This window comes from Lissotriton helveticus, chromosome 10 (assembly GCF_964261635.1).
Source record: "Lissotriton helveticus chromosome 10, aLisHel1.1, whole genome shotgun sequence".
NCBI classification, from domain to species: Eukaryota; Metazoa; Chordata; class Amphibia; order Caudata; family Salamandridae; genus Lissotriton; species Lissotriton helveticus.
In genome coordinates, this window is record NC_136071.1 from 517,221,577 (window position 1) to 517,798,292 (window position 576,716).

Sequence of the window (576,716 nt, forward strand, 5' to 3'; positions counted from 1 at the left end):
GATGGCTAACCCCTGGTTGTTCGTTTCCACCACCCAAAGACAGATCAGTGCTCTCAATGCGCTCGCCCAGCATCCCACAAGCAGCCACACTATCAACCCCCAACACACACCCGTCATCTACATGCTCCGTCCGTAGCGCCTCCAAAAAAAACCCATCACGACTTCCCACAGGGCGGGCTCGGACCATATACTCCAACTCAGCAGAGCCTGCCGTCCTCGCAGAACTAGGCCATGTTGGAACAGAAGCATCGGCCGGCAAAGAAAACATTTAGAGCACAGCTCATCCCCGGAAAAGCTTGGTGCGAGTCTTGGCCGCACAGAACTCTGTCACCTCGAACAGAAGCACCGGTTGGCAAAGAGCAGACTCAGAGTCCCAGCTCTTCCCAGAAATCGGCCTCCTTGGCGCGAGTCTGGTCTGCAACAGCAGCGCCCCAGCCAAAACCCAAAAAATTGGCCCAGTAACAATCCAGAACTCGAGACTCTGTCAGCGCTCCACGTGAAATATTCCCGGAAATTAAGACATTTTTTCCAGCGGGTACCACCTGACCTTGCTACACCTCTGTATATGGTCACACAAAGATCAAACTCACGACCTTGGCATTATTAGACAACTGCTCTGACCAACTGAGCCAACCAGCCACTTTGGAGCCCCTTCAGCCTACGTGGTCACATCTCCTGATCGCGCAATAACAACAATCCACCCATTTTAACTTAGCAAAAAAGGTCACTTTATTAAGACAGGTAAGCAGATAAAATAACACTTCTAACATGATAACTAAGTTATTACGGAACAATTCCTCATTTCAATATTTCAAACATTTATCATAAATTGCTTCAAAATCTTTCCAAACAATACTTCATAAAGAATACCCCACATACTGTACAAATCCCATCATTTCCTTTTTCCCTCTTTATATTTTCATAACAAGCTTTCCGTCTACCCTCCCCTCACCCCAGAGGGAAAGGATAAGCCCGCTCCAGACTATCCAGACCCCCCAAAAAGCGCCTAAAGAGAAACTAATAACAAAAGGATAAAAACTGCTACCTGTCCTAACGTGACTTGTAAAATTATTATTTTTTTATTATTATTTTTTTTCTTTTTTTTTCCTAACAAAAATAAATAAATAATTAAAAAAGGGGATGGGTGGGTGGGTCAAACGCGAGACTGCCGGCTGAAACCCCTCAGAAAACGGTCCCGCCGCGAGCGCCTCCCCAGGCTCCTACACTAAGCCCCACCCCCAAGCCTGCCTACCTATCTCGCTGGGTGGATTGTTCCACCGAGCGAATCACCCCAGGGGGACACCGGCTCATGCAAAGGTCCCCCTGGGTCCCCATCGCGCAATAACAACAATCCACCCATTTTAACTTAGCAAAAAAGGTCACTTTATTAAGACTGGTAAGCAGATAAAATAGCACTTCTAACATGATAACTAAGTTATTACGGAACAATTCCTCATTTCAATATTTCCAAACATTTATCATAAATTGCTTCAAAATCTTTCCAAACAATACTTCATAAAGAATACCCCACATACTGTACAAATCCCATCATTTCCTTTTTCCCTCTTTATATTTTCATAACAAGCTTTCTGTCTACCCTCCCCCACCCCAGAGGGAAAGGGTAAGCCCGCTCCAGACTATCCAGACCCCCCAAAAAGCGCCACCCAGGAAAACCAAAGAGTTTTCCTGGCCCCTCCCAAAATGACCTAGAAGACAAAACAAAAAACTATTGCGAAATGTTATCACACCAAAGGTGTTCACCCCAGAAAACCGCCAGCAGATCCCTCAATTCCATCAAGTAGTAAGCCTGACCTATTTGGGACAAGTGGACACCATCCTCCCGAAACAGATGTTTCTCAATACCCGCGATGTTATCATGCGTTAGAACTTTAATACCCATTGCAGGACAAAAAATGTTCATAGCACGGTTCAGTTTCCTGCGAGCCTTCTCCATTGCATTGTGATTACGAGCCCCCCTCCAGTAATGCCTGTAAATAAATTCTGTCCATACTAACGATGTACTCACTCAATTGTTCTTTATCACCGCTAAATCCAATTGCATTTATTTTAACAGGGTTAAACCTGATAATGGAACCAAATCGTTTTCACCTACATGGATGATCAATAAATCAGGAAAACCTCTTTCAGACGACAATCGGGACAGCAAGGGGAACAGACCCTCCCACCTCATACCCCCATTCCTTTTCCAGAAAACTTCATATCCTTTACTGGGAAGTCCAAGTTATCTGCCGTAAATCTGCTGCTCTGCAAATGTGGCTGACCATTGTACGAAAGAGTGGCCTATAATCCATGTACGCATTTTCCTCGGCAGGGCATTATGAATTCGACCTAAGGCGGGAAAAACAAAATTAGACCATGGCATACAACTAGACACTAGCCATATTATTAACGAACACAACGAGAACACGCTGATTTCCACCTGTCAATCCTTTTAATATCCTCCAAACCCCAACCCAACCCTGATGCTTCTGTAGCAGCCCCAAGTCGAAAGGAGTGTGTCCCAAATTGTAAAGGGTCTTTTCCTACTAAGGACAATGTTTGAAGCAACACTGCCAATAGCTGAAAACTGATAATCCTATCCCCATCACGATTCCGAAGTAACGCCCCAAGTTGAAAAACCTGAGAACCAGAAAAGGACTCCCATTCCCCCACAGGGCAACATTCACTTACTCCGCTACCATTTAAATGAATCCATGTGCCCTTGCCCAATTGATCCGTTTTCGATTTCTTCAACAAAATCCTCAATGACCCTTGATGGAATTGAATGTCACTGGTGTCAATACCCAACTGACCCCTCAAGCCCAATAATTCTGAAACTCTAAAAGCAGCAAAGAATAACCAAATCATACAAAACCTGAAACGAGCCACCTCCCAACCATCATTACAACAAAATGGTAACTGAACCAGCAACTGTTGCAAAAGCAAAAAAGTTATCGGCTCTCGCAGAGGCAAAGAATCTACCCGTTCCCTACTGAAACCCTTCAACATTCGACTTAACAAACCCCCCCCATATCCTGACCCAGCAATAATTGACCATAAAATGAAATCCCAGCCAGTTTACCCGCAATAGTTGTATGGGACAAACCTTTGTTTATTAAAGAAGAAAAATAAACTATAATATGAAACCATCGTTACCAACTGGTGTCCCCGCAATGTTCTGAGATTTGGCATAGTGTAAAACTCAGTCCAAGCCAGTAGATAACTGCGTCTGGTGGAAGGAGCTATAGATTTCTCAACCAGTTCGATGATTCTCAATCCCCCAGCACCCAAATGTTTGGTGGCACCGCAGTTTGGAAGTTGTCCGCCCTTGGCACCAAAGAATGGAATTTCTGCCAATTAAAGCGAGACAAAGCGTCTGCAACTGAATTATTAACACCTGGAATCTGCTTTGCTCTAAAAACAATATTTAGCTTGAGACTCTAACATGCAAAAGCTCAACAGTCGCAAAACCCACAAATCTCTCGTTTTTTTTGGTTATTAATCAGAGCAACCACAGCCATGTTATCGATATGGAACAGAACACACCTATCCCGAAACTCCTCCCCCCAACCCTGTAAAGCTACAATGAGAGGAAACAATTCGAGAAAGCAATGCTGCGCCCTTGCTGGAGCCAACGCTGAGGCCAACTCTCCGCGCACCAACCGACCCTCCCAAAACAGGTCAAAACCATTAGTCTCGAACGCATCTGAAAAGATTTGAATTTGCCATATTGTGTTATCTTCGACAAAAAAGAGAGAAACACCATTGAATTCATCGAAAAATCGTAGCCAAATAAAAAGGTCATCCTTGATGGCTCTGGTAAGTCGAATCCTATGATGAGGAAGGTATGCACCTGACAACGCCGTCCCCAAACTTCTACAAAAAGTGCTGCCAGCCCTGACCACCCGACAGGCAAAATTCAAGTAACCCAAAAACCTCTGAACCTGTCGTAATTCAATCTCGTCTTTGTACACCACTTCCAGCAAAAAGGACTTGATTTCAGACACCTTAGCCGCCGGCAAACGAGCTGTCATACTTTCAGCATCAATCACAATACCCAAAAATGTGAGTTTAGTGGCAGGGCCTTCGTTTTTTTCTGGAGCCAAAGGAACTCCAAACTCTTCTGCCATGTCCTGAAAAATGCCTAAAACTTTGCGACACTGATCCAAATGCGCCCAACCAATGAAAAGAAAATCATCAAGGTAGTGACAACGTAACTGTACCTGCTTCTTTGTATAAGACACCACTGCAAAAAAGTGCTAAACGTTTCAAAAAGAGCACAGGATATCGAACAACCTATAGGTAATACTCTGTCAACGTAAAAGGCTTCATCAAAAAACATTCCTAAGAGCTCAAAATCAGATGGATGAATGGGCAACAAACGAAAAGCAGACTGAATGTCACATTCTGCTAGTTCAGAACCTGTACCTGATAACCTTACCAGTCTTAAAGCATCGTCCACAGAAGCATGAGATACGTTGGAATCAGAAGGGGAGATGAAATCATTAATAGATATGCCCTCCGGCCAAGATAAGTGATGGATTAATCTGAACTCACCTGCCAATTTCTTGGGAACTACTCCCAAAGGAGAGACAATCAAATTCCATAAAGGACACTGGCTGAAGGGACTTGCTATCCTCCCAGATTTTAACTCCACATCCAATTTCCTCTGAAAAATCTGTGGGAATTCTTTGGCCGATTTCAAATTATCCGCACAACTATGATAGCGAGGCCCCTGGTAACCAATTGTGAAAGCCCTCTGTACAACCCCAGAATATTTTGGAATCTGCAGCAGAATCAGGATAAATCTCCAACCAAGGTGTCAAACAACTGCAACTGAATTGGGGTAGGCCTATGTAAAAGCCTGAAAACATCAACAAACTCATGCTGCCATATCTTTTGTTTTGTCGTTTCAGAGAGATGCATAGCCAAAGGCATAGATAAACCCATGTAAGGGATCTTTGTACGAATGTTAATAGGACTTGAAAACCCGCCCAGAACTGAAATTGTGCCCATCTGAAATCTGCTTGTGCTCACCCTGTATTTTGTCGGCCCGAACGGTAACATTTACCAAACCTTTGCTGTTCTCCATAACCAAAGGTTGCTCTACATGCAAATCAACCCCCCCCCCAAATATCCGTATTACGTTTGCCCGCCAAAGGTTGTGTCTAAGCAGCCCACCAATTAGGCTTACCTGTCGTCAACTGAGCAGAACATCTTTGAAACTCCTGAGGATCATCGCGACGACGATGTCCACTACTCCGTTCCCGAGCTGTTGTATTGTCCGCTTTTGACTTCTGTAACAGACTAGCCTAAATAATTGTCCTCGGTCCCCCTTGGGAAGTACCATGTTCATATCCCCAAAATTGGCTGCACCCACTGAGACTTCCACAATAAACCCCTCATTTGCATTATCCAAAACACAGTGATCACAATGATCTTCAAAAACATCAAAATTCTGATAAGTATTGCTTGGTACCTCACCATGCCCAACCCCCCAAACATACAATGTCCAAAAGGTCACAGGCCTCCGTTCAGAGAACCCGGCCGCAGTGTCTAAATCCGCACTTGGTCAGCCTTGTGCAGAAGAAACCTTACCCATTAGCCGCAACCTGCTTCGTAGACACCATTCTAGGAAGAACAGACTCTGCCGCACCTGCTAAGTGTGATGAAGACTTCTTACCAACTCCAGAAGCCTGAGAGAATCCTCCGACGACAGAGGATGAAGGACCGGAATGCTCCACCCAAGACCCACTGACCACGTTTAGGCCCAAATGAAGAATCGAATCTGACCTGAGGATGAGAGGGGGGGAGGGGGAGAGACTCCGGAAAAAGAGATACATTGTTAAACTTGTCTGAATACATACCATCGCTATCCATGAAGGGCCCTTCCTCAACCCCATATACAGTTTCTGCAAAGTCAGCACCCCCAAATAGGTTCCGAGAGGTCAATGTCATCCGAGATACTCGTGTTCTTATTAGAAGAAGCGATTTTGCTCTGGGAGGGCCTCTAGACTGCGGTGCCAAAACAACATCCCCCACCGACCCCCCAAAAGACTCCTCAAGGTCCTGGGCAGCAGTGTGAACCTCATGAATTAAAAACAAAGAGGGTTCTTCCTGAAAACCCCTTCCTCTTCCCCACTGTCCCTAGAATAAACCACCAGGCAGCAGAGCGTTCAACTGCGCCAACAAGAGGGGCCACGCCAAAGAAGGAAAACCTACCATTACCGAAAACCCCATTCCCCATTTCCATGGAAGTGTCCTCCCAGTGCGTTCCTGTGGTTTGAGTGTTTGCCATTTATTGCAGCATAATCCTTGTACCTGAGCTTGGTACACCCTTGCAACATGCACACGCCACTGTTCTCTTCCAACACAGTGTTAGCTACCTCTCACTTTTCGTTTGCTTCAGATAGTTGCACAAGTGTCACCATTGCCTACATATCGTCTGTTCTTGTGCCTGAGTGTCCGCCATATTATGCAGTATCAGACCTCTAATAGTACTTTGTTCTTCATTGTAAATTGCACACATATCACTTTGTCCTCCAGTATTGCACCGCTTGGTACCCCCATGTATTCTGTTCACTCACAATTGTCGCCACTGCCCCATGCAACTGAAAGTTCCCCTACGCAACCTGTCCCCTGCCATTCTCTCCTCATGCAATTCCATCGCTCCCACTGCGAAGCGCTCCCGGGCAAAGACAGCGATACACCAAAAAATACATGAATATAACCCTTCAGCAGCCGGCACCAAGAGCGAGCGCTGCCACAGCGTCACTCACACCCCCGGGCCGCCAGTCGTCGAGGGCACCCCAAACTCGCCACCATCTTCGCAGGAACCAGGACGGAGCAAATATCCACGCCCCGCGTCGCAGGCAACTCCCACCAAGTCAGTGACGACGTCCATCCGTCGCAATCCCGCAGCAGCAAAAAACTACTTCACCAGGGGAAAAAACAGCATCAAGCGCCTCAAACGCGAGACTGCTGGCTGACACACCTCAGAAAATGGTCCCGCCGCGAGCGCCTCCCCAGGCTCCTACACTAAGCCCCGCCCCAAAGCCTGCCTACCTATCACGCTGGGTGGATTGTTCCACCGCGTGAATCACCCCAGGGGGACACAGGCTCATGCCAAGGTCCCCCAGGGTCCCCATTCTGTGTACAGCAATCGCGGGCTCAGGACATGCTCTTCCTCCAAATGCGGAAGGTTCCCAAAGCCGAAATGTAACCCGCTCGTCAGCATGGCAGCAGACAAAATAACCCAGGAAAGAAACCGCGTAACGTCTCAACACAACACAACCAGCATTAATCTCTTCACAGCTCCCTTGGCTTCAGTAGTAGTAGAAAGCTTTATTCGATTTTAAGACAAAATAAAATCATAAAAGCAACAATCATAGTATACAATTTCATACACAATCATAAAAATACAATAAAAATAGTATTAAACATTGTATTTACGTTCGCAGAGTAAAGTCTTTCATAACTACAGTTGCTAGATAAAAAAAAATGTGTTCCTGCCGAGTACTTGTACAATACCAGACATAATTGCTATACACGCTTCAATTTACAGCCATAAAAATTTGTAAAACACTGGAACTACAATTGATCATATTTGCGACAAATTTTCAAGCAGTTTTTAAGAAACATAGCTATGCATTTAGCATTTGATATTGATTCTAGATGTTGGAACGCCATAAGGGCAGGGCGGCATCTACGCAAACCCTGGGATAACAATATTGGAATAATCCAACGCTTGCGAGGTGCTTAATAAAATTTACAGAACAGAAACACATGGATAGTGGACTGTTCAGAAATACCATCACAAGGACACCGAATAATTGAAGAGGACCAATCTTGTCTCTTTGGAAATGTAATCAAACGGAAAAACATATTGAGCCTAAACCGTGTCAACAAATATTTTTCATAACTGGTCAGACAAAAGGTGAGATACGGTTGAATGCCCTGAGTACATTGAATAGTTAAAATTTGTCGGTTTGAAACTTTATTAATTTCTTGGGCTATGCGTAGTTCCCTTAAGTGTGACAAACATAACGTTCTCAAGGTCTTTCTTATAATAGTAGATAAAATAGAAGGTTTTTAAAAATAAATAGAAAGATTCAAATCCTTAAGAAAGTTGTGTACAAAGGACAGCCACGGAATATCTGACCAATTGCCTAGGCCCAAACAGTCTGAGATTAGCGCACGTGTTAGAGTACACTGCTCCGTTGACCAAATACGGTGCCATAGTAATATTGGCTGGATTTTAATGTTATCAGCAATGTAATCCATGCCCAATTCGACATGACAAGCAAACGTTGGAGAGCACTATGGGACGGCCAACAGAAAATGGATAAAATTGTTCTCTACCCTCTGTAAAATGTCCATGGGTACATGGCCCCACAACCCCGGCACCGTAAACAGCTAGGTTATGACACTTTGCGTAGTATATTTGCGTAAGTTCTTTTGGGGGGGGCTTCCCTATTTTACGCGCAAAGGCAATGAGGGCAGAAGTAGCTCTCAAGAATAAGAGGTGCCTACTAACAATGGCCGGTTTCTAAGACAAAGTGTTACCAAATAAAATACCTAAATATGGGTAGGTCTTGGTGGAGTCCAACTTGGCTTCTTCAATAAGTATCGATTTTTTCTTGGCTGTCTTTTTACCGAAATGCATAGCAACATTTTTTTTAATATTGACCCTTAGATCCAGTGAGGCCATAAATTTGCAGTAGAAGTTTAACTGGTACTGAAGTTGTAATGGGGTTCGCGCCATAATCACTGCGTCGTCCGCGTAAAGTAACGCAGGAATGGGGTGACGGGCGATTGCTGGTAGGTCCTGACTCCCCTCTAGCATGGCCTTCTCAAGACCGTTCGTATAGAGGTTAAATAAAAAGGGAGCCAGGACGCACCGCTGTCTAACTCCCTTGGTGACTGCAAAAGGAGGAGTAAGCTCACCATTCACCCCAAATCTCACCCTGGCTGATGCTTCCGAATACAGTTCGCGTAGGAAGGATATTATCGGTGGCTCTACGCCCAGGTCTGTTTAGATTGACCACAGCCTTGAATGTGAAACACAGTCAAAAGCTGCGGTCAAGTCCACATCGACTAAGTGGAGATTACCTTTCTTGGCCTGGGCATATTTCCCAATCAGAAGGGAGAGATTCAGCGCCTGCTCCACAGTGCCCCGGCCCTCCCGGAAGCCGTATTGCAGGTCTGTCATGATGTTGTTGTCCTCAGACCAGGCCCGCAATCTATCTAGGATCAAGCGACTTTACCAAGAGAATCCAGGAGGGAGATGGGCCTGTAGCATGCGGGGTTGTTACGATCGCCCCTCTTGAAAATGGGCAACAGGGTAGAGGTTGACCAAGATTTTACAAGACCCCCTTTTAAAGCTGCTTCAATTACTCTGGTCAGTACTGGTGACCAGAGCTCCTGCGTATGGGTGTAAATATCCAAGGGTACGCCGTCCGGCCCGGGGGCTTTGCCAGACTTGGAGGATAACAGGGCGTTGATTACTTCGTCGTGACTGAAAGATAGTTCAATATGATAAGGTGATGGGTATGTAATAGCTCCCTCCCCGCTTTCATTTGGGTTAACACCTTCAGCTGAGAATATTTTTGAGAAGTGAGAAACCCATCCCTCTGATGTAATTGCTACCTCAATACTGGGGCCAGAGTTCACATCTTTCAGGAAGGGTGGATTTACCACTTTCCAAAACATTAAACTATCCTTTCTATTACAGCTCTCATGAAGCTTCACCCACAGATCTTTTTTCCTTTCTTGCCTACATTCTTTTTTAGCCAAATTATAAAGCTTTCTCAGCTTCCTAATTTCAAGTAGATCCCTCTCGGGTTTGCGTAAGGCTGTTTGTAGGGTCGAAAGGGCCTTACGGCATTCAGTATTAAACCATCCTTTTTCATGCGAGAGAATCTGCTTTTGTTTACGATGCAACTCCTTGCTAATTACCTTAGTAATGTTAATAAAACTAGTCAAAATCTGGTCTGCAGAGGAATGCGAATTAAGGCATGTTTCTAGCATAGGAAGGGATCTGGTAATGACCTTAGTTGTGATAGCATCCGGATCTACTTTGGACCATTTAACTGAATATCCATTGGTTTTATCTATACTTATGGCCTTTTGGTTTAATAATCCAGGGTTCCCAGTTGTATTACGTGCGGTTTGCACTGAGATGGTAACACTGTTGGGGAAATGATCACTACTAATATCATCTCCGGTTAAAAATGTAAGCAGCTCCTCCTTCATATGATTGGAGATCAAGATGAAATTAATTATGCTGTTACAGCCCCTACCGTGAAAGGTGGGCGAGAAGTCAATTGGGGGTTCAACTAATTCATTCACGTACCCCAGTCCTAGGGTAAAGAGCTTACCAGCACTGGAGTGTGCGAAATGTGTTAGGGGTCTCCCACCCTCATCTACAATACCACAATTTGGATTATTATATTCTTTACATACAGTAATATTAAAGTCGCCCCCCCAGATCAATTTAAAAGGCAAAGAGGAACATCTATTCCGGTGCTCATCTAAAACAGAGGTTATCCTATTTAGAATTTTCACAAAATCAGGTGGTGACAGATTGTTATAAAAATGTACCAGAAAATATGTATGCCCTTGATTCACTGAAAATTCTCTTCAGTTGTTATTTCTACAATTTCCTTAAATGAGATGGTATTAGATACATATACTGATAATCCTCCCTTGGGTCTACCAAAAAGGGAAGGACGTGCACTTGAGTGATATAATCTGTACCCCTGAAGATGAATAGCCGTTACAGACCATGTTTCCTGGCAACATACTATATTATGATTTCTAATTATTTCTAGCCAGTTAGGTTGTTCGACTTTAGGACGCAAGCCTGCTATGTTCCAGAATATGATAGAGAGGGGCAAACTACTAGATGATAGTACCTTGGGAGGAAGATACGGTTGTTTGGAATAGATTTGAGTTTCCGCAGTTTGACCTTGAGGCAACGGAAAGGGATCTTGTATTAGGTTCCAAGGCCCTTCTGTCAATCTACTATTATCCAGGGCCTTATTTTGAAGATCGCGGGGGGGGGGAGAGCTGGCACAAAATTCCTCAGATAAGGAAACATTTTGGGGTACGGTCAGCTTGTCTAGGGGGCGTAAGTTAGAATTATCCAAAGGAGTTGGGGTGGTTGTCAGTCATTCTATATCGTCTATTCCTGACAGAATATTAAATTGATTCTGGGTGGGGATCAGGAATGGTCTTGAAGTCAGTTGATGATTAAAACTGCGTTCATGGATAGGAAAATTATTCCATAGTGAGGGATAATAGTTACCTGGGGGCTTGAAGTAATCATTCTGATCTTGGAATGAAGGTCTATAGTGATCAGTCTGGTGTAGGGGTAAGGACCTAAAAAAGGCATCCCGGTGTTGAAATAGAGGTCTGAAGTGATCATCTCGATGATTAGATTGAGGCTTAGAGCAATCGACCTCACTTTGGAATAAGGGTCTAATGTAATCATCCTGATGATGGACTGGCGGCCTGGGATTATTAGCAGGGGTTATCAGATTTCTGGGATAAAAGTAAGTCAAATCACGGGCTGTGATTGCATTACTGCCATTAGGAGGAAACTAATCTAAGATATATCTGACTGCCCTTGTATCTCTAAAATTTATTATAATAATGTCCTCCGTAATATTCTTTATGCTAGGTCCTAGCCAGGGAAGGCACCTGACGTACATAATTTCACCATTCACGTTAGAAGGAAGTGGTCGGTTCTTCCTGAGCCAAAATATAACTTTATTTTTTAACTGGTTTTGGTTTTCAGTTTTACCATCTTTACCATCCTCCAAAACCGGGACTCCAGTGAGGACCACCACAAGTGGAGCTGCTTCCTTGGCTTCAGAGACTCAGCACTCCACAGCCCGCCTGAAGCTGCAACCATGAACTGACCTCACGGAAAATCTCTCCACAAACGTCACGATGAATCCCTCCCCGTAAAAAGATCTCAATAACATGGCCCGTGCTCTCCCCGCGCCTGCAGCTCCCAAAGTCCCCGCAACATTCATAGAAACGTACACCACGGACCACACAATCGCCAAGGAGAGCCTGCCCCTAATTAGTGCAAACAATTTTTTTACCCGGGCTCCTTCTGTCATAGGAAGGAGCCGCGTAGCACTATGAATAGCACATGTTACTTATATCACCGCTACCAACTACGTGACACAACAAACGATTCCGCGGTGGGAGCAGAAATACTTACTCCAGACCCCGCTGTCCCAAAGTTGGTAATGCTGCCTGCTGCCCAGCGAGACCTCCTGGCTTCTCCGCCACTGCTATGCTTCAGCAGGTCCGGCGCTTGTCTCCCTTCTCATGCCACAGCTGCTCAACACGCCCCCTGCCGCTCCGGCGCATTCCGAAAACCAACTCTGGGCTGAAAGATAAGCCTCAACGCCTGCAAAATAAAAAAGAAATTAATTATAGCCTTCTAGCAAGGCTGGCATGATTAACGGCAGGCCGAGGGAGGACAAAGAATTACAGCCTCCTAGAGGATGGAGGGGCAGGCCGTTGAGCGCGGAGTCAAAGAGGCAGTCTCCCGCGCTGACCGAGCTTTTAATCACTCACTGGCCAGGCCGGATCTAACCGGCCTGGCCTTCGTACCCCAGGCACCCGGAAGTGATTCAATAGCTTCCGGGTCACCAGGAGACCCGGGGTCCAAACGATGTGGAGGCGTGCCCGCCGCGTCATGGTGACGCGATGGGGGTGCACCCCACTGAGAGCGGGTGGCGGCCGGTGTGTCCGCCATACTTGCGGCGGGCCGATGCCAGCCCGCCTTTCTCTTCTCTCTTCTCATGTCCGCGTCTGTGTAGTTACAGTGGTTCTTTTGCTTGCTGACAGCACCCAGATCACCCATCACTTCGCATGTGCTGCTGATAGTTGGGTGATGGCTCATGGGAGTGCGAACACATAATTTCCATCATCCTTTGGGTCCGAGGGGGGGACTTATCCACCCCATTGTGAGATTGTCTGCTTAGCCATTCCTTGTTTGAGGGATCTGGAAAGAACAGTTTGGGTGACTCGTGGGATTTAAAGCGCTAGCTTCCCAAACGAGATGGGAATCAACCGAAAATGTTATATGGGATCCGTTTTTGCAAGCATACCTAGCACATCATCTATAGAAATAACGTAGTGTGTGCTGTCATTTAAAGTTCTATTAGGAAACCAATATTTGTGAGCTGAGAAGCTAGACTATTGGCTGTGCTGGAAGACTAGCACCATTTTTAAAGCTATGGGAGTGTTGCACGCACAGTGAGTTGCAGCAGGATTTTCCACAGCTACATTTACCTAAGCAGGAAGTAAGCATTTTTTTAACAGCCCCTGGGAGGTGGCAGTCCCCGGGGTTGGTCCCCTGCAATTTTTAAAATATGAATTGGGCAATGCCCCAGGACATTGCTCACCTGGGGACCTCATTTAAATGAAGTGTGGGAGCCCACATCATTATCATTTCGGCGGGATACGCGACCCCAGCGTGAATTCAACCTAAATTATTTTTAATAAAATGCTTTTTTTGGGCCTGGGGGCCCTTGTGGGACCTCCTGATCAGCCCTAGGGGGTCAGGGTGTTTCTACCCTGCCCCCTTTTCTTGTTTTTTCATCTTTTTTTGACAGTTTTCTTGTGACTCAGTTTTTCCAAGTTACAAGATGGCTGCCAACACTTCCTGGTTTGGAATGTTGGCAGCCAATTAGAATAAAGCTCATGGTCGGGTGAGTTCGCGAACCCACCGCTGCCCTATATATTGATATTTTTTCTTTTTCTAATTTCTCAGGAACTACTGAACAGATTTACACCATTTAGCAAAAAGCACTCTTAATGAACCAAGCGCTACCTTTTTGCCAGATTTGGTGTAATTCCGTTCAGCAGTTTGGGCTGTAGCTTTGTCTAAAGTTTCCTATGGAAAATTACATGGTGAAAAAGTCTTTTGGGACCCCCCTTTTTTCTTGGGCCCCGCTTGACGAATCACCCAAAAACTTTCAAGACAGGAGCTGACCGGAGCTGGCCACTAGTTTTGAAAATTTAGTGAAGCTTCGTCAACCGGCACCAAAGTTATTGGGAAAACAAAAAACGCTTTTCCTATTGCAACTAGGTCCTAACTATAACTACCTACTGGTAACCGACAGTAAGTAATATATATATACATATATATATATACATTCACTGAAAAAACCACAGGTTTCAGGGATAGTTAGGAATTAGAATTTAAAAAACCTTAGAAATTCACTGAAAAAAACAGAAGATTCAGGGATGTTATAGTTAGGAATTAGAATTTAAAAAACCATAGAAATTTACTAAACAAAACACAGGTCTCAGGGACGTTATAGTTAGTTGGACATTTCACTCATACAAAACCAGAGAAATTCAGCCATTACTCACGCCCCTGCAATGCACTGCTGATGACATCACATATTGCAACACTCATGACATGGTGAGTGGCATCACTGATGACATCTCAGATGCGGTCTCGCTCATTTCGTTTTTTTAAAGCCCCTGGTGTGGGGTCCTGTGGGGCCCCTGAAGCCCCAGGGAATGCCACCTCTATGGGGCAATCCTTATTCAAATGCAGGGGGCTGACGGCCTCCCCGCAGCCACAGAGACCGTCACCTCCCGGGGGCTTTATCAAAAAATAATAATACGCTTGGGAGGCACCTTCTTGGGGCATCACTTTAATTATGTCGGGGGGCCTCGCGGGCCCCCCAAGCCCCAGGGACCACCACCTCCCCAGGGCTTCAATTGAAAAAAGAAGTGTGGAGGGGCTCCTGCCTATCCACACTGCCCTGGGGCTCACCACCTCACTGGGGCTTTAAATCTGTTGGAGGGGGGCCCACACGTGGAATCCTTCTTGGCCCTGGGGACCACCACGCCCCCAGGGCCAGCTCCTGCAATATCCTGGGGTGCCCACCCCGGGAAATTGCCGTTTGCTATGGCAGGGCTGGAGCACGGCTCCTGCCCTGCCATAGCAACTCTGCTTTGCTTCTTTGAAGTGAGAGCAGGAAACCTGCTCTCGCTTCAACCAAGCAAAGCAGAACTGCTTTTGGGCAAGGGGAGCTGCATGTCAGCATCTCCCATTTGCCCAAAAGCAATGCCGGCTCCTGCAGGAGGTGGGGAGCCGGCAGGGACCATGGGGGCATTGGGGCTCCCCCCACGGTCCCCATCAAAGAGGCCAGGCCTCAATAGTGGCCCTGGGAAAGGGGGCCACACGGCCACCCTCCCGTAAATAATTTTAAAAAAACAGGCCAGACCCCGGGAGATGGGGTCCCCGGTGTCAAAAGTGGCCCAGGGAAGGGGGGCCACGGATCCCACCTCCCAATTAGAATACAATTTTTTTAAATACAGAAGCCTGAGCCCCGGGGGATGGGGTCCCATGGGCCGAAACAGGCCTCAGGAGGGAGGCCATGCGGCCCCCTTCCCGGTTAAAATAAATAAATAAATGTATATATATAACACACAAAGTGACTCCTCCAATATTACTTTGAGTTCCGACCCTGAAACCGAATCAGATTCTGACCGCCGCAGACAGGAACAGGCGGAAGGAGTGCCGAAGCCATCACCAGGCCAAGAAATTGTTTTTTTATGTCAGGAAAGGCTGAAAACCCTAAGATCCCATAAACAGACCGGACAAGGAAACAGCGGGCCAACTACCGGCGGCACCACAGGTGGGGGGCGGCAAAGAGGAGGATTCGAAAAGAAGAAAAGAGGTGGAAGGGGACGGGGATCTGTCACCCAACAGGAGTAACGAACGCAACCAGTCGAACAATTGTCAATTTGACATCACTGAAATTAACAATAAAAGAAGAGGAAATACTCAAATTGGGACTCACCTATGCGGCTCCTTGTAATTTTAATTATCCAGCAACAAGATGCGATATTTACAAAGCAGTGAGGAAGTTGAAACTTCGCAAATTCTATACTATGAAGGAAAAATCTGGAGACATACAATTTACTACACCCACAACTAGTAATGCCAATACAAATGCATCTCAAGAAACACGAATTATCACAGAACTTTGGGAGACTGATGGAGAGGGTTATGAGGAGTCATGCAATACAATTGAAGAAACTAAGGAGATTGATCAATGGGGAAATAGAGTCTCATTGAATACCCAATTCAGGCCACCCTCAACCTTTTACCCCATCCTACCATGTGACAACCTTGATATATTTCATGAAAATGTGGTTGCAGATCTAAAAGAACTTCAAATTTATATTGGCAAAAATAAAAAAAGAAAATTTGATGGTCAATCACAGCAATATACAGCACTCACGGTATACAACGGTAACCACGCATTTTTTACAACGCGGTACCGTTACCACGTTACTTTTACCACGCAAGTCGTTACCACGACTTGCGCTGGGGGGCGCTCCAGGATAGTAAATAGTTTAATTTACTATCCAACTCCTTTCCCTAGAGTCCACGGGGACTGGAGTTGGAATAGTAAATTAAAAAATGTACTATCCAGCGCCCCTCCACGCAAGTCGTTGTAAAAGTACGCGTGGTACCGTCATATATCCAGCACTCACCACCAGACTGAGCAAGGAAAAGGATCTAGTGGTGAGAAACAGTGATAAAGGGGGCAATGTTGTCCTAATAACCAAAACTGACTATGATAAAGATGCATATATTCAGCTAAATGACCGAACCTGCTATGAACGCATACATACTCGAGTGTTGATGACTATTAAAGAAGAGTATCATCGCAAACTGTCAAAGTGGAGATCATCCAAATTAATCACCGAGGCTGAATTTAAATATCTTAAAAAATGATAATCCCATTACCCCGATATTGTACTTTATCCCCAAGGTACATAAAGACCCTTTGCATCCACCCGGAAGACCTATCATCTCTGCCAGATTACTTTTTACAGGGGTATGTGCAACAACTTGGGTCATATGTTCAAGACACTGGGGATTTTTTAATGAAAATCAAAGATGTGGAATGGGTTACTGGTGATTGGCTTATAGCATTGGATGTTTCATCACTTTACACAAGTATAGCTCATAGTGACGGTTTAAATGCAGTTGAACATTATCTATCTAGAAGGGGCCCTGAATGCAATGAACATAATACAATGCTTCTAGATATGTTACAATTCTGTTTGGCCAATAATGTTTTTCTCTTTAACCAGCAACTATACCGCCAACTACAGGGAGTAGCAATGGGGGCCAGCTTCTCTCCGAGCTTTGCATGTTTGCACATGGGGGCTTGGGAGGAGCTGGTCCTTGGCTATGAATACCAGGATAATATTCGTAATAACTGAGTGGCATGGTTTCGTTTTATTGACGATTTGCTGGTGATTTGGAGGGGTAGTCAGGATGAGGCATTGAAATTAATTCAGGACATCAATGACAATAAATTAAATTTGAAATTTACAGCCACCCTCAGTCAGGAGAAGGTCACATTTCTTGATACTGAACTGTAGCTCTCCCTGGTGAGGGGAACTGGGGCTCTCCCTGGTGAGGGGAACTGGGGCTGCGAGCGGCAGAGGAATTGTAGTAACGTAATAGCCGATCTATGCTTTTAAAAATCAGCGCATTAGCAGCGTCTTTAATATTTTTAAAAACTGTCTCATTTTATCTTTGGGGGATTTAGCATAAGGGGAATTGAATTTACCAGGCACTCTGACACCTCTATCACAGTCTACTTACTCATTCTTCTCCTTCAGCCCAGCGGTGGGCGCCATCTTGAGTGTGGCAGGTGGGGACAGTGCTCAAGTCGGGCCGTCCTTCCCGCCCTTTTGGTGTACTTAACGGAGCCCTTTGCAGCGCTCTGTGCCCTACAGTCGCTCTCCCTGGTGAGGGGAACTGGGGCTGCGAGCGGCAGAGGAATTGTAGTAACGTAATAGCCGATCTATGCTTTTAAAAATCAGCGCATTAGCAGCGTCTTTAATATTTTTAAAAACTGTCTCATTTTATCTTTGGGGGATTTAGCATAAGGGGAATTGAATTTACCAGGCACTCTGACACCTCTATCACAGTCTACTTACTCATTCTTCTCCTTCAGCCCAGCGGTGGGCGCCATCTTGAGTGTGGCAGGTGGGGACAGTGCTCAAGTCGGGCCGTCCTTCCCGCCCTCTTACCTTCCTATAAAATGTGCAAGCCGACCAGACGGCGCAGCGGGCTGGCGCAGCGGGCGCGCCGGATGCGCGCCGAAGCCGCGCCTAAGCCAAGCCCGTCTGCGCCCGTCCGCGCCAGGACCACGCCGGGCGCTGGGCATGCTGCCCGACTTCACTACCCCATTAGGTATGATAATAACCAATTACTGTCACTACGTCCTCCACTCGTTTCCCAATGTTCCGATTGTCCCCCTATTGATCTTCTGACCAGCCCCCTTGTTTGCTCCCGCTGTAAGTGGACTCCTCCTGTGCCAACAAATGATGTCATCGACGCGCACCCCCCCTTGAATAACTGTCTCACCTACTTCAAGGGAGGTCTTGTGAATGCCAGGTCCCTAGCCCGTCATTGCCAAGACGTGCATGACTTAATACTAAGCCACGACCTGGATGCCCTGTTCATTACCGAAAGCTGGCTCAATGACTCTTCTAATCCTGATCTGGCCACCGCCCTCCCACCTGACTTAACAATCTTCAGGCGGGATAGACCTTCTGGTCGCGGCGGCGGGGTTGCTCTAATTATTAAGAAAACTTTTTCCTGTCACACATTTGATCTGTACCACCTTAAGGATACCGAAGGCTTGGGTTTTTCAATTAGAATCAATGCCTCTTCCTCCTTCTCGGGGGGACTCTTATATCGTCCTCCCGGAAATCCCACTTCTTTCCTTAATTCTTTAGACGAGGCCCTGGGAGCGCTCCTGCTACAGTACCCTAATTTCACCCTCTTAGGTGATATAAACCTACATATGGAATCGCTCACTGACCCCCATACCACTTCCTTCCTACACTCCTTAAACGTCTTCGGACTCTCCCAGCATATCACTACTGCCACTCACAGGGCAGGACACACCCTTGATGGCATTTGTTCCAACATCACAACCCTCTCCACGTCCCCCCCACTACCTCAAATCTGGACGGACCACCATTTTATCCCGTTTAATATCACGATACCCCTTCCTACCCTACCTTGCACTAGCTTTACCCCGGCCCCATTCACAGTTAACTGGAAGAAGGTGACTGAACGCATAAAGCTGGAATCCAATCCACTACCCTTACCCCCTATAATTTCTGGAAATGTTGAAATTGACTCCTGCAACTTGCACATCTGGATGAACCAAATTGTCTCGGCCAATACCGAGCTCACAAATCACCAGGGAAAAGGTCCAAAGAAGAAAAAACCCAACGCCCCCTGGTTCACCCAGACCTTAGCCGATAGTCACCTGCGATGTCGGAAATTAGAAAGACACTGGAGACAAACATATGATACAGTCTCCAGAGCAGGTTACGTACAACAGAGGAAATTATACCTTGCTGATATAAAAACAGCAAAAAAGGAATATTTCTCCAAGCTTATAGCTGAAGCCCATCAAAACCAAAAAACTATCTTCACCATTGTCAAGTCCTTCACCCATCCTAAAGCTCTCACCACTGAAATACCTCCCTCAGAGAACTTATGCAACCAAATTGCAGACTTCTTTGTCGACAAAATTGTCAACATTCAAAAAGACTTCCCCCCCCCGACAAATCCCCCAGAGGTAACAGTTAACTATCCTCCTCTTTCCCGTTTTAAACCTGTTTCCATGCAACAAACTAGCAAGGCAATTCGGGCCTGTAAATCAGGAGCGCCCACCGACTCCTGTCCCCCTATCATTTTACATCACCTGATAGAGGCAGTTAATCCACTCATTAATGCCATCATTAATGAATCCTTTGATTCCGGACTTGTCCCTGATGACTGGAAGAAGGCCACTGTAAAACCCTTGCTGAAAAAGCAGAACAAATCGCCAACAGACTTGACTAACATGCGCCCCATCTCTTTACTTCCTGTCCTTGGCAAAATCACGGAGCGTTTAGTTCATGAGGAGCTTAAAACATTTGTAGAGGCCCACAACATCTTGCACCCTCAACAATCGGGTTTTCGCTCTGGTCATTCCACTGAAACAGCTTTGATCGAACTCACTGATTCCATCAGATTCCTGCAGGATGAGGGTAAGCAGGCTGTCCTCATCCTACTAGACCTCACAGCGGCGTTCGACACCATCTCGCATGCCATCTTAATAAACAGAATGCGAGAGATTGGCGTGTCAGACACAGCCTTAGCCTGGATTTCATCTTTCCTAGTTAATAGGTCCCAGACAGTGTCCCTTGGCCCCTTTCTATCCGACAAAAAAACCATTTCATCTGGAGTACCCCAGGGGTCTATTTTAAGTCCTCTATTTTTTAACATTTACATGGCACCCCTCTTAGCTGTGATAGAGTCACATGGGATCCTTGTCACATCCTATGCTGACGACACTCAATTAGTCGTCACCATCGACAAACAGTGCACTGATGCAAACCTTCAGTTCAAAAATTGTCTCTCTGATGTTTTCAAATGGCTAAATACCAACCACCTAAAATGCAACAGCGCCAAAACGGAAATTATCCCACTGGGCAAAAACCCGTCTTTTTGCCCGTAAGACTGGTGGCCCTTAGGATCGGAAGCCCCTCCCAGCTCAGTTTCATCAGCCCGGAACTTAGGCATACAATTCGATTCATCTCTCTCCTTCGATGACCACGTCAGGATCACGGCCGGTCGTTGCTTTGGACAAATAAAATCTCTAAAGAAATTCTTTGATTTTCTTCCAATTGCAGCCAGAAAGTCAGTCGTGGTAGCCCTCATTCTTTCCCGACTCGACTACTGCAATGGTCTTATGGCCGGAGTGAAAAAATCCACCCTCAGAAAGCTGCAGAGCATACAACACGCAGCAGCGAGGCTGGTTCTTCACCTCCCTAGGAGGTCATCTGCGTCTGCAGCACTACATTTGCTGCATTGGCTGCCGCTGCATAAAAGAATCCTCTTTAAATTGCTTCTCACTGTTTTTAAAACCATTCAAAATACAGGTCCCCACTACTTTGTAAATCGCTTCGCGCGCTACAACCCCCCGCGCTGCTTGAGATCCTCTGGGACAAATCTTGTCATTATCCCCAAGTACAAATACAAGACTAAAGGTGGGAAATCTTTTACTGTTCTGGCAGCCAGGGCCTGGAACAACCTGCCTGTCAACTTGAATCCAGAATTTTCCGTAAAGCGACTGCTGGTAATAGCATTTTACATGCTGCAAGTGCACATCCGGCACATTTGGTTTCCAGCATCCCCTATGGGGAAATGCTACGACTACGACGTGTTTGTAGCAATTCTGTTGATTTAGAGAGGGCTCAAGGAGAAAGCAATATGCGCTTTCTGGAGCGAGGATATTCGAGCCAATTAATTGAGAGGGCCAAACAGAAATCCATGGCATTATCCAGGGAAGAACTTTTGGTCAAGAAATCTGACCGACAGGCAAAGTCTACTAGTGACACACAGAATGTAGGGAAGAAGGGAACTAGTTGTTTCTGGATAATAACAGGATACAACAAACAGCACCATCAAGTGCGTAGGATTATTGACAAACACTGGCCGTTGGTAATGAAGGATAATATTATTGGTAAAAGTGTCCCTAATAGAGTATCCCTCACCTTCAGTAAAGCTCCCTCCTTACGTGATCATATAGTAGTAACAAACCCTGAACCCTTTGTGAAATCTGCATGGTGGCAGGAAAACAAAGGCTTTTACAGATGTAGGACCTGTAAAGCCTGCCTCCACGGAGAGAATACCAAAACTTACAAAGATGGTTTTTCAGATATTCAACATCCGATTACACAGGTCCTTACCTGCAAAACGGAATTTGCGGTTTACATTCTACAATGTCCCTGTCAACTCAGATATGTGGGCAGCACCAAACATGCTGTTCACAAACGTATCCTCCAGCACCTGCGTGCAATCACGAATGGCGACAACACCTACCCAGTGGCGCGCCATTTTAGGGATTTTCACCAGAGTGATAACACCAGCCTAAAATATTGGGTGATTGACGCAGTTATGAATAGCAGAAGGGGAGGGGACAGGGACGCCAGATTAAGAAGGCTCGAAACTAAATATATCCTTTTGCTCAATACAAAGACCCCTGTAGGCCTTAATGTTACAGAAGACTTATACACGTGCTTGCCATAAGAGTTTATCTATTTGTTAGAGGTCTCCTCCCTGTGGGTTGCACGTGTAGGAACCGCCCGGCTGGGTGATACCACATGCGCACCATGGGGAGGCTGCGACTAGATATACATCAAAGAATAGAACTGAACTTTGCTGCTGCTTATATTGAAACAGAATTTGATTTTAATTTCACCACTGAAGGGCACTTTACACAGATAGGGACTGTGTGGACCCTTATATCCAATCAGTCCTCTGTGATCTAATTTTAGGGATTTTTTCTTATTATTATCACAGTGTATGGATTATGAAGTCTGTTTTTGCCTATATTATTTATGGTAAGACTGTGAATCATGTGGGTTGTTGAAATGTCTAACTGATCTAGACATAACAGGTTTTTACGGGATACAAACTCAATATGTTTTGTATTAATTGACTATACCAGGCTTATATTATATACTTAAGATTTGCTGGTTAAGTTATCAACATTGTGTATGAATTTGGACTCGGGTTTTGGATTGGAGATAGTAGCGCATTTTGCACATGAAGATGGGGGATATTATGCCCAATTTGCTATATTTTGCACAGTTTGCGATATTTGCACAAGAAGTGAGCACTTAAAGCAATATTTGTACATCTTCAGCAAAGCACATGCACTTTAAATTATTCCCTTACCATGAGTTCAGTCATTTGACTATTTTATGCAATGCTTTTTGAGCAGAAGGTCTTTTAAAAAAAAAAGAAAGATATGTTTTATGAGACTAACTGCTTTTTAAAGTTATGTAGCATGTAAAAACGTGAAACGTAATCTTTTAGAGAAAATGTATTTTACTGAGATTCTTTTCTCAACCAACCCGCAAGAATTTACATCTTTTTATGTCACGTTACCGAATGAACTTAATTATGGTATTTTACAGAAATTTAAATGTAGTAACTGGTATCGGTTACTGTATTTTAACTACGAAACTGATGTAGTATGTCTTTCATGTCCATACCTAAAACTCACAGGTGGTGTTAATTTTGTTATCACTGGCACTTTAAAAGGGCTGTCTGTTCAAAGAAACGTTGTCATGTGAACAAGGCTCCGTTGAGCCGAAACGTCTTTGACTTTTTCTGCATCGCAATAAATTTCAGCACCTAACTGGTCCGTGTCCGTGTGCTTTTTGCTGACTGGTTGGCGAGATACCAGAGCGCATAAGAAAAGCGGAACAAATGATATATATATATATATATATATATATATATATATATATATATATATATATATATATATATATATATATATTACCTACTGGCGGTCGCCAGTAGGTATATATAGTTAGGATTTTTTCTCTATGGGATTTTTGAAAATTCTATGTCTAATAACTTTGGCGTTTGTGGACGGAATTGGCTGAAATTTTCAGGAAAGTGGAACATTTTGTTTCTGAGCAGCCCCTGAAAATTTGGGGGGGTTCGTCAAGGGGGGGCCGAGAAAAAAGGGTGTCCCAAAACGCGTTTTTCCCATGTTAATTTCCATAGGGCGGTTGGCCTCACTTTTAGCCCGAACGGCTGAATGGATTTGCATGAAACTTGGCAAAATTGTAGGGACTGTTAGCCCGATGTGCCTTTGCTAGGTCTCAATATATGTGCTCCAGTGGATTTTGATAAATTAACGTTAAAAAAAATATATATATCTGTAACAGCGCTCCGGGTAGCGCTCCGGTTCCCGTAATTGATGCGTAACGGAACTTCGCGAAGCGAAGCTGATTGGCTCTCCGGTGTCTGTCAACATTCTAAACAGTCCGGAGCGGCCGCCATCTTGTCTCTCGGTAGGATCGACAGACAAGAGGAGGCCAAAACAAAGGGGGAAATGACCCTAAGGGGGCATAGTAGATCCTCCCTCACCCTCTAGGTTTGATGTGGAGGCTTTAAAAAAAAACAACGTTTTTTTTGCGTGGGGAGCGCCCGGTACGCTTTTGTGCAATGGGCGGTGGTAATCTAAAAGATGGGGGGGGGGGAGGGCAGCGTTCAAAGCACATCAGCGTGCATAAACACGAAAATGTTTTTATCTACCACGTACTTGACTTATCTCTAGCTTTATTAATACAATAGACAATAATGAAAAATCGACATCAATAGGGTTGTCCGTATTCCCAGTCAGTACCCTTCCCCGCCCGCCATGTGCACAAAGACCGCATACATCCCCCATAACGTCAAGGCTAAGTAACTAGAACGTCATAAGGAGTTGCAAGTCGCTCCCATACTGGCGCCATTTTGGTCGAGGCCAGGCAGGTCCAGAGTATAGTTCAATGTCTCCAATAAGTAGCGGCAGGACCAGAATCCCTTTCGGCAGTTCTGGCTTCGTCATTACGAGCACTAGAAAACAAGACATTCTGGGCAATACCACCCTTGACGCAGCCCTTTATTCTACAAGATGGTGTCTGTCAAAAGCCAGGGGTATAGGAGTATGTAACAAGCAAGCCATTTAATTGAAAAAACTAAACGTGACAAACGTTTGCAGGATCAGTGAAGGTTGATTTTATAATTGAAAGTATAACAGTATCAGTTACAATAAAATCGTTCATACGCACACCATGGGCGAGTATCATGGGTAACATTATTTCGAAGCTTTATTAATACAATAATCAATAATGAAAAATCGACATCAATAGGGTTGTCCGTATTCCTAGTCAGTACCCTTCCCCGCCCGCCATGTGCACAAAGACCGCATACATCCCCCATAACGTCAACGCTAAGTAACTAGAACGTCATAAGGAGTTGCAAGTCGCTCCCATACTGGCGCCATTTTGGTCGAGGCCAGGCAGGTCCAGAGTATAGTTCAATGTCTACAATAAGTAGCGGCAGGAGCAGAATCCCTTTCGGCAGTTCTGGCTTCGTCATTACGAGCACTAGAAAACAAGACATTCTGGGCAATACCACCCTTGACGCAGCCCTTTATTCTACAAGATGGTGTCTTTCAAAAGCCAGGGGTATAGGAGTATGTAACAAGCGAGCCATTTAATTGAAAAAACTAAACGTGACAAACGGTTGCAGAATCAGTGAAGGTTGATTTTTTAATTGAAAGTATAACAGGATCAGTTACAATAAAATCGTCCATACGCACACCATGGGCGAGCATCATGGGTAACATTACTTCGAAGCTTTATTAATACAATAATCAATAATGAAAAATCGACATCAATAGGGTTGTCCGTATTCCCAGTCAGTACCCTTCCCCGCCCGCCATGTGCACAAAGACCGCATACATCCCCCATAACGTCAAGGCTAAGTAACTAGAACGTCATAAGGAGTTGCAAGTCGCTCCCATACTGGCGCCATTTTGGTCGAGGCCAGGCAGGTCCAGAGTATAGTTCAATGTCTCCAATAAGTAGCGGCAGGACCAGAATCCCTTTCGGCAGTTCTGGCTTCGTCATTACGAGCACTAGAAAAAAAGACATTCTGGGCAATACCACCCTTGACGCAGCCCTTTATGCTACAAGATGGTGTCTGCCATTCAGAAAATATTGTTGGCAGCATTTTGAAAGGAAAGATAAACGGCCGTTCTCCTAGTGAGTCTCACATTGTTACATTTATGAAGAATGTTGAAGCGTAGTATGTTGAAAATCTGAAGCCATCGTTCTACAAACTCTCAACCAGCCTTGGATGGAAAAATCCTGAAGAATGTACAAACTGAAAACCAGTTTTTGTCTGCAAAGCATCAGCAGCAACACTTGAGTCAGCTTTGTGTGAAGCCGCCATCTTGATCCAATCAATACTGTCCCCCCGCACACATTCAGGGACCAGGCCGCATTGCGAGGGCACCGCAGGACGTGTCTTCAGTTCAAACGGATTGTGGGACAAGGTCCAGAATGAAGAGTCACCAAAAGGCAAAAAGTTCCGCCGGACCCCGGGAGCCGGCCGCCTATGTCGGGGGCGATCTCAGGCCACACCAGGGCAACAAGACTTGGGGAGGGGGCAGGAGCCAAGCGCCCCCTCCCAGTCCGCGCCACCACACCGCCCCTCGGGGGCCTCCGTCAAGCGGTTCAGGGAGGCACCGCAGGCAGCGGTTCTTCAGATCAGTGGCTCTCACCGGCAAGGCTCCCCTCCGTCAGCAGCGATCGTTGGCGCTGTGGTTGCGGCCGGAGGCCCCGCCTAGTCAACGCCGCGGCCTCTCCATGTCGTAGGCCGCAAGAGTGGGCGCAACTCAGCTGGATGGCGGGTGAGACGCTGTAGCCGCAAGAGTAGGCGAAACTGAACCGGCCGAGTGAGGCACTGTGCCGCAAGAGCGGGCGGAACTCAGCTGGCCGAGTGAGGCACTGTGCCGCAGGAGCGGGCGGAACTCAGCTGGCCGAGCGAGGCACTGTGCCGCAAGAGTGGGCGGAACTCAGCTGGCCGAGCGAGGCACTGTGCCGCAACAGTGGGCGGAACTCAGCTGGCCGAGTGAGGCACTGTGCCGCAAGAGCGGGCGTAACTCAGGTGGCCGAGCGAGGCACTGTAGGTCTTCCTCTCACAAAGATGAAAGTCAGAGTGAGCAAACAAGGAGGGGTTTTCATCATTTGGGACAAAAAAATAGTTCTAAACCAATGAAAAGTGTCATTTTTAGGTCACATGACCTAGCCTTACATCATTAGGAAACCAAAAGTGAAATGAACCAATGAAAATTTTTATTAACAAGTCACATGACCTGTTATGCTTACGTTACGCGCTCCGCGCCGCGCCCCGGATCGCTTCCGGGAAGCTGCGCTTCGCGCATCGGGTGCGCTAACGCGGCGCGTCATATGACGCATTACGCGACAACGCGATACTACAGTGTTTCTGGATGTTTCAGACTGAAGCTGGCGTCAGCATGAGAGCACCCCGTGGCTACGTCGTGACCGTTCCGCGAGCAATCATGGCAGTCGCTCCCCACCGGAAGTCTGCGGGAGTCGGGGGCCCCGGTGACTCTTGTAGAATCTTCAAGGCTGAGGGGACGCTTTTGGGAATGGGGCCCATGCCCTAGCAGTCAAGCGTCCGAGTTCCAGGGTTGCCCAGAGCCATCCTTGCAGGCCAGGCCCAAGTCTGTGGAGCCGACCGCCATTTCGTGAGCTCCGTGGCAGCCGCCTGTCGCTGTACCGCAAGAGTGGGTGCAATTCAACCGGATGGCGGGTGAGACGCTGTAATAGCAAGAGCAGGCGCAACTCAGCTGGCCGAGAGAGGCACTGTGCCGCTAGAGTGGGCGTAACTCAGCGGCCGAGTGAAGCGCTGGGGTGCAGCTGAGAAACCTCCACCTGGGGAGGTGGGGGAGGCTCGTTCGCGCCACCTCTCCCTTCCAGTGCACTCCACGCCGTCTCCTGGTGCAGGTATATGTGATGGTCGGACCAGGGCACCGCAGGACGTGTCTTCAGGTCAAACGGATTGTGGGACAAGGTCCAGAATGGAAGAGTCACCAAAAGGCTAAAAGTTCCGCCGGACCCCGTGAGCCGGCTGCCTACATCGAGTGAAGCGCTGGGGTGCAGCTGTGAAACCTCCACCTGGGGAGGTGGGGGAGGCTCGTTCGTGCCGCCTCTCCCTTCCAGTGCACCCCACGCCGTCTCCTGGCGCAGGTATATGTGATGGTCGGACCAGGGCACCGCAGGACGTGTCTTCAGGTCAAACGGATTGTGGGACAAGGTCCAGAATGGAAGAGTCACCAAAAGGCAAAAAGTTCCGCCGGACCCCGGGAGCCGGCCGCCTATGTCGGGGGCGATCTCAAGCCACACCAGGGCAACAAGACTTGGGGAGGGGGCAGGAGCCAAGCGCCCTCTCCGAGTCCGCGCCACCACACCGCCCCTCTAGGGGCCTCCGTCAAGCGGCTCAGGGAGGCACCGCAGGCAGCGGTTCTTCAGATCAGTGGTCTCACCGGCAAGGCTCCCCTCCGTCAGCAGCGATCGTTAGCGCTGTGGTTGCGGCCGGAGGCCCCGCCTAGTCAACGCCCCGGCCTCTCCATCTCGTAGGCCGCAGAGTAGTCGGGGAGAAATCCCGGGAACGGCGGCATGTATTTGGATCGATGTTGCAGCAGGCTGCCATGTAAATAGTTATTTAATAAAACATTTTACCCTGTTACTTTGCTGGTGTGTTGTATATATTTATAATATTAGCATAGGGTTTGTCGTTATTTTGGGCGGGATGGGCGGCGGAGCCGAGCTGTCTTGCAGCCATCATGGCGTCGAGCTCGGTTCCTCTCACTAGTTTCATATTTCTCATGAGGGGTTGTTCCTAATGTTTCTATTTTAGCGAGGTCAAAAAGAGATCCCATTAGTGGCCTACTGATTTTGCTTGATTCCTTTTGTTTTTTCTAACGATTTTTCACTATCTGCAAAGACTAAACAGAGTATTGCGACTCTGTGCTTGTTTGTAAATAGAGAATGAACCAAAGCGAAGCAATTCCAAAACAGTAAATGCTTGGATAACAATCAATCAAATGGAGAGGGAAGCAGGCACGACGGATTACAACGGGGGCAAAGGCCTGCGTTACCTACCCTTCACTATCTGCAAAGAGAGAATACTCCTAAAAGAAAAGAGGGGGGGGCAGCGTTCAAAGCACATCAGCGTGCATAAACACAAAAATGTTTTTACCTACCACGTACTTGACATTTTAAAGCTTTTTTTTTTTTTTTTTAATTTGTTTTATTGTTGCATCAAAGTATACGGGTACAGTGTAAATAATCTGCTGAGGTGGCCTCAACATTCAGCCATGCGTGCAACGTTTTTTTTGTTTATACAACTGGTGCAAATATACATTTCCTCAATTAATCAGTACAGACCGTGTAACCATGTCTGCAGGCTGGGAGACAGTGAACCTGCATAGCCAAGAGGACAATGAATGATAACAGGTATGTAAGTTCCCGCCTCAAGGGCGTTGGATCGGGGTCTGTACTGTCCATATAACGGTGCTACCAGAGAACGGGGGGGGACAAAACTGTGGGAGGGAAGCATGTGGGCGCTAGCTTGTCTAAGCAGGGGGACACCGGTGACGGGCGTCGGGGGGGCCCAAGGAGCTGTTCAGTGTGCGCGCCAGAAGAGTGGGAAGTTAATCAGGATGCAGGGGGTACCGGGAGCCTGCCCTGGGGAGGGGGACACCAGGTGAATGCTATTGGTCCTCTCGGGTGGGGGGGGGAGGAGTAGGTGGGTCACCTGCACGTGTGGACTGTCGGAAGCTGTGGAGGAGCAAGGCCCATTCCATGGATATGGGAAATTTACGCGCGCCCCTGGCATCTTCCTCTCTAAGAGCATCCTCCGGGGATCGCCAGCGCATGGCTATGCATCTGTTTGCCAACAGGAGAGCTAAGGACACGAAGCGTCTATGCACTGGGTCTTGCTTAGGGACATGAAAGATGCCTAATGCGCTAGATTCCCAGGTGGATAGTGTAGTGAGACCTGTTAGTTCCGACAGTGTGTCGTGTACCGCCCGCCAAAAGGGATGAAGGTCGGGACAGCTCCAAAACATGTGGCGGAAATCTGCAGCAGGGGAGCAACATCTGGGGCATAGGAATGATGTGGAGGGATAGAACTTCTGTAATCGCGCTGGGGTGAGGTACGCCCTGTGTAGGATATAGTATTGGATGTTCTTGAAGCGGGCGTTCCTAGAGACGCGTTTCGGGGCCTCAAGCGCTTTAGTCCACTCTGAGTCATGTAGTGCGCGACCTATGTCCTCCTCCCATGTAGCTCGCAAGGTCGTCAGGGGAGCGTGTGAGAGTTCCCGGATGGATTTATATAACCAGGTGACTAAGTGACGTCCCGCCCCCATACGCAGGATAGCATGTATTACTGGATGCGTGTCTGGCTCGCCAGTATGGAGATTAAAATGGGGTCGGTATCCATCAATCAGCTGTCGATATCTGAGGAATTGGCCCGGGGGGAGCCCGTATTCAGCGGTCAGGCGGTCAAGTGATTTTATCTGGCCTTCCTCGAAGAGCGATTCCAGATCCGTGATGCCACAGAGCGACCATACGGAGAAGAACGGAGCCGTGAAGTAGGAGTCCTGCCTGGGGCTGCCTATCAATGGTAATAGCGGGGAGTACGGAGGTCTATTGGGGGACATTCGGTGGATCGCATCATGCACCGGCGCGCTATCGCCACTTGAAGGGGGTATGTGCGCCGTGGCTTGGTGCCCGGGAGAAGAAGGCGGTTGAGTTCCGGGGCTGCGATTCTGCCGGTCGAGGTAACAGTCTCCTGAGGGTAACGGTCCGCCATCCAGTATTACAGCCATTGGAGCTGTGCCGCAAGGAAATATGACTCGAAGGACGGAGCTCCGAGCCCTCCCTGCGTCCTGGGGAGTTGGAGGGTTTTCAGGGCGACCCTGTGTTGGCCCTCGCCCCAGATAAGGGTCCCTAGGAGGGAGTCAACGTCGCGGAAGAAGGATCTGGGTGGTACCACCGGTAAATTTGTGAAGTGGTAAAGGAGTCGGGGAAGCATTACCATTTTAGCCAGGGCTATCCGTCCTATTGGGGCTAGTGGGAGTTTATTCCAGAAGTCAACAGCCGGGCACAGACTGGCAAGTGCTTTGCGGTGATTCCCTTCAAAAAGGTCAGCTGGGGAATGGTACAAGCGGACACCGAGGTACCGGGGGGCGTCCGCGGACCATGAGAGTTTATGCGCTCCGAGCTCGACTTCCCGGGGGGGCAGGCTCGGGTGTAAGGGGTAGACTGTGGACTTGTCCCAGTTCACTTGTAGTCCCGAGGCATCTGCAAATTCCGCCAGCGTTGCCCCTATGGGGGCCAGGTCCGTTTCGATGTCTCGGACGTATATGAGGAGATCATCCGCGTACATGGATACGCAATGTGTGCTGTCCGCAAGTGGGATGCCCCACTCCACACCTTACAGGCGCAGCCGAACCGCCAGCGGCTCGACTGCTAGCGCGAATAAGAGAGGCGACAGGGGGCACCCTTGTCTTGTGCCTCGCCGAACTTCGAACGCCGGTGATATACGTTTCCCAATACGAACGCGCGAGGTCAAATCGGTATACAGGAGGCGTGTGTACGCCATGAGCGTCGGGCCGATATTGAGGCGCCGCAAGACTGAGAAGAGATAGGGCCAGGTGAGGGTGTCAAACGCCTTCTCCAGGTCCATAATGAGGCAGGCGGCGCGGGGAAATCTGCCACGTATCTGATCCTGAACATGGAAGACTCGGCGGAGGTTCTGGGAGGTGTTCCTCCCCGGAACAAAGCCGCATTGGTCGGGGTGGACTAGTGGGCGTATGACCTGCGCATAACGATCAGCCAGAATTTTCCCCAGGATCTTGCAGTCGGCCGACAGGAGCGTGATGGGGCGGTACGACCCCATGTGGAGTGGATCTCTGTGGGGTTTGGGAAAGGTGACAATCACAGATTCCCGCAGCGACTGGGGTAACCTCCCTAGATGAAGAGACGCCCCGAACATCCGTGACAGACGGGGGACCACTAGGGGAGAGAATGTCAAGTAGTATTCGAGCGGGAAGCCGTCCAGTCCCGGCGCTTTATTCCGGGACATGGCACGTATCACCTGGGTGATGTCAGAGGGTTTTATCCCGGCGTCGAGAGTGCGCTTGTCCACGTCCGATATTGCGGGTAGCTGAAACGCCAGGAGGATCTCGGCCTGTGAGCGTACCAGCACACCGTCCGGGTTGACAATATCCATGATTGGTTTGATTTCGGTGTCCTGCCTCGCCATCCAGGCCAGTAGCGCTCCAGTTTTGTCTCTGTCCTTATGTACCCTAGAGGCGTAAGCCCAAAAATTGTATTTTCGGAGGTCAGCGCAGGCAGTCTGATACTCCGTCTTAGCCTCGGCCGTGAGCACGGCGTGCTCCTCCGAGTCGTCAGGCCGTTTAGTGAGTGCGGCCGGAGTCTGCTCTGAGGCCAGGAGCATCCGTTCCAAGGTGCGGCGGACCCCTACTACCTGCTTGATGCATTCTCCCCTTGCCACCACTTTAAACGCGTCCCATTCCACCAGTACGGACGATGCCGTGTTTGTGTTGTGTGTGAAGTAGTCCTGGATGCTGGTTTCGTGTGCGTCTCTGAACACTGGGTCTGAAAGGCAGTCCCTAGGGAGGCGCCAGGTGGGGACTGGGGGGTGCGGGGGGCGCCAGGTCAGACGAATGATGTGGGCGTCATGATCCGAGAGGATCCGACCTAGGTAATCTGTAGATGTGATCTTAGGGAGGATTGGTGCAGAGCAGAGGAAACGATCCAGGCGGACCCTGAGGTTGTGTGGAATCGAGTGGAAGGAGTAAATGCGAGCCAGTGGGTGTAGGTGTCGCCATGCGTCAGTGAGCGCCCAATGCGTGGTCCATGCCCTGAAGAGTTCTGCCTGCCGGGGGGCCGGGGAGTGTGCGGGGGGAGGATGCGAGCGGTCCAGGGTGGGGTCCAGTGTGCAATTAAAGTCACCTCCCAGTACCCACGGAACTGTAGTGAACTGGGCCAGAACGCCCGTGAGGTGATCCCAGAATTTATCCTGATCTGTGTTTGGGGCGTAAATGCTGCCAAGGAGTATTCCCTGTCCGTCAAGTATTCCTTCTAGAAGTGCATACCTGCCCTCTCTATCTACCACCCGTCGGAGCTCCCGGAAGGGAGTACCTGGCCTGACCCAGATTAACGCGCCGCGCGCAAACGCTGAATAGTGTGTGGCACAGAAGATCCCTCGCCATTTGACCTGCAAGCGAGTGAGTTCGGTAGCGTCAATGTGTGTCTCCTGCAGAAATGCAATACTGGCTGACATGCGCTTAATGTAGGAGTAAACAGAGTAGCGTTTGCTGGGCGTGTGTAGGCCTCGTACATTCAGTGTAAGGACATTAATGTCTGAGCGTGAGACTGACATTCCTAGGGTGTCGTGAGTGGGAGAGGGACCCCACTACAGCCCCCGAGAGCCGCCAGCGTGTATGTGTCACGTGTGCTCCTATGCGCCAAGCTTCCACAGTCATGGGGGAAGGACTAAGGGGATTAACAACAAATAGAACCTTGGGTGGGAAACAGTCCCAATACTGAGGATATCTCACCGGAGGTGGCATATCCAAACTAGTGTCCCACTAGGGGAGAAATACAACGGATATCTGCGGGGGTGGCAGCGTGTGTCGCTGCTGGGCCTGTGCGCAGGTCGGGCTCTTGCAGGAGAAGCGTCTATCGCTCGCTGGCGCTTACAGGCAATTGGCAAAGCAGTCTAGGCTCCTAGACATCGCGCAATACAGTAGGCAACCATGAGAAGGATATAACAGTGGACAGTTCATCCATCACGAAGAGGTGCCAGGTTGGCTGGCCAGGGTAGCGTCCAAGGTGTGCGCCGCAACGAGGGGGGAGGAGATTGGTCCAATCCCTGACATTGTTCCGTCACTGTCCCGGTCCTTCTCAGGGGTGAACAGGTGCGGTCCACCTTCCAAATCCGATGCTACGGGTGACGTGTGCAGGTCGGTCACCGCTCGTAAGGCTTCTCGTCGCTCCTGCATGATTTGCGTGAGGTCGGGTGAGCCCGTGGGGGATGATGCTTGGCTTTTGGGGCGGCCTGATCGAGCACGGCTCGCACCCCGCCGTCTGGATCGTCTGAAGTCGTTGTTGCATGCTCTCTGGGGTCCGGGATTAGGGATTATTGGGCAGTGAAACTCAGTCCAATCCTGCGCTTCCTCCGCCGTGTTAAAGAAGAGGGCTTTCCCCTTGTGTAGCACTTTCAGGCGGGCCGGGAACAGCAGGGAATATTGAAGATCATTTGCACGGAGGCGCCTCTTGACGTCCAGGTAGGTGGAACGCTGGTGCTGGATTTCTCGGGCGTAGTCCGGAAACACCATAACGTGCTGGTCTTCAACTTGTAAGGGGCCCGCCGTCCGGGCTGCACGAAGCACCGCATCGCGGTCTCGGAAGTGCAAGAATTTAGCCAACATGGGTCGCGGAGGAAGGCCCGGCTTGGGTGCCGGGCCGGGACCCTATGGGCTCTTTCAATGGAGAAGTATGCCGACCTTTCCGACTCCGGGGTGAAAGATTTGGTCCAGGACTCCATGTATGTCAGAGGGTCCGAGTTCTCAATCCCTTCCGGCAGGCCTAGGACGCGGATGTTACATCGTCTCGAGCGCCCTTCCAAATCCACTGTGCGTTCCTCGAGGGCCGCCACGCGGTGTAGGACGTCCTTCATTTCCGCCTCCTGTGTTTTCACCGCAGGCTGCAGCTCGGTCACGATCCGTTCTCCATCCCTCACCCTGTCCGCCAACTTGCGATGGTCGTCGCGGATTAGACTGATGTCCGTTGTCAGGACGCCCAATCTCTCCTCCATCGAAAGGCGGGACAATTCGATCGCCGCCAACACCTGATCCAACTTTGCCGACAGTGTGGGGTCGGTTTGCGACGCGTTGGGTTGCGTCCATGTTCTTGTTTGTGGCATCCTCTCGGGGGCCGTCTCGGGGACAGCCGTCATCTGCGAGGCCCTCGTTTTCCCCATGAGTGCTGTCAAAGATGGGGGGGGCCCGGCCCGGCCTCCGTGCACCCCGCGATCAGCAGGCCACCTCCCCTCTGTGTATCTGGGTAGGCAGCAGCTCAGCGCGGGTTGGGCTCCCAGTCCTCCTCGGCCCTGGGGCGGTCACTGTCTTCCTTCTGTGGGACCCCTGTTGGCTCGGGGTGTGAATAGTAACTTGCGGCTGCGGGGGGTGACAGCTCTGGCGTAAGGAGATACGCATCATGGGGGCACTGCCTCCATAGTCCAGGCTTCCCTGGAGACAGGGTGTTTGTAGCGAGGCCGGATCCCGCTCCCTCACTCCTCGGCGCGTGGTGCAGTCCTTCAGGCGACTCCGGGGGTCGAGGAGCAGGCGACGAGGGTCCGTGGGGGGGTTCGGGTCAGTGAGCATCCTCGGCGTGGCGTGCTACCGCCTCAGGATCAGAGGAGCACCTTGCCTCCAGGGTGAAGCCCGCGCCGATCACGGCGCCCTGGTCCCTGTGGGCGCCATCTTAGGGTCAGGCACCCGGGTCCGCCGGGCTGCGCGAGGTGGCAGGAGCATTCTGGCCCCCCTCCCGAGCAAGGGCCGACGTGGTCCGCGATCCCTCGGCTGGCCTCAGAGGGGGTAGGAGGCTGCTGGGACGTCGGCGGCGCGGTCCACAGAGGGGGGGGGAGCGGGGTCGACACTCACCGCCTCCAGGTGGGATCATGGACGCCCGGAGGGCACAGCGGCATACAGGCGGCACCTCCACCGGCGTCCCTTGGTCCGCGGCGGCGGGCTGGTCGGTGCTGGAGTCAGGCTCCCGTCAGTGTAGGAGCGCCGGTGTATTGAAGCTGCGGCATAGCGGCCGCCATCTTGTGTGCCGGACTGCCGCCGTAATAGCCATCCCGGCGTGGATCACAACCCCGTAGGCCGGGCACTCTGCTCTTTTCTGGGGTTTCCGGGGCCGCCAACTGTCCGTTTCGTCAAGGGTCGCCGCCTCAGGGACAGGTGCTCAGTGGCGTCCACATCAGGGAGACGGAGCCGCGTCCGCCATCTTGTGTGCTCGGCGCTCGGCTCCGGCTTCGGTGAGGGATGGTCCGGTGCCTGTCACTCGTCCGCAGTCTCTGCGGCTCAGCCAGAGGATGCCCTACTGCAAATAAGCATCAGCGGAGTATATTTTGTAAGCTGAGGCTCCCGGCGATCTCAGGAAGTGGGCAAGATGCTAGCCCGATCGCGGAGCCTCAGCAGGACACCGCCGCCATCGTGGCTTGCCAAGCCACGCCCCCCCTTGACATTTTAAAGCTTTTGATATTTGCTAATAAAAAACCATTGAAATTCACTGAAAAAACCATAGGTTATAGACCATATATAGTTAGGAATTAGCATTTACAAAACCTTGAAAATTCACTGAAAAAACCATGGGTTATAGACCATATATAGTTAGGAATTAGCATTTACAAAACCTTATTTTACTCACACAAAACCATTGAAATTCCATATATAGTTAGTTGCACTAACTATATATCGCGCACCCGCAATCCACTGCTGATGATGTCACATATTACATCATTCCTGACATGGTCAGTGACATCACTGATGACATCACTGATGACATCTCAAATGACATCACTGATGACATCACTGATGACATCTCAAATGACATCACTGATGACATCACTGATGACATCTCAAATGACATCACTGATAACATCTCAAATGACATCACTGATGACATCACTGATGACATCTCAAATGACATCACTGATGACATGTCATTTGACATCAATGGTCACATCACTGATGATATCATTCATGTGACAATACAATGCATCTCCTCACACTTTAATATAACCTCTGTTACACCCAGTGTTAAATACAGAATATAATTTTTTAAACCATTGACACACCAATACTAGTTACTACATACGCACTCACTGATTCCTACGTCTACACACACATTCACTCATTCACCCATACAATCATTCATACATACAATCACTCATCTTTACAACACTATCATATGCACTCATACACCTATACAGACACTCACACTCTGCCACTCATCCATGGAGTTACTCACACACCTAGTCAGTCCTGTAAAGAATCAATCACACTTCCATTTTCTAATCTATACAGTTAAACATAGAGTACCTTACATTTTCAAACATATACTAACACATACTTACTCTCTTATACAATCATTGATACAAGAACACATTGATCTGCACAGAGTCACACATCTCCCAGCAAGCTACACACACACTCAGTCTCCCATACAAATACTTGGACAATCAATCAATAACCCATATAGTTACTCATATAGCTACTGATCAACACATGCAGCAGTTTACAGAACAACAGACATAATGATGCACAAATTAAGACAGTTTAGTCACTAACCCATGCACTCAGTGAGACACATTTAATCACTCACTCATACATTCAGTTATGCACCAACTAAATCCTTCGTCCAGACACTTATACTTCCACTCATTCTTCAATATGTAAGACATATTTTAACTTTACAGAAACATACAGTCACTGGATGTTGTCATCAGTGATGTCATTTGAGATGTCATCAGTGATGTCATCAGTGATGTCACTGACCATGTCATGAATGATGTAATATGTGACATCATCAGCAGTGGATTGCGGGTGCGCGATATATAGTTAGTGCAACTAACTATATATGGAATTTCAATGGTTTTGTGTGAGTAAAATAAGGTTTTGTAAATGCTAATTCCTAACTATATATGGTCTATAACCCATGGTTTTTTCAGTGAATTTTCAAGGTTTTGTAAATGCTAATTCCTAACTATATATGGTCTATAACCTATGTTTTTTTCAGTGAATATATATATATATACATACATTACCTACTGGCGGTCGCCAGTAGGTATATATAGTTAGGATTTTTTCTCTATGGGATTTTTGAAAATTCTATGTCTAATAACTTTGGCGTTTGTGGACGGAATTGGCTGAAATTTTCAGGAAAATGGCACATTTTGTTTCTGAGCAGCCCTTCAAAATTTGGGGGGGGTTCGTCAAGGGGGGGCCGAGAAAAAAGGGGGGTCCCAAAACGTGTTTTTAACATTGAGTTTTCCATAGGGCGGTTGGCCTCACTTTTAGCCCGAACGGCTGAATGGATTTGCATGAAACTTGGCAAAATTGTAGGGACTGGTAGCCCGATGTGCCTTTTGTAGGTCTCAATATATGTGCTACAGTGGATTTTGAGAAATTAACGTTTAAAAAAAGATATATATCTGTAACAGCGGACCGGGCAGCGCTCCAGGACGCGTACTTTTCGCGCAACGGAGCTTTGTGAAGCGAAGCTGATTGGTTCTCCGGCGTCTGTCAACATTCCAAACAGTCCGTAGCGGCCGCCATCTTGTCTCTCGGTAGGATCGAGAGACAAGAGGAGGCGAAAGCGAAGGGGCAAATGACCATAAGGGGGAATAGTAGATCCTCGCTGACCCCCTAGGTTTGATGTGGAGGTTTTAAAAGGGCCCCGCGGGGCAAAAAAATAAAAAATAAATAATAATCGAACGGCTGAATGGATTTGCACGAAACTTGGTAAAATATTAGGGACTGGTAGCCCGATGTGCCTTTGCTAGGTCTCAATATATGTGCTCCAGTGGATTTTGAGAAATTAACGTTCAAAAAAAGATATATATCTGTAACAGCGCTCCGCTTCGCGTAACGGAGGTTTGCGACGCTGATTGGTCATTCTGTCACTGGGCTATAGTTGGGCTACATCTGGCTGATATTTGGGCTACATTTGTTTTTTTTCGTCTCTGGCGGCCATCTTTGGGCTACATTGGGCTACATTGGGCTTCATTGGGCTTCATTGGGCTACATTGGGCTACATTTGGGTTCCAACATATATATAGGCCAATGTAGCCCAATATATATTTTTCAAAGTTAATTTTCGTAAAAACCACTGGAGCATATATCTTGAGACATAGCAAAGGCACATCGGGCTACCAGTCCCTACAATTTTGCCAAGTTTCGTGCAAATCCATTCAGCCGTTCGAGCTAAAAGTGAGTCCAACCGTCCTATGGAAATGAAGGAAATGAATGGGTAATTTGTAATTAGCAAATAGCTCATCGCAAACTAGGAATGGTAAAGAATCGCTATTTATTCCTTAAAGTTCGCTATTTAGGAAATGCAAAAAACTTTGATGATACATATGGCGGTTCATCTCTAACAAGATAAGAAGCATAGGGATAGATTTATGATGACTGGCGCATCACCAGGGATGTGTTAGTCATTCTGTGCCGCTGTTCCGTCACCTATGGTGTGCTGCATTTACAATGCGGCGCATCATGGGGCAAAAACAGCACAGATGCGTGATGTATCTGTGCCGTAAAGGTGGCGCATTGCTGGAGTTGTATCGCAAGTGTGATGAAGCTCCAGCAAGGGTCGGGGGTGCCCCTGTCGCAGGGTTTCTGTTCTCACACAGAACTGTGGACAGAGGATTGGAACCTCGGCGAATTAGGGTGTCCCAAAACTCACCTTAGTAATCAAAAACCCCTTAGCAAGCTAGGTACAGTGTCACATTGGATATAACAAACTCTCAATGTTTAGACAATCCAGAATATGAACTTATAGTACCTCAGGATACGTGGAACTCATGAACAGTCGGTCGTTATATATTTCTTAGAAACCAGAACATGGAGTTAAGAAGAACACATGTGTATTTGAAATGTTTACTTACTAATGCCGTCTTCTCAGGCGTAGTATCTTAGATAATACAAGTACACATATTATCAGTAGCAAAATTACCAGCATAGTTACTAGTACATAAAAAGCGAATGGTGACAGTATGTTAACATGCTGTAAATGAATAAGAGTTAGCAACACTTATAAGCAGCCGCGGGCCGTGGAGGGAGTTACGGTGGGGCAGGGAGGCGGGGAGGGGGAGGGGCAGGGTGGAGAGGGCTCCACCCTGCTTCTCCCCCTCCCCGCCTCCCTGCCTCACCGTAACTCCCTCCACGGCCCGCGGCTGCTTATATCTCACCCTCCCTAATACACATATTATATTATTTGCTAAGAAGATCTCTTTGTGTTGGTTTAGGGCGTGCCCATACTTTAGTGTCTTAGATTTGAAGGAATCACATCAGCATACACCAGCTCTCTCTTCATGTGAACCGCATCAAGTGTTGTGTATGTGTGTTCGGCAAAGCAATATAAAACCCGCCTCATGCCCAGAATTGGCAGAAGTTGCACTTATGTTATGAGTATGAAGTCGTGGAGATCAGACCTCATAACAATTCTGTATCGTGTTGTTCTTGAAACTTTAGCACTCGCTGTACAGATATAGTTTAACAAGCAAAGCAGATAGTAGAGCAATAACATATTATTCTCATGTAAACCACGATGAACTACTAGGTTGAAAGCTAAAGCAACAACTAAGTGTCGTGTGCAGAAGTTGCAAAAAAGGAAAAATGGCGTTTAAACCGGTAATGAGCCCATGCTAACTTAACACGGTGTAAAGATATCCAGGACGTAGATGACACCTCCCCATGATCTGGAAACGAACTGAATAAGATAATAGAAGTGCCATCTCATGAGAGCAGATTGCAAGTTTATATGTGGACGGTCCGCAAGGTAAAGCATTAAAAACTAGGAAAATTTAATGCTAAAGAAAAATAAAACAACCAAGTACTTTATCGAGTCTTAAGCCAATAGGCAAGGTAAATAATAAAAACTTGACAAATAAATCAATGAATTGTCAATGAAATGCTAGTACTCAGCATATCAAACATGAAAAAGGTCTATGACATAACTGTGTATGCAAAATAAGCTGCAACAGCCTCCAATAGGAAGTCACCGTCTTCATCCGAAAACAGTTCAGCCATCCAATTTAAAAGCGGAAAAGAACATACGTGCTCTCCCAGCACCGGATCCTCTATCACCATCAGAGGACAGCTCGGTGGGTTTTCAAGAAAGCTCTGTTCCAAGAAAGACTGTGTTGCCGCCAGTAAATTCCAGGGACCAATTAGTCCATGCATCAATGCCACAGCCATAATCCTTTCGCCAGGACAAACCAACTTGTGAGTAATGATAGGAGTCATCAGCTGATTAAAGTCGACGTCAGGAGAAACCGGTCCGCAGAGACACAAATCAATGGCCCAATCGAAATCACAGGTCAGGCAGTGAAATACAGGCTGGACACAGGTGAAGTAGGAGAATCGAAAAGATAATCCATATGCCGTGCTTAATATCGCCAACGGCATTGTGCCATAATATTCTAGCATGCGATTGCGGAACAGTGTCAGCAGCTGCAGGGCGGGAGGTTGCATAGGAGGGACATCCATATTTAAAAATGTAAAAAAGCACAAGAGCGTCCGCTGGTAATGCAAGTAAAAATGGCAATCGACGAAGCAGAGTGGAAAAAATACAATGAAAGAAAGTAGGGATGACTCGAAAGATTTTCTCAAATGAAGTCACGAGACCACTGGTAACAACTTTAAAAAAGTGCGCCAGGGCCTTTGTGGAGGATGCGTTAGAGATAGTCCGAACCATCTTGCTGAAATGGAAAGGCAAATCTGAATTGAAAAGGGTCTGCACCTCTGTACGGGTGTTCGCTATGTGAAGCACGAAAGTTTCACGGGCCGAACTCAAGGCCACCTCTCTCTGAGACAAAAGAGCTCTTATTCTTGCCATGCCGTTGAAATCTGCTCCCAAGGTTGGTATTTGTGGCGAGATTGAAAACTCCCTATGTTCATGTGTGGGAGGAAATAGAACATTTCTGCAGCAAATAACCCGTTCACTTACTGTTACGATAAAAGGAATACTTTAAATTAACCCAGATCAATCTTCATTATTGAGCATCAAATAACTACCATTTTCCAACAACTTGAACGTGGGGATGATAGCAGGAACTGGCGTGCCTTGCAACACGCAAGCCATATTTGGTCGGTGTTTGTTGCATGAACCGTGTAACTGTATGTGCCTACACATTAGTGAATGATCTGGCGTCTCAGTGCATTCCTCTCCATTCAGATAAACTTCTTGATCATCTTTGAAACATCTGTATGTGTATGGAAGCGACCAGACCTCATGAAGAAAAGCACTACCTAAAGGTTCATAACGACCTATTGGTATATATTTCATACAATTTGAATACTTATATAAAGCAAAAGGCAGCGTTATTAAACCGTGGATAAGGCACGTTGCCAAAAAACCCGCAATCCTCTGCTGATGATGTCACTGAGCATGTCATGAATGATGTAATATGTGACATCATCAGCAGTGGATTACGGGTAATAGTATCTCTAGTTTACTCCCCTATAGCTGTCTTTCTTTTAACATAAGTGTCTGTTTCCTTCCCTTATACTTACTGTTTTTGGTTCGCTTCCGGTTCGCGTACCGGCGAGCGAACTGGGAAGCGAACTAAGAGAAATAGAGGTTGGCACAGTTCCAAATATTGTACCAATTTTTTAATAACGGGGAGGTAGTTCTGAAAAGAACTTTTTTTTTTATTGTTTTTGTTGTTTTAAATTTTTTTTATTATTTTTCGGAACATTTTTTTACTTTTTTTGAATTTTTCTGAACAGTTTTATATTTTTTTGGGTTTTTCTTGGAGGGGGCAATGAAAACGATTCATTGTAAAGGGCTCAACAGGAGCAACAAAACAAAAAAAAAGTATTTATTATTTTGGGCGTTTCGTACAAACTTGCATATGATAGTCAATAGCTCTGTTGATCAGAGTGATGCTTCTTTCTCCGTAGCAAATGAATCCATCGCAAAATACGCAGGTGTGTTTTACTTCACCAAATCTCATTTGTATATTTGGCACCATCTCCCTGCCCTCTGGTCCCGTTACTTCCGGTACAACAGATCTTCTGGCCATAATAGGGAGATTATCTAGGTCGTTCCGAAACTGTGCAGCACTGTAGTTGTTAGGATGCCACCTAGTCATATGGCGATGCATTGTGTAGTTTCCGAAACTGTATTTTTTCTCGGTTCCTCTGGACAGTCTATCTTGACATATAAGGCAAGTTACGTATCTTGCATTTACTTTTTTCTCACCTTTGGGAATTTAAAAAAATTGCCAAATGAAGTTTTCTTTCCGGTGAGACGTCCTGGGCTCCTCAGGCAAAAACTGCCTCTCTTCGTGCTCGTCGTCCTGTTCCTCTTCTTCCTCTTCTTGTTGAATTATAACTTGAGCAGGTGGTCCACTCTTCCTTGGATGTGGTGGAGATGGTGGGGAAGCACCAGCTGAAACTACTAAAGAAGCCATTGCTCAGTGATCACAAAGGGTCTTTCTCTCACAATGATGAAAGTCAGAGTGAGGAAAGAAGGAGGGATTTTCATCATTTGGGAAAAACAAGAGTTCTCAACCAATGAAAAGTGTTCATTTTAGATTATATGACCTAGTCTTACATCATTAGGAAACCAAAAGTGAAATGAACCAATGAAAAGTGTTATTACCAAGTCACATGACCTGCTGTGTTTACGTTAAGCGCTTTGCAGGGCCTCCCGGTTTGCTTCCAGAAACCTGCGCTTTGCGACTCGGTTCGCGTACCAGTTCGCTAACGTAGCACGTCATATGACGTATCACGCGACAACGTGAAACGTCATGCGGACGGGAGGCGTCACGATGTTGTTTTGTAACGCGGCAGTTGCGGTAAAGAAACGTTTACCGGCTCGCGGTCTATTTCGCGGCATCAAGGTCAGCTAACGGGAAGCTTCCCGATTCGCGAAGCGGGAACGAAGAAAAAAAAATATTTAAAAAAAAAATTATTCATAAACATATAAAATATATTTTGGGATTTAAAGAAGAATACATTTTACAGCTACAGATATTAGCTGTTAAAAAACCAATGAAATTCACTGAAAAAACCATAGGTTATAGACCATATATAGTTAGGAATTAGCATTTACAAAACCTTGAAAATTCACTGAAAAAACCATAGGTTATAGACCATATATAGTTAGGAATTAGCATTTACAAAACCTTATTTTACTCACACAAAACCATTGAAATTCCATATATAGTTAGTTGCACTAACTATATATCGCGCACCCGCAATCCACTGCTGATGATGTCACATATTACATCATTCATGACATGGTCAGTGACATCACTGATGACATCACTGATGACAACATCCAGTGATTATGTGTTTCTGTAAAGTTTAAATATGTTTTACATATTGAAGAATGAGTGGATGTATAAGTGTCTGAATGAAGGTTTTAGTAGGTGCGTGATTGACTGTATGAGTGAGTGATTAAATGCGTCTTACTGAATGCACGGGTTAGTGACTAAACTGTCTGAAAGTGTGCATCAGTATGTCTGTTGTTGTGCAAGCTGCTGCATGTGTTGATCAGTAGCTATATAAGTAGCTATATGGGTTATTGATTGATTGCACAAGTATTTGTATGGGAGACTGAGTGTGTGTATGGCTGGCTGGGAGGTGTGTGACTCTGTGCAGATCAATGTGTACTTGTATCAGTGATTCTATAAGAGAGTAAGTATGTGTTAGTATATGTTTCAAAAATGTAAGGTGTTCTGTGTTTAACTGTATAGATGAGAAAATGGAAGTGTGATTGATTCTTTTCAGGACTGACTAGGTATGTGAGTAACTCCATGGATGAGTGGCAGAGTGTGAGTGTCTGTATAGGTGTATGAGTGCATATGATAGTGTTGTAAAGATGAGTGATTGTATGTATGAATGATTGTATGAGTGAATGTGTGTGTAGACATAGGAATCAGTGAGTGCGTATGTAGTAACTAGTATTGGTGTGTCAATGGTTTCAAAAATTATACTCTCTATTTAACACTGGGTGTAATAGAGGTTATATTAGAGTGTGAGGAGATGCATTGTATTATCACATGAATGATATCATCAGTGATGTGATCATTGATGTCAAGTGAGATGTCATCAGTGATGTCATTTGAGATGTCATCAGTGATGTCATCAGTGATGTCACTGACCATGTCATGAATGATGTAATATGTGACATCATCAGCAGTGGATTGTGGGTGCGCGATATATAGTTAGTGCAACTAACTATATATGGAATTTCAATGGTTTTGTGTGAGTAAAATAAGGTTTTGTAAATGCTAATTCCTAACTATATATGGTCTATAACCTATGGTTTTTTCAGTGAATTTACAAGGTTTTGTAAATGCTAATTCCTAACTATATATGGTCTATAACCTATGGTTTTTTCAGTGAATACATATATATATATATATATATATTCACTGAAAAAACCATAGGTTTCAGGCCTTATATAGTTAGGAATTAGCTTTTAAAAAACCTTTGAAATTCACTCAAAAACTATAAGTTTTAGGGGTGTTATAGTTAGCTGGACATTTCACTCATACAAAACCATTGAAATTGATCCTATATAGTTAGTTGTACTAACTATATTTCGCGCACCTGCAATCCACTGCTGATGATGTCACATATTACGTCATTCATGACATGGTCAGTGACATCACTGATGACATCTCAAATGACATCAATGATGACATCACTGATGACACATCCAGTGAATGTGGTTTGCTTTGTTATTTAAATATGCATTATATATATAGCAATTTGCATTGAAGTATGAGTGGATATATAAAAATAAATATTTGGATGGAGGACTTTAACAATGTATAGTGTCTCACTAAATATAGTGGATAGTAACTAAACTGTGTGAATATCTGTATCACTTTGTCAGTTGTTGTGTAAACTGGTTCTCCAGTTGGTTACTAGCTATGTGAAAGTCTATATTAGTTATTGATTAGTTAATTGAGTATCTGTATGGGAGAGTGAATGTGTGTGTGGTTCGGTGGAGGGTGTGTGACTGCCCAAAGATGTGTGAATAGTTGATTCAGTAGATATATGAAGTTAAAACTACATATTCTAACAGTTGTTTGGGTGAGTGAATATCTTTATGGGTGTGGTGATGAGCATATATATTTCTCAATGGTACATGTCCAACAAACTAGAAAAATAAAAGGCAGTGTATGGGTCAGTTGTTGTATATAAATAAGTATACATAAGACTCAATGATTGTGTGAGTGACTGTATGGATAACTGTATACTTGTAATAATGATTTTATAATATACTAAATATGACTTACTATCTAAGTGAATAGATGAAGTGGTGTTTGTATAAGTGTGTAGCTAACTAAGTATGTAATTATGATCCATTCTTTGCATAAGTGAGTAGGATAACTTCATATGAGGATAGGTTGTGTGCTGGTGTGTAATGTCGATATAGGTGTATAAGTATTTTTGATAGTGTTCAATTTTCATTGACAGCATGTATGAGTGAATCTACAGGTAAGTGATTAGATGTGTGTATACATCTAGGAATCAATGAGTGGGTTTTTAAATACTTGTATTGCTGTGTCAATGGATTCAAATATGATACTCTGTATTTTACAAAGAGTGATGAAAGATTTTACTAATGTATGAAACGGTGTATGTGATTGTCACGTGGGTGATGTCATCAGTGATGTCATCATTGATGTCATTTGAGATGTCATCAGTGATGTCACTGATCATGTCATGAATGATGTAATATGTGACATCATCAGCAATGGATTGCGGGTGCGCGAAATATAGTTAGTACAACTAACTATATAGGAGCAATTTCAATGGTTTTGTATGAGTGAAATGGCCAGCTAACTATAACACCCCTAAAACTTATAGTTTTTGAGTGAATTTCAAAGGTTTTTTAAAAGCTAATTCCTAACTATATAAGGCCTGAAACCTATGGTTTTTTTTAGTGAATTTGCAAGGTTTTTAAAATGCTAATTCCTAACTATATAAGGCCTGAAACCTATGGTTTTTTCAGTGAATTTGCAAGGTTTTTAAAATGCTAATTCCTAACTATATAATGACTGAAACCTATGTTTTTTTTAGTGAATTTGCAAGGTTTTTTAAATGCTAATTCCTAACTATATAAGGCTTGAAACCTATGGTTTTTTCATTGAATTTCAACGGTTTTTTAAATGACAATTTTTAAATGTATTAATTTGGGTCTTTTTTATACTGATTTACTACATTTTTGCAGGCAGGTGTTCAGAGGGCACGCCCCCTTTTTACAACACTCTGCAGCGCAACCCCTGGCACACTTGCAGAGGAGGAACTGATTCTGCTTGCATACTGGGGGTCCCTGGGGGGCAACTAGCCCACCAGGAGCCTCCAGTATAAGCCAGGGGGCTGCATTGCAGAGAGGTGTAATGAGGCCACACTCTTTTTTACACCTCTCTGCAGCGCAACCCCTGGCGTGTTTGCAGAGTAGGAACTAATTCCCCTTGCATACTGGGGGTCCCTGGGGGCCAACTAGCCCACCAGGAGCCTCCAGTATGCACCAAGAGGCTGCGTTGCTTTGCCCCGGGGGCAGCAGTCCCCGGGGAAGTGTGGGGGGATTGTGAACCCCCCACACTTCTTTATCACTATGCCCCCGCGATTTGGTCCCCCTGTGAGGTAATTTCTTAAAAAACAGACCAGGTTTAAAAAAAAAAAATGTTGTCCTTTTTTGTCCTTGTGGAACCACCAGGGCAGGCCTAGGGTGTCAGGGTGTATCTACCCTGCCCCCTTTTTGTGTTCTTCACGTTTGTTTTTTTGCTTTCTTTTGCCTTTGTCTATCGAGCACAAGATGGATGCCAACACTTCCTGGTTAGAAGTGTTGACAGCCAATGAGCATGCAGCTTTCTCGGGAAGGCATGCTGATTGGCTGCCACTGTCTGTCAACACTCCAAACCAGGTAGTGTTGACAGCCATCTTGTGCCTCGGTAGAACGAAGGCACAAGAAAGCAGTGAAACAAAGGTGCAAAACACGCAAAGGGAGCAGGGTAGAAGCACCCTGACCCGCTAGGCCTGCTCAGGGTGTCCCACAAGGAATCGCGATATTCCGAACGATTGAAAATGACTTTTCTTGAGAAACATTTGGATTTGGATTATCATGTCCTATACTGTCGAATTTTTGAAAGACTGACTTTGAGGATGCTATAAATTACTCAAGTCTGCCTGAATTGTGTGGGTAAAATTGATACCTAGTCACTTTGAATAAGAATGTACTTACGTCTCGTCTAACATTTGGAAGAAATATCTAGTTATATGACAACAGGATACCGACATAACTTGAAGGAAATAAGAACGCCCTGAAGACGTTCTGTTGTACAGAACGAAACACGTCGGCTGGCTGTGGTACATAAACTTAAGGAAAATAAATGCATTTGAATATACACCAAGATTCAGCGCTTCAATAAGGACTCTAAGTGATATGATTTGATTGGACTTGTTGTGCAAGTGGTGCTGTGCCAAACTTTGGAATATTCTCCACTACTCTCTACTACTCACTCTCTACTACTCCACTACTCTCTAATACTCATTCTCTACTACTCATTCTCTACTACTCTACTACTAGTGGAGAAGTGTGGCTCAATGGTTAGAGCAGGCAGACCTTGATGCAGAGCTCTGGCCAGGGACCAGGGTTCCCCTGACTGGATATTCTCGCCTCAGTACCTGTTCTGATCATGGGTCCCACGCTGCAACTCTGGGCAATAGCTTGCTTAGTCTCCACAACGGCCCCAAAAGCGCTGGGATGCCTGGCTTCACCTGGGGGGTACCCAGGAGTGGACATTTCCCAGGAAAGCCAGGAAGGGTTCCTAAGTGGTATACGGACAGCGCCGGGACACCTCCGGTGGAGGTAGCTGTGCGCTTTACAAATTCCGACATTTACATTTACTCTCTACTACTCTTTCTCTACTACTCACTCCCTACTACTCACTATATACTTCTCTCTACTACTCACTCTCTACTACTCTCTACTCTCTACTACCCACTCTCTACTACTCTCTCTCTACTACTCACTCTCTACTACTCTTCCTCTACTACTCTCTACTACTCACTCTCTACTACTCACTCTACTACTCACTCTCTACTACTCTCTACTACTCACTCTCTACTACTCACTCTCTACTACTCTGTCTTTACTACTCTCTACTACTCACTCTCTACTGCTCTCTACTACTCACTCTACTACTTACTCTCTACTACTCTTTACTACTCACTGTCTACTACTCACTCTCTACTACTCTCTACTACTCACTCTACTACTCTCTACTACTCACTCTCTTCTACTCTCTCTAATGCTCTCTACTACTCTCTACTACTCACTATCTACTCTCTATTACTCACTCTCTACTCTCTACCTCTCTACCTCTCTCTACTAGTCTCTACCTCTCTACCTCTACCTCTCTACCTCTCTCTACACGCACACATATACACATATATATATTCACTGAAAAAAACATAGGTTATAGACCATATATAGTTAGGAATTAGCATTTACAAAACCTTGAAAATTCACTGAAAAAACCATAGGTTAGAGACCATATATAGTTAGCTGGACATTTTATTGACATAAAACCAATGAAATTCCATATATAGTTAGTTGCACTAACTATATATCGCGCACCCGCAATCCACTGCTGATGATGTCACATATTACATCATTCATGACATGGTCAGTGACATCACTGATGACATCACTGATGACATCTCAAATGACATCACTGATGACATCACTGATGACATCTCAAATGACATCACTGATGACATCACTGATGACATCTCAAATGACATCACTGATGACATCACTGATGACATCTCATTTGACATTACTGATCACATCACTGATGACATTATTCATGTGATAATATGATGAACCTCTTCAGACTCTAATATAACCTTAGATACACTCAGTGTAAACACACACTCACAGACTGTCACTCATCCATGGAGTTACTCACACACCTAGTCAGTCATGCAAAGAATCAATCACACCTCCGAAGCGCAGCACCCCGGAAGCGATCCGGGGCGCGGCGCGGAGCGCGTAACGTAAGCATAACAGGTCATGTGACTTGTTAATAAAACTTTTCATTGGTTCATTTCACTTTTGGTTTCCTAATGATGTAAGGCTAGGTCATGTGACCTAAAAATAACACTTTTCATTGGTTTAGAACTATTTTTTTTCCCAAATGATAAAAGGCCCCACCTTTTTTCTCACTCTGACTTTCAACTTTGTGAGAGGAAGACCTATTTTGATTAGTAAGAAATGGCTTCATTAGTAGCTGCAGCTGGTGCACCCCCACCACCACCACCACCTCCTAGGAAGAGAGGACCACCTCCTCAGGTTATCCTTCAGCTAGAGGAGGAAGAAGAGGAGGAAGAGGAAGAGGAGCAAGAGAGGAGGCAGTTTTTGCCTGAAGAGCCGAGGAGGTCCCATGTGAAAGAAAATTACATCTGGCAATTTTTTTCACATTTCACCCGGGGCCAAAAGAAAGTAAATGCCCGCTACGTTACCTGTCTCATCTGTAAAAAAGATCTCTCCAGAGGGACTGATAAGAAGTACAGCTATGGCAATTACACCATGCATCGGCACATGGACAGGTGGCACCCTATAAATTATAGTGCTGCGCAGGTACGTGACCTGAAGGATAACCCCCCTCCTGTGGCCAGTACATCATCTGAACAGGCAGTGACAGGGCCAGAGGCGAGGGAGACTGTCCCAAACATACAGTTGAAGTTCGGGGACGTGAAGCAAGTGTGCATTTTTTGCGGCAAATTAATTTGCTACAGGGAGAGTAGCATAAATTTGATCAACACAGCTATTGAAAATCACAAATGTCCAAAACGCCCCAGAAAATAAATTAACTTTTTTTTTTGTTGCTCCTGTTGAGCCCTTTACAATGAGTGATTTTCATTTCCCCCCCCCAAAAAAAACAAAAAAATATAAAACCGTTCAAAAAATACAAAAAAAGTAAAAAACTGTTCAGAAAAATAATAAAAAAAATATAAAACAACAAAAACAATAAAAAAAAAGTTCTTTTCAGAACTACCTCCCCTTTATAAAAAATTGCTAGAATGTTTAGCACTCTGGCAACCTCTATTCCTTTTGATTCGCTTCCCGGTTCGCTCTCCGGTACGCGAACCGGAAGCGAAACAGAATTTGTTTTTTTTAAAAAGGAAGAGTGAGTATAAGGGAAGGAAACAGAGAGTAATGTTAAAAGAAAGACAGCTAGAGGGAGTAACACAGAGATACTGTTTAATAGATCTATTTACTGAAGAAAAGATGTAAGAGGGTATAATTGAGAAAAACAAAATAGATAAGGAAGTGAAAGAAAAAAAGGAGAGTAGAAGAATAATAAACAAGAGTTTCTTAGAGAATGTGAGTGAATGTTCAAATTAAGAAGAAAAACAGTAAAGGATGTGGAATGAGAGGTAGGGATAGAACCGGACTAAAAGAACAACCCTGAGGGAAAGTGTTAAGAAAACAGTGAGCGAAAGTAAATAGGAATAAAACAAGATGTATGACAGTGACTAAGGTTAAAACATGTGGAATAACAGAGAGAAAAAACAGAAAGCAGAAAAGAAGAAGTGACAGAAAAGGAATGATTGAAACAGCAAAGAAATGTAAATAACATAGTGTGCTTGAACTACAGGGAGAAAGCATAATGAACAAGTAGTGAAAGAGTGATGAGTCAGAGACAGTGAGAGTAATAGAAACGGAGTGAGTGAACAGGAGTGAGAAACTATGAGAACAGAGGGACTGAGAAAAGGAATGGAAGGAGTAGAGTAAGTAAGTAATAGAAAAAGGAATGAGGGAAGTAGCAAAGGCAGGAAACTGAGGGTTAAAGAAATGAAGCAGTGGAACTAATAGAAGTTAAATGTGATAGAAATGTAACGAAAAGAGTACAAAACACTTACCTTATAATTGTCGTTAACTTAGTCACTTGTTATTTTTATACTTTCAATCTGTGAAAGAAAGAACAAAAATTTGAAAAATATTAAAACATGTATTTAAAAATTAGAAAAGACAAGGGAAAAGATTGAAAATCATCCAATTTTACAAAGAAATAAAGTTAGAGATAAACATGCAGAAAAAAAAGAGAAAGAAACGGTGATAGACAGTCAGAGACAAAAAGAAATTGTAATAGAGTAAATTACTAAGAGAAAAAAAGGAAGATACTTTGATAATTTGAAAAATATTAAAACGTGTATTTAAAAATTAGAAAAGACAAGGGAAAAGATTGAAAATCATCCAATTTTACAAAAAAATAAAGTTAGAGATAAACATGCAGAAAAAAAAGAGAAAGAAACGGTGATAGACAGTCAGAGACAAAAAGAAATTGTAATAGAGTAAATTACTAAGAGAAAAAAAAGGAAGATACTTTCAGTGACAGAAAAGAAGGATAGAAGAGAAAACTAAATTGAAGTTGTGTAAGCTACTAAAAGAAAGTGAGTAAGGTAAACTATATAAGGAAAGGGTGAATAAGGAAAAGAGAGTGAGGGAGAGAGGAGACAGAGGAAGTGAAGGAAAGAGTGTCAGATACAGACTGAGTGAGGCAACAAAGAAAGATAAATGAGTGGCGTGAGTTATACTAACTGATTGCACCAAAAAAGGAAAATATTTAATTTAGAAAACAAAGGGAGGAAAGATGGAAAAGACAAGCAAAGCAGAAGGTCTAAAAGCTGAAAAATGGTGCAAGGGAGACAAGAAAAAAGCAGAGTTGCAATAGGGAAACAAAGGTTGAAAGATAAGTGGAGTTAGAGAGCAAGGGTGAAAGAGAATAAAACAAAAGGCAATGTGAGAATGTAAAGAGGATTGATAGAAGGTAGTAAAAGATAAGTGAGCATGAGACAAGACGAGTACAAATTAAAATTCACTATACAAAGTACAGAATTAATTATACATGTTAAATGGTTTATTTTTGCTGTTCTCAGAATGTATCAAATTTCACTAAAAACAGTGAGTTGAAGGTATTCATCATATAACAGCGGGGAAAAAAAAACACAATCAAAATGATTGTGTTTAAAAAACCCATATAACATAACCAATCAGAAATCAGAACTCCTCAAAAGTAACTTACTTTCCATGACGTCGAAGGATGTCCTATGAACAGCTTATACTCTGTTGTGCTGCTATTATTTTCTGCCCGCCACTTTCTGAAAGAAAAGCTCCATCATTTTGACAAATATGTTACATACAATAAATGACTTCTCGCTCTCTACCGCACTTCTCCTCAAGGCCAAATAGTGTAAGAGCCATTTATAAGTCTTGGAATTCTTCTAAGCAAATCCCGTCATTTTCTTTGTCCGCAACTTTCAGAAAGAAAACCTTCAAGATCACTTTCACAATCCGGTACTAGTAATATCTCACCCTTCTTGCTCACTCATGTTCCACATTTCCTATGACACTGATACTGCTTACTATGAGGCACACTTACACTACCTCTATGACTACTACAATTATTTAATTCTCTTGATCACTATTAATCACAAAGCAATTTAAAAGAGTACATAAAATTATATCAACTCCTAGAATCATTATAGGCCAGTTACCTACCCTAAATTCTCTCTTCTGAAAACACAAAGTAAGAATATTTTAAGTCAAAAGGCAACATTGTTTCATAGTCAAATGGGAATCATTTCCGAAACACCAGCTTTTTTTTACATTTTAAATAAGCTGTGTAATAAGCGGATGTTGTCAAAGGACCATCATGTCATATAATAGCTGCGGTTACAAATGTTCTTCCTAAAATCAACGACTGTGTAGCCACATTTGTAATTAAAGTTGAAAACTTACTTTCATCAGGTTTATATAGTTGGAATTTTAAAATGACATTATAACCAAAAGTTTGCACAAATAATGTGGACAGCATTGCAGACTTACATTACCTCTACTCCATGTTTTGATTGGCTGCTTGAATTAGCTTATTAAAAGAAACAGTTTTTCTGAACTCATTCAAAGTGCAGTTATTTTTCCATGACGTCAAGTGTTATGGTAAGAACACCGTTTGCTTTGGGAAATACTCTGTTGTCCTTTAACTAATCCGTGCCCACCACTTTCTGTAAGAAAACCTTCTTTTTTTCCAGGAACTACTTAAAACTCAGAAATAACTTTTCACTCTGTACTACACTTATCCTCAAGGCCAAATAGTGTAGGAGCCATTAGAACCTCTTGAAATTCTTCAGAGCAAATCCCGTGATTCCTTCCCTAAAATTTTGGTTGTAAAAACACCAGGTAAGAATTTTTAAGGTCAAAAGGCAATCTTTTTTTGAAAGTTAAAACAGAATCATTGCAGAATGACCAGCCATTTCCAGACTTCAAATAAGCTGTGTAATGTCCTGATGTTGTTGAAGGACCGTCATGATATATAATTGCTGCAGTTACAAAAGTCCTTCCTGATATTGACAACTGCGAAGCCACAAAATTTTTAATTAAAGTTGTCAATTTTGTTCCATCAGGCCTACATCGTTGGAACATTAAAATGACATACTGGCCATATGTTCGTATAAATAATGTGGACAGCATTGCAGACTTACATTGGCTACACTCCATGTTTTGATCGGCTGCTTTTACTAGCTTATTAAAGGACACTGATTTACTGTCTGGCAAAGTTAAATATATAAATCTTTCTGAGTCTACACTAGCAGTACTTGAAACCCTACAGTTCTCGCAGTCATGCTGCCATTGATAAGAAAGGCCAAACAGATGATCTACATCTACACCTTCATCTTGCAATACATCAAGCATATACATTAAAAACTCCTGACAATCTTGCTGAATATTTTGAGAGAATTGCATTTGACCTGAACATTTGTCTAACAGATTTCGAATTTCAGTCACACTTTCTATTTTTGTTCTATCAGTGCTACATTTCTCTAACACAGAGTTCAGTAAACAGCAAAAACTTTGATCCGAATTGATCACAATCTGTTCTTTTAAAGTTTCTAGAGAAAAGACAACATTAACCACTACATTAGCATAGCAGTTGACACCAGAACTATTTTCAAATTGAAAACCAACAACATCTTCAACAGAATCCATTTTCTTTCTGCTTATAATTTCGGGTTCATCAACTTTTCGTCTTTTTGCTACAACCTCCCTACTATTGGTCACATTTCTTCGTTTCCGGCCTACCACACGTTTCTCAAACAAAGGATATTGAGGCAAATGTGGCGCATACTCTCTTCTTAACCTATTGTATTCCTTAACACAATCTAGATCCGCACAAATGTTTGTGACATCACACTCAATCAAGTACAATCCCGATAAAGTTCTGACTCGTGACAATGCCACATATGCCATACCCTCCTTGAACACAGAACTGCCAATATTCACCAATGCACTGTCTACACTTAAACCTTGCGATTCATGGATTGGCACCGCATATGCCAAGCAAACAGGAAACTGCTTACGGCGAACATATAATTCTTTTACAAGCAAAAACCTAGCAGAGCAACGACCAATTAGCTGTACTTCCTCAATGCCATCAAATGTAATTTTTAAAAATTCAATTCCATCTCTATTTCTGTATTTCTCAAAATCAACAACATTACCCATTGATCCATTTACCAGACCTCTTTCAACATGTAAATTCCTTCTCAAAATGATACGGCAATTTAAGCACACATTCAGAGTCTTTTCAAAACCAGCAGTTTTAGATATAGTCTTCTCTAATGAATCCAATTTAGATTTCAAATTCTCAGACAAAATAATTGTTGCTCCCATATGCTCTATTCTGTCAATAGCTTCCAGTTTCACAATCTCTTGGTTTTCTAAATTCAACATTTTGTTGTTGAAGATGGCACATTCTGCAAGAGTTGGCATCAAACATATTCCAGATTTCTTCTCAGTAATTTTCCGAAAAATATTCTCTGGCAGAACGTCTTCTTCTGGATACAAATTTGACAGTAATCGTGCATATAAAGCTTCTTTCCCATGCTCGGTCACTTTTCCGATTCTAACATCTTGTAGAATATTCTTATAATCTTCATCCTTCGCTTGACGCATATTTTCACGCAATTCAGCATAATTGAAGTTTAACCATATATTAACGTTGCCAATGCTCCCTAGGCACTTCCTGGTATCTTCATGCGTAAGCAGTTTAAACACTGGTTGTCCTTTCACTGGAGTCAGCTGCAGAAGATTACCGAAAACAATGATGTGTTTGCCACCAAATAACACATCATACTCTGTTTTAAGAACTTCCTGCATTCTCAAATGCACAAAGGCAAGCATGACATTGGAAACCATGCTTACTTCGTCAATGATAAGAAGTTTCATTTTCCTCAAGACTCGTGAAACTTCACAACAAGCATCTCCAGATAACTTGTGGTATTGTAATTTGTTATCATGCTCCACTGGCAGCATCAGTAGACGATGCAAAGTAATACCTTTAATGTTATGTGCTGCCAGTCCAGTTGGAGCGGTGACAACACAAGACAGCGATGACTCGGTCCTTTTCTGCAAATAACATGAAATTGCTTTAATGAGGAAACTTTTTCCAGTTCCCGCTTCTCCGCTCACGTACTGTTGGACAGGCTTCAATGACGTACATGAGCACTCTTTCTTCTCATGACTTAATCCATGATCAATTTGGTTGGTAACTTCGTCATATATTTTCCTCTGCTCAACGTTGAGTTGTCTTTCCAAATCTTCTAAGTTAACCGCATCCTCCTGAGCATGTGCCATGGCTCTTTCCACTTCAATCATGGCAGTGGCAGCTTCATTTTCGATAACTGGTCCTCCTAGTGGATCCTGACTCAATGAAACAGAACTCTGACTGTCCTGAGAACTGTCTCTAGCAATCTCGGCTGCAATTGTTGCTTCCTGCTCGATTTCCGCATTCAACATTTCTAGATATTTTGGAAAAACAGGACATTCTATGGTCTCCTTGGCTGCATTGAAAGAGTCTTCGTAACAGAGGAAATCTCCAAGCAGTTCCTCTTCTGCACGCCAAGGCTTGAAAAGTTGCAAAAGAGCTAAATAGAAAAACTCTTTTCTTTCAGGAGATTCGCCACTCAATTTTCAATGATTTACCAATTGGCATTTTCTTTGCTTGACCAGACATCCCTCACTTCCAATTACAGCATACACTCCTTTATCAATATCTTCTTTGATGTTCATCTTGAGTATGTAATTTTGTAGAACCTCATACAGACAAACATTCTCGAGGAGACTGCTTCTATTTGGATAATATGTATCCAACATGTTGGTCTTCAAAATATCTGTACTGTTTGGCTCCTTTTCCGCCAAATACTCAATTTCCCGTACAGGTTTCAGAACTCGATTACGCGTTGCAGAAAGACCAAGACTCGCCCAAATGATACTCCTAGATTTGGCATAGAGACTTGCTGAAGATAACCGGTCAGAACATTCGTAAGCTCCGATTTCTCGATGCGACAACATCTTCAGACTGAAACTGTACAACTTCTTACTGAGGCTCTTTTCATGGGAAATGTCCTCCCACATATCCTTCAATTCTGTCTTTTCTTTTTTTGTGATGTAAGATGTCACATACCGAGCCACAGCCATACAGTTATCAGCCACAAACTGTATATCCATGTTAGCATTCCACATGGACAAAATCACTGGGTTGTAGTCGTTGATGTACTTGGACTCTTCGTTTCTTTTCAAATTGTATGTATTTTTGGGTGATTTCCTCGTCACATTATGTCGCAGCGAAGACATCAAACTGTTCACTCTTCCTTTAGAAATCACCGGTCGTGGAAAGCCAAAACGACATTTTGTGTAGAACTTGTCCTTGTTTCTGAATTTACGACGACAGTACTTTCCACAACGATGGCTTTGAAAGCGTAAAACTTGTTCTCTTAGGCTGTTGTCTTCCTTTGTCTTTGGACCAGCACATGTAGAATACTGTTCTATGAAACTCATCACTAAGTCATCCGGATCTGTTCCAAATTTGGGTGCATCTTTGATCCATAGCAGCATATGTATATGAGGAGCACCTCTTGCTTGGTACTCCTTTCTCCAGAAGAAATCCAACACCTCTCCAAGAGGTGGATTTTTCTTGTTCATGATGAAAGACATCATAGCCTCAAATCTATGATTGAAGTACCTGCATACATTCACTGGATCCAAAGAGCACAGTTCTCCGGGTGTCTTGAATTCGATATTTTCAATGTTTCCATTTGCCTCTCGTAGAAATTCAAGTAAGTCTTCCCAGCCATACTCAGCACAGCTGAGAGTGAGGAACCATGTGGGAGTTCCTAAGTTCCTCAGCATACATTTTAAATCACCATGACGTCGGTACCAGTACTCATTAGTACCACGCTGACATGCCATGAGAATAATCAGGTGAGAATCCAAAATACTGTCTTGCACATTGACTTTATCCATAAAGTCCCTTGCCGAGATATTTTGCATCTGTACACCACTTTTCAAGATGTGGTTCACTGCATATGACAGTCCAGACAGATCGCTTTCAAACAGTAGATGAAACAAATAGGGAATGCATTGACGAAACCTAGGATCTTCTGCATACAATCGTAAAGTCGGGTATTCAGAAGCAGGAATTTGATCAGGTCGCTTATCATATCTTCCTCCTTGACCTGTTGGAAATAGCTGTGGGAAACACCGAGCTTCCAAACTTTCCTCCCAAACACTAATGGGACTCCCTTTCGCTTGTTTCATTTGAAACAACTCAATAGCATTCCCCATGACTTCCTTGGAATGCAAAGGATGAACACTATAATGTTCATATATTTCTTCATTTTTAGAGGCTTCTACTTTCTCAATGTGTCCAGCACACAAATCGCTGTCCTCTTCTTCACTTACTTCCTCTTCTGCAACACATACATTCTTGTAGTGCTTATTGTTTTTCATCAAATACAATGTTGCCTTTTTGACTCTCCTAACATCCACTAAATCTTGCCAGATTTTCTTACTCTTTGTCGGAACCCCATTAACTAAGATAACCAGAGGTTCCTCTTCCACTTTCTCTACTCCAATTGTATTAATGTTTTTCTTCAAATCTAGAGGCAAATAAACACCTCTTCCCTTTAATCCTCTCTGTAAATCTGATGGAGGCAATTTCCCTGTCTTTGACTCCATTCGTACAATAGCCTGAAAGGGATGGACACTTTGAATCAAAATAGATTCATAAGTATTCAAATCCTTCAATTCAGAAGGAATGTCAACCAATTCCAGATTATTATGAACCGCTCTAGCAGGCATCCGGTTTTGATTTAATTTGTTACAACAATAAGTACACACACGTTGATCCGATCCCAAATCAAAACAATTTTCTACCATCAAGTATGTTGCGAAATCCTTCCATTCACTATTATTTTCCCTTTCACTTTTTGCATATAAATCCACTAACTTAGTCTGATTCTTACAATAAGTGCGTCGACAACACACACAAGTGAAATTAGGCCTCTCACTTGATTTCATCTGAAACGTGGCAATTTCCTTCTGAAAATTATCTGTACTGGAAATCTGTACACTCTCTTCCACATTACCTTCTTCTTCTGAGTCAATTTCAACATTGTTCTCTTTACTAGCAAAGTAACAAAACTCAATTTCTGCACAAATATTCTTCACATCTACTTCTGAACCATGCAAAAGAGCAGTGCATAATTGTTTAAGCATAATTGCTGGACTCTTAGCATAATACAACATTCTAACTAATTTCCTCACTTTATTATGATGCACTGCTAGCATCCTGAAATGATGAAAAACACTCCGGCATACTCTCCTGGAAAGACAAGCCAATGAATGACCATGCAAACCTGTCACTTCTCTCACTCTGCAAGGATCTAATTCTTGCAACAACTTCATTTTCTGTTTTAAACTTTTCTTATTAAATGTCCGTACAAAATCACAAAGCAAATTAATGGAATCCTGTCGCACACTGCAAATACTACTACACTTCCAGGTGTACACTGGTCCCTTAGGACGTCTTCCTAAAACCTCATTACCTAACACCTCTTCTGCCTCTGTTGACACAAGTTTTTCTTTTTCAACCGGACAACCATCTTTCACCTCATATGCTCGACCATTGGTGTCAACTGCATGCACCAAATCATTATCCTGGAAATACCTCTCCTCATTAAAAAATGCCTCACACCTTGAACTTTGCATCCATTCTCCTGAAAAAACTTCACAAAAATTACTACGATTAACTGTTCTCTTCCATCTACTATTTGTTTTGAAATCATAAATTGCCTTGTTTAGTTTCCTAATTCTATTGATTATCAAAATAAATAACTTTCGCTTAATTTCGAATGCCTGATCAATAATTTTCTCAACGTGTTTCTTTCTCTTATAAAAAGCCACTTTCTGCTGACCTTTCTTAATATTTTTTAACAAATTGCCAATTATCCTGTTGCGGAACATTCGTCTACGAATGTCCCTAAACTGATTTTTCCTTCTACTACCATGCACAGAGTTTTCTCCTGCTCTAGCAGTAACATTTTTGAGTGGCCTTTCCTTTCCATTTAAATTGGCTCTCTTCTTCTGGACTAAAACATGTTCTGTAGTGATACTTTTTTTTCTGGAAATATTTCTTAGGAAAGATTTCATTGTCTTACCCGGAGCTTTCTTGGTCACTTGACGAGTTTTTATTGTAGAGGACTGCTGCAAGCATGTAGTAAGCTGCTGTGTTTGACGTTTTGTAGCCTTCCTCCTTCTTTGCCTCGAAGGCATACTTTAATTTTGAAATGATCTGCAGTTGAATCTGTGGTAAAATATAATAAAAAATGTTCTTAACCACTATTACCAAACAGTAAATCAATAACAGTCGTCAAAAAATTAACACACTAGTTGTCAATTCTACATACAATAATTTTTAGTGCATTGACAAATTTAAAACTCACAAATAGTAGCAAAGAAATGGAATGCTTCCACATTTGACCTGTGCTCTTTTATATGTGAATCTGAACTAATTTTATTAGCATATTTCACTATTTTATTAAAGACACTTCACACAAGCTGTTTTTGAAGTTGCATTTAATTTTAAATGAAACGGTTAACATGGTTACTTTTCATTTCCAGTAACTTAAATTTATTTTTAAAAGTATTTATAGGTTAATAGGCTCGAGCAGGTCAGATGCCCACCCTATGTCATACAATTCTGACAAATCAGCATCCTCATCATATTCTTCATCATCCACAGGATATAAATCATCCAAGGGATCTACTTCCACTGACGTTTCAATGACAAGTTCAATGATAAGATCGAGATCAACAGATTGCTCATTATCACTCATGGTTGATGTTGTCGTTATCTTTAAAGAAAGAGAACAACAATGAGATGTTGCAGAGTAAGAGACAAATCTCAGAGACTATAATAGTAAAATTGTTTAACAAGAGTAACATTTTGGAGATATTATTTAGCCATGTCCAGCGATGCTGAGGAGGTGAGGCCTATGTCCAAGTTTTCAGTGAGCAGGACTCATCTCTTCTTAACCTTGGATAAGCCTCACCGACTCTGTGTCCCCTGCTCATACTTAAATGTAAAGGGGCAGATTTATGTTAACTGGCGCATCCCCAGGGATGCACCAGTTAACGTGCGCCGCTGCTCTGCCACCCATGATGTGCCGCATTTACAATGCGGAGCACCATGGAGCAAAAACAGCACAGATGCGTCACGCATCTGTGCCGCAAAAGCGGCGCATTGCAGGAATCATGTCGTAAGCGCGACATGACTACTGCAATGCACAGGGGCAAGCCACACATTGCATGGTGCGTCACTCCTTATGCCTGTTTCAAACAGGCGTAAGGATTTGATTCAGCAATGCCATAAAGCTGACTCAGTGAAATCTTGTAAATTTCACTGTGTTAGTTTTACAGGGCTTTCATGCAAGTGAATGCCCACCCTGCAACAAAACGCCCACATGAAACCTGACGCAGGTTTCATGTGACGCAGGACTTTACAGCGTGACACATCTGCCTAGATGCATCAAGTTGTAAATATGTCGCAACATAGCGCATCTTTTGCGCTGCCGCTGCATCACAAAAGTGACGCACAGCGGCGCAAAAGAGGCGCACGGCCATCATAAATCTGCCACTAACATTTTAAATGATTGGTTCAGGATGCCGATAAGGTGTGGCCTATCCAGAGGTTTGTTTGAGGTGAGGCCTACTCAGGGTTACAGATGAAATTTAAGCTTGTTGAAGAGTACAGAGGAGATAATACAAGTGCAGGCCTACCAATGAAGTGAGTCATGTCCACTGCACTCTTGAACAAAGGCCAGACCTCCTCTGTCTCCCTGGACAGGCCTAAACCTCATCTGCACAATGTGATTCGTAATGTTAGGAAACACAGGTGATGTAATTGAAAAACGTGCAATTTTTTTTGCTCATTTCACAATCACATCACCTGTGTTTCCTTTGCTTAGGTATCTCATTGTGCAGATGTAGTCTAGCACATGAAAGAGTACGCAGAAGGTGAGCACTGTATGCAACAACTTTGACACTTACAGAAGCCTCAGCTTCTCCATGCCCCCTACACAGTCCTAAATGTATACAGTTTAAACTGACGGTATCTTGTTGCAGATGAAGTGAGGCCTATCTTGCAACATGGTGCATCTTTTGCACCGCTGCTGCGTCACAAAAGTGACGCAACAGCAGCGCAAAAGAGGTGCACGGCCATCATTAATCTGCCCCTAACATTTTAAATGATTGATTCAGGATGCCGATAAGGTGTGGCCTATCCAGAGGTTTGTTTGAGGTGAGGCCTACTCAGGGTTACAGATGAAATTTAGGCTTGTTGAAAAGTACAGAGGAGATAGTACATGTGCAGGCCTACCAATTAAGTGAGTCATGTCCACTGCACTCTTGAACAAAGGCCAGACCTCCTCTGTCTCCCTGGACAGGCCTAAACCTCATCTGCAAAATGTGATTCGTAATGTTAGGAAACACAGGTGATATAATTGAAAAACGTGCAAATATTTTTGCTCATTTCACAATCACATCACCTGTCTTTCCTCAGCTTAGGTATCTCATTGTGCAGATGTTGTCTAGCATATACAAGAGTACGCAGAAGGTGAGGACTGTATGCAACAGAGCAATGTACATTACTCACCTCCCTTGACACTTACAGAAGCCTCAGTTTCTCCATGCCTCCTACACAGTTCTAAATGTATATCATTATCATCATAGTGACTATGAAACTCTAGCAGTACATATTGTGAATCCTAAATGTCTTAAAGTAACGATTTTTTAACCAACAAACAATTAAAATATTCTCCCAGATTGATGGTGAGAAGTGATATATTTATTTAAAGAAGCAGACACCTTTTTGTCATTGACATAAATGTAAAAAGCATTCCTTTTCTTTATGAACCATTTTCATGTCATAATTTGAAAACACAGCACAACTCCTATGTACAAGTACACCCTGTCAGTATTTAAATTTGCCAAGCACACATGGGGGCGTATTTACAAGAGCCTTGCACCACAGAGAAATGACTTAAATTTACCAAGCACTCATGAGGGCTTATTTACAAGGACCTTGCACCACCTTTAAAGTCACTTTTAACATGGGGAAAATGACGTGAATGTGGCTCATAAGCTTTGTAAATTTGCTCCCATGTTGACTATGAAACTCTTGCAGAACATATTGTGAAACCTTAATGACTTCAAGAAACGTGTTTTTAAACCGGCAAACAATAAAATTATTCTCCCATATTCATGGTGGAAAATGAAATATTTATTTAAAGAAGCATACACCATATTGACCTTCTTATAAATGTAAAAAGCATTTCTTTTTAAAAAAAACGATTTTCTGGTCATAATTTGAAAACACAACACAGCTCCTATGTACAAGCACACCCTGTCGGTACTTAAATTTGCCAAGCACACATGGGGGCGTATTTACAAGGACCTTGCACCACGGGGAAATGACTTAAATTAAAATGGGGAAAATAACGTCAAAGTGACTCAAAGGCCTTGTAAATATGCCCCAAGCAGCCTATGAAACTCTAGCAGTACATATCAAGAAACCTAATTGACTTCAAGAAACGTTTTTAAACACATCAAGTAAACAAATTAATCACCCAGATTCATGGGGAAGTGACTTAAAATGCCCTAACACACATGAAAGCGTATTTTTAAGGCCCTTCCACCATTTTTGCGTCACTTTTAACATGGCTATGTAACTCAAATAAACAAAATCTATTTGTAAAACACTTGACACAAAGCAACATTTTAAATACACAACTTTCTTCATAATTTTATTTACAAGGACCTTGCACCACGGGGAAATGACTTAAATTAAAATGGGGAAAATAACGTCAAAGTGACTCAAAGGCCTTGTAAATATGCCCCAAGCAGCCTATGAAACTCTAGCAGTACATATCAAGAAACCTAATTGACTTCAAGAAACGTTTTTAAACACATCAAGTAAACAAATTAATCACCCAGATTCATGGGGAAGTGACTTAAAATGCCCTAACACACATGAAAGCGTTTTTTTAAGGCCCTTGCACCATTTTTGTGTCACTTTTAACATGGCTATGTAACTCAAAGAAACAAAATCTATTTTTAAAACACTTGACACAAAGCAACATTTTAAATACACAACTTTTTTCATAGTTTTCTCCCTAAAGCATACTATTCTCTATCTAAATTAAATGAATCTTTTCTCACCTTAGCAAATACTTTTTGAGTTTCAAAACAGTCTCAGACACACACCAATTTTTCTTTAGCAGAGCAAAGGGAATGCACTCCAGAGGCTGCAACCAACAAAGGTACAGAAATGCTGTAATTCATCACACATATCTCTCATGTCACCCAATCAAAAGTCTTCCCTCACTTTTTTCAAATCAACACCCTTCCCCCCTCTGCCCTTTCTGCCTTTTTTCCATAGCAACCACCTCCTGAAACACCTCTCATGTTTACAAGTTCACACAACAATGTTTCAATTGAACTCTGAACTCTCAGTACACCTGCGTATCCAGTGCAATCTTTCATAAAATGATTTTTTCTTGACCATTCAAATTACATCTTTCAAAGAACTCATCCATGCACCCTAACTTTCTGTTTTCAGCAATCAAAATTCACCAATCACTGCTACTGAATCATTAGCACAGAAACTCCACAGTTTTTTTCATAACAAACTCCTACTGTTTCAACTGCCATTTAATTGCCACACTTCATCTGACTGCAGCAGAACCTCCTCTCACCATGTTTTCTGTCTGGATTGTTGGACATAGTTACATCCACTGGGCTCAAAGGTATGCTGATAACAGAAATTTACACAACCTCAATTTACAAAATGTGGAAATCAACTGGATTGGCCACAGAGGATTAAGATGTCACCAATTGATACCATTGGTGAAAACCTTTTTGCATTTGCCAAAACCTGACCTGTTAATTGTGCACTGTGGAGGAAATGACTTGGGCACTTTGACTGGGGTAGGTCTGGAAATGCTTTTAAAGGACACCTTTGAGCAATTGATGGCACTTTTTCCTCAAACTGCCTTGGTTTATTCAAATATATGCCAAAGACAGAAATGGAGGTGGTCCAACCAATTTTGTTCACAAATTGAGAAATCGAGGAAGCATGTAAATAAGTCTGTTTCAGCTTACATGAGAGACCATGGAATGGGCTCCATCTACAACAATAACTTGCGTTACTACATGCAAGATATCTACAGAGGAGATGGAGTTCACTTCTCAGATGAGGGGAACAGAGTTTTCATCCTGAATTTAAGACTATGTATTGGTACCTACTTATAAGTACCTAAATCTACCACATACCCAAAAACTCTTCTCAGAGCTACCCTAACTATGATCACTCTAAACAAATTTTAAATGTAACTTTTTTTTTACTAATTTTCACGATTTACGCTTTCCGGAGCGCTACCCGGTTCGCGCACCGGACGCTAACCGCGCGAAAATTTGAAAAAAAATGTGTTTTTTTTCTCGCATATATGGGCCTCCTCAGCCACCCTCAGAAAACCTAGGGGGACAGGATACGTCTCCCGTGCCCCCTTATACCCATTTCCCACATTGTTTTTCCTCCATCTTGTGATTAAATTTCACCGAAACACAACATGGCGGACTCACGGTACGCTACCGGTTAGCTACCCGGTTCGCGTACCGGGTAGCGCCTCTACCGCGAAAAAACGGAAATTTTTATTTTTTTTATTTTTTGCCCCGCGGGACCCTTTAATAGCCCCCTCATCAATCCTAGGGGGTCAGGAGGGGTCTACCTTGCCCCTTTCATTAATTTCCCCCTTCATTTTTCTTCACCTCTTGTCTCTCGATCCTACCGAGAGACAAGATGGCGGCTGCTCCGGACTGTTTAGAATGTTGACAGACACCGGAGAGCCAATCAGCTTCGCTTCGCGAAGTTCCGTTACGCGTCAGGCACGCGAACCAGGGCACTAACCGGAGCGCTGTTACAGATATATATTTTTTTTTTGAACGTTAATTTATCAAAATCCACTGGAGCACATATATTGAGACCTAGCAAAGGCACATCGGGCAAACAATATCTACAATTTTGCCAAGTTTCGTGGAAATCCATTCAGCCGTTCGAGCTAAAAGTGAGTCCAACCGCCCTATGGAAAATTGCATGGGAAAAACGCGTTTTGGGACCCCCCTTTTTTCTCAGCCCCCCCCTTGACAAACCCCCCCAACTTTTCAGGGGCTGCTCAGAAACAAAATGTTCAATTTTCCTGAAAATTTCAGCCAATTCCATCCTCAAACGCCAAAGTTATTCGACATAGAATTTTCAAAAATCCCATAGGAAAAAAATCCTAACTATATATACCTACTGGCGACCGCCAGTAGGTAATATATATATATATATATATATATATATATATATATATATATATATATATATATTACCTACTGGCGGTCGCCAGTAGGTATATTTAGTTAGGATTTTTTCTCTATGGGATTTTTGAAAATTCTATGTCTAATAACTTTGGCGTTTGTGGACGGAATTGGCTGAAATTTTCAGGAAAATGGCACATTGTGTTTCTGAGCAGCCCTTGAAAATTTGGGGGGGGTTCGTCAAGGGGGGGCCGAGAAAAAAGGGGGGTCCCAAAACGTGTTTTTAACATTGAGTTTTCCATAGGGCGGTTGGCCTCACTTTTAGCCCGAACGGCTGAATGGATTTGCACGAAACTTGGCAAAATTGTAGGGACTGGTAGCCCGATGTGCCTTTTGTAGGTCTCAATATATGTGCTCCAGTGGATTTTGAGAAATTAACGTTTAAAAAAAGATATATCTGTAACAGCGGACCTGGCAGCGTCCCAGGACGCGTACTTTACGCGCAACGGAGCTTTGTGAAGCGAAGCTGATTGGTTCTCCGGCGTCTGTCAACATTCCAAAAAGTCCGTAGCGGCCGCCATCTTGTCTCTCGGTAGAATCGAGAGACAAGAGGAGGTCAAAACAATGGGGGAAATAACTATAAGGGGGCATAGTAGATCCTCGCTGACCCCCTAGGTTTGATGTGGAGGTTTTAAAAGGGCCCCGCGGGGCAAAAAAAAATAATAATAATAATAATCGAACGGCTGAATGGATTTGCACGAAACTAGGCAAAATATTAGGGACTGGTAGCCCGATGTGCCTTTGCTAGGTCTCAATATATGTGCTCCAGTGGATTTTGAGAAATTAACGTTCAAAAAAAGATATATATCTGTAACAGCGCTCCGCTTCGCGTAACGGAGGTTTGCGAAGCTGATTGGTCATTCTGTCACTGGGCTATAGTTGGGCTACATCTGGCTGATATTTGGGCTACATTTGTTTTTTTGTGTGTCTGGCGGCCATCTTTGGGCTACATTGGGCTACATTGGGCTTCATTGGGCTACATTGGGCTACATTTGGGCTCCAACATATATATAGGCCAATGTAGCCCAATATATATTTTTCAAAGTTAATTTTCGTAAAAACCACTGGAGCATATATCTTGAGACATAGCAAAGGCACATCGGGCTACCAGTCCCTACAATTTTGCCAAGTTTCGTGGAAATCTATTCAGCCGTTCGAGCTAAAAGTGAGTCCAACCGCCCTATGGAAATGAAGGAAATGAATGGGTAATTTGTAATTAGCAAATAGCTCATCGCAAACTAGGAATGGTAAAGAATCGCTATTTATTCCTTAAAGTTCGCTATTTAGGAAATGCAAAAAACTTTGATGATACATATGGCGGTTCATCTCTAACAAGATAAGAAGCATAGGGATACATTTATGATGACTGGCGCATCACCAGGGATGTGTTAGTCATTCTGTGCCGCTGTTCCGTCACCTATGGTGTGCTGCATTTACAATGCGGCGCATCATGGGGCAAAAACAGCACAGATGCGTGATGTATCTGTGCCGTAAAGGTGGCGCATTGCTGGAGTTGTATCGCAAGTGTGATGAAGCTCCAGCAAGGGTCGGGGGTGCCCCTGTCGCAGGGTTTCTGTTCTCACACAGAACTGTGGACAGAGATTGGAACCTCGGCGAATTAGGGTGTCCCAAAACTCACGTTAGTAATCAAAAACTCCTTAGCAAGCTAGGTACAGTGTCACATTGGATATAACAAACTCTCAATGTTTAGACAATCCAGAATATGAACTTATAGTACCTCAGGATACGTGGAACTCATGAACAGTCGGTCGTTATATATTTCTTAGAAACCAGAACATGGAGTTAAGAAGAACACATGTGTATTTGAAATGTTTATTTACTAATGCCGTCTTCTCAGGCGTAGTATCTTAGATAATAGAAGTACACATATTATCAGTAGCAAAATTAACAGCATAGTTACTAGTACATAAAAAGCGAATGGTGATAGTATGTTAACATGCTGTAAATGAATAAGAGTTAGCAACACTTATAAGCAGCCGCGGGCCGTGGAGGGAGTTACGGTGAGGCAGGGAGGCGGGGAGGGGGAGAAGCAGGGTGGAGAATACAAGTACACATATTATCAGTAGCAAAATTACCAGCATAGTTACTAGTACATAAAAAGCGAATGGTGACAGTATGTTAACATGCTGTAAATGAATAAGAGTTAGCAACACTTATAAGCAGCCGCGGGCCGTGGAGGGAGTTACGGTGGGGCAGGGAGGCGGGGAGGGGGAGGGGCAAGGTAGAGAGGGCTCCACCCTGCTTCTCCCCCTCCCCGCCTCCCTGCCTCACCGTAACTCCCTCCACGGCCCGCGGCTGCTTATATCTCACCCTCCCTAATACACATATTATATTTTTTGCTAAGAAGGTCTCTTTGTGTTGGTTTAGGGCGTGCCCATACTTTAGTGTCTTAGATTTGAAGGAATCACATCAGCATACACCAGCTCTCTCTTCATGTGAACCGCATCAACTGTTGTGTATGTGTGTTCGGCAAAGCAATATAAAACCCGCCTCATGCCCAGAATTGGCAGAAGTTGCACTTATGTTATGAGTATGAAGTCGTGGAGATCAGACCTCATAACAATTCTGTATCGTGTTGTTCTTGAAACTTTAGCACTCGCTGTACAGATATAGTTTAACAAGCAAAGCAGATAGTAGAGCAATAACATATTATTCTCATGTAAACCACGATGAACTACTAGGTGGAAAGCTAAAGCAACAACTAAGTGTCGTGTGCAGAAGTTGCAAAAAAGGAAAAATGGCGTTTAAACCGGTAATGAGCCCATGCTAACTTAACACGGTGTAAAGATATCCAGGACCTAGATGACACCTCCCCATGATCCGGAAACGAACTGAATAAGATAATAGAAGTGCCATCTCATGAGAGCAGATTGCAAGTTTATATGTGGACAGTCCGCAAGGTAAAGCATTAAAAACTAGGAAAATTTAATGCTAAAGAAAAATAAAACAGCCAAGTACTTTATCGAGTCTTAAGCCAATAGGCAAGGTAAATAATAAAAACTTGACAAATAAGTCAATGAATTGTCAATGAAATGCTAGTACTCAGCATATCAAACATGAAAAAGGTCTATGACATAACTGTGTATGCAAAATAAGCTGCAACAGCCTCCAATAGGAAGTCACCGTCTTCATCCGAAAACAGTTCAGCCATCCAATTTAAAAGCGGAAAAGAACATACGTGCTCTCCCAGCACCGGATCCTCTATCACCATCAGAGGACAGCTCGGTGGGTTTTCAAGAAAGCTCTGTTCCAAGAAAGACTGTGCTGCCGCCAGTAAATTCCAGGGACCAAGTAGTCCATGCATCAATGCCACAGCCATAATCCTTTCGCCAGGACAAACCAACTCGTGAGTAATGATAGGAGTCATCAGCTGATTAAAGTCGACGTCAGGAGAAACCGGTCCGCAGAGACACAAATCAATGGCCCAATCGAAATCACAGGTCAGGCAGTGAAATACAGGCTGGACACAGGTGAAGTAGGAGAATCGAAAAGATAATCCATATGCCGTGCTTAATATCGCCAACGGCATTGTGCCATAATATTCTAGCATGCGATTGCGGAACAGTGTCAGCAGCTGCAGGGTGGGAGGTTGCATAGGAGGGACATCCATATTTAAAAATGTAAAAAAGCACAAGAGCGTCCGCTGGTAATGCAAGTAAAAATGCCAATCCACGAACCAGAGTGGAGAAAATAGAATGAAAGGAAGCAGGGATGACTCCAAAGATTTTCTCAAATGAAGTCACGAGACCACTGGTAACAACTTTAAAAAAGTGCGCCAGGGTCTTTGTGGAGGATGCGTTAAAGATAGTCGGAACCATCTTGCTGAAATTGAAAGGCAAATCTGAATTAAAAGTATTCCTTTTATCGTAACAGTAAGTGAACGGGTTATTTGCTGCAGAAATGTTCTATTTCCTCCCACACATGAACATAGGGAGTTTTCAATCTGGCCACAAATACCAACCTTGGGACAGATTTCAACGGCATGGCAAGAATAAGAGCTCTTTTGTCTCAGAGAGAGGTGGCCTTGAGTTCGGCCCGTGAAACTTTCGTGCTTCACATAGCGAACACCCGTACAGAGGTGCAGACCCTTTTCAATTAACTCAGAACAATCTTCATTATTGAGCATCAAATAACTACCATTTTCCAACAACTTGAACGTGGGGATGATAGCAGGAACTGGCGTGCCTTGCAACACGCAAGCCATATTTGGTCGGTGTTTGTTGCATGAACCGTGTAACTGTATGTGCCTACACATTAGTGAATGATCTGGCGTCTCAGTGCATTCCTCTCCATTCAGATAAACTTCTTGATCATCTTTGAAACATCTGTATGTGTATGGAAGCGACCAGACCTCATGAAGAAAAGCACTACCTAAAGGTTCATAACGACCTATTGGTATATATTTCATACAATTTGAAAACTTATATAAAGCAAAAGGCAGCGTTATTAAACCGTGGATAAGGCACGTTGCCAAAAAACCCGCAATCCTCTGCTGATGATGTCACTGAGCATGTCATGAATGATGTAATATGTGACATCATCAGCAGTGGATTACGGGTAATAGTATCTCTAGTTTACTCCCCTATAGCTGTCTTTCTTTTAACATAAGTGTCTGTTTCCTTCCCTTATACTTACTGTTTTTGGTTCGCTTCTAGTTCGCGTACCGGCGAGCGAACTGGGAAGCGAACTAAGAGAAATAGAGGTTGGCACAGTTCCAAATATTGTAACAATTTTTTAATATTGGGGAGGTAGTTCTGAAAAGAACTTTTTTTTTATTGTTTTTGTTGTTTTATATTTTTTTTATTATTTTTCGGAACATTTTTTTACTTTTTTTGAATTTTTCTGAAGTTTTATATTTTTTGGGGTTTTTCTTGGAGGGGGCAATGAAAACGATTCATTGTAAAGGGCTCAACAGGAGCAACAAAACAAAAAAAGAAGTATTTATTATTTTGGGCGTTTCGTACAAACTTGCATATGATATTCAATAGCTCTGTTGATCAGAGTGATGCTTTTTTCTCCGTAGGAAATGAATCCATCGCAAAATACGCAGGTGTGTTTTACTTCACCAAATTTCATTTGTATATTTGGCACCATCTCCCTGCCCTCTGGTCCCGTTACTTCCGGTACAACAGATCTTCTGGCCATAATAGGGAGATTATCTAGGTCGTTCCGAAACTGTGCAGCACTGTAGTTGTTAGGATGCCACCTAGTCATATGGCGATGCATTGTGTAGTTTCCGAAACTGTATTTTTTCTCGGTTCCTCTGGACAGTCTATCTTGACATATAAGGCAAGTTACGTATCTTGCATTTACTTTTTTCTGACCTTTGGGAATTTTAAAAAATTGCCAAATGAAGTTTTCTTTCCGGTGAGACGTCCTGGGCTGCTCAGGCAAAAACTGCCTCTCTTCGTGCTCGTCGTCCTGTTCCTCTTCTTCTTCTTCTTGTTGAATTATAACTTGAGCAGGTGGTCCACTCTTCCTTGGATGTGGTGGAGGTGGTGGGGAAGCACCAGCTGAAGCTACTAAAGAAGCCATTGCTCAGTGATCACAAAGGGTCTTTCTCTCACAATGATGAAAGTCAGAGTGAGGAAAGAAGGAGGGATTTTCATCATTTGGGAAAAACAAGAGTTCTCAACCAATCAAAAGTGTTCATTTTAGATTATATGACCTAGTCTTACATCATTAGGAAACCAAAAGTGAAATGAACCAATGAAAAGTGTTATTACCAAGTCACATGACTTGCTGTGTTTACGTTAAGCGCTTTGCAGGGCCTCCCGGTTTGCTTCCAGAAACCTGCGCTTTGCGACTCGCTTCGCGTACCAGTTCGCTAACGTAGCACGTCATATGACGTATCACGCGACAACGTGAAACGTCATGCGGACGGGAGGCGTCACGATGTTGTTTTCTAACGCGGCACTTGCGGTAAAGAAACGTTTACCGGCTCGCGGTCTATTTCGCGGCATCAAGGTCAGCTAACGGGAAGCTTCCCGATTCGCGAAGCGGGAACGAAGAAAAAAAAATATTTAAAAAAAAAATTATTCATAAACATATAAAATATATTTTTGGATTTAAAGAAGAATACATTTTACAGCTACAGATATTAGCTGTTAAAAAACCAATGAAATTCACAGAAAAAACCATAGGTTATAGACCATATATAGTTAGGAATTAGCATTTACAAAACCTTGAAAATTCACTGAAAAAACCATAGGTTATAGACCATATATAGTTAGGAATTAGCATTTAGAAAGCCTTATTTTACTCACACAAAACCATTGAAATTCCATATATAGTTAGTTGAACTAACTATATATCGCGCACCCGCAATCCACTGCTGATGATGTCACATATTACATCATTCATGACATGGTCAGTGACATCACTGATGACATCACTGATGACATCTCAAATGACATCACTGATGACATCACTGATGACATCTCATTTGACATCAATGACCACATCACTGATGATATCATTCATGTGACAATACAATGCATCTCCTCACATTTTAATATAACCTCTGTTTCACCCAGTGTTAAAAAGAGAGTATAATTTTTGAAACCATTGACACACCAATACTAGTTACTACATACGCACTCACTGATTGCTACGTCTACACACACCTTCACTCATTCACCCATACAATCATTCATACATACAATCACTCATCTTTACAACACTATCATATGCACTCATACACCTATACAGACACTCACAGTCTGCCACTCATCCATGGAGTTACTCACACACCTAGTCAGTCCTGTAAAGAATCAATGACACTTCCATTTTCTTGTCTATACAGTTAAACATAGAGCACCTTACATTTTCAAACATATACTAACACATACTTACCTTCTTATACAATCATTGATACAAGTACAGATTGATCTGCACAGAGTCACACACCTCTCAGCTAGCCACACACACACTCAGTCTCCCATACAAATACTTGGGCAATCAATCAATAACCCATATAGTTACTCATATAGCTACTGATCAACACATGCAGCAGTTTACAGAACAACAGACATAATGATGCACAAATTAAGACAGTTTAGTCACTAACCCATGCAGTCAGTGAGACACATTTAATCACTCACTCATACAGTCAGTCATGCACCTACTAAATCCTTCGTCCAGACACTTACACATCCACTCATTCTTCAATATGTAAGACATATTTAAACTTTATAGAAACAAAAAATCACTGGATGTTGTTATCAGTGATGTCACTGACCATGTCATGAATGATGTAATATGTGACATCATCAGCAGTGGATTGCGGGTGCGCGATATATAGTTAGTGCAACTAACTATATATGGAATTTCAATGGTTTTGTGTGAGTAAAATAAGGTTTTCTAAATGCTAATTCCTAACTATATATGGTCTATAACCTATGGTTTTTTCAGTGAATATATATATATATATTCACTGAAAAAACCATAGGTTTCACACCAGTTATAGTTAGCTGAACATTTTACTCATACAAAACCATTGAAATTCCCACGTTATAGTTAGTTGGACTCACTATAACTCGCACGCCCGCAATCCACTGCTGATGATGTCACATATTACATCATTCATGAAATGGTCAGTGACATCACTGATGACATCACTGATTACATCATCAAGTAAATGTGTGTTTCTGTAAAGTTTAAATATGTTTTACATATTCAAGAATGAGTGGGTGTATAAGTGTCTGGATGAAGGATTTAGTTGGTGCGTGACTGACTGTATGAGTGAGTGATTAAATGTGTCTTACTGAATGCATTGGTTAGTGACTAATCTGTTTGAATGTGTGCATCAGTATGTCTGTTGTTGTGTAAGCTGCTGCGTGTGTTGATCAGTAGCTATATGAGTGGCTATATGGGTTATTGATTGGTTGCCCAAGTTTTTGTATGTGAGGGTGAGTGTGTGTGGGTGGCTGGGAGGTGTGTTGCTCTGTGCATAGATGTGTAAGCATTTGATTCACTTGGTATATGGGTTCAAGAGTGCATGTGGAAAGAGCTGTATGGGTGGTTGACTGTGTGCATGGGTGTGTTGGTGAGTGAATGGATATCTCAGTGCTACATGTCCAAGTAAGTACATATGTAAAACTCAGTGCATGTGAGAGTTGGCATATATAAATGACTATATATGACAGCCTGTGATTGCATAAGTGACTGTATTTATCAATATGTACTTGTATCAGTGATTGTAAAAGAGAGTAAGTATGTGTTAGTCCATGTTTAAATAAGTATGGTTTTGTGTGTATAACTGTATAGATGAGGAAATGGGAGTGTGATTGAATCTTTACATGACTGACTAGGTGTGTGAGTTACTCCATGGATGAGTGGCAGTGTGTGAGTCTCTGTATAGGTGTATGAGTGCATATGATAGTGTTGTATTGATGAGTGACTGTATGTATGAGTGATTGTATGGGTGAATGAGTGGATGTGTGTGTAGACGTAGAAATCAGTGAGTGCGTATGTGGTAAGTGATATTGCTGTGTCAATGGTTTCAGGAATGGTTGTTTGTATTTAACACTGGGTGTATCCAATGTTAGATTAGAGTGAGACGAGGTGTATTGTATTATCACATGGATGATGTCATCAGTGATGTCGTCAGTGATGTCATTATTATATTATTATTATTATAATTACATTTATTAAGCGCGCAGCTACCCGGAGGTTTCCCGGCGCTAAGGCAAACAGAACGGTATACAGGGTGAGAGGAGCGTCAGACCAGCAGTTTAAGTATTGAAGAGCCAGGTTTTGATTCCTTTACGGAATGTCAAGAAGCACATTTCAGAACGCAGAGATGGGGGTAGGGAGTTCCAAAGAGAAGGTGCTAACAGGGAGAACGAGCGACCTCCCATTTTAGCTCTCTTGACACGCGGTATCCTAAACTTATTCTGCGTGGATGACCTAAGTGTGCGAGGGGGGATGTATTGCTGCACTAGAACAGATAGATAGTGTGGAGCTCTTCCAGTCATGATCTTGTGCATGAGACAAAGTGCCTTGAATTTGACTCTGCTCTCAATTCGCAGCCAATGCAGTTTGCGCATATGAGACGCGGCCGAGGTTCTGGCGGGTAGGTTACAAATAAGGCGAACTGCCATATTTTGTACCACCTGGTACTTCCTGGTTACCTCCTTGCAGGCACCCAGGAGTAAGATGTTCCCATAGTCCAGGCGTGAGGTGACAAGAGCCTGGACTACAGTCCTCAGGGTGTCAGCAGGCAGCATCCACGTGATTTTCCTCAGCCACCTGATGATGGTGGTACAGGTGGCGGAGACTTTCACAACGTGTTGCTTGAAGGATAGTTGATTGTCAAGGAGGACCCCAAGATTACGAGCAGTCACAGTTGGAGTAGGTAGAGGGCCCATCTCCGGCGGCCAATGTTGTGGGCCCCAGAGCGAGGTATCTGAGCCAAACAGGAGCAGTTCTGTTTTGTCCCCATTCAATTTTAATTTGTGCTTAAGCATCCAAGCAGATATTTGTTTCAGTCCAGCTTGAAGAGAGGAAGAGGGAAGATTTTTGTTAGTAGAGAGTGAGTAGATGACTTGAGTGTCATCAGCATAGGAATAAATTGTGAGACCTGCCTGTTCCGCCAAAAAAGCAAGAGGTCTCACATACAGATTAAAAAAAAGAGGGCTGAGGATAGACCCTTGGGGAACACCGTGAGTGGAGGGGAATATTGACGAAACAGAAGTAGAAGAAAAAACTTGAAACGTGCGATCAGAAAGGAAATTAGCAATCCAGGCCAGGGCGGAGCCACCGACACCCACAGATTTCAAGGTGGACAACAAGATGGAATGGGAGACGGTGTCAAATGCGGCACTCAAATCAAGCAAGATGAGTGCCACTGTCTCCCCATTGTCCACCTTTCGTCTGATGGTTTCCGACACACCAAGGAGAGTGGTTTCAGTAGAGAAACCAGCCCTGAACCCGGATTGAGAACCATGAAGAAAATTAGAGGTTTCGACGTGGGAATTGAGCAAAGAATTAACGTGTTTCTCTAGAATTTTAGAGAAACATGAAAGCAAAGAAATAGGACGAAAATTAGATGGGTTGTTGGGATCTGCGTTGGCCTTTTTTAATAATGGGACCACCATTGCGTGCTTCCATTCATTTGGAACAATTGCTTCAGTTAGTGACGCGTTCAAAACCTCCAAAATAATATGGAGTAGGGCTGGGTCCAAAGAACTCAGAACTTGAGGAGGCATTGGGTCAAGGGGGGAACCAGATTTTATGTCTTGCAGATACTTTTTTAGAAGCGCAGGGGAAATAGGATCCCAAGCGTGAAGTAGGGGAATAGCGGATGTGGAGCAAGGGATAATAGCAGGAAGTGGAGTGTGTAGGGTTTGATCAGGATGAGTGGACGCAGTGGGAGTAGAGTTAAAAGTATCATAGATCTTATCAATTTTTTCAACAAAGAAGTTGGCTAAAACATTACACTGGGCAGTGTCCAGGCAGGGGTCCTTAGGTACAGTAGACGCACCTGAAAGCTCTTTAACTATTTTAAACAGGGCCTTGGGTCTATTTTGCACCGTGAGAATAGTGGTATTAGCAAAATTGGCTCTGGCGATATCACAAGCCGAGTGATAAGCTTTAAGAGCAGCCTTGTATTTTGCTTTATGATCAGAGTTATAGTTGGAACGCCACATGCGTTCCAGTTTTTTACAATTGGATTTTTCTTGGCGAAGGGCGTCAGTAAACCATGGTGCCGGTGGGTGATGGATTTGTGATTTATTTCTTTGAGTCGGAAGACAGGAATCCAAAGCGGTTGTCAACCACACTCTGACAGCAGGTAGCTCTTTAATAGTCATACTGGAAGACGTAGGTTTAGAGTTGGCAAGATAGGAGTTTAGTTTGTCTACGTCTAGACGTGTCCAGTTCCTGCTGGCTTTGTGAGGGAGAGCGGGATTAGAGGAATTAGCCACAGTCATTTTAATTGAAAAGTTAACAATAAAATGGTCCGACCAGGTGACCGGCGTAGAAGATTGATAGGAAATGCCAGTAAGGTTAGAAATGATGGGGTCTAAAAGATTACCGGCCTTGTGGGTGGGGTCGGAATTATGAAGGTGAAGATCTAAGACTGCAAGATCCTGTAAGAGGCGTGTAGAGATGGCACACGAAGCAGAGTTAAAATGAATATTTAAGTCACCAACGACAATAAAATTTGTTGATTGCGCTAAGAATGGGGCATTCAGTTCAGGGAAGGAGGAAGCCCAACTACTAGCAGAGCCCGGCGGACGATAGATCAGCGTGCCGGTTAAAGTAAAATGAGGAGAAAGTAAAAGTTTAAACAAACCAGCTTCGCAGTTTGGAAAATCAAGGTCTTCCCATTTACAAGAGAATTCTCTCTTGAAAATAATGGCGATTCCCCCGCCGTCTTTAAGAACCCGGTTCCGCCCAACATAGGTGTAATCATTGGGGAGAGCCATGGCGATGTCAGGGCCAGAGCTATCATTTAACCAGGTTTCAGTGACAAACATGGCAGCTGGGCTAGCTGTCTCCAAAAGGTCAAAAATATCTCTCTTGTGTTTCGAGAGAGATCGACAGTTAATACTAATAAACCTCAGAAGGGAACAGGGATTGGGCGGAGTGGAGGGGGAAGTATGAATGTGGGAAGGAATATTCCAGAAAGTCGAAGACATGCAGTCTATGCTTGAAGTGAAAGATTCCAATGAGAGGCTGCAATTTGGGCAAGTAGTGGGCGCATTGTGACAATTAAGAACAGTGTCCGAGGAACATGATGGCCCCCGCAACCGCAGTAAGGCGGTACGAGAATAGGTTACGTAATCGTGGGCAGGAGAACTGGTCCCTGGGCCCGTGCTGGCGCGGACGGGCGCTGACGGGCTTGACTTGAGCGCGACTTCGGTGCGAAGTCGGCGCTCCCGCTGCGCTCGTCCGCTGCGCTTCCTCCATGCCACCATTAAGTACTAAAGGGGGAGGGAGCACTAGACCGCTCACCTGCAAAGACTAGCGCAGGGCGGAAGTGGTGTCAGCCAACAGGAAGTGCGCTCCTCGAGCTGGCCCTCCGCAACAAACGGCACAAGCCGGGGCGGAACGAGGCCACGAGGGCGGTAAAGTGCAGGTAAAAGCGGCTTCACGTAATTTCACATAAAAAGGTGCAATGTTACAATTTAAAACAATTAGTCCAGCGTGCTCTTAATATCAGCCGCGGACATAGAAGATAAATGTGCAAATTGGCTAAGGTTTTTAAAAATCGATCATGCGTGCTCTTAAGATCAGCAGTGGCACAGTTTTCATAATCAATACAGCATCCACAAACAACACACACCGCAACCTGAAACGCTGCGTTTGTCATTTGAGATGTCATCAGTGATGTCATCAGTGATGTCATTTGAGATGTCATCAGTGATGTCATCAGTGATGTCACTGACCATGTCATGAATGATGTAATATGTGACATCATCGGCAGTGGATTGCAGGCGCGCGAGTTATAGTGAGTCCAACTAACTATAACGTGGGAATTTCAATGGTTTTGTATGAGTAAAATGTTCAGCTAACTATAACTGGTTTTTTCAGTGAATTTCAAAGGTTTTTTAAATGCTATTCCATTGTATATCGACTTTGTAACCTACGATTTTTAGTGTTTTTTTATTAGCTGTTTTGTATAACTATTAATTATTATTAATTTATTTTTAAAAAATTATTTTTTCAATGTATTTTTCTTTTTTTTAATCATTTTTCTTGGGGCGCTCAGGGTGCGCGCACCAGTAAGCTTACCCGTATCATTTTGTCTTGGAGCGCTCAGGGTGCGCGCACCGGTAAGCTCACCCGAGAGCGCAGCGAGAGCGCCATTTCTGCATTCGTAAAAAAAAATATGTATGAAAACTAAATAATAATGCAAGACATTCAGTACCATACTTATAAAAGTAGTATTTTTGATTTTCAGAATGGAAAGGATTTTGCATTTCCGTAAAGCTAGCAAAACGTCATTTAGGCGCGTCGCGTAAGCGCCCACGGAAGCGCCCACGTTCGTGCTGCGTAAGCGCCCCTGAAGGCGCTCCGGTGCACGCAGCGTAAGCACGTCAAGTCATGTGACCTTAAAGTAACACTTTCCATTGGTTGCTAACAGTTTTTTTTTACAAAGAATGAAAATCCCACCCATTTCCTTCACTTCTTCTTTCACTTTTGTGACTGCAAGACCTGTTTTTTTTCTGCTCAACCTTTTTGGGATTATATTGGCTGCTAGACCCACCAGTAGCAGTGAGGACTCAGATGAGTTCATACAGGAAGAGGCTCCTCAGCCCAGGGTAAAGGAGCACTTCATTTGGAAGTTTTTCACTATACCAGCAGGTAAAAAAAAGTGAATGATCCAAAGGTGGAGTGCAGAATTTGCCATACTGTCCTTTCACGCGGTGACCCTACAAGGAAATACAGTTTTGCAAATTCAACCATGATTCGGCACGTTCAGAGAAGGCACCCCCAGAACTATGCCCGGGAGAATGTCAGGGCTCTGGCACTAGATGCTCCAAGGGATGGTGTTTCAACTTCGACTGGAGGACCAACTGCATCATCGGTGAGGGGGAGACCTGAACAGCTGATTCCTAATATTCAGCCTATTTTTGATGTGTAAAGACTGTGATGAACTACTTTGTTACGGTGAACAAAGTATCATGAACATTGTCCAAACAAGGGAAAATCACCGCTGCCATCCCCAGCCCTAATTTTGACTCTTTTTTTTTGCTCCTGTTGAGCAGTTGGACATTCCCTGTTTTTGTTTTTGTTCACTAAGAAAACCTAAAAAGAAGAAAAAAAACAGTTCTTTTTAGAACTACCTCCAATTCTCCAAAAAGAGCTGTATTCTAAACACATACAAAAGGAGTGAGTGAAGTGGAGTGCAGTGACAAAGGAAAGGGAAATGAGTGAGGGAGGAAAAAAAGGGACCAGAGGGGAAGGGAAGTGAAGTAGGGGTATTGAAAGAAGGTGAGTGTGGGAGTATGGCTGAGTTATAGGGTGTGAGCGTGACAGAAGAGAAGTGAGAGACTATGGGGACGGAGAGAATGAGACTAACAGAGAGAGAATGAGGGAAGGGGAGTGTAGAACTAAGAGGACAGAGGGAGAAAGAGAAGGAGTTAGTGAAGTGGAGTAAAGAGAGTACAGGAAGGGAAAAGTGTGAAGGTTTGAAAGAAGGTGAGTATGTGAGTGTAGCTGAGTTATAGGGAGTGAGTGTGACAGAAGAGGAGCGAGAGACTAAGGGGACGGAGAGAATGAGGCTAACAGAATGAGAATGATGGAAGGGGAGTGTAGAACTAAGAGGACAGAGGGAGAAAGAGAAGGAGTTAGTGAAATGGAGTTAGGAGAGTAAGGAAAGGAAAAAGAGTGAAGGAGCAAAAGAAGGGAAGAGACAGGATGGAAAGTAAAGGAGAAGGTTTGAAAGAACGTGAGTGTGGGAGTATGGATGAATTATAGGGTGTGAGCGTGACAGAAGAGGAGATAGAGACTAAGGGGATGGAGAGAATGAAGCTAGCAGAGAGAGAATGAGGGAAGGGGAGTGTAGAACTAAGAGGACAGAGGGGGTAAAACAAGGAGTTAGTAAAGTGGAGGAAGGAGAGTAAGGGAAGGGAAAACAGTGAAGGAGTGAAGGAAGGGAAGAGAGAGGAAGGAAAGTAAAGGAGATGGTCTGAAAGAAGGTGAGTGTGGGAGTATGGCTCAGTTATAGGGAGTGAGCGTGATAGAAGAGGAGTGAGAGACTAAGAGGACGGAGAGAATGGGGTAACAGAGAGAGAGTGAGAGAAGGGGAGTGAGTAAGTTAGAGGACAGAGGGATTGAAAGAAGGAGTTACTGAAGTGGAGTAAGGGGAGTAAGGGAAGGGAAAAGAGTGAAGGAGCGAAGGATGGGAAGAGAGAGGAAGGAAAGTAAAGAAGAAGGTCTGAAAGAACGTGAGTGTGGGAGTATGGCAGAGTTATAGGGAGTGTGCGTGACAGAAGAGGAGTGAGAGACTAAGGGGACGGAGAGAATGAGGGTAACAGAGAGAGAATGAGAGAAGGGGAGTGTAGAACTAAGAGGACAGAGGAAGTAAGAGAAGGAGTTAGTAAAGTGAAGTAAGGAAAGTAAGGGAAGGGAAAAGAGTGAAGGAACGAAGGAAGGAAAGAGAGAGGAAGGAAAGTACAGGAGAAGGTCTGAAAGAAGGTGAGTGTGGGAGTATGTCTGAGTTATAGGCAGTGAGCGTGATAGAAGAGGAGTGAGAGACTAAAGGGACAGAGAGAATGAGGGTAACAGAGAGAGAATGAGGGAACGGGAGTGTAGAACTAAGTGGACAGAGGGAGTAAGAGAAGGAGTTAGTAAAGTGGAGTAAGGAAAGTAAGGGAAGGGAAAAGAGTGAAGGAGCGCAGGAAGGAAAGAGAGAGGAAGGAAAGTAAAGGAGAAGGTCTGAAAGAAGGTGAGTGTAAGAGAGGAGTGTGGAAAAGGGGAGTAAACGTGGGGATTCAGAATAAGTGAGGCAAGCGCAATAAGGGAACAGAGGTGTGGGAGCATCAGAGAAGAGTAGTGAGGTTAAGGAAAAGAGTATAGGAAAAGTACATTTTGTACATCAAACTTACCTTATAAGTAATGTAAACTTAATTTCATATTTTCATTAACATTTATATCTGTGAAAGACCAAAAAAAAGTTAGAATATTTATAATATATATTTTACAATACAAGAGACAAAGTAGGACATTAAAAGTCATAAAAGGTTAGTAAGAGATAAAGTAGAAAGAAAAACAAAGGAATGGTGAAGGTCAGAGAGAGTTAAAAAGAAATAGAGAGAGAGCAAATTGCTAAAAGGATAATGACATAGATACATTCAGTGACAGTGAACAAGAGCAGGAGAGAGAAATAAACTGAAGGTGAGTAAGATCCTAAAGGAATATGCATTATGAAAACTAAAGGCAGAAAGGGGAGTAAAGAAAGGGGAGTGAGTGACAGAGAAGCAGGAGTGAATAACAGTGGATTAATGACAATGAGGCATGGAATGTGAGTGAGGGTGAATGTAGGCTTGTAAGACAGTGAGGAGACAATGGGAGTGAAGGTAACAGAGAGGGAGTGAGGGAAGACAAGTGAGAATATGAGAGAATAGAGGGAGTAAGAGAAAGAGTGAGTAAAGGGCAGTAAGGTGATTAAGGGAAGGAGAATGACTGAGAGAGCAAAGGAAGGGAATAAAGGGAAGAGAAGTGAAGCAAAGGGACTGGGAAAAGGTGAGTGCGTGACGAAAGAAAGAAGAAGGCTTGTTAAAGATGATGATTGAGGATAACTGAAGGAACTGAAGTAAGGGAACAAGGGTGTAGGAGGGTGAGTGAAGAAGAGTGAGGTTGATAAAAAAGGGAAAATAAAAAGAGGATAAAAGCAAATGAGCTTGAGACAAAGGAAGTGAAAGAGTGAGAACATAGAGGTAGTGAAAGAAACTGAGTAAGAGAGCAAAGAAAGATAAGTAAGGGAGTGTGGGTGAGTTTTAGGGTGTAAGCATGACGGAAGAGGAGTGAGAGAGTGAGGAGATCGAGAGACTGAAGCTAAGAGACAGAGAGTGAGGGAAAGGGAGTGAGGATGTGAGAGGACAGAGGAAGTGAGAAAAGGAGTGAGTGAAGTGTAATAAGGTGAGTGAGAGAAGGGGAATTATTGAGGGAAAAAAGAAAGAAAACAAGGGGAAGGGGAGTGAAGTAGAGTGACTGACAGCTGGAAAGTAGTCGATGGGAGAGAGGGAAAGGGCAGTGAAGGAGTGGTTAATGAGAATAAGTGAGGAAAGTGGAATAAGGGAAGGGAGGTGAGGAAGAGTGAAAAAAGGCCAGTGAGGGTGAGTTAAGAGGAGTTATAGAGGGTGGAAATAGGTAAGTGAGCATAAGAGAATGGGAAAATAATATATATTTAATAATAGAAAATACAAAATAATTTCAACAACATGTTATATGGTTTATTTTTGCTGTTCTCAGAATATATTGAATTTCACTTAAAACAGTGACTTCAATAGTACTCATCATATAACAGCGGGCAAAAAAAACCACAATCAGAATGATTGTGTTTAAAAAACCCATAAAATCTTTTTTTAAATAATGTAGAAATTTTGAAAAACATATCTAAACTCACTTTTGATCCATCCACTTTTCCACGAGGCCAAATAGTATATGGAAAGTCCTTTTCTTTGGAAATTACTCCAGAGTATTCTTAATTTCTCATTTACCCGACTTTCTGAAAGAAAAGCTCCAACATCTTTTACATTATGAAACAAGATTTTTTATTTCCACCTCTAGCTTACTTTTTATAAATAATTTGTATAATACTCACAGCACACACTATATGATATACATATACTATCTCTATGACAACGACATGTTTTTTATTATCTTCATCACTCTCATTCAGAAAGTAATTTTGAACAACAAACTAAGTTATATTAACTGCTGCAATCTTCATAGGCCAATTAACTTCCCTAAAATTTCGGTTGTAAGAACACTAGGTAAGAATTTAGTAAGTCAGAAGGCAAACGTTGTTTGAAGTCAATTGAGTATCATTACAGTGTTTCCAGCCTTTTTGACATTTTAAATAAGCTGTGTAATGTCCGGATGTTGTTGAAGGACCATCATGGTAAATAATTGCTGCAGTTGTAAAGGTTCTTTGTGAAATTGATAATTGAGAAGCCACAACATTTTTTATTAATGTTGTCAATTTAGTTCCATCAGGTCTACATCGTTGGAACATTAAAATAACATACTGTCCATATCTTCGTAAAAATAAAGTTGATAGCATTGCAGATTTACATTGAGTACAGACCATGTTTAGATATGCTTCTCTAACTAGATTATTAAAAGACACTGATTTGCAGTCTGGTAAAGTCAAATATATAAATCTTTCAGTGTCTACTGTAGTACTACTTGAAAAGGAGCAATTGTCGCAGTCATGTTGCCATTTATAAGAAAATTGCAAAAAACACAGTTGATGGACAGAATGTAGAACAATGTCATACATTCACCCCAGTACAAGGATCTGGGCCTAAATCCATCGTTTTTTTGCACTCCACACCACCCTGGGTTAGACACTGGCTATATGCAAATCAGCACTGACCCTGTGCCTCATGGGAACAGTGCAGTCCGAACTACCAAGCCATGTCTTTCCCAGACCGGAATCAAGCATTCAAGGACCGGTTTCTGGCTATCAGCCTTCATTCAGCCTGGATAGCTTGACTCCAGTGGTGTGGACAGCCTGGGACTCACGTCTGAGCATATCCAGCCCACTCGGGGTGAAAATTGCAAAAAACACAGTTGATGGACAGAATGTAGAACAATGCCATACATTCACCCCAGTACAAGGATCTGGGCCTAAATCCATCGTTTCTTTGCACTCCACACCACCCTGGGTTAGACACTGGCTATATGCAAATCAGCTCTGACCCTGTGCCTCATGGGAACAGTCCAGTCCGAACTACAAAGCCATGTCTTTCCCAGACCGGAATCAAGCATCCAAAGACCGGTTTCTGGCTATCAGCCTTCATTCAGCCTGGATAGCTTGACTCCAGTGGTGTGGAGAGCATGGGACTCATGTAAGACATGTAAGACATTGTTCTACATTCTGTCCATCAACTGTGTTTTTTGCAATTTTCACCCCGAGTGGGCTGGGTATGCTCAGACGTGAGTCCCAGGCTCTCAACACCACTGGAGTCAAGCTATCCAGGCTGAAGAAGGCTGATAGCCAGAAACCGGTCCTTGGATGCTTGATTCCAGTCTAGGAAAGACATGGCTTGGTAGTTCGGGCTGGACTGTTCCCATGAGGCACAGGGTCAAGGCTGATTTGCATATAGCCATTGTCTGACCTAGGGTGCTGTGGAGTGCAAAAAAACGATGGATTTAGGTCCAGATCTTTGTACTGGGGTGAATGTAAGACATTGTTCTACATTCTGTCCATCAACTGTGTTTTTTGCAATTTTCACCCCGAGTGGGCTGGGTATGCTCAGACGTGAGTCCCAGGCTCTCCACACCACTGGAGTCAAGTTATCCAGGCTGAAGAAGGCTGATAGCCAGAAACCGGTCCTTGGATGCTTGATTCGGTCTAGGAAAGACATGGCTTGGTAGTTCGGGCTGGACTGTTCCCATGAGGCACAGGGTCAAGGCTGATTTGCATATAGCCATTGTCTGACCTAGGGTGGTGTGGAGTGCAAAACAACGATGGATTTAGGCCCAGATCTTTGTACTGGAGTGAATATAAGACATTGTTCTACATTCTGTCCATCAACTGTGTTTTTTGCAATTTTCATCCCGAGTGGGCTGGGTATGCTCAGACGTGAGTCCCAGGCTCTCCACACCACTGGAGTCAAGCTATCCAGGCTGAAGAAGGCTGATAGCCAGAAACCGGTCCTTGGATGCTTGATTCCGGTCTAGGAAAGACATGGCTTGGTAGTTCGGGCTGGACTGTTCCCATGAGGCACAGGGTCAAGGCTGATTTGCATATAGCCATTGTCTGACCTAGGGTGGTGTGGAGTGCAAAAAAATGATGGATTTAGGCCCAGATCTTTGTACTGGGGTGAATGGAAGACATTGTTCTACATTCTGTCCATCAACTGTGTTTTTTGCAATTTATAGGAAAGGCCAAAAAGATTTTCTACATCTACACCTTCATCTTGCAATACAACAAGCATATACGTTAGTAATTCCTAACAATCTTGCTGAATATTCTGTGAAAATTGTTTTAGACCAGAACATATGTCTAAAACATTTCGAATTTCAGAAACACATTGTATTTTTGTTCTATCACTGCTACATTTCTCTAATACAGAATTTAATAAACAACAACATGTTTGATCACGATTTTCAGCAATCTGTTCTTGTACAGTTTGGAGAAAGAAAACAACATTAACCACTACATTAACATAGCAGTTGACACCAGAACTATTTTCAAACTGAAATCCAACAACATCTTTAACTGAATCCATTTCGTTTCTGCTTACAATTACTGGTTCATCTACCTTTTTTCTTTTTGCTACAACTTCACTACAATTTTTCTCATTTCTTCTTTTTCGGCCTACCACACGCTTTTCAAATAGAGGATATTGAGGTAAATTTGGAGCATATTCTCTTCTTAACCTATTATATCCTTTTACACAATTTAGATCTGCATTTATCTTTGTCTCATCAAAATCAATCAAGTACAATCCAGATAAGGTTCTGACTCGAGATAAAGCAACATATGCCATACCCTCCTTGAACACAGAACTTCCAATATTCACCAAAGCAGTATACTATCCACACTTAAACCTTGAGATTTATGAATAGTCACTGCATATGCCAAAGAAACAGGAAACTGTTTTCGGCGGACATATAACTCTTTCACACGCAAAAATCGAGCAGAACAACGACTGATTTGTTGTACTTCTTCAATACCATCAAATTTAATTTTTATAAATTCAATTCCATCTCTATTTCGGTAATTCACAAAATCAACAACATGACCCATTGCTCCATTTACTAAACCTCTTTCCACATGTAAATTATGTCGTAAAATTATACGACAATTTAAAGATGCGTACAGAGTCTTTTCCATACCAGCAGTTTTAGATATTGTCTTCTCTAAAGAATCTAATTTTGATTTCAACTTTTCTGACAAAATAATAGTTGCTCCTTCATGTTCAATTTTATAAATTGCTTCCAGTTTCACAATCTCTTGATTTTCCAACTTTAACATTTTGTTATTGAAGATTGAACATTCTTGCAGAGTTGGCATCAAGCATATGACAGATTTCTTTTCAGGAATTTTCTTAAAAATATTCTCTGGGAGAATATTTTCATTTGGAAACAAATTTGAAATTAATCGTCCATGTAAAGCTTCTTTGCCATGCTCAGTTAGTTTTCCAATTCTTACATCTTGTAGAATATTTTTATAATCTTCATCCTTTGCCTGTCGCATATTTTGAAGCAGTTCTGCATATTTGAAATTTAACCATATGTTAACGTTTCCAATGCTTCCTAAGCACTTCCTGGTATCTTCATGTGTAAGCATTTTAAACACTGGCTGTCCTTTCACAGGAGTTAGTTGCAGTAGATCTCCAAAAACAATGATGTGTTTGCCTCCAAATAACACATCATAGTCTGTTTTAAGAATTTCTTGCATTCTTAAATGCACAAAAGCAAGCATTACATTTGATACCATGCTTACTTCCTCAATGATAAGAAGTTTCATTTTCTTTAGGACTCTTGAAACTTCACAACAAGCTTCTCCCGATATCTTGTGGTATTGTAATTTGTTATCATGCTCCACTGGCAGCAGCAATAAGCGATGTAAAGTAATCCCTTTAATGTTGTGTGCTGCTAACCCAGTTGGAGCAGTAACAACACAAGAGAGCGATGACTCCATTGTTTTCTGCAAATATGTTGCAATCGCTTTAATCTGGAAACTTTTCCCAGTTCCTGCTTCTCCACTCACATATAGTCGGACAGGTACAAATGATGTACATGAGCACTCTTTTTTCTCATGAGATAAACCATGCTCAATATGTTCTGTGACTTCGTCATATATTTGTCTCTGCTCAACGTTTAGTTCTTTTTCCAAATCTTCTAAGTTAACTGCATCCTTCTGAGCTTGTTCCATGGCTCTTTCCACTTCATTCATGGCAGTGGCAGCTTCATTTTGTATAATTGGTCCTCCTAGTGGATCCTGACTCAAAGAAGCAGAACTCTGACTATCTTGAAAACTGTCTCTAGCAATCTCTGCTGCAATTGTTGCTTCTTGCTGTATTTCCTCATTCAACATTTGCAGATAATTTGAAAAAACAGGATATTCTATCGTATCCTTGGTTGCATTGAACAAATCTTCATAAGTAATAAAATCTCCAAGTAGTTCCTCTTCTGTATGCCAAGGCTTAAAGAGTTGAAAATGAGCTAAGTAATAAAATTCCCTTTTGTCTGGAGAATCACAACTCAATTTTCGATGATTAATCAAATGGCCTTTTCTTTGTTTCACTAGACAGCCTTCACAACCAATTACAGCATATACACCTTTATTGATGTCTTCTGTGACGTTTTTTTTAAAAATATAGGTTTGCAGAACTTCATAGAGACAAACATTCTCAAGGTGAGTACTTCTATTTGGATAGTATGTATCCAACATGTTTGTCTGCAAAATATCTGCACTGTCTGTTTCTTTCTCCACCAAATACTCTATTTCTTGTACAGATTTAAAAACTCGGTTTCGTGTTGCAGCAAGACCTAGACTCACCCAAATGATGGTTCTAGATTTGGCATATAGACTTGCTGATGACAACCGATCAGAACATTCATATGGTCTAATTTCTCGATGCAACAACATCTTCACACTGTAACAGTATAATTTCTTGCTTAGACTCTTTTCATGTGAAATTTCCTCCCACATTTCCTTCAGTTCCGTCTTTTCTGATTTTGTGATGTAAGACGTCACATATCGAGCCACAGCAATAGAGTTGTCAGCCACATATTGAATATCCATGTTAGCATTCCACATGGACAAAATGACTGGGTTGTAGTCATTTATGAATTTGGATTCCTCATTTCTTCTTAGGTTGTATGTATTTTTGGGTGATTTTTTTGTCACAGTATGTCGCAGAAAAGACATAAAATTGTTGACTCTTCCTTTCGCTGTTACTGGACGTGGAAATGCAAAATGACATTTAGAACTTGTCCTTGGATTTGTATTTTCGACGACAGCATTTCCCACAACGATGGCTTTGAAAGCGTAAAACTTGATATCTTAAATAGTTTTCTTCTGTACTTTTCGGAACAGCACATGTAGAATACTGCTCAATGAAACTCATCACTTTCTCATCTGAATCTGTTCCAAATTTTGGTGCATCTTTAATCCATAGCAGCATATGTATATGAGGAGCACCTCTTGCTTGATACTCCTTTCTCCAAAAGAAATCCAACACCTCTCCAAGCGGAGGATTTTTTTTCGTTTGTAATAAAAGACATCATAGCTTCAAACCTATGATTGAAATACCTGCATACATTAACTGGACCCAAAGAGCACAGTTCTCCAGGTGTCTTGTATTCAATATTTTCAATGCTTTTATTTGCCTCTCATAGAAATTCAAGTAAGTTTTCCCAAGCATAGTCAGCACAGCTAAGAGTGAGGAACCATGTAGGAGTTCCTAAGTTTCTTAGCATACATTTCAATTCCCCATGACGACGGTACCAATACTCGATAGTACCACGCTGACATGCCATGAGATTAATTAGCTGAGATTCCAAAACACTGTCTTGCAGTTTCACTTTATCCATAAAGTCCCTTGCCGAAACATTTTGTAGATGTGCTCTACTTTTCAGTATATGGTTCACTGCATAAGAAAGTCCAGACAAGTCACTCTCAAACAGTAGATGGAACAAATATGGAATGCATTGACGAAAACTTGGATCTTCTGCATATAATCTTGAAGTCCGGTATTCAGATGCAGGAATTTGAACAGGTCGGTCGTCATATCGTCCACCTTCACCTGTTGGAAATAACTGTGGAAAACAACGAGCTTCCAAACTTTCTTCCCATACACTAATGGGACTTCCTTTTGCTTCTTTCATTTGAAACAAGTCAATAGCATTCCCCATTACTTCTTTGGAATCCACTAATTCTTGCCAGATTTTCTTACTTTTTATCGGAACACCATTAACTAGAATAACCAGAGGTTCCTCTTCTACTTTTTCAACACCAATTGTATCAATATTTTTCTTAAAATCTAGAGGCAAATAAACAACTCTTCCCTTTAATCCTCTCTGTAAATCTAAAGGAGGCAATTTCCCTGTCTTAGGCTCCATGCGAACAATAGCCTGAAAAGGATGCACACATTGAATCAGAATAGACTCATAGGTATTTAAATCCATCAATTCAGAAGGAATATCTACCAACTCCAGATTAATATGAACAGCTCTAGCAGGCATTCTGTTTTCATTTAATTTATTATAGCAATATTTACAAATACGTTGATCAGAGCCCAAATCAAAACAATTTTCAACCAACAAATAAGTTGCAAAATCCTTCCACTCATTATTATTTATCTTTTAGCTTTTTACATATAAATCAACTAATCTAGTCTGATGCTTATAATGAATTTGTCGACAACACACACAAGAAAAATTAGGCCTTTCACTTGAATTGACCTTAAACTTTGTGATTTCATTTTCAAATTTTTCTGTACTTAAATTTCAAAATTTTCTTCAACATTACCTTTTATTACTGTATCAATTTCTGCACTGACCTCTTTTTCACCAAAGTAACAAAACTCAATTTCATCACAAATGATTTTTACATCTAATTCAGTTCCATGCAAAAATGCACTGTTTAACTGTTTTAGTTTAAGTGCTGGACTTTTTGCATAATACAACCTTCTCACTAATTTCCTCACTTTATTATGATGCACTGCTAACATCCTAAAATGGTGAAAAACACTCTGACATACTTTTCTTGAAAGACAAGCCAGAGAATGCCCTTGCAAACCTGTTTTTTCTCTCACTCTACAAGGATCTAATTTTCATTTTTTGTTTCACACTTTTCTTAGTATATGTCCGTAAGAAAGTGCGAAACAAATCAATTGAATCCTGTCGCACACTACAAATACTACTACAATTCCATGTGTACACTGGAGCCTTGGGACATCTCCCTAAAACTTCATCAGCTAACACCTCATCTGTATTTCTAGGCACAATCTCTTATTTTTCAACCGGACCACCGTCCCTCACCTCATATGCTCGACCACTAGTGTCAACTTCATGCACCAAATCATTATCCTGAAAGTAACTTTCTTCATTAAAAAATGGCTCACAACTTGAACTATGCTTCCATTCTCCAGAAAAACATCACAGAAATTAGTCCGAATAATTACTCTCCTCCACTTACATTTTGATTTGAACACATTGATTACCTTATCGAGTGTACGAATTCTATTCATTACTAAACTAAACAATTTCTTTTTCACTTTAAATGCTTCATCCACAATCTTAACTATGTTTTTTTTCTTGTAAAAAAAGGTCTTTTTTTGATTCCTCTTTACATTTTTTAATAAATTTGATACTATTCTGGTATAAAACATTCGTCTACGAATTTCAATAAATTGATTTCTCCTTCTTTTGTGATAAAAAATATCATCTCCTTGTACAGGTCTAAAATTTTTAGAAGGACATCCTGTCTTCTTTCTAATTACAGGTGTTTCATTCTTGTTTGCAAAAAAACGTTTTTTTCTTGACATTTCAATAAGTTCCTGAGAAAAATTTTAGTTTTCTTACCAGAAAAAAATAATTTCTCTGAAGATTTTATTTTGGTTGGTTCTTGATTTTCTTTTTCCTTATCTTTTATAAACTTTTTCACGTCCTGCTTTCGAAGGCATCTTTTTGTTTGTATAGATGATTATAATCTGTGGTAAACAAAAAATAACATATTATAGACCACTACAAACATATTACATAGCAATAACAATAAGTAAACAATATAAACACTAGTATACAACAAAAGGCTGATTTATATTACATGTGCTTTGCTTTGTGTCAAAAACGATTTTTTAATTAATGTTATGTATTGCTTATATATAGGTGGCCTGTTTTTGGACTGTAGAGACAGTGAAATATTATGAGCTGAGACACACATACTGCTTGCAGGGATGTAAGACGTTACAACGCATACTTTTACAACGCCTACCTTTACATCGCAAGTTTTACAACGCATACCATTACAACGCATAGTGCTTTTGGGCGCTGGATAGTGAATAGTTTAATTTACTATTCCAACTCCAGTCCCCGTGGATAGTAGGGAAGGTGTTGGATAGTACATTAAACCTATTCCTTATCCTAGAGCGCCCTCCAGCGCAATGCGTTGTAATGGTTTGCGTTGTAAAAGTTGCGTCGTAATGGTAGTGCGTTGTAAAAGTTTCGTTGTAAAGGCTGTTTCCCGCTTGCAGAGACAGAGACGGTAGATTACATTTAATATCGTGGAAATGTGCCTAAGATCACACTGATGGGTGAATCAAGCTTCACTCACAGTGTGATCTTAGGCAGATTAGTAGGATGTTACATGTAATGAGAAATTAATGTTATGTGTTGCTTATATATAGGTGGCCTGTTTTTGGTCTGTAGAGAAATTGAAATAATATGAGCAGAGACCACATACTGCTTGCAGAGACAGACAGGGTACATTATATCTAACATTCTGATCATGTGCCTAAGATCACACTGTGAGTGAAGCTTGATTCACCCATCAGTGTGATCTTAGGCAGAGACACACATACTATTTGCAGAGACAGACATGGTACATTATATCTAACATTCTGATCATGTGCCTAAGATCACACTGTGACTGAAGCTTGATTCACCCATCACTGTGATCTTAGGCAGAGACACACATACTGTTGGCAGAGACAGACATGGTACATTATATCTAACATTCTCATCATGTGCCTAAGATCACACTGTGACTGAAGCTTGATTCACCCATCAGTGTGATCTTAGGCAGAGTCACACATACGTTTGGCAGACACAGACATGGTACATTATATCTAACATTCTGATCATGTGCCTAAGATCACACCGTGACTGAAGCTTGATTCACCCATCACTGTGATCTTAGGCTAAGACACACATACTGTTGGCAGAGACAGACATGGTACATTATATGTAACATTCTGATCATGTGCCCAAGATCACACTGTGACTGAAGCTTGATTCACCCATCACTGTGATCTTAGCAGAATCACACATACTGTTGGCAGAGACAGACATGGTACATTATATCTAACATTCTGATCATGTGCCTAAGATCACACTGTGACTGAAGCTTGATTCACCCATCAGTGTGATCTTACGCAGAGTCACACATACTGTTGGCAGAGACAGACATGGTACATTATATCTAACATTCTGATCATGTGCCTAAGATCACACTGTGACTGAAGCTTGATTCACCCATCACTGTGATCTTAGGCTGAGACACACATACTGTTTGCAGAGACAGACATGGTACATTATATCTAACATTCTGATCATGTGCCTAAGATCACACTGTGACTGAAGCTTGATTCACCCATCACTGTGATCTTAGGCAGAGTCACACATACTGTTGGCAAAGACAGACATGGTACATTATATCTAACGATCTGATCATGTGCCTAAGATCACACTGTGACTGAAGCTTGATTCACCCATCACTGTGATCTTAGGCAGAGTCACACATACTGTTGGCAGAGACAGACATGGTACATTATATCTAACATTCTGATCATGTGCCTAAGCTCATACTGTGACTGAAGCTTCATTCACCCATCACTGTGATCTTAGTCTGAGACACACATACTGTTTGCAGAGACAGACATGGTACATTATATGTAACTTCTCCAGTATTAGGGGTGTCTTTCATAGATTCACCTGCTTGAATATTCCCCGTCGTCGAAGTGGGAGTCCCACGGTACATAAAATAGCAGTAACATATGCATGTATACATGAAAATATCATAAATAAAATATACATACATATAATGTAATAAAATGTAAATTTTAAAAGTACCATAGAACATTATAAGCCCATTGAAAAGCTTAAGGGAGAACTCACTTTAGTAGCATATTAGAGTCATTATGTGTTGGTTCACATTCCAGCCAATCAGGCTGTAGCCTCCTCTAGAACCTTCTCCTCAGAAGCCTAAGTCCTCAGATTTTCTACCGCACGTCGTTTGAAGGGAGTCTCCCTGAGCTCTGCTCAGTTTTTTCTTCAACTCTAGCTGTTTTTTCTTCAGAAAATATCTTCAAATAGGAAATCTTTATTTAAAGCTTGCCCTTCTTGCGGTAAACTGCGCCTTTTCCATGAGGATCCACACAGTAAATGCATTTACTGTCTCTACCCACACCATGAGGTGAAAAACTGTAAGTACCGTCGCACTTTTCCTCCCAAGACTCTGAGGGATAGAGCGGCCCGTCTCCTTCTGTGGCTACAGAAGTTGAAGACTTCCGAGTCTGTGGTTTCTGAGGTAGAAAGTTTGTCATCTGGCGTTTCAAAATCCTCTCAGAAGCGTGGGTCTGAGACTGAGGTTCCATCTCCTTTTCTGTAGAAAAGTAGACTGTTGGAGTCCTCCAGGGTTGTCTCCCACAGGATTCGCTTCAGGGCACGTCTACGGGGCCTGGTTCTCTGACGTCTGCGCCCAAAGCCTTGCCTTCCACTTTTAAATCTGGCATTGGCTCGTCAACGGGCACGTCGACGCGTCCGTCGACGTCTTCACCGATGACGAAGTCCGTGACTGTAGCCTCTACGTCGACGACGACATGTACTATGTCAACCAGTGCTACGTCGACGACGATCACCTCGTCGACGATAGCCTAGGAGGTGAGACCCATTGCTTCTATTGTGAAGATCTCGTCGACGAGTGACCAAAACTGCCGACGAAGAAGTCATCGTCGACGCTTCCCTCGTCGACGCGAACCCTGTCGACGAAGATCAAGTCATCCTCTAAAAGCAGCTCGTCGACGGGCCCATCATCGTCTACGGCTGTCTCGTCGACGGCGCCTCCGTCGACAACCATCATATCATTGTCGGCGACTTCGTCGACGGCTGTCATCCCGTCGACGTCTACAACATCGTCGACGAGTAAGGCTCCAATCTCATCGACGGCTCCGTCGACAGAAAAGAAATATTCGTCGACAAAGAAAAAGCCTTCAATTTCAGCGTCGATTACATCTATGGAGACGACATGCCGCATTTACGTCAACGGCCTCGTTGACGTCTCATCAACCTTTGGCCACAGGTACCACTTTTACAGTGGTTACTGCTTCTACTTTGAGGACAGTATCTCTCTTTCCACTGAGTCCAGTTAGAAGTGGAACTCATCTTCCAGACCAATTGTTTCAGTCTGGTGAGGAAGAATCCGGAAACGATTCAGAGGTGGAACAACTATTCGGACAGGCATCTAGTCCATCTGATTTGCACATTAAGTGCCAGGAGTATAGTGATGAGGGTGACAAAGTCGATAACGTCGAAGATGGGAACAAATTATTTCCTGTTGATTAATCAGAACCAGTTACTTCGGAGCCGGTTACGCAAATACCATTATCTTTGGTCATGAATCTGCAACACATGCTAGAAGACTATAACCGTAGGTTCCCTCCATCTACACCTGCCTCTCCAGCACCACAACTTCCTCCACAGCCTCAACCTCAACTTCCTCAAGCACCTGCACCTGTTCCACCAGCGTCACCGGGGGGTACTCGTCCTGACACCGACAACGAGGATCCTGATCCTCGCAACACTGATAACAACGACAATGACGCCGATATGGATGAGTGGGACAATTACAGGGCTCAAACACCTTCCACTCCGCCCACCTCACCTCTAGCATCGCCTCCAGTGGATATTGCAAATTTCCATAATTTGATGGTCCGTGCTACAAAGCGTTTTCATCTCACTGTCGAAAAAAACCAAGAGGAAAGTGAATGCCTCTTGTATGATTTTAAGGACCTATCACGGAGGCAATCCCACACGATACCAATCATTGACTATATTTGGGAGGCGGGCCTTAAGTTAATGGAACATCCAAAGTCGGTACCTGCAGTTTTGCCCAGATTGGACAAAAAATATAAGGCTCCGGCGTCTTCCCCGGCCTGTTTGGTGTCACAACCGAAAGCAGATTCGGTTATAAATCAGGCAGCACAGAAAAGATCCCGCAATCCTGCTACACCACTCACGTCTCCTCCTGATCAGGAAGGCCGTAAGTTGGATTCCATAGGCAAAAAAAAAATTACAACCATGGCGGCTACTACTGTGAGGGCAGCTAATACCATTGCTATTTTGGGCCGTTACAACCGCCAGATGTGGTCCGAAATTGCCGCACTCATTCCTCAAATACCCGATGTCATCCGTGCAGAAGCGCAGGCCATTAATTCAGGAGGGAGAGATAATTTCATCCGAAATTATTGATTGCGCGCTCGACATTTCCTCCACGGGTTTTCGTCAATTGGCTGGGGCAGCAGTCTTGAGGCGTCAAGGCTGGTTGAAGTCTACCACCTTCCGTCCAGAGGTACAGGCAAAAGTCCTGGACTTGCCGTACGACGGGGATTCGTTGTTTGGCAAACATGTAGATGATGCCCTTGAGGCGATAAAGAAGGACACCGACACTGCAAAGTCCTTAGCTACCCTCCAGTATAAGAAACGGCCCTTTCGGGGGGCACGAGGTAGAGGCGGAGGTTCCTCTACTTTTCGAGGATCAGGTCAATATCGTTCATACAACACCTACAACGATAACCGGCAGAGGGGTTCCTACCAATCCCAGAATCGTCAGTCCACCGCCAGATCATACCAACGAAAAACAACATATAGAGGTGGCTCAAACAATAAGAAGCAGTGACAGTCTCAGTTCCTTTCTTCTGCCGACTGTAAATCTTGGAGTTCGCATCTCAAAGTACTTTTACAAATGGTCCGAAATCACCTCCGACCAATGGGTCCTGGACGTTATCTCCAAAGGACATACCCTGGAGTTCACAAAATTCCCTCCCAAACGTCCACCTTCGGGGCCACCCTCTCCCCATCTCAAAGAACTTTTGGCCCAGGTGAAATTGATGATCAAAAAAGGAGCCATCGAAGTAGTGCCGCAAGGTCAACGCGGCAAGGGATTTTATTCCCGATTTTTCTCAGTCAAGAAAAAGTCGGGGGAATGGCGTCCAATTTTGGATTTACGGGCCCTGAACAAGTTTATCATTTCAAAAACTTTTCAGATGTTAACTCTGCTTCAAATTCTAAATTATCTCAATCCAGGGGAATTCTTTTCAACGATCGACCTCCAAGACGCATATTTCCATGTGCCAATTCACCCCAGACACAGGAAGTATCTACGCTTCACAGTCGGACAGCTGCACTTCCAATTCAAAGTCCTACCATTCGGCCTTCGATCAGCGCCGAGGGTCTTTACCAAGATCTTGGCCCCATTAGCTGCCTTCCTGCGTCTGCAAGGCGTCCAATTTTATCCATACCTGGACGACTGCCTCATCAAGGCCAAGACGTTCCACCTGACGGAGCAGCACACCCAAGTCTGCGTCTCCCTTTTCCAATCCTTGGGGTTTTCAATCAATTGCCAGAAGTCACACTTTCATCTGTTGCAAAGGCGAGATTTTCTCGGAGCCTCGCTAGATTCTCGGCAGGGGAAAGTGTTTCCCAAGAAAGACAGGACCGCATGGTAAAGATGGTGCACTTCCTACAGTCAAAACTGTACATTTCTGTCCGAATGTTCAAATCATTCCTTGGCATGGCTTCCTCGTGCATCCAACTTATCCCCAATTGCAGATTGCACATGAGGGCTCTACAGGAGGAATTAGACAAACAGTGGAAACAGGTGTCAGGGTCATTCGAGGACAAAGTCCTTCTAACACCTCGCTTCCAGAAAGCGCTGGAGTGGTGGGCTCACCCTCCAAACATATCTGCGGGCCGTTCATTCCAAGACGAACCTCCGACTCTGACACTTACAACAGACGCGTCTCTCGAGGGATGGGGAGCGCATCTCGACGGCATGTCTGTAAAAGGAAAGTGGACGGCGATCCAACGTACTTGGCATATCAATCACCTGGAACTCTTGGCGATTTTCTTGGCCCTAAAGTCCTTCCAGAGGTTAGTGCAGGGACACACTCTGCTGGTGAGGACAGACGACTCCACCAGCATGCACTACCTCAACAAACAGGGCGGCACGGGGTCTCTCCTACTTTCACAACTGGCACAAGAAATATGGGATTGGGCGATTCAACACCAAATTCATCTCACAGCCATCCATGTTCCGGGTGTGGCCAATGTTCTGGCGGACTCTCTCAGCCGGGCGTCATCAGACAATCACGAGTGGGAACTCAACCAACCAACCGTCGATTTCATCTTCCGGCGGTGGGGCCAGCCGCAGATGGATCTTTTCGCGACTGCTATCAACAGGAAATGCCAACGCTTTGCGAGTCGGCATCCCCACAGAGAGTCGAGCGGAAATGCATTTTCGATCAATTGGTCGAACAACTTCATCTACGCTTTCCCTCCACTTCCTCTAATTCCTCGCCTATTACACAGGATGAGGTTTCAACCTTGCCACATCATCCTGATTGCACCCAAATGGCCGAGGCGTCCATGGTTCACGGACCTGCTCCTATTTTCACAGTCCGACCCGATACCGCTTCATCCTCTACCTAACTCCTCACGATGAAGCAGGGACAAATCTGTCACCCGGATCCGGCATACCTCCAACTCCATGCCTGGAACCTGAATACAATGAATTTGCACGTCTGACTATCGACGAAGACTGCAGAGAGGTGTTAGCACGCGCTCGGGCTCCATCCACCATTAAAACCTAACAGTTAAAGTGGAAGAGTTTCTGTGTCTGGTGCCACACTAAAGGTTTGGACCCCATGACTGCAAAACCGGAACAGATCTTGCCTTTCTTTTTATCCCTGGCGAGATCAGGACTTTCACACTCAACTCTTAAAGTGTTTCTGGCGGCGATTTCCCGCTTCCGTCATGATGGTTCTACATCTCTATGTTCCTCGAGAATCATTAAGCAATTTTACAAGGGCCTTTTTAGGATGTTTCCACCTATTCGTGGCCCTCCACCTGCTTGGCGCTTAAATTTGGTCTTGTCTCAACTGCTTCTACCTCCATTCGAGCCTATCCACTCTGCAAGTCTAACATTTCTCACATGGAAAGTTGCTCTCTTGCTCGCCTTGACATGCTCGAGACGTGTCAGTGATATTCAGGCGTTTACCATACAGCCTCCTTTTCTACAATTCTCCAATGAGGCTGTGACATTGCGAAGTAATCCTAAATTCATTCTGAAGGTTCCCAGTAACTTTCATCCCAACGAACCTGTAATCCTGAAGACTTTCTTTCCTGCTCCGCAAACTCCAGCTGAGCGGTCATTACATTCATTGGATGTGAAACGTTGTCTCAACTTTTACATTCAGCAAACTGCAACTGTCAGAAAGTCAGATCAATTGTTTGTGGCGTATGGCCCGATTTGCAAAGGACAACCTGTTACCAAATAGACCATAACCAGGTGGATATCCTCTACCATATCCTTTTGCCACCAACGGGCTGGGAAGCCCCTTTCTGCTCCAGTTCGTGCTCACTCAACTAGAGCGATGTCTACTTCTGCTGCCCTTTTTGCGGGGGTACCCCTGAGGCAGATCTGCAGAGCTGCTACTTGGTCGAGCAGCCATACTTTTACAAGACACTACTGCCTGCAATCAACAGACTCCGCGGATGCGGCAGTAGGTCAATCGGTGCTGCGGAATCTTTTCCAATAAAGGTGAGCCTCTGTTGCTACCCGCCTCCAGTCATAAAGGTTTTTCTATTACTATTTAGTATTTCTTGCATATTGACTGATATGTTTACCTTACTTGCTTTGGTATATCACCTTTATGACTTATGTGATGATTTACTGCTTTCTACTCTTATTCAAGCATGTGAATCTATGAAAGACACCCCTAATACTGGAGAAGAACAAAAGTTACTTACCTGTAAACTGTGGTTCTCCGGTATTGGTGTCTTTCATAGATTCACATGCGACCCTACCATCCTCCCCTCAGAGGCTCTCTTCTCCTCAGGCACTTTTACTTACTTTGTGCTACGAAAATCTGAGGACTTGGGCTTCTGAGTAGAAGGTTCTAGAGGAGGCTACAGCCTGATTGGCTGGAATGTGAACCAACACATAATGACTCTAATATGCTACTAAAGTGAGTTCTCCCTTAGGCTTTTCAATGGGCTTATAATGTTCTATGGTACTTTTAAAATTTACATTTTATTACATTATATGTATGTATATTTTATTTATGATACTGCTATTTTATGTAACGTGGGACTCCCACTTCGACGACGGGGAATATTCAAGCATGTGAATCTATGAAAGACACCAATACTGAAGAACCACAGAGTACAGGTAAGTAACTTTTGTTCATTCTGATCATGTGCCTAAGAACGCACTGTGACTGAAGCTTGATTCACCCATCACTGTGATCTTAGCCAGAGACACACATACTGTTGGCAGAGACAGACATGGTACATTATATGTAACATTCTTATCCTGTGTCTAAGATCACACTGTGACTGAAGTTTGATTCACCCATCACTGTGATCTTAGGCTGAGACACACATACTGTTGGCAGAGACAGACATGGAACATTATATCTAACATTTTGATCATTTGCCTAAGATCACACTGTGACTGAAGCTTGAATCACCCATCACTGTGATCTTAGGCAGAGATACACATACTGTTGGCAGAGACAGACATGGTACATTATATCTAACATTCTGATCATGTGCCTAAGATCACACTGTGACTGAAGCTTGATACATCCATCACTGTGATCTTAGGCAGAGTCACATATACTGTTGGCAGCGACAGATATGGTACATTATATCTAACATTCTGATCATGTGCCTAAGATCACACTGTGACTGAAGCTTGATTCACCCATTAGTGTGATCTTAGGCAGAGTCACACATACTGTTGGCAGAGACAGACATGGTACAGTATATCTAACATTCTGATCATGAGCCTAAGATCACACTGTGACTGAAGCTTGATTCACCCATCAGTGTGATCTTAGGCTGAGACACACATACTGTTGGCAGAGACAGACATAGTACATTATATCTAACATTCTGATCATGCGCCTAAGATCACACTGTGACTGAAGCTTGATTCACCCATCACTGTGATCTTAGGCAGAGTCACACATATTGTTGGCAGAGACAGACATGGTACATTATATCTAACATTCTGATCATGTGCCTAAGATCACACTGTGTCTGAAGCTTGATTCACCCATCACTGTGATCTTAGGCAGAGACACACATACTGTTGGCAGAGATAGACATGGTACATTATATCTAACATTCTGATCATGTGCCTAGGATAACACTGTGACTGAAGCTTGATTCACCCATCACTGTGATCTTAGGCAGAGATACACATACTGTTGGCAGAGACAGACATGGTACATTATATCTAACATTCTGATCATGTGCCTAAGATCACACTGTGAGTGAAGCTTGATTCACCCATCACTGTGATCTTAGGCTGAGACACACATACTGTTGGCAGAGATAGACATGGTACATTATATCTAACATTCTGATCATGTGCCTAAGATCACACTGTGACTGAAGCTTGATTCACCCATCAGTTTGATCTTAGGCAGAGTCACACATACTGTTGGCAGAGACAGACATGGTACATTATAACTAACATTCTGATCATGTGCCTAAGATCACACTGTGACTGAAGCTTGATTCGCCCATCACTGTGATCTTAGGCATAGACACACATACTGTTGGCAAAGACAGACATGGTACATTATATCTAACATTCTGATCATGTGCCTAAGGTCACACTGTGACTGAAGCTTGATTCACCCATCACTGTGATCTTAGGCAGAGTCACAGATACTGTTGGCAGAGACATACATGGTACATTATATCTAACATTCTGATCATGTGCCTAAGATCACACTGTGACTGAAGCTTGATTCACCCATCACTGTGATCTTAGGCAGAGACACACATACTGTTGGCAGAGACAGACATGGTACATTATATCTAACATTCTGATCATGTGCCTAAGATCACACTGTGAGTGAAGCTTGATTCACCCATCACTGTGATCTTAGGCTGAGACACACATACTGTTGGCAGAGACAGACATGGTACATTATATGTAACATTCTGATCATGTGCCTAAGATCACACTGTGACTGAAGCTTGATTCACCCATCACTGTGATCTGAGGCAGAGACACACATACTGTTGGCAGAGACAGACATGGTACATTATATCTACTATTCTGATCATGTGCCTAAGATCACACTGTGAGTGAAGCTGGACATCAACTAAGCATACCTTTTACCAGAAAACATTTTCTATAGTAAATTGTTTTTCACACAAAGCACTGCCCTTTTAAATGACCACTACAAAGCAAAGCAGAAACCTAACTCATTTGCAAAATACATTTCCAATATGCATTTTACAATTTTTAAACAGCATTACAAAAAAACATAACACACAATGCAAGAATAAAGAAGCACACTATGCTTCTTAATCTACCCTATACTGCATACAGCAGTGTATCTTCATTAAATGAATCATATATCAGATAACACACAGGCACAGAGTAAAGTTAGACACAAGCAAAGAATACCCTTTAACCTGATTGACACAAACTGTTACAAGGCACAGGTGACATTATTGAAAAATGTGAACATTTTTCGCTTATTTCAAACAAAAAGGCAGTGTGATACTTCACCAAAATTTAAAAAGCAGACTTTTTTCCAGAAAATATTTTCCATACTAAATCGTTTTTGACACAAAGCACAGCTCATTTAAATGCCCACTACAGAAACAAAGCAGAAACCTAACTCCTTATCAAAATACATTTCCAATATGCACCATTCTATTTTTAAACAACATTATGAAAAAAATGACACAAAATGCAAGAATAAAGAAGCACAATATGCTTCTTAATCTTCCCCATAGTGCATACAGCTCTCTATCTTTTTTCAAAGAATCATTACTCACCTTTAAAAATGCTTTGGAAGATATAGAACAGTGTCAGTCACACTCAACAGATATTCTTAAGCAGAATCTCTGAATAATGCTTCTTTCACTGGAGCCTTTCAATAATGGCACAGATTCTTACTCATTTCAGACCCATATTTTTGTACATAACCAATCAAAATTGTTCCCACACAAATTCAAAACCAAACTGCACATTTTAATTGGTTGTACATTTCAAGACTTTGAAACTCACATAACATTCACCCATCCCCCCCAGTGCTCATTCACCCTGTGACCATGGTAACTCCCTTCTAACCTAGCACACAGTTCACAAGTTCATCATACTATGTTGCAAAAGAATCCATCAAGGGTGTTTGACCTCTCAATGTACTAGCTAATCAAGTGCAATGTTTCTTTAAATTACTTTTTCTCAACCATTGAAATGACTTTTTACAATAAAAAAAGCATGCACCCTAATTTTCAGTGGAGATTTTTAAGAAACACCAATCATTTCTGGTTTTTCAAGTGCACTGAATCTCAACCACTTTTTTTCAAAATCAAACTGCCATTTCATTTCCACAACTCATCTGACTAGAAGCACATCTACCTTCAAGATGCCAAAAGTCTGGTTTGTGGGTCATAGCTATGTCTTCTGGAGTGAAAAATTTGCAAGCAACAGAGGTATTTACAACCTTGATTTACCAAATGTGGACATTGTGTGGATTGGACAGAGAGGATTGAGATGTCACCAATTGATACCATTGGTAAAATCCTTTATGAATCTTCCACACCCTGACCTTATAATTGTGCACTGTGGTGGAAATGACCTAGGCACTTTGACTGGGGTAGGTCTGGAAATGCTTTTAAAGGACATCTTTGGGCAATTGATGTCACTTTTCCAAAAACTGCCTTGGTATTTTCTAATATATGCCAAAGGCAAAAATGGAACTGGTCCAACCAATTTTGTCCACAAATTGAGAAAGCAAGGAAACATGTAAGTAAATCTGTTTCTGCTTTCCTCAGAGACTATGGTATGGGTTCCATTTACCACAACAACTTGCGTTACAACATGCAAGGCATCTATAGGAGAGATGGTGTTCATTTTACAGATGAGGGGAATAGAGACTTCCTCTTGAATTTGAGACTCTGCATTGGTACCTACTTGTAGGTACAAAAAACACCCACATAACACAACAGCTCTTTTCAGAGCTAACTTACCTCTAAACACTCTACAATATTTTTTTACTCTATTTTTTTACACTGTTTTTCCCCGTGGTGTGCTCAGGGTGCGCGTACCGGAGAGCGCACCTAAGAACGCACCCAGCGCTTACCCCGTGAAAATTTAAAAATAAAATAGTTTTTTGGCCCTTCAGGGTCCTTCTAAGCCTCCCTCTAAAAACCTAGGGGGTCAGGGGTTGTCTACCCTGCCCCTTTTTAATCATTTCCCCTTTTTTTTTACCTCAGGTGTCTTGATTTTCCCGGGACACAAGATGGCGGACTGTCTGGACTGTTAAGAATGTTGACAGACATCATACAGCCAATCAGCTTTCCGCTCGCGCACTCCCGCCGCGCGCCGGGTGCGCTCCCCGGTACGCGTACCGGTGAGCGCTCATAGCGCGCCTATTGATATATATGTTTTTTTGAAGTTGCCTTTCATAAAAACCACAGGAGCAATTTCAAAGAAATATAGAAAAGGCCCTACTACATACCAGTACCTATCATTTTGCCAACTTTGGTGTAATTCCATTCATCCGTTCAGGCTGTAGCCGTGTCTAAATGTCCTATGGAAAATTGCATGGGGAAAACACATTTGAAAGTATTGAAATTTAGAACCAATCAAAATATTACTTTACTTTGGAATTTGTGTGTGATGAAGTTTGATTGGGTATGTATATATCTTAAATGAGAGGAAAACACTGCCATTTTGTGATACCCCTGTCTGAAGTACTTTTGAGAGAAAATTTGTGTGCTCAATTGCTGGACTTAGAATATCACCGTACTAACTCTTCTACTTTCAAAAAGGTGAGTTGTTAATTTGTAGGGGGAACTATGTTGTACACTTTAAGATAATTTTGAAAATGTTTTCTGTTAGTTATTTACAGTCCTTCTGTTATAATTATTGTTTAAGATTGGCTTCATCACATGCAGTGCTTTATATTTCTAGTTCCTGTCTGATACTATACACTGCCCAATTAATTTTAAAGATCTAAATACTTGATTAAGATACTTTTATGTTATGTATTACTAAAAACGATAATTGAAAGTGATTACTTTTTTCTGCAATTTACAGCAAGAAATTTGAAATTAAAATGAATCCAAATGAGGAGACCAAGAAAATTTTATTTGAAATTTCCACGATATTTCTTGAAATTCAAGATGACACGGATAATTTTTGGAATGAATCTCTTGACGAAGAATTAATCGAATGTTTGGATAAAATAGAATCATCATGGCACGCTTTTAATGAGGACATTCCTGATCATATAATTGAAGAGGAAATTCCAGATGAGGACATGCTACAAGTTCTATTAAATTATGAAAATTCTGAACAATAAATTAATATTTACAAATTCAAAATTAGTTGACATATTATTCATTTTTATTTCTAATTTATGAAGTAGTAGCGAAGTGATTGTATTGAACTGAATTTTAGACTCTGCATCGGTACCTACTTGTAGGTACTTAAATCACTCACATAACACAACAGCTTTTTTTAGAGCTACCCTACCTCTAAGCACTCCAAATTCTTATTTTACACTATTTTCTTTCAATGTTTTTCCCTGTGGTACGCTCTGGGTGCGCGTACCGGTGAGCGTGCATAGGAACGCACACAGCGCTTACCCCGCGAAATAAAAAAAAATAAAAAAGTTGTTTTGCCCTTCAGGGTCCTTCTAGGCCCACCTCAAAAAACCTAGGGGGTCAAGGGGTGTCTACCCTGCCCCCTTTTAATTATTTCCCCCCTTTTTTTCACCTCTTGTGTCTCGATTCTACCGAGACACAAGATGGCGGACTCTCCGGACTGTTTAGAATGTTGAAAGACACCAAACAGCCAATCAGCTTTCCGCTCGCGCACTCCCGTAGCACGCCGGGTGCGCTCCCCGGGACGCATACCGGTGAGCGCTCGGAGCGGGCCTATAGATATATATGTGTTTTTGAAGTTATTTTAAAAAAAAACACTGGAGCAATTTTCACCAAATATAGCAAAGGCACATCTGCATACCAGTCCCTACAATTTTGCCAAGTTTGGCGTAATTCCATTCAGCGGTACGGGCTGTAGACTTGTCAGACCGTCCTATGGAAATTATATGGGGAAAACACGTTTTGGGACCCCCTTTTTTCTCAGCCCCCACTTCACGAATCCCCCCGAAACTTTCAGGGAAAGAGCAGAGCGGAGCTGGCCAAAATTTTTGAAAATTACATGCAAATTCCTCAACCGGTGCCAAAGTTATTCCCATTAGAATGTTGTGGATTTCCTATGGTAGCTAGGTCCTTACTATAACTACCTACTGGCGACGGCCAGTAGGTAATATTTATATATATTTATATATATATATATATATTACCTACTGGCGGTCGCCAGTAGGTATATATAGTTAGGATTTTTTCCCTATGGGATTTTGGAAAATTCTATGTCTAATAACTTTGGCGTTTGTGGACGGAATTGGCTGAAATTTTCTGGAAAATGGAACATTTTGTTTCTGAGCAGCCCTTGGAAATTTAGGGGGGTTTCGTCAAGGGGGGGCGAGAAAAAAGGGGGGTCCCAAAACGTGTTTTTAACATTGAGTTTTCCATAGGGCGGTTGGCCTCACTTTTAGCCCGAACGGCTGAATGGATTTGCATGAAACTTGGCAAAATTGTAGGGACTGGTAGCCCGATGTGCCTTTTCTAGGTCTCAATATATGTGCTCGAGTGGATTTTGAGAAATTAACGTTTCAAAAAAGATATATATCTGTAAGCGCGCTCTGGGCAGCGCTCCGGTCCGCGGACCTTAAGCGTACCGGAACTTCGCGTAGCTAAGCTGATTGGCTCTCCGGTGTCTGTCAACATTCTAAACAGTCCGGAGCGGCCGCCATCTTGTCTCTCGGTAGGATTGAGAGACAAGAGGAGGCCAAAACAAAGGCGAAAATGACCATAAGGGGGCATACTAGATCCTCCCTGACCCCCTAGGTTTAATGTGGAGGTTTTAAAAGGGCCCCGCGGGGCAAAAAAAACAAAAACATTTTTTTGTTTTTTTTTGCGTGGGGAGCGCCCGGTCCGCGAACCGGGAAGCGTTCTGGGCAGCGTACTGCAATGAAAAATGAATGATAGACTTTTCAAATGCTGTATGTTAATTGATTGTTGTTTTTGTTGATTATTTTTTATTTTCTTTATTTTTTAAGCATTTTTTTTATTGTGATTGTGTTTCATAATTTATTAAACTTTCTAACATTTCATTGTCAGAAATTTCATAATTATCATTGAATATACATTGTAGTCTCTGAGGGTGTAAAATGTCCTCATTTTCAAGGAGGTTATCTACTGCTTGTACACATTGCAGTAGTTCTTTGTCTAAAGTTTCATCGAAAAATTCAATATCATTTTCATCATTGATTTCTTGGCTGCTCTCTTGCAGGACAATTTGAAATTCAACTTTCTGTTCGCCTTCCATTTTGCCTGAAATTTAGATTAAAAAAATATATATTAGTAGAGATAGGGCACTGTTGGGATTAATTTTGGGCAGTGTATAGTATCAGAGTGGAAGTAGGAATATAAAAAAGTGTATGTGATTTAACGTAAGTAAATTCATAATTATACAAGAGAAGCCTAACTCCATCCATAACTATAACAGAGAAGTCTATCTAAATCTATAACTACTACAGAGGGATAGTATATAACTATCAGAAAAAGTTTACCATATTAACTTATAGTGCACAATATACTTCAGTTTTAAAAATAAAAACTTACCTTTAGATAGAAGTTGAAGGAATTAGTGAAAATCCTATTGAAATGTACACCAAGAAGTAGTAGTCAAAATGGCTGTGTTTTCTTCTCTTCCTTTATATATATTCAGGTATATAACCAATCAAATGTCAGGTAAAAAAAGTAGAAAATGAAAGTAACATTTTAATTGGTTGTCAATTCCAACACTTCAGATGTGTTTTGTGAAGTAATTTACCTCACGGTATTTAGAGAGGTCTACAGGCTAAATGGCTAAATGGAATTCCAATCAAATTTGTGAAAATGGTAGGGATTGGTATGTAGTATGAGCTAGTCTATATTTGGTGAAATTGTCTCCAGTGGCTTTTCTGTGAACTACTTTCCCACCTTTTTTGATGGTGCGCTTCCCAGGGAGCGACCCGGTACGCGAACCGTTGAGCGCCCCGGTTCGCGAACCTTAAGCGTAACGGGAGTCCACCATTTTGTGTTTCGGTCGAATTAAGATACAAGATGGAGGGCAAATAATGTTCAGAATGGGTAGAAGGGGGCACGGTAGACTTATCTTGACCCCCTAGGTTTTGTGAGGGTGGCTGAGGAGGCCCATATGTGCGAAAAAAAACATTTTTTTTTAAAATTTCGCGAGGTTAGCTCCCGGTTCGCGTACCGGGTAGCGCCCCAGGGAGCGTACTTTGTTGAAAATTAGTGAAAAATGTTAGAGTAAAATAATAATTGTGAGTGATCAGATGTAGGGTAGCTCTGAGAAGAGCTTTTGGGTTTATGGTATACTGGGGAGGTTGTAGCAAAAAGACGAAAAGTCGATGAACCTAAAATTACAAGCAGAAACAAAAAGGATTCTGTTGAAGATGTTGTTGGTTTTCAATTTGAAAACAGTTCTGGTGTCAACTGCTATGCTAATGTAGTGGTTAATGTTTTGTTTTCTCTAGAAAATGTAAAAGAAGAGATTGTGGTCAATTCTGATCAAAGATTTTGCAGTTTGTTAAATTCTGTGTTAGAGAAATGTAGCACTGATAGAAGAAACATAGAAAGTGTGTCTGAAATTCGAAATCTGTTAGACAGATGTTCAGGCCAAACACAATTCTCTCAAAATATTCAGCAAGATTGTCAGGAGTTTTTAATGTATATGCTTGATGTATTGCATGCTGAAGGTGTAGATGTAGATCAGATGTTTGGGCTTTCTTATCAATGGCAGCATGACTGCGAGAACTGTATGGTATCAAGTACTACTAGTGTAGACTCAGAAAGATTTATATATTTAACTTTGCCAGACAGTAAATCAGTCTCCTTTAATAAGCTAGTAAAAGCAGCTGATCACAACATGGAGTGTAGCCAATGTAAATCTGAAATGATGTCCACATTATTTATACGAACATATGGCCAGTATGTCATTTTAATGTTCCAACGATGTAGGCCTGATGGAACAAAATTGACAACTTTAATTAAAAATTTTGTTGCTTCGCAGTTGTCAATATCAGGAAGGACTTTTGTAACTGCAGCAATTATATATCATGACGGCCCTTCAATAACATCAGGACATTACACAGCTTATTTAAAGTCTAGAAATGGCTGGTCATTCTGCAACGATTCTGTTTTAATTTTCAAAAAAAAATTGCCGTATGACCTTAAAAACTCTTACCTGGTGTTTTTAAAACCAAAATTTTAGGGAAATAATCTTGGGATGTGCTCTGTGGAATTTCAAGAAGTTCTAATGGCTCCCACACAATTTGGCCTTGAGGATAAGTGTAGTTCAGAGACATAACTTCTAACCATAAGACTGGACGTCATGGAGAAATAAGTGCACTTTGAATGAGTTCAGAAAAACTATTTCTTTTTATAAGCTAATTGAAGCAGCCAATCAAAACATAGAGTAGAGGGAATGTAAGTCTGCAACGCTGTCTACTGTTTTACATTGCTTTGTGATTGAAAGTGATGTAGAGAATTAAATAATTGTAGTAGTCATAGAGTTAGTGTAAGTCTGCTTCATAGTAAGCAGTATCAGTGTCATAGGAAATGTAGAACATGACTGAGCAAGAAGGGGAAGATATTATTATTCCAGGATTGTGAAAATGATCTTCAACATTTTAATTCTGAAAGTTGCGGAAATGCGAAATGACGGGATTGGCTTACAAGAAATCCAAGAGTTATAGATGGGTCTGACAAGATTTGGCCTTGTGGAAACTTGTGGTAGAGAGCAAGAAGTCATTTATTGCATGTAACATGTTTTTAAAAACGATGGAGATTTTCTTTCAGAAAGTGGCGGGCTGAAAGTAATAACAGCACAAAAGAGTGTAAGCTGTTCATAGGACATCCTTTGACGTCATGGAAAGTAAGTTAACTTTAAGGAGTTCTGAATTCTGATTTCTTATGTTGTATGGGTTTTTTAAACACAATCATTTTGATTGTGTTTTTTTTCCCCGCTGTTATATGATGAATACCTTCAAGTCACTGTTTTTAGTGAATTTTGATACATTCTGAGAACAGCAAAAATAAACCATTTAACATGTATAATTAATTCTGTACTGTTTGCATTTATGATGTATATGTAGAACTGTGTAGGAGGCATGGAGAAGGTGAGGCTTCTGTAAGTGTCAAAGTTGTTGCATGCAGTGCTGCACTTCTGTGTATTCTTTCATATGCTAGACTACATCTGCACAATGAGATACCTAAGCAAAGGAAACACAAGTGATGTGATTGTGAAATGAGCAAAATAAATTGCACGTATTTCAATTACATCACCTGTGTTTCCTATCATTACGAATCACATTGTGCAGATCAAGTTTAGGTCTGTCCAGGGAAACATAGGAGGTTTGGACTTTGTTCAAGAGTGCAGTGGACATGACTCACTTCATTGGTAGACCTTTACATGTATTATGTCCTCTATTCTCTTCAACAACTCGAAATTTCATCTGCAACCCTGAGTAGGCCTCACCTCAAACAAACCTCTGGATAGGACACATCTTATTGGCATCCTGAAGCAATTATTTAAAATTTTAGTGTCTTGCGACACTTTTCTGAGACAACAGCAATGCAAAAGATGCACCATGTTTTAAGATAGGCCTCACTTCATCTGCATCAAGATACTGTTAGTTTAAAATGTATATCTTTAGGACTGTGTAGGGGGCCTGGAGAAGCAGAAGCTTCTGTAAGTGTCAAAGTTGTTGAAAAACTGTTTGTCCTTCAATCTTTTCCCTTGTCTTTTGTAATTTTTAAATACATGTTTTAATATTTTTGAAATGTTTGTTCTCTCTTTCACAGATTGAAAGTATAAAAACAAAAAGTGAGTAATTTAACGACAATTATAAGGTAAATGCTTTGTACTCTTTTCGTTACATTTCTATCACATTCACCTACTATTAGTTCCACTGCTTCATTTCTTTAACCCTCAGTTTCCTGCCTTTGCTACTTCCCTCATTCCTTTCTCTATTACCTACTTACTCAACTCCTTCCACTCTTTTTCTCAGTCCCTCTCTTCTCATAGTTCCTCACTCTTGTTCACTCACTCCGTCTCTATTACTCTTAGTGTCTTTGACTGATCACTCTATCACTACTTGTTCATAATGCTTTCTCTGTGTAGTTGAAGCACACTAAGGGGAATATTATGAACACAGCCAATAAAATTATTGCTCTTTTTATTGGCAGAAAACTGGTTAAAAAGTGGTTTTAGCGGCAGTTTTCTGCCGCAAAAGCAGCTTTAGCGACACATTTCTGCCAATAAAAGCTGCAAAACTTTTATTGCCTATGTTGATGATATGGCTCTATGTTACTTACATTTCTTTGCTGTTTCAATTAATCTTTTTCTGTTATTTTTTGTTTTCTGTTTTCTATTTTTTCTCTCTGTTATTCCTCATGTTTTAATCTTATTTTGAACATTCACTCACATTCTCCAAGAAACTCTTCTTTTTTAATGTTATACTCTCTTTTTTTTTCTTTCACTTCGTTATATATTTTGTTTTTCACAATTATACCCTCTTCCGTCTTTTCTTCGGTAAATAGATCTATTAAACAGTATCTCTTCTTTACTCCCTATAGCTGTCTTTCTTTTAACATCACTCTCTGTTTACTTTCCTTATACTTACTCTTTTTTTTTTTTTTTTTTTTTTTGGGTTAGCTCCCGGTCCGCGTACCGGGAAGCTAACCCGGGAGCGAACCAAAAGAAATAGAGCTTGCCAGAGTGCTAAACATTCTAGCAATTTTTTTTGAAAGGGAAGGTAGTTCTGAAAAGAACTTTTTTTTAAATATTTTTGTTGTTTTATATATATATTTTTTTTTTGAACATTTTTTGTTTTTTTTGTATTTTTTGAACGATTTTATATTTTTTTTGGTTTTTTTGGGGGGGGGGGAAACAACAAAAAACAGGCGTTGAAAAGGGCTCAACAGGAGCAAAAAAAAAATTACTGGGGGCGGTTAGGGCAATCATGGTGTTCATATGCTAGGTTTATAGCATTTATGCTCATGTTGCCACAAGCTAACAATGCACGACAGTGCATACAAGAGTGAATCATGTGCCCAAAATTTTCTTGAATATTTGGCACAGTTTCCCGTGCCTCTTCTGGTGTTAATGCAATTGGTAATGTTGGTCTGGCCACAGGAGTTGGTCTTGGATTGTCCTGCATATCCCTTATTTCCGCCCGGCTGTAATTTAGTGGATGCTTCCTTGTCATGTGCCTGTGCATTGTGTGATTTCCGTAGCTATATTTCTTGTCCGTCCCTCTTGATAATTGTTCTTTGCATATGCGGCAGGTGACATACCTCGCATTGACTTTTTTTTGGCCACGAGGGATCGAATAAAACTGCCAGATGAAACTGGCTTTCTTTCTGGAAACCCGGGGCACCTCTTCTAAGAACTGTGGTTCTTCTCCCTCCTCATCCATTTCTTCATCTTCCTCCTCAGTGTTGGTAATGACCTGGGGAGGTGGTCCTCTCTTCCCATGAGGAGGTGGAGGTGGTGGTGGGGGTCCACCAGCTGAAGCTACCAATGAAGCCATTTTCCAACAAGCAAAATAGGTCTTCCTCTCACAATGATGAAAGTCAGAGTGAGGAAAGAAGGAGGGGTTTTCATCATTTGGGAAAAACAATACTTCTCAACCAATGAAAAGTGTTATTTTTAGGTCACCTGACCTAGCCTTACATCATTATGAAACCAAAAGTGAAATGAACCAATAAAAAGTTTTATTAACAAGTCACATGACCTCTCACGCTCATGTTACGCGCTGCGGAACGCGCCCCGGTTAGCTTCCGGGTCGCTAAGCTTCGCGCCCCGGTCCGCGCCCCGGGACACTTCCGGGTGCGCTAACGCGGTACGTCACAAGACGCATTACGCGGCAACGCGATACGTCGCGTTTTCGCGACGCGCCGCGGATCGCTTCCGGGGAGCTGCGTTTCGCGCCTCGGTCCGCGCCCCGGGGCACTTCCGGGTGCGCTAACGCAGTACGTCATAAGACGCATTACGCGGCAACGCGATACCGTCACTATGTTGACTTTTTTACCGGTTCGCGGACCGGGTCGCGGCATCAAATTGAGCTAACGGGAAGCTTCCCGGTCCGCGGACCGGGAGCGAAACAAAAAAAATATTTAAAAAAAATTATTAATAAACATATAAAATATATTTTTGGATTTAAATAAGAATACATTTTACAGCTATAGATATTTGCTATTAAAAAACCATTGAAATTCACTGAAAAAACCATAGGTTATAAACCATATATAGTTAGGAATTAGCATTTTTAAAACCTTATTTTACTCACACAAAACCATTGAAATTCCATATATAGTTAGTTGCACTAACTATATATCGTGCACCCGCAATCCACTGCTGATGATGTCACATATTACATCATTCATGACATGGTCAGTGACATCACTGATGACATCACTGATGACATCTCAAATGACATCACTGATGACATCACTGATAACAACATCCAGTGATTTTATGTTTCTGTAAAGTTTAAATATGTCTTACATATTGAAGAATGAGTGGATGTATAAGTGTCTGGACGAAGGATTTAGTAGGTGCATGACTGACTGTATGAGTGAGTGATTAAATGTATCTCACTGAGTGCATGGGTTAGTGACTAAACTGTCTTAATTTGTGCATCATTATGTCTGTTGTTCTGTAAACTGCTGCATGTGTTGATCAGTAGCTATATGAGTAACTATATGGGTTATTGATTGATTGTCCAAGTATTTGTATGGGAGACTGAGTGTGTGTGTGGCTGGCTGGGAGGTGTGTGACTCTGTGCAGATCAATGTGTACTTATATCAATGATTGTATAACAAGGTAAGTATGTGTTAGTATATGTTTGAAAATGTAAGGTGCTCTATGTTTAACTGTATAGACAAGAAAATGGAAGTGTGATTGATTCTTTACAGGACTGACTAGGTGTGTGAGTAACTCCATGGATGAGTGGCAGAGTGTGAGTGTCTGTATAGGTGTATGAGTGCATATGATAGTGTTGTAAAGATGAGTGATTGTATGTATGAATGATTGTATGGGTGAATGAGTGAATGTGTGTGTAGACGTAGGAATCAGTGAGTACATATGTAGTAACTAGTATTGGTGTGTCAATGGTTTCAAAAATTATACTCTGTATTTAACACTGGGTGTAACAAAGGTTATATTAAAATGTGAGGAGATGCATTGTATTGTCACATGAATGATATCATCAGTGATATGGTCATTGATGTCAAATGAGATGTCATCAGTGATGTCATCAGTGATGTCATTTGAGATGTCATCAATGATGTCATCAGTGATGTCACTCACCATGTCATGAATGATGTAATATGTGACATCATCAGCAGTGGATTGCGGGTGCGCGATATATAGTTAGTGCAACTAACTATATATGGAATTTCAATGGTTTTGTGTGAGTAAAATAAGGTTTTAAAAATGCTAATTCCTAACTATATATGGTGTATAACCTATGGTTTTTTCAGTGAATATATATATATATATATATATATATATATATATATATATATATATATATATATATATATATATATGTATATATATATATATATTCCAACTCGGTGGTTCCTTTTTCCCCGTAATGGCGCTGCTTAGCGGTGCGTTGCTCTAGCGGCCGAACCAAGCCGCTATTAAATCCAACCATGTTAATTCCGTAGAATTTCACGAAATGAGCCGCCACTCACAGCCAGTATGTTCTGCAAACGTATTTATTATTATTATATTTAGCAAAGAAAAACCAACGCGTTTCGGTAGTAACCTCTACCTTGTTCACGGTCAATTTTTTTTATCAATACACATTGTTTAAATTACCCATACTACCCCGGAAGTCTATAATTCTTACACTTCCTGTTGTGTTAACCTGCTAGGCATTCTGGTTAATATAGTTTTTATCATGTTTTGGTATTTATAGACTCCTTGTCTTTTAACCATACCAATGAAAATGCGCATTCAATATATTACCTACTGGCGGTCGCCAGTAGGTATATATAGTTAGGATTTTTTCTCTATGGGATTTTTGAAAATTCTATGTCTAATAACTTTGCCGTTTGTGGACGGAATTGGCTGAAATTTTCAGGAAAATGGCACATTTTGTTTCTGAGCAGCCTTTGAAAATTTGGGGGGGGTTCGTCAAGGGGGGGCCGAGAAAAAAGGGGGGTCCCAAAACGCGTTTTTCCCATGTTAATTTCCATAGGGCGGTTGGCCTCACTTTTAGCCCGAACGGCTGAATGGATTTGCACGAAACTTGGCAAAATTGTAGGGACTGGTAGCCCGATGTGCCTTTTGTAGGTCTCAATATATGTGCTCCAGTGGATTTTGAGAAATTAACGTTTAAAAAAAGATATATATCTGTAAGCGCGGACCGGGCAGCGGCCTAGGACGCGTACTTTTCGCGCAACGGAGCTTTGTGAAGCGAAGCTGATTGGTTCTCCGGCGTCTGTCAACATTCCAAACAGTCCGTAGTGGCCGCAAACAGTCCGTAGTGGCCGCCATCTTGTCTCTCGGTAGGATCGAGAGACAAGAGGAGGCCAAAGCGAAGGGGCAAATGACCATAAGGGGGAATAGTAGATCCTCGCTGACCCCCTAGGTTTGATGTGGAGGTTTTAAAAGGGCCCCGCGGGGCAAAAAAAAAAAATTATAATAATAATCTTACGGCTGAATGGATTTGCACGAAACTTGGCAAAATTGTAGGGACTGGTAGCCCGATGTGCCTTTGCTAGGTCTCAATATATGTGCTTCAGTGGATTTTGAGAAATTAACGTTCAAAAAAAGATATATATCTGTAACAGCGCACCGCTTCGCGTACTTTTCGCGTTACGGAGCTTTGCGAAGCGAAGCTGATTGGCTCTCCGGTGTCTGTAAACATTCCAAACAGTCCGTAGCGGCCGCCATCTTGTCTCTCGGTAGGATCGAGAGACAAGAGGAGGCCAAAGCGAAGGGGCAAATGACCATAAGGGGGCATAGTAGATCCTCGCTGATCCCCTAGGTTTGATGTGGAGGTTTTAAAAGGGCCCCGCGGGGCAAAAAAAATAAATAATAATAATAATCGAACGGCTGAATGGATTTGCACGAAACTTGGTAAAATATTAGGGACTGGTAGCCCGATGTGCCTTTGCTAGGTCTCAATATATGTGCTTCAGTGCATTTTGAGAAATTAACGTTCAAAAACAAGATATATATCTGTAACAGCGCTCCGCTTCGCGGAGATAAAATTATATCTGTATTACCTAGCTGTTGCTAACACCAGTTAGCGACGGCTAGTAGGAGATAGCGACCATCTTGGGCCCCACTTTGCATGTGAGTGATATTTATCACTAATGACATGCAAAGTGGGCATGCCAAGATGTTAGCGACTGGAAACAGTCGCTAACATCGCTATCTCCTATTATCAACTTTTGGAAATATTCGAGATAAGCGCGAATATCTCCAAAAAGTAACAGCTGCCCTGAGCAGTTCTTAGCCATGTTATCCTATGGGAGGTGGATAACATGGCTAAGAGGATTAGCTCGGTAATGCATGAATATCGCTGAGTTTTCAGCGATATTAATGCATTGCGGTCGGTTTTTATCGTATTTGCGATAAACTTTGATAATAGCAAGGTTTATCTGCGATAATTTCTGACGGTAAAAAAATCTTTGCAATGCATCGTTAGGGATAAATATCGCTTAACTTTGGTAATATGCCCCAACGTCTGTTAACGTTCGATTCGAAGGAAATCAGGAAGTGTTGAAAAACATTGTCTGCGCCATCTTGTCTTTTTTCAAATGCCACACTTTTGTCGTGCACGGCAGCCATTTTAGATGCCTTGACCAGACCCACTCTGTGCACGCTGTCGATCCTTAGCATGGCTCCCCACCCTCGCAAGCATCTCCCCCAGGCAGTGGTCACCCCCGCTCTCTGTCTTATGCATGGGTAATAAACCTCCCCCCATCTGCGCTGCTCTTTCCTGAGAATCACACCCTGTGCCCGCCCGACACCTCCCTTTCGCCCTATTCACTACTGCACCCTCTGACACTCCTTTTCCTCTGTGTCCGATTGTCCAGGCTGGTCCTAGGGTATCAGCTAGCCCTGCAGATGTAGTTTATGGCCACAGCTGTAAAGATTCACCCCTCTTCAAAGGAGTTATAGTAGATCAAGGCCCACACTCGATGAGATCCGTCACAGCAGAAGCGTTGCTATTATCTGAAAACCATCCTGTATTGTGATTGGGGAGGGGACCGAGCGTGAAGCGGAAGATTCCAGGGATGACTCTTTGTACATCAAAGTTTTTACAATTATGTGTCACATTAAAAATATATAGCACTCCGACAAAGTAGTAAGATTATAAAACTTTAATAATTTATAAATATATACAAGAAAACAAAAATAGTAATAACATATAAACATTTTTAGGGAAAAACAACGAAGTAGCGGTCGGCTGTGCGAATAGTCCCAACGCAGCACAACGTCCAGATTTCCGGCGTGGGGCGGGTCATCAGTAGCAAACTGTTGTGCGAATAGTTCCAAGGCAGCAGAACGCGCTGAAATCTAGATGACACGAAAGTGATGTCTAGTAAGTTGCCACCCAGCAAATAACGGCGTGGGGCGTCGCGGGGGGTGGGTCTTCAGTAGCAAACTGTTGTGCGAATAGTTCCAAGGCAGCAGAACGATGGCACCAAGGTGATGTCCAGTAAGTTGCCGCACTGGTTTTGGTATCCTACAATGCTGCTCCGAATAACGGCGTGGGGCGCCCCGGGGGAGGCGGCGTGAACGGGCCTCTCCAGGTGGAGTGTCATCTGTTGTAGTGGGGCGCCCCTTTACCGTTTCAGTTGCCATTCCGTCCGTTTTTGGTCCACTGTGTCAAAAGCCGCAATTCAGCTGAGTTGCGCCCACTCTTGCGGTGCAGCGATAGGCGGCTGTCACAGGACTCTCAAAATGGCGGCAGGCTCTTTCCTTTTTGGGCCTGGTCCACTGAAATGGCCCTGGGACACCTTGGAAATCGGACGCTTGTCTGCTAGGTCTTGGACCCCATTCTCGAAAGCGTCCCCTCCGCCTTGAGAATTCATCAAAAGTTTTGGGGGCCCCGACTCCTGCAGGCTTCTGGTGGGGAGCGGCTGCCATGATTGCTCGCGGAATGACTACGACGGAGCTACGAGATGGTGGTGCTCTCATGCTGACGCCAGCTTCAGTCTGAAACATCCAGAAACAAGGTGGGGCTTTCATCGTTTGGAAAAAAAAAAAGTTTTCATCCAATGAAAAGTGTTGTTTTTAGGTCATATGATCAAGCCTTCCATCATTAGGAAACCAAAAGTAAAATGAACCAATGAAAAGTTTTATAAACAAGTCACATGACCTGTTATGCGGCATAGGGTATAAAATGCGGAGAAAATACGTTGGCACGTGAGGCGGCGTCAGTAGCGGACCGATGTGCGAATAGGCCGAAGGCAACACAGCGCGCCAAGATCCGGATGGCACCGAGGTGGTGTCCAGCAAGTTGCAGCACTGGTGTGGCCATCCTACAATGTTGAAAGTCGGCGTGGGGCGCCCCGTTGGCCTGTGAGTTTGCGTCAGTAGCGGACCGATGTGCGAATAGGCCGAAGGCAGCACAACGCGCCAAGATCCGGATGGCACCGAGGTGGTGTCTAGTAAGTTGCCGCACTGGTGTGGCCATCCTACAATGCTGAAAGTCGGCGTGGGGCGCCCTGTTGGCCTGTGAGATGGTGTCAGTAGCGGACTGATGTGCGAATGGGGCCAAAGGCAGCGCAACAATATTTTCTGACTGACACCACAAGGCGCTGAGATGCCAAGATCCGGATGGCACCGAGGTGATGTCTAAGTTGCGGACTGATGTGCGAATGGGGCCAAAGGTAGCGTAACAATATTTTCTGTATGGAAGATACCACTAGGCGTTGAGATGCCAAGATTCGGATGGCACCGAGGTGATGTCTAGCAAGTTGCTGCACTGGTGTGGTCATCCTACAATGCTGAAACTCGGCGTGGGTCGCCCCATTAGCCTGTGAGATGGCGTCAGTAGCGGACCGATGTGCGAATAGGCCGAAGGCAGCACAACGCGCCAAGATCCGGATGTCACAGTGGTGGTTTCATAGTTGAGAGGCACTTCATCTGCAGTGGGGCGCCGAGATCCGGATGGCACCGAGGTGATGTCTAGCAAGTTGCTGTACTGGTGTGGTCATCCTACAATGCTGAAAGTCGGCGTGGGGCGCCCCATTAGCCTGTGAGATGGCGTCAGTAGCGGACTGATGTGCGAATGGGGCCAAAGGCAGCACAACGCGCCAAGATCCGGATGGCACCGAGGTGGTGTCCAGCAACTTGCCGCACTGGTGTGGCCATCCTACAATGCTGCGCCGAAAGTCGGCGTGGGGCGCCCCGTTGGCCTGTGAGTTCGCGTCAGTCAGTGGGGGCTGTTTGAGGATCTGACTGCATTGGAAAGCAATGTGATGCTGTGCGTCGCCCCCAAGATGGAGGTTCCTCGGCTGCAGTGGGGCGCCCCTTGGTGTTTCACTCGCTATGCAGCTGAGTTGCGTGCGCACTTGTGGCGAATAGGCCGAAGGCAGCACAACGCGCCGAGATCTGGATGGCACCGAGGTGGTGTCCAGCAATTTGCCGCACTGGTGTGGCCATCCTACAATGCTGCGCCGAAAGTCGGCGTGGGGTGCCCCGTTGGCCTGTGAGGTGGCGTCAGTAGCGGACCGATGTGTGAATAGGCCGGAACCAGCACAAGGCGCCAAGATCCGGATGGCACCGAGGTGGTGTCATAGTTGAGAGTTCTGAGCAGCGCTTGTAACACTGTCTGAAGCTTATTTGCACCTGCTGCAGCTTCACTATTGCCCTGGTGTGGCCTAAGATCGCCCATGACATAGGCGGCCACCTCCCGGGGTCCGGCGGAACTTTTTTCCTTTTCCTTTGTGCATCTTGTCCCACAATCCGTTTGACCTGAAGACACGACCAGGTCCCTGAATGTGTGCAGGTGGACGCTATTGATTGAATCAAAATGGCGGCTTCACACAAAGCTGACTCAAGCGTTGCTGCTGATGCTATACAGAGAAAAACTGGTTTTCAGTTTGTACATTCTTCAGGATTTTTCCATCCAAGGCTGGTTGAGAGTTTGTATAACAATGGCTTCAGATTTTCAACATACTACTCTTCAACATTCTTCCTAAATGTAACAATGTGAGACTCACTAGGAGAACGGTGTAGTGAGGGCCACAAACGGCTGTTTGTCTTTCCTTTCAAAATGCTGCCAACAATATTTTCGGAATGGAAGACAACACAAGGCGCTGAGATTCGGTTGGCACCGAGGTGGTGTCCAGCAAGTTGCCGCACTGGTGTGGCCATCCTACAATGCTGCGCCGAAAGTTGGCGTGGGGTGCCCGAAGGGGGGGGGGGAGGCGGCGCAAACGAGCCTCTCCCGCTTCTCCATGTGGAGGCAGTTCATCTGCAGTGGGGCGCCGAGATCCGGATGGCACCGAGGTGGTGTCTAGCAAGTTGCCGCACTGGTGTGGCCATCCTACAATGCTGCGCCGAAAGACGGCGTGGGGTGCCCGAAGGAAGTGTCCTTATCCAGGGCATTATCGCTGTATCATGTCCTCCACTAAAATGGCCCTGGGACACCTTAGAACTCGGACGCTCGATTTTTTTTTCCTTTCCTGTACATGCAAAAAAAGGTAAATGCCCGGTACGTTACACGCTTCATCTGCCACGATGAACTCTCCAGAGGAACCGAAAAAAAATATAGTTGTGGTTACTATACCATGCATCGTCATATGGAGAGGTGGCACCAATTAATTATAGTGCTGCATAAAAGAGAGATTTGGAGGAGAACCCCTGACCTGCTAGTACATTCATCAAAGAAGTGGCACTGAGAGCTTCAGAGGCAAGGGAAACGGTCCCAAATATTTAGAAGAACTTTGGAAAGATTAAAATGACATGTTTAGATTGTGGCAAATTAATTTCATGTGGACAGATGAGTGTTACTCTAATAAATACAGCATATGAACATCATCATAGTCGATGGTTGGTAGAGACATTTTGACTATATCCTGGACCTGCCCGTCCTCGCCCAAAATGGCGCCGGAATAAATGGGACTCGTAACTCCTTGTTGTGTACTGGTTGCAGAACCTTGAAATCACGAGATACGTATGCAGTTTTGAAGCACATGGCGGGCGGGGACGAGAATTGATTGAATATTTCGACATCCCTATTGATATTAAGTTCTGATGTGTTATTGATTACTGTACTGTTGAAAGTTCGAATTAACGTCACCCATGGTACTTGCCCGCAAATGTATATCTAGATAATTTTATTGTAACTGGCCCTGTCGTATTTTAATTATAAAATGTACGTCCACCGATTCCGTAACTGTTAGACACCTTAGTTCTTGCAACCTAATGGCCCGCCCGTTACGTTCCTCTACAGTGTAAATGTCTATTCATCATATACGATTACAGTTTGCTCCGTGGCCGGCCCACGTGGTTATAGGCTCGTATTTGTATAATGAAATTTTCACAATAAAGGTTTTTAAAAGAAAACATGGTAGTAGTATATACATTGGTAAAGTTTGTAATAATAGTCACTGTTTTAGAATCATTAAAAGGCAAGTGAAATAAAGCAGACCAATTACATGAAGGGTAAAAGGTATAATACGAAGGAACGCAGTAAAGATAAATGGTCAAGGGCTGTTGTGTTTTCTATTCCTGCAACATAAAGTGATCGATAAGAATCTCATATTCAGGCGTATCGGCGACTAAGACAGCAGGTCGACCCTCTTTTGCTCAACGGCTCCATCATGGGACGAAGAAACGCTCTTTTTCTCGAAAAAAGAATATATTTTACTTGCAGGACAGTTGTAAAATTTCCGGGAAAGTACATTAGCCTGGAACATTATAACATATATTTAAGAAAAAATAATGTTCGGAAGTAATGAAAAGCGTAATTTTTAGGTCATATGACCAAGCCTTTCATCATTACAATAAGAAAAGTAAAATGAACCAATGAAAAGTTTTATTAACAAGTCACATGACTTGTTATGCTTACGTTACGCGCTGCGCGCCCCGGATGACTTCCGGATGCGCTAACGCGGCGCGTCATATGACGCATTACGCGACAACGCAGGTCCAGAATATAGTCAAAATGTCTCCACCAATCAGCGGTCGGAACACAACCCCTTTCAGCAGGCTAAATAGTTCTGTTAAATGAGAACAGAAGGGACAGGCAACAAGAACCATCAGTCAAAGAGGGGAGGGCTAGTTCTTCTCTACCGGGTTACATTGGGGCGCTACCGGAACTGATCGAATTGGTAGTCTACAGTGTTTCTGGATGTTTCAGACTGAAGCTGGGGTTAGCATGAGAGCAGCATCATTTCGTAGCTCCGTCGTGGCCATTCCGCAACCAATCATGGCAGCCGCTCTTTATCGTTATTTTGGGCGGGGTGGGTGGCGGAGCCGAGCTGTTTTGCAGCCATCATTGTGTGGAGTTCAGTTCATCTCACTAGTTTTGTATTTGTCATGAGGGGTTGTTCCTAATGTTTCTATTTTAGCGAGGTCAAAAAGAGATCCCATTAGTGGCCTACTGATTTTGCTCGATTCCTTTTCTTTTTTTTTACACGATTTTTCGTTATCTGCAAAGACTAAACAGAGTATTGCGACTCTGTGTTTGTTTGTAAATAGAGAATGAACCAAAGAGAACTAATTCTAAAACAGTAAATACTTGGATAACAATCAATCAAATGGAGAGAGAAGCAGGCACGACGGATTACAACGGGGGCAAAGGCCTGCGTTAACTACCTTTCACTATCTGCAAAGAGAGAGTACTCCTAATAGAAATGAGGGGGGGGGCACCATTCAAAGCAGATCAGTGTGCATAAACACGAAAATGTTTTCACTTACCACGTACTTGACATTCGACAGCTTATGATATTTGCTATTAAAAAACCATTGAAATTCACTGAAAAAACCATAGGTTATAGACCATATATAGTTAGGAATTAGCATTTACAAAACCTTGAAAATTCACTGAAAAAACCATAGGTTATAGACCATATATAGTTAGGAATTAGCATTTAAAAAACCTTATTTTACTCACACAAAACCATTGAAATTCCATATATAGTTAGTTGCACTAACTATATATTGCGCACCCGCAATCCACTGCTGATCATGTCACATATTACATCATTCATGACATGGTCAGTGACATCACTGATGACATCACTGATGACATCTCAAATGACATCACTGATGACATCTCACTTGACATCAATGATCACATCACTGATGATATCATTCATGTGATAATACAATGCATCTCCTCACACTCTAATATAACCTCCGTTACACCCAGTGTTAAATACAGAGTATAATTTTTGAAACCATTGACACACCAATACTAGTTACTACATACGCACTCACTGATTCCTATGTCTACACACACATTCACTCATACAATCATTCATACATACAATCACTCATCTTGACAACACTATCATATGCACTCATACACCTATACAGACACTCACACTCTGCCACTCATCCATGGAGTTACTCACACACCTAGTCAGTCCTGAAAAGAATCAATCACACTTCCATTTTCTCATCTATACAGTTAAACACAGAACACCTTACATTTTTTAAACATATACTAACACATACTTACTCTCTTATAGAATCACTGATACAAGTACACATTGATCTGCACAGAGTCACACACCTCCCAGCCAGCCATACACACACTCAGTCTCCCATACAAATACTTGTGCAACCAATCAATAACCCATATAGCTACTTATATAGCTACTGATCAACACATGAAGCAGCTTGCACAACAACAGACATACTGATGCACACTTTCAGACAGTTTAGTCACTAACCCGTGCATTCAGTAAGACGCATTTAATCACTCACTCATACAGTCAATCACGCACCTACTAAAACCTTCATTCAGACACTTATACATCCACTCATTCTTCAATATGTAAAACATATTTAAACTTTACAGAAACACATAATCACTGGATGTTGTCATCAGTGATGTCATCAGTGATGTCACTGACCATGTCATGAATGATGTAATATGTGACATGATCAGCAGTGGATTGCGGGTGCGCAATATATAGTTAGTGCAACTAACTATATATGGAATTTCAATGGTTTTGTGTGAGTAAAATAAGGTTTTTTAAATGCTAATTCCTAACTATATATGGTCTATAACCTATGGTTTTTTCAGTGAATTTTCAAGGTTTTGTAAATGCTAATTCCTAACTATATATGGTCTATAACCTATGGTTTTTTCAGTGAATAACAATATATACAATATATACACACTATATACACTGTATGCAGTCAAAATAAAAGCCCTCCAGTGGAATTCTACGGAATTAACGTGGTTGGATATATATATATATATATGTATATATATATATGAAGCAGAGCCTCTCTAGGAGAAAGAAAGAAGAGTCGCACACATGCAGGTGAGTTTGGAAACATTGCATTGCTTGTTGCAGCACTGTCCCAATGCATTTCGGTCGAACATCGACCTTCGTCAGGGGTGGAAGCCACAGCATCTCACAGACTGAGCAACACACTGGCCAAATTCGCTCCTTTAAAGATATTAGCCCTCTAGTGGCCACCTCAACGGGCTGACTGTTACCTAAAAGCATGATGGTACTTGTAGTGTGCTGTTCTTCATTTTGATGTTTCCCCTCAGTGGGTGATGCCGATTTGATTTTGCTGCTTTCCAAGTTCACCGGAATCCCCTCGCATACCACTTTTAGGTTGCTGGGGGCCCTCCAAAGTCCAGTCCTTGGCGGCTGCCTGTTGCCCTGTGTGCTTTCGCAAAAACCAAAAGGGGGGGGCCAGTCTTGGTCTTTATTACACCTACTAGGTGTAATAAACACCCTTGAACTTCGATATTGAGCGTGGCATTTTGATTCTGAAAGCATTGCTATTTGGTGAATTTTGTGAAATTGAATACCGGCGTGCTCGGCCGGAGTGCACGCCACCTCCCATGGGGCCAAAAGCAGTTCAGACGGAGCAATTTGGAAAAAAGATATATATATATATATATATTCACTGAAAAAACCATAGGTTATAGACCATATATAGTTAGGAATTAGCATTTACAAAACCTTAAAAATTCACTGAAAAAACCATAGGTTATAGACCATATATAGTTAGGGATTAGCATTTAAAAAACCTTATTTTACTCACACAAAACCATTGAAATTCCATATATAGTTAGTTGTACTAACTATATATCACGCACCCGCAATCCACTGCTGATGATGTCACATATTACATCATTCATGACATGGTCAGTGACATCACTGATGACATCACTGATGACATCTCAAATGACATCACTGATGACATCACTGATGACATCATCCAGTGACTGTGTGTTTCTGTAAAGTTTAAATATGTTTTACATATTGAAGAATGAGTAGATGTAGAAGTGTCTGGATGAAGGATTTAGTAGGTGCGTGACTGACTGTATGAGTGAGTGATTAAATGTGTCTCACTGAGTGCATGGGTTAGTGACTAAACTGTCTTAATTTGTGCATCATTATGTCTGTTGTTCTGTAAACTGCTGCATGTGTTGATCAGTAGCTATATGAGTAACTATATAGGTTATTGATTGGTTGCCCAAGCATTTGTATGGGAGACTGAGTGTGTGTGTGAGTGGCTGGGAAGTGTATGACTCTGTGCATAGATGTATGGGTTCAAAAGTGCATGTTGGAAACAGCTGTATGGGCGGTTGACTGTGTGCATGACTGTATTGGTGAGTGAATAGATATCTCAGTGCTACATGTCAAATTAAGTACATATGTAAAATACAGTACATGTGAGAGTTGACATATATAAATAACTGTGCATAAGAGCCAGTGAATGTGTGAGTGGCTGTATGGATCATTGTGAACTTGTATCCAGGATCGTATAAGTGAGTAAATATGTTTTAGTATTTGTTTGAATAAGTAAGTAAGGTGTGTTTAACTGTATAGTTAAGGAAATGGAGGTGTGATTGATTGTTTGCATGACTGTCTAGGTGTGTGTGTAACTTCATGGATGAGTGACAATCTGTGAGTCTGTGTTTACACTGAGTGTATCTAAGGTTATATTAGAGTCTGAAGAGGTTCATCGTATTATCACAACAGTGATGTCATCAGTAATGTCATTTGAGATGTCATCAGTGATGTCATCAGTGATGTCATTTGAGATGTCATCAGTGATGTCATCAGTGATGTCATTTGAGATGTCATCAGTGATGTCATCAGTGATGCACTGACCATGTCATGAATGATGTAATATGTGACATCATCAGCAGTGGATTGCGGGTGCGTGATATATAGTTAGTACAACTAACTATATATGGAATTTCAATGGTTTTGTGTGAGTAAAATAAGGTTTTTTAAATGCTAATCCCTAACTATATATGGTCTATAACCTATGGTTTTTTCAGTGAATTTTTAAGGTTTTGTAAATGCTAATTCCTAACTATATATGGTCTATAACCTATGGTTTTTTCAGTGAATTTCATTGGTTTTTTAATAGCTAATATCAAAACCTTTACAATGTATTATTCTTTAAAAAGAAAAATATTTTTTACATGTTTTTTATACAATTTTTTTTGTATTTTTTTTGTTTCGCTCCCAGTACGCGTACCGGTTAGCTTCCCGTTAGCTCAATCCGGAGGCGCGACCCGGTACGCGAACTGGTAAACGTTCCTTTAGCGCACCTCTCGCGTTACAAAACAACATCGCGACGCTTCGCGTCAGCATGACGTTTCGCGTTCTCGCGTAATACGTCATATTACGTGCTACGTTCGCGTACCCGGAAGCGCAGCGGTACGCGAACCGGAAGCGATCCGCGGCGCGGCGCCGACCGCGTAATGTAAACATAGCAGGTCATGTGACTCGATAATAACACTTTTCATTGGTTCATTTCTCTTTTGGTTTCCTAATGATGTAATACAAGGTCATGTGATCTAAAATGGACACTTTTCATTGGTTTAGAACTTTTGTTTTTCCCAAATGATGAAAACCCCTCCTTCTTTCATCACTCTGACTTTCATCTTGGTGAGAGAAAGACCCTTTATTGAGACTTTGTGATGGCTTCATTAGTAGCTTCAGCTGGTGCTAGCCCACCACCTCCACCAAATCCAAGAAAGAGAGGACCACCTGCAGAAGTAATTCTGCAAGAAGAGGAAGAACAGGAAGAGGAGGAAGAGGAGGAAGAGCATGAGTTTTTGCCAGAGGAGCCCAGGAGGTACAATCGACAGGAGAATTATATCTGGCAATTCTACAGAATTCCTGAGGGGCAAAAGAAAGTGAATGCTCGTTACGTGTTTTGCCGCATATGCGGTGACAGATTGTCAAGGGGCACTGATAAAAAATATAGTTATGGCAATCATACTATGCATCGGCATATGAGTAGGTGGCACCCAAATAATTATAGTGCTGCCCAGCTACGTGACCAACAACAAAATCCCCTCCAAATGGCAAGAAGATCGGTGGTTCCAGAGGTGTCGGGACCAGAGGCGAGGGAGGTGATTGCAAACATCCAAATGTTGTTTGGGCACGTAAAACAAGTGTGCGTGGAATGTGGCGCTTTCATCTGCTACAGAGAAAGTAGCATCACTTTGATTTTGCGAGCAATTCAAAATCATATTAATGTTTGCACAAGACGCACCAAAAAATAAATTCTTTTTTTTTTTTTGCTCCTGTTGAGCCCTTTATAATGGATCGTTTTTGTTTCCCCCCCCCCCAAAAAACCAAAAATTTTTTAAAAACGTTCAGAAAATACAAAAAAAGTAAAAAAATGTTCAAAAAATACTAAAAAAAATATAAAACAACAAAAACATAAAAAAAAAGTTCTTTTCAGAACTAACTCCCCATTATAAAAAAATTGGTAGAATATTTGGAACTCTGCCAACCTGTATTTCTCTTAGTTCGCTCCCGGAGCGCTACCCGGTACGCGTACCGGAAGCTAACCAAAAAAATATTTTTTAAAAAAGAACAGTAACTATAAGGGAAGGAAATACACAGTTATGTTAAAAGAAAGACAGCTCTAGGGAGTAAACTAAGGATACTGTTACCTACAATCCACTGTTGATGATGTCACATATTACATCATTCATGACATGGTCAGTAACATCAACAGCAGTGGATTGTAGGTAACAGTATCGTTAGTTTACTCCCTATAGCTGTCTTTCTTTTAACATAACTGTCTATTTCCTTCCCTTATAGTTACTGTTCTTTTTTAAAAAACATTTTTTTGATCAGTCATAAACAGTGACATTAATAGAAACAGAGAGAGTGAACAAGAGTGAAGAACTATGGTCCTCCTCAGCCACCCTCAGAAAACCAAGGGGGTCAAGATACATCTACCGTGCCCCCTTCTACCTATTCTGAACATTATTTGCCCTCCATCTTGTATCTTGATTCGAACGAAACACAAAATGGTGGACTGCCATAACGCTGCTGGTTTGCGAACCGGGCAACTTCCCAGGAAGCGGTCCCAAAAAAAAAAAAGTTGGGAAAGTAATTCACAGACACTAAGAGTAATAGAGATGGAGTGAGTGAACAAGACTGAGGAACTATGAGAACAGAGGGACTGAGAAAAAGAGTGGAAGGAGTTGAGTAAATAGGTAATAGAGAAAGGAATGAGGAAAGTAGCAAAGGCAGGAAACTGAGGATTAAAGAAGTGAAGCAGTGGATCTAATAGTAGGTGAATGTGATAGAAATGTAACGAAAAGAGTACAACTATTTACCTTGTAATTGCCGTTAAATTAATCACATTTTATTTCTATACTTTCAATCTGTGAAAGAGAGAACCAACATTTGAAAAAAATTAAAATATGTATTTAAAAATTACAAAAGACAAGGGAAAATATTGAAGGACAAATAGTTTTTCAACAACTTTGACACTGACAGAAGCTTCTGCTTCTCCAGGTCCTCTACACAATGCTAAAGATATACATTTTAAACTAACAGTATCTTGATGCAGATGAAGTGAGGCCTATCTTAAAACATGGTGCATCTTTTGCATTGCTCTTGTTTCAGAAAAGTGTCGCTTCAGTATGCCAATAACATGTCTCCTATCCAGAGATTTGTTTGAGGTGAGGCCTACTCAGAGTTCAAGATGAGATTTACACTTGTTGAAGTGTACAGAGGAGATAATATCTGTGAAAGTCTACTAATGAAGTGAGTCATGTCCACTGCACTCTTCAACAAAGTAGAAACCTCCTATGTTTCCCTGGACAGACCTAAACTTGATCTGCACAATGTGATTCGTAATGATAGGAAACTCAGGTGATGTAATTGAAATATGTGCAATTTATTTTGCTCATTTCACAATCACATCACTTGTGTTTCCTTTGCTTAGGTATCTCATTGTGCAGATGTAGTCCAGCATATGAAAGAATACGTAGAAGTGCAGCACTGCATACAATAAATTTAACACTTACAGAAAACTCACCTTCTCCATGCCTCCTACACAGTTCTACATATACATCATAAATGCAAACAGTACAGAATTAATTATACATGTTAAATGGTTTATTTTTGCTGTTCTCAGAATGTATCAAAATTCACTAAAAACAGTGACTTGAAGGTATTCATCATGTAACAGCGGGGAAAAAAAAACACAATCAAAATGATTGTGTTTAAAAAACCCATACAACATCAGAAAATAAAATTCAGAACTCCTTAAAGTTAACTTACTTTCCATGACGTCCAAGGATGTCCTATGAACAGCTTACACTCTTTTGTGCTGTTATTACTTTCAGCCCGCCACTTTCTGAAAGAAAACCTCCATCGTTTTTAAAAACACGTTACATGCAATAAATGACTTCTTGCTCTCTACCACTATTTTCCACAAGGCCAAATCTAGTCAGAGATATTTATAACTCTTGGATTTCTTGTAAGCCAATCCCATCATTTGGCATTTCCGCAACTTTCAGAATTAAAATGTTGAAGATCATTTTCACAATCCTGGAATAGTAATATCTTCCCCTTCTTGGTCAGTCATGTTCTACATTTCCTATGACACTGATACTGCTTAATATGAAGCAGACTTACACTACCTCTATGAGTACTACAATTATTTAATTCTCTACATCACTTTTAATCACAAAGCAATGTAAAACAGTAGACAGCATTGCAGACTTACATTCCCTCTACTCCATGTTTTGATTGGCTGCTTCAATTAGCTTATGAAAAGAAACAGTTTTTCTGAACTCATTTAAAGTGCACATACATCTCCATGATGTCCAATCCTTTGATTAGAAGTTATGTCTCTGAACTACACTTATCCTCAAGGCCAAATTGTGTAGGAGCCATTAGAACTTCTTGAAATTCCACAGATCATATCCCGAGATTATTTTCCTAAAATTTTGGTTTTAAAAACACCAGGTAAGAGTTTTTAAGGTCATATGGCAATTTTTTTTTGAAAATTAAAACAGAATCATTGCAGAATGACCAGCCATTTCTAGACTTTAAATAAGCTGTGTAATGTCCTGATGATATTGAAGGGCCGTCATGATATATAATTGCTGTAGTTACAAAAGTCCTTCCTGATATTGACAACTGCGAAGCTACAAAATTTTTTATTAAAGTTGTCAATTTTGTTCCATCAGGCCTACATCGTTGGAACATTAAAATGACGTACTGGCCATATGTTCGTATAAATAATGTGGACATCATTTCAGATTTACATTGGCTACACTCCATGCTGTGATTAGCAGCTTTTACTAGCTTATTAAAGGAGACTGATTTACTGTCTGGCAAAGTTAAATATATAAATCTTTCTGAGTCTACACTAGTAGTACTTGATACCATACAGTTCTCGCAGTCATGCTGCCATTGATAAGAAAGCCCAAACAGCTGATCTACATCTACACCTTCAGCATGTAATACATCAAGCATATACATTAAAAACTCCTGACAATCTTGCTGAATATTTTGAGAGAATTGTGTTTGCCCTGAACATCTGTCTAACAGATTTCGAATTTCAGACACACTTTCTATTTTTGTTCTATCTGTGCTACATTTCTCTAACACAGAATTCAACAAACTGCAAAATCTTTGATCAGAATTGACCACAATCTCTTCTTTTACATTTTTTAGAGAAAACAAAACATTAATTACTACATTAGCATAGCAGTTGACACCAGAACTGTTTTCAAACTGAAAACCAACAACATATTCAACAGAATCCTCTTTGTTTCTGCTTGTAATTTTAGGTTCATTCACTTTTTGTCTTTTTGCTACAACCTCCCCAGTATTGTTCTCATTTCTTCGTTTCCGGCCTACCAGACGTTTCTCAAACAAAGGAAACTGAGGCAAATGTGGCGCATACTCTCTTCTTAACCTATTGTATTCCTTAACACAATCTAGATCTGCACAAATGTTTCTGACATCACACTCAATCAAGTACAATCCCGATAAAGTTCTAACTCGTGACAATGCCACATATGCCATACCCTCCTTGAACACAGAACTGCCAATATTCACCAATGCAGTGTCTACACTTAAACCTTGCGATTTATGAATTGTCACCGCATATGCCAAGCAAACAGGGAACTGCTTACGGCGAACATATAAGTCTTTTACAAGCAAAAATCTAGCAGAACAACGAGCAATTAGCTGTACTTCCTCAATGCCATCAAATTTAATTTTTAAAAATTCAATTCCATCTCTATTTCTGTATTTCACAAAATCAACAACATTACCCATTGATCCATTTACCAGACCTCTTTCAACATGTAAATTCCTTCTTAAAATTATACGGCAGTTCAAGCACACATTCAGAGTCTTTTCAAAACCTGCAGTTTTAGATATAGTCTTCTCTAATGAATCCAATTTTGATTTCAGATTCTCAGACAAAATAATTGTTGATCCCATATGCTCTACTCTATCAATAGCTTCCACTTTCACAATCTCTTGCTTTTCTAAATGCAACATTTTGTTGTTAAATTTGGCACATTCTGCAAGAGTTGGCATCAAACATATTCCAGATTTCTTATCAGTAATTTTCTGAAAAATATTCTCAGGCACAACATCTTGTTCTGGATATAAATTTGACAGTAATCGTGCATGTAAAGCTTCTTTCCCATGCTCGGTCACTTTTCCAATTCTAACATCTTGTAGAATAGTCTTGTAAACTTCATCCTTTGCCTGACGCATATTTTCATGCAGTTCAGCATAATTGAAGTTTAACCATATATTGACGTTGCCAATGCTGCCTAGGCACTTCCTGGTATCTTCATGCGTGAGCATTTTGAACACAGGTTGCCCTTTCACTGGTGTCAGCTGCAGAAGATCTCCGAAAACAATGATGTGTTTGCCACCAAATAACACATCATACTCTGTTTTGAGAACTTCTTGCATCCTCAAATGCACAAAGGCAAGCATGACATTGGAAACCATGCTTACTTCGTCAATGATAAGAAGTTTCATTTTCCTCAAGATTCTTGAAACTTCAAAACAAGCATCTCCAGATAGCTTGTGATATTCTAATTTGTTGTCATGCTCCACTGGCAGCATCAGTAAACGATGTAAAGTAATCCCTTTAATATTATGTGCTGCCAGTCCAGTTGGAGCAGTGACAACACAAGACAGCGATGACTCTGTCCTTTCCTGCAAATAGCATGAAATTGCTTTAATGAGGAAACTTTTTCCAGTTCCCGCTTCTCCACTCACGTACAGTCGGACAGGCTTCAACGACGTACATGAGCACTCTTTCTTATCATGACTTAATCCATGATCAATTTGCATGGTAACTTCGTCATATATTTTCCTCTGCTCAACGTTGAGTTGCCTTTCCAACTCTTCTAAGTTAACCGCATCCTCTTGAGCATGTGCCATGGCTCTTTCCACCTCATTCATAGCAGTGGCAGCTTCATTTTCAATAAGAGGTCCTCCTAGTGGATCCTGACTCAATGAAGCAGAACTCTGACTGTCCTGAGAACTGTCTCTGGCAATCTCGGCTGCAATCGTTGCTTCCTGCTCAATTTCCGCATTCAACATTTCTACATATTTGGGAAAAGCAGGACATTCTATGGTCTCCTTGGCGGCATTGAAAGAGTCTTCATAACAGAGGAAATCTCCAAGCAGTTCCTCTTCTGCACGCCAAGGCTTGAAAAGTTGCAAAAGTGCTAAATAGAAAAACTCCTTTTTTTCAGGAGATTCGCCACTCAATTTTCGATGGTTTATCAAGTGGCATTTTCTTTGCTTGACCAGACATCCCTCACTTCCTATTACAGCATACACTCCTTTCTCAGTATCTTCTTTGATGTTCCTCTTGAACATGTAATTTTGCAGAACCTCATACAGACAAACATTCTCTAGGTGACTGCTTCGATTTGGATAATATGTATCCAACATGTTTGTCTTCAAAATGTCGGTACTGTTTGGCTCCTTTTCCGCCAAATACTCAATTTCCCGCACAGGTTTGAGAACTCGATTACGCGTTGCAGCAAGACCAAGACTCGCCCAAACGATACTCCTGGACTTGGCATAGAGACTTGCTGAAGACAACCGGTCAGAACATTCGTACGCTCCGATTTCTCGATGCGACAACATCTTCAGACTGAAACTGTACAACTTCTTGCTGAGGCTCTTTTCATGGGAAATGTCCTCCCACATATCCTTCAATTCTGTCTTCTCTTTTTTGGTGATGTAAGACGTCACATACCGAGCCACAGCCATACAGTTATCAGCCACAAACTGTATATCCATGTTAGCATTCCACATGGACAAAATCACCGGGTTGTAGTCGTTGATGTACTTGGACTCTTCGTTCCTCTTCAAATTGTAAGTGTTTTTAGGTGATTTCTTCATCACATTATGTCGCAGCGAAGACATCAAACTGTTTACTCTTCCTTTAGAAATCACCGGTCGTGGAAAGCCGAAACGACATTTGGTGTAGAACCTGTCTTTCTTTCGGAATTTACGACGGCAGTACTTTCCACATCGATGGCTTTGGAAACGCAGAACTTTTTCTCTTAGGCTTTTCTTCTCCTTTGCGTTTGGAACAGCACACGTAGAATACTGTTGGATGAAACTCATCACTGAGTCTTCTGGATCCGTTCCAAATTTAGGTGCATCCTTGATCCACAGCAACATATGTATATGAGGAGCACCTCTTGCTTGGTACTCCTTTCTCCAGAAGAAATCCAACACCTCTCCAAGAGGTGGATTCTTCTTATTCATGATGAAAGACATCATAGCTTCAAATCTATGATTGAAGTACCTACATACATTGACTGGATCCAAAGAGCACAGTTCTCCGGGTGTCTTGAATTCGATGTTTTCTACGTTAGCATTTGCCTCTCGTAGAAATTCAAGTAAGTCTTCCCAGCCATACTCGGCACAGCTCAGAGTGAGGAACCATGTGGGAGTACCTAAGTTCCTCAGCATACATTTTAAATCACCATGACGACGGTACCAGTACTCATTAGTACCACGCTGACACGCCATGAGATTAATCAGGTGAGAATCCAAAATACTATCTTGGACATTCACTTTATCCATAAAATCACTTGCCGAGATGTTTTGCATGTGTATACCACTTTTCAAGATGTGGTTCACTGCATATGACAGTCCAGACAGATCGCTTTCAAACAGGATATGAAACAAATAGGGAATGCATTGTCGAAACCTAGCATCTCCTGCATACAATCGCAAAGTCCGGTATTCAGAAGCAGGAATTTGATGAGGTCGCTCATCATATCTTCCTCCCTGACCTGTTGGAAAAAGCTGTGGGAAACACAGAGCTTCCAAACTTTCCTCCCAAACACTAATGGGACTCCCTTTGGCTTGTTTCATTTGAAACAACTCAATAGCATTCCCCATGACTTCCTTTGAATGCAAAGGATGAACACTATAATGTTCATATATTTCCTCACTAGTAGAGGGTTCTACTTTCTCAATTTGACCAGCACACAAATCGCTATCCTCTTCCTCACTTACTTCCTCTTCTGCAACATATACATTCTTATAGTATTTATTATTTTTTTTCAAATACAATGTTGCCTTTTTAACTTTCCTAACATCTACTAAATCTTGCCATATTTTCTTATTCTTTGTCGGAACCCCATTAACTAAGATAACCAGAGGTTCCTCTTCCACTTTTTCTACTCCAATTGTGTTAATGTTTTTCTTCAAATCTAGAGGCAAATAAACAACTCTTCCCTTTAATCCTCTCCGTAAATCTGATGGAGGCAATTTCCCTGTCTTTGGCTCCATTCTTACAATAGCCTGAAAGGGATGGATACTTTGAATCAAAATAGATTCATAAGTATTTAAATCCTTCAATTCAGAAGGAATCTCAACCAATTCCAGATTATTATGAACTGCTCTAGCAGGCATCTGGTTTTGTTTTAATTTGTTACAACAATAAGTACACACACGTTGATCCAATCCCAAATCAAAACAATTTTCTACCATCAAGTATGTTGCAAAATCCTTCCATTCACTATTATTTTCCCTTTCACTTTTTGCATATAAATCCACTAACTTAGTCTGATTCTTATAATAAGTGCGTCGACAACACACACAAGTGAAATTAGGCCTCTCACTTGATTTCATGTCAAACGTCGCAATTTCCCTCTGGAAATTATCTGTACTGGAAACATGTACAGTATCTTCCAAATGACCCTCTATTTCTTGCTCAATTTCAACATTCTCCTCTTTACTTCCAAAGTAACAAAACTCAATTTCTTCACATATATTCCTCACATCTATTTCAGAACCATGCAAAAGAGCAGCGCATAATTGTTTCAGCATAATTGCTGGACTCTTAGCATAATACAACAGTCTAACTAACTTCCTCACTTTGTTATGATGCACTGCTAGCATCCTGAAATGATGAAAAACACTCTGGCATACTCTCCTGGAAAGACAAGCCAGTGAATGACCATGCAAACCTGTCACTTCTCTCACTCTGCAAGGATCTAATTCTTGCAACAACTTCATTTTCTGCTTCAAACTTTTCTTGTTAAATGACCGTACAAAATCACAAAGCAAATTGATGGAATCCTGTCGCACACTGCAAATACTACTACACTTCCAGGTGTACACAGGACCCTTAGCACGTCTTCCTAAAACCTCATTACCTAACAACTCTTCTGCCTCTGTTGTCACAAGTTTTTCTTTTTCAACTGGACAACCATCTTTCACTTCATAAGCACGACCACTGATGTCAACTGCATGCACCAAATCATTATCCTGGAAATAACTCTCTTCATTAAAAAATGCCTCACAGCTTGAACTATGTATCCATTCTCCAGAAAAAACTTCACAAAAATTACTACGATTAACTATTCTCTTCCATCTACTATTTCTTTTGAAATCAAAAATTGCCTTGTTTAGCTTCCTAATTCTATTGATTATCAAAATAAATAACTTACGTTTAATTTCAAAAGCCTGATCAATAACTTTCTCAACTTTTTTTTTTCTCCTATAAAAAACTAATTTCTGTTGACCTTTCTTAATATTTTTTAACAAATTGCCAATTATCCTGTTACGGAACATTCGTTTACGAATCTCCGTAAACTGTTGTTTCCTTCTACTATCATGCACAGATTTATCTCTTGCTCTAGCAGTAACATTTTCATTTGTCCTTTTCTTTCCATTTGATTTACTTGTGTTGTTATGGATTGAAACATTTTCTGTACTAATATTTTTTTTATTAGAAATATTTCTTATGAAATATTTAGAGCTCTTACCCGGTGCTTTCTTCATCGCTTGAGAAATCTTTTTGTTAGAGGACTGCTGCATTTTTTTTTTCTCCTGCTGTCTTTGACGTTTTGCAGCCTTCATCTCTCTTATTTTTGTAGGCATAGTTGAATCTGAGGAAAAATATAATAAAAATGTTATTAAACATTATTATCAAACAGTAAATCAGTAATAGTGATCAAAAACATAACACACTACTTGACATTTTAAATAGAAGATTTTTTAGTCCTTGCAAATTTACAATACAGAAATAGCAGAAAAGAAATGAGATTTATATTTATGTTACCTATGCTATTTTATATGTGAATCTGATCTAATTTTATGAGCATATTTTAATATTTTATTGAAGACACTACACATAACCTGTTTTTGAAGGTGTCTTTATTTTTAAATTAAACGGTTTACCTTTTTACTTTTTATTGATTATAAATTTTAAAAATAAATGTTTATAATTCCAAAGGCTCAAGCAGGTCAGCTTCCCATCCTATATCATATAATTCGGACAAATCTGCATCCTCATCACGCTCTTCTTCATCCTCAGGATTTAAATCATCCAATGGATCAACATCCACTGATGTTTCAATTACAAGTTCAATGATGAGGTCAAAATCAACTGATTGCAGATTGTCGCTCATGTTGAGGTTGTCTTTATCTTTAAAGAAAGACAACAACAATGAGATGTTGCAGAGTAAGAGACAAATCTCACAGATTATAATAGTAAAATTATTTAACAAGAGTAACATTTTGCAGCTATTATTTAGCCATGTCCAGCGATGCTGAGCAGGTGAAGCCTATGTCTAATTTTTCACTGAACAGGACTCATCTGTTCTTAACCTTGGATAAGCCTCAACGACTCTGTGTCCCCTGCACATACTCAAATGTTAAAGTGCAGATTTATATTAAATGGCACATCCCCAGGCATGCACCAGTTAATGTGCACCACTGCTTTACCACCCATGGTGTGCCGCATTTACAATCAGATAGGAGAAAGCTGCTTCAAAACCCTGCGCCTGCTTGAAGCTGGCATAGGTCTTGACGCAGCATTGTATAGATGGGGCACCCCTGATCCTTGCTGGAGCTGCATCGCACTTACGATACAACTCCAGCAATGCGCCACCTTTACAGCACAGATGCGTCACGCATCTGTGCCTTTTTTGCCCCATGCTGCGCCGCATTGTAAATGCAGCACACCATGGGTGGCGGAACAGTGGCGCAGGATGACTGTCACATCCCTGGGGATGCGCCACTCATCATAAATCTATCCCTAAGCTTCTTATCTTGTTACAGATGAACTGCCATATGTATCATCAAAATATGTTACATATTATAAATAGCAAATTTTAAGGAATAAATAGCGATTCTTTACTATTCCTAATTTGCAATGAGCAAATTGCTAATTGCAAATTACCCATTCATTTCCATAGGCTAGGAGGCTCATAGGAATTAATGTTGCAAGTTGTGATTAGCAATTAGCTCATCACAAAATAGGATTTTTTTCAAGCGTGCAGGGGTATCTCAAGAACACCCTGCTGCACCCCTGAAAAAGAAATTTGGGAGCACATGGCACACCTACATGCCCTAATGGCATGTATGGGCGTCATATGGGACCTTTTTTATTTTAAAAAAAAAATGCTTTTTGAAAAGAATTCGCAAATTACCACAAACTACAAGTTGGTGGTAGTTTCCAAATCCTTAATATCATTTTTTACATATTTTTTTTTGATACATTGCATTTAAGGAATCACAAATTTTGAATTATTGACATTTTAAGTAATTTCCACATGTGCACTGTTTTCTAAATATAATTTGAAAATCGTTTTTGGGGAAAAGTAATGGTTTGCAAATTTATGACAAGGACATAATGGTGTATGCTTCTCTATAAGGCATTTCAGTATCTCTAATGTCATTTTTCCCATATTACATTATAAGACCTTTCCCCATGAAGCACATTCCTTGTAAATATGCTCCCACCAGTGCATTGCAAATTTAGATTTTGACTGTTTCAGACACATAGCCATGTTGAAAGTGACCCAAAAAAATTGCAAACGTTTTAAAAAAAAACATTCATGTGTCTTAATGACATTTTAAGTCATTTCCCCATGGACAATGTTTTCTAAGTGGCACAAAAGAGGTATACACCTATCATAAATCTGTCCCTAGAATTATAAATGATTAAATCAGGATGACAATAAGATGTGGCCTATCCAGAGGTTTGTTTAAGGTGAGGCCTACTCAGGATTGCAGATTAAAGTTATGCTTGATGAAGAATACAGAGGAGATAATTTATTGTAAAGGCCTACCAATGAAGTAAGTGATTTCTACTTCATTGCACCAGTCATCATAAATGTATCCATAAGCTTCTTATCTTGTTAGACATCAACCGCCATATGTATCATATAACTATTTTGCATTTCCAAAAAAGCGAATTTTAAGGAATAAATAGCGATTCTTTACCATTCCAAATTTGCGATGAGAAAATTGCTAATTGCAAATTACCCATTCATTTCCATGGGCTAGGAGGCTCATATAAATGAAGGTGCAATTTGCGATTAACAATTTGCTCATCACAAATTAGGAATTTATTCCAAAAGTGCAGGGGTGTCTCAAGAACACCCTGCTGCAACCCTGAAAAAGAAATTTGGGGGCATATGGCGAACATAAATTTTAACAACATTCCTTTACCTCAAAAACGATTTTCAAATCATAACTTCAAAACACTACACATGGGAAAATTACTTAAATTGTCCTTAAGACACATAAAAGCGTATTTTGATTGGCTTTCCTGCATGGTAGGGTCACTTTTAACATGGCTATGTAACATAAACATTCAAAATCAAAATTTTCAATGTACAGGTGGGAGCATATTTACAAGCAATTTGCGCCACAAAGAAAGGTCTGACATTAAAATGGGAAAAATAACATCAGGGACAGTCAATTGCCTTATAAAGAACCATACACCATTATGTCCTTCTCATGAATTTAAAAACAATTCCTTTTTCCCAAAAACGATTTTCAGATCATAATTTCAAAAAACTGCACATGAGAAAATGACTTAAAATGTCATTGAAACACATGAAAGCGTTTTTTTATTGGCTTTCCTGCATGGTTGGTTCACTTTTATCATGGCTATGTAACACAAACATTGATAATTAAAATTTTCATGCACATGTAAGAGCATATTTACAAGCAATTTGCGCCACAGAGAAAGGTCTTACACTAAAATGAGAAAAATAACATCAAGGACAGTCAATTGCCTTATAAATAACCATACACCATTATATCCTTGTCATGAATTTAAAAACAATTCCTTTTCCACAAAAACGATTTTCAAATCATAATTTCTAAACACTGCACATCAGAAAATGACTTAAAATGTCATTAAAACACATGAAAGCATTTTTTGATTGGCTTTCCAGCATGGTTGCGTCACTTTTAACATGGCTATATAACAAAAACATTCAAAATCAAAAATTTCCATGCACATGTGAGAGCATATTTACTAGCAAATTGCGCCACATAAATCATAATTTTCTCCTTAAAGCACACTATTCTCTATCTAAAGTAAAGAAATATTTTCTCACCTTAGCAAATACTTTGAGTTTGAAAACAGTCTAAGAAACACACCAATTTGTCTTCAGCAGAGCAAAAGGTATGCACTCCAGAGTCTGCAGCTATCAAAAGCACAGAAATGGTGTAATTCTTCACACATATTTCTCATGTCACTCAATCAAAACTCTTCCCTCACTTTTTTTCAAATGAAAACCCTTCCCCCTCTGCCCTTTCTGCCTATTTTCCATAGCAACCACCTCTTGGAGAAACTCTGGTGTTTGCAAATTCACACAACAATGTTGCAATTGAACTCTGAACTCTCAGTGCACCTGCATATCCAGTGCTTTCTTTCATTTAATGATTTTTTATTGACCACTCAAAATACATCTTTCAAACAACACATCTGTACACCCTAACTTTCTGTTTTCATCAATTAAAATCCACCAATCACTGTTACTACTTCATGAACACAGAAACTCCACAGTTTTTTTCATTTCAAACTCACATTTTTTCAACTGCCATTTCATTGCCACACTTCATCTGACTGCAGGAGAACCTTCTCTCACCATGTTTTCTGTCTGGATTGTTGGTCATAGTTATATTCACTGGGCTCAAAGGTACGTTGAAAGCAGGAATTTACCTAACCTCAATTTACAAGATGTGGAAATTAAGTGGTTTGGCCACAGAGGATTAAAATGTCACCAATTGATACCATTGGTGAAAACCTTTATGCATTTGCCAAAACCTGACCTGTTAATTGTGCACTGTGGAGGTAATGACTTGGGCACTTTGACTGGTGTAGGTCTGGAAATGCTTTTAAAGGACACCTTTGAGCAATTGATGGCACTTTTTCCTCAGACTGCCTTGGTATATTCAAATATATGCCAAAGACAGAAATGGAGGTGGTCAAACCAATTTTGTCCACAAATTGAGAAGTCGAGGAAGCATGTAAACAAATCTGTTTCAGCTTACATGAGAGACCATGGAATGGGCTCCCTGTACAACAATAACTTGCATTATTACATGCAAGATATCTACAGAGGAGATGGAGTTCACTTCTCAGATGAGGGCAACAGAGTTTTCACTCTGAATTTAAAAATGTGCATTGGTACCTACTTATAAGTACCAAAATGTACTATAAACCCAAAAGCTCTTCTCAGAGCTACCCTACATCTAATTACTCACAATTATTATTTTACTCTAACTTTTTTCACTAATTTTCAACAAAGTACACTCCCTGGTGCGCTACCCGGTACGCGTACCGGGAGCTAACCTCGCGAAATTTTTAAAAAAAATGTTTTTTTTTTCGCACATATGGGCCTCCTCAGCCACCCTCACAAAACCTAGGGGGTCAAGATAAGTCTACCGTGCCCCCTTCTACCCATTCTGAACATTATTTGCCCTCCATCTTGTATCATAATTCGACCGAAACACAAAATGGTGGACTCCCGTTACGCTTAAGGTTCGCGTACCAGGGCGCTCACCGGTTCGCGTACCGGGTCGCTTCCTGGGAAGCGCACCATCAAAAAAGGTGGGAAAGTAGTTCACAGAAAAGCCACTGGAGACAATTTCACCAAATATAGAATAGCTCATACTACATACCAATCCCTACCATTTTCACAAATTTGATTGGAATTCCATTTAGCCATTTAGCCTGTATTCCTCTCTAAATACCGTGAGGTAAATTACTTCACAAAACACATCTGAAGTGTTGGAATTGACAACCAATTAAAATGTTACTTTCATTTTCTACTTTTTTTACCTGACATTTGATTGGTTATGTACCCGAATATATATAAAGGAAGAGAAGGAAACACAGCCATTTTGACTACTACTTCCTGGTGTACATTTCATTTGGATTTTCATTAATAACTTCAACTTCTTTTTAAAGGTAAGTTGTTATTTTTAAAACTGAAGTATATTGTGCACTTTAAGTTAATATGGCAAACTTTTTCTGTTAGTTATATACTATCCCTCTGTAGTACTTATAAATTTAGATACACTTTTTTATATTCCTACTTCCACTCTGATACTATACACTGCCCAAAGATAAATTCTCTGATAAAAACTGCCTATCTAAAATTAATCCCAACAGTGCCCTACCTCTACTAATATATATTTTTTTTATGCAAATTTCAGGAAAAATGGAAAGTGAACAAAACATTTCATTTGAAATTGTCCTTCCAGAGTCCAACACAGAAATCATTGATCCAAATGAGATTGAATTTATGGATGAAACATGGGACCAAGAACTACTGCAATGTGTGCAAGCAGTAGATAACCTCCTTGCAAATGAGGACATTTTACAACCTCAGAGACTACAATCTATATTCCATGATTATGAAATTTCTGACAATGAAATGTTAGAAAGTTTAATAAATTATGAAACACAATAAAAAAAGTTTAAAAAAAAAAAAAATAATCAACAAAACCAACAATCAATTAACATACAGCATTTGAAAAGTCTATCATTCATTTTTTATTGTGATACGCTCCCCAGTACGCTTCCCGGTTCGCGTACCGGGCGCTAACCACGAAAAAAAACAAAAAAAATTTTTTTTTTTTTTGCTTAGCGGGGCCCCTTTAAAGCCTCCACATCAAACCTAGGGGGTCAGGGAGGATCTACTATGCCCCCTTAAGGTCATTTGCCCCTTCGCTTTTGACCTCCTCTTGTCTCTCGATCCTACCGAGAGACAAGATGGCGGCCGCTCCGGACTGTTTAGAATGTTGACAGACACCGGAGAGCCAATCAACTTCGCTACGCGAAGTTCCGTTACGCGTCAAGTACGCGTACCGGGGCGCTGCCTGGTCCGCGCTTACAGATATATATCTTTTTTTGAACGTTATTTTCTCAAAATCCACTGCAGCACATATATTGAGACCTACAAAAGGCACATCGGGCTACCAGTCCCTACAATTTTGCCAAGTTTCGTGCAAATCCATTCAGCCGTTCGGGCTAAAAGTGAGGCTAACCGCCCTATGGAAAACTCAATGTTAAAAACACGTTTTGGGACCCCCCTTTTTTCTCGGCCCCCCCTGGACCAACTCCCCCCAAATTTCCAGTGGCTGCTCAGAAACAAAATGTTCCATTTTCCAGAAAATTTCAGCCAATTCCGTCCACAAACGCCAAAGTTATTAGACATAGAATTTTCAAAAATCCCATAGGGAAAAAATCCTAACTATATATACCTACTGGCGACCGCCAGTAGGTAATATATATATATATATATATATATATATATATATATATATATATATATGAAGGCACAGAAGGGTTCTACCGGGATCGTACCTCCCAAGTCAGGTGGCGTCCAAGTTCGGCGAACCACAAGCCGAAAATCCAATTAGAACCACAGGTTGCTTACAAAGCAATAAGGACGCACTCAGGAAATTGCAGCAAAGCGGGTTTATTTATCCAGCAACACGCTACGCGTTTCGACAACTGATTTGTCTTGATCACACGTGAAAACCCCCTGGTGGTGACAATGAGTTATACATTTCGATCATGTAAACATAGACAAGGGACATACCAGCAGTTCCACTACATTAATGTAGAAAAGCGACCGCCATTTTGAAATGGTAAAAAGTAACCATGGTATCTCCTACTCGGACAGTGCCTGAGACCAAGTACTTGATGCAGCACAAGTTACTGCAACCGCATACACAAATATTTGAACATTTAAACATGTGAGGACAAGTGCCTTTATAAACTTTAAAAATGTTCAAATGAAAAAATGCGAGTAAATATTACTGTATCTCGTAGTAGGATAGTACCTACAAAACAAATTCATATTACCATGCAAGATATTATCATGCAACATTGTAAGGAAGGATAAGGACTAGTGCCCTTCCAACTGAACCAGTTATTCCGTCATAGATGTGAATGTAAGTCAGATTCACTAGGTACATTGGTTAAGGCGGTCTGGAACAATAATCAAAACATGGACTCGTCAATAGACATGTCTAGCCATGTACCAGAAAAAGTCTTGTAAACAACACGAATATGTATACATCGGACAGCAGGGAGAGTGCGAAGAAATCAAAAAAAGTGAAAATTCTACTTTCATTCTTGTGGTAGTGTCATTCATCCAAAATTCCATATGATAGAGGACCGTGACAATAAATGTGACAGGATTGAACACAGGAATTCTCCATCATATCCTGAAAAAACACATAAAACATACAGTTAAAATCAAATAAAATCAATGTAAACCTGCAAAGGAAAACATGAATGATTATATCTTTTTTAACTTATTCATTCTGCACAGCTTGTTGTGATGCTAACATTGATACTGTTCATAGAACTAAGGGATCCCAGGAAATGGGGGGGGGGGGTTGGTTGGGGGAGGGGGAGGGGGGGGGTTTAGGGGGGGGGGGGTTTGAGGTGAGATGAAAGAGGGAGGTGAGGGAGACATTATCCCTCATGTAAATGAGTGGCAAGCTCCTCATCCCAGTTGTGCCCTCCCGGAAATTTAGTCTCGAGGTCCATGATCCAGCGTGATTCCTTCTTCCTCAACGCCAGTTCACGGTTACCCCCTCGTCTTCCAACATTTACCTGTTCTACCACAAAGAACCTGAGCTGAGAATTGTCTGAGTTATGGAATTCTCTAAAGTGCCTAGCAATAGGATAGTGACTGTCAACATGAGTGATGGCCCTGAGATGTTCCATTACTCTCTTTTTTTGGGTACTCTCTTTTTGGCTGTGCATGTGGTGCTACCCACATACCTTTTGTTACATGGGCATTCGAGTATATATACAACGTACGTGGTGGAACAGGTGAGGAATTGCTGAATGGATTTATGTTCCTTCTTCCCTGGTATGTTGATATACTTCACCATGGTACTGTTGGAGCACGCCTTACAATGCCCACAGGGGTAAAACCCTCTAAGACCTTGAGTGCGTTTTTTGTTGTCAGTTATATCACTTTTAATGAGCATATCTCTCAGATTCCTGCCTCGTCGGTAAGTAATTTGTGGTCTAACAGTGAGGAGGGGACCTACGATATTGTCACTACGTAAGATTTTCCAATTACTGGCAAGTATTTTCCGTACTTTATCGGATTCCTGATTGAAGGTGGTTATAACTCTCACGTTATTCTGGGTGTCACTACCTATGTCTGAGGGTGTTGGGTTGAGAGCTCTCGTTCTATCCACACTCCCAACTTTTTGAACAGCTTTGTTCAATACACCTTCGGGGTATCCCCTCTCTCTAAATCTGTTCAACATGCAATCTTTTTCAGCTAAAAAAGTAAACTCATCGCTACAATTTCTCTTTGCTCTGAGTAGCTCACCGTACGGAATGCTCCATTTAAGAGGGTCCGGGTGAGCGCTGAGGGCATGGAGGAGGGTGTTCCCTGCGGTGTCCTTTCTATGCAGTTTAGACGTGAGATGCCCATTCTTGACTTCTATTTCTGTGTCAAGAAATTCCACACATTTCTCACTAATGTTATGAGTGAGATGTATATTATAGGAATTCCGATTCAATGTATCAATAAACGTGACAGCTTCTTCACGTGTACCTTGCCAAACGACGAACAGATCGTCGATATAACGTATCCAGGTAGTGACTTTATCAAAGTATTTTTTGAGGTCAATGTCCGATCTGATTTCTTCCTCCCACTTCCCTAGGAACAGATTCGCAAAACTAGGCGAAAATGCTGAACCCATGGCCGCCCCACGTACTTGTTTGTAAATTGCTCCATCGAACATGAAAATATTGTTCCGTAAACAAATTTTCATCATGTTTATGAGCATGTGGGTATGGTCCATGAAGCAATTGTCCCTTTGTCTAAGAAAGTACAAGCTAGCTTCCATGCCTTGTACATGATCAATGATCGTGTACAATGCATTGACGTCCATAGTAATGAGAAGAGAGCCCTCTACCCATTGTAAATTATCAATCTTTTTCAAAAAATCAGTGGTATCTTTGATATATGCCGGAAGTTTGAAAACATATTCTCTCAGGAAATGGTCTACATATTGCGAAAGATTCTCATTAACACCACCCAGGCAGGAGATGATAGGTCTGCCCGGGGGGTTGAGAGCATTTTTATGGACCTTGGGGAGCAGGTAGAATATGGGGAGCTTGGGATAATCTTTCTTCAAGAAGCAGAATTCATGCCATGTCAGTAAGCCCTTGTCCCGCCACTCAATAAGTGATTCCCAGGTTTCAAGTATACATTCATTATACTGGACCATAGAGCTTTTAACATAGAAGTCACTGCTGTTGAGTTGTCTCAATGCTTCGTTTACATACATATCCCTGCCCCATAGGACAATATTTCCCCCTTTATCCGCAGGACGCAGAACAACACTTTTGTCTTCTGCTAATGAGAGAATAAATTCCCTCTGATTTTTGGTGAGATTGAAATCACCCTTTCTGCTAGATCTCGGTGCGTGTTTGAGATTCTTCAGTTCTCTAGTAACCACATCGTGAAATGTATCAATAGAATCGTGAGGCATGATAGGACAAAACACAGATTTGGGTTTAAAGGAAGAACCTGCCGCTTTGTCCGTTCTATTCTCTTCCATGCTGCTATTATAGGTATCCTGTTGGCTTTCCCAAATAGTCAAATCCATGATATCAGCGGATATTTCCTCAGGACTAATATCCAAAGGGTCACCTCCACCTGCCGTGTATACCACTCCTTGGTTTTGTTTGAGATAGTGCCATTTCATAAGTTTCAATTTCCTAGTAAATTTAAAGATATCCACTCTTGTGTCAGGGTAATTGAACAATTCTGTGGGACAAAAAGTGAGACCTAAACAAAGAGTTTGTTTCTCAGAGTATGTGAGGGTTCTAGAGGAGAGATTGATTATAGTTTTATTTACCATTTGTGCATCCATGGTTATTTTTTGTTTTTGTAACCACTTCTTTTGTTTCCCACTGGTTTTTGTTGTTTCTTTTCGTCTCCTCTGCTGGAACTTGAGTCGTCGTCTGAAGGACCTCCCCTTCCTTTTCCTCTGCCCCTTGGGCGCCCTCGTGTTGGTTTCTTCTGGAATATCGGGGTTGGGTCCTGGACTTTTTTGTGTCTTGTTCTGAGAACCCTGAACTCGTCTAAAAAATTGGCCTGCTTGGTGATTGGTTCCATCTCGGATGCGGTACTGTCGCTCTGTCCAGATGCATCGCTATATGATTCAGTGCGTACACTGGACGAACCTGCTTCCACCGATGCTGTACTGGTGACTGTGTTCTGCTTGGTAAGGCCAGCTTGATTATAAAGATAGTCATATTTGGGGCTATATGTAAGAATTCTCCCACTTTCGTAATCACCGCAGTCTCTATGTAACTTGCGTTGTTTCCGATATTTGATATCGTCTTCATATTTTTTAAGACGAGTTTTCAATTCCTCTTTGAATTTGGTAATAGTCTCCTGATCAGGGTGGCTGGCAAATTCATCGTCTAGTTCCTTGAGTTGTTTCAAGATACCATCTCGCTCCTCCCATGCGTCTTTAATGAGTATCATTAGCATGTTTTTGCTGCTAGTTGTGGAATTTAGTGCCCAATCCTGTAGCATTTGCGGGTTAGGTGATTCATGAGTTGGGGTTATATAAATCCTAAGTCCCCGTGGCACCATTTCTTTGTCCACATAGTCTTGCAAGGAGGTGGCCTCCCACCATCGCGAGCTTTCCTGCTTGCAAAGTTTCTCATATTTTCTCAGCTGAATAGATAAGGATGTATTGTCCACAGATACATTGTTGATAGGCACAGTGTGCGCTTTGCCAGGGGCCCTAGCGAACAGAGTCGCTGCTTCCCGTTTCCTCTCTCCGTCGTCCTCCATTGAGGAAAGAATTGTGAATTAAAGGGCGTCACTTGAACACACTGTGCAGAACGAAATTGTAATTTTTCTTTTTTGCACTCTAAGTCTGACTGGATAACATAGCGGTAAATAACCGTCTTGTAAATTCAATACTCCATTGTGAGTAACTGCAATCTCCCCCGCTACAATGAGCGGTTCCTGATGCCACACGAGTAATTTCAGAAAGATAAACACACCGGCAGTGGGAAAATGCGGGCTATTAGTAAACGCTCTCGTTTACTTCACGGAAGTCCCAACCCGTCCTCACGCCCTCCCGCTCTCACGGGAACACTTCCGACCCCATGCAACAACAGTTTCAAAGGAGGCAAGAAAGAGCACACTCCTGTGCCCTCCCCCCCCTTATACCACCGTATCAGCAAAAGATAAGAGGCTCACCGTGAGAGTCGGGGTGTAGAATCTCCGAAGTAGAACTCCCGTTTTCCGTGTCCAGGTAACACTCGGCGGCCGGCACTGGATCCCTCGATTAGGAATGAAGGCACAGAAGGGTTCTACCGGGATCGTACCTCCCAAGTCAGGTGGCGTCCAAGTTCGGCGAACCACAAGCCGAAAATCCAATTAGAACCACAGGTTGCTTACAAAGCAATAAGGACGCACTCAGGAAATTGCAGCAAAGCGGGTTTATTTATCCAGCAACACGCTACGCGTTTCGACAACTGATTTGTCTTGATCACACGTGAAAACCCCCTGGTGGTGACAATGAGTTATACATTTCGATCATGTAAACATAGACAAGGGACATACCAGCAGTTCCACTACATTAATGTAGAAAAGCGACCGCCATTTTGAAATGGTAAAAAGTAACCATGGTATCTCCTACTCGGACAGTGCCTGAGACCAAGTACTTGATGCAGCACAAGTTACTGCAACCGCATACACAAATATTTGAACATTTAAACATGTGAGGACAAGTGCCTTTATAAACTTTAGAAATGTTCAAATGAAAAAATGCGAGTAAATATTACTGTATCTCGTAGTAGGATAGTACCTACAAAACAAATTCATATTACCATGCAAGATATTATCATGCAACATTGACAATTCTCAGCTCAGGTTCTTTGTGGTAGAACAGGTAAATGTTGGAAGACGAGGGGGTAACCGTGAACTGGCGTTGAGGAAGAAGGAATCACGCTGGATCATGGACCTCGAGACTAAATTTCCGGGAGGGCACAACTGGGATGAGGAGCTTGCCACTCATTTACATGAGGGATAATGTCTCCCTCACCTCCCTCTTTCATCTCACCTCAAACCCCCCCCCCCCTAAACCCCCCCCTTCCCCCTCCCCCAACCAACCCCCCCCCCCCATTTCCTGGGATCCCTTAGTTCTATGAACAGTATCAATGTTAGCATCACAACAAGCTGTGCAGAATGAATAAGTTAAAAAAGATATAATCATTCATGTTTTCCTTTGCAGGTTTACATTGATTTTATTTGATTTTAACTGTATGTTTTATGTGTTTTTTCAGGATATGATGGAGAATTCCTGTGTTCAATCCTGTCACATTTATTGTCACGGTCCTCTATCATATGGAATTTTGGATGAATGACACTACCACAAGAATGAAAGTAGAATTTTCACTTTTTTTGATTTCTTCGCACTCTCCCTGCTGTCCGATGTATACATATTCGTGTTGTTTACAAGACTTTTTCTGGTACATGGCTAGACATGTCTATTGACGAGTCCATGTTTCGATTATTGTTCCAGACCGCCTTAACCAATGTACCTAGTGAATCTGACTTACATTCACATCTATGACGGAATAACTGGTTCAGTTGGAAGGGCACTAGTCCTTATCCTTCCTTACAATGTTGCATGATAATATCTTGCATGGTAATATGAATTTGTTTTGTAGGTACTATCCTACTACGAGATACAGTAATATTTACTCGCATTTTTTCATTTGAACATTTTTAAAGTTTATAAAGGCACTTGTCCTCGCATGTTTAAATGTTCAAATATTTGTGTATGCGGTTGCAGTAACTTGTGCTGCATCAAGTACTTGGTCTCAGGCACTGTCCGAGTAGGAGATACCATGGTTACTTTTTACCATTTCAAAATGGCGGTCGCTTTTCTACATTAATGTAGTGGAACTGCTGGTATGTCCCTTGTCTATGTTTACATGATCGAAATGTATAACTCATTGTCACCACCAGGGGGTTTTCACGTGTGATCAAGACAAATCAGTTGTCGAAACGCGTAGCGTGTTGCTGGATAAATAAACCCGCTTTGCTGCAATTTCCTGAGTGCGTCCTTATTGCTTTGTAAGCAACCTGTGGTTCTAATATATATATATATATATATATATGTATATATATATATATATATATATATATATATATATATATATATTCACTGAAAAAACCATAGGTTATAGACCATATATAGTTAGGAATTAGCATTTAAAAAACCTTATTTTACTCACACAAAACCATTGAAATTCCATATATAGTTAGTTGCACTAACTATATATCGCGCACCTGCAATCCACTGCTGATGATGTCACATATTACATCATTCATGACATGGTCAGTGACATCACTGATGACATCACTGATGACATCTCAAATGACATCACTGATGACATCACTGATGACATCTCATTTGACATCAATGACCACATCACTGATGATATCATTCATGTGACAATACAATGCATCTCCTCACATTTTAATATAACCTCTGTTTCACCCAGTGTTAAATACAGAATATAATTTTTGAAACCATTGACACACCAATACTAGTTACTACATACGCACTCACTGATTCCTACATCTACACACACCTTCACTCATTCACCCATACTATCATTCATACATACAATCACTCATCTTTACAACACTATCATATGCACTCATACACCTATACAGACACTCACAGTCTGCCACTCATCCATGGAGTTACTCACACACCTAGTCAGTCCTGTAAAGAATCAATGACACTTCCATTTTCTTGTCTATACAGTTAAACATAGAGCACCTTACATTTTCAAACATATACTAACACATACTTACCTTGTTATACAATCATTGATACAAGTACACATTGATCTGCACAGAGTCACACACCTCCCAGCCAGCCACACACACACTCAGTCTCCCATACAAATACTTGGACAATCAATCAGTAACCCATATAGTTAATCATATAGCTACTGATCAAAACATGCAGCAGTTTACAGAACAACAGACATAATGATGCACAAATTAAGACACTTTAGTCACTAACCCATGCACTCAGTGAGACACATTTAATCACTCACTCATGCATTCAGTCATGCACCTACTAAATCCTTTGTCCAGACACTTATACTTCCACTCATTCTTCAATATGTAAGACACATTTTAACTTTACAGAAACATACAGTCACTGGATGTTGTCATCAGTGATGTCATCAGTGATGTCATTTGAGATGTCATCAGTGATGTCATCAGTGATGTCACTGACCATGTCATGAATGATGTAATATGTGACATCATCAGCAGTGGATTGCAGGTGCGCGATATATAGTTAGTGCAACTAACTATATATGGAATTTCAATGGTTTTGTGTGAGTAAAATAAGGTTTTTTAAATGCTAATTCCTAACTATATATGGTCTATAACCTATGGTTTTTTCAGTGAATTTTCAAGGTTTTGTAAATGCTAATTCCTAACTATATATGGTCTATAACCTATGGTTTTTTCAGTGAATTTCAATGGTTTTTTAATAGCAAATATCATAAGCTGTCGAATGTCAAGTACGTGGTAAGTGAAAACATTTTCGTGTTTATGCACACTGATCTGCTTTGAATGGTGCCCCCCCCCCTCATTTCTATTAGGAGTACTCTCTCTTTGCAGATAGTGAAAGGTAGTTAACGCAGGTCTTTGCCCCCATTGTAATCCGTCGTGCCTGCTTCTCTCTCCATTTGATTCATTGTTATCCAAGTATTTACTGTTTTAGAATTAGTTCTCTTTGGTTCATTCTCTATTTTCAAACAAACACAGAGTCGCAATACTCTGTTTAGTCTTTGCAGATAACGAAAAATCGTGTAAAAAAAAAAGAAAAGGAATCGAGCAAAATCAGTAGGCCACTAATGGGATCTCTTTTTGACCTCGCTAAAATAGAAACATTAGGAACAACCCCTCATGACAAATACAAAACTAGTGAGATGAACTGAACTCCACACAATGATGGCTGCAAAACAGCTCTGCTCCGCCACCCACCCCGCCCAAAATAACGATAAAGAACGGCTGCCATGATTGGTTGCGGAATGACCACGACGGAGCTACGAAATGGTGCTGCTCTCATGCTAACCCCAGCTTCAGTCTGAAACATCCAGAAACACTGTAGACTACCAATTCGATCAGTTCCGGTAGCGCCCCAATGTAACCCGGTAGAGAAGAACTAGCCCTCCCCTCTTTGACTGATGGTTCTTGTTGCCTGTCCCTTCTGTTGTCATTTAACAGAACTATTTAGCCTGCTGAAAGGGGTTGTGTTCCGACCGCTGGTTGGTGGAGACATTTTGACTATATTCTGTACCTGCGTTGTCGCGTAATGCGTCATATGACGCGCCGCGTTAGCGCATCCGGAAGTCATCCGGGGCGCGCAGCGCGTAACGTAAGCATAACAAGTCATGTGACTTGTTAATAAAACTTTTCATTGGTTCATTTTACTTTTCTTATTGTAATGATGAAAGGCTTGGTCATATGACCTAAAAATTACGCTTTTCATTACTTCCGAACATTATTTTTTCTTAAATATATGTTATAATGTTCCAGGCTAATGTACTTTCCCGGAAATTTTACAACTGTCCTGCAAGTAAAATATATTCTTTTTTCGAGAAAAAGAGCGTTTCTTCGTCCCATGACGGAGCCGTTGAGCAAAAGAGGGTCGACCTGCTGTCTTAGTCGCCGATACGCCTGAATATGAGATTCTTATCGATCACTTTATGTTGCAGGAATAGAAAACACAACAGCCCTTGACCATTTATCTTTACTGCGTTCCTTCGTATTATACCTTTTACCCTTCATGTAATTGGTCTGCTTTATTTCACTTGCCTTTTAATGATTCTAAAACAGTGACTATTATTAAAAACTTTACCAATGTATATACTACTACCATGTTTTCTTTTAAAAACCTTTATTGTGAAAATTTCATTATACAAATACGAGCCTATAACCACGTGGGCCGGCCACGGAGCAAACTGTAATCGTATATGATGAATAGACATTTACACTGTAGAGGAACGTAACGGGCGGGCCATTAGGTTGCAAGAACTAAGGTGTCTAACAGTTACGGAATCGGTGGACGTACATTTTATAATTAAAATACGACAGGGCCAGTTACAATAAAATTATCTAGATATACATTTGCGGGCAAGTACCATGGGTGACGTTAATTCGAACTTTCAACAGTACAGTAATCAATAACACATCAGAACTTAATATCAATAGGGATGTCGAAATATTCAATCAATTCTCGTCCCCGCCCGCCATGTGCTTCAAAACTGCATACGTATCTCGTGATTTCAAGGTTCTGCAACCAGTACACAACAAGGAGTTACGAGTCCCATTTATTCTGGCGCCATTTTGGGCGAGGACGGGCAGGTCCAGGATATAGTCAAAATGTCTCTACCAACCATCGACTATGATGATGTTCATATGCTGTATTTATTAGAGTAACACTCAGATGTCCACATGAAATAAATTTGCCACAATCTAAACATGTCATTTTAATCTTTCCAAAGTTCTTCTAAATATTTGGGACCGTTTCCCTTGCCTCTGAAGCTCTCAGTGCCACTTCTTTGATGAATGTACTAGCAGGTCAGGGGTTCTCCTCCAAATCTCTCTTTTATGCAGCACTATAATTAATTGGTGCCACCTCTCCATATGACGATGCATGGTATAGTTACCACAACTATATTTTTTTTCGGTTCCTCTAGAGAGTTCATCGTGGCAGATGAAGCGTGTAACGTACCGGGCATTTACCTTTTTTTGCATGTACAGGAAAGGAAAAAAAAATCGAGCGTCCGAGTTCTAAGGTGTCCCAGGGCCATTTTAGTGGACCAGGCCCAAATCCAAAGAACAGGCCGCCATTTTGAGAGTCCTGTTGCAGCCGCCTGTCGCTGTAGCATCAAGAGCAGCCGAAACTCAGCTGAATGGCAACTGAAACGGTAAAGGGGCGCCCCACTACAGCAGACGAGCCAGGCCCAAATCCAAAGAACTGCTATCTCACAGGCTAATGGGGCGACCCACGCCGAGTTTCAGCATTGTAGGATGACCACACAAGTACAGCAACTTGCTAGACATCACCTCGGTGCCATCCGGATCTCGGCGCCCCACTGCAGATGAAGTGCCTCAACTATGAAACCACCACGGTGACATCCGGATCTTGGCGCGTTGTGCTGCCTTCGGCCTATTCGCACATCGGTCCGCTACTGACGCCATCTCACAGGCTAATGGGGCGACCCACGCCGAGTTTCAGCATTGTAGGATGACCACACCAGTACAGCAACTTGCTAGACATCACCTCGGTGCCATCCGGATCTCGGCGCCCCACTGCAGATGAAGTGCCTCTCAACTATGAAACCACCACGGTGACATCCGGATCTTGGCGCGTTGTGCTGCCTTCGGCCTATTCGCACATCGGTCCGCTACTGACGCCATCTCACAGGCTAATGGGGCGACCCACGCCGAGTTTCAGCATTGTAGGATGACCACACCAGTACAGCAACTTGCTAGACATCACCTCGGTGCCATCCGGATCTCGGCGCCCCACTGCAGATGAAGTGCCTCTCAACTATGAAACCACCACGGTGACATCCGGATCTTGGCGCGTTGTGCTGCCTTCGGCCTATTCGCACATCGGTCCGCTACTGACGCCATCTCACAGGCTAATGGGGTGACCCACGCCGAGTTTCAGCATTGTAGGATGACCACACCAACTTGCTAGACATCACCTCAGTGCCATCCGAATCTTGGCATCTCAACGCCTAGTGGTATCTTCCATACAAAAAATATTGTTACGCTGCCTTTGGCCCCATTCGCACATCAGTCCGCAACTTAGACATCACCTCGGTGCCATCCGGATCTTGGCATCTCAGCGCCTTGTGGTGTCAGTCAGAAAATATTGTTGTGCTGCCTTCGGCCTATTCGCACATCGGTCCGCTACTGACGCCATCTCACAGGCCAACGGGGCGCCCCACGCCGACTTTCAGCATTGTAGGATGGCCACACCAGTGCGGCAACTTGCTACACACCACCTCGGTGCCATCCGGATCTTGGCATCTCAGCGCCTTGTGGTCTCTTCTACACCGGAAATATAGTAGAAAATATTGTTGCGCTGCCTTTGGCCCCATTCGCACATCGGTCCGCTACTGACGCCATCTCACAGGCCAACGGGGCGCCCCACGCCGACTTTCAACATTGTAGGATGGCCACAGAAGTGCGACAACTTACTAGACACCACCTCGGTGCCATCCGGATCTTGGCGCGTTGTGCTGCCTTCGGCCTATTCGCACATCGGTCCGCTACTGACGCAAACTCACAGGCCAACGGGGCGCCCCACGCCGACTTTCAGCATTGTAGGATGGCCACACCAGTACGGCAACTTCCTACACACCACCTCGGTGCCATCCGGATCTTGGCGCGTAGTGAAGCTGCAGCAGCTGCAAATAAGCTTCAGACAGTGTTACAACCGCTGCTCAGAACTCTCAACTATGACACCACCTCGATGCCATCCGGATCTTGGCGCGTTGTATTGCCTTCGGCCTATTCGCACATCGGTCCGCTACTGACGCCGCCTCACGTGCCAACGTATTTTCTCCGCATTTTATACCCTATGCCGCATAACAGGTCATGTGACTTGTTTATAAAACTTTTCATTGGTTCATTTTACTTTTGGTTTCCTAATGATGGAAGGCTTGATCATATGACCTAAAAACAACACTTTTCATTGGATGAAAACTTTTTTTTCCCCCCAAACGATGAAAGCCCCACCTTGTTTCTGGATGTTTCAGACTGAAGCTGGCGTCACCATGAGAGCACCACCATCTCGTAGCTCCGTCGTGGTCATTCCGCGAGCAATCATGGCAGCCGCTCCCCACCAGAAGCCTGCAGGAGTCGGGGCCCCCAAAACTTTTGATGAATTCTCAAGGCGGAGGGGACGCTTTCGAGAATGGGGTCCAAGACCTAGCAGACAAGCGTCCGATTTCCAAGGTGTCCCAGGGCCATTTCAGTGGACCAGGCCCAAAAAGGAAACAGCCTGCCGCCATTTTGAGAGTCCTGTGACAGCCGCCTATCGCTGCACCGCAAGAGTGGGCGCAACTCAGCTGAATGGCGGATTTTGACACAGTGGACCAAAAGCGGACGGAATGGCAACTGAAACGGTAAAGGGGCGCCCCACTACAACAGACGAGACTCCACCTGGAGAGGCCCGTTCACGCCGCCTCCCCCGGGGCGCTCCACGCCGTTATTCGGAGCAGCATTGTAGGATACCAAAACCAGTGCGGCAACTTACTGGACATCACCTTGGTGCCATCGTTCTGCTGCCTTGGAACTATTCGCACAACAGTTTGCTACTGATGACCCACCCCCCGCGACGCCCCACGCCGTTATTTGCTGGGTGGCAACTTACTAGACATCACTTTTGTGTCATCTAGATTTCGGCGCGTTCTGCTGCCTTGGAACTATTCGCACAACAGTTTGCTACTGATCACCCACCCCCCGCGACGCCCCACGCCGGAAATCTGGACGTTGTGCTGCGTTGGGACTATTCGCACAGCCGACCGCTACTTCGTTGTTTTTCTCTAAAAATGTTTATATGTTATTACTATTTTTGTTTTCTTGTATATATTTATAAATTATTAAAGTTTTATAATCTTACTACTTTGTCGGAGTGCTATATATTTTTAATGTGACACATAATTGTAAAAACTTTGATGTACAAAAAGTCATCCCTGGAATCTTCCGCTTCACGCTCGGTCCCCTCCCCAATCACAATACAGAATGGTTTTCAGATAATAGCAACGCTTCTGCTGTGACGGATCTCATCGAGTGTGGGCCTTGATCTACTATAACTCCTTTGAAGACGGGTGATTCTTTACAGCTGTGGCCATAAACTACATCTGCAGGGCTAGCTGATAGCCTAGGACCGGCCTGGACAATCGGACACAGAGGAAAAGGAGTGTCAGAGGGTGCGGTAGTGAATAGGGCGAAAGGGAGGTGTCGGGCGGGCACAGGGTGTGATTCTCAGGGAAGAACAGCGCAGATGGGGGGAGGTTTATTACCCATGCATAAAACAGAGAGCGGGGGTGACCACTGCCTGGGGGAGATGCTTGCGAGGGTGGGGAGCCATGCTAAGGATCGACAGCGTTCACAGAGTGGATCTGGTCAAGGCATCTAAAATGGCTGCCGTGCACGACAAAAGTGTGGCATTTGAAAAAAGACAAGATGGCGCACACAATGTTTTTCAACAATTCCTGATTTCCTTCGAATCGAACGTTAACAGACGTTGGGGCATATTACCAAAGTTAAGCGATATTTATCCCTAACGATGCATTGCAAAGATTTTTTTACCGTCAGAAATTATCGCAGATAAACCTTGCTATTATCAAGGTTTATCGCAAATACGATAAAAAACGAGCGCAATGCATTAATGTCGCTGAAAACTCCGCGATATTCATGCATTACCGAGCTAATGCTCTTAGCCATGTTATCCACCTCCCATTGGATAACATGGCTAAGAACTGCTCAGGGCAGCTGTTACTTTTTGGAGATATTCGCGCTTATCTCGAATATTTCCAAAAGTTGATAATAGGAGATAGCGATGTTAGCGACTGTTTCCAGTCGCTAACATCTTGGCATGCCCACTTTGCATGTCATTAGTGATAAATATCACTCACATGCAAAGTGGGACCCAAGATGGTCGCTATCTCCTACTAGCCGTCGCTAACTGGTGTTAGCAACAGCTAGGTAATACACATATAATTTTATCTCCGCGAAGCGGAGCGCTGTTACAGATATATATCTTGTTTTTGAACGTTAATTTCTCAAAATGCACTGAAGCACATATATTGAGACATAGCAAAGGCACATCGGGCTACCAGTCCCTAATATTTTACCAAGTTTCGTGCAAATCCATTCAGCCGTTCGATTATTATTATTATTATTTTTTTTTGCCCCGCGGGGCCCTTTTAAAACCTCCACATCAAACCTAGGGGGTCAGCGAGGATCTACTATGCCCCCTTATGGTCATCAGCCGTTCGATTATTATTATTATTTTTTTTTTTGCCCCGCGGAGCCCTTTTAAAACCTCCACATCAAACCTAGGGGGTCAGCGAGGATCTACTATGCCCCCTTATGGTCATTTGCCCCTTCGCTTTGGCCTCCTCTTGTCTCTCGATCCTACCGAGAGACAAGATGGCGGCCGCTACGTACTGTTTGGAATGTTTACAGACACCGGAGAGCCAATCAGCTTCGCTTCGCAAAGCTCCGTAACGCGAAAAGTACGCGAAGCGGTGCGCTGTTACAGATATATATCTTTTTTTGAACGTTAATTTCTCAAAATCCACTGAAGCACATATATTGAGACCTAGCAAAGGCACATCGGGCTACCAGTCCCTACAATTTTGCCAAGTTTCGTGCAAATCCATTCAGCCGTTCGATTATTATTATTATTATTTTTTTTTGCCCCGCGGGGCCCTTTTAAAACCTCCACATCAAACCTAGGGGGTCAGCGAGGATCTACTATGCCCCCTTATAGTTATTTCCCCCTTTGTTTTGACCTCCTCTTGTCTCTCGATCCTACCGAGAGACAAGATGGCGGCCGCTACGGACTGTTTGGAATGTTGACAGACGCCGGAGAGCCAATCAGCTTCGCTTCACAAAGCTCCGTTGCGCGAAAAGTCCGCGAACCAGAGCGCTAACCGGTCCGCTGTTACAGATATATATCTTTTTTTAAACGTTAATTTCTCAAAATCCACTGGAGCACATATATTGAGACCTACAAAAGGCACATCGGGCTACCAGTCCCTACAATTTTGCCAAGTTTCGTGCAAATCCATTCAGCCGTTCGGGCTAAAAGTGAGGCCAACCGCCCTATGGAAAACTCAATGTTAAAAACACGTTTTGGGACCCCCCTTTTTTCTCGGCCCCCACTGGACGAACCCCCCCCAAATTTTCAAGGGCTGCTCAGAAACAAAATGTGCCATTTTCCTGAAAATTTCAGCCGATTCCGTCCACAAACGCCAAAGTTATTAGACATAGAATTTTCAAAAAACCCATAGAGAAAAAATCCTAACTATATATACCTACTGGCGACCGCCAGTAGGTAATGTACAAACACAATCCCCGATAGCACAGCACCTCATGGCACCAACCAGGAAACAGACCACAACGGCAAGTTTAAATGCTCAGTAATTCATTTTCCACCATGCAGACATGACGCGTTTCGACCCGGTGAAACCGGACTTGATCACAACACTGGTCCGTTGTTTGTAGCAGCGCGTCAAACTTGCAAAGAGAGTGGCAGCTCGAAAAAAAGGAGTTTCTAGCAGAGACAACGCGGCGCCCCCTCAAAGCGGTCAGAAGTGCTCACCTGGGATGCTGACTGCGATGGGGAGGAAGCATACGGCGGGCAACACTGGTCCGTTGTTTGTAGCAGGCTCGGGGAATGAAAGTTCATCGGTCCCCCACCCCTGGGAATTTCGGAGTTCAAGGCCACCCAAAACCGAACTGTGTTTGGGCATCACTGGATGTAAGGCGTAACGGAATACTATGTCCGTAGTCTGTAAGGGAGGCGACTAATTTCCGACCTGGATCTTCGAGTGGAGAGGAGGAACGCTGAGGGGGTGGGGCGAAGAGCAACACCAATTAGGAGAGACTCCAAAAGACTTTAAAAATCGGGAGCCCCCACAGCATGTTCGATATTTGGCAGCGAAACGGGCACTGAAGAGGCCGCAAGGCTGAAATGCGTCTGCCCCTGCGTTTCGCAATTTTATGAACTGAGCCCTGTCATTTAAATAAAATAAAATAAAATAACCTGAGCCAGCTAGCATGTGTCGGTTCCCGTTCTTATGGATGGGAAGTGGTGTGGAGATAGTAGACGGTTAGCAAATACCGTCTTACCGGCACGCCTTCCGGTCAGGAGCACCGCGTCAAACTTGCAAAGAGAGTGGCAGCTCGAAAAAAAGGAGTTTCTAGCAGAGACAACGCGGCGCCCCCTCAAAGCGGTCAGAAGTGCTCACCTGGGATGCTGACTGCGATGGGGAGGAAGCAAACGGTGGGCAACACTGGTCCGTTGTTTGTAGCAGGCTCGGGGAATGAAAGTTCATCGGTCCCCCTCCCCTGGGAATTTCGGAGTTCAAGGCCATCCAAAACCGAACTGTGTTTGGGCATCACTGGATGTAAGGCGTAACGGAATACTATGTCCGTAGTCTGTTTGGGAGGCGACTAAACTCCGACCTGGATCTTGGAGTGGAGAGGAGGAACGCTGAGGGGGTGGGGCGAAGAGCAACACCAATTAGGAGAGACTCCAAAAGACTTTAAAAATCGGGAGCCCCCACAGCATGTTCGATATTTGGCAGCGAAACGGGCACTGAAGAGGCCGCAAGGCTGAAATGTGTCTGCCCCTGCGTTTCGCAATTTTATGAACTGAGCCCTGTCATTTAAATAAAATAAAATAAAATAACCTGAGCCAGCTAGCATGTGTCGGTTCCCGTTCTTATGGATGGGAAGTGGTGTGGAGATAGTAGACGGTTAGCAAGTACCGTCTTACCGGCACGCCTTCCGGTCAGGAGCAGCGCGTCAAACTTGCAAAGAGAGTGGCAGCTCGAAAAAAAGGAGTTTCTAGCAGAGACAACGCGGCGCCCCCTCAAAGCGGTCAGAAGTGCTCACCTGGGATGCTGACTGCGATGGGGAGGAAGCATACGGCGGGCAACACTGGTCCGTTGTTTGTAGCAGGCTCGGGGAATGAAAGTTCATCGGTCCCCCACCCCTGGGAATTTCGGAGTTCAAGGCCACCCAAAACCGAACTGTGTTTGGGCATCACTGGATGTAAGGCGTAACGGAATACTATGTCCGTAGTCTGTTTGGGAGGCGACTAAACTCCGACCTGGATCTTGGAGTGGAGAGGAGGAACGCTGAGGGGGTGGGGCGAAGAGCAACACCAATTAGGAGAGACTCCAAAAGACTTTAAAAATCGGGAGCCCCCACAGCATGTTCGATATTTGGCAGCGAACGGGCACTGAAGAGGCCGCAAGGCTGAAATGCGTCTGCCCCTGCGTTTCGCAATTTTATGAACTGAGCCCTGTCATTTAAATAAAATAAAATAAAATAACCTGAGCCAGCTAGCATGTGTCGGTTCCCGTTCTTATGGATGGGAAGTGGTGTGGAGATAGTAGACGGTTAGCAAATACCGTCTTACCGGCACGCCTTCCGGTCAGGAGCACCGCGTCAAACTTGCAAAGAGAGTGGCAGCTCGAAAAAAAGGAGTTTCTAGCAGAGACAACGCGGCGCCCCCTCAAAGCGGTCAGAAGTGCTCACCTGGGATGCTGACTGCGATGGGGAGGAAGCAAACGGTGGGCAACACTGGTCCGTTGTTTGTAGAAGGCTCGGGGAATGAAAGTTCATCGGTCCCCCTCCCCTGGGAATTTCGGAGTTCAAGGCCATCCAAAACCGAACTGTGTTTGGGCATCACTGGATGTAAGGCGTAACGGAATACTATGTCCGTAGTCTGTTTGGGAGGCGACTAAACTCCGACCTGGATCTTGGAGTGGAGAGGAGGAACGCTGAGGGGGTGGGGCGAAGAGCAACACCAATTAGGAGAGACTCCAAAAGACTTTAAAAATCGGGAGCCCCCACAGCATGTTCGATATTTGGCAGCGAAACGGGCACTGAAGAGGCCGCAAGGCTGAAATGTGTCTGCCCCTGCGTTTCGCAATTTTATGAACTGAGCCCTGTCATTTAAATAAAATAAAATAAAATAACCTGAGCCAGCTAGCATGTGTCGGTTCCCGTTCTTATGGATGGGAAGTGGTGTGGAGATAGTAGACGGTTAGCAAGTACCGTCTTACCGGCACGCCTTCCGGTCAGGAGCAGCGCGTCAAACTTGCAAAGAGAGTGGCAGCGCGAAAAAAAGGAGTTTCTAGCAGAGACAACGCGGCGCCCCCTCAAAGCGGTCAGAAGTGCTCACCTGGGATGCTGACTGCGATGGGGAGGAAGCATACGGCGGGCAACACTGGTCCGTTGTTTGTAGCAGGCTCGGGGAATGAAAGTTCATCGGTCCCCCACCCCTGGGAATTTCGGAGTTCAAGGCCACCCAAAACCGAACTGTGTTTGGGCATCACTGGATGTAAGGCGTAACGGAATACTATGTCCGTAGTCTGTTTGGGAGGCGACTAAACTCCGACCTGGATCTTGGAGTGGAGAGGAGGAACGCTGAGGGGGTGGGGCGAAGAGCAACACCAATTAGGAGAGACTCCAAAAGACTTTAAAAATCGGGAGCCCCCACAGCATGTTCGATATTTGGCAGCGAAACGGGCACTGAAGAGGCCGCAAGGCTGAAATGCGTCTGCCCCTGCGTTTCGCAATTTTATGAACTGAGCCCTGTCATTTAAATAAAATAAAATAAAATAACCTGAGCCAGCTAGCATGTGTCGGTTCCCGTTCTTATGGATGGGAAGTGGTGTGGAGATAGTAGACGGTTAGCAAATACCGTCTTACCGGCACGCCTTCCGGTCAGGAGCACCGCGTCAAACTTGCAAAGAGAGTGGCAGCTCGAAAAAAAGGAGTTTCTAGCAGAGACAACGCGGCGCCCCCTCAAAGCGGTCAGAAGTGCTCACCTGGGATGCTGACTGCGATGGGGAGGAAGCAAACGGTGGGCAACACTGGTCCGTTGTTTGTAGCAGGCTCGGGGAATGAAAGTTCATCGGTCCCCCTCCCCTGGGAATTTCGGAGTTCAAGGCCATCCAAAACCGAACTGTGTTTGGGCATCACTGGATGTAAGGCGTAACGGAATACTATGTCCGTAGTCTGTTTGGGAGGCGACTAAACTCCGACCTGGATCTTGGAGTGGAGAGGAGGAACGCTGAGGGGGTGGGGCGAAGAGCAACACCAATTAGGAGAGACTCCAAAAGACTTTAAAAGTCGGGAGCCCCCACAGCATGTTCGATATTTGGCAGCGTAACGGGCACTGAAGAGGCCGCAAGGCTGAAATGTGTCTGCCCCTGCGTTTCGCAATTTTATGAACTGAGCCCTGTCATTTAAATAAAATAAAATAAAATAACCTGAGCCAGCTAGCATGTGTCGGTTCCCGTTCTTATGGATGGGAAGTGGTGTGGAGATAGTAGACGGTTAGCAAGTACCGTCTTACCGGCACGCCTTCCGGTCAGGAGCAGCGCGTCAAACTTGCAAAGAGAGTGGCAGCTCGAAAAAAAGGAGTTTCTAGCAGAGACAACGCGGCGCCCCCTCAAAGCGGTCAGAAGTGCTCACCTGGGATGCTGACTGCGATGGGGAGGAAGCATACGGCGGGCAACACTGGTCCGTTGTTTGTAGCAGGCTCGGGGAATGAAAGTTCATCGGTCCCCCACCCCTGGGAATTTCGGAGTTCAAGGCCACCCAAAACCGAACTGTGTTTGGGCATCACTGGATGTAAGGCGTAACGGAATACTATGTCCGTAGTCTGTTTGGGAGGCGACTAAACTCCGACCTGGATCTTGGAGTGGAGAGGAGGAACGCTGAGGGGGTGGGGCGAAGAGCAACACCAATTAGGAGAGACTCCAAAAGACTTTAAAAATCGGGAGCCCCCACAGCATGTTCGATATTTGGCAGCGAAACGGGCACTGAAGAGGCCGCAAGGCTGAAATGCGTCTGCCCCTGCGTTTCGCAATTTTATGAACTGAGCCCTGTCATTTAAATAAAATAAAATAAAATAACCTGAGCCAGCTAGCATGTGTCGGTTCCCGTTCTTATGGATGGGAAGTGGTGTGGAGATAGTAGACGGTTAGCAAATACCGTCTTACCGGCACGCCTTCCGGTCAGGAGCACCGCGTCAAACTTGCAAAGAGAGTGGCAGCTCGAAAAAAAGGAGTTTCTAGCAGAGACAACGCGGCGCCCCCTCAAAGCGGTCAGAAGTGCTCACCTGGGATGCTGACTGCGATGGGGAGGAAGCAAACGGTGGGCAACACTGGTCCGTTGTTTGTAGCAGGCTCGGGGAATGAAAGTTCATCGGTCCCCCACCCCTGGGAATTTCGGAGTTCAAGGCCATCCAAAACCGAACTGTGTATGGGCATCACTGGATGTAAGGCGTAACGGAATACTATATCCGTAGTCTGTTTGGGAGGCGACTAAACTCCGACCTGGATCTTGGAGTGGAGAGGAGGAACGCTGAGGGGGTGGGGCGAAGAGCAACACCAATTAGGAGAGACTCCAAAAGACTTTAAAAATCGGGAGCCCCCACAGCATGTTCGATATTTGGCAGCGAAACGGGCACTGAAGAGGCCGCAAGGCTGAAATGCGTCTGCCCCTGCGTTTCGCAATTTTATGAACTGAGCCCTGTCATTTAAATAAAATAAAATAAAATAACCTGAGCCAGCTAGCATGTGTCGGTTCCCGTTCTTATGGATGGGAAGTGGTGTGGAGATAGTAGACGGTTAGCAAGTACAGTCTTACCGGCACGCCTTCCGGTCAGGACCACCGCGTCAAACTTGCAAAGAGAGTGGCAGCTCGAAAAAAAGGAGTTTCTAGCAGAGACAACGCTGCGCCCCCTCAAAGCGGTCAGAAGTGCTCACCTGGGATGCTGACTGCGATGGGGAGGAAGCAAACGGCGGGCAACACTGGTCCGTTGTTTGTAGCAGGCTCGGGGAATGAAAGTTCATCGGTCCCCCACCCCTGCGAATTTCGGAGTCCAAGGCCATCCAAAACCGAACTGTGTTTGGGCATCACTGGATGTAAGGCGTAACGGAATACTATGTCCGTAGTCTGTTTGGGAGGCGACTGAACTCCGACCTGGATCTTGGAGTGGAGAGGAGGAACGCTGAGGGGGTGGGGCGAAGAGCAACACCAATTAGGAGAGACTCCAAAAGACTTTAAAAATCGGGAGCCCCCACAGCATGTTCGATATTTGGCAGCAAAACGGGCACTGAAGAGGCCGCAAGGCTGAAACGCGTCTGCCCCTGCGTTTCGCAATTTTATGAACTGAGCCCTGTCATTTAAATAAAATAACCTGAGCCAGCTAGCATGTGTCGGTTCCCGTTCTTATGGATGGGAAGTGGTGTGGAGATAGTAGACGGTTAGCAAGTACCGTCTTACCGGCACGCCTTCCGGTCAGGAGCACCGCGTCAATCTTGCAAAGAGAGTGGCAGCTCGAAAAAAAGGGGTTTCTAGCAGAGACAACGCGGCGCCCCCTCAAAGCGGTCAGAAGTGCTCACCTGGGATGCTGACTGCGATGCGGAGGAAGCATACGGCGGGCAACACTGGTCCGTTGTTTGTAGCAGGCTCGGGGAATGAAAGTTCATCGGTCTCCCACCCCTGGGAATTTCGGAGTTCAAGGCCATCCAAAACCGAACTGTGTTTGGGCATCACTGGATGTAAGGCGTAACGGAATACTATGTCCGTAGTCTGTTTGGGAGGCGACTAAACTCCGACCTGGATCTTGGAGTGGAGAGGCGGAATGCTGAGGGGGTGGGGCGAAGAGCAACACCAATTAGGAGAGACTCCAAAAGACTTTAAAAATCGGGAGCCCCCACAGCATGTTCGATATTTGGCAGCGAAACGGGCACTGAAGAGGCCGCAAGGCTGAAACGCGTCTGCCCCTGCGTTTCCCAATTTTATGAACTGAGCCCTGTCATGTAAATAAAATAACCTGAGCCAGCTAGCATGTGTCGGTTCCCGTTCTTATGGATGGGAAGTGGTGTGGAGATAGTAGACGGTTAGCAAGTACCGTCTTACCGGCACGCCTTCCAGTCAGGAGCACCGCGTCAATCTTGCAAAGAGAGTGGCAGCTCGAAAAAAAGGAGTTTCTAGCAGAGACAACGCGGCGCCCCCTCAAAGCGGTCAGAAGTGCTCACCTGGGATGCTGACTGCGATGCGGAGGAAGCATACGGCGGGCAACACTGGTCCGTTGTTTGTAGCAGGCTCGGGGAATGAAAGTTCATCGGTCCCCCACCCCTGGGAATTTCGGAGTTCAAGGCCATCCAAAACCGAACTGTGTTTGGGCATCACTGGATGTAAGGCGTAACGGAATACTATGTCCGTAGTCTGTTTGGGAGGCGACTAAACTCCGACCTGGATCTTGGAGTGGAGAGGCGGAACGCTGAGGGGGTGGGGCGAAGAGCAACACCAATTAGGAGAGACTCCAAAAGACTTTAAAAATCGGGAGCCCCCACAGCATGTTCGATATTTGGCAGCGAAACGGGCACTGAAGAGGCTGCAAGGCTGAAACGCGTCTGCCCCTGCGTTTCGCAATTTTATGAACTGAGCCCTGTCATGTAAATAAAATAACCTGAGCCAGCTAGCATGTGTCGGTTCCCGTTCTTATGGATGGGAAGTGGTGTGGATATATATATATATATATATATATATATTACCTACTGGCGGTCGCCAGTAGGTATATATAGTTAGGATTTTTTCTCTATGGGTTTTTTGAAAATTCTATGTCTAATAACTTTGGCGTTTGTGGACGGAATTGGCTGAAATTTTCAGCAAAATGGAACATTTTGTTTCTGAGCAGCCACTGGAAATTTGGGGGGAGTTGGTCCAGGGGGGGCCGAGAAAAAAGGGGGGTCCCAAAACGTGTTTTTAACATTGAGTTTTCCATAGGGCGGTTAGCCTCACTTTTAGCCCGAACGGCTGAATGGATTTGCACGAAACTTGGCAAAATTGTAGGGACTGGTAGCCCGATGTGCCTTTTGTAGGTCTCAATATATGTGCTGCAGTGGATTTTGAGAAAATAACGTTCAAAAAAAGATATATATCTGTAAGCGCGGACCAGGCAGCGCCCCGGTACGCGTACTTGACGCGTAACGGAACTTCGCGTAGCGAAGTTGATTGGCTCTCCGGTGTCTGTCAACATTCTAAACAGTCCGGAGCGGCCGCCATCTTGTCTCTCGGTAGGATCGAGTGACAAGAGGAGGACAAAACAAAGGGGGAAATGACCATAAGGGGGCATAGTAGATCCTCCCTGACCCCCTAGGTTTGATGTGGAGGCTTTAAAGGGGCCCCGCTAAGCAAAAAAAAAAAATTTTTTTTTGTTTTTTTTCGTGGTTAGCGCCCGGTACGCGAACCGGGAAGCGTTCTGGGGAGCGTATCACAATGAAAAATGAATGATAGACTTTTCAAATGCTGTATGTTAATTGATTGTTGGTTTTGTTGATTATTTTTTTTTTTTTTTAAGCTTTTTTTTATTGTGTATCATAATTTATTAAACTTTCTAACATTTCATTGTCAGAAATTTCATAATAATCATGGAATATAGATTGTAGTCTCTGAGGTTGTAAAATGTCCTCATTTGCAAGGAGGTTATCTACTGCTTGTACACATTGCAGTAGTTCTTGGTCCCAAGTTTCATCCATAAATTCAATCTCATTTGGATCAATGATTTCTGTGTTGGACTCTGGAAGGACAATTTCAAATGAAATGTTTTGTTCACTTTCCATTTTTCCTGAAATTTGCATAAAAAAAATATATATTAGTAGAGGTAGGGCACTGTTGGGATTAATTTTAGATAGGCAGTTTTTAACAGAGAATTTATCTTTGGGCAGTGTATAGTATCAGAGTGGAAGTAGGAATATAAAAAAGTGTATCTAAATTTATAAGTACTACAGAGGGATAGTATATAACTAACAGAAAAAGTTTGCCATATTAACTTAAAGTGCACAATATACTTCAGTTTTAAAAATAACAACTTACCTTTAAAAAGAAGTTGAAGTTATTAATGAAAATCCTATTGAAATGTACACCAGGAAGTAGTAGTCAAAATGGCTGTGTTTCCTTCTCTTCCTTTATATATATTCGGGTACATAACCAATCAAATGTGAGGTAAAAAAAGTAGAAAATGAAAGTAACATTTTAATTGGTTGTCAATTCCAACATTTCAGATGTGTTTTGTGAAGTAATTTACCTCACGGTATTTAGAGAGGTCTACAGGCTAAATGGCTAAATGGAATTCCAATCAAATTTGTGAAAATGGTAGGGATTGGTATGTAGTATGAGCTAATCTATATTTGGTGAAATTGTCTCCAGTGGCTTTTCTGTGAACTACTTTCCCACCTTTTTTTCCCAGGGAGCGACCCGGTACGCGAACCGTTGAGCGCCCCGGTTCGCGTACCTTAAGCGTTCCGGGAGTCCACCATTTTGTGTTTCGGTCGAATTAAGATACAAGATGGAGGGCAAATAATGTTCAGAATGGGTAGAAGGGGGCACGGTAGACTTATCTTGACCCCCTAGGTTTTCTGAGGGTGGCTGAGGAGGTTTATATGTGCGAAAAAAAAACATTTTTTTAAAAAATTTCGCGAGGTTAGCTCCCGGTACGCGTACCGGGTAGCGCCCCAGGGAGTGTACTTTGTTGAAAATTAGTGAAAAAAGTTAGAGTAAAATAATAATTGTGAGTGATTAGATGTAGGGTAGCTCTGAGAAGAGCTTTTGGGTTTATGGTACATTTTGGTACTTATAAGTAGGTACCAATGCACATTTTTAAATTCAGAGTGAAAACTCTGTTGCCCTCATCTGAGAAGTGAACTCCATCTCCTCTGTAGATATCTTGCATGTAGTAACGCAAGTTATTGTTGTACAGGGAGCCCATTCCATGGTCTCTCATGTAAGCTGAAACAGATTTGTTTACATGCTTCCTCGACTTCTCAATTTGTGGACAAAATTGGTTTGACCACCTCCATTTCTGTCTTTGGCATATATTTGAATATACCAAGGCAGTCTGAGGAAAAAGTGCCATTAATTGCTCAAAGGTGTCCTTTAAAAGCATTTCCAGACCTACACCAGTCAAAGTGCCCAAGTCATTACCTCCACAGTGCACAATTAACAGGTCAGGTTTTGGCAAATGCATAAAGGTTTTCACCAATGGTATCAATTGGTGACATTTTAATCCTCTGTGGCCAAACCACTTAATTTCCACATCTTGTAAATTGAGGTTAGGTAAATTCCTGCTTTCAACGTACCTTTGAGCCCAGTGAATATAACTATGACCAACAATCCAGACAGAAAACATGGTGAGAGAAGGTTCTCCTGCAGTCAGATGAAGTGTGGCAATGAAATGGCAGTTGAAAAAATGTGAGTTTGAAATGAAAAAAACTGTGGAGTTTCTGTGTTCATGAAGTAGTAACAGTGATTGGTGGATTTTGATTGATGAAAACAGAAAGTTAGGGTGTACAGATGTGTTGTTTGAAAGATGTATTTTGAGTGGTCAATAAAAAATCATTAAATGAAAGAAAGCACTGGATATGCAGGTGCACTGAGAGTTCAGAGTTCAATTGCAACATTGTTGTGTGAATTTGCAAACACCAGAGTTTCTCCAAGAGGTGGTTGCTATGGAAAATAGGCAGAAAGGGCAGAAAGGGCAGAGGGGGAAGGGTTTTCATTTGAAAAAAAGTGAGGGAAGAGTTTTGATTGGGTGACATGAGAAATATGTGTGAAGAATTACACCATTTCTGTGCTTTTGATAGCTGCAGACTCTGGAGTGCATACCTTTTGCTCTGCTGAAGACAAATTGGTGTGTTTCTTAGACTGTTTTCAAACTCAAAGTATTTGCTAAGGTGAGAAAATATTTCTTTACTTTAGATAGAGAATAGTGTGCTTTAAGGAGAAAATTATGATTTATGTGGCGCAAATTGCTTGTAAATATGCTCTCACATGTGCATGGAAAATTTTGATTTTGAATGTTTGTGTTACATAGCCATGTTAAAAGTGACGCAACCATGCTGGAAAGCCAATCAAAAAATGATTTCATGTGTTTTAATGACATTTTAAGTCATTTTCTGATGTGCAGTGTTTAGAAATTATGATTTGAAAATCGTTTTTGTGGAAAAGGAATTGTTTTTAAATTCATGACAAGGATATAATGGTGTATGGTTCTTTATAAGGCAATTGACTGTCCTTGGTGTTATTTTTCTCATTTTAGTGTAAGACCTTTCTCTGTGGCGCAAATTGCTTGTAAATATGCTCTCACATGTGCATGGAAAATTTAGATTTTGAATGTTTGTGTTAAATAGCCATGTTAAAAGTGACCAAACCATGCTGGGAAGGCAATCAAAAAACGCTTTCATGTGTTTTAATGACATTTTAAGTCATTTTCCCATGTGCAGTGTTTAGAAATTATGATTTTAAAATCGTTTTTGGGGAAAAGGAATTGTTTATAAAATCATGACAAGGACATAATGGTGTATGGTTCTTTATAAGGCAATTGACTGTTCCTGATGTTATTTTTCTCATTTTAGTGTAAGACCTTTCTCTGTGGCGCAAATTGCTTGTAAATATGCTCTTACATGTGCATGAAAATTTTAATTATCAATGTTTGTGTTACATAGCCATGATAAAAGTGAACCAACCATGCAGGAAAGCCAATCAAAAAACGCTTTCATGTGTTTCAATGACATTTTAAGTCATTTTCTCATGTGCAGTTTTTTGAAATTATGATTTGAAAATCGTTTTTGGGAAAAAGGAATTGTTTTTAAATTCATGAGAAGGACATAATGGTGTATGGTTCTTTATAAGGCAATTGACTGTCCCTGATGTTATTTTTCCCATTTTAATGTCAGACCTTTCTTTGTGGCGCAAATTGCTTGTAAATATGCTCCCACCTGTACATGGAAAATTTTGATTTTGAATGTTTATGTTACATAGCCATGTTAAAAGTGACCCTACCATGCAGGAAAGCCAATCAAAAAACGCTTGTATGTGTCTTAAGGACAATTTAAGTAATTTTCCCATGTGTAGTGTTTTGAAGTTATGATTTGAAAATCGTTTTTGAGGTAAAGGAATGTTGTTAAAATTTATGTTCGCCATATGCCCCCAAATTTCTTTTTCAGGGTTGCAGCAGGGTGTTCTTGAGACACCCCTGCACCTTTGGAATAAATTCCTAATTTGTGATGAGCAAATTGTTAATCGCAAATTGCACCTTCATTTATATGAGCCTCCTAGCCCATGGAAATGAATGGGTAATTTGCAATTAGCAATTTTCTCAAACAAATTTGGAATGGTAAAGAATCGCTATTTATTCCTTAAAATTCGCTTTTTTGGAAATGCAAAATAGTTATATGATACATATGGCGGTTGATGTCTAACAAGATAAGAAGCTTATGGATACATTTATGATGACTGGTGCAATGAAGTAGAAATCACTTACTTCATTGGTAGGCCTTTACAATAAATTATCTCCTCTGTATTCTTCATCAAGCGTAACTTTAATCTGCAATCCTGAGTAGGCCTCACCTTAAACAAACCTCTGGATAGGCCACATCTTATTGTCATCCTGATTTAATCATTTATAATGCTAGGGACAGATTTATGATAGGTGTATACCTCTTTTGTGCCACTTAGAAAACATTGTCCATGGGGAAATGACTTAAAATGTCATTAAGACACATGAATGTTTTTTTTTAAAACGTTTGCAATTTTTTGGGGTCACTTTCAACATGGCTATGTGTCTGAAACAGTCAAAATCTAAATTTGCAATGCACAGGTGGGAGCATATTTACAAGGAATGTGCTTCATGGGGAAAGGTCTTATAATGTAATATGGGAAAAATGACATTAGAGATACTGAAATGCCTTATAGAGAAGCATACACCATTATGTCCTTGTCATAAATTTGCAAACCATTACTTTTCCCCAAAAACGATTTTCAAATTATATTTTGAAAACACTGCACATGTGGAAATTACTTAAAATGTCAATAATTCAAAATTTGTGATTCCTTAAATGCAATGTATCAAAAAAAAATATGTAAAAAATGATATTAAGGATTTGGAAACTACCACCAACTTCTAGTTTGTGGTAATTTGCGAATTCTTTTCAAAAAGCATTTTAAAAAAAAAAAAAAAAAAAGGTCCCATATGACGCCCATACATGCCATTAGGGCATGTAGGTGTGCCATGTGCTCCCAAATTTCTTTTTCAGGGGTGCAGCAGGGTGTTCTTGAGATACCCCTGCACGCTTGAAAAAAATCCTATTTTGTGATGAGCTAATTGCTAATCACAACTTGCAACATTAATTCCTATGAGCCTCCTAGCCTATGGAAATGAATGGGTAATTTGCAATTAGCAATTTGCTCATTGCAAATTAGGAATAGTAAAGAATCGCTATTTATTCCTTAAAATTTGCTATTTATAATATGTAAAATATTTTGATGATACATATTGCAGTTCATCTGTAACAAGATAAGAAGCTTAGGGATAGATTTATGATGAGTGGCGCATCACCAGGGATGTGACAGTCATCCTGCGCCACTGTTCCGCCACCCATGTTGTGCTGCATTTACAATGCGGCGCAGCATGGGGCAAAAACGGCACAGATGCGTGACGCATCTGTGCCGTAAAGGTGGCGCATTGCTGGAGTTGTATCGTAAGTGCGATGCAGCTCCAGCAAGGCTCAGGGGTGCCCCATCTATACAATGCTGCGTCAAGACCTATGCCAGCTTCAAGCAGGCGCAGGGTTTTGAAGCAGCTTTCTCCTATCTGATTGTAAATGCGGCACACCATGGGTGGTAAAGCAGTGGTGCACATTAACTGGTGCATGCCTGGGGATGTGCCATTTAATATAAATCTGCACTTTAACATTTGAGTATGTGCAGGGGACACAGAGTCGTTGAGGCTTATCCAAGGTTAAGAACAGATGAGTCCTGTTCAGTGAAAAATTAGACATAGGCTTCACCTGCTCAGCATCGCTGGACATGGCTAAATAATAGCTGCAAAATGTTACTCTTGTTAAATAATTTTACTATTATAATCTGTGAGATTTGTCTCTTACTCTGCAACATCTCATTGTTGTTATCTTTCTTTAAAGATAAAGACAACCTCAACATGAGCGACAATCTGCAATCAGTTGATTTTGACCTCATCATTGAACTTGTAATTGAAACATCAGTGGATGTTGATCCATTGGATGATTTAAATCCTGAGGATGAAGAAGAGCGTGATGAGGATGCAGATTTGTCCGAATTATATGATATAGGATGGGAAGCTGACCTGCTTGAGCCTTTGGAATTATAAACATTTATTTTTAAAATTTATAATCAATAAAAAGTAAAAAGGTAAACCGTTTAATTTAAAAATAAAGACACCTTCAAAAACAGGTTATGTGTAGTGTCTTCAATAAAATATTAAAATATGCTCATAAAATTAGATCAGATTCACATATAAAATAGCATAGGTAACATAAATATAAATGTCATTTCTTTTCTGGTATTTCTGTATTGTAAAAATGGCAATGACTAAAAAATCTTCAAATTAAAATGTCAAGTAGTGTGTTATGTTTTTGATCACTATTACTGATTTACTGTTTGATAATAATGTTTAATAACATTTTTTATTATATTTTTCCTCAGATTCAACTGCAGATCATTTCAAGATTTCAATATGCCTACAAAAATAAGACAGATAAAGGCTGCAAAACGTCAAAGACAGCAGGAGAAAAAAAAAACGCAGCAGTCCTCTAACAAAAAGATTTCTCAAGCCATGAAGAAAGCACCGGGTAAGAGCTCTAAATATTTCATAAGAAATATTTCTAATAAAAAAAATATTAGTACAGAAAATGTTTCAATCCATAACATGAGAAGTAAATCAAATGGAAAGAAAAGGACAAATGAAAATGTTACTGCTAGAGCAAGAGATAAATCTGTGCATGATAGTAGAAGGAAACAACAGTTTAGGGAGATTCGTAAACGAATGTTCCGTAACAGGATAATTGGCAATTTGTTAAAAAATATTAAGAAAGGTCAACAGAAATTAGTTTTTTATAGGAGAAAAAAAAAAGTTGAGAAAGTTATTGATCAGGCTTTTGAAATTAAACGTAAGTTATTTATTTTGATAATCAATAGAATTAGGAAGCTAAACAAGGCAATTTTTGATTTCAAAAGAAATAGTAGATGGAAGAGAATAGTTAATCGTAGTAATTTTTGTGAAGTTTTTTCTGGAGAATGGATACATAGTTCAAGCTGTGAGGCATTTTTTAATGAAGAGAGTTATTTCCAGGATAATGATTTGGTGCATGCAGTTGACATCAGTGGTCGTGCTTATGAAGTGAAAGATGGTTGTCCAGTTGAAAAAGAAAAACTTGTGACAACAGAGGCAGAAGAGTTGTTAGGTAATGAGGTTTTAGGAAGACGTGCTAAGGGTCCTGTGTACACCTGGAAGTGTAGTAGTATTTGCAGTGTGCGACAGGATTCCATCAATTTGCTTTGTGATTTTGTACGGACATTTAACAAGAAAAGTTTGAAGCAGAAAATAAGGTTGTTGCAAGAATTAGATCCTTGCAGAGTGAGAGAAGTGACAGGTTTGCATGGTCATTCACTGGCTTGTCTTTCCAGGAGAGTATGCCAGAGTGTTTTTCATCATTTCAGGATGCTAGCAGTGCATCATAACAAAGTGAGGAAGTTAGTTAGACTGTTGTATTATGCTAAGAGTCCAGCAATTATGCTGAAACAATTATGCGCTGCTCTTTTGCATGGTTCTGAAATAGATGTGAAGAATATATGTGAAGAAATTGAGTTTTGTTACTTTGGAAGTAAAGAGGAGAATGTTGAAATTGAGCAAGAAGTAGAGGGTCATTTGGAAGATAGTGTACATGTTTCCAGTACAGATAATTTCCAGAGGGAAATTGCGACGTTTGACATGAAATCAAGTGAGAGGCCTAATTTCACTTGTGTGTGTTGTAGACGCACTTATTATAAGAATCAGACTAAGTTAGTGGATTTATATGCAAAAAGTGAAAGGGAAAATAATAGTGAATGGAAGGATTTTGCAACATACTTGATGGTAGAAAATTGTTTTGATTTGGGATTGGATCAACGTGTGTGTACTTATTGTTGTAACAAATTAAAACAAAACCAGATGCCTGCTAGAGCAGTTCATAATAATCTGGAATTGGTTGAGATTCCTTCTGAATTGAAGGACTTAAATACTTATGAATCTATTTTGATTCAAAGTATCCATCCCTTTCAGGCTATTGTAAGAATGGAGCCAAAGACAGGGAAATTGCCTCCATCAGATTTACAGAGAGGATTAAAGGGAAGAGTTGTTTATTTGCCTCTAGATTTCAAGAAAAACATTAACACAATTGGAGTAGAAAAAGTGGAAGAGGAACCTCTGGTTATCTTAGTTAATGGGGTTCCGACAAAGAATAAGAAAATATGGCAAGATTTAGTAGATGTTAGGAAAGTTAAAAAGGCAACATTGTATTTGAAAAAAAATAATAAATACTATAAGAATGTATATGTTGCAGAAGAGGAAGTAAGTGAGGAAGAGGATAGCGATTTGTGTGCTGGTCAAATTGAGAAAGTAGAACCCTCTACTAGTGAGGAAATATATGAACATTATAGTGTTCATCCTTTGCATTCAAAGGAAGTCATGGGGAATGCTATTGAGTTGTTTCAAATGAAACAAGCCAAAGGGAGTCCCATTAGTGTTTGGGAGGAAAGTTTGGAAGCTCGGTGTTTCCCACAGCTTTTTCCAACAGGTCAGGGAGGAAGATATGATGAGCGACCTCATCAAATTCCTGCTTCTGAATACCGGACTTTGCGATTGTATGCAGGAGATGCTAGGTTTCGACAATGCATTCCTTATTTGTTTCATCTCCTGTTTGAAAGCGATCTGTCTGGACTGTCATATGCAGTGAACCACATCTTGAAAAGTGGTATACACATGCAAAACATCTCGGCAAGTGATTTTATGGATAAAGTGAATGTCCAAGATAGTATTTTGGATTCTCACCTGATTAATCTCATGGCGTGTCAGCGTGGTACTAATGAGTACTGGTACCGTCGTCATGGTGATTTAAAATGTATGCTGAGGAACTTAGGTACTCCCACATGGTTCCTCACTCTGAGTTGTGCCGAGTATGGCTGGGAAGACTTACTTCAATTTCTACGAGAGGCAAATGCTAACGTAGAAAACATCGAATTCAAGACACCCGGAGAACTGTGCTCTTTGGATCCAGTCAATGTATGTAGGTACTTCAATCATAGATTTGAAGCTATGATGTCTTTCATCATGAATAAGAAGAATCCACCTCTTGGAGAGGTGTTGGATTTCTTCTGGAGAAAGGAGTACCAAGCAAGAGGTGCTCCTCATATACATATGTTGCTGTGGATCAAGGATGCACCTAAATTTGGAACGGATCCAGAAGACTCAGTGATGAGTTTCATCCAACAGTATTCTACGTGTGCTGTTCCAAACGCAAAGGAGAAGAAAAGCCTAAGAGAAAAAGTTCTGCGTTTCCAAAGCCATCGATGTGGAAAGTACTGCCGTCGTAAATTCCGAAACAAAGACAAGTTCTACACCAAATGTCGTTTCGGCTTTCCACGACCGGTGATTTCTAAAGGAAGAGTAAACAGTTTGATGTCTTCGCTGCGACATAATGTGATGAAGAAATCACCTAAAAACACTTACAATTTGAAGAGGAACGAAGAGTCCAAGTACATCAACGACTACAACCCGGTGATTTTGTCCATGTGGAATGCTAACATGGATATACAGTTTGTGGCTGATAACTGTATGGCTGTGGCTCGGTATGTGACGTCTTACATCACCAAAAAAGAGAAGACAGAATTGAAGGATATGTGGGAGGACATTTCCCATGAAAAGAGCCTCAGCAAGAAGTTGTACAGTTTCAGTCTGAAGATGTTGTCGCATCGAGAAATCGGAGCGTACGAATGTTCTGACCGGTTGTCTTCAGCAAGTCTCTATGCCAAGTCCAGGAGTATCGTTTGGGCGAGTCTTGGTCTTGCTGCAACGCGTAATCGAGTTCTCAAACCTGTGCGGGAAATTGAGTATTTGGCGGAAAAGGAGCCAAACAGTACCGACATTTTGAAGACAAACATGTTGGATACATATTATCCAAATCGAAGCAGTCACCTAGAGAATGTTTGTCTGTATGAGGTTCTGCAAAATTACATGTTCAAGAGGAACATCAAAGAAGATACTGAGAAAGGAGTGTATGCTGTAATAGGAAGTGAGGGATGTCTGGTCAAGCAAAGAAAATGCCACTTGATAAACCATCGAAAATTGAATGGCGAATCTCCTGAAAAAAAGGAGTTTTTCTATTTAGCACTTTTGCAACTTTTCAAGCCTTGGCGTGCAGAAGAGGAACTGCTTGGAGATTTCCTCTGTTACGAAGACTCTTTCAATGCCGCCAAGGAGACCATAGAATGTCCTGCTTTTCCCAAATATGTAGAAATGTTGAATGCGGAAATTGAGCAGGAAGCAACGATTGCAGCCGAGATTGCCAGAGACAGTTCTCAGGACAGTCAGAGTTCTGCTTCATTGAGTCAGGATCCACTAGGAGGACCTCTTATTGAAAATGAAGCTGCCACTGCTATGAATGAGGTGGAAAGAGCCATGGCACATGCTCAAGAGGATGCGGTTAACTTAGAAGAGTTGGAAAGGCAACTCAACGTTGAGCAGAGGAAAATATATGACGAAGTTACCATGCAAATTGATCATGGATTAAGGCATGATAAGAAAGAGTGCTCATGTACGTCGTTGAAGCCTGTCCGACTGTACGTGAGTGGAGAAGCGGGAACTGGAAAAAGTTTCCTCATTAAAGCAATTTCATGCTATTTGCAGGAAAGGACAGAGTCATCGCTGTCTTGTGTTGTCACTGCTCCAACTGGACTGGCAGCACATAATATTAAAGGGATTACTTTACATCGTTTACTGATGCTGCCAGTGGAGCATGACAACAAATTAGAATATCACAAGCTATCTGGAGATGCTTGTTTTGAAGTTTCAAGAATCTTGAGGAAAATGAAACTTCTTATCATTGACGAAGTAAGCATGGTTTCCAATGTCATGCTTGCCTTTGTGCATTTGAGGATGCAAGAAGTTCTCAAAACAGAGTATGATGTGTTATTTGGTGGCAAACACATCATTGTTTTCGGAGATCTTCTGCAGCTGACACCAGTGAAAGGGCAACCTGTGTTCAAAATGCTCACGCATGAAGATACCAGGAAGTGCCTAGGCAGCATTGGCAACGTCAATATATGGTTAAACTTCAATTATGCTGAACTGCATGAAAATATGCGTCAGGCAAAGGATGAAGTTTACAAGACTATTCTACAAGATGTTAGAATTGGAAAAGTGACCGAGCATGGGAAAGAAGCTTTACATGCACGATTACTGTCAAATTTATATCCAGAACAAGATGTTGTGCCTGAGAATATTTTTCAGAAAATTACTGATAAGAAATCTGGAATATGTTTGATGCCAACTCTTGCAGAATGTGCCAAATTTAACAACAAAATGTTGCATTTAGAAAAGCAAGAGATTGTGAAAGTGGAAGCTATTGATAGAGTAGAGCATATGGGATCAACAATTATTTTGTCTGAGAATCTGAAAACAAAATTGGATTCATTAGAGAAGAGTATATCTAAAACTGCAGGTTTTGAAAAGACTCTGAATGTGTGCTTGAACTGCCGTATAATTTTAAGAAGGAATTTACATGTTGAAAGAGGTCTGGTAAATGGATCAATGGGTAATGTTGTTGATTTTGTGAAATACAGAAATAGAGATGGAATTGAATTTTTAAAAATTAAATTTGATGGCATTGAGGAAGTACAGCTAATTGCTCGTTGTTCTGCTAGATTTTTGCTTGTAAAAGACTTATATGTTCGCCGTAAGCAGTTCCCTGTTTGCTTGGCATATGCGGTGACAATTCATAAATCGCAAGGTTTAAGTGTAGACACTGCATTGGTGAATATTGGCAGTTCTGTGTTCAAGGAGGGTATGGCATATGTGGCATTGTCACGAGTTAGAACTTTATCGGGATTGTACTTGATTGAGTGTGATGTCAGAAACATTTGTGCAGATCTAGATTGTGTTAAGGAATACAATAGGTTAAGAAGAGAGTATGCGCCACATTTGCCTCAGTTTCCTTTGTTTGAGAAACGTCTGGTAGGCCGGAAACGAAGAAATGAGAACAATACTGGGGAGGTTGTAGCAAAAAGACAAAAAGTGAATGAACCTAAAATTACAAGCAGAAACAAAGAGGATTCTGTTGAAGATGTTGTTGGTTTTCAGTTTGAAAACAGTTCTGGTGTCAACTGCTATGCTAATGTAGTAATTAATGTTTTGTTTTCTCTAAAAAATGTAAAAGAAGAGATTGTGGTCAATTCTGATCAAAGATTTTGCAGTTTGTTAAATTCTGTGTTAGAGAAATGTACCACTGATAGAAGAAACATAGAAAGTGTGTCTGAAATTAGAAATCTGTTAGATAGATGTTCAGGCCAAACACAATTCTCTCAAAATATTCAGCAAGATTGTCAGGAGTTTTTAATGTATATGCTTGATGTATTACATGCTGAAGGTGTAGATGTAGATCAGCTGTTTGGGCTTTCTTATCAATGGCAGCATGACTGCGAGAACTGTATGGTATCAAGTACTACTAGTGTAGACTCAGAAAGATTTATATATTTAACTTTGCCAGACAGTAAATCAGTCTCCTTTAATAAGCTAGTAAAAGCTGCTAATCACAACATGGAGTGTAGCCAATGTAAATCTGAAATGATGTCCACATTATTTATACGAACATATGGCCAGTACGTCATTTTAATGTTCCAACGATGTAGGCCTGATGGAACAAAATTGACAACTTTAATAAAAAATTTTGTAGCTTCGCAGTTGTCAATATCAGGAAGGACTTTTGTAACTACAGCAATTATATATCATGACGGCCCTTCAATATCATCAGGACATTACACAGCTTATTTAAAGTCTAGAAATGGCTGGTCATTCTGCAATGATTCTGTTTTAATTTTCAAAAAAAAATTGCCGTATGACCTTAAAAACTCTTACCTGGTGTTTTTAAAACCAAAATTTTAGGAAAATAATCTCGGGATATGATCTGTGGAATTTCAAGAAGTTCTAATGGCTCCTACACAATTTGGCCTTGAGGATAAGTGTAGTTCAGAGACATAACTTCTAATCATAGGATTGGACATCATGGAGATGTATGTGCACTTTAAATGAGTTCAGAAAAACTGTTTCTTTTCATAAGCTAATTGAAGCAGCCAATCAAAACATGGAGTAGAGGGAATGTAAGTCTGCAATGCTGTCTACTGTTTTACATTGCTTTGTGATTAAAAGTGATGTAGAGAATTAAATAATTGTAGTACTCATAGAGGTAGTGTAAGTCTGCTTCATATTAAGCAGTATCAGTGTCATAGGAAATGTAGAACATGACTGAGCAAGAAGGGGAAGATATTACTATTCCAGGATTGTGAAAATGATCTTCAACATGTTAATTCTGAAAGTTGCGGAAATGCCAAATGATGGGATTGGCTTACAAGAAATCCAAGAGTTATAAATATCTCTGACTAGATTTGGCCTTGTGGAAAATAGTGGTAGAGAGCAAGAAGTCATTTATTGCATGTAACGTGTTTTTAAAAACGATGGAGGTTTTCTTTCAGAAAGTGGCGGGCTGAAAGTAATAACAGCACAAAAGAGTGTAAGCTGTTCATAGGACATCCTTGGACGTCATGGAAAGTAAGTTAACTTTAAGGAGTTCTGAATTTTAATTTCTGATGTTGTATGGGTTTTTTAAACACAATCATTTTGATTGTGTTTTTTTTTCCCCGCTGTTACATGATGAATACCTTCAAGTCACTGTTTTTAGTGAATTTTGATACATTCTGAGAACAGCAAAAAAAAACCATTTAACATGTATAATTAATTCTGTACTGTTTGCATTTATGATGTATATGTAGAACTGTGTAGGAGGCATGGAGAAGGTGAGTTTTCTGTAAGTGTTAAATTTATTGTATGCAGTGCTGCACTTCTACGTATTCTTTCATATGCTGGACTACATCTGCACAATGAGATACCTAAGCAAAGGAAACACAAGTGATGTGATTGTGAAATGAGCAAAATAAATTGCACATATTTCAATTACATCACCTGTGTTTCCTATCATTACGAATCACATTGTGCAGATCAAGTTTAGGTCTGTCCAGGGAAACATAGGAGGTTTCTACTTTGTTGAAGAGTGCAGTGGACATGACTCACTTCATTAGTAGACTTTCACAGATATTATCTCCTCTGTACACTTCAACAAGTGTAAATCTCATCTTGAACTCTGAGTAGGCCTCACCTCAAACAAATCTCTGGATAGGAGACATGTTATTGGCATACTGAAGCGACACTTTTCTGAAACAAGAGCAATGCAAAAGATGCACCATGTTTTAAGATAGGCCTCACTTCATCTGCATCAAGATACTGTTAGTTTAAAATGTATATCTTTAGGATTGTGTAGAGGACCTGGAGAAGCAGAAGCTTCTGTCAGTGTCAAAGTTGTTGAAAAACTATTTGTCCTTCAATATTTTCCCTTGTCTTTTGTAATTTTTAAATACATATTTTAATTTTTTTCAAATGTTGGTTCTCTCTTTCACAGATTGAAAGTATAGAAATAAAATGTGATTAATTTAACGGCAATTACAAGGTAAATAGTTGTACTCTTTTCGTTACATTTCTATCACATTCACCTACTATTAGATCCACTGCTTCACTTCTTTAATCCTCAGTTTCCTGCCTTTGCTACTTTCCTCATTCCTTTCTCTATTACCTATTTACTCAACTCCTTCCACTCTTTTTCTCAGTCCCTCTGTTCTCATAGTTCCTCAGTCTTGTTCACTCACTCCATCTCTATTACTCTTAGTGTCTGTGAATTACTTTCCCAACTTTTTTTTTTTTGGACCGCTTCCCGGGAAGTTGCCCGGTTCGCAAACCAGCAGCGTTATGGCAGTCCACCATTTTGTGTTTCGGTCGAATCAAGATACAAGATGGAGGGCAAATAATGTTCAGAATGGGTAGAAGGGGGCACGGTAGATGTATCTTGACCCCCTTGGTTTTCTGAGGGTGGCTGAGGAGGACCATAGTTCTTCACTCTTGTTCACTCTCTCTGTTTCTATTAATGTCACTGTTTATGACTGATCAAAAAAATGTTTTTTAAAAAAGAACAGTAACTATAAGGGAAGGAAATAGACAGTTATGTTAAAAGAAAGACAGCTATAGGGAGTAAACTAAGGATACTGTTACCTACAATCCACTGCTGTTGATGTTACTGACCATGTCATGAATGATGTAATATGTGACATCATCAGCAGTGGATTGTAGGTAACAGTATCCTTAGTTTACTCCCTAGAGCTGTCTTTCTTTTAACATAACTGTCTGTTTGCTTACCTTATACTTACTGTTCTTTTTTTTAAAAAATATTTTTTTGGTTAGCTTCCGGTACGCGTACCGGGTAGCGCTCCGGGAGCGAACTAAGAGAAATAGAGGTTGGCAGAGTTCCAAATATTCTACCAATTTTTTTATAATGGGGAGTTAGTTCTGAAAAGAACTTTTTTTTTATGTTTTTGTTGTTTTATATTTTTTTTAGTATTTTTTGAACATTTTTTTACTTTTTTTGTATTTTCTGAACGTTTTTAAATTTTTTTTGGTTTTTTTGGGGGGGGGGGGGGAAACAAAAACGATCCATTATAAAGGGCTCAACAGGAGCAAAAAAAAAAAAAAGAATTTATTTTTTGGTGCGTTTCGTACAAACATTAATATGATTTTGAATTGCTCGCAAAATCAAAGTGATGCTACTTTCTCTGTAGCAGATGAAAGTGCCACATTCCACGCACACTTGCTTTACGTGCCCAAACAACATTTGGATGTTTGCGATCATCTCCCTCGCCTCTGGTCCCGACACCTCTGGAACCACCGATCTTCTTGCCATTGGGAGGGGATTTTGTTGTTCGTCACGTAGCTGGGCAGCACTATAATTATTTGGGTGCCACCTACTCATATGCCGATGCATAGTATGATTGCCATAACTGTATTTTTTATCAGTGCCCCTTGACAATCTATCACCGCATATGCGGCAAAACACGTAACGTGCATTCACTTTCTTTTGCCCCTCAGGAATTCTGTAGAATTGCCAGATGTAATTCTCCTTTCGATTGTACCTCCTGGGCTCCTCTGGCAAAAACTCATGCTCTTCCTCCTCTTCCTCCTCTTCCTGTTCTTCCTCTTCTTGCAAAATTACTTCTGCAGGTGGTCCTCTCTTTCTTGGATTTGGTGGAGGTGGTGGGCTAGCACCAGCTGAAGCTACTAATGAAGCCATCTCAAAGTCTCAATAAAGGGTCTTTCTCTCACCAAGATGAAAGTCAGAGTGATGAAAGAAGGAGGGGTTTTCATCATTTGGGAAAAACAAAAGTTCTAAACCAATGAAAAGTGTCCATTTTAGATCACATGACCTTGTATTACATCATTAGGAAACCAAAAGTGAAATGAACCAATGAAAAGTGTTATTACCGAGTCACATGACCTGCTATGTTTACGTTACGCGGTCGGCGCCGCGCCGCGGATCGCTTCCGGTTCGCGTACCGCTGCGCTTCCGGGTACGCGAACGTAGCACGTAATATGACGTATTACGCGAGAACGCGAAACGTCATGCTGACGCGAAGCGTCACGATGTTGTTTTGTAACGCGAGAGGTGCGCAAAAGGAACGTTTACCAGTTCGCGTACCGGGTCGCGCCTCCGGATTGAGCTAACGGGAAGCTAACCGGTACGCGTACTGGGAGCGAAACAAAAAAAAATAAAAAAAAATTGTATAAAAAACATGTAAAAAATATTTTTCTTTTTAAAGAATAATACATTGTAAAGGTTTTGATATTAGCTATTAAAAAACCAATGAAATTCACTGAAAAAACCATAGGTTATAGACCATATATAGTTAGGAATTAGCATTTACAAAACCTTAAAAATTCACTGACAAAAACCATAGGTTATACACCATATATAGTTAGGAATTAGCATTTAAAAAACCTTATTTTACTCACACAAAACCAATGAAATTCCATATATAGTTAGTTGTACTAACTATATATCACGCACCCGCAATCCACTGCTGATGATGTCACATATTACATCATTCATGACATGGTCAGTGACATCACTGATGACATCACTGATGACATCTCAAATGACATCACTGATGACATCACTGATGACAAAATCCAGTGACTGTATTTTTCTGTAAAGTTAAAATATGTCTTACATATTTATGAATGAGTCGATGTATAAGTGTCTGGACGAAGGATTTAGTAGGTGCATGACTGAATGTATGAGTGAGTGATTAAATGTGTCTCACTGAGTGCATGGGTTAGTGACTAAACTGTCTTAATTTGTGCATCATTATGTCTGTTGTTCTGTAAACTGCTGCATGTGTTGATCAGTAGCTATATGAGTAACTATATAGGTTATTGATTGGTTGCACAAGCATTTGTATGGGAGACTGAGTGTGTGTGTGGGTGGCTGGGAAGTGTATGACTCTGTGCATAGATGTATGGATTCAAAAGTGCATGTTGGAAACAGCCGTATGGGCGGTTGACTGTGTGCATGACTGTATTGGTGAGTGAATAGATATCTCAGTGCTACATGTCAAATTAAGTACATATGTAAAATACAGTACATGTGAGAGTTGACATATATAAATAACTGTGCATAAGAGCCAGTGAATGTGTGAGTGGCTGTATGGATCATTGTGAACTTGTATCCAGGATTGTATAAGTGAGTAAATATGTTTTAGTATATGTTTGAATAAGTAAGGTGTGTTTAACTGTATAGTTAAGGAAACGGAGGTGTGATTGATTGTTTGCATGACTGTCTAGGTGTGTGTGTAACTTCATGGATGAGTGACAATCTGTGAGTCTGTGTTTACACTGAGTGTATCTAAGGTTATATTAGAGTCTGAAGAGGTTCATCGTATTATCACATGAATGATTTTATCAGTGATGTCATCAGTAATGTCATTTGAGATGTCATCAGTGATGTCATCAGTGATGTCATTTGAGATGTCATCAGTGATGTCATCAGTGATGTCACTGACCATGTCATGAATGATGTAATATGTGACATCATCAGCAGTGGATTGCGGGTGCGTGATATATAGTTAGTACAACTAACTATATATGGAATTTCATTGGTTTTGTGTGAGTAAAATAAGGTTTTTTAAATGCTAATTCCTAACTATATATGGTGTATAACCTATGGTTTTTGTCAGTGAATTTTTAAGGTTTTGTAAATGCTAATTCCTAACTATATATGGTCTATAACCTATGGTTTTTTCAGTGAATATATATATATATGTACAAACACAATCCCCGATAGCACAGCACCTCATGGCACCAACCAAGAAACAGACCACAACGGCAAGTTTAAATGCTCAGTAATTCATTTTCCACCATGCAGACATGACGCGTTTCGTCCGGTGAAACCGGACTTGATCACATGACATGTCGTGACCCCACATGTGACTAAATACTTTTCATTGCGTCATAAACTCCTCCCTCAAATGTATAGACATGAGAAAAAGACTTTTCGACCATCAAATAGTCCAAAAAATATTTGTTCTCTTACAATTGAAGAATGAAAAAATGGACAGAATAAAGGGCAAGTGCCCAATGTCATATTATGAAGTACATGTTATATCCTTAGCGTTTACATCGTATTTCAACACATACATCATAATTTCCCGAAGATTCATTACTTCATTAATGAGGGTATGATTAGAACAGAAAATATAAAGATAGTGTTAACCCTAAGTGATTTAAAACTACTGCAATTCAACTCGTCCTATAACTAGTACTTGTTAGATGTACATGTAAAAGATTCAATTCAATTCAATGATGTCATCAAATATATCTTATTATAACAGTACTATAAAGTGCTAGTTAATATCGGAAAATTGACATGTGCATATAAAGTGCAGATAACTATTCAATTATTTACAAATCATTTAGCAAATTCAAGCTGATAATATGGCCAAAGCGACTTAAATATCTTGTGCAAATAGCAAAACTGGAGACTCCCTACCCATTGACACAAGATAAAAACCAGTAAAACCAGAACCTAGTAAAACCAGCTAAAATCCAGTAAAAATAGGTTTTAAAAGTCCACATAAAACCATCCGCACAGATAAAAAAGGCTTAATACAAAAATATATTATATTGATACAAAAATAAAAAAATTCATTATAATTGATTTTAAATAAATAGCATATAATATATTACCCCATCACAAAAAAAATATCGAATCAAGATTATCCATAATTCATCAGCAAATCAAAGTGTCTGAGACATAGCAACGAAAAAATTTATTTTATAATTTGTAAAAATTATAAAAAATTGTAAAGATCTTCCCCTGTATTTAATCCATTTGGCATTTTTGTGTCAAACTGCATAATGTACTGACTTTCCAGTTGGCGTAACATTTTTTCTCTGTTTTCCCCTCTTGTGACTTTAGGTACGGGATCAATCACAAAATAAGTTAAATCCTTAAGATTGTTGTTATGCATTAATTTAAAATGCTGTGTCACAGTACGTGATATTGGGGGAATTATCAATTTCTGGAGCCAAGGTCATATCAGTTTTTAAATTAGACCAGTTTTTGGCAATTATTTGTCTAACTTTCTTATATTGACAGTTATACGCAGTAATAAGTCTAATAGATACCTTTTTAACTGCCACTCCCTCATCTTGAACAACTGAGACTTTTGCCTGGTTCTCATTCAGATTCTGTACATCTTGTGAGGTCTCCAATTTAGATAAGGATTTCTTCAAATCCTCCATTTTATAACCTTTTGTTAAAAATCTCTGCACTGCTTCCTCAAGACAGATCGCTAAAATCGTCTCTGTTGCTACATATTCTCTTGATTTGTAAGAATTCCCTGTAGGGAATACTCTTAATTAGGTGTCGAGGGTGAGTACTGCTAGCATGGAGGATCGAGTTTCCCGCAGTAACTTTTCTGTGGAATTTTGTATTAATGATGTTATCTGAAATATAAATTTCAACGTCAAGAAACTCAACCCTTTCCCTATTGACATTGGCCGTGAATTTCAGGTTTAGGTCATTGTCATTGATGATATTAATGAATATCTGAGCCGATTCGACAGAGCCCTGCCAGATCACACATCTTCAATGAAACGCCACCATGTGACTACGTTGTCAGAGAATTTTTCCTCCAGGACTTGGCTGAGGACATGCTCCTCCCACCAGCCTACATGCAAGCATGCAAAACTGGGGGAAAAACATGCTCCCATCGCCACGCCCCGGATTTGTTGGTACACGGTTGAATTGAAAAGAAAGTAATTATTTTTGAGACATTTATTAATCATTTTTAACAGCATTTTGTTATGTTCATTGAATTTTATGTCTCTGTTAGTTAAGTACTGTTTAGTAGCTTCAAGACCTTGCTCATGATCAATACTCGTATATAAAGAACATATGTCCATAACGATAAAACAATAGTTATCACACCAGGTAATTTTGCTGAGATTTTCAAGGAAATATATATAAAGCCCTGTGGGATGGGGTCCCCGGGCCCAAAAAATAAGAGAAGGTGGGCCACACAGCCCCCCCTTCTAAATAAGAAAAAACAAAACATAAGACGGAATCTCGCTGGAGGCCCTGCCCCTCCCTGCACCACTCTGCAAACGTGCATTCTGGTGCTTATTGGGTTGGGGGATGAAGTCCCCTAAAGTCTTATGGGTCCTGTTCGATTTGGGGGTCTCTAGTTGCCACAGATAGGTACTTGTGACACATAAGGACCCTTGCATCTAGTCAGGATAAGGGGATTACACTCCTAAATAACCCCTGCTTACCCCCTTGGTAGCTTGGCACGAGCAGACAGGCTTATTTTTAGACGCGGTGTGTAAAGCATTTGAGACCACATACAGTAACCCAGTGACAACACTACAGATGGACACCACAGAAGGTTTTATATAAAAAATAAGTATACTTTATATAGATTTACCACAAGACCATGAACGACAAAAATACACAATACTGTTACTTTAAGATGGTAGATTAAGCTTAGTTCAGTTCTTAGATGTGACACTTTGCATCAATGTACCTTAGGTTGCATTGCGCTTCCACGACAAGTAATGTCACAGCGATGGGAATGCAGCAAAGTTCAGGTGCAAAGAAATAAAGACGTGAAGATCTTCCAGATGCAGCACGCTTCTCAGGGATGCGAGAAGTTCTTGGTTCGATGCTTCCTCTTCGTTACGGCATGCTTCTCTCCGATGCGGTGCAGTGCGACAGTTCCAGCTGTGACACCCTGCTTCGGAGTTGCGACGGCAGGCACAGTGACGGTGACACGCTTCTTCTCTTTGAGTCCAGCACCTTACGCCATGCAGTTCCTCAGAGGGCCCAAAAGAGCAGCAGGCACTTCCACAAGAACTCTGGGGGGCTGGGGGTTGAAGTCTGTTGTCCCTGAGACTTCAGCAGGGGGCAAGCTCTTTCCCAAGCCCTTGAAGAGCCTTCACAAGGTGAAAGCAAAGTACACAAAGTTCCTCTATCCTTCCTTTGGCAGTAAGGCAACCACTGCAGGCCATTCCCCCAAGCAGCACTTCAGCTTGGGAATAGTCTCTCCTCAGTTTCTTCAGGTTCCTCTCCTCAGTAAAGGTTTCTTCTTGTCGTCCAAAAGTGATCAAATTTCTTGGGATGAGGGTCCTAATATTCATACTCCAAATTCCTTTGTCCCCTGAGGGCAGAGGGGGCTTTGCCTAGTCCAAACCAGTTCTGGAGCACTCTGTTTACATGACTCCTTCTTTCCTTTCACAGTGCAGGGCAGAAACATCAGACGCCCCAGGAGGTTGAGCCAGCATTGGCGAGGGAAAGCACAGCCCTGGAGTACTTTGTTGACATGATTCCTTCTCGTCTTTCACAGTGCAGGGCAGAGACATCAGACGCACCACAGGGGGTGGAGCCAGCACTGTGGGAAGCGTGCACTGTCCTATTCAGGTCCCAGGTGCAAATCCTCCCTCCCATCTAGATACAGATCTCTCTATTCACCACTGGGCTGACTCATCCTGTCTCTTGGAATCCCCCAGCCCTGTCACTCACAAAACCAGACAAAGGAATACACAACCTAGCAGAGGCAGGCTTGAAAGGTTTGGCAAGCAAATACCTACTTTCTAAAAGTGGTATTTGCAAACACAGAATATTAAAACCAACTTCACTAAAAGATGTATTTTATTATTCTGAGTTCAGGCATACTAAACCTCGAATTTCTACCATGTTCTCTGGGTCTGTTAGGATTATAAAAAGTAACCATTCTAACAGCCCAGTCTCACCTATGGAGAACAGGTAGCCTTGCAATTGTGAAAAACGAAAATGGCTGTAATTCACTATTAGGACATGCCACACACACCAGGGCATGTCCTACCTTATACTTACAATGCACACTGCCTTTTGGCCTACCATAGGGGTGTCTGATATGAAGAACAGGGAACGTTTAGGGGCTGGCAAGTGGGTGCACTTGCCCAGTCAGCATGGCAGTACCAGACTGCACAAAGGCTCTGCAATGGCAGGCTTTAGACACATTTTACAAGGCTGCTTTTGTCGGTGGCACAACCAGTGCTGCAACCCCACCAGCAGCATTTGGATTCACAAGCCCTGGGCACACTCAGTGCACTGTACTAGGGTCTGACAAGTAAACCAAACTAGCCAATCATGGAGTCACTTATCATACATCAATTTACAATAGAGAGAGCATATGCACTTTAGCACTGATCAGCAGTGGTAAAGTGCCCAGAGTCATAAAACCAACAAAAACAGGTCAGAAAAAATACAGGAGGACGGCAAAAAGTTCAGGGATGATCCTGCAAAAAGGGCCAAGTCCAACAGGTCCTTAGGGGCCATCTAGCCCACTAGGTAGGTCCATTAAGCCGCACACAATGGGACTGCTGAGAGGTGGTCCCCGGCCATGCCCCTTTTTACACCACTCTGCAAATGCGCCTCTAGGCGCATTGCTGGTGGGGCGAAGAGGTCCTCTTGTGTTCTGAGGACAACAGGACTAAAGTGGACTTCATCCACTGAGCAGCAGTGCACCAGGAGCCGTGTTTGCAGAGTGGTATAAAAAGGAGGTGTGGCCTTTGAGCACTCCCAGCAAACCAACAGGAGGGTAACAGGAGGGCTAGTTGGCCCCCAGGGACCCTCAGGAGGAAAGGGTACTTCATCCCCCAACCAAGAGCACCAGGAGGTGTGTTTGCAGAGTGGTGGGGAAAAGAAGGGGGGATGGCCTGTGACCACCTCTCAGCATTCCCACTGTGTGGGGCTTACTGGAGGTAAGAGGTAGCCAGTTGGCTCCTAACCACCCCCAGCAGGGAAGGGGACTTCAATCCACATTCAATAGTGTGCCAGGCAGTGTGATTGCAGAGTGGTGGGCAAAGGGGGCGTGGCCTGCTATGAGGACATAGCAATACTGCTGTGTAGGACTTACTGGAGATAATAGGAGGGGTAGTTGGCCTACAAGGATGTCCTTGGGGGCCAACTAAACCTCTTGTTACCTCTAGTAAGTCCCACACAGTAGGATTTCTAAGACGTCTTCAGAGGCCACGCCCACTTTCTCCACCACTCTGCAAATGCGCCTCCTGCCAGATTACAGAATGGGGGATGAAGTCCACTTTACTCCTGAGGGACTTTGGGGGTCAAGGAGCCCTAATGGTACCTCCTGTAAGCAAAACACCTAAGCGCGGGTCAGAGGCCCAGCACCCTTTCTAAACCACACTGTAAATGCAACTACTAGTTAAAGAAGCATTTGCAATGTAATAGGTTTCACATTTTTGCGAGAGTTAGAGCTATTGACATTGTAAATGTAAAATTTCTTTACTAATGTTTTTTGGTGTAGAGTGGATGTACGTTGTGTGTAGTGGAATCATGTGGTATGTTGTGCAGTGAAATTATGTGAATAGAAAGTATGTGGTATTTAGCGTACAGGAATTATGTGGAGTGGGGCTATTTGTTTTGGAGAGTAATGATATGGTATTATGGTCTGTGTGTGGAGTTGTAATCTCAGGTTTAGTCTTCCTCGTGTCCATAAAAACTAATCTATGAACTCAATGAGACACAAAAAAATAAGGAACTACTGAGGAGCACTTCTGAACCTAGTTGGAGGTATGAGCAGGGCACTGGAATTATGTGACTGTTCGGCTGCACCAATTTTCACATAATTAAACATTTTCTGCATTTGCCAAATATTCCATTATCTGCTTTCTAATCTGCAGATTTGAACAAAAAAAGCCTTGTTTCTAGGTCAAACCACTCAAACGTTACCAAAAATGCAGCGACAAGTGTTACAACATGGTGAAAGGCCCTGTGCAAACCTAGAATGGTCACCTGTTACTTATTGCTAAATGTGGGTATTAAATTTGGTACTAATGGGTCATAAACCAGTCTTGCTTCTTTCTGCACCCACTTTCCTCTTTCTGCACCTCTCTTGTTTCTTTCTGTATCCCTCTTGCCTCCTTCTCTGCCCTACTTCCCCTTACTACATCTCTGTTGCTTCTTTATGCGCTTCTCTTACTTGTTTCTGCACCTCTCTTGCATCTTTCTGAACCTCTGTTGCGTTTTCTGTTCCTCTGTTAGTTCTTTCTGCACTTCTCTTGCTCTTTCTGCACCCTTTACGCCTCTCAGCACCACTGTTGCATCTTTCTGCACTTCTCTTCCTTCTTTCTGCATCCCTCCTGCCTCTCTCTGTACCTCTCTTGCCTCTTTGTGCACATCTTCTACCTTATCCTGTACCGCTGTTGCTTCTTTTTGTACCTCTATTGGTCTTTCTGCACCTCTGTTGGTTCTTTCTGTACTGCTCTTGCTTCTTTCTGTACCTCACTTGCCTCTTTCAACACTTCTATGTTTCTTTGTACACCTCTGTTGTTTCTTTCAGTAATTCTCTTGCCTCTTTCTGCACTTCCTTCTCTTACTTGTTGCTGCACCTCTCTTATGTTTTTCTGCACGTCACTTGCTTTTTTCTGCACCTCTCTTTCATCTTTCTGTATCCCTCTCCCCTCTTTCTGCAACTCTCTTGCCACTTTCTGTACCCCTGTTCCCTGTTTCTATATCTTCCCTTCCTGTTTCTGTACCTCTCTTGCCTCTTTCTGTACCTATGTTGCTTTTTCTGCACTTCTCTTGGTCTTTCTGCACCCTTCGTGCCTCTTTCAGCACATCTGTTGTGTCTTTCTGCGCTTCTCTTTTTTCCTTCCTAACAACCCGGCCTCTTTCTGGACCTTTCTTGCCTCTTTGTGCACCTCTCCTACCTTTTTCTGCACCCCTCTTGCCTCTTTATGCACCTCTGTTGGTTCTTTATGCACTGCTCTTGCTTCTTTCTGTACCTCACTTGCCTCTTTCTGTACTTCTATTGCTTCTTTGTACACCTCTGTTGCTTCTTTCTGCATTTTTCTTCCTTCTTTCGGCACCCCTCCTGCCTTTTTCTGTACCTCTCTTGCTTCTTTGTGCACCTCTCCTACCTCTTTCTGCACCCCTCTTGCCTCTTTTTACACCGCTGTTGGTTGTTTCTGCACTGCTCTTGCTTCTTTCTGCACCTCACTTACATCTTTCTACACTTTTCTAGGTTCTTTTTACACCTTTTGTTGCTTTCTCAGCATTTCTCTTGCCTCTTTCTGCACTTCTCTTGCTTGTTTCTGTACCTGTCTTGCATCTTTCAGCGCCTCTGTTGTCTTTCTGCACCTCACTTGTTTCTTTCTGCACCCTCCTTCCTCTTTCTGCATTCCTCTTTCTTGCTTCTTTCTACACCTCTTTTGCTTCTTTCAGCAATTCTCTTGCGTCTTTCTGTACTTCTCTTGCTTGTTTCTGTGCCTGTCTTGCATCTTGCAGCACCTCTGTTGTCTTTCTGCACCTCACTTGTTTCTTTCTGCACCCCTCCTTCCTCTTTCAGCACTCTTTCTTGCTTCTTTCTGCACCTCTTTTTCTCTTTCTGCTGTTCTCTTGCCATTTTCTGCACCTCTCTTGATTCTTTCTGCATCTCACTTGACTCTTTCTGCACCCCTCTCCCCTCTTTCTGCACATCTCTTGCCACTTCCTGAACCATTCGTCCCTCTTTCTGCACCTCTCCTGCCTCTTTCTGTACCTCTCCTGCCTCTTTCTGTACTTTTGTTGCTTTTTTTGCCCTTCTCTTGCCCTTTCTGCACCCTTAGCGCCCCTTTCAGCACATCTGTTGTTTCTTTCTGCACTTCTCTTCCTTGCTTCGTAACCCCTGCTGCCTCTTTTTGCACCTCTCTTGCCTCTTTTTGCACCTCTCCTACCATTTGCACCTCTATTGGTTCTTTCTGCACAACTCTTGCTTCTTTCTGCATCTCACTTGCCTCTTTCTGTACTTCTATTGCTTCTTTGTACACCTCTGTTGCTTCTTTCAACAATTCTCTTGCCTTGTTCTGCATTTCTCTTCCTTCTTTCTTCACCCCTCCTACCTCTTTCTATACCTCTCTTGCCTCTTTGTGCACCTCTCCTACCTCTTTCTGCACCAATCTTGCCTCTTTTTGCACCACTGTTTTTTTGTTCTGCACAGTTCTTGCTTCTTTCCGCACCCCTCTTGCCTCTTTCTGTATATCTTTTGCCTTTCTGCTTCTCAATTGCCTCTTTCTCCACCCCTATTTCCTCTTTCTGCATTTTTACATCCTGTTTCTGTACTTCACTTGACTCTTTCTGTACCTCTGTTGGTTCTTTCTGCACTTCTCTTGCTCTTTCTCCATACTTCGCACCTCTTTCAGCACCTCTGTTGCCTCTTTCTGCACTTCTATTCCTTCTTTCTGCACCCCTCCTGTCTCTTTCTGTATCTGTCTGGCCTCTTTTGTGCACCTCTTCTACCTTTTTCTGTGCCGCTCTTGCTTCTTTCTGCACCTCTGTTGGTTCTTTCTGCACTGCTCTTGCTTCTTTCTTCACCTCATTTGCCTCTTTCCGTAATTCTTTTGCTTCTTTCTACACCTCTGTTGCTTCTTTCAGCAATTTGCCTCTTTCTGTACTTCTCTTCTTTCTTTCTGCACCCCTTCTGCCTCTTTCTGTACCTCTCTTGTCTCTTTGTTCACCTCTCCTACCTCTTTCTGCACTCCTCTTGCCTCTTTTTGCACCTCTGTTGCTTCTTTCAGCAATTTGCCTCTTTCTGTACTTCTCTTCTTTCTTTCTGCACCCCTTCTGTCTCTTTCTGTACCTCTCTTGTCTCTTTGTTCACCTCTCCTACCTCTTTCTGCACACCTCTTGCAGTATTTTGCACCTCTGTTGGTTCATTCTGCATGCGCTTGCTTCTTTCAGCACCCCTCTTGCCTCTTTCTGCATCCCTCTTTTGTCTTTCTGCACCTCACTTGGGCCTCTGTCTGCACCCCTGTTCCCTCTTTCTGCATCTTTCCTGCCCATTTCTGCACTTCTCTTGCCTCTTTCTGTACCTCTCTTGCCTCTTTGTGCACCTCTTCTACCTCGTTCTAAATTCTTCATGCCTCTTTTTGCACCTCTTTTGGTTCATCCTGTACTGCTCTTGCTTCTTTCAGCACCCCTCTTGCCTCTTTCTGCACCCCTCTTTTGTCTTTCTGCACCTCACTTGCCTCTTTCTGCACTCCTGTTTTCTCTTTCTGCATCTTGCCCGTCTGTTTCTGTACTTCTCTTGCCACTATCTGTACCTCTGTTGTTTCTTTCTGCACTTCTCTTGCTCTTTCTGCATCCTTTGCACCATTTTCAGCACCTCTGTTGCCTCTTTCTGTACTTCTCTTCCTTCTTTCTGCAACCCTCCTGCCTCTTTCTGTACCTCACTTGCCTCGTTGTGCACGTCTTGTACCTTTTGCTGTGCTGCTCTTGCTTCTTTCTGCACTTCTGTTGGTTCTTTCTGCACTGTTCTTGCTTCTTTCTGCACCTCACTTGCCTCTTTCTCCACTTTTCTTGCTTCTTTCTACACCTCTGGTGCATCTTTCAGCATTTCTCTTGCCTCTTTCTGCACTTCTCTTGCTTGTTTCTGTACCTGTCTTGCATCTTTCAGCACCTCTGTTGTCTTTCTGCACCTCACTTGTTTCTTTCTGCACCCCTCCTTCCTCTTTCTGCATTCCTCTTTCTTGCTTCTTTCTACACCTCTGTTGCTTCTTTCTGCAACCCTCCTGCCTCTTTCTGTACCTCACTTGCCTCGTTGTGCACGTCTTGTACCTTTTTCTGTGCTGCTCTTGCTTCTTTCTGCACTTCTGTTGGTTCTTTCTGCACTGCTCTTGCTTCTTTTTGCACCTCACTTGCCTCTTTCTGCACTTTTCTTGCTTCTTTCTACACCTCTGGTGCGTCTTTAAGCAATTCTTTTGCCTCTTTCTGCACTTCACTTCTTCTTTCTGCACCACTCCTGCATCGTTCTGCACCTCTGTTGACTCTTTGTGCACATCTGCATTCTTTTTCTGTACCTCTCTTGCCTCTTTTTTCACCTCTGTTGGTTCTTTCTCCACTGCTCCTGCTTTTTCCTGCACCTCACTTGCCTCTTTCTGCACTTATCTTGCTTCTTTCTACACCTCGGTTGCTTCTTTCAGCAATTCGCTTGCCTTTTTCTACACTTCACTTCCTTCTTTCTGCACCCCTCCTGCCTCTTTCTGCACCCCTGTTGCCTCTTTCTGCACCTCTCTTGCCTCTTTCAGCACCTCTCTTGCTTCTTTCGGCACTTCACTTGCTTCTTTCTGCACATCTCTTGCTTTTTCTGGTACCTCTGTTGCTTCTTTCTGTAATTCTCTAGCCTCTTTTTCCACCTCTGACTTAGAGATAGTTTTAATCCCCCTGCCTTATTATGAACTAGAACCTTACAGGGGAGGTCATGCCAATCACAGGGTCCCCCAACCCATAGTATACCCTAGTATATGTAGGTGTTCTCCCTGTATTCTAAGTGTCTTTCAGCATAGCATTGGCTCCGGGCCTGGTAAGTCAGAGTTAGTTACCACCAGTACTAGTCAGTAAAAGGTTGGGGGCACAGGATGACTTTGCAACAGGCTCTTTCTGCACCTCTGTTGGTTCTTTCTGCATATCTTTTGCTTCTTTCTGCAGCTTTCTTTGTCTTTCTGGACTTTTGTTGTCTCTTTCTGAATTTCTCTTGCTTCTTTCTGCACTTTTCTTCCTCTTTCTGCACATATCCTACCTCTGTAGGCATAGTTAGAAATTAGCATTTAAAAAAACCTTTGAAATTCACTGAAAAAAACATAGGTTTCAGGGGCTGTCACAATGTGCCTGTCCCGGAGGAAGAGGAGAAGGAGGCTACTTTGCCTACTTATGTGTCTCCTATATCTAGCCACTGGGGCTGTTTGAGGAGGATTGTCCTTACTTCCCGGAGCCAGGATCAACCCATGTGACTCGGTCATATCGACCAATGGAAGCCCTCGATTGCAAGGGTGAGGGCCTCATAACAGGAAGCCCAGGGAGTGCAAGTGAAGAAGAGCAAAGCCGGATGAGACAGCGGGACAAGGAGCGATGGAAGGAAACAAAGGACAAAAGGATCTAGAACCCCAGACAGCAACAAGACTGTCCATGACTGGAGGACTGTGATGCCAGGAAGTCAAGAATCAAAAGCTGGACCCTATCCGGTACTATGGACAAGCCAGCCCGCTCCTGGAGGAGCGTGGCTCCCAGAGGTACACAAGCGCATCCAGGGGTAGTTTGCGAAAGGGTCCCCAGCTACAGCGACACCCATAGCCAAGGCAGGAGATGGTTAAAAAGGCTAACCAATGTCTCAGGGGCCTAAAGGCTATGTATGCGCATTGGTGGCACCGGTGGCACATGGTTGTGGAATAGGGTGTTGTTATGCATCCCTCACTCCCATCCCATACATTAGGCCATAAGTCAGGCCACTTGTCTTACACATACCTCCTTCTTTTGTTTTGTTTCATGCACCATTGTACTTGGATGGCTCGATGACGCCGAGCTCCCGGGAACCATCCCTCCCTTAAATGGAACACGGAGGGAAAAGAAAGCATAGAGACATCTCTGAATTAAACCTTTGTACACTTCATCCCTGCCTCAGTGTTCATTGCCCATTCACACATGGTGGAGAATGCGGGCATAATAGCTCCATAGGACACCTGATATGGCGACTTTAATCCAACAGCTTATTCGGGGCCAAGAGGAACTAGCATGGGCAATAGAAAGGCAAATTACCTCAGCGCAAGCCGACCGGGACCTCTTCAGGGATACTTTCACACAGCAATTGGAAGGCGGCCGAAGATCAGGAACGGTCCACCGCGCAAACACCGGTCAGACAAGAATCCCAACCCGGTTTTCGCACCGTTGCCCTGCAAAAGTATACACCAGAAGATGACCCTGATTCGTTCCTCCTCAATTTTGAGAGAGCAGACATGGCATCTTGGTGGTCTGAACAGAAATGGCCTTTCTTTTTGGCCCCTCTCTTAAGCGGTGAGGCCCAGGCAGCGTACCAAGTGGCCTACCGCACAGGAAACACATCCTATAGAGAAGTGAAAGAGATCATTCTGGACCACCTGGGTATAGACGAGGAGGTCTACCGGGTCCACTTCCGAAAAGAAAAGGTAACCCCAGGGGACCATCCAAAAACTTTATTTTTAAAACTCAAAGCTGCAGCCGACAAATGGCTGAAACCTTAGGATAAGTCTAAACAGGAGATAATGTCCCTGATTTCTTTGGAACAGTTCATGGAGAACCTTCCCTTCCCCACACAGAGGTGGCTTTGGCAACATATGAACCTTTCTGTAGAGCAAGCAGTGGATATGGCCACCACCTACTCCAGGGCCCAACCCAGAATGCCTACTTGGGAGGTGGAGAGGAACATACAACCCAATGGAGGGAAACCAGATAAGAAGTACATCAAATCCCATATGAATCCACCAAAAGTCTGCCTCCTTAAACCAGTACCCATGATATCAAAGGAACCCCAATGTTTTGACTGTGGTACCTGGGGACACATAGCACGCTTTTGTCACAGAAGAAAAACATCGACGAGCCCATGGACATCAGTTATCTAACCCGACATGTCCTGTTTGCCGAAGAAATGGGAACATGTTTTTACATAAGTCTGGTGGTCGATGGGGTATATTTAAAAACACCCCTGGACTCAGGTTGTTGGCAATCTGTTATCCAAAGTGGCCTGGTTCGCCCAAAATACCTGATCGAGCATCAACAGGTACCCATAAAGTGTGTTCATGGAGACATCAAGACATACCCTGTAGCCCAGGTAACTGTCCGATTACCTGAAGGGAAGAGCACACCAGTTAGAGTAGAGGTATTACCCAGACTCCCAGAGAAACTGATATTGGGGATCGACAACCCTGAATTCCTACAACTCCTCCGAGGCAAGATGAAAACTGTCCAGGGCACCTCTCCAGTTCTTTTCACACATGCCCCATGGCTAGGTGACAAGAACTTCAGACATGCCCAGAAAAATGACCCCACCCTCCAATTCGCTTTGCAACAGGCTTCCTCCCCCTCTTCCCCTTCTGATTCTTACCCTGCCAAGTAATGTTCTTTGCCCATAGCCACCTGCTGGCGGGTCATACAGGAGCACAAAAAACAGCCAGAATATACTCAAGCACTTCTATTGGCCTAGCATACATGCACACTTCACCAAGTACTGCCAAGAGTGCGAAGTATGCCAAAAGAAGAATCGCTATAGAACCCCGGCTGTTCCCCTACAACCCCTACCGAATATTTGGAAGCCATTAGAGAAGGTAGGAATGGACCTTATCGGACCTTTGCCAAGAACCAGAAAAAGGAACCAATACGTCCTAGTCCTCATTGACTACGCCTCCAGGTATCCAGAGGCCTTTCCATTGAGAACCACAAACACAACCTATATCTGTGATTGGCTACTCGAGTTGTTCTCTCGTGTTGGGTTTCCTCGAGAAATCCTCATGGACCAAGGTACCCCATTTGTTTCCCGTCTGATGGGCCAGGTGTGTAAGTCGTTGGACATATCCCAGATAAAGAAATCAGTCTATCATTCACAGACGGATGGCTTATGCAAACGGTACAATGCCACAATTCAGTTAACCCTGAAGAAAATGATGCCGGCAGAGGGTAAAGACTGGGATGCCCTCCTCCCGTTGGTCTGTATGTCGTTTGTTGCCAAAAACAGAGTAGCATGGGATGTTGCCCCTTTGAGCTAATATACGGGAGCCGGCCCTGAACCCTCGTGGAAATGACCTGAGAGGCCTGGGAACAGGAGAAAAAGGAAGAGAGCAGAACGTTTTTTGACTACACCCAGGAACTGAGGTCAATCACACATAAGCTGGGTGAGTTGAATCTTGAAAAGGCCCAGATACGCCAACAGGTCTTTTATGACAAAGAAAAAAAATGGTGTCACCTCCAGATACATGATTGCATGTTGGTCCTTTTACCCTCTTCCCTACCCAAAACACGAGCAGAATGGAAAGGCCCCTATGAAGTAGTCAACAAAATAGGGCTGACTACTTACCGCCTATGCCTAGGTAAGAACAAAACCCACATTTTCCACATCAACCTTCTAAAAATGTGGTTAGGCCTCTCTCCTAAAAACCGCCTCATGGTAATCCCGGAGCCAAAATACACCCTTTCTATCCTACCTCTACAGAATGTGATCAAGGGTATTTCTGACACACAAAAGCACTCCCTACAATAAGTGTTGACCCCTTTTTCACTCATATTCACAGATGTCACTGGACGGACTGCTTTGGTAGAACACTTCATCCCCTACCGATCCGGGAAGGTGGTGAAACAACACCCTCATTGCATTCCAGCAGCCCGCTGGAAGGCGATAGAAGAGGTAGTTGAAACATGCTCATGATGGGAGTCAGTCGTCCCGCTCAGAGTGAATGGTCTTTCACAGTGGTCCTCATACTCAAACCTGATGGCTCTGTGAGATTCTGTATCGATTTCACAGCTGTGAATGCAATCACGAAATTCGATTACTATCCCCTTCCGCGGGTCAACAAACTAATAGAACAACTAGGCGATGCCCAATACATCATCAAGCTCAATCTCACCAAAGGGTATTGGGATGACGGAGCATAGAGACATTCCTGAATTAAGAGACTATAAATAAACCTTTGTACACGTCATCCCTGTCAGGATCCAGCAGCTGGTTATGCACTGACTGCATGCATTCAGGTGAATCAGGAAGTAACGAGACACCAGAAACTACATTTCCCAGCAACCTTAGCGAGAGTCACGCCCCACGTGACTCGGACGCATCTCTGGAACCAGATATAGTGCAGCTGGGCAAGTGGATGCTGACGATTATCCTGGTGGATTTCATGTGGCAGCAATTCTGAGGGTTGCAGGAGCAGAGGCGGTAAGAGTGCTATAGGCACCTTGTGGACCAATTTATACACATTTCAGAGGTCTGTATATTCCTGGCCGGTCAAGTAGGAGGGCCCCGTCGCTCCTCTGTTGGCAGAGACAGCGCATTCTGCGGTATCTTGCAGAGTAGCGCATTGGCGCCTTCAGTGACATTTATTTCCTCCTCACTCCTCTGTTGGCGGAGACATCGCGTATTTGCTGCAGTCTCTTGCAGAGGAGCGCCTTGTGTTTTCCTGGACCCAGTTTGCCTGACACTCCCTGTTGACGCGACCAGCCTTTTGCTGTGGTCTCATGTGGGGAGTCAGTAGTATCCTTACCAAGCATGGTGTGGCGATCCCTGCGAGTAAGCTACTGAGGGTAATCTAGGGAACCGGCCGTGCACAACAGGACTGCACTTTTGAGTATACTATTTAAGCTGCTTGTTGGACTTGTCCCTTTTCCCCCCAAATTTTTCGCTTTTTGCCCCCCTAATTTGAGATGTCTCCCCCATGGTAATAAACCTGTATAGGCCATGTGTGGTGTGAAATGCCATGTTAATATGTAATATCATGCAATGGTGTGTACATTTATTTTCCCCCATTGTAAACATGTACCCTGGTGAAATGCTGCATTTGTGTTTTGCATTTAAAATGGCTGCCAAGGCTATGCGTTGTGCCACCTGACTGCAGGAGGTTAGCAGTCTAGATGATAGGTACCCAGCCAGCCCTGCATTTGGAGGGAAAGCCTGGCACCCAGGGTGATCTACTCCTCACCCTGAGCCAGTTAGAACTAGTTCGCCTGTCTGAGGTGGGTTAGCGGTCTAGTTGTCTGGTACCCAGCAATCCCAGCATTTGGAGGGACCTTCTAGAAGCTTCCAGGCTTTCTGGTATAGGGAGAGCAGTAGACATGTGATGAGCAGAGACAGAGCTGGGACATGAATGTTAAGGGACCTGCTGCCAGGGGATAACGCCACTTGGGCCTGTGTGCTGGACCCTGCACCCATCCAGAAACCCCCTACTGTCCCCAGGGCAAGTGGAGCCCCACTGCCGGAGTTCAGGCTGCTGTGTAGGAGGAGGGCCACGCTGCAGTGGGGATGGTGAAAGCCTACCACCCTGCTTTGATGATGCCCCCACAACCTGCTGACCTGGCCCAGTAGTGCCTGCTGCTCTGTCCCCAGGGCCCCTGAAAAAGGAGGGCCCCCATAGGTCCCTGAAGCTGCCGGGACCTTGCGCCACACAAGCGCTAAACAAAGAAGCGCGTAGAAGGGAAGGAGCATCTTGGACCCCACCACCCAGGAGGTGAGGAGTGTTACCCTGGGGCTCGCTGCTGGGACTGTCCGCCCCCCTTGCGCTGGGTGCCCCTGGAAACTACTGTGCCTCATGAGTGCTGCCTGCTAAGAGCTAAAGCTAAAGGATTGTGTCCCCCAGGAGCTATAATCTGGGAGCGCTAAACTGAAGAATCCTACAGCGCTGTATTTCCCTGGGAACTGCTATTGGGGAGCGCTGTGCTGAGAAAAAGCGCTGTGTGTCTAGAAGCGCTGTGCCTAGAAGTAGCGCTGCGTGCCTGGAAGCGCTGTATGCCCCGTGGAACGCTGTAGCGCCCGAGACTGCTGGAGTCGGGGCACAGGGTCGGTGCTCGCCCCTCCCTTAATTTGGGAGACTGTTGGTGGGCCCTGTTGGCCCCCACAAGGCGTCAGAACTGGGCGAGAGCCCCATTAGACCCGTGGTATATCTGTTTAGGAGGGTTATGCATGCCACATGTTAAATGTGATGATGCCCCCAGGGGCCCTATGAAAGTTGCTGGTGGGTACCCTGTGTTATTGATGCCACTGAGGTTCCAGGTTGCTAGTGAGGCCTGTGTAATGAAAAGTTGCCTAAGTTCTTCTACCCTTTTTTTTTTTTTTTATTAAAGACTTTTTCCCCCATTTTTTCCCCCCTTACAACATGAGCAGGGCACATTGGAATTCATAATCGTAGAGCATTAAATAAAATATACAGCAGAAATATAAAACCATATAATACAAAATCATACATAATAATTCCGGTAGAAACAATATTCAATATTCAATATATTACATTCTCCATTTTTTTTTTTCTCTTCAGTAATCAGTTCCCAACTTCCACCGAATAAAGGAATCCCAAATTTGCATACCCAATTTCTTACCCTTTTTTCCCTTCCTAGCATAGATAGCAATTTCCAATTTTTGTATTGATAATACCTTGCCAAGCCATTGATGATATGTGGGAGGGTTGGGATCCAGCCATGTCGAAGCTACTAGCAGTCTCAAAATAGCCATCGCTACAAATAACATTTTTTTACAATTTACCTGTCCGTCGGGGCTAACCCCCAATAACATAACAGCTGGATTTAATTCTATTATAGTTGATAGTGCGTTCTGGAAAAAATTCCTAATATCCTGTTTTACCCTATCTAATTGTGGACAAAGCGAGAAGATGTGTATCAGATCCGCCTCTACCACTACCATACCTGAAGCAAGTAGTTCCCGATACACCCCCCCATTGAGCAATTTTTCCGGGTGTATAATACAGATGATATAAAATCTTATAGTGTTGAGCCTGCAGGGATGATGAACACAACAATTTTCCTCCCATTTCCAATGACTTTGTAAAAATATCCCTAACTATATCCAGATCTGTAGACCATTTATCTATCCATTTATCTAAATCATCTTTCTTTAGTTTTGTCATTTCCAAGTAAAATCTCTTTATAGTGCAGTCAGAGCCATCTTCTATAAGATCCATCATTATATTTCTTTCAAAACCCAATGATCCCCCTTTTTTATTTGATATACAGCTCCTTATTTGGAGGTATTTGTAAAAATGTTTGGTGTTCAAAGTGTATCTGCTTTGTAAGTCTGTAAATTGTCATATGCCATGACCTCCCAACATGTCTCCAATCTTTCTTATCCCCCGCCTCTCCCAGTCTTGGAATACAGCTCCTGAGAATACCATGCTAGGTAAGGAGGGATTATTTTTAAATCTGGTGTATGCATTATATTTCCCAATTCCGACCTTTTTGGAAATTCCTTTCCATATATTATAGGCAGCCATAATTGTCTTGAATCGTGTTCTTTTGTAGTAACTTTCCTCCGTGAATCTCAAAAAAACATTTTCTGCATTTCTACCCAAAACCAAACCGTAAATAGCAAGAGAGCCAATATTGTCCCAGGCATCCACCTCAGTCCCCCCGACTAGTCCCAACATGTTTTGTAGTGCTGCAGCCCAATAATACACCTTTAGATCTGGTAACGACCAGCCCCCTCTCTCCCGGGGTAACGACATATACCTCAGTGCCCTGCGTGTCTTACCTTTGGCCCAAATAAAACGATTAATCATTTGTTCACAAATTTTAAACCATTTGTTGTCAACTAAGAGTGGTACTGCCCTGAAGATATACAAACATTTTGGCAACACCATCATTTTAATAATGTTAACCCGACCTACTAACGAGAGGTGTAGGTTCTCATAACGATCCAAGTCTTTCTTTGTTTTATTTATTATTGGGACAATATTTTTTTCCACCAAGGTATTTATATCTGCTGAAATAATAATTCCTAAATAGGTCCCTGCCTTAACCACTCGGTTATCATCACAAATAGTCACTGAATTTTTAATAATCTGAGTCTTAGAGGCATTTAAGGCGTAGCCTGAAACTTGTCCAAATCTACGAGCTTCTACTTCTACTAGTTCAGTCGCTTCCGTGGGGTCTGGTGTTATTACCGCCACATCATCAGCGTAAGCAAGTACTTTACAGGGGCCCAGTAATGTATGTAGTGGAGTAATCTCTGGACATAAATCTATCCTGCGAATCAGTGGATCCATATACATGGCGAATAGCAGCGGGAACATGGGCAGCCCTGACGTTTACCTCTTTTAATCATAAATTGTCCCGTAATACCCCCATTCACTCTTAAGGCTGCCACCGGTTCTTTGTACAGAGTCTGTAAAGCTTTAATGAAACCACCCTGAAATCCAGCTCTTGCTAAAGTGTGCCACAGATAGTCCCAGGAGACCCGATCGAATGCTTTTTCAGCATCCAGCAACATTACTGCCATCGGATCTCCTGTGACCTCAGCAGCATCAAACAAGGTTATAACTTTCCTAGTGTGGTGTGTCGTTCCTCTTCCGGGGATAAATCCGTGTTGATTCCTACTAACTAAAGCACTTATCACTCCCGCAAATCTCATTGCCAAGGCTTTTGAATATATTTTGGTGTCATTATTCATCAGCGTAATGGGACGATATGATCCTGGCTCAGTTGCCGGCTTCCCTTTTTTTAATATTAAAACTATGTCCGCACCCCCCCAAGACTTTGGGACAGACTCACCCAGCTGAGCATTTTGAAAGGTTTTGCATAAGTCCTGGCCCAGACTTCCCCAGAAAGTTTTGTAAAACTCTAAGGGTATCTGGTCCGGACCAGCTGCCTTTCCTGAGGGGAGATTACACATAGCCTCTTTAATCTCAAAGTTATCTAACGGGTTTTCTAATCCTTCTGCATCTTCATTGGAGACTCTTTCAACTGGGATATTCTGGAGGTACTCCCTTATCTCTTCCTCACTACAAGAGAGTTGGGTATCATATAATAACTGGTAGAATTTCCTTAACACTTCCCTGATTTTTATAGAATCTGAGTGCAATTTACCATTTTCATCCTTAATTTCCCTAACCGTCCCATCTGCCGCTATCTGTCTAGTGCGCATGGCAAGAACATGCCCAACTTTTTCGTTATATTCGTAACACTTCTCCCTTCTGATAGTGTAATATTGTGCTGCCTTTTTTGCCAGATCTTCTTCAGCTTCACTTTTTACTTTCATTAAGTCTACAATATATTGTTCAGTTGGTTCACCTCTAACAACACAGTTATTAAGTTGTTCTTCTGCTTCTGACACAGCTCTTTCTATCTCCCTTTGACAAAGCCCTTCTACTTTTCGTTTATATGCGCTGTAACTACATGTTTCTCCACGTACACCCGCCTTAAAAGCGTCCCATATAACTCCCACTGGAGCACTCCCTTTATTATTTTCAAAAAACTCACTGATCCATTTTGACATATGTAAAATATAGTCATCATCCAACAAAAGCTTCCTTTCAAATGTCCATACCCGATTTGATCTTGTTCCTTCTTCTAACTTCATCGTTAATACTAATGGATTGTGATCACTGAAAATTCTTGGGAGTCTATCAATTTTAACTCCAGTCATTAAATCCTTGGATATCATAAAATAATCTAATCTAACACAGATTTGGTGTGGTGCAGAGTAATATGTGTATCCTTTTTGTTCCGATCTAATTGTGCCCCAGACATCTTGCAGATTATTATTTTCCTTGAGTTCCACAAGAGCCTTATGTACTCTTTTCTTCCGACCTTTATAACTTCTAATCTGTCCTGATCCCAATCCCTCCTCCCCATTGATATTCAAATCTCCTCCTATAATGACCTGTGGGGACCAGGTAGCTAACTCGGAATCTAGGAAGTGCATTATTTCTGGGTCATCCTGAGTTGAGCCATATATCGCCACTAATGTTATCCATACTCCTTCTATCAAAATCTCCGTCAATGCCCACCTACCCCATTTATCTTCTAGTTTCTTCCCTGTTGTCACATTTTTACTCCTTGACAAGATAGCTACCCCTCTATTTTTTGTACCTTGTTTAGATCTTGCTAATAAGTGGAACCCCGGCGGATTAAGACAAAACTCCTGGGTGCTCATTATATGTGTCTCTTGCAGAAATACAAAATCCACATTCATCTGACGCAGTCGGACTCCTATCTTCTGTCTTTTTTGGATATCATTTAAGCCACATACGTTCCACGTTACAAATCTAAGAGACATGTTTTAGGTTTGTTTGGGGGCTGTCGGATACCTGCTCAATTTTGTTAATCGAATTATCAGATTCATTCGTTACTACATCTATTACACAGATAACGCAGCCTTTATTTTTCGTGTTCCCTTCCTTACAATCACCATGGTTATATATCTGTTTCAGAATGTGCTCTACATAATCCCAATGTATTTCAATACTTTTATGCCCTTTGTGCCCTGCCCTTGTACCCTCCCTCCCCCACCCCAGGAAACCCTCCCTCAGGAACCCTCCCCCCCTACAGGCAAATAGGTCCAAGGGACCTATGTCCGGCCGACGTTTGCCCACAGGATGTCACACCCTCTCGCCCCTGATTTTCCCAAATTATATATGCTACTAAAAGTGCTCAACCCAAAATAATCTTGGTCCCTGTTCACCAGTCTTTAACTACTAGTACCTGTCACAGCATCAATATATCAACAGATCAAAACCGGCCTGTATAACTCTAAAATTTCAAAAAATAACACATTAAGGATATACCCTCTTAACTCCAGTTTCAGAAATCTAGCTCATAATAACATTTTGTTTTACCATAACCATTTTACAGTTGATACACTCTCCCTTTTTTTGTTTTTATTTCCCCCCCCCCCCCCCCCCCCCCCCCGGGATATATCTCTGGTAGCAACAGTTTGTATATCTTGTCCCTCAGGGACTTTGTGGTGAGTCTTTTTTTGTCCTCTGTTTTTGCGCAAGAAGTTAAGATATTCTTGTGCCATGATTTCAGAATAAAAAACTCTAAAATTTCCATTTAAACCAACCTTTAACCGTGCAGGAAACATAAGATAAGCCTCACACCCCAGATTTTGAAACGGAGTAATAAGTTGCCTCATCCGCCACCGTCTTTCCACGGTGGTATGGCAGAAATCAGGGCGGGCAAAAAATTCAATATCCTTATGAGTACGTTTAGACTGAGGTTTTGCCTTACTGATTATCTCCTCACGCAAAAGGAAGTTCCCAACATTAAACAGTATTGCGCGAGGCTTACTCTGTGTTTCTTTCCGCGTAAGCGGAAATCGATGTGCTCTTTGTATCTCATGTTCCCAGTCCCCTGAAGACAGCTCTGGAAGAGCACCTTTCAGCAGTTCGACAACGAAACCCCGCACGTCCCCTCCATCCTTTCCCTCCTGAATTCCAAGTAGTCTAACGTTGTTTCGCCTTTGCCTATTTTCAAAATCCTCTAGCTTCCAGAGCATATCCGACATTGTCTTATCTTGATCTCTGCTAGCATCTTGCATTTTAATGAAGTCATCTTCCAATTTTCCCATCCTTGCCTCTACCTCAGATACTCTCCCTTCCATTTCCTCATACATTTTGCTAACTTTATGCAGAGAGGATTGTATTTTTTTATTTGCATGCCTGGCTCTCCTGCTTGCTCTCTGGCTCTCAGCACGAGCCTCGCCTTGTATCTGTTTTAATGTAGAAAACAAAAGTTTGAAGTTAGAGGCACCCCCTTCAGATCCTTGAGAGGTAGCCTCATGGGTGCCTGTATCTGCGCTCACAAGTTCTCCCATGGGTGGCACACCACTCTCCAAAGTATTATCACAATCAAGTTTCTTTACCACCGTTTTTATGGGTGCTTTGCGATGTATTTTACCTTGAACCTTACTCCTAAGATTGTTTTTAATTTTACTTTTACCCTTATGTTTAGGTTTATTGTTCACAGATTTATTCGTCTCTCTGGTAGTAGTTTTTGATTTTGTTTTTGTAATTTTCTGAACAGTCTCTTGCGCTGACTCAATAGGTTCTGTGTCGCTGCCTGAAGAAATTGAAATACTATCAGATTTAGACAGATTAGTTTCTGAGCCTGTCCCAGCTACGGAATCTACTGAAGTGCCTGGTTCCAAATCCGAGTCTAAATCTGAAAAAGACTCCTGAACAGAACTACTGTTCTCACTTTCATCCTCTTCATCCTCTTCATCATCCACCTCATCGTTTCCAGTAAAGAAGACCTCCTCACTAGGAGATGCCAATATAGATCTTGAAACAAGTTGTGCATTCCTGTCAATTCTGTAGTCTATAAGTATATTGGCATTTGTATTTTCACTGCTAGGATTATTAGACTCTGGTTGAGCTGGTTGTGCTGGTTGTGCTGGGTCGAGCGCTATCTCCTTATCAAGTATATTTTTGAGTGGCCGCTCTGTCAACACATCCCCCTTCTCGCTAATTTTCCCATTGTAGTCATTGTAGTCAAAGTGCTCATTCATTACGTTCATTACGTTCACATCAATGCCTACGGCTGGCCCTAAAGATGTACTTGTCTCTTGAACAACAGGGGAAATATCAGGTATCTCCTTCCCCTTTAAGTGTTCAGCCCCGTCCCTTACCGTGGCTGTCGAAAAGGAAGTTACTCCTGCGGGCTCTGTAACCTCATTCTGGATCGGTGTCTCCATCGTGCTGCCTGTGTTCTCGCTGGCTCCAACCTTTTTTACGTGTGCAAAGCGCTGTATCTCCTCACACAAAGACACTAACGACGAAACAAAAAACACTCTCTGTGCTGCTGGCTGAACACTCGTTGCAGCGCATATCACTGGTGAGAATGTCTCAACTATTGTAGTCTGTCCCAGCGCTACCTCTTTTCCAGCCATTTCACAGGAAGTAGATTGCATTTCGATATTTCCTTTGTTTTTTTGTAAGGCTGATGCCACAATTTTCTTCTTCTCCACTTCCTTCTCACGTATCTTCCGTATTTTAGTCTCTTTAGCAGCTTCCCGCCTCAGCTGTGCCTTTGATCTTAATTTACCTCTCAGATTAGAGGCTGGAGCACCAGATTCTTCTATATTTGCCTCCTCTTCCTCATTCCCAGAAACATCCCGGTCATGGGTTTTCTTAGATGATCGCATTAATTTAGGGGCCATTATTTTGGATAGATACCTCCAATGGGCTCGCCCTGACTGATAGGACCGAGTGATTAAATCAACAATAGTCCCAAACAGAGTCTTCTCCTTAGTCCGGATCTTAATTTGAGGCAAACCCTCAATCGATGTTGGTATAAAGATGAACGCTCCAAGCATCACAGTCAGTAACTGCTGATAGTCGACGACCCGTCAACTCGCCGTGTTCTCCTTATACTGCAATGCACAGCGAAGCCCACACGATCTGATGTCTTCTCTTTCTGATAGCAATCAAGCCCGATACACTTTTAGCTCAGTAGTTCAATAGGACATTGCTAAGGAATATAGGCGATTACTATTCACGGTGTAGGCCAAGGGTGAGCACTCCGTATTCGATCACGCTGTCATCAGGAGAAGAGCTTAGGTGCGACTATCCCCTACGGCATCCCGGCGGCCATCATGCCTCCCTAAGTTCTTCTACCCAAATGGTTTTATTCCTGCCTCAGGATTTAGGGCTTCTGCATGTCGAGGCTGGTTGTTAATATGGTATGCTTAATGGTTCTTTTTGCAAGTGGTGCTAATGCCGGGCCGGCTGTGTTTATGCCTAATGTTTCCTTGTATGCTTACAGCTTACTTCTAGGTGATGCCAAGGATTAATGCCTGAGTTTGCCCTGCACTATTGACCCTGAGGTTTCATGCCATTTGTAATGCTTTGTTTTTATTTCAGCCATGGACTCACTGACATACAGGCAGATGCATCAAAGAAAATACCGGGAGCAAACGGCCAGATTCTCAGAATCTGGCCGTTTGCTCCCGGTATTTCTGCATTTGGGATGCATCATCCCAAATGCAGAAATCGCAATTTAAGGAATCTCTAAATAGCGATTCCTTAAATTGCTCTTGCATTTAAGGAATCCCAAAATGAGATTCCTTAAATGCAATGCATGAAAGCCCAAAAAATAGCGAATTCGCTAATAGGGGGAGCAAATTACAATGAAGTTGAACTTCGTGGTATTTTGCTAAAACTTTGAAAAATGCACTTTTGTGCATTTTTCAAAGTTACATGTTGCGCACACACATGCCCTTAGGGCATGTGTGTGTGTAACATTTGTGCACAGGTCCATTTCAGAGGTGCAACAGGGTGTCCTTTGGACACCCTGGCACCCTTGAAATAGCGTAACATTAGCGATTCGGTAATAGCTAATTGCTAATAAGGAATGGCTTTCCCATTCATTCCTATGGGCCTTTAGGCCCAACGAATGAATGGGAAAGCCATTCCTTGTTAGCGATTAGCTATTACCGAATCGCTAATAAGGAATCTGTAGGAATCGCTATTAACATTGCGATTCCTACATGCATCCCGTTTTGCTAGTCTTTATTAGCGATTCCTTAAAATTCGCTATTAAGGACTCGCAAAACATAACTTTGATGCATCTGCCAGTTAATCTTTTATTCTTGTCCCATTTCCCATGTAAATAATCCCCCTTGCATTCATTGCACTGGCGCCAGTTGGCGCCCCATTGTGGTTACTGCTATTATTGTGTTTACCTTTGCAGGTTGGAGATAATACACAACTTATTCTTTTTCCAACCAGAAGCAGTGTTGTGTCTCTTTTGTAGTGTGCCTGGTGTGTCATCTGTGGGTACTGCGTGGACGCTTTACACATGTCCTCTGAAGTTTGGCCTGCCCGCTCTGCTCCATGCTACCCCCTGTAGAATTGGCAACCCCATTTCTAACACTGCCTTAGTAGCTTCAGACTACAGTTACAGCAGGCATCGCAAACCTTTGCTTTTGGGAATATATTCAGAGCAGTGTTGGTTCTATTACCTCAGTGATTTGCTTGTCTAAGCAGGATGCTTAACACTAAACAAGGCTTATGGAATTTGCTGCTGTCCATACAGTTAACTGAGGAAAGAAAACGAGAGTCGCTCTAAGTATTGTGGAACCTGAACAAACCGGAGCCTGCTCTGTTTTAGGCATAGTACAAGAAAGATATTGTACCTTTGCCTTTCTTTATCCTTCACGTTTAGTTGTTCTTTATATTTCGTTTCTTAGGAGAGAGACGTATGAGGGAGCGCAGGAATATACAGCTTTGCATACCAGGCAATTCCACTGGTACCCTTGGATAGGTAGAGGGACAGTCTCCTCTCTAGTTAACAGAGTGACAAATGTTATGTTGGTGTAGGTATTGCTTTCACTGTTTATTCTCTCTTCCTATTATTTTTTTGCTGGAAGCTTGTAACCACCCTCTTCTCTCTCCTGGTATCGCTCCCTCATTCTTTTACTTTGCAGGTAGTGTGTTACAAACATTTCCGTTGTTTATGTAGTTGTGTGTCCCCTAACTGTGTCATCGGAAAAACTAGTTGGGTATTTACGGTGTTTTGAGCTGTGTCTTCCTCAGGACTCCTCCATGCTTTTCCTACCCTTTCCTTCCCTCACTTGACTATCTCACAAGTCCTTGTGTATTTATATTCCGGACTTGGACCCCTTTGAGCATCAGCGCAACCCTGAAGGTTCTGGAAGTTGGAACCTGACAGAATAATCGGCCAACAAATTGTTTTCCTCCTGGTTGTGCTAGTGTCAGAGATGGCCACCTTGGAAGATGTTATCGCAGTGTTGGCTCTGGTACAAACAGAGCTCGCTGCCTCACCTAATGAGACAGCTGCTCTACAAGCTAGGGTTGAAAGAATGCAAAGGAACCCTTTTGATATCGGAGGGTCAATACACCTGACACCTCCTCCAGCGGTGGCAGAAAGGCCTTCGCAGATACTGTTAGCCCCTCCTGAGAGGTTTTATGGGGACATCAATAAGGTACAGGTGTTTATGACCAAAGCCACGCTCCACTTTACCTGTAAACCGAAGAGCTTTGCAACCAACCAGGCAGGGGTGGCTTTCTTGATCTCATATCTGGCAGGCAAGGCAGCGCAGTGGTCAGTCCCAATAGTCAGGCGAGATGACCCGTTGCTCTATGAATGTGATACATTTAGGGAAGATTTTCAGAAGACTTTCGACCGTTGAGCAGAGACTTTCTCGGCAGACAGGGACCTGTTAGAACTCAGACAGGGAAGTTCGGGTTTGATCATTTACCTAATCAGTTTCCAAAGACTTGTGGCAGAGACAGACTGGCCTGAATCCAAAAAAGCCACCATTTTTTATCAGGGACTCAAGGAAGAGTTGAAAGACGGCATGACCCAAATAGACCCGCAACCCCGTACATGTGCGGCACACATAGAATTGACCGTGCAACTGGACCACCGACTAGGGGGAACGAAAAGGGGACCATAAATGGAAGGACAGGTACATCCCCGCAGTACGATCATGCTCAACCTTTGGAACACGGAGCAACAAAGCCCAAACCAATGTAGATTGGGGCGGTTAGGGCGTTGTTAACACTCAGCGAAAGAGACCACAGACGCAAACAGGGCCTATGCCTTTATTGTGTGAAAAAAGGTAATTATCTCCGTGACTGTCCCATCAAACCTAAATATGGATGTTCTCGACCAGGGCAAGTGGCCACAGTAGCAGCAGAAATGGTGTAAGAATGGGAACCATCAAGCGGTTGTATGATCCCTTCAGTGAACCACTATGCCTTCATGGAATCAGAACATTTCTTTATTCCAATGGATTTTGGAATCAATCATGAGCAAAGACAAATAAGGGCAATGGTGGATTCCGGAGCGACGGGGTGTTTCATGGATGGAAAGGAAGCACAGAGGTTCGGGGTACAGCTAATCCACAATCAAACCCCTGAACTGGTGTAAGCGGTGGAGGGCAAGGAGTTGGAATCTGGACCGATCAGCTACGTCACACCCGAATACGGAGTAACCTACGACGGGTACCACCGGAATAGTAGTTGTTCAATATCATTCAAGCCCCTCAGTACGGAGTGATTTTGGGCCTCCCCTGGTTGCAGAAGCACAAATCAACTATAGAATGGACCGACAAGTCATTGCACATGCGGTCCGCATATTGCCAGAACCAGTGCAACCAGCCGCACACAAGTCTGTCCAAAGCATTAGCCTCCCAGCACCACATCGCAAAGGCGGCAGAAAAGAACGTGGTCCTACCTACATGCTACAGAGAATATACAGATGTATTCAACGACACCAAGGCTGAGGATCTCCCTCCACACAGAGACTATGATTGCCGGATCGACCTAGTTCTGGGAGCAGTTGTTCCATGCAGCAGAATCTATGCTCTTCCAGAGCCTGAAAACTTTCACCTACGGACATATTTGGACAAACATCTCACCTTAGGTTTCATTTGCCCTTCCAGGTCTCCTGCAGCGTCTCGCCTCTTTTTCATACCAAAGGCTAATGGGGATCTGAGATGTTATATAGACTACAGAGCGTTGAACACAATCTCCGTCAAAAAACCTAAACCCGCTACCTTTGATTCTATTTCTTTTGGAACAAGTTAAATCAGCGGTCATTATCACCAAGCTGGACCTCAGAGGGGCGTACCACCTGGTCCGGATGCGTGAAGGCCTTCAAAACATGGTACGGGTTACTCGAGTACCTCGTCATGCCATTTGGTCTGTGGAATGCCCCCGCGGCTTTCCAGTTATTCCTCAACGATGTCCTCAGAGATTTTCTGGACCACTTCGTTGTGGTATATATTGACGACATCTTGATATTCTCCTCCAATAAGGAAGAATATGTTATCCATGTAAGTCACTTTCTGCACGCACTACAAGAACATTGGTTGCTTTACAAAATAACTAAATATGAGTTTCATGTGACCTACATGGAGTTTCTAGGGGTCATGCTCACCCCTGCAGGACATGTTATGGCTGAGAGAAAAGTCAAGGCAATCACCGAATGGCCTTGCCCCCAGAACGTAAAGGACATTCAAAGCTTTCTGGGGTTTGCCAACTTCTACAGGAGGTTCATTCGTCAGTTCTCCAACATGGTAGCCCCTCAAACCAGACTGAAAAAGACTCCCTTCCTCTGGTCAGAAGAAGCACAGACTGCGTTTGAACTCCTCAATAAAACCTTTACGTTGGCCCGGGTTCTCACGCATGCTAACCCCGAGATACCCTTCATCGTAGAAGCAGATGCGTCCGAAGTGGCCGTAGGGGAAGTGATGTCCCAAAGACACAAGACAACAGGACATCTTCACCCCATCACATTCATGTCTAGGAAACTCAATCCAGCCTAGCAGAACTACACCATTGCCGAGAAGGAACTGCTAGCCATAAGGGATGCCTTTCTGGAGCAAAGACACTGGTTGTTGGGGGCAACACATTAAGTGACTGTTTATTCCAAACAATGCAACCTCCAGTTCATGCGAACTGCAAAACATCTCACTCCACGAACCTCTGTTGGATGGTGTTCTTCGCGGAATTCCACTTCATTGTCACCTTCCAACCCGGCAAGGAGTTCCAACACAAAGCAGACAGTCTCAAGTGGATGGTGCTTGAGGTACACCTGAGCATCACACAGCAAGCACTGTTCAGAATTGAGCTGAGATGGGTACACCGCCTGGCCACGGACAGTGTTAGCCTCAATGATATTATACCCTGGGCAGCATTGAATAATACCTAGCGTCTGGGATCCATTGCCATTGATATTGCCACTGATTACTTCCCACCACTCACCCCTTGGGTTTAGTCAGAGTACCAGTCAGCCCAAGACGCTGTTTTCCCCTGCCCAAGGGACCCTCTTTACCAGACTGTGGGTTGGCTAAACAGGGACAGTTAATGTTAAGGGGCGTACTACATTTGTTAACTGGGCATGCCTAAGGTGGTATAAACGTCTCCATCACCCTGTTTCTACGGACTAAAACGCTCTTCACTGGCAGCCTCCCCCGTAATATTAATATAAATGTTGTTCCCACCCACCTCCACCCTTAGCTCCACTAGAGTATGATCAACCCCGATATTATCAGCTTGAGACCGGCTTTCAACCATTATGCCGTACACTCTAAGATGGTCGAAAGTATGACAGGGCCAAACTCTAAAGCACGCAATGTCTCTGCGTCATGCACCACGTGACCTACATTTTTCCAGGCGTATGTAGTCCTGCTGGGGATGACGCGAAACCCCCTGTGCATATATGTGCTGCGGCCCTGGCCAGGAAGTTTACCGGCTTCCCGGCTACGGCACAGGGATAGATTTCCAGCGCTGGTTCCAACGAGGACAGGTGAGTGTATGGACTGGTTTTGTTTGTTGCGGGAGTAGCTGGGAGGATACTCTGGGTGGTTGGCTTCCTGCCTGTGTGCCTGGACCGCTCATAATCAAGTTGAGCGGGTGCGCTGACTCTCCGCCGGTTCCCCGCTGTAAACCTTTGAAGTCAGTATTTGGGGAGCCCCTCTGCTATTTGTGCTTCGTGTTGCAGGGGTTAGCGTGACGCATACTGTGGGCCTCGACCGAGTGGAGCATCATGCTTGCCTCCCGCTCCCATGCCGGAATGGTTTCTTGGGCAGCCTTCTCCAGGCAACTGCATTTGGTAATTCAGCACGGATATCAGTGTGACTAGCCACTCACTCGCTGGTTGCTTCCTTGAGACGGGCATCCATAGTCCCGGACTCTGTTTTGTTTGGTGCCACAGCCCCTCCCCATCTTTTACAGTATAGGCTCCATCAATCCCCACTCTCCTGTCCGGCCCCCCATGTTTTCTTTTCTTTTCTTCCCCATTCCAGGACAACCATATTGAGGTGTCATTTGCCGGGGAGACGGCTGAAGCAGGCGCTTCTAAATAGCCAGATGAGACATTCTATGCCATCCTAGGCTGTTTTTAATGCATTTGCATTTTTCACCAATCATTTGGCTTTTTTAACCCTTCTCTCACATTTATATAGAGTTTAGAGGATATACTTTGTTGTCTCTTACCCTTGACAGTTGAACCACACTTTGTGAGTTAGTCCTTGCTGACAAAACTGACCACTTTCACCTGTTTCTTTTTGTGTTTATGTCATCCCTTTTAGGTTCCACTAGCCTTGGCTGGACTTTGTGCTCGCACACTGATTGAGTGGTTGGTAGGCACGCACCACCCTTACTACTTAGTGTAGATAGTTATTTGGTCCTGATGAAATGCACTGTGTCGCTTAGAACACATTGCGTGAAACATGTCGACCACTGATATATAGAGATGGGGCTTGCTCCCCTAGATCCTTAAGCCAGAGAGCAGCTGCTCTGTTTGCATTTAGTAAGGTGGGTTACCACTCTATTAAAAATTCCTTTGTGGACAACCCAACCTTTTTTAACCACCCACACACATCTACACACCCACGGCACCATACGGCAGGAACAAAAAATCTCCGATAAAGAGCCCTTTATGGGTGCCCGTCGCTTATTGCACCGTCGACTCAACGAGGATCGAGCCCATATGATGAAGCATGACACCTAGCTTGCTGGGTGTGTGAGGACTCTAGTTCCAACCAGGAGGATTCCCCTCCGCTGTGCCGTCACTCACTTGGTTTCATCTGTCACTTTTTTTAAGCTGTGGAACTGCTTACTCTCTTTTTGGTCTACTAGTCATGTATATTTTATGGCCTTCAAGCAGGGGGTACTCCGGTCCCTATCGAAAATTGAAAGATCTTTTATGCAATTTCTATATATTTTACCAGATTCTGATCCAGCTTAGCAGGGGTTTAATTAGGATGATTAGGTGTATGGGATTGAGGGCTAGATTCATTCTCACTGAGGTTATTGACGAGCTTGGGGGAAGTTTAAGGTGGCTCTAATGAACTTGATTTTGATCCTTGTCAAAACCTCTGCTGTGGCATAACCCCAAATCTCAGCTCCATAAATTACAGATGTTACAGCTGACGCTCTATATACAGTGATGACCGGGGACAGAGCACCTCCCTAGGCAGCTCTATATTTCCTTCCATATGGCCTGGTACTGCTAAATCCCCTCTACTTTTACCCATGACAACTCTCAGATGTGTGTGTACTAACTTTACCCGAGGCAAGCACTTCAAACCACACTCTTTTGGAATAGGAGAAATGACTCCCCGGCTGTTTTTATTGCATAATTATAAAAACGTTTATTAATAATTACATTATGTACAATTTAACGCAGAAAGTACAAATACAAGGATATATACATGATGTCACTTGTCTAACCATAACATGTTCTAATACAAAATCCACTCCTACCGTAATCTAGAAATGTACATATTTTACTTTCTGTGTCCCCTCTAGAGCCTACGGCAAGGTCAACGCCTGGCAGCCCCTCAGATCCGGTAAACTACCACTTCTCCACCGGAGTAAGCTTGCGTAGGGGTCACAGCTTATCAGATGGATACTTTCCCCCTGTCTTCCCACCTGTGCCCTGAGTCTTAAACTCCATACCAGGGGCTGCAATTTTGCATACTTGCGCCCTGATGCGCATGCAGGGGTGGCCACAGGCCTACTGGAAGGAGTGACTCCCCCGGCCCCCGCACCCTGACAGCTTACCGACCAGCTGTCACTGCCCCTGGAGTCTGGAGTTACCTGGTTGTGGCCGCTAAGGACCGAAGACTATGCTTACCAATCATGACCTTACTGCTGAACAGGGACACACTACAAAATTCAACAATATTTATGCAGCGAAACCAATATAACTGAAAATCAACATCTAATCATCATCTAATTACACTTTAATACAGAATTACAAAGAGCAATACAATTTTATGTTGAACATATCACTGAAGAATACCTGAAACAAAATTATGAACTTGACGCAAGCACACATTACTGAAACACATATTCAAACTGCCTGCATTAGGGGCTGGTGGGTGGGGAAAAACACCAGTAACGGCCACCGATTGCTCGGTGCCAATCAATGAGGAGCGAAGGAACAAGAGACTGTTCCTGCTCCCCCAGCTTCCTTTTAAAGGGGCTGGCACAGGGCAGCCAGTAGGAGCTGGCTTGCCCCTACGATCGGTGGACGTGCAAACTGGAAGCACAAAAGTGCTTCTGGTTCACATCCACGACTGACACTCCATTGGACGTTCATGCAAATGGGGGGTAGAAGTCGTGTCATCACCTGGTGCGGCGACCCCCCCTGCCTTCTCCCTCCACTGCCATAATGATGGCTCGCGCCATGTTGGCGCTCTGCCTTGCCCATATGGCCTGGTACTACCTAAATCCCCTCCACTGTTACCCACAACCACCCTCAGATGTTTGTGTACTCCCTTCACCCCTGAGTCAAGCACTTCAAACCACACTATTTTGGAATAGGGGGAGTGACCCCCCGGCTGTTTTTATTACATAATTAAACATTTAATAATAATATTAATACAATTAAATTCAGAAAGTACAAATACATTGATAGATACAGGATGTCACTTGTCTAACCTTAACATGTTCTAATACAAAATCCACTCCTACCGTAATCTAGAAATGTGTATACTTTACTTTCTGCATGTCCCCTCTAGAGCCTACGGCAAGGTCAATGACTGGCATCTCCTCATCTCCACTTCTCCACCAGAGTAAGCTTGTGTAGGGGGTATAGCTTGTTGGACGGTTACTTTCACCCAGGCCCCCCCTCCACACTGAGCCTTAAAATCCATAACGGGGGCTGCAATTTTGCATACTTGCGCCCTGATGCGCATGCGTGTGGGGTGGCCACACGCCTACTGGAAAGAGTGACTCCCCCGGCTCCCACACCACGACAGCTTACTGATCGGCTGCCACTGCCCCTGGAGTTACCTGGTGGTGGCCGCTAAGGGCCGGAGACTATGCTTACCAATCATGACCTTACTGCCACAGGCCAGCATAGTTGCCCGACTATCTGGCCTCCCCCTCAGCCCACTGGATGGTCATGCCCTGTGTCTCACCCCCTCCAACCATGCAAAAATGTCCTCCATGAATGCCTGATTCCCTTTGGATGATAAATAGTGAACCCATTAAAAAGAACTGCTGCCCCCTGATGTAACCACGTCTCATTGACTTCAATTTTGTGGACCTGAACAGACTATAAAACTTATTGTTGATCCACTTTACCACGTGATTCAAAGCTCGCACTGACTCGCCCCCTCTCCAGTGGAACCTTGGGATCGTGTGAGACCAGACGATCATGGCATCGGGGCACATCTTCGCTAACCACCCCACCTCAGTGAGCAATTCCTCAACTAACACCCTTCGTCCCAATGCGAGCCAAGTCGTTAACCCCTAGGTGCAGGACCCAGGTTGCTGGTGGTCCCTTACTTTCTCTTAAAGCGTGGTTCACCAGCTCCCTGAATTGCCCCACGCACAGTCTACCCAGTTCACGAAACACCACTCTCACTCCCAGCTTACGTGCCTTGGCTCCTGAAATGACATTTTTTAGACGACGGACATATGAATGACCAATGACCCAGATCTCCTGCTGTTCCGGGGCCCAGGAGAGAACTTGGGCCATCACCTGTTCTGTTTGTTCATTGATTGTGGAGCGCCGTCCCCTTAAGTGACAAGGTGACCTTCTCCTATCGTGCCGGTGAACCAATGCAGACTTCTGCCCCGAGTCACACGATGAAGTAACTGCTAGCAAATGCAGAAATGGAAAAATCATCAGTGCAGTGCCCTACTGAGAGGCTAAGACCAAAACTACTGCACATGATACTACGTAACGGTGTACTGATGCAAGCTTCTCTCTGAGTCACAGGATGAAGACAATTGCCATTCGCACGAAAACAGACCGACAAAAAATGGGCTAGAGCATGTGCAGCCGCACATAGTGCTTATAGCCTTTATATGACCACCTACCGATCCTCTTGACCTGCTTTTCCCTTAGGACCTTTGCTACTGCTTCGGTGGCCGCCCCAATCCTAAAGGAATGGGTCCAAAAATTAGCTGACACCAAACCGGCATCTTGGATGGCCAACCCCATGACACCTCTTGAACTAAAAAATGGTGAAGGGTCACCCATCATCATGTATAAAAAGAGGACCTGCTGTGACCCACAACCTCTGTGCCATAAAAACCTCCAGTCTGGCCACGGGGCAGCATGGATGACCTCTAGTCCTGTGAAGCACTATGCTCTCACCCCATCCTCCCTGATCAGATTTAGACCTATGCCAGGAGATTAGCACGGAGTCCCCATTCATTTTTACATGTTCCACCTGTAGTCCCCCCTGTCAGTCTTGTTTGTTCCATGGCACCAATTCCCCTACCCTGAAAGCATCATAAAATGTGAGGGAGAAAGCCACTTGAAACAACGTAACTTCCTGCTGGGAGCTACAAACCCGTTGTAACGCTGCCAACAAACTAGCCAATGTTTCCAAACACATGGGTCTCCTTTTGTCAGGCTGCGCACCCTGCAAACATTGCCATCCTTTTAACGCCTGGCGGCTACAAAATTCTTTGTAGGATCCCCTTTACTTTTTGCTTTAGCAAAAAAGGAGATGGCCGTAGTGTGCCGCATCGCCCGCGCCACTGGGTTTCCCTTACCCCTCATAAAACCAAGATAAGTGACCACCGACCCTGGGTCGTGCTAAGTTTGCTCCCAACTATCCCCCAAGAATTGACAAAATGACCAAAACGCATTTTCATATGCGATCGTCGACCTGGGTGCTAGGCTAGCTGCCACGAGGTCCGTTAGGTGAGGGTACCAAGTTGCCAAAGCTGTTCTGGGAAAGGTGCTGGGTGCATCGCTGCTTCTGGGAGGTGGGACCTGAATGTCTGCATTTTAAAATGAGCTGATGCATCAGCGGCATGATTCAATATACCTGGCACGTGCTTGACTCTAAACAGTATATTCAATTTCATACATTCTAACACAATCTCCTTTAGAAGCCTCAGAATCATAGTGCACTTTGCAGTTTGATTATTATTGCAATCCACCACCGACATGTTATCGGACCAGAATATTACAGACTGGTTTCTCAAATGTTCAGGCCAGACAGACAGTGCTACCAGGATGGGAAAGAGCACAAGGAAGCTTATGTTAGTTGTGAGCCCTGAGTCTCTCCACAAACCCGGCCAACGCCGTGCAATCCATTCGGACCCCAAAATAGCACCGAAACCCTCACCACCCGCCGCGTCGGTCATCAGTCCCAACTCAGGACTGGCCCTGGGTGAATTAGGTCACACCACCTTACCATTGAAATCGCTCAGGAATACCTTCCAAATGAGCACGTCCTGTTTGACCTCGCTGGATAGTCTGGTGTGATGGTGCTTCTCCTTGAGCCCAGACATTGCCTGCGCAATGGTGCGGGAAAAGGGGGGTGCTACCAGGATTATGCGCAGCGCAAAGTTCAGCTGACCTACTACTTGTTGTAACTGATGTAGAGTAACCTTGTCCTTCAAAAGACATTGCTGTAATGCCAATCTGAAATCCTGTACCTTATTTGCTGACAGCCGAGATACCCCTTCCACAGAATCCATCTCAATCCCCAGGAACTCAATCGTAGTGCTCGGGCCCACTGTCTTATCTGGAGCCAGCGGCACACCAAACTCCTACATGAGGGCGCAGAAATTCGCCAAAGCTTTCTTGCAATCCCCTCTTTCTGGAGCCCCCAAGAAGAGGAAATCATCAAGGTAATGTAAGACCCATTGATGACCGGAGTCCCGCCTGAAAGCCCATTCCAAAAAAGAGCTACATTTCTCAAAATATGCACAAGAGACTGAACAACCCATTGGCATGCACTTCTCCACATAATACTTCCCCTGAAATTGAAAACCCAGGAGGTGAAAATCCAGAGGGTGTGCTGGCAATAAGCGGAATGCATATTCAATGTCAGATTTTTCCAGCAGTGTCCCTTGACCCAACACTCTCAGCATGTCCACTGCCTGATCAAAAGATGCGTATTTCACACTGCACAGAGAGTCTGAAATTGCCTCATTCACAGAATTTCCCCTAGGTGCTGAAAGATTGTGTATCAAGCGGAACTCCCCCTCCACTTTCTTGGGAACCACCCCCAGAGAGGAGCAGACAAAATCCTTCATTGGGATGTTGTCAAATGGGCCTGCCACTCTACCCAACCTTATTTCCTTCTCAATTTTTGCTGCCGCTATACCAGCATTAGACCTAACTGAAAGCTTATTCTTGTATAGTGTAGTTCCTATATTCCCAACAGTCTGCGCATTGGAATAATATATCCTTTAGATTAGACGTATGACTGAGGTCCACTAGGTCTCTATCGAATATACTAAACTTAATAGTGAGTGCCAGCTAGCTCAGAGGTCACTAGAAACTTTCTCGAATTCACAAGAAGGGATTAGTGTCTGACAACCGCATAAACATGACAACTTTGTTTCCCAAGAATAAGAAATGTATCTCTAGAGTCATGGAAACAATAGATAAGTATTTCACTCAGTCAATCGTTCATGCTTCGTTTCACCAGAGGTGCAGAGAAATAGAAAGACGGGCGTTTTTAATAAAAGGATTTATTGAACAGTCTTATTTCTCATACAGAAGAAATGAACTGCTACAATCGTAATGCAGGTTGCAAAGTATAATGCGTACAGCATAAACAATGTTATAAAATAATACTGTAAGAACATTGTATGGTTTCTAAGCCATATAAAATAACACACATAAATAACACAAGCTAAAACGTACTCAACTGGTGCTTCTAAGATACGCCTACCCCAATGTACCTAACCTAAGTCTAGTACGAGGGAAGAAGTAAGTGTGGTGTAATATAGTTTTAGTTTTCTTTGCCAAGAATCTATCCAAGATTTCTCTTAGGGTCTAATCAGTTCTGTACCTTGGTTTTAGAATGAAGGAGGTCTGGTATCTCTGTCTCGGGACTCGATTTCCCAACACCCCGCAAGGGGAGCTTGGAAACACTGGAGCTAGATTCTCAGTGAGAGAAAGGACAGCGTCTTGATCAGTGCGTCAGCTGGAGGGTCGGCTTCCTTCGGCACTTGCTGTAGGGAGCTGCGTCGGGCAAGTAGATATTCAAACTTCTCCAAACCACTGTGTGTTTGCTAGAGCAAGTTGAGGCATATTTATACCTTGAAGGTGCCTAGCTTGACGTAAGTCAGGCATATTAATGTCATCAAAGAATCCCAAGGGAATGGTAGTTCTTTGAAAACTCCATGAGTTCTTGGACAAATCAATATTCAAACGAGGGAATGTTCCTGACTGCTTTAAGCCAATTTTCCAAGAAATTGTTGTGGCTTCTTGGAACTGGTGGAAGTAGCCATGCCTGTATTTGGACTGCATAGGCTATGTCTAAATATAGGTATGATTTCTATGCCTATATTAGGGCAATGTGATTTGTACCTATATAAGGGCATGAATCGGGAAATTTCACTCGGGTCCTAAAACGCCATACAACACCCACTCCACTTTATTATGTTCGACATTACTAAATTCTAAGTATATGAAACATATCTAAAGCATAATGTGTAAAAGAAACCACTCAAAATACATAAAATGCATTTGAAATGGATTTGTCACAAAGTACTTCCCTGAGGCGGAAAGCCGGGGACGTTAGGCCTGTTATTACGAGCTTTTTACTTAACTCTTTTAATCACTGGTTGCTGCTACTTGTTTTAGCCATTTTCACCTTGCTTACTCACCCTGCATCACCGGCATTCCCGCAGCCGATTAGGCGCTTCGTGGGATTTCAGGGGGTAAGACGCCATCTTGCTTAGAGGCGCAGGGTTGCGGACTAGTTGTTTGCGCCCTCCCGCCCTCTCCTGCATAAAAACATGCATTTCCTGTGCGCGCCGATTTGTCACAAAGTACTTCCCTGAGGCGGAAAGCCGGGGACATTAGGCCTGTTATTACAAGCTTTTTACGTAACTCTTTTAATCACTGGTTGCGGCTACTTGTTTTAGCCATTTTCACCTTGCTTACTCACCCTGTATCACCGGCATCCCCGCAGCCGATTAGGCGCTTCGTGGGATTTCAGGGGGTAAGACGCCATCTTGCTTAGAGGCGCAGAGTTGCAGACTAGTTGTTTGTGCCCTCCCGCCCTCTCCTGTATAAATGGGAGGTAATCCCCATCCGCGCAGCGGGCGCCCCACCTGTGTGCCGAAGGCGCGCCAAAGGCGTGCCCGTCTGCGCCCGTCCGTGCCCATACGGGCCCAGGGGCCATCCCCCTTGGCCAAATTCCACCCAAGAGGCACACTTACAATGCAGAATTACTGTATGCGTATAGACCCATAACTAAGCATGAGTGTACTATCTTTGACATGGCTGGTTGCTCTTCTCAGTCTTGTCCTTGCTGCACTTTTTCCCTAGATGTTCCTCAGTTGTGTCGTAGCTGCACCCCGCGGATCTCTATCGCCCACGAGCGCTCCTTCAGATTCCTTAGCCTGAACTGCCGTTCCCTACCCAAACATAAACGGGAATTATTTGATCTTTTGGTTGATGAGCTACCCGACGCCCTCTTTATCACCGAGTCATGGCTCCATGACAGCTCAGGACCGGACATTGCCGAAGCACTGCCCTCGAACTACGCTATTGTCAGGTGTGATAGAACAAACAAAATGGGTGGTGGTATTGCGGTCATATTTAAAAATAATCTTCAATGTCAGCTCAACCCTATTACCTTAAATAATTGTGAGGCTGCGTGTTTTAAGCTAGCCCTTCACCCTAAGGTCACCCTCTCGGGCCTTTTAGTCTATCGACCCCCTGGTCCCGCAAATGTCTGGGCTGCCCAATTCTCAGATTTTATAGCTTCCATCTTGACTTATTCTAGCAACTTTTTAATTGTAGGGGATCTAAACATACATCTGGAGGACCTCAAGAATACAATTGGCCGAACTTTAATCGCCGATCTTGAGGCCATGAACATTACTTTGCAGAATAGCGGCCCTACGCATAAGGGTGGCCACTTTCTGGACCCTATTTTTTCTTACATCCCTCTTTTACACTGTCTGCCTGCTTCGCCTGTTCACTGGTCTGACCATTATCTTATTAAATTTACGTTCACCATTAACAATGCGTCACCTCATTCTAAGTTCCCTTGGTCGCTAGTAGGAGAGACTGGAAAAAGTTGGATATTGTCTCTCTGAATAAAGCCCTAGCGATGCATCCTCCCACTGAATTGCTTAAATCCACTGATATAGAGGCAGCAGCAGGAATAACTAAATCCTGGCTCCTGGATGCCATTGATAGCTGCCTTCCTCTCTCCTATAAGAAGGTGGCAAACCACAAAACTTCGGCACCATGGTTTAATGAAGTTTTAAAAGTGGAAAAGTCCCGCTGCGAAAGACTCGAACGTTCTTGGAGGAAAGACTATTCCCCTGTGGCTGGTACCATTTATAAAAATGCTTTGAAGCTGTATCATAAAGCCTGCGCCCAGTCCAGGGCCGCCTACGCCGCAAGAACTATAACTGAAGCAAGTAGTAAGTCTAAATCACTATTTGACCTGGTGAAAAATCTCGCTGGCTCTCGCACTACAGCAAAACCCCCACCCTTGTCGAGCAGTAAGTGTGACGAAATTGCACAGTTCTTTATTAGTAAAATTGATAAAATCTATCAAGAGATCGCTGACCTCAAGGGCAGCAGCACCTCCCATGCACCTACCCGCAACCCTGCTGATATTACCTATCCCCTTATCCCCAATCACGCCCCGCTTATTTCTTGGCCCGATCTGCACCCAGCTGCTCTGCTTGAGATTCTGTGTAAAGTCAAATCAGGCTCCCCAAGCGATCCCTTGCCCATTCCAATACTTCGGTTATTGGACTCCTCACAGCTCTCTATGATTTGTACCACGCTTAATCTCTCACTAAAGTCGGCCTCTGTCCCTGCCTGCTGGAAGCATGCAATGGTCACGCCATTGTTGAAAAAGCCCACTATTGACCCCAAGGTTCTCTCAATCTTTCGTCCCATTTCCTTGTTACCTGCTTTCTCTAAAATCTTAGAAAGGCATATCCACCATCACCTTTCTCAATTCATCTCTGTTAACAACTTACTACATCCTTCTCACTCGGGTTTTCGCCCAGGGTTCTCCACTGAAACCACGCTTCTTGGCGTCACTGAGAACCTTTGCTCCTTGTTGGATAGAGGTGAGACAGCTGCACTGATATTACTTGATCTCAGTGCAGCTTTCGACACTGTCTCCCATAATATTCTTCTCCGATCTCTGGCCGCCATTGGTATCGGCAGTCCAGCTCTGGAATGGCTGGCCTCATTCCTGACTGATCGTATGTTCCAAATTTTTTCTCACTCAGCAACCTCCAAAACCTATTTATCCCCCCATGGAGTACCCCAGGGCTCGATCCTCAGCCCCCTCCTTTTCAATCTTTATGTTTCTCCCTTGGCTCACATTGCCGAACGTGCCGGACTCACCCTATTCACCTATGCTGACGACTCGCAAATCATCTTCTCCCTGTCTCAATCCGATCAGGCATCTACTTCCATCCTTCAGACTGGCTTAGGGGCGATAGCTAATTGGATGAATTTAAATCTTCTCAAACTGAATGGAGGGAAGACTGAAGTCCTGGTCCTTGGTGAAAAACATGATCTCTGGAGTTCCAGACACTGGCCCTCTGAGCTAGGTCCGCTCCCATTACCATCAGAGCATGTGCGTAACTTGGGGATGATCATTGACCAGGGTCTGACTTTGCAATGCCAAGCTAACAAAGTGTCCTCCATCTGTTTCGTCATTCTGCGGTGGCTGAGGAAGATTCTTTGGATGCTGCCGTATGACACCAGGAGAGCTGTGGTGAACGCCTTGGTTACCTCCCGGTTGGATTACGTTAACATACTCTACCTGGGGGCGACCAGGGCGGTTGCCAGACGCCTCCAGCTAGTACAGAATGCTGCTGCTCGTCTGCTCTGTGGCAGTCACAAAACGGATCATATAACAGGACGCCTCCGGGATGTTCACTGGCTGAAGGTGGACAGACGAATGAAGTTCAAAGCGCTAAGCTACATACACAACATCATGATGGGCAAAGCTCCCAATTACCTGCAAGCACTTGTTAAAACGTATTCCCCGTCACGCTCTCTGCGCTCCTCCTCCCAAAAACTTTTCGTTGTGCCCAAGATTAGACTGTCTAGGATGGGTGGCAGGTGCTTTTCTTACTAGGGACCCAAACTTTGGAATTCCCTCCCCCCAGACATTCACTCCGAGAACTGCTACGCTCGATTTTGTAAGGCCATTAAAACCTGGCTTTTCAATCAGTAACTGAGTACCCTCTTGGCTTTCCACTTTGTGCCATCTACAGAGCCAGGAAACCCTTATTGGTTAGCTGTCGCGCTTTATAAACTCAATAAATATATAAATAAATAAATGGTTGTACACGAAAATGAGCATTTTTAAAAGCCCTGGTTTCATTCAAAGCATATAGTATGACATTGGAAAATGCTATCCTGAATGAATCACAAAAATACATTCATGAAATTGCTCTGTAATACAGAAGAAAAGGTCAAGACCATTTCATGGCAGAATGTATAAGCTGTTTTAGTGTGGACAAGGTCAAATATTGTCTCTTGGAAGTCATTCAAAGAATCCTAGTTCTCTAAGAATAGTTCTGCTGTAAGCAGATTACTTTGTGCCAGAAAGAAAATATACAAATTTGGAAAAAAGTCTGATCGTAGAAAAAAATAGAGTTCCAAAGTTAGAAGGTTGTTTTGAAAAATAAAGGTCGAGTCCCATAGAACGCTGTGTGCTAAATTTCAATAGTCAGTGTCATTGTTTGGAGAAAACATCAAATCTTCTAAACTGGAAAATAATTTGTCTACTACTGTAGGTGAAAGTTGGACTACCTCGTTAAGCAGATCAATCGTACACACATGAGAAGCATCGCCGTCAGCGTCAGTCGCATTAGCAATGTTCGTTGCAAACTGTACCTGTGTTCCTGTTGTTCCACATATCTCACCGTCAGCAGTTTGCGTCTGTTAGACCTCAATGAATGCTGTCATCATGATTGGTAGCCGTTGGGGACAACACAGTGCATGAGCCGTTACTGGTCCAAGGAAAGTATCAACTTCCATTGGCATGACTGATTGGAATGCCAGTCAGATGTCTACCACGCATTCCTCTCCACATAGCAGGCATCGTAGAACAGGTAAGATGCAATCTTGCTAGATTGTTCTGAATGATAGAAACCATGTGGTATTCAGATCTCTTAAATGAGCCAAGCCAAAAATGTGGATTATGCGCTCACGACACCTCATCGCCAGAAGAGTGTTCTCCGCGGTGATCTGGGCGTCGCTGGTGAGTTGGCTTGCCATATCGGAGCAGAAGGAGCAAAAATGGTATCCCTGCTGCGAGTCCCAAAATGAGAGGCAATCTGCCAAACACCGAGTGCATGAAGTTTGAAAATATTCCAGGGACTGCTTCAAAAGGTGCAAACAGTCCCGAAAAAACTGTCTTAAATACATGTACAAAACCACTCATATCAGACATGTTTAAGATACGACCTAACATTTCTATGAAATGCATAGGCCAGTTTGTGGATAAAAGGGCATTTATCTCCGCAGAGGACCTTGCAGCTTGCAGATCATACGTCTCTTTGGACGAGGTCAGTGGCACGCTTTTTTGCAAAAGAATGGCTTTCATTCTGCTTAAAGTATCAATTCGTATAGAAGAGATGTTCAGTGAAGGCCATAACGGCGACTCCCTGTCTGTCTTAGTTTTAGGAAACAATACTTGCATACAACAAGTGAACCTGGCTGACACAGTTACGAGATAGGCTATTCCTGGCAGCATGCCACAGCAGCTGTGATCATTCAACATAATGTAGCTTCTAGTAGAAAGCTGCCTAAAAATTGGATCTATCACTGCAGCTGGAGAACCTTGCAGGTGGCAGGATAAGTTGGTTGAAGAACCGTCACAGGCTCCGTGTAAGTTATTACCCTGACATAAAAGTGTACCGCTTAGTGCACTTTTACAATTGGCACCACTAAGAAATACTTCTTTTACCCCACTCCAACATCTGTTTGAGTATGGTAATTTCCAGGTATACTTGATGTATTCTTTACCCAACCTTTCATATACGCCTGCTGGTATATGTTTCAAACAATACTGAATATGGAACATTTTGACAGGCAGAGTGATTGTTCCAAGTATTATCCATTCTGTCACTGGTTTTTCAGAAACAGTTAATGGTAATCTTTCCAGTTTTTCAATGCTCAGCACCGTATAGACTGCTCCTCTTTGTGCCAAAGTGATTTGTTTATCTGTAAGGTTAAATACAGAAAACAATCACGTGGTGTTGATTAGACCCCATGGCACATAGCCAGAATGAAGATTTTGTAACGTAAGGCCTAATAGCATTATAGAATGCAATTGTGACAGTCCATGCTGTAGCATGAGCAAGTCCTGTTCCAATATGTCTATGGCAGAGGATACTATGCTGTCCAAAGAATAAATTCTGGATGACAGAGTCGTTAACCCCTTGTCAACTACAAAGAGAGATTTCTCTAAATTAATATGTTCAATTTCTTGTATTCGTTCTGCAGTCTCTGCTTGCGCCGCTTTCCAAGCTTCATTATAAATGGCATATAAACCAGCATATATAAAATGTTTATTATGCGGTTTCACAGGTCCTTGTAAGAAGTCCCTTAAATCAACGCCATCTTTAAGTAAAGATAAGTGTTGTTTTACCTCTGTTATTGTTGACTTTTTTTGCCAATCAAGGCACAGTTTGCCTACACTGTATGATGTTACTATCCCTGTATGTTGTCTCTGGAAATATCTTGGATCTGGCCTAGTGAATGTGAACCCTTGTATCTTGTTCAGGAATCTATCTTGACAGTTGTTTGTGTCTGTGGGCCAGATTAACAATTTTTTCCAATTAGGATCAGTTCTGTTTTGTTGTAAAATATTTTGCACGTCCACCTCCCCCTCTGAAGTGTTGCTACCTTCAGGAGTTGGTTTAGATATGGACAGTCTGTTTAAATGTTTTATCTTAACTAAGCCAAGACAAGATGTCTGTTGAACAGTGTCATTTAAAAACATTATTTGTTCTGGGATGATGCAGGCTCTAAATAAAGCTTCTAATCCCTGCACTTGCCAGTCTTTTGTGCCCCAGACAGTATTTTTCTCAATGTTGTCTTTCCAAAAGTCAAAACCTAATGTGGACAATTGAGCATAAAAGGCTGCAGAATAAATTTGCTTAGTATTAGTTAAGTATGGACGAAATTTGCGAATTCGCAGTCCGCGAATTCGTGTGAAAGCAAATTTGCGGTCTGCAAAATTCGCGAATTCATGCGAGCTTGCGATTTTTTTTATTTTGGCGTGTTTGCGGGATTTTTTTTCAGTGCGGCTAGCGCGAACTTACCCATGTGGTCGTTTTTGGGCGTAGCCATCTTGTTCGCGGGAGGAAAACAACTCGGCAAACTCAGAATCAAGGTAAGTCAACGCAGCGCGCACGAGATTATATTTTTGAAGCGCGAACAAGCAAAGAAAATTTGTGAACTTGCGATTTGCGGATTGTTTGGCAATTTCGCGCGATTCGCGGATTGCAAAATTGCCAAAAATCCTCAAATTTCACAAGCGGAACGAATTTTCAGTCCATGCTTAGTATTAGTCAACATACTTTTCCTTCCTGTCTTATTAACATTCTTAAAGTAAAATGTTTCTGGATTTGAGACATTAAAACCTGAGAAGTATGGACATTTTTCATCAAATGTTTTTGAGCTACCCTTTGGTGGCGTTGGACAATGTTCCCATTGATTATAAGTATAAACATTTCTAGGGTTTGCAGATTTGTGCAAATAATGATGACCATAGTGATTAAAACAATACATTTGTTCATAATCTGATGAACCTTCTAAGTATTCATGTTTTGTAAATTTTGCTGACATTTCTAAGTCTGACATCATATTATTAACAGTCTCAAAGTCCCAATCATCAGAAAATTTGCTGGGTGAAACAAAGTCACTCAAGGGAACCTTGAATTGATGTAGAATCTTCAACAGCTCTGCAGGACCAAAGATGTCATAATCAGTTCTGTCCCAAGCTATACCACCAGGTATAGGAATGACTGTGATGGTCACTGATGTCAAGTCTCTTTGTTCACGATGAGACGATTTGTGTAGCTTTAGGAGTAAGTTGATGTTCTTAATTGCTGTGTCCATTTTACTATATCTCCCATTTATCAGCATTCCCAGAGTTAGTACAAGAATTAGCCAAAGAAGGAGGAAAAGTACGCCTAGCACAATCCAAAGTTCAACCCATGGTGAAATCAGATATGTTTTTTCAAGTTGATGAGAAAGTTCTGCTACTTGTTCTTTAAAAGTTCTTTTTGCTGGCGTCATTTCAGGTTCACTGGGATCCTTGGAAAACGTATCAAAGTTGATGAAATAGCCAGAGGCAGCTCTGTCAATTGTTGGTATTGCATCAGGATTACTTGAAATCACTGGAGTTACCGGATCTTTTGTCATATTAGTATACTCAGATGTTATATCATTGTAGATAGGTGATTCTTGACAAACTGTTATTTGGGTCTCAAGAGGCACAAGTTCCATGGCTTTGTTGCATAATCCTTATTTTTGCACTGCAGATTCTTCAGATGTGATGAGTCTCTCAGTTTGAACCTCTTGGATAGTAGCCATATTTGGTTGTCTGCTACATCTTTGGAGTCCACTTGGCTTACTACTTATGATCGGCCACATGATGTGGTTTTATCAGGTCAATAGACACAAACCTTTTCTCCTTTCTTCCAGCAAGGGGCGGCAGTAACACTTTCTTTGAGCCGTGGACTGCTAGGACAGGTACTGGTTGTCTGTAAGAAGGTCCAAATTCCTTCTTATCCCCGATCTTTTTTCTGACTAGATCCCCAATCTTTGGAATCCAGGCAGGCCTTGCTGGGAAAGGTGTTTTTTCTTCAGTGGTCATTGGCTTCAGCAATGTGTTGCTTAGACTTCTCCTTGTTTCATTTAAGTCCTGCAAAACAGCCAAACGGTCTTTGATATCAAAGGGTTTTTGTTCTACCACTGAAGTGTGACAATCAAGGTCTTCGACAATCTTTCTAGAACCAAACAGGATTTCATATGGAGTGATTCCACCCAGAGAACTTCTTGGCAGATTGTTTAGACTATGTTGGACACTTATTAGATGTTTGACCCACCCGTCACCCGAGCCTAATACCCTAGCTGTTATAGATTGCTTTATGTCCCATTTTTTTCTTTCTGCTACAGAATTTCCCTCAGGATGGTATGGACTTGAATACCGCAGTGCAACGCCGATGCTGGCCATGGCCTACTTGTAAGCTTTGGAGCTAAACGCAGGACCCTGGTCAGAATGTGGTGGGCCGACTGCGTATGTGCCGATAAAGACTCGCAAATCTTTTATAACAGTTTGGGCGTCAGCCGAGCACTGAGGCCACATCCAAATAAATCTTGAGCAGGAATCCTCTGCGACCATGATATATTTATAGTTACCATCCCTCTGTAAGGGACCGCAGTGGTCTAGGTAAATGCACGCTAATGGTTCATCTGAAATTAACAGGGGCGTCTGCACAGGACGTTTCACTGTAGATACTTTCATCTTTTGGCAGATTTCACATTCCAAAACCTAGTTTCTGGTTTGTTTCCTCATGCGCGGCACCAATATCTCTGTTTTAATAACAACACTGTGGCAGAAACACCTGCGTGTGCAGAGGCGAGCCCTTCATGTGCTGCTAAAATTAGTCCTAATCTATGTTCCATGTTTGGAATTACTCTATCCCCCACTCCAGGGATTCGAGCAAATGGAACTTTATTTGCATCAGTTATATATGAGTACTTGAGTGGAAAGCCTTTCGGTAATGTTTTACAGCTGTCTTTGTAGGAAGCGGTGACAACCTGCATTATTTCGCCGTCTATTTTAGTTTTTGAACGAGTGATTGCAGCAACGGAAGACGTTTGCACAGCTGCCTTCGCGGCTTCATCAGCCAATGAATTCCCTTCAACGTGAACGCCATCACGCTGATGACTCAGTGTATGTATCATGTGAGTCTTTTGTAGTTCTTTCTGTAATTGAACTACTTGTTTCCAAAGCAATTAATGCTTGAATGTGCCACCTTTTGCATCTTTGGAACTGTTTTGAATCCAATTCTGCAAGTTTTCATTGTAAGATTGAACGCAATAATACGAATTGCACACTATGAGTGTGGGGAATTCGCGATCAGTATTTTCAAGCGCCATCTTGAATGTCTGTAGTTCAGCTCACTGAGCTGTACAATCTCCTAGAGATTGCGTTTTTGTGACCATAGGTCGGAATTTACCATCCCGCCAGCGACCTTTAACAATCGCACAGACAGCACTATAAGCTTGTTTACACCCAATTGAGGGCTGTGCTGATCCGTCTGTATAAATTATACATTTGTACTGTTCTAGAGGCAGAATCTCAGTGGGCAGAAGACATTTTTGTTTGTATTGTAGAAATTCATGAGTTTTCAAGTAGGGGTCAAAAACGTATTTAACGTCTGTTGCAGCAAGAGAGTTAGCCCATTGTATATATCTCGGGTATAAAACCGTAGCATTTGGAATGCTTGCCTTTGTCACTGCCTCTAAGGCAGGTACAGGTTTAACAACCATTATGCGTTTTCCCTGTGCGAGGGCTCTCTCTTTGCTACTGCAGTTTGAACCACAGTCAGAATTTTTTCTGTAGAAGTGAATTTCATTTCATCTTGGGTGTACAAGTGTGATTTGTAAGCTATGGGTACTTTTTCTCCTTCATTAAAGGTTAAGTACGTGAATCCGTATCTTGCTGGAATGATTCGGATTACAAGGTTGCGCACGTTTACGCGAGTTTGTAAGTGTGTTGTTGCCAACATGTCCGTTTGGACTGAACGCAAAATTTCTGTGTGTTTTTGAGTCCAATTAGTTGTTTTAAAATCAGGTTTGATTAATTCGTAGAGAGGTTTAACCCTTTCTGCGTAATTTAGAATATAAGTTCTTCCAAAATTTGGGAAACCTAGAATTGACTACGTTTTTCAGCGTTTTTGGAGGTTGGAGCAGCGCACATTTTTCTAAAAAGTTTGCTGCAGGCTTTTGCCTTCGCTTGAAAGTTCTTATCCTAAGAATAGGATGTTGAGATGAGCAATTCTTGATTTTTCAGATGTGAAGCCAAGTATTATGGTATTCACTATATTCAAGTTCCTGTCCAAGTCATCGTCTGTTAGATAGATGTCATCGACATAACATAATGCCTCATCATCATACGTTTGTAACAGAGTAACTCTGTTACTCTGGCTGAAAATAACCCTGGACTATTCTGAAATCCCTGGAGGAGACGACAGAAGTGACACTGTGTCCCCATAATTGAGAAAGTGGTCAAGTACCTGCTTTCTGGAGCGAAGTTTTGACAGAAGAAACTGTTAGAAATATCTAATGTGGTTTTATATTTTTTATGCACAATGGTATTCATTAGTGCTGCACTGTGTGCATTTTGTACTGCAAAGGTTTTGCAACAGGAGTGGTCTGTAGTCCAAATCTAGACGATATGTATTGTCTGGTTTGGAGACAGGAAACAAAGGATTGTTCATGGATGAGGTGCATCTATCAATCACCCCTTGATATTCAAGTTGATCTAATATCTCTTTGACCTGTTTTTAGCTTCTTGCTTAACTGGATAGTGCCTCTGAGCAGTTGGTTGAGTTTTTACCTGGATTTTATGGTGAGGAGAATCCTCATCCCATCGTACATTATTTTTATATAATGCTGGAGCCTGGGCCACAGCCCATTTTATGATGTAGGTGTATTTTTATGAATTGGAATATGATATGAGAAGGCTGGCATAATGATTTCTTCGCCATGTGGGCACTCCCTGACAAACTCAGGTGGCCAGTCTTGTTCAGCTAGAATAATGTCATAACCCTTAGAGAGCTTCTCCCAAAAGAGTGCTCTTATTTTCCTACTTATGTCCCCCTCCATCCGGAATGTTACTTCATATAACCTATGGGGTACACTAACCCTGGTGTCGGCAGTTTCAACTTGGATGTACTCATTCAAGTCCACTGTCTCCAGATGATCCTTCAAGCTCTTGTGAGCTACGGTTACTTCTGCTGTGCTGTCTAGCATTGTCTGGGCCCACTCCCCGTTCTTGAGTTGTGTCCTCAAGATCCTCGGCATGTCTGATCTTTAGACCTGCTTCCTTCTTCTTGGTAAATTGGGTTTTCCTATTTTTTGGAACGTGTTGATCGTCCTTGGACTTCACGCGTTCTTCCTTTTGTTCTTACCGTCCTCTTCTTTCGGATTTCTGTGATGATGTCTGAAAGGTACGAGAGGAACGTGTATCAGTATCTTAATATCTATCAGGTTTTCTCAAATTATCCCTATTCCTGAGGTTATACCACCTTTCAGAGGGCTCCTTTTCAGGAGACCTACCTCTGGATTGAGAACGCTTCTCTTTAGGAAGTGTCTGTTTAGTGTTCTCCCACTTCTTTTTAGGAGTAGTGAGAGTGTTTTAATAAAGTCTGTTTCAGGACTTTCAGTCAGTTGGAATTTCAATGGTTTGCCACCCAAACTGTCTCTACCTAGTTCTTCATAGGATTTTTCAATTATTCTGGCCAGTTCATATGGTTGCTCAGTTACATCAAATTCTCTTCGTTTTTGGTGGATCGCCACTGATGCTGCTTCACCTTTAAAATTAGCTAATATTATAGCTGAGACCTGTTTGAAATCCTTCAGTAATTTCATATCCAGATTTAAAGCAGGCACTGCCCCGTATTCATTTTGAATCTGTTTTAGGACATCTGCTATTACCGTCATAGACGGAACACCATGTGTTTTAGTGTAGATTGCAGCAAAGACTGTAACCCAAGTGTCACAGTCCTCCAGGTGTGGTGTGATCCCCATTGGTAAACATATTGTTAGAATTCTGTGCTCCTCATGAGGTGTACTGTCAGGAAATACTGCCTCAATTTGAGTAATTTTTGGAGCTATCCAGAATGGAATCTGTTCCCTTTTTGCGGGCAATTTACCAATGACTGATTGTATAGTCTGTGGTGTAATTTTATTTGTGTTCCCCTGGGGAGGGGTGTGTTGTGAAATCCTTATAGGAAGTTGGACTGTTAGAGTCCGCATGACATATTGAACCAATTGTCTCTGTATTTTGATTAGTTGTTTTAGTTGAACTAATAGTTCCGGACCTGAAATTTCTTCAATGGCAGGATGTGGTGTATAGCTGGCTTATACCGGACATGTTGCTCCTGGTCTACCTAGTGAACCGAGCCTGGTAATGTGATTTTGATGTTGTAGGGCGCCTTTAAACCGGAGCGCACTTGGTATGTTAATGGAATTTCAACATCCTTGAAAGGAGTGTATTCCGCTGGAGATTACTCTACTTTGTAGAAGTGGAACACATGTGATACTGGATTTGCTCTGTCTGTCTATTCATGTGCCTCTATGACAAATATTTCCCTACCACCTCTCAATGATAGGCCATTTGTTATAAGCTTTATAGTGATGGTTTTCCTTAATTTTTCCGGGATGATTATAGCATCCGCATCGGTTTCTTTGAAACCTGTAACGTCTAAGCCTGGTTGGGCTGCTGCTGCAGCTCCACCGGTTGCGGTGTTTCTTGTAGGTCTACCGTTTTCGGTGTCGCTATCCGACATTTTTGTTGAAAGTTTGCAGACCAAGTTTTAAGGAAACAAAGATAAGGTGCACAATATTTTGGAACACTGTATCCTTCAACTTTGAACAAACCAAAAACTAATACATAGGATTTTCGTCCTACTCAGTTATGGTGGATATTTTATCCTTTAACCCACTCCAGACGTCTATTGGAGTATTTTACGGGAAAAAGGGGTCTCTATGAAAAGCACGACTGAGTTACTTTAGTATCTAGCGTTAAATTAGTGCCTTGCGCCATGTAGTGAAGTTCCTATATTCCCAATAGGCTCTGCGCATTGGAATATTATATCCTATAGATTAGACGTAGGACTGAGGTCGACTAGGTCTCTATCGAATATACTAAACTTAATAGTGAGTGCCAGCTAGCTCAGAGGTCACTAGAAACTTTCTCGAATTCACAAGAAGAGATTAGTTTCTGACAACCGCATAAACAATACAACTTTATTTACCAAGAATAAGAAATGTATCTCTAGAGTCGTGGAAACAATAGATAAGTATTTCACTCAGTCAATCGTGCATGCTTCGTTTCACCATAGGTGCAGAGAAATAGAAAGACAGGCGTTTTCAATAAAAAGATTTATTGAACAGTCTTCTTTCTCATACAGAAGAAATGAACTACTACAATCATAATGCAGGTTGCAAAGTATAATGCCTACAGCATAAAGGATATTATAAAATAATACTGTAAGAGCATTGTATGGTTTCTAACAGCCTGATTCATCAATATCCCGTTTTGTGAGTCCCTAATAGCGATTCATAACAAATCGCTATTAAGGACTTGCAAAACGGGATTCATGTAGGAATTGCATAAAGAAATGCGATTCCTACACATTCCTTATTTGCGATTAGCAAATTGCTAATCGCAAATAAGGAATAACTCCCCATTCATTCCTATGGGCCTAAAGGCTCATAGGAATGAATGGGGAGACATTCCTTATTTGCGAATAGCAATTTGCTAATCGCAAATAAGATAGCGATTTCAAGGGTGCCAGGGGTGTCCAAAGGACACCCTGTTGCACCCCTGAAATGTAATCTACATTGGAGTTGCGCACACACATGTCCAAAGGACATGTGTGTGTGTAACATGCAAAAGAAAAAAATGCACTAACGTGCTTTAATCTATTTTTTCGCTATTTACCACGAAGTCAGACTTCGTGGTAAATAGCGGCCAAATATAGCGAAATAGCTATCTAAAATTGGTTGATAAATTGCATTTAAGTAATCTCTAATAGAGATTCCTTAAATGCAATTCCTCGCACAATAGCTTATTCTGTAATAGCGATTATTGCATTTGGGATGATGAATCCCAAATGCAATAATTGCGCTCGCAAAGGGCCAGATTCTCAGAATCTGGCCCTTTGCGAGCCGATTTTCGTTTCATGAATCAGGCTGAAAGTCATATAAAATAACATACATAAATAACAAAAGCTAAAACGTACTCAACTGGTGCTTGTAAGTTATGCCTACCCCAATGTACCTAACCTAAGTCTAGTACGAGGGAAGAAGTAGGTGTGGTGTAATATAGTTTTAGTTTTCTTTGCCAAGAATCTATCTAAGATTTCTCTTAGGGTCTAATCAGCTCTGTACCTTGGTTTTAGAATGAAGGAGGTCTGGTATCTCTGTCTCGGGACTCGATTTCCCAACACCCCGCAAGGGGAGCTTGGAAACACTGGAACTGGATTCTCAGCGAGAGAAAGGACAGCGTCTTGATCAGTGCATAAGCTGGAGGGTCGGCTTCCTTCGGCACTTGCTGTAGCGAGCTGCGCCGGGCAAATAGATAGTCGAACTGCTTCAAACCTCAGTGTGTTTGCTAGAGCAAGTAAAGGCATAGTTATACCTTGAAGGTGCCTAGTTTGACATAAAGTTGGGCATAATAACGTCATCAAAGAATCCCAAGGGAATAGTAGATTTTTGAAAACTCCATGAGTTCTTGGACAAATCAATATTCAAGCAAGGGAATGTCCCTGACTGCTTTAAGCCGATTTTCCAAGAAATCGTTGTGGCTTCTTGGAACTGGTGGAAGTAGCCATGCCTGTATTTGGACTGCATAGGCTATGTCTAAGTATGGGTATGATTTCTATGCCTATATTAGGGCAATGTGAATTGTACCCATATAAGGGCATGAATCAGGAAATTTCACTTGGGTCCTAAAATGCCATACAACACTTGCAGAATGTCACACCCTTGTAACCCTGCGCCGGGATCCTAAAACCTGCTAAAAAACCCTCCCTGATAGTCTTTGCAGCTTCTGGGCACTTACACAAGTTTAACCAAGGGGTCATGGTGCAGATGTTTATGGGGGATCTAGCCTTGACACGTGGCGGGCTCAAATTCCTGTTTATTGCCTCCCTTCTTTCTGGATTTCTTGAAACACTTGGCCTCAGGATGGGATGCGTTTCCACAGAAACCACAAGAATGTTTGAACCTACATATGCCTGGTGCTCTGTTACAGGTCCGTTTATTGTGGTCAAAACACACCCCTTTCCTCCCTGTGCCCCCTGTCTTCCCTGAGAAGCCCCTGTGTTACCTGTGGGGCCTGAATGAAAGGGCTGGTACCTCACGTTGTCTTGTGCCTGCCCCTGACTGTCAGATGGCCCCTGCACCAGATGCCTCAGATGAATAAACTTGTCGGTCTGATTTCATCCTAATTATGGATTCTGCGCCTTTGCCCTTCTGAATTCCTTATCATACTCCTTCCACCCATTGACCCCTTGTGTGACATGTGCGACAGTAATCTTATTCTGATAACATGCCATCTCAGACCCAACTTCTGGGAAACACTCCAGCATGATCGCCATCTATATAGTGAAACCTTATATCCAGTTGACTAGATTCTCCTCTTCTTTGTACTTTAAAATTATGTTTGACCACTCTTTATGATGTGTCCACTAAGTATGGGTGAATTTTGCTGATCTGCGGTCCGCGAATTAGCGCTAAATTGCAAAAAGGTCTACAAATTTGCAGATTTTCCAGCGAACTCATGTATTTTTTTTTCGATTTCCATCTACTCAACTGGAGTATTTTCTACTGGCTAATCAGTAATTGCTACCTCATTGGGTAAATGTATAGTGCTTTTCCTACACTGCAGCTGCGTAAAGGGCCAGAAGATTTGTCTCCACTGACCATGTGTGCCTGTAACTTTGCCACCGCGCCAAAAGACGCCGAGGTCCCTTGAGTGAGCTGTCCATCATAGTTGGTAAAGGGCGGGAAGACGTTTGATACCGCTAGTGTGTGGTGCGGGGCTTCTATGCGTGTCAACATGCCTCTTGTGTATAAAGGGTCAGAGAGCGAGCATTACAGCTAATTTTCAACGGCAGATATGGGGTTAAGGCACACTTGCCCAGCCTCGACCGTGCTCACTAATGTTTTGGGCTGATTAAAACATTACTGAATTTGAGCTTCAACTCGGGCACCTGCTTTATTTATATCTGTAAGTGCTTCCTGTTGAGGTTTAATTTTTGTGACAGGAGCCTCGTGCCAGAATGAATCCTGCCCTGCATAGTTATCCACGAAGATACCACCGTTTTGAGCAAGACCTCTACTCAACTGGAGTACTTTTACTGGCTAATCAGTAAGTGCTACCTCGTTGGGTAAATGTATAGTGCTTTTCGTACACTGCAGCTGCGTAAAGGGCCAGAAGATTTGTCTCCACTGACCATGTGTGCCTATAACTTTGCCACCGCACCAAAAGGCGCCGAGGTCCCTTGAGTGAGCTGTCCATCATAGTTGGGATAGGGCAGGAAGACGTTTGATACCGCTAGTGTGTGGTGCGGGGCTTCTATGCCTGTCAACATGCTTCTTGTATATAAAGGGTCAGAGAGCGAGCAGGGCAGCAGGTGAGGAGAAAGCAGCCTCCTGGTCACAGGAACAACACGGGGATTGCGCTCGAGAAACTCATGGATGCAAAGACCTCCCTCGAGTATTACAGCTAATTTTCGACGGCAGATATGGTGTTAAAGCACACTTGGCCAGCCTCGACTGTGCTCACTAATGTTTTGGGCTGATTAAAACGTTACTGAATTTGAGCTTCAACTCGGGCACCTGCTTTATTTATATCTGTAAGTGCTTCCTGTTGAGGTTTAATTTTTGTGACAGGAGCCTCGTGCCAGAATGAATTCTGCCCTGCATAGTTATCCACGAAGATGCCACAGTTTTATGCAATACCTCTTCTCAACTGGAGTACTTTCTACTAGCTAGTGGCTAATCAGTAAGTGCTACCTCGTTGGGTAAGTGTATAGTGCTTTTCCTACACTGCAGCTGCGTAAAGGGCCAGAAGATTTGTCTCCACTGACCGTGTGTGCCTGTAACTTTGCCACCGCGCCAAAAGGCGCTGAGGTCCCTTGAGTGAGCTGTCCATCATAGTTGGGAAAGGGCGCAAAGATGTTTGATACCGCTAGTGTGTGGTGCAGGGCTTCTATGCGTGTCATGAACATGCCTCTTGTGAATAAAGGGTCAGAGAGCGAGCAGGGCAGCAGGTGAGGAGAAAGCAGCCTCCTGGTCACAGGAACTACACGGGGATTGCCCTCGAGAAACTCATGATTGCAAAGACCTCCCTTGAGTATTACAGCTAATTTTCGACGGCAGATATGGGGTTAAAGCACACTTGCCCAGCCTCGACCGTGCTCACTAATGTTTTGGGCTGATTAAAACGTTACTGAATTTGAGCTTCAACTCGGGCACCTGCTTTATTTATATCTGTAAGTGCTTCATGTTGAGTTTTAATTTTTGGCCCACAGGAAGCACTTACAGAGTTAAGGCAGGTGCCCGAGTTGAAGCTAACTTTGTAACCATTTTAGAATGGCGCCGGCAAGCTGCCAGAGTTGCTTACTTGCAAGATGCAACTCTGGCAGCTTGCCGGCGCCATTCTAAAATGGTTACAAAGTTAGCTTTCTTCAACTCGAGCACCTGCCTTAACTGAAATCCGCCCACAAGCGGATTTGCGGATTGTTCTGCAATTTTGCGAGATTTGCGGATCGCAAAATTGCCGAAAAATCCACAAATTTCGCGAGCGGAACGGATTTGCCGCCCATAGTTAGTGTCCACTCCTTATTCTTCCTCCCTTTCTGTCTCATCCATCAAAAGGGATACAATGCTAACATAGGCCCCCTTCCAGATCCTTTCTTTTGTCTCCCGGGACAAATGTCGCCCCAGATGTTCCCTGCCTAAATGCATCTCTCCCAAACCTAAAGGAGGCAATGGCTTACTCATACCTGCTGGTGCCACTGTATCAACTGGCATTAGAGCTCCTGGATGCTCTGGTGCATGCACTGGTACTACTGAGCCTCTGCCACCGGCTATTGGTATTGTGACCACAGGCGTTGTGCCCACCACCGGTAATGCTGGTACCCCATTTGGCAGCTGCCCGTTTCCTGTTATTCCCGGGGCTCCCCACTACCTAATGGTACTGTGCCCACAGGTGTTTCGCCACCCCCCGGTCTTGATGGCGCCCCGCTTGGCTGCTCTTTCCCCAACTGAGCCATAATTTGTCTGGCCTTCTCAAGTGTATCACCCTTGTTGCCAGATGCCCCTTCTGTGCGAGACCATCCCCCCACCGTCGCCAGCCACAGAAGTACCGCTACCAGACTGGACACCATGTCTGACTGATTTGGCGCGGCCCCACTTGGCCCACCCAACAACGGAACCGATGCGACCAAAGGCTGTCCCTCTAAGGGCACTGTGAGCCCCGGAGCACTGGGCTCCCTATTTCCCTGCGGGGTTGGCAATGACACCTGTGGTATAAGTATCACCTCCCTGGGAACCAGCCCTGGGGCACCCCCTGCCCTCCTCCCATTGTTCTTGGGCCTGCTTCGCTTGGGCCAAGGTGGAGAAAAAGATTTTGGAGGTACAATAACCTCCGCCCCTTCAGGACCATCCACCTTCTTTTGTACAAGAGTTAAGGCCTGTCCCATAACCTGAACCTGCTGCATCAGTGCCTCAAGCATGACGTCAGTCCATGAACGCTTCACACTTCGCTTCACCTTAGGGGCCATAGCCTTTCAAAAATGCGCTTTTATACCCACACTACAGTGAGACCCTGCGCACCGACCTGACCCAACGCACGCACCCCTACCTGGAAGTTGTAGCAGCCACCAACCAGCCTATGCACCACGCAACCATAGCCACGGCCCACTGGCTAACCCAATGAGCTTAGGTGAGTGGCCCACTGAAACCCGTGTGGCTCCTGGAAACGATGAAGTGCTGGCCTGCTGGTGCCGCCACCATGAGGGATCCACAGCCACCTCAGATAATCCTCCTTGCCGCTGTTATCTTGAGTAAGTGCCACACTCTGCTCCGTATCCTTTGTCCCTTTAATTTGCTGCAGCTGTTGGACACAAAAGAGAGTATCTTGCTTTGCACAGCACGTGCCCCCTAAATCCCAGTGAGATGGCAAAAGGTATCTGCAAAATCAGCAGCCCCATATACACAGCAGCCCCCAGTTTGCCCCTAACAAACTCAACAATCACCCTGACCAACATTAAAACAATTGTGTCTTCCCGTATGTAACCAATGATGAGGGCGAGGAAAAAAGAAACAGCCTGTACAATGCCCCACCCTGTCCCCTATGACTCAATTGTTGAAACCCTTGCACACTTACTTCCTCTTTAAAAAATGGGGTGAACAAACGCTGCTATTGTGGGCACATAGGTCAATGGCGCACTTTAGTTATAAAATAACGAGCCCAAACGTTGCTCGCGCACACACGTGTCCCTAAATGCCACCAATCAAATATTATGATAGCAGTTCTCTTTGCCACATGAGCTGTGTGCGAGGAATTGCCGCGCAGCGCTTTTTAAATGAAAACAGGGGCAGACTGCTTCAAAATGCCCTGTGCCCAACACGTGCTTACCAGCTGCCGCACTCCTTTACCAATCGGCAGGCTGGGCACAAAGAATTAAATAAAGAGAGGGGTAGACTGCCGTAAAAACGCCCTGAGCCCCACACCTGCTCACCGGCTGCCGCGCTCTTTAAATCAAGGCAGACTGCCGTAAATGCCCCACGCTTACAGGCTCCGCCAACAAACATGCAGCTTGTTCCTGCCAAATGCTTGACACCCTTTTCCTTGCGCAGTCCTTCAAAGATAGCGGACTGTGCGACCTCCTCACTGGCCCTCCAAAATACGTCCCTGAAACAGCTGTTCCAACGACGACGGACCTGGCTTCAGGGAGGCGCACCCACCAACAACGATCCTCAACCTGTAAGAGAAAACTGAGAAAAAAACAGTTACAGGCCGCTGATGGTCTTGGTGCCGATCAAGGAGGAGCGAAGGAACAAGAGACTGTTCCCGCTCCCCCAGCCTCCTTTTAAAGGGGGTGGCACAGGGCAGCCAGTAGGTTCTGACTTGCCCCTACGATCTGTGGACTTGCAAACCAGAAGCACAAAAGTGCTTTCGGTTCACATCCACTGCTGACCCTTCATTGGACGTTCGTGTAAAAGGGGGGTGGGGTGGACGTGGGGACGCCGCATCCTCACCTGGTGTGGTGACTCCCTCCACCTCCTCCCTCCCCGGGGACCGGTGTGACCGCCATTATGGCGGCTCGCGCCATGTTGGTGCTCTGCCTTGCCCAATAGCAGAGGTTTTCAGTTGGAGAAAGGTTTTACTTTTTTTCCAGCTGAGGGACCCATGTCTTGTTATCACTCAGCCTAACACCTAGGTAGTCAAAGTAAGGGACTTTTTCGAGAGGTACCCCCTCTATGTTCATATTCCCTGTGTGTGTTTTATGGGGGTTCATGGTAATGACTTTGGACTTAGTGGGGTTAAGTTCTAAGCCTCTTTCCTCGCAGAAGGTAACAAAGTCATTTAATTCTGCTTGCAGCCCCATTGGTGTTCGCAAAATTAACAGGGTATCATCTGCAAACATCAAAATGGGCGTGGGCAAGCTCCCTATTTAGGGGGCGTCACTTTTACAATCCATCAGTTTCCTCACTGCACCATTAATATATAAGCTAAAAGGCATGGTAGCAAGGACACACCCTTGTCATACCCCTTGCTTAATCTCAATTATGTCTGTCAAGTCCCCTATGGTGTTCCATCTAACCCTTGCATAAGTGCTTGCATGTAGGACTTTTAGTAAGTATGGGTGAATTTTGCGAATTCGCGGTACGCGAATTCGCGGTACGCGAAAGCGAACTCGCGGTCCGCAAAATACGTGAACTTTCGTGAGATTTTGGATTTTTTTTGCGTGTTCGCTGGAGGTTTTTTTCAGCGTGGCTACCGCGAAGTTACCCATGCGGTTGTACATGGCCTCGGCCATCTTGTTTTCAGTGTTCGCGTTGCGTATTTCTGTTTCCGGGCACTAGTTGCATGCTCGCGTTGTGCATTTCCTACTTCCGGGGCGCAATTGCGTGTTCGCATCCGTTTGTGCGTGCTCGCGGGGAAAATATCGCGCAAACTTACCCACGTGGTTGCAATGGCCGAACCATCTTGTTTTTCATTCATAGCTATGGTTCTCGATATGCTTTTTCTATCCTGTTTCAATCTTTGTAGTCCTTTGTTTGTTTGAACTTTTTTTTAATCTTTTTTACTCATTATCTATCCCTCTATTTTTGTACATCTATATTTTGTGTTTTTTTCTACTTTTTGTTACTTTAATAACAACTTTTTTTTTTAGCTCTCTCTTGTTTTTCCCTATTCTTTCCTATTTTTCCTTTCTTTGACCCAGGACCATGGCAAAGGGAGCCGGCAAGTCGAAGGGGAAGAGTCCCGTACCCCATAGCCGGCTCCCTTGCGGGCGGTTAAGGGGGAAGTCAGTAAGTTCCAGGGAGATCTTCAGCGCGGTGGAGGTGGCCGCACTGGTCTTCTTTGTGCAGCGCCACCACCTCAAGACCATCGCGGCAGGCGGCAGGCCCGGTACCGGGTACGGCCTCCGGGAGCGTTGCCAGCTATGGGGTAAGGTGTGCCGGGCCATGTATCAGGAGTCTGGGGTCCGGCGCACCTAAAACCAGGTGAGGCACTGGTGGTCCGACATCCTGGAACGGGACCTCCTTGGCGTCGAGATCCCTGGGCTTGGTGAGTACTAGTAGCTATTTAATAACTACTTTGTTTTCGTCTGCTCTGTGTTATATTGCAAATATATATTTTTTCCGAAGAGCAAGAATGCTGCTGATTACATGCAGGTAAATTATGTTTCAAAAGCTTCTGGGATTGCAGGTGCTCAGCTGCTCAGTCAGTGGCGGTGCTACTATGCTTACTTGGTTTCAGTTTTGTGCTCATTGGGCCTGAGTGATTATGTATGAGTGTACTTTACAGAACTGCGTAATGCTAGAGATACTAGAGACTCAAGTCCAGTCCTTCCTTTGTACTCCTGCCACGAAGAAGAGATAGTGGTGGTGGATTGATAGGTTGAGTAAATTATGACTTGTTATTTAGTAGGACATTTTTTAGTGGTCTGCAATCATGACGGACAGCGTCTGTCACTTCGCATGCTGCTGAGTGCTGCCAGTCCTCCTAGTAGAACGTTTTTGTAGTTGGTTTAGTGAGTTATATAACTTTCCAAGTAGATGGTCCGCAAATCCAGCAATACTATTAGTAGACCACATCAGATAGGTCAATACATTTAGTGCAATTGTTGTTGATTTCCCTGAAATAATTTGTTATTGTTTTTTTTAAATGTTTGATTTGGTTGACAACAATCATCCATGTTTGTGTCTTTCTTTCATGTTGTACATCAGCTCCCCCCAGGGGCAAGAGGACAGAGGAGGAGGTAGAGGCACTGGCGGAGCAGGAACAGGAAGGCCAGGATAGGTCCGCCGAGGGCTCCTCTGCTGGCCCCAGTAAGTTTCCCTGTTAATAATATTAATTATACTTCCCTACCTTTTACAGCACCTATTTATTCCAAACGTTCCTCATAATTCTATTTTTTCCTAAATCGTCTTTGATCTTCATGTAGACTGTTTCTAAATTCTTATCCTGCCTCTACCATGACTCTCTGTGCTACTACTAGATTATTATTAGTCTGTCTGTGTAGCTAGCTAAGCTTGCACAGTTGGCAAAAGGTGTTAAACAAAACTCCTATTCAGCAATAGCTCTAGGCACTGAGTGCAGTCCTCTGGGTTGTCCATAATGTCTATTGAAATCTCCTAAATGTTTATGCTTTGACAATTCCCAACAATAATAAGATACTAGTTTACTTTTTGATTGGATAGAAGGACATACTACTACTGTTGCAGGGACTATTCTACACATACAGAACTATGGACAAGAAATAGGGCATTGGTGATAATATAGGCGCAGTTAGAGTTTTCACATACCAGGCTCAGTCATAACAGAAGTTGAACCCCCAATCTCCTTACTGACTAGCTAGTGTGTCAGAGTCATTATTTAGCTCCCGAATGCAGCGATGATCCCCAATGATTATACAACCCAGAACATAAGACTGCGGAGTCAGAGTCCCGAGTTCTCAGAGTCACGGAATCATGCTTGCAAATTGCAAACCCTTTCGCTCACTCACTCATGACCAAAAACCACAGAGTCTATGTAAGTTTTAAAGCTTTATTAAAAGTAAAACAACTAGCTCTGTGTGTACTCTGTATATTAATTTTCAATTGTGCATTATATAAAAACATTTATTAAAATTAACTTCATAGATGAGAAACAGTGAACTCATGAAAACTGAACGGTGGCTGATTTATACAGTAATTGTGGGAGACCCCTCACCTGGTTGGAACTTAAAGTACTGGTGGTGATGATATCGAGTTTAATATTGCTCTTGTTCGTAGAAGGGATTCTTCTGCCTGTTATGAGAAAAATGGTGCGTGTTAAAAAGCAAGCATTCGTCAGCTGTGCCAAAAAGTCTAGCATGTTATGGCTAAGCATAAGTAAAAACTCCCTTCCCCTCCGAAAGGGAAATTTTTAGTTTAGACTAGAGAGTCACAAATAATTAAATTTGTTCAAGTAGTGACATTTTTTTTAATTCCTAGACAAAATAGGGAGTAGTGTATATGGCATCTAAAAATATGAAATGTATTTTCTAGGCAGAACACCATCGGCACAGCCCTCTACCAATGCCGGGGCCAGCGCGGAGGTGGTCACTCCAGGGGCAGATGCGGTGCCACCAGTGCCAGCAGGAACTGCTGCTGTGGGGGTGCCTCTGTAGTGGCGGGCAGTGGTAAGCTATTATATTCCTTACTTATTGAGATTGCAGAGTAGGCTTGCTGCAAGGGTGTATATGTTGTACAGTACAAGTACACTTTACTGTTAAGATTAGACTTACAAATTTAGAAATACGTTTTTGTCAACCAGGTAAAAGACAGTCACCCTTGACTTCGCATTAGCAATAGCTTTAGTGTTGGGAGTTAACGAGTAACCAATGGCCTCCTCTAAATTTGACTTCAACTCAGCTGTGAACGTTTTATCGAGAAGGCAAGTCAGATCAGAGATTAACTTGATGGATGGGATGAACGAAAAGGGAAAGAAGGGTGTAAGGAAGGACGAGCGAGTTAAATGACTGGCAATAAATGATCGGTGGTTTTGAATGCAGGCAGAAGTGGCTGGTAGGAATCTGATGCATGGCTGGTTGAAGCAAGGATGGGTGGAAGGAGAAAGAAAAGAGGACTGCCTGGGTGGGTGAAACAGAAACTGTATGTGTGCACAGTATATCCTTTGGGTCAAATTCAAAGACAAGTCAAGCAGGGATGCATGGGTGGCGGTTTACAAAATAAAATAAAAAGGGTGTTATTCGGTGAGAAAAAGTAAAGTTTGTTCAGTTGAGACATTAAAAAGAATGATTGACATTTACTTTGAATGGATGGATGCCAGGATGGTATCTTCCTCATAGATAGCACAGGTGTATGTAGAGTAGACAGAGTAGACGGTCATTGGATGAAGAGTGTTAGTTTGAAGAGCATGTTATCCGCACGTCCGTGCCAGAGTAGCAAAGCCGAGGAAAGTAGAAGTTGTAATTTTTCAGAATACTCCCTTGACTAACAGTAGTTTACAATCACAGCATATATTGTGTATCTATATTGTATAGTTCACATTATCAAGTCAAGTCACAAGTCCCTTCCTCCGCCGATTACGGGGACCACTCACTACCTATGTTAATAATTATTTTTCAACTCTGTCATTCATGTGTGGCCTATCGGTGTTCACTCAATCAATAAAAACAAAGCACCTAAAGGTCCTCCCTTATATAAGCAAATATCATGTGAAGGGGTAGACAATCATATTATCTTCTTCATTTTACTTTTGTAGTAGTCAGGGGCAGGGCAGGGTGAAAGTTAAATTAATTGAGCAGTAGCCTTTGTTGTAACTTGTAACAGAGTATAGCCAGTGCCACCCGAAATAGAAAAGTTAGAGTTTCCCCACCTGCATGTACTAGTAACAGTAACGCGAGTCTGCGTCATCGTGGCTTGCGTCTGTTTTTCTTGGGTGCAAGCTGACTGCGCTGGCATTACGCCGGCTTCCACAAGTTTACGTACTAATTTTGCTAAACAAGAGAGAAGAAGAAGACTGGTGTACTGTCTGAGTCTAATGTAGTGAATCCATAGTGCTAGTGGAATTCCTGAAACTCCCACTAATGTAGTGTTAGAGCAGAGGCCGATGAAGTGGGAGGTTAGATAGATACATGCCACAAATGTTATGTACTGTGCTTGCAAGTTGCTAGTTCTACTGTGACACAACTTTCTGTTGAATTATTTTGTGTTCATTTCAAAGAGTATTGGTTACAGTATTTTTTCTTTCTTCATATAGATACTCCTAAACTATCAAGGAAGGAGTTGGCTGCTCGGCTAGGCAGCGAAAGATGGAGGCAATTGTCACCAAATATTGGCGGCTGGTGGCTCAGGGGGAGGAGGATGACCAGTCAACAACAACAGCTGCATCCTCCTCCACTGCCCCTGGGTCATACAGCCAGCGCAATCCTCCAGCGGTACGGCGCCATGGTCCGGTAGCCACTCGCCGCCGCCGAGCAGCGAAAACAACAGCTGCCCCCCACAGTACCTGCAAGGCGTGTGTCTACCGCCAAACCCTGGGAGTGGCCTACCTTGAGCAGGAGGTGGAGAGGCAGAAAGTCCTGCTCAAGGAACACCGGAGAGAGCTGCGTGACCACCTGGCCACAGGACACCGTCAGCCAAAGTAGATATAGACTGTCCCTTGCCCCTTTTTTAAAGACTTTTGGGGCGGTGGGAATTGGGCGCTGGGGTTTTTGGACTTTTGGGGACATTTCATGGACATTGGTTGGGGTTAGAGAGGGGGTGGGTCGGGTCTTGCGGGATAGTTTATTTTTGTTAGGGTTGAAATAATTATTTATTTTCAACTTAAACATAGCATATGCGTTTTTACTGTTTTGTGGGGTAGGCAGGGGGGGATTAACTGTACGTTTGTGTTCCTGAAACTTAACTGGCTGGTTGATTCAAATTGTCTAAGTAATCGCCCAAATTTGTACAAAAGTGCCACTGACAGAGTTAGTGAATTCAATTGTCCTACTATTTTACTAGTACTACCGTCAGTCTCTCCTCTACTCCTACTCAATTATTCTTCCTCGCCCAAAATGCTTATCTTACCTGTGATTCGTGTTTGAGAATAGGGCTAGGCACAGGGCTGGCTGCATGGCAAATGGCGATTAAGCTTGGCTATGGAATCCTGGACGGATGAAATGTCATCCTTGTGGTGGTAGTAGTAGTGGGGTAAAAATACTGAAAAAGATTATGACCCTCTGCACACCTGAAATCTTATGTACAATAAACCCACTGTTTCGTTTAATCCTAATGTTTGCGTGGTGCTACCGCTCAAACTGACCGGCTCACGTCAGTGCAAAACACAAAATGAACAAACAGAGACTGTTTGGGAGCGGCGCACTATTCACAAGCCCCCGAGGGGTGCTCCTAATATAACACAATTTTTGCTCTGTTCAATGTATGTATACACCTTTGTAAATCAAAATATGTTTTCCAAACTTATTGTCCATGCAACTCTCAGTTGTTGCCACAAAAACAAAAGTTCAAATGGTTGAAGACGTCATCTTATTTAATGACAATTTTCTTTCTGGTGTTTTCTTCTTGGAGTACATTACATCATGTACATGAATTCATCTCAACATCATCTTGCTGACAATCCCAATGCATTTCGGTATTGATATACCTGCATCAGGGAATGCTAGAAATCAACATAAACGATAATCAAAACACTGGATTTAGGGAGTTATGGACCCCACCTCGTGTTCATGCAAAACCTGGTGCAATTTTGTCATAACAAATACTAACTTAAGAGTCGTGCGAGTGCAGTGATGTCTCTATAATCCTATCTGTGCGTACCCACCAAGCCAACTACCATGTGTAGTTCTACGACTACATGCTGGTCAATGACAAGTTTTCATACCTGTGGTGGTGAATCAGTAACTAGCCTCTCAGTTGGATATGTTGAGTTTCAAACTGTGAAAAAAAGGTCTTTTCACTACCTGATAACAATATTCCTTGTAACCTTGTAAATCTCCGATTTTAACGAGCCGCCTACCTTAGGAGTCTTCCTGTGTTGAACGGTCCCCTCGCTTCGGTCTCTACGTAAATCCTGCAGCTTTCCTTCAGTACTATGAGTAAAGAAACTGTGTTACTTGCTGTTCTAGCACGCCCCGCTTGGCAAAGGTGCTTGTCGTGTAAATGCTACCGACGCCTCTTACCTAACTCCTTCTGCTTTCAACCCGCCTCTCACCGTCTCGCGTGATGTGAAAACGATTCCCCGTTATCTCAAAGTAACCGCCTTCATACACCTAAACACTAAAAACGGACATCTCGTGTAATCTAATGGCGGCCGCCATCTTGAGACGGTGTGCTAATGTCTAAATTACGTGTGAAAGTTACAAATAATAAATACCTGAGTCAGCTAGTAGCCTGAGTGGTGGTGGCCTCTGTGTTATAGGTATTGTGAAATCTTCGTCTTTGTTCTGACAAAATTACATTGCATGTATAAATAAAAACAATATTTACATCGTACACGTTACTACAATCATGGTTGTTGCAGGTTACAAAAAACACATAAATTCAATGTTGTCATTGAGCACATGGTTCAAGCGTATTCAGACTACGTATCCAATATGTTTCTCTTTGAGACAATTGGCGATTGGTGTCAGCATGTACCTTTTCATCTATGCTCTCAAGTACTGTGAATCGCAGTTGCGGTATGGTATGCTGACGTTCTTTCCAGTGCATGGCCAAGTTTGATTTGGGATTATTGGTTCTTATCGTGCTCTTGTGCTCTGTGATACGCACCTTAACCTTCCTTGTGGTCTTCCCTACGTATACCAGCCCGCAAGGGCATTTGATGGCATACACTACCATGCTGGTGTTGCAGTCTGATGTGTGTCTTAGTTGTATCTGTTTGCCTGTCTGTGGGTGTGGGAAAACGTCCCCTACCATTACATTGCCGCAATGGCCACAATTGTGGCACTTCACCATACCTCTGTGGTGGACGGTGCCTGTTTGGGTGTGTGTTTGTTTCAATATTTCTTTCAAGTTTTTGGATCTAGTGTGGGCAAATAATGGCTTGCCTACAAACACTGTCCTGAAGTCAGCTTCCTGTTCGATAACCTCCCATCTTTTTAAGATACTTTTCTTGATTGACCTACAGGCAGTTGAATATTTAATGACAAACACCTCCCTCTTGAGTGGTTGTTTAGTGGTTTTAACCAGTAGATCTTGTCTGTCTTTAAGACTAGCTTTAAGCTTGGCCTTTTTAAGTACCTCGTCCGGGTACCCTCTATTTTTGTACGCCTGTGTCATGGTCTCCATTTCTTGAAGACCCTCTGTTTCTTGAGAACAAATTCTGCGAGCCCGCAAAAACTGGGAAAAAGGTAAGTGGTTCTTTAAAGACATTGTGTGAAAGCTGCTGTAGTGTAGCGCACTGTTACGGTCCGTTGATTTTTTTGTACAGTCTTGTGTGTAGTTCATGACCCTGTTTTTCGATGAGTATGTCAAGGTAATTGATGGTTTTAGCATGAATGGAGTAGGTTATCTTAATCTGCTCATGACAGTTATTCAACTCAGTCAAAAGGTTTTCTAAGGCTTCGTGGGAACCATTCCACACCATGAGGATATCGTCGATGTACCTGACGTAAAGTTTTAGGTTTCGTGTCCATAGGGGGTTCTGCAAGATGTTTTCATCCTCATACTTAGCCATAAATATATTAGCAAATGTCGGCGCCCCAGTAACATTAGCTGACTCAGGTATTTATTATTTGTAACTTTCACACGTAATTTAGACATTAGCACACCGTCTCAAGATGGCGGCCGCCATTAGATTACACGAGATGTCCGTTTTTAGTGTTTAGGTGTATGAAGGCGGTTACTTTGAGATAACGGGGAATCGTTTTCACATCACGCGAGACGGTGAGAGGCGGGTTGAAAGCAGAAGGAGTTAGGTAAGAGGCGTCGGTAGCATTGACACGACAAGCACCTTTGCCAAGCAGGGCGTGCTAGAACAGCAAGTAACACAGTTTCTTTACTCATAGTACTGAAGGAAAGCTGCAGGATTTAGGTAGAGACCGAAGCGAGGGGACAGTTCAACACAGGAAGACTCCTAAGGTAGGCGGCTCGTTAAAATCGGAGATTTACAAGGTTACAAGGAATATTGTTATCAGTTAGTGACAAGACCTTATTTTCACAGTTTGAAACTCGACATATCCAACTGAGAGGCTAGTTACTGATTCACCACCACAGGTATGAAAACTTGTCATTGACCAGCATGTGGTCGTAGAACTACACATGGTAGTTGGCTTGGTGGGTACGCACAGATAGGATTATAGAGACACCACTGACTCGCATGACTCTTGAGTTGGTATTTGTTATGACAAAATTGCACCAGGTTTTGCATGAACACGAGGTGGGGTCCATAACTCCCTAAATCCAGTGTTTTGATTATCGTTTATGTTAATTTCTAGCATTCCCCTGATGAAGGTATGTCGATACCGAAATGCATTGGGATTGACAGCAAGATGATGTTGAGATGAATTCATGTAAATTATGTAATGTACTCCAAGAAGAAAACACCAGAAAGAATATTGTCATTAAATAAGATGACGTCTTCAACCATTTGAACTTTTGTTTTTGTAGCAACAACTGAGAGTTGCATGGACAATAAGTTTGGAAAACATATTTTGATTTACAAAGGTGTATACATACATTGAATAGAGCAAAAATTGTGTTATATTAGGAGCACCCCTCGGGGGCTTGTGAATAGTGCACCGCTCCCAAACAGTCTCTGTTTGTTCATTTTGTGTTTTGCACTGACGTGAGCCAGTCAGTTTGGGCGGTAGCACCACGCAAACATTAGGATTATCGAAACAGTGGGTTTATTGTACATAAGATTTCAGGTGTGCAGAGGGTCATAATCTTTTTCAGTATTTTTACCCCATTGGCCCAATTTTGACACTCAGCACCCACGCAGGATGGATTTTGACGAAATTACTCACCTCACAACCAATCAGGCAGATGTAAAGGCATACTCTACAGAGGAAGCAGAGAGCATATACGCATTGATTAAAGATGTCAGGGACTTTCAGGGAAGACCTGGATCCACCTCTCAAATGATTAAACAATTGCAGTACACGTTAAGGAAACAAATAAACCAAAGGCTTCATGCCACTACATTAATACAGTACCACAAAGTCAAGCGCATTCCGCGCGGATTACGTATATCACTCAGACCCTTACTATTTAAGTTCAACAAACCATTCATGTTAAGATGGTACGCTATACTTAATAAGTGTTCCCTTGACTTAATATTGCTTATAGTAGAAGAACTTTCAAATATCCTAAAAGAATTAGACACTGAAATACAAGAGCTTAATACCGAATTATCCACTAGGTTATCAGAGGATGAGCTAACAACGACACTTAAGAACATTAATGACCAACTAGAAGAGCACACAAGGGAGGTACACGAGCGTAAACTGCGCATGTTTAAGCGAGATACAATAGACTACAAGTTAGACGAAGTCTACACTTGGGCCGACCAATATGCACAGAGAAGAACGTATAAGAAACCACAGGCGTCCACTTCTGAGGAGAGTGTAGCGACGGAGCAGGATACTCTACCTACTCGAGCACCACTAGTAGTTACCCCCAGCACCAGTTGTGAGGCAGGAGCACAGGGATATTCCAACACCACCCCGAGGGAGGCTTTTTTAGAGGGGGGCAAAACATCCAACCACCCCCCCACGGAACAACCACTCACAAAACAAAACGGACAAGGAGGGGACAAGGTTAAAAAAAAGCAAAGAAACAGGAGGAACTTGTGATGAATATTTCGAACTACCAACTGAATAAACAAGAACTGAGAGTGTTGGACAAGGGTATGTCATTTGTACCCACGTACACCACTAACAAATTGGAGACAGAGGTTTCACTGTTTAAGTTTATGAGGAAATTTCGTTTAAGATGGTTTTTCCACACAATCAGTCAAGACCCTATGGTTTCAACCACCACATCAGATGTACCACAGACTTTTAGACCCAAGAGCACATTCGTAGCTCCATTTTCCCGTAAGACTCTAGACTTATTCGAAACCCTAGTTAAAAACGATATAGAGCAAGTTTCCACTACACGCAAATGCAAGAACAATTTGACTAAACAGGAACAAATAATACTGCACAAACTTGCAGAGAACGACACTTTGAAGATAGTACCAGCAGACAAAGGGGGAGCACTGGTGGTACTTAACAACACTTACTACCAGACTAAGGTTAATCAGCATGTAACCGATGAGTATACCTACATCAAATTGGACGCGGACCCTACGGTTCGATTTCAAGCCATTTTGAAAACCATTCTAGAGAAAGCACAAACAATGGGATGGATAGATGAACAAACCAGTAGATTCTTGACAACACAATAGCCGAAGAGACCACACATATACATGGTGCCCAAAATGCATAAGGACCCAGTTGACCCACCATTCAGGCCAATTGTGGCGGGATGTGGGTCACTGCATGAACCCCTAGGGAAGTTCTTAGATTACTACTTGCAGCCATTAGTACAACAATGGTGCACGTACATACAAGATACGACAGACTGTCTGAAGAGAATCAATGAGGTTACAATCACCCCAGTAGAGGTCATATGGTTATGCACTGTAGACATAACGGCATTGTACACCTCTATCCCCCATCAGGAGGGTATACAGGCGGTAGAATGGATGTTACTCAGACACGATTATGATGAAGGTATCAATGTGTTTCTTTTAGAATTGCTTCATTTTTGCCTTTATCATGGGTATTTCAAGTGGGAGGACAGTTTCTACTTGCAGAGGACAGGAACCAACATGGGTTTTACTGGGGCGCCGACATTTGCTAATATATTTATGGCTAAGTATGAGGATGAAAACATCTTGCAGAACCCCCTATGGACACGACACCTAAAACTTTACGTCAGGTACATCGACGATATCCTCATGGTGTGGAATGGTTCCCACGATGCCTTAGAAAACCTTTTGACTGAGTTGAATAACTGTCATGAGCATACTAAGATAACCTACTCCATTCATGCTAAAACCATCAATTACCTTGACATACTCATCGAAAAACAGGGTCATGAACTACACACAAGACTGTACAAACAATCAACGGACCGTAACAGTGCGCTATAATACAGCAACTTTCACACAATGTCTTTAAAGAACCACTTACCTTTTTCCCAGTTTTTGCGGGCTCGCAGAATTTGTTCTCAAGAAACAGAGGGTCTTCAAGAAATGGGGACCATGACACAGGCGTACAAAAATAGAGGGTACCCGGTAGAGGTACTTAAAAAGGCCAAGCTTAAAGCTAGTCTTAAAGACAGACAAGATCTACTGGTTAAAACCACTAAACAACCACTCAAGAGGGAGGTGTTTGTCATTAAATATTCAACTGCCTGTAGGTCAATCAAGAAAAGCATCTTAAAAAGATGGGATGTTATCGAACAGGAAGCTGACTTCAGGACAGTGTTTGTAGGCAAGCCAATATTTGTCCACACTAGATCCAAAAACTTGAAAGAAATATTGAAACAAACACACACCCAAACAGGCACATCAGACTGCAACACCAGCATGGTAGTGTATGCCATCAAATGCCCTTGCGGGCTGGTATACGTAGGGAAGACCACGAGGAAGGTTAAGGTGCGTATCACGGAGCACAAGAGCACGATAAGAACCAATAATCCCAAATCAAACTTGGCCATGCACTGGAAAGAACGTCAGCATACCATACCGCAACTGCGATTCACAGTACTTGAGAGCATAGATGAAAAGGTACATGCTGACACCAATCGTCAATTGTCTCAAAGAGAAACATATTGGATACGTAGTCTGAATACGCTTGAACCATGTGGTCTAAATGACAACATTGAATTTATGTGTTTTTTGTAACCTGTAACAACCATGATTGTAGTAACGTGTACGATGTAAATATTGTTTTTATTTATACATGCAATGTAATTTTGTCAGAATAAAGACGAAGATTTCACAATACCTATAACACAGAGGCCACCACCACTCAGGCTACTAGCTGACTCAGGTATTTATTATTTTTAACTTTCACGCGTAATTTAGACATTAGCACACCGTCTCAAGATGGCGGCCACCAGTAGATTACACGAGATGTCCGTTTTTAGTGTTTAGGTGTATGAAGGTGGTTACTTTGAGATAACGGGGAATCGTTTTCACATCACGCGAGACGGTGAGAGGCGGGTTGAAAGCAGAAGGAGTTAGGTAAGAGGCGTCGGTAGCATTTACACGACAAGCACCTTTGCCAAGCGGGGCGTGTTAGAACAGCAAGTAACACAGTTTCTTTACTCATAGTACTGAAGGAAAGCTGCAGGATTTACATAGAGACCGAAGCGAGGGGACAGTTCAACACAGGAAGACTCCTAAGGTAGGCGGCTAGTTAAAAATGGAGATTTACAAGGTTACAAGGAATATTGTTATCAGGTAGTGACAAGACCTTATTTTCACAGTTTGAAACTCGACATATCCAACTGAGAGGCTAGTTACTGATTCACCACCACAGGTATGAAAACTTGTCATTGACCAGCATGTGGTCGTAGAACTACACATGGTAGTTGGCTTGGTGGGTACGCACAGATAGGATTATAGAGACACCACTGCACTCGCATGACTCTTGATGTTGGTATTTGTTATGACAAAATTGCACCAGGTTTTGCATGAACACGAGGTGGGGTCCATAACTCCCTAAATCCAGTGTTTTGATTATCGTTTATGTTAATTTCTAGCATTCACTTGATGAAGGTATATCGATACCGAAATGCATTGGGATTGACAGCAAGATGATGTTGAGATGAATTCATGTACATGATGTAATGTACTCCAAGAAGAAAACACCAGAAAGAAAATTGTCATTAAATAAGATGACGTCTTCAACCATTTGAACTTTTGTTTTTGTGGCAACAACTGAGAGTTGCATGGACAATAAGTTTGGAAAACATATTTTGATTTACAAAGGTGTATACATACATTGAACAGAGCAAAAATTGTGTTATTTTAGGAGCACCCCTCGGGGGCTTGTGAATAGTGCGCCACTCCCAAACAGTCTCTGTTTGTTCATTTTTTGGTAGTAGTAGTGGTACACACTGGCAGTAGCAGCATATGAAAAAAACGGAAATGAAACATTGAGTGGCCTGAGAGGAGCATTAGAACAGTACGACAGTACAGTACACAAGAACAGTGCCATAAATTGTAGCCTAAGCAATGCTAAAGTATTCATTCAAAAGTTAACTACTAGTTGCGTGGATTATGGCTACTACAAGAACTAGTACTGAAGGACACAGCAGCGTAAGCATTCGTCACGTGTAGGAGGAGGATGTTGTTGATGATGAATCAACTTGATGGCGGACATGGAATTCTGAATTGATTTGCAAATACTTTTGGGTGTGTGTCAAGCAAAATAAGAATATGTCCTTGGATTCCTTGACCTGCCTTGAAATTGATTTTCTGATGCTTTTGACCTTATCCTCCCCAGCAAGCTGTGTGGAATTATTGGTGTCATTTAGTCACACCTCAATGAAAACCACACAGCCTGGGGAAGAGGGTTGGGGTTTGAAAAATGGATGGGAATGGGGGTTTTTGGGAAAGTTTGGTGGAGAGAGAAAAAAAAACACAGCATGGGCAAACAACAAATGAAGAAAAACAAATCTTTGGATACGAAGATATCCATAAATCTTTTAAGGGACATAAAGGAAGTGCATACATGAAGTTGTTTGCTAAATAGATGGTTAGGTTACTGAAAAGAAGTACTTACTACAAATTACTAAATATAAATAAACAATTTGACAGTACAGGGCTACAGTAATTACCGAATTTCACTTGCCTATCTGCCCTCAGAGTGAATAAACACTTAGCAGTACATTACATTAGTTTTAAAAATAGCAAAGAAACTTATCAAATAGCTGTAGGGATGAATTTGAGGCAGAGAGCAAACGCACAGAGTCACACTCATAGAAGTTCACAACAATAGCAATATTTAAAAGATAAGGAGAAGTGAAGTGGATACTGTAGCTGTATGTTGTAGTTGTCCTGGTCAATTTGGGAAGTTGCATGCATCCAGCCATTCCTCTTATTCGCGGTACTCCTCCATTCCATCTGTTGCTCCGTCAATCAATCTTGGTGACCACACTGTCCACTGCCTGCCAGGCGGATGCGGAATTGCAGATTGCTTTGGTAAGCACAGGGTAAAAGCCGGCCTGTAATTGTCGATGGAAAAACAGAAAGGGATATTAAAACACCCCGGAGGAAAAATATAAGGTACGGTGTGTAGTGCAAAAATAACACTTTCACTTTCAGAGACAACAGTATTACATGCATGCATCATTTCTAAAGTGCCTACTCTGAGTCTCTGTTTCAACGATAATAATTAGCACACAGCAGGCCAGGGCCATGCAGACGGTCAAGGCAGGCACCACTGAGTGAAACAACCTCCATGTAGCATACCTCTTTGACAGAGACAGGCAAAGCAGATCTAATTTTATACAGCAAGCCACATAGCTGCAATTTTACATGAACCACTGTCTGGACTCTGGCATAACAACACTACACTGGCTCGACCACTCCATACCACTACTAGACAGACATGTAGTTCTGCTGTGGTTGTTGCGGACTTGTTTACCTGTTTGCCACTCACGAAATGGCCATAGTTCTTCCGTAAACCGACGATGATGATCCATCCATCCCAGTGAGTGACTGTAAAGATATTATGTAACTTTGATCATCAAGGCTCATCATCATCATGTATTGGCAAACTCAATGTTGTTCACGCAGTCACAGTCTACACACAGTGAGTCCAAGGACATTTTCCATATTAAAAAATGCAATGTGGTGGCCCCTGCAGTAGAAGTACAATTTGCACTAAACAAGGTAAAAACAGAGTAGACTTGAGTTACATTTAGTTTGTAAAAGATTAAATAATAATAGAACACATAGGATTCATTTCATGCACAACAAACAAACAGCAATTGCTTTCATCAGAGCTAGACAGCCAGTGCTGTCCAATGCATGACATCTCATCATTCATTCATTACCTGTTCTACTTTTTGTCAGCATCTTATTCTTAAGTTAAGGGCCACAGGGCAGCCTCTCGTGTCAATTTCAGAAGTAACAGTCAGCATAGTCAGTCATTGCAGTCCCACTTCTTTTGAGGGGACTCGTCTACGAAGCAACAGTTTCTTGATTCTGCGTAATCTGGCCATCTGCCTTGAGGGAAATGGATAGGGGGAGTCTGGAGGAGGAGGATTGAGGAGAATGACTGAGTTGTGAATTTGTGAACTTCAGGAATGCAGACAGCGGCACCTTCCTTCAATAAGGAAATAAGACAAAGACAGTGCTGCTGATGGATTTGTTGTGATTAGAGTTTTGTTGTGCTAAAAGTTGCAAAACAAAGAAAGACATACAGAAATAAAAGTAAATAATGACGGGACAGAGTTTGAGGACAAGCTCTACTTCCCTGAGTTGAAACGGGAATAGGTCCGCTAACAGAGAAGAACTTCCGTCACCTAAGTCGGTGTCCTCTTCTTCCTGCGTGGATTCACGTATTTTGTAATCTGGTGGTATGAAGTGCTGATTCATCTTGATCATTGTTAAACTCTCCACATTTTTGGGCGAGAGGCGGGTCCTTTTTAAAGTTACAATGGCACAAGCAGCACTGAAAACACATTCAGAAGACACGCTTGCGAGTGGGCAAGCCAAATAATTTATAGCCAGCTTGGTGATCAGTGGTCATTGAGCCCTTTTTCCATACCAATACACCAATGGGTTCTGATCAAAGAAGACCTCTGTTGAGCCATCCAGATAGGCCTGCACCATCCACTCAAGGTCCTCCAGGGGTGCTCCACTTTGCGTACCATCTGTTGCCTTTGCATCAACACTGGAACGAGCAAACTCTTGATGAGTTATCCAATCCGCTTCCGACAATATTATGGCTGGGCCTGGTGCAGGTGATGATGATGATACGGTTGCTGGTGTCAGTAGCGGCTCTGAGGAAAAGTGACTGCCTTCAGCCACAGAAGTGGACCTTGACGCCAGATGGCCTGCTGCTTCAGTAGTACTTGTGGTGGTTCCTTCAATTAACTGCCGCTCTTTTTCGAACCATGTGGCTGACAGAGCTAGCCAATCTTTGTACTTATAAACATCTGCTTCAGAAAAAGGAATTAATGTATTGCTGGCCAGTGCCTTTTTGTACCGTGGCTCCAGAATAGTGGCACAAATGTAATGTTGTTCTGAATGTATTGCTTTAAGCCTTGCATTGTCAAGTAGGCGGCTTAATAAGCTCCCCGTCAACTGATATGCGTCTTGCTTTTGAGCATCAACTCGGAACGTTGAAGACACCGCCTTCAGTTGGTGCTCTAGCATGCACAACAATGGGATAGTTTTGCCCAAAGTACAGTCCTCCCTGCTGACTTCACACGTGAACACCTCAAAAGGACGAAGCATGTCTTTTAGGCTTTTAACTAGGTCCCATTCCTCCACCTCTAGCCTCATGTCTTTCATAGAAGCACCCTGTGCGTGCAAGACATACTCATTGATTACCAAGTACTGTTCAAACAGATGCTCAAGCATGTAGAAGGTTGAGTTCCAACGTGTTGCCACCTCCTGGATGAGTCCTCTGACTGGCACTCTAGGGTCACGTTGAATGATCCTCATCTGCTTCCGGGCCTTAAAAGAATTGCTGAAATGTGTGCAGATTCTTCGGCAGGTGGTCAGTAACTTGCTGACTGTGTTTGCTTTTTTCAAGAAATCTTGAACAATAATGTTAATTCTGTGCACCAAACACGGCACTCTGAAATAGCAACCATCAAACATGGCCTTAACTATTCTGCCATTTTCAGTGGAAACATAACCAATCATGCGCTTTCTTGGCAGCAGCCAATGAAAGACCTTACTGTTAAACTCCTCTAAAATGTTTACTGCAGTATGAGATTTCTCCATGGTAAACATGGCTACTGTGGCATGTTTCCGAGTAGCTTGAAAAATTGTGACACTGTCAACAGCTGCAGCAATCTTCTCTCTAACCCCCGCAAAAGAGACACAGGGTGCAGTGATGTACATGTAATCAACGGCTTGGCAACTGGTCCACATGTCTGTTGTCAGGTGGATAGTGTGATAGCACTCTTTTGCAAAGCTGCCCCAATCACGTCCAGCACATCTTGATGTAGTGCTGGAACCACAACTCTGGAAAAATAGGACCGGCTAGGAACCTTCCATTTAGGGCAGACTGTTGCCACAAATTCTAGAAAACCCACCCATTCCACGAAAGAAAAAGGGAGAAGGTCCAGCACTAACATTTTAGCCAGAATTGCATTATAAAGACGTGCCGTTGGGTGGTTGCGTTCGAATGGCGCCTCCGACCAAAACATGCTTTTAATGGTGGTCTGGACCGTTTTCATATGTGATGATGATCCAGAATTTTTCAACCCAGTTAGGCTCATTGATTTACTTTTTCGCATTGGTGTCTCTACCAGACTCTTACTGTGCCACCTAGATGTTGCTGGGGTAGATGGTGTGGGCGCTACCACTGCAGTGCTGCTGCCAGGGGTACTGTGTGTACCAGAAAAAATGTCTCTCGCTTCTTAACCTCCCCCCTGCACGATCAGCTCCTTGTCATCATCATCAGATGCAATATTAATGGCTACATTTGGATTTCTACTTTTGGTTTTCCGGATGTTACTTAGGTGCGCCTCCCACTGGATGCAGTGGTGTTTTTGGAGATTACCTCTCTGGCCTCCGGTACCATAGTTGGTACCAAACTTACCCCGACTAACTACTTGTTTACAAATCGAACAAATAACTTGGTTTTCCGTCTTTTTGCTAATACTAAAGAAGTCCCAAACTGGGGAGTTGAGATTTCTGGTGGTGGTGGTGAAGGTGCCACTTTCAATGCCAGATGAAGTGGAGGATGGGCGTGGCGGAATTTGACTCTGTTGTGCACTTACAGCACCACTACTTGAGGTAATGGAGGTCGAGCTGGATAGAGGTCCCTGCCGGCCCTTCTGAAGAGAAAATATGGAAGCTGTAGGTCGTGTTGGTGTAGTAGTTACCTGTGTTGGTGGTGGTACCAGTGCCACGCCACCAACATACTGCACCTGCCAGTACTGGAATCAGTTTTCTATTCAACTTTGGAGGAACTAAGGGTTAATCATAGCACTCTCTTCATATTTATGAACTCGTTTTTTATTATATATTTTTCTTTAAAGTTCAGAAAGCTTTTTCATTTTTTTCAAAAGACATTTCTGTGCCTCATCACATTTAAATATACAAAATGTACAACTTTATACAAAATCTACAAAGTCACATAAACAGACAAATTTACACTTATAGAACACAGCCACAAACACCTTTCGTCCTACAATCATACAATTCAAACTTACAAAACACCAAAGAAAATAAATTAAACGTAAACGAAAACAATGAATACACTTATACACACAAAATATAGGTGAATGTCAACAAGAAATTATTTACATTTGAAGTATTTCTTTTGAAACACAAAAAAATCGATCGAATCCTGATTTAACACAAGTTCAAATAATTAGAATATTTAAATTCCGTATTAATCCATTATTAGACCTCTAATATTTTGGTTGACATTTGGCCTTGAGTGATCGACGCGTTTCGAACTCCCTAACTTTTGGGGTTCTCCTCAGGATCAAAGCGGATTCTAAAACACAAAGAGTATGACTCATTAGGTGCATTCTTCTAGAAACTAGACCAACTACTATCAAGAACAGCCACCTTTCGGCTTAATACCACGTACCTTGAGTAAAAAATCAGACAATCGTCATAAAGGACTGCTGCAATTCCAGACAGATAGACTCTGTAACAAAAAACGATAGACTACCATGTAACATATCATTCAAAAATGCCCTTGCATACACCTGACTCATTGTGGTCCTTGGTTAACTCACCTCATCTGCTGGAACAATAGATGTCTGTTTCTGTGAAGAGGAGCAAAGAGGGGGATGGGATCAGTGATCTGATCAACTTAAACTATTCAGCAAAGCCATGCTGGGCAAAATGAGCTTTTTTTACACTTACCGGTATGGGCGCGTGAACCATGAACCCAGGGACCGGCTGTATCTTAAGGGACCTCGATCGTTGTCCGCTGCAGTGAAAGCGCTGGAATCTGTGGAATCTGCATGCGGAAAGAAGCATAACGGCGGGGTGTGTCAGAGTCTTAGCGTCTCTAATGGTATCTGCCTGCCATGCCCAATAAGTGGGGGGTCATCTTGAAGATTACCTACTTTTGTGAATATTCTCCCAATTGCGGTTTCATTCGGCAAAGCTTCTTGTGCTCGACTGCTTCCCTGGCTTCTTCACAGCTTCTGTGTATGAACTCACTTCCTGGTCATGTGATCGCGCAACTCTTAAAGGCAACCTGCCCGTTTTCGGATGTGATTCCTTTTGCTCCACATCACACAGACTTTTCTATGCAGTCAATTCAGTAAGAGCAGGGTGGCGTGAGTGATCGATCTGGTTGTACAAGGCGCATTTTTAATTGCTAAAGCGGAGTTTTCCTAATTTACCGCTTTATGGTCAAAACATTGCATTATGGTCCATGTGGTCAAATTTTGGCATGGAAATGTCGGAAGCACATTTTTGCAGGGATAGTATAACCCTGGGTGCCACTGTGCATTGAAATTAACATCCGAGATGTCTAGCAGTGTGGTACCTTGATCTAAAGACTTTGTGCAAGGAAGGTTGCAATACCTCGTTGGTGTAACGTGGAGTTATATTTTCCCTGGACTCAGTAGTTAGTTACTTCTGAAAATTTCAGAGATCTCGTTTAACCCTGTGGTGGAAGTATTAAATTTCATTATCAGAAAAGCTCCACGCTGTGACAATTTCAGTTCTAAATTCCCACCGCGTGCGTCCCCTTCGATCTTTGAAATGATCGTCCATTTGAGTTCATCTTCCCTGTGCCCATGTGTGGTCCAGTGTTGTACCAGTGGTGCGTTGGGAACCTAGCACCTTATTCAGGATTTGTGCTCTGTTATTCGTTGCCTTGCCTCCCGAGTGGTCTTTCCAATATATAGTTTTGGACATGGGCACCAGATCCCATACACTATATTTTTGGTCAGGCAGTTCGTGAAGGTTAGATGTTTCCAAAAAATTCTCTCAAAGGAGAAAACAGATCCTTCCTCTGTTGAGTTACAGCAGCTACAATTCCCACATCTGTGATGACCAAGTATTGGGGGTAGTCCCAACATACCTCTTAGTGTTGGTTTGGGTTCATGGGTTAAGGCTGCTCTCACTACATGGTTTGCTACACTTTTTTCTTTTTTATAGGCAAAAAGTGGTGGTTCTTTCAGATCTCCATGTAAATCTTTAATCAAATGCCAGTTCTGCATCACAATCTTCCGTAGATTGTGTGTGTTGGGATTAAAAGTTGTGACACATACAATCCGTTTTTGTTCCTCACGAGTTTTCTTTATTAGTAAAGTTTCTCTCGCGATCCACCAGGCTCTTTTGAGCGAGTGCTTAAGTAATTTTTTGGGGTATCCTCTAAGGAGTAGCCGATCTCGCAGGGCAGAAGCATGTAAGAAATAATCATCTTTATTCGAACAGTTGCTCCTAATCCTTAAAAACTGTCCGAATGGGATATTTTGTCTGAGACTTCTGGGATGGTGGCTTGTAAAGTGTAAGGCTTTATTCCTGTCTGTCGGTTTCCGGAATAATGTTGTCCCCAGTGTGCCCTCTGTAGCAAAAACTTTGACATCCAAGAAGTTAATGGACCTATTACTTGCATTGTGGCTGAATTTGATGTCTTCAGTACACATATTCAGCCATGTAATAAATTCATTTAGTTTCTCTTCTGTTTCTGACCATACAAAGAAAACATCGTCTATATAACGCATATATTTCGTTATATATTCTGCAAATGGATTGTTGTTGTAAATAAAATGTTCCTCATAAAGTCCCATGAATAAAACTGCTAGCTCCGGTGCAAAGGGACAGCCCATGGCTACTCCTTTGATTTGAAAGAAAAATTCAGTGTCGAATTGAAAGTAGTTTTTTTGAAGGGCAAATTTTGCTAGTCTTAAAATAAATTCCGTGGGAACTCTGCTTGGTTGATCTCTCTGATATAGAAAAAGTTCCAAAGTTTCCAATGCCTGATCCTGTGGTATCTGTGTGTATAAGGACACCACGTCCATAGTCACCATTAGTTATTTGTTCATATCGAAGTCCACCGAAGGTATTTGATTTATGAAATGGGTTGTATCTTTGAGATGTGCCTGTACATTAAAAACAAGTGGTTTTAAAAAATAATCTATGTATTTAGAAATTGGTTCGGTAAGTGAATCACATCCTGAAATTATTGGGCGTCCTGGAGGTTTTATTGGATCTTTATGTATCTTGGGTAAGATGTAAAATACGGGTGTTCTTGGATTCTTATTTTGTAGAAAAGATAATTCTTTAGGCCCAATGATCCCTTGCTCATGTCCATCTTGGAGCATTTTGAATAGCTCATTTTGAAGTTCTTTTACTGGATTGGTTGGAATCCTTTCATAACATGTTCGGTCCTCTAGTTGTCGTTTAACCTCTTCCTTGTATTTGTTAATGTCCCAGAGGACTACTGCGCCCCCCTTGTCAGCTTGTTTTATTACAAGGTTTTTATCATTTTTCAATGTAATGATGGGGTCATGTTCTGATTTGCTCAGGTTGTAATTCACATAATGTTTCCTCTTTTCTAGAGCTGTGATCCCTGATAGGATAGCCCTTTCAAAGGTCAATATTTCTTTCGGAGTTTTATGCGCTGGTGGACAAAACGATGATTTAGGGCGGAAGCCCGTAGTCTCCGTATTATTTGCCTCAGGAATGTCCATAAAAAAGGTTTTCAATCGCAATTTTCTGCAAAACTCTATAGTTTCTAATTTCATCTTGACGAAGTCCGTTGGTCTAACTGGGACAAATGAAAGCCCCTTTTCCAAGATGGTAATTTCGGGCGATGTCAATTCTCTGTCAGTTAGATTAAACAAGGACGATGTTACTGCTGATTCCTGTAATACTGCCGCCTGGTCCTCATCTCCCATGGTTGGTTCCCCGCACGTGGCCTGCCTCTTCCTCGTTACTATAGAGTTTTGCAGAAAATTGCGATTGAAAACCTTTTTTACAAGGAAGAGGTTAAGCGACAACTAGAGGACCGAACATGTTATAAAAGGATTCCAACCAATCCAGTAAAAGAACTTCAAAATGAGCTATTCAAAATGCTCCAAGATGGACATGAGCAAGGGATCATTGGGCCTAAAGAATTATCTTTTCTACAAAATAAGAATCCAAGAACACCCGTATTTTACATCTTACCCAAGATACATAAAGATCCAATAAAACCTCCAGGACGCCCAATAATTTCAGGATGTGATTCACTTACCGAACCAATTTCCAAATACATAGATTATTTTTTAACACCACTTGTTTTTAATGTACAGGCACATCTCAAAGATACAACCCATTTCATAAATCAAATAACTTCGGTGGACTTCGATATGAACAAACAACTAATGGTGACTATGGACGTGGTGTCCTTATACACACAGATACCACAGGATCAGGCATTGGAAACTTTGGAACTTTTTCTATATCAGAGAGATCAACCAAGCAGAGTTCCCACGGAATTTATTTTAAGACTAGCAAAATTTGCCCTTCAAAAAAACTACTTTCAATTCGACACTGAATTTTTCTTTCAAATCAAAGGAGTAGCCATGGGCTGTCCCTTTGCACCGGAGCTAGCAGTTTTATTCATGGGACTTTATGAGGAACATTTTATTTACAACAACAATCCATTTGCAGAATATATAACGAAATATATGCGTTATATAGACGATGTTTTCTTTGTATGGTCAGAAACAGAAGAGAAACTAAATGAATTTATTACATGGCTGAATATGCGTACTGAAGACATCAAATTCAGCCACAATGCAAGTAATAGGTCCATTAACTTCTTGGATGTCCAAGTTTTTGCTACAGAGGGCACACTGGGGACAACATTATTCCGGAAACCGACAGACAGGAATAAAGCCTTACACTTTACAAGCCACCATCCCAGAAGTCTCAGACAAAATCTCCCATTCGGACAGTGTTTAAGGATTAGGAGAAACTGTTCGAATAAAGATGATTATTTCTTACATGCTTCTGCCCTGCGAGATCGGCTGCTCCTTAGAGGATACCCCAAAAAATTACTTAAGCACTCGCTCAAAAGAGCCTGGTGGATCCCGAGAGAAACTTTACTAAGAAAGAAAACTCGTGAGGAACAAAAACGGATTGTATGTGTCACAACTTTTAATCCCAACACACACAATCTACGGAAGATTGTGATGCAGAACTGGCATTTGATTAAAGATTTACATGGAGATCTGAAAGAACCACCACTTTTTGCCTATAAAAAAGAAAAAAGTGTAGCAAACCATGTAGTGAGAGCAGCCTTACCCCATGAACCCAAACCAACATTAAGAGGTATGTTGGGACTACCCCCAATACTTGGTCATCACAGATGCGGGAATTGTAGCTGCTGTAACTCAACAGAGGAAGGATCTGTTTTCTCCTTTGAGAGAATTATTTGGAAACATCTAACCTTCACGAACTGCCTGACCAAAAATATAGTGTATGGGATCTGGTGCCCATGTCCAAAACTATATATTGGAAAGACCACTCGGGAGGCAAGGCAACGAATAACAGAGCACAAATCCCGAATAAGGTGCCAGGTTCCCAACGCACCACTGGTACAACACTGGACCACACATGGGCACAGGGAAGATGAACTCAAATGGACGATCGTTTCAAAGATCGAAGGGGACGCACTCGGTGGGAATTTAGAACTGAAATTGTCACAGCGTGAAGCTTTTCTGATAATGAAATTTAATACTGCCACCACAGGGTTAAACGAGATCTCTGAAATTTTTAGAAGTAACTAACTACTGAGTCCAGGGAAAATATAACTCCACGTTACACCAACGAGGTATTGCAACCTTCCTTGCACAAAGTCTTTAGATCAAGGTACCACACTGCTAGACATCTCGGATGTTAATTTCAATGCACAGTGGCACCCAGGGTTATACTATCCCTACAAAAATGTGCTTCCGACATTTCCATGCCAAAATTTGACCACATGGACCATAATGCAATGTTTTGACCATAAAGCGGTAAATTAGGAAAACTCCGCTTTAGCAATTAAAAATGCGCCTTGTACAACCAGATCGATCACTCACGCCACCCTGCTCTTACTGAATTGACCGCATAGAAAAGTCTGTGTGATGTGGAGCAAAAGGAATCACATCCGAAAACGGGCAGGTTGCCTTTAAGAGTTGCGCGATCACATGACCAGGAAGTGAGTTCATACACAGAAGCTGTGAAGAAGCCAGGGAAGCAGTCGAGCACAAGAAGCTTTGCCGAATGAAACCGCAATTGGGAGAATATTCACAAAAGTAGGTAATCTTCAAGACGACCCCCCACTTATTGGGCATGGCAGGCAGATACCATTAGAGACGCTAAGACTCTGACACACCCCGCCGTTATGCTTCTTTCCGCATGCAGATTCCACAGATTCCAGCGCTTTCACTGCAGCGGACAACGATCGAGGTCCCTTAAGATACAGCCGGTCCCTGGGTTCATGGTTCACGCGCCCATACCGGTAAGCGTAAAAAAAGCTTGTTTTGCCCAGCATGGCTTTGCTGAACAGTTTAAGTTGATCAGATCACTGATCCCATCCCCCTCTTTGCTCCTCTTCACAGAAACAGACATCTATTGTTCCAGCAGATGAGGTGAGTTAACCAAGGACCACAATGAGTCAGGTGTATGCAAGGGCATTTTTGAATGATATGTTACATGGTAGTCTATCGTTTTTTGTTACAGAGTCTATCTGTCTGGAATTGCAGCAGTCCTTTATGACGATTGTCTGATTTTTTACTCAAGGTACGTGGTATTAAGCCGAAAGGTGGCTGTTCTTGATAGTAGTTGGTCTAGTTTCTAGAAGAATGCACCTAATGAGTCATACTCTTTGTGTTTTAGAATCCGCTTTGATCCTGAGGAGAACCCCAAAAGTTAGGGAGTTCGAAACGCGTCGATCACTCAAGGCCAAATATCAACCAAAATATTAGAGGTCTAATAATGGATTAATACGGAATTTAAATATTCTAATTATTTGAACTTGTGTTAAATCAGGATTCAATCGATTTATTTGTGTTTCAAAAGAAATACTTCAAATGTAAATAATTTCTTGTTGACATTGACCTATATTTTGTGTGTATAAGTGTATTCATTGTTTTCGTTTACGTTTAATTTATTTTCTTTGGTGTTTTGTAAGTTTGAATTGTATGATTGTAGGACGAAAGGTGTTTGTGGCTGTGTTCTATAAGTGTAAATTTGTCTGTTTATGTGACTTTGTAGATTTTGTATAAAGTTGTACATTTTGTATATTTAAATGTGATGAGGCACAGAAATGTCTTTTGAAAAAAATGAAAAAGCTTTCTGAACTTTAAAGAAAAATATATAATAAAAAACGAGTTCATAAATATGAAGAGAGTGCTATGATTAACCCTTAGTTCCTCCAAAGTTGAATAGAAAACTGATTCCAGTACTGGCAGGTGTTTTGTTTGTTAAAATAAGTTTGGTTTAGCCTTACTGCTGAGGAACCAAGACCCGGTTTAGTTCCTAATACCGACATACTGCACAGCAGCATTTCAGGATAAGGTAAAAATGTCTGTCTGCTGGATGCCCGCTGGGGCTAGAGTGACGACTGTGATGACTGGGTCATCATCGTCAGACTGTTCATCAGCAGCAGAATACACCACTTCGACTTTTTCTTCGTCTTCACCCATAACTGAAAGCCTTGCGGGAACCTTCCTTTTACCTAGCTTTGTCGGTTCATGGCGTGCCTCCCTCTCAGACTGAATTGGTGGGTGCCAATCAAGATCTAGATCATCAGAAGGAAGGGGGCTTGAAGAAGAAGTTGTACTAGCCCTCCTTGACCTTTTCCTTGCTGGGGATCTGGAAGACAATGGATCATCAGGAGTGGCTTGCTCGGCTGATACCTCCGCATGAATCTCAATTTCCTGATGTACCCCTACTTCTGGAGGAACAAGTATTGTGGGCAGTTTATTTATTTATTTTATTTTTTAACATTTAGTATAGCGCGAACAAATGCCCGGAGGCGTCTCGGCGCTGTAAACTGCAGGCTCTCCTAACTTTGGCTTCTGGACTCTAGAGGTTAAACAGCCATGTTTTCAGCTGCTTCCTGAATACCAGCAAATTAGGGCTGGATCTTATGGTTTGCTGGAGTGTGTTCCACAATTTCGGGGCAGCCACCAAGAAGCGTCTGTCTCCCCAGTTAACCAATCTAGTGCGTGGTACTACCAGATCGTTCATCTTTGCGGACCGAAGTGGCCGAGAAGGCTGATATGGGGTAAGATGATCTCTCAGAAATTGTGGGGCTTGTTGGTGTAGTGTTTTATATACAATGCACAAGGTTTTAAACTTTATTCGGTTTTTTACAGGCAGCCAGTGAAGATCTCTTAGGGTGTTAGTTATTGGCTTAAATCTCGGAACACCCGAGAGTAACCTGGCCGCCGCGTTCTGTACTAGTTGCATTTTTTTAATAACTCTAATTTGAGCGTTGGCAAACAAGCCATTACAATAGTCTAGTGCCGACAAAACAAGGGCACTTATCAGGGTTCTACCCACAGATTCAGGGAGAAATGGTAGGATCTTTCTTACCAGGCGTAGTTTATAAAAAGCTGCCGAGGTTGTCTGGTTGGCATGAGCCATAAAGTTCAGGTTATCGTCGAAGGTGACACTTAGGTTTCTCACCTTCGTAGTTTGTTTAGGCACGGCTCCAAAAGATGGTGGCCACCATGCCGGGGACCAGCTAGGACTAAGGTGACCAAACATTACCACCTCTGTTTTTTCAGAGTTCAGCTTTAGGCGGCTTCCGGACATCCATCGTCCGATAGCCAGCAGTCCTGCCTTAAAACTTTCTGCCACTGCTTCCCCATCATCCCTGACCGTCAGGATCAACTGGGTGTCGTCAGCATATGAGGTAAGGTTCATCCCATGCGCTTTGATGGTGTTTGCGAGGTCCGACACATATATATTGAAGAGTGTCGGACTCAGGGATGAACCTTGGGGTACCCCACATGGGAGGGACAACTCCGTTGACTCGAATTGTCCCAAGGCGACCGCCTGAGATCTGTCCGCCAGGAACGATGCTAGCAGTTTCTTGGCCAGGCCACTAACGCCCATCCCCTCGACACGATCGACCAAGATCTTATGATCGACCGTGTCGAAGGCGGCCGATAGGTCCAGAAGAACCAATAATGCTGAACCCCCCTGATCTCGAATCAGACGAATGTCATCCGCTGCCTTAATGAGGGCTGTCTCTGTACCATGAAACTTACGGAATCCGAATTGCGTTTCATCGAGCAGCTGGTTTTGCTCGATGAACTCCGCAAGTTGAGTATTCATGGCCTTTTCTGCCACTTTGGCAAGGAATGGAAGGTTGGCAATGGGCCTATAGTTTTTTAGCTCTGCTTTATCTAGGCCCTCTTTTTTCAGGAGTGGCTTCAATAAAGTTTTCTTTAAAGGGATGGGAAAAGTTCCAGTACAAAACATTTGGTTACAGATGTGAGTTATCGCCGGGATCAGGATATCCATTAAAGGGCGTATGGTGTTCAATGGGCAGGGGTCCAGTGCTGAGCCGGATTTAATGGATTTGATAATTTCCTGGGTTTGACTATCCGAAATTTCCGCAAATTGCGAGAATGTTTTATCGGTCTTTGGCCTCCTTGAATCGTTACTTTTTGGATGTTCAGATGACGTGAATGACGAAAAGATGTCATTTACTTTAGTAAAGAAATAGGAGGCTATTGAATCACAAAACTTTTGTGAGGCTGGAGGGTGTAGATCAGGAGTTGCTCCTGCCAGTTGTTTGGTTATATCGAAGAGCTTTTTGTTGGAATTACTACATTTCTCAATTTGCTCCTTATAATATTTCTTTTTAGTTTCCAGGATCAATAGTTTGTACTGGGTTAACAGCTTCTTGTACTTATCTTTACTTTCCTCATCATAATTTTTCCTCCAGTGCCTCTCCCTATTTCTACAAAGCTGTTTATGTTTTTTAAGTTCCTCCGTATACCAGGGTGCCGAAGGAGCACTTCTGTTTTTGGACCTTTGTTTTATTGGTACTAATTCATTAGTCGCGTGGACCAGCCAGTCTTGATACTGCGATGCCGCTATCTCTGGGTCGGTAGAGAAAACAGGTTTGGAATTATCCAGGAATACTCTAAGGTCAGGAATACTAATATCTTTCCATGCTTTAAAAGAGTCCCGCATTAAAGGGGGTGGTTTAACGGAAAGTGCATCGCTAATTTTTATCGTGCCTAATATTAGGTAATGATCTGTCCAGATCATGGGAAGGATGTCAGTTATTACTAAATTTTGTAGATTGGTGAAAATACCATCTAAGGTGTGCCCTCCTTTATGGGTAGGTACTGTCACCAACTGAGATAAGCCACAAACCTCCATCTCTGACATGAGGGCGGTGGTATCTTTATCTTCTAGATTATCCAGGTGGAAATTGTAATCTCCTAACAATGTTACAGCTTTCTCAATTGCTAGGGATTCTAAGATGGAGGAGATTTCTGTGAGAAATCGCGCCCGCGTCTCAGGTCGTCTGTATAGTAATACCCCTTTGAAGTTATACGATGGGGACAGCTGGATATCATACTGGAATGATTCACATGTCATGGTGGGAATGATCGTGGTTCGTATTTTAAAAGTCTCCCGAGCTATTATAGCAATTCCTCCTCCTCTTTTGCCTAATCTGTCTTGTCTATGTGCTTTAAATCCTTTTGGGACAGCTATAACTAGATCTGGGTCCGAGTTGTGCCTCTCCTTATGCCTCTCCATGCGCCTCTCCTTGCGCCTCTCCTTGCGCCTCTCCTTGCCCCTCTTCTTGCTGCACCTGTGGTTGTCGTTGTGGCCGTTGTTGAACACTCGTCAAATGAGTTACACCCTGCGTTGATTGGATGCTATTTTGCGATGAGTCAACGCCAACATCACTGGTCGATGGTGAAAGAGCAATTAAAGTGGCTGCCTCTGCGGCACTCATGGGCTTTGGCCTAACTTTGCGTGGTGGCACTGAGACCAATGAAGCAGAGGTGCTGCTCCCAGCTTGGTCCCCCGGCGGACACCGGACACCAGTCTCCTTGTTAAGTGGCGCCACTTGCTTCTTCTGCTCCTTCTTACTGGCAGTGGCACTGACAACTTACTTTCTTGGTAAAGGAGCTATGGCCACCTTTCTTTCTGTCCATCTTCTTGAGATGTCAGAACAGCAGGACGCAGTTGCACGAGTTGCAGAGTTGTCTGTGGCCACCACACGTGACGTCACGTGACGTGCACACACCACAGCAGGACTTCTTCCTGGCACTACAACAAGTGATGATGATGAGTATTATTCCTGGTTCTCAGTCTTTGTACACCTAAAAGCAAAGAAGCCAGAGGAACATCAGTTAAATAAATGTTGCATATGTTGTGCTTCAATTAATACTATGCAACTAGGCATTTATCGCCATAGCCATCCCGGACGGCTACAAAATGACCCGGAAGGACCGCGTCAAACAAAGTGGAGGAGGAATCGCCATCATCTACAGGAACACCATCAGCGTTACGACCAACGCCGAAGACACACTCACCGCCGCCGAACACCTACACTTCCAGATCCACACTGACCCCCAGACCACCCTCAGAGGAACACTCATCTACCGACCCCCTGGCCCACGGACACAATTCATGAAACCATCACCGACTTCATCAGCCCGCACGCCCTAGGCTCACCAGAGTACATCCTCCTAGGGGACCTCAACTTCCACCTGGAGAAAAACAACGACAACAACACCACCACCCTACTCGACAACCTCGGCAACCTTGGACTCAAGCAACTGGTGGACACGCCCACCCACCTCGCTGGCCACAGGCTCGACCCCATCTTCTCCGCTAGCAACCACTTCTCCTTCAGCCACTCCACCAGACTACACTGGACCGACCACAGCTGCATCCACTTCACCTTCAAGAAGACCACATCCTACCACCACACGCTACAGATCCCCCGCAGATGCTGGAGCAAAATCACCACAGACCAGCTGACGACATCATTGAGCCAGAACCCACCCGTCGACACCCCAGACACCAACGACGCAGCACACAATCTCGCACAGTGGATCACCAACTGCGCCAACGACCTTGCTCCACTGAAGAAACCCCCAGGCAAGACTAGCAACAGAAAAACCTCATGGTTCACAGACGCCCTTAAATTCGCTAAGAAATCATGCCGAACCCTCAAAAAAGCCTGGCGCCACACATGGACATCAGAAAACATGACAGCCCTCAAGAGCGCCACCCGCGAATACCACCAGATGATCCGCACCACCAAAAGGACATCGTTCAAAGAGCGGCTGGACTACAACACCCACAACAGCAAGGAACTCTTCAGCATCGTCAAAGAGCTCACCAATCCCAGCACCAGCAACAACGACATCACACCGTCACAAGACCTCTGCAACTCCCTCGCCACATCCTTCCACCGCAAGATTGCAGATATACACGACAGCTTCAGACCCCAGACTCCTTCTCCAGCCACCAAACCATCAACCCCCACCACCTGCATCAGAGCATTGACCCCATCAGCACTGAAGACACCTCCCACGTCATGAACACCATCCACTACGGCTCCCCCTCTGACCCATGCCCTCATCATATCTTCAACAAAGCCGACACCATCATCGCACCCCACCTCTGGATTAACAGCTCCTTCACGTCAGCCACCTTCCTAGGAGCCTGGAAACACTCAGAAATCAACGCCCTCCTGAAGAAACCAACAGCGGACCCCAAAGACCTCAAGAACTTCTGCCCCATCTCTCTCCTCCCCTTCCCGGCTAAAGTCATCGAGAAGACCGTCAATAAACAGCTGACGGCATTCCTCGAAGAAAACATCTCGCTCGACCCATCCCAGTCCGGATTTCGAGCCAACCACAGCACCAAGACCGCCCTCATTGCAGCCACCGATGACATCAGGACCCTGATGGACAATGGAGAGACTGTCGCTCTCATCCTACTAGACCTCTCGGCGGCCTTTGATACCGTCTGCCACCGCACCCCAATAACCCGCCTCTACGACACTGGGATCCAAGGAAAGGCCCTGGACTGGATCACATCGTTCCTCTCCGACAAAACCCAGAGAGTCCGCCTCCCTCCCTTCCGCTCCGAAGCCACCAAGATCATCTGCGGCATACCCCAGGGCTCCTCACTCAGTCCAACCCTCTTCAATATCTAAATGAGCCCCATCCCCACCATCTCACGCAAACACAACATCAACATCATCTTCTACGCCGACGACACCCAACTGATAATCTCCCTCACCAAAGACCCTCTCACCACCAAAGCCAACTTCCAGGACGGAATGAAAGATGTCGCAGAATGGATGAAGCACAGCCGTCTGAAGCTCAACTCGGACAAGACGGAGGTCCTCATCCTCGGACAATCCCCATCCGCCTGGGACGACTCCTGGTGGCCCACGACGCTGGGCACCGCACCAACACCCACGGACCAAGCACGCAACCTGGGCTTCAACCTGGACTCATCCCTCACGATGACCAAGCAAGTCAACGCAGTCTCATCCTCTTGTTTTAACACCCTGCGCATGCTCTGAAAGATCTTCCTGTGGATCCCCACCAAAACCAGAAAGACTGTCACCCAGGCCCTCGTCACCAGCCGACTGGACTACATAGGAACCACAGCAAAACCAAAGAAACACCTTCAGAGCATACAGAAAGGCTCCGCACGACTCATCCTCGACATCCCTCGCCACAGCCACATATCTGCCCACCTGAGAAACCTGCACTGGCTCCCCGTCAGCAAGAGGATCACATTCAGGCTGCTCACCCATGCACACAAAGCGCTCCGCAACATGGGCGCCGAATACCTCAACAACCGCCTCTCGTTCTACACCCCCACCCGCCAGCTCCACTCCACCAGCCTCGCCCTCGCCAGCGTCCCCCGGATTCGCAGAACCACCATCGGAGGAAGATCGTTCTCCTACCTGGCAGCAAAGACATGAAACTCCCACCCAGCACACCTACGGCTGACCGAGGACCATCTCACCTTCAGGAAACACCTCAAGACCTGGTTATTCGAGCAGTAGCGGCACCCCCCCCCCCCTCCCTTCAGCGCCTTGAGACCCTCACGGGTGAGTAGCATGCTCTACAAATGTACAAAAATGGATGTTTAAATTAATAGCCCACACAAAGAAAGTTGTTTCATGCACCCATTCATAACCCTAGGCCTACTGGCCCACAAGCTTGCCGGCCTATGGCAAAAACTGCCTTGACTCAATATGCCCCCCCTTAACCACATGGCCAGGCCCTGGACCAGGCCTCAAAATGGCCCCCACCCACATGGCCTGGCCCTGGACCAGGCCCCAACAACACCCCAAAAAATCAAAATACACACAAAAATCACCCCAATCCAATGCCATCCATGCCCTAAATGATGTTTAAATTCAAGACACCCCACAGAAAGACTTGGCCCATGCACCACTGAGTAGTACCCCTGGGCATAATGGATGAAAGCAAGGCAGACTGGGTGCAGGCCTATGGCACAAAGCACACTGCCTGGCTTCAAAATGGCCCCTAGACCCCCATCCACATGGCCAGGCCCTGGACTAGGCCTCAAAATGGCCCCACCCACATGGCCAGGCCCTGGACCAGGCCCCAACAACACCCACAAAATCGAAATACACACAAAAATCACCCCATTCCAATGCCATCCATGCCCTAAATGATGTTTAAATTCAAGATACCCCTCAGAAAGACTTGGCCCATGCACCACTGAGTAGTACCCCTGGGCATTATGGATGAAAGCAAGGCAGACTGGGTACAGGCCTATGGCACAAAGCACACTGCCTGGCTTCAAAATGGCCCCTAGACCCCCACCCACATGCCCAGGCCCTGGACCAGGCATCAAAATAGCCCCCACCCACGTGGCCAGGCCTGGACCAGGCCCCAACAACACCCAAAAAATCGAAATACACACAAAAATCACCCCAATCCAATGCCACCCATGCCCTAAATGATGTTTAAATTCAAGAGACCCCACAGAAAGACTTGGCACATGCACCACTAACTACCCCAGGGCCTACTGGCTAATGTGGCTTTAACACGCAGCCCAAAATTAAAAAAAACTTCCACATAGATATAACAGTGAGCTTTCAATTCCATGCCATCGATGCCGTAAATGATATTTAAGTTCAACTAAACTCACAGACACAGTTGTATCATGCACCCATGACTAACCCTGGGCCTACTGGATACTGTGGCTACCCACAATATATATTTTTTAAAGTTGTGAAAAAGTTTATAAATTGTAGTTGCAGCAACAGCAATGCCCCAAACAAAAAACACCGACTTACTTGTAAAATCTCAAATCCAAAAGTGATCCAAACAAAAAGTCCTCAAATACAAATATCCAGCAGCAGCCACAAAGAGTAATCCTTCCAGCTCCAGATCCAAATAAAAAGTGACCAGGACATGGACAAAGCACTGGGAGGAGCCTGCTGGACAGGAACAGGAAGTTGGAGACTCTGGGGCACTTTGTTCCTCCCAACACCCCAAAAATGCACTCCTTGCACAAAAAAGTGCAGCCAAATGTCAATCTGAGGAGTTATTCTGATCCGAATCATCATTGTCAGAAGGTTTATGCTGCCAGCGATAGATTTCTTGTGCAGAATTGCAATTTTTGCGACTTCAGGAAAGCGAGCTGTTCAAATCTCCCGCCGGATGTCAGCTGCGCGTCGCATCGACGTATTCGCTTTTGTTTACTCTGGCGATACGTGATCGCGGACCCTTATGACGTATTCGCGTTCTGAAAGTCTCGCAGTGCAAGATGGCGGGACTCCATGACGTACTCACGGTCGAAAAGTCGTTTCGCGATCACGCCATAACGTACTCGCGGTCAAAAACTCTTGCGCGATCACGCTTTTACGTACTCGCCATCGAATAGTCTTGCCCGATCACGCCATGAGATGCTCGCGGTCGAAAAGTCTTCCGCAATCACGCAGCAAGACCGAAAATGTCACAGCGCACGCAAACCGGGAGGAAAACAACTCAGCGAACTCAGAATCACGGTAAGTCAACGCCGCGCGAGCGAGATTGTATTTTTGAAGCGCGACCAAGCAAAAAAAATCCGCCAACTCGCAAATTGTGAATTATTTGACAATTTTGCGCGATTCGCGGACTGCGAAATTGCCAAAAATGTGCAAATTACGCAAGCGGATCGGACTTTCAGCCCAAGCTTAACTTTTAGTAGTCTTAGCAGGTCTGGGGGATGAAATACCCATCAAGGATTTTCCATAGAGTTTCCCTAGGAAACAGATCGAAAGCCGCTCTCAGTTCAATGAAAGCGATGTATAGATGGTTACGCTTCAGGGTGACATATTTCCATTTGGGAATGCAAACAGGAGTTGAAGGCACAGATCATCCAAAATAAATCAGGGCTCCAAACTGAATGAAGAAAGGCGGGACAGGCATCGGCCACGCCACAAGTGTGGCGCTCGCACCGGCCCCCCTCCCTTGATCACAGAGTCAAGCCTGTCGTGCAGTAATGACGCGACAGGCGTGCCTCAAAGCTGGTTGGTTCCCTGCCCTCACATTGACCCGGAAGTGATAGAATCACTTTTGGGTCACCTGAGGAGCAAAGGTCAGGCCGGGCAGGTAGGGGTTAAAAGGCTGAGAAGCGCGAGAGTCTGCCTCTTTTACTCCGCGCTCCAAGCCTGCCTCACCTGTTTTCTTTGTTCTTTTCTTTTTAGGTTGAATTGGTTCAGGAGGTGCCGGAACTAAGAGCATCTCAGATGGTAGAAGAAAGGCGGTGGTGTTTCCAGCGTCGCAGGAGAGATCTGCTGCGCCTCTTGTGTTTTTTCTTTTTGTCTTTCTCCTGCAGGTTCAGGAGCAGGCGGCGTGGGCAGCATTTGGCAAGAATACTACTGTGGCAGAGGAGCAGGCGGCGTGTACAGGCGAGGTCAGCACGGTGGTTAGAAGGACACCCGGGTCCGCCCCCGCTTCGCGAAAGGAGTCGGGTGTATGAGAAGCGCACACGGCGCTTCTCTAAGGTACCGGGGGGCAGGCACAGGCCCACACTGAGCTCCAACTGTACGGAGTTTTCCTCCACTATCCCACCATTTGAAAAAGGATCGATTTATGTAACAAGCTTGTTTGCCACCTAAAGACAGTAATCACAATAACATATATACGTATCAAAAGACAAGGTGGGGCACAAAAATAAATATCAACAAAAGACTCTACAACAATGAAATACCCTAGTTTGCATTCATCTCTATATACGATACAGTGTACAAAATATATACATCACATATACAATATCTACACAACATATACAAAACATATATACCCTAAAACAAATATAAGACAATATCACCGTGTGCACTCTTACATCAAAGTGCTACACTTCTAGGAAGTCCTAAGCAGCGCCAGAGGTATATCACGCCTAATTGATTATTTATAAAGGCGCTTATATTGGAGTATGAACCAACTTAAAATTTAAGACGGACTCCTTAGAATGTCGACGCAGTCACGGTCGCATTTCAGCCACTCGTTTCTATGGGCTTGTAGTGTAGTTCCTATTATCCCAATAGGCTCTGCGCATTGGAATAATATCTTCAATAGTATAGACCTAGGGCAGAGGTTAACTAGGTCTTCTACTGACGATATTAGACTTAAAGTTTTTGGTTTTGCCAGCTAGCTCAAAGTTCACTAGAAACTTTCTCGAATATACAAGGAGGAGTTTAACTTCCCTGGATAGACAAGAAGGGATTTAGTTTCTGACAACCATAGAACATGACAACTTTGCTCTCCCCTAATCAAGAGTGTATCTCTAGAGTCGTGTGAAAACAAAAGACAACTTATTTTACTCAGTCAGTACGTGCATTCTTAGTTTCACCAGATTGTAGAGAAAAGGAAGAGACGGGCGTGTTCAATAAAAGATGTTATTTATTGATCAGTCTCTTTTCTCGTACAAGAGAAATGAATCGATATTATTGCGATACTTATGGTTAAGTAAAGTGCATACAATAAAAGCAGAAGTATAAAATAATACTGCAGAAGCATTGATATGGTTTCTAAGCCATATGATATTTAAAATCGATAAAATAGATATATACATATATACATTTGACTAATCGTACTCAACTGGTGCTTCTAACCACGCCTACCCCAATGTACCTGACCTAAGCCTAATACGTGGGCGGGAGTAGATAAGTAGCAGTTTAAGTTAAGTTTGTTTTGCCAAGTGACTGACTCAAGAATTCTCTGTAAGGGGTGGTTCAGTTCTGTACCTGAGATCTAGAATGGTTGAGGGCTGGTATCTCTCGTCTCTGGTCTTGATATTCCAGCTGCCTGCGAGGGCCGCTTGGAAGCGCCGGAGCTGGATTTCTCGGCAGGAGAAAAGCAGCGTCTCGTTCTCAGCGCGTCAGGAAGGCGGGGCAGCGCGTGTGGGCTTCGCTCTCTGCTGGGCTCCTCAGCACGTCTCGCTGCTCCGATCTCGTCACCACCGCATGTGTTTGCTTAAGGCAACGCCGGTAATATTTATACCTGTAAGGTGTCGAGATTGACGTAAGGATGGACATGGATACGTCAATAAGGATGTCATACGAACGGGCTTGTTCGCACATTCTTTTGCTGAAGTTCTCGGTGAAATCAAAACAATGGCCGCAGGGATTTTCCCAGGTTGTCATAGGTTTGATTTGTTTTGAGAACTCCGTATGCCTTATCAGGTGCTGGAGGAATAGTGCTTGTCTAATTAGATGGCATGCGTTATTACCTAATCAGATAACACGTTTCTGTGCCGTGGTGTGGCTTAATCAGATAACGTTTTTTTGCACCGTGGGTCGGCTGCTAGTTAAGTATTAACCAGAACAGGGTCAGGAATAGGGGGATCGATACAGAACCTATAGGAATACATCACACCCACTCCACACTGACTATGTCCATATTTACAAGATCTAGGCATAGTAAATATATCGTAGTGTATGTGTATACCGTACCACCCCAAAATACATCCATATGCATTTTGAAATTATGTAATATACGAGAAAAAAAAATATTCATAAGCATTATATGCACTCAAGTAGTAGAAAAAAAATGCTAAATTAATCACGCATATTCATACATCATTATTAATCAAATATTGAAATAACACATGAAATGGCTCTTAATACAGAAGGAAAAAATGCGAGACCATTTCATCACAAAATAAAATATTTATGAACAGGCCAGAGGGCAGCTAATATCTCTAAAGGTCCTAAAATAGAAATATAGTTTTCTAAGAATAGTTTCTACTTTAAGCAGAAGATAAGTGTCCCGAAAAATTGAAAAATATTTTGGGGCCGCTGAAAAATTATGTTCCGCTGTCCGTAAACTGGAGAAAAATTTGTTCATGATACTTTATTATCAAAGTTGAAGGCCAAATTCAGGGTGTTGGGAACGCCTTGTGCTAGCTTGCTCAAAAGTCATTATTTCTGCTCTGGTGAGAACATCATATCATTTAGACTCTCGAAAAAGCTGTCAACAGCTTCCTGTGAAAGTTCCATTAACTCGGAAAAAGATGTTACCATGCATTCATGAGCATGATTGCCTTCATTGATGTTTTGATCGGCATAGCTGACAGAAGGTCGTACCTGATCGATGCTGCTTTCATCTTGAACCTCACTACCCCTTAATCGTAGTGGTGAAGTCTCCACGAATGCCGTCATCAGGATTGGTAGCTGCAGGGGACAGCACAATGCATGAGCCGTGACCGGACCCAACAAAGTTTCTGCATCCATTGGCGAATCCGATTGTAGCGTCAGACAGGTGTCCAACACGCATTCTTCTCCGCATAGCAAGCACCTTAATACAGGTAAAACACAGCTTTGCCACATAGGTCTAAATGAAAGAAACCAAGTCATGTTCAGGTCTCTAAGCCGGGACAGTCCAAGGATTTTAGATATCCGGTCCCGGTATCCAATGGCTAGGATTGTTTCTTCCCTTGTCCCAGGTGTTTTGTCTGTGACACGGTTTGCCATAGCGAAATAACAGGAACAAAAATAGGATTCCTGCCACTAGTCCCAAAAGGAGAGGAAGTCCACCAAAGACGGAATGGACAAAGTCTGGAAAAACACCCAGAATGGCTTTAAATGGTGTTAGAGCCCCTGAAAACACTGTCTTAAATACATTTGAGACTCCACTGGTATCAGAAATATTTAAGATTTCGTTCAGGATTTCTGCAAAATGTATGGGGGAATTAGTTGATAACAATGAATGAATCTCTGCCGTTGTCCTTGCAACTTGGAGATCATACGTTTCTTTTGATGACGTGAGCCTGGTCGGCGTCTGAAGGAGCACAGTTTTCATTCTGCTTAAAGTATCAACTCTAATGGAAGAAATTTTCAAATTCGGCCATAACCTTGCCTCCCTGTCTGGCATTGCACTGGGGAACAATACAATGGATGTTTGTAGCCATTGAAGGCAGAGCTTGCCCACACTGTACGTGGTAATTATCCCTGGGTGTTGTCTTTGGGAATATCTAGGGTCTGGCCTGGTCAATTTGAACCCCTGGATTTTGTTCAGGAATCTGTCTTGACAGTTATTTGTATCTGTGGGCCAGATCAACCACTGTTTCCAATCAGGATGTGTTCTGTTTTGACTTAATACATGGTTTACGTCTATCTCCTCATTCGTGGAGCCATTACTGTTCATTGTCAGCTTTGGAATAGACGGTTTGTTTAAATCTTTGATTTTGGCTAGGCCAAGACAGGTAGTCTGTTGAATAGTGTCATTCAAAAATATAATTTGTTCTGGGATCATGCAAGCTCTAAACATCGATTCTATACCTTGTACTTGCCATTCCTTTGTACCCCAAACACTTTTTACTTCAACATTTTTGTCCCAGTAATCAAAACCAAATGCACTCATTTGTTCAAAAAACGAGTCCGAATATATCAATTTAGTGTTTGTAAGCATGGTCTTCGTACCTGTCTTATTTGCTAATTTGAAATAAAATGTTTCTGCATTACTTGTGTTGAACCCTGAAAAATATGAGTATTTGTCATAAAAGGTTCTTGAGCTACCTTTTGGAGGGGTTGCAGTGTTCCCATTGATTATAATTTAAAACATTTCTAGGTTGTGCAGATTTATGCAGATAATGATTACTATAGTGATTATAGCAGAACATTTTATCATAATTAGACGAACCCTGCAAATAATCATGTTTTGTAAATTTAGCAGACATCACTAGATCAGACATCATATTATTAATGCTTTCAACGTCCCAATCATCAGCAACTGAGCTTGGTTTTACAAAGTCACTCAATGAGATCTTAATTTGATGTGGATACTTCAGGATTTCAACCGGACCATAGATTTCATAATCAGTATTGTCCCATGCTACCCCACCGGGTATAGGATTGGCTGTGAAGTTGACTGAAGAAAGTTCTCTTTTCTCGATGTGTGAAGACGTGTGTGGTTTGAGGACCAAGTTGATTTTCTGGCTTGCTGTGTCCATTTTAGCATATTTTCCCTCAATGAAGTGTCCCAAACATAGTACCATGATGAGCCAAAGTATGATGATAAGTGCACCTAAGGCCACCCAGAATTCAATCCATGGAGAAATCAGATAGGTTTCTTTCAGATGTTGAAAAAGTTCCTTAGCTTTATTTTTAAAGGTTTTTGTTGATGTTTGTTCTTTTGATTCACTCAGGTTTTCGGATGAATCGCTAAAGTTGATGAAGTAACCGGATGCCGTTCTGTCTATTGTTCCAATTGCTTCAGGATTGATATTTGCTTTATTATTGTGTTTTGTTGCAGCAGCATAGTCATTTGTTACTTCATTGTAGATTGGTGTGTCTCTGCTAAATGTTTTTATTTGGGTTTTTAGAGGTTTAAGTTCCATAGCATTGTTGCATAGTCCTTGTTGTTGTTCTTTTGGCATTTCAAATGTGAGTAGCCTCTTAGATTGAACCTCTGTGTTTGTAGCAAACCTTGGTATTCTGCTACTCATCGGGAGTCCACTTGGCCTACTGTTTGTTATCGGCCACATGATTGTGGTTTTATCAGGTCGATTGATACAACTCTGTTCTCCTTTTTACCAGCAAGGGGCGGTAGTACTACTGATCTTGTCCCGTTGATAGACAAGATAGGAACTGCTTTTCTGTAAGAAGGCCCAAATTCCTTCTTTACCGCGATCTTTTCTCTGACTAGATCCCCGACTTTTGGAATCCAGACAGGTCTTGCTGGGACAGGTGGTTTTTCTTCAGTGGTCGTTGGCTGTTGTTTCAACTTTATGTTGCTCAGGTATTTCCTTGTTTCGTTTAAGTCCTGTAAAATAGCCAAACGATCTTTGATATCAAAGCTTTTTTCTTTAACCACTGAAGTCTGACTGTCAAGATCTAAGACCATCATTCTAGTTCCAAACAATAATTCGTACGGACTGAATCCCCTCAGAGAATTTCTTGGCAGGTTATTTAGACTACGTTGGACACTTACTAGATGTTTGACCCACCCAGCTCCCGAACCTAATACCTTCGCTGTTATAGATTGCTTTATGCCTTTGGTTTTTTCTCTACACCATCCCATTCCCTCAGGTAGGAAGTGAGAAGAGTCCCGCTATGCTATGCTCATTTGGCCATGTTTTTTCATACGCTTTAGGGCAAGAAGAAAAAACATTCAACCAAACGGAGCATGCTTCTAGCGTATATGCCATTATAGACTTGCAAATCTTTTTATAACAGTCCAGACGTCAGCCGAGTGCTGGGGTCTTACATCATAAGTGAAAATTAGTCTTTTTATGTTAATATAACGCTTTTTTGTGATGGGTCCTGAGGAAAATGAAATTTTGCCTGACCAAGATGTCCCCTACGTGTACCCTATGTTACATGTCTGTTCATGTCACCCATGCATATTTCTCTTAGTGGCTTGAATCACAAGGCCTCTGCATTTACGTCCTGCATTAGGATGCCAGTCTTCAAGTCTCCCATGTAAGAAATATTAAGTTAGCATTTAAGGCCCATGTATTTGCATTGTGCACTTTTAAATAAGTCACGATGAACCCTTTTTATGGTTCAGCCTGAGCCAGTTTCTGAATTAGGGTTTTCATGACTCCTGACACACTGCAAGCTGCAGTGACGTAACTGTGACCCCGCATACTTCTAGCTCATCCGAAAGAGACCCAGCAAGGGTTGCCAAGACTGTATTATGAATAACAGTTATCTGCCTGCTGTACAGAGTCACATTCCTGCCCAGTGAGGAAGGTAAACAGAACCCGTCCGCGGAAGATAGGGCCTCGCCTCTCTGTCTCCATTGAAGTAAATCACAGTGCTTGCATCCATTGAAAGCTCACAGCCCCCATGCAATGCACGAAGAAATATATGCTTTTTCTGATTCTTAGCGATGAGCAGCCTTTGCTTCAGATAATACATCCCCTGACTTAAGATATCAGTTAGTACCAGACGTGCTGGTCGCCTTGACACTAAAGATCTCTCTACTAGACTGAAAGTCAGCTCTCCTCCCAGTTACACGTCAATTGCACGTCATGCTCAAATTGCGTGCACAAGTAGGGCAAAGTTCCAGCCTGCCATGTAACTCCTCCTCTATGTAGCCACCCACCTATCACCCACCTGTGACTCATCAAGTGTACACCCTCATGCACGCCCACATGCTCTTATCTCTTTCTTTCATGCTCTGCCTGGAGCGCTCCTCCCTATGTACAAGGAAAAATGTATATATGTGTTGTTCTTTGTAAATAATGTTAGAAGACCCTTCCTGAACCTCAGTGGTGATGGAACAGATTCTCCCTTAACTCGAGTTATTGGAATAAAGCCCTTTTAACTTGGACACCACGGACTCTCTGCCTCTCATTTGATACATGCTAATTGTTAATGCCTAGAAATTATGCCAGGGTAATATTTAATTTACCACATTAATTTGGCGCCCTAACAGGGACATATCCCTTTCCCCACGTGCCGGAGTTGTAGGTCCAGCTTTGCCCCCTTCTACAGCCGTGACGGACTTTAAAGTGTACACGCCATCGGGATTTCCCGCTACTCCCTCAGGCCCAGGAGGAGGACAGACTGTGACCAGGCATCCATACGAGGCGGTGAGGATTGCGGATCGTCTCAACCAGAGCCCGACCTGTGAGAGAGCAAGGGGTCCGAGGTTTCCAGAGGTCCACCCGTTCCGAGGCGCATGCGTAGACGTAGACCAGATGCGTAGAAGTTCGAGGCCTTCAAGTTTCAAGTTTTGCTTCTCGGTGAGTACCACTATGGGGAATGCATAAAGTTTCAAGACGGGTTCATTTTATATGAACACGGTAAAGACGGGTTCACGTTATTCGTGGAAACGGTAAAGACGGGTTCACGTTATTCGTGAAAACGGTAAAGACGGGTTCGTTCACACGAGCACGGTCAAGACGGGTCCATGGTAAACGTGGGCACGGTAAAGACGTGTCTCATTTTTGAGACCGGTATGGTTGTACTGTATTCCAGTGCATATAGTTTTTCAAGTACATGTTTAGTTCTCTGTATTGGTTTAGGTCATGTTTGTTTTAATGTTATGATGTTTTAGTGTGAATGATTGTTGATTGTTTCAGTCTATTTTTGTGTATTGTATTTCCATTGTGTTGGTTTCAACATGCCACTGTTTTCAAAATTGCGTCAGATAGGGACCAGAAAAGGTATACTAGAAGAGTCAGTTAACATCCCGCCTAGAGACACACCTGGTCATTATATGTATAATAAGCATGGATTAGACGCCATCTTGTTTTTAGATTTATGGGTAGACTATACAAAGGACCTGGAGGAAAAGTATAGATGGCCTATCTCAGGAACATGGGATTCAGAATGCATTATGAGAGTAGAGGAAGCGCCATGGAAAAATAATTCAAGACCCTCTCAGAAAGATGCCATCGAGTTATGGCGCAAAGAGTCACATAGGAGAACTGAGAAAGAATTCAATAAAGTAGAGAGAACTAAACAAGCAGGGGAAAGAGCCAAAGAAAAAGAATTGCGGGAGGAGGGGGAACGGGTCAAAACAGAACAGACTGACAGAGAAAGAAACGCCGTCGTTACTGGTATTTATCCCGTCCTGGCTGAAGAACTAGCTAGAGTGACCACCTCAGAGAGACCCAGTAGGTCGCGAACGCCACCACCTGTACCATATAGAGAACGTAGAGTAAAGCCGACAGCATCAGAGGCGTTCATTTCCTCGTATCTAGATGATTCCCTTCCGGACTACGTTAATGCAGGTTTCCCTCCACCCCCATCAGCAGATCAGCTCCAGCAACTTCAGCAGCAGCTAGTAAAAGATGACGTAGGTCCCGGGGCAGTGGGAGGGGTGCCTACTGTAGATGTAGCCATTCCATTTTGTGTATATGATCCAGAACCAGGAAAAGGTTCAATGGTCGTGATTTCACTTAGGCTAAGACAAGCCGTTGCATATCTAGAGACATTACCAGACATGAAAGAACACCTAGATAAAATGTATCGTTTTATTAGAACGGGGGAGGGACCAGATAGTATAGCACAAGCCATGGCACAAAGAAAGGTAGGGGTTAAGAACCATATCCTACGTTTTATTATTAATTGCCTGATCAGGGAACAAGACGAAGGAGACGGAGATGTAAAACAAGGTTTGATAGAATGGAGCGAGCACATAGATGCCGGTAGACATGATAAACAGGGACAGATAGATGCCATGTACAAGAAAATACGAAAGGAAATAATAGAAAGACACAGAAAGGAGTCTGACGAGAAGGGCGAGTCATCAGCGGAAGAGGTAGAGGATCATCAGGATCCGAAAGGCAAGATTAATTATGTAGGAAAAGCGCGACAGTTTGACAGACCCAAGTGCCTTGATTACCGTAAACAAGGGCCAGCTATAAAAGAAAGGTATTCCCTTGAAGGTCTATTCCAAGCTACTGAACAAGCCCTGAAAAAGGGGATAGGGAGTGAGAGACCTCCCACCTCACACGAAATAGAGTTGGCCCAGTCAGCCACCCAGTGGGTGTCCAATTTCAATATATACAGCAGTGATATAGTGGCTCAGACTTTCTTAAGCCTTCCACCGAACGAACAGCGTTTGGCTGGTATTTACATGGTCCAACACTTAATAACGTTGTATGAGAGTCAATATTCCGATCCCGGTAAACTGTATAAATTATTAGACGACTTGCTTCTAGACAGATGGACAGGTCTAGGTACTGAATTAATTAATGTTATCCTGGATCAACGACATAAGTACATAAATTCTCTGACCACATGTATGCCTCCAACATCACACCACGGCGGAAATATCTTACACGTAGACAGACAGAACCCCCTACGAGAGGTACATCCCGTCAAAGATGCGGACAATGTGTTGCAACGGGTGTATGTTTACACCCCTTTAACAAAAATAGAAATACTAGAAATGAAAAAGATGCTGCCCTGCCATGATAAAGACCCGGGGGGGTTTCATCGAGAATTAAAAGGCATCCTCCGCATAGGAGATTATCGTACGCTGACATTCTGAAGTTATTAAAAGTACTGTTGCCTGCTGGTATTTATGAAAAGCTTAAGGAAAAAGACTGGGAGGTAGGCGAGAAAAAGTTACGCTGGGATGCACTGGAAACGGAAGAAAAAGGTAGGCTCCCAGGGGTTGGTCTTGGGGAAAAGGCTAGAGAACTGCCTGAACTCCTGATACAAGTTTTACCGAGATTATTGATTACTAAAAAGGAAGACTGGGATGCTATTTCAGCATGTAAACAAAAGCAAGAAGAGGACACAAGTGATTTCTATTCTAGATTTGAGAAATGCTTTACTATTAATAGTGGCCTTAAGCCAGGTAGTGAATCATATCCACACCTTTTTGTGAGCAAATTAGTTGAGTATTCCTTGCCCCAGATCAAGAATAGAGTACTGAAGGTTGAGAGTACTTGGCAAGCAAACAGCCCTTCACAAATGTTACAGATGCTACAATATCACCAGAACAGGATTAGAGAAGAGCAGGACCATGAAAAGAGACGCATGAAAGAGATAAAAATGAAAGTGCTGGTTGCCCAGACGGTACCGGCAAATTCAAACAAACATAGCACGACACCTGTCAAGGGGACCTGTAATTATTGCAAACAACCAGGTCACTTTGTAAAGGACTGCACTATTCTGAAACACAATATAGCTACAGGCAAGACAAAAGAACAACAGTACACTCCTAGACAGAATAGCACGCAACTGAACACACAACAAACAGTAGCGAATGTTCCTCCACCACCGCCTGTACAGGGCACACCACAAATGTATCAGTACACACAGTCTGACTATCCTGAGTATCAACAGTTCTCATGAAACAGCCTTGAGAGGGAAGTAGGCTTGCCCCTTATTGAGGTTCCTGTAGATCAAGAGGGTCCGTATGTACATAGTCGTGTACTAGGACAAGACCGAAAATTTCTGATTGACACAGGGGCGAGCAGGACTACCATCAGTCATGACGAGGTTCCAGGGGCACCTCTCTCAGGCTCACAGAATGTTTCCCTGGGATTTTCAGGAAAGCCTATTGTTAATGAAGTATCGAAACCAGTTTCCCTCGGGGTTGGTCCACTGTCACGGACTACAGACTTGCTACTTACTAAGTCATGTCCAGAAAACTTACTTGGTATGAAGACATTAAAAGACCTAGGAGCAGTTATCTGCTGCTCTCCAGAAGGAGTACGCCTGTTCTTACGTGATTTTAAAGGTCATTATGTACTGACTGATTTTGACCACAGACTCAAGAGTGTGCCACAGACTCTATGGGCACAAGGACCGACTGACGTAGGTTACATGGACATAACGCCACACCATGTCACACTCGAAGCAGGAGTAGTACTTCCACGTATTAGACAATACAAGTTACCACCTGACGCCGAAACAGCCTTATTGAAATTAGTTGACGAACTTATTGCACGGGGAGTAGTGGTGGAGCCTGACTCGAATGTATGTAGCTCGCCTGTCATCCCTATCCTTAAACGATCTGACCCTAGTGTACTGCCAGTGTACCGACTAATTATTGACCTACGAGAATTGAACAAATGTGTAGTACCACAATATCCAGTGGTGCCAGACATTTCTTCATTATTGACTGCTATTGATTCTGAGGCCACGGTCTTCACTGTCATAGACTTGAAGAATGCTTTCTTTAGTGTACCCATTCATCCAGATAGCCAATACCTTTTTGGATTTAGTTTAAAAGGGCGTAGCTTTGTCTTTAGAAAGAGCTCCTCAAGGTTTTACAGAAAGCCCTAGCATTTACAGTCAAGCATTGAAAAGACAGCTAGACAGTGTTCACATGCCTCCCAACACTGCTCTACTACAGTACGTAGATGACATCCTAATTACAGCACGTTCAGAACCAGAATGCGCGAATGCATCACTGACAGTCTTACATTTTCTGGCTGTCAAGGGGCACAAGGTGTCCCCTTCCAAGTTGCAATTCTGTGAAAAGCGAGTGGTGTACCTTGGACACTTGCTTTCCAAGGAGGGTAGACAGCTAACACAAGACCGTATACAGCTCATTGCTAACCTTTCACAGCCCAAGACACAGAAAGAAGTACGTGCATTTATTGGCCTCACTTCTTACTGTAGGCAATGGATTCCCCAGTATGCCTATCTAGCCAAACCACTCATACAGTTAACTACACAGGAGGCAGCCACTTCGACTGTCCTCCCTTGGACACAAGAACATACCTTGGCATTTGAGGAATTAAAAAGAGCATTATGTCAAGCACCAGTTTTAGCGACTCCATGTTACAGCAAACCTTTTATGCTTTTCGTAACTGAACGAGATGGAACAGCGTTATCTGTCCTCACACAAGATCAAGCAGGAAAACACAAGCCTTGCGCTTATTTTTCTAGTACACTAGATCCAGTGGCTCAGGCTCTGCCTGCGTGCCTGAAGTCAGTTGCAGCAACAGCCCTAGCCATCAGACAAAGTGACTCGATAGTGTTGGGTCACCCTCTGACAGTACAGGTTCCACATGCAGTGGAGGTTCTCTTAAACAGGACACAGACACAACATTTGACTGTAGCAAGACTGACAGGATATGAACTGACATTATTTCAACCACACATAGAGATCAGACGTTGTAATATTCTGAATCCTGCAACACTTTTGCCCTCAAGTACAGTAAATGCACCACCACACGACTGTGTGGAAGTAATGAATATAGTGACGAAACCAAGACAAGACCTGACAGATATTGCACTTCCAGACCCAGACTTAACGCTCTATGTAGATGGATCATACATGAGAACGAGTGCAGGAGAATTAGTAGCAGCATATGCTGTGACCACTGCTACTAATGTCATAGAGACACAGAAAATAGACACACTATCACCACAAGCAGCAGAGCTCATCGCTCTGACACAAGCCTGCATAAGAGCTAAGCACTTAAGAGTGAACATTCATACTGACTCACAATATGCTTTTGGCGTAGTTCATGATTTCGGGGTCTTATGGAGGGAGAGGGGTTTCTTGACCTCCCATGGGACCAAGATCCAGCACGGCCAGCTCATTCAAGCCCTGTTGGAAGCAATACATTTACCTACAGCCATTTCTATCCTGAAGTGCAAAGCTCACACCAAAGTTACAGACACCATTTCCCAGGGTAATGACCTGGCAGACCGAACAGCTAAACTTATTTTTTTTTTTTTTTGTGTAAAACGTTTATTAAGTACTGTCAAGTGTACACAGCGTCATGCCTACAACCCTGAGGCCGGCCGCTATCTGTTCACATGATCAGGAAGTTGCAATGCTGCAAAAGAAGCTGTACTTATATAATCTCACAGTGGATATCGAAACATCATGACAGTACGCATATGCAATACGAACAACTTCTTGCGTCTTACCTTTTTACATGTGTTTTTAGTCTTGTAAACTTAACTACGTGCGGTATTTGATCTGTATACAGGATGTTCTCTGTGCCATCAATACAGTGGTGAGCCCACACCAGGGTACGATACACTTCACAAAATACATTTCAAAATTGTACAGCTAAGCTGTATTAATCCATAGTCTTCTGCAATGGTAACAACCTGGTTCGCCACTCATATATCACATTATAGTCAGTTATACAGCGCCATTCAAAAAGTAAAGCCTTACATAGTTATCAGGGGCAGTCCACAATATGATGAAAGGGGAGTACAACAACAGCAACCGGGGGCATGTCCGTATACCGCGGCCCTCCCCCGTCCAGTGACCGCAAGAGCACTCCAAAGTACAGCAGTAATACACATTCCAACCAGTCAATCGCAGGCCTCCGCCGCAGACACCTCTAGTAGGTAAGATTGTAGCGGAGCCCATATGTCAGTAGGTCTGGAGGTGACAGGTAACAGTTCAGAGTAGGTATGCAATTGTTCTTGACAGTACACCATGTCGTTTATCTAATCCTTGAATTTGGGGGCTCTACCCCTCCCCCATCTGCATGCTACTCTCCGCTTGGCCAACAACAAAGCCAGTGCTACATATTTGCGGTGGGCTGCCTGAAGCGGCTCCACGTAACCCAGTAGTGCCAATATCGGGGATGGTTCCACCAACGTATGTACCATGTTGGATATGGCCGCAAAAACCTGATCCCAATAGTGGTGTATTTGTTCACACCCCCAAGCAAGGTGTAGGAAGTCCGCCCCCGGAGCCCCACATCTATCACAATTGTCAGAGGCTCTTAACTGGAATCTGTGCATACGTACAGGCGTGTGATATAGTCTGTGTATAAATTTATAGTGAATAATCCTATACCTACTACTAGATGATATGCGTTCCGTCTGCTGTAGACAGAAGGTCCACTGTCTATCTGTGAGTGTCAGGGCCAACTCTTGATCCCACTTCTCCCTGGCAGGCAAACTTTTATATTCCATATTGGTACGGATCGATTTGTATAATGTAGACACTAGTTTGCAGGGAGTGTCCTGCAACAGAATGTGCTGTAACGGGGCAAGTACAGGAGGCTCGTGGGGAAAGTCTGGTGTAATCGCCTGCAATCCGTGCCGGAGCCTGATATAGTAAAATACATCTAGCGGTGTCTGCTGTATTCCTTCATAGAGCTGCTCCCTGGAACGAAATGTGCCATTATGGTACAGATCCCCCCATGTTACAACATGTATCCTCTTCAGTAATTTCTGAAAGCCCGCTTCTTGCAAAAGTGGCAGCTGTGGGTGATAAACCAACGGCATCAATGGGGCGTACAACAGTTCCATGTCAAGTTTCGAGCCTATATGCTGCCATGCAGTCACGGTGCTCAACACTGTGTTGGGGGTTTTATCCCTACCCTCCACCGTGGAGTAGAGTGCACCCTCAATCGGAGTCGGGTGTGCCAGCCAGTGCTCAGCTGCCAGCTGGGGCATGTATCTAGGTTGTCGTATCCAAAAAAAAGCAAAATGGGCCTGGGCTGCACGATAGTAAAGCTCAAAATCCGGGATTCCAAAGCCGCCCTGCGAGAAAGGTCGAATAAGAATCTCCCATCTGAGTCTCGGTGATTTCCCACCCCATACTAGTTTAAGTAGTTCCGAACGCAACAGCTTGAAAAAAAAGGGTCCGGGGTGGAACGGTATGTTCAGGAAAAGATATAGTAACTGAGGAAGTATCACCATCTTAATTAGGGAAGCTCTTCCAGCCATGGACAAAGGAAGGGTTATCCACCCGGAAATGTTGTCACTGATTTTATCCATCACGGTGCCGTAATTAGCCCTAATTAATGCCTCCCTGTCTTTTTCAATACGTATCCCTAAGTATTTAAAATCCCCCTCACACCAGGCCAGTGGGTAGTCCAATGCGAACTTATGCGTCGAGGTGGTAAGTGGAAAAATACATGATTTGTTCCAGTTTATCTGGACACCGGAGAGGACCCCAAACCGGACAAATTCTCTAAGGATGGGATTCAAGTTCTCACCTGGGTGGCGAACATAGAGCGTTATATCATCGGCATACATTGAGATCAGTATCTGCCTTTGAAAGCACCTCAACGCACTATCACGGTGATGCTGGCGCAATTTGGCCGCAAGGGGCTCTGTGGCTATGGCAAATAGGAGTGGGGAAAGGGGGCAGCCCTGCCTAGTTCCTCTGGAAACCGGAAACTCCGAGGACAATTTACCGTTAATGAGGACCTTGGCCACTGGGTTCGTATACAATAATCTAATCCAGGATATGAAAATGAGTGGAAAGCCCATACGCCCGAGCACCAGAAAGACATAATCCCATTCCAAGGAATCAAATGCCTTGGTGGCATCTAAAAAAATGGCTGCCATTGGCAAGTCCTCATGTACCGAATTATAGACTGAAAAAAAGGTGCGGAGGTTATGCGACGTCGCTCTGCCTGGGACAAACCCAGCCTGATCCGGGAGGATTAAGTTAGGCAAAAGAAGACTAATGCGCGTAGCTATTAGTTTGGCGAGAATCTTAACGTCACAATTCAATAGTGACAGGGGCCTATACGAATCGCAGCTGTTTGATGGTTTCCCGGGCTTAAGAAGGGATGTTATGAGAGCGATTCTCATGGAGGCAGGTAGGTGGCCGACCTCCAGAGCATCCTCATACACTTCGCGCAATATTGGCGCCATGAATTCTATATACGTCTTGTAAAATTCAACAGGAATGCCGTCCAATCCAGTGGCCTTACCAGAGCTCATATGCATAATAGCTGCCTTCACTTCATCAAGTTCGAATGGGGCGCTGAGAAAAGCACGCTGTGAATCACTCAGCCATCCCAATGATACGTCTTCCAGGTAATCATCGAGCATGAGGTCCCCCTTCCTGGTTGAGGAATACAATGTACTATAGTGCCCTACAAATTCATTTAGTATGTGCGTAGTGTCCCTGAGTAGAACCCCCTCTGCAGTCTCCAATTCGAGTATGACGGTGGGTGAGCGCATAAGTTTAACCGTTGCAGCCAAGGCCTTCCCAGGTCTTTCGCCTTCCCCATACCTCCTGGCCACCCAATGTTTGGTCCTGAACTTTATCTCACGCGCGGCTTCGTCAGTATAGTCCGACAGCTTGTCTCTTATGACAGCTAGTGTGTCCCCCCCAGGGCTAACCCGTAGCAGATCCTCCGCTGCTCTAAGTTCCGACTCTAATGTCCTCAATCTGGTCAATATACTCTTAAGTACCCCTGATCCTTTTGAGATGCAAAGTCCTCTGAGCGTGACCTTAAAAGCATCCCAGATAGTTTCGACATCATTCACCGAATCTTTATTACGTTAAAAAAAATCTAAGCATTCAACTCGAAGTTCTTCTTGGAACACGGTATCAAGTAGCATCATGGGTTGCATACGCCATGCCGTGATAGGGGGGCCTAACTCAGTTCCCCGCAACGAGATCATTACAGGTGAGTGGTCTGAATATGTTCTGGGGAGATGCGCTGAGTACACCAGTGATGTGTAAAGCTGTGGTGTCAAGAGTATATAATCCAGCCTGGCCCACGATTTCGCCTGAGCAGTGAAGTGTGTACCTTCCCCCTGTGTCCCATGCATAGATCTCCATGCGTCTAAGAGATTATGATCAGCAATCGTCGCATGGAGAACTTCCCTCCCAGAAGTATAATGATGGGGGGCGGGATGCGACCTATCTAAGGCAGGATTCAGGGTCGCGTTGAAATCACCCCCCCAGATAAGATGCTGCGGTCCAGTTTCCACTATCGCAGTCCACAAATCAGTAACGTATTGTGGATCATCCACGTTAGGCCCGTAGCAGCAGGCCAGTGTCACAGTCATATGACCCAGTCTACCCCACATTAAGCAGAATCTCCCCTGTGTGTCAGCCTTAGAGCCCGCTAAATGGAAAGGTGTGCCCCTTTTTATCAGAATAGCCGTACCTCTTGCATATGATGAGTATGAGGAGAATACTGTAGACGAGGCCCACCTCCTCCCGAATGAGTGTAATCCATGCGGCCTGAATGCGTCTCTTGGAGCAGGGCAATATGAATCTTGTGGCGGTCAAGATAGCTCAGTATTTGCCTCCTCTTCCTTGGGTCACCCAGCCCCCTCACGTTCCACGTGAGTATATTAAAGTTGGTGTCCCCCATGTGTGCAAGTGGAGATATGAACCAGATGTCGCGGCACACCGCTCGGCTAATCCACCACCAGCAAGCAACAGGCTACTCCCGTGATGTGTGAGTCCGGTCCTCCTCAAGGAGAACAGAGGACCAAACCCATATGTAGAATCTACGTCCCCAGCAGTATAACACTTTATTGCAGAACTCACAGATCGTCCTGCAGGCCCAGCCACACCCTCGATGTCACCTAAAACTCCCAAATCTAGACAAGAAAACAGCTCATCAATACCTTGTGCACGTGCAATGAACATGAACATGAACCAAACAGTCCCCCCATTCAAGTGCCCAACCCGCCCACCCCCAAGAGCCCCCAGCAAGCACATGGTGTGCGCAAACAAAACAGCAACAATCACCCCCATCCCTTCATTTCAGTTCTACACAGTTCCTCTAGCCTAACCCATGTCCTGTTGTCTGCGCTCAGCTCCTGCAAAACATCTCTCCTGCCTCCCCCCACCCACTGAAGCATCCCAAACTTGCCAGCACCCCGATCCCTCCCCCCACCCAAAAAGTGTCCCAAGCTTCCAAACATTAACAGAAATTGTACTAAGTCCCGTGGGGTATACCCATTAGGGGTCATCTGAGGAGCACGTCCGTCCACCCCCATTCCTCCCGCTCCGTGCAAGCACACCCTTTAGGTCCCTATCCGGAGGAGAGGGAAGTGGGGGGTGGGTGCCCGGCATACTTTACCGCCTGCAGTCCGTACCCGTCCGTGGTACCTCTCGAAACCGATGCAGTCTCCATATTCCGTAGTGGTACCAAACCCCTCAGGGAGACAAGTATGGTGTCTCAGTAGCGCATAGAAAGTCAGCAACAAAGATTAGTCCTGCTCTTAATCAGAACTTGAGTCAATGCGGCCCTCAGCACCTGCAGCTTGTCTTCCTTGTTTGGGCAATGTTTTAATGTAATCCTCGACTTGTTGTGGGTTGACAAAAAAATGTTGTGTACCTTGATGGGTCACTCGCAGTTTGGCCGGGTATAAAAGGGCATAGTCAATGTGCAGGTCTCTAAGTTTTTTCTTCACAGCAAGGAATTTCCGCCTTTGCTCCTGCACCACTGGGGTAAAGTCAGGATAAATAGAGAACGATACTCCATCATGCGTGAGGTTCCGATTAGCCCGTGCCGCTCGCAGTGCCGCATCATGATCTCTATAGTTGAGCAGGCGCGCTATTATGGGTCTTGGCGCGGTTCCAGGATTGGGCATAGGACCGAGCGATCGATGAGCACGCTCCACGATGAATTGGTTCGAGAAGGCCTCCGCTCCCACTGCTGCAATAAGGATCTTCTCAATATAGAGCTCCATCTTTCCCGTATTGGTCGTCTCTGGTATGCCCGTGACGCGAATGTTGTTCCGTCGGCTTCTCGCTTCCAACTCCTCATTTTTAGCGGCAATGACGCGTAGCACATTATCCATTCTCGAGAGCCTCGAGGTATGCGCCGCCGTGGTGTCATCGTTGTCGGATATTCGTCGCTCCACCAGCGTAATACGTTTTTCGTGAATATCCATTTTCTGGACTATGCCGTCCATTCTGGACGAGAGTCTGTCAACCTTGTCCACGACAGTGGCAAAGCCCTGGCGCATCTCCTGTAGCATTGTGGCAATGTCCGGTACCGTAGAGGCCGATGTGGACATTTCTGTAGTTGGGCTCCGAGGCTGCACATTATCCGCTGTATTTCTCGTGGTTTTCTTAGTCACCGCAGGTTCAAACTGCAATTTGGGCTGCCTGTTATCTGGTTTCCCCATTCTGCCACGCAGCTGAGGGTGCTGTGTTTAAGACAAGCGCTAATCTTGCGTGGCGCAGCCTGCCACAGAAAAATCACCCCTGCGTCAGAGTGTCACTACTCCACAATTGTGTCGTCTTCTCTGCACCACTTAGCCGGCGAGGAAAGACGTGATGGGGCACAGCAATAACAGGTAAGGAAGGAAAGTCTAGATCATATGCAGGTGTACAGACAAATCATTCAGCGCAGGTGTGTATTAATTGTGTGCAGCTAGGCGGCTCAGTGCAGTCAGCAGCGACACCGGGCGCACCCCGGCAGCATGGGGAGCGGAAGAACCCCCTTTATTCTCAACGCCGCCTCACCGACACACTTGGAAGGGAGCTTGTGGCTTAGTGTTCACCCGGTGATATCCTGCAGGCCAGGGCAAAGGTCTCGAAGTTTTCAGGAGGCTCGCACCGCCACAGTGCTGTACATAGTGCACCAGCACCGGTAGCGACCCCAAAGCCCTCCCATGGAAAAATGCCGCGGGCGGCACCACGCACAAACCACCGCAGCCACAGTCTATTGTGCCCTGCTTGTCTCACCAGCCTCCCATGATGGCCGTGCAGCTCCGGAGGGCAGCGGGAGGAGCCGCAATCTGCTTCCGCATGCGAGGCCAGGAACTCCGCCCGTTGCAGCCCCTCGGGCCTGGTCGCCTTGTGGTGCGCCTCGGTGTCCCCCAGTCCCCCGAGCCGCCACTGAGCTCCGCAGCGGCAGGGTGTCTCCAGGGTCAGATCTTGAACCGGCACGAACTTCGTCCCCACTGAAGCAGGAACCTCCAAACTTTCACCGAGTGTCTGGCAACCCTCACTGTTCCATCGGAGGGAGTTAGGACGGGCAGGCGCAGGTTAATCAGGAGAATTGACGGATATTAGTGCCAGGCTGCCAGAGCCTCACTAGAGTGCGGCCATTTAGCTCGTGCGCCCTCTAGCGCCCCCCTCCGAACAGCTAAACTTACAGCCCAGACAGCCCAGACAGCCCAGACACCAACAGACACGACAAGGACAGAGGTACCATTACTGACAACATGTATGACAGTCAGGGATCCCACTCAAGATGTACTCGACATACAGACACATGCCACTGCAGATGAGATAAAGAAATGGACTGAACAAGGAGGGGTCCAGACTGAACAAGGTTGGATGACTAAGGGAAAAGGTACATGGTTTCTTCCAGATTCTATGGTACAAGTAATCATAAACACAGCACATAGTCCAGCACACTTGGGAGAAAAGGCAATGATAGACAGCTTGCAGAATATCTGGTTTAACAAGCACATGCGTGCAGCAGCGAAGCAGAAAGTACGAACATGTATGATCTGTTGTCAGTTCAATCCAGGTAAAGGCATTCCGGTGGAACAAGGCGGATTTCATCCTCCTGACCACCCTTTTGAGGTCCTCCAGATGGATTATATCCAAATGAACAGATGTAGAGGTTACAAGTATGTCTTGGTAGTTGTGTGTGCACTATCTGGATGGACAGAAGCATATCCAGTTCCAGATTATACTGCTGTGACAACAGCTAGGCAATTAGTGCGCGAGTACTTCCCCAGGTATGGATTGCCTCGGGTCGTATATTCCGATAACGGTCAGCCATTCTCCTCTGAATTAATGAAACAAGTGTCTCTTCTGTTAGGATATACTTGGAAATTCCATTGTGTAAGACACCCTGAAGCAGCAGGCCTTGTAGAAAGACATAATCAGACAATCAAAACAAAACTTGCTAAGATATGTGCAGAAAAAGGCGTGGATTGGATGGTAGCTTTACCGGTTGCCCTCTTTTACATGCGTATGGTAGCTCATTCCAGAACAGGCCTATCCCCGTATGAAGTAGTCTTCGGTAGACCACCAAACATGTGGGGTACGCCTATGCCTAAAAGAATAACTGATGTTGACAGTAACATGCTGACAGATTACCTGGCTTCCTTGATGTCTGCACTGCTTTCTTGTCGTTCACAGGTTGCTGCCGCCTTCCCTGACAACACCCAGGTCAAGGAACATACCATAGTCCCTGGAGATTTCGTGTTTGTCCGGAATTTTGATCGATCAAGCCCCCTTGAGCCACATTGGAAGACGCCGAAGTTGGTGTTACTGACCACGAGGACCGCAATAAAAGTGGAGGGACGAAAAGGGTGGATTCACGTCCATCACTGCAGAAAACGACACTTTGGACAATCTGGTACTTCAGTAAAAGACAATACAGACTTTGCGCCGCCTGCGCCGCCTTTACTAGAAAAGACTCCACAGCAGGAGTATAGGTCTAAGTTAAGATCTACTAAGTCAGACGTAGTTTAATTGTTTAAGTCCACTCGGTGGTGAATCGGTTAGACTAGATTTCTGACATGTATAAGATCACAGACGAGAATAGTAAGAAAAACAAGATGAAAGCAAAATACTGCAAGCTATTACGCAGTAGATGTATAGTTACTTTGATCATTCTTTTTATTCTGTGCATTTTTATAATCTGTGTCAGTTTATTACTACATGTTTTCTTTCCTATTTCCTCACATATACACTCTTCCAGTAACAGCACCATGGAGCATACATTTAGTGAACTGCCACCTCATGAATTGTCATATCGACTTGCATTGCGTAATAATACTTTTATTCAAATGTTACACCATTCTCACCAGACCAGCAATGCGACTGATTGCTGGGTATGTGGCCAACTGCCACCTTATCAAAGGGCGAAGGGAGTTCTGCCCTTCTATCCTCTACCGTTCTCACACAATGGTTCATGTGGAGCATGGTTTGCCTTAATGACCTCAATAGATAGAAAGTACATAGCTTATCCAGGTGGCTGGATATATGGAAACCTGAATAAAGTAATGAATGAAGCATGTTTTCCAGACAAAGACGGATTTCCCCAAAGGAAGGGAACCGATCTAGAGAATGAAGAGTACGAGCAGGGAAATGCATCCGTTAATCTTATAATGTTAAACGTTCAGCCCAAGCAAAATACAGGTCTACCGTTTATTTCAGTTCTACCAGCAAAAGGTGATTTATGTGTTAATAAGAAAGGCTCAGTACATATGGGACACAGCGAGTGTAAAGTTGTAGTTGAGTTTAATGATAAAGGACTTTCTTCTTTCAAAACATCACGCCATACCTATTTCATTTGCGGTCAGACAGCCTATGTACATCTGCCCTTAGACTGGGGTGGGACTTGTTATATAGCATTCTTATTACCACCTGTATTCTTGGCCCCATCCCATTATCATAGAGATTCACGACTAGAACATGTTAGAGTAAGGAGAGAGACAGATGCCTCAGGGATTGATCAGACTGAAACAGCTTGGGAGCAATATACAGATTTCAACAAAGGATTCTTTTTCTTCATAGGTCCCGTCCAAAACAGTAAACTGATACGCAGGTTAACAAGGACTCTTGAGGCAGTAGTGAATGTGACTGCATCTGCCCTGGCGAACTTGACCCAGGAACAGTCTGCTATGAGACTTGTTGTTCTTCAAAATCGTCTCGTTCTAGACGTCATCTTGGCGGATAGGGGCGGAGCTTGTAGCGTGATCCGATCTAGTTGTTGCGTTTTCATCCCAAATAATGCGCCATCTGTGTATGCAGCGATAACAAGGCTCCACAAGATTGCTCATGGCATACATCAAGACCCAGGCACATGGACTTGGTCCAGTTGGCTCTGGGGTGTGATATCTGCTTGGGGATGGAAAGTGTTGTCCTTCCTAGGAATGATCCTACTTATGATATTTGGTTGCTGTCTCTGTCTGCAGTGTGGCCCGGCCATTTGCGGCCTGTGTGCAACTGCATGTGTTCCACATCCAAGTATACAAAGGGTTAAGGACGAACAAATGATGCTGTATGATCAACTATACCGTCTCATGAATATAGATGTATCCTGAAGGGTTGCGTAGGGGACAAGGAGGGAATGAGGAAAATGAAATTTTGCCTGACCAAGATGTCCCCTACGTGTACCCTATGTTACATGTCTGTGCATGTCACCCATGCATATTTCTCTTAGTGGCTTGAATGACAAGGCCTCTGCATTTACGTCCTGCATTAGGATGCCAGTCTTCAAGTCTCCCATGTAAGAAATATTAAGTTAGCATTTAAGGCCCATGTATTTGCATTGTGCACTTTTAAATAAGTCACGATGAACCCTTTTTATGGTTCAGCCTGAGCCAGTTTCTGAATTAGGGTTTTCATGACTCCTGACACACTGCAAGCTGCGGTGACGTAACTCTGACCTCGCATACTTCTAGCTCAGCCGAAAGAGACCCAGCAAGGGTTGCCAAGACTGTATTATGAATAACAGTTATCTGCCTGCTGTACAGAGTCACATTCCTGCCCAGTGAGGAAGGTAAACAGAACCCGTCCGTGGAAGATAGGGCCTCGCCTCTCTGTCTCCATTGAAGTAAATCACAGTGCTTGCATCCATTGAAAGCTCACAGCCCCCATGCAATGCACGAAGAAATATATGCTTTTTCTGATTCTTAGCGATGAGCAGCCTTTGCTTCAGATAATACATCCCCTGACTTAAGATATCAGTTAGTACCAGACGTGCTGGTCGCCTTGACACTAAAGATCTCTCTACTAGACTGAAAGTCAGCTCTCCTCCCAGTTACACGTCAATTGCACGTCATGCTCAAATTGCGTGCACAAGTAGGGCAAAGTTCCAGCCTGCCATGTAACTCCTCCTCTATGTAGCCACCCACCTATCACCCACCTGTGACTCATCAAGTGTACACCCTCATGCACGCCCACATGCTCTTATCTCTTTCTTTCATGCTCTGCCTGGAGCGCTCCTCCATATGTACAAGGAAAAATGTATATATGTGTTGTTCTTTGTAAATAATGTTAGAAGACCCTTCCTGAACCTCAGTGGTGATGGAACAGATTCTCCCTTAACTCGAGTTATTGGAATAAAGCCCTTTTAACTTGGACACCACGGACTCTCTGCCTCTCATTTGATACATGCTAATTGTTAATGCCTAGAAATTATGCCAGGGTAATATTTAATTTACCACAGTCCCTTTATTCTTGTTGTGTTTCTGGAGCGAAGTGTCATGGTAATAGTCCTCCTCGCTCGCCACTGCGATCTCTATTGCAGTCTGGGCAGTTTTTTACATAAATCTGATGATGCAGGCTCATGCCTGGCCACCAGTACACTGATTGTAATTCTTCCAGAGAATCTTTTTGTTTAAGGTGTCTAAGACCTTCACCCATATGTGCGTCTGCTATTAACAAGCCTCTCCTGTCCGTGTTTGGAATCACCCTATCCCCCACTCCAGGGATTCGAGCAAAAGGAACGGAGTTTGCATCGATTATGTATGTATAATTGAGTGGATAATTGATCGGTAGCGCCGAACAGTCGCCTTTTGATGATGTTTTTACTGCCAGCACTGTTTCACCGTCAATGTGTTTTACTGCACGCTTTTTCTTGACTACGGAAGCCGATTCAGTTGCTGCCGTTGTGGCTTTCTCAGCCAATGAATTCCCTGCAACGTGAACGCCATCACGCTGATGACTCACTGAATGTATCACGTGAGTTTTTGGTAGTTCTTTCTGTAAAAGAGCTACTTGTTCCCAAAGCACTTTTTGCTTTATTGTTGCACCTGTGTCATCTTTGTAACCGTTTTGTATCCATTTCTGTAAATCGTTATTGTATGATTTGACGCAGTAATACGAATCGCACACAATAAGTGTCGGGAATTCGCGATCGGCATTATCTAGCGCCATTTTTAACGCTATTATTTCAGTTTGTTGTTCTGAATTATTGTCCACTGAGTGTGTTTTTGTAAGTAGAGGTCTTAATTTACCTCCGTGCCACACTTCCTTTACAATTTCGCATGTTGCCTTGTAAGCCAGCTCTCCCCAAACTGAGGGTTGAGCATGCCCGTCTGTATGTATTACACAGGCGTACTGTCGTAAAGGCAGAATGTCAATTGGCAGAGGGTATGTCATTTCATATTCTAGATATTTTAATTCCTTTAACTCTGGATCAAAGTAGTATTTTACTCTGTCCGTTGTAATTGAATTCACCCATTGTATCCATTCTGGATTCAACGCTGTTGTTGGTAAATTACATGGGGTTGTTAATGCCTCAAAGGCTGACTCCGCTGTTCTGACTGTGATACGTCTACCGTCAGCGTTGTCTTTTTCTCTTGCTATAGCCGTTTGAACTGCATGAACAATGTTTTCTTTAATACTGAACTTCTTTTCAGCTTCTGTGTACAAGTGTGATTTGTATGCAATTGGTACCTTTTCTCCCTCATTAGAGGTCAGGTATGTGAATCCGCATCTTCCTGGGATGACTCGAATCACAAGATTACGTGTGTTATCACGTGTTTCTAATTTTGTTTTAATTAGCATGTCTGTTTGTAAAGATCTCAAAATTTCTGTGTGTTCTTGAGTCCAATTGATTCTTTTAAAATCTAGTTTTATTAGATCATAAAGGGGTTTGACCCTTTCTGCGTAATTTGCAATGTATGTTCTTCCGAAATTTAGGAAGCCTAGAATTGATTGTAAGTTTTTTAGTGTTCTAGGAGCTTGGAGTACAGCACATTTCTCTAGGAAATTGTCAGCCAGGCTTTTGCCTTCACTTGATAATTCATATCCTAAAAACAGGACTGTTAGATGGGCAATTCTTGATTTTTTAAAGTTGAATTTGTAACCCTCTGCTGCGAACCCAAGTATTATGGTGTTCACTCTCTTCAAGTGAGTATCCAAGTCATCATCTGTTAAGTAAATGTCGTCGACATATGATAATGCCTCGTCATCGTATGTTTGTAGTAATTCTGTTACTCTCTTTGAGAATAATCCTGGGCTGTTCTTGTGCCCCTGGGGTAAACGGCAGAAACTTTTTTGCGAGCCATTTACCGAGAATGCAGTCAAATATCTGCTCTCTGGTGCTATATTTTGACAAAAGAATCCATTAGAGATGTCTAATGTTGTTTTGTATTTTTTGCGCACTATGTTATTCATTAGTGCAGCACTATGTGAGTTTTGTACTGCAAAGGTTTTGCAACATGAGTTAAGGTGTCTGTAGTCCAAAACTAGACGATATGAGTTGTCTGGTTTGGAGACAGGAAACAAAGGATTGTTCATTTGTGAGGTGCAAGTTTCAATCACCCCCTGGTATTCAAGTTGATCTAGGATCTCTTTTACCTGTTTTTTAGCTTCTTGCTTAATTGGGTACTGCCTCTGTGCAGTAGGTTGTGATTTTAACTGGATTTTGTGAGGAGGAGAGTCCTCATCCCATCCTACATGATTTTTATATAAAGCGGGAGCTTGAGCTACTGCCCACTTTCTAGCAAGTGTATATTTTTTATGAATTGGAATATGATTTGAGAAGGCAGGCATAATTATTTCTTCGCCTTGAGGGCACTCCCTGACAAACTCGGGTGGCCAGTCTCGTTCAGCTAGAAGGATGTCATAGCCCTGGGAGAGATTATCCCAAAAGAGACCCCTTATTTTTCTAGTCTTATCCCCCTCTATACGTAATGTTATTTCATATATTTTGTGAGGTTTGCTAACTCTGGTGTCTGCAGTTTCCACTTAAATATATATTCATTCGTGTCCACTGTCTCCAGATGATTCATAAGGACTTTGCGAGCTATGCTCACTTCTGCTGCGCTGTCTAGCATTGTCTGAGCCCATTCTCCGTTTTTCAGCTGTGTCCTCAGTATTCTCGGCATCTTTGACTACTTTAATACTGGCTACCTTCTTTTTTGGAAATTGTAACTTTTTATTTGGATGAGCAGGTTCCTTGTCTTTGGACTTGATGTGCTCTTCCCTGTGTTCTGATCATCCTCTTCTTTCCGATTTCTGCGAGGAAGTCTGAAAAGATTGAGAGGGACGTGTATCATTATCTTGATATCTATCAGGTTTCTTTATATTATCCCTATTTCTAAGGTTGTATTTTTTCCCAGAGGGCTCACTTTGGGGAGACCTGCGTCCTTGGTTCGGAGATCTTTCTCTCCGCCGAGGAGACCTTCCTCTGGACTGGAATCTTTTTTCTTTAGGATTGGATTGTTTGTTTCCATCCCAGCTCTTTTTTTGAGTGTTTAAATTATTTTTAATAAATATCTTTTCAGGACTTTCAATCAGTTGAGGTTTTACCGGTATTCCACCCAGACTATCCCTTCCTAGTTCTTCATAGGATTTCTCTATGATTCTGGCAATTTCAGTTGGTTGGTCTGCTATGTCTGTCTCTTTTAACCTTTGGCGGATCGCCACGTTTGCTGCTTCTCCCTTTATGTTGGCTAATAATATAGCCGAGACCTGCTTGAAGTCTTTCAGTAATTTCATACCAAGAGTTAAAGCGGGTTCTGGACCATATTCATCTTGAATTTGTTTTAGCACATCTGGTATTACTGACATGGATGGTACACCATGTGTTTTCGTGTATATGGAAGCAAAGACTGTACCCCAAGTGTCACAGTCCTCCACGTGTGGTGCGATTCCCATTGGAAGACAGATAGTCAGAATCCTGTGTTTATCCACAGGGGTGGTGTCTGGAAACAACGCCTCTATTTGAGTAATTTTTTGTGCTAGCCAGAAAGGTATTTGTTCCCGTTTTGCGGGTACTTTACCTAGACAGGACTGTATGTTCTGTGGTGTAATTTTATTTGTGTTACCCTGATGAGGGGTCAGCTGTGGAATTTTACTTGCTGGTTGGACTGTTGAAGTCCGCATTACATATTGGACTAATTGTCTATGTATTTTGATTAGTTGTTTTAGCTGTATTAAAAGCTCTGGTGCAGGCATTTCTTCAATGTCTGGATGTGGTGTATATCCGGCTAGGACCGGCCACGTTGCTCCTGGTCTACCTAGTGGACCGAGCCTGGTGATGTGATTATTATGTTTTAGGGCGCCATCAAACAAGAGCAGGTGCTCTTGGAATTTGAGTGGTACTTCCACCTCCTCGAAAGGAGTGTAGGTATCCGGTGGTTCCTCTATTTTATAAAAGTGGAACTCTTTTGTTACAGCGTTCGCTGCTGGAAAGTTTATCCATGAATAGAATACCTCTGTCTGCCGATATTCGTGTGCCTCAATTACGAATATGACTGTACCACCTCTCGATGTCAGTCCATTTTCTATAAGTTTTAAGGTTATAGATTTTCTTATGTTGACCGGGATGAGTTTTATACCCGGGTCATTTTGTAGCAGAGTATTATCAGCTGCTAGGAGTTCAGCTGCTAGTCTAGCTGTCTCCCTTTCATCATCACTGTCTACCATTTTACCGACAGGAAGGTTATTTTGTTTGTTTGCAGATCAGGTTTCTATGGAAACAAAGATTAGACGCACAATATTTTGGAACAGTGTATCCTTCAACGTTGACTAAACCAAGAACCATACATAGGAGTCTCCTCCTGCGAGGTTTGGCGGATATGACCTTTCACCCACTCCAGACGTCTTTGGAGTATTATGGGAAAAAAGGGGTTCTGTGTGAAAAAGCACGACTGAGTTACTCTAATGTCTTGCGTTAGTTTTATCGCCTATCCAAACGTTTGGGCGCCATGTAGTGTAGTTCCTATTATCCCAATAGGCTCTGCGCATTGGAATAATATCTTCAATAGTATAGACCTAGGGCAGAGGTTAACTAGGTCTTCTACTGACGATATTAGACTTAAAGTTTTTGGTTTTGCCAGCTAGCTCAGAGTTCACTAGAAACTTTCTTGAATATACAAGGAGGAGTTTAACTTCCCTGGATAGACAAGAAGGGATTTAGTTTCTGACAACCATAGAACATGACAACTTTGCTCTCCCCTAATCAAGAGTGTATCTCTAGAGTCGTGTGAAAACAAAAGACAACTTATTTTACTCAGTCAGTACATGCATTCTTAGTTTCACCAGATTGTAGAGAAAAGGAAGAGACGGGCGTGTTCAATAAAAGATGTTATTTATTGATCAGTCTCTTTTCTCGTACAAGAGAAATGAATCGATATTATTGCGATACTTATGGTTAAGTAAAGTGCATACAATAAAAGCAGAAGTATAAAATAATACTGCAGAAGCATTGATATGGTTTCTAAGCCATATGATATTTAAAATCGATAAAATAGATATATACATATATACATTTGACTAATCGTACTCAACTGGTGCTTCTAACCACGCCTACCCCAATGTACCTGACCTAAGCCTAATACGTGGGCGGGAGTAGATAAGTAGCAGTTTAAGTTAAGTTTGTTTTGCCAAGTGACTGACTCAAGAATTCTCTGTAAGGGGTGGTTCAGTTCTGTACCTGAGATCTAGAATGGTTGAGGGCTGGTATCTCTCGTCTCTGGTCTTGATATTCCAGCTGCCTGCGAGGGCCGCTTCGAAGCGCCGGAGCTGGATTTCTCGGCAGGAGAAAAGCAGCGTCTCGTTCTCAGCGCGTCAGGAAGGCGGGGCAGCGCGTGTGGGCTTCGCTCTCTGCTGGGCTCCTCAGCACGTCTCGCTGCTCCGATCTCGTCACCACCGCATGTGTTTGCTTAAGGCAACGTCGGTAATATTTATACCTGTAAGGTGTCGAGATTGACGTAAGGATGGACATGGATACGTCAATAAGGATGTCATACGAACGGGCTTGTTCGCACATTCTTTTGCTGAAGTTCTCGGTGAAATCAAAACAATGGCCGCAGGGATTTTCCCAGGTTGTCATAGGTTTGATTTGTTTTGAGAACTCCGTATGCCTTATCAGGGGCTGGAGGAATAGTGCTTGTCTAATTAGATGGCATGCGTTATTACCTAATCAGATAACACGTTTCTGTGCCGTGGTGTGGCTTAATCAGATAACGGTTTTTTGCACCGTGGGTCGGCTGCTAGTTAAGTATTAACCAGAACAGGGTCAGGAATAGGGGGATCGATACAGAACCTATAGGAATACATCACAGGCTTCTTCAGGAGAAGGGCAAGAATACACTTAAACACTGGTGCAGTAGCACTCACAGGTCCCTCATTGTACAGGGACGGGAAAATCAGGGTACTCAATCCAAGGGTACCTCAGGGGAAAAACAGCCCTTTTGCGCCCACTTCGTAATTCCTTCGTTATTCAAAAAGTCGCTTGTAGCTTGGAATATTTCTTGTGTCACTCTTCTCTATCTAGGGCGGGGAATCCAGGTTCTCTCTAGGGTCTTCTCCTCACACGGTTTACAAAAATGCCGCCATTGCCTTTTTGTTTTAAGGGAACAAGCACATTTAGCTAGGAAAAAGGTTGATATTGTGCGCTGCTTTGGGGCCAATTGTGCATTGATGGAGTAGCCAGTATCAGCACACCCACATCAAGGACCTTTGACATACTGTGTGGAATTGAATTTAGTGCATTTTGTAACCAAAAGGAAGGAACACTGATGGATGTTTTATCAATTAATTAATCTTTTGCTTCTCATTTTAGAGTGCAAACAAGGAGACTCGCCGCGGTAGGACACCGGAGGCAACATGAGGAGTATCGCTTGAAGAGGACACAGACAAGCCTGCATTTCACTGCTTCTGTGGGCGGCACAGGCTTGAGATAACTCGCCTACCCCCAGGTTAGCTGGTGTGGCGCGGCTCCAGTTGCGTGGTGCTTACGGCCAGTTTGTGTGCCTCCAACAGGGCTAACGTAAGGACCTGGACGAAGTATCAGGCCTGTGGAATATTGTGGGGTCTCTCTCAGCGGGAGTAATTACTTAAGTGTGGATAGCATTGTGTACGCGGTTATTGTTTAACATTTTATAAGTAACCCTGCAAGAGGGAACAGGAGCTATGGCCAGCAAGTCAAAACGTGGCAAGAAGCGCTCCCGCATGGAGCACATGATGGAAACAATGATGCACACGATGGTGACCATGGAAAAAAGATGGAAAAATGTTGATAAGATAGGACAGAGCTCGGCAGACCTCAGAGAGCAAGTTGAGGGTCAGGGTGGGGCATTTGAGAGACCTAAGTGCACCAAATTTCCCCCCAAACCCAGGGGATAATTAGACCCACTCCTCATGCGGGCTAGGCCCAAAAAAAGGAAAACTCTGCAAAAAGCTCCCGTGCCAGTCCCCCATCTAGGGGGGTTGGGGAAATGCCCGGTCCATCGGGTGCAGTTCCCTCGGGGGAGGGTCCCTCTGGGGTCCCAGTCCTAGTGGTCCCTGTAGGGGGTGTCCTGCAGGGAGGGGTTTTACCTGTCCCGGCAGTCCCTACGTTTGTCCCGGTGGTCCCCACACCTGTCCCAGTGGTCTCCACACCTATCCCTGTGGTCCCTACACCTGTCCCAGTGGTTCCTACACCTGTCCCGGTGGTCCCTACACCTGTAACAGGGGTCTCTGTAGGGGTGGCCGCACGTGGTGGGGTCCCATCAGATGCCACTACAGGCGCCAATCAGGTCCCACAGGAATTAGTGGCGCAGTTAGCGGCCGTTCTCTCTTGGTTAGGGAGGGCGGGGATGTTGCCAACATGAGTGGGGGCAAAAGAGGTAGGGGAAGACCCTTTGGATGAGGCGAAAAAGATGGTAGCACAGATTATTACAACACCGGGTGGTGCGCCAGGCGAAGGGCCAGGTACTCCATCTCTTCCCCAACCAACTGGTGGGGTTCCCCCATCAGGAATCAACATAGAAGTGCCAGTGAGCAGCTTGGGGAAGGAGAAGCTGACGGAGCCAGCTGGAGTGGTTTCAATAGGTAAGGAAGTGACATTACCATTACTGGGCATGGGTGAGTCACGCACCGGGAGGGAACATTTAGCCAGGGATGTAACCTGGAAGGTGAAAGAACTTGTATGGTCTGGTAGTTACGTTAATATGTTCTCTCTGCTTGTGGACGAAAGGGAAAGGGAGGAATCAAGGAAACAAAAGTATTGGATGCTTCCTAGTGAATGGTGTAGTGAATTGTAGAAATTCAGGGTAGAGGAGAATTTGAACAACTGGATAAGGGCTTTCTCAGTATTCATGGCAATAACAGCTGAGCGTTCCCCTAATATACAAGCAGAGATGGCTTGTTACCAGAGTAGGATTACTATGGCTCATGACAAATATGGGGGCATAGGGTGGAAGGAGTATGATAGAGATTTCAGGAAGGCTATGGCAGCTGACCCATCCCTTTCCTGGGACTGGGTCGACACAATTTCATGTTTGAATCAGTTTGGGCCAGGACAACCGGGTAACTCAGTGCAAACCTTTAACAGGGGTCAGACATATTAATCTTCTCAGCCCTTTCGGCCACCCCAAACCACGGGCACTGCCTCTAGTCCAGGTAGCGGTGTCTTATGTATTGGTTTCACCTTTGCACTGTGTTAAGTTGGCATGTGTTAGTTAGAGTTTTAAACGCCATTTTTCCTTTCCTGCTGCCTCTGCACACGACACATTTTGTTATTAATGCTTTTCGCCTAGTTAGGTATTTTGCTTTACACGAGAATAACATGTTTGCTTATAATATCAGTCTTGCTTGGTAAGCTATGTCTGTACAGTGAGTGCCGAGGCCTTCAAAGTTATCTCAACACAGCACTTACTGTTTGGATTGATCAGCGCACATAGTAGACATAATATGGATGCAGCTGTGGCCAACTTTGGTTTTAGGTGCAAATTATATTGCACTGCGCAAGGCAGGAGACACACACTTGATGAATATCCGTATGCAGAGTGTTGGTGTAGGAGATGATGTGATCCATTTCCACTGAACCTAAAGTTATGGGCCCGCCCTTCTAAACCCAAAGAGACCTTCTGTAGATATAATATAATATACTAGCTAGGGAGGGTAAACTGAGGTTCTATTTAGACCTGTTTCCTTTAGCATTTTAACATGCTTTCACCCTTTGTATTTTATGGAATAGTAACTATGCTTATAACCTTGATCTTTATAATATGTTTGCTTTTATTAGCTAAGATACTGCGTTTGAGAACACTGCATTAGAAATAAACATTTCAAACTCGCACGTGTCCTCATTGACTCCTCGTTCTGGATTGATATGTTAGTATAAGGAAAGAGTGTTCATGTGTTCCACGTTTCCTGAGGTGTTCTAAGTCCATGTTCTGGGTTGTCTAAATCATTGGGGTTTTGTTAGTACCAATGAGACACTGATTGCTAGTCTGGTTGGGGATTTTGGATACTAAGGTGAGTTTTGGCACACCCTAATTCACTGAGGTTTTAAGTCTCTATGCACAGTTCTGTATAGGAGCAGAAATCCCTGCTACATGGCGCCCGATCGTTGGTGGTCTTATTACATGACACTTGAGTAGTACTTATATCGGTCCTTAACACCCTTCGCTATTGTTTCCGGAAAACAGTAGTGTCAGAAAAACCTGCCAATATTAATATAGGTCTTTTCAAGCTTGATTCTTTAAAACGGTTTCCTTGAAGTACTACCCAGTTGTGCTACGTACTTTTTGTTGTACCTTTCTCTTTCTGTGTCACTATGGCCGCGATGGACATTCCGCAACATAGTCGCATTGCGGTGCGCAATCATTTGCAGACTTATAATGTCCCCGTGGATGGCATGGCTGTGATCATGGTGGTGAGTGTGGAAGTAGCTTACAAAATATTTTATTCGTCGGTGACCTTCCCGGCTGTGAATGCAAATACAACTGTGTTCGACATACACTGCCACGGCTGTTCCAAACGAATATGCTCCGTATATGCTCATTCCCATCACAGCGTTGGCCATTACAGGACTAAGTTTCATTCTGCCCTGGACAGTCCTGTAATTGAACTGAAACTTAGTCCTGTAATGGCCAACGCTGTGATGGGCATGAGCCCCCAGCATAAGGATGAATTTCCTTTCTGGCTTGCCGAGAAGTTTGACCAGCTGGAAGCAGTATTTCCTAACACGACTCAAAATACAGGATTCTGACAATTAGCATGCCAAAAGACTTGACCCCAGAAATTGGTGACAGTGAGTCTTGGGGAAAGATCGATGCGGCAGTTTATGCGAGGTGCTTTGGCACTCCGTCCATGACTGTCCTTCTGACGGTCATTAAACGTGTTCAAGATGAGCACGGACCTGAGGCAGCGGATGAATTGGATATGCGCCTGTGCGGCTCCTTTAATGTAGTTTCCGATCTCATACTTGCGAATGTCAAGGGGGATGCAGTGAACTTTCAGGTGTCCAATGCATTGCAGGCGGTTCCCAATGCCGACCATCAGTTACCGAGGATTATTGTGGCGGCTTATAAGACCGTAGGTCGCAATAGGGTGGGTGTCAAGCCATTCTCCACTAAGGAGAAAAAGCAACCACAAGGGCAGAAGTCAGAGAATGACGTACAGCCCAAGTCCAAAAAACAAAATTGGCCGAAAAAGCAAAAACAGGGTAAACAACATCAGCAGAAACAGGAGTCTCGTCCTGCAACACCAGTGCCTGCGCCTACAGAACGTATTTATGATTTGCGGGATTCTGCGATGATAAAATCACCTGATCCTTTTCAGGTTTCTGAACAATGCTCTCCTCGTTCTTTTCAGGACTCATCGGCCTCATCGACCGGTGGTGGAGGAGGCAGCAGAGGTCGGGGTGGCCAGCAAGAACGCGACCAGCCCCGCACAAAAGACGGTAAAGGCAAGCAGGACGATTCAACACCGAAGAGACCCCAGTTTCAGAAAAAGAAAGTTGCCACTTTAACAGCGAGATATGCCATAGATAGTGAGAACGCAGCTTCGGAATCAGACATGGGCTCTGACCTTGCTGGATAGCGCGGCGGAGATTACCATAGTGCGAGAGGCCCTGCGTCTGCTACTGAAGGTGACAGTGACTGATCGATATGTTGTTGTGGAGACAGCTGATACTAGAGTAGCTCCCCCTGATAGACTTTATGAAATAGTCCTTTTAATTGAAGGTGACATACAACGTACAATCAAAGGGGTATTTTGGGAGAATCTTACGACTGCATATGACATTTTGTTAGCGAGGCTGACTGGCCCCCACCTTTTGTGATCGCAGCTCCAAGAGGGGAGAAGGTGATCCTCCCTAGTTTCACGCACACAGTCTCGAAAGAGCATGCGCTGAATTTTGTAGAAGAGTGGGCTAAGGCTCTTGCGCCGGCTTTGTACCGTACACAATGTGGTTGGGATAAATTTTCCCCACACCACGAGATTCCTTTACGGTCTATGCCACAGCCTCAACCTCATTATCCCATCCGACATGAAGCTAAGGCTTCCGTCGCAGAAATCCTTGAACAATTGGAATATCAAGGTGTGATTGAAACTTGTGTGTCACCGATGAATAACCCTCTTTTTACTGTGACCAAACCTGACGGTTCGTACCGTTTGGTATTGGATTACCGGCATTTGAACTCGCATTACCGTACCTGTGCAGTACAGAATACACACGCCTCTGCTCTTGTAGATGGTCTTGTGCGTAAACGTCTTAAAATTACACTTGACATTTCCAACGGTTATTTTGCCCACAATTTGGATGGACTGATTTCCCAGTGGACCAGTTTTACCTGTGGCGGCAAACAACGCCACTATACTCGTTTACCTACGGGCTATAAGAATAGTCCAGGCGTGTTTGCTGCCCGTATTGTCTCTCTTTTAGAGAGGATAGACACTGATGCGTGTTCGTATGTGGATGATATATATCTCACAGACGACGAACTTTGGGTGCATCTGTGTCACATTGACCGCATAATTTGTATCTTTGCGGACTTCGGTTACAAATTTAACTTTGCAAAGTCCCACATTGCAGAGTACACAGTGTTGTTCCTGGGCTATCAGTTCAACAATGAAGGTCGAGGATTGGCCCCTCACTTCTTGGAGAATTGCGCCCTCCTACAACTCTGAGGAAATTACAGTCCTTGCTGTGATTTTTGAATTTTGGGCGTACTTATATTCCCGAATATGCCCAGCGTATCAAGCCTTTGTATGATCTGATACAACCTACTTTTACCAAATCTTGCTGGCTGCCGGAACATTCAGCTATTTTGCAATCTTTGCAAGCTGATCTTCTAGAATCTAAATTCTTACTGACCCGTGATAACCACACCAACCTGGTGATAAAAATCATCCCTGGGGCGGTGGGTTTCACGCACCTTACTTTTAACAAAGGAGACACAGTACCTATTGCTTACAAGTCACACTTGTACACTTCGGCTGAAATGCGGTTTTCCTCTGTGGAAAAAGTTTTGACAGCAGTGCAAATGGCGATTCTCAAGGAACGTGCACTGTCGCAGGGAAAACGCATGTTGGATGTAACCCCGTTTCCTGCATTAGAGGCAGTGACAAAAGCCAGTGTACCAAATTCTAAAGCTTTGCACCCTCGGTGGATACAATGGGCAGCATCTTTGACGTCTCCGGATGTCACGTTTATTTTTGATGCCTCCTTACAGTTGCAGGAGTTTTTGCAGTATGAATTTGTTCATCCTGCGCCTTTGGCTATGCGGCCTTTGGAGGACTTCCATTGCATCATATACACTGATGGTTCTGCGCAGGTTGCGCATGGGTCTAAACACGCATACGTTTCCACTTGCTCTATTGTAGTAGGTGCCATGGTGAATGACGAGTTCAAGTCCAGAGTCGTGCACATGCAGACTCTAGGGGACTGCACCGCACAATTGGCAGAGCTTCGTGCTCTGATGCTTGCATTGGCACGCTGATCCTGGTGTGCCAACTCTTATTGTGAGTGATTCTTAGTACTGTGTCCAGTCTTACAATGAAAACCTTTTCTTTTAGATTCAGAATGATTTTCGTGATTCCAAGGGTAGCACAATAAAACATAAAATGATCTGGGTCCGAGTGGTTGAGCTTAAAGAGCAGTTGCCACTCATGTTTGTGATTCATACTCTCGGTCATCAGCGTGTGGGAGTCCACACTGTTGGCAATTCGCTTGCCGATGAGGCAGCAAAATCAGCGGTATCGACATATTTGGTGCAACAGTTACACGTTCCAAAAGTAAGATTGATGATGATATCTTGGCAGCCCTTGCTGCAACTGAGAAGGGAGGTAAATATCCAAAAGGATTCCCTTCGAAATATTCATACCACTTAAGTCCTGATAAAGTTCCTTATGTGAAAAATCCTGACGTTGGTGAGAGATTGCTTCCCAACGTGGACCGCAGGCCTATTCTGATTACCGCAGCCCATGAAGGTGTTTGTCTGGCATGTGGGCGCTTCGGCTACTGTAGCTCAGTTACAACAACGTTTCTGGTGGCGGGGACTGTACAGACGCGTGATTATGTCCTTCAATGTGACATTTGTCAGCAGATTAAGCCTTCAACTGCTGCGCGTCCACCACAGACACAGTTGTACATTTCTAATTAACCCCTAGGGTGGGTTTATTTAGATCACTGCGGTCCCTTTTCTTCAGATACTGCGTATAAGTACATCTTAGTAGCAGTTGATTCATGCACACGCTTTGTGTGGGTCTGGCCTCACCGCAGCGCTGATTCACGGACTGTCAAAAGAGACTTGCATATCTTTGTAGTGATTTTTGCCTGTGGTACCTTCCATTCGGATCAGGGTCCGGCTTTCGCCTCTAAGGCGTATAAGGATGCCATAACTTCGTTGGGGGACCATGTTAAGTTTGGGTCACCAAACAGACCTGAGGGTAATAGTGTTGTAGAACGGATGAACCGAGATTTAAAGCAGTCTTTGACGGCTCGAGTTATAGGCACTTGCAGGAACTGGCTGGCCCATCACAATGGCGTGCAGCGTGCTCTTAATAATCTCCCTAGAAGGTCTCTGGGTGGGCGGACCCCATACAAAATGATCTTTGGTATCAAGATGTATGCACCGGACCTTGACCGTCTAGACTCGGTGGCTCAAGCCGCCTCCTTTGAGGTAGATGAACATTGCAATGTTTTACAGGATCTACAAAAGACAAGAGACAGTCTTGCAAAGGAACATTTGCCCTCCACCTCGGATGATGCTTTGCAGATCCCGGTAGTTGGCTGGCTACCCCAAGTATGAGAACTAGTTTGTGAGAAGATCGATAACAAGAAAGAATTTGGTCCCTCTTATCGAGCTCCGGTTCCAGTGCTTGGTGTGAAGGGTACAAGAACAGTCATTTTACCACCACTTCAAGGTCGTAAGGAGAACAGGTATATCTCCATTGACAATGTCAAGATACACAGAGTGGCCGATTCTTCTTAGTATGACACCGGCAGTCTGATGTCCTTCGATGTTGAGAAATTCTGTTTTGGCCCGGTTTCCAATCCTGTGCCTGATGTTGCTCTCGAGTTGCCTGCAATTTCCAGTCCTTTATTGAGTGTACTGCCTGGAACTCAACATGATGAAACTGACTATACTTATCCTACTGACTTATCAATGCCTGATTTGCAAACTCGCTTGGCTACAGAATCCAGATTTTCATTTGACACTGTATCCCACACATCTAATAAGCCCTCAAAGATTTCTAATTTGGCAAGACTGTTTAAAAAACATTTTTTGATTCCCCCTTGGACTTATATTTGGGTGGTGCTTTTTTCGATTTGCCTTTTTATGACAATTGGTTTTGTGTTTTATTTTTTCCGTCTCGCCAATGGACACTATGTCGAGGAGAGAACTGACATTCGACATATCAATGGAACTTTGGCTCCCTATTCCTCATCACGCAGAGTGCAAAGAGACTTAGCTTTTGTTAACATCACAGCTTGGCCTGTCCTAGATGGGATTGTGTGGGATGCGGTTCGATTTCAAATTCATGGGCTCACTGAGGTTATAAATGTTCCCAATGTGCTTAGATTGTCAATGGGGGATGTGGTTAAACAAAATATACGTTCTGATTATTGGGATGTTCAGGCCGTTGAATCATTGTTCTCTGATTTGAAATATTATGCTGCCTTTGATGCTGAAGATTTATACTTGGAGTCTGCTAATTACGGTGATTTGTATTGTTATCAACATTTTGGCAATCACTATCTTCATAAAGCTAATACCAGGAGGCTCACTGTAAACTACACCCAGTGGGAACACTGTCCACCTCCAATACAAGGCAGTTCTGCTACCTTTTTGAAGAGGTTCACTTACTTTACAGATTTTAATCAATCTAATCCTAATGCCTTTTATTTTGAAATGAGTGATAAACTCATATCTAAAGTTAGACTTACCGATACTAAATTATTGTATTCGAAATCCTTTCTATACCAGTTGGCTGGTGGGGGCAACAAGTTGTGGAAGGACACAATTGACCTTAAATCAGTTTGGGGTTCTAAAAGCTGGCAAGTGCTAGGCACTGAGGCTTTGCACCGTGCATGCTTCATCCCGAACCTTATGTTGTTTTTGAATTCTACTATTTCTCAAACAACATGTTTTGGATTGGCTACTCCTAAAAGATTGAATGCTCCTTCCTTTCCGGATTTAGAGGAATATTCCGGTTGGGGTAATTTTACTAAATTTTCCATGAGAGAGTTGCAAACTCTATTATTGAATTCCTCCTTTAATATATGCAGTTTGGATCCCGAAGGCTGGTTGCTCTGGCACAGAAGTGCTGATTCATGCCAGCATCGTTTTCTGGGTTTAGCTCTAGGCTATACACAGGTCAGGGTAGATCCCCGTTTTGAAAATGGTCATTCTGTATCTACCTATTCTGTAGGCAAATTGTGTCAGAACTGGCACAGTCATTCTACCTTGGCGTCAGTTAAACTGCATTTATCTAAACTGACTGATGATGTTGATCTGAATGATTTTATTAAAGGCCCGGCTAAAGGTAGATCAAAAAGATGGATATATGCTGTTCATAACGAAATCTGGAAAGCTTCCCAGGTTGAGGCTGCTACCTGCCTTAGGGCTATTGATCAGGTTAATTTAGAGAAAGTGCTAGCAGTTGTAGATAATAGCATAAACATGCTTTCTTCCCGCATTTACACATTAAATAATATTGTGTCTTCCGTTGTGGATATTGTGCAAGATGAGGTGTCTGCCTTGTACCACGGTCAAAATTAGTTGTGTTCCATTATGCAGTTTGCTAGGACATTGCAGACCCTTAAAGCCTCTAAAGTGCCATGGCATTACTTGAATACGTCCTCCTGGTTTGCCCCCTTTAATTTGACTGACAAGCAACGCTTACTATCAATGAAGGATGCTTCTTTTTCCATGTTACACATTGAGAAGTTAGAGCCTTTACCTTTTTCTGTGGTGGAAGCCAATGCTGCTACATGGCTTATTCATGGTTTGATTACTCTTCTGTTTCCTTTATTTGCATTTACAAATTGTGCGAAGTACTTTGCCATTGGCAGATACGAGCCTCTAGGAAGTTCTTATCTCCATGAAGCCTGGTCGCTTCCTTTTACATTCAGATGTCTTAGGGAGGGAAGCTAAGTTTATTTGAATGGCGAAGAATGCACTGAAACACCGAATCATTCCTTAATGTGTCGACATATCCAATTACATGGCTCTTGCAACCAAAACGAGCCTAATTTAGCCTGTGTTTTGAAAGGTACACCCGTGCCTGCAATAGTTCCCACATTCACGTTGCTGGCTAACAGGAGTTATTTACTTTTGAACAATGAGGATTGTTGTGCGTTAATTAAAGGGATTGCTTATGTCGTTACAGTCAGTGAACGTGTAGTTTGTGGCAAGAATGTCATGTATCCACTCCCGCATGGGAAACTTGGTTTCCATCTGGCCTACGATTCCGACCTTGAAAGCAGAGTTCAATAAGATGAGTCGCATAAGAGCTCTATTGTCCCAGACAGAAGTTGCCCTCACATCTGCTCGTGAAACATTTGTCCTTCACGTGGCTAACACCCGCACAGAAGTACATGCCTTATTAAATACTGATCTGCCTTTGCACTTCGGTGAATTAATTCATACAATCTTTAATGCGTGCTCCACTCGGGGCTGGCTCACTTTTTAAAAGTTGTAAGCAGTGGCTTAGTGACTTCCTTCCAAAATATTTTCGGAGTCATTCCAGCATTCTTCCATTCTATTTTCTCCAGCCTGTTTGGTGGATTTCCCTTGCTACTGGCTCTTGCTGCTGGTGTGCTATTGCTGTTCTGTCTATTTCAAAATGGATGCACATCCTGTGTTGCAAGACGGGCTGTCTCGGCTAGGCCTCCTTCGTGCCCGGATGCTTGAGTACTATGGTGCGCTGCCGCTTGCCACACTGAGTGCAGCGTATGGATCATCGTTTCGATTTTCCTACTTTACATGCGTTCAGCCTGTTTTCCATTGCCTGAGTTGCGACTTCGAATGGGCCCTGGATTTGTGTCTCTGCAATACGGTGTCTCCCGAAGCGGATTATAATCAGCTTATGAGTCCCTTAGTTACTCATGAATTGCTTTTTTCTGATGGAGGGATTATGGCCTTTGCAGCGATGCATGGTGTTCTGGGTCGGTGGAATGTTTCGCAGCGGCGCAAGATTTCTTGGCTCGCAGTTTCCTCGAGAAGCCACCGAGTTGTCCTCTGATGGTGCAAGAGGCTCCGGTAATCGAAGAGAATGTATGTTCTTTCCCTTTGTTAAATTGGATGGCTGATCTGTTTTCAGATGATAACAGTGACTTCCTGTTGGAGGCTGTTGCTGCATATTTTGCCTATTCATTATTAGGATGAACTGTGTTTGCAGTCTCTGTTGTTTTGACCTAAACCTTTCGTTGGATTATTGGATTTTTTTGGACTCTCCCCCCAAAATTTTGGGGTGGGTTTGCCTAGTGACTTTATCAATGTCCAGTACTGAGTTTTTTCGCGGCTATTGCATTTTTTGCCTCCTTCGATTTTTTAAGTGCCAAATTGGAGACTTGTGATTGAACTGTCAAACTTGAACTCTGCGTTCCTAAATTGCCCCTTTATACTTATTCTATCAGTGCTTGGATCAAAGGGAGGGTGTCTTACCTATTGGTTTCACCTTTGCACTGTGTTAAGTTGGCATGTGTTAGTTAGAGTTTTAAATGCCATTTTTCCTTTCCTGCTGCCTCTGCACACAACACATTTTGTGATTAATGCTTTTCGCCTAGTTAGGTATTTTGCTTTACATGAGAATAACATGTTTGCTTATAATATCAGTCTTGCTTGGTAAGCTGTGTCTGTACAGTGAGTGCCGAGGCCTTCACGGTTATCTCAACACAGCGCTTATTGTTTGGATTGATCAGCGCACAGAGTAGACATAATATGGATGCAGCTGTGGCCAACTTTGGTTTTAGGTGCGAATGATATTGCACTGCGCAAGGCAGGAGACACACACTTGATGAATATCCGTATGCAGAGTGTTGGTGTAGGAGATGATGTGATCCATTTCCACTGAACCTAAAGGTATGATCCCGCCATTCTAAACCCAAAGAGACCTTCTGTAGATATAATATATTATACTAGCTAGGGAGGGTAAACTGAGGTTCTATTTAGACCTGTTTCCTTTAGCATTTTAACATGCTTTCACCCTTTGTATTTTATGAAATAGTAACTATGCTTATAACCTTGATCTTTATAATATGTCTGCTTGTATTAGCTAAGATACTGCGTTTGAGAACACTGCATTAGAAATAAACAGTTCAAACTTGCACGTGTCCTCATTGATTTCTCGTTCTGGATTGATATGTTAGTATAACGAAAGAGTGTTGATGTGTTCCACGTTTCCTGAGGTGTTCTAAGTCCATGTTCTGGGTTGTCTAAATCATTGGGGTTTTGAAAGTACTAATGAGACACTGATTGCTAGTCTGGTAGGGGATTTTGGATACTAAGGTGAGTTTTAGCACACCCTAATTCACTGAGGTTCTAAGTCTCTATGCACAGTTCTGTATAGGAGCAGAAATCCCTGCTACAGCGGGGGCGGACAAAAGGGGACATGTTGGGATTTCAATAGGTGGACATGCACCAGGACCTTGGGCACCTGTAAGTTCAGGCATGCATGCTCTATCTGCGCTAACCCATCTCACCCAGAGTCCAAATACCTCAAACAAATCAGGATATAGGGGAATGAAGCAATAGGAGTGAGGAGAGGACACAACTTGTAACACACTCACCCATTGAAGTAACGGCTATGACTCCTTGGTTAAACAAATACCCAGATCATGCCACGGTTAGGGCACTGCAAGAGGGTTTTCTGTATGGTTTTAGGATTCCTGCATTTGATTACATAGGGACACCAGATTGCAAAAATCTGCTTTCTGTGAAGACCAATCCTGGGGTGGCAGCAACACAAATTGCAAAAGAATTATTCTTGGGCAGAATAGCTAGGCATTTTGATCACATCCCTGTACACAATTTTGTCTGCTCACCCTTGGGAGTGGTCCCCAAGAAAGAGGAAGGGGAGTTCAGGTTGATTCATAATCTGTCAGCCCCTAGAGGCAATTAATTGAATGAAGCCATCAGTGAGGAAATCTGTAGTGTTAAGTATGCTTCCTTTGACCAGGCAGATGATATGCTAAGGGGTTTGGGCCCCTGGGCCTTGCTAGCCAAATCTGATATTGAGTCTGCTTTCCGTTTGCTTCCAGTCCACCCTCTGGATTACCACCTTCTGGGTTTTAAATTTCAAGAGAAATTCTAAATGGATATGTGCATACCCATGGGGTGCTCCGTCTCATGCGCTTACTTTGAAAAATTCAGTAAATTTTTGGAATGGGTTCTTAGACAGGTGATGGGGCACCAATATGTCATGCATTATGTGGATGATTTTCTTTTTCTGGAGTCAGCGGGCTCCCGGGAGTGTGCTTGGGCATTGCAGGAATTTTGCGCGCTCATGAAGGCTTTTGGGGTTCCCCTGGCACCTGGGAAAACAGTAGGTAAAACAACTACAATCTAATTCCAAGGAATCGAGTTAGACTCAGTACAGGGGTGTTTCCGGCTATGTACAGAAAAACTTAAGACATTTCAGACAGCATTACAACAATGTCTGGCCAAAGATAAGGTAACCTTACATCAGCTGCAACAGACGGTGGGTCAGTTGAACTTTGCGCTGAGAGTCATACCTATGGCATAACCATTCTCCCGCTCCATCTCACAGGCCATGGCAGGTCTCCAAGAAAAGCACCATCACACAAGACTGTTGTCTGAGGTTCGCCAGGACATGCCTATTTGGATGGCATTCCTGCGGAATTTCAGCGGCAGGGTGGTGTGGCCCGGTCCACCAACTACTTCTGCGGAGTTAGGTTTATGGACTGACACTGTGGGCAGTGTGGGATTTGGTGCTATACTCGATAATGAGTGGGTGGCTCAACATTGGCCAGCATGGGGGGTGGAGAATGGTGTGACAGCTAACATTGGTTTCCTGGAAATTTTTCCCAACTGGGTGGCACTCACTGTTTGGCCGGAACACCTGCGTAATCAATCTGTGGTTGTCTGGTCGGACAACATGACTGTAGTAGAATACATCAACCAACAGGCTGCAAGTTGTAAAATGATCCTCCGCCTGTTGAAAAGATAGTGTTATGTATGAAATGGAACATACAGTTTAAGGCTAAACATTTCCCGGGGGTCTTGAATAATGCTGCTGATGCACTCTCTCGCGCTTCAAGATGCAGGTTTTCAGGGAACACTTACCCTCTGCGGAGGCAACCACAACATTCTTCCTGGAAGTACTTTGGCAGATTGGTGCCCCCAACTACAGAACCTCGTGGCAACTAGCCTAGCTCCTAAGACCAGGAAATCTTATGAAGGGGCATTTTGGGCTTACCGTGCCTTTTTGTGGAAGGATTGGGTTGAAACCTGGCATGATACAGGGGCACTCCTGCGATATTTAGATGCTTTGAATAAAGAAAGGCGCTCAGCGGCGGCAGCCAGGTGACATGTGGCGGCATTCTCCTTCTTCGCGCAAATTAAGGGCAGGGGGGGATCCTATCAATAGTTTAGTTGTTAGGAAGGCCCTGAACGGGTGTCGACGCCTTCAGGGATCAGCACCAGACACAAGTTGCCCAATTGGGATAGAACTGCTAGCATCTCTACTAGCAGCTCTGGATGGCATCTGCAGCTATACCGGGGAGGCTTTGCTATTCAGAGCCGCCTTTTCACTACTTTTTTATGGAGCATTTAGGATAGGGGAGTTGGTGGCGCAGAATAAACAGGATGTGCAAGAGGGTCTGCAGCTTGAACATGCAAAAGTGCAGGGCGACACCTTACTAATATCTGTTAAAAAATCAAAAACAGATCAGGAAGCCTGTGGCGAGGGGATAGTACTCCAGTTTAAGAGAGTCATGGAGATGGCAATAAACACGGCAGGTTTGCATCCTAGGGGCCTCATTTATGAGGCAGTGCGTCCCTTTAACGCCGCCGGTTCGTCACTTTTTGTGACGCACCAGTGGCGTAAAAAAGGCTCCTTGTTGCACCATATTTACAAAGTGACGCATCTACGTAGATGCGTCACTTTGTAAACCCTTGCGCCACATTATACCTGCGCCAGGTATAATGTATGCAAGGGGGGCGTTTTGACGCAAGAAAGGGTCATGGAAGTGACGAAGTGAAATCTATAAGATTCCACTGCGCCATTTCTTGGCCGCTAATGTATCAAAATCTTATGCCTGCATCATGGCCAGTGTAAGACTGACGCAGGCACTAACAACATCGGACTTGCCCATGTGAAAGTACACATTGCTGGAGTTGTGTCACTTTTGTGACACACTCCAGCAATGCGTCACTTTTGCGCCTAATACTGACGTATCTGTAACTCCTTGCGACATGATGCGTCATATTATAAATATGACGCATCAATCATGATGCAAGGAGGGCGCACTGAGGAGTGACGCAACCCAGCTTTCACGCAGCGATGCGTCATTTGTCATAAATGAGGCCCTAAGTGTTTTGGAACACACTCGTTCAGAATAGGGGCTGCCACTGAAGCAACAGCTAGAGGTTTGCACAGCAGCAGTGTAAAAAGGATTGGGAGGTGGTCTTCCAATTCTTATGTGTGCTGTGTGCGGCTACACATGCTGTGAGTGGGACAATTTCACACTTGTACTGATGCATGTTCCATCTCTGCTTGCATTTACAGTTTCTCAAACCTGTCATGCAGGGGGGAAACTGTGGTGGCACACCAGCAGCAAGATCCAATACAAGGACGGGCACATCCACAGGAAGCAGGATCACAGGTTGTTTGGGTCATTGGCTACTCATATGTAAGATGTTTGAATGCAGTTTTCCTTTCAGGAAATTACAAACACAGAGTTGAACAGGCTGGTTTTAGGGTGTCATTTCATGGGAAAGGAGGGCTCTGCCTTAGTCAGTTCAGGGGTTTCGTCACGGATATTTTGGGTAAGCATGGGGCTACACCCAGCATAGTTATCCTACACTTGGGTGGGAACGATCTGGTAAACCTGGGTAGAAGGGGGCTAATGGAAGCCTTAATCTCAGAAGTGGGTTGGTTAGCTAAGACATGCCAGGGGTGCACCATAGTATGGTCTCAGATGGTACCCAGATTTAAATGGAGGGGGAGAGATTCTGTAAAAGCGTTGAATCACTCAATAAGGAAGATCAACAATAAAATACTGAAATTGCTCAGGTCTCCTCAACTACAGACAATCGCACACAGGTGTATGAGGGGGGAGCCGTGCTTCTTTAAAGACGGGGTCCACCTGACTAGGGTAGGGAATGAAATCGTATTCGAAAATATAGTGACTTGGCTGGGGAGTTTAAGGACAGGGCATTACCTTTCAGTGAGGAATTTTTGGGGGGGCAGATAGTCGGTCAACTACACTGGCCTGTGGCTGCAAAGTCATGATTGGTGAGCAGTAAATTTAAGGTCCTTGGAGGGTGGCGCCATTCTTGAATGGGGTCGCCCAAGTGGAGGGACAGGGGGTCTCTCCAACAACTCCAGGGGCAGTTACAGCGGGTTGGCTAGATGGGTACAAGGGAGGGGAGAAATACCTTTGTACTAGAATTATGTTAAGGTTAGCCATCTGACATCTATATTTATCAATTGTAATCAATGTCATGCAAAATGTTTTCTGCGTACTCATGTAAATATTTGTTTATTTCAATTTTGTTTTAATTTTATGTATAATAAATACGGCCGGGGGTTGGCAGTGGGTTGCACAACCCCTGCTGCCAAAGAAATTCCTCTCATGTCATTTAATAAGATTTGATAAGGGAGAGGGGGGTTTAGGTAGCCCCTGGCCATAATAGGAAGAGTCACCCCAGTCCTTTATCCGGCTCACCAAATATATTGACAACCACCGGTATGAACCGAGGCAAGGGTTTATAAGCAGCCAACTCCCTCTGAAAACCCGGTGAGTCCCAAGGCATGTTGGGATTTGTAGTCTTCAGACCCCTTTTTAGTCAACGTCTGCAGAGAATCATGACAGCTAGGCCAAAACGAAGGTGGTCTCTAAGGGGGTCGCTATTCTCTTTATGGGTTACGAGTTCCTCATGAACACTAGTTTCCCCTGTGGGTGGTTGATCTAGATTGTTATGTTTCTGGTTGCCATTATACAAGCCACTGATGGAGCAAGGATTCGCACGTAAATCGACTTACTTGTATTCATGAACCTCAAATAACATTAATTAACTAATCAATATGTTTGTCTTATTAATTTTCCCCTTTCCGACATTTTTGGGTGTCCGAGGGAAACTTGCCTATGTGTTTACTAATCCTAATACGCTTGCAACCTAAAATGGCTGCTGCTACACAGGAATTTCTACTGCGCATGCGTCGGTCAACCCATATGACATGACATACTAGCAGTTCTGGAGGGAAACTCTTTGCACTTGCGCACTAGAGCTGAAATGGCTGCTTTGTGTTTTCACATGCTAGAAGCTTGCATTGCTGCTTTTGCTAAGCTGTTCGTACTGCATTTACCCTAATGCTATAGTTTATCATAAAGTAATGGGTATAGAGTAGAAGTTCATGGTGTACAGTGTAATCATTTTTTTCTGTGTTCTAAAACTGTTTCTTTTCCATTTCATGGTACATTACGAAATATGGCCTGTTGTCACTTGCCGCACTCCATCTTGTTTGAAACTGAGTCTGAGCTAGATCTGCGAGTCTCCACAGCAGTGACCTTTGAATTGAAGCCAGATGGCAGCCCAAGCTAAGATGCGCCTGGGAAGAAGCCTCTCACCTAGTAAAAGAAACTGAACTATACTAAACTAAATACAATGTATAAATGAATAAATTCACCATTGTTATGTGTAAAGCGTAAGTCATGAGAACCTGAAATTCAAGGGGCGTTGATGAAATGCAAGTGAAGAGCCTGAGAAAGCTAACATTTTAGGTGGTGTGATGACCTGTCCTATTCCTCTGCCCAATCAAAATTGGGGATCCTTACACTTGCAACATTGGGGCGTGGTACACTGACCTGGAAAATAGTATAACTAGTCTAGGTTTAGCTAGAGAAATTGCTAGAGAAATTGTCCGACTTGTCCGAATAGCTGACCTGTCACTGACCCAATGCACTCAATAGCTGATCGAGAACAGAGGTGCTGCGGAGAACTCTGTCAGATAGACTCACAGACCCAATCGGGGTTTTGGGAAAATTAAGTGCTGGCGAAGCACTTTGCTGGGGATTCGATAACCCAATCGGAGTTCTGACTGATAGCTGCAGAGAGGGTGTAGCGCAGGCGTTGCAACTGAGCTGTGGGTGCTGGTCTCAACTTTGGTGGTCCGGTTCTGATCCAAATCTGGTTTTCCTGTCCTGGTTTCCATCCTGCAGCTGCTGGCCTACTGGCAATTGCATTCCTTGGGGTTTTTCTTCTGTCCTTAACTGACCCGTGGCTAGGGTTGGTCTCCACACCGTTCTAGGTAAATATAAATCTGTGAGGGAAACCCACTTGCGTCCTTTCTTGAAACAGTTAAAATCTTATTTACCCATTGTTCCTTTTTCTTACCCTCCCTGTTCTGACAAATAATAAAGTCTTATATTTTAGCTGATTATTAGCATGTTCCATTGTTTCCCATCCTTTAAGTCAATTGCGAAATAGTGATAAAAAAAAGATGTTCCCTTTCTTTACCCTCCTTTAGCCGAATTAAAGTGGTTGCTTTGAAATATTAGCGTGTTCCAATTTTTCCCTTCCCTATAGTTACATGGTTACTCCATTTTATCATCATTCCAATTTGAGTTCCTGTTTGCCTTAACCACCCGTTGACAGTGATTAAACAGTGATTTTCTAGCATGTTCCTTATTTTCCCTGTCCTTTAGAAACACCATATTAAGTCTAATTCCTGAAGTTTCTTATTAGCATGTTCCCTGTTCTTACCTTCCCTTTAGACCTCTAAATGGTTGGATTTATATTTTTCTTACATGGTTTTCATGATTCTTTTAATTGATAGTTTACTTGCTGTAAACCTTATGCTTTCAAGCCTTGAAGAAGAATAGATAAAGGTTTTCAAAACTTCTTGAGTCTGTGGTTTTTAAGGAGTGCTAATGTTATAAATGTTATTTTAGACTGATTATCTTTTCAGCTAGCTCCCTGGTCCAGTAGGATCATAGTTTCAAATGACAAGGATTGGTAAATCCGTGGTATAGGAATTAGTTAGGATTAAATTGCTGGTAGTAGAGTATAGGTTACCCGATTAAATGAATATGGTAAACTGATTTATGGGCCCAAGTGTGCGTATTGGTAAAATTATTAGTCGGGTGACCTGTGCGCTCTATCAGTAATTTTCTTGTAGCAGAGCTATGGTTAGGGACTAGTTAAGATAGGTAGGTAGGTAAACTGCTGCTAACTATGAAAAGTAAAATTGCCGCTAAATAAGAATTGATCGATCAAATATAAATTGTGTTTGAAATTTATTGAAATGTTTTGAAATGTATTGATGTACTGCTATATTGATCTATGTATTAACAAAACTCATTTGTGATTGTTATATGTTTGTCTGGAATCCCCGGGGGCAGAATAGCGAGTGGTAAGTGGAAGCCACGTCGCAGCGAGGTCACTTACTTGCAGGAATGTTAGTGCATGGTTGGGCAGAACTGGAAGCACTAATTAGGGTTTTCTGTATGAATGAATGAATAAATGATAGCAAAGAGTTCGCTGGCAAGACGTCTATTGTTATATAACCTAGTAAGGGTCACACGGAGGGAGTAGCAGGTTCATCGGAGCTTAATTGGTATCAAAGGGGTTCACTGGTGAAACTTTTGACTTAGTATATATCCCAGAATGGATGAGTCCGAAGGAGTAGCAGGTTATCTAATGCTTGTGTGAAGGGTAGGCAGAAGGGATCTATCCGCAGTATGTGAAAAGTAAACAGAAGAGATTTACTTGCAGTGAAACAAATCTTTTCTTTCTAGACACTCGAGTACAGTGGCTTATGTTTTGCGTTGTAAATTAAACAAAGGACTTGCACTTTAAAGGGTAGAAATCGAAGGTTTCATTACCTTGTGAAGGAGGGAGTCAGTTGCGGAGCTGCGCTGACGACACTCAGTGCCGCGCTGGTATTGGTTAAGACAGCGGGCGTATAGCTGAGATAGCGTTGTGAAGGAGGGGTGAGCACAGGAGCGTGGGAACATGTCTCACAAGAAAAGCCGCGCACTCATTGATTGAACTATTTTGATAACGCATATTTGGTTGGTTGCAGAAAATTAAAATACGCGCTAGTATTGGTAGTGATTTTGTAAACAAAAGTAATTTGTGAAAAGTATATGTGGTATCCAAGTCATCCAGAGATTCGACCTGATCCAAGATATCAAGGGTTTGTGAGAGATCAGTGGAGAACAGGTAGAAATCGCATTATGTACGGAGGCAAGAGAAAGATGACACTTGTAGACAAAGTAAAGAACTACTTCAAGAAAGAAAAGCCAATTAAAACTAGAGAAGGAGTTGTTATTCCACCACCTAAAACTTCCGCATCATTTATGTTATTTGACAGAGGCTACCATGCTTGTGTATGGTTAGAAAATTGGGTGGAATATACTAAAGATGACGGAATTTTGGCATTTCCCCTAGAAGGTACATTTAATGGGTGAATTTTGTTCAACTTAAGGACCCAAATGAATGATTTACATCCCAGACCTAGACTAACGCAATATGAGGCCTTAGAAGAATGGGAAATTGAGGCTTTTGAGCGAGACAGACCCAGAATTGACAAAAGGTTAAGTAAATTTTATCCGAAAGTAAAGAAAGAGACCCGAGAAAAAAGAATGAAAGAATGGAGACAGAATATGATGGTAGAGGGACTATATCCTGTGTTACTAGTAGGAGAACCTACGGGAGGCAAGAGGACAGAGAAAACAAAACATTTAATGACCAGTGGTGATTCAGACGATGATTATCTGGAGGATTTTTTTAATGAAGAATCCACCACCTTATAATGAGGAACCCAGATCCCTAAGTACGAGAAACCCATTTCTGAAACCTAATTATGATGAGGGACCAAGTATGGCAAATTCAAGTGCTTTAAGTTTTAACCCTCCCTTGATTCCATAGATAGTACATGAAACCACTATAGAAAAGGTATTACAGGATCGAGAACGAGAGGCTTTAGTCAAATAAAGAACTGAACTAATCCAGAAAATCTCCCAACTAAATACAAGTACTGAAGCTCTGAAAATTCCAGTAACTATTGGCCCAGTTGTCCCTTGTACAGGGATAAGCAGGGTGGTCCAAAAGCTCCAGTTATAACTACATCTGTAATGCAGCCGAGAAAAGAGCCCATGGTAATAGATGACCAGGCAAGTGAATGTGAATCTGTGATTTCCCTAATGGATTTGCCAATAAGGGAACCAGAAGGGAGTTCACAGAGAAAGAACACTCCTTTTAGTTCAAGAGAAGTTCATATTGAGTCATCTTCTGGTGCCAGAAGTGCCCCGGTAGTGACGCCTGGAAAAATCGACAGATGGACCCGAGAATTAGAGAAACCAAATCCTCAGCCAAAACCATTAGATATATATAAACTGAGAATAGAATTGGAGGAACTGATGCCTGGGAATGTGGGTTTGGACAGACTGAACACCCTTAGTGAAGAGGAATTATTATTAATTTGCAAAAGTATTACCCGGAATACTAGAGTGTTCCAAGAAAAATTAATGGACACCGCAGCTAGCATGGGAATAGACATTGGCAGATCTAAAGTGTTGCAAAAACCCTACAGAGCAGAGTTCTCAGATAAAGATTTGGAAAATATGAACGTGTCAGGAAAAAAGGTACAGATAAGAGAATTACTAAACCTGTTACAAAAATGGGGAGATTTAGAAAAATGGAAAGCCAAGTGGGCCAAAAAAAAGGAGGAGAGTAGATCCAAACAAATGACTTCCGAATATGTTTTAAAGGAAGCAGAGAAAATGGAAAAATGATATCCTATGCGAGAAGTGCCAGGTGGACGGTATATTGTACATGTTCCATGGTCCCGACAGGATATTGTGTCCTTTACAAATGACTTCCCAAAATTACGAGAAAAACCTGTAGAATGGTACAGACAGGTCGAGAGATTTGTGAAAGTTTCAAAATGCCTTCTGAAAGATCTAGATGGTTTCTTTGACATTGTAGTTCCCGTAGATTTATGGACAGAATGTAAAATTGCTGTCGATTGGCCAAGTGAAGAATACACCGGAGACCCAAAGACAGGGGCTCCTCCCGAGGATGTTATGAGGAAGTACAATCAGGTGATGTTGTATTTGAAAGGAAAGGTGCCTGCAAAGGGAACTGATTGGACCCGAATAGATAGAACTACTCAGAATCGAGATGAAACTGTACATTCATACTATGAACGACTGTTACAGGTGTTCAAGACATACAGTGGTCTGGAAAATATAGAAATGAAGGATATGACCTACTTTATCTATCGATTTGTGTTAGGGTTAAGGCCTGAGATCTCACAGTGGATCAAAGACAATAAAATCTGCTGGCAGGCTAAACCAATTGACGAAGTCCTTAAATATGCTAAGTACTGTGAAGATGAGCTAGAAAATAAATGAAAGGAATTGAAAGAAAAGGTCATGTGGGCACAGGTCAAATTAGCAGAGCATCAGGAGCAGCAGTTGAGCAAAATGGCTAGTAATCAGGCTCAGCGCCCAGGGAGTGGGGGAAAGCCGAGGCTAAAAATGAGCAGAGAAGAGGCATGAAAGAAATTCCCCTGCCACGGGTGAGGAAAGGTGGGACACTGGAGGGACAAGTGTAAGACTGTAAAGAATGGTAATGTGCAAATTAATGATTTAAATCCACAGACGCAGAATGAGGTACCACGGAAGACCCAGCAGCAGGTAAAACAGAATCAGTTGCCTCATGCACCGAGGCCAAATTATAGGAGCAAAGCACAACAGGATGAAGACACCGAAGTTTGGGAAGGAAGGGAGGATAGAAATGCAGCAACTTCACAATTTTTGTTAAATGACACATTCCTCTGTGACGAACCTTACTGGCGGTGCCTGAGGGGGGAGGACAAGGAGTGCGTGCTTGGCGCCTCCTTGCCGGTGGACCAGTCAGGGCCATAAATTGAAGGAAAGGTTGAAGGAAATGATGTCACCTTTCTGTTGAACACTGGTGCTACCCGTTCTACTGTGAGAACAGCACACGTTCCAAACCTACCCCTCTCTGGAGAAGCGATCCAAGTAGTGGGCGTTTCTAATAAGCTAATTAGTACCCCAGTTACAGAACCTATGGAAATAAAAATAGGGAATTTTAAAGAGATGCATAGATTTGTTGTCTGTGATTCCAGTCCTGTGAACCTACTAGGACGAGATTTGTTGTGCAAAATGAACTGTACTATCTTTTGCACTCCAAATGGTGTCGAAATTCAGACCTCAGATGAAGACGGAATTTACAAATTAATGTTAGCAAGACCCGACACAGAAATTAAAAGACTGACAATACAAGACTTACCTGAAGAACTCCAACAGACAGTGAAACCGGAAGTGTGGGATTTTACTGGAAAAGATGTAGGATTAATGGCAAATGTTGACCCAATTAAAATAGCAATAAAGGAAGATGCAGTCTACCCAAATACTCAACAGTATAAAATGAGTGCAGAAGTAAAAGCAGGAGTTGCTATTGAAATCAAACGATTGCTGGAAGCAGGCTTTTTGCAAGAGGTATTAAGCAGTCCTTGTAACTCACTGATAATTGGCATAAAGAAACCGAGTGGTAAGTACAGGGTCATTCAGGACCTGCGGAGGTTAACAAGATTGTTGTCCCTTGCTGTCCTGTTGTGCCAAACCCTGCAGTGATTTTATACCAAATACCATGGAATGCTGGATGGTTTACCGTCATTGACCTATGTCATGCATTCTTTTCGATTCCATTGCATCCAGATAGCAAATTTCTTTTCTCATTTGAATTCGACAGCCATGTCTACGTCTGGAATCCTGTTCCTCAGGGGTACACAGAAAGTCCTTCGATTTTTAATCAAATTCTGAAAAAATGCCTTGAATCTCTGATATTGCCCGGGAAATCAATTCTAGTGCAATACATAGACGACCTCTTGGTGGCGTCTAAAAGCAGGAAGGACTGTGTTGCCTTACTGAACCATTTAGGTGAAGGAGGACAGAAAGTTTTGCCAGACAAGCTACAGTTCTGTACCTCATCTGTAAAATATCTAGGGCACCAGATAGAGAGAGGTGTCAGGAAAGTTACCACAGAAAGAATTAGAATAATTCGAAACATGGAATTGCCAAACACCCAGAAAGAAATCAGAATGTTTCTTGGGGTTGTAGGATACTGTAGGCAGTGGATTGTGGGATTTGCAGTCCTAGCAAGACCATTGATAAAAATGACAAAGAAAGGAGCTAAAGACCCAGTGGAGTGGAATGACGAAAGCATGACTGCTTTTGTAAAATTGCGAGATTGTCTGTGTACAGCTCCTGCATTGGGAATACCTGACTACTCAAAGGAGTTTGCACTGTTTTGTGACACACGAGACAATTGTGCACTTTCAGTCCTGACCCAAATTTATAGCATAACTAGACGTCCAGTGGCATATTTTTCGTCGACTTTGGACCCAGTGGCAGCTGGATTACCCGGATGCCTGAAAGCAGTGACTGCAACATGCATGAGTCTTGAGCAGAGTGAATCCATTGGCGTGGGACATCCTGTAACTGTGTATGTTCCACATGCTGTTGTGATTTTGCTGACGAGAACTAAAACTCAGTATCTCACACCTAGTCGGCTGACTAAGTATGAGAGAATCCTTGTAGGTGCAGGAAATGTGACCATTGCTAGATGTAATATTTTAAATCCAGCTACCTTACTGCCTATTTCACTCTCAGCAGAAGTGAAAGGAGAAGTTGAACATGACTGCATTGATTTGGCCGAGTTTAGTACAAAACCACGCCCAGACATAAATAAAGAGCCTTTAACTAATGAAGATTATGAGCTGTTTGTAGATGGCTCATGCATGAGACATGAGGAGAGAGGCCTAAGTGCTGCTTATTCAGTGTGTACTTTGGGAGGTCCCGTGGAAGCATCCTATTTACATGGAGTCAAGTCTGCACATGTAGCTGAATTGGTTGCATTGGCAAGAGCTTGTAAATTTGGGAAAAACTCAAAAATAACCATATATACTGATAGCCAGTGTGGTTACGGGGTTGTGCATGACTTTGGCCATTTATGGATGCAAAGGGAGTTCCTGACTTCTTCAGGCACCCCTTTCAGAAATGGAGATTATGTGCAGGATTTACTGGAAGCAATCCAGTTACCAAAAGAATTGGCTGGGGTCAAGTGTGCTGCTCACAAATCTGGCAATGACAAAGTGACATCAGGTAATCGATATGCTGACCAGTTAGCCCAGCATTGTGCAAAATACAGGATGGCTATCAATATAAAGGTTGGGGAAAGGGAAACAGCTGCCAACTTTTGATGCTAGAAGGAGTAAATACATGGGAGGAAGTGAGAGACTTACAGGACACAGCAGAGCCTCAAGAAAAGGAAAATTGGAAAACAATTGGTTGTCAGAGGAGGGTGGAAGATGGTGTCACTGTTTACCTTGATGGTATGCCTGTGTTGCCAGACTCTCTGCTTACTCCTATGGCTAGGTTGATACATGGAGACACTCATTTGGGAAGAGATGCGATGATTCGCATATTTAGACAGGCATGGTTCAACTCGAGATTCAGAAACATAGCAGAGGCACTCTGCCAGAGGTGTCTGGTTTGTCAGCAATTTAACCCAGGAAAGAAAACTGTAGTGTTGCCAGGAAGAATTGGAAAGGCAGAAGGCCCTTTTATTCGACTTCAACTTGACTTTATTCAGTTACCCCCTTGTCGAGGAATGAAGTACATACTTGTAATTGTCTGCCTATTCTCAAAGAGGGTGGAAGCTTATCCTACACGCAGGAATGATAGCCGCACAGTAGCCAAACTGTTACTTAGGGAACTAATACATTGGTACGGATTTCCAGTCAAAATTGAATCAGCCAGAGGAAAACATTTCCATAGTGAAGTAATAAAGCAGATTTGTGAAGCATTCAAGATCACGCAAAAACTGCACTGTGCATATCGCCCAGAGGCTTCTGGAGTGGTAAAACAACTGAATGGCACTATCAAATCAAGATTGGGAAAAATGTTTGAATCCACTCAAATGGAATGGCCAGATGCTTTGCCCCTTGTTTTGATGGGACTTAGAAGTATTCCAGACCGGAACACAGACTTGAGTCCCCATGAGATACTGATGGGAAGAGCAATGCGGCAAGCATGGGTGCCAGGATACATACCGATAAGCATATCTGATGATTTGGTACTAGAATACTGCAAAGAACTGGCTGACCAAGTGCGTTCTATCTCTCACCAGGTTGGGGAAGACGCCGTCGCCAGACCAACGACTCCAGCACATGACCTGAACCCAGGTGATTGGGTCGTAATAAAGAAACATACTCGAAAAAGTTGCCTTGCACCAAGGTGGGGAAAACCACGACAAGTAATTTTGGTTACCACCACAGCTGTGAAATGTGCAGGGGTACCACTGTGGATCTATGCCAGCCATACGAAGAAAGTGACTGAACCTGAAGAAACTGAGGCTGAAGGTTGTGCAGCTGAGGGGTCCCAAGATATCGGTCCTGAAGTAGCTGAAGAAGAACAACCAAGCTCCAGTCAAGATGATTGGGTCCCAATAATCGACCTGGCTATAGATCCTGTGAGAACAACACGACAAACCTATTTAGATAGACAGTGGGATAGTGAGGACGAGACAGGTGTAGAGGGAGATACTCAGATCATCTAAATCCAAATCAAATCTGATTCTGAGGAGGACCAGATAGGGAAAGAACAGGTAATTGACACTCCTCCAAGAACACCTGAGCCAGAGGAGGGACAGATAGAAATTAGTGCAAGGTTCAAGCGGAAGAAAATCAAAAGTTCCAAGTGCTTGAACAGGACCAGATAGAACTAGACAATTTCGTTCAGGAAGAAGAAATCGAAACAAACCAAAGCCAAAATTAGCATACACCTGAACAAGGCCAGTTTAGTGACCAGGCAGAAGAAACTGATATAAGACCTGGACCTAGTCAGTTAGGGAGAAACACAGAAGACGGTTTTGAAACAAATGTGCCACAACTGAACGAAAATAAAAGAGGGTTTGAAGAAAGCCAAGACACAGTGCCAGTCAAAAGACTCAGAAAAGGAGACACAGTACCTAGATTTGTCAAGCGACTGAGGCTGCGACTAAAGACAATAAATGAAGAACCTGAGCAGATAAATGAAGTCTCAAGTCAAACGGATCCAGCTGTGATAAAAACCAGGAGAAGGAGTGCTTGAATAAAAAGACTGAATAACAAGTATCAGAGTCCTGAGTGGACTTACTTTGTATTGGAAGACTTTGAAAACCTGGAAATAAGTGTCGAAAGTGATGAAGAATTGATTACTGACCAGACCAGCGAAGAAGCGAAACCCACCTGAAAGTTGCCCCGAGTAAGCGAGCTCTGACGAGTTACAAAGAAGGGTTGAAGCTTCTTTTGAGTCAAAATGTCTGATTCCTCTGTGAATGGGAGACCGAGATGAGGTTGTTGTAAAACATGCTGCAAAGTATGCTTATGTAGTGTAGCAATAGTACTGATACTTTGGATAGGACTAACAATAGCTATTCCTTCTATGATGAGTAAAGACACAAACCTGTACCCTACTAATCAATTGCCAAAAGACACTGAAGAATTACAGACTAGAAATACACCACAAAGAGTAGATGCACCAGAAAAGGCACTTAGCATTAAGCAAACAAAAATAGATTGAGAAGAACCAGATGAGGAAGGATTACATTATAATAAAATCAAGAACAAAACCCATTTAAATGTATTTACAAACCTATTAGTACATTATGTAGAAGCTATGGAAATAGATGATTGTTATGTCTGCATGAAGTTGCCTACCTCGGTAGCTGAAGGTGTGACATACCACCATCTGCCACTAACCTATGGAATTTCCTGTAGTATTTTAACTAGTTTATTTTATAGAAGAGGACCTTTACAGTATTATTACTCAAATTTTGATGTGATATTTTCTGAACTTCCTGTGCGAAGAAACCTGAACCCTGTACATACAACTAGAGATGTAGCCAAATACATGAGTGAATATTTTCTACCTGTAGGTAAAATAAATATAGATGACGCACACAAAGATAACCTGACCTGTTCATTACACGAAAAAGAGAAAATGTTTCTAAATATGGTAGAGAAAAGAAGAGAAAGTTTCCAAAAGAAAGCAAAAGACAAGAATTCAGAAAACCCCTAAATGGGCTGTAAGCATAGAGCGCACCTCAAATGGTGGGGCTAATGCTGCTATGTTGCTGGATATCTAAAAGAAGGGGAAACTTTGTCTTCAAAGAGAAAGAACCAGTTATTATAACAATGTATTCATTGGTTCCAGTGAATGTGAACACAATTACAAGGTAATTGGGGGTTGGGGTTTCAAAGATGGGACAGAGCCTGTGTTTCCTGGAATTTATTATATATGTGGGAACAAGGCTTATTTCGAATTACCCGATCATTGGTACGGGAGCTGTTACTTTGGTATTCTCTTCCCAAAGATATACCATGTGGGGAAAATCACTGGATGCACAGAAAGAACTAATGAATTAGTACGTAGTAAAAGAGAGAGTTTTCGTGAAATAGTAGGTGATATTTTTAGTGCATTGATATCACAGTGGGAGTGGCTCTGAATACACACAGAATTTGAAAATTGTCAACAGTAGTAGATCGGTTATCAACTGACACTGCTGGAGGTTTCCTGATGGTCAATATCGAATTGGTTGCGATCAGATCAATGGTTTTACAAAATCGACTTGCTCTTGATACATTATTGACAAAAGAGGGCGAAGTCTGCAGAATGTTGAAAGCGCGACATTGTTGCACTTACATACCAGACAAAAGTGTGGAAATTAAAGGGTATGTAAGAAACATTACAAATTTGGAAAAAGAGCTTAAACCACTGGATGTTGACAGTGCCTGGAAGAGACTTACTGATGGGCTCTCCGCAGTAGGTAGTTGGTTTTCTAATTTAGGTAAGAGTCTTGTGAGTAAAATACTGATGCCAATAGCGGGAATAGGTCTATTAATGTTCATAATAATAATTTGCTGCAAATGTCGAAAACACAAAAAGAAATATTCTGTGAATAAGCAAGGAGTAAAAAGAAATGTTGAAGAGCTCGAATTAGAAGAATTGAATAATCAGATTTACAAAAGAATGAAACATTCTCATCCTAATAAAGTTAATAAGAAAAGGCAAAATAGAAAGTTTGAAGAGATTGAACTGGGTGATATGTGAGAAGTTGGCATCTGATTCCATTAATTGTGATGATATAAAGCATCATCAAAGAGGGGATTGGTGGAGCATGGATTCGCACGTAAAGCGACTTGCTTGTATTCATGAACCTCAAATAACATTAATTAACTAATCAATATGTTTGTCTTATTAATTTTCCCCTTTCCGACATTTTTGGGTGTCCGAGGGAAGCTTGCCTATGTGTTTACTAATCCTAATATGCTTGCAACCTAAAATGGCTGCTGCTACGCGGGAATTTCTACTGCGTATGCGTCGGTCATACCCAGGTGACGTGACGTACTCGCAGTTCTGGAGGGAAACTCTTTGCACTTGCGCACTAGAGCTAAATTGGCTGCTTTGTGTTTTCACATGCTAGAAGCGTGCATTGCTGCTTTTGCTAAGCCATTCGTCCTGCATTTACCCTAATGCTATAGTTTATCATAAAGTAATGGGGATAGAGTAGAAGTACATGGTATACAGTATATTCATTTTTTTCTGTGTTCTAAAACTGTTTCTTTTCCATTTCATGGTACATTACGAAATATGGCCTGTTGTTCCTTTGCCGCACTCCATCTTGTTTGAAACTGAGTCTGCGCGAGGTCTGCAAGTCTCCACAGCAGTGACCTTTGATTTGAAGCCAGATGGCTGCCCAAGCCAAGATGGGCCTGGGAAGAAGCCTCTCACCTAGTCGAAGAAACTGAACTGTACTAAACTAAATACAATGTATAAATTAATAAATTCACCATTGTTATGTGTAAAGCGTATGTCATGAGAACCTGAAATTCAAGGGGCGTTGATGAAATGCAAATGAAGAGCCTGAGAAAGCTAACATTTTAGGTGGTGTGATGACCTGTCCTATTCCTCTGCCCAATCAAAATTGCGGATTCTTACACTTGCAACATTGGGGGTGGTACACTGACCTGGAAAATAGTATAACTAGTCTAGGTTTAGCTAGAGAAATTGTCCGACTTGTCCGAATAGCTGACCTGTCACTGACCCAACGCACTCAATAGCTGATCGAGAACAGAGGTGCTGCGGAGCACTCTGTCAGACAGACTCACAGACCCAAACGGGGTTTTGGGAACCTTAAGTGCTGGCGAAGCACTTTTCTGGGGAATTCGATAACCCAATCGGGGTTCTGACTGAAAGCTGCAGAGAGTGTGTAGCGCTGGCGTTGCAACTGAACTGCAGGTGCTGGTCTCAATTTTTTTGTCCGGTTCTGATCCAAATCTGGTTTTCCTGTCCTGGTTTTTAACCTGCACCTGCTGGCCTACTGGCAATTGCTTTCCTTGGGGTTTTTCTTCTGTTCTTAACTGACCCGTGGCCAGGGTTGGTCTCCACACCGTTCTAGGTAAATATAAATCTGTGAGGGAAACCCACTTGCATCCTTTCCTATCCTTTCTTGAAACAGTTAAAATCTTATTTACCCATTGTTCCTTTTTCTTACCCTCCCTGTTTGACAAATAATTAAGTCTTATATTTTAGCTGATTATTAGCATGTTCCATTGTTTTCCCATCCTTTAAGTCAATTGTGAAATATTGATCATAAAAAAATAGATGTTCCCTTTCTTTACCCTCCTTTAGCCGAATTAAAGTGGTTGCTTTGAAATATTAGCGTGTTCCAATTTTTCCCTTCCCTATAGTTACATGGTTACTCCATTTTATCATCATTCCAATTTGAGGTCCTGTTTGCCTTAACCACCCGTTGACAGTGATTAAACTGTGATTTTCTAGCATGTTGCTTATTATCACTGTCCTTTAGAAACACCATATTCGGTCTAATTCCTGAAGTTTCTTATTAGCATGTTCCCTGTTCCTACCTTCCTTTAGACCTCTAAATGGCTGGCTTTATATTTCTCTTACATGGTTATACGCTTTTCATGATTCTTATAATTGATAGTTTACTTGCTGTAAACCTTATGCTTTCAAGCCTTGAAGAAGAATAGATAAAGGTTTTCAAAACTTCTTGAGTCTGTGGTTTTTAAGGAGTGCTAATGTTATAAATGTTATTTTACACTGCTTATCTTTTCAGCTAGCTCCCTGATCCAGTAGGGTCATAGGTTTCAAATGACAAGGATTGGTAAATCCGTGGTATAGGAATTAGTTAGGATTAAATTGCTGGTAGTAGAGTATTGGTTACCCGATTAAATGAATATGGTAAACTGATTTATGGGCCCAAGTGTGCGTATTGGTAAAATTATTAGTCGGGTGACCTGCGCGCTCTGTCACCACTAAAAGGTAAGACCTATGTTTCTGGTTTATTACTAATTCTAGGTGGTTAACGTTGGAGGGGTTAACGGATAGTAGTTTCCATAAATTCTTATGGTCACCCTTCTCTAAGGCTTCGGTCATCAGCAGCCATTAATACTCTTCCCATTTCCTTTTGGCTCTATGTAGAGCAGTTTTATACCTGTTTTTAGCCGTTGCGATTTCAGGTCTTGAACCCTTTTTAATCGCTCTCAATGGGAGGGATTTTTCCAGGTCTTTCAAGGTCTTTTCAAGGTTTTATTAACTGTACAATTAATTAAAATCTTTACAGTAAAAAACAAAAATACAGAGAACAGTAATTCTAAAAAAAAAAACTTCTTTGCTTGTTTAAAAAAAAAAAAAAAGGTGTACGCCTGTGCTAATTAAAATGATGGTATAAAAAAACAGAATGAGAAAGAAGGATACAGCTCCCACAGTCTTAGTCCCGTTGATTGGCCTTTCCCAGCCGTTGTATGTGTTGGGACAAGTCCATACTTCTTCCATGTGGGGGCGTGCAAGTGGCACTGTCAGTGAAACTGCGTGACGAGTGCACTTCAACTCTGATCAGTTGCTTTTGAGGTGAGCCTCCTGAGTGATGAAATACTCTCATTATGGGTTTTTAGTGCTAAACTAATTTGGTGAACGAATTTCGCTGATCTTGCTAGAAACATAGTATTGGTGGTTGACAAACACAGGGCTGATGCTTCTGAGCATGTTGTTATGCTCCGATTGAGGCAGATTGGGCGCAGCAGTCGCCGGCGTTCTTGAAATGAGGACAGCAACAGAGAAGGTGCGGCCAGGATTCCCTTTTGTACGTGCATAGCCTGCAGGATATGGAGTCCCCTCTTAGAGCCCAAGCGGGGTTGAAGTCAGCTATCCCGAGCGTGATCAGCCTCATGGATAGAATTTTCCTTCGGGCCTGTGTTGTGATGGCCTCGCTTAAATATGATTGTGCTTTGCCCACAGTGTATGATTGGTTTAGGGGTTCCAAATTGGGGCTACGGTGAAGGGATTTATAATCAAGTTCAAAGGAGATTTCGTTCACTTGTTTGTTGATGGCTCTCTTCCAAACGTTCAGCGGGATATCCTGCCGCACAAGATTTTCTTCCACTATCTTTAGAGCTTTAGTTGCAATTCCCAGCCTAGTGTGCCATGTCGATGCTGGGTCTTCAAAGATGTGTCTCAAGTGGTGTTTTAGGGAGTTAGCCGGGCCTTTAATATCCTTAGGTACAACTTGATAAGGTCCCCCTGGCCGATCACCTCTGGCCTTGCTAGGCCAAGCTCCAGTCTCAGCCTGGTTCTTCTTGCAGACCTAGGTATATGTAACACCGACTTGTAAGCCTTAACTTGGGCAGAGTTGAGAAGTGCGTCCAGATTCCCAGGGAATGCCAGATGTCCATAAGAGATTGCAGGAAGAAGCTTTGCTCTTAAGGCTATCAGAATTGGGCTATCGGAAGGGCTGATCAGGTTCTGGCTTAGTTGTCTTAGCAAATGTGTTACATTGTTGGCTTTCGAAGTCAGCTGATTAAGGTGGACATTTGCTTTGGCCCGTTCCGAGAACCAGACCCCCAGGTAGTTGTAGGAGGCCACAGAGTGTATTTGAGCATTTCCCAGCTGCCACTGTGCTTGCCGTTTCTGATGGTAGGATCCGAAAATGATGACCTTAGTTTTCCCTTGGTTGACTGTCAGGCTATTGGCGATGTTAAAGCTGTTTAGGCCTATTAAAGCTCTTTGTAAGCCTATCCTTGTGTGATCCATTATGGCTGTGTCATCAGTGTACTGTAAAACTGGTAGCCTCACTCTTCCTAGTCTGGGGGCTACTAGACTGGCACCCTTTAGGGCCTCACCCAAATCCGCGGTGTATAGATTAAATAGGATGGGGGCCAGCACGCACCCTTGCTTCAGCCCGTTCACTGTGGCTATTTTGCGAGTGACAGTGCGAGAGCTTGTTTTGACCCGCACCCAGGTGGCCTCATATAGTGACCTAATAGCCTTCAAATGTTTCGGTGGTATCCCCCATTTTTCTAATTTCCACCATAGGCGTTTTCTGTCCACTTTGTCAAATGCTGTACTGTAGTCCACAAACCAGCAGAATAGTGGGGGATGGTTCTTCAAGGTTGCGTTGGTTGAAAGATGTGCTAGCGCCAGGACGTTATCCATTGTAGATGCCTTGGCCCTAAAACCAGTCTGATACGTTGGTATTATATTTTCCTCTTCAGCCCAATTTTCTAGGTCGCTGAGTAATAGGTGTGCATATGCCTTGGCCTCCAAGTCGAGCAGGGCGATGAGCCTGTAGTTCGAAGGCTCTGAGCGGTCACCTTTTTTAAAGATGGGAAACAGTATAGAGCCCCTCCAAGAGTCGGGGATTGTAGCAGTCAGGTAGGTGTGGTTAAAAAGCGGAGTTAAGAGTGATGCCCAGAACTCTGATGCCTGTTTAAAGACCTGCGCTGGAATCCCATTGGGCCCCGGCGCACCGTCATTCCTCATCCGCTTGATGGTATTGATGACCTGTCTGGTGTTTGTCCAGGTTGGTGTAGTAACATCAATGTCGACCGGGGAGCTACCACCCCTTGTGTTGTTGCCTGGGCTTGAAATGGCTGCTTCTGGCTGGTGGCGGGACTGTTGGACATCCTCAGTTAGCTCCGCCTTGTCCGTTGTCGAAGGTTCATGACTGGGGGCTGTTTCACGTGTTGGATCCAATCTTTTTCAGCTACCCCGTTTTCTCTCGTTGGCCCTTGGTTGCTCAGCTGATTGATGAATCTCCAGAGTCGTGCCAGGTTCTTTTGTTTGAGAAGGAAGAAAACTTTTAGCCATTTGCTTTCCATGTCTGTTTTTTTAAATTCCCATCGCTTCTTCCTTAGGGAAGCCCTCAGTTCAGATGTTGAAGGCCCTACTGTTTGGCTGCCCCCTCTTTTCTTTGTTGCGCGAGCCTTGCGCAGGAGTCGTTTAAGTTCCCGTATTTCCTGGGGGCAGGTGTTCCGGTTCTTGAGAGGCGTTTTTATCATTGAGTTTTGTGGTTTGGAATTTCCGAGTTTGTTTTGTAAATCTGCAATGATTTGTACCCATCTTATTGTGGGAGGATCAAATGCAAGCAAACTCCCTTGCTGTATTTGACCCAGCCATGATTGAAGTTTCCCCTCTGTCTTGTCTGTCCACTTGATTCTCCGCAAGATGGTGTGTGTCTCCTCCTCACTTGACCCCCCAATGGGTTGGTAGAGGGTAGCAGGCGGTATGAACAGCTGGAATGATGCTCTTAATGGCCTATGGTCGCTATCCTGCCGGTTCACAACTTCAAAATCAGTCATTCTATCCGCCAGTACTCCACTTATCCAGATGTAATCGATTCTGGACACGTTCGAAAAAGTGGGCTGAGGTTGCCAGGCACTTAAGCAAGATGTTTTCTGTGCATGAGTTGATGTCAGTTTGTAGCTGAGAAAAAGGTCGCGCAGGGGAGCCGCCCTTCGCGATCCTCGGGGAAGGGTTTCCAAATCGTCTAGATTTTTTAGGTTGAAGTCCCCTGCTAAGATGACCTGGTGTTTTTATATTTGTTTAGCAAGTCCTCCAGATTTGATGCCAGTGCCTCCAGATGGTCTTTCATTAGAGTCTGTATGGGGTTAATGTAGCAGTTTAGTACTAGCAGATGGATTGGATGTTTGGTTAGACTCGTACCCCTTATCTGTAGCGCTTGTAGACCAAGCATGTTCGCGTTGATGGAAGTAGCTTTGAGGGCACACTCATGTTTTATGAAAATTGATAGTCTGCCTGCTGGATGACCAAAGATGTTTCTTTTCGTTGCTGGTACTTGAATTCGTAATACCCGGCCAGAGGGGTGTGGGTCATGGCCCAGGTTTCTTGGAGACAAATTAGGTTTCCATATTCCAGGAACTGCTTCAGGTTTACATTGTTGCGGATTTTCCTAATCCCTGCTATATTCCAGGAGATTACTGTTAGATGAGACTTCGCAGTGGTACCGAGCCTGACGTCCCCGAGGGGGGGCAGATTTTTGTTGTGGCTAGGAGTGCTGTGTCCTCCTGCTTCCGAGTCCCTTTTGCTCAGGGGTGGGAGAGATGTTGTGTATGACTCGTTGGTACAAAAGGGGGTGGTGATGGACGGAGCATCTGAACCAATCAAACACTCACACCCAGTCAAAAGATCTGGGTTTGATCCATCACAGTTCTTTAGCCCACTCTGCCACCCCAGTTCAGACATGGCTATATGCAAATCAGTCTGACCCTGTGCCTCATGGGAACAATCCAGCCCGAACTGCCAAGTGTATGACTCGTTGGTCATTTTCGCATCGGATTCTGATTCCTGTGGGTGCCCTGTGGCCCGTCTGGCTTCTGTTTGGGGGACCCAAACTGGTTGTCCCTTTTAGGACAGATCGAGTGGCCTTTCTCCCGCTGTCTGGGACCAGAACGAGTGGATATTTTGGGGGCGATGATATCTGAACTTCGATGCCCCACTCCGCAAGTAGGGCTGAGTTTTGCTTGATGGCTTGCTGTATTTCATTAATCTTCAAACCCACCACGGTGGATTCTCCATGTGTGTCCCCTTTCAAACTCACGAATTTCACCCATTCTATATCCCCTGATTGTATCTTGTCCAGGGTGTCCAGATGTTTGAAAAGACGTGGGAGGTTGCTCCGGTTCAGGATGTCATGGCGCCCTGTGCAGGAAAATCTTGGAGTGAAAACCACCTCATAAATGGCTGCGAGTGTATTCCAAGCTTGGGCCCCACCTCCCTTTTTTGTGGCTGGTTCTACTGGAGTGGGCGCTGACCTGTGACTACCTTGGAGGGTTGAGGCCGGGCCTCCTTGCGGCCTCTTGTTTTGGTCGTCGTTGATCCTAGTTGAGAGCTGGGGGCTTGTTTGAGGTTGATGCAGAATCGCTCCTTGTGGCATGGATATTGACGGAGTTGGCTGCAAGGGCCATGTTGGGGCTGGTAGGCTTGTTCCAGCCGTTGGCTGAATTACCGTGGGGGTGGTTTGCATTGCTGGTGCTTTTTCATCCTTTGGGCTGGGGGGACTTGATGGTGTGGTTTGTTTGTGTTGCTCTCCCTTTGGTGGGGAGACCTGGAGAGTCCTTTTGCCCTAGTTTTTATCAGTAAATATTGGATACAGCTGAATTGCTTTTGCTTTTGTCCCCTTCAAAGGTGGGTACTTGAGCTTCAGTAGCTGTGGTTGTCTCACTTTTAGCTTTAATTTTTTCTGTTGCTTTTTTAGCTTCTTTTTTTGCTCTCCTTGACAGTGGGGGGTTCTGCGTGTCTGTTATACCTGCTGACTCTTCGGGCCTAGCTATTCCAGTGTCTTCACTGTCCCTGTTGTTTGGGCTTTGGGCGGTTAAGGATTCTGGTGAGCTGCTGACCGACTTTATGGTCGTGTGCTCTACTCTTTTGCCATTGCCAGCTGTGTCATTCATCCCCATTGGGGCCCATGGAATCTGTCGCCTTTGGGGTGTGTCTGTTGTACTTTGCCCACTCTTCTTTGTCGTTCGACGTTGGTGCCGCATTGCTCCCTTTCGCTATTTCCATTATTTCAGCAAGTACCTCAGGCAGAGAAGCCCACTTCTCGATGAGGTCTGAGCAGCGGCAAGAGCAGGCCCCCCAGTTGTAGAGCTTGTGCTGGGAGATCCTGTTAGCCAGGGCCTCCACCTTGAAGCTTATATCTGCTAATCGCCCCGCTATTGCCTGTAGGAGGTCTATCTGTAGTTTCATCTTAGTGGATTGCCACAGGAGAGCTTTGTTGGTGTCATTGTTTGTCTCCAGCTGGGATGGGTTGTCTGTACTCGTGTCTGTACTGTTATTGCGAGCTAGATTCTCAGCTTTCATTTTGTCGGCCCAAGGAGATTCTTGGGGCCATGGTGGAATTGGGGTTAGATTGAGGGTTCTTTCGATCTTTTGTTCAAGATTGTAAAGAAAGGAGCCTGTGAGCTCCCCGGCGGCTGGCAGCACTGAAGCAGGGGAATCGGTTGGAGGAACATTAAATTAAGATTCTTAAGCTCTTGTTCATGATCGTGCTGGGGGATGCTTGAACCCGAATTCTGAGAAGATGGGCCAGAGGCTTTTAACTGGTGGATTTGCACTATTGTAGTTGCGGTAGGGCCACTTTTGGTCGGGACTGTGGCTATGATCTTGTCGGTCGTAATGTCCTGTGTCTCCTCTGTGGACTGGGGGGGAGAAATGGCCCTAGGTTGTCCTGCTGTTAGCCTTGGGTGTGGTTGACCATCGGCTATACCGGCCTGTGCACTGGCCTGTTCCTGGGCGGCCCTGGGTTCCTCACAGGGGGGCGTCACAACTTTAGGAGTGCAATTAAAGTTGGACAATCGTCCACTGTGGGTGAGTGTGCTGAAGTCTTGAACCGGGTCTTGGGTGCCAGAGGCAGTAGTCTCGCTGCAGCTGTGGTTGCTATTTGCGGGATCCCTGTTCTTGAAAAAGTTTGTAATCGTCCCTCTTTGGTCTGCCTCTTGAGGCCTTTCATTTGGGGTGGCAGTTAGTCATTTACTCCTTGTCAACCGCAATGTCATACTGGTCGGTGAATGAGTCGTAGGGCTTTTTTCCGGGGATGTCGCCTGGCGGCCCTTCCTTTTGACCCCCATGACCAAGTGACCAGCTGGTATATGCCTTGCCGCTGGTCAACAGTGTTACTCCGGGGCTTCGCTTTTGCTGCGGTGTGGCCTTGCCTTGCCACGATGGAAGAGCAGATGAGGCGGCGTGTGGGCGTGGAGGTAGGGGTGGCTGCTACTGTTACTGCTTGGCAGCCGAGGCTGGTCTCTCGTGCGCCGTGCTCATTGACTCCTTCACTTCTTTTGCGCCTTCTTTGCGCCTTGAGCATGGAGGGGGGGAACGCTTGGCTGCAGCCTGCTGCCCCCCTCATTGCCTCGTGAGGCGGTCCGCAGGGTAGACTGAGGTGGGAGGCTGAGGTGGATGCAATGTGGGAAGGAGTGCGACGGCCTTCAAGCCTCCGGACTCTGCCTGGCCGTTGCTGCTCTGCTCTCACCTCCTGCTCCAACTCTCACCTCCTATGAGTCTAACAGCTCTCATGCCACTCTATGCTGCCGCTCTTCTGGGGGGAGACAAGGTGAGGTGAGGTAGGGAGGCTGAGGGGGATCACCTTGGCTCCACCGAGCCTCAGCACCACTCCGGCGAGACTCAGCTCCGCTCCATTCACCGTCTCTCTGACTCCCCCAGGCGCTCTGCTCTGCTCCGGCGGCTCCTGCTGTGGTTGGTCGGTCAGCAGGTCAGCGGGCAGGGCTCCCCCAGTCCTAGGGGCCCGCTCACTATACACCGCACGCCGCACGCCTCCGGTGCAGCTTCTGCTCTACTCTGCTCTGCTCTCAGGTGCTCTCAGGTGCCGCACACGCGATCGCCACCTAGCGGCCGAGATACGAGGTTTTCCAGGTGATAGGCTGTTGTGTACCAGGAAGGAGTTCTCTTTTGGAGGGCACCTCTCCTGTGTTCCGTCATGAAATACGGTCTTAGAGTGTCATGAGTTCGCAATGTTTGGAAACAAAATTTATGTTGCCAATATTTGCGAGATCTACCTGGAGAGTTTTTGCACCAGTAGGTTTTACAGACATGTTATGGTTTTTGTGTCCCTCACTAGGGCTGCCCATTTGATGTTCCTTAAATTGTTTGTTGTAACAATTAAGGGTGTAGTCCCTACGGGTTCTAGTTTTACATCAAAAAAAGGCGTCATAGAGAAGTTAGCGCTTAGTCCCTGATGGTCACTATCCGGTCTAGGGCCAACCTTCATGTCCCTTAGATCTTGCCATAGATCGCTGTCTACTAATATATGCTCAATTCGGGAAGTGCTCAGGCCTTTTTTGAAGGTGGAACGTGGTGGGCAATCGGATTTCATATTCCCATTTACAAATCTCAGACCATGGTTGAGCATTAGATTTGTTAATTGAGTGCATACTTTTGATGTTTTTATTATCGTCTTGTAGTGATGTGGGCGTGTCGAAGATGTTCTTGTATCAATCTTGTCAATATTTTCCAAGGGGGTTATAACCAGTATTTGTTGAAATTCGGGTATTAGAATCTCCCACTACAATCATTAGGGCCTTCCGATTGAACGGCCCTATATGTTAATCTAATTTAGCTGCAGTAATAGATTGAACATTTGGGGGGACTGACCTAATGTACATGTTAACCAGGGCTACATATCTTGGGACTGTATATGTTGTGATCCTAATTTCAATAGCAAGTAGATCTCTAGAGCAAGTTAGAATTACTCTTGCTACAGGGAACAGGTCCAGGCTTAACCAAAATAACAACCCTCCAGATGGGCGCCCAGCTGGGGAGGGGATTGCATTCTTGCTGAAGGTCAAGAAACCTGGTTGAGGTATTGGATTAGCTGCCCATGTTTCTTGAAGAATAATGTGGTGTGAGTCAACAAACGTACCACCTCAGGGTCATCGAGTTAGGACTTGATTCCTGCAACGTTCCATAATAACATGTTTAAACTATCAACCTATTTAGGTTTTTGAGCCCTCAAGATGGATCAAGTAGTTATTAGTAGCTAATATTGCAAGTGTCAGTGACCCTGGTCCTAGTCATGAAGCGCACACAAGAAAATGTATTAGGAAGTGACCAAGCAACTGTAGGTGGTTGCTGTCCTTCTGGGTCTGTGTGGCAAGGGATGCAGTCATTCCTGAGTCAACCAATATCTGAGGTGTTCATAGGATTACGGGTTTCCCTAAGATTGAGATGCCTACTGTTTAGGGATGCTTGTTGGTTCTTTTCTCCAAGAAAGTCCGCCATTGTGTCTGGGGGCTTTAGTTGTAGTCTTATTTAACTGTCGTTACATGGCCTACAGTGCAGTTTGAGTGCAATTAGATCTTACACAAGGGTCTTTTCAGAAATAGTCACTCCTATGTGATCCCACTGTTGGTTTCCAGCTGTAAATCGTTTGACATACGGGGGCATATTTACGACTTCTGGCGCATCTCTGCAAATCCCCCCCTTGTGCCAACACGGATGCGTCGCATTTACAATGCGGCGCACCATGGTGCAAGGAGGGGCAGATGCGTGACGCATCTTGTGGCGTACGGGCAGCGCAGTGCTGGAGTTGTGTCACAGGCCCGCTACCCAACTCCTGCAATGCACATGAGCCGCCCATACTCAACGTGGTGCATCACTCCTTACGCCTGCTTGAAGCAGGCGTAAGGATTTGACGCAGCAGCGTCGTAAAACCGAATCCATGAAATCTTGTAGATTTCACTGCATCAGTTTTACGGGGCTTACTCTGAGGGAACGCCCACCCTTCGACAGAATGCCCACATTAAACCTGACGCATGTTTGATGTGGCGCAGGGCTTTACAAGGTGACGCATCTGCCTAGTTGCGCCACGTTGTAAAAAAGTCACAACGTGGCGCATGGTTTACGCCGCCGCTGCGTCACAAAAGTGACGCAACGGCAGCATAAAAGTGCTGCAAGTGGCTTGTAAATCTGCCCCTTAGTATTTCCTCCCTTATTATATACTTCAGCCACTTTTGTGGCAAATCCAATGGGTCACCTTGTTCACTAATGCCTTGTGTGTCTCCAAGTTGGGCCTCAGGATTTTAGGGGTGTTAACCATAAAATAATCAAAAGGTTTAACATTTCTACATAAAGAAATTACCTTGTTTATACTATTTCAGTTATTTATGTCCCTTTGCTTAAGGCTCCTGTTCACCAGTCTGGGGCTGGCATGCATCTGGTCTAGCCGAGGGGGACAGGCAGACTTAGGGAGAGTGAGGGCCTGCACCTGCTCGTTCATTTTATCTTCCTTAAAGAACACATGGTTACTTTGTCCTACATAAGATTTGTGTGTCCCAATACTTGTCTCATGAGATCTATAGTTCCCCTTCTCCATTCTGGGATTTACATGTGGCTGGTCTCATGGTGGGGAATGGTGAGGCCTGCAAGGAGGCCACTTCAGAAATGCAGGGATGCCCCATATTTGCAAGAATATACTGCCGCCCTGTATTTCCCTCTAAACTTAGCAGCCTAGCGCCAACTCAGCCATTCTTGCACCATAGGGCAAGGGTGTCTGCATTGAGGGGAAGATTTGTTATGTGCAGGAAGGTCTCCCTTCCTGCACATAAACATTCTTTAAATGCCGTTTTGTAACTTGTATGTCGGCTGCTTAATGCAGTACACCTAGAAGTTGCAAAAGGTCAGTTTTTTTATTGTTTATGTGCAGGAAGGGTCACCTTTTAACATTGAGAATAGTGCCTACTGCTGTACATTTACTCCAAATAAGAGTAATAACAAGAACAACTAGAAGAGCAATCAAAGGTGGCAACCTGAGGAGAGCCAATCAAACATCAAATGTCGCCCTGTTTCTACCCATAGCTGCCCACTGTGCAAAGAGTGCAGCTTCTGGGGTTGACGACTGATCTTCTCATTTGGTGGCTACATCTAATCTGGTGCCTCAAACATAACCTATCTCTCCTAAATTAAAACTGTCTTGTTACTGCATCTTTCTCATTGCAGGACGCTGGTTCTTTATGTGATGTATCAAAAACATGATATGCCGTGCAAAGAGTCCAGTGGTTCCCTCACAAGTAGACAGGGGCTTGATATGCAATCCCAAAGTGTTCTGTTAGGGGTAGTATGGTCAAGCAGCCTTAGGCTTAACACAGAGGAGTGGAACACATTCACCAAATGCACATAATGATCAATACATGATGACACGACTCAAGAAAGAGATCCACAATAATTTATTAAAAATAGCAAGTATTTTCATTTATATATTTTAGGCATCAAACTCTTTAAGATCAGGCAAGCCCTGAATGCAACATTGTAAACAGTTACAGAAGAAAGTTTGTTAAACACCATCAAGTATTACCATGACAATCGATGTAGAATCCACTACGGTAACCTGCATCAGAGTCAAACAGTTTTAGTGTTGCAGTCAATGGAAGACAAGCAGGACCGACAAGCAGAGTATGCAATGGTAACCTTCGTCAATGCAAAACAGTTTTAAGGCTGCAGGCAAACAAAGGATGGAGGACGGGCAGGTCTGTCGATCATAGACAGTCGCAGTTGGAGTTAAAGCACTTGGGCTCTTTCAACACTGGTGCCAACGGCGGGCACTTGGAGTTAGCTTTTGGTCCATACTTTTCCTGAGGAGCGGTCTTTGGAAATGTCCTTCATCTGGGGCAGGTGCACCAAAGATTCACCTCGGTTGATCCATCAGCAGAGCGGCTGTCATACCAAGACAGTTTCTGCAACACAGTTGACACCAACACAGAGAAGATGCAAAAACACAGGAATTGGGGCATTTCCGATGTCAGTCGCAGGCGCTGTGGAATGTCCTCCTCTTGCAGCGAAGACTAAAGGGGTCAGTGGCTGGACTGGCGACCAACAACCTTTGGTTGCTGCAAAGGTCAAACAGATGAGCCTTACTATCTGGAGGTCATTGGGAGTGCAGTAGAGGCTTGGCACTACAGTGAGAGACAACTATCACTCTTGGGGGACTCTAGTCACTTCACTGGGGATCCACCACCTTGACCGGCCCAGTGGTGAGAACTTCGGTTGCTGCTTCAGATGTCATTTTGACCTGTGGTGTGTAGAGGATTGGTTCCACTAATCCAAGGGAGTTCCTGGTTCTCTGTTAAAGGCAGGCAGGCCTCCCAGGTTCTTGGAGAACAGCTGCAGGACGAGACAACTTTGGGCAACGATAGGAGTGAGCAGGCAGGCCGGCAGGTTTGGCACCAGGTCAGCTACACGTCCTCTTCTCCTTGCTCCTTCAGTTTCTGCTTTCTTCTTAGGTCAGCAGGAGCTAAGGTTTGGTGCCTAGGGGGGCCACCTAAATACTGGATTTAGGTGTGTTAGAGGGAGTGCCAGGTAGTAGCCAATGGGCTACTTAACTTTAGGGTGACTATGCCATCCTAAGACCACTTTTCATGGGAAGCAAGCATAACCATGTCCCTGGTTGGCTAATTCCCTCCAAAACAAGTTGGAGGAAGTTGAAGAGATGGGTCCCCTTCGCCAGATATGGCCTGGTTTCTTGCCTCCCAAGAATAAAGGCCCTCACCCTTGGGGGTCAGAAATTTGTCTCTGGTGTCAGTCTGGCTAAGACCAGGCAGCCCACCAGCAGTTGGTACAATTTCAGGCTACACTTCTGAGGTACCCTCTGGGTCAAGTATTGATAAATCCAACTCTGGAATCAGTGTGGGTTCATCAATATGAGATGTTTGATATCAAACATCCCAATTTTCATTGGAGCCATGATGTAGCTGGGGAATTCAGGTTCACCAGTTCCCAGAACATGTTTTAAAATGGCTTTTCTGTTCACTTTCACTGGCAGTAATTGAACTGACCAGTACAGGGGCATATCGGCTAATGCAGGTATGTCCTCACATATAATATCCAAGAGAAGGCACTGGAGTGGATCATCTCGTTCCTCGCCGGAAGAACCCAGAGAGTCCGCCTCCCCCCGTTCAGATCAAAGGCCACCGAAGTAATCTGCGGCGTACCACAAGGATCATCACTCAGCCCAACCCTCTTCAACGTCTACATGAGTCCTCTCGCAACCATCGCACGCCAACACAACCTCAACATCATCTCCTACGCCGACAACACGCAGCTGATCCTCTCCCTCACCAACGACCCCGCCACCGCCAGAACCAGCATACACGAAGGGATGAAAGACGTCGCCGAATGGATGAAGAACAGCCGCCTGAAACTGAACTCCGACAAGACGGAAGTCCTCATCCTGGAATCATCACTCTCCGCCTGGGACGATTCCTGGTGGCCCCCTGCCCTGGGCTCCACTCCCAAGCCAACGGACCACGCACGCAACCTGGGCTTCATCCTGGACTCCTCCCTCTCGATGACCAGACAAGTCAACGCCGTCTCCTCATCGTGCGTCAGTACCCTGCGCATGCTCCGCAAGATCTTCCGCTGGATCCCCACAGAGACCAGTAAGACGGTCACCCAGGCACTCGTCACCAGCCGAATGGACTACGGGAACACCCTCTACGCCGGAACCACAGCCAAACTACAGAAAAGACTCCAACGCATCCAGAACGCCTCCGCACGACTCATCCTGGACATCCCCTGACACAGCCACATCTCCGGCCACCTGAGAGACCTGCACTGGCTCCCCGTTAACAAGAGGATCACGTTCAGGCTCCTCACCCACGCACACAACGCTCTCCATGACCTGGGCCCAAGTACCTCAACGACCGCCTGACCTTCTACACGCCCACCCGCCAGCTACGATCAACCAGCCTCGCCCTCGCCACCGTACCACGCATCCGCAGAGCCACCGCCGGAGGAAGATCCTTCTCCTACCTGGCAGCCAAGACCTGGAACTCCCTCCCCATCCACCTTCGTCTGACCCAGGACCATCTTTCCTTCAGGAAGCAACTCAAGACCTGGTTGTTCGTGCAGTAACATTCCCCCCCCCCCCCAGTGCCTTGAGACCCTTCCGGGTGAGTAGAGCGCTACACAAATGTCATGATTGATTGATTGATTGATAATATTAAGCACCCTGCCGGAGGGCTATCAGGGCTGCTACAGGGGTGTCTTACAAATAGAATATGCAGTGGTAGGGGCCGTGGCAGACAGGGATATGTGACATGTTGCATTTTCACTTTTGCCTGCACCAAGACACGCAGCCTGCACTGGTAGACATGCATGTGCCCAGTGAGGGGTCGCTTAGGGAAGCACTTTCCATTCTGCCACCCCTAGGGACACTCTTTAGCACCTTAGGCCATAGGTAAAAAGGTACCATTTACTGGGAACCTACAGAGGGTGGAAAAGTTTTGCCAATTGCGTTACAATTTTAGGGAAAGAGCACTGGTACTGGGAACCTGGTTAGCAGCGACCCAGTCAAAGTTGCACCAAAAAACAGGCAAAAAGTGGGGGGATATTGCAACAACTACCCAGCTCCCCTCACTTGTTCTCTTCCTCTTTCCTACTAGTCTCTGTTAGTCCCTTCCCCCTGATCCAGCGCCCCTAAGGAAAAACTGTCTCACCAACGTTACCCAATTCCACAATACTCACCATTTATCATAAACACTCACAAGGCCCATATACTAACGAGACAATTTTTGGGCGACTGAATCATGTGACCTAATTAAACATATCTATTCAAAAACTATTTACACATTTATATACAACTGCAGTTTATCATTTTTTACCATGGTTTTAAAAATATATCATTTTAATTAACTCACTGGATCAGCTGATGGTAACTAGACCATGAATAAACAAGACCAGCTTGTCGTTTCAAAAATCTAATTTTATTAACTTTATTATTAAAAATAAAAGCATTTTATTAAGAATCTTAATTTTATTAGCAATTTTGAAAGCAGCGTTTATTAATGAGGAAACATAATAGACCGACACTTCAAAGGCAAATCAGTTAGCATGAATTAATAGAAAATAACAGTTTCCATTCCCTAAATTCTATTTCCCTGTCTAAATCTCGCTCCACCTAAAAGAAAGTCATTTAAGCCTATTATCCTTACGTGCGCCAAAGAGTCCAACAGCACGACACGCCCTTCAGGAATCGGAAAGCGAGAAGCGCCCTCCTGCCCATGGGGCCAAATTTTATACCTTTCTGCCTAGCTAATCTCACTAAAAAGTACACTTTTCTTTGCCATCCAGGGTCCTCATTGGCTGACTGATGTCAGTCCATTACGTGTCATCACGTCTCCATACCAAAATCGAGCTTTTGACTCTATTGTCCACTGTTTTATGTGACTTTTGGTTTCCTCGAAAATGAAACATTTCACGAGTTACAGTCCGTGACTTCCTTAGCTTGGCAAACTTTGCCGCTTCCTGTCCTTGAGTCTGTCTTTCCAAGAGCACGTTTAGCACAGTACATTTATATATTTGCTAAAGCTTTTTCAACGTGGTAAAAGTTTCCACTTCCATGCAGGGCTCTTTCTGAACAGAACTCGAAAACACCATCTATTCAATGTGCCTTTAGGCCTCACTCGAAAACTATTATTTAAACAAACACAAAACATCAGTTATTTAGAGAATTGAGACCCATACTGTTACCCACCCCCTTTGCTAATAATTAACCCATTAATTTATGTGACCAAGCTGTGCACACAAAGCTGCATTTCATATCAACCTTCTTCTTATAGGCCGCAGTATTCTCCACGAACTTATGCCACATAAAAGACGTAAAGACATAACATAAGCACCCAAATAAGCACATGCCATTAGTTAAACAGCCGCATTTAATACTGACAAAGACAATAGACAAAGTTTGTTTATTATTTTATACGCACTTGCTTTTGCAACAAAGAGCACATGAGTTAGTCCTTCGTGTTTCTGATGTAAATGCATTTTAAAACTATGTTGGTTAATAATCCATCACAAACCAGTTAATACGGTTACTGTTTTATGGAAGTTTAACTTTGCGAGTCAGAACAAAATATCATTCTGAATCTCGCTCCATCAACTCCCTCATCTGGTGATTTCAAAATCACCAGACTACACCCAAAAATTTACACCCAAAATTTTAGCAACATTTTATAAACCTTTGAACATTTTTTGGTCAATCACAGTATTAGTGTTTCTAAACTTTCGATTCTGCTGTTTGTTTGTAACTCTCATATTGTGACCTACGAAACTCTTCTAATTCTATTTCTTTCTCTTGTTCTTTTCTGAGTTTGTAAATCCTCCTCTTTTCCCTAAGATACTTCTTTCTCTTGTGTAACATGCAACTAATTTTTAGCAGAAATATCACAAAAACTTTAGCTAATAAAGGACACAATATTTTCCCTAAAATTGAACTACCAATCTCTTGGAACCAGTTTTTGATTGCAGCAAATCTTTTGCTCAAACGTTCTGAAAAATCTTCATCCTCTAAAGGTTAAATTCCTGAATTTATTTCTGTAATGTTTTTAATATACATCTCAATGTTTTGACTCTTATTTGGAATATATGTACAGAAATGCTGGACATGTAATATTCCACAAACTCCTCCCTCTTTAGCTAAAAGAATGTCAAGAGCAAGACAGTTCTGCATAACCATCGATCTCATGGCAATAAGTTCAGTATCGACTAATTGGAATCCACTAGCAGTATCAGTAGACAATCTGTCAACTATTGTAGACATTTTTCTGATTTTAACTGCATTCAGGGTTATACCCACCAAAGGTATTACTGCACCAAAAATATCTCCCAAAATTTCTGAAAAACTTTCCCTTCTGAATCTAGTCAGATGATGGCTAATTTCAAATGATCCCTTTACATTTCTATCTACATGAAAACTCTTTGGGAAAACTAAACCAACATAACAGGTCCCATACCAGTGGTCTGGGAGATTGTAGTAGGCCTTGTTTCCGTACACAAAATAAATTCCAGGAAAAAGTGGATCTTTACCACCTTTAAATCCCCATCCACCCAAGATTTGATAAGTGTCTTCACATTGACTAGCACCTACAAAATAATTATCGAATAGAGTATTATCTCTCCGAATACAAAGCTTTCCACTAACAGGTTTATCTATGTGAATAGCAACATTTTCAGTTCTACCATTAAGCTTTTTATCCTCAATTTGCCAAAACTTAGATTTGGTTTGTTTCAGCATTTCATTTCGCTTATAAATCGCCCTTCTCTCTTCAACCAAGTTTAAGAAAGATTTCTCTTCAGCTCTCAATTTACATGTTAAATTATTTCTAATAGCATACTCATAAGTAAGTTCATTAGTTACAATGAAAAAATCCCTAATCTGTTTAGCATGTTTATGTTTATTTAAGCTCTATCAACTTTTAAGTTTGCAAAAACTTCATTAAAGTTTGAGTAATAGTACTCCAAGCGACCTGTCTGATAAAATAAACTAGCTATAACGCTACATGTGATGCCATAAGTAAGGGGAAGCATATTATAGGTAACCCCCTCAGAAACAGATGCAGGTAGTTTCACACAAATGTAGCAATCTTTAACATCCATAACCTTAACATATTCAGATAAAAGTCTTGAAAAAGTATTACTAGAAAAATCACCAACAGATCTATCTTGGTGGATCTCTGGTTTGTGCTCAATAACTCTGTTAGACTTGTCTCCTACATTGTTGTTATCTTGTTTAGCCACAACTTTACTTGTCATATTAGTGTTATACTCTTCCTTATCAATGCCAAAAGGAAAAATGACAGCTAAAATTAACCAGACCAAAACTATTAAAATCACACAAATAGAAGGCATTGTAAAACATCTCCTTAAGATAGAACATCTTGAGTTATTATTAGTAGAAGGCATCTTCACTTTGAAACAAGAGCCTTACAAAAAAAACAAAAATTAAAAATGACTAATAATTACTACCCCCCTGTTTTACTTTTTTTTTTTTTTTAAAGAAAACTGTACTTTCTAACAGCTTTTCTTTGACCTTGCGTCTTACATCAATGTGTTTTTCTAGCTAACACAATTTCTTCGACCTTGTGTCACCTAACACAATTTCTTCAGCCTTATGCCAAGTACAAACTTCAACTTTATATGGAAACAAAATCAATCATTGTCACTTGTGTTATCTAAATCTTCCTGACTACTGCTATTCACCACCACCACTGGTGGGAGGATGATGTATGTCCACTCAGGGGACTTGTACTTCTAATTAGGTCTAATCACCCTCTTTGCCCTGCTGCTAATCACTTCTATTTTCTTTCCTGCTTGATTTTTCTTATCTGAGTCTCCTTTTTGACTTGAGATCTCATTAACCTGCTCCTTTGATCTGTTTAATAATTTAAACTTTAGACTTTCATGTTCATCAGGCCAATTATCTCCTTTTCTTGATAATTTCTTCTTTGGTTTAGTTATATTACACTCTGCTCTCCAAGCTCTTTTTCTTGAACTTCTTAGTTTGGATTCATGATCACTTTCATCTGTATCACTTTCTGAAATTTCAATTCTAGATTCAGGTACTTCTTTACTCGGCAGTTTCACTCTGTTAGGAACATCATCCTTATAGCTGGTACTCGGAATTGCATCTTCTTCTTCTTCTTCTTCAATTACTTCCAACTTCCCAGTTTCAGAATTTATGTTCCTGCCTTCAGAGTTTCCAATCTGCTTTTCAATACTCTCCTGATCTTGAATCACCACTTGATCAGACTCTTTTTCTGCTTCTTTTTCTAGAAGATCTTCATCATCTTCAGAGTCTTGTATTACAATTTCTTCAATATCTTCATTCAACGCCTCATTCGCAATTGAATTTTCCAGATGTCGACCTTCTTGTCGATCTTCAGAATCTGGATCTCTTTCAGGTTCTTCTTCAGAATCTGAATCAGCTGTAGTATCACCTTCGTCAGGAATTTCTGGTGGAGCTACACGAATGGTGTGACTGGCATGAATCCACCTTTTCAAACCTCTACACTTTACTGCATTTGTTGTGACAAGTATCACCTGTCTTGCCTTTTGCCACCTTGGTACTAGGCAGTTTCTTCTCCGGTGAGCATTTGTTCTCACCCAGTCTCCTGGTAACAGATCATGAGCTTGTTCCTTCTCTCTCGTTATGACTTCAGTTCCCACCTGGTGGAACACAGAAGTCACGACATCAGAAAGGCTCTTGCAGTATTCCAAAATGACGCTATCATTAATACTCATAATTTTACCAACCGGTACAAATGCTTGTCTCATGACTCTGCCCATAAGTATCTCATGTGGGCTTAAACCTGTCTTTTTATCTGGAGTACTTCTCAAAGACATCAAAACAAGTGGAAGTGCATCAGTCCACTTCATTCCTGTAGCTAGATACATTTTAGCTATTTTATTTTTGATTGTGCCATTCACTTGCTCAACAACACCTGATGCTTCTGGTCTGTAAGCACAGTGAAGCTTTTGCTTTATGTTCAGTGCTTCACAAACCAATTTTAGCAATCAGTTTTCAAAATATGTTCCACGATCAGTCTCGACCGTCACTGGAAAACCGTACCTTGGTATGATTTCCCTTAAAAGCAATTTAGCCACAGCAACCGAATCATTGTGACGTGTTGGGAACGCTTCCACCCATCTCGAAAACAGACAGATAATCACCAGAACATATCTCAACTTGTTATGGGGTGGCATGTCAATGAAATCCATCTATAATCTGGTAAAAGGACCACCCTCCCGTCCTATGGTTCCCATGTTCACAACTGTTTTTCTGTTTGGGTTGATCTGCTGACAGATCAGGCATCTTTGACAAAAAGATTCTGCAATTAGTCTGAACTTTGGATTGTACCATGTTTGCCTAAATAACCTAATCATTGAATCTCTTCCAAGGTGTCCTGGACCATGATACATTCGAGCCATGTCAGCAATCATATTATCTGGCATAACTGGTCTGTCATCTTTGTAAACCCAAATTTCATCTTCCTCTCTCTGTCTGCAACCTGCTTTTAACCATGTGTCTTTTTCCTCATCACTTGCCTCATCTTGTAAATCTTTTACTCCTTGCCATGTCTCAACTACAGATGTTAGCATAAGTGAGTTCAAAACATGTTCATTGTTTATTTCCCGATTGATTGACATATTATTCTTTGCGCAGAATTTCGCGTTTTTATCAGCATATGCATTTCCCTTTGTTATATAATCATCACCCCTTTTGTGCGCTGTACATTTCACGACAGCAATTTTCTCTGGTAGCTGAATTCCATCAATTAACCTTTTTATCAATTCAGCGTTTCTTATAGGAGTTCCTGCAGAAGTTAAATAACCTCTTTGAGACCAGAGCTGGCCATAGTCATGGAATACGCCATATCCATACTGACTATCAGTCACTATGGTAACCTTTAATTCTTTTGCTCTTTCACATGCACGAATCAAAGCAATCAATTCTGCTACTTGAGCTGAACGAATTCCTTTGAGACAAGAGGCTTCAACTACATCTGCAACTGTACAGACAGAATATGCTCCTCTCAGAACACCTTCATCTGTTCTTAAGCATGAACCATCAACAAAATAAACAAAATCTGATTCAGTTAACGGGACATCTTTAATGTCCTGTCTTGGTTTAGTACAGTATTCTAAAACATCCAAGCATTCATGATCAATGTCATTTTCATTCCTGATTTCTGTTACAGTACCATCAGGCAATAATGTGGAAGGATTTAAATTCACACATCTTGCAATTGAAACATTATCTGATCCCAGAATAACCTTTTCATATTTAGTTAACCTGTTACTTGTCAAATGCTGTGTTTTGCTTCTGGTAAGAAGAATTTCAACTGAATGGTCTACATACACTTTTACAGGGAATCCCATTATTATTCCTTCACTTTGCTCAAGGCTTACACTTGTTGCAGCTACTGCTTTTAAGCAGCCAGGTAATGCTTTTGCAACAGGATCAAGAACAGCTGAGAAATAAGCTATTGGCTTTCTCAGTTTTCCATGTCTTTGAATCAAAACTGATAATGCACATCCTTCTCTTTCATTGCAATATAGCTCAAACTCCTTTTCGTAATCTGGCATACCTAAAGCAGGTGCTTCACACAGACTTCTTTTTAACTGTTCAAAAGCCTCTAACTCAGTTTTTGTTAGGGTAATCGGGTCTTTTATGTCTGCTTTTGTCAGTCTCTGCAGTGGTTTTGCAATTACTGAAAATCCACTAATCCATTGACGTCAATAACCAACCATTCCTAGAAACATTCTGACCTGTCTCTGTGTTCTTGGAGGTTGCATTCCCTGAATCATTTTAATTTTTTCAATTGTCACTTGCCTGATTCCTTTTGCAATTCTGTGACCAAGATATTTCACTTCTTGTTTGCAAAACTGTAATTTTGCAGGAGACACCTTATGTCCCTCATCTGCTCGATGATTTAAAAGAGTAATGGTATCTGTTACACAATTATCTCGTATTTTTGCACTCACAAGGAGATCATCAATATACTGCTATAATGTAGATTTTCCAGGTAAATCTAGATTCTCCAAGGATTTCTTTAACAACTGATTAAAAATAGATGGACTTTCTGTATACCCCTGAGGGATACAACACCATGCTAAGATACGGTCCTGGAACCTGAACGCAAAAATTTGCTGGCTTTCTGGATGCAATGGAACAGTAAAGAATGCATTACAAAGGTTTATAACTGTATACCATTCTGCCTCATGCGGAATCTGATAAAGAATTACCCGCTGGGTTTGGTACAACTGGGCAACATGGAACAACTATCTGATTAACCTTTCTCAGGTCTTGAACAATCCTGAAAGTTCCGTTTGGCTTTTTAATTCCCATAATCGGTGAATTACATGGGCTACTCTCAAATTCTTTTAGAACACCTTGTTTTATGAATTTTTCAATTACAGGTATAACCCCCTCAATAGTTTCTGCCTTCATTTTATACTGGGGAATGTTTGGAAAATCTACTCCTTGCTTCACTGTTATTTTAACTGGGTCTACATTTTTCATCAAACCCATTTCGTCTCCAGACAAATCCCAAATTTTAGCAGTGACTGTCTCTTTTAATTCTTCAAGAAGATTGTTTTTATCAAATGCAGGAAATAATTTACTTTCCTCTGCCTCAACCATTAACATCATTAATCTGTAATGCCCATCTTCTTCTGGAGTTTGAAGCTCTATACCATCCGGTGAGCAATATATTTTGCAATTTATTTTACAGAGGATGTCCCTTCCTAACAAGTTTACAGGACTGCTGTTACAAACTACAAATCTATGTTTGTCTTTAAATTTGCCAATTTCAACTTTAACTGGTTCTGTTAAATCTGTTTTAATCTGCTGATTAGCTACACCAACTACTTGAATTTTTTCACCCGAGAGAGGTAGGTTTTCTATTTCCACTGATCTAACAGTAGAACGGGTAGCACCTGTGTCCACTAGAAAAGTGATTTCTACATCATTCACCTTTCCATTTACAAATGGACCAGACTGATCTACCTCAAGAGTGGCTCCAAGCACACACTCTTCCTCCTCTCTCAGGCACCGTCATAAGTAATCCTCAGAATCACTCCCTCCATTTTCATTCCACAAATACTGTTGAGAAACATTTGACACATTCACTCGTGGTGATCTGTTTACCTGTTCACCTCCGCAGAATCCCGTTTCTGAATTGTACTTCTGCACATTTACACAATTTGGAAGTGGTGGTTGTGGAATCTGACTCTGCTGATTCACTACCTGTCGCTGTAGCTGTTGCTGCAGATTTATCTCATTCTGCATCTGTAGATTTAATGATGCATTTTTAAAATTTCTGGGCAGATTCTTACATTCGCGCTTCCAGTGTCCAATTTCGCCGCAATTAAAACACAGGAGTTTCTGCTTTAACTCGTCAATATATCCCATCAATCTTGGCTTATTAAAATTACCTTTAAATTTTCCTTGATTCTGATTAACATTCTAGAGTAGTTATTTGCTGTTCAGCTACCTTCACCTGTGCCCACATAGCTTTTTCTTTTAACTTCTTCTGTTTTGCATCTATTTCATCACTGCAATATTTTGCTTTTCTCAAAATGCTTTTCTCAAAATGTCATCAACCGAAAGTGATTGCCAACCAACTATTCCAGACCCTATCATTTCACCAATTTCAGGTCTTAATCCATGAACAAATCTGTAAATAAAGTGACTCATATCCTTCTCACTCAATTTTTCATAGCCACTGTATTGTTTAAATACTAGTAGTAATCTTTCATAGAATGAATGTACTGATTCTTTTGGCTCTTGATTTGTTCTATCTATGTTAACCCAATCAACTTCTTTTGGGGGAATCCTATTTTTCAACCAAACAATTACCTTATCGTACAGTTTCATAACATCTGCTGAAGGAGCACCTGTTACTCTATCTCGGGCAGGATCATCTTTAGGCCAATCTATAGAAATTTTACATTCTGTCCAAAGATCCGATGGGACAACAATGTCAAAGAATCCATCAAGATCAATCCACAGAACCTTTGAAACCTTAACAAATCTGTCTACCTGTCGATACCATTCCACAGGTTTTTCTCTCAGCCGAGGAAAATCATTTGTAAACAATAAAATGTCCTGTCTTGACCAAGGAACATGCACATAACCACCACCTGCAATTTCTCTCATTGGAAACTCCTTTGCTACTTCTCCTCTTTCTTGTCTGTCTTCCTCTCTTTTCTTTGTCCATTTTATTCTCCACTTACTTAATTCACCTAATCTTTTTAGAAACACAATTAATTATTTTATGTGAATAATTCTTCCTGTGGTATTCATGTTCTCAATGTCTTTTTCAGAGAAATCCACTCTATAATGTTTCTGCAAATTTTTCTGTCTGCTTAAATCTATCTCTAATTCAGCAGCCATATCTTCTAATTGATCATACTTTGTTTTCGTTTTCCATTGTATGCTTTTGCAATTAAACAATAAATTATCATCCTGATATAGCTTTAAACTGTCAGGTCCAATTGTGCCAATAATTAATTCCTCCAAATCTGCTTTCAGTTTTGCAACATCAAGTAATTTAAATTCTGAGCTTTGTGGGGTATGCGTTAAATCTATTTTATTAATGCTCTTTTCCGGAGTACCAGAATCAGATTCTGTGCCAGATGGAGTTTTATTCGAGAAGCTTTGATTAAAAGTTAAGTCAGGCATCATTGTTTTCTCTCGGTGTATTTCTGATAAATCTGAATATAATTTTTCAGCCACTTTCTGAATTTCTGCATTTAATGGAATAGTTAAAGTTGAGTGTCTAATTTCTTTTTGATCAAATACTGGTTGAACAGGTCCAATCGTTACTGGTACCGTTACCGCTTCCATGCTTTTAGTTAACTGCTGTATTAATTCATCTTTTGATCTGAAATATTCTGAAGTAATTGGCATTTCCTCACATCTTTCTGTACTCATTATATTTCTTGGGGTTTCATTTCTGTGAACCGGAGTTTCAGCATAATTTCTGTTTTCCCCAGACATACTGGAATTAGATCTTGTTTCTACTCTCTCAGGAGCTTTTGCATTATTTGGATTTAATCTGGATGATGCCTCATCAATAATTTCTCTAGGAGGAGCACTTGGAGAAGTTCCTGGAGGAACTCTCGGGGTAGACCATGTACAAGCTGGTTGATAAGGAGGAGGCTTTTTCGGTTTTGTAATATAAATCTCTTCTAAAACTGCATCTTCTAATCCACTTTCTTCAGCATTATTATTTTTCTTTTGGGCATTGCTTTGACTAGTTACCTCACCAATTCTTGATGGAGACAGACCCTCACATGCATTACGTCTCCATCGACGCATTCTATCCACATGAGTCTCCCTATTTATGTCCAATCTGGTACCCCTTGTTATGCCTCTATTCTCTCGTTCCAATTCAAACATCTCATCCTCCCATTCAGCTAAAGCCTCAAATTGTGTAGGTCTAGGCTTTGGTTCAAGAGTCATCATTTTTTTTCTCAAGTTTTTCATGACCTTAATGTTAAAGGACCCATCTTCCGGCCATGCTAATACACCATCATTCTTGGTATATTCCATCCAATTCTCAATCCACAGACAAGTATGATAACCATATTCACCTGACATATAAGCTGCGGGTGTTTTGTACTTATGAAGTTATCTTCCACCTCGCGTTTCAATTTTCTTGTCAGGTCGCAATTTATTTTTCAATTTCTGAAACCAAGTAAGCTTCTTTTTCTCTTTCATGTAATAATAATCCATGTTTTAAAACGATTCCGCTTACTTTAGAATGGATCGTAATTATTTCCTTGTTGTTCCGTAAAATCAACCAATCCGTGCGCGAAACTCACCAACAAGCCAATCAGGTTAAGCTACGTCACTGCTTTGCTCAACCAATAGAATTGCTGCTTTTCAGGGAGAGCCAATCAGCTGCTAGCTTGGCTAGTCACATGAGCCAATTGGTGCGCGAATACTGTGACGTATGCTAGCCAATCACAGCGCAACCCTAGTGACGTATACTGTCGCTGCAGCTTCGGACAGAGAAGCTTCGCTCCTTAAACTAACCCTTCCTTTACAAAATATTTTCACAGCACCATTTTAAGAAAACTTTTTCAATGGAATTCAGTTAGTAACTCCAGAAAAACAAACCATTTGTCTGTTTCGCTAAAATAAAATGATAGCTTTTTCAATCATTCAGGTATTCTTTGCGTGGAATAGACAACGCTATTCTCACAGAATATTTAAATTTGTTGATAAAGTAAGGCTACTCTACCCTTCTAACAGGTAATAACAAACTCATTTCTCTCTGAATGTACATATAGTAACAATTCAAAGTTTGACTCGATCGATATTACAAAATCATTTACGCACATTCAAACGGAAAAATCCCTAACCATGTATACATGAATCTTGGTAGGACTTTAACCAACCAAAGAAAACCTCACTCACCAGTAAGATAGACAACGCTTCCTTACCCTTCACTCAAGTTTGGATAAATTCTACTACTCTTTTCACAGTGAGTTTTAAAACAGGCTCCAAGTCCCTATACTCAAAAGCTACAATTTTATAGACAATCCTCACTATACATTCTACCTTACACACCTAGAATCCCTAAACTTGTGCTGTACGACCACAACACTAGTGATATAAGACAATACCACTATTTTAAAACAGAACAAATGCACTGTGCAACTTCACCTGTTACACTACTCTTGCCAGCACAACTAGGAATTTTCACACTGCTGGAAAAAACCTTTCGACTTCATATAACAACTGAACAAACTCAACACATGTTAAACATCGATCCTATGTAATTACCATGTAGCATGACAGTTACCATAGCAACCGTAACTCTGCTACCAAGGAATTGATCCAGCGCCCCTGAGGAAAAACTGTCTCACCAATGCTACCCAATTCCATAATACTCACCATTTATCATAAACACTCACAAGGCCCATATACTAACGAGACACTTTTTGGGCGACTGAATCTTGTGACCTAATTAAACAGATCTATTCAAAAACTATTTACACATTTATATACAACTGCAGTTTATCATTTCTTACCATGGTTGTAAACACATATCATTTTAATTAACTCACTTAGGTACATGGATCAGCTGATGGTAACTAGACCATGAATAAACAAGACCAGCTTGTCATTTCAAAAATCAAATTTTATTAACTTTATTATTAAAAAAAAGTATTTTATTAAGAATCTTTATTTTATTAGCAATTTTGAAAGCAGCGTTTATTAATGAGGAAACATAATAGACCGACACTTCAAAGGCAAATCAGTAAGCATGAATTAATAGAAAATAACAGTTTCCATTCCCTAAATTCTATTTCCCTGTCTAAATCTCGCTCCACCTAAAAGAAAGTCATTTAAACCTATTATCCTTACGTGCGCCAAAGAGTCCAACAGCACGACACGCCCTTCAGGAATCGGAAAGCGAGAAGCGCCCTCCTGCCCATCGGGCCAAGTTTTATACCTTTCTGCCTAGCTAATCTCACTAAAAAATACATTTTTCTTTACCATCCAGTGTCCTCATTGGCTGACTGGTGTCAGTCCATTACGTGTCATCACGTCTCCATACCAAAATCGAGCCTTTTCTTTGACTCTATTGTCCACTGTTTTATGTGACTTTTGGCTTCCTTGAAAATGAAACATTTCACGAGTTACAGTCCGTGACTTCCTTAGCTTGGCAAACTTTGCTGCTTCCTGTCCTTGAGTCTGTCTTTCCAAGAGCACGTTTAGCACAGTACATTTATATATTTGCAAAATCTTTGTAAACGTGGTAAAAGTTTCCACTTCCAGGCAGGGCTCTTTCTGAACAGAACTCAAAAACGCCATCTTTTCAATGTGCCTTTAGGCCTCACTCGAAAACTATTATTTAAACAAACACAAAACATCAGTTAATTAGAGAATTGAGACCCATACTGTTACCCACCCCCTTTGCTAATAATTAACCCATTAATTTATGTTACCTAGCTGTGCACACAAAGCTGCATTTCATATCAACCTTCTTCTTATAGGCCGCAGGATTCTCCACAAACTTATGCCACATAAAAGACGTAAAGACATAACATAAGCACACAAATAAGCACATGCCATTAGTTAAACAGCCGCATTTAATACTGACAAAGACAATAGACAAAGTTAGTTAATTATTTTATACGCACTGCTTTTGCAACAAAGGGCACATGAGTTAGTCCCTCGTGTTTCTGATGTAAATGCATTTTAAAACTATGTTTGTTAATAATCCATCACAAACCAGTTAATACGGTTACTGTTTTATGGAAGTTTAACTTTGCGAGTCAGAACAAAATATCATTCTGAATCTCGCTCCATCAACCCTCTCTTTCTTTCTTAGTAACTCTCCCTGCCTGCCTCTTTTTTTCTACCAATCTCCTTAAGTCTACCCACCCTCCTTCTCTGGTCTCTCCCTCACCTGTGATCATTTACTCTCCCCCTCACTCTGACCACCTTTCTTTCTCATCTTACCCATCCTTCAGCACTCTCATACTTTGACTTCACACTTTCCTACTCCTCTCCCTCTACTCATCTCTCATCACCCCACTCTCAGTACATGTCTACCCATTGCCCTATGCCCAACAACCAATTTACTCATCATTCTCCTACTCCATCGCCCTACATCCTAAAACTTTTATCTTCCTATATCCTGCTGTCACATATGTATTACTTTCATTACTTTGACACTCATGATCTTCCTACTCCTTTCTTATTAACCCTCTCTTTCGTGATATTTTATTGGTTCTACTCATTCCTTTACTTTTATTTTAGCCACCTCTTTCTGCACTATTCTTTTTTTCTTATTCTTCCTTTTATTTTTCCTTACCCTCATATTTTAAATCTGTGCCCTATTGTGGTTTTCTCTTGTTCAAATCCTAGAATGTTTGATTATGTTCACTATGCATTAGCACCACAGTTGTGAAAACTGCAGCCCAGTATTTTCAGGACCTCTGATTAAAGGACACAAGTACATCCACAGTTTCTACTTACTCAATACCTAATAGTATTTACTTGTCTAAGTGAGTTATTCACTCTACTTTTCAAAATGCTCCAAAATATCACAGTAGGTTAATACTGAAATAAGTATGTTTAGCCAGATCACCCAGAGGATCAGAATTTCTATACCGATAACTAGACATAAAAGTTATTTACAGTGATTACTGCCCCACTTTTGTGGCAAAAGGCTGAGTAAGAAATTGTGAACTTGTGAAGCCACGAATTGGAGGATCATCTCAGTAGCAAATGCATTAGCCCACAGTATTATTTTTATTGGTTTAGGACCTGTTACAACAGTGCTTTCTAGCTACTCATATAAACAAAAGAGACAACTTTTTGGAAGGGGACAAATGTACAGTCACCGGTACCCCAATGTTGTATACCTTTCTGCCTAACTAATCTTACTAAAAAGTACATTTTTCTTTGCCATCCAGTGTCCTCATTGGCTGACTGATGTCAGTCCATTACGTGTCATCACGTCTCCATACCAAAATCGAGCCTTTTCTTTGACTCTATTGTCCACTGTTTTATGTGACTTTTGGCTTCCTCGAAAAGGAAACATTTCACGAGTTACAGTCCGTGACTTCCTTAGCTTGGCAAACTTTGCCGCTTCGTGGCCTTGAGTCTGTCTTTCCAAGAGCACGTTTAGCACAGTACATTTATATATTTGCAAAAGCTTTGTAAACGTGGTAAAAGTTTCCACTTCCAGGCAGGTCTCTTTCTGAACAGAATTCGAAAACGTCATCTTTTCATGGTGCCTTTAGGCCTCACTCGAAAACTATTATTTAAACAAACACAAAACATCAGTTAATTAGAGAATTGAGACCCATACTGTTACCAACCCCCTTTGCTAATAATTAACCCATTAATTTATGTTATCTAGCTGTGCACACAAAGCTGCATTTCATATCAACCTTATTCTTATAGGCCGCAGGATTCTCCACGAACTTATGCCACATAAAAGAAGTAAAGACATAACATAAGCACACAAATAAGCACATGCCATTAGTTATACAGCCGCATTTAATACTGACAAAGACAATAGACAAAGTTAGTTAATTATTTTATACGCACTTGCTTTTGCAACAAAGAGCACATGAGTTAGTCCCTCGTGTTTCTGATGTAAATGCATTTTAAAACTATGTTGGTTAATAATCCATCACAAACCAGTTAATACGGTTACTGTTTTATGGAAGTTTAACTTTGCGAGTGAGAACAAAATATCATTCTGAATCTCGCTCCATCAACCCTCTCTTTCTTTCTCAGTAACTCTCCCTGCCTGCCTCTTTTTTTCTACCAATCTCCTTAAGTCTACCCACCCTCCTTCTCTGGTCTCTCCCTCACCTGTGATCATTTACTCTCCCCCCTCACTCTGACCACTTTTCTTTCTCATCTTACTCATCCTTCAGCACTCTCATACTTTGACTTCACACTTTCCTACTCCTCTCCCTCTACTCATCTCTCATCACCCCACTCTCAGTACATGTCTACCCATTGCCCTATGCCCAACAACCAATTTACTCATCATTCTCCTACTCCATCGCCCTACATCCTTAAACTTTTATCTTCCTATATCCTTCTGTCACATATGTATTACTTTCATTACTTTGATACTCATGATCTTCCTACTCCTTTCCTATTAACCCTCTCTTTCATGATATTTTATTGGTTCTACTCATTCCTTTACTTTTATTTTATCCACCTCTTTCTGCACTATTCTTTTTTTCTTATTCTTCCTTTTATTTTTCCTTACCCTCATATTTTAAATCTGTGCCCTATTGTGGTTTTCTCTTGTTCAAATCCTAGAGTGTTTGATTATGTTCACTATGCATTAGCACCACAGTTGTGAAAACTGCAGCCCAGTATTTTCAGGACTTCTGATTAAAGGACACAAGTACATCCACAGTTTCTACTTACTCAATACCTAATAGTATTTACTTGTCTAAGTGAGTTATTCACTCTACTTTTCAAAATGCTCCAAAATATCACAGCAGGTTAAAACTGAAATAAGTATGTTTAGCCAGATCACCCAGAGGATCAGAATTTCTATACAGATAACTAGACATAAAAGTTATTTAAAGTGATTACTGCCCCACTTTTGTGGCAAAAGGCTGAGTAAGAAATTGTGAACTTGTGAAGCCACGAATTGGAGGATCATCTCAGTAGCAAATGCATTAGCCCACAGTATTATTTTTATTGGTTTAGGACCTGTTACAACAGTGCTTTCTAGCTACTCATAAACAACAGAGACAACTTTTTGGAAGGGAACAAATGTACAGTCACCGGTACCCCAAAGTGTGATATCTGTGCCTAAAGTTCCCTCAAATTATATTAGCATACTCAGGATATTGAGAGTAGGCAGGACAGTGGCAGCATGTGTTGCATCGAACAAGTCAAGCTATCCTGGCTGAAGATGGCTGATAGCCAGAAACCGGTCCTAGGATGCTTGATTCCGGTCCAGGAAAGACATGGCTTGGCAGTTCGGGCTGGACTGTTCCGATGAGGCACAGGGTCAAGGCTGATTTGCATATGGCCATGTCTGAACTGGGGTGGCGTGGAGTGCAAAAAAACGATGGATTTAGGCCCAGATCTCTGTACTGGGGTGAATGTATGACATTGTTCTGCATTCTGTCCATTAACTGTTGTTTTTCATTTGTCACCCCGAGTGGGATGGGTATGCTCAGATGTGAGTCCCATGCTCTCCACACCACTGGAGTCAAGCTATCCTGGCTGAAGACGGCTGATAGCCAGAAACCGGTCCTAGGATGCTTGATTCCGGTCTAGGAAAGACATGGCTTGGCAGTTCGGGCTGGACTGTTCCCATGAGGCACAGGGTCAAAGCTGATTTGCATATGGCCATGTCTGAACTGGGGTGGTGTGGAGTGCAAAAAAACGATGGATTTAGGCCCAGATCTCTGTACTGGGGTGAATGTATGACATTGTTCTGCATTCTGTCCATTAACTGTTGTTTTGCATTTGTCACCCCGAGTGGGATGGGTATGCTCAGACGTGAGTCCCATGCTCTCCACACCACTGGAGTCAAGCTATCCTGGCTGAAGACGGCTGATAGCCAGAAACCGGTCCTAGGATGCTTGATTCCGGTCCAGGAAAACATGGCTTGGCAGTTCGGGCTGGACTGTTTCCATGAGGCACAGGGTCAAGGCTGATTTGCATATGGCCATGTCTAAACTGGGGTGGTGTGGAGTGCAAAAAAACGATGGATTTAGGCCCAGATCTCTGTACTGGGGTGAATGTATGACATTGTTCTGCATTCTGTCCATTAACTGTTGTTTTGCATCGAACAATGGCAGCATGTGCTTTTCCATGAAAATTAGCTAAAGTCTGCTCACCTTAGACAAAATCAAAACATGTGACATAGGCAGAAATTCTTTGACATATATGGCCCCTGGTTGAGCATAGATTAAATGCAAGACAAAAAATAGCACAAATCACTGCATAAGAGCGTATATGTGCACATTTGTCAACAATTCATAGAATCTTCTCAGAGATTCAGGCAATCTCAGTTCTTCTCGACTCCAAGAAGGACTTGGATTCCTTGATTAGCCATTTCTGTACCCATCCTGCACAGGATGGACGTAGGGCACACTTTTATCACATTCGTATAATTACTGTATACTAACCTGATTTGCCAGGGTGTGGGTGAAAAGCTATCCCACATACCTCCTGTAGGTAAGATGAGGCACACAGAAGGGGTGTCCTAGTTTTCTGCTGGTATTTACCCTGGCAAGCAAATCCTTAGCTTCCCATCTGTGCGAGTGTCATAACCTGATGATAATTTCTATCTATGTATGCTGATTACCTGCTACTATTCATTAGAAACCCAGAGACCAACCTTGACACCATCATACAAGACATCATTAGATTTGGCCGGTATGCAGGCCTGTGCATTATCAATCAATCAAACAGTACTTGTATGACATGGTTAATCATCGGTGAGAGTATTCAGGTGCTGAGTTGCTGCGCTTAGTCAAAAAAACATGTCTTGAGTCTCTTCCTGAAGTTTATCAGAGAGAGTGATGTTCGAAGGTTGAGGGTGTTCCAGGAGCTGGCAGCGAGGTGGTAGACGAATTGGCCTCTGCAACGGCTATGACAGATACATGGTGTCTGTGCAAGGTTGAGAGAGATGGACATTTCTGGATGGTTGGTGGAAGGTCAGTTGGTGGTTCATGTATGCTGGTCCTAGGTCATGGAGGGCTTTGTAGGCATTTGTCACTAGTTTCAATTGACATCTTTTGTGGACTGGGAACTAGTGAAGGTTCCTCAGGTGTTGGGTTAAGTGGGTCTGTTTTGGCAGGTAAAAGATCGATCTGACCACTGAATTCTGTATCATCTGGGACCTTCCCATGAGTTTGGTGGTGCTTCTAGCATACAGTGTGTTGCCATAGTCCCAACGGCTAGTAATAAGGGCTTGCTTGACTGTTTTTCTTGTGTTTGTGGGGATCCATTTGAAGATTCTTTGGAGCATGTAAAGAATGCGGACGCAAGCAGAGGAGACTGTGTTGATCTATCATTTCATGGTGAGTCTGCTGTTCAGGATGATGCTGAGGTTGTGGGAGTGGTCTTTTGGTGTGGGAGTGGATCCAAGCTCCGAGGGATACCTGGTGTCATTCTAGAGGGAGATATGGTTGCCAAAGATTAGTACTTTGGTCTTGTCCATGTTGAGCTACAGACAGTTGACACATTACTGCGGAGAAATCTGGTATGTGCCATTTTACAGACAAGACATACAGAATTACCCCACAATTTCCATTGACATGAAGGAAGGACTCAGTAAGGTATTTAGGTATCCTGGTCAACAGCCACAGGGACATAATATTACATAATAATTATGTCACACTGCTTGCTTGCAACTCAAGTGGAGCACTAGATTGCTCTCCCGTTACCTAGAGTTGGCAGGATAGCATTAATAAAGATGCTAGTCATTCAAAAACTACTTTATTTGTTAGTGAGTATACCCATCCACCACAGCAAATGCTTGCTATTAAACTGTCACTCTCCTTACTAAGCTTATATTGGGAGGTAAGATGCCACGAGCAAGCTGGGAACACGTCACTCACTGATATGCACATGGAGGATTTGCTGTTCCGGATCCAGAGAGGTATTTCTTGGTACCTCAGGCCCATTATGCGCCATACTGGGTGAACATGTAATGCTCAGCACCACATCTCCCTATGGAAAAGGATCAACTGAATGCTGGAATGCTAGGTACAATATTAGCTACTACATTTCTTAGGCAAAAAAAAGCAAGAAAAATATATTAAACCATTGTTTATTATTGTTTTATTTTTGCTCTCGGAGCTGAGGCATAGGGTTGGGCCAGAAGGAGAAAAGGCTGGTGGAGAGAGTGATTTCAGTGCTATTCAGTGCCCATGATGGTCTGACCAGCTGTCTCAGACCGGCCAATCCGTCATGCGCACTGAAGCTCTCTCCAACCTGAGCTGTGTTGCCAGGTTGGAGAGAGCAGGCACAGGCTCCCAGTCTAACTGGGAGTACAAATAATTGGAGCTCAGGCCGATCCTGACGCTGCTTTCAGCAGCATGAAAGCAGCATCCGGATTGGTCGCAGTGGATTCTGAGAGCTGTGACTGCAGTGGAGACAGGGCGCAATGTGGCAGGTAAGTGGTTTTGTTTTGCTTTTTTTTTTTGCCAGTCATCCCTCCGAAATCCCCCACCACCACCCTCCCCACCACTCTATCAACACAACGGTCGCTGCTGGTCATCTCTATCATTAATTACTAACTATTACCTGGTATACAGTTGACATGAATGCTTCTCCCTTTTCTGTTGGGCTTTGTTGTGAACATTCTATGTCAGGACTGGCTTTAGGGTGGTGCAACTGGTGCAGCCAACCCTGGCGCTGAGCTAGGGGAGGGAGACGCTGTGTCTTACAGTAACTTATGGGGTAAAGAGCACCAGATGCAGAGTTTTTTGTGTGTCCACCAGTTTCCAGGCAACAATAAAAATGTCAAGATAACTCTGCTGATTAATGTTCCTGCTGGAGAGAGATTGATTATTATTTAGTGGCTGTTGGAATCGTCACTAGTAGCAGAGACGATGAATATGTCTGCTGCAAAGAACATGTACCATGCAGATCACAGAACTGTATTTTATGTTGATAACTCAGGAGGTTGCTACTTTTGTCCCAGAGAACCTTTTGTTACTTGCCAATCATAAGTTACAATCCTAATACAACACAGTGACATATGAGGGGAACTGTTGGAGGGTGGTAGTGAGGGAATCTGTGGAGAAGGAGGCCTATGCTGGGGTGCCAAAAAAGAGTTGCACCGTGCACCACCAGTGTGAAAGCCAGCCCTGTACCACATACTAAGCAAATGTTACTAGCACTGTTGCTGGTTCTGGCATAATGCCACGTTGACAGGGCAAGGTTCAGAGGTCTATCACCAGGATATGTGACTGGCTCCATGATTAAGTATTCTGTAATGAGAAAGCTGAAATGTACACATCTTCACAAATCTCAGGACAATAGCCAGGAAACTTATGGGACCCATGCGAGAGTATATCACAAGAGTGAAGAACGCTGAAATTGTAAGGACATATGCCATACATGTGTTTTCTATTTCTCTCACGTGCTCTTTGTGATTATTAGAAATTGTAATGAAAAAAGTGACTACCTATTTTGTGACTCTTCTACACCTTTAGCAGTCAATGTATCTGAAAGCAGTATATCACTGAATACTAATTTTGTCTGTCATTTTTTTGTTTGAATATGATGGAAAATATAAATAAAAATAAATTGAAAAAGCTACTGCTTAGTTTGAATGACTACAAGATTGGTTCAAGGATATATTTTTGAGGCTTGTTCTCATCGAAGCTGTGAAAAAGTTCTCAAGGTTTTTGTATTGGTAGAAAACAAAAACAGATCCAATTTGATTGATAAAAGAGGTGCATATTTTGTCAGTAGCCTTTGGAATGTAGCATGGTGAAAATGTAAGGGATTTTAGCCATTTTAATAAATGAACTAAATAGGCCGCCATAGCATTTTGGATTTATAAGGGCACGATTAGTTGTCACCAGAGCAGATATTTCAAAGAATCCTAGCTGGGGATCATATTTAGATATTAGAAGCAGAATAACCTGGCATGACCCACCAAAGACTGCAGATGAAGACAGCATTCCATGCTTATCTGTTGGGTTAGGAAGACAGAAGTGTTTAAAAACTTTAGATTGCTCTGAATACAGTAGGTGAGATAATTTTCCAAATAAATTCACACGTGTAGGAGAGTAGGGTCTGCTTCCTATGGTCACCCCCACTTTTTGCTGTAATTCTCTGTTTTTTTTACTTTAGTCTGGCTGTGGCTCTGCTAATCAGGACCACAGCCTAGCTGTTCTCTCTCTAAATTGATACCATGTACTTTAGGTGCATACCAGATTGGGTACTGGGTCACCTTTGTGAGCCCCTGTATAGTGTACCCTAGGTACCCAGGGCATTGGTGCATCCAAGGCCTACCAGGAGCTGCAGCATGTATTATGCCACCCCTGACTGGCCCTCCAAACTGACACCACAGATCTGTTCCCACAGTCTGGGTAAGGTGGTGTAATCACCCCTTACTTAGATATAGTATACCTGTATCTACCTTAAATGTAGACACATAGTAACCTATAAGCCCCTCCAGAGGCAGGCCTTATCAATCCTGGAACAATTCAACGACAAGGGTTTGGCTTAAGTGCAGTAAGGCTACGCCACTATAAATATCAACAAAACAAAAATGCCAGTACTGCTCAATACATTCAAACGATTTCTGCAAAAACAATGAACACAACACTGTCTGCAAGGACTAGTCGTTCAGTCTGCAATAGATCATGAAATTAATTTGTTTATTCAAATCTTTTTGATACTTTTTAAAAAATTCTAATGTATTTTACAGTCAGTTATAGTCTCACAATTCTATTTACAAGGGGAGCTCCTATGTTGCAATTTTTATATGCAAATATATACACGACAAAGTGTAAAAGAAAGAAGATTTTTTTGGTGAAAGAAATCCCAAACATCCGTTGTAGATTCATCCACTACCAATCTGTGTCACATTCATACCAAACAAGTATAGTGCAATGGAAAGACAAACAAAAGCAAAAGAAAAAGAAAAATAGTTTGTATGTTTGTGTGTCCCTTCCCTAATTATTTATATCTTTTAAGTCAGGTAGGGGAACTTACTAAATAGTCAATCAGTCACAAATATTATTTAGTACATACAACAAGCCATCATAAATTATTCAAAATTCTACAAGACATCCATGAAGGTATGATTGGCCTAATAGAACAAACAAACAAACAAAGGGTCGACGCGTTTCAAATCCCCCAAATTGCGGGGATTATCGTCAGGACCACAGATGGAATTATTCTGAAATAAAAAGAAGAACCATTCTTACTACCAAGCACAAACTAAGCGATCTTCAAACTTAATATTCAGTGTTTCACACCACTCAATTTTTACCTGTCATTCTTCAAGTAATCTGTTTTGATTCTGTGGAATGTTGACAGAAAAAAGGAAGAATAAATTGAAATGAAAAACCACTTTTAAAACATCCTAATCAGGAGGGGAAAGCCAAACTTGCATGGTACTCACATTTTTGTTTTTGAAAGATTGTCAAGATCTTAATTTTCTTAGCGTTTTGTTTTTCATAGATTGAAGGACCAGCTGGGAATGTAGATTTAAACATTTTTTAATATCCATATCTTTAGGAGCTTATGCTCTGGTAGGCACATATTGAATATTTACCTTAGTTGGTCTCTTAATCTCTCAAAGTTAGGAATCTGGGGAACAAAGAATAATGGCCGGTATAAAATCCGTGTTTATATAACTGTCTAACAGATATTCATTTTATTTAGTTTTGTGTTGTGGCCGCAACAAGTTTAGCGCGTTCTTTTTGCGTCACTAAATGCGGTTTCTTGTCGTTTCTGATTTGGCGATTCTGAATCAGATTTGAGTGAAACATGGTGCTAACGTGATGGAGTATCCTGGAAACATGAACGGTTTACGAATTGTAAAACAAAATATGTTGTTTACGGGATTGTATGCCCTTGTAATAAACTTTACAATGGCAAAACAAACCAAGAAATCAGACAGTGAATTTCGCAACAGAAATTGCAAATTCGAAAAAGTGTTCTTACTGCACCCTTAGTCCAACATTGGAAAGACTGCATACACTGTGAAACTGACCTAAAGTGGACAGTAATATCTAAAATTGAGCCAGACCCAAGAGGCGGGGATATTGAAGATAAACTGTCCAAAAGAGAGGAACTACTGATTCTGAAATATAACACTGCGACCAACGGATTGAATGAAATGTCTGAACTCTATCATCTGTGAATCCACTAAACAGACTGGTGAAACACCGAAGATGCACTAAACTGACCATTCTAAGATTCACATTTCGCATTTTTTACTGCACTCTTTAATAAGATAGGCTGCTTAATAGTAACCACAGTGGAGGATAATTTTATATTGCATTAAATTGTCCTCTTAGATAGTAAATATACAGCCAATTCTAGCGTTTCCTAAGAAATATTTTCAGAATCTCGTGGCCAAGCGTCATCAAAAAACTAATCCGAAAAATTTTAGGGCTATGTAACAAGTCACAGGCATTGGACAATGAGCACACAGTACGACATTTAGCACCATTTTATGGAACGGCTACTGGATAAAACAAATATCATGGCTGTTTAATGAGATCTAATGGAAAGCGAGCACATCGCACTACAAATCCCAGGATCCCCGGTTCCTTTCGCGTAACTTAAAAAACGGGACCCTGAGCAGAACCAACATGGCACTCCGAATAATAAGACTTTGCCATCTGGTTTGAGAGGAAGGTGAGCTTGTTTGACCGTGTTATCTATTAATAATACGAGAGATAAAATGGCCAATCTTAGGTGAAAGGATTTACCACATGATAACCGCTCAACAATTTCCTCCGATGTGGAGCTTTTTATATAAACAAACATTCACGCTTACAATATGCCTAATTTGATTGATTCATGTTAACTTTATTGTTCCACTAACAGTTCACATCGCAGTTTTGTAAAACTTTGATCCTGAATTAACTAACAAACACTAAGTAGCAGCAGGCTTTGCACTACCGTTGGATACGTTAGCACCATGTTTCACTCAAATCTGATTCCGAATCGCCCAAATCAGAAACGACAAGAAACCGTATTTAGTGACGCAAAAAGAACGCGCTAAACTTATATTCCTCACGTTGTTGCGGCCACAACACAAAACTAAATAAAATTAATATCTGTTAGACAGTTATATAAACACGGATTTTATACCGTCCATTGTTCTTTGTTCTCCAGATTCCTAACTTTGAGAGATTAAGAGACCAACTAAGGTAAATATTTAATATGTGCCTACCAGAGCATAAGGTCCTAAAGATATGGATATTAAAACATGTTTAAATCTGCATTCCCAGCTGGTCCTTCAATCTATGGAAAACGAAACGCTAAGAAAATTAAGATCTTGACCATCTTTTAAAAACAAAAATGTGAGTACCATGCAAGTTTGGCTTTCCTCTCCTGATTAGGATGTTTTAAAAGAGGTTTTTCATTTTAATTTATTCTTCCTTTTTTCTGTCAACATTCCACAGAATCAAAGTAGATTACTTGAAGAATGACAGGTAAAAATTGAGTGGTGTGAAACACTGAATATTAAGTTTGAAGATCACTTAGTTTGTGCTTGGTAGTAAGAATGGTTCTTCTTCTTGTTTCAGATTAATTTCATCTGTGGTCCTGAGGATAATCCCCGCAATTTGGGGGATTTGAAACGCGCCGACCCTTTGTTTGTTTGTTTGTTCTATTAGGCCAATTATACCTTCATGGATGTCTTGTAGAATTTTGAATCATTTATGATGGCTTGTTTTATGTACTAAATAATATTTGTGACTGATTGACGATTTAGTAAATGACTTAAAAGATATAAATAATTAGGGAAGGGACACACACACATACAAACTATTTTTCTTTTTCTTTTGCTTTTGTTTGTCTTTCCATTGCACTATACTTGTTTGGTATGAATGTGACACAGATTGGTAGTGGATGAATCTACAATGGATGTTTGGGATTTCTTTCACAAAAAAAATCTTCTTTCTTTTACACTTTGTCTTGTATATATTTGTCTATAAAAATTGCAACATACGAGCTCCCCTTGTAAATAGAATTGTGAGACTATAACTGACTGTAAAATACCTTAGAATTTTTGAAAAAGTATCAAAAAGATTTGAATAAACAAATTAATTTCATGATCTATTTCAGACTGAACGGCTAGTCCTTGCAGACAGTGTTGTGTTCATTGTTTTTGCAGAAATCATTTGAATTTATTGAGCAGTACTGGCATTTTTGTTTTGTTGATAATTATCAATCCTGGAGGCAGAGTGCTTGGTTTTATGTGAGAGGGGGCCCTAGCAGGAGATGAGCCCCTCTGCAGCTTTCGGAACCATCTCCTTATAGCTGTTCTATGATATAGCCATACCATATACTATTAAGTGCATTATAATCCTTGCGGTTAATGATAACTTATGTTTGGCTTTATTGAAACTTGTCCTGTAATGTGTCAAACACTTTGGAATACTGCCCCCCCCCCCACCAGTTCTGGTTGCAGGGGTGGCATTCCACCCTTCTAGAGGGAGAAGACATGTAGTTACTGGTAAACCCGGTTAAAGTTAAACAGAGCCTCAGCATCACAAAATGGATGCTGCTGCCACAGACATGAGTCTGACCTCCTACTGCTGGACAAAACTCTGGCAGGGGAGGCCTGGACAATAGGTTTCCTGTCCAAGGAGGTGCTGGCACCTCCCCAGTAGGCTTATGTGTATTGGGGCAGGGAGGGCTGCATACAGTGAATGCTTTTCAGACACTGCATGGGGCATACAAGGTGCTCCATGCATAGCCCGGCTCACACTAGTTGCTGGGGCACTCTGCCCCAGCTCTGGCGCAAAACTGGACAAAGGGAAAGGGGTGTAACCACCCCCTTCTCAGGTCCAACCATAGGAGGGAACTTCCAGGTAGTCCAACCCCTAAACTTGGTATAAGTATAGGAGTTGTGTCCCTAGGACTTTAGATTACCCTGGCCGAATCTTTGAAAGACATATCCTGGACCTTTGACGTTTTGTGTCGACTGGAAGATGGAAGACATCTCCATTGTGGTCAAGGAGTTACCACCCTGTGCAAACAGGCACCACCAGTAACTTGCAGGTCTGCATTGTTGAGGCTTCCGCTGGAACTCAAAGACTTTGCAACACAGGACACAGAGTTCCAGACATCTCTGACCCTGCTCGACGATCCCAGCAAAGCTGAGACCCGTGGCACACACAAGAGACGTGGGACTGGAGCTCCTGGACATCCTGCATTTTGCTAACTGCATCAACTCCAGAGATATCTCGCAGTTGTGCATTGGGGTACGAGAAGCCCCAGACCCGAGCACTATTTTCACCAAAGCTCAGCCCTCCACACTCCACAAGTGTCCCGTGGGCCCGCTCTTGTATTTTAGCTTGATGCATCTTCCTGGTTCCTAGCCCGTTGGTTAGTGAGTCCCCTGAAGACTTTCTTTGAAATCTAACTTGCTTTCCTGGTTGCTCCAGGCTTGCTCCAGCTTCCATGCAAAGGAGAAGTGCCACAGACCTTGCTGGTCTGCACCAAAACCAATCTTCATCTCCTGTGTGGATTGCATTTGTCAAGGCTTGTTGGGTCTACTCCGGATACCGACACTGAAGTCAACTAGATCCTTTGTGGGACAGCTTGAATCCAGCTCCTGGTTGTCATCAGCACCTCCTGGACCTAGTAACTGCAGAGACAAGCTTCACCTCTTCACCTGAGATCAGGCGACATCGCCTGGTTCCTTTCTGGTTCCTTCCTGGTCACTGGCTAGTGACCTAGACTCTGTCCCTTCTGCTTTCAGATTCTACAGATCTTCGATCAACCCTTGGATCCACCCGGGCACTTTTCCTCTAGTCGCCTGCAGCACTTCTTTGCAGATCTCCATTAAAAACAACGACGAAAAACGACAGCAAAAGGCACCTATGCACCCGGCTTCCCTGGGTGAGGTAACACGAGTACTCCGGTGCTCCCATGGGTCTTGACTCTTGAAGTGTCCTAGTCTAAAGGGGTTTTGTCGTAGTCCATCCGGAAGTGCCCTTAAACTGTAACTTTGTAACTTCTTTGTTTCCAATAGAAAGTCAATGGTAACTCGCGGCTGTGTATAGACACTGCATGCGTCTCCTGTGGGCCTCCTACTTCCTAACCTTTGGTTTTTTAGTGTAGCCCCAGCTATTCCCTAGGCCCTAGGCCTACTTTCTACTCCAGACGTGGTTCTTATACCACTATTTTAGTATATGGTTTGTGAGGCCCCTAGCGCAAAACGTATACTGTGCAACTTATCGTATGCTAATTGAGTAACCTGTACTGAGCTTTTACCTCTGACCTCATAAAGAGTGCAGATGGGTTGTGTTTAGAATAAATACATATATATTTGATATATACTTTGTGTGGTGTCCTTTGATTTGGTACTCTAAATAGGCCCGCCATAACAATTTGGATTTATAAGGGCACGATTAGTTGTCACCAGAGCAGATCTTTCAAAGAATCATAGCTGGCGATCATATTTAGATATTAGAAGCAGAATAACCTGGCATGTCCCACCAAAGACTGCAGATGAAGGCAGCATTCCATGCTTATCTGTTGGGTTAGGAAGACAAAAGTGTTTAAAAACTTTAGATTGCTCTGAATACAGTAGGTGAGCTAATTTTCCAAATAAAGTCACACATACGTAGGTTAATGAAGGGAGGCATTTTGCCTTGATCTCTTTCATCGAAGGAGCAAATCAAGCACTTGAAAACTCTCTCCAAATAGTTTACAGAAAGGGAATTTTAAAGCAGTTGCTTAAGGCTTTAAGCTAGCTAGCTCTAGATACTGCCAACCTCAATCATGACAAGAAATACCAAGTTATTTATAAGAGGGTGTGCTTGACACCGTTCAATGCCGTAATGCCATGCTCCTGTTTTTTTAATCCTGCACTCAAAAAATACGATTTTGCTTTCTAAAATGTTGATGGTCACCTTGCTTTCCTTTCCTTGCAATGAGCATGACGTATGGACAGCTGGTGCTGGATACCTATACACGTTCTAACTAAAAGCACAGTGTCTTCAGTATTTTGGAGGAAGTGAACAGAAGTCCCTATTAGTCTTGTCAGAAAAGTGTTTTAGGCAATACATTACCTAGATCAGCCACATAGATGAACTTTTTCTATGTGTGATTCAGCATGCATCAAAGATAGAAAAAGGAAGTAACAAGGAGAAATTTCTCCTTGTTACGCCTAGGCCTGGAAGAAGTGCCATTTTGATACATTCCTAGGCATACAACTCATTGTAAATGTGTGAGTGCACCAACTTCCATGGGTGGATAAGCGGGAACACCCACACTCCAGCCGTGGAATGCCTCCCTTCTGCAAGATAAGCATGGCACAGAAATGCACTTGTAAGGAAACAGGCCAATAGTTGTGTGGCATACATAAATAATGGGTCTACATTTGCCCCCCACTGGAAATCAACACTCCATTGTAGCACTTGATTCTCTCAGTGTAGCAAGGCAGAGCAGTCCAAGACGTATTCAAAGGAGGTGGTTTGGGCCAGTATTCACCATTCCCTGGCATACACTAATAACACTCAATAAATTATTCTCCAGTCAGTTCCTTTTCTTTAGAAAAAAAGAGAAGTACATTTATCATTCACACACTAATAAATACTATGGAATACTTTACGAATATGTACATTGGCAGATCGAAAATACCATAGATGACATCAGATATTCACCATTGACTCCCTAAAGGGGTCATATAAACATATCAAGTAGGTTTATTGGCTTGGTCTAGGTTCAAGAACAACAAACCACACGTTAAAGATCATAATTTTGTACTTAAATGAAATCATCAACAATAATAACCTAGTGTAAGTGTACTTATTAATGTTAATAACAATTTACACTTTGATCAGTTATCATTAACACCATTATTAAATAAATAAAGCAATTAAAGTGAGCAAAATGTGTTTGTATATTTGTTTTTATACATTTTCCAACCGTAAACTGTAATTATAAAAGCAGCCACCAGAGAGCATCACATATAATTACATTGCATTGCAACCATAGACTTGGCCCCACAAGAGCACTTCCAGATAGGTCTCTTCTTTAACCACTTTCAGGCATTAACAGCAGCAATCATGAACACAAACCCATAGAGGGTGAAGAACTCCCAGTTGTAGAGCATATGCTCCAGCCTTGGGAGTGTTTGAAATGATTTTGAAAATTCAGGAGATGTCCTGGAGTCGGAGTCTTTGCAATCATAGAGTTTGCACTTTCATAAATAATTCCTTGATGGGAGTTGCTGTGCTCCTGCATCACTGTAGGACACTGGCTCTGTATATGATAGTGCACAGAGTCCAGGGACTCCCCAAATGTAAACAGGGCTCAATGTAAAACCCAAGGTCCTCTATTAGTAGTAGTGTGGGTGAGCAGCCGTAAGTCTACCAGAGAGGACATTTATTGCACAACAGTGATCAGTAATGGACACATGACTCAAGAAGGAGATCCAGAACAATTTTATAAAATCATACTTTATTTTTACTTTATTTTAAGACGAAGAAATTCCTAAATAATGTAAGTATGTTTTTAATTAAAAATAATTTGCACTTTGAAAAATGGACACAGAATACTTTAAGGGCAGTTCAATTTTATCTTATGGGGAAAATAGTTTCGTGGTTAAGGGGGTAAGGATTAAGCATGGGCGTAAAATTCGCTCCGCTCGCGGATTTTTCGGATTTTCGGCAAATTCGCAATCCGCGAACTCTCGCGAATTTGTTGAAAATCCGTGAATTCGCTCGCGGCGGATTTTTTGCTTGGTGATACAATATTGCGGCGTGGTGCACGGCGTTCACTTTCCGTCATTCAGCGTTTGCCGAGTTGTTTTTCTCGATCATATTTTGCGAGTGCTGCGCCATTTTGGATCTTGCTGCGGGATCCCGCGGGAGTTTGGCGCCCGCGAATACGTAATCGCGGCTTGCCACCTTGCACAGCACGCCTCGCGAGAGTTCGCAATTGCGAACACGTAGTTGCGGGGGAAAGGAACAATCTCGCACTCGCGAAATAGAGATTTAGCAATTCTGCACAAGAAATCCACCAGCAAACAGGATAAACCTTCAGAAAATGATGATTTTTTATCAGAATCACTCCTCAGGTTGACATTTGCATGGCCTTTTATTTGCAAGGAGTCCATTTTTGGGGGGGGGGAAGGAAGTGCCCCACAGTCTCCAACTTCCTGTTCCTGTCCAGCAGGCTCCTCCCAGTGCTTTCTTCATGTGCTGGTCACTTTCATTTGGACCTTGACCTGGAAGGATTACTTTTTGTGGGTGCTGCTGGATATTTGGATTTGAGGCCTTTTTGACTTTCTTTGGATCACTTTTGGATTAGAAATCAACTTTCACAAGTAAGTTTGTTTGGGGCATTACAGTTGCTGCAACTACAATTTTGGAACTTTTTCAGAACATTAAATAAAATATATTGTGGGTAGCCACAGTATCCAGTAGGACCAGTGTTGGTTATGGGTGCATGATACAACTGTTTTGTTGAATTTAAACACAATTGAGGCCATGGATGGGCTGGGATTGTGCTGATTTTTGTTGTTTTTGTCGTTTTTTGGGGGCTGCTGGTGGGGCCCTTTGCCCAGGGGTGGTGAGTGTTGCATGGGCCTAGTCTTTCTGTGGGGTGTCTTCTTGAATTTAAACACCATTGAGGCCATGGATGGGCTGGGATTGTGCTGTTTTTTGTGTTTTTGTCGTTTTTTTGGGGCTGCTGGTGTGGCCTTTTGCCCAGGGGTAGTGGTGCATGGACTGAGTGTGTCTGTGGGGTCTCACTCTCTTTAATGTAAACATCCTGGATGGCATTGGATTGTGGTGATTTTTGGGTGTTTTTCTGTTTTTTTGGGGTGTACTGTTGATGTGGACTGGCCATGTGGGTGGTGGTGGTGGCCATCTTGAGTGCTGGCTGGTACAGGCAACATGTGCTTGGGGTGCAAGGGGCCATTTTGAAGAGAGGCAGTGTCTGAGGCCTGCACTTATTTTGCCTTCTTTTTATCCATTATCCCCAGGGGTAGTGAGTGTTGCATGGGCCTCGTCTTTCTGTGGGGTGTCTTCTTGAATTTAACCACCATTGAGGTCATGGATGGGCTAGGATTGTGCTGAATTTTGTGGTTGTTGTCGTTTTTTGGGGCTGCTGGTGGGGCCCTTTGCCCAGGGGTGGTGAGTGTTGCATGGGCCCAGTCTTTCTGTGGGGTGTCCTCTTGAATTTAAACACCATTGAGGCCATGGATGGGCTGGGATTGTGCTGTTTTTTGTGTTTTTGTCATTTTTTTGGGGCTGCTGGTGTGGCCTTTTGCCCAGGGGTAGTGGTGCATGGACTGAGTGTGCCTGTGGGGTCTCACTCTCTTTAATGTAAACATCCTGGATGGCATTGGATTGTGATGATTTTTGGGTGTTTTTCTATTTTTTTGGGGTGTACTGTTGATGTGGACTGGCCATGTGGGTGGTGGTGGTGGCCATCTTGAGTGCTGGCTGGTACAGGCAACATGTGCTTGGGGTGCAAGGGGCCATTTTGAAGAGAGGCAGTGTCTGAGGCCTGCACTTATTTTGCCTACTTTTCATCCATTATCCCCAGGGGTAGTGAGTGTAGCATGGGCCTAGTCTTTCTCTGGGGTGTCTTCTTGAATTTAACCACCATTGAGGGCATGGATGGGCTAGGATTGTGCTGAATTTTGTGGTTTTTGTCGTTTTTTGGGGCTGCTGGTGGGGCCCTTTGCCCAGGGGTGGTGAGTGTTGCATGGGCCCAGTCTTTCTGTGGGGTGTCTTCTTGAATTTAAACACCATTGAGGCCATGGATTAGCTGGGATTGTGCTGTTTTTTGTGTTTTTGTCGTTTTTTTGGGGCTGCTGGTGTGGCCATTTGCCATGGGGTAGTGGTGCATGGACTGAGTGTGCATGTGGGGTCTCACTCTCTTTAATGTAAACATCCTGAAAGGCATTGGATTGTGGTGATTTTTGGGTGTTTTTCTGTTTTTTTGGGGTGTACTGTTGATGTGGACTGGCCATGTGGGTGGTGGTATTGGCCATCTTGAGTGCTGGCTGGTACAGGCAACATGTGCTTGGGGTGCAAGGGGCCATTTTGAAGAGAGGCAGTGTCTGAGGCCTGCACTTATTTTGCCTACTTTTCATCCATTATCCCCAGGAGTAGTGAGTGTTGCATGGGCCTAGTCTTTCTGTGTGGTGTCTTTAATGTAAACATCATGGATGGCATGGGATTGTGCTGATTTATCTGTGTTTTTCCATTTTTTGGGGTGTATAACTGAACTGATGTTCCTCTGTCTTCCATTGCTTTTAGGTGCACAAGACTCTAGAGAACCACCAGTGCCAGGAAGAAGTCCTGCAGCGGTGTGTGTGTGCAGCATAACGTCACGCGACGTCACGTCTGGACACAGACAACTCTGCAACTCGTGCAACTGCTGCCTGCTGTTCTGAAGAAGATGGCCCCAAAAAAAGTTACCCGTAGCTCCTCTAGCAAGAAAGTTGCCAGTAAGGAGCAGAAGAAGCAAGTTACCAAGGAGACTGGTGTGCCGGTCGCCCCTTTTTTTGGGAGTAAAAAAAAAATAAGCCTGCAGCAGCAGCGGGATTTGCTGGGGACCAAGCTGGGAGCAGCACAGCCGCTCCATTGGGCTCAGTGCCACCACCACCACCACGCCAACTTAAGTCCAAGCCCTTCACTGCTGCAGAGGCACTTAGTCTAGTTGTTCAATCACCATCGACCAGTGATGTTGGCTCATCGCAAGAAAGTAGCAGCAATGTCCCTCAATCAACACAGGTTGTTGTAACTCATCTTACGAGTATTGAACAACCACAGCCGCAACAAAAACCACATGTGCAAGTACAAGCCCAAGTACATGTGGAAGGAGAGGCAGCGCAAGGAGATGCGCAAGCAGAGGTGCATGGACGGTCACAAGTGCCCACAATAGTTGTTCCTCCCGAAGTAGGGGCACATCAGGAAATCGACAATCAAGGCGAGGTATCATTTGAGGAAGACACTCCTCCTGATGATCATTCATTGTCTTCCACACCCCTAGCAAGGAAGAGATCAAGGGTGGTGTCTACATCTTCTTCAAGCACACCTCCTTCTGATGATACGTATCAAAATTGGGAACCAGCACCACTGCCGTCTGAGAGTGAGGCACACCATGGTCTGACAAAGGTAGTTAAGGGTAAAAGGAAGCTCGTCCAAAGTCTCGGAGTTATGGAGTATGATGATGAGGCTCAGCAAGAAGTGGCGGATACTGCTGCTGATGAAGACTCTGACAACGACGACCCAGTCATCATAAAGGTCACTGCAGCCCCAGCGGGCATGCAGCAAACAGACATTTTGACCCTAGCCCGAAAAACTGCTGAGCGTGATGATGATGATGTTGTCGACGAGGAGGCAGTGGAAACACCACCACAATCATTGGAGTTAAGTAGTACACCAACTCGTACCGCTTCCATATTTCTTTCTGGCAAGAAGGGACCTCCATCCACCTTGACCTTAATTAGTGGCGGTGAAAGTGCACAACGTAGAAAAGTTGGGCAATCCAGATCCTCCACTTCATCCGGCATTCGCAGCATGACCACCACCAGTATCGCCGCCTCCTCCGGCCCCCACAGACACTTCAAGTCCCCAGTTTGGGACTTCTTTACTGTTTGCCCAAAAAGGGAAAAGTTCGCCATTTGTACCATTTGTAAGCTTGCAGTTAGTCATGGTAAGCTTGGTACCAACTATGGGACTGGAGGCCAGAGAGGTCATCTTGAGAGACAGCACGCTGTATGATGGTTTGCGCACCTAAAGGAGATCAAGGAAGCCCGAATTGGAAGTCAAGAAAACGTTGATGTTGCATCTGATGATGACGAGGAGGAAGAAGACGTGTCAAACACTTCACTTACACCCAGTACCCCTGTCAGCAGCACACCCCATGTGAGGCACACTAAGAGTGTTGGAGCGAGTGAGACACCAACGCGCAAAAGTTCACCAGCGAGCATAATTGGGTCAACGAAGTCATTATCATCCCGTAAATGCTTGGTCCAGGGCAACATTAGAACCATGTTTTCTTCAGATGCGCCATATGAACGCAACCACCCACTGACGCGTCTGTATAACACTAAGCTGGCTAAAATGCTAGCTGTGGACCTTCTCCCTTTTTCTTTTGTAGAAGCGGTAGGTTTTCTAGAATTAGTGGCAACGCTCTGCCCTAAATGGAAGGTTCCTAGCCGGTTCTATTTTGCCAGAGTTGCGGTTCCAGCACTACATGAAGATGTGCTGGAGGCGATTGGGGCAGCTTTGCAGAAGAGTGCTGTTCACACTATACATCTGACAACAGACATGTAGACCAGTGGCGCAGGCGCTGATTACATGTGCATCACTGCACACTGGGTCTCTTTTTCAGGTGTTAAAGCAAAGCTAAACGCAGGTGTTGACCCGGACCAAGTTTTTAAAGATGCTCGGAAACATGCAACACTAGCCATGTTTGGCTTGGAGAAAAGTCACACATCACAAAACATTTTGGACGAGTTTAACAAAAAGGTCTTTCACTGGCTGTCCCCAAAAAAACGCCAGATTGGTTATGTTTCCACGGATAATGGCGCCAATGTAGTTAAGGCCATGGCGCTGGGTGACTATTTCAGAGTGCCGTGTTTGGCGCACTGTATCAACCTGGTAGTTCAAAAATTCTTGAGTGATAAAGACAGTCCAGCGTGCGAGGTAATGGCCACCTGCCTGCAAAATGTGCAACCATTTCAGCCATTCTTTTAAGGCCCGGAAGCATCTGAGGAGCCTGCTACTTGAACGTCGAATGCCAGTGAAAGCACTCATCCAGGAGGTGGCAATACGTTGGAACTCAACCTTCTACATGCTTGAGCGTCTGTATGAGCAGTATACGGTACTCGATCACTATTTCTTAAAAGAGGGTACAGCTCAGAAGGACCTGCGGATGGGTGCGGCGCAATGGGACATAGTTAAAAGCCTGACAGACATGCTTCGTCCTTTTGAGTTCTTCACGCGTGCAGTCAGCCAGGAGGACTGTAATTTGGGAAAAGCTATCCCATTGTTGTGCATGCTGGAGCACCAACTGAAGGCGGTGTCTTCTGAGTTAGAAAAAGATGAAAAAAACAAAGACCCTTTTCTTTTGTCGGAGAAATTATTAGAGCGCCTACGTGGTGATGAACGTCTTAAAAAGATCAACTCAGAACAGCATTACATTTCTGCTACTATTCTGGATCCACGCTACAAAAAGGCGCTGGCAGGCCAAGCATTCTTTCCTTTTGCTGATGAAGATGTTAAAAAGTACAAACGTTGGCTAGCCTGGTCAGCCAAGAGGTTTGAAAAAGAACGGCAGGATATTGAAGGAGAAGGCAGTACATCAGCATCAGCATCAGCAGGCCATCCCCAGTCAAAAGAATCCACTTCTGCACCTGTGGCTGTGGCACAAGGGACCTCTCAGCCGTTAAAGACACCGGCAACCGGATCATCTGCACCACACACAAGAGTAACATTGGCTGCTGAAGAGGATTGGCTAACTTTGCTTGGGTATGGTTCTCGAAAAAAGGTCACAGGCACAGCAAAAAGTAAGCAAAGTGGAGGAACCGTTGAGGACCTTGAGTCGATGGTGCAGGACTATCTGAATGACTCAACAGAGGTCTTTCTTAATGATGAGCCATTGCAGTATTGGCATGGGAAACCAAAGCTCTCCAACCTGGCTATAAACTATTTGTCTTGCCCACTCGCAAGTGTGTCTTCTGAACGTGTTTTCAGTGCTGCTGGTGGCATTGTAACTCCCAAACGGAGCCGCCTCTCGCCCAAAAATGTGGAGAGGCTAACAATGATCAAGATGATTCAGCACCTCATACCACCAGATTACAAAGTACGAGAAAGCACGCCGCATGAAGACGAGGAGGACGGCAACGTAGATGAGGGGATTTGTTCTCTGTTCGGTGACGCTGACCTCATCCTGCCTGAATTCGCAGAGTATGATGACGAAATCTTCTTCTTATTCCCTGACACCGAGCCCTGAAAATGAGACAATGAATCAATAACTTTCTTTTTTGTCCTTATTCACTTTTATTCCTGTGTGTCTGTCTTTCTTTGTTTTGCACAGTTAATTTAATTCAAACTTTAATCACCTAATCCCAAAAACAAGCCCATCAGCAGAACTGTCTTCACTTGTTTGCTTATTGATTTGAAGGTGCCGCAGTCTACATTCCTCAGGTTCACAAGTTCAGAAGAACATGCTCCTCTATCCTCCTCCTCCTATTTCCCTCAAAGCAGAGGGCTGGATTACGCCCAATGAAGAAAGACTCAGCACTTGTGGGGGTGTTCTACTTCTTTGCGGGTAAGTTGACGGCTCTGGGCCCATTGCTGTGAAGCTCTAATAACGGATAAAAGTGTTTTGGACCTAATATGAGGTGGAAATTTCTTGCCGTTTTTGCTGACTTGCTTGCCTTTGAGGTGCTCTTTGGCGGGGTTCCGGGTGTTTGTGGGTGAGTTTTGGGGTCTGGGAGCACTGCTGCGACAGTCTAATCTTGATTGCATTTGCTTTTCAGGAAATCCGTGGTGGAAAACAGGAGTTATGATGATGACCTAGCTGCACAGCGCGTTTGGACCGAAGGCCGAGAGATATTGTAAGTATGAGATTTTGCTTTTTGGCTGTTTGGGGGTGTTGTCGCGTGCTTTTTTGCGGGTGGGTTGGCGGGTCTTGGGGCATTCCTGGGAAGGTCTAATACCGGATAGAAGTGTTTTGGACAAAATCCATAAGGAAAAGCCTTTCTTTTGCTATTTCTTCTGACATCTTGCTCAATGTAGCGTTTTCGGGGGCCTGTTTGGGGGGCTTCCTGGTGTTTGTGGGTGGGTTGCGGGGTCTCTGTCGAAGCACTGCTGCGACAGTCTAATCTTGATTGCATTTGCTTTTCAGGAAATCCGTGGTGGAAAACAGGAGTTATGATGATGACCTAGCTGCACAGCGCGTTTGGACCGCAGGCCGAGAGATATTGTAAGTATGAGATTTTGCTTTTTGGCTGTTTGGGGGTGTTGTCGCGTGCTTTTTTGCGGGTGGGTTGACGGGTCTTGTGGCATTCCTGGGAAGGTCTAATACCGGATAGAAGTGGTTTGGACAAAATCCATAAGGAAAAGCCTTTTTTTTGCTATTTCTTCTGACATCTTGCTCAATGTAGCGTTTTCGGGGGCCTGTTTGGTGGGCTTCCTGGTGTTTGTGGGTGGGTTGCGGGGTCTCTGTCGAAGCACTGCTGCGACAGTCTAATCTTGATTGCATTTGCTTTTCAGGAAATCCGTGGTGGAAAACAGGAGTTATGATGATGACCTAGCTGCACAGCGCGTTTGGACCGAAGGCCGAGAGATATTGTAAGAAGGAGATTTTGCTTTTTGGCTGTTTGGGGGTGTTGTTGCTTGCTTTTTTGCGGGTGGGTTGGCGGGTCTTGGGGCATTCCTGGGAAGGTCTAATACCGGATAGAAGTGTTTTGGACAAAATCCATAAGGAAAAGCCTTTTTTTTGCTATTTCTTCTGACATCTTGCTCAATGTAGCGTTTTCGGGGGCCTGTTTGGGGGGCTTCCTGGTGTTTGTGGGTGGGTTGCGGGGTCTCTGTCGAAGCACTGCTGCGACAGTCTAATCTTGATTGCATTTGCTTTTCAGGAAATCCGTGGTGGAAAACAGGAGTTATGATGATGACCTAGCTGCACAGCGCGTTTGGACCGAAGGCCGAGAGATATTGTAAGTATGAGATTTTGCTTTTTGGCTGTTTGGGGGTGTTGTCGCGTGCTTTTTTGCGGGTGGGTTGGCGGGTCTCTTGGGGCATTCCTGTGAAGGTCTAATACCGGATAGAAGTGGTTTGGACAAAATCCATAAGGAAAAGCCTTTTGGCACTTTTTGTAACTTAGGGTTCGTTAGGGTTAGCCCTAGCAGCAGGATTGCATGTGTTTCGGGGTGTTCTAGATTTTTGCAACTGAGTTCTGGGGTCTTAGAGCACTCTTGGAGCGATGCTGGCTATGGATACTTTTGCTTGCTTGCAAGTGGTTTGAATACAATCCACGGTGGGTAAGGGTGTATTTGGGCCTACTTTTACTTTCAAAGTAAGTTTTGTCACCATTTTTCTGCTAGGCCTCGTTTTTTGAGATCTGATTGGGGGTCTTCTACATTTTGCCACTGGCTTTAGTAAGGGTCTTGGTGGGAGCATTGCTGGGAAGGTCTAATTTTGTTCTAAAACACAGTTTACAGTAAACCTAGCTTGAGGGGAAAGATCCGCTACATTAATTTGCCCATACTTATTTATCCTTAAAAAGGTGACTCAGACAGATGTAGTGAATGAGCCACTTTAGTGGTCTGATGATCTGTGATGACCCTCGATCACCACCATTTTGTACTGACTTTAGTGTGCTATGCTCCTTTAGCCTTAATGTAGGGTGGTCTTGCAATAGAATAATCTTGCCAAAGAATAGAAGGTATGGGATGTCAAGGTGCAGTGTTGTTGGTGATGGTGCACACATGTGCTCCATAGGGGATACTGAGGGATTAAGGGCATAGTGTTATTTGAGTTAGGTGAATTATGACTTTAGCCTATTGGCTTTGACGTGGTATAATAGCATTCTGCTTTCCAAGTAGTAGAGGCCTATGCTTGAGCAACTCCATATTCTAAACTGCAGCCATCTTCTGAGCCTCTGTAGGTGAGAGGTGATATTTGGGATTACATGTGTTGTCCACCAGTAGTGAACCAGACAGAACCGGTTCTTATCGGGTGGAATGTGCTCTCTTTGTGCCGAGTCAGAGCAAAACGCTTGGCCAGCTGCTTGTTGTGCTCTTGGTACGAGGTGGTACAGGAATCCAGTGAGAACTGTGGGCGGAGTTAGCTAGAAACTTCGATGGAGAGCTGCATTCTATATTAGAGAAAGGGGGTCCGACAGAGGGAGAGATTCAGAGATTCAGAGAGATTCAGAGATGCAGGCAGAGAGAGCTTCTGAGATGCTGAGATTTTGAGATGCTGATATGCTGAGCTGAGATGCTGGTCTGGTGTTTTGGCAGTCTGATGATACATCACGTGGCAGACGTGCAGACGTGTGTGTGTGCAACAGAGAGTCCGGAACCAACCAGTGAGGCAAAGAGAGACGGACCCTTCTTCAGATGACAAGACGCCTAAGATTATGGTGAGGTGTTCAATGTATATCTAACTTTATCTAACTATGCTTTTATTTTCAGGCTCTATGTATATCTATGATTGCTGCTAATGTTTACTGTGATGTTTAGTTATTTCTTTCTTTTGTCATCCTATTATCATGTAATAAAGAAACCCTAGAGCATATCATTTGTTGGTATTCCTTGTGAGGGAAGGTTGAGATCCCTTTTTTACCAAGAACTTACAGAGGGATGGGCGATTCCCCTCTAATGGGTAATTGTTGATATGGAAGGGAAAATGTCTCCCATCAGGGATGTCTAAATTACATTGCCAGGAGGAGCATGCGTTGTTTACCCTCTTAGATTGGGAGGTGTTGTGACTTGTGGTTATTTGCGAGCTCCTCAGCAATGGTCTTATATGTCGGCAGTGTTTATTCCTTTCTTGGGTAAGTATGGTGAAATGTGGTGTCTTTATGTGACCTGAGAAAGGGTGTGGTAAGTAATGACCTGGTGACTGACAGAAGCACCAAAACATAAGGAGAAACACGTCATTACAATTGGCGTAGTCGGTTGCAGGATTTGAACGTTGATTTTAAAAGGGGAAAATATTGTTGTTTTTTTTAGCTATTGAAAGCAGACTCTCAGATATCAGTTGGTTTATTTGCATGGGGATAGCCCATATGGTTTTCTGGCTCAGGAGTGAGCTAATTGTGTTGGGTTGAATGAGAATTGCTGTGTGTTTAAATGTGTTTTGTATAAAGGGCTTGTGAATAGCTTTTTACGTTAGGCAGAAAGGGCGGGATCCCTTTACAGGGTTCAGTAAAAAGAAATGCATTTGAAATGTGCGCAGCTGCAACGTGAATGTAACATCTCAGAATATAACCCTGAAAGGTGGGATGATGTTTCAGACAGAGATAGTGGGGTTATTTTTAATGTGTTGTTTAACGTGCAGCCACCATTTGAGCATTTGCCAAAAGAGCTGAAGGAAATTTTAATTGATGTCCAGTGTGAAAATATTCCTTTGACAACAGACTTAAACGTGCATGATTTACATGTGACAAATGTTACAGAAAATCTAGTCAGGTTGCCAATTGCACAGGCTGTTTTAATTAATCCTTCCGAAGAGAGTTTTCAGTCAGATAAGAAGACCCGTGTTTTAGAATTAATCACCAGTGGTGGAAATAAATCAGTCCTAACAGTGCACGATACATTTTGCTTTAAAAGAAAAATGCAAGCATATGATTTTGAAAGTGTACAACAGCGAATTGAGAATGACTGGCTACTTCCAGGTTTTAAAAATGTATTTTGTGATTTTAACCAAGAGCAATGTGCCCATTTTAGCTACAGTGGAGTGAAGGGACTTTTCAATTCAGATGCTGAACAAATGCCCTTGACTATGTGCTTTGGCAAACTAAAAGATACGGGACAAAACAGCGTGAAAGGAAAGGTGATTTGCTTATGGGAGGTCGCACTAGTTGTAAAATGGCCCATATAGACAGAATAGCAGTTGGGTAGGATTTCACAGAAGCAGGGTTGGTGACCCCAACAACTACTGTTTTAAATGATTTTATGTAGCTGGTGCACAAATGTGATAATTCTTTGCCCATGACAGTTGACTGGTACAAATTGAACAAACATAGACCTTCTTTGACTGATGCTACCCCAGATAGTACAGAAATGTAATGTGATGTTGTTATGCAACTTTTTAAGGTTGTCAAGGTTTTATACATGATAGTTTAAATTTGCTTGAATTAGCTAAACAGAAGGGCAGAGCATTTAGCAATAGAACCCAGGATTTTAATGGGAGTCAACCGAGGTTGAGTCTGTTTTTGTGTATTAGACGAAAGAAAGGGTTTTTTTTTACATCATGCTGTTCCATTTAAGAATGGAAAATTTCACAGCTTTTGGGTTGGTAACGGCTGGGAACATGCCTTGACCTTGAGGAGATAACATGCATTCCACGGCGCCTCCTCTTCCCCAGGCTCTTTGTAGGGGAGGGGGGCGATCGCAGGAGCAGTCTCTGCTGCTTGTTATGTTTGGCGAGCACCCAAATTGTGTCCACGGAAGAGCTCTGTGTAAAGACTGTGAAGCTTCCTTTAATTGGAAAGATAGGGAGGCTTGCACAAAGGTGCAGGCTTCATCACCATCATGCCCCATCCTTATGAGGAGGTAGGCAGGGCAGACAGAAGTGGGCATGCGCTTCACTCTTGGAATGTGAGCTCTTTGTAAGGGAGGGGTGCGAGGCAGAGCAGTGTGTCTCTGTTATGGTTGAAACTGAGCCAGCTCTGTGACGCGGACATCTCTGGAAGGGAGGGGGTATGTTAGCAAGGAGTGAGAAGAGCGTACAGTTGACTGCCCCAGCCCTTCTGACTGTGTAAGAAAAAAATAGATTTTGCCCAAATAAACTTAGAGAATATAATGCAGGTAGCATTCTTAAGCTATTCCCCAGATCTAGAGGAGAGCTTTGCAGACAGAAATTAAAATATTGGACTTTGAGTGATGTACAAAGAAAATTATGTGATTTTGAATTGAAGTTTTTTGCAAGACATGTGATACTTGTTTATCGTTTCAGGTTGCTGGGATGTGCTGCTGGGATGGGCTGCGAGTGACCTTGCCCCGCCCCGCCCTGTTTGTTTTTTTGTCTTTTTTATTTTTATTTTTGTTATGTTAGTTTATTTTTTTTTTTAAATTGGAAGTGTCCCAAGCCTGGAGCCAGACCGGAGCGGACGGTGATGTCCTGTGGCTGATGGCAGACCGGAGCTGATGATCTATGGAGAACCAGATCAGATGGGGTTCTTCCTTGCCGAGGGGATACTGATGAAGTTGGATGCCAGAGAGCTGTCATCTACATAGATGGACTGCTTCTTTCTAAGCGAAGAAGGGATCAGCAGAGTGTTCTGCAATTGGAACTGTCCCCTTCGAGTGAGGCTGACTCTGAAAGGTTGAGAACTGTGTCTTTCGCACAGGAGAACTGCTTGTGCACCCTGACAAGTGACAGTGGTGTTTTTTGTTTTGCTTTTTTCACAGAAAAGAACACTTTTTTCCCATAGAGACACTGTTCTGTACTTGGAGTAGATATTTTCTGAGCTACAGGTGCCTGCCTTGGCAGTAGAATTTGCAGTTTCATTATTAGAAGTTCAATTGACACAAGCTGAATTATTCTGAGATATTTTACCTGAGTTATGAAGTTTCAGAAGTACAAAAAGAGAATACCAGTTCATTATGATCTGCTTTGCATTCAATGTTTTTGAGTAGTCACTTTAACGCAAAAGTTATTGCTTCTGTTTTTGATTCTGTGGTGCAGTTTTTACTCTTTCAAATATGGCCTACAGTCTTAAATGTTTCACTCTGACAATTTAGTTTTTAAGGTTTGCCTTTAAATGAGAAATGCAATGTTTCAATGTCAATCAGATCTTCAGTTAGATTTTATTCAGTTGCTGGTTGTTATACTTTGATACTGCTTTTACAGTTACCAGATATAGTGCCCCAATTATAGTTTTGTTTTTCAGTCATGATATTCAGTTGCTTGTTGCTTTGCAATCATGCCAATTTTGCAGTTACATGATGCAGTCATAGCTGTGCCTTTAGTTCGGTGATTTTAATTTTGATATATGTGGATGGTGTTGTTCAAGGGTCAAGGGGTGTAATGTAGTGAATGAGCCACTTTAGTGGTCTGATGATCTGTGATGACCCTCGATCACCACCATTGTGTACTGACTTTAGTGTGCTATGCTCCTTTAGCCTTAATGTAGGGTGGTCTTGCAATAGAATAATCTTGCCAAAGAATAGAAGGTATGGGATGTCAAGGTGCAGTGTTGTTGGTGATGGTGCACACATGTGCTCCATAGGGGATACTGAGGGATTAAGGGCATAGTGTTATTTGAGTTAGGTGAATTATGACTTTAGCCTAATGGCTTTGACGTGGTATAATAGCATTCTGCTTTCCAAGTAGTAGAGGCCTATGCTTGAGCAACTCCATATTCTAAACTGCAGCCATCTTCTGAGCCTCTGTAGGTGAGAGGTGATATTTGGGATTACATGTGTTGTCCACCAGTAGTGAACCAGACAGAACCGGTTCTTATCGGGTGGAATGTGCTCTCTTCGTGCCGAGTCAGAGCAAAACGCTTGGCCAGCTGCTTGTTGTGCTCTTGGTACAAGGTGGTACAGGAATCCAGTGAGAACTGTGGGCGGAGTTAGCTAGAAACTTTGATGGAGAGCTGCATTCTATATTAGAGAAAGGGGGTCCGACAGAGGGAGAGATTCAGAGATTCAGAGAGATTCAGAGATGCAAGCAGAGAGAGCTTCTGAGATGCTGAGATTCTGAGATGCTGATATGCTGAACTGAGATGCTGGTCTGGTGTTTTGGCGGTCTGATGATACATCACGTGGCAGACGTGCAGACGTGTGTGTGTGCAACAGAGAGTCCGGAACCAACCAGTGAGGCAAAGAGAGACGGACCCTTCTTCAGATGACAAGACGCCTAAGATTATGGTGAGGTGTTCAATGTATATCTAACTTTATCTAACTATGCTTTTATTTTCAGGCTCTATGTATATCTATGATTGCTGCTAATGTTTACTGTGATGTTTAGTTATTTCTTTCTTTTGTCATCCTATTATCATGTAATAAAGAAACCCTAGAGCATATCATTTGTTGGTATTCCTTGTGAGGGAAGGTTGAGATCCCTTTTTTACCAAGTACTTACAGAGGGATGGGCGATTCCCCTCTAATGGGTAATTGTTGATATGGAAGGGAAAATGCCTCCCATCAGGGATGTCTAAATTACATTGCCAGGAGGAGCATGCGTTGTTTACCCTCTTAGATTGGGAGGTGTTGTGACTTGTGGTTATTTGCGAGCTCCTCAGCAATGGTCTTATATGTGTGCAGTGTTTATTCCTTTCTTGGGTAAGTATGGTGAAATGTGGTGTCTTTATGTGACCTGAGAAAGGGTGTGGTAAGTAATGACCTGGTGACTGACAGAAGCACCAAAACATAAGGAGAAACACGTCATTACAACAGAGTACGCAATTTCAAAAATATTGTACTGTCTATTAGGAAAATCAAAGTGTGACTTTTTGCACCACACAGCGTACATACCTTATATTTATTTACCAGTGGTATTGTAATAGCACTTCCTGTTTTCCGTTCAATAATTACAGGCCGGGTTTCATTCAACATCCGCCAGGCAGGCAGTGGACAGGGTGTCTTCTGTCAGTGGTCACCAACATTGATGGACGAAGCGTCAGCTGGAATGGAGGAGTGCCGCTAATAAGAGGAATTGTTTGCTGCATGCAACTTACTTACAAAATTCAACAGGACAACTCCAACAACATACAGAATACAGATACAGTATCCATTGTTTTCTTCTATGAGTGTGACTGTATGTGGTTAGCTTTAGTTTGTACCCAAAGATTTCTTTATCTTCAATTATTGTTTGTCCATGCTGTGCTTTTTTTTCTTCTCTCAACAAAACCTACCCAAAAAGAAACCCCCATTCCCATCCATTTTCCAAACCCTAACACTCTTCCCCCGGGCTGTGTGGTTTTGCTGGATGTCTGACTAAATGACATCAATAATTCCACACACTTGCTGGGGAGGATAAGGTCATAGCAACAGGCTGGTGAAGGAATACGAGGATATATTCTAGACTTACTCAGCTTCAGTACTATTTCTTGTAGTAGTAGGAGCCAATGTCAAATAAATTCAACGCAAGTACTAGTTATACTTGCAATACTTTACCATTTGTTAGGCTACATTGTGGCACTGTTCTAGTGTACTGTCACCTGCTATATTCTCTATTGTACCGTAACCGTTGTAATGCTACAGTAAGGACAAACCAGGTTTCGTTTTCTTTTTTTCCATAGGCATGCAACTGCCACTGTGTCACACCACTAGTACCACCGCAATGAGGAAATTTCATCCGCCCAGGATTGCCAACCTTAATCCCCATTTACCGTGGAGCCAGCCCTGGGCCTAGCCCTAATTCCTAACACAAATTACAGGTAAGATAAGCGTTTGGTGGGAGGTAGTATAATGGAGTATTAGGACTAGACGAGAGATTGACGGTAGTACTACTAAAGTCCTAGGACTCTTCAGGAAAACAAACTTACTGTTAAACCCCCACCCACCAGACTGAAAAGCAGTAAAAAACAGGTATGGTCAGATAAAGTTTAAAAAAGTATATTTATGTAGCCCTAACAAAATAATCTCCCTCAAGACCCTCCCTAACCCCAACGATTGTCTTTGAAAAGTCCCAAAAAGAACTCAACTCCCAAATCCCACCCCCCAAAAGTCTCTAAAAAAAGGGCAAGGGACACTCCACTACTGGAGGGTCTGGTGAGGGCATCATACTCCTTGCGGAGGGTGGCATGGTCGAAGAGGAGGCCCTCCACCAAGTTCTTGTACCTAAGGACCTCCTGCTCTAGGTAGGACATTCTGACTCCTAGGCGGCGCTGGCGTACCTTGCAGCTCCTGTGGGGGGCAGCTGGTCTTTTTGCTGCTTGGCGGTGGCGGTTGGCTTTGTTAGCCCGGCTCCGTACCGCTGGAGCACTGCGCTGGCTGGCAGCCCGTGGGGGCACGGAGGAGGATGCAGCTGTCCCAGTGGAGGATGTTGTGGTTCCACCGGTTGACTGCGTGTCCTCCTCCTCCAGGGCTAATAGCCGCCGATATTCGGCGACAGTGGCATCCAGCCTCCGTTGCCGGGCCATTCGAGCCTGCTCCCTCCGTGATGTCGATTTGGAAGGAGCAACTATATGAAGAAAGAAAGACATAGTCTGTAACCAATGCTCCTTAACATTAATAACACAAAGTGATTGAGCCGAAAGTTGTGTCACAGTACAAGTAGCAAATTGAAAGCACAGTACATAACTATGGAGGACAGTATCTATCTAACCTCCCACTTCTGCATCCTTGCTCTAACATTAGTGGTAGTTTAATGAACAAATTCTACGACCACTATGGACTTCCATTACAGGCGACTATGACAGTACACCAGTCTTATTCTTCTTCTTCTCTCTTGTTTAGGAAAATTGGTACGTTATCTTATGCAAGCCGGCAGAATGCCAGCGCAGTGAACTTGCACCCGAGAAAAACAGACGCACACCATGATGAGTGAGACAGACTTGCGTTACTGTACCGGTCCAGTACATGCAGGTGGTGAAGCTATTACTTTTCTATTACGGGTGGCACTGAGAATACTCTGTTACAAGGGCTACTGCTTAATTAATTTACCTTTCACCCTACAGTGCAAATGAGTACTAGAAAAGGAAAATGAAGAAGCTAAATAATTAGATTATCTATCACTTCACATGGGATGTATTTGATGACATATGGGATGACTTTAGGTGCTTTGCTTATTATTGAGTGAACAGTGATACACCCACACATGAATGATGTACTACTACTAAACTAAAGTTATTAAGAGAGGTACGGAGTGTCCACCGTAATAACCGGATATATGCTGTGCTTGCAGTTGCAATACAAACTACTGCTACTATTCATGGTAGTATTGGACAAATTTACAATTTCTTTTCCTTGCCTTCCCTACACTGGAACGGACGTGCAGGTGCGGTGTTACATGCTCTTCAAGGTAACACTTAGTTCATCCAGTGACCATCTACTCTCTCTAGATACACATGTGCTATCTAAGAGTCAGATAATACCATGCTCCAGGCATCCATCCATTCAAAGTATATGCACACATACAGTTTCTGTTTCACCCACCCAGGCTGTTGTCCTTCCACCCATCCTTGCTTCATCATTGACCCAGCCATGCACCATACCATATTCTTTCCTTCCCAGCCACCTCGGGGGCCAAGCAAACACATATCATTCTTCTTTGCCAGCCATCATAAAATTTCTCGGCCTTCCACACTTACTTACACCCTTCTTTCGCTTTTCGTTCATCCCATCCATCAAGTTCATCTAAGATCTTTTTGGGATTCTTCTCACCAAAAACTTCACAGCTAAGTCGAAGTACATTTAGAGGAGGCTACTACCTGGTTGATTTATAATACACCCGTGCAGAAAGCACACTATGCAGTCTTCAATCTCAATAAGTAAGGAATATATAGCTTACCTCTTCCCGCCACCACCGTGCGAACCCTCACAGGAACGTCCGGCACTTGCACCGCCTCCTCCCCAGAGTCCTCGTCCAACACCACCACCTCCGCGCTGGCCCTGCCGCCAGATGTTCCACCTACAAAGTACATTTAAGAATGTTAGAATACACCACTCACTACTATATAATATTTGGTCTAGGAGGAATAAACAAATGTTAAAAAAACGAAATACAATGTAATAATTTGTAACTGTCTACTCTAAAGTAAAAATGTCCCTTTTTCCACAAGAAATGTGTCCAATTAATCGTTAGCACTAAGCACTTTTCCATTTTCAGTTAAATGTTTACTTTTATGACAAATTTTATTTTAATAAATGTGTTTACTTTTAATAAAGCTTTTAAACTTAAATAGACTCTGTGGTTTTTGGTCCTCCAGACTAGAGTGGATGAGCTAAAGGTTTTGGAATTTTTGCAAGCATGAGTGCCTCTGGCACTTCTTGACTCTGACTCCGTACTCTTGTCCTGCGTTGGATAATCTAATGATCATTGGGGATCAATCATCGGTGACTTTGGGAGCTAAATGACTCTGCCACACTATCTAGTCAGTAAGGAGATTGGGGGTTCTTCAAAGTCTGATATCACTGAGGTATGTGGAAAGAAAGTCTACCTGCGCCTATTATAATTGATAAACAATGCACTATTTAGTGTTCATAGTTCGGTTTGTGCAGATTTGTCCCTGCAACAGTAGTAGAATGGATTGTCCTCCTATCCAAACCAAAAGTAAAGTAGTATCTTATTCTTTCTTGGTGGTCATTCACCTTTTTATTGTTGGCAATTGTCAAAGCATAAACATTTAGAAGACTTGAAAAGACATTATGGACAATCCCGGAGGACTGCACTCAGTGCATAGAGCTATTGCTGACTAGAATGGGAGTCCAATGGAATTGCCAAATGTGCAATCTTAGTTAGCTACACAGACAGACTAATAAGAATAATCTAGTAATACCACAGGGAGTCATAGTCGAGGCAGGATAAGAATTTAGATCCAGTCTACAAGAAGATCAAAGACGATTTAGAAAAAATCGAATGAGGAACGCTAGGAAAAAATAGGTACTCTATATTAAAATTAAAACTTACTGGGGCCAGCAAAGGAGCCCTCGCCTGCCCGATCCTGGCCTGCATCCTCCTGTACAGCACCCTCCTCCTCCTCCTCCTGTGTCCTCTTGCCCTTGGGGGGAGCTGATGTACAACATGAAAGAAAGAAAGACCAGACAACATGGATGAGATTTGTCAACCAAATCAATCATTTCAAAAGAACAATAACAAAATATTTTGGAGAAATAGCAAATAGATAGACAACTATTCCACGGGATATATTGACCTATCTCATGTGGTATACTACGTTATTCGTATTTGCGGACCGTTGACTTTGAAAGTTCCTATGTAACTCAATAAACAGACTACTAAAAAGGTTTGCCTAGGCCTGGCAGGCAGCAGTCCGCAGCACGCGAAGTGACAGACAAAGTCCATCCTGCTTGCAGATCAGTGAATACTCAAACTATCAATCCACCGACCACCACCACAATCTCTTCTTATAGCCATGTGTCTAAAGGAAGGACTGGACTTCAGTCTGTTGGGGCTGATTTAGAAGTCCCTTGCGGCTCATTTTCCTCCATTGTTGCGTGACTTTTGTGACGCAGCGGCAGAACAAAACAGTCGCCATGGTGCGGCGTATATATTTAAAAAAAACGCATATGGGAGATGCATCACGTTGTAAAGCCCTGCGCCATCAGGGGGCGTTCCGGTGCAAGGCAGAACGAATCCTAAAAGTGGCTGAGGGAAATCTACAAGATGTCAATCAGTCACTTTTAGGACAATGATGCGTGACTCAAACCCTGCGCCTGCTTGAAGCCGACGTACGGCTTGATGCAGCATTGGGGAGATAGGGCACCCCAGAGCATTGCTGGAGCTGCGCCATCGTTGGCACGCAACTCCAGCAATGCGCCGCCTTTACGGCACAGATGCGTAAGTCTTCTGTGACGTTTTGGGCCAATGGGTGGTGGTGGCATGGCGCACAATTACTGCCGCATCCCTGCTACTTTGCAGGGATGCGCCGGTAATTGAAAATATGACCCTTAGTGTCTAGCATTACGCAGTTCTTTACACTACACTCATACATAATTTCTCAGGCCAATGAAATGAACACAAAATACAAAACAAATAAGCATAGTAGCCAGCAAGGCTACTGAGAAGGAGAGCAGTGCACCTGAAATGCATAGAAGATTTTGAAATATAATTTACCTACAATGTAATCGGCAGCATTATTGCTCTTGGTAAAGAACAAAGATTTGCAAATAACAGAGCCGGAGAAAACAGATTAGTGATGAAATAGCTAGAAATAGCTACTACTACTCACCAAGCCCGGGGACCTCTACGCCGAGCGCGTCCAGCAAGTCCCGTTCCCGGTCCATGACATCCGTCCAGCGGTGGGTGGCCTGGTTATAGGTGCGCCGGACCCCAGAGAGCTTAAACATGGCCTGGCACACCTTCTCCCACCGCTTCCGGCGCTCCCGGAAGACATAGCCGGTTGCGATCTTGCCGCCTCCCAGGATGGTCTTGGGGAGGCGGCGCTGGACGTGGAAGATGAGTGCGGCCACCTCCTCCGCGCTAAAGATCTCCCGTGGCTTCACTAGCTCCCCCCTCAAACGCCCGCACGGGAGCCGGGCACGGGGTGCGGACCCTTCCCCTTCTCAGGGTGCTTCCCGGCTCCCTTTACCATGGTCTGGGCAGAAATGAGTTAAATAATAAAGAAGAAATAGAATAGGGAAGAAGAAAAGAGTTTAAAAAAGTAGTTTAAAATTAACAAATAGTAGCAGAAAACACAAAAATATAGAGCTAGAAAAATAGAGGGATAGATAATAAGTAAAATAGATCAAATATACTTCAAACAAGCAAAGGATGGCAGAGATTCAGAGAGGATACAGAAAGCATGCCCAGAACCATAGCAATGAATGAGAAACAAGATGGCCGCGCCCATTCACGACCGCGTGGGTAAGTTCGCGCGAGATTTTCCTCGCGATCACGCGCAAAATTGTACTAGCGAGCAGCACACTTTGCGAGATTACACATAGCGGCCGGAAACGGAATTACATCACGCAAACAAGATGGCCGCGCCCGTGTACGACTGCTAGGGTAACTTCGCAAACGTATAGCTACAAGCGCCTTGCGAACACGCACAAAATCACGCGAACATACACGCCGCAAAAAAAAAAATAGTGTATTCGCACGCATTCGCGGCTTCCGAAATCGATCTCGCACGGATTCGCGCCCGGCAAATCGCGCGAAATTGCAGAAAAACGATTTTTGCTAAACTGAAAGCAATCAGCAGGTGCAAAAGTTCAAACTTAACATTAGTAACCATTCACTCTAGTGCTTCCTGAGGGGCCCCTCCAGAGTTCAGTTGCCTATTTGCAACTATTCCATGACCCTGCTATGACCCAAACAGCAGGCTCATAGAATAGCTACAAGTAGACCATAAAGGTCCTGTGAAAAAAAAATTCACTGCAACAGAAAAAGGAAATTACAGATAAGGAAGGAAGCAGGTGCCAGCCAGACTGGAAGTTTCAAAATTACTGACACATTAATCACCCCCAAATTAATTCATGGCAGTTGAAGAAGGGCAGGTGTGCTTGCTTTCACTGCAACAGAAAGCAAATTACAGATAAGGAAGGAAGCAGGTGCCAGCCAGACTGGAAGTTTCAAAATCACTGACACATTAATCAACCCCAAATTAATTCATGGCAGTTGAAGCAGGGCAGGTGTGCTTGCTTTTTTTCACCCCCATAATCTACAGTGATAAACAAACCTAATGGGTGGCAGTGAGGATGTACCAGAGGGTGGCATGGGTGTACCAGAGGGTGGCAGTGGTGAAACAGAGGGTGCTGTGAACCTGTGATGATAAACCAGACGTAGAAACAACATAGTCGCGGCCGTTGCGAGCCAAAAAGTAAGTTCGCAATTGCGAAATGGTCCACAAATCCTCGCGAACGCTCGCCAACACAAAAAATGTAAAAATTCGCAAATCCGCTAGAGTTCGCGGATTTTGCGTATTGCGAATCCGTAAATTCGCAAATTCGCGTACGCGAGATCCGCTAGATCCGCCCATGCGCAACTTACAGTTCCAGGCTTGGGGACCAAAGGACAGCAGTGGGCAGGGGTCAGGTAGGAACCAACATTGCACCACCACCAGCAGAGGAGGCAGTCTGCAGAAGTCAAAATCAGAGTTCGGACCAATGCTTTTTAATGGCAGCTGGGGTTGCCTGGAGCCACACTACTTGTAGGTAGATACATAGGTTTCAGGGGTCAGGCTTTGGGGGTTAGGTTAAGCACATAGGGGGCCACAAAGTGGCAGCAAACATGCACCACCAGCGGCATATGGACGGCTGAGTGCAGGGTGCAAATTTGACATCGGGTACCATTTCATTTTGATGGAAATTCTTCTTTTGGCAAAGAGGCTGCAGGCATGGCACTGTAGGTTGCAGGAGGAAGACCAACAACAGCAGACTTAAGTAGAGGTGTAGGGGGTTGTAGGGGCATCATTGGTTCAACTTACCAAGGCCCAGGGGTTTTTGGTGCCAGGGTACCTGTTAAAGAAATACCCTCATTGAGTATTTTAGAAAGCCTCTCATATTTTATGTGATGTGTATTGCCTGATCTACATTGCAAACACTTTAAGAGCTTTACGCAGGCTGTTGGCTCACCCAACTATAACTATGGTAGCTACAGCTCCTGCTGTTTAGAGCCCTAATCTCCGCAGCAACAGGTCTTAGCCGGGCCAATAGCAGGCGTGGTCAGCAGCATACCAGACATCTGTTTTCCCCTTGGCATGTCAGTGCAAGTGTGACTGGAGTGCTTAACCATGAGATCTAAACTCAGGAGCTGGGAGTTCAGTTTCAGCAAGTATCAATAACTGTGATGCAGAGCATTAATATGCAAGAATTTGAGAAATGATTTTCCCTCTAGTAATATTTATCATCAGCAGGCAGCGAAGACATGGGCTGATGGCATTTGATATGAGCTTTATTTATTTAGTTTGACTTTCAAAATCAAGAAGATTACGTAATGTATCAATTATTGATATTGAGCTGGTTAATCAAACCATCACCTTCCCTACAGGGGCTGCTCTAATGGTTGCCAAGCAATGCCTGCGCCTGTCTTTGTGAAACCTGTCACTCTATGAAGTTTTGGGCTTTTTATGATCTCTTATAAAGTGCTTCAGTAGCATCAAAAAACTAAAATAAATGACCCTTGAGAAGCAGAAAAATGGACTCCTTCTTGCTCCATCTCTGTTCTTTAAAAGCTGCTGTTTCAGCCTCTCCTCCCACTTTCGCTTGCGCTCTACTGCGCCCCCTTGGCTGCTTGCCCCATACCTCTCCCACCTATGGTGCTACCTCCATCCTGCTGCCCGCTCACTTTTTAAACCTACAATTAGCAGATTCTTCATCTAATTGTCTGATTGTCAGCCAACTGTGCTGACCCAGTTCCAGTTTTGTTTTTTACAATCTACTGCATGAGCTGCCATTCGTGAAACACATTTCACCGTTCCCTCTGTTCAAACACACACCTCTTCCTTGTTGTGCCATTTTTGCAACGTGCTTTAGGCAAGTGCATACAATCATTGAAATAAGGCAATAATTGCTATCCAACATTCCCTGTAAAGCCAAGCTCACAATCATAACACTGGCCGTAAAGGTTCTATGGCATCGAGTGGCGCTGAGCCTCCGCTCAACCAGAAAGAAACCCACACACCTTTCACAAAAAAGCATTACATCAGTCTCCACCCGTATAGTTCAGCATTCTTCCTCCTTTACATAGCAGAGACACAAAAGATTAAAGAGGGCAGGACCCGTCCTTGTGCATCACACCATTCTACAACTGGTATCACTATTCTGCAAAACGGTATGAATGTGTGTATTGGAATTTTAAAAATGTGTTCTCATAAAAAAAAACAGCAATAGCAAGAAATTCTAGTGACAAGAATACAAGATTTGGACACCAATGGTCTATTTTATGGAATTTATGGCATTTTAAAATGCTTTTTTAACTCCATATGATTACACTCTATGCTATACCACATAAATTCACTCTTTATTTTTTTGAGTTTTATAGAGCGCGAATTCGACCCGAAGGTATCCAAGTGCTTCACAAGAACACTAGTGGATTTACAGACAGACACGTTAATTTTATGTAGGCAACAGGCGCTTGCGTGATTTGCCCAGAATCACAGGATGTTGAGCATCCCTGTCATGAGTCGAACCCAGTTCCCCAGCTTCGAGGTTGACTGCTCTAGACATTAGGCCAAATCTTTTCCCATATAGCAACAATCCACATAAATATACCTCACCCCATGCCACATAATTCCCCTTAAATACACTTCACTCAACGCCACACAGATCGGGGCCACACAGTTCGACTAAACATATTTCCATTCTGCACCACATAATTCCACAACAAACTACATAGTTCAGCTCCACAACACAATTCCACCACACTCTACATACATCCAATCCATATCACAGAATTCCATATCATGCCACAAAATTAACTCCAATCCATTACATGCAATTGCACAACACACAATTCGACTCCACATATTTACACTTCATGACACATAATACCACTCCATATAATTCCAGTACATTCAAGACTACATAATTATTGTCCGCATATTTGCACTGCACACCATGCCACATAATTCCAATACATATAACTCCACTCAACACCACACAATTTCACAACAAACAATTCCAATCCAACCCACGTAATTCCACTCCACACACATCCACTCCACTCCATAACACATGGCTAAAAGACATTGTCATTGAGAACCACAATAGCTCTCGGATTGCTGCGACCTGTTAACTTAGCCAATGCTGGTTATATATTAGATGCAATATAAATCCTTGATAAGAAGATGGAGCAATCTGGTTTTCAAAGAGATGTGGTATAGGGTGGAAAGAGTGGGAGGCCAAAAGTCAATTTAAGGCTTAAAAAGTACATTGCATTAGTAAGGCCATTAATGCTCAGAGCTCCATCAGATATTGGTGATTTAATGATACTCAAAGTTAAAGTGGATCGAGGGAGGCTTTAGCAACAGTTCAGATGTAAGGTGGAGCCCATCCATCTGAGTCATTGGCATATAACATCTCAATATGTGCAGTCCAGATTTTTTAAAGATAGAGTTGCTCGACTCATTTTAGTATTGGAAGTCAAGCTTACTCATAAATTTCCAGAATTTTCCTGGGCATTTTGACCCATAGAATTGTGTTGTTCTTTAGCAATTTTTATTCAGTGTGAGCCCTCTTTGCTTTCCAAACCCAAAGCTTGTAATGTTTCCTTAGTGCCCTGGATTCTGCCATTTGTGGAGAATGAATGTGTAGGCCTTTAATTTTTCTTAGATTCATCTTTAAAAACTTTGTTTGCGTTCTTGAAGTTTGATTACATAATCCCTTATAAAATGTGCCTCTTATGGGTAAATGTACTCTTTGCTGACAAATCATAGTACCCAGATTTTGGGCCTGATTTGCTAAGGGCTTGCAAGGAGTTGTAAGTCCTTAACTGGGATTTACTAAGCTGCACAAAACCACCTTGCGTGGCTCTGCGTGGTTTAGTCAATCCAAGGTAACAAAAGGCAGTGCTGTGCGAAGATGGGTTCTGTCTATCTATCCCACCCATATTTTTTGCTTTTTAATTGCCTGGTTTACAGCGTTTTACTGTGGAGGAGCCTTTATACCTGCGACTCACCCACGGTAAGCTCATGGTAACAGTGTCCGCCTTTTAAAATAAGGGCCGCTGCGGTGCAGCAAGTTTAAGCGACACAGCTGGTTAAACGTGAACATATGTTCACACATGTGAGAGTTGCGTGTAGGAGACTCCTGTTGTGCTCAACTCGGAAACTGTGCATAGGAAGCCTGGCGCAGAGGTGACTCTGCAAGATAAGGTATTGACCTGGGTAAGCCTTGTACACTCATAGGGAAAATCAGAGTGGTTTATTGTCTTGACACTCCATTATACACCTATGGGGAGGGCTGCCTAAGAGTGTAATTTTGCTTCCCTGTGGCCTACAGAGGCCAGTTATACCTCAAAGCAGTGGGGGGGAGGCTCTGGATTCACACTGCATGTGCCGTCGTGGAGGGCAGGAGAGGTCAGCCAACACTAGACAGGAGGTCAGGATTGCAGCGGACACTTCATTGCAAAGATGAGCCAATCTGACTTGGCCGGGGGGGTTGGGTGCAGAGTGGACAGGAGACGCAGCTCCGTCTGAAATCAGGGGTCGTTGGAGCTTGTTTCTTCTTGGATAGGTCCTCTGTCCATGGGAGACTGGAGCCTTTTTTGAAAGAAGCAGTCCTCCCAGGGTTTCATAGGTCATTGGCTGCAAGACTGGTCACATGTTCGCAGAAGCTGAAGACAGGCCTGTTGGTGTGGGGCCAAGGCAGTCATTGTCTTGAGTCTTCGCTGCAGGGTTGTCTTCTTACTTCTTAGGTCACTGTAGATCAAGTTTCTAGGTCTGGTGGGGCCACATAAATACAAAATTTAGGAGGCATTTTTGGAGAGGAGCAGGTAGGGTCAATAGACAACGTGCCTGGGGTGACTACACCCTCAATTATGCTACCCTTCTGTTGGAGGGGGCATAGACCTAGCCCTGATTGGAGGAGTTGATCTAGCAGATTACCAGCAACAAGAAATCTTACACCACATACATACCTGGGCCCATAAATTAATTCACAACAACCTGGAAATATCCACTGGGGTCATGTTTTTATGAATTCCTTACCATATCAAGATTAGTTATCTCAAGTTCCTAACCAATCTTTCACTAATCAAAAGGTTCTTTCCTCTGGTCAATGGACCATTAGTTGAAAAAGTTGATGGTGATATGACATAAACCTACTTAATTGCATGTATCAAATGATCACAGAGTCTGGAAATATTTTAAATCTTTATCTAAGAATAATTTCATGTGAACCATTTACAAAGTACAGAACAGTCTCCGTATCTCATAGGAAGGAAAATTCAATTAAAAAATTATCAATTGAATTAATTTTAAACTAAAAATGTGTTTAGTTGATCAGTGTGCCCCCGAAATGTGTGGCATTGAGTGAAATTTATTTGAGGGGAATTTTGTGGCATGAAGTGGAGTATATTTATGTGGATTGTTGCTATATGGGAAAAGATTTGGCCTAATTGCTAGAGCAGTCGACCTTGAAGCTGGGGAACCGAGTTCGAGACTTGACAAGGATGCTCAACATCCTGTGATTCTGGGCAAATCACTTAATCTCCTGTTGCCTGCATAAAATGAACATGTCTGTCTGTAAATCCACTAGTGCTCATGTGAAGCACTCGGATACCTTCGGGTCGAATTTGTGCTCTATAAAACTCAAAAAAATAAAGAGTGAATTTATGTGGTATAGCATAGAGTGTAATCATATGGAGTTTTAAAAAATGTCGGTAGCTCAGCTCAGCACCATGTGACCCTGGGCAATAGCTCACTTAATTTCCACAACAGCCCCCAGCGCCTTGAGATCCGTAAGGGTGAGTAGTTTGCACCTTACAAATATGGATTTACATTTATTTATTTACATTTTACTTCAATAATATAATAATATTCACCACAAAGTGATCTGTATGTTTTTTTCATTAATCAAGTGTGCAAAATGAACAGGTGGTTTGTTGGAGATGCTGGAGTAGAGAAACATAAGAAAAGCTGTAATTTAGGGGTATGGAAGGATGTTCAAGGATCATCGAATGGACATAGGGTCTACTTAAAAATGAAATCTGTTTAACTGTTTTATGCCATTTGTCACCTTTATAAAAGTCTGGAATCCATTCAATAAAACCCCTACCTCAGTAGTAAGTGCTAAACTACTTACACTTGTTGATTATGGCTTGGCTGCCTTCCAAGGGGAAATGTGACTTAAATAAATGACACTGTGTTCTTTCTAGAACACAGTGTAAGTTATTTAGGCAAGTCTTCCATCTATCAAACTCTTCCGCCCACCTGAGAACTGGACAAGACTTTAATATGTAGCAAGCATCACTAAAATTAATGTTCTTTTTTTGGTCAGATACTGTGCAATGCAATTTGCCAATGATAACTCCATCAGCTAAACTGTTTGGTATGCACTTGCAACAAGCCACTTTAGATGATCTCCCTGTACCAGTTATGTACATAATATAATGTAGACGTTACAGCTACAAGCTTTATGGAATTCTTCAACTTCTTTGGAGCACCTTAAACTTGTAGCTAAAAAATAGACACAAGCAATGTCTTTTATAAGGGGCAATGAGGAACTGAAAACTAAAAATCACTCAGAATACATTGAGGGGATCTTTTCTGAAAAGAAATGAGCAAACTACCTCTCATACCCTTTGTTAAAAGGAACAAGGACATCACTTTGTTCATATTCTGTTTTTTTGTATATTCCTTTGAAGGAATTTAGACATGTATAACCAGCAGAAAAACATTGTCCCAAATGCTACCTATCATCTCTTGCAGAACCCAGGATGTCCGCCTCCCCCCATTCCGTTCCAAAGACTCCGAGATCATCTACGGCGTACCGAGGGATCCTCCCTCAGCCCGACACGTTCAATATTTATATGGCCCGCTCGCACATGTCGCCCGACAGCACGACCTCAACATAATCTCTTACGCCGATGACACTCAACTGATCCTCTCCCTCACCAAGGGCCCCATCACCGCCAAAGCCAACCTCCACAAAGGAATGAAGGCCGTGGCCGACTGGATGAAGATCAGCCATCTGAAGCTGAACTCGGATAAGTCGGAGGTCCTCATCCTCGGCTCCAACCCTTCAGCCTGGGACGACTCCTGGTAGCCGATGGCGCTGGGGGTAGCCCTGACACCCACCGACCACGCATGCAACCTGGGAATCATCCTCGACTAAACGCTCTCAATGACCAAGCAAGTCAATGCTGTCTCCTCCTCCTGCTTCAACACCCTCCGCATGATTCGCAAGATCTACAGATGGATCCCGACAGATACTAGAAAGATGGATCCCGACAGATACAAGAAAAGACAGTCACCCAGGCCCTTGTCAGCAGCAGACTCGACTACGGAAACGCCCTCTACGCCGGAGCCCCACCAAGCTCATCGAACGACTACAACGCATTCAAAACGCTTCTGCACGACTGATCCTCGACGTACCACGACACGGCCACATCACCCCCCACTTGGGAAACCTGCACTGGCTCCCCGTCAACAAGAGGATTTCCTTCAAGCTCCTCATCCACGCACACAAAGCACTCCACAAGACCGTCCCAGCCTACCTCAACAGACGGATCTCCTTCTACATACCCAACCGCCAGCTCCGCTTCGCCGACCTCTCACTCGCCACCGGCCCGCGCATCTGAAGAACAACCACCGGCGGGAGATCCTTCTTCCACCTTGCATCCAAGACATGGAACACCCTCCCACTGAGCCTACGACAGACCCAAGACCTGCTGACCTTCAGGAGGATACTCAAGACCTGGCTGTTCGATCAGTAGCGCCCCCCCTTCTCCCTAGCGCCTTGAGACCCTCGCGGGTATGTAGTGCGCCTTACAAATGATTGATTGATTGATTGATAAGCATGAAACAGTAACTCTCAGGTTATAACTTTGTCCATCTCTCTAACTGGAACAAAGAAAAAAGGATTTAGAGCACTTGTTATCAACAAGCATTGGCAATGCCAATAGGCCTGGCTTTGAAAAAGAATGGCATTGGGTAATTACTATCCTCCTTCCAGCTGTGCTGCAGGCAGAGAAAAATATCATTAAGTATCCAACTGTCTAAGATACTTTATTAGCATTACCATGTCATGTGTGTCCCTAAAGTTTCAACCCCAGGTAGCTTGATAAATAAACAAAATGATCACAGCTTTGTGAAAGGTAAGCACTGTTCTGTGGAAGCACACAATTTCTGCCCAATCATAACATATTTTCATGACTCCTAGCATATGGAGGGTGCCAAACCTCTCTCCTAGTGATTCTCACATAATTGTATGGCAATAGATGTACTGTCAAGCCGCACCATTAAAAGAAGGGTCACCAATTATTCTGATCTATGCAATGAGATGTGATGACCTTTGAATGACAGCAAATCCAGTAAAATGTATGACTCTCACTGCCTTAAAAATGAAGCGGATGGTATAAATTAAATAAACATTGGCAAATGCAATAGGTTTCACATATGTGATTAATAATATGTTTTTGTTGTACATTTTAACTTGGTGAGCAGTTTCATGTACAAGATGCTGAAACTTTGTAAAAGCGTTATGACTTGCTTATTGAGAACAGCAGTATATTGTGCAGTAATTGGGTGTAATATAAAATGGGGATATTAGGTAAAGGGAGTAGAACAAAAAAAATACAGCCGACAAGTAAGCTTGAAATGAAAGGAAATTAGGTAAAGGCGGAGGACAAACTATACAAGCACAGCGCAAGCACTGTGCAGGGAAATCCTAAAAAAGTTAGGCAGGTAGCAATCATCAATCTATTATTTATAACTGTAAGACCTTATGATGTGTTTCAAATAAAATGATAACACCTTATAATATGTGACCTATGCGATTAATTTCCAAATCAGAATCCATAACAAAAGAATGTGGCCAAATATAACATTTAAGGGTTCCTCACTGGGTTGTTTAACTCAAAGTAAACTACACCCAGGGGGACTTTATGCGGCCTTATAGTACTTAGACCGTTCCTCTTATGTCATAAGCATCAAATATAACCAAAACTCCCTTTCCTGTGATGCCACTTTAACGAAAGGACCTATGATGTAATTTCATGTGATGTCATAATGGAGGACAAAATGTGCGTGGTGTGACCAGAGCCAGCCTTTGCTAAGCTAGCTCCCTGGGTAGACAGAAATGTTGCACCCTTGCAAATCGTAGTGTAGGAAAGTGGGTTTCTGTTGCAGTAACCCCCCCCCTCTAATTGCCAGACTACTGATGCCCTTTTTTTTGGTGTGCCATGGGTCCCTGCCAATAAGGTTCCCAGGACCTGTGTTCTTTCCCCAAAACTAACCCAATTGGCACCTTTGGCCACAGGTCAGCCCCTGGTAAATGGTACAACAGGTACCCAGGGCATTGTGACCAGGGAAGACCTCTAAGGGCTTCAGCACATATTATGACACCCTTAGAAGCCCTGTACCTTGACAAACACACACAGCCTTCTCAGGCTGCCTGTTTTGGTGCAAAATAAAGTAAAGAGTCGACATGGCACACATCCCTGTGTGCCATGCCTACAACCTACTGCCCTGGCATAGATCAGTCACCCCTCTAGCTGGGTGCCCTATGCCAGTGGTGAGGGTACAGGTGCATGAGTGCTATACCCATACTGTGCCTAAGTCCATTCTTAGGCATTGTTAGTGCAGTACTGCCATTAAGAGTTTATGGTGCTGTGAGCTTGTCATTACGAACTCCACAGCACCATAATGGCTACACTGAAAACTGAGAAGTTTGGTATCAAACTTCTCAGCACATTAAACCCACACTAAGGCCAGTGTGGGATTTAATGAGAAATGCACACAGAGGGCATCTTTGAGAGTTCCCCTGAAAAATGACCAGCCTCTGGTGGATTCCCTGACTGGTACACATCAGCCCGCCACCACAAGACATGTTTCTGGACCCCTAGGGTGGGAGCCTACACTCCCTGAGCCCAGAAACAAAGCCTTTCCTGGGCGGAGGTGTTCACACCTCCCTCAGGCCTGGAAGAGCCATCTGTGGCAGGAGAGCTTCAAAGGCCTGTCAGCCTTTGTAATGAGACCTCCAGCCTCTCCTGCGACCAGGAAAAGCCCCCTTCCTGTCTCCCCTTCCTTTCGGGGGGAAGACAGGTGGGAAAAACTAGACAGCCCAGGAGATGTGCCCACCTCTGCCAACTCCACCCCTCAGGTGCAGGAGGTGAGGTGAAGCCTACTCTCCAGTGCTCGCCATCTTGCAAATGGAAGGCACTCCTCAATCAGGACTCAGAATCAGGTGGGGTGAGCACGCCAAGGGTGTAGTCACCCTAAGGTCAGTAGCCTTTGGCTCCTGAACTCAAGACCCCTAAAACGCACCCTAAATACAGTATTTAAGGGGCAGCCTTGAACCAAGAAAGCAGATCCAGACTGACAAGAAAAGAAGATAAGAAGAAGGACCGCAGAGCAGTACAGAGCAAACAAGAGGATAACGCCCACTGACTTGGACCCAGCCCTACCGGCCTGTCTCCCCTCTAACCTGCTCCTGCAAAAACCCTGGTGAGACCTGCAGCCTGCAACCTTAGCAACCCCAGAGGACCTACCTACCTTCACTTCAAGGACTGAAATCTCAGTGAACACTAGACTTGTTCAAACTAAAGCTTTTGGTGCCAGCCAGAGACCGCAAATCCAGCCCACTCTGCACCCGCTGAATCCGGCATGAGCTTGAGTGGCAAAAGACCACAAGGAGGTCCCGCCGGAGATCCTGACCCGAGATCCAGAGACCCATAACCTCCCTTAAACCTCCAGACGACGTCGGCAGCCTCAATCCAGAGGACCCTCACTACCGCGACCAGAGCGGGTAAGAAAATCCAACGTCCCAAGGCACCCCTGCACCCGACGCCCATGGCCATGTGTGCCACAACCAACAGTGCCTAACCAACCCACGACATCCCAACTTACCCCTCGAAGTCGTGGTCGCACCCAGAAGATCCTCATCCCCGAGCCTGCAGTGTTTCTTTATACCGGACCTCAAAACAGCACCCTGCACCCGGCTGCCCTAGTGCCGCTGAAGGTGCACCTTTGGTGCTACTTTGGTCCCCAACTTTCCCTGAGCTAAACCCTAGGAGATTTGCAACCAAAACCTGGTGGCCTGCTTGCCACCAGGTTGTGGAGACCCCCTATCCTCCCTAGGATAACATTGGGCCTCAACACTCTTCACCCGGCGGCCCTACTGCGCTGAGGGTGCAATTCCAGAGCATCACTTACTCTGGGAGACCCCTGAGTCTAACCCCAGAACCTTAACTCCCACAATCATTTACTTACCTGTGAACCTTTAACCTGTTTTCCTCCCATAGGATAACATTGACACTTTTTCTTCAAAAAGTTTCTGTATGGAGTTTTGAAATCTAAAAATATTTCTTAAAAATCGCACAAATAACCAAAACGTGTTTACTCACCTGTTTGCAGGAAATGTCCCAGTGCTGAATCTAGGTATCCAGCACTGAGTTAGAAAAGTAACCTGAACAGTAACTTACCTGCAATTTACTGAAAAAAGCCTATTCATTTCAATGTACTGCTCCAAAAAGTTTCTAAGTGTGGCGTTTTGAAATCTGAAAATATTCTTTAAAAATTATGCGAATAACCAAAACATAATTACTTACCTGTTTCCAGGAAATGTCCCAGTGCTGAATCTAGGTATCCAACACTGAGTTAGAAAAGTAACGTAAAAAGTAACTTACCTGTAATTTACTGAAAAAGCCTATTCATTTCAATGTACTGTATTTGCTAAGTGTTGCATACTACTGCTCCCCTGTAAATCAAATAAAGTACAATTTCCATTGCACTTTCAAACTATTCTATATGCAGTAACTTATTAATGAAAAGTATTTAATGCTTACCCGTGCCAGGTTTGCTTGGTTCTAAAAATAAACAACAGTATATTTTTATACAAAAACAATTGGCCTAGGGTTCAGTCCTTGAGTGTGTGAATTCATTTGCTGACGGAGTGTGTACATCAAATGCTTAACACTGTTCTCTGATACTGTCTTACTGCTCGACCAAGCTATCACTATTCGAGAGTAAGGTTCTATCTAACTTTAACCTCTGCCTATCTCTGGGGACACTGCTTCCTGAAACTTGGTCTGTCAACCCCGTAATGCTGGAGGGATACAAAGGATACTTTAAGCCAGCAATTAAACAAAGTAAATGGGGGTGCCCCAGCGGGGGTTTAGCCACAGTTGTCACTCTAGAATTAAGAGTGGAACACGAGCTAATTGATACGAATATTCCAAACTTATTGATAGTAAAGTTGCGGTATGTGGAAAATAATCCCTCAAAAAACCTGTTTATAATAAATGTATATATACATCCTACAGCAAGCACGAGAAACAATATGGCAGCTACCCTGATTGCATTATTGAGCTAATGCTAATGATGGATGACCCTTTCACAGAGTATATTATCACAGGGGAATTTAATTAAAATTTGTTTGTACCCTACATGAGTGATGAGTTAATTCAGGAACAAGATTATCTCTGGGTAATCCCGCAGTTCCTAACGCCTTCCATATCCACGTAGGTGCATCTTTTGTTAAAGATTTAGAAGCGTTGAGCTTAAGAATCATTAACGGGAGGTTACCCCAAGAATCCCGACCGGCTTGGACATTCCAATCGCAAGATCATAAATCATGAATTGACTATACAAGGTATTCTTTAATTTATTAATGTGATCTTTTTCAATTGTAAAAGCATCTGAGAATGATCACAGGCAACAAATACTTATTACCAATTTGACCATTAACAAGCATACTGAATATGAAACATTGCCAGGTCAGACGGGTTCAGTAAACTGTAGGAAACTAATTTGGCAGGAGCATAGCAAAGAAGTAACTAACCTGATGGCCCTTAAATTGGTAGGAACTTGTTTTGAAGATAACACCTTAACTGCGATTGACCAATGGGTGGATTTTATACAAAACTTGTTAATACTTTCAAGCAAAATACTTTCAAAAAACAAAAGGTGCAAGCAGAAAGTGGGAATAAATTTGGGTTAAACAAAACAGCAACAGCAAAAGAGGGGTGAACAGGGGATAACATGCGCTGGGAAAGAAAAATGAGTACAATCACAATATTTAGTAAGCTTCCAAGGATCAGATTCTGGTCACCCCACCAGAGTCAAAACCTGCGACACCAAGGGGCCACAGTTAACCAATATAAACAAGCACAAGATCCTGAGCTGGAAAAAGTTCAAATAAGTTCAAGAAATCAAGTCCCAATATTTTAGGTGCTCCTCATTTTATTCTTCATGAAAAGATTTTTCTTTCATTCAATTGATGGAGTCCAATCTTCATATATTTACAAGTGAAAAAACCACAACCACCGCCAACACGTGTTTCGTCTAGGTCGTTAAGACCACTAGACTTCGTCAGGGCTGTAAATACAATATTATAAAAATAATCACAGTCATGTTCTAATTAACAGACAAAATTCTAAATAGAACGAAAAACTTCTCCTATTTACAGTTATATAATACAAGGTGGCAAAACATACCAAGATACCATGTACATGTTGATGTTAACCTAGGCACACACAATTAAAATTATTTCCATTAACATGTCATCCACAATGAGTAGGATACACTGTAATATGCAAACAGAAAAGTAATCCAATCACCAAAACACCAGTGATACTCAAAGTGTAGCGGAATAAAGTAGGAAAGAGTGATTAGTTGAGAACGGTAACCACCACAAGAGAAACTAATCAAGAATAATATCTAAAAATGTAGTAAAAACACATAGCACCCTTAAGGTGCTAGAAACTAACCCTAAGGCCACAAGTGCCTCCCAACCAACATGCGAGAAACAAGTTAAATGATAACTCACCAAAATTTATCAATAGCAAGCTTCCAATGGGTAAGCGTAGGCGTATTTGTTCAGGCAGAACAATCTATAATAAACATGGGACACAGTGAGTCAAACCATGCCCATTTGTCCAAAACGCCCCTGTTAAACTAATAACAGTTACTTTAAGCGGTCAAAGAAATGACAAGTGTAAACACTCACTAATAAGTTTCCAAATTGCAGCATCTAGCACAAGGCAATTGTCCCAGGTAAAGGACAGTCAGTCCTCAGATCAAAAACATATATCCTTCCAATCCGAAGCTCCTAATAGATCCTGTTAGGTACATAAAGTCGATGTCAAAAAAACACAAAGTCGACAAGCATGTGGTCGGTACATATAGTTACAAATAGGTTTAACCAATTAACCTTTTTAAAAATACCCCGTAAGGCCATTCTCCTTTAGAGCCCATTGTAAGGGTCCAGACACATACACACCCTTGATCCAAATCATGTCCCAAGTTCACCGCCATAAAGAGCCCGATGCATGCAGGCCCCCCGTTTAAAGAAAACAAGCCGGAAAACGTCCGACAGGACATACCTCCGAGTACGGGGTCCAGGTTGAAGAGACAGTACCTTCCTTTGCAAATCACGGCGTTCAAACCCGGCGCCATTAGCTTCCTTCTTTTATTTTTACCTCCTGTTTGGAAGCCCGAGCAGGAAATAGAAGTAGGACTATCCTACAAACACATACGATGGCCGCCATCTTAGAATGGTCATTAAGCGGACCAAAAACCAATACCTGTTATTGAAGTTCTTATTCGTATATCATAAAAGAAAAGCTATTTTGTGGTGCATAGTTAGCCAAATTAACCCAAAGTCCGCGGGAGACACCAAACAGACAAGGAGAATGTGAACAGAGGAATTGAGTGGAAATAGTAAAGATAAATAAAGTAAAAAAAGACAGAAAACTTGTTTTAAACCTCCATAGAGGGAAAGCGGAAAGGTCATGAAACAAACCAAACTATGTATCACGAAACAAGTCACATAAGTGTAACTTGCAAACAGTTTAAAAAGGATAGCACACAGTCATGTAAAATTGTACATTCTTTACAGCAATATAACCTGTACACATTGCAGACGCACATAATTTACAAAAATTATATACATACACATATATACAACACATATATGAACGGAGAGGTCATCATAATTATGGAACACACGGGACCAAAGCGGTTAGCTATGACGCTATACCAGAAAGAATTGTAACTCATCTTCAAAGTTCAAGCCCCGCTCCACTGCATGAACCCGCATTATCCAACGCGCTTCCTGCTGGCGTAACCTAAGCTCGCGATTACCACCCCTAATATCAGTAGGCATCATCTCTATACCATGGAAGGACATAGTCAGATGCTCAGTTTGGGCTGGGCAGTCCATAGCATGCGCGGCTATTGGGACTCTGTTGTCCCTATTTTTAAGACCCCTGAAGTGTTCACTGACACGATCTTTCAGTTTTCTGATGGTACTCCCAATATAGACTTTACCACATTTACAGAGAATAGCATATATTACGTATGTAGTAGTGCAGTCAATGTGGGTTTTGATGTGATACGTACCCGAGTCGTTGTAATTAAAGTATTTAATCCCATGTATTGACATTCTGCACATAAAATGTGTAATATATGCTATTCGCTGTAAATGTGGTAAAGTCTATATTGGGAGTACCATCAGAAAACTGAAAGATCGTGTCAGTGAACACTTCAGGGGTCTTAAAAATAGGGACAACAGAGTCCCAATAGCCGCGCATGCTATGGACTGCCCAGCCCAAACTGAGCATCTGACTATGTCCTTCCATGGTATAGAGATGATGCCTACTGATATTAGGGGTGGTAATCGCGAGCTTAGGTTACGCCAGCAGGAAGCGCGTTGGATAATGCGGGTTCATGCAGTGGAGCGGGGCTTGAACTTTGAAGATGAGTTACAATTCTTTCTGGTATAGCGTCATAGCTAACCGCTTTGGTCCCGTGTGTTCCATAATTATGATGACCTCTCCGTTCATATATGTGTTGTATATATGTGTATGTATATAATTTTTGTAAATTATGTGCGTCTGCAATGTGTACAGGTTATATTGCTGTAAAGAATGTACAATTTTACATGACTGTGTGCTATCCTTTTTAAACTGTTTGCAAGTTACACTTATGTGACTTGTTTCGTGATACATAGTTTGGTTTGTTTCATGACCTTTCCGCTTTCCCTCTATGGAGGTTTAAAACAAGTTTTCTGTCTTTTTTGACTTTATTTATCTTTACTATTTCCACTCAATTCCTCTGTTCACATTCTCCTTGTCTGTTTGGTGTCTCCCGCGGACTTTGGGTTAATTTGGCTAACTATGCACCACAAAATAGCTTTTCTTTTATGATATACGAATAAGAACTTCAACAACAGGTATTGGTTTTTGGTCCGCTTAATGACCATTCTAAGATGGCGGCCATCGTATGTGTTTGTAGGATAGTCCTACTTCTATTTCCTGCTCGGGCTTCCAAACAGGAGCTAAAAATAAAAGAAGGAAGCTAATGGCGCCGGGTTTGAACGCCGTGATTTGCAAAGGAAGGTACTGTCTCTTCAACCTGGACCCCGTACTCGGAGGTATGTCCTGTCGGACGTTTTCCGGCTTGTTTTCTTTAAACGGGGGGCCTGCATGCATCGGGCTCTTTATGGCGGTGAACTTGGGACATGATTTGGATCAAGGGTGTGTATGTGTCTGGACCCTTACAATGGGCTCTAAAGGAGAATGGCCTTACGGGGTATTTTTAAAAAGGTTAATTGGTTAAACCTATTTGTAACTATATGTACCGACCACATGCTTGTCGACTTTGTGTTTTTTTGACATCGACTTTATGTACCTAACAGGATCTATTAGGAGCTTCGGATTGGAAGGATATATGTTTTTGATCTGAGGACTGACTGTCCTTTACCTGGGACAATTGCCTTGTGCTAGATGCTGCAATTTGGAAACTTATTAGTGAGTGTTTACACTTGTCATTTCTTTGACCGCTTAAAGTAACTGTTATTAGTTTAACAGGGGCGTTTTGGACAAATGGGCATGGTTTGACTCACTGTGTCCCATGTTTATTATAGATTGTTCTGCCTGAACAAATACGCCTACGCTTACCCATTGGAAGCTTGCTATTGATAAATTTTGGTGAGTTATCATTTAACTTGTTTCTCGCATGTTGGTTGGGAGGCACTTGTGGCCTTAGGGTTAGTTTCTAGCACCTTAAGGGTGCTATGTGTTTTTACTACATTTTTAGATATTATTCTTGATTAGTTTCTCTTGTGGTGGTTACCGTTCTCAACTAATCACTCTTTCCTACTTTATTCCGCTACACTTTGAGTATCACTGGTGTTTTGGTGATTGGATTACTTTTCTGTTTGCATATTACAGTGTATCCTACTCATTGTGGATGACATGTTAATGGAAATAATTTTAATTGTGTGTGCCTAGGTTAACATCAACATGTACATGGTATCTTGGTATGTTTTGCCACCTTGTATTATATAACTGTAAATAGGAGAAGTTTTTCGTTCTATTTAGAATTTTGTCTGTTAATTAGAACATGACTGTGATTATTTTTATAATATTGTATTTACAGCCCTGACGAAGTCTAGTGGTCTTAACGACCTAGACGAAACACGTGTTGGCGGTGGTTGTGGTTTTTTCACTTGTAAATATATGAAGATTGGACTCCATCAATTGAATGAAAGAAAAATCTTTTCATGAAGAATAAAATGAGGAGCACCTAAAATATTGGGACTTGATTTCTTGAACTTATTTGAACTTTTTCCAGCTCAGGATCTTGTGCTTGTTTATAAATTTGGGTTAACCCTAACAATAAGGATTATGAAAAGATTGCGTTATTAATTGACTAAAGAAATAAAAAAGAATCCGAAAAATATGGAGTTGTGTAAAAAATTAAAAAGGGTCAAGTTTAACCTGCTGAAGTTATTGTGGGACAAAAAGAATAAGAAAAAAACATGATCTTTTAGCTAAAGTACTCTTCTGCAGTAAACAATCACACTCCAGAGAATTCTGGACTTTAATAAACAGCTTAGCACGACCAAACCGAACAGCTTGCTTAACAGAGAATGAGTGAATCACGTACTTATCTATACATCTTAATCCTGGTGAGGATAAAACGCAGTTGAAAGTTAGGGCAAATATGATCGAATCAACAAAGAATTAAATGATACAAGAAATTGATATAATGAGTAAACAAATATGTAAGTTAACCCAGAATTAAAAAAATAGGGCACCTGGCCCAATTGGTATTCCGTTTGAACTTTATAAGAATGATCCCAGTTTATGGTCAGGATACCTGACGAAGGTTTTTAAGGATATTGTAAGCTCAGCATCGATATAGGAAACTTGGAAGGGATCGCTGATAGCTCCCATTTATAAAAAAGGAGATCGGTCCTTGCCAGAAAACTACCGACTCATTACGCTCAAGGATACGGATGCCAAAATATTTTCAGGTGTACTGTTATCTAACTTAACTGAATCGGTAGGAGAAAAGCAGATAATCCCACCGAACCAAACTGGATTTACACAAGTCTTAGGTACTACAACAAATATCCTTGTGTTATCTATACTAATGGACAAAAATATTGCAAAGAAACAACCACTATACTTGTGCTTCATCGATTTTAGGTCGGCTTTCGACTGTGTGCATAGAGATCTTTTGTGGCTAAAGTTAATTGATCTAGGTATACCACTCTCCCTTTTAAAATTATTCCAAATTCTTTACACTGACACATGGATCAGGGTCCAGATGGGAGATGGCCAAACAGTATCAGAAAAATTACCAACAGCGTCAGGTTTGAAACAAGGATGTGTACTGGCCCCATTGCTTTTTATCTTCTTTTTAGATGATTTTACGCAAGCCCTGGATGAGGTGAATGCTTGTCCGCCTAAATTAGCCAATACTCTAATATCAAACCTGCTATATGCAGATGATGTTATCCTGCTTGGTAAAATGAAGGGTGGACTACAATGCCTATTAAATAGGATTTCTACCTACTCTAAAGAAAATAGAATGGTGATCAATGAATCAAAGACAAAAATTATGGAGGTTAACAAATACTCAAGGTCAAAACATAAGTATAAATGGATTTTGGATAAATCACAATTAGAAGAAGTGAGTACATATAGATACTTTGGAATACTATTTGACGACCGAGGATCATTTCAACTACACAAGATTGACATTCAATAGAGAGCAAAAATATTGCTAGCGGCTTTCAGAATTATACAGTAATTCATAGTAGGGCAGAGTTATGGACCATTGTTGAAAGTAATATCAGCAAAACGTTTGCCAAATCTGACATTTGGAAATGAAGCATTGTGTGGAAAAAACTTTGGGGCCCATTAGGATGTCGGGCGGATTGCCCCCGCCAGGCTGGTGGTAGCCACCGCCAGCCTGGCGGGAGCAATCCGCCCGACATCCTTCCCTGAATTCCCCCCTGCCATATTAGTATGGCGGGGGGGACCACGGCGGAAGAAAACACCGCCCGCCACTTTTCCGCCCCGGTCGCCTTGCGGCCGGGCGGAAAATGTTGAATATGGTGGCGGTGTCTATGAGACACCGCCAGCCATATTACAATGGGCATTTTGCAATGCATTTCGCCACCGAAAGGCATGCGGTGTTCACTCTGGGGGGCCCCTGTGGGCCCCCAGAGTGACGGCCAAAGGGGGTTGGCACACGGGGGGGTACCTGTGGTACCCCCCTGCATTTGCATAATCGCAGCGGCAGGCACCGCACGGTGCCTGCCGCTTCGAGTATGCAAATGCGTGCATTTGTTTTTAACATTGTGGCGGGCGGTGCAGTGAGCACCGCCCGCCACAATGTTAAATTGAGGAATGCGCCCGCCACTGTGGCGGGCGCATCCTAATGCCAATGTCGGGACCCCCGCCCTTTAGGCGGGCGGTCCCGATCTCCATTAGGGTGGCGGGCGGTGACTCCTTAGTTATAATCAACAATGCAGTCACAAAAATCTATAAAGCCCTGTTCCTAATTCCACATAATGCATCACCCGCACCGATACGAATGGAATTTGGGATGACTAATCAAGCATTTACGCGAAAAGGCCAATTTAATTAAGTATGGCAAAGGATAAAAATGTATACTGTAACTCAATTGTCCAAAATATTATGGCAGGAAATAAAGCCCAGGCGTGAAAATATCTATTTACATCATTAGAGGAATATTCAGTAAACTCGGTCTGCGAAATGACAATTACCGTGAACTCTTTTTAAAAAGTTATCAATAGTACAACTAAGCTTTGTCACTACTCTTGGATAAAGATACCTTATCAAAAAGAAAATGCGTGGCCTCTAATGAATGGATATACCAAGGTAAAATTGCAACCGTATCTCAAAATTCTTTGATCTGTGAAGTTCAAGCAAATATTCATAAAAGCTCGCTTTGGAGTATTTCCAGGCACATGTCATCTAATGCCATGGTTGAGTACAGAGGGACCAACGGCTTGTAACTTATGTAAACTTGGTGAACAGAACATTATGCACCTCCTCTGTGTTTGTCCAGAACTGAAAGTTGAAAGGGTATCCATTCTTAAGAGACATTTTAATATACGTGGAATGAGGAGCTGCAGGCAAGCTCTGATAAGATGTCTACATACTGATGATATAATTTTAACTTCAGCTTTTGTAAAGTTCTTAACGCCACTGAGAATTAAGTTAGAACGCCAAAAACTAAAAGAAGGTAATGTAGGATGTACATAATAGGTCAATAGTATAAAAAATTTGATGCCCAAATGTTTTATAATTAATTTTATAATTGGATTTTATAGTTAGGAATTACTGCATATATAGTGTAAGGATTTAATTAATCAACCAATAAACTTTTTAATTTAATTTCATTTCAATTGGCCTAGAGTTCAGTTCTTGAGTGTGTGAATTTCTTTGCTGAGTGTGTACATCAAACGCTTAACACCGTCCTCTGATACTGCCTTACTGCTCGACCAAGCTACCACTATTAGAGAGAGAGTAAGGTTCTATCTAACTTTAACCTCTGCCTACCTCTGGGGACACTTGGACTCTATACGTATTTTACCTCATTTTGGTGTAGTATATATAGAGCAAGTTTCCTACAGGTAGTGAATTAAATGAGGCAGGAGGGGCCCTTTTGTGTTCACTGTTCAGTCCCTGGCTAAGCAGTGATTGGCCCCTGAACACGAAACATCTCTCGGCCTCCCCCAGCTCAACTAAATCAGAGATAGCTTAGCTGCCTCCGGATGATGATGGTATTGTTGGTGTATATCAGCAGGGATGGGAGGATGAAGGAAGGGTAAGAAATGGGGCTAGTGGGGTGTTGAAAACATTGCCCATGGTTAAATGAAGGAGTAAAACCACTTTAAACTTGCAAATCAAACAGAAATTAGCATGACATGGCTGAAGTACGATGACAGGGGTGCTGCTGTTGAAATGACCTTAATGTCCCTAGCTCCATGCACCCCTTAGAATATTGCCAACAAAGAATTCTCACAAGGAATTTAATAAAAAAGCACCTCGAAGAACAGCAGAACGCTATAAGGAGAGAGAAAGCCTTGTTTACACGTGCAAAGTTACAGTAAGGGGCAGATTTACAAGCCCCTTGCATCACTTTTGTGCCGCCGTTGCATCACTCTTGAGACGCAGCGGCGTCGTAAAAGTTGTAGCCCATTTACGACGTAACGCATCTAGGGAGATGCATCATGTTGTAAAGCCCTGCGTCACATTATACCTGCGCCAGGTATAATGCATGCAGGGTAGATTTCACTGCGTCACTTTACGCCTTCACTGCGTCAAAATCCCTACGCCTGCTCAGACAAGGCGTAAGGATTGAGGCAGGGTGTTTTACTTGGGACCTACCTATGTTTTCTGGAGCATTCCTGGAGTTGCGTCACTTTTGTGACAAACTCCAACAATGCGTCACTTTTCCTTAAACATATGTGTCAGAATTTCGGACGCTTCTGTAATTGCCATGGTGCACTGTATTGCAAATGCAGCGCATCCATGGTGGCGCAAGTACATTTAGAGGTGACGCAAGGAAACTGACGCATCTATACAGATGCGTCAGTTCCTTGTAAATCTGCCCATAAGTATTTACTATGTTAAAAGTCCCCTGAGATAGTGCAGGTAGGCTGGAAATGCCAATTGCCTAACACAAATGTGATGTTTAAAAGGAGAGACTTATCATTTGAAAACATAGTAATGAAAAAGGCTTCGTTTTAATACAAATCAAAAAAATATCTCTTTTTAATCATAAAAACAAGTTTATTGCAAGATGGTTTGCCAGCAGCAACATGCTTATCTTTCACTCATGGACTCTAAGATTGTCCACTACTTCAGTGTCTTACTAGCTATACAGTCAGATAATTACTTCATACAATTGAGAACCTAAAATATTGGAACCTGTGGAGTCTATCACAGATGCCACCAGCACAGCACTAATTATAAACAGTCCAGCTCGCCCACGTTAAAGGCCGGCCCTGGGTGTGACCTGTTAAGGCATGCATTTTGGTTAATTGACGTCCATTGAAATGCTGCCTAATTTAGATGTCCTCCTTACGTTATCTAAAAATGTTTTAAATGACGTTACCTTTCTAAAGTATAATTCCCGTATTAACACATTCCTTTCTCTGATTAATATAGCGCGCAAGCGATGCTGCAGTAACAGACGCCACAACACACTACCAGGCCGCATGGTGAATTATTCAAGGGGGCCTTAACATGATTATTTTTATTAAATAATTGAACTGATTTCGCCAGGCAAATCTATATTGATTTTTATCAACATCGGAATGTCAAAAGCTGTTGAAAGTATGCAGCCTTTGTGTAAGCAAGACGCCCGTTGCCGAGGACACAATAGCACGTAATAAAATGAGCAGCGCCATTGACGGAGTCTTAGCTTCTGGAAAGAAGGCGATAATAGGTTACGGAATAACAAGGGCTGACTGTTGACCCCTATTTCCAGGAGAAAGTATGTCCTAAATGACCAGAGAACCAATGGGAAGGTCGTCTATGAAGCTGGGGAACAGGCTTTGAGGCTCGCCTATCCCTAGCAGTACTGTTACTAGATAATGGCATCTCTCTTCTTCAAAACAAGGGGGGTTTGGGGCGCTGCCGAGCACCGCGAGGTCTGCCCCCTGGGCAGATTGGGAGGGGGCGGGGCACCAGACGGGCGCGGCCATTTTGTGGCGTGGGTTGCTTTGAGACTAGCCCAAATGTAGCCCAATTTTAAAAGTTAGCCCAAGGCTATTTAGGGGTTGCAGGCACCTTACCAGCCACCATTTTAGGTTCTGGTGACCTGGTGGCTGGGAGCGCAGTCGTGTCAGGAGATTTTGTATGGGGTGTTTTTGGCTGAGGCCTGCGTTGTCGTGTCGTTTGAGTGATTTCTTTACCATGTATGGCGAGGATTATAGGGTGCTGGAAGCCATTCGCCTGCTTAGCGAGGCAGGCCGAACGAATTTGCTGCGGGCGTGGTGGCGGCCATTTTGGCCTGCTCGTACCACGCAAGTCGGCGAAGTTACAGGTGAGTGGCCCTGGATGTGGGTGGTTCGGGCGGGGGGCGGAGGATGAGCGGGCCGCGAGCGGGCGACAGTCTTGGCGGGGGAGCACAGCGTGTATCTCCCCGCCGCTCTCGATGAGTTCTTTCGACCGCCCCGGTGCAATGGGGCGGTCATGGTGGTGCGGGAGGTGGGGCGTGGTCCGAGGCATTGGTAGGGGAGGCGTGGGCCCCTCTGGTGCGAGCAGGTGGCTCGCGGGGTGCCGGAGCAAAGAAGCCTCGGGGAGACGCAGGGAGCGCCTCCCCGCTCCGGGCGCTGATTGAGTCTGGCCGTTCCGTGTGCTCAGGAGCGGTCGCGGGGGGGGCGGGCAGTGCCCAACCATGAGGGCAGGGAGACCGGGGCCCCCGGTTATGGGGGGGGAAAAGGTGACAGGAGATTGTGTGTGGGCAGGGCGGGTGGAGGGCCCCTCCCCAACTTGTACTCCCTCAGGCATTGGACAAGCACCAGGGAAGAGGGCAGCCCGTGAGATGGTGGGGGTGGGGGCTGAGATGGGGGGATATCACAGGGGCACAGGTGGATGGGGGAGCGGGGAGAGGGCGGGGTAGCAGAGGGGTCTTGGGGTAGTGGGGGCTGGTGGGCAGATGTGGGGGATATGTACTTGTTGCTTTTGGAATCGGAGGGCAGTGAAAGAGACTGGGAGGGGTTGGACGTCTTGGATTCCTGGGTGGAAGAGGTTAGAGAGGCTCAAGGGACGGGCGAGTGTAGGGAGCAGAGGGTGGGCGGGGCATTCGGGTCCCCGTGGTGGGGGGAAGACAGGGCTAGAGGGGGGAGAGTGGGTGGCTTGGGTAAGGGAGGTTGGGGTGAGGAGGGGCCTCCTCGGATGAGGGGGGCTAGGGGCGGGAGCTTGGCATGGAGTGAGGATGAGGAGGATGGGGAGGGAAGGTGGACCCTAGAGCCATCGGTAGGGCATGGGCAGCCGGTGCTCAGGGGCAGGGGGCGTCGTGGTGGTAGGGTGCAGATTGAGGAACCCAGCACACCAGTCCTGCCGTTTGTTTTTTAGGAGGAGGCGCGCCGCGGGGTTTCCGACTTGGCAGGGCTGGGGACAGGCCAATGGCGCCAAGGCAAAGGGAGGGCTGAGCCTCCTGCGGCATGCCCGGTACCGGCGGGGGATCCCGTCGCGGCTGGCAGAAGAAGGCCCGCTGCGGGCTCGCCAGCCCCTACACCCACGGGGCCGCTACGGCTTGGGGAGCAGCATCGGAGGAGGAGCACCGCACATGTTATTTTTAATGTTGTTAGAAGGGTGCGGTTGGCGCCACCGGCGGAAGGGCTAGTGGTTCTAGGGGTGTGGAAGTAATTGATGATGAGGACAGTTTGGAGGGAGGGGAAGTGAGAGATGGTGAGGGTGGAGGGGGGCCGAGTAATGCTATTGGTAGTGTGTTGCAGGTGTCATGGCGCCAGGCGAAGAGTACAGGCCGGACATCACCCTGGGAGGCGAGGTCGGCCCCCCAGAAGCAGAGTTGTGGAGAGCGTTGTTTGGCTTCCTTGGCCCCAGGTAAAAAAGCGGCGGGTGCGGCTGCTCGAATGGTTTCAGTGGGGGTGGGGGGTGGGGAATGGGTTGAGGGGGACAGGCTACGGAAGAGGATGTATGTGTCTGATAAAGGGGTAGGCCCTGATGAGGTGATGGCAGGGTCAGCGAGTAGGGTCCCGGAGGACAAGATGGGCACGGGTTCGGATCCCTCGGGGACGGGGGTTGACAGGAGCAAAGGAAGTGGGGACGCGGGGGATGCGGGCGGGACTGCCACGGCGGGTTGCGGCACATCTGGGGAGGAAGGTGTGAAGGTGGAGAGTAAGGAGTTGAAGGTCAAGCGGCTGCCGTATATAGGGGTCTCAAAGCCGTTGGGGGCACATTTGATGTTGACAACTAAGGAGAGGGGAGTATGTGGAGATACTGAAACTCCTACACCGGGAAGTGAGGGCGAAGGAAGGTTCCAAAGAGGAGGAGTATGAACTCCAGAAGAGGCAAAGGTCCCGCTTATGATAGAGAATTGGACGGCGGCCTTTCTCATTTACGCCAGCGTGTATTGTGAGAAGTATCCGTAGCGGTCGGTGTCCATGTTTAAATATATGGACGTTATCAGAAAGTCCCAGATTATGGGGGGTTATACGTGGCCCAGTACGACGAGGAGTTCAGGGCCCGTATCGCATGGGACCTCGAGGCAAAGTGGGGTGAGCTGGATACGGATTTGTGGCAGCACACGATGGGTCTGGCTGGCTGGGGTAAGACTATATTCACGGAAAGCGGGCTGTCTATTGTCTACCAGCCCTTTCAGGGCCGCCCTACCCGAGGAGGAGTGTGGGCTGGGGCCAAGGGCCAGTCAGGTTTCAAAGGGACATGTTGGGACTACAATAAAGGGGTATGCACTAGGGAGTATTGCCGGTTCCGACATGAATGTTCGGGCTGTGGGAAGAGTGGTCATGCCCAAGTCAAATGCTGGGGGGCTCAGGGTCAACAGCAGGGGGGCAGCAGAGACAGACAGGAGGTTTTCAGTCTGCAACACAGCAGCATTCTGGGGGTGGTAGAGGGGCCAAGGGGCCAGGGCCAAAGGGCTCGTACACCAGTTAGAGTCGAACTAATGGTGGCAGCTCTACAGGATTATCCAGACGAGGGAGCTGCAGATCGCTTGCAGTCGGGGTTTCTAGAAGGGTTTCGGCTGGGCTACGAGGGACCAAGGGTTTGGAGGTGGGCTGACAACTTGAAGTCAGCGAGGGAACACCCTGAGGTGGTGCAGGACAAGCTGAATAAGGAAGTTGGGGAGGGCCGCATGGTCGGACCCTTTGAGGATTGGCCTTTGGTGGATTTGATAGTGTACCCCATTGGGGTAGTGCCAAAGATGGAGAGGGGGCAGTTTTGCCTCATTCAGCATTTGTCGTGGCCCGAAGGTGGCTCTGTAAATGACTTTATTGATGAGCGGGAGACCACAGTGTCTTATTCCTCTGTTGATGCAGCCATGTTCCTGGTGGTGACCGCGGGTGCAACAGCGATGATGGCAAAGTTCGACATCAAGTCGGCTTATCGGCTGCTTCCAGTCCACCCAGACGATTGGGGCTTACTGGGGATCCAGTTTAACTGCCACTGGTACATGGACAAAGCACTGCCAATGGGCTGCTCAATGTCTTGCGCACTTTTCTAATGTTTCAGTACATTCCTACAACGGTAGTTCACAGAACGCACGGGTAACCAAGGAGTAACGCACTACCTGGATGACTTTCTCTTGGTGGGCACCCCAGGCTCCACGGACTGCCAGGATGCACTGGACAGGTTTCAGGAGATCATGAGGGATTTGGGCGTGCCATTGGCACCAGAGAAGACGGTGGGGCAATGTACGGCGCTGTCTTTCTTGGGTATTGAACTGGATTTGGGGGCAATGGAGGCCCATTTACCAGCTGATAAGCAGCAGCAAATGTTGGAGCTGCCGGAGAATATGTTGGCATGGCACAAGGTCACGGTACTGGACATACAGGTGCTTTTGGGCCACCTCAATTTCGCTTGCAGAGTGGTCAGAGTGGGACGGACTTTCTGTAGGAGACTGGGCAAGGCTCTGGCCAGGCGAAGGCTGCCGCATCATCATGTGCGGCTGTCCGCGGGTCTTCAGGCGGACCTGAGGATGTGGCAGTTCTTTTTGAGGAACTTCAACGTGGTCCCTATGATGCGGGGCGACAACATGGTCTGGAATGTACAAATCTTCTCTGATGCAGAGGGGAGTGAGGGCTTTGGACGGTACTGGCAGGGAAAATGGTGTGCGGAGAAGTGGCCCCCGACTGAGTGGGGGTGGGGGGATTATTGCTTTTCTGGAAGTCTTCCCACTGGTGGTGGCTATCTCGCTTTGGGGGGAATTGCTGGCCCACAGGCGGGTGACGTTCAACATAGATAACATGGCAGTGGTGGAGGTGGTGAATAGGCAGTCTGCTAGAGACGCGCAGGTGCTGAAGTTGCTGAGAGTGTTTGTGCTGGGCAGCTTGCGGCATGATATTGCCTTTCGCACGGTGCATGTGCCCGGGGTGGAAAATGACGTAGCCGATGCTTTGTCTCGTTCGCAGTGGGGGAGATTCCGTGGGTTAGCCAAGGATGTGGAACAGAAACCAACCAGCATGCCGCCGCATTTGTGGTACGTAGGCAACAGAGGATGTTGCAGCTTGTTTTAGGGTCTCTGCCGCACTCTACTAAGGTGACTTACATGATGGCATGGGGGCGTTTGTGTCTTCTGGGGTGAGATGGCAGGCTCCAGGGCCGGGGCGGCAGGAGGATGTCATCCAGTTTACATTGTCCTTAATTGAGAAAGGGCTAACGCGGGACACGATAGCGGGTAAATTGGTGGGGATTGCCTTCATGGGTAAGCTCCTGTGGGGTTACGTGCCCTCAGCTGGGGTGCTCGGCTCTCGCATGCTCGAAGGGTGGGCCCGGGAGTGCAGGCGGGTGTGTCGGGTTAGGAGTGGGTGTTGCACACCTTGCCTGGGGTTTGCAGGGACGATGAGGAGCTCTGTCTATTTTCCACGCTAATGTCGTGGATGTTTGTAGGGGCCTTTTGGATGTACGAATTGCTGGGGGCCAAGAGAGGAGTCGGAGTTTTATTGTCTAAGGTTTCCCTCTCGGGGAACAAGGTATGTCTTTTGCTGCGGAAATCGAAGACAGACCAGAGGGGTGTGGGACGTTGGGTCTCCCTTCAGGCGACCGGTCCGGGTTGGATATGTCCTGTAGAGTGGAGGTTGAGATTGAGGGCCTTGGCATCGGGCACGGAAGGGGCAGTCTTTAGGCACGTGGCTGGGCGGGCAGCGAAAAGCTCACAGTTATTGGTCATTCTAAGGAAGGCCTTGTCCCTCCTCGGATTGGATGGCAAGCGATATGGCACACATTCTTTCCGGATTGGCGCGGCATCGGAGGCGAACAGCCGGGGATGGGGGCGAGGGGACATTATGAGTTTGGGCAGATAGTCGCGGACTGCTATCAGCATTACGTGCGCAGCGTGCCTAGCTAGTTATAGCACTGTTGTGGTGTTTTCTCCTGTACTTACTCATGTTTTTTGTTTCAAGTTCAGTGATGGGTCCCCTCGCCAAAGATATGTCAATATGGATCGTGGGCCGCTCGTTTGTCAAATGGGCCCAGGTTCAGGCCCGTGCCAGTTTTTTGGGGGAGAACCTTGGATTTAACCCAGATTTGTTTAATGTTTGTTGGAAGGGAAAGGGGGGTATGCTCTGGAGGGAACTTTTGGAAGTATTGAACAGGATGTTGGTGGCTGGTAGGTGCCCCGATGTCCTGGTCCTCCACTTGGGGGAGAATTACATGGTCAGGGAGGCAGGGCTGGTGTTGATGAGGGTCATGAGGAAGGAGTTGGAGGAGATTAAGAGGCAGTGGTCAGGGTGCACGGTGGTCTGTACGGAGTTTATAACACGCTGGGTTTGGGGGGCGCAGTGAACCCCGGCACAGTGGACAAGGCCAGGAGGAAGGTGAATGTTGAGATGGTAAGGTTTTGTTAGCATTTGGGTTTTTCAAGAATCAGGCATAAGGATATTCGTTATGATGCGCCGTAATTGTTCAGGGGCAACGGGGTGCACCTTTCTCCGCTCGGAATGGATCTCTATTTGTTGGAGTTGCAGGAAGTGCTGGCCAGGCTTCTGGGAGTGCACAGAGACTGAATGCGCATTTTCTGGAGACCTGGTGGGGGGTTAGGTTAGACAGGAGTTCTTGGGGTGTCATATAGCTACTGTTAATCTGAATACTGTGTTAAGTTAGCATAGGCTCATTAAATGTTTAAACGCCATTTTTTCCTTTTGCTGCTTTTGCACACGATACATAATTGTTGATTTAACTTTCAACCTAGTAGTTTACATGAGAATAATATGTTATTGCTCTCAAATCAGCTTTGCTTAATAAACTATGTCTGTACAGTGAGTGCTGAAGCTACAAGGATAACACGACACAGATTGTTGTGAGAACTGATCTCCGCACCTTCATAGACATAACACAAGTGCAGCTCCTGCCAAATTCTGGCTTTAAGCGAGTTTTATATTGCAATGCTTGGAGCACACACACACACTTGATGCGGTTCGCATGCAGAGAGCTGGTGGAAGCAGATGTGATCTCTTCATACTAGGATCTTGAGGTATGGGCCCGCCCTGCTAAAACCCAAAGAGACCTTCTTATATATTAATATATTATACTAGTTAGGGAGGGTGAGAATTAGGTGTGGTTAGCACTTATTCATTTCAGCATAATAGCATGCTGTCACCGTTTGCTTTCTATGGACTAGTAACTATGCTGATAACTTTGCTTCTGATAATATGTTTCCTTGTATTATCTAAGATACTGCGTTTAAGAAAACGGCATTAGTAAATAAATATTTCAAATGTGCACGTGTCCTCATTACTCTACGTTCTGGGTTGAAATGATTGTATAACGAAAGAGTGTTCATGTGTTCCACGTAACCTGAGGTATTGTAAGTTCATGTTCTGGTTTGTCTAAACATTGGGAGTGTTGCTATGACCAATGAGACACTGTAGCTAGCTCGGTAAGGGGATTTCGGGTACTGAGGTGAGTTTTGGGTCACCCTAATTCGCCGAGGTTCCAAATCTCTGTGCACAGTTCTGTGGGAGAACGGAAACCCTGCTACATGGCGCCCAACGTTGGTGGTCTTATATCATGACACTTGCGTAGTATATCATTCAACCCTTAACTCCTTCACTGTCGTTTCTGGAAAACGGTGGTGTCGGAAAAAACCTACATTTTTTTGAAATAGGTCTTTTCAAGCTGGAATCTTTCTAAAACGGTTTCCTTGAATTACTACCCAGTTGTGCTACAAAGTTTACTTTGTCTTTCTAAGTTCCTGTGTAATCATGGCCCAGCCTGTGGACATTCCGCAGCATAGTCGCATTGCGGTGCGCAACCATTTACAGACTTTCCAAGTCCCATTGGAAGGCTTGGCTGTGATTATGGTGGTGAGTGCGGAAGCTGCGTACCCTTTCAAACTTTTTTATTCGTGGGTGACGTTTCCTGCAGTGGACGCTAATTCTGGTGTGTTCCACCACTACACCCCCTCACCTGTACCGAATGAATATGCTCCGTACAGGGCACTGGAAATACCTATTGACCATTGGCAGCATCGCGTTTGGTTTGATGGCGCCCTACCCCATTCTTTGACCGCTCCGAGGTTAGGTCCATTGTCCATTCCAGGCTCTAATTGGCCTGCTTTGGCTGGATTTACCCCTCACCCGAATCACGGCGCTTGTACCCTAGCGGAGGTTCGTAGACTACATGTTGTTTCGATTGCCGTGATTCGTGCATTAGTGCAATACATAGGTCGTCATCTCCCGGGTGGTCCCCCGGGGGGTCCGGCTGTTCAAACGGAACATGGCGGTTTAAAACTCAATCCAGTTATGGTCAATGCAGTGTTTGGTAAGCGTCCCGATGACAAGGATCATTTTCCTTTCTGGCTTGCCGAAAAGTTTGACCAACTGGAGCCTGTGTTTCCTAATTCGACTCCTGCTGATAAACATTGAATCTTGACGATTAGTTTACCGAAGGATTTAGCTCCCGAACTCGTTGACTGTGAAAGTTGGCGAAAAACTTTTGCGGCTGTTTATGCGAGGTGTTTCGGCACCCCATCTATGGCTGTACTGCCTACGATCGTTAAACGTGTTCAGGATGATCACGGACCGGAAGCAGCGGTTGAATTGGGTATGCGCCTGTGTGGTTCTATTGAGATAGTTTGCGATCTCATACTTACTAATGTCAAGGGGGATGCAGTGAACTTTCAGGTGTCTAATGCTTTGGCAGCTATACCCGAAGCCGAAAAACCCCGCCAGTTGGCGAAGATTGTTGTGGCCGCTTATAAAACGATTGGTCGCACAAGTAAGGGTCAAAGTATTTTTCGGTCAAGGAGAAAAAACAACCACAAGGGCTGTCTGCTGCAGCAGATGTCCAGCCCAAATTCAAAAAACAAAATTGGCCTAAAAAACAGAAACAGGGGAAGCAACAACAGCAGACTCAGGATTCTTATCCTGCGACACAGGTACCTGCGCCGACAGAGAGAGTTTATGACTTGCGCGATCGCGCGACGATTAAATCACCTGATCGATTTCAGGTTTCTGATCAACGCTCTCCTCGTTCCTTTCAGGACTCATCGGCCCCGAAAACCGGTGGAGGAGGAGGCGCAAGGGGACGAGGTGGTCAGCAAGGACGCGGCCAGCCCCGCCAAACAGACGGCACAGGGAAGCAGGAAGTCTCAACGCCGAAAAGACCGCAGTTTGCGAAAAAGAAAGTCTCGGCTTTAACAGCGCATCGTTATGCCACAGATAGTGAGAACGCGCCTTCGGAATCTGACGTGGGCTCTGACCTTGCTGGACAGCGCGGCGGAGATTACCATAGTGAGAGAGGCCCTGCGTCCACTACTGAAGGTGACAGCGACTGACGTTTATGTTGTGATAGAAACAGCAGACACGAGAGTAGCTCCCCCTGATAGACTTTTTGAAATTGTTCTGTTAATAGAAGGAGACATACAACGCACTATAAATGGGGTGTTTTGGGAAAATCTTTTGTCTACGTATGACATCTTGCTTTCGGAGGCTGACTGACCCCCACCTTTTGGCCTCGCAGCGCCGTGAGGGTAGGAGGTAATCCTCCCCAGTTTCGCGAACACTGTCTCGAAACAGCATGCGCAGCATTTTGCAGAAGAGTGGGCTATGGCTCTCGCACCGGCTCAGTACCGTAACCAATGTGGTTGGGATAAATTGTCCCCGAGCCACGAAATTCCCTTGCGGTCTCAGCCACAGCCTCAACCTCAATATCCCATCCGGCAAGAAGCCAAGGCTTCCGTCGCAGATATCCTTCAACAATTGGAATATCAGGGTGTGATTGAAACGTGTGTGTCTCCGATGAATAACCCCCTTTTTACTTTGACAAAGCCGGACGGAACGTATCATTTGGTTTTGTATTACAGGCATTTAAACTCGCATTGCCGTAACTGTGCAGTACAGAATACTCACGGGTCTGCGCTAGTGGATAGTCTTGTGCGTAAGCGTTTTAAAACGACGCTTGACATTTCAAACGGTTTTCATGCACATAAATTGGACAGTCTTAGTTCCCAATGGACCAGTTTTACTTCGGCCGGGGTCCAAAAACAATTCCGGCGTCTTCCAATGGGCTATAAGAATAGTCCTGGAATTTTCACTGCCCGCATAGTCTCTCTTTTGGAGAGAATCAACCCGGATGCTTGTTCGTATGTGGATGACATTTATCTCACAGACGACGAAATTTGGGAGCATCTGTGTCGCGTCAACAGCATAATTTGTAACTTTGCAGACATGGGTTACAAATTTAACTTTGCGAAATCGCACATTGCAGAGTACACAGTGTTGTTCCTGGGCTATGAGCTCAACAATGAAGGTAGAGGTTTAGCTCCTCACTTCCTGGAGAAATGCGCTCAGTTGCGTGCTTCGACAACACTGAAAAAATTACAGTCTTTACTGGGTTTTTTGAATTTCGGAAGGACATACATTCCGGAATATGCCCAGCGTATCAAGCCTTTGTATGCTTTGATACAACCTACTTTTGCCAAATCATGCTGGCTGCCTGAGCACTCAGCCATTTTGCAGTCTTTGCAGGCTGATCTGCTAGCTTCTAAATTCCTACTGACTCGTGATAACCACACTAACCTGGTGATAAGAATTATTCCTGGGACGGTGGGTTTCACGTACCTAACTTTTAATGAAGGAGATACAGTACCTATTGCTTACAAGTCACACTTGTACACTTCGGCTGAAATGCGGTTTTCCACTGTGGAAAAGGTTTTAACAGCTGTGCAGATGGCGATTCTTAAGGAACGTGCGCTGTCACAGGGAAAACGCATGTTGGTTGTTACACCGTGCCCTCACTTGGAGGCAGTTACAAAAGCCAGTGTACCGAATTCAAAAGCTTTGCACCCTTGGTGGATTCAATGGGCTGCTTCCTTGACGTCCACGGATGTCACGTTTATTTTTGACGCCTCATTGCGGTCGCAGGAGTACTTGCAGTATGAATTCGTTCATCCTGCTCCTCTGGCAATGCGACCTTTGGAGGATTTCCATTGCATCATTTACACTGATGGTTCGGCGCAGGCTGCGCATGGCTCTAAACACGCCTATGTTTCCGCATGCGCCATTGTGGTCGGTGCCATGGTGAACGATGAGTTCAAGTCCAGAGTGGTGCATTCACAGACTCTAGGGGACTGCACTGCACAATTAGCAGAGCTTCGTGCTCTTTTACTAGCGTTGGAGTACGCAGAACCGAGTGTGACAACTCTTATTGTGAGTGATTCTTACTACTGTGTACAGTCTTACAATGAAAACTTGTTCTTTTGGATTCAGAATGAATTTCGTGATTCCAAGGGTAGCACAATAAAACACAAGATGATCTGGGTTCGAGTGGCTGAGCTTAAGGCTCAACTGCCGCTTGTTTTTGAGATTCATACTCTCGGCCATCAGCGTGTGGGAGTCCACGCTGCCGCTAATTCGCTTGCTGATGAAGCGGCGAAGTCAGCAGTATCTAAGTATTTAGTTGCAGCAGTTACACGGTCCAAAAGTAAGATTGATGATAACATCTTGGCGGCTGTTGCTGCCACTGAGAAGGGAGGTAAACATCCTGCGGGGTTCCCTTCGAAGTACCAATACCACTTAAGTCCCGATAAGGTTCCTTTTGTGAAAATACCTGATGTTGGTGAACGTTTGATTCCCAACTCGGATCGCAGGTCTGGTTTGATTACAGCGGCTCATGAAGGTGTGGCGTCTGCGCATGCGGGCGTCTCGGCCACTGTAACTCAATTACAACAGCGTTTCTGGTGGCGGGGACTGTACAAACAGACGCGCGACTATGTCCTTCAATGTAACATTTGCCAGCAGATTAAACCTTTGACTGCTGCGCGTCCGCCTCAGACACAGTTGTACATATCGAATAAACCACTAGGTTGTGTTTATTTAGATCACTGCGGTCCTTTTTCCTCTGATACTGCGTATAAGTACATCTTAGTAGCAGTTGATTCATGCACACGCTTTGTATGGGTTTAGCCCCATCGCAGCGCTGATTCACGGACTGTCATTAGAGATTTGCGTGTCTTTGTGGGAATTTTTGCCTGTGGTACCTTCCATTCGGATCAGGGTCCGGCTTTCGCCTCTAAGGCGTACAAGGATGCCATGACTTCGATGGGGGTCCAAGTCAAGTTTTCATCTCCCTACAGAACTGAGGGTAATAGTGTAGTGGAGCGAATGAACCGTGACTTAAAGCAATCTTTGACAGCTCGAGTTATAGGCACTGGCAAAAACTGGCTGGCCCACCTCAATGGCGTGCAGCATGCTCTTAATAATCTCCCTAGAAGGTCTCTGGGTGGGCGGACCCCATACGAAATGCTCTTTGGCATCAAGATGTACGTCCCTGACCTTGACGGTCTAGACTCTGTGGTTCGCGCCACATCCTTTGACGCAGATGAACATTGCAATGTTTTACAGGATCTATAAAAGACCAGAGACAGTCTTGCAAAGGAACATTTGCCCTCCACATTGGATGTTGCGTTGCAGATCCCGGTAGTTGGCTGGCTACCCCAAGTTGGAGAACTGGTTTGAGAGAAGATCGATAACAAGAAAGAATTTGGACCTTCGTATCGAGCTCCGGTTCCAGTCCTTGGAGTGAAGGGCACAAGAACAGTCATTTTACCCCCTCTTCCAGGTCGTAAGGAAAACAGGTTTATCTCCATTGACAATGTCAAGGTACACAGAATGGCCGATTCTTCTTAGTATGACACCAGCGGTATCCTGTCCTTCCATGGTGAGAAATTCAGTTTTGTCTACTACATCAAACCCTGAGCCTGATGTGGCCATCGAATTACCTGCCCTTTCCAGTCCTTTATTAAGTACTTTGCCTGGTACAGACCATGATGATATCGATTACACTTACCCCACTGACTTATCAATGCCTGACCTGCAAACCCGTTTGACCACTGAATCAAGATTTTCATTTGACACTGTTTCCATTGCCTCGAAGAAACCGTCACGGTTTGCAGTTTATGCCACGTTATTTAAAAAACATTTTTTGATTCCCCCTTGGACATATATTTGGCTGATACTTTTTTCAATATACCTTTTTATGTCAATTGGTTTTGTGTTTTGTTTTTTTTGACTCATCAATGGACACTATGTCGAGGAAAGAACATGCATTAGACATCTCAATGGAACTTTGGCCCCACTTTCCTCGTCACATTCTGCACACATATTGAAAAGAGACTTGACATTTGTTAACATCACTGCCTGGCCAGTCCTTGATGGAATTGTGTGGGATGCAGTTAGATTTCAAATTCATGGCCCTACAGAAGTTGTTAATGTTCCTAATGTCCTTAGGGTAAACATGGGGGATGTAGTGAAACAAAACATACGTTCTGATGATTGGGATGTTCATGCATTAGAAAGTTTGTTTTCTGATTTGAAATACTATGCTGCCTTTGATGCTGAGGATTTATATTTAGAATCCGCTAATTATGCTGATTTGTTTTGCTTCCAACGTTTTGGCAATCACTTCTTACATAAAACATCTTCCAGGAGGAATGCTGTTAATTTTACACAGTGGGAACATTGCCCAGCCCCTAAACAGGGCAGTTCCGATACATTTCTAAAAAAGTACACTTATTTTACTGACTTTAATCAGTCCAGTCCCGAGTCTTTTTATTTTAAAAATATCACAGAAGCCGATGTCCAAGGTTAGACTTACCGATACCAAATTATTTTACTTGAAGTCCTTCCTTGATCAGTTAGTTATTGGAGGCTACGAGCTATGGAAGGAAACAATTGACCTTAAATCAGTTTGGGGTTCAAGAGCCTGGCAGGTACAAGGCACTGAGGCTCTGCACCGTGCATGTCTCATCCCAAATCATATGCTGTTTTTGAATGCAACAATTTCCCAAACAACTTGCTTTGGATTGGCTACTTCTAAAAAATTATATACCCCAACCATCCCTGATTTGGAGGAATACAATGGCTGGAGTAATTTTACTCTGTTTTCCATTAGAGAATTACAGACCCTTTTACTTAATTCTTCCTTTAACATATCCAGTATGGATCCAAAAGGTTGGCTGATTTGGCACCGTAGTGCTGATTCCTGCCAGCACCGTTTTCTGGGTTTATCAGATGGCTTTAAACAGGTTAGGCCTGATCCCCGTTTTGACATGGTCCATACTGTCACGACTTATTCAGTGGGCAAGTTATGTCAGAATTGGCTGAAACATTCTACATTGCTTGCAGTTAAAATTCATCTGTCAAAACTGAATGAAGATGTAGATTTAAATGATTTCATAAAAGGCCCGGCTAGTGTTAGATCAAAGAGATTGATATATGCTATTTACAATGAAATCTGGAAAACATCACAGGTTGAGGCAGCGACACGCCTTAGAGCGATTGATCAAGCAAATCTTGAGAAAGTGCATGCAGTAGTTGATAATAGTATTAACATGCTTTCTTCCCGCATTTACACGTTAGATAATATTGTGTCCTCTGTTGTGGATATTGTACAGGATGAAGTGTCTGTATTATACCATGGTCAAAATCAATTGCGTTCGATCATGCAATTTGCATGGACCCTACAAACGTTGAAAGCTGGCAAGGTGCCATGGACCTACATGAACGTTTCGTCTCTTTTTAATTTAACTGACAAGCAGCGCTTGCTTTCCATGCGTGATGCATCTTTTTCAATGTTACATATTGAGAGAATAGAGTCCTTGCCTTTTTCTGTGGCGGAGGCCACTGCTGCAACGTGGCTTATCCACGGTTTAATAACATTGCCTTTTGCATTGTATAAATTTACAAATTGTATGCGATATGTTGCCATTGGTCGATATGAACCGTTAGGTAGTGGTTTCCTTCATGAAGTGTGGTCCCTTCCTTTCACTTACAGATGTTTGAAGGATGGACAAGAGGTTTATCTGAATGGGGAGGAGTGTACAGAGACACCTGATCATTCATTAATGTGTAGGCACATACAATTACACGGTTCTTGCAACCAGGACCGACCAAATTTAGCCTGTGTTTTAAAAGGGACACCGGTTCCAGCGATCATCCCAACTTTTACCTTATTGGGAAACGGTAGTTATTTACTTTTGAATAATGAGGATTGTTGTGGGTTAATAAAAGGTGTTCCTTATGTGGTAAATGTAACTGAGCGTGTAGTTTGCTGCAGAAATGTACGTTACCCACCCACGCATGAGAACAGGGATTTTTCCATCTGGCCGCGCATCCCAACCTTGACAGCGGAGTTCAATGGCATGAGCTGAATAAGATCTCTATTGTCCCAAAAAGAAGTGGCCTTGAGTTCGGCTAGAGAAACTTTCGTGCTTCACATAGCTAACACCCGTACAGAGGTTCAGGCCCTTTTAAATACTGATTTACCGTTGCATTTCAGCGAAATGGTTCATTCTATCTTTAACGCATCCTCCACAACTGGGCTGGTGAACTTTTTTAAAACAGTTAGCAGCGGTCTCGTGACTTCATTTGAAAAAATATTTGGAGTCATTCCTGCTTTCTTTCATTCCATTTTTTCGAGTTTGTTTGGTGGATTCCCGGTTTTACTGGCACTAGCGGCAGGCGTTCTGGTGATTTTTTGCTTCATTAAATATGGATGCCCTTCCTGTGCAAGAAGCCGCCCAGCACCTTCTGGCGCTGATTCGCAACCGGATGCTTGAATACTATGGCACCCTGCCGCTTGCGACTTTGAGCACGGCATATGGATTATCATTTCGATTTTTCTACTTCACCTGTGTCCAGCCTGTGATTCATTGCCTTAGCTGTGATTTTGACTGGGCCATTGATTTGTGTCTCTGCGGACCGGTTTCTCCTGACGTCGATTTTAATCAGCTGATGGGTCCCGTCGTTACTCACGAGTTGGTTTGTACTGGCGAAAGGATTATGGCCTTAGCAGCGATGCATGGACTAATGGGTCCTTGGAACATACTCGCAGCAGCGCAAGATTTCTTGGCACTGAGCTTTCTTGAAAACCCACCGAGTTGTCCTCTGATGGTAATAGAGGCTCCGGTACTAGAGGAACACGTATGTTCTTTTCCACTTTTAAATTGGATGGCTGAACTGTTTTCGGATGAAGACGGTGATTTCATGTTGGAGGCTGTTGCTGCTTATTTTGCATATACGGTCATGTCCTAAAAACTTTTCCATGTTTCAGATCCTGCCAACTAGCTTTCTGCTGACATTATTTTTGCGGATTGTGTTACACTTTTTTACCTTCCCAGGCCTATTGACTTGAGCAAACATGAACTTTGGCTTTTTCAAATTGTTTCATTATGCCACAGTTTCACCAATATTTTTAAAGTATACACCGAGCTCATAGTTCTTGAACTCTGCTCTCAAGTGATGGCCCTTAGGTTATCTTTTCTTATCCGTGCTCAGATCATGGGGGGTGTCATATGGCTACTGTTAATCTGAATACTGTGTTAAGTTAGCATAGGCTCATTAAATGTTTAAACGCCATTTTTTCCTTTTGCTGCTTCTGCACACGATACATAATTGTTGATTTAGCTTTCAACCTAGTAGTTTACATGAGAATAATATGTTATTGCTCTCAAATCAGCTTTGCTTAATAAACTATGTCTGTACAGTGAGTGCTGAAGCTACAAGGATACCACAACACAGATTGTTGTGAGAACTGATCTCCGCACCTTCATAGACATAACACAAGTGCAGCTCCTGCCAAATTCTGGCTTTAAGCGCATTTTATATTGCAATGCTTGGAGCACACACACACACTTGATGCGGTTCGCATGCAGAGAGCTGGTGGAAGCAGATGTGATCTCTTCATACTAGGATCTTGAGGTATGGGCCCGCCCTGCTAAAACCCAAAGAGAACTTCTTATATATTAATATAATATACTAGTTAGGGAGGGTGAGAATTAGGTGTGGTTAGCACTTATTCATTTCAGCATAATAGCATGCTGTCACTGTTTGCTTTCTATGGACTAGTAACTATGCTGATAACTTTGCTTCTGATAATATGTTTCCTTGTATTATCTAAGATACTGCGTTTGGGAAACGGCATTAGTAAATAAATATTTCAAATGTGCACGTGTCCTCATTACTCCACGTTCTGGGTTGAAATGATTGTATAACCAAAGAGTGTTCATGTGTTCCATGTAACCTGAGGTATTGTAAGTTCATGTTCTGGTTTGTCTAAACATTGGGAGTGTTGCTATGTCCAATGAGACACTGTAGCTAGCTCGGTTAGGGGATTTCGGGTACTGAGGTGAGTTTTGGGTCACCCTAATTCGCCGAGGTTCCAAATCTCTGTGCACAGTTCTGTGGGAGAACGGAAACCCTGCTACAGGGGGCAGGGCAAGGAGTTAGGCCTAGTGGGCAGTGGGGGCAGAAAAAGGTGAAGGCGGCGTATCCGCCTACCCTCCCGCCTTTTCCTGGGAGCAAGGGTTGTTTTTGAAGTTGGACAAGTTTGGCTGGAGTTTGGTAGTTTATGGTTAAGTTTGGGAACTTTGTGAAGGTTAGGCAGGTTGGAAGTTTACATTAGAGGTTCGTTAGTTACAGTTGCAGGAATGCAGGTAGGACTGTAGGTCATGGGAGGGTAGGATTTTTAATTGCTATGTTATAAGATTGTGTAATATTTATTGTTATTGAAATTTATGCATTGTATGTTGCAGGGTGGGGGTTTTGATGATGTGGGATCGTAGGGGTGGGGGGAGGAAGGACAAGGGGTAAGGTAAATTTATGTTTAGAGAGGTTTTAGTTTTGTGAGGCAAAGTGCCAGTGTTAATAAAATTGTGATATGCACCTGTTTCAATAAAGCGGCTTTTTACACACACAAATGGTTGTCGGTGTGGCTTTCCCCTCTTCCCTCCCAATGGGAGTGTGGGGGGCAGCGGATTACTGCGAGGTCTGCCCCCCACGCAGATTGGGAGGGGGTGGGGCGCTAGACAGGCGCGGCCATTTTGTGGCTTGGGCTACTTTGGGATTAGCCCAAATGTAGCCCAATTTTAAAAGGTAGCCCAAGGCTATTTAGGGGTTGCAGGCGCCTTCCCAGCCACCATTTTAGGTTCTGGTGGCTGGGAGCGCAGTAGTGTCAGGAGATTTTGTCCCCGCCCTCTCTCCCTGGGCTTTGGCATTTTTTGTGGGAGGCTGTTAGGGTAGATTTTTTCAGGCAAGGGCCTTGTTGGAACAGGTGCGTAGGGGTTTGCATTGTTGTGGAGTTGTCGCTTGGAACAGGTGCTTGTGGGGTTCTTTTTGAAGTTGGCCAAATTTGGCTGGAGTTTGGTAGTTTATGGTTAAGTTTGGGGACTTTGTGAAGGTTAAGCAGGTTGGAAGTTTACATTAGAGGTTCGGTAGTTACAGTTGCAGGCAGACAGGTAGGATTGTAGGTCATGGGAGGATAGGAGTTTTAATTGCTATGTTATAAGATTGTGTAATATTTATTGTTATTGAAATGTATGCATTGTATGTTGCAGGGTGAGGGTTTTTGATGATGTGGGGATCGTAGGGGTGGGGGGAGAAAGGACAAGGGGTCTAGTAAATGTATGTTTAGAGAGGTTTTAGTTTTGTGAGGCAAAGTGCCAGCGTTAATAAAATTGTGATATGCACCTGTTTCAATAAAGCGGCCGTTTACACATAAAAATGGTTGTCGGTGTGGCTTGCCCCTCTTCCCTCCCAATCTAGAACCGTGGTCTAATTAGAGCACTACAAATCCCGGAATGCAACAAGTTATTACACATAAGCCCATAATGCAACAGTTTTGCTAAAACACAGAGATAATGGGCTTTCATACACTGTTGGAGGGCATGCCCAAGAATTCAGTTTGCCACAGTGTTCCACAAATGTGCAAACCGCAGCCTTATAAGTAAATTTCATCAGTTGAAATCATTCCACCTTTCATTATAAAGAGTCCTATGACTTGCTTTGATTAGTATGTTGGCATTCTAGAGCAGATTTGAATCGGGCAAGTGGGCTTCAACAAGGTTTCGGTTAAACCATATTAGTTCTAGCGTCTTCACCCCCTCGTCCTCTCACCAGCAGGGCCAAACGAACCTTCGATTGCTTTTCTGATCACCCGATTACAAAACGCGATTGCAGCAGAAAAGTCAGCTTGCCAGTTTTTCACATTGAACAAGCAATTCATTTCCTTGCAGAAAATGATACTGTGCTCTTTCACTTGGGGTCGCAATAACGTTATCTTGAGCTGCAAGAAGGCTGACCCGAGGCCAACTTTTCCCACTAACTCATGTCATTAAATCATGCAGAGCGCATAAACAAAAGTTGGAACACTAAACGTGCCCTAGCACAGCCTCTTCATTAAACCCATACCAGAGGCTAGAGAACACAATGTGTATTTGTAAAGCGCACATTCACCCATAAGGGTATCTTAGCTCTAAATAACAGATTTTTGTTGTTACTCAGCTCAAAGGTACTCTTTTAATTGACCTCATAAGGATGAAAAGCTGAGTCGACCCGCTGGGATTGGAACCTCTGGCCATGAAATCAAACATAGGCCGCTACAGACAAGCATTAGCCCACAGAGCCACCAGACCCAGCCAGAACAGATGGATGCGGGGGTTGCAAGCTGGGTGGGTGGGTGATAACGAGTGGGAAAATGTTGTGCCAATAAGTCACTTTAGGCAGAGCTAGTATACAATTAAACTGTCGACTGAGTTTAAACACATGCACTCGTATGGAGGGCAGGGACAAGAGTGAAGGATCAGTTGTAACAGCCGGAGCGTTTGTCAAGAATCTGGTGGAACCTGGTTTGAGTCTCGCCGGCAAGAGGCAATTCGTTCAAAGCCGTTGGACCCAAAAATAACAAGCATTTGCAATGCAATAGGACTCTCATCTGTGAGAGTAAGAGCTATTACCATTGTAAATGATAATGTTTTTTACCTATTTGTTTTATTTTGGTGTGCGGTGGATAGAAATGGTGTGGAGTAGAATTATGTGGGTTTTATTGCAATTGTTAGTTCTGTAATTTTGTGTTGTCTAGTATATAGTGCAAACTCAACCAGAAGGGATTTAAGTGCTTTACATGAACACCAGTTACATTACACAAGGACACACCCATTTTTGGTAGGCATGAAGAGATTGAGTGATTTTCCCAAAATCACAGGATGTTGAGCTGACCGCAAGACAAGAACCTGGTTTCCCGGCCAGCACACTGCACTTTATATGCGCAGTACAAAAAATGCTATAGGATAAAAAGCCAGTGCTGAGTAAGGTCTATTTTGAGGACATGATCAGGACCTTTGTAAAAAAGTGAAAACGACTAAAAGCGAAATGAATGCTAACATCTACTCAGCCAGCAAAATTCCACATCACACTGTGATGGATTTGCCAAACAAGCTGTAACAAAGAGAATCAATCGGCTGGGCTTTGGAATAATGAACTACTTTTATATGCTTCACTGACAAATAATGACAGAGTGGGTGGGAGCTGCAGTGGAAGCTGCCTTAAGTTCAACTCAGAGAAGATCGAGGTCTTCATTCTCAGACCCTGCAACTCTACCTGGGACACTTGGTGGCCCCCCGCCCCGGGAACCCACCCACTCCTACAGACCAAGCACGCAACCTCAGCATCATCCTTGACTCTTCCCTCTCCATGAACCGCCAGGTAAATGCCGTCACTTCCACCAGCTTCAACTGCCTGCACATCCTCCGAAAGAAAGACCGTCACCCACGCACTCATAACCAGCAGACTGGACTACGGCGACGCCCTATACGCTGGAATCAACAGATCTCTCCTACACAGACTCCAGACCATCCAAAATGCCGCTACCAGGTTCATCCTCGGAACTCCACGGCACAAACACATGACCTAACACCTTTGAGACCTCTACTAGCTCCCTGTCGAGAAGAGAGTCACCTTCAAACTCCTCACCCACGACTACAGATACCTCAACAACATCGGACCCAAATACCTCAACGAGAGACTATCCTTCCACGTACCCAAGAGGAACCTACACTCCACCGACCTCGTCCTGGCAGAGGTCCCCCACATCCGTAAAAGTAGAACAGGCAGGAGAGCTTTCTCCTACATCGCAGCCAAGACCTGGAACGAGCTCCCCATGAACATCAGATGCTCTCCAACATTGCACACCTTCAGGAAGGACCTCAAGACCTGGCTCTTCGACTGATCCAGAGCTCCCCCCTCCCCCCAGCGCCTTGAGACCCTCACGGGTGAGTAGCATGCTATCTAAACCCCTGATGGTTTACAAACATTACAACGCAACTTTTACCACGCAGTGCTGTTACAACACAGGTTTTACTACGCATACCATTACAACGCATTACACTGGGGGACGCTCTAGGATGGGGAATAAGTTTAATTTACTATCCAACACCTTCCCTACTATCCACGGGGACTGGAGTTGGAATAGTAAATTAAACTATTCACTATCCAGCACCCCCAAGTGTAATGCGTTGTAATGGTATGCATAGTAAAACCTGCGTTGTAACAGCATGCGTGGTAAAAGCATGCGTTGTAACGTCATACATTCCCCCCGATTGATTGATTGATTGAAGCGTTCCTAAAACACAAACAGTACATACAGGACGCGCGGGCCTTTTGGTAAATGATCTAAAGGCGCTGACCTCTGAATATGATAAACAAGTCCAGCAATTTTGCAAGGCTCTCAATCTGGGCACAATAAAAAAGTGGCATTGGGTAGAGCTTGGAAGGTTGCTGTTTGGAGGGAGTGAGGGGGCGACAAGATACAAGGAGGTGGATGGACAATTTACTCAGAGTACAGAGGAAGCCCACTTGTAGCAACCTCTTGCACACACTTGTGTCACTGCCAGTTTTCGTTAAAGAATTCCTAACTCAGGGCCCTGCACATAACTTCTTGTTTAATGTCTGCGTTGAAATCACTCCCCCACACTTACTCTACAAGCAAGATCTTTGCATTATTTTTCCATTTAAATTCGTAACTGGTAAAGTTGTTTCGGCTGTACAGCCTTCCAGTGTAGAGTACCAAGCTACAACATGCCCAGCTCTGCTTCTCCTAAAACTATTGGAAATGAAGACGACTTACTCTTTCATCTAACCGCTAATAAACTAAACCCGGAACTGTTTTCATTAAGAAACTGCTACAGCATCCCCTGTATCAGCTGATTAGAATTACAGCTAACGACAAAAAAACAGGACACTGCGCTCTCCGAGAACACCTTAGAATGTAGCACTGCATTTTTACAAAAATGGCTGCAAACATAGAAGTAATAAAATATTCAGTATGATCCGGTCAACCAGGAAACAAATAATCTATCCCAAGGTGTAAATGAAAAGTAGAGAAGCTTAAATGCATTCAAGCAGAGACTTGTTTAACCCCTTCTATGCTGCCGTCGGCCACTGGCCGATGGCAACGCTACCTCGCTGGTGCTGCCTTCGGCCAATGGCCGACGCGGCCCCACCCATTTTGCGGACGTGCCGCACTTCCGCAAAATCGTGGGCGCATGGGAGGGGTTAACTGACCACTGACCCGGTACACTCTGGCGAGAGCTGCCAGGGAAATTGAAAGTCATGTGTGGCGCTTGATGTCAGTCCCAGATTTCACCACCTGCTTCTGCATTCTGGGACCTATAGTTCCGCTTTTAAGAGTGTCAAATATACGCTGACACGTTCAGCATATAAAGAGTGGCTCACATGAGGAAGTAAATTATAAAAGTAGCGCTAATGGAGCGGGTGCTGTGCAGATATTTAAAATATGTTTACAGCTAACAAAAATAGAGCTCGGAGAGCCACGCCATGTTGAACAAAAGAAAGGGGTGGCTAAAGATAAAGCCAACAGTTACAAAAAAGAGTTTTCAGGCCTGTTTCTGAGGAAAGGACCTCCGTCTCAGAGCGTAGCCAGCAAAGTGAGGGAGCAGTGAGCTGGGTAGAAGGCACTGGAACAGAAAGTTCTGGTGACAAGAGTGTGTACTCGACACAGCTCTCCCTGCGACAGGGAGGTCACTTCAGGGGTAGATGCCAGCCTGAAGAAAATATGACACAATAGAGTAAAACAAAGCGTGGCGCTTGTGGAACGTGCACTGCGCTGATAGTGAAAATATGTTTACAGTTTTTAACAAGCGGTTGCCATTGTCCTGGCTGCTTCGAAAGTGAAAGCGGGCATGGCCCGCTGAATATAAGCAAAGCACGTTGTCATGCCTAATGTAGGAGAAACTTAATAAACAAAATAGTACACGTACAGTGTAACAACCAAGTAAAGGAGCCAGTAACCATGGGAGGTTTCAAATAGCGACAAGGCTGTACTAAGGAGGGACTAACTAGCCTATTAACCAATCCGAAGGCAGCATTTAAAAAAAGACAATGACACAAGCCAATGAAAAATATTGGCGGATAGTGGCCGCGGCTTCTCTCCCATACTCTACTACAGCAGTCTCGCAGAGTGAGCAGCGCATGAACGCTGCCGCTAGTCTCGACCTAAAAACATGCAGTTTAAAGCAGTGCAAAAAAAAATGTGCTATAGCAGGACAAGATTACATTTAAAAGCACGCTGTAAATGCGTGCAGGAAGACAAGGAAGTGCGTGCAGCCCGGGAAGATAAATAAAGGTAAACAGCAAATGCGGTGCAGCCTTAAAAAGAAGTTCCACACCCAAAGCGGATGAGGATGAGTACTTTGCACAATGGGTTACTTATAAGAGAAACTCACAAGGGAGAATGCTACAACCAATAGAATTGGAGGAAAAGTGAACTGATATCACATTGACAAATATGAAAAAAGGCGGGATGCAAGCCCTTTAAAGATACATTCAATATAATAGATATCACCCCGCAAGCGCTGTGCAGGCAAAACCTAAAAATGTTTTCTCCATGATCATTTGTTTTGAAGAAGTTGTTTAAAAACAAAGAACGCTCTCGGAGTTTGGGGTAAGATGGTGGGTGTTTAAGAGTGGAAACATGGACCTGCTCCCCACCTCAGCATCATGACAGAGCTAGCAAATGCTACAGTAGGCTGGAACTGATTACCAATTGATCTCAGATTGGCTATCTTCAGTACAGCCAGTGGCGTAACATTAGCCCCGTGGTGTGGGGGCCCCCAGAGCTCCAGGCACTCCTATCCTGAGAGCTACTGACAGGATTGGGAGGCCCTTCCTGTACTTTGCTGGGAGGGCCCTTACGTTTTGTTATGCCACTTATATCAGTGAGATGATGATTGTGGGCACTTACAGCACCGATAAACTTGATGTTCTAGACCTCTCAATTGCTTCTACCTTTGTGTGCTTTTTTGTTTGTTCCCATAGCATCTGCCAAAGCAGCCACTGCTTCCATGGTCTTGTGTCGAACGGCCATGGACACACTGCAACCAGGTCCAAGGGAGGGTGAAGACCAGGTGAAAGTTGAGGTGGAGATGTCAGTAGGTCACCTACCATCTCTTGCTGCTAATCACATTACTGATAGGATTCCCTCCTGGAATGCTGCAACTATCGCAGTGACAGCTGTTGCTACCGGAGCACATAAGGCACAGAGAGCCAGCATGCAAGTAAATGAGACTGAAAAGAGAACATTCTGCAACAACAGAACAGGGAGATCGACAATTCCTATGTTCTAGCTGGCAGAGGCAGTACGGGCACCCTTCTTAAAGTAACACATAACATGAGGAATAAGGAAATCGGCAGCATTGTCACTGACATAGCTGTAAATGATAGCAAAAACATTGGTGAAAGTGATAGGAAAAGTGTAACTGCACCCCAGGTAATGAAAGCTGTTTTAAATACTGAGGAGTTGGGTTTTGAGAATAATCAGGGTGCACTGCTATGGTGTTTACAGGACAGCCATGTTGAGGCGGCTCTTGGGACAGACAACGCCCTTGCCACTGACAGAAATACTACCTTGTTAATATCAATGTATACTGTGCAGCTCATGGACACTGTCGATGAGGACAAACAGACACTGTTGCTGATTCAAGTAGAAAGGGTGGGGACAGAAGATTAAAGAGATGAAAAAGACACCAGGATTGCATAGTTATATTAATTATTGCTTTCCTAATTGCTGGATGCACATTGCTCGTTTCAGTTATTTATAGTTTGTTGTGTATTGCAAGTTAACATCCTACATTATCACATAATTCATTAAAAAAACTCCTCTCACTTTGCAGTTAGAGGAACAAAAGTAAAGTATCACCGGCAAAAGTGACAAATTAAACACTGAATTTAAAGGCATCTTTATTTATTGTTATGACGTTCATGACCCACCAAAAATGAGCTTGCATCTTAATAAAGTCCCATTCTAAAGTTATCTTGGGATCATCCTTGAGTAATGCAGCCTCATTTTGAAGTAATTGCAAGAACATTCTGTAATAATACAGCCCCATCCTGAAATACTCACAGGATCACCCTAAAGTAATCCAGCCTAATCCCAAAATCATCATGAGATAATCTTGCAGTAGTACAAGTTGTGGTGTTCTGCACGAAATTCATCCACTGCCAGTGAGTATCCAAATGCCCGCGACACCGGACACACCACCACCGCATCTTCAGTAACTGTCATCAAACACCCAGACATAGAATCCCACACAAAGCTCTACATTCCTACGAGCTCTGGTTCTGGTAAATGTCTTCTGTCAGAACCAAAAACAATTGGCTAGCACACTACATTTTACTTTTCCCCTTCAACAAAACAGAAAGCGTTAAACAGTCCAAAACTTTCCCCTATACAAAGATCAATCTAAAAAAAAATTACAAAAATAAATAAATGAAAGAAGGAATTATAATAATACAAAAAAATAAAGAAAATGTAAACACCTAAAATAATGCACATTTCTTCTCCCACCTACTTACTATGAAAGACACATGGACATTTACATGCTTACAAAATTATTAACAAACAGATCATGAACCCAGGTTTATTTCCTGAACCTCAAAGGAATCCGTATTAAACCGTTGCTTCTGCACACACCAGGTTCCACATCTGCCTCCTGCAACTCATGTACCTCAGGCACCTCAGTAACCTTCCACTTCTCCTTCAAATTCTCCAATCCTTGTGGGAATTTCAGAACACTTGCCACATTCCACCAATTGATACCAGAAACTCTCACAGCACTCTCACAAACCTTATCAACTACAAAAGGCCAATCAGACTTCCTGCCACCATTCCTAACATAACATCCTTTTTCAATGAGTACACTATCACCAACACACACCTTGAGCATTTTGACCCCATTGCGACAGTCAAAATTGTCTTTTTGCCTTAACTCAGCATCTTCCACCTTCATCCTTGCCCTTGCATCCCAAACACCAACATCGATGCAAAATTTGACCCACTTGCTCATCCAACTCGGCATACCTTGGTAGCAGGTTTCCTGCCCCTCAGCAGTTCAAAAGGCGACACTTAGGTAGTTGAATGAGGAGTGGTCTGGTAAAATCACAACATAGACTTAACTGCATTAACCACTACATATCTGTTGTCAACTGCCCACTGAACACAATGGACCTAGACACGGTTCAAGCGTTCTACCTGGCCATTTGTTTGAGGATGATATAAAGACGTTTTAATACGCTTGGCATCACCAGCCTTGAGAAATCTCTCAACCTCCTTATTAACAAATTGAACCTCATTGTCCGAAATCAAGAAACGAAGATGACCCTCCCTGAGAAAAATTTCCCTGAGGAAGTTAATGACAGCACTGGCAGTTAGAATCTCACCTATGTTTCCTCAGGAACGTCATGGATTTGAAGTAAGATCCACAACTTCTCCAAATCAACTATCGCACCTGACACTAACAAGGTGGCAAATGGTAACCTGGGAAAGAAGGGGAACGAAACAAGGAAAAAAGGGGAAGAAATTTGACGATGTAACTCAGATAGCCACAGGATCCGTCAGAATAAGGCAAGAAGCTGTAGGCAGGAAAGAGTCAGTACATAAGTTAAAGAACAGAAACATATATTAGCTTTTCTGTATTTCTTGTTATAACTTTTACCTACCTTATGATATCGCTTCTTCAGTAAACTGGGTAGTGACATAGCGGTGTTTAGGGCTTGTGTCAGGTGCTAGAAAAGACAATGAAGTGATGTAAGTGAAAGGAACCTTTTATGAATGAGAGGACACAATATGCAAGGGTCTGTATATGTGCCTACCTATTTACCCCGTATTGCTCGGGGAAAATCTGTCTTTAAGCAGCTTGAATATCGTGAATTAAATACACCTTATGCTCAGGTAAGATAACTGTTCTCACTATTCCTTTTAGATCCCAAAAGGCGGAGTGGATCCCCACAGCGCCGAGAGCACAGGATCAGGTAAGTGACATAAACAAATAATCTTGAAATAATATTACAGCACAAGGGCGCTGTTACCGCATAAATCAATAATGCTGCTTTGTCTTTGTCTTCTTTTTTCTTTCTTCTATATTTGCAGGTCACCGGAGCCTTTTATGAATGAGAGGACACAATATGCAAGGGTCTGTATATGTGCCTACCTATTCACCCCATATTGCTTGTGGAAAATCTGTCTTTAAACAGCTTGAATATTGTAAATTAAATACACCTTATGCTCAGGTAAGATAACTGTTCTCACTATTCCTTTCAGATCCCAAAGGGCGGAGTGGATCCTCACAGCGCCGGGAGCACAGGATCAGGTAAGTGACATAAACAAATAATCTTGAAATAATATGTCAGCACAAGAGTGCTGTTACCGCATACATCAAAAATGCTTCTTTGTCTTCTTTTTTCTTTCTTCTATATTTGCAGGTAACAGGAACGAGGTTCAAAGGAATGACAGGGAAAGACATCCTGATGGGAGAAACACCGCGTCCACTTGCAGGTAACCAGAACGAAGTCAAAAGGAATGGCAGGGAAAGACGTCCCGACGGGAGAAACGCCGCGTCCATGCCAAGTCCAACATGAGGAGCACGACGACCCGGAAGAAAACAGGTAAGACGGCAAAGAACTTCCAAAATCACTAGAACGCGAAATGCTGCTGATTGGGGAAGGTCGGGCTTTAACCTGCCTGACCCGTCCCCGTGCATGCACGTTCTAGGCTGGCGGCTATCTTTGTAGTTCATTGTTTCCCCGCGCAATTGTGACACTGGCATTCTGTGAGGCACAGACGTAATCTCTGGCCACTTTGATTATAAATCAACTGCAACCAATGCAAAACTATAATGCCCCGGTAACTTATTAAACGGACCAACCAAGTCAACATCAATTTTTCCCCAGGCAATTTTTTCAATTTGTTTTTATTTGTTTGATTAATTAAAATCTTACAAAACAGCTAAAACGTATACAAATATAAAATGGTAACACAATGCATATATTCAAATACTACTAATAATACAATAAAATATTTTGTCCTTTAAAATTATTAATTAGTAGAATCATCTTAACACTGATTATAGTCAATTCAAAGACAGGTTTCCAACTTTTTTTGGGCCAATATAAGAAATTTCACGAAAGCTGAGTTAATTGATAGGTCATCTGGATCTAAGGTTGCCTTTAGAGCCTGTCTACAAATCCTTACTCCTCGTTCATTAAACAGTTTCTTAAGTATACTTTTTCTTTCCGCTTCCACGTGCGGGCAAAGGCACAGTAAGTGTAAGATGTTTTCTTGACCAGATTTACATAGCCTACACAAACAGATATCATCTGTTCTTTTCCATGGTGCCAAATGGCATAAGCCTGGAAAGATACCAAACCTAGCATTGATAATTGTTTTTTTTTTTTCGACCAAGATGTTTCCAGATAGGTTTGTATCTTCTTTTTCTTATAACCATTTACGATTAGCCACGCGTGCTGTCTTTTAACAAAGTTATCTTTGTCCTTTATCAAGGAAAGATAATCCGTAATTTTATTTACTGTTTTTTTAAAACTCTCCTGTTTAATCATGGAGTTCCAGATAGGAGCTCTACCATACTCATTAATTGCTATATTTAAATAGGAGGTGGTAGTTAGGGAGCAGTTTTTACTTATTTCTTGCCAAAGTAGATGATACATTTCATTGTCGTAATCGTTTTTTATTCTGTTCCACACTTTAATTATTTTTCTTTTTCTTGCACAAGATTGGTCGTTTAGGCCGATTTCCAATCTCACTTGGGTTTGTGAGGCATTCTTTGGGAGAGAAAATAAAAGTCTATAAGTTTTTGCAACAAAGGTGTTGATAATCTAAGCATCCTGCCCGTTGAGCACCTCACTACCATATGACAGAGTAGGTAGTAATTTTGCTGCAATAGATTTTAATAAGGGCCGATAAGACAAATCCCCAATGGATCTCTGGATTGATCTAAATGCACCAATAAGGGAGTTCGCTTTTCTTGTAATATCATGTTTGTGACTCACGAACTTGCCATTATCACTGTAAGTTACACCCAAGTACTTATAGTCTTTAACTTGTTCCAGTTGTTTGCCTTGCAGGAACCATGTATGTGTGTGTTTTAGCCGCACGTTTTTGTAATTACCATGACTTTGGTCTTAGCATAGTTTATCTGCATACCATTTTCCTCAGAGTACTTAAAGATGCCGTCAATCAGTCGTTGCAACCCCACCTTTGTATGACTCATAAGTATAACAGCATCCGCATATAGTAAGCTGGATATCTGAGTTTTAGCTAACCTTGGTGGGTGCGCATTAATGGCGTTTAGTACGAAAGTAAGGTCAGCTAAAAATAAATTAAAAAGTAAGGGAGCCAACACACAACCCTGTTTGAGCCCGCTCGATGGTGGAATTATTTTGGTTAACGTTGAGCCGTTACCCGTCCTCACCCTGACCTAAGTTTCAGAGTGAAAGAGCTTAATCATCTTTAACAGCTTTGCTGGGATTCCTTGTTTTGCCAGCTTGACCCACAGAAGTTCTCGATCAACACAGTCGAAAGCAGATTTAAATTCCACGAAACACAAATATAAGGGTAATTTGGCTAGTATAGCTTTTTCTATTAGTATTGCTAAGATTAAAAGATTTGTTGACGTTCCAAGGCCTTTGACAAAGCCTATTTGGTTTGGGGGTATTACCTGTTCTTGTTTTGCCCAGACTGTTAGGTTCATCAGGAGAATACCGGCGAACAGCTTTGCGTCTGTATCCTGTAATGTGATTAAACAGTAGTTTTCTGGCTGTTGCCAATTGCCTTTCTTAAATATGGGTATTATGAGCGATCCTTTCCATGAATTCGGAATTTCTCCTCTCACAACCACATCGTTAAAAACCTCAGTAAGGTGATCTGACCAAAAGTCGAGCGCTTCTTTAAAGAGTGCAAAAGGAATGCCATTCGGACCAGGGGCACCATCCTTTTGTTTTTTTATCAAGCTTGCCACTTGACTGTTTGTTATAATTATCTCACTATCTCCTTCTTTGCAGATCTTTGTTACAGAAATGCCATCCTTTGATTGCGTCAGGGTCAGTTGCTTTGGGTTAAGATGAGATTTAAGAAACGTCACCCATTTTCCCTCAGATAGGCTTGCTCCAATTCCAAGATCCTTTGGTCTAAATAAACCATTAATTATTCTCCAAAACTCCCTCGAATTTACCAATGTACTTGCATGGAATATTTTTGTCCATAGGTCTTGCCTGGCTTTATTCTTTTCATTCCATATCGCTTACTTTAATTGACGGTTGGTATTCTTCAGTGAAGCGGCTGTAACTTTGTTAAGCGGAGACCTCATTAGGTGCCTCCTCAGCCTGTTTCGAAGGCATCTAAGTTTCCTCACAGCATATGGAAGGGAGACGTAATTTACTGCGCCTTCCCCTTTTTCCTTATAAGGACCTTTCCTTCCATGAGCACTTGTTGGTAAAGTATTAACAGTGACCACTTTGTGAGTAAAATTTTCCCATCGTTCGATGGGTTTCGTACTGTTTTCGACCATAGATTCTGTCACCATCTTTTTTTCCCTTGCCATGGTCTCATCCTTATTTTCGGGTTTCCATATAAGTTTTGAGTAATTAATAGTACAGATCTCTCCAGGAATTGTCTTGGGGGTCTCAGATTTTGGACATAATATATTAATATCGATGATTTGCTGGCTGTGGTCACTTTCCGTCACTTTATTCAAATAATAAGATATCACCTGGTGGAATATTGATAGAGACGTCAAGGTGTAGTCAATTAGTGAGGAACCATTACTTGAATGAAATGAACAAGCCGGTGGAGAGTCAGTTGAAAATCTGCCATTCAATATTCTAAGGCCTAACGCTTCCATGTCATTCACCAGTTTTATCCCTATTTTATTTTGTTGACTGAAATTTTTTGGTTCCGTTATTGGGTCAGGGATTGCCCATTGCTGATTTTGTGATTGGACAAATTCACTCCGTGCCAAGGGCATTAACAAATTGGTGTTAAAATCCCCTGTAACAATATAATCAGCCAATGGCTCATCCAATATTTGCTCAAGTAATCGGTTATTCAAGGCATTAATCAGTACTTTCTTTGTGGTCCTATTCGGCGGTATATAGACGTTTACTAGAGTCAAAATTTTGTAAGGTATATTTTTTCCAGGTTTATAATGAATTTTTAATACGAGAAGGTTAAAATTGTTCGTTTGAATTAGCTCATGTTTCGCATCTAGATCATTTGATACGAAAATTGCTAAACCTCCACAAGGCCGTCCAAATTTCTGGTATTTTACGGCTGGTCCAAAGTATCCTGTATGATGTTTTAACATGAATGGGTCTGTAGCCCATGTTTCCTGCAATAAAATTATATGGGATTGAGATGAAAAAGTTTGGATTTTAGCTTCCTTCCACTGACCAGAGATCCCATTAATATTCCATGAGCATAGCTTCAATTTGGACAATACCCGAGGATATTCTTAAGCTTGGTTTTGTGGTAAGTTTGGTCAATGGTCCTTTCAGCAATGAAGCGATGCCTTAATCCAATGGTCATTTACCTCATTTCTGTCCATTTTCTCTATTGGGATAGAACAGGATTTAGCTTTGTGGTTTGTTTTCCCCAGGGGTTTTTTTAATACGGAGAAAACGGCGTTGTGTTCAACAGACTGAGATTTTTTGCATTACTTCCGGTATATAAAAGAGGTGTTGGATAAACCTTTGGTGGGAGTTGGCCTATTAATATACCCCATTCACAGAAACATCCATGCTCTTTCAATATGGAGTCTGCTATTGGGCCTGTTGGTACTGATATCAGTGTTAGTGGCATAGTGCCTTCCGGATTTGGCTGAAAGCCTACTGTTTCAATGTCTTTTGATAATATACTATCAAGAGTTGGTAAGTTTTTCATTAACCGAAGGATGTTTCCTCTATTTAAGATGTCATGAGGGCCTCTTGATTCATATACTGGCTTGAGGACTATTTGAGTGATTATTTTTTGAGTTGGAGAAGTTACCCCTATATTTTCTCTCCTTCTTCTATTTTCCATACAGGTGATCTGCCTGCTCTTCCCTCTTTTTACAATGAGTACATTTTCTAACATTTTATTATAATTCTGGTCATCAATTATACAGGTACTCAATGGACTGGATGAGTTATTTTCATTGCGGTCGATCCGGATTTGATTGTCTTGATGCATGTGACTATGTGCGTCATTCTCATTAGATACCATGGTTCCTAATTCACTTGAGGATTTAACATTGTATTCATCAGTCATGCTCTTGTTCTGTTCGTTTAGGATTCCGTAAAGAGTAAGATCTTTTATTATGCATCCATTTGAGTTGATTTTATTTATTTATTTATTTATTTTTTCCCAGGCTCTCGCAGGATGTTCAATAGCCTGCAGAGGAGGTTTCCTCACATTCAACCCCTTCTCTGAAGAAAGACATACCGCACATTTGCCCACAAATGATGCAACCTCTCTAAACACAGAAGGCGACCATAAAGTGTGCCTCACCTTTTTTTGTGAACATGGTTCCCATGTGTCATTCATGAGCAATCTTTATGAACCTCAACCCCATAGACAGTTCCAACTTATTACCTCCAAGAAGGAGGCCATCATCCACAGAAAGTTCATCAGCAACTTTCCAGAATGGTTGACACAAATTAGAAAGTGACCTTTCACTTGGCCAACCCCTAGCAATGCACCTCAACACAACTTTTATTACTTCATCTGAAGCCATCCTTTCTCACCATTAATGCTCTGTAACTGCACACATCCCCTCCAGATTCAATGAAGCAATAAAACAACTTTCCTGAATAGCCTCTTCATCTTCCACACCATCTTACTGAATAGCAAACTAAGACAAAAAATCTGCCCGCACATTCTTTCCCCCTTGATTTGTATGATATCAAAGTGAAATTGTAACAGTTTGGACGACAGTCTTGAGATTCTGGTGTTTGTGCTTTAATTTTCTCCCCAGACAAAATGGTAACCAGGGGTTTATGATCAGTTTTTACAGTAAACTTAGTACCCAAGACAAATGGTTTGAATTCAACAAGCCAGCAATTCCTTTTCAATGGTTGAATAATAACTTTCTGCCACCCTCAGCACCCTGGAAGCATAACTAATAGTGTTCTCTACTGACCCATTCTCCTGGGTCAAAATGGCACCCAAACCATAATTAGAAGCATCTATAATGATGCAACATGCTAGCTTGGGATCAAAAGGTTTCAACATTTTAGAACTTGCCAATTGTTTCTTTATCCATTCAAATGGTTCTTGACATGAACTATCCCAACTAAACTTTGTATCTTTCTTCAAAAATCTTAATTTATAATAAAATGTGATAAGCACAATAAGGAATAAAATAGGATTACAATTCACACATCCCCATGAAAGATTTGAGAGCTGTTTTATCACTAGGAGCCTGTACTTCATTGATCACATTAACTAAACCTGGCTTGGGCTTGATGCCATCCTCAGAGACCATATGACCTAAGTATTTGATTCTGTTTTTGCAAAATTCACACTTTCCAACCTTAAGCACTACCCCCTTTTCCTGGAGCATAGAAAGAACCCAATTAAGAATGACCTCATGTTCTGCTTATGTTTTAACAAAAATGAATATGTCCTCCTGGAGAGCAACCACACCATCTATGTCCCTCAACAACAGATACATGGTCCTTTGAAAAACCGGCGCCTCCAAGGCTAACCCAAACGGAATCCTGCAATATTGAAAAGTACTCATGGTAGAGAAAAAAGCAGTATAGTGTCTGAACTCCGGTTTCAACACCACCTGGTGGTAACCAGAGTGAAGGTCAAATTTACTGAACCACTTCACACCAAACACTGCAGCTAACAAGTCTAAATCTTCGGAAGCGGGTGTGAAGCCACACATATGGCCCTGTTTAGGTTGCACAGATCAACAAAAATCCTGAGTTCACAATTCCTCTTACGGGCTACCACAAGAGGAGATAACAAAAGCGAAGCTTTAATTGGTTCAATGACTCCATGGTAGCACAGCTTGACTAACTGTCTTTCCAAATCCTCCTTGGCAGAGAATGTTGCATTCCGCAGCTTATATTTGACAGGAATGGTCACCTCCTTAACCTTGATTTTATGTTGAAACCCCCTTATAGTTCCTAAACTATCTGAAAACACACTAGGGAAACATGCACAAACATCTTCTACCTTGCAGCCACCCACAGTACTAGCTTCACCTACATCCAAAATAGACACCTGGTCTATTGTACCAGGTCTTAAAATCATCTTGAACAAACCCTGGGGAAACCAACCCAAAATACACAACCCTTTAACTGCAACTTACACCTTCCCAAAAATCTTCTTCCCTCTGAAAATTAACACAGCCTAAAAAAAACAGACAATTCAATGCAACACCCTTCGTAGGATATAGGAGCTCATTCAGCGGGATCTAATACTCTTCCAGGCCAAAGATCATCGAATAATTCCTGGGTTATCTTACTTATTCTTGCACCGAGTCCACCATTAATTTAACCACTCTATCTACTGTTGAGAAATCATGTCCAAATGCTTATCAGAAACTTCATCTGCCGAATTAGCAACTGCAGGGTTGTTTCTCCAGCAGGGTTGTTTCTACCTGCCTGTGTTCCTTGACCAAGCACACTTTGGCAAAGTGCCCTAATTTATTGCAAATTCTGCATGCAACATTCCTTGCCGGGCAAGACCTTCTGCTCTTAAAATGTGAAGGATTGCCACACCTAAAACATCCATTAGTTTGTTTTAAATAGAAAAACCTATCCACTTTTCTTTCCCTAGGTTGAGTAAAGTCTTTGACAGAAAGTTTGACCTTTTTCTTAACAACATTCAGTTTCAAACTTTCATACTTCCAATTCCCTTCCAGCATAGGATTAGTTAAAAACAGCAACTTCTGTTGAATGGCTTTGTTGGAGCAATGACAAATAAATAGGTCATGTACCAACTGATCTGTAAAATACTCAGGGGCAGATTTATGAAGGCCTTGCGCTGCCGGTGCGTCACTTTATTTGACGCAACGGTGGCGCAAACAATGCGCCCTATTTACAACGTGACGCATCTAGGAGATGCGTCACGTTGTAAAGCCCTGCGCCATAAGGAGGCGTTTCTGCGCAGGAACGCCTCCTAAAAGTGGCTGAGTGAAATCTATGAGATTTCACTCAGTCACTTTCAGGCCAATGCTGCGTCAAAACCCTGCACCTGCTTGAAGCAGGCGTAGGTCTTGACGCAGCATTGTGGAGATAGGGCACCCCCGAGCCTTGCTGGAGCTGCGTCGCGCTTGCGACGCAGCTCCAGCAATGCGCCACCTTTACGGCACATATGCGTCACGCATCTGTGCCGTTTTTGCCCCATGGTGCGCCGCATTGTAAATGCGGCGCACCATGGGTGGCGGAGCAGCGGCGCAGGATGACTGGCGCATCCCTGGGGATGCGCCAGTCATCATGAATCTGCCCCTCAAAATGACAGTCCGCCACCACTCTCCGAAGGGCTGAAACATAAATATCAACGTTTTTCCTCTGCCATTTGCGACCCGATGAGAAATTTGTATTGTAAGACTTTTATGCAGGGTTTAACATCAAAAGGTTTTTCCAATTTTTTCACGCACTCTGTATTGTCATCTAATTGTTCCACCACTGCACTTTCTAAGTTGGGTAAATGCTTAAAAATAGCGTGACCTTCAAACACCAGGGAATGCAGCAATAAGAACTTCTTTCATTCAAGACCCTCAATGGGTTTCAAAAGCAACAAACCTGTTTTTCTATCCTATAGGGGATTCTCCAGTTGAATCCAAAAATGATGGATGGAGTTTTACGGACTGCATTGTATTCGCCTATTATAGATGCAGAAATTTGCAATTCAATAAAAATGTTTGAGCCAACACAAGACGTGTCATAAAACGAATAGTGATAGCTATAATCAACCAACAGTCCAATTGTGCATATCAGTGTAAAACAATGATGCACAAGCGAAACAGAGGAGCCATGCGTATTGGCGTTATAAATGTGTTAACAACGCCTTTCGTTATACACACACAATGATGTAGCTGTGCATATCGGCAAATACCCTCCAGAAAAACTAGAAATGAGAACACACTTTATTTTGCAAGCACAACCGATGCTGCAGCTGAAAGCAGGAGTTGGGACACACACATAAAATGTGAAGCCGTGCGCATCTGCGCAGGAAACAAGAAAGACAAAGCCGGCACAGCAACAGTGCATCAGTACCCAGGGAACGAGCGTTGCTAAGAAGAAGGCACACTCAGAGACAGACATAGGCCAAAGGCGGGTGTGTGCATCACCTCCAGGATCCTCTCAAATGGCCGACCTACGTGGAAAACATCTGAAACGCAGATGCAAAATGGCTGAGGGGGACCAGACAAACGCAAACTGTACAGCAGCAGTTAGGAGACTGCAGAGAGCACTCGCTAAGGGTTTCAAGTTTTTTCCAATTAATGTGGTTACTTAAAAACACTGCTACAAAATCTATTGATAAAAGGTTTAATTGTAAATTACGACTTTAAGCGAGATTTAAAAGGGGAATTTGGTTAAAACAATTAATCAGTCATTTCAAATGCAATTTATAATAAACTATTTGTTTACTTATTGACTTTTAGCTGCTGAGCATTTAGACAGCGGTATCGCTCTGCCAGATGCAATGTTTGTGCTGGAATGTTCCTGTCACGTTTATGGCATTTTCTTTTCCACCTGCCTCAAGAACTTCACCAGGCGACAGTCAGCTGCGCTTCCTCTGGAGCAAAACAAGCCAGCACCTCTTGTCTACGCGTTCACATGCCTATAAGATTAAAAAGTGGTTTTAAAAGTTTTGTTTGTTCTAATGTCAGTTCTTTGCAGATACAGAGTAGATGCAGCATGTCCTCCTACGCTGTGCCACACAAACAGCATGTGGAGTCGAATTGGTCTTTCAGCCAGTGCGGAAAGTGCTTTGTGCATGGGAGTAGGCCAAATCGTTACTTTAGAAATTGGATTTTGGTAGATCTAGCAAACCCCAAGGCTAGACATCTTTGAGCAGCGGGGGTGTACTAGGCGCTCAGAGTCATCCACTTATATGTCCTTTTAGATAAGGATGCTTTGTCCTCAATCCATGATAGGCATTTTACTGTTTTCCGTACAGTTTTTTTGAAGAGACAGTGGTTAGTGGGTGTTTCCCAGAGCTCGGTTAGCCCCAGGGTGGTCAGACTTGCTTGTGGATATTTTGCAGCAGATGATAACATTTTGTATTGTAACTCTAACCACAAGCACCAATTAAGAGTTCAAGGTTTTGATTTCCGTACTTTGTCCCAGAATATAACAATAGCTCCTTGTCTTGCAAGGGTCTGTTTTTGGACACCAAACTCAAGCCTGATCTATGCAGGAGAGACATATTTTGGCAAACCAAAAATTATTCTGTATGTTGTTGCAACCGTACCATCTAGTAGCTTGGAATATCTGCCCCTCTGTGCTACACTTCCATAAGCTATTGTGGGTAACAGTTTTGCCCGAATTACTTCGGCTAGTGGGGCGAATGAATAGCTATTCAATTTGGAGTTGATGTTTATTATTTAGACTACCAGGGCTATTGCCTTCCTCCTATTTGAGTCCCTTTGAGCTGTTAAGTGCCCGCCTTTGTCGATGATCACTCCTAGATATTTATATTCTGATACAAAATCTATGCGGGTATGCCCCCAGAACCTTTCCAATGTTTTCTTAGAGTTCTTCTTGATTGTCATGGTCTTGGTTTTCTCCAAGGTGATGTTCAGGCTGTTTGCTTCGGAGTATTCAAATGTGGTGGTAAGGAGATGCTGTAGACACACCTTTGTCTGACTGATTAAGACTAAGTCATATCCATAGATTAGACATAGTAACACTAGGTTCCCCAACCTTTGGGAATGTGAATTACTAGTATTAGTAGTGGGGCGAGGTCTGCAAGGAACAGATTGAATAGGGTCGGGGCCAGCACACAGTCTTGCTTAAGTCCTTTCGTTGTTGGTATCCGTCTCGAAAGGGTTGACCCGCCACCCAGTTTTGTTTATATCCAGGTTTCAGTGTGAAAGTTGATTAGCAAATTAAGCAGTGCCTGAGGTATAACCCAGCTGACCAGTTTTGTCCATAATCTATTGTGGTTTCTGTGGTCAAAGGCAGCCCTTTAATCAATGAAGCATAAATATAATGGCATTTTTGTATTCTCCACCTTATCAATAGGCGAAGCCATGGTTGCAATATTTGTTACCTTTCTGACAGATTTGGAGAAGCCAGTCTGATTTAGAGGAATAATCGAGCTGTCTTTGCCCCTTTGTTGTAATTCGTCCAGAAGAGTTCCTGCAAAATATGTTGCCTCATTGTCCAAAAGACCACCTAAACGGTAATTCTTTGGCAGGGCTTTATCTTGTGACTTATAGATTGGCGAGATTATCGAGGCCCTCCAGGATGAAGGTAGTAGGCCTTTCTGCCTTATTTCGGTGAAGAGAGGGCTGAGTCCTTTTGCTCAGTAATCTGCGTCTTGTTTGTAGAGCATCTGCGGGATTCCTTTAGGGCCCGGTGCTCCTTCTCTTCTTCCCTTCCCTATTTGACATTTGATTGCTTTAAGTTAGTTGCTTGGGAGTGTATCTCCCATAATTGTGCCTTCACCACCTTCCAGTGCTGTTGCACTTTCTCGCCGGGTCGGTACACGAATGTGGTAATTCTCGGAGTTACAGCTGAACTAGTTCCTATAGGCAATGCGATCTTATCTTGATGGAAGTGATTTCCAAGGTAGGTTGCTCAGTCCTCCTCAGATATGTTGGATGATAATCCCTCAAGTGCAGGGCGAATGAATCGATGTATTGCCCCCCAAAATCTTGCGCTATTGTTCTGTTTAATATCGGCATGCAGTTTCGCCTATAATGAACCCTCAGAGGCAATCTTAGCCACCCATAATGCTTTCTTTAGCTGGGTTTTCTGCGGCTGTAGTGCGGCTAGGTTTATAATATCATTTGGTTTCCGTCGCAGGTGCCGCAGGGTGTGATTAATTTTTTTTTATAGATCTTATCTTGATTTTTTGCACTTTTCAAAAGTTGGCTGTGCCGCTGTAGCTCTGCTGTGCTCTTGATTTAATTGGGGCGGCAAATGACTTTGCCATTGAGGTCGTGAAGTTCACCCATTTCTCTTTTTCATTACCCCCTTCTCGTGTTTCAAATAAGAGTGTTGCAGTTTGCAGGAAGCTCCCCTGCTATGCTTGCACAAAGTTTATGTTCCTGTAATTGACTGTAAAATTAGTTCCTAGTGGACTGTTCGATTTCGAGAGCTTAGGCATATTTGTGCAAAATGTGAGTTGAGGGGTCCGATGGTCGCTGTCCGCTTTGTCGCCCATACTGAATGTGGCAATTTCATTGAACAGGGTTAGGGACACAAAGGTGTAGTCTAGAGTTAAGTTTTTGGTTGATGAGTAATGAGTAATTGCTGGGGGGTTGTCACCTGTACCGCTGCCGTTCACTGCTCTAAAATTAAGGTGTTTGAGGCCCTTTATGAGACACTGGCTGGTTTTTTTTTTGTAGGCAGTTCTGATAAGCTCTTTCCCCGTGGTGGGTTGTTCCATAAACGGTTTTGTATAGACACTTCCTCCGCAGTCGATGAGCCAATTAGATGTAAATTAAAGTCCCCTGTGAGTATCATGTCTGATGTAGTGACTTCACTTATACATGGCTCTGCGAAATTAGTCAGTTGTTTCACAGCCTTGATTTTCCTGTTTGGGTGTATGTACATGTTTTTTATTACAATGCCCTTCACCCTTTCCCTGGTAGCCCTCGTGGAGTAAATATTTGTATTGCAATAGATTCTGGTGTTATCGAACCGACTGGGTGAGCTGAAGATGTACTTGTGTTGTTCACATAAATTGTGAGGCCTCCCTGCAGGTGACCGTATCTTGCCCCTTTGACCACCCGTGTGAAAAAATGTAAATATCATTGAAAGTGTGGTGGATCAATCAGCCAAGTCTCCTGCAGTGCGACGATGTAGAATGTCCTTTGACATTTAATAAAATCCAAATCTGTCATCTTGCTGAACAGCCTATTGATAGTTCATGAGCATATCCACAGCCAGTTGCTTTCACCTGTTAAAGATTGTTGACCCCTGGTTTGTCAATTGTTTCTTGCTTGGTTGTTGATTGTCCACATAACCACTCACCACGCATGGTAGCCCCACAATCACTCACCGCACATTTTTGGCCTGAGTGGGTCAGTGGTCTCATGCTCTTCACCACCACCGCATTCGACTGAGATGGAGACGCACATCGGGAGAGCCCAGAAACGGTGCTGGGGGTACTACAACCCCCAGCCCCACTAGCGCTGCAGGAACGTGTTAAATTCAAGACGCCGACTCGCCGCACTTGAAGCATGCAGGGACGCGCCCGGGCGAAGCCTGGGACAAGGGGGGGCCCGTCCACTCCTGTTGGATCCCAGAGGAGACAGGACTGGTCCCACTCTCTGTCACCTGGGACCTCATAAACACACTTAATAATGTTTTTTTTGTAGTTTGGTTGAGTTGTGTGTTTTTTTATTTACATACACTCTTAAGTCTATGACCGATGGCTAAAGAAAGGCCCGGGTTGAACAGACAGTGGGAGTTTTGTAGGAACACTAGATGCATTTTTAACAAGGGCAGAGACCCACAAGATTCCAATAACCGAGAGACGTCTTTCCCTGGATTCTTTGATTGCTCAGAAGTGCTTCTCGCTTGGTGGCAAAGCGGGTCTATTACTCTGCTAACTCCCTTATTAGCCTCACCGCCTGCTTGTCAATATCACCTGCATTATTTACACCTATGACTGCATTGGCGGGCTCCCTCTCTCTAGATGAGCCTATAACTACATCAAAGACATCAATATTGGGTCGGACTCCAACAGCCGTACTTGACAAGAACACAGAGCCCCCAGAGAAACGGAGAAGGGGTGACGGCCCGATGAAGCAGAAATCTCAACCTAAAAGACGTAGAGGAAAGGGAACAACTGAACCTGGCCCAAATTCCATCTTGTCCCCTGCGATAACTAAGGATCTTGTTTCTTTGCCTTTAATAGAGTGCAATGATATGTGGAAGAGACTTGAAACATGAATTACTGTATTGTTAACCCACTGCAAGCCCAACTAGTCAGAATTGAGGAGCGATTGTCATATATTGAGGGTTTGGCTACTCCATTTTTCCACCAATCTACTGGTCCTCCACATCAATCCACTAAGCCTTCGTCACGTCCACGTAGTGGAAATGTCCCGGGGGCTCAACTAATCCAGGTGGAAGGGAAAGGACTCATGGTCCCTAACGCAAAAGAGGGGAAAACGATTAGGCCCACCAATATGAGTAGTCTGCCAGCCACTGTTCAAATTGACTCTCAAACACTAATGGCTCCTCCAGTATACCAACAGAGTGGTTAGGTTCGACAAATAACAAATAAAACAATGGTTGGTGATTGTGTGATCGTGAATTTTAACAACCACCACACTTAGGGTGACCAGAATTTTAATTCCAAAAACCAGGACATTTCACAAAAATAGAAGAAGGACTACAATTTTACTTCAAGCAAGTGGACAGAATGACAGCGTTCCTCAGCAGAGAATTACAAAACAGGCAGTTAGAAAATAAATAAAATGCAATTTTTTTAACCCAGTAGCTTGCCTGTTAATTAAATTGATTTCTTGAAACAACTGATAACTATCAATGCTTTGTAAAACATAAAAAAGCACCTGTTGCCGTTTTCAGTCGACCCACTTTAAAAACCGGGACAAGAGCTACATTTCCTGAAATCTGCCGGGACAGCTGATGAAAAATCAGGACCATCCGGGCAAATCTGGGATGACTGGTCACCCTAACCACACTCCAAGAGCTCTTCTGGACCATCTGGTTAGAGATCCCCCTAGGGGTAGACAGTTAAAAGCATGACCTTATGGGTATCTTTGTGTCTAGACGCCCATCTGACATTGGTAAATGAATTCAGAACCCGTCGGGGTGGGGAACAATTGGGACCCATTGCCCCACTTGAGAAGGGTATTAGAGTGGTAACCCTTGAGAATAGATTTGCCCCCTCAGTGACCAGGAATATTGCGATTGACTGAAACCGTCAGTAATTCAAGACCCAGGCATAGCAGTGGTAAAAACTCCTGAACCCAATGAACCCCTTGAAAACATTGCTAATGGGAATCGGTTAAATAAAAGTTGCAAGATACTGACATGGAACATCGCAGGAATTAAAAATAAGCTGAGGAACTTTAGTTGGGTAAAAAAGTGGAAAGGTCAGGACATCACTTGTTTTTAAGAGACATGGGCAACTGAGCCCATTTTTATAAATAGCTACTTCTCTTTTCAAACAAAGACTGTACCCTCAGTATCAGGGAGGGTAAAGGGCGCTCTCCTAACACTAATTCCAAACAAGGCGGAAATACAAATAAATTAATTTGAGGCTGTAAGCCTGTAGTGTAGTTCCTATATTCCCAATAGGCTCTGCGCATTGGAATAATATAGACAGCAGTGTAGATGTAGGACTGAGGTCATCTAGGTCTCTACTGACTATATTAGACTTAATTAGTTTTGCCAGCTAGCTCAGAGGTCACTAGAAACTTTCTCGAATGTTCAGGAAAGAGTTAACTCTCCTGATTTAGACAAGAAGGGATTTGCTTCTGACAACCGCATAAACATGACAACTTTGCTCCCTCAGAATAAAGAGTATATCTCTAGAGTCGTGTGAAAATAATAGACAGCTATTTCACTCAGTCAATTGTGCATACTTAGTTTCACCAGAGTGCAGAGAAATAGAGAGACAGGCGTTTTCAATAAAAGGTGTTATTTATTGAGCAGTCTTCTTTCTCATGCAAGAGAAATGAATTGCCACAATTGCAATACTTATCATGAAGTAAAGTGCGTACAGTAAAAGGAGTATTATAAAATAATACTGTAAAAGCATTGATATGGTTTCTTAGCCATATGATACTTTAAAATGGATAAAATATATACATACATAAAAACATTGACTAACGGACTCAACTGGTGCTTCTAAGATACGCCTACCCCGGTGTACCTGACCTAAGCCTAATACTTGGGAAGGAGTAAGTAAGTTGCAGTTTAAGTTAAGTTGGTTTTTGCCAAGGAATCTGAATCAAGAATTCTCTTAAGGGTTTAGTCAGCTCCGTACCTTGGTTCTAGAATGAAGGAGGTCTTGTATCTCGTGTCTCAGGACTCGATCTCCCAGCAACCCGCAAGGGTGACTGGAAACACTGGAGCTGGAATTTCTCGGCTGGAGAAAAAGACAGCGTCTTTCTCAGTGCGTCAAAAGGGAGGGGCGGCTTCCTTCAGCTCTCGCATCAGCTGGGCTTCGGGTAAGTAGATAGCCGCTCTGCTCCAAACCACCGTGTGTTTGCTTAAGGCAACGTTGGTATATTTATTAAGCATGGGCGGATTTAGCGAATCTGGCGTACGCGAACTTGCGTATTTACGTTTTTCTGTTCGCAAGGGTTTCTGCCAGTTTGCGAGGTTTGTTTACCCGTTCGCAATTGCGAACTTACTTTTCGGCTCGCAACGGCCGCGACTATGTTGTTTCTACGTCTGGTTCATCATCACAGGTTCACAGCACCCTCTGTTTCACCACTGCCCCCCTCTGGTACACCCATACCACCCTCTGGTACATCCTCACTGCCACCCTCTGGTTGGTTTATCACTGTAGATTATGGGGGTGAAAAAAAGCAAGCACACCTGCCCTGCTTCAACTGCCATGAATTAATTTGGGGTTGATTAATGTGTCACTGATTTTTGAACTTCCAGTCTGGCTGGCACCTGCTTCCTTCCTTATCTGTAATTTGCTTTCTGTTGCAGTGCATTTTTTTTTCACAGGACCTTTATAGCCTACTTGTAGCTATTCTATGAGCCTGCTGTGAGGGTCAGAGCAGGGTCATAGAATAGTTGCAAATAGGCAACTGAACTCTGGAGGGGCCCCTCAGGAAGCACAAGAGTGAATGGTTACTAATGTTAAGATTGAAATTTTGCACCTGCTGATTGCTTTCAGTTTTGCAAAAATCTTTTTTCTGCAATTTCGCGCAATTGGCGGGGCGCGAATCCGTGCAAGATCGTTTTCGGAAGCCGCGAATTCGTGCGAATACACGATTTGTGTTTTGCTGCGTGTTTGTTCGCGTGATTTTTTGCATGTTCTCAAGCCGCTTGAAGCGCAACGTTTGCGAAGTTACCCTAGCGGTCGTACATGGGCGCGGCCATCTTGTTTGCGTGACGTTATTCCGTTTCCGGGCGCTATGTGTAATCTCGCAAAGTGTGCGGCTCGCTCGTACATGTTCGCTTGTGATCGCGAGGAAAATCTTGTGCGAACTTACCCACGCGGTCGTGAACGGGCGTGGCCATCTTGTTTCTCATTCATTGCTATGGTTCTGGGCATGCTCTCTGTATCCTTTCTTAATCTCTGCCATCCTTTGCTTGTTTGAAGTTTATTTTGATCTATTTTACTCATTATCTTTCCCTCTATTTTTCTAGCTCTATATTTTTGTGTTTTCTGCTACTTTTTGTTCATTTTAAACTACTTTTTTAAACGCTTTTCTTTTCTTCTTCCCTGTTCTATTTCTTATTTCTTATTTTGCTTCCTTCTGCCCAGACCATGGCAAAGGGAGCCGGGAAGAAGCCCGCAAAGGGGAAGGGTCCCGCACCCCGTGCCCGGCTCCTGTGCGGGCGTTTGAGGGGGGAGACAGTTGTAGCTCGGGAGATTTTTAGTGCGGAGGAGGTGGCCGCACTAGTCTTTCACGTCCAGCGCCGCCTCCCCAAGACCATCATGGGAGGCGGCAGGATCGCTACCGGCTACGGGATCCGGGAGCGCCGGAAGCGGTGGGAGAAGGAGTGCCGGGCCATGTTTGAACACTCTGGGGTCCGGCGCACCTATAACCAGGCCACCCACCGCTGGACGGATCTCATGGACCGGGAACGCGACTTGCTGGACGTGCTCGCCGTATAGATCCCCGGGCTTGGTGAGTAGTAGTAGCTATTTCTATCTATTTCATCACTACTCTGTTTTATCCCGCTCTGTGTGTTATTATATTGCAAATTTTTGTTTTTTACCAAGAGCAATAATGCTGCCGATTACATTGTAGGTCAATTATATTTCAAAATCTTCTATGCATTTCAGGTGCACTGCTCTCCTTCTCAGTAGCCTTGCTACTATGCTTATTTGTTTTCTATTTTGTGTTCATTTCATTGGCCTGAGAAATTATGTATGAGTGTAGTGTAAAGAACTGCGTAATGCTAGACACTAAGGGTCAGATTTTCAATTACCGGCGCATCCCTGCAAAGTAGCAGGGATGCGCCAGTAATTGTGTGCCATGCCACCACCACCCATGGTGCGCTGTATTTACAATGTGGCGCACCATGGGCCCAAAACGTCACAGAAGCCTTACGCATCTGTGCCGTAAAGGCGGCGCATTGCTGGAGTTGCGTGCCAACTATGGCGCAGCTCCAGCAATGCTCTGGGGTGCCCTATCTCCCCAATGCTGCATCAAGCCGTACGTCGGCTTCAAGCAGGCGCAGGGTTTGAGTCACGCATCATTGTCCTAAAAGTGACTGATTGACATCTTGTAGATTTCCCTCATCCACTTTTAGGATTCGTTCCTGCGCAGGAACGCCCTCCCTTGCGCCGGAATGCCCCCTGATGGCGCAGAACTTTACAACGTGATGCATCTCCCATATGCGTCACTTTGTTAATATACGCCGCACCATGGCGCCTCTTTTGTTCTGCCGCTGCGTCACAAAAGTCACGCAACAATGGAGCAAAAGAGCCGCAAGGGGCTTCTAAATCAGCCCCTACAGACTCAAGTCCAGTCCTTCCTTTAGACACATGGCTATAAGAAGAAATAGTGGTGGTGGTCGGTGTATTGATAGTTTGAGTATTCACTGATCTGCAAGCACGATGGACTTTGTCTGTCACTTCGCGTGCTGCGGACTGCTGCCTGCCAGGCCTAGGCAAACCTTTTTAGTAGTTTGTTTAGTGAGTTACATAGGAACTTTCCAAGTCAACGGTCCGCAAATCAATAACGTAGTAGACCACATGAGATCGGTCAATATATCCCGTGGAATAGTTGTCTATTTGCTATTTCACCAAAATATTTTGTTATTGTTCTTTTGAAATGTTTGATTTGGTTGACAAATATCATCCATGTTTTCTGGTCTTTCTTTCTTTCTTTCATGTTGTACATCAGCTCCCCCCAGGGGCAAGAGGACACAGGAGGAGGAGGAGGGTGCTGTTCAGGATGCAGGCCAGGAGCGATCAGGCGAGGGCTCCTTTGCTGGCCCCAGTAAGTTTTAATTTTAATATAGAGTACCTATTTTTTCCTAGCGTTCCTCATTCGAATTTTTCTAAATCGTCTTTGATCTTCTTGTAGACTTTTGGTTTGGCTAGTAGGACAATCCATTGTACTACTGTTGCAGGGACAAATCTGCACAAACAGAACTATGGACACTAAATAATGCATTGCTTAGCTTATCAATTATAATAGGTGCTGTTAGACTTTCGAGGTATCTCTCTGGCAATGAGCTTACGTGCTCTGGTCAGCACAATGTGCCCCAACCTGCTGTTGGATAATACATATCCTTATAGAAGACCCCTCACTCACCAACCTAGTTGGTGACATGCTTCATCATCGGGGTCCCACCCCATAGACCGAATGCCTATAGGGTGTGCTGCGACACCTGATTACAGTGGAGCTGGTTATATTTCTTTTATGTGTTCAAAAGCTATCAACAAATTGTATTAAAAAGGGCCAACACTACTCACTGCAAGTATTTTATTCTTGAGTGCTTGAACCCTTGTTAAAAATTAAAGTGTGGCACCTTTGCCTAATTAAGTAGGCTTTGGTGTCATAAGCGTTCCTCATTCGAATTTTTCTAAATCGTCTTTGATCTTCTTGTAGACTTTTGGTTTGGCTAGTAGGACAATCCATTGTACTACTGTTGCAGGGACAAATCTGCACAAACAGAACTATGGACACTAAATAATGCATTGCTTAGCTTATCAATTATAATAGGTGCTGTTAGACTTTCCACATACCTCAGTGATAACAGACTTTGTAGTTGAACCCCCAATCGCCTTACTGACTAGATAGTGTGGCAGAGTCATTTAGCTCCCAAAGTCACCGATGATTGATCCCCAATGATGATTAGATTATCCAACGCAGGACAAGAGTACGGAGTCAGAGTCAAGAAGTGTCAGAGGCACGGACTCATGCTTGCAAAAATTCCACAACCTTTAGCTCATCCACTCTAGTCTGGAGGACCAAAAACCACAGAGTCTATTTAAGTTTAAAAGCTTTATTAAAAGTAAACACATTTCTAAAAATCAACTTTGTCATAAAACTAAACGTTTAACTGAAAATGGAAAAGTGCTTAGTGCTGACGATTAATTGGACACATTTCTTGTGGACGAGCCGAGCTCTCACCTAGTTTGAACTTGATCCTGCTCGTGTTCTTAGAAGTCAAGCTTCAGTCTGTTAGGAGAAAAAGTGGTGCGTGTAAAAAATAAAAAGCAAGCATTCATCAGTTGTGCCAAAAAGTGCAGCAAGACAACAGCCTTCCCTGGAAAAAGGGACATTTTTACTTTAGAGTAGACAGACACAAATTATTACATTGTATTCTGTTTTTTTCACATTTCTTTATTCCTCCTAGACCAAATATTATATAGTAGTGAGTGGTGTATTCTAACATTCTTAAATTTACTTTGTAGGTGGAACATCTGGTGGCGGGGCCAGCGCGGAGGTGGTGGTATTGGACGAGGGGGACAACTCTGGGGAGGAGGCGGCGCATTTGCCGGACGTGCCTGTGAGGGTTCACACGGTGGTGGCGGGCAGAGGTAAGCTATATATTCCTTACTTATTGAGATTGAAGACTGCATAGTGTGCTTTCTGCATGGGTGTATTATAAATCAACCAGGTAGTAGCCTCCTCTAAATTTACTTCGACTTAGCTGTGAAGTTTTTGGCGAGAAGAATCCCAATAAGATCTGAGATGAACTTGATGGATGGGATGAACGAAAAGCGAAAGAAGGGTGTAAGTAAGTGTGGAATGACGAGAAATTTAATGATGACTGGCAAAGGAGAATGATATGTGTTTGCTTGGTCCCCGAGGTGGCTGGGAAGGAAAGAATATGGTATGGTGCATGGCTGGATGAATGATGAAGCAAGGATGGGTGGAAGGAGAACAGCCTGGGTGGGTGAAACAGAAACTGTATGTGTGCATATACTTTGAATGGATGGATGCCTGGATCATGGTATTATCGGACTCTTAGAAGCATATGTGTATCTAGAGAGAGTAGACGGTCACTGGATGAACTAAGTGTTACTTTGAAGAGCATGTAACACCGCACCCGCACGTCCGTTCCAGTGTAGGAAAGACAAGGAAAAGAAGTTGTAATTTTGTCCAAATACTACCATGAATAGTAGCAGTAGTTTGTATTGCAACTGCAAGCACAGCATATATCCGGTTATTACGGTGGACACTCCCTACCTCTCTTAATAACTTTAGTTTAGTAGTAGTACATCATTCATGTGTGGGCACACTGTTCACTCAATAATAAGCAAAACACTTAAAGTCATCCCATATGTCATCAAATACATCCCATGTGAAGTGATAGATAATCAGATTATTTAGCTTCTTCATTTTCCTTTTCTAGTACTCATTTGCACTGTAGGGTGAAAGCTAAATTAATTAAGCAGTAGTCCTTTTACCAGAGTATTCTCAGTGCCACCCGTAATAGAAAAGTAAGAGCTTCACCACCTGCATGTACTGGACCGGTACAGTAATGCAAGTCTGTCTCACTCATCATGTTGTGCGTCTGTTTTTCTCGGGTGCAAGTTCACTGCGCTGGCATTATGCCGGCTTGCATAAGATAATGTACCAATTTTCCTAAACAAGAGAGAAGAAGAAGAATAACTGGTGTACTGTCATAGTCGACTGTAATGGAAGTCCATAGTGCTCGTAGAATTTGTTCCTTAAACTCCCACTAATGTTAGAGCAAGGATGAAGAAGTGGGAGGTTAGATAGATACTGTCCTCAATAGTTATGTACTGTGCTTTCAATTTGCTACTTGTACTGTGACACAACTTTCTGCTCAATCATTTTGTGTTAATCTTAAGGAGCATTGGTTACAGAGTGACTATGTCTTTCTTTCTTCATATAGTTGCTCCTTCCAAACCAACCAGAAGAGCATCAAGGAGGGAGCTGGCTCAAATGGCCCGGCAACGGAGGCTGGATGCCACTGTCGCCGAATATCGGCGGCTGGTGGCCCTGGAGGAGGAGGAGACGCAGTCTACCGGTACAACATCCACTGGTACAGCTGCATCCTCCTCCGTGCACCCACGGGCTGCCAGCCAGCGCAGTGCTCCAGCGGTACTGAGCCGGGCTACCAAAGCCAACCGCCACCGCCACCGCCAAGCAGCAAAAACAGCAGCTGCCCCCCACAGGAGTTGCAAGGCACGCCAGCGCCGCTTATCCCTAAGAGTGTCCTACCTGGAGCAGGAGGTCCATACCTACAAGAACTTGGTGGAGGGCCTCCGCTTCGACCATGCCACCCTCCGCAAGGAGTATGATGCCCTGGCCGCTAAAGTCAACAGCACCCTCCCGTAGTGTAGTGTCCCTTGCCCCTTTTTTAGAGACTTTTGGGGGGTGGGAATTGGGAGTTGGGTTGTGGGACTTTTGAAGGACAATCGTTGGGGTTAGGGAGGGTCTTGCGGGAGATTATTTTGTTAGGGCTACACAAATATACTTTTTGAAACTTTATCTGACCATACCTGTTTTTTACTGCTTTTGAGTCTGGTGGGTGGGGGTTTAACAGTAAGTTTGCTTTCCTGAAGAGTCCTAGGACTTTAGTAGTACTACCGTCAATCTCTCGTCTATTCCTAATACTCCATTATACTACCTTCCACCAAACGCTTATCTTACCTGTAATTTGTGTTTGAAAGTAGGGCTAGGCCCAGGGCTGGCTCCACGGGAAATGGCGATTAAGGTTGGCAATCCTGGGCGGATGAAATGTCCTCATTGCGGTGGTACTAGTGGTGTGACACAGTGGCAGTTGCATGCCTATGTAAAAAAAGAAAATGAAACCTGGTTTGTCCGTACTGTAGCATTACAACGGTACGATAGAGAATATAGCAGGTGACAGTACACTAGAACAGTGCCACACAGAGCCTAACAAATGGTAAAGTATTGGAAGTATAACTAGTACTTGCGTTGAATTTCTTTGACATTGGCTACTACTACAAGAAATAGTACTGAAGCTGAGTAAGTCTAGTATATATCCTCGGATTCCTTCACCAGCCTGTTGCTATGACCTTATCCTCCCCAGCAAGTGTGTGGAATTATTGATGTCATTTAGTCACACATCAAGCAAAACCACACAGCCCGGGGGAAGAGGGTTAGGGATTGGAAAATGGATGGGAATGGGGGTTTCTTTTTGGGTAGGTTTTGTTGAGAGAAAAAAAAAAAGCACAGCATGGACAAACAATAATTCAAGATAAAGAAATCTTTGGGTGCAAAGCTAACCATAAATCTTTTTAAGTGACATAAAGGAAGTGCATGCCCTACTACATGCATTGTTACTGAAAAGTAAGTAGTACTAGAATGCGACAGTACAGGGCTGCAGCGTTTTCACTTGCCTATCTCTGCACTCAGAGAAACACTTCTTATTCTTACATTAAATTAGATTTAAAAATTAGCCGAAGTAAAACCTATAGAATGGCTGTAGGGATCAATTTAGAAGCAGAGAGAGAGATCCAAGAAATGGAGTCACACTCATAGAAGAAAACAATGGATACTGTATCTGTATGTTGTTGTAGTTGTCCTGTTGAATTTGGTAAGTAAGTTGCATGCAGCAAACAATTCCTCTTATTAGCGGCACTCCTCCATTCCAGCTGACGCTTCGTCCATCGATGTTGGTGACCAGAAGACACCCTGTCCACTGCTTGCCTGGCGGATGCTGAATTGCGGCTCGCTAATGTGAAGCCTGACTCACTCCATCCTTTTTTCCCCATTGCACAGACTGAAACCCGGCCTGTAATTATTGAACGAAAAATAGGAAGTGCTATTACAACACCACTGATAAATAAATACAAGGTGTGTGCGCTGTGTAGTGCAAAAAGTCACACTTTGATTTTCCAAATAGACAGTACAATAATTTTGAAAGTGCGTACTCTGTCTGAGTCACCTTTTGAAGGATAAATAAGTATGGGCAAATTAATTTCGCGGATCTTTCCCCTCAAGCTAGGTGTACTGTAAACTGTGTTTTAGAACAAAATTAGACCTTCCCAGCAGTGCTCCCGCCTCCCACCCAGACCCTTACTAAAGCCAGTCGCAAAAATGTAGAAAACCCCCAATCAGATCTAAAATAAAAAGGCCTAGCAGAAAACTGGTGACAAAACGTACTTTGAAAGTAAAAGTAGGCCCAAATACCCCCTTACCCACCGTGGATTGTATTTCCAAACCACTTGCAAGCAAGCAAAAGTATCCATAGCCAGCATCGCTCCAAGACTCGAAGGCCTCTCCACCCAAACACATGCAATAGAAATACTGCTAACCCTAACGAGCCCTAAGTTAAGAATAGTGAGACATTGGCTGACCTCTGAGCGCGAGCTCTGTTCCTGCGAGGTCCTTTCTGCTGGGACTGCTTGTTCTGCTGCCATACCTCGCGGTACCCGCTCCGCGGGTCCCGCTTCGCCCGTGTGCTTGGGCGCACCGTTGCTGCCTGCTGGGACAGGGGAACTGCTAGAACTGCGGGGAGCAGGGCTGCGAGCGCCAGGTGAGGATCAGGGACTCCATTGCCCAGGAGTCCCTGTGCTGCCATCATTTCCTGCACCTGGACGCTCTCCCTGCTGGCCACGCCCCCTGAGCACCGCTGAAAGAGCCTGCTCGCTCCTTGCTCTTTGGGAGACATTGGCTGACCTCTGAGCGCGAGCTCTGTTCCTGCGAGGTCCTTTCTGCTGGGACTGCTTGTTCTGCTGCCATACCTCGCGGTACCCGCTCCGTGGGTCCCGCTTCGGCCGTGTGCTTGGGCGCACCGTTGCTGCCTGCTGGGACAGGGGAACTGCTAGAACTGCGGGGAGCAGGGCTGCGAGCGCCAGGTGAGGATCAGGGACTCCATTGCCCTGGAGTCCCTGTGCTGCCATCATTTCCTGCACCTGGACGCTCTCCCTGCTGGCCACGCCCCCTGAGCACCGCTGAAAGAGCCTGCTCGCTCCTTGCTCTTTGGGAGACATTGGCTGACCTCTGAGCGCGAGCTCTGTTCCTGCGAGGTCCTTTCTGCTGGGACTGCTTGTTCTGCTGCCATACCTCGCGGTACCCGCTCCGCGGGTCCCGCTTCGCCCGTGTGCTTGGGCGCACCGTTGCTGCCTGCTGGGACAGGGGAACTGCTAGAACTGCGGGGAGCAGGGCTGCGAGCGCCAGGTGAGGATCAGGGACTCCATTGCCCAGGAGTCCCTGTGCTGCCATCATTTCCTGCACCTGGACGCTCTCCCTGCTGGCCACGCCCCCTAAGCACCCTCCTCCCATATCAGGTGTAGCTTCTCCCGCGGCGCGGGAGGGCGCCGGGAGAAGCCCGGGACAAGGGCGGGACCAACTGTGGCCGTCCGAGGCCGAAGGAGGCCGGGCTGGGCCTACTCTTTTTCGCCTTCACTCCCCGATCCCAGCTGAACTGTGTTACAGGACCCAGCTATGTCCACAACGGCCCAAGGAGGAACTCCATCAAGGGCAGGGGGTAGTATTAATGGGCCCCTGGATAATTTTTTCAAACCAGCGAAGGGGGAAGGGGGAAAAGAAAGCTCCCTAGAGAAGCGTAGGGGCGAGCGTCGTTGCTCCATTGAGTCCATGAAAAATCGACCTATTAGTGAAATAATCCCCTACCCTATCTCGCAAGAGGAAAGTCCCCGTCAGGGCACTCTGGTTACATCAATCCAAGAGGAAATCCCTATACTTTTACGGGATACTGTTCTTAATCCCGACACACTTCTTGATCAGTCCATGGAAGTTACCCCACCACCAATCGACAGTAATACAATGGTTGATTTGATTATTCTAACATCTCCGGTAGCTAAAACTAAGAAAACCAAGCCTAAGCAGTCTGTGGTGGTGGAGATACACGGCCCTCCACCCAACAAGCGTAGAAGAAAGACAAGGGGTGGGCAGGGGAAAACCAAAACTCCCCACTCTGACTTCGGGAAAAATCTTAAGCCGGTGTACTCCCCTGATAGGCCCAGAGTGAATGTACAAGTAGCTGCTCCCCCCAAGAGTAACAATATACCTACTGTGGTTGCTAACAGTGACCTAGGGATCACTCCATCTAATACATCATCTCCTGCTGTAACTCTCGGGAACATAGAATTTTTACTAAAATCACTTCTGACGCCTATCAGTGAGAGTCTAAAAAAAATAGAGACCAGGCTTACTACCTTAGAAGCTACCCTAGTTAGTCTGAATGCGGCGACTAGCAAACAGAATAAAGCTGCTGGGCCAAATCCCTCTGTAGGGTACCCTCCCCGTTCACTAACATCCCACTCTAATGTGGGCCCCACACAGGGCACTCCTGTAGTCGCCCCCTTGCAACCACTTATGTCTATTCAACTACCACCCCCATTGAGTAGCCCTAATACTGTCCCTCTTGAGTTAGCAGCAGCAGCCACACATGGCCCATCCCTTGGTACAATCCCTAGATCTCAACCAAACGTTAGTTCTTCCCCCCCCTCAGGAAGGGAGGCTTGCACCTAGAACCCGGAGACCGGATTTGCCCCCGGAAGCCAATAGCTTTATGGTAGTACTGGCGGGTGCCCCTTCCCTGGAAAGTGGTGAAAAAGAAAATTTTATAACACTAAAGAGGAAAGTCGTCAAGTGGCTTAACTGGAACAGGCCCTTACCTCCTCATTTTAATAATGAGATCCCCATGGTAAGAAGGGTACCTTGGCTGGGGAGGACGAGGAAAACAATCATGGGGGATTGCATCATGGTCTCCTTTCGCGACCCAGGCACAGTTCTACATATTTGTGCAGGGACGAATAGACCACTGGACTCCACTATACAGTCCCTGCCAGTCTCCTTCTTCTTCCCCCCCACCCGTATGTACCATGAGCCAGTACAAGGCAACTGGACAAGGGTAGAGCGGAGACCCAGATATCGGGAACATGCCGTACGTCCAGTTAACCAACTGCCGGATACCCCTTTTTCTCATTATAATCGGTTTAACTGTTTGGGGGGGTTGGAAGGGGTTGATTGACTGTCTACAAACATAGCTCCAGAACTAATGACTACGGAAAATGGCTCCAGTGTTTCTCCCGAGCCAGTTGGAGCCATTACAGAAACTGTACTCGATGTAACAAACTACGATCCAACTGAGCCGGCTCAATCTGATACTCCCCTTCCCGTAACTTCTGATACGGAACATCTGAGACTTATCTGTTGGAATGTGGCTGGAATTGTCAACAAGCTGTCTACCCCAGACTGGGTTGCATACATTGAGACAGGGGATGTTTGCATGTTTCAGGAGACCTGGGCCAGGGAGGAACATACCCATCAGGGATACCAGTCTTTTTCTATTCCGGCCAGGTGGGAGGGCAAAGGCCGTCCTTCTGGTGGATTAATAACATGGGTAGCTTCCCACCTAGGCTGTGAGGCTTCACGCTTATTGGTACCATCTGACGACATCCTTGTGGTCCTACTATCCTGGCCGAATCAAGTAAAACTTGCCTTAATTAACATCTACTCTAGGCCAGTGGGAGTAGCCAGGGAGTCACCCACGATTGATGAGCTCGCAGCCTACCTAGTTGAAATACCGGGAGACTTACCCTATATAGTAGGGGGGGACCTAAATTCCCAATTTGAGCCACTGCCTGGCCTCTTAGAAGGCTTCCAGATGGAAGAAGAGGCCAGGTGGTCAGTACCACTGGTAGAAGCTCCTCCCCCGAAGGCTTGGACTCCCGTAGCGTTACAGATCACAGCCCTAACCCTAAAGTTTGGAATTAGAGCCTGTAATGGGCGAATTAAGTCAGATGTACCTAGTAGAACAACTTTTAACAGAGCGGGAAGAAAATCCCGCTTGGACTATGTTCTGGTACAGATAACCAACTGGCCTACCATTAGGGATTTTAGGGTTACCGAACGGCTGGATAGTGATCATAACGCATTAGAACTGGATCTCACACACCCTGGCTTTCAACAACCCACAACATCGAGTGAGGGGAACTTACCTGAGTTGCTACTGGCCAACAACAAAAAAAGGATCAGGTGGGAAAAAATAGTTGCAAGCCAGGAGAAACTCCCGAAGCTTTATGCTGGGCTAATCCCTATCCTAGAGAGTGTAGGAGGCTTGGACATCGAGAGGGGCAATACTGAAATACTTGGTAAATTATACCAGGCCCATGAAGATCTTATAAAGGGTATGACTCCCATCCTGTATAGTAATGCACATAATGCAAGGAGGGGGCAAGCGCCAAAAACCATGTGGTATAATACAGCCTGTAAAAAAGCAAAACAAGAACTTCTAAGAAATATCAAGGAGGGCTCAGGTGGGGAGACGGTAAGAGAAAGCAGACGGGCATATAAAAAAGTACTTGCCCATGCTAAAACTGAATGGGAGGAGAGCCAATGGGAGGAGCTTAACAAATCCCTTGTAATAGGAGACCATAGAATGTTCTGGAGAATAGTGAATGGGGGGTCGGGGAATCTCCTTTCAGCTATTGAGCCCAACATCGCAGCTGGGGTCTGGCAGGCTCATTTTCAAACCCTTTATAGCTCGATGGGGGGAGATAGCAGGGGTGATACCTGCAGTGCCCAGGTGGCATATGAGGGGGAACCAGTAACAGTGGGAGAGGTTAGGGCAGCAATAGCTGGTTTGGCCTCGGGCAAGGCGCCAGGACTGGATGGCCTGCCTGGAGACCTTTTTTAAGCAGCAACCAGATGTGTGGGCCCCATATCTAGCCGTTTTGTTTAATGGAGTCTTAGTACTTGGCTGGGGGCGGAGGTGGTTCCCATATTCAAGAAGGGCTCGCCCCTGCTCCCAGCCAATTACAGACCAATTAGTCTGATTGATGTACCCCAGAAGCTTCTCGGGAGGGTACTGCTTAATCGGCTCCAGGACTGGGCAGAAGAAACGGGAGCCCTTAGTCCCTACCAGGCTGGATTTAGGAAGGGAGTATCAACGGTGGACCAGGTCTTCCGACTGAACATCATCTACTGGAGGACCGTGGTTTATGATGGTGGCAGCTTATACACAATATTTGTGGATTTAAGAGCCGCCTTTGACCTGGTGCCCAGAGGCAAACTCTGGAGGGTCCTGGCCGAGATGGGCGTACCTGCGGACATTTTAATAATCTTACAGAGGTTACACCACAACAACTATGCCAGGGTGCGGTGTGGAAAGTCGGGGGAGCTGACGGACAGATTCCCCGTTGACAGGGGGGTTAGGCAGGGCTGTGTGCTTGCACCGACCCTGTTCTGCCTCTTTGTCAACGGGGTAATCGCCCATTTGAATGCCATTGAACACACTGACGCTCCTAAATTGAATGGCAGCAGGGTGCCCGCAATCATGTTTGTGGATGACACCCTGCTGCTGTCCAAAACCCCAATGGGGATCCAGCGGATCCTTGATTCTTTCGTGGCCTTTTGTATGGATAGGGGCCTAGAAATTAATGTTGGAAAAACAAAATTCATGGTCCTGAATCCAAGTAAAAAATTGCGCCCGAATCCACTACTGGGAGAGGCACGGTTGGAGAGAGTCTCCACCTTCGACTACCTAGGCGTAACCCTGAATGAGTCCATGTCGTGGGGGGCACACCGGACCAAGGCCAACCTTAAACTGGTACAGACTACTGGGGGTATTGTGCGGATGCTGAAAAATTCGACTTATCGGCCTCTGGGTCCGCTCATCCAGATATACAAGGCGCAGGCCAGGGGCGCCACAATGTACGGGGCGGAACTGTGGGGACACACACCAACTCGCAGTCTGTCGGTAACGGAGAATAATTTTATCAGGCAGATAACTGCACTCCCGCCAAGCACCCCGCTCCTTCCCCTGGGGTTAGATCTGGGATTGAGACCAATAGCCGATGAAATAGGACTCAGACCCATAGTCTTCTGGCGAAGACTGTGGAGCAGTGAAGCACTCTATGCCTACAGGGCTGAACTAGGGGAGCTGTTATTCCACCCAAAAGCGTTACAGATCACCTGGTTAAAACATATCCAGAATCTATGTACGGTATTGGGGTTTCCTGATCTTTGGTCCGATCCTGCTGAGGCCTCACTAAACATCTCACGCAGAAATTTGGTTGATGCCTATTACGCCCATAAACTATCCTCGGCCATGGAAAATCAGCGAGAGGGATCACTGACTTCTGTGTTTATGTTAGGTAAAGATATATACAGGATGGAAAGGGTGCTGGACGCCATGTCTCCTGTGCTGGCCAGGAAGCTGTTTCTGCAATGGAGATACGGCATCTTGCACCTGCGGGCTTTTACCAGCTCCTGGACAAACCCGCCCTCCCCCAAGCAGTGTCCAACATGTTCTTATGCTGAGGAAAGTGATCTGCATGTAGTTCTGTTCTGCCCCACGTACTCGAAAGCGAGGAAATACTGGCTTCTCCCACTCATTAGAAACCTTGGTAGCAGAGAGTATCTCCCAATGTATAGAATTTTAAAAACTGATCTTTCGAGTCCAACTGTGTTTGCATTGGCTAAATTTCTTACCAATGTCTGGCATATTCGTACCAGTTTGCTGAAGTCACGGTCCTTGAGTTAGCTCCAAGTCTCTTTAAATGTAACCCTGATAGTTTTAACTTACAGTTATGAATGATTTTATAATGTATAAACATGTATTATTGCTATTGAGGATGTTTTATGGTGTATAGGTTTTATGTTGTTGTGTATCTTTGATGGCCGTATGGCCGAAATAAAGATTAAGAATTGAATAGTGGCAAAGGCTTTCTTTAACTATGCCAAATCCCCCCTTTCCCACCATACTACTGGTTTAGAGTCTGGTGGGTGGTGGTTTAACAGTAAGTTAGTTTTCCTGAAACTTAAGTCTGTGTCATTTTCTTCCTTTAAGTGTAAATGGCTAAATGTTTTCAACAGTAAGTGCCTCTCACCGAGTAAGTGATCCCCCCTTTCCCACCATGGATTTTCTTCAAATCGCTTGCAACAAAAATTACACATTCCCACGAGTGCTCTAAATCCCCAGAACTCAGTTGCAAAAATCAAGAACACCCAAACACAGGCAATTCTGCTGCTAGAGCTAACCCTAACGAACCCTAAGTTACAAAAAGTGCCAAAACCTTTTTTCCTCATGGATGTTGTTTAAACCAGTTTTATCCGGTATTAGACCTTCCCAGCAATGGCCCCAGAGCTGTCAACCCAGGCGAAAACAAGTAGAAGACCCCCAAACAGCCAAAAAGCAAAAGTACAAAAATGTGGACTTTGTCACTTTTGTGAAAATTTCCAAAATCACTCAGCGCGCGCTCTGCAGTTAATCCCTAACTCCCCTCAGCCTCCATGGATTTCCTTCAACCTCTTGCTATCTAAACTATCCATACCCAGTAGTGCTCCCAGACCCCGAAACCCACCCACAAACACCAGGAAGCCCCCCAAACAGGCCCCTGAAAACGCTACATTGAGCGAAAAGTCAGAAAAGGCAAAACCTTTTTTCCTCATGGATGTTGTTTAAACCAGTTTTATCCGGTATTAGACCTTCCCAGCAATGGCCCCAGAGCCGTCAACCCAGGCGAAAACAAGTAGAAGACCCCCAAACAGCCAAAAAGCAAAAGTACAGGTGATTAAAGTTTTAATTATATTAACTTGTGCAAAACAAAGAAAGACAGAAACACAGGAATAAAAGTCAATAAGTACGAAAAAGAAAATGTCTGAATTCATTGGCTCATTTTCAGGCCTCGGTGTCAGGGAAGAAGAGTTCATCCTCATACTCTGCGAAATCATCAGGCAGGAGTAGGTCAGTGTCACCTAACACAGAAGAAATTCCCTCATCTAAGTTGCTGTCCTCCTCGTCTTCTTCCATCGTGCGATCTGGTACTTTGAAATCTGGTGGTATGAGGGGCTCATTCATCTTGATCATTGTCAATATCTCCACATTTTTGGGCGAGAGGCGGGTCCGTTTGCAAGTTACAATGCCACCAGCAGCACGGAAAAACACGTTCAGAAGACACGCTTGCGAGTGGGCAAGACAAGTAATGTATAGCCAGGCGGGAGATCTCTGGCCACAATTCTTTTTTCCCATGCCAATACGCCAATGGGTCAGCATTAACATAGACCTCTGTTGAGTCATTCAGATAGTCCTGCACCATCGACTCAAAGTTCTCCACGTTTCCTCCACTTTGCTGAATTTTCGCTCGGACCTTTTCAGAACCATAACCAATCTCAGCTAGCCAATACTCTTCATCACCCGATATTTCTGTTGTGTCTGGTGCAGATGATGCGGTTGCCGGTGTCTTTAACGGTCGAGAGGTCACTTCTGCCACAGCCACAGGTGCAGAAGTGGAGTCTTCTGACTGGGGATGGCCTGCTGATGCTGATGTACTGCCTTTACCTTCAATTTGCTTCCGTTCTCTTTCAAACCTGATGGCTGACCAGGCTACCCAACGTTTGTACTTTGTAGCATCTTCATCACTAAAAGGAAATAATGCAGAGCCTGCCAGCGCCTTTTTGTAGCGTGGATGCAGAATAGTAGCACAAATGTAATGCTGTTCTGAGTGGATCTTTTGAAGACGTTCATCGCCACGTAGACGCTCTAATAATTTCTCCGCCAAAACAAAAGCTTCTTGCTTTTCTTCATCGTTTTGAAACTTTGAAGACACCGCCTTCAGTTTGTGCTCCAGCATGCGCAACAATGGGATAGCTTTTCCCAAATTACAGTCCTCCCTGCTGACTGCACGCGTGAAGAACTCAAAAGGACGAAGCATGTCTGTCAGGCTTTTAACTAGCTCCCATTGCGCCGCATTCAACCTCAGGTCCTCCTTCACAGCTGTACCCATTGTTAAGAAATACTGATCGAGTACCGTAAACTGCTCATACAGACGCTCAAGCATGTAGAAGGTTGAGTTCCAACGTGTTGGCACCTCCTGGATGAGTGCTTTCACTGGCATTCGACGTTCATGTAGCAGGCTCCTCAGATGCTTCCGGGTCTTAAAAGAATGGCTGAAATGGTTGCACATTTTTCGGCAGGTGACCACTAACTGGCATGCTGGACTTTCTTTCTCCAAGAATTTTTTAACAACCAGGTTTATACAGTGCGCCAAACACGGCACTCTGAAATAGTCACCCAGTTCCATGGCCTTAACTACATTGGCGCCATTATCCGTGGAAACATAACCAATGCCGCGTTTTTTTGGAGACAGCCAGTGAAAGACCTTTGTGTTGAACTCATTCAAAATGTTTTCTGCTGTATGACGTTTCTCCAAGCCAAACATGGCTAGTGTTGCATGTTTCCGAGCAGCTTTAAAAACTAGGTCCAGGTCAGCACCTGCGTTTAGCTTTTGTTTTAACCCCTGAAAAAGAGACCCAGTGTGCAGTGATGCACATGTAATCAGTGCCTGCGCCACTGGTCCACATGTCTGTTGTGAGATGTATAGTGTGAACAGCACTCTTCTGCAAAGCTGCCCCAATCACCTCCAGCACATCTTCATGTAGTGCTGGAACCGCAACTCGGGCAAAATAGTACCGGCTAGGAACCTTCCATTTAGGGCAGAGCGCTGCCACTAATTCGTGAAAACCAACCCCTTCTACAAAAGAAAAAGGTAGAAGATCCAGCGCTAGCATTTTAGCAAGCTTAGTGTTATACAGACGCACCATTGGGTGGTTGCGGTCATATGGCGCGTCTGAAAACAACATTGTTTTAATGTTGCCCTGGACCATTTTACGGGATGATGATGATGACTTCTTCGACCCAGTTACGCTCGCTGATGAACTTTTTCGCATTGGTGTCTCACTCTGTCCCACACTCTTAGTGTGGCTCCCAGGGGTACTGGGTGTAAGTGAAGTGTGTGACACTTCTTCCTCCTCGTCATCATCAAATAGAACATCAACGTTTTCTCGACTTGCAATTCGGGCTTTCTTGATCTCCTCCAGGTGCGCAAACCATTGGACAGTGTGCTTTCTCTCAAGATGACCTCTCTGGCCTCCAGTCCCATAGTTGCTACCAAGCTTACCACGACTAACTGCAAGCTTACAAATGCTACAAATGGCTATGTTTTCCCTTCTTGGTGAAACAGTAAAGAAGTCCCAAACTGCGGACTTGTAATGTCTGTGGGGCCCGGAGGAGGCGATACTGGTGGTGGTCGTTCTGCTAATGCCAGTGTTGAAGCCATCTTTTCTTTGATACCAAATGTAAAAGCTTCAGGCCCTATTAACTTAGCCTACATCTAAAAAACCTCCTTCTTGGGAGGTTTTGCCCTTTCACCGTCTGAGAAGTGCAGTGCTTGCATTTCTCTAAGCCCAGACGAGGTGTGTGACACACTGCTTGCACAATACATTTCATTAGACAATAACATATTTCGCAATATTACTCATCGCCTTGCTTCTGTCGCAATTTGTATGGAAATATACTAGGCCATGGCAGCTCGCATTTTGATTGACTGTCCCCAAAACTGCCCATTCTGATCACATGGTTAGCTACAGTATGTGTGCATCAAATATATCACACCTTACAAGGAGATGTCTTGTTACAGATCTTGTCCATTGGCTGTGGGATTCATGGTGCACTGTAAACTACGTATAACACTTCTTGCTACGTGTCATATGGGTGGTCTTGTGGTTTGAGCCTATAAAGTGTACCAACTCAATAAATCTTTGGACATTCAAGCTTCTAGGCTGACTGTCTCCGTGTTGCACGTTAAATTGTTATTTGTTGTGCTAATAAATTTACCACTCACTGAGTTGACAAAAGAACTGTGGTCGTGCTTGTCTTTTCTATGATTAATTATCCCTTGTATTTCAGACACACTTCTACATTTGGTGGAGAATTGCAGCCCCGGACTTCGTGGTGACATCGCTGGTCTCTGCGGCTGGGCCGCGGGTTTCCTTTGGAGCCTGGAGTTTTGAGGTTCGATGACTTTTATTTTTTTCTGTCCGTCTCTCTGCTTCGCTCCATTGGATGCCGGTGGCCGGCCTGCTCGTGAGCTGCCTTGTTTCTCATGATTTCTGGTTCCTGCTCTGTTCCTCTGATTCTTTTTTTCTCAGCTCAGTTTCTGTGCTATTTTCTCTTGAGTCTGCCCTGTTTGTCTGGCTCGTTCCTGTAATATGTCTTGGATTGGGACGATGTTGGTTTGTGGCTTTCTCTGCCTATTTCTGGTGGCTCTTATTGTTTATTTTCTGTGTTGTCACCATTCTGTTGATGACTGTGTCCCTGATGCTCTGGTTTAGGTTCTGGTTCTTTCTCTGATTCCCCTCTCGGCCGGTTCTGGACCTAGGGGTTCCTTCGTGTCTCTGGGCTCCTTTGTGATTTGCTGTTTTTTTTCCTTGCATCCTAGTATTTGGCTCCGTTCGCTCTCCACCCCCAGTGCGACGGTGTACCTCACAGAGTTCCTTGCACGCAGTGACTCCCTGGCGCTCCCGCACGTGTTGACTGGTCGCGGTCCGAGGGAAGGCGAACTACTGCAGATTCCTGTCTTACCAGTGAGAGTCCAGTTTGGGGGTGGACAGCTGCCGTTGATTGTTTGGAGCAGAGGTCAGTGAGTTTGGCGGACTTCATGTGCTGGAGGTGAGTGTTTCTTTGAGGTTTTTGTCCTCTGTTGTTGGTGGAGCTGGGGTTGGCCCTTCTTCTCGTGGGTTTCCTGTGATTGCTCCCTTGGTGGTTTGTAGCCGTTTGCTCCACGGGATTTGTGGTGTGGCCTGGCGTTGTTCCTCGGCCTTGTGGGCTGGGACCGGGTGCGCTGGAGTTGAGTCTGTGCCTTGGGGTGGTCCCTTCAGCACATACGGGGGATATCCTTGATTGTCATGATTTGATTATCGTGATATCCTTGATTATTGTTGCTCTATGCCTTTGGAAGTCATTGCGTTTTTTCGTATGTATTGATATGTGCCTTATTTAGGATTCTGATGCACTATGCTTAGTGACTGACATGACTGTGGCTAGTTTCTGACACTCCGACTTAACCACATGTGCTGGCTGGCTGCCTCAGTGTAAAAATAAATTGCATGGCAATGTATTAACCGCTTGCCTGCTCGGTTATTATCAGGTGGCATAAAAATTAACTGTCCTGTGCCCACCCACCTTCAGGGCTCTTATGGTGTTCCACCCACTCAACACACATGCACATTTTGCGGCGCTGCGGTGAGGGGGGATTCTAGGTCGTTTATCTGTTTTCCTGTTTATTTGTTTATCTGTTCCTTGTGAATATTAGTACAACGGAAGGGGGTCCACCAACTCTATCTTCTTTCATTGGTTGACATATGCATGAAAATTCGCATATGTTCTGAGTGCTCTCAAATACTCTCTGTCTAGCCGCCCCCTCCTCCCAGTTTATTGGGATCCAGGAGGATTGCAAGGGGGTAGAGAGTAGCTATTCTTTTTTCATCACCCTTTCTGTCTCTTCTCCTCTTCAGTCAATGGGACGCCAGATATCATAGCACCCAAGACTTGATATGCTTTTTTCAATACTCAGTGAAGGTTGTGGTGGACTGGCATTGTCTGACTTGTCTGTGTACATGGCGAATGGCTTCCTTTGGCTTCCCCTGTGAAGAATTGTATAGCTGACAAAACTGGCTGAAATGACGTGCAACTGTTTGTAGACATTTTGTGTGTGTCAATTGTACAGCGCGAAACCTTTCCCCATCATCTGTCTGGTATGATTGCATTGTTTTTATTGTGGTTATAAAATTGTTCACGGGCCAGACCTTGCGCTGCGTCCACAATACATACCACGCACTCCATACACACTTCCTGCTCATTATTTATCATGGGAAACCCTTTAACTAAATATAGTTTGGATAGTTGCCAGCCAGCCCCACCGAAAGATTCACCTGTACATGTGGTGGCTTTACGCTTAGGACTGCGTTCCATTTTGTTTATTAAAAAATGGCATGACTTGACTGCTAATAAGCCAGACTTACAGTTTCCATGTCGAGGCACATATGATATGAATAAACTGGCTTATTTGAAGCGGATGTTGAGGTTAAAGGGTAAGAAAATTCGACCTGCTGAATGGGAGACGTATTATATTTGGCAGGAGTTTGTAAGAGATTTACGTACTACTAATGATGTAAAATCCAAAGTGCATAGAGAACTGATACAGGTTAGAAATAAAGTGTTGCATGATATTGCCACCAAACAGATTAATGAGGATTGGAGGCAGACACAATTAGAGGTAGTGGGAGTGTACCCAAGCCTTGCAGTAGAGTTAGAGCAAAATGTGGGATTTCTGACCAACTTTTAGAAGACATTTTGATGGGTAGATTGGGTATCTCCGCTGCAACAGCCCAACCCACTGCGCTACTTAGCAAAGAGCAGAAGAAAGAGGCTGTTTCTTTAACGCGTCGCCTTCTCGATGAAACCTCTAAACGTGTAGATTTGGAAGAGGTCCAAGACATGGCTGTGCTCCAACAAGTGAGACAGGAAGCAGCTGCAGTCGCCGATACACAGTCAAAAAGGAAGGACCTATTATTGGCTCGATGCTCGCAGGCTAATATTTTACCTCCTAACTTGCTCAACAGTCCCTGGATGCAGTGTTTTTGTGATAGATCCCTAGATGACAGTTTCAGCACTTCTAAATGGCATCTCTTAATATGGAACATATGCACATATGTATTAAAGACTAACCACGATATCGCGATTCTGGCAAGGGCAGTTAGTGAGGCTGACAAGCAGGTAAATGTTCAGAGACGGACGAGCTTGCCTCTAGACTCTACTTTGCCCCGCCCTGACTCCACTTTGTCTCGGCAGAGTTCCCCAGCCATAAAAAAAAACAATGCTGCTTAGAACTGATACGGAAAAGTGTGAGGAAGGGCTGCGCCAAATGATTGATGAGAAATTAACAATAGCGAAGTTTCTGACGGAGAAAGGGAGAGCGTATCTAGAAAAAACATTATCCATAGCACGTGCAAATCTCTTAGAAGACGGTGCAGAAGCACATAACACATACATACAACAGGCGAAAGCAGGTGGGTTAAGTACCACGGAAGCACCCCCATCTCTGCCTCCGCAATATGAATGGGACGTTTCTAAGTTTAGCTTTATAGATGAAGATCTGCAAGCATGGCCAGAAGCAGAACTGAAGGACAGGTTACAGTATGCCATTACTAAACTGCGACAGTGGAAACAGCTAGCGCACACATTTGCGGTGTTGGAAGTGGTTAAGTCACTGCACCCACAGGCACCACCAGCACTAATTATGCCTTTACGGGAGATACCCCCCCTGCCAGGTAGTAGGGATAATGGATATGTATTTGTGCCATGGTCCAGGCAAGATCTCATGATTTTCACACGTGAATTCCCGAAGCTAAGGGAGGAGCCAAGGAGGTGGTACACAGAAATAGAGAAGATGTCTAAATTAGGGGGTCTTTTGTGGCGTGACTTTGATACCCTATTTAACATCATAGTACCGAAAGATTTGTGGGAGGAGTGCAAGGGAAAGGTGGACTGGCCAAAAGCAGAGCCACAGAGAGAAAAAGGCGGAGCTCCAGGTGATGAAGTACAAGACAAATATGATAAAGTAATTAATTACTTAAAGGAAAAAGTGCCGGAGAATAAAGTAGATTGGAATAAAATTACCAATACCAAACAAGAGAAGGATGAGAGTGTAAATACATTCTTTGACCGTCTGTTACAGGTATATCAGCAGAATAGTGGGTTAAAGAACCCCATGGGAGATGCAATGCCAGCGTTTGTAACAACATTTGTTCAGGGGTTGAGCCCACCAATAAAAACTCATTTACAGCAATCATTTGTTTGCTGGCAACAAGAGCCACTTGAAAAAATGTTGTCTGCTGCTAGATATTGTTCTGATTATCAGGCGAATGCACAGTTGATAGAAGCTGAAAAACTGAAAAAGGAGAAAGTTAGATTGATGGTAGCACAGGAAAGATTCTACACAGGGCAACAAGGTAGGGGGAGAGATGGAATAAGAGGGAGAGGGGGTGGACGTAACTGTAATAAAAGTTCGAAATCCGTACCCCCACCAGGTACATCGTGTTTCAACTGCAAAGATCCTAGTCATTGGAGATCTGATTGCCCACTGCTTAAAAGAAGATACGGGGATGACACAGCCTCACAGAACAGGGGGCAAGGTAAGAAGGGTTTTCAGCAAACCCCCCAGCACCAAGAACATAGGGACAATGACCAGTACAGACAGGTGCAATCAGATCCCCAAGGTCACCAGGACTGGACAGGGGCGGATGGGTGGGCACAGAGAGACACTGATTTCCCACCACCACCACGACCAAGGAGTTCATACTAGGGATGCCTGAAAGTGGAAGACTGCCTAATAGCTCCAGCAATTGCAGTGGACCAATCAGGCCCATATGTAGAGGGATCAATAATGGGACAGATTATACCATTTTTGATTGATACAGCAGCTCAAAGATCAATGCTTAAGGCATCTGAGATGTCTATGGCACCACTTTCTGGGACATTAATCACTGCAGTCGGAATGACAGGACAACGAATAGATGAGTATTTGACTCAACCACTAAAATTAATGGTGGGCAGCATAACTGTTACCCATCAATTCATCTTCAGCAGAATCTGTCTGGTTAATTTACTAGGTAGGGACCTGCTCTGCAAACTCCAATGCACAATACACTGTTCACCAACAGGGGTTTTTCTGGAGAGTCGCCCAAATGGTCTGATGTTACAGGCTTACATGACATGCCCCAATGTTGCTGTACCCTCTAGGTTACGTAACACTGTGCCACCTAAGGTGTGGGCCACAAGTGCTAATGATGTGGGACAAGTGCTAGATTACCCACCAGTACGAATTAAATTGAAACCCGGATCCCGCCTCCCTAGAGTACCACAGTACAAGATTTCCAAAGAAGGAGAGGAAGGGATAGCACCTGTTATAAAAGATCTCCTAAAGCAGGGTATAATCAGAGAAATATGCTCCAGTCCATGCAACACTCCTATACTTCCTATAAAAAAAGCAACCAAGGGCCCAGATGGGGCCCCTGTGTACCGTTTTACTCAGGACCTGAGAGAATTGAACAAAATAGTGGAGCCCTCATTCCCAGTGGTTCCAAATCCTGCAACAATATTATCTAATATCCCTGTAGCAGCTACACACTTTACAGTGATGGATCTTAGCTCCGCATTCTTTACAATACCACTGCATCAAGACAGTCAATACCTGTTCAGCTTTGTATTTCGTTCCAGGAGATACACTTGGTGTAGGTTAGTACAAGGGTACACAGAGTCTCCCTCCATTTTCACAAATGCACTGAAAACAGACTTAGACTCCCTGGTACTTAAGGGTGGCTCCACTCTCATCCAATACATTGATGATTTACTTTTGGCCTCCCCATCACAGGAGGCCTGCGAGGAGGACACTATTGCAGTCCTCTGCCATTTGGCACTGAAAGGATACAAGGTGTCCCCGAAGAAATTACAGTTCTGCCTCACTGCAGTGAAGTACCTTGGGCATGAATTGTCGGAGGAGAGCGAGAAAACTGTTGCCTGATAGAATTTCCACCATCACTGGTTTTCCCCGTCCACGCACACAGAAAGAGGTCAGGGCATTTCTGGGGGTGGCGGGATATTGTAGGCACTGGATACCAAACTTTTCCCTGATTGCTAAACCACTGCAAGCATTGACACACAAAGAGATTCCTGATGAGGTGCCATGGTCCCCAGACTGTGATTTAGCATTCACAACACTGAAAAGTGAATTGGGTGGGGCCCCAGCACTTGGCTTACCAGATTACCACAAGGAATTTCATTTGTTCTGCCATGAGAAGGGAGGGTGCTCATTAGGGGTGTTAACCCAAATACATGGTTCCTACTACCGTCCTGTAGCTTACTACTCAGCCACGCTAGACCCAGTAGCTTCTGGGTTACCACCGGTTTCTCAGAGCGGTGGCTGCTGCAGCACTGGAGGTGGAACAGTCAGAGAACATTGTATTGGCCCATACCCTTGTTTTACACGTTCCCCATGCTGTGGATGTTCTGCTTACCTCCACCAGGACACAGCACTTGACAAATGCACGCCTCACTAGATATGAGCTAGTACTGTTGGCACCACACATTGCCATCAAGAGATGCACCACCTTGAACCCTGCATGCCTCTTACCAACAGAGCATGCTTTGGAGGATTTTTGCTCAGATGATGCCTTTCATGACTGCTCCCTAGCTATAGATAGGCATACTAAGGTACGCCCAGACCTACTGGACACCCTGTTATCAGATGCTCAAGGGGACCTGTTTGTAGATGGGTCATGCCTAAGAGATGAAAGAGGGGAGCTACAGACATCTTATGCGGTGGGTACCGCCAACAAACTACTGGAGGGGGGGAGGCTGACAGCTGCCAGGAGTGCACAAGCGGCTGAACTCGTGGCATTGACAAGGGCATGCATCCTGGCTGAGGGTAGAAAGGTAAACATATATACCGACAGCCAGTATGCATTCGGTGTGGTGCACGACTTCGGCCAATTGTGGTCCATGAGGGGGTTCCTCACATCAGCAGGGCAACAGATACAGCATGCGCAGTTGATCTGCGACCTCCTCCAGGCGATGCTGCTCCCATCCAAGGTAGCCATCATAAAATGTGCTGCACACACATCATCTAGAGACTATGGGGCAGATTTATGTCGGACTTGCGCCACGTTTAGGCCGCTGTTGCGCGACGCAACGGCGCGGAAACGTGGCGCATCCCTGCGACCTATTTACAATGTGACGCATCTAGGCAGATGCGTCACGTTGTAAAGCCCTGCGCCACATGGAACCTGCGTCAGGTTTCATGTGGGCGTTCTGTCGCAGGGTGGGCGTTCCCTCGTAGGAAAGCCTCGTAAAACTGACGCAGTGAAATCTACAAGATTTCACTGAGTCAGTTTTACGACGCTGCTGTGTCAAATCCTTACGCCTGCTTGAAGCAGGCGTAAGGAGTGACGCACCACGTTATGTATGGGTGGCCTCTGTACATTGCAGGAGTTGCGTCGCACTTGCGACGCTACTCCAGCAATGCGCCGCCCGTACACAACAAGATGCGTCACGCATCTGCCCTTCCTTGCACCATGGTGCGCCGCATTGTAAATGCGGCGCATCTGTGGTGCCGCAAGGAGGGAATTGCGTGACGCATCAGTTCTGGCGCATCCCTGCTGATTTGCAGAGATGCGCCAGAACTCATAAATCTGCCCCTATGTGTCAAGGGGCAATGCATTCATTGATGGAGAAGCAAAGAGGATAGCACTGACAGGCTGAAAGCTAACAATGGTGCAGATAGAGAGCAGCAATAAAATGGTGGACGCTAAACAAGACTCATTGCATTTTGACCCAATCCACATCCAGAAACAAGTTGACATTGAGGAGATGACCGGGTGGGCAAAAGGAGGATGTGTGAAAACAGAGGAAGGATTATGGACTGGGCCTAATGGGAAGATATGCCTGCCTTCTTCAATGCTTCCTTCAATGGCACGTCTCTTCCATGGCCCCTCACATTTTGGGAGAGATGGAATGTTTAGGCTGTTTTCACAATGCTGGTATCATAGCAAATTTCATCTGGCAGCTGAGAGACTTTGCAGACAGTGCACTATCTGTGCACAGTATAACACTGGTAAGAGTACCCATACTGCACCTGGTCACTTCCCTCCACCTCATGGACCGTTTGAAAGCCTACAGATGGATTTCATTGACATGCCCCCCACCCAGAAGTACAGGCATGTTTTGGTCATCGTCTGTATGTTTTGTAAGTGGACAGAGGCATACCCCACAAAGAACTGCGATGCATTAACAGTTGCTAAATGCCTCCTGAAAGACCTGATCCCCAGATTTGGGATCCCAATCCTTCTGGCCTCAGACAATGGGCCTGCGTTCATTTCTCAGGTGATAAGGGGTCTATGCAAAGGACTTGGGGTCACGCAAAAGTTACATTGTGCCTATCACCCACCAGCAGCAGGTGCAGTGGAAAGAAAGAATGGGTTTTGAAGAATAAAATAGGGAAAATCTGCGCTTCCACAGAACTGTCATGGGTGGATGCACTGCCAATAGCCCTGCTAGCAATGAGAAGTACACCTGACAGGATAACCAAGTTGAGCGCGCATGAGATATTGTTTGGACGACCCATGAATATTGCGGGTCACATGTCCACTGCACCTCTGCCAATAGTAGACGATCTGCTTTTGTGTTACTGTAAAAAACTAACAGAGACTTTACGTTATCTTCACCGCCAGGTCCTGCAGGCTCTTCCAGAAACAGCAACTCCACCACCACATGACCTGCAGCCTGGGGACCAGATTTGGATCAAGGCCCACACCCGACGGCACTGCCTTCAGCCTAGGTGGAAGGGCCCCTACACCGTCTTACTGACGACAGCGACCGCCGTGAAGTGCGAGGGATTGACTTCGTGGATCCACAGTTCCCACACCAAGCGGACGGCGGACGGCGGACGACGGACGGCAAGCTCCGGCAGCATCACCAGAAGCACCTGAGGCGGACCATAGGTACAACCTCCGATCCACCAGGAAGGACCAGCCTGACCAGCACGACAGGGGATAAGGAAGAAGAGATCTCCTGCTGGCTGCGGGCCAACCCTCCAACAGACCGACCAACGCAACTATCTGCTGTGCCTGGCAGACACATCCTCCAGATGACATCATAAAGACACCTGTCTCCATCAAGTGCCTATCGTCTGTTATGTACTGGTAACCTCTGTCAGACCCAGCAAAGGCGCCAACGTGTTTGATTCCAAATGGTGCTGGTGTCTGTATCAAACATAGGGATACAAGACCCTGCTAGTTAGACATTAAGAACTGTGAGCACAACACGGAATAGTGAAGCACCAGAGGAACATTGAACTGTGGAAATAGACTATATTCAGCTACATGACTACCATCGCATCTGGACCACCTTTGATCACAACAAGGAGTGGTAGATTGAAGCAAATGACAATAGAAGTACAAGAGTCGGAATTGGTGATAGTTATACGATTATTGTGGCCAGGAGTGGAGAAGAAGGGACAAGTCCAGCTGATTGTACCAAAACCACCACTGATGAGCAAGTTGACGGACTTGATATTGCAACAGCTTACTTTCCCCACATTTGGCAGCCAAGCACCAACACAGGAACTGGCAAACACACGCCTTGACATCTTGGACAGTGTAATATCTGGCATACATCACATTGGCTGGGGGGCAATAATGGATGTTGTGACCACATTTTACTGATTGCTAATAAAATTGAGATATGCAGGTTGCATCACCTGCTGTACACAGGTGGATTACAATACGGGTGGTGGATGAAAGGGTGTTATATATAACAATAAGGTCAGCAGTGGCCACGTTATCACCAGTAGTAGAGGTAACAACTGTTCAGAGAGTAGCAGTGCCAAATCCCCCTATATTGAGCGGGCTGCAGACACTTATACTGAATGACCTTTCATTTCCAATAGTTGGCTTCCTGCCATCAGCCCAGGAGCTAGCAACAGCACGTACTGAGGTTTTACAAAGTATTATAATTGCCATAGAAAACAGTGGGTTACATATTGTCACAGATGTCAATTGGGGCGAAAATAACGGTTTATTTTTAATCCCATAAACGTTTCATAATGCCTAGGCCAAGGACAAATGAGCGTAGATGGCCATATATACTGGCAGCTGTATTATCACCAGTACCTGGGATAATTCTGACAACCGTGTTTATTATGTTTGCAGAGGAGTTTGACATCCCATTTCTTCATGGCAAAGTGGGTGATGAGAATAATACAGTTATACAACATGAGGAGCGAAACATAGTTGTGCCAGACCACATTGTGTTGGGGAAGAAGGAGGTTACAGAAGGGAATGATAGAGAATTGTGGGAAGAATATGATAACAATAAATATGTTGAAATGCTGAAATTATATGTACAGATCATGAACATTTCAGGATGCTATGTTTGCACCCACCTACCAACAGATACACAGCACAGCATGAGCTACATTGTACTACCAGTTTCCAAGTATATGGGTTGTATTCTGATGCATGAGTTACTCTCCACTGAACACAATATGTCAGTATTAGTTGCACCACCAAACTCTGGCCTCGCGACAGCCCCAACACTGAATGTTTCCAATATAGAGGGTGTCAGACAGGGTGCCAGGGAGCCTAAGAAGAAATGGGCACCATGCAGGAATATGCACCCTACAAGGTCAGACACTGAGATGCTTAGCACATTTGACAGGAGATCCAGGAACAGGGCTGAGGAGAGTGACAATGACCAGAGTGGAAACAAGGAGGTTAATATACCAAGGTTTAGGGTAGAAGAGCTGTCCCTAGCACCATCCTGCATCCTATATGATGAAGGGATGCAGCGGGACAAAGCACCTAAATTACCTTCAGACATAACTATAGCACATAACTGCACAACACAGCAGTCGTGCATACCATACCCTTGTGTGTTACAGGATCTACTGCAGGGACAACAAGGATTGTTGGCATGTAAGGACAGGATTAACAAGATGAGGAGGATAATGGAACCTAGGAAGGTGAACCAGATTTTTGTGGGCAAAAGTAACTGCACACACATCACGAGACTGTCACGTATCAGAGACAGCAATACTGGGTCCTCACCTGGGCTGGTGGGTTACAAGGGACTATTTTTTGTCTGCGGACCATGGGCATACTTTTACCTGCCTCCAGGTTGGTATGGCCGTTGCTACCTTGCATCAATAATACCACGTATGGTCCACTTCTCAGACATAGCACAGGCTAGAAGGCCAGGTGTGAGACCTACAAGGATGAGAAGGTCAGCTGGATGGGCTGATCATATTTTGACAGCTGTTGGAATAATGGTCCCAGGTGCTGGAATAGTGTACACCTCCCAGAGGATACATGAGTTAGCTAGAATGATTGAGGATCTGGCTGACTCCACTGCAGCAGGACTGGGAAACATAACAGCAGAGCTGTCCGCCATGCGAGCGGTAGTAATTCAAAATAGGGTTGCTTTAGACACCATCCTAGCCAAAGAGGGTGGGCTTTGTCGGGTCATCCATCAGAAGTGCTGTTCATACATACCTGACAACAGCCAAAACATAGATAGGGCAATCCATAACATAAAGGATATTAGGGATGAGGCAGAGGGCATACACACTGGTGAGTTCTGGGATAAACTAATGCAGTGGCTGTCGGGTTGGGGCTCATGGATCATAAAGGCTGTTATCATAATAGCAGGTGTGTTGTTAACACTCTGCATTATGATACAGGTCTGCCCAGTCTGCTGTGCATCCCTTGTCTCCTACTGCTCACGCTCTATGCACTGTGGCAATAAGCACGGCCATGAGCCGGAGCAACAGGAGCTGCAGGCAGAGGCAGAAGTGCCAGCCATGGGTATGAATCGGTTGTCACGCAGGGTATATTGATTTGGTATCAGATTTGGGAGATGTTGAACCCATCTTTTCTTTGATACCAAATGTAAAAGCTTCAGGCCCTATTAACTTAGCCTACATCTAAAAAACCTCCTTCTTGGGAGGTTTTGCCCTTTCACCGTCTGAGAAGTGCAGTGCTTGCATTTCTCTAAGCCCAGACGAGGTGTGTGACACACTGCTTGCACAATACATTTCATTAGACAATAACATATTTCGCAATATTACTCATCGCCTTGCTTCTGTCGCAATTTGTATGGAAATATACTAGGCCATGGCAGCTCGCATTTTGATTGACTGTCCCCAAAACTGCCCATTCTGATCACATGGTTAGCTACAGTATGTGTGCATCAAATATATCACACCTTACAAGGAGATGTCTTGTTACAGATCTTGTCCATTGGCTGTGGGATTCATGGTGCACTGTAAACAACGTATAACACTTCTTGCTACGTGTCATATGGGTGGTCTTGTGGTTTGAGTCTATAAAGTGTACCAACTCAATAAATCTTTGGACATTCAAGCTTCTAGGCTGACTGTCTCCGTGTTGCACGTTAAATTGTTATTTGTTGTGCTAATAAATTTACCACTCACTGAGTTGACAAAAGAACTGTGGTCGTGCTTGTCTTTTCTATGATTAATTATCCCTTATATTTCAGACACACTTCTACACCAGATGAAGTGGAGGATGTGTATTGCTGAACTTTACTACGTTGTGCACTTTCACCACCACTAATTGAGGTCGAGGTGGATGGAGGTCCCTTCTGGCGAGTAAGAAATATGGAAGCGGTAGGTTGTGGTGTACTAGTTAACATCAATGATTGTGGTGTTCCCATTGCCTCATCGTCGACTTCATCATCACGCTCAGCAGCTTGTCGGGCTAGGGTCAAAATGTCTGTTTGCTGCATGCCCGCTGGGGCTTCAGTGACGTTAGTGATGATGACTGCGTCGTCGTCGTGAGAGTCTTCAGCAGCAGGAGTATACGCCACTTCTTGTTGAGCGTCATCACACTCCATAACTTTGAGAGTTTCGACGACCTTCCTTTTACGCTTAGCTATCTTTGTCAGATCATGGTGTGCCTCCTCAACCTCACTCTCAGACGGCAGTGGTGCTGGTTCCCAAGTAAGATCCAGATCATCAGAAGGAGGTGGGCTTGAAGAAGATGTAGACACCAACACCCTTGATCTTTTCCTTGCTCGGGATGTCGAAGACAATGAATGATCATCAGGAGGAGTGGCTTCCTCGAATGATACCTCGGCTTGATTGTCGATTTCCAGATGTGCCCCTACTTCTGGAGGAACAACTATTGTGGCCACTTGTTGTGCCCCTCCATGCACCTCTACTTGCTCCTCTCCTTGCGCCGCCTCTTCTCCTTCCACATGTACTTGGGCTTGTACTACTTGCACATGTGATTGTTGTTGCGGCTGTGGTTGTTCAACACTCGTCAGATGAGTTACAACAACCTGTGTTGATTCTTGAGGGACATTGCTGCTACTTTCTTGCGATGAGCCAACATCACTGGTCGATGGTGATTGAACAACTATACTGGCTGCCTCTGTAGCACTCAAGGGCTTGGACCTAAGTTGGCGTGGTGGTGGTGGCACTGAGCCCAATGGAGCGGAGGTGCTGCTCCCAGCTTGGTCCCCAGCAGACCCCGCTGCTGCAGCAGGCCTACTTTTTTTTTCCCAAAAAATGTGGCGGTCGTCATCACACCAGTCTCCTTGGCAAGTGGCGCCACTTGCTTCTTCTGCTCCTTACTGGCAACTTTCTTGCTAGAGGAGCTACGGGCAACATTTTTTGGGGCCATCTTCTTCAGATGTCACTCTGAACAGCAGGCCGCAGTTGCACAAGTTGCAGAGTTGTCTGTGGCCATACGTGACGTTGTGCTGCACACACCGCAGCAGGACTTCTTCCTGGCACTGGTGGTTCTCTTGTGCACCTACAAGCAATGGAAGACAGAGGAACATCAGTTATACACCCCAAAAAGTCAAAAAAACACACAAAAATCAGCACAATCCCAGCCCATCCATGGCCTCAATGGTGTTTAAATCCAAGAAGACACCCCACAGAAAGACTAGGCCCATGCACCACTCACTACCCCTGGGCATAATGGATGAAAACTAGGCAAAATAAGTGCAGGCCTCAGACACTGCCTCTCTTCAAAATGGCCCCTTGCACCCCAAGCACATGTTGCCTGTACCAGCACTCAAGATGGCCACCACCACCACCCACATGGCCAGTCCAAATCAACAGTAGCACCCCAAAAAAAACGAAAAACACACAAAAATCACCACAATCCAATGCCATCCAGGATGTTTACATTAAAGAGAGTGAGACCCCACAGGCAGACTCAGTCCATGCACCACTCACTACCCCTGGGCAAAAGGCCCCACCAGCAGCCCCCAAAAAATGACAAAAAATACAAAATTGAGCACAATCCCAGCCCATCCATGGCCTCAATGGTGTTTAAATCCAAGAAGACACCCCACAGAAAGACTAGGCCCATGCACCACTCACTACCCCTGGGCAAAAGGCCCCACCAGCAGCCCCAAAAAAACGACAAAAAACACAAAATTCAGCACAATCCCAGCCCATCCATGGCCTCAATGGTGTTTAAATCCAAGAAGACACCCCACAGAAAGACTAGGCCCATGCACCACTCACTACCCCTGGGCATAATGGATGAAAGCTAGGCAAAATAAGTGCAGGTCTCAGACACTGCCTCTCTTCAAAATGGCCCCTTGCACCCCAAGCACATGTTGCCTGTACCAGCACTCAAGATGGCCACCACCACCACCCACATGGCCAGTCCAAATCAACAGTAGCACCCCAAAAAAAACGAAAAACACACAAAAATCACCACAATCCAATGCCATCCAGGATGTTTACATTAAAGAGAGTGAGACCCCACAGGTAGACTCAGTCCATGCACCACTCACTACCCCTGGGCAAAAGGCCCCACCAGCATTCCCAGAAAAATGACAAAAAACACAAAATTCAGCACAATCCCAGCCCATCCATGGCCTCAATGGTGTTTAAATCCAAGAAGACACCCCACAGAAAGACTAGGCCCATGCACCACTCACTACCCCTGGGCATAATGGATGAAAGCTAGGCAAAATAAGTGCAGGCCTCAGACACTGCCTCTCTTCAAAATGGCCCCTTGCACCCCAAGCACATATTGCCTGTACCAGCACTCAAGATGGCCACCACCACCACCCACATGGCCAGTCCAAATCAACAGTAGCACCCCAAAAAAAACGGAAAAAACCACACAAAAATCACCACAATCCAATGCCATCCAGTATGTTTACATTAAAGAGAGTGAGACCCCACAGGCAGACTCAGTCGATGCACCACTCACTACCCCTGGGCAAAAGGCCCCACCAGCAGCCCCAAAAAAACGACAAAAAACACAAAATTCAGCACAATCCCAGCCCATCCATGGCCTCAATGGTGTTTAAATCCAAGAAGACACCCCACAGAAAGACTAGGCCCATGCACCACTCACAACCCCTGGGCAAAAGGCCCCACCAGCAGCCCCAAAAAAACGACAAAAAACACAAAATTCAGCACAATCCCAGACCATCCATTGCCTCAATGGTGTTTAAATCCAAGAAGACACCCCACAGAAAGACTAGGCCCATGCACCACTCACTACCCCTGGGCATAATGGATGAAAGCTAGGCAAAATAAGTGCAGGCCTCAGACACTGCCTCTCTTCAAAATGGCCCCTTGCACCCCAAGCACATGTTGCCTGTACCAGCACTCAAGATGGCCACCACCACCCACATGGCCAGTCCAAATCAACAGTAGCACCCCAAAGAAAACGAAAAAAACACAAAAATCACCACAATCCAATGCCATCCAGGATGTTTACATTAAAGAGAGTGAGACCCCACAGGCAGACTCAGTCCATGCACCACTCACTACCCCTGGGCAAAAGGCCCCACCAGCAGCCCCAAAAAAACGACAAAAAACACAAAATTCAGCACAATCCCAGCCCATCCATGGCCTCAATGGTGTTTAAATCCAAGAAGACACCCCACAGAAAGACTAGGCCCATTCACCACTCACTACCCCTGGGCATAATGGATGAAAGCTAGGCAAAATAAGTGCAGGCCTCAGACACTGCCTCTCTTCAAAATGGCCCCTTGCACCCCAAGCACATGTTGCCTGTACCAGCACTCAAGATGGCCACCACCACCACCCACATGGCCAGTCCAAATCAACAGTAGCACCCCAAAAAAAACGAAAAACACACAAAAATCACCACAATCCAATGCCATCCAGGATGTTTACATTAAAGAGAGTGAGACCCCACAGGCAGACTCAGTCCATGCACCACTCACTACCCCTGGGCAAAAGGCCCCACCAGCAGCCCCCAAAAAATGACAAAAAATACAAAATTGAGCACAATCCCAGCCCATCCATGGCCTCAATGGTGTTTAAATCCAAGAAGACACCCCACAGAAAGACTAGGCCCATGCACCACTCACTACCCCTGGGCAAAAGGCCCCACCAGCAGCCCCAAAAAAACGACAAAAAACACAAAATTCAGCACAATCCCAGCCCATCCATGGCCTCAATGGTGTTTAAATCCAAGAAGACACCCCACAGAAAGACTAGGCCCATGCACCACTCACTACCCCTGGGCATAATGGATGAAAGCTAGGCAAAATAAGTGCAGGTCTCAGACACTGCCTCTCTTCAAAATGGCCCCTTGCACCCCAAGCACATGTTGCCTGTACCAGCACTCAAGATGGCCACCACCACCACCCACATGGCCAGTCCAAATCAACAGTAGCACCCCAAAAAAAACGAAAAACACACAAAAATCACCACAATCCAATGCCATCCAGGATGTTTACATTAAAGAGAGTGAGACCCCACAGGTAGACTCAGTCCATGCACCACTCACTACCCCTGGGCAAAAGGCCCCACCAGCATTCCCAGAAAAATGACAAAAAACACAAAATTCAGCACAATCCCAGCCCATCCATGGCCTCAATGGTGTTTAAATCCAAGAAGACACCCCACAGAAAGACTAGGCCCATGCACCACTCACTACCCCTGGGCATAATGGATGAAAGCTAGGCAAAATAAGTGCAGGCCTCAGACACTGCCTCTCTTCAAAATGGCCCCTTGCACCCCAAGCACATATTGCCTGTACCAGCACTCAAGATGGCCACCACCACCACCCACATGGCCAGTCCAAATCAACAGTAGCACCCCAAAAAAAACGGAAAAAACCACACAAAAATCACCACAATCCAATGCCATCCAGTATGTTTACATTAAAGAGAGTGAGACCCCACAGGCAGACTCAGTCGATGCACCACTCACTACCCCTGGGCAAAAGGCCCCACCAGCAGCCCCAAAAAAACGACAAAAAACACAAAATTCAGCACAATCCCAGCCCATCCATGGCCTCAATGGTGTTTAAATCCAAGAAGACACCCCACAGAAAGACTAGGCCCATGCACCACTCACAACCCCTGGGCAAAAGGCCCCACCAGCAGCCCCAAAAAAACGACAAAAAACACAAAATTCAGCACAATCCCAGACCATCCATTGCCTCAATGGTGTTTAAATCCAAGAAGACACCCCACAGAAAGACTAGGCCCATGCACCACTCACTACCCCTGGGCATAATGGATGAAAGCTAGGCAAAATAAGTGCAGGCCTCAGACACTGCCTCTCTTCAAAATGGCCCCTTGCACCCCAAGCACATGTTGCCTGTACCAGCACTCAAGATGGCCACCACCACCCACATGGCCAGTCCAAATCAACAGTAGCACCCCAAAGAAAACGAAAAAAACACAAAAATCACCACAATCCAATGCCATCCAGGATGTTTACATTAAAGAGAGTGAGACCCCACAGGCAGACTCAGTCCATGCACCACTCACTACCCCTGGGCAAAAGGCCCCACCAGCAGCCCCAAAAAAACGACAAAAAACACAAAATTCAGCACAATCCCAGCCCATCCATGGCCTCAATGGTGTTTAAATCCAAGAAGACACCCCACAGAAAGACTAGGCCCATTCACCACTCACTACCCCTGGGCATAATGGATGAAAGCTAGGCAAAATAAGTGCAGGCCTCAGACACTGCCTCTCTTCAAAATGGCCCCTTGCACCCCAAGCACATGTTGCCTGTACCAGCACTCAAGATGGCCACCACCACCACCCACATGGTCAGTCCAAATCAACAGTAGCACCCCAAAAAAAAACAAAAAACACACAAAAATCACCACAATCCAATGCCATCTAGGATGTTTACATTAAAGAGAGTGAGACCCCACAGGCAGACTCAGTCCATGCACCACTCACTACCCCTGGGCAAAAGGCCCCACCAGCAGTCCCAAAAAAACGTCAAAAAACACAAAATTCAGCACAATCCCAGCCCATCCATGGCCTCAATGATGTTTAAATTCAACAAAACAGTTGTATAATGCATGCACCCATAACCAACCCTGGTCCTACTGGATACTGTGGCTACCCACAATATATTTTATTTAATGTTCTGAAAAAGTTCCAAAATTGTAGTTGCAGCAACTGTAATGCCCCAACAAACTTACTTGTGAAAGTTGATTTCTAATCCAAAAGTGATCCAAAGAAAGTCAAAAAGGCCTCAAATCCAAATATCCAGCAGCACCCACAAAAAGTAATCCTTCCAGGTCAAGGTCCAAATGAAAGTGCTATACTTAACAAAGAGGGGAGGTAGAGTATAAAGTAAGATTCCTACTCCACGGGCACTAGTAACTAAACAAGAAGAATCCTACTACCTGTGTAAAAGGGAGAAACAGGGGGGGAAGCACACAGTGTTGTGTAAAATACCCCTCACACACCAACAGGCCCCTTGGTGTCATGCTTCATCATCGGGGTCTTCGCACCCCGCTGAAGGGATGCGGCACGCTTCGACCTGCGACTACGCGGGAGCGTTGACAAATCAGACTATGTGTGGTGTGTGTTGAGTGCAAGTGAAGGGTTTTGGATGTGAGTGGGAGGTGTAGTGATAAGTTAAAAAAGTACCTGGCTAGTGGGTGAAGTAAAAAGATTTTTATTAAATACCCCTAGCTGGTGCTGTTAAAAAATGTGCAAAGGGACGAGGTTTTCTGTCTTAATTAGGGACAGAACCTCTGGTGTGCGTCGACATGTTTCGGTACGGGTGTACCTTCTTCAGGACGGGGCACAACTCCCAACCCTACTCACGTTTTTCTAAAGAAAATGGGTTTCCATTTATTTATAAAATGATTACCTTCATTAAAGGTGGCTATAATGTGCCTACAGCGGTTATCTGGTACATGTATTTACATGTCCTGAAAAAAAGAAAAAACCATTAGGTTTGGTTACCATCTATGGTTGGCTCAGACAGGTGCAGTCACCTGGAGCCCCAAACAGTTCATTAAACCTGTAAAGAAAAAAATGACATACAACATGTAACACATACAGACACATAAGACACACTTAGGATTTTTTGGTTTTTTGTTTTGTGAACATACTTGTGATCTTGGTTGGCTATTACCTCATGAGCAAAACTCTGGCATCAAGGTAGGTAGGTGGATCCACAATCTATAAGAATAGAGGGGTGGATTTCAGTGTTGTCGTTTTTACTCACTTTTCAGCTCCTACTGAGGCCCGGTTTTTGTTTTAGAGAAATACTCACGAAATCCGCCTATATTGGCCTCCTTCTACCACCTTGTGCTGCTCCGCCGTGAATGGATTGCGGATGACCCAGGCGGTATAAATAAGGGGTTAAGGCGTGTTCTTATTGGTTAATAGGCGGAAATGGTAAATGACCATGTACGGGCGATACCTGTGCGGCCCTCCCCCTCCACGTATGTGGTCGGGTCACATGTAGCATGTACATCTCTCTTATTCGTTTATTACCGGGTTCTGGTAAGTCCAAATAAGGACTTTCCGTTTGTTGTCCACTTACTGGCTGCCCCGTGGCTCGCGCTGATCGGTAGCCCATGTGACACCTCTGCCGTGTAATCCTCTTCCCTTCGCGCATGCGCATTTGCTGGTTCTACGGTGTTCTCTAGCGCATGCGCACGGACCAGAGGTAGCGCATGCGCAATGTCTGGTACTCCGGGACTCTCTAGCGCATGCGCATTGGCCGGATGTTAACTGAGTGTGCGCGCTGGAGTTGTAAACCGGCGCTGGTCACTGAGGAAGATTGTGATCATTCCGCCTGAAGTGTATCCTTACTCCTGGTGCAACTGGTCACTAATTATGGCAGATGATTAAAAACATTGGTTTCAATCAGCAGAAAACCGTGTCTGCTTGTAATTTATAAGCATTCTGTGCGTTTCAAAATTTATAATAATGATACAGAGAGTGTTACATGTGGTGGCCCAATGATTTAACTATGATCAATCAATGGGGAGGGTTCTTTAGGTGTCAAATAACTGGTCCTTTTTTTTGGGTTATCTGGAGATTTGGCTCCATGGTATGTCATCATTGAGTCCAGTGACATGAGTTGCCAGACGGAACACCCAGCGTTGTTCCTTTTGGAACAGGCCTGTCTCTGACGGTAATCTTTCGATTACGGTCCACCGTAGATCGTTGATGCAGTGCTGGTACGACAGGAAATGTGCTGCCATCTTGGTTGTTGTTTTTTTGCAGCGTATGTTACTTTTGTGTTCCCCTATCCTAATCTTGACGGGACGGGTGGTCATGCCCACATACTCTAGTCCACATGGGCAGTTTATTAAGTAGATCACGTTCCTTGTATTGCAGTTTGAGAATTGGCGTTGTTCCCATCTCGTGCCATTTCTGAAGGTTAGATTTTTACTCTTCTGGGTTTGGTGGCAACAGCTGCAATCGCCACATGGGAAGTGACCCTGTATGCCTGTAACATTGTGTCTCATTGTCTTGCTTTCCTGTGGTCTGGTGTGGACCACGATGTCTTTTATGTTTTTGCCCCTCCGATGCGCATGCATCGGTTTCTCAAAGCTCAGATCTCCACAGTTCAGGATACCCCAATGCTTATCAATGACCTTTGACACTTGGTTTGATATGGTCGAGTAGGTTGTCACACAGATTGGTCTTTTATTTGTTTCTTTTTCATGGGGGTTTTCTTGTATAAGTGCCTCCCTGTGATTGTTTCTTGCACGCTTCATCGCTTTCTCGATGGTTCTGGTGGGATACTGCCTCTGGATGAGTTTAGTTCTCAAGTCTTTCGCTTGTTGGTTGAATTCACTCAGTTCTGTGCAGTTTCTCCGCAGTCTCAGGAATTGCCCATAGGGCAGATTCTCCCTTAGGTGTCTGGGATGGAAGCTATAATAGCGTAGTCTCATCTCTTCTCATTTTTCCATCACTTTAGGATGCATGCCTATGATGATATCTTTTACATCCATCCCTGCACCGGCACTATTTGGTCGGTTGTGGGACGGCATGACAAAACTTTTCCCACATGACGCAAACTCCACCGCATGGGTGGTCTGATGGGAATCGTGTCAGCCTCCCTCGACTTCCAACCAATGGTTTTGGCAACCCTTGTCTCACGCATGCATCACCAGTACCACACGGCTACTGTTGTAGGCACACACTCTTTTTCAGACTTGATCTGCTCTTTTGTGTTTTGTATCTTGTAATTGGGGAGTGAGCAGTCAGGTTATAAAACTTTCCCCTTGACCCCCACACACCCTTCTTGTTTATAGTATTTAGTGCAACTTTTCAGTTGCGGGTCTACTTAATCAGGATGTAAACACTGTATAGTTTACTCCTTCTAGCTCACCCAACCTATTTGTGTGCGTGACCCACTGTCTGCCTGCCTCCACTGCATACCCCAGGACTATAACATCCCATCCATCGATGTTTAAACAATAAGCAACCCCTCATGTGGCTAGTCATTGGACTTAATATATACTGAACATTTATGAGACAGTTGTCTCTTGATCAATGGCTCTAGAGCTATTTCCAGACACTATTGGTCCCTTTCCCCAGGTACCTGAAGCGAAACTCTCTTATATAGGTCGCTTCACACATATCCACCACATGATTTCATGCGAATAAAATATGACCTTGTTTAAATCTGTCTGACTGTAATTCATTTTTACAGCGGTATAATGTATGCTCACATCTCACATCCCTAACAAATATTAAACCTGATACACTTGCCGAACCCTCAGTGGTGTATTTCGCCGCTTTTGTCCAAGGAGCAGTGTCTCCTCCATGGACACATAACTGTGTCCCCCAGTTTGACTTATGCCAAACAAATCCTTGGTTCGTTAGATCAACCCAGACAGGAATAGAACCATTACTATGGATTCTTGTGTTCCTGCAGGTGATTTAGAGCGCGATGTCAACAAGGAGGTCCGACGAGTGCGGACGAATGCGCATGCGCGAGAGAGTAATGCGTGGCATCTCTCCGCGCATGCGCTCCCGATTAGAGGAACTTTTCGGTATTATCGCGCGACCCTGCGTGGCCTCTGGATAACGGAGGATCAGCGCGTTACACAGAGAGGCTATTTTAGGAGGGAGGGCGTTTCCCTTAACTCGCCTACACTTCCGCTCGCTGACAGTACCGAGGTACCGACGGAGAGGTGAGACGCCCGGCTGCCCAGAACCTTGCTTCTTTACCTTACTAGGATCGAGTCTTTTGTTAAGGGCATTGTGATTTGTGAGCTTAGAGAGAGTCTTACACTTGTCACAGACTCTGCGCTGGGATAGGGAGGCTATCTTTTTGTTTCCCTCATAACCTAATACTGGAACTCTTTCCAGGCAGCCAGTTATAGACACAGGTTGAGATATTTTACTAGCACCTTAGCGCTTTGTTTTCTAATAGGCCATGGTCAATAGCAGGTCTAACTCCTTAAAAACAGTTGTTAGATTACTATTATTCCTCGAGTGTCACTAAATATGCGAGATTTACGCGCCCTGGGCATTGTCAGTGGTAGGTTTTGGTAGGAGGGTCACTATCACACGTTTGTTGGGTTTCAGTGTAAAGTCATTCGGCTAAGACACGGTAAAGTTAAGTGCTTACTGAGTCTTCTATTTTTTACACTAGAGAGCGGGGCCTCTTCCTCCCGAGCGGTTGCCGGGTGAGGTGAGGTCGTCACCCACACAAAGCTGGGTGAGTATCACGCTGAGGAAATGCCTTGGTGTGATCAAGCAAATATGCTTTAGTTCCATGTAAAAATCATATTTTTCATGTATGTGTGCCTGCACGGTTTCTATGTGTACGCGGCGTGTTGTGTGTGTCTAACTTGGTGTTGTCTGATACAGTGTCTTTTGTTTGTTAACAGGAAGAAGATTCATTTCTCTCCCTACAGTGGACACTTAAGTATTCATACCCTCGATATAAAAGTAACTTTGTCAGTACAGGTTTATTATTCATCATTTATACACTTTGTATGTAGTAGCAGTAGCTGACTTCTTGTCATCGGTCCTGAAGAAAGCTGGGCGAGATGCCCTTAAGCAGAAACATGTCGACCACATCACACTACGCTAGAGGGTAGCCATGCTACCCAGCGTGCCTTTTAATCTTTGACACCCGCACTTCTGTCGCAATGCCTCCAGGAGTCCGGACTGTTAAATTTTTAATTTTATCTTCACTATTATTTGAGCACTGCACTCTCTCATTTTTCCATCACTTTAGGATGCATGCCTATGATGATATCTTTTACATCCATCCCTGCACTGGCACTATTTGGTCGGTTGTGGGACGGCATGACAAAACTTTTCCCACATGACGCAAACTCCACCGCATGGGTGGTCTGATGGGAATCGTGTCAGCCTCCCTCGACTTCCAACCAATGGTTTTGGCAACCCTTGTCTCACGCATGCATCACCAGTACCACACGGCTACTGTTGTAGGCACACACTCTTTTTCAGACTTGATCTGCTCTTTTGTGTTTTGTATCTTGTAATTGGGGAGTGAGCAGTCAGGTCATAAAACTTTCCCCTTGACCCCCACACACCCTTCTTGTTTATAGTATTTAGTGCAACTTTTCAGTTGCGGGTCTACTTAATCAGGATGTAAACACTGTATAGTTTACTCCTTCTAGCTCACCCAACCTATTTGTGTGCGTGACCCACTGTCTGCCTGCCTCCACTGCATACCCCAGGACTATAACATCCCATCCATCGATGTTTAAACAATAAGCAACCCCTCATGTGGCTAGTCATTGGACTTAATATATACTGAACATTTATGAGACAGTTGTCTCTTGATCAATGGCTCTAGAGCTATTTCCAGACACTATTGGTCCCTTTCCCCAGGTACCTGAAGCGAAACTCTCTTATATAGGTCGCTTCACACATATCCACCACATGATTTCATGCGAATAAAATATGACCTTGTTTAAATCTGTCTGACTGTAATTCATTTTTACAGCGGTATAATGTATGCTCACATCTCACATCCCTAACAAATATTAAACCTGATACACTTGCCGAACCCTCAGTGGTGTATTTCGCCGCTTTTGTCCAAGGAGCAGTGTCTCCTCCATGGACACATAACTGTGTCCCCCAGTTTGACTTATGCCAAACAAATCCTTGGTTCGTTAGATCAACCCAGACAGGAATAGAACCATTACTATGGATTCTTGTGTTCCTGCAGGTGATTTAGAGCGCGATGTCAACAAGGAGGTCCGACGAGTGCGGACGAATGCGCATGCGCGAGAGAGTAATGCATGGCATCTCTCCGCGCATGCGCTCCCGATTAGAGGAACTTTTCGGTATTATCGCGCGACCCTGCGTGGCCTCTGGATAACGGAGGATCAGCGCGTTACACAGCGAGGCTATTTTAGGAGGGAGGGCGTTTCCCTTAACTCGCCTCCACTTCCGCTCGCTGACAGTACCGAGGTACCGACGGAGAGGTGAGACGCCCGGCTGCCCAGAACCTTGCTTCTTTACCTTACTAGGATCGAGTCTTTTGTTAAGGGCATTGTGATTTGTGAGCTTAGAGAGAGTCTTACACTTGTCACAGACTCTGCGCTGGGATAGGGAGGCTATCTTTTTGTTTCCCTCATAACCTAATACTGGAACTCTTTCCAGGCAGCCAGTTATAGACACAGGTTGAGATATTTTACTAGCACCTTAGCGCTTTGTTTTCTAATAGGCCATGGTCAATAGCAGGTCTAACTCCTTAAAAACAGTTGTTAGATTACTATTATTCCTCGAGTGTCACTAAATATGCGAGATTTACGCGCCCTGGGCATTGTCAGTGGTAGGTTTTGGTAGGAGGGTCACTATCACACGTTTGTTGGGTTTCAGTGTAAAGTCATTCGGCTAAGACACGGTAAAGTTAAGTGCTTACTGAGTCTTCTATTTTTTACACTACAGAGCGGGGCCTCTTCCTCCCGAGCGGTTGCCGGGTGAGGTGAGGTCGTCACCAACACAAAGCTGGGTGAGTATCACGCTGAGGAAATGCCTTGGTGTGATCAAGCAAATATGCTTTAGTTCCATGTAAAAATCATATTTTTCATGTATGTGTGCCTGCACGGTTTCTATGTGTACGCGGCGTGTTGTGTGTGTCTAACTTGGTGTTGTCTGATACAGTGTCTTTTGTTTGTTAACAGGAAGAAGATTCATTTCTCTCCCTACAGTGGACACTTAAGTATTCATACCCTCGATATAAAAGTAACTTTGTCAGTACAGGTTTATTATTCATCATTTATACACTTTGTATGTAGTAGCAGTAGCTGACTTCTTGTCATCGGTCCTGAAGAAAGCTGGGCGAGATGCCCTTAAGCAGAAACATGTCGACCACATCACACTACGCTAGAGGGTAGCCATGCTACCCAGCGTGCCTTTTAATCTTTGACACCCGCACTTCTGTCGCAATGCCTCCAGGAGTCCGCACTGTTAAATTTTTAATTTTATCTTCACTATTATTTGAGCACTGCACTCTTCTCATTTTTCCATCACTTTAGGATGCATGCCTATGATGATATCTTTTACATCCATCCCTGCACCGGCACTATTTGGTCGGTTGTGGGACGGCATGACAAAACTTTTCCCACATGACGCAAACTCCACCGCATGGGTGGTCTGATGGGAATCGTGTCAGCCTCCCTCGACTTCCAACCAATGGTTTTGGCAACCCTTGTCTCACGCATGCATCACCAGTACCACACGGCTACTGTTGTAGGCACACACTCTTTTTCAGACTTGATCTGCTCTTTTGTGTTTTGTATCTTGTAATTGGGGAGTGAGCAGTCAGGTCATAAAACTTTCCCCTTGACCCCCACACACACTTCTTGTTTATAGTATTTAGTGCAACTTTTCAGTTGCGGGTCTACTTAATCAGGATGTAAACACTGTATAGTTTACTCCTTCTAGCTCACCCAACCTATTTGTGTGCGTGACCCACTGTCTGCCTGCCTCCACTGCATACCCCAGGACTATAACATCCCATCCATCGATGTTTAAACAATAAGCAACCCCTCATGTGGCTAGTCATTGGACTTAATATATACTGAACATTTATGAGACAGTTGTCTCTTGATCAATGGCTCTAGAGCTATTTCCAGACACTATTGGTCCCTTTCCCCAGGTACCTGAAGCGAAACTCTCTTATATAGGTCGCTTCACACATATCCACCACATGATTTCATGCGAATAAAATATGACCTTGTTTAAATCTGTCTGACTGTAATTCATTTTTACAGCGGTATAATGTATGCTCACATCTCACATCCCTAACAAATATTAAACCTGATACACTTGCCGAACCCTCAGTGGTGTATTTCGCCGCTTTTGTCCAAGGAGCAGTGTCTCCTCCATGGACACATAACTGTGTCCCCCAGTTTGACTTATGCCAAACAAATCCTTGGTTCGTTAGATCAACCCAGACAGGAATAGAACCATTACTATGGATTCTTGTGTTCCTGCAGGTGATTTAGAGCGCGATGTCAACAAGGAGGTCCGACGAGTGCGGACGAATGCGCATGCGCGAGAGAGTAATGCGTGGCATCTCTCCGCGCATGCGCTCCCGATTAGAGGAACTTTTCGGTATTATCGCGCGACCCTGCGTGGCCTCTGGATAACGGAGGATCAGCGCGTTACACAGCGAGGCTATTTTAGGAGGGAGGGCGTTTCCCTTAACTCGCCTCCACTTCCGCTCGCTGACAGTACCGAGGTACCGACGGAGAGGTGAGACGCCCGGCTGCCCAGAACCTTGCTTCTTTACCTTACTAGGAGCGAGTCTTTTGTTAAGGGCATTGTGATTTGTGAGCTTAGAGAGAGTCTTACACTTGTCACAGACTCTGCGCTGGGATAGGGAGGCTATCTTTTTGTTTCCCTCATAACCTAATACTGGAACTCTTTCCAGGCAGCCAGTTATAGACACAGGTTGAGATATTTTACTAGCACCTTAGCGCTTTGTTTTCTAATAGGCCATGGTCAATAGCAGGTCTAACTCCTTAAAAACAGTTGTTAGATTACTATTATTCCTCGAGTGTCACTAAATATGCGAGATTTACGCGCCCTGGGCATTGTCAGTGGTAGGTTTTGGTAGGAGGGTCACTATCACACGTTTGTTGGGTTTCAGTGTAAAGTCATTCGGCTAAGACACGGTAAAGTTAAGTGCTTACTGAGTCTTCTATTTTTTACACTACAGAGCGGGGCCTCTTCCTCCCGAGCGGTTGCCGGGTGAGGTGAGGTCGTCACCCACACAAAGCTGGGTGAGTATCACGCTGAGGAAATGCCTTGGTGTGATCAAGCAAATATGCTTTAGTTCCATGTAAAAATCATATTTTTCATGTATGTGTGCCTGCACGGTTTCTATGTGTACGCGGCGTGTTGTGTGTGTCTAACTTGGTGTTGTCTGATACAGTGTCTTTTGTTTGTTAACAGGAAGAAGATTCATTTCTCTCCCTACAGTGGACACTTAAGTATTCATACCCTCGATATAAAAGTAACTTTGTCAGTACAGGTTTATTATTCATCATTTATACACTTTGTATGTAGTAGCAGTAGCTGACTTCTTGTCATCGGTCCTGAAGAAAGCTGGGCGAGATGCCCTTAAGCAGAAACATGTCGACCACATCACACTACGCTAGAGGGTAGCCATGCTACCCAGCGTGCCTTTTAATCTTTGACACCCGCACTTCTGTCGCAATGCCTCCAGGAGTCCGGACTGTTAAATTTTTAATTTTATCTTCACTATTATTTGAGCACTGCACTCTTCTCATTTTTCCATCACTTTAGGATGCATGCCTATGATGATATCTTTTACATCCATCCCTGCACCGGCACTATTTGGTCGGTTGTGGGACGGCATGACAAAACTTTTCCCACATGACGCAAACTCCACCGCATGGGTGGTCTGATGGGAATCGTGTCAGCCTCCCTCGACTTCCAACCAATGGTTTTGGCAACCCTTGTCTCACGCATGCATCACCAGTACCACACGGCTACTGTTGTAGGCACACACTCTTTTTCAGACTTGATCTGCTCTTTTGTGTTTTGCAATCTGTGTGACAACCTACTCGACCATATCAAACCAAGTGTCAAAGGTCATTGATAAGCATTGGGGTATCCTGAACTGTGGAGATCTGAGCTTTGAGAAACCGATGCATGCGCATCGGAGGGGCAAAAACATAAAAGACATCGTGGTCCACACCAGACCACAGGAAAGCAAGACAATGAGACACAATGTTACAGGCATACAGGGTCACTTCCCATGTGGCGATTGCAGATGTTGCCACCAAACCCAGAAGAGTAAAAATCTAACTTTCAGAAATGGCACGAGATGGGAACAACGCCAATTCTCAAACTGCAATACAAGGAACGTGATCTACTTAATAAACTGCCCATGTGGACTAGAGTATGTGGGCATGACCACCCGTCCCGTCAAGATTAGGATAGGGGAACACAAAAGTAACATACGCTGCAAAAAAACAACAACCAAGATGGCAGCACATTTCCTGTCGTACCAGCACTGCATCAACGATCTACGGTGGACCGTAATCGAAAGATTACCGTCAGAGACAGGCCTGTTCCAAAAGGAACAACGCTGGGTGTTCCGTCTGGCAACTCATGTCACTGGACTCAATGATGACATACCATGGAGCCAAATCTCCAGATAACCCAAAAAAAAGGACCAGTTATTTGACACCTAAAGAACCCTCCCCATTGATTGATCATAGTTAAATCATTGGGCCACCACATGTAACACTCTCTGTATCATTATTATAAATTTTGAAACGCACAGAATGCTTATAAATTACAAGCAGACACGGTTTTCTGCTGATTGAAACCAATGTTTTTAATCATCTGCCATAATTAGTGACCAGTTGCACCAGGAGTAAGGATACACTTCAGGCGGAATGATCACAATCTTCCTCAGTGACCAGCGCCGGTTTACAACTCCAGCGCGCACACTCAGTTAACATCCGGCCAATGCGCATGCGCTAGAGAGTCCCGGAGTACCAGACATCGCTAGAGAACACCGTAGAACCAGCAAATGCGCATGCGCGAAGGGAAGAGGATTACACGGCAGAGGTGTCACATGGGCTACCGATCAGCGCGAGCCACGGGGCAGCCAGTAAGTGGACAACAAACGGAAAGTCCTTATTTGGACTTACCAGAACCCGGTAATAAACGAATAAGAGAGATGTACATGCTACATGTGACCCGACCACATACGTGGAGGGGGAGGGCCGCACAGGTATCGCCCGTACATGGTCATTTACCATTTCCGCCTATTAACCAATAAGAACACGCCTTAACCCCTTATTTATACCGCCTGGGTCATCCGCAATCCATTCACGGCGGAGCAGCACAAGGTGGTAGAAGGAGGCCAATATAGGCGGATTTCGTGAGTATTTCTCTAAAACAAAAACCGGGCCTCAGTAGGAGCTGAAAAGTGAGTAAAAACGACAACACTGAAATCCACCCCTCTATTCTTATAGATTGTGGATCCACCTACCTACCTTGATGCCAGAGTTTTGCTCATGAGGTAATAGCCAACCAAGATCACAAGTATGTTCACAAAACAAAAAACCAAAAAATCCTAAGTGTGTCTTATGTGTCTGTATGTGTTACATGTTGTATGTCATTTTTTTCTTTACAGGTTTAATTAACTGTTTGGGGCTCCAGGTGACTGCACCTGTCTGAGCCAACCATAGATGGTAACCAAACCTAATGGTTTTTTCTTTTTTTCAGGACATGTAAATACATGTACCAGATAACTGCTGTAGGCACATTATAGCCACCTTTAATGAAGGTAATCATTTTATAAATAAATGGAAACCCATTTTCTTTAGAAAAACGTGAGTAGGGTTGGGAGTTGTGCCCCGTCCTGAAGAAGGTACACCCGTACCGAAACATGTCGACGCACACCAGAGGTTCTGTCCCTAATTAAGACAGAAAACCTCGTCCCTTTGCACATTTTTTAACAGCACCAGCTAGGGGTATTTAATAAAAATCTTTTTACTTCACCCACTAGCCAGGTACTTTTTTAACTTATCACTACACCTCCCACTCACATCCAAAACCCTTCACTTGCACTCAACACACACCACACATAGTCTGATTTGTCAACGCTCCCGCGTAGTCGCAGGTCGAAGCGTGCCGCATCCCTTCAGCGGGGTGCGAAGACCCCGATGATGAAGCATGACACCAAGGGGCCTGTTGGTGTGTGAGGGGTATTTTACACAACACTGTGTGCTTCCCCCCCCCTGTTTTTCCAAATGAAAGTGACCAGCACATGAAGAAAGCACTGGGAGGAGCCTGCTGGACAGGAACAGGAAGTTGGAGACTGTGGGGCACTTACTTCCTCTCCCCCCCTCCCCCCCCCCAGAAAATGGACTCCTTGCAACAAAAAAGTGCAGGCAAATGTCAACCTGAGGAGTGATTCTGATAAAAATCATCATTTTATGAAGGTTTATGCTGTTTGCTGGTGGATTTCTTGTGCAGAATTGCAAAATCTCTATTTCGCGAGTGCGAGATTGTTCCTGCCCGCCGCACCTACGTGTTCGCAATTGCGAACTCTCGCGATGCGTGCTGTGCAAGGTAAGGTGGCAAGCCGCGATGACGTATCCGCGGGCGCCAACTCCCGCGGGAACCCGCAGCAAGATCCAAAATGGCGCAGCACTCGCAAAATATCGAGAAAAACAACTCGGCAAACGCTGAATGACGGAAAGTGAACGTCGTGCGCCACACCGCGCGCCGCAATATTGTATCACCAAGCAAAAAAATCCGCCGCGTGCGAATTGACGGATTTTCGGCAAATTTGCTAGAGTTTGCGGAGTGCGAATTTGCCGAAAATCCGCAAATTCCGCAAGCGGAACAGATTTTACGCCCATGCTTAATATTTATACCTGAAAGGCGCCGGGTTTGACGTAAGGTTGGACATAAGACATGACTAAGTACTAACAGTTCTTTCTGGACTCCAGGAGTTCTTGTGCAAATCAAAAAAAAAAGCAGTGGGAATTCCCGGGCTGCTGGAGGCTTGGATTGTTTAAAGGACACGTTGTACTTTCTAGGAGTCTAGGGGAGTAGCCTTGCCGTATTTGGACTGCATGGGCTATTACTAAATATGGATATGATTCTTATGCCTTTATAAGGATACTATTTATCATAACCATATAAGGGCATAAATCGGGAATATCGAATTAGGGTCCTAGATAGAAACACAACAAGCCAGTAGTTCCACCTTCTTACCTTAGGTCATGGAAACGAAGGGATCTGGACCCTAATTAACTACTGTAACAACAACTTCGGAAAAAATATGTATTTAGTAGTTGATGAAGTAATCAGGGCAGTTAATAAGATCTGTAATGAGTTAGGAAACAATAAACCCCCATGTATCATGTAGATGGGTTATTTTAATCTCCACCCTTGTAAGAACAGCCAACACTGAATTTCTGTCCTAGTAGATTTGTTGGGCTATCCGACGTTTCATTTTTCACACAATAGTTAATGGTTGTACCTTAAATAGGTTTCTCTTCACTAGAGATATGATTTTAATGGGTGATTCAAATGGTCAGAAGGATCCTCCACAGAAAACTTTTTCCCGAGAACTTAGTGAGTCAACGATTGATTACATAATGATCTCTAATTCCCTCGCTGTAGGGTTACAGCCCTTGCTGTTCGGTTTACAAACCTAAGTTATCATGCAAGATTAACGTGTGTGGTACTCTTACCGTCTGATAAGGAGAAAAGATACCAGTCAATACAATCTCCCATACTGGCCAGGATAAATGGACACCAGTTAAAGTGGACCCAAATAGACAAATATAAATTGGTACTGCCTGTGATACGCAAATCACAACAAAGTATCATTAATTGTCTAGACCAAGAATTATCATCAATAGACTTAGCTTCTTTCTTTGAAGATCTTTTAAACCAAATAAAAAGGGCGCTTACTCGACAGCAGGAATCTGACTCACGGAAAACTAACAGTTGGTTTGATACTCCGTGTACACAAGCAAGGAAGGCTCTCTACAAAGTACTAAATGAGCAACGTAGAAATAGGGATCAAATCTTTTAAGCCCAGAAGGTGTACAAAGAAGCAAGAAAGTAAAGGGAAATATCTTTGAGGGAGGAAATATGGGCCAAACTCCAGTAGGCCTCTACAAACATGATAGCAGAGAGATTTGGGAACTAATTAAATCACCTGATTTCTAGCCTAAGGGAGAGCCCTCTCTGGATGCCAATGTGGGCGAAGATGACTGGGACGATCACTTTTTGTATATCTCTTCTCCCAACACTCTGTCTGACACATCCGTCACCATTACTTATTCTACTGACCAAGAAAGGCTATCTTTCTTGCTTGGCGAGGTAACGGAGGAGTTGGGAGCCTGTTCTCAAAGGAAAGCACCGGTCCCAGATAGGGTCCTGATAGATTATTTTCAGGACAACCTAGATCTTTTGGTACCCTTATTAACTGATGTTTTCAATAAATTAGCCTGGATAGGTCCACCAGTGTCCTGGAAATCTGGCATAATTGTTCCTATATATAAGAAGGGAGATAGGGGGAAGTTTTAAGAATTATAGGCCAATTTCTCTTTTAGATACAACTGCAAAATTAATGGGCCAACTCCTTCTATCTAGGCTGGAGCTATGGTTAAAAGAGAAGAACATCATAATGGGAGGAACATCCTAATGTTTCAGCGAGGAAAAGGCACTGTTGGCCAGTGTCTTAACCTCTCCTTGATTGTGGATAAATACACTGGGGCAAAGGGTGGGAAACATTATCTTGCCTTCATGGATCTCTTGCAAGCATTTGATTGTGTTTCTCACTCTAAGCTCTGGTAAATAATGGAGGAGATGGGCTGTGAACCAGCAGTTATCAATTTTATACATCAGCTATATTCAGACGCTACTGCTTTGGTGCGTTATGGGAAAAATGGGGAATGCACCCGCCCTTTTAAGATGTCAAGGAGGGTAAGGCAGGGGTGTTTCTTGGCTCCATTCCTTTTCTCGATCTACTTGAACGGAGTGGAAAAGGCGCTTATGACTAAAACTCTGGATGTGTCCATGGTGGATTCCCATCCAGTACCCATCTTGGCTTAGGCCGATGACGCTGTACTTATTGCCCAAACAGGGATAGGCCTACAGACTCTCATTTCAGCCTATAGGTCCTTTATGGCCTCATTGCACTTCCACGTAAACCAAAGTAACAGCCTGATTCATGAAACGAAAATCGGCTCGCAAAGGGCCAGATTCTGAGAATCTGGCCCTTTGCGAGTGCAATTATTGCATTTGGGATTCATCATCCCAAATGCAATAATCGCTATTATAGAATTCGCTATTGTGCGAGGAATTGCATTTAAGGAATCTCTATTAGAGATTCCTTAAATGCAATTCATCAACCAATTTTAAATTGCGAATTGGCTATATTTGGCCGCTATTTACCACGAAGTCTGACTTCGTGGTAAATAGCGAAAAAAATAGATTAAAGCACTTTAGTGCATTTTTTTCTTTTGCATGTTACACACACACATGTCCTTTGGACATGTGTGTGCGCAACACCTGTGTAATGTTGCATTTCAGGGGTGCTACAGGGTGTCCTTTGGACACCCCTGGCATCCTTGAAATCGCTTCCTTATTTGCGATTAGCTAATTGCTAATCGCAAATAAGGAATAACTCCCCATTCATTCCTATGGGCCTTTAGGCCCATAGGAATGAATGGGGAGTTATTCCTTATTTGCGATTAGCAATTTGCTAATCGCAAATAAGGAATGTGTAGGAATCGCAATTTATTTACCAATTCCTACATGAATCCCGTTTTGCAAGTCCTTAATAGCGATTCCTTATGAATCGCTATTAGGGGCTCGCAAAACGGGAGAATGATGAATCTGGCTGTAAGTCCTTTTAATTGTGGCAGGGACAGGAAGACATGATAAAATACCTATTGGCATATTACCAAGGGCCTTATCGCCGCTTTAGCGGGAATTTTTCCCGCTAAAGCGGCGATAATTTTATCGCCCTATTACCTAGCTGTAGCTAACAGCAGTTAGCGACATCTAGTAGGAGATAGCGATCATCTTGGAGCCCACTTTGCATGTCAGCGATATTTATCGCTAATGACATGCAAAGTGGGCGTGCTATCTCCTATTACCTACAAAGGCGTACTTTTGGAAATAATCGCGCTAAGCGCCAATATCTCCGAAAGCTAACGCCTGCCCAGAGCAGTTCTTAGCCATGTTATCCAATGGTAGGTGGATAACATGACTAAGAGCATTAGCTCGGTAAAGCATGAATATCGCTGACTTTTCAGCGATATTTATGCATTTCGGCCGATTTTTATCGCTTTTGAGATAAACCTTGATAATAGCAAGGTTTATCTGCGATAAAAATCGGCGGAGCTCGGCGATAATAATATTGCCGCTAACCGTGTTAAGCGATAATTATCCCTTAATCTTGGTAATATGCCCCCTAGTTTTTACATAGACTCTGGGAAAATTAGGATAGTGGACTTCTTCTCTTACTTGGGGGTTCTTCTTGATGAAAATCAGGTGTGGCAAAAACTAGTGGAGGGAAGAGCATTGGGTCTTGAGGGAAAGTCTAATTGGGATTAAGGCTTTCTCACAGAAATTGGGTTCTAAGCCATTAAACCCAATCAAGAAGATCTACCAGGCCAAAGCAAAATCTGCATTGACTTATGGGGCAGGGGTGTGGGGCATGCCCCCCATTGACTCCCTACAAGCTATTGAAAATAAGGTTTTTAAGTCATTTGTGTCCCTACCTCAATCCTATTCGAATGATATCATTCATATTGAGTTGGATTTACCTTACATTACCAACTCGATCAAGCTGGCACCAATTCTCCTCTGGTGCCCTATTTGGAACTGGGACACTTTGACTTCAACACAACATATTATTAAAGTTTGTTTATGTTAGACCTGCCATCCTTGGCGTGGTTTCCCCCTATCTTTTTGCCTCTACCTCCTGTATTTTTGATGCTGTGCTGGATTTCGTCTTTGCTGGTTTAGATGCTTTGGGCACTTTGCCACTGCTGATCAGTATCAAAGTGCAAGTGCTCCCTGTGTAAATTGTTATTGTGATTGGTTATCCATGATTGCCATATTTCTATTACCAAGAACCCCCCAGTAAAGTGCATTCAGTGTGCCAGGGCTGGTGATTCAAATGCTACTAGTGGGCCTGCAGCAATGATTGTGCCACCCACATGAGTAGCCCTGAAATGGTGTCTCAGGCCTGCCATCGCAGTGCCTGTGTGTAGTCTGTGAACTGCCATGTCCTCCTGGTCAGTGTCCTCACTGACCAGGCCTAACCCTTCCCTTTCTGTGCAAATTGGTCACCCCTATGGAAGGCCCAAGGTACCCCATTGGGCAGGGTGCAGTGTTTGCGAAAGGTAGAGCATGTACTTGTGCAGGTGACATGCTCTGGTAGTGAATTACAGCCATTTACGTTTTTCACTATTGTAAGGCTATCTTGCCCAGTAGGCTATCATGGGGAATACTGGCTACAGTGGCTTCCAGCATATCTTCCCATAGGAGCAAGATAGGACATACAATTCTGGTATCCCTGAACTCAGAATTTAATAATACAACTTTAGGAAAGGTTGTTTTAAAATTCTGTGTTTGAGAACAGCACTTTTCCAAATTGGCTGTTCTCTTGTCTGACCTTTCTGTGTGCCTTGGCCTGTTTGTGAATTGACTGTCTGGTTTGTGAGTGACAGAGGCTGGGGAGCCCCTAGGAGGCTGGATGAGTCAGCCCTAGGCTGAATGACTGCATCTGCATCTTGAGTGGTGGGAGGGGATAGCACCTGGGCCTGAATAGGGCTGTGTCTGCCTTCTACAATGCTGGCTCCACCTCCTGCTGGGCAGCTGACAACCCTGCCCCTCACTATGAAAGGAAAGGAGAAGCCAGGAAAACAAAGTGCTCAAGGAACACCCAGAACTGGTTCAGACCGGGCTCAGAGCCCTCCTGCGCAAAGGGAACAAAGACGTTTAGGGGTATAAGTTCAGGACCCCTGACTACAGAAAATTAGATCATCCTGGAATCAAGAAGGAACCTCTACCAAGGAGTAAGCTGAAACTGAAGAAGGAAGACTGTCCTGCTGTTGCTCTGCTGGACTGCCCTGCTGTTGCTTTGCTGCCAAGGAAAGGGGAAGGACTTTGCTTTGTGCTGTGCCCCCTTGCTTGAAGGAATCTCCAAGGGCCTGAGAAGAGCTGGCTCCCTGTTAAGAAGTCCCAGGAACAAAAGGACTTCACCCCCAGCTTCCCTGAACTCTACGGAGAGTGTTCTGTCCTTCCTAGAGGGCTTTGACCAGTTGTGGTGCATCTGGAAGTTGTACCTGTGTTGGGAAGCTGGAAACCAAGATTCAAGGAACTTTCTGCAAGTTTTGTCACATCGCTCGCTTGCAGAGCGCATCCCCGTCAGTGCGAGGAAATTCCCGCTGCTACCAAGGCTGAGATCGTCACAGCGCCTGTTGCCACTGCCGGAGACGTCGCATCCTAGCTTGCAGGAAGATTACCATCCCAGAGAGCATCGTCGCAGAGCCTGTTGTCGCTCTATGAGATCGCTGCACCGCCTGCTTGCGGACCGTATCACGTCGCTGTGAGAATCGTCGCAGAGTCATTGCATCGAGGAGCTGCGAGAGAAATATCATCCCTTAGCTGGGGCATAATCGCCCCAGAGATCGTCGCAGTCCCCAAGGATCATCGCATCGTGCCTTTGTGAGTTTTTTCCTACGGAACCTTTGCACCGGAATCCATACAAGGTATCGCCTCCCTCCCCATACAGACCGGATTCGTCGCAACATGCCCGCTGCATCCAGTGGGGTTGTCGCATCGCCTCCCCAGGGTCTCAGGAGTGACGCATCGCTTGTTTTCCACAGCACCAGCTTCTGTTTTGGAACTTTGTCGCATTTAAAGGTGCTGTTGGCTAAACGTGACGCAACTGTGAACTATTTTCACGCAACTGTGGATTATTTTAATGCAACTTTAAGAACTCTTTTGCAACCATATTCTTGAACTGTGTATGTTGGATTTGTGTTGTTTGGTCTTGTGTAGTTTAGATTAAATAGCTTTATTTTTCTAAACTGTTGTGGAGTCAGTTTGTGGTATTTTCACTGTGTTACTGTGAGTGTTGGTACAAATACTTCACACATTGCCTTTGATAAGCCTTGACTGCTCGTTCCAAGCTACCAAGGGGGTGAGCAGGTGTTATCTCAGAAGGTTTCCTCCCTACCCTAACTAGAAGCAAGGGTCCCTATTTGGAAAGTGGTACCTACCTCTGCCAACTAAAGACCCCCAGTTCTAACAGTTTAAAACTAGAGAACTGTGGTAAAATTAAATGGCTAACTTATGTAGAGCAGGAACTGAAAAACATGGGTCAAATAGCATTATTTCAAGATCTACTATTTTGTAAAAAAATATCCATGGGTAAACTGGTTGATATTTTCATTAAGAGGGCCTAATATTTTAGAGAAGAGATTAACTTTACTAAGCAGTCGGTCCTCACTTATCAACTGGGCCCTTCCCTTGTAGACTGCTGGTATTCGTATGTAGTGGATGTCCCGTTTATGTGACACAAGTTTATTTCAATTTGTTTTCATTTGAACCTTCTCCCATTGAGGCTGGGTTTCCCGTCAAAAAAGTTTAAATACTCTGATTAATCACACTGCCCTAGGGATGGGAAGTCGCCTCAGTCTGATTTACATTTAACTTTTTTTTGTGGTTTTTATAAAAAAGAAAGTATGGAATATATTGTCCCGATATTAAAATGTTTTTTTCTGAGATAGTGTCGAGTAGCATTATACTTTTTAAAGACATTACCCGATCCTTTAGTTTGCTACGCAGTGGCGTACTATTGGTGGGGGTGCATGGGCAAGAGGAAACAGCTGGATTTGGATTTTAGATGATTAATTTATATATTTTAAATAAACTGCATTTTATCCAAAATTTTATATGCCTTGATGTGTTATGTTAAAAGGACTTATTCAGCGTACGTACACCAAGCGGTTTCATGGCGCTAAGTGATGTACAGTAAAAAAAAACATAAAGGGCAATACCTACCACATAGCCCCAATACCATTACCAAATAACCAGTCAGTTTGTAGAGAAGAAGGTTCAATCGTTTCTTAAGCAAAATACTCTATAGAGGACCCTCTCCAACCCTCACCCATTAGGTGCACGGAGAAGAATGCTGGCTTACAGTCAAAACCAAGCTATATACTGTCAGTTCAACAAATGAAATCACTGTCAATGGAAAAACACCACTTGGCTTGTGGGCCCCAAGGAAGGACCATATATGTCACACATGATTGGTTCAAAGTTTTACTATGCATTACTAGGAAGGTCAGGAGGGGTGATTCCCTTTCGTCCAGGTGCCCGGGAGTATAGGCATGGCGCCTCCAGGAATATGCTTATCGCACCCAAAGCCAGATGCGACCTTGAGTCCCAGGACAGAGGGAAACAATTTACTTTCAGCTGCTCTCAGTTACTCAAATTAACTGGGAACTGACAGCTACTGGAGAGTAGCACTGTCGCGAGCTGAAGCTCTGTCCTGAATAGCAGGACAGGTTTGACCCAAAATCCACAGGAGCGAAGATGAGATCTCTTCACTCTGATAGGATACAGCGATCTCAGACCATAGAAACTAACTGAGAATACACTGACATCCCCGAGGAGTGGAGAGACAAGGGAGGACCACCAAAGCGTCTGTCTGGAGGGATTAGAAGGAAGCTGCAGATAAACAAGAGAAAATAGAGGACAGGAATTAAGTCATAAGTGTCTGAATGTGTAACACAACAATTAATCCCCATTGTATGCCAACCCAGACTTACCAACAGTCTGGTGGACAAGGAATCCAAAACAAACTCCTAGACAATGTAGTACAGTTTCACTATGTCCTGTAAAAAGGTACTTTGTCCATATAGCAGATTCTAAACAACAGGAAAAAAATGTCTCTCCAAAAGAAAGTCCTCCAACAAAATAATTTCTTGTCATCAAAACGAAGAATTGTAATATTCCAGGACAAAACACCAGATTCCACGTAAATCTTTACTATGCAGCAGAACTCTGATGTATAGAACGTCTTAAGTCTTCCCAACTCAATATCAAACTTAGGTAGACTCAGTTGGTTCTCAATAAACAAAAAAAATTGAATTACCTTGTTATTTGTAATATCTTTGTATTGCTCCGCAATTATTAGCTCTCAAACTTTCGAGTACAAAAAAGAAAAAAAGGCTGGAGAATGACGCGATAGGCACCAGGACAAAGAGGCCAAACTCGCCTTACAAACGAGGTGGCCGGCGGTTCGATGCGGAGGACAAAGAGGCCAAACTCGCCTTACAAACGAGGCGGCAGGAGGCGGGACGCGGAGACAAGAAAACGCCCTCGCGATCAAAAAGATACCGCGTACTGAGATACGTGAGCAGGCATGCCAAATGCGAGCGGCGAAGAAAAACAAAAAGGCAAATAATCCAAATCTGATTGTGGGGGAATGAATATCGCCAAGGAGCCAAGTATCTTCCAGCACTGAATTAATCACAAAACAGGAATGGCACAAGAATATCCAAAGCGTACTCGAGCAAACAGGAAAAGGGGGCGTGGTCCTTAGCAGGAAGAGAAGCCAAGCACCTGACACTATGATCTGCTTGACTATATGCTGGAACAAGTCAGCTGATCACTAGTGAGGCAGTCTGGGAAAGCATACAAGTTGTGGGCCCACCAAAGGCATTCTGGGACTAGTAGTTTTATAAGGTAACAGGAAAGGAAAGGGTACAAGAGGCCTGACGGTTGACAAGCACGTGATCACAGCTCGTGTCTGGATCGGAAGAAAAAAGATGGCGTCTGTATGGTTCTTGGCCTACTATGTTAGTATGGTACACCTGAGAAAGAATAAACCCTTTAAGCATATATGGGTTATGTTGTGTGCATATTAAGCAAAGAGGATATATAGATACATCATGCTAACACATTATATGTCCGATACTCCTCGTGTATGGAAAATCAAATTTTTATCCCTCAGAACGGCCCTTTAGCATGATGTAGCTAACTAAAATGGTTCGGTCTACAAATATTCCTTATTCAATCTGCATTATATCCTTTATTTCCTGCTGAACTAACTGGGCTTTTACCACGGCTGGGGATGGACCGGCCACAGAGAAAGTGAGTTTAGTAGCACAATAAGAGCAACATGCAGGTCCACATTGTATGCAAAGGCAACAGGTGAATATGATACCGGCTATACCTGCCAGTACCATCAGAATCTTCCATCTCCACGTGGACAATAGACCCCAGAACCAACCAGAAAGGTACCAGGTACCAGTTTATGCATGTACTTCAGAAGCCAAATGATGTAACTTTTGAATGGCCAAATGAACAGAGGGGGCGGAGTCAGGGATGTATATGCAACAGGAACTGCCGATCACCCGGAATGCTCCTCCTTGATCAGCCAAGATAACATCTAAAACCATACGGTTCTGAAGCTAAACAAGTCTCGTCGCTTGAAGCTCAACAGTTAAATTGGTCAATATGCCTGCAGTAGTATGAATCACCCTTTCAACTACTCTGGACAGACGACGTACTTCCTTGCTGGTGATTATAGGTCCCCAAATAGGAAATACTCCCTTTACAATGTCAATAAAATGCTGTTCAGGAGTATCAGTCTGATCTATGTCAGTGGTATCTATCTCTCTTCTATTTCTGATAAATGGCAAGCTCCGTTTGTCCAAACGATGATCCTTGTGGTAATTAGAAGGTGCTATATAAACTGGTGGATACAAGAAAGACAGGTAGCAACGTCCGGCCCAGCCACGGGGTAGCCAAGTATAGGCATTTTCTCCACAGACGAAATATACATCACAGTTAACAATGGTGGGCTACTAAAGGTATGTAACCGATAGGTGTAATTGCATCGACTTTCTCATACCGAGATGTACCCTGCTCCTTGAACACAAAATACAGAGGTGCTATTTAATATAGGTACTGGAATAGCCCTATCATCTGTAACATTTCATTCTTGAAATTGTTGAAAGCACTGTGTGAAATTAAACTCTGCAAAATCCAAAATGTCATTCCTTAACCAGGTGGTGCTTTCATGTGTAGCATACATATTCATACACGCATTCGGATCTAAGGATCCATCCCCATTATTTCCCTTAGGGTCAAATCCTTGGTGTACTTCTATATATGCTAGAATCACTTCATATTCCTTCTCCGAATATCTATGAGTATCGACTGTATAATGCATATACATCATGGAGAGTAATTTAAACCAAACTTCACAACTTTCCAAATGAGACAGAGGTAAAGATATAAATAAATCATGCTTGTGCATAACAGAGGGCAGAAGGCCACACACCCAACAAATCGTAGTATTAGTAGCACTGTGTGTTTGATGAAGCATTTCAACAAATAAATTTTTCGTATAAGTCTGACGGTGCCTTTCCTTATGTGGGGCTAAGGTATAGAATACATGTTCCAGAGGCGGGGCAGTGGTTCCTAAGACAGTATGCATAGGGTGGTGAAATTCTAAATATATAAACACTCCCATTTATATGATTAGCAATGTCGCTATAATGATCACAAATGCAACTTTAACACGTTGAGTCCAACTAGAAAAGACAGGCATATTTACAGGGAAATAACGTAGTGCAAAAGGTCGTTCCTCTTCGGGGATAAAATGAGCAAAGGGATACATGCTAGTTAAAAGTCCAAAAATAAACTCGGGCAATGCAGTCCAATCTGCCAGAGGGTACTTCTTTACTGTGTCCTTCTAGAGCCTCACAGACAGGCTCCTATCGTTCATCACAAATAGAACCACGTAATCTTTTTCACATTGGAGTTATGTTATGTTCTCACACAACCCTTGAAGACTACACAACCTGGGCCCCTTTTAAACAAGAAATTCAGTCTTTCTTTCTGAACAGAGTAAGCAATGTTCAAGGCTCTCAGCATGTTCAGTCCAGTGTCTCACTCAGTACCCCAGAAGCGTATCTAACAGACCGTATTACTCAAGTCTCTCCCTTTCTCCTACCATCTTCACCTGGAGTACTGTGTCATTTTCTGGGACGCAGATTGTATCGAACATGGCCAGGCGTTTCCTGATCAGGGAACAAAACAGAGGATGATGAATCCGTTGTAGCAGGAGCACTACGAGCATCTCGTTCAACTGTAGGGGCAACAGAATCCGGGGCAATCACTTGTGCAGATGACAAAACTCCTTCCGAGCCCGGTGCTCCTTCTCCTTGCCTTTCTCCAACTTCCTGGGCATCAAAAAAGGGACAAAGCGAGGGGCTCGTTCCCTTTCCTGGGTCAAAACTCCTTCCTGGATTCGGTGATCATATGGAAGCGGGAGGGGCAATTTCTTCACGTGCAAGACATGTATCCAATGTCTCTTGCTGTTCACTTTCCCCGCCGTCTGCATGGCCAGTAGGATCTGAAGGGGCTCAGACCAATGAGGGTCCAGACTGGATTTCCGCTGATAGTTACGGACCGGGACCCACTGTCCTGGTTCCAAACGATGTCCTGGGCCCTCCGGCAGGGGCTGCAAAACTGCTGAGACCTGTTGATGAATAGAACGAAGATCTTTAGTCAAGGCATACAGATAATATGTCAGCATAGGGTATTCAATATCACGAAACGTTCTGGGTCTCGGAATGCCCCAAACATTGGCAGGGCACCCAAAGATCACTTCATAGGGAGATAAGCCAGACCGAGAATGTGGGGTAACTCGTATTGACATCAATGCTAGTGGTAGGGCATCTGGACACCTTAACTCCGTATTTTCTTGAATCTTTGCAAGTTTGAGTTTCAGTGTTTATACTTCTCGACCAGTCCAGCAGACTGAGGGTGTCGAGCCACATGGAATTTCTGTTTAATTTGTAACCCATTACAAACATGACTAACAAGATCTGCATTAAAGTGCCCCTGTTATCACTCTAGCTCACTCAAGGCAATCTATAGCGTGGGAAGTATTCTTTTATCAAAGCCTTTGCTGTTGCCAGAGCAGTGTTTTCTTTGGTCGGGTAGGCCTCCACCCATTTACTAAAGGCACACACCACGACCAGGACATATTTTAAATTGTTCACACGCTCCAGTTGGATATAATCCATTTGGAGCAACTCAAAAGGCAAAGATGGTGGTGCAAAATTTCCACTCAGAACAGGTTCCCTGCCTCCAGGATTATGTCCTAAACAAACCATGCAATATTGCACCAAATGAGCAGCAGTTCTTTGGATATTAGGATTATTCCACACAATGTCTAAAAGTGCACAAATACCCTTTGCACCCAATATGTGCTGAGCCATGTGCCATGGTCACTACGGCATTCACTAATGCATTGGGCAAATGCCATCGCTGTTTCTCGGTTATGTGAATCCAACAATTATTTGCATCCAATTTCCCTACTTCCTTCTCCCAGTGAGCCAGTTCAACGGGGGTAGCTTCTTTCTGTATTTCCCAGACACTTTCCATCGTATTGTCAAACATTTCCGTTTCCACCACCCAACTAGCAGAAGTAGTCCCGAACATTAAGGTCATTTTAGATTTAGCAGTTTCTTTAGCTATCTGATCAGCAAAAGCATTACCTTCACCTACTGCATCCACCACTGTCTTATGTGCACTGCAATTAACTACAACCACCATCTCTGGTAATGTCAATGCGGTCAGTAATCATAGAATCAAAAGGCCATATTATATTCTCTGAACATGGGAAGTAAGAAAACCCCTTTCCGCCCAAAGTCGGCCGAAGCTATGAGCCACGCCCAAGGCGTATTGGCTGTCAGTGTAAATATTTACTCTCAGTCCTTCACTTAACTCACAGGCCAGAAGCAATGCCACTAGCTCAGCTGCCTGTTCTGACTGATAGGGTACTCGAGAAGCCTCAACGACAGTGCGTAGAGTAGTTATCGCATATGCAGCAGTCGTCGTGCCATCTGGTAACTTGAAACAAGAGCCATCGACATACAATTTCCCTTGGGGGTCAGACAGAGGAATGTCTGTGAGGTCTACCCATCCCTTCGTCTCTTCCTCTGTCCGAAATATGCAATCATGTACATCATTGTCTTTCTCGTCCGAAGGGAGGGGTAGTAACGTGGCGGGATTCAGGGTCGCACATCGTTTAATTGTAATATGGGGAGCAAACAAAGTCAATTAGTAGCCTGTAAGTCGCGCACTCGTAAGGTGCTAGGTCTTCGTTTTGTTCAATAATGTATCCACAGCGTGCGGTACCATCACTGTGAGGTCAGTGTTCAGAACGAGCCCCACTGTCGAATGGCCACCGCGACTGCAGCAGTTGTCCTTAAACAACAAGGAAGGGCCCTTGCAACGTTATCCAACACCGCTGAGAAATAGGCACAGACAGGTAGATGCATCAAGCATTTTTGCGAGCGCAAACGGTGCGAATTACAAAATTCGGCCATTTGCGCCCGCAAAAATGGCATTTGAGATGCATCAAGGGTTCATGCACTTGCAATTTAAGAATTCGCAAATAATTGCGAGTTCTCAAATTGCGATGGCATTTAAGGAATCATAATTTGCGATTCCTTAAATGCAATGCATGAACCATTCCAAGATTGTGAAATCGCAATCTGGGGTCACTATTTACCGCGAATCCAAACTACGTGGTAAAAAGCAAAAACTTAGAAATATGCACTTTAGTGCATTTTTCGAAGTTGTACATTACACACACACATGTCATTGGGACATGTGAGTGCGCAACACCAGTGAACATTACCATTTCAGGGGTGCAACAGGGTGTCCTTTGGACACCCTGGCACCCTTGAAATTGCGGCACATTTCAATTAGCGAATCGCAAATAATGAATCAGTAGGAATCGCAAATAAAATTGCGATTCGTACATGCATCCCGTTTTGTGAGTCTTTAATAGCGATGCCTTAAAATTTTCTATTAAGGAATCGCAAAAGATAACTTTGATGCAAGGTCTCTGCTTACCACCAAAACATTGAGTTAACACAGAAAGCGAGCAACCGTCCACCTTGTGTATATAAAGCACAAAAGGTTTTCGATAGTCAGGAGTACCCAAGACGGGTGCAGAGCAAAGCGCAGATTTCAAGGGATCAAAAGCTTTTTGGCAATCATCAGTCCAAGGAAGAGGTTCATGCACATCTTTAGTGGTTAAGTACAGAAGAGGTTTAGTGAGAGAAATTAGGAATCCATTGGCGACAGTAAGAAGTTATGCCGAGAAATGCAGGAACATCACGCTAAGTACAAGGTACAGACATGTTAGAAATGGTAGTCACACGCTCAGGGGTTAGTCTCCTCCCCTCTTTCGACAGTAGATGACCAAGGTAGGTCACCTCCTGCCGACAATATTGAAATTTGGAAAGAGATACCTTATTACCATGAGCCGCCAAATGAGACAATAGTTTAACAGTGGGTTCTCTTTACAACCTTCTTAAGTGTCATAAGCCACCAACAGTTCGTCAACATATTGCAAGAGCACATTACCAGAGGGCAAGGTCAAATCGTCCAATAATACTTTCAGAGCCTGGCTATAAATACTAGGACTCTCAGTGTACCCCTGGGGAGCGTGACAAAACCGGCAGCTGCAACCAGATAAGGAGAAGCCGAAAATATGACGGCTATCATGGTGGATCGGAATGCTAAAGAAAGCATTCTTAGAATCAATAACAGAAAAATATTTAGCAGTGAGAGGCATCATAGTGAGAATAGTAGTGATGTCAGAAACGACAGGGTATTGTGGCACCACTATTTTATTAATTTCTCGCAGATCAATTACAAAACGGTACGTATCAACATAATCAGGATCATAATAAGGATCGCTCCCGACAGGGGCCTTTTTCAAAATCGGTAAAATGGGACTGTTGCATATATTGGCAGCCATTTCTTCCACCACACCCTTGTCTATTAGATCCTGTATGATGGAGAGCAAAGCTTTCTCTCCTGTCGGAGAAATTTTGTATTGAGGTATACGCTGTAAACAAGCATTTTGTTTCAAAGTAATAGAAACAGGTGAAATCTTTAATAATCCTACATCTGTGTCTCCAGTGGCCCATAGTGTTGCTGGGATAGCAGCAAACTCAGGAGGGAGGGATTCATTTTTAGAGAAACACTGCGAAGTATGCTTACCAGGGGATTGTATAGTCAGATAAACACCGTCGGGGGAACAATGAATCTTTGCATGCAATTTCTTCAACAAATCCATTCTCAATATATTCTCCGCACAATGTGAAGTCAACAGAAACGGAGAGTCCACTGTGACCGGACCAATTGTGAATGGAATGAGTTTAGAAATGGGGCTAACCACCGGAATTCATGAAAATCCCACCGAAACATTATTCGGCGCGGACAGAGCAGCCCCTGGGACCAGCGAATGAGAAATAGAACTATTCATTGCACCCGTATCAACTAGAAAGTTTTCACATGTCCCCATCAACCGCCCTTGTACATAAGAACCTTGTTGATCAACGGGTACTGACACCTGGCCCCCACTCTGTCCCTGGCTGTCCTATGTGTAAGCATACCCTTCGGTCCCATCAATCACACAGTCTTCGTTATAGTACTGCCTACCTTTCGGATTATCGAAGTAGTTCTTTCCCGTTTTGCCGTGCGTTGCCTCCTCTCTCCGCATATCACTTCTATCTACACCACCTTGTCCTCTTCCTCTGCCTCTCATTGCCCCATTCTGAACCAACAATAATGGACACTAAAATAGCCAGTGTCCTTCCTCCTTACAGTAAGCACACTGATTCGGTCCCAAAGTAACAGCTGGTCCCCCGCCTCGTCCGGTCCCCGCCCCCCTCGGGATAAACCCTCTACCGCCTCTCTCTCTGCCTCGTCCTCTGAAGACTTGTTGCAATAGCACCCGTGTCTTAAGATCCTTTGCTTTCTTTTCCGTCTTATCCTTACTCTCATTTTCCCTATGTTCGTAATATTGAGCCATACTCAGTATGATCAAGGGTGTGGTCCACGTACTTTCCGCAGCTTGTAACCGTGCAGAGATTTCCGGCAACAGATTTGTTACGAAATTATTAGCAAATAATAGTACACCACCTTCCACTGATAAATCCTGCCCACTAAAGTCAATAAATACATCCTCAAATCTAGTGAAGAAATCAGAAACACTTTTGTCCTTCTTCTGTTTACATACTGTCGATTTGTCCAAATCTACTTTACGAGGCAGATTAAGGAATGCATGTAGGTAATAATCCGAACCGGTAAAGGCAATAGTTCAGGTTTCGGTTTGTCACCAGGCTTCCGATCCTTATCCCAACCTTTTATCTGATCCCAAGTCCCACCTAACTCAGGAACGTGGTCCTGATCATGCACCTGGCGCCACACATCAACAGGGACTAGTAATCTGAAAAATAGCTCTATGTTAGCCAAATTCATAACAGCTCAGGAGGCCACTTCTGTGAGTTCTTTATAGTAAGCCGTAGGGTTTTTTTGGGGGTCAGGGAGTTGCAACTTTAGCGAGAGGACCTTGCTCCTTTTCCAGGGGGTGTAAACCCATTTTCTTGCACCCGTGCCTCCACACGCGTTCTGATTTTCTCGTCCCGATCGTTTTTTAATTCTGGTATTTCAGGATGGAATATAGGATGGACTTCTCTCATGGGATGCTGAGAGTTCCATGATGGACATTTCAGGTGCATCCGCCCCGATAATTTAATAAAATGTCAGCATTCTTATACACTTCTTCTGGTGCTAATTCAAACTTTTGTGCCCTATCCCGAATATCATACATCACTTGGGGAGCCTGCCCTCCCGTAAACACTGTTTCCATAAAACAATCAGGCAAGAGGCCATGTGCTCCAGGGCATGCTGCTGCATAACAGGCTCATAGTCACGCATCGTGCTCCATATATCAGCCAGAGTATAAATAGGATGGCGCACCCATTGACATGACTGATTCGCAATCATCTGTTTCTCATCTAGTCCTACCGCTGAACGAATATACAACCATCGCGCGCCAAGATCCCCCGGAGCACGAGAGGGAGTTGAGTCAACTAGGGTTGGGGTCGTGCTCGAGGACTGGGAAGCCCAAGCGGAAGTTGGAAGAGACAAAACAACTGTAGACATAGTGGAAGAAGGCAACAAATCAGTCCATAAAGTACCCATTCCCAATGCGGACGGAGATAAAACAGAGGACGTTCCCAGAGGGACGGGGAAGAAGAAACAGCTCGCGCCAAAGCCGTTGGAGCTGGAGCTGGAGTTAAAGGGACTGCAGGGTATATGCGTTGTGGAGCATAAGGGGGAGGTGGACGAGTATCCAATAAATCCTTCATCTCATCCTCTGTCCTAGTTACATAGCTTTTATCCACCTGTAATCTAAATTGTCTATCTGTAAAATCAATGCCCCTCTCGGTTTGAGCTTTATCGTACGCTATGGCTTTCTGCGTAATTGTCTGACCACCTTTTATTTTACATAACTTTTTCTCCCTGGTACTGTTAAATCTATGGTCAAGGGACAATCGATATTTGCCCGGCGGTATCGCCTCTTTAACCCACGAATTATTAATCAATGAAGAGGCAGGCACTGGAGACGGGAAGGCAGGAAACAAGGTTTATTCTCTCCGGAGGAGAACACATCAGTTTAGACAGCAGGTATCATCATGAGGTGCTCTACCCACATCTCTGAGGCCTGGCCTCTTATACACAGGTTTATTGCTTTATTACATACAACACATTCTTGGTAATGCTTTGATGTACGGAAAGGATATCCTCCGAATCTCCCCTTCAGGCCCGTTCCCACACACAGTTACAGTTGAAGTCCCCACCCCGGTCACAACAGGTGATGATTATCGCGCAGCGGGACATTCCGCCGATTCACGGAATGTGGGGGGTTTGATCGGATCTCATAGGGAGGGGGCTTTGATCAACTCGAGGGTCCTTCAATTAGGGAAGCTTCCTACTGTACGGGGGGGGCAATAAACAGTATCCGCAGAGCTTAGATGGTGGCCTGGGAACGAGGAAGACAAACGGGCACACAGGAAAAAGGGGCTTGCATCAAAGGGCCTGGGACCAGGAAAGGAATGAAGGGAAGTGTCGCGCTGGGAACAGGATGGGGTTCTGAGGCAGGGCTGCGCTGAAGAGGGGTTTATGACCCAAGGCATGTGCGAGCGGGGGTTGTCAGAGTGTGGGCTTTGTGAGGGAGGAGGGCTATGCTGGGGGCCAGTGGCATGCAAAAGGGTTTGTTCTGATCGAGGCACCTAAAATGGCGGGTGCGCACGACAAAAAAGTGTGGCATCAGGGGAAAAAGGCAAGATGGCGCAGATAATGTTTACCAGACCGTACTAATTTTCCACAGTCCTCCCTTTAACATATCCAAGACATCTTGCTGGCCTATTTCCAATTCATGTCGACTGTGGTGGTCATAGGAAAAGAAGTAGGTACCCAGGTGAAGGAGTTATAAACATTACATTTTAAAATCTTTCATCTTAGGAGGCGGGTCTATCGATAAAAACTCGTTGCAGGAAAGCCATAGTAATGCAATAACAGACAAAGATGATTCTGTAGTGAGAGTATTGGGTACATTTCATAGCTGCTTATAGTCGTTCGGAATGTAAATTGATAGGTCATTACACATGTGAGTTCTGTTCATGTTTGGTTGGAGCATAATTAATACAATGGTGGCTGGGAGAGAAATGAGACGTAGTAGAAACGATAATTGAGGGCGTCAATGTTCGAGGTTAATGAGTTCTCAGCATTCTTTGTCGTCTTTTGTTGGCGCTGTGGAGCACCGGCGGTGGAGCTACGGGTCCAGCTCTATTCTAGGTCCCGCGTTGCAGGGCACGACCTTTTCCTCGCGTTTCTGGTCAAAGAGGTCCTTTTCGCCCTGTGTCTTTTGAGTTGATTGTCAAAAAAAAGGTTCAGATGGAAGAAGAGTGTGTAGTCCATAGGGTAGGTCGGCGAAAAAGGGGGGGGGATGGAGCTGGGCCAAATCGGGAACAGATCAGGGGGGCGGAAATTTCAGGTAGGCGGGCTCATGACCGAATTCAGAGAGCGGGGACTTTTCGGCACACGTTGAACATTGAGTAGGGGCATCAGGTCAGCCCTTTCCTCTCACTTTGACGGAAACAGTGCCTCGTCCTGCAACTCCTTTCTGTCGCGGTCTCGCCTTGGCCAATGTCGCAGATGTTCCACGATCTGTAGTCAGGCCACGTGCTCCCACATCCGGTCCTTCTTTCCTCCGACAGTCGTACCCTTAAATGAGTTTGAAAAGACAGTCTTTAGAGAATTGGCAGAGGAAGGTAATCACATAAGTCTATTTCTCTCCCAGCTCCAGGAAAAAATGGAAACGTCCGTTATATTAGGGTTCGCAACTAACATATAAATGATTGATGATGGGCCTGCTGGATTTACTATAACTTTCCTTCACTGTTATTTCTTTGGTGTTTGTTGGTCGTGGGACGAGATCTGGCACCTTTTATTTCATTACAGTTACGTCAGTTCTTTTGACGGAGACCCACCTTCTTAATACGAGCCTTACGAAGCTATACCGTTCTCCAGGGCTTTACATTTAAAAAGGGTGCTGTGGGCTATCACCATGGTCTGACAGGTATCTTGCTGAGGGACGAACATAGGCTAAACATTTTTCATTCTATCAATGCATCCTGCCTAAACATTTTCGCTTTCAACAGGGTTCATTGCAATGATTTCTTCGCTTCGGTCTAATTTTTAACTTTGTAAAACATCATTCTGGTTCCTACGTAACCTCTTACGGCCTGACTACTTAATTAGAAAAGACAGAGGTCTTATGGAAAACAACTAGGGACATAGAAAACTGTGGTAAGGGCGTAAGTAGACCCATCTCTTATGACCGGGGGTGAGGGACAGTTTTATAACCCTCGTCTGGGGCAGCTGATACGAAACAGGGGGCGTTCCGGGAACATGAGGATGTTTCGATCACCTTTACTGTTTGGGTATTTGCGACAATTCGGGACGGGGAAGGTCACGTTATCTGAGGCATCTTTTTATAACACAGGAGCCGCTGACATGTAGTTCCCTTATTTCGGGTCAGATTAGGGAACCTCAGTCGTCTTACCTGTCCTTTCCCTAATGGCCAAATCTCGGTTTCATCAATTTTTAGCAGAAAGGAGAGGTAGTGACACGGCGTCAGGGTGATTTTTTTATTTAGGATAAATTTTGAGCAAATACTTGTGGTATTTGGAGCCAATTGGGTGGTGCACTAGGGGTGGCGGTTTGCCAATTTAGGTGCTAGTCATTCGGAAGAGCGAGAGAGAGAGAGAGAGAGAGAGAGAGAGAGAGAGAGAGAGAGATGTGCGACAACAGGCTAAATAGTACACGTGCAACATGGGGAGTGACCGTGCATTAAGATAGGCTATTCAGCGCGTTATATAACATAAGACATTACGGGTCTGTGTTAGAATTTTGAAAGCATGCAGTTTGGGGTGGACGAGCATTAGGCCGGGTACAGGGGACATACATCGAGTAAAAGGGGCACCATTGTGTCGCATTTCTTGCATTCTCGGTCTTTTAACCAGTTAAGTCAACGCGTCAGTCATACACAAACATCATCTCATAGTTCCGGACATACGTGACAGGCGTCCATTCACGCAACACGGATTAAGGGTGATCGCTTTCATCATGTCATACAATTTATTGGCTCTTTTGGTACAAGAGCAGTTTGTGTGTGTGTTTAGGTGCCACCAGGCAGTGTTAGTCCGCTTCGTGTATCAGACATGGCGAGGCTTCAGATCTTCACCATACCTTGGTCGTGATTCCGATGTGGCCTGCAGGGGGGGGAAAAAAGAGGGGAGGGGAGGGGGACAACATTCGAGCATATCAAAAGCACGGGTACGAAGGTCTTTTACTTACCTCATACTCGTCTTATCTCCTCGGGATAGAATCCCTGGGGTTGTGGTTTCTGGAGCCAAGGGGGGGGGGGGGGCAGTGTGTCCTTATAGGCTGTGAGTAGGAAAACGTTAGAGAATCAGAAGCACTTAGCGCGAGGTTTCTAGTTGGTAGGTGGACTTAGCTATCGGGGTTCTTAAATCTCTTCCAACGCTGTGATGTTCTAAGGTTTATCAGCTCTTCGGTCAACTCTGTTCCCTAGTACCTTTGAGTGTCGTATCTTTATAATATTCTATCATTTACATCGTTTCACTTTACCCATCCTTTATGTTCCATTTTTTTTTACACCGTTTCGCCTTACCCAACCCCAGAAATCGAGGTCTTTCTCCATGCGCGAGTCCCTGAGTCAGTCGCATATGTGACGGCAGAGTGTCGTGTCTTAGATTCGATCCTCCATCCGGGGCTGGGCGACCATCTTCTATTAACCTTAAAGAGAGAGCAGAGTAGGGTGCACAGAAAAGAAAAACTCTCCCGCCGATCCCACATTTTAAATAAAGCATGCAATACCCGTTCATAGTTTCGAAAACCTTTATTTGCACAATCGTTCAGCATGTTGATAGGACAGTGTGATCGGGGTTGGCTGGATACGGCAATGGCTAAAGTGCGTACAGTAGAGGGGGGGGGCTATCTTGTAGGATTAAAAACATGTTTAAAAAAGGTTCATTCATTCATTCGCAGTGAACTAAAAACGTCTATCGAATAGTTGAGGGACCAAGGGGCATTCATTTCATAATTGGAAACACAGTTGGACTAGTTGTAATCAAATTCCTATAGGTATACTATGGGAGTGTGTCATAAGCGAGGTTACATGTCAGATATGATAATATCATAATGAATCGTACATTGAAAAACATTTTTCACGAGGTCCTTTTACATGTTCGTCGAGTGAATCCTTCCTCTTTTCCGTCAGTGTACAAAGGATCATAACATATCTCGGAACATCGAGTCCTTTTTTTAGCGAAAGAAAACACCACGAGGCGTTCGTAAGTTCCTATTGTTACCGGCGCCATTTTGGGCGGGGCCGAGTTAGTCCGGAAGTAGTATCAAGGAAAAAATGTTTCCTACAACCGGCAGTTGGACCAGAGTCCTTTTCGGCAGTTCGAGAATTCATGCTAACAGAAGGAGTGACTATGTCATGCTTATTTCGTTAGCGATCAAGGCAGTTGTTCCTCACCGGAAGCCTGCAGGGGCCGAGGGCTCCTGGGACCTTTGTAGAATCTTCAAGGCTGTGGGGGTGCTGTCGGAGGTGGGGGCTCGTGCCCCGGTGGGCAAGCGCCCGAGTTACATTGCTGTTCAAAGTTACTCTAGCGGCCGAGACCTGCCTTCCAGGGGGCCCAGACGCCATTTTGAGGCCTGCAGCAGCCGCCCTTCGTCGAGTCTGCAAGAGTGGAAGAGACCTTTTGGAGTGAACCCATGTCCAGTGCTGCGGAAGTATGGCCACCTGCGGTGCATGTTCGGTGCTGTGCGGGTATTGGCGCAGCCGTTGCATGTTCGGTGCTGCGCAAGTATCGGCACCGTTGCATGTTCGGTGCTGCGCAAGTATCGGCACCGTTGCATGTTCGGTGCTGCGCAAGTATTGGCACCGTCGCCTGGCTGGAGGAGTTCGGCGCTGGGCCGGGGGCTGGGAAACCTCCTATCCGTGGAGGTGGGAGAGGCTCGTCCGCGTCGCCTCTCCCTCCCAGCCCGACCTGGACTAATTTTCGCGGAGGTATGTACAAGACATCCCTCCCTCCAGAGTTGTCGCAGCCATTATTCAAGTGAGAAGTGGCGCCTGGCGTGTTGCTGCCGCCATTACGGAGGAGAAAAGAAAGAAGTGTCCCGTCCTTCTCTGGGCCGGGCTTCCGGTGGATGTCGGCCGGACGCCCCTTGCTCTGGCCCCATGAACGGGTTCCTTGGCTCATCGGCTGCAGCCGGATCCAGTTGGCCCCAGTCCCCAGCCATTGGTGGCCGGACCGGGGGAGCATGTGGCGGGACTATCTGCAACTCTCACGTGCCACCGTGGCCGGACTGGGGGAGAGAGAGAGGGGGGGGCCGAGGACATAGACATTCCCCCCCCTACAACTCTCCGGTGTGGTCAAGGTGATCCCCTGGCTGGGTCCCGCTGGCCCTTGTCTCTCCTCCGGCTCCACCCTATGTTACGATTTCCTGGCCGACTGTTGGCAGCAGGACCCGCCTTATATGGGTTGCTGCCGGCTGGGCGTAGCCGTAACCCTGCCCTACTTTGGAAGGTTCCAGAATGGGGGGGGGCGAATGTTCTGCTGACTTTCATTTTCTAGTTTACCATTCTTGTTCCAAACGTTTTCTGTTGTTAGGGCATTGATAGGTGTTATTATTACGTACTGTTATTTGTTTCTTGTTCGTCATGTTAAATAAAAGTTCAAGTTCATCAGTGGCCTGCGGATTTCGTTTTTCCATTCCTTTCTTTCCAGGTTGTTTCATGCTAAAGCTTCTGTAAACAGAAGTTTAAGTAACACGGTAACACAGGCAGAGGGATGACGCAGATTCATGCATCACGTACACACAAACACAGATGGGGAGACAGTACAAATATTATATAAAAAGACCCAAGACAAACATAAAACAGTTATTGGCTATAATTATCTTATTTCTATATGCTGCGCATACTTTTTGTTAGAGCAATGGGGCAGGCTTTAGTTATATGCCTAAAAGGATGCGGAAGAAAGGAGGTAGTAGGTTTTCAGACATTGGCAATATCCCTAGTCCTCTCGGCGAAGGATACTTGTGTAACCCTTACCTCGAAATACCCTAAACTTTTCCCTACTTGGCTAAACGTAAGGTTGCTTGATCATGTGTGTACATTATTCTTTCGGGTTTCTTCGGGGTTTGTCGTCTGTCAATTTAGAGCTAGACTGGGTTTTCCCGTCTTATCGTTGTTTTGATCTATGAGGACTCGAACATGTCGCTGAAATCGGCCTGGCGAAATCTGTGCCATCGGGCATAATCGAACGTGGTGGTTCTATCTGGCCTGTCCATGTCAGTCTGATTCATCTTTGTCTCGCGCCTTTTCCCTTTCTGCCGGCCTGTTATTCCTGTCGGTCCTCTGCTCCTACTCACGTTCAGTAGAGTCGGGCATTGGGCTTTCCAGTGCCCGGCATATCTACAAAAAGCACATTGGTTTTGCCCTAAGTCTGGCCGTCCTGTGCGTAGTGTCGGGGGATTACTTTCGGGACGTTGTGTCCTGGGGTCGTCCTGTCGATACGTTCCTTTACCTGCTCTGCCCTCGTCTTTTTTCTTTCGTTGCATTGCTTCTTTGCGCCACATACCGAGGCAGTCGAGCATAATAGGCGTTGTCTTATTATCACGAAGGGCTATTTCTAACGTTTCTATTTTATCAAGATCGAAGGATCCTATCAGTGGCCACTGTTTCTCTTGATTTTCTTTGGTATACCTGTGCCACAGTTTACTATAGGCTATGGTAACTAATCCATAGTTTATGAACATGTCTTTATTAGGGGTGCCTTCCAGCGGAGCTAGATGATCCACCTCTAATAAACGGTCCGGGCTGAACCAGCTATCGACCAGTGGGGAGAAGACAGACATGACAGCTCACAACGAGGGACAAAAAGTCAGCACTGCCTATCTTATCACTGTGTGCAAAGACTAGACAGAATATTTCTATTCTACGTTGTTTGCAGGCAGTGAATACCTCATGAACCAATATCAAAACAATAAATAAACGACCAGTGGGGAGAATAAGTAGATCCGCAAAGGTCTGCGTCCTCTACCCTTTCACTATCTGCAAAGGGAAACCTGTTCTTTCCTGTTTGTAGACAGAGAATCTCCAGAAAACAATCCGCGAACAGTAGTTCGAGGCCAAAAAAACGTTAATCAGTGTGGGAGGGGGAAATCTCCCGAAAATAATTCGTGAACAAATGAATAATCAGTGGGGGAGAAAGATAGGCACGCTGGCTGCGTTACTTATCCTTCACTGTTTGCAAAGAGAAAGAGCCTACTGTTTCTTCGTGTGCAGACAGTGAATCTCCAAATAGGTCAACAAAGAGTAATACTAGTATTTTCTGAACAATTAAACAATTATTTTGTGTTTCGTCGTGTCTACACGACCTTACCCGGACCGTATGGACAGTTTCTTGTCTTCCGAATCCAGCGCCCGATCGTCCTCTTTTCTTTGTGTTCCTCGCGGCACTCCTGATGGTTCCCAGTCAGGACCGTAGATCACTCGGGAGAGGTCTGTTCGGAATCAGTGAAGTTCGGATGATCGGCTGCCAGACGAGGGTCTATTGGGCAAGAGCTCTCCCGATCGTTGCAGTCGTTCACTCTGTCGTCAGGACCTCTCCCACTGGATCCACGAGTCGCTGATGGGCCCCACGCTTGGGACGCCAATTGTTAAATCTATGGTCAAGGGACAATCGATATTTGCCCGGCGGTATCGCCTCTTTAACCCACGAATTATTAATCAATGAAGAGGCAGGCACTGGAGACGGGAAGGCAGGAAACAAGGTTTATTCTCTCCGGAGGAGAACACATCAGTTCAGACAGCAGGTATCATCATGAGGTGCTCTACCCACATCTCTGAGGCCTGGCCTCTTATACACAGGTTTATTGCTTTATTACATACAACACATTCTTGGTAATGCTTTGATGTACGGAAAGGATATCCTCCGAATCTCCCCTTCAGGCCCGTTCCCACACACAGTTACAGTTGAAGTTCCCACCCCGGTCACAACAGGTGATGATTATCGCGCAGCGGGACATTCCGCCGATTCACGGAATGTGGGGGGTTTGATCGGATCTCATAGGGAGGGGGCTTTGATCAACTCGAGGGTCCTTCAATTAGGGAAGCTTCCTACTGTACGGGGGGGCAATAAACAGTATCCGCAGAGCTTAGGTGGTGGCCTGGGAACGAGGAAGACAAACGGGCACACAGGAAAAAGGGGCTTGCATCAAAGGGCCTGGGACCAGGAAAGGAATGAAGGGAAGTGTCGCGCTGGGAACAGGATGGGGTTCTGAGGCAGGGCTGCGCTGAAGAGGGGTTTATGACCCAAGGCATGTGCGAGCGGGGGTTGTCAGAGTGTGGGCTTTGTGAGGGAGGAGGGCTATGCTGGGGGCCAGTGGCATGCAAAAGGGTTTGTTCTGATCGAGGCACCTAAAATGGCGGGTGCGCACGACAAAAAAGTGTGGCATCAGGGGAAAAAGGCAAGATGGCGCAGATAATGTTTACCAGACCGTACTAATTTTTCACAGTACGTCTACGCTTTGCTTCCTTCTGCCACATGTTTAAAGAATCAAACATTGCCTGCCGACTTTGTTTAGAGAACAATCGATCCTGCAAAAAATGTATCTTTTTCTCATCAAAGGACCTGGTTAAAGGCCATTGTAGTTCCACATTGTCTTTAGTATATTTATGCCATAGCATATTAAACAGAATGGGTGAAATACCATGTTTAACATACATATCATAACTTGGGCTGCCCTCTGGCGGGGCAGGTTGACTTTCATCCAAACGCGTGCCTTTTCAGCGACAACAACATCCAAAACATATTTTACTAAAACACGGCATAATGATCGTTGACAGTTAAACCTCATCCAAGAAACAGTCTTTCAAACACGGCCATGTTCACACATTTCAACATTTTCACTTCTTTTCAGAATCAAGCGCGGACAGAACAATGCATACATATATACACCAAGAAAGAATTGTTCAAAACGACATGTCTTTTTCCAAACAAAAGAACGATGCCCGTTGACTCCTGTTCATGGAGAACTAATCAATTCAGATTCCAGACCAACAGATACCAAAAATCAAGCAGTCCAAAGACTACCTAGAGACCTGCGGACAGGTATTAACCACAGACTGTCCTCCAGACCATCTCGAAGTCTTCCTGGTTCACCCTCGGGACTATTCTGACTAAGGCCGCTGCCTTAGCATCGCTTCAGATATGTCCCAAAGACTACCCAGGTACAACTATGGGCCTTTCTGAGACCAGTTGTGCACTGGCCGGGTGTGCACCCCACAAGCCACACCAAGGCGTCCGATCGAGGTCTCTATTTTTCACAAAACAGGTCCGTAGAGCATCTACCCGTGCAGCCACAATGCTGCCCCGTCAGACCCCCAAAGTTCTCTGTGTTACACCGACCACCAAATCCAATACAGTTAACTGCTTCACAAACACCGTTCAACAACGTGTTCCAAAACACACCAACAACAATTCACTCACCTGGTGCACGCAGGTACAATTGCGTATTCTCCACTGCCAACTCCTGAAGACCAACACGGTCAGCTCCCGGGTTACGCCCATAGGACTCCTGCGAAGGGTCACTAGCAGCTCGGGCTCCCTGATCGTGAGAGCGGAGGAAGTCAGAATTTCCGGTCAGTCCACTCACTCGACCAGAGCTCCCTTTTCTCTGTCCTTTCTACCCGGTTACGGAGGATGACCCTATCGCGGAGTCCCGGCGGAGTCGCCAACTGATGTACAGTAAAAATAACATAAAGGACTATACCTACCACATAGTCCCAATACCATTACCAAATAACCAGTCAGTTTTCAGTGAAGAAGGTTCAATTGTTTATTAAGCAAAATACTCTATAGAGGAGACTCTCCGACCCTCACCCATCAGGTGCGCGGAGAAGACTTTTGGCTTACAGTCAAAACCAAGCTATATACTGTCGGTTCAACACATGAAATCACTGTAAATGGAAACATCCACTTGGCCCGTGGGCCCCAAGGAAGGACCATATATGGCACACATGATTTGTTCAAAGCTTTACTATTTATTACTAGGAAGGTCAGGAGGGGTGACTCCCTTTCGTCCTAGTGCCCGGGAGTGTAGGCACGGCGCCTCCAGGAATGCGCTTATCGCACCCAAAGATGCGACCTTGAGTCCCAGGACAGAGGGAAAACAATTTACTTTCGGCTGCTCTCAGTAACTCAACTGAACTGGGACCTGACAGCTACTGGAGAGTAGAGCACGTGATCACAGCTCGTGTCTGGATCGGAAGAAAGAAGATGGCGTCTGTATGGTTCTCGGCCTACTCTGTTAGTATGGTACACCCGAGAAAGAATAAGCCCTTTAAGCATTTATGGGTTATGTTGTGTGCATATCAAGCAAAGAGGATATATAGATACATCATGCCAACACAATATATATCCGATTCTCCTCGTGTATGGAAAATCTAATTTTTATCCCTCATAGGAGCAAGGGAGAAGCTGCATCAATAGGACAATTGGCTCACTGATATGCTTGGGAAAATAAATGGGTCTTAAGAATTTTCCTGAACAGTGCATAAGGGGTTGCCAACCTCACTTCCACAGGGGGCGAGTTGCAAACCTGCAGGCCAAGAACGCAAATCTGATCCCCTCATGTTTTTTTGCATTTAAAAAAGGGAGTGGTCAACAGATTTATATTGGGTGAATTCAGTTCCCAGGAAGGGGTAGAGCGCTGGATCCTTGAGGAAATAAAGGTGGGACATTCCCAGCTAGGGCTTTGAAGATGGAACATCCCAGCTTAAATGCCTAGCGCTTAGCCACTGGAAGCCTGTGTAGGCTCTTCATCAGAGGTTTAACATGATATCCTCTAGGCTGGCGGGTGATTAACCTGGCCGCATGGTTTTGTACCAACTGTAAACATTGTAATTGATACGCGGGAATGACAGCTTATAATGAGTTGGCGTAATCGATACACTAGATTACCAAGGCTAGGGTAACCAAGGTCAAGGCCTCAATGGTCAAGTATCTGCTGATCTTCCGGATTCTACGATGGTGAAAAAAACACGCGGAGACCAGTGAGCCAATCTGGGCCTTCATGGATAGGTCATTACTGATCACAATCCCTAAACTCTTGACAGAGCTTTCTGGTAGTGGGGTTCTACCCTCATACCAGACTCCTGAGGCGTGAGCCGGGAGCTTTACATCACACTTTTAGAAATTGTACTTCTGACACAAATTGAATTACTGTGTGGGGGGAATTACTATTTTAATCTCCACCGCTATTTTCGCCGCTTTTTAAAAAACGTACCGCATTGCTGCTGCCACCTCTAGGATCGATTGCACTGGATAAGGGAGGGAGGTTGTGCGCCATCTTGGGGGAGGATTGTCCTGCTTACAGACTAGTGTTTGCTGACTCCCTGCCACTATAAATGACGTCACTTAGGCGCCTGCGCAGCGGATGCGTGCAGCAGGCGCGCCTTTATCGCGCCGAAGGCAAGCCAAAGGCAAGCCCGTCTGTGGCCATCCGCGTCGGGCCGACACCAGACACCAGGACCCCTGCATTACCCATGGGTGAAATCCTTAGATATTCCTGTGCTGGGGTTGGCTACTCAGTGTTCAGCGGTACCGTGAGCCTTTCACAAGCCGAATTTTGCTTGCAAATTTTGCACCTTTAAGGTCATCGGGGTGGAGCAGTCTCCATGTACTCCTGGTCATACTGTACACAAGTTTCTTAGTTTAAATTGCCTCTCTATGGTGAGTCACTATGCACAAATATTTGACCTACTCATGGCGGAGGCCCCTTGTAGGAAGGTGGCTACCTGACTATGGTTACCCCAGATTATTTGCCTGTGTTTAGCTGGTTTTTTGACTTAGTTGACCTGGTTCCCTGCTAATCAGGGCCCCAGGCCATCTGCTCTCTCTGTAAAATGGATTCCATGTACCCTAGGTACATACCACAATTGGAAATGGACTCCTTGTCAGCCCCTGTATAATGCACTATAGGTGCCCAGGGCATAGGGGCCACCAAGGCCTACCAGGGGCTGCAGCATATCTTTTGCCACCCCTGGCTGGTTCTTAAATTGACACAACTGACTGATCACTCAGCTGGGGTAAGGTGGTGTAATCACCCCTTACTTAGGTATAGTATACATATATCTAAACCTATATCTGGACACATATAAACCTGTGAGCCACTCCTATGGAAGGCCTCATCAATCCTGGAGGCAGAGTGCGTGGTTTAATGTGAGATGGAGCTCTAGCATGAGCTGAGCCTGTCTGCAGCTGTCGGGAACAACTCCCTAAGCTGTTTCAGGATAATGCCATACCATATACTCTTAAGTGCCTTATAATCCTCGCGGTTATATAGCAACTCTGGTTTGGCTTTATCAAAACATGTCGTGTAAGGTGTCATACGATTTGGAATACTATCCCCTCGCCAGTTCTGGCGACGGGGATAGCATTCCACCCCTCTAGAGGGGCAAGACATGTTACTTTGCTTAAATGCGGTTAATTTCTAAAAGGGCCTTAGATCCACAAAATGGATGCCTCTGCCACAGACAAGAGTCTGACCCCCTGAAGCTGACCGAAACTCAGCCAAATGGGGCCTGGACAAAGGGTTTCCTGTCGCAGGAGGGTGTCACCACCCTCCAGACAGGTGATAGTGGATTGTAGCAGGGAGGTCTGAAAGAAACCAGACACTGCCTGGGGCGCACAAGGCTGCCCCTTGCATAATCCGGCCAAACCGGTTCTGGGGCACTCCAGCCCTCGTGCCAGGGCGGCCTGGATCAAAGGAAAGGGGTGTATCCACCCCCTTCCTGGGTCCCACCCATAGGAGGGACCTAGCAGGTAATCCAGCCCCCAAAATTAGTATAAGACTGGGAGCAGTGCCAATGCACTTCAGATTATCCTGAAGAAACATAAGAAACGAAATTCTGGACCCTTCGACATCCTACTCGACGTAGAAGCCCGAAGAATCTCCCTTGTGGTCAAGGAGTGACCACCCTGTGCAAACAGGCACCATCCAGCTATCGACGTCTACTTTGTTGCAGTTCCCGCCGGAACTCGAGCGACAGAGATCAACGAGATCAAGCTTGCCTGCTTTCCAACAGCCCGATCCACAGTCCCTGCAGAGCTGAGACCCGTGGAGGCGACCGGAAGCGTGGGGCACGCCATCTTGAATTGACCACGAGACGCTGACCGTGCAGCCCACGAGTGACCCTCGAAGCTGTACACCGGGGTTTAAGAAGCCCCAATCCTGAGCCACACTTGCACCGAAGTTCAGCCCTCCACACTCGACGAGTGCTGCGTGGGGCCCTTCTGCTTCTTTTGGCTCAACGCGTTGGCCCGGTCACTTGCCAGCCGGCTAGTGGCCCCTGTGCCGACGAAAACTTAAAATCAACTTGTGAATCTGGTTGCTCCAGATCTGCACCAGCTCCCCTGAAAAGGAGCCCCCACTCTGACCCTCCTGGTTTGAGTGAGAAGCAATCTCCCGGTTCCGCGTGGATTGCTTTTGCCAAGTGTTGTTTGCTCCAATCTTGAAGCCGACAGTGCCGACGGCGAGAGCCTGCATGGGACAGATCGTGACCTGCTCCTGGACGTCGTAGATGCCCCAGAGCCCACGTGACAGCGGAGAGAAGCACCTCAACAGCGACCTGATTGCGCCCGACATTGCCTGGTTCCGTCCTGGTTCCACCCTGGTCACTGCTGAGTGACCCAGACTCTGTCCCCTCTGCTTTCAGGTACTTTTCGACTCGAGTCCACCCTTGGACTCCACCGGACACTTCTCTTTCACCCCGCCTGCAGCCCTTTCAGCTTCAAGCACCAAGAGCCTGCGTGACGAAACCCGACTCAACTTCGACCCTGTGCACCCGCTTCCTGTGGGTGAGGTAACTTTGCTCCGCCGGTGTTCCCACACTGGTACACATCTCTAGGGTCTGTGTCTTAAGTTTTGTTCCTCTAGGTTCAGTGGAAGTGTCCTTAAACTTTAACTTTGTAACTTTTACGCACCATTGGTTAACATTGGTGCATGCGTGCGCTTTCCGCACTGCTCCCAAATCCCGTGGGCCTCTCCCGACTTCAGCACTGCTTGTCCTGACTGCTCCCAGCGATTCCCTAGGCCCTAGGCCTAACCACTGTTCGATTGGTATCTCTTATACCACTTGTTTAGTATATGGTTTGAGTGGCCACCTGCCCTCATCCATAATTGTGCAACTTTGTATGTTTAAACTGTGCTTTTGATTTAACGCTTGTGCCCCTTTATTCATAAAGAATACTGGGGATTGTTTTTAGTAATAAATACATATATTTTCATAATATATACTTGTGTGGTGTCCTTTCATTTGATATTACAGGATTGTATGTGGTAAAACAGCTCGCTTAACACGACCTCTTATGTTAATCCTTTAGGCTGCTTAGTCCATGCTACCCCTAGGATAGCTTGTCTAACAAGGTTGACTTACAACCTGACACCATAAGGGATTGTTTGGTCTGATAATAGGTGGTTCCAGAATTGGAAACATCACCTATCAGGCCAACTTCTCACATTGGTGAGCAGCGGTGCGGATTTGAGCTTGCTGTTGTTTTACCATTGCAATCTTTAATCAAATTGAAAGATCACATCAAGTACCTCTAGGTACATATAAATCAAAAGCTTAGCATATTAAGTTCTACTGAACTTAGTAGTTGTAGGTTAAAGGGATTAGCACACCCTGACTACAACTCACTAGCAAGGTACAGTAGGAAAACACTTAGTGTAGGTAAGTGCACCACTTACACCTCACTAGCAGTCATGTCTGACACAGGAAAAGCCTCAGGGTCTGCTCCTGTGACAGTTGACCTTACCAAGGCAACTTCCAGCTATGACAAGTTAACCCGAAAGGACTTGATTGCCTTGTGCATATCAAGAGGGTTAAAAAGGGGCAGAAGTCCCACCTGTCCTATCCTGATAGCCATTCTAGAGCAGGATGACTTAGAGAAGGGAAATGAACCTCCCTTAGAATCAGGAGAAGGAGTGAACCCCCCTGTAACTGATACCCCTCAAGAGGAAGGAGAAGAGGAGGAAGAAGAGGAGGAGGAGGACTCAGATGTAGAGGACCCAGAAGATCAGGATCAGAGGGGTAGCCAGGTCCAAGTTGCCAGGCTTAACCAGGCCAACTTAGACCTACTGGGAAATGGAGAGGGCCAGCACCTCCCCAGATCTCACCATATCATTCTCCCAGGCAACAGAAGAGTGAGATCTCCCTCAGGGGACTCTCATATTTCTAGTGCCTCAAGAGAATCTCAGAGAGGTATGACTGCCTCTCAGAAGATAGAGCATAGGGCCAGAATGAGGGCTGTCAAACTCCAAATAGAGAGGGAGGAGGTAGCCTTGGCTCAAGCTAGACTTGCCTTGGCAAGAGAGCAGAAATTGTGTGGCTTAGATGCCACTGGTGGCAGCAATATTCCTAAAGAGAAACCCAGGTCCTATGATAGTAGAAACCTGACAAAGATTGTGCCCCCCTACAAGGAAGGGGATGACATCCACAAGTGGATAACTGCTCTTGAGAGAGCCTGCATGGTACAGCAGGTTCCTGAGGAACAGTGGGCAGCAATCTTATGGTACTCCTTTTCAGAGAAAGGGAGAGATAAGCTCCTCACTGTTAGACATGAGGATGCAAACAATTACAAAGTCCTGAAGAGTGTCCTAATAGATGGGTTTGGCTTAACCACTGAACAGTACAGGTTGAAGTTCAGAGACACCCAGAAGACACAGACACAGGACTGGACTGATTTTGTAGATTGTGCTACTAAGGCTCTGGAGGGTTGGCTACATGGCAGCAAAGTACATGACTTTACAGGATTGTATAATTTGATTATGAGGGAGCAGATCCTAAGTAATTGTCAGAACCAGCTCTTACACCAGCACCTGGTGGACTCTGATCTGACCTCTCCCCAAGAATTGGGAAAGAAGGCAGACAAGTGGGTCAGAACCAGGATTAGGCCTAAGAATCAGGACAGTAACCAGAAGAAGGAGTCTACCAAGCCTCAAGATAAGGGTGGGGATAAAAATAAAGAAAAGACTTCCCCAGGGCCCCAAAACTCCAAGAATGGGGGTGGGTCCCAAGACACTTCTTCAACTGAGAAAAAGCCTTATTGTTATGCCTGTAAACAGGTTGGGCATTACAAAACAGACAACTGTTGTCCCAAGAATAACAATAAAGAGAATATACCTCCAAAGCCAGCTCCAACACCTCCTGTTACTGTCAGCAGTAATCCCCCAGGAAGTGGGAGCACACCCAGGAATCTGGGTGGGTTTACTTTTGGAGCCCAGGAGGACCCTGGCCTATCCAGGTCCCCCTCCCCAAATAATCTTGTTTATGAGACTGGCATGGGGTTTGCCAACTTCTCTGATTGCCCAAATACTTTGAGCAAATATAGACAAGAACCCATCATCAATGGTTTGAAAGTTGAAGCTTTTAGAGACACAGGGGCTAGCATCACCATGGTGGCTGATGGCATAGTCCCCTCTAAGCAACTTTTACCTGGTGCCACATACCAGGTTACAAACGTTGATGGAATCCAAACAAATCATCCCATGGCAGTAGTAAGTCTCAGCTGGGGAGGTGTCATTGGCCCAAAGAGAGTGGCAGTGTCACTAAACTTGCCTGTAGACTGCCTACTTGGTAATGATTTGGAAATCTCAGCCTGGGCTGAGGTTGAACAGGAAATCCATTCTAGAATGATAAATTCCAATGGAAAGGTTAGTGGGGCTGTAATGGCTACAGCCCCAATCCAAGATGTCCTTCCTGAAAAGGTTGGTAGGGCTGAGAAACTCTCTGCCCCATCTTTAGCAAAAGCTCTTCCTGAACAGAATAGCAAAGCTGTTATGATAACAGCAGAAACCCAAACTGAGTCTCCTCCTGAAAAGGTTGGTGGGGCTGTGATGGCCACAGCCCCAACTCAAACTGATATGTGCGTTGTGAAGCCTGAAATGATGGATAACTCCACACAAACTGAGAGCATGGAGGAGGAAGAGAAATCTCCCCCTCATCAGACTTTAGGACAGGATCAGCCTCCTCAGGGAACTGATCTTACCCCTGATGAAGGAACTGCCCCAGAGGTTGTTAGGCCTGGCCTAACAGAGCCTCTGATGGCGGTGGACCCTTCTCAGGTGGGACCCAGTCTGGAGCAGGTAACCTGCCCCTCTCTCCCTTGCCTTAGCCAGCCCAGGGCTGCAGAGGACAAGAAGGACAGTGAGACCCAGAGGGCCCCCTGTCAAATAAAGCACCCCCATCAACAGATTAGGGGCACCAAAACTAGTAGCCCTAGTGAGGTAAAAACTTTAAAAACTCCTGAGGGAGCCCCCTTAAAAACAGTTAGGGACCTCCCACAGAACAAGTCTGTTGGGCACAGCCAAACCTGGGACCCAAAGGGCCCAAACCTGAACTGTCCCCCCAGCAAGCCAAACAGAGGGACCCAGCCTCCAGCTTTAGGTAGCCAGAGGTTGACCCTGAGAGCACAGTGCAACTCAGTTAAAGAAATAAAGGCACACATGGTGGAAGATAATTGGAGGAAGCTGAGCCCTAAATTAGTAGAGCCTCACTTCAGTACTCCATATCCAAACCAGCCTTTAACTTTGCATAAACACACCCAAGGTAGTGATTCCCTATGGTGGAGACCCTCTAATACCCCAAGGGTGAGGGACTGCTTAGTGGACCATGAGACAGGGGGTACCCATGCTAGTGCAGGTACTTCCTTATATGGCTACTCAGGCAATATAGGCTTACCTGGCCAAGGATAGCCTTATCTCCTTTCGTTTGGGGGGGGGTTGTGTAGGAAGGTGGCTACCTGACTATGGTTACCCCAGATTTTTTGCCTGTGTTTAGCTGGTTTTTTGACTTAGTTGACCTGGTTCCCTGCTAATCAGGGCCCCAGGCCATCTGCTCTCTCTGTAAAATGGATTCCATGTACCCTAGGTACATACCACAATTGGAAATGGACTCCTTGTCAGCCCCTGTATAATGCACTATAGGTGCCCAGGGCATAGGGGCCACCAAGGCCTACCAGGGGCTGCAGCATATCTTTTGCCACCCCTGGCTGGTTCTTAAATTGACACAACTGGCTGATCACTCAGCTGGGGTAAGGTGGTGTAATCACCCCTTACTTAGGTATAGTATACCTATATCTAAACCTATATCTGGACACATATAAACCTGTGAGCCACTCCTATGGAAGGCCTCATCAATCCTGGAGGCAGAGTGCGTGGTTTAATGTGAGATGGAGCTCTAGCATGAGCTGAGCCTGTCTGCAGCTGTCGGGAACAACTCCCTAAGCTGTTTCAGGATAATGCCATACCATATACTCTTAAGTGCCTTATAATCCTCGCGGTTATATAGCAACTCTGGTTTGGCTTTATCAAAACATGTCGTGTAAGGTGTCATACGATTTGGAATACTATCCCCTCGCCAGTTCTGGCGACGGGGATAGCATTCCACCCCTCTAGAGGGGCAAGACATGTTACTTTGCTTAAATGCGGTTAATTTCTAAAAGGGCCTTAGATCCACAAAATGGATGCCTCTGCCACAGACAAGAGTCTGACCCCCTGAAGCTGACCGAAACTCAGCCAAATGGGGCCTGGACAAAGGGTTTCCTGTCGCAGGAGGGTGTCACCACCCTCCAGACAGGAGATAGTGGATTGTAGCAGGGAGGTCTGAAAGAAACCAGACACTGCCTGGGGCGCACAAGGCTGCCCCTTGCATAATCCGGCCAAACCGGTTCTGGGGCACTCCAGCCCTCGTGCCAGGGCGGCCTGGATCAAAGGAAAGGGGTGTATCCACCCCCTTCCTGGGTCCCACCCATAGGAGGGACCTAGCAGGTAATCCAGCCCCCAAAATTAGTATAAGACTGGGAGCAGTGCCAATGCACTTCAGATTATCCTGAAGAAACATAAGAAACGAAATTCTGGACCCTTCGACATCCTACTCGACGTAGAAGCCCGAAGAATCTCCCTTGTGGTCAAGGAGTGACCACCCTGTGCAAACAGGCACCAGTGGAGTAGTGTGGCTCACTGGTTGAGGCGGCAGACCCGAGAGCAGAGGACGGCCCGGGACCAGGGTTCGATTCCCGACGCGGCAGGTTTCTGGACCAGGGTCAGCGGACTCGATAATTCTCTCGCCTCGGTGCCCACTCTGATCAGCGATCACACTCGGCAACTCTGGGCACTAGCTTGCCTCATCTTCACTAACGGCCCCACCAGACCGCCGGGGATGCCTGGTCTCACCCTGGAGATACCCATTAAGGGACCATCTCTCAGGGAAGCCAGGAAGGGTTTCGCAGCGGTCGAAGCGCGGAGGTACCCCTTCGGGAGTGATTCCAGCGCTATATAAGCACATAATTAATTAATTAATCCAGCTATCGACGTCTACTTTGTTGCAGTTCCCGCCGGAACTCGAGCGACAGAGATCGACGAGATCAAGCTTGCCTGCTTTCCAACAGCCCGATCCAAAGTCCCTGCAGAGCTGAGACCCGTGGAGGCGACCGAAAGCATGGGGCACGCCATCTTGAATTGACCACGAGACGCTGACCGTGCAGCCCACGAGTGACCCTCGAAGCTGTACACCGGGGTTTGAGAAGCCCCAACCCTGAGCCACACTTGCACCGAAGTTCAGCCCTCCACACTTGACGAGTGCTGCGTGGGGCCCTTCTGCTTCTTTTGGCTCAACGCGTTGGCCCGGTCACTTGCCAGCCGGCTAGTGGCCCCTGTGCCGACGAAAACTTGAAATCAACTTGTGAATCTGGTTGCTCCAGATCTGCACCAGCTCCCCTGAAAAGGAGCCCCCACTCTGACCCTCCTGGTTCGAGTGAGAAGCAATCTCCCGGTTCCGCGTGGATTGCTTTTGCCAAGTGTTGTTTGCTCCAATCTTGAAGCCGACAGCGCCAACGGCGAGAGCCTGCATGGGACAGATTGTGACCTGCTCCTGGACGTCGTAGATGCCCCAGAGCCCACGTGACAGCGGAGAGAAGCACCTCAACAGCGACCTGATTGCGCCCGACATTGCCTGGTTCCGTCCTGGTTCCACCCTGGTCACTGCTGAGTGACCCAGACTCTGTCCCCTCTGCTTTCAGGTACTTTTCGACTCAAGTCCACCATTGGACTCCACCGGACACTTCTCTTTCACCCCGCCTGCAGCCCTTTCAGCTTCAAGCACCAAGAGCCTGCGTGACGAAACCCGACTCAACTTCGACCCTGTGCACCCGCTTCCTGTGGGTGAGGTAACTTTGCTCCGCCGGTGTTCCCACACTGGTACACATCTCTAGGGTCTGTGTCTTAAGTTTTGTTCCTCTAGGTTCAGCGGAAGTGTCCTTAAACTTTAACTTTGTAACTTTTACGCACCATTGGTTAACATTGGTGCATGCGTGCGCTTTCCGCACTGCTCCCGAATCCCGTGGGCTTCTCCCGACTTCAGCACTGCTTGTCCTGACTGCTCCCAGCGATTCCCTAGGCCCTAGGCCTAACCACTGTTCGATTGGTATCTCTTATACCACTTGTTTAGTATATGGTTTGAGTGGCCACCCGCCCTCATCCATAATTGTGCAACTTTGTATGTTTAAACTGTGCTTTTGATTTAACGCTTGTGCCCCTTTATTCATAAAGAATACTGGGGATTGTTTTTAGTAATAAATACATATATTTTCATAATATATACTTGTGTGGTGTCCTTTCATTTGATATTACAGGATTGTATGTGGTAAAACAGCTCGCTTAACACGACCTCTTAAGTTAAGCCTTTAGGCTGCTTAGTCCATGCTACCCCTAGGATAGCTTGTCTAACAAGGTTGACTTACAACCTGACACCATAAGGGATTGTTTGGTCTGATAATAGGTGGTTCCAGAATTGGAAACATCACCTATCAGGCCAACTTCTCACACCCCTGATGCCCTCTTTCTCACAGAAAGTTGGTTGACTCATGACACAGTAGCGAAACCAGGGCTTGCCCTCCCGGATGGTTTTACATTATACAAAATCAACAGAGAAGGGGAAGAGGGGGCGGCAGAGCGGTAATATCCAAAGCCACGTTTGCCGTCAGCCTGTTGAAGGAAGAAATAGCGGGCTGTGAGAGTGCTCTATTTAGAATAGAGCTTAATTGCAATCTGACCGTGTCTGGCCTTTCGATCTATAGACCCCCAGGGCCCTCTGGGAATTTTCGTGAGGACCTTGTGAATAGAATCGGACCTATAGCTAGTAAAGTAGCTAATTTTACTATCTTGGGAGATCTTAATCTTCACCTCGAGCTGGAAGGCAAGGCTGAGATCTCCAATTTTTTAGCAGATTTAGAAGCCTTTCAGTTACCACAACTAGTCTTGGAGGGCACTCATGTGGCCGGGCATTTACTTGACCCCATTTTTTCTAACTTAGAATGCCTAAAAACTCTTTCCCCAGTTCCACTGACTTGGACTGACCACTCAGTTATTCCATTCTCTCTGTGGTGGCAGGGCAGAGCCGAAGTGGTTCATCCTATAGTCGTGGCCAAACGGCCCTGGTATAAGTTGGATCAGGAGTTCCTCGCCACTCAGTTGACAGAGCTGAGACCTCAGCTCCCTGCAGATATTGAAGAGGCACAAGAGTGCTTTCAGGACTGGCTGGTAGCGGGCCTGGACAGTTGCATCCCAGCAAAATGGGGAGGTAAGAGACGTGGGCCATTGAACCCTTGGTATACAGACCTACTAACACAGGCAAAGAAGGGTTGCAAGCAACTGGAACGTGCCTGTCGCCATTCCTATGAGCCTTCTGCCAAAGCAGCATATCGAGAGCCAGTGAAAGATTACCACAAGCTCATCCGCAAAACACGGGCTGAGTTTGTGGCCAATAAAATTCTGAACAGCGCCAATCCGACTAAGACCATCTTCGCGTTGCTTAAAAACATGAAGAGCGCAGGCATGCCTAACACTTCCCCCGTGGCTTCAAATCATCACTGTGAGGTCTTAGCACTCCACTTTGTGGAGAAAGTGGAGCGAATCTATCGGGGCCTTTCTATGGGGAATCCCCCTAGTGAGGGTGTTCTGTTGGAAGGGTTGGATGCTGGGCTGAGTGGGGGCCTGACATATTTTCCATTGCTGTCGCTCAAGGAGTTTGAGACCCTAAGTGAAAAAATCAAATCGGGTTCGCCAGCGGATCCTATGGCGGCGACTTACTTTCATCAGTCCCTATCATCTATTGCCCCCGTGGCCCTCGAACTAGCCAACTTGTCATTGAAATCAGCCTCTCTCCCAAGGGCGTGGAAAAATGCTAAAATCATTCCACTATTAAAGAAGCCCTCACTTGACCCGGACGACCCTGGTAACTATCGCCCCATCTCCCAACTTCCGTTTATGGCGAAGGTTGTGGAAGCACACGAATACCATCTTGTCTAGATATATAGATGAACACAATATCTTCAACCCTTCCCAACACGGGTTTCGCCCTAGCCACAGCACCGAATCAGCTATTCTCGCTGTTACAGAGACTATCCGAAGTCTGTTGGATGAAGGCGACTCCGCGGCCCTGGTCCTGCTGGATCTAAGTGCCGCGTTTGATACGGTGTCCCATACGATCCTTCTCCAACGGCTTTGGACAATCGGAGTCAGGGGTGAGGCTCTGGCCTGGATTCGATCTTTTCTGGAAGAGCGATCGTTCCAAGTATCTGTGCCACCTTTCCACTTGCAGGACCATGTCCTGTGTAGAGGGGTACCCCAAGGCTCTATTTTAAGCCCACTTCTATTCAATCTGTACGTGGGACCATTAGCGGAGGTGGTCAGAGGCTGGGGTCTGTCCCTAGTGTCGTATGCGGACGACACCCAGCTGGTCATTGCTTTTTCTAAAAAGAGTCGCGCCAACCTGGAGTCCTTCAAAGAGGATCTGGCGATTATCTCGGACTGGATGAAGGCTAATTGCCTTCAACTAAATGCCAGCAAGTCCGAGATTCTTCTCTTTGGGAAGGACCAGGAGCTCTGGTTCGAGCAGCGGTGGCCTGAACATCTGAAACCTGCCCCGCTTCCGAAGGAGACGGTAAAGAATCTGGGTGTCTGTTCGACTCTGGTTTAACATTCAAGAAGCAGACCAGAGCTGTTGCTGCTCTTTGCTTTGGCCTCCTGAGAGGACTGAGGCCTTTGCTTGGTCTCTTTCCGCCCAGCGTTCGCCAAACCAACATGCAAGCCACCATTTTTGCAAGGCTTGACTATGGCCTCGAAAAAATCCCTGAAGCTAAAGGTTATTTGGCCCAACTGCTTTGCGTATTACCTGGTGGAGGTTACCGGTATGTTCATTTGTAGGTAGATCGCACAGATATCATTATGTGAGTCCGAGTTGTTTCCAAACTCTTGACCAGTGTTACCAATATACATTGATTTGCATATTGTGAATACATAGCTAAAACTATGAATCTAATTATCATGTGCCACATTCAATACCAACACCTACACTTGTGCTAGTTTTTCTTACTACTTTACATTAATATGATACTTAGTCAACAATACACTCATTGACATCTAAAAAGGGTTGAAAATTGTTTCCAGCAAATGGAAATTAGAACAAATGAGTCTATTAAACTGAATCTGTGTTAAATTTGTTAAATCTGTTCCTCCGTGTGGTGATGATCCCCTTAGTTTCACATTTCTAAACTAGTTTGTCAATCACCATCTCTTTAATTTAAGATTTGCAGCCATAATTGTATGAGGAGAATGTGCACTGTGCATGCGTGGTGCATCACTGAGCTGGCACTAATCAGGGCTCCGGACCTGCGTGTATATGGCCCTATACTTAGGGGCCAATAAGGCAAGTATCAAACGCCTGCAGAGGGTCCAAAATGCGGCAGCCCGCATGTTAGTGGGACTCCCAAGATCCCAATCTGTTGCACGAGTGCTTCTGAAACTGCATTGGTTGCCGATCAAAGCCCGTATTCAGTTCAAGGTGCTGTGCACTGCGCACAAAATCCTGACACAGCAAGCCCCTACTGGGCTATCTGACCTGCTGAAGTCCTATTTGCCTAGGCGCACCTTGCGCTCCGCACACCACGGTTTGGTCTGTGTCCCTCGAGTGAGGAGGGCAAGGACGGGGGGTCGCTCTTTCTGTTTCATGGCAGCCAAGCTTTGGAATTCTCTGCCAGTTAGTATTCAATCAAACCCCAATATTTTGCCATTTCGGAAATCATTAAAAACGTGGGTGTTCCCCACTCTGTAATCTCCCGTGTTTGTAGGCCCCCCTGTTCTCGCTGCCGGTTCTGGTTGCGCTGGGACGCCTCATCGCTGGGGCAGCCATGCGCATTACAAATCTTGTATAAATAAAATAAATAAATACCCAGCATAGGAGGCCAAAAATTTGAGTTCCACAGGTTTGCCAGTCCACCTATGAGAATTAGCTCAATTTTATCAGGGTTTAGTTTCAGTTGGTTATCATACACCCAGTCACTGGTAAAGCTCACAGTGGACTGGAAATTGAACACTGAGGAAGAATTGATGTCAAACACCAGCTGTAGGTCATCGGCATAATTAAAGGTTTCAACCTATCTTTCGCGCATAGATCAGACCAGGGGTAGTAGGTACAAGTTAAACAAGAGAGGTGAAAGGGAAGACCCCTGGGGAACCCCACAAGCTAGTTTAATTTTTTAGGAGGAAAAATTAGCAAGGCAAACAGCTTGAAATCGATTGCTCAGAAAGGAGGAAATCCACTTCAATGCCAGACCCTGGATCCTGGCCTTGCTGACACAGTCGATCAGGAGACCATGATCGACTGTATCAAAAGCAGCTGACAAATCCAGGAGTACCAAGGCCTGGGTGAGGCCCTTGCAGCCCCCCTTTTTAGCTCATCCATAACTGCAAGGATAACTGACTCTGTTGAATGTGCAGGTCTAAATCCTGCCTGATGAAAGTCAAGAAAATGAGATTGTTCGATGAACGAACTTAGACAGTTTGCCACATGAGATTCTCGGATTTTCCCTAGGTAAGGCAGCAAGGAGATGGGGTGATAATTGCTGAGCACTATGGGATCAGAGTTGGATTTCTTCAAAATCTGGATAATTTCAGCACTTCTGAAGGTGTTAGGGACAATACCAAGTTTAAGGGAATTATTAAGGAATGAAAGGGGAGGGTCCGGACAAGTGAAGAAAGATTTGCGTAAAATGTGAGGCGGGCAACAATCCGTGAGGGAACCATAACTAACTTTTTTTGGTAGAGCAAAAAAGTTTTACTTTGAGATTGGGGTGATTTGATTAACTACAAGTGAATTTTTAAAGGGGACTGAGGGAACCATAGTGGAGATGGGGAGAGGTATACTAGCCTTGATCATAGCGATTTTATAGGAATTGAGGGAGTCGCATAAGGATTGCGAGGGGACAGGTTTAACCAAAACCCTGTCCGTATTATTGAGTTGTCGATTATTGAAACGATATCTTTGGAATTAAAGGCCAAGTTTATGATTTTTGAATATTCTGCTTTAGTCTGGAGGATAGCATTTATATATTCTTTGAGCAGTGTTACATAGGAGGCTTTTTGGTACAAGGAATAGTCGTGTCTCCACCTACGTTCAGCTTGCCTTAATCTATATTCTCAAGTGAACTTCACGGTGTTCCCATCCTCATTGAAATTATCTTCTTGGTTGGCTGATTGCTGGCTAATAGTAGACCAATGATTATTGGTTCCTGGTTTGGCTGATATTAGCAGACCTTCAGCCAAGCACCAGTCGCTCTGTTTTATTTGCGGCTGATCCAGTGTAGCACAGGTGCTCACTTTTTTTCTGCAGAAATGGCCTTAATGCTTGACCAGTCTTGATTTGGTGCATTCAAGTTATCTGGTCACTCGTCCTTTGTAGGAGATATGGCGGAATTGGATGGGTATTGGCATTGAAGTTCCATTTCCGGTTGGAGTTTGGGCTTGCTAGTAGAAGCAGCTTAGACAGCCTGGGGAATCTTAGCCCCTTGATGGACTGACAATGGTGTCATTGGAGTGGGACAGTGACAATGTGATGTGATTACATCAGAATTCGTTCTGAGTGATGTTTGGTGATGTGCCTCTGCCTCCTTTCTGAGACTGTTATGGTTGAAGATGTGTTTTTCTTTGTCTCCATCCTGCATTGGTTGCCGTGGTGACCCTAGGATAGTGGGCTGTTCATTGGATTTGGAGGCTGACACCTTTCCAGCAGACGTGAGTACTGTATTCCATACACCCGTTGCCACAGTAGTCAGTTGATTTGAGAGTTCAGACATCTCTGATGGTGTCTGTCTAAAAAGGTGGGCAAAGTCTTCCTGATTAGAGATAGGCTTTTGGTTCCACCCCTCCCTCCGTTGGGTACGTTGTTGTTTTGCATTCAAGTTATCGTTTGATTTTGTTCCTTGATCATCTATCTCTGACTCCGGCCCCAATCAGGCCTGGTTGCAGGTGCCTGTACTTCATTACGTCCGTCATTTTTGGCTTTGCCTCTTGTTGATAGTTTGAGAGGGAGGGGCTTTTGGTCCGAGCTCTTTTCACCATGTGCACTTGTTCTTATTTGTGCATCGATAAAGGGAGGCTGCTTTGAGTGGAGGTTGATGGAGCTCCGAGCTGAGTCTTTTATTTGTGCACACAGGTTGCTCAGCATTAAGGAAAGGAAGGCTAGTTTGTTGACTATTGGGCCGCACACACAGCTTGATTGCAGGCTTGAGAATTGCCTCCATCCCCTAATTCCCATCGGCCTCCAGGTGCTTCAAAGCAGAGGGATTTTGAGAATCCATTTTGAGCTCCGCTTGTAGTTGTTGTGTGTGGGTTCCTCCCATTCCTTTGCATCAATGTTGGAGTACTGCTCAGAGTCTCCGTTCTCATGACCTGATACTGATTCTAGCCTAGATGGTATTGATATTAGTGGCAAGTGAAGATCAGCATAGGAATCTTCTGGTGTTGAGGTCCGTTTGGGCTTTGCTTTGTTGATAGAGTTGGGTGAGGTGGCTAGCTCTATTGTGGACAGGTCCTTATCTGTGGTGCAGTTGTTCATTGTTTTCCCATTGCGGCCTCCCACTCTTCAGCAACTCTGTATATCCTCTTCCGGCTCCCCCAGGAGGTGTTGCACTCTGCTTAGTAGGACACTGGGGGTCTTGTGGTGGAGCTATGGCATGGATCGGGTCTGATGTTAAGCGCCCACAATGGGTAGTAAGGATAGTGAGACGTCAGGCCCAAGTTGGATCGCTGGGCCGGGTGTTGCACATGGCCCAAGAACCAGGCTGCTGCAGCTTCAATGGTCTAGCGGCTTGAGTGGCGTAAGCGGCATGTGTAGGCCCTGGACTCCAATTGTGCTTGATAGGAGAGCATCACCCGCATTTTTCTGAAACTGGAATTTGGTATAGATCTTAAGCTGTAACAGTGGAGGGCAGCTCTGGGGGCTCTCACCTCGTGTGTCCCCATCCGTGAAATGATGTCGCCTGGTCTGGTTTTAGGGTGAGGCTCAACCATGCAACCCTTTGGCAACAGGGACCTTCTTTTGCATTTATTTGTTTTTTTCTTGGGCAGACAACACCCTCTCACCTTGCCTGATCTCATTTCCCCTTGGACGAAGTTCCCTTGTCGGTTGTCCCTTGTCTCCTTGTTCCTCCTTATGCACTGCTAACTGCTCTGACCCCTGCACTCTCTATGTACTGCCCTGCCCTGTCCCTTGATTGCAGGTAGCGCACTCTGATGATAGGGGCTCTTGACGTCTCAGGGCCTGAAGGGTCCCAGGTGCCCCTTTGTCCCAGTGAGCGTCAGATGCCTCAAAAGCCTAAGATACAGTCAGATCACTTTGCAGCCAAGGCAAGCTAGAGGGGAGTGGAGCGGAGGTGGAGTTGAGAGGCAGGTTTCAGAGATATTGTAAGAGCTCACATTGAAGGAAGCGTTTTGCCGATCCTGCAGCGAGTTTTAACAATGATTTTGATGGTATACCAGCTGCTAAGAGAGCTCGGTTCAGGGTTTGCACCTCTCTCAGGTCTTGGTGTGCAGATGGAAAGCTGGCTGAAAGGTTAAATGTTGATGCAGGATGCTCTTGTGTCGCTTGTGCTCTTATATCCGTCCTTCTGGTGCTTTCTTGACCTTCTAGGGCTACAGTTCATAGTAGGTGCAGACTATGAGTGGGATGAAAGATGTAGCAAGTTGGTGGCAAGTTGAGGGTGGCCTTGTTTGCTATTGAAGGCAGTGTTGGAGGGGTGATGAAGGGGCAGGAAGATTGAGAGGTATGGGGGTTTGGATGGGGCAGGGAAGGTGGGTAGACTGCCTCCTCTATGAGGCCACTGCCCACCTGTGAGCCTATGAGCCTTACCCTCTCCACCTCCTGCTGCTGCTCCCTAAGCCCTGGTGACTGGAGTTAAAACAAGTGGGGCAAGTAGGGAAAGAGTGAGCAGGGCACACTGGTGAGCAGCAAGCTGCATGCAACCTAGTTGGGCCACCTCCGCGGACACTTCGGGCTAGCACTCAGCAGCCACACCTAATGACGGCTGTGCTCACTACTCCCCACACACCATGCTTGCTGTGCTCTTCACGCGCTGTTGCTGGTGTTGCTTGCCTTGACTTAGCTGATCCGAGGCGGGTTTCACGGGGGAGGACTGCTGGGCTATACCACGGCTTCCCAATGCGCCCTTCTTTTTTTTCCGGGTTGCCGGTCCCGCTGAGACCACTGCCCTCCGGCACTCGCCTGCCTCTTCACCTTGCTGTTCCACTCTACTACGTGCTGCGTGCTCCGCCTACTGAACAGATCGCTTCTCCACTGGAAAAACAAGAATATCTAGGTTAACCTCGCTGAGAGAAAGGACAGCAAGGAACCCAATGTGGAAATCGAACAGCACCTCAGAACTGAAAGTACTTGTGTTTAGCTCTCCATCTGTTGAGGGAGCGACTGACGCATTGGTCCTTTGGCAGCTCTGCCACTCGTCACCATCTAAAATATGGTATTCTGCAAGATATTCATCCACTGCAGATGAGTATCCAATATAAAGTTTTATTTCATACAGAGCTGCACGCAACACCCAACAAACTACCTCCGCCTGTTCAGTAACTGACATCTGACCTCCAGACATAGAATCCCACACAAAGCTCTACATTCCTATGAAGTATGGGTCTGCCAAATGTATTTTGCCAGAACCAGAAACAATTGTCTAGGACACTACAAAGATCATCACAGATTTTCCACTGAATTAATCAGGAAAGCATGCTGCAGAAAACCAATCTAATCCTGAAATCATCATGGGATCATCCTGCAGTAGTAAATGATCAGCAGATGTTTTCCACTGAAGTAATCAGGAACTAATCCTGGAGTAGTTGATGTGATTACTCTAGAGCCATCTCATGTAAAGATTTCACCCTATACATATACTTCAGGATGGCTTGGGATGACTACCCCAGATGATTACAAGAATAGCTCAGCTAAAGTAATCAGGTGACTTCAAAATAACTCCAGGATGATGTTCCTTTTTGAGTTGGGTACCAGAATATGTTTTTTTTAAATAGCGTACAAGACACCTCAAATCCACCAGAAACTTTGGAAATAAGTAAAACAATATAGGAAAAATCCTCAAAGGGTACTGATGCTAGAACAATAGAAAAGAGAATTAATGGTCTAGAAAAATCATGCTTTAAATGTTCAGAAAATTGTGCAAACAATGGGCACAATAAAACTAGTAATAATGAGAAAACACAGAAGGCTGGGTCTAATGTCAAAATTTGTGTCAAAAAGAACAGCACCAAAATATATTGTGCCGAGAGAAAAGAAACATAACAGCCACGGTCAAAATGCAGTTTATACAAAATCTGATGGGATAGCAATATCGGTACAAAATGGTGTGGTGGTGGACGGAGCATCTGAACCAATCAAACATTCACACCCAGTCAACAGGTCTGGGTTTAATCCATCACCGTTCTTTAGCCCACTCTGCCACCCCAGTTCAGACATGGCCATATGCAAATCAGTCTCACCCTGTGCCTCATGGGAACAGTCCAGTCCGAACTGCCAAGCCATGCCTTCCCTGGACCGGGATCAAGCTTCCTAGGACTGGTTTCTGGCATTTCAGCCGTCTTCAGCCAGGCTTGCTTGAATCCAGTGGCAAAGTGAGCAAGGGACTCACGTCTGAGCATACCCTGCCAACTTATGGCGAACAAAGCAGTACAAAAGGGGGTGGAGATGGACGGAGCATCTGAACCAATCAAACACTCACACCCAGTCAACAGATCTGGGTTTAATCCATCACCGTTCTATAGCCCACTCTGCCACCCCAGCTCAGACATGGCCATATGCAAATCAGTTTGACCCTGTGCCTCATAGGAACAGTCCAGCCCAAACTGCCAAGCCATGCCTTCCCTGGACCGGGATCAAGCTTCCTAGGACCGGATTCTGGCATTTCTGCCGTCTTCAGCCAGAATTACTTGAATCCAGTGGCAAAGTGAGCAAGGGACTCACGTCTGAGCATACCCTGCCAACTTATGGAAAACAAAGCGGTACAAAAGGGGTGGTGATGGACGGAGCATCTGAACCAATCAAACACTCACACCCAGTCAACACATCTGGGTTCAATCCATCACCGTTCTTTAGCCCACTCTGCCACCCCAGTTGAGACATGGCCATATGCAAATCAGTCTGAACCTGTGCCAAATGGGAACAGTCCAGCCCGAACTGCCAAGCAATGCCTTCCCTGGACCGGGATCAAGCATCCTAGGACCGGTTTCTGGCATTTCAGCCGTCTTCAGCTAGGCTTGCTTGAATCCAGTGGCAAAGTGAGCAAGGGACTCACGTCTGAGCATACCCTGCCAACTTATGGCGAACAAAGCGGTACAAAAGGGGGTGGTGATGGACAGAGCATCTGAACCAATCAAACACTCACACCCAGTCAACAGATCTGGGTTTAATCCATCACCGTTCTTTAGCCCACTCTGCCACCCCAGTTCAGACATGGCCATGTGCAAATCAGTCTGACCCATTGCCTCATGGGAACAGTCAAGCCCAAACTGCCAAGCCATGCCTTCCCTGGACCGGGATCAATCTTCCTAGGACTGGTTTCTGGCATTTCTGCCATCTTCAGCCAGGCTTGCTTGAATCCAGTGGCAAAGTGAGCAAGGTACTCACGTCTGAGCATACCCTGCCAACTTATGGTGAACAAAGCGGTACAAAAGGGGACGGTGATGGACTGAGTGCTGAACCAATCAAACACTCACACTCAATCAACAGATCTGGGTTTAATCCATCACCGTTCTGTAGCCCACTCTGCCACTCCAGTTCAGACATGGCCATATGCAAATCAGTCTGACCCTGTGCCTCATGGGAACAGTCCAGCCCGAACTGCCAAGCCATGCCTTCCCTGGACCGGGATCAAGCTTCCTAGGACCGCTTTCTGGCATTTCAGCCGTCTTCAGCCAGGCTTGCTTGAATCCAGTGGCAAAGTGAGCAAGGGACTCACAACTGAGCATACCATGCAAACGTATGGCAAACAAAGCGGTACAAAAGGGGGTGGTGATGGAAGGAGCATCTGAACCAATCAAACACTCACACCCAGTCAACATATCAGGGTTTAATCCATCACCGTTCTTTAGCCCACTCTGCCCCCCCCAGTTCAGACATGGCCATATGCAAATCAGTCTGACCCTGTGCCTCATGGGAACAGTCCAGCCCGAACTGCCAAGCCATGCCTTCCCTGGACCGGGATCAAGCTTCCTAGGACGGGTTTCTGGCATTTCAGCTGTCTTCAGCCAGGCTTGCTTGAATCCAGTGGCAAAATGAGCAAGGAAATAATGTCTGAGCATACCCTGCCAACTTATGGCAAACAAAGCGATAAAAAAGGGGGTGGTAATGGACGGAGCATCTGAACCAATCAAACACTCACACCCAGTCAACAGATCTGGGTTTAATCCATCACCGTTCTTTAGCCCACTCTGCCACCCCATTTCAGAAATGGCCATATGCAAACCAGTCTGACCCTGTGCCTCATGGGAACAGTCCAGCCCGAACTGCCAAGACATGCCTTCCCTGGACCGGGATCAAGCTTCCTAGGACCGCTTTCTGTCATTTCAGCCGTCTTCAGCCAGGCTTGCTTGAATCCAGCGGCAAAGATAGCAAGGGACTCACGTCTGAGCATACCCTGCCAACTTATGGCGAACAAAGCGGTACAAAAGGGGGTGGTGAGGGACGGAGCATCTGAACCAATCAAACACTCACACCCAGTCAACAGATCTGGGTTCTATCCATCACCGTTCTTTAGCCCACTCTGCCATCCCAGTTGAGACATGGCCATATGCAAATCAGTCTGACCCTGTGCCTCATGGGAACAGTCCAGCCTGAACTGTCAGGCAATGCCTTCTCTGGACCGGGATCAAGCATCCTAGGACCGGTTTCTGGCATTTCAGCCGTCTTCAGCTAGGCGTGCTTGAATCCAGTTGCAAAGTGAGCAAGGGACTCACGTCTGAGCATACCCTGCCAACTTATGGCGAACAAAGCGGTACAAAAGGGGGTGGTGATGGACGGAGCATCTGAACCAATCAAACACTCACACCCAGTCAACAGATCTGGGTTTAATCCATCACCGTTCTTTAGCCCACTCTGCCACCCCAGTTCAGACATGGCCATGTGCAAATCAGTCTGACCCATTGCCTAATGGGAACAGTCAAGCCCAAACTGCCAAGCCATGCCTTCCCTGGACCGGGATCAATCTTCCTAGGACTGGTTTCTGGCATTTCAGCCGTCTTCAGCCAGGCTTGCTTGAATCCAGTGGCAAAGTGAGCAAGGTACTCACGTCTGAGCATACCCTGCCAACTTATGGTGAACAAAGTGGTACAAAAGGGGGTGGTGATGGACTGAGTGCTGAACCAATCAAACACTCACACCCAGTCAACAGATCTGGGTTTAATCCATCACCGTTCTTTAGCCCACTCTGCCACCCCAGTTCAGACATGGCCATGTGCAAATCAGTCTGACCCATTGCCTCATGGGAACAGTCAAGCCCAAACTGCCAAGCCATGCCTTCCCTGGACCGGGATCAATCTTCCTAGGACTGGTTTCTGGCATTTCAGCCGTCTTCAGCCAGGCTTGCTTGAATCCAGTGGCAAAGTGAGCAAGGTACCCACGTCTGAGCATACCCTGCCAACTTATGGTGAACAAAGTGGTACAAAAGGGGGTGGTGATGGACTGAGTGCTGAACCAATCAAACACTCACACCCAGTCAACAGATCTGGGTTTAATCCATCACCGTTCTTTAGCCCACTCTGCCACTCCAGTTCAGACATGGCCATATGCAAATCAGTCTGACCCTCTGTCTCATGGGAACAGTCCAGCCCGAACTGCCAAGCCATGCCTTCCCTGGACCGGGATCAAGCTTCCTAGGACCGCTTTCTGGCATTTCAGCCATCTTCAGCCAGGCTTGCTTGAATCCAGTGGCAAAGTGAGCAAGGGACTCACAACTGAGCATACCATGCAAACTTATGGCAAACAAAGCGGTACAAAAGGGGGTGGTGATGGAAGGAGCATCTGAACCAATCAAACACTCACACCCAGTCAACAGATCAGGGTTTCATCCATCACCGTTCTTTAGCCCACTCTGCCACCCCAGTTCAGACATGGTCATGTGCAAATCAGTCTGACCCATTGCCTCATGGGAACAGTCAAGCCCAAACTGCCAAGCCATGCCTTCCCTGGACCGGGATCAATCTTCCTAGGACTGGTTTCTGGCATTTCAGCCGTATTCAGCCAGGCTTGCTTGAATCCAGCGGCAAAGTGAGCAAGGGACTCATGTCTGAGCATACCCTGCCAACTTATGGCAAACAAAGCGGTACAAAAGGGGTGGTGATGGACGGAGCATCTGAACCAATCAAACACTCACACCCAGTCAACACATCTGGGTTCAATCCATCACCGTTCTTTAGCCCACTCTGCCACCCCAGTTGAGACATGGCCATATGCAAATCAGTCTGAACCTGTGCCAAATGGGAACAGTCCAGCCCGAACTGCCAAGCAATGCCTTCCCTGGACCGGGATCAAGCATCCTAGGACCGGTTTCTGGCATTTCAGCCGTCTTCAGCTAGGCTTGCTTGAATCCAGTGGCAAAGTGAGCAAGGGACTCACGTCTGAGCATACCCTGCCAACTTATGGCGAACAAAGCGGTACAAAAGGGGGTGGTGATGGACAGAGCATCTGAACCAATCAAACACTCACACCCAGTCAACAGATCTGGGTTTAATCCATCACCGTTCTTTAGCCCACTCTGCCACCCCAGTTCAGACATGGCCATGTGCAAATCAGTCTGACCCATTGCCTCATGGGAACAGTCAAGCCCAAACTGCCAAGCCATGCCTTCCCTGGACCGGGATCAATCTTCCTAGGACTGGTTTCTGGCATTTCAGCCATCTTCAGCCAGGCTTGCTTGAATCCAGTGGCAAAGTGAGCAAGGTACTCACGTCTGAGCATACCCTGCCAAGTTATGGTGAACAAAGCGGTACAAAAGGGGACGGTGATGGACTGAGTGCTGAACCAATCAAACACTCACACTCAATCAACAGATCTGGGTTTAATCCATCACCGTTCTGTAGCCCACTCTGCCACTCCAGTTCAGACATGGCCATATGCAAATCAGTCTGACCCTGTGCCTCATGGGAACAGTCCAGCCCGAACTGCCAATCCATGCCTTCCCTGGACGGGGATCAAGCTTCCTAGGACCGCTTTCTGGCATTTCAGCCGTCTTCAGCCAGGCTTGCTTGAATCCAGTGGCAAAGTGAGCAAGGGACTCACAACTGAGCATACCATGCAAACGTAGGGCAAACAAAGCGGTACAAAAGGGGGTGGTGATGGAAGGAGCATCTGAACCAATCAAACACTCACACCCAGTCAACATATCAGGGTTTAATCCATCACCGTTCTTTAGCCCACTCTGCCCCCCCCAGTTCAGACATGGCCATATGCAAATCAGTCTGACCCTGTGCCTCATGGGAACAGTCCAGCCCGAACTGCCAAGCCATGCCTTCCCTGGACCGGGATCAAGCTTCCTAGGACGGGTTTCTGGCATTTCAGCTGTCTTCAGCCAGGCTTGCTTGAATCCAGTGGCAAAGTGAGCAAGGAAATAATGTCTGAGCATACCCTGCCAACTTATGGCAAACAAAGCGATACAAAAGGGGGTGGTAATGGACGGAGCATCTGAACCAATCAAACACTCACACCCAGTCAACAGATCTGGGTTTAATCCATCACCGTTCTTTAGCCCACTCTGCCACCCCATTTCAGAAATGGCCATATGCAAACCAGTCTGACCCTGTGCCTCATGGGAACAGTCCAGCCCGAACTGCCAAGACATGCCTTCCCTGGACCGGGATCAAGCTTCCTAGGACCGCTTTCTGGCATTTCAGCCGTCTTCAGCCAGGCTTGCTTGAATCCAGCGGCAAAGATAGCAAGGGACTCACGTCTGAGCATACCCTGCCAACTTATGGCGAACAAAGCGGTACAAAAGGGGGTGGTGAGGGACAGAGCATCTGAACCAATCAAACACTCACACCCAGTCAACAGATCTGGGTTCTATCCATCACCGTTCTTTAGCCCACTCTGCCATCCCAGTTGAGACATGGCCATATGCAAATCAGTCTGACCCTGTGCCTCATGGGAACAGTCCAGCCTGAACTGTCAGGCAATGCCTTCTCTGGACCGGGATCAAGCATCCTAGGACCGGTTTCTGGCATTTCAGCCGTCTTCAGCTAGGCGTGCTTGAATCCAGTTGCAAAGTGAGCAAGGGACTCACGTCTGAGCATACCCTGCCAACTTATGGCGAACAAAGCGGTACAAAAGGGGGTGGTGATGGACGGAGCATCTGAACCAATCAAACACTCACACCCAGTCAACAGATCTGGGTTTAATCCATCACCGTTCTTTAGCCCACTCTGCCACCCCAGTTCAGACATGGCCATGTGCAAATCAGTCTGACCCATTGCCTAATGGGAACAGTCAAGCCCAAACTGCCAAGCCATGCCTTCCCTGGACCGGGATCAATCTTCCTAGGACTGGTTTCTGGCATTTCAGCCGTCTTCAGCCAGGCTTGCTTGAATCCAGTGGCAAAGTGAGCAAGGTACTCACGTCTGAGCATACCCTGCCAACTTATGGTGAACAAAGTGGTACAAAAGGGGGTGGTGATGGACTGAGTGCTGAACCAATCAAACACTCACACCCAGTCAACAGATCTGGGTTTAATCCATCACCGTTCTTTAGCCCACTCTGCCACCCCAGTTCAGACATGGCCATGTGCAAATCAGTCTGACCCATTGCCTCATGGGAACAGTCAAGCCCAAACTGCCAAGCCATGCCTTCCCTGGACCGGGATCAATCTTCCTAGGACTGGTTTCTGGCATTTCAGCCGTCTTCAGCCAGGCTTGCTTGAATCCAGTGGCAAAGTGAGCAAGGTACCCACGTCTGAGCATACCCTGCCAACTTATGGTGAACAAAGTGGTACAAAAGGGGGTGGTGATGGACTGAGTGCTGAACCAATCAAACACTCACACCCAGTCAACAGATCTGGGTTTAATCCATCACCGTTCTTTAGCCCACTCTGCCACTCCAGTTCAGACATGGCCATATGCAAATCAGTCTGACCCTCTGTCTCATGGGAACAGTCCAGCCCGAACTGCCAAGCCATGCCTTCCCTGGACCGGGATCAAGCTTCCTAGGACCGCTTTCTGGCATTTCAGCCATCTTCAGCCATGCTTGCTTGAATCCAGTGGCAAAGTGAGCAAGGGACTCACAACTGAGCATACCATGCAAACTTATGGCAAACAAAGCGGTACAAAAGGGGGTGGTGATGGAAGGAGCATCTGAACCAATCAAACACTCACACCCAGTCAACAGATCAGGGTTTCATCCATCACCGTTCTTTAGCCCACTCTGCCACCCCAGTTCAGACATGGTCATGTGCAAATCAGTCTGACCCATTGCCTCATGGGAACAGTCAAGCCCAAACTGCCAAGCCATGCCTTCCCTGGACCGGGATCAATCTTCCTAGGACTGGTTTCTGGCATTTCAGCCGTCTTCAGCCAGGCTTGCTTGAATCCAGCGGCAAAGTGAGCAAGGGACTCACGTCTGAGCATACCCTGCCAACTTATGGCAAACAAAGCGATACAAAAGGGGGTGGTAATGGACGGAGCATCTGAACCAATCAAACACTCACACCCAGTCAACAGATCTGGGTTTAATCCATCACCGTTCTTTAGCCCACTCTGCCACCCCATTTCA